Source organism: Rhopalosiphum maidis, chromosome 2 (assembly GCF_003676215.2).
Source record: "Rhopalosiphum maidis isolate BTI-1 chromosome 2, ASM367621v3, whole genome shotgun sequence".
NCBI classification, from domain to species: Eukaryota; Metazoa; Arthropoda; class Insecta; order Hemiptera; family Aphididae; genus Rhopalosiphum; species Rhopalosiphum maidis.
Window position 1 is genome coordinate 10,322,236 of NC_040878.1, and position 576,716 is coordinate 10,898,951.

General features: G+C 29.4%; 24 protein-coding genes and 1 pseudogene across 31 annotated transcripts; 12 read left to right on the plus strand and 13 right to left on the minus strand.

Moving 5' to 3' along the window:
- Window positions 1–605: 605 nt before the first annotated feature.
- On the minus strand, window positions 606–6,144 carry LOC113552177 (myogenesis-regulating glycosidase-like). The gene is made up of 8 exons (XM_026954912.1): window positions 6,017–6,144; window positions 5,392–5,496; window positions 4,952–5,259; window positions 4,184–4,640; window positions 3,040–3,298; window positions 1,865–2,246; window positions 1,617–1,773; window positions 606–1,387 (listed from the first exon to the last, which is right to left on the minus strand). The coding sequence occupies exons 1-8, from the start codon at window positions 6,063–6,065 to the stop codon at window positions 1,101–1,103; spliced, it is 2,004 nt and encodes a 667-aa protein (XP_026810713.1). The 5' UTR covers window positions 6,066–6,144; the 3' UTR covers window positions 606–1,100.
- Window positions 6,145–12,867: 6,723 nt separating this feature from the next.
- LOC113552916 (myogenesis-regulating glycosidase-like) lies at window positions 12,868–18,309 on the minus strand. The gene is made up of 8 exons (XM_026955941.1): window positions 18,223–18,309; window positions 17,131–17,232; window positions 16,725–17,032; window positions 16,001–16,457; window positions 14,366–14,624; window positions 13,496–13,877; window positions 13,256–13,412; window positions 12,868–13,189 (listed from the first exon to the last, which is right to left on the minus strand). Exons 1-8 carry the CDS (start codon window positions 18,236–18,238, stop codon window positions 12,975–12,977), a joined length of 1,896 nt encoding a protein of 631 aa, XP_026811742.1. The 5' UTR covers window positions 18,239–18,309; the 3' UTR covers window positions 12,868–12,974.
- Window positions 18,310–23,361: 5,052 nt separating this feature from the next.
- On the minus strand, window positions 23,362–28,259 carry LOC113552919 (myogenesis-regulating glycosidase-like). Its single transcript, XM_026955945.1, is given in 9 exon segments — window positions 23,362–23,799; window positions 23,880–24,036; window positions 24,137–24,518; window positions 24,949–25,207; window positions 26,176–26,395; window positions 26,397–26,633; window positions 26,977–27,284; window positions 27,393–27,494; window positions 28,020–28,259. Coding segments are annotated over 9 exon segments (1,899 nt in total). The 5' UTR covers window positions 28,036–28,259; the 3' UTR covers window positions 23,362–23,581.
- A 3,080-nt stretch (window positions 28,260–31,339) lies between these two features.
- Window positions 31,340–37,473, minus strand: LOC113552895 (translation initiation factor IF-2, mitochondrial). Of its 2 annotated transcripts, XM_026955906.1 has the most exons (15): window positions 37,445–37,473; window positions 37,272–37,386; window positions 36,915–37,026; window positions 36,398–36,584; window positions 36,122–36,282; window positions 35,871–36,047; window positions 35,499–35,548; window positions 35,225–35,442; window positions 33,965–34,169; window positions 33,772–33,876; window positions 32,963–33,104; window positions 32,758–32,895; window positions 31,962–32,126; window positions 31,720–31,863; window positions 31,340–31,654 (listed from the first exon to the last, which is right to left on the minus strand). In XM_026955906.1, exons 1-15 carry the CDS (start codon window positions 37,471–37,473, stop codon window positions 31,482–31,484), a joined length of 2,121 nt encoding a protein of 706 aa, XP_026811707.1. In that variant the 3' UTR covers window positions 31,340–31,481. The 2 variants fall into 2 exon arrangements, with proteins under 2 accessions (XP_026811707.1, XP_026811708.1); XM_026955907.1 differs by lacking the exon at window positions 37,445–37,473 and having other exon boundaries at window positions 31,482–31,654; window positions 37,267–37,386.
- A 9,885-nt stretch (window positions 37,474–47,358) lies between these two features.
- On the plus strand, window positions 47,359–118,959 carry LOC113553743 (NADPH oxidase 5). Its single transcript, XM_026957245.1, has 20 exons — window positions 47,359–47,554; window positions 52,588–52,986; window positions 89,954–90,048; window positions 95,842–95,953; window positions 110,754–110,854; window positions 111,056–111,176; window positions 112,073–112,223; window positions 112,774–112,984; window positions 114,274–114,500; window positions 115,742–115,930; window positions 116,007–116,200; window positions 116,277–116,598; window positions 116,677–116,851; window positions 116,937–117,112; window positions 117,215–117,350; window positions 117,437–117,662; window positions 117,732–117,848; window positions 117,914–118,123; window positions 118,210–118,413; window positions 118,521–118,959. Exons 2-20 carry the CDS (start codon window positions 52,621–52,623, stop codon window positions 118,716–118,718), a joined length of 3,531 nt encoding a protein of 1,176 aa, XP_026813046.1. The 5' UTR covers window positions 47,359–47,554; window positions 52,588–52,620; the 3' UTR covers window positions 118,719–118,959.
- On the minus strand, window positions 101,411–103,598 carry LOC113553745. The gene is made up of 3 exons (XM_026957246.1): window positions 103,531–103,598; window positions 101,955–102,266; window positions 101,411–101,764 (listed from the first exon to the last, which is right to left on the minus strand). The coding sequence occupies exons 2-3, from the start codon at window positions 102,210–102,212 to the stop codon at window positions 101,411–101,413; spliced, it is 612 nt and encodes a 203-aa protein (XP_026813047.1). The 5' UTR covers window positions 102,213–102,266; window positions 103,531–103,598.
- A 3,424-nt stretch (window positions 118,960–122,383) lies between the features above and the next one.
- Window positions 122,384–123,701, minus strand: LOC113553787. Its single transcript, XM_026957313.1, has one exon. The coding sequence runs from the start codon at window positions 123,643–123,645 to the stop codon at window positions 122,521–122,523; it is 1,125 nt and encodes a 374-aa protein (XP_026813114.1). The 5' UTR covers window positions 123,646–123,701; the 3' UTR covers window positions 122,384–122,520.
- A 6,727-nt stretch (window positions 123,702–130,428) lies between these two features.
- Window positions 130,429–131,303, plus strand: LOC113554666 (UPF0691 protein C9orf116 homolog). The gene is made up of 2 exons (XM_026958615.1): window positions 130,429–130,545; window positions 131,068–131,303. Exons 1-2 carry the CDS (start codon window positions 130,452–130,454, stop codon window positions 131,253–131,255), a joined length of 282 nt encoding a protein of 93 aa, XP_026814416.1. The 5' UTR covers window positions 130,429–130,451; the 3' UTR covers window positions 131,256–131,303.
- A 716-nt stretch (window positions 131,304–132,019) lies between these two features.
- Window positions 132,020–162,842, minus strand: LOC113554739 (cubilin-like). Its single transcript, XM_026958705.1, is given in 63 exon segments — window positions 132,020–132,187; window positions 132,275–132,381; window positions 132,790–132,930; window positions 133,376–133,541; window positions 133,602–133,786; window positions 133,884–134,037; window positions 134,923–135,134; window positions 135,205–135,370; window positions 135,951–136,168; window positions 136,808–137,070; window positions 137,142–137,283; window positions 139,130–139,327; window positions 140,771–140,933; window positions 141,002–141,145; window positions 141,366–141,773; window positions 142,601–142,780; window positions 142,843–142,943; window positions 143,021–143,212; window positions 143,730–143,907; window positions 144,075–144,280; window positions 144,536–144,700; window positions 144,928–145,179; window positions 145,626–145,804; window positions 146,425–146,627; window positions 146,802–146,942; window positions 147,244–147,437; window positions 147,519–147,677; window positions 147,938–148,159; window positions 148,244–148,463; window positions 148,536–148,705; window positions 148,768–149,100; window positions 149,170–149,575; window positions 149,637–149,974; window positions 150,675–150,843; window positions 150,902–151,258; window positions 151,331–151,412; window positions 153,011–153,260; window positions 153,360–153,519; window positions 153,837–154,030; window positions 154,099–154,259; window positions 154,317–154,503; window positions 154,568–154,698; window positions 154,790–155,015; window positions 155,089–155,263; window positions 155,831–156,018; window positions 156,576–156,735; window positions 156,859–157,064; window positions 157,179–157,350; window positions 157,443–157,489; window positions 157,492–157,626; window positions 157,703–157,874; window positions 157,931–158,112; window positions 158,195–158,341; window positions 158,420–158,611; window positions 158,679–158,802; window positions 158,988–159,088; window positions 159,181–159,325; window positions 159,394–159,642; window positions 159,957–160,097; window positions 160,166–160,207; window positions 160,438–160,614; window positions 160,686–160,815; window positions 162,681–162,842. Coding segments are annotated over 63 exon segments (11,502 nt in total). The 5' UTR covers window positions 162,758–162,842; the 3' UTR covers window positions 132,020–132,070.
- Window positions 162,843–167,424: 4,582 nt separating this feature from the next.
- LOC113554740 (cubilin) lies at window positions 167,425–198,708 on the minus strand. The gene is made up of 61 exons (XM_026958706.1): window positions 198,629–198,708; window positions 198,339–198,468; window positions 198,090–198,269; window positions 197,967–198,008; window positions 197,759–197,899; window positions 196,665–196,913; window positions 196,452–196,596; window positions 195,237–195,337; window positions 194,283–194,406; window positions 194,026–194,217; window positions 193,798–193,947; window positions 193,535–193,722; window positions 193,310–193,481; window positions 193,047–193,231; window positions 192,777–192,948; window positions 192,487–192,692; window positions 192,241–192,400; window positions 191,844–192,031; window positions 190,762–190,936; window positions 190,451–190,676; window positions 190,102–190,232; window positions 189,835–190,021; window positions 189,617–189,777; window positions 189,359–189,552; window positions 188,990–189,149; window positions 188,691–188,911; window positions 188,251–188,613; window positions 187,982–188,150; window positions 186,933–187,270; window positions 186,473–186,875; window positions 186,068–186,400; window positions 185,828–185,997; window positions 185,534–185,756; window positions 185,190–185,414; window positions 183,255–183,413; window positions 182,981–183,171; window positions 182,787–182,915; window positions 182,009–182,208; window positions 181,646–181,824; window positions 180,713–180,961; window positions 179,506–179,670; window positions 179,154–179,359; window positions 177,921–178,095; window positions 176,487–176,672; window positions 176,325–176,419; window positions 176,070–176,249; window positions 175,092–175,499; window positions 174,820–174,963; window positions 174,594–174,756; window positions 173,615–173,806; window positions 171,964–172,105; window positions 171,639–171,895; window positions 170,983–171,203; window positions 170,093–170,258; window positions 169,813–170,024; window positions 168,947–169,100; window positions 168,466–168,638; window positions 168,242–168,404; window positions 168,030–168,170; window positions 167,732–167,838; window positions 167,425–167,625 (listed from the first exon to the last, which is right to left on the minus strand). Exons 1-61 carry the CDS (start codon window positions 198,706–198,708, stop codon window positions 167,506–167,508), a joined length of 11,361 nt encoding a protein of 3,786 aa, XP_026814507.1. The 3' UTR covers window positions 167,425–167,505.
- A 1,833-nt stretch (window positions 198,709–200,541) lies between these two features.
- Window positions 200,542–205,084, plus strand: LOC113553257. Its single transcript, XM_026956486.1, has 6 exons — window positions 200,542–200,742; window positions 201,506–201,656; window positions 201,748–202,000; window positions 203,045–203,155; window positions 203,673–203,781; window positions 204,906–205,084. The coding sequence occupies exons 1-6, from the start codon at window positions 200,616–200,618 to the stop codon at window positions 205,058–205,060; spliced, it is 906 nt and encodes a 301-aa protein (XP_026812287.1). The 5' UTR covers window positions 200,542–200,615; the 3' UTR covers window positions 205,061–205,084.
- Window positions 205,085–213,260: 8,176 nt separating this feature from the next.
- Window positions 213,261–217,337, plus strand: LOC113552123 (cell division cycle protein 20 homolog). 2 transcript variants are annotated; one of them, XM_026954831.1, is made up of 11 exons: window positions 213,261–213,695; window positions 213,840–214,006; window positions 214,075–214,160; window positions 214,850–214,953; window positions 215,031–215,171; window positions 215,228–215,357; window positions 215,421–215,614; window positions 215,677–215,856; window positions 215,952–216,079; window positions 216,194–216,443; window positions 216,527–217,337. In XM_026954831.1, the coding sequence occupies exons 2-11, from the start codon at window positions 213,888–213,890 to the stop codon at window positions 216,716–216,718; spliced, it is 1,524 nt and encodes a 507-aa protein (XP_026810632.1). In that variant the 5' UTR covers window positions 213,261–213,695; window positions 213,840–213,887; the 3' UTR covers window positions 216,719–217,337. The 2 variants fall into 2 exon arrangements, with proteins under 2 accessions (XP_026810632.1, XP_026810633.1); XM_026954832.1 differs by having other exon boundaries at window positions 213,840–214,000.
- A 555-nt stretch (window positions 217,338–217,892) lies between these two features.
- Window positions 217,893–225,630, minus strand: LOC113552122 (ninein-like). Its single transcript, XM_026954830.1, has 18 exons — window positions 225,487–225,630; window positions 224,893–225,172; window positions 223,423–223,577; window positions 223,292–223,364; window positions 222,898–223,207; window positions 222,566–222,829; window positions 222,361–222,501; window positions 222,119–222,281; window positions 221,931–222,047; window positions 221,547–221,677; window positions 221,287–221,479; window positions 220,614–221,222; window positions 220,292–220,420; window positions 220,044–220,226; window positions 219,828–219,971; window positions 219,238–219,370; window positions 218,584–218,684; window positions 217,893–218,492 (listed from the first exon to the last, which is right to left on the minus strand). The coding sequence occupies exons 2-18, from the start codon at window positions 225,143–225,145 to the stop codon at window positions 218,367–218,369; spliced, it is 3,225 nt and encodes a 1,074-aa protein (XP_026810631.1). The 5' UTR covers window positions 225,146–225,172; window positions 225,487–225,630; the 3' UTR covers window positions 217,893–218,366.
- A 182-nt stretch (window positions 225,631–225,812) lies between these two features.
- On the plus strand, window positions 225,813–227,550 carry LOC113552286 (ribosome biogenesis protein NSA2 homolog). Of its 2 annotated transcripts, none has more exons than XM_026955088.1 (2): window positions 225,813–225,968; window positions 226,695–227,550. In XM_026955088.1, exon 2 carries the CDS (start codon window positions 226,706–226,708, stop codon window positions 227,483–227,485), a length of 780 nt encoding a protein of 259 aa, XP_026810889.1. In that variant the 5' UTR covers window positions 225,813–225,968; window positions 226,695–226,705; the 3' UTR covers window positions 227,486–227,550. The 2 variants fall into 2 exon arrangements, with proteins under 2 accessions (XP_026810889.1, XP_026810890.1); XM_026955089.1 differs by having other exon boundaries at window positions 225,820–225,972.
- Window positions 227,551–232,601: 5,051 nt separating this feature from the next.
- On the plus strand, window positions 232,602–237,039 carry LOC113554381 (c-Myc-binding protein-like). Of its 2 annotated transcripts, none has more exons than XR_003405256.1 (3): window positions 232,602–232,751; window positions 236,455–236,703; window positions 236,866–237,039. XR_003405256.1 is itself a non-coding variant. In XM_026958198.1 (3 exons), the coding sequence occupies exons 1-2, from the start codon at window positions 236,207–236,209 to the stop codon at window positions 236,660–236,662; spliced, it is 324 nt and encodes a 107-aa protein (XP_026813999.1). In that variant the 5' UTR covers window positions 236,092–236,206; the 3' UTR covers window positions 236,663–236,703; window positions 236,866–237,039. The 2 variants fall into 2 exon arrangements, 1 of the variants encoding a protein (XP_026813999.1); XM_026958198.1 differs by lacking the exon at window positions 232,602–232,751 and adding an exon at window positions 236,092–236,322.
- A 2,971-nt stretch (window positions 237,040–240,010) lies between these two features.
- LOC113554021 (retinol dehydrogenase 11-like) lies at window positions 240,011–248,571 on the plus strand. Of its 2 annotated transcripts, none has more exons than XM_026957663.1 (7): window positions 240,011–240,357; window positions 245,228–245,349; window positions 246,710–246,913; window positions 247,088–247,246; window positions 247,665–247,790; window positions 247,890–248,097; window positions 248,319–248,571. In XM_026957663.1, exons 2-7 carry the CDS (start codon window positions 245,229–245,231, stop codon window positions 248,461–248,463), a joined length of 963 nt encoding a protein of 320 aa, XP_026813464.1. In that variant the 5' UTR covers window positions 240,011–240,357; window position 245,228; the 3' UTR covers window positions 248,464–248,571. The 2 variants fall into 2 exon arrangements, with proteins under 2 accessions (XP_026813464.1, XP_026813466.1); XM_026957665.1 differs by lacking the exon at window positions 240,011–240,357 and adding an exon at window positions 242,530–242,673.
- A 150-nt stretch (window positions 248,572–248,721) lies between these two features.
- On the minus strand, window positions 248,722–252,953 carry LOC113554020 (neuronal acetylcholine receptor subunit alpha-7). The gene is made up of 10 exons (XM_026957662.1): window positions 252,875–252,953; window positions 252,459–252,678; window positions 252,092–252,363; window positions 251,863–252,017; window positions 251,688–251,732; window positions 251,314–251,420; window positions 251,015–251,231; window positions 250,658–250,868; window positions 250,323–250,475; window positions 248,722–249,497 (listed from the first exon to the last, which is right to left on the minus strand). The coding sequence occupies exons 1-10, from the start codon at window positions 252,951–252,953 to the stop codon at window positions 249,148–249,150; spliced, it is 1,809 nt and encodes a 602-aa protein (XP_026813463.1). The 3' UTR covers window positions 248,722–249,147.
- Window positions 252,954–265,985: 13,032 nt separating this feature from the next.
- Window positions 265,986–266,582, minus strand: LOC113550890 (annotated as a pseudogene).
- A 21,952-nt stretch (window positions 266,583–288,534) lies between these two features.
- LOC113553549 lies at window positions 288,535–298,855 on the minus strand. Its single transcript, XM_026956922.1, has 3 exons — window positions 298,555–298,855; window positions 289,874–290,115; window positions 288,535–289,208 (listed from the first exon to the last, which is right to left on the minus strand). The coding sequence occupies exons 1-3, from the start codon at window positions 298,653–298,655 to the stop codon at window positions 288,859–288,861; spliced, it is 693 nt and encodes a 230-aa protein (XP_026812723.1). The 5' UTR covers window positions 298,656–298,855; the 3' UTR covers window positions 288,535–288,858.
- A 48,721-nt stretch (window positions 298,856–347,576) lies between these two features.
- Window positions 347,577–349,229, plus strand: LOC113553521. The gene has a single exon (XM_026956889.1). The coding sequence runs from the start codon at window positions 347,668–347,670 to the stop codon at window positions 348,748–348,750; it is 1,083 nt and encodes a 360-aa protein (XP_026812690.1). The 5' UTR covers window positions 347,577–347,667; the 3' UTR covers window positions 348,751–349,229.
- A 5,989-nt stretch (window positions 349,230–355,218) lies between these two features.
- Window positions 355,219–356,426, plus strand: LOC113553896. The gene has a single exon (XM_026957463.1). The coding sequence runs from the start codon at window positions 355,329–355,331 to the stop codon at window positions 356,352–356,354; it is 1,026 nt and encodes a 341-aa protein (XP_026813264.1). The 5' UTR covers window positions 355,219–355,328; the 3' UTR covers window positions 356,355–356,426.
- Window positions 356,427–358,457: 2,031 nt separating this feature from the next.
- Window positions 358,458–359,822, plus strand: LOC113553540. Its single transcript, XM_026956908.1, has one exon. It carries the CDS (start codon window positions 358,552–358,554, stop codon window positions 359,650–359,652), a length of 1,101 nt encoding a protein of 366 aa, XP_026812709.1. The 5' UTR covers window positions 358,458–358,551; the 3' UTR covers window positions 359,653–359,822.
- A 71,799-nt stretch (window positions 359,823–431,621) lies between these two features.
- On the minus strand, window positions 431,622–444,777 carry LOC113553919. Of its 3 annotated transcripts, none has more exons than XM_026957508.1 (5): window positions 442,376–442,509; window positions 441,825–442,261; window positions 434,982–435,126; window positions 433,957–434,259; window positions 431,622–432,012 (listed from the first exon to the last, which is right to left on the minus strand). In XM_026957508.1, exons 3-5 carry the CDS (start codon window positions 435,018–435,020, stop codon window positions 431,860–431,862), a joined length of 495 nt encoding a protein of 164 aa, XP_026813309.1. In that variant the 5' UTR covers window positions 435,021–435,126; window positions 441,825–442,261; window positions 442,376–442,509; the 3' UTR covers window positions 431,622–431,859. The 3 variants fall into 3 exon arrangements, with proteins under 3 accessions (XP_026813309.1, XP_026813310.1, XP_026813312.1); XM_026957511.1 differs by having other exon boundaries at window positions 431,882–432,428; XM_026957509.1 differs by lacking the exons at window positions 441,825–442,261; window positions 442,376–442,509 and adding an exon at window positions 444,315–444,777.
- Window positions 444,778–531,175: 86,398 nt separating this feature from the next.
- LOC113553627 (sarcoplasmic reticulum histidine-rich calcium-binding protein-like) lies at window positions 531,176–532,907 on the plus strand. Its single transcript, XM_026957052.1, has one exon. The coding sequence runs from the start codon at window positions 531,336–531,338 to the stop codon at window positions 532,689–532,691; it is 1,356 nt and encodes a 451-aa protein (XP_026812853.1). The 5' UTR covers window positions 531,176–531,335; the 3' UTR covers window positions 532,692–532,907.
- Window positions 532,908–539,331: 6,424 nt separating this feature from the next.
- Window positions 539,332–541,112, plus strand: LOC113550894. Its single transcript, XM_026952839.1, has 2 exons — window positions 539,332–539,458; window positions 540,889–541,112. The coding sequence occupies exons 1-2, from the start codon at window positions 539,332–539,334 to the stop codon at window positions 541,110–541,112; spliced, it is 351 nt and encodes a 116-aa protein (XP_026808640.1).
- The last annotated feature ends 35,604 nt before the right edge of the window (window positions 541,113–576,716 follow it).

Here is a 576,716-nt window from a genome sequence, read left to right on the forward strand (position 1 = left end):
TCTACACTTATAAGAAATATTTAGATGTATTTAACTTATATAGTTTTTTCTTTTTTTTTTTTATCGGCCATTGTTTTGAATTAATTACGGAAAGTAAATAATTAAAAATAATGGTCATTATCCAAACAAATCATTCACGCCACAGACATCTTCGTGTACATAAAATAGTATACAATCACCCTCAATATAATAAATGTGAGTACCTATGAACAATTCTGGTTGCCAACTCAGCCGAATATTAGGCGTTATGATACTTTCTATTAGTTCCAAGTCGATTGGTCGATCAAATTATTTCAATTTTCTCTATTCTTCATGAGGCATTTTACATAAACGAAACACTAATTTCATATAGACAAAATCTATAGGAGTTTGTGGAAAAATTAAGAAGAAGACCTTCATATTTATTTTAAATTTAGTTTCGTAGTACAAAAATATTAAGAACAAAAAATAAATAATGTGTAACCATTTGGTGCTAAAAATTTAAAACATGTATATTTTTGTTAATACTCATTCATATTCTTATTCAATAAAAATAAATATACAAATATATACTTATAATTGATTATAAATTACTTAAGGCAAATCAAATATATTACAATTTATTGTAGCTTACTAATATCCTCAGTACCTATGATACTAATTATTATTTTATATCCGTAATCCATATACTATTATATTAATAATAATAATAATAATATGCAAAATAAAATTGAATCTATACAATTCAAAAACATTATAAAAAGTCCATCCTTTTTTGAAATTTTGAATTTTTCAATTTAATATCCCTTTATTATTAAACTAATAAGTAGTATATACTCCGCGAGTTACTTAGCAGCTTATTTAATCTACGTTCACGCTTAATAATTTACTAGACCTTCTCTTACATACAAGTTGGCACATCTAATTTCGTTAATAAATTAAACAATGTTTTGTAAAATGTCAAAATTATAATTATAATAATATCACTCAGTTGAATAAATTAAATTCCAGCTACATTATTTGACAACTGGCTGTACAATCAAGTATATAAATATTAGGTATATCATAATATTACACTATGTTAGGTAGGTAACTATAAATGTCATATTATATTATTAATTTCATCGAAATAAATACGCGATTAAACCTAAAACGAAAATATAACTAGCAGATGGTATACGGCAAACTGAGCTGGAGGATTCTGATAAACTCTCAGAACTAACTCTAGTAAACCACGGAAGGACTTCAAGACTGGCAGGGTAATTGATCAGCCATTTTCTCCCAGATAAGAGTGGATTTCCGGGATGGTTTTCGTCTCTCCACAAACCCGTGGGCAAGTAGATATTACGAGAAGTTGCACCTTCGACAATTACTGGAGCTACCAGGATATTTTCACCCAAAAGAAATTCTATAAACAAAACAAGCACATACAAATAAACAATTAATTATTTTACAGGATAAACAAATATTCATTGATGTTTATAATAAAATAAAAAAGATAATATCTGAATAAAAAACGTGTATCAAAGGATAATATTGATGTACTTATTTGTATATTTATATAATGTGTAAATTATACGTAATAACAAATTTCTACAAAACGTTATAATTAATAGTAATGAAATATATTTCCTTACGGTCATCGATCGCATATGCATCTGCATCAGTTGGATCGATCCACCAGACTGGAGGATTCACAGGGCTACCATTAGCAACAGTATTTTTCATTAGATCCACAATTGTGTCGGTATAGTTGCTGCGGAGATCCATAAAATGTCGGCACAAGCTTAATGTCTAAAATGTATGAGATTCCTGTGTTAGTTTTAAAATAATTTACTATATTTATTTTATTCAACTAATATTAAAGTAAGCCCATAGCAATTACCTGTGAGTCAAAGTCCCAAGGAGTGTATGAAAACTGTACGACTGGCATAAATACAGCGGCTTGCATCCATCTAATATACATCTCTTTAGATGGCGGTAAGTTGTTATAACCATTTCCACCAATCATATCCGGCAATACGAACGGATATCCGATCATATTCAAATGTATCAGAGATGTTACTAGTGTTGGTAACCCTAATTCGTAATTCCACCGGGACTCGCGATCAATCATTCTTAATAAACAACCAAATTCTTGACTTCTTCTGGATGATCTGTACTCTATTCCATTGCCAAAAGCCTTAATTGTATTGAGATATGCGTTTACAATGTTATCAGGATAGTATGTCAAATCATTATCGTAATAGATTGGAAGTGGCGGACTCCTATGTAAAAACACATAAATATTCTTCTGTGAATCTTATGTATACATTTGTTGGTTTTATAATTTAAATAATATATTAAAATATATATATATATTGTCTATTTATAGTATTAGAAACTTATTTCAACGAAAAACTAAGATTTTTCTAAAATAACAATAATGTAATATATTTAAAAATATTAATAACTATCAACATTTTTATAATAATTTGTTTACACAATCGTATGATGACTAATACACTAAAACATTGTCATAAAAAATAATCACTTTTCGTATACAATGATTTATTTCTGAATTAAAATATAACATATCCTCTACATTTATCGACCCAATTACAAAAAAGTGGCATATGAAGTGGAGATGTGTGATCAGATCTCTTCATGCGCTGTTTATTTTTTGAATGAATCAAAATAGTCAAAAACATAGAAAAAGCTCTAAAAATTATCGAACAAATTTAAAATTTGTGTTCTAAATTATAGAATAAAAATCGATTACTATTAATTCGAGTAATAATAAATGTAATATGTATGCTATTATAAATCCCATACTCTAACAGCATTCGGTAAAATACTTTTGAAATATTTTTTTAAAAACAGTTTAAAAAATAATACTCTTTTTTTCATAAAAAAAATGTACCTATATTTATAATTTACATATATTACACAGCAGAGCAACTTCCTGGTTATTTATTATTTGCACTGAAGAATACTTAAGTGCAAATAATTTTACTATTTAATATTATTATTTTACTTTTATAATTCAACTACTTATTTTATTGCGTACAATATACGTACCAACTGGATTCTCCTGCGTCGAACTTTAATGTATCAATGCCAGATGTTGCAAGTAAATTACGTAGAGAATTGGACCACCATGCCGCTGCTTCGGGATTTGTGAAGTCTACATAAGAGGCATTGCCATTCCACCATGTAGAATCCACTGTATTCAATGTACTATTCACAAAGTATCCTTTGTTTTTAATCGTCTCGTGAATAGAACATTCTTTATTTACGAACGGATGGGTCCATAACGATGTCTTAAAACCGTACGATTCTAGAAATTAATTATAAAAACAGTTAGATAATTATTCATGTATAATATTATAATATATTCATAGAAATTATCTTATTGAAGAATAAATAAATAATTCAATTAAATCTGTTGAAGATTATGTACAAACTGCGAAAAGATCTTTTCTTACTCATGATATTCTTACAAGCTTTTGATGTTTAAAAGTTAATAAACGTATTGCTCTTATTTAATTTTTACATAGATCTACGTTTTGATCATGGAATATATTCAATATTTGATATTTTCAAACATATTGATAGATTAAATACTCGATACTCGTACCGAATCAATATTCTGAGATAATTTTAGTGCTTCAGGTTATATGGTTAAAATAAAGATTATTAAGATAATTTAGAACGTTAGAATTGTATAATAGATAAACTTTTTAAAAATGTATGTTTTGTTTCAACTAATTTCAAAACATATTTTAATTTAACATATATAAACTTTTAACAATGACTGAGTATTCAAAATGAAATCAACTATAGTAACTACCACATAATCGTATATTATAATATGAATTTGTGAGTTTTATAGTTATTACTAAACATAAAATTTATTTAAAAAAAGGATTAATATATTGAATAGTAATAAATAAAACACCAAGTACTGAAGAAATATTTTATAGTATTTTTATGTATAATAAAGATGGTAGTTAATTTAATTTCAAAATAAAATCAATTCATACTTGAATTTACTCATAATACTTAAATATCAACTTTAATTATTCATTTTCAATAATGTTAAATTACCTACCGAATATTAAGTACAACAAGTGATATTATAAAATAAAATTACAGTTTATTAATTTTTAAAAGTAGCAGGGTTAAAAATGTTAATGCTATATTAAATCAATAATATACTTACTTAGTTTATTTACTGTATCACGAATATTTTCAAATCGCTTTACATCAACCTCTGCATTACCGTAGCAAGTTTCCCATTTGTCATCAATCTCGAACGTACCTCTTTGAAATCCATTTTTAACTATTTCTTGTGCATAACTCAAAACGGAAGATGTGTTGACATCAATCTTATATCTAGCCCATGTTGACCAAATCGGGTACTTTATTACATAAGGATCGGGTATAGATGTAGGCGTGCCAAGAAAATCTTTAATAGCGTTTTCGTGAGCTATTCGTGGATTACTAAATTTGCATACACGGAATTGCATGATATTCCTAACTTTTCTGTACGGAGCAACAACTTTTGAGGTAAAACACATTTTTCCCGGTCTAGGGCCATTAATGTCTACAAATAAGGCAACTGAATCGTTGATGTGTATGTAAAAACCGTCTGAGTTAAAGAAATAAGACTCGACGACCTAAGACAAAAAGTACAATTTTATTAATTTAATAAACTATAAAAATTTAAAAATAAATACATATCTCTTAAACTACAATTGCTGAAATTAAAAATCAAGGGCATCGCTAAACACCGTGTCGAAAAGTAAAAATAAATTTCATATTCAAGTTAATGTTTAAGTTTAAATTTTAATAGATTTCAATTGAAGAAAACAAAATATAATAATTCTAACCAATGAATTAAACTAAAAATATCAAAGAATCGAAAAATAATATTAATTTAATGTTATCAATTTAATAGTTTATACTTTTTAAGAAACTATATACTCACTGCTTGGCTGTATGATTCTTTTGTTACATATGACATGTCTGTCCAGTTAAGTTTATTTAGAGGCCATTCTTGTAAGCCCGTTTCAGCACCACCAAACCAAGAACTATTGTCCATGTTGACACAAAATTGAAAAATATCGTTCATTGATTCACTGATTTGTTCGAAATGCTTACATTCCTGTTTTTCTGATTCTGAAAAGTACCGTAAGTAGCTTGAATTGTCTCCCGTTTTCGAGGTGCAAACACTTGGATCTTTATTGATACAATCTTCATAGAAGGTTAACTTTAGATTCTTCGATGTTATTGTTTCTGGAATTATTAAGAATTTAACAATAATTAGCATTAAATTTGTTTCACTTAAAATATATAAGATCTAAAAAGTATTATTAAATATATAAATGCTTAAAATTTAAAAACGTAATAATATAATATCGTAATTACTTTCATATGTCACTTGCAACTCCTTTTCATTTTCGGAGTATAAAACGATATAATCTGATGTAGCCAAAGACGCCGATACTAACGTCAATGCAATGACACAAAATGCTAAACAGATTAAAACACCCATATTTTAACGACATATTTTTTAAACATTTTTTATTTGATAAAGATAATACGCGATAATCGTGAAATTTTATATTCTAAAAAAACAATTATGTCAAAAAACTTGTGAAATATTAAGGTATGTAAATGTACAAAATTAAAAGTTATGCATTTGTTTTATTCTCACAACTAAACATGTCATAAATATTTTATTGTATTTTACTAAAAAATATTAAAATACATATTGTTTTAATAAATTGTATATTTTGAGGCTTAAATGAATAATAATAAAAAATATATATATTTATTCACAAGAGTTTCCTTCCTTTTTACTTATACGGAACTATTTTAAATCAAAACCTTGATTAAAAACACTGAGTACTCGTACTTTGAAATAAATTCAATAGTTCATAACTTGAGCATTACATTTAGTAAGTAATTACCTATAAATAGCAAGTGATCTAAAATAACATTATAATTATGATAGGTATAAATATATTAATTTTATGCATCGTATAATTACCTAAGATGTTTGCCATTTTTGTTTTTCTGTTAAAAATTTGACGGTCCATTCGCGAAGAGTGTCAGTATATCAATGGTTCGTGTTGTTTGGATATCCGTATTATATAAATGTAATTAGAATTCGATAAGATTTATGACACTGAATATTGTATCATGATAATGACTTCAACTAAAACAAATGGTATTGAAGTAGGTATTCTGTTTACATAAGCTAATCTCTGTTTGGATAATGAATTATTATTTAATTTACTAGAAAAAAACATTTTTTTTATAATAATTATTTCCGAATTTAATCGGTTTACTGTAATTTTAGTATCACAAAATATGGATTACCAATATATAGCTAATCAATAGTTTTGATACATTTTAATATTTAATATGTATCAATTTTATTTGTTTTTTATAAATACGTAGGTGACGTAATAACATCAATCAGTCAATAGTTAATTTTCACTTATTCAATGGTACTTCATACTATACATAATTTTAAAAAGAGTACCTAATATTGATTTTTAAAGAGTACATTGAGTACAATTATTTAAAATAGAACATTGGAATAAGGTTATTAATTGGTTAAGTAAATTAATGTTATCCTAGTGAGGTTTTAATTTATCTACAGTAGGATTATTTTCCTAATAATTTTTGATTCATAACCATGTATACTTTCTAGCCATTTAACAGTTTGTTTCGTTTTTATTTTAAATAGATATTTATTTAACAAGTTATAAAATCTTCGCTCTTTTAATTTTTTATTTTAAATTAATATTTTATTTAAAATAGTTATCAAAAAATATTAAAAACATAATTTATATTGGTAATATTGATTAACTTTTTTTATACTTTATAGATACATTTTTTTTAATAATTTGAATATTTTCCATATTAGTTTGTTAACAATTCATTCTGTTTAATTAGTGTGTCAAGTGTAGTTTTTTAATAATCTTACATAGATCAACTGTTGACGTTTATATGAACGTCATATACTTTTATATTTATTTTATTTATCATATCTTCATCCGGTTGGATTACCAACTTTTATTGTTTCATTTGAATGAGTATTTTTCTTGTAAATAATTTCCTTGTTGTTATATCTTCTAGTTTATATCCAGTCTCCAGGTAGTATGTGCTTCTTGATACTTCAAAACAACAACAACAAGAAATATCATAGTTTTATAAATACTTAATATTAATTCAATTTGTATTTAATTATAATTTCGAAATTATATTAATTATTACTTACAGGGTGACTCCACTTTTATCCGTCGAGCAAAGCTTCGTTTTATCAAGCTTATGAGAATATCTGCTTTCTTCCAATTAAGTTTAAAGTTCTCAAAATTTAAAAAATGAATGCAAATTAATCTATTAAAATAATAATATTAGTTATAGTAAACAGTAATTAGTTTCATGTAATCATCGTATCGCTTAAACTTGAAAATTTTTAAAAATAAAGTGAATTTCATAAAACAACAAAACACCGATATACATTTCGGTAAAAAGACTTAAATTAATTTAACGGTGCAAAAATGAAATTAGTTTATTTTATAATAAAATACTTATTTAAATCATTAAAATTGTATTTTTGTATGTTCAGTTTAATCTCAATAACATTAACAAAGAGATGAATACAAAGTTTATGGTTTTAAATTTTTCAATGTTGAATAAGACCAAAAAATACTTGACCTACCCTATTCAATTATATTGTATACCTTTTAAAAATAAATAAATCTTTAATAATAACATTTCGGACAAATATTACTAAAAGTTCTAAGATATTTTCACTTGGAAATATTCTATTATAAAAATTCATTGAAAATACTTATTTGTTTTTCAAAAATTAGCTGATTAATTATTCTAGTTACAAAGAAATGTAATTAAAGAGGATAGGAAATGGACACTATTCTGATATATAACACATACCGATATGTAAGATATGTAAAATTTGCATTTATTGTACACTAAAAACGTTTCTGAAAATAAAGAAGAAGATCTATCAGTCTATACCATTAAGAAGAATATTAACTATATGGCATTTTCATCTTATGTTTTTGATAATATTGTTGTTAAAGTAATTTATTTTACTATAGTAATACAATATTAGAAATAAGCTAATTTATATATATAAACATTTTAAACACTAAACGCTTCAACTCAGCACTTTGAAATATGCGTAATAATCATCTATTCTGCTCTTATACGTTCAATTTTTGTCTATGGGTCGGTAATTTGGAATCTTGTATAGATTTAAACGTAGACTATGTAGAAAAATAGTTTAGATGTTAATAAAACTATTTTGTGCAAAAAATTAATAGTTTTGGTTTTTTTAAAAAAATATTTTCCACTACGGAGGTTGATTTTGAAATAGCCCTCGTATAATATAAAACCTAACATATTTGTTTAATTTTTAAATTTTTTTTTAAAACATAATTATACTATATGTATATAATTATATTTATTAATTTATTAATTTTATAATTTTAATAATATAGGTAAAGTAAGACCAGAAATATAATGATAAGGCTTATCGAGGGATTATGATATTGAATATCCTATATCCCATATTATACAATATTTAATGTAAAAGGTATGGGTTAAGTCATTTTATTGATAAATATGAATTATACTAAGTATCATTTTAAAGTGTTTTGTTTATATGAATCAATTATTCATATTTATAATATTATATAAATCATATTATTATGTTGCGTTTTTTAAAAAAAAAGTAATAGCAAATAAGATAATATTGACATTGAATTGAATGTAACTGTGCAGTTTATAAGTGTTACTTTTACTTCGCTCACCAAGGTATTGTTTTATAATGGTACTTATAACATACAATGGAAAATACATTTTTAATAATGGATTAGATATAAATACAATAAACATATAATACCTAATTAATTTTCTATTAATTTTCTGGTCATTGCAATATAAACAATAATATAATACATACATATTGTAATTATTAGCATTTTGTATTAGGCTTTCAAATATTAATTAACAACTCTAAATGGAATTTCCAAAGAGAGTATTACTCTTTTATTTCTTCACTTCCTAAGATTGTTTACAATGTATAGTTCTATCCAAAATTAAATTAACAAATGGTATTCATTCAAATAAGAATTTTTACATGGACAATAAACATAAAATTATCAATATTTAATTATAATATAATATTTTTTATTAGGATCAAAATAATTAGAATAACATAATGAAAAAACATACTGATATATTATTATTTATTTTATATGCTAACTAATTTTTATTTAGTGGGACAATAAATAATATATTTAATATTTTACACTGTACATTAATAACGACTATTTCCGTAATCAATAGTCAATATACCAATGTCAATTTCATGAACTTATGTAACGTATTTATATACATTAAACGACTATAATACAATACCCATTTTTTATTATTATTATTATTATTGTGTGTTAACAATGTTTGCTTGCATGTTTTTCTATTATTTTATTGTACTTGTCTAATGTATAAATCATTTTAAGTGACGTCTTATTTACTTACATTGACGTATTTAATAACCCTGTATTAAATAAAATACTTTTTTTTTCTTTATATTAGTTATGCTTATTAGTTCAATTTATTCTGTTTCTCGATTTTAAAATGAATTGTACTTAGCGTTGTTATAGATACAACCTATTCTATATCAATATTTGTGGTAGGTTCCTAGTTTTTGTATAAGTTTTTGTACTTCATGATAAATTGGAACAGAAATTGCACACATAACCTTAATACAAGCAATTGGGTGTATAATAATATATCTCTGAACGACATTAACATGTTGTATTGAAATATGTATACCTAAACAAATAATCCAAACATTCAAAGTTTCTAATGAGTTTTAAAATGTGTGTGAAACAACACTATTATAATATATTTGTCATTATAATGTATATAGGTAGTAAATATCATCAACAAAATATATTATCAATAAGTAAATTATATTATCTATCGTATTCTTGTTAGGTACTTACATTTTTATGAAAAATATGCATTCATAAAAAAGGTAAAACCCGTTAAAACTTCAATAAACAATTAATATATTTAACGATCAATTATATAAGTCTTATTATTGTATTTAATATTAAAAATAAATGTGTACTCGTAATATCAGCAATCATCTTTAGAAAATAATTTTTGAAAGTGGAAAAAATAAATCTAAGGAAAAATGTAATTTGATTAATAGCATATAATATAAGTACATTAAAATTACATTTAATTGATTGAATTACTATAATGCATAAAATATATATAATATTTATATTAATTAGATACTCGAGCTAAATAGTACACACACACTTCAAATGCATAAATATAAGTGCCGGATACAATTTGACGGGTTTGATTATATTATGACTGTCATACTTCTAATCCGCCTGTCACTCAACCTTATAAATAAGAGTATGAATGAAATGGAATATCTAACAATGAAAAGAAAACAATTTAATACCAGAATTGTTTCCATTGTCCTAACTTCGTTTATTTTTTAAACAGCTTGTTAAATAATACATCTTATCAACGAGATATTTTTTATTTTCATCAAAATTCATCAATAACTATTTGGTATTAAATACTATCAATCATTAGATAATAAAAAAATTATTATTTTTTCATTGTAGTTATATAATGCAAGTTACAATAACTATTTATTATTTAATATTTTGTCGAACTGCATGTTATTCAAACCCGACAAATTATTATTTACATTTGAATTAAAAGTATATACTCGTAATAATATGTCACCCTTTATTTATATTGACATATGTATAGGGTCATTCTATAAATTTGTGCGACACTGTCACACGGAGAACGTTACCGTGACGTCATGAGGCATCTATAGACTTATGACGATATTGTGTATATGTATCACAATTAAATTATGTACCAAGTACCTAACTACAAAAATATTATAAACAGCGTGAACGCCGAATTTCAAAAATCAATAACGTCCATAATATTCATACTATAACTGGTTGTTGGTATGTGCAATGTAGGCACTACAGGTGCGTGTGTAATATTTATTCTTTACACACGACAAAAAAGTTCCTAGTACTTAATAAATCGTACAGATAAAATCAATATCGGTAAATTAGTCAGTAGCCATAAGACATAATATACATGTCCGTCGTCCGGTGTATCTGCAGTGATGATACTCGTTTTCTCTTTTTTGTATTACTTTTGTTAATTTTTTTTTTACATACCATCATTTATGAATAATAAAAAAGTAAAGGTAATATTAGTGCTCTTCGAGGGACACCCGATGTTTTAGCAAAAGGAGTTGAAATTTTACCTGAAACCTATTCCGTCCTTCTTGTTAGATAAGAGCTTAACTAAGATAATTATTGTGGGCCACTAATACCAAAAATACTAAATTTATTAATAAAAAGTTTGTAGTTTATAGATCAAATAATATGATACATAAATACATATTATTATATTATAAATCAATATACGCATTATGCAATGTTTTTAATAAAAATTAAATTAACCTACTATAATACTAATGGTTAATAAATAACTTTAATACCTATACCAAAAAACATATTATCATGAAATATGCTCAGTGAAATTGGTTGTCAAACCATCTGCACTCAAAATCGTATTTCATATGCAAATATAAGTAAATTTTTTTTTTTTTTGGTAGGAGAAGGGGTAATGGTCAGAGTCTGTGTTTTCACCAACTACTTTTAAAGAAGCTTCAATTAACCTGCTGAACTAATGCACTATTATTTCCATATTTAAAATATGACTTGTTGAAATGTTAATAACTACAGTATAGTTACACATAGAAATGTATTAACATTATTATAATTGAAAAACGATGTATTAATGTATTACCTAATTAATATATGTATATTAATATGTATTATAAATATGAAATATTATTTTTAATTCGAATATTATCATTAACAAGAACACGAGACCATAACTTTTAATTTTTATAAACATATAATAAAATATAAAACAAGCCATATCTAATATTATATCATTACGTAACTACCTTAAAATTTGATATATTCATAATATAGATAACGGCTTGATGTTAAACCATTTAACATGTAATAACAACAATGATAGTGTACCCTGCAGTAGGTGCCCAACATAAAACAACAAACAAGTAGGTATACCTAGATAACATTATGCAGCCCACACCTGTTTTTACTTATGATGCATTGTACTTAACTAATAAGTAAACTAGTTGTAGGTATGTGAATTGAACTATAAAAATAAATGAACACTGTAAGCTAATTATTTTACATTATTCTTAGAATGTAATATTATTTTGTAAAAAACAATTATGTGGATTGTATTATTGATTTTTAAGATGTGTTATTTCAATTTTATGATACTTAATGGATTAGATCATTGCTTCATTTTATTAAGCTAATTACAAATTCAATAGATCATGACTAAAAGTAGGTATTGCAATCAATGTTAGTATAAAATTATACAAACATCAAAAAATGAAATTTCACTGAAACAATTCTTTAACTAGAACACTTATTTAAGCATATTATTATTTTAAGCTTGAATTAACTTTAAGTACAGGAAACATTGATTCAAATCAGTGTAAAAATTAACTTTTTTTTTTTTGAATAAGAAGGAGAAAACGAAGAAATAGACTGAAATTTTAGTTTTTTATTTTAGAAAACATTTTATTATTTTCTAGAAACCAAATTAATACAGGACAAATCTTAAAATTCCGTTACCAGAAGTATGTGTCTTACACGCTAAAAATATATTGAAATACGTGTCCAAATGTTAAAAATTTTTAATCTCAAAGATTTAAAAAAAAAATGGAAAAGATTTAGAGAAGATCGATTAATATTAAGATATAACAATTATAATAGCTTTGAAAAAATATATTCAAATTTTACTTGTACATTCAAAAAATACAATTTACAAAATTGTATTAAAAGTTAAATTTCAGAAACTCATTGAAAAGTATAGTGACCAGGTTTAACTCTAGTAAACCACGGAAGAACATCAAGCTTGGCAGGGTAATTACGCAACCATTTCCTACCAGTAATTAAATGTGAATTGGGATGGTTTTCGTCTCTCCATAAACCGGAAGGCAAGTAAATATCTCGGTATATAGCCCCTTCGACAACTATTGGAGCAACAAGAATATTTTCACCCAACAGATATTCTATAAAATAAATTGTTTATTCAAAATTAAAATATAGTTGCATAAAAACGAAATGTATTTACTTACCGTCAGCAATAGCTTGTGCAACTGGATCTGTAGGGTCAATCCACCAAATCGGAGGATTTAACGGAGTACCTTTACCTACACTACTTCTCATCAGTTCAATAATGGTGTCTGTATAATTAGCACGCAAATTCATTACATTTCTGCATATATCTACTGTCTATAAAAACAAAAGGTTCAGGTGTTATACAAATTTGGTTAACGATTATTTTTGTCAATAATTAAATTCTCAACCATAATAACCTGTTGATCAAAATCCCAAGGTGTGTACGAAAACTGTACAACTGGCATGAATACATTTGCTTGCATCCATCTAATATACATCTCTTTGGACGGGGGTGAATTATAGTAACCGTTTCCGCCGATCATATCAGGCAAAACAAACGGATATCCGATCATATTCAATTGCAACAGAGCTGTTATTAATGTCGGTAGTCCTAGTTGGAAATCCCATCGAGATTCACGATCAATCATTCTTAATAGACCACCAAATCTTTGACTTCTCCTGGACACTCTGTACTCAATACCATTACCAAAAGGCACGAGTGTTTGAATATATGAGTTTACGATGTTATCCGGGTAGTAAGTCAGATCACTATCGTGAAATACTGGAAGTTGAGGACTCCTATGAAAAAATTAAAAAATTATATTTTTCACTTTATTTTATATAGGTAAGTACTATTAATTATTAACTACATAATTTTTAGACGTTTATATTTTAACATTTAAATTCTGTATTAACTGTAATGCATTATGTATAATATATATGTATTGTTATAAGACAAGAATATAAAGTACATTATATTGTAATTGATACTCCTTTAAATTGTTTTATATCAATAATATATAAGCACAATTAAACTGAATGACAATTAGCAAACTTTTAAGTTTAACCAAATTTCAAATTTCGTTTTATGTATTAGGATAATAATATGAATAAATTGACACAACATTTGTAATTTCTATTACTTATAGAAATAAAATTAATTAATATCAATTAAAAAAAGTCAATAAAAAAAATTATAATGAAAAAATAAGAATAAAAGTTAAATTTTAATAGTTTTTTTATATATTTTTAAAATAAATGTTATGATCGTATTAACTTGAACATACCAACTGGATTCTCCTGCGTCGAACTTGAATGTATCAATACCAGATTTTGCAAGTAAATTACGGAGAGCACTAGACCACCATGTCGATGCTTCGGGATTTGTAAAGTCAATATAAGAACCATTACCATTCCACCAAGTAGAATCCACAGTATTTGATGTACTATTCACAAAGTATCCTTTGTTTTTGACTGTCTCGTGAATAGGACATTCTTTATTTACAAAAGGATGTGTCCATAAAGAAGTCTTGAAATCATTTAATTCTATAAAGTAATTATAAATTTAAAACACAAACTATTTAAACAATTTTTCATTAAAGAGCCGGTATACAATATGAGTACATACTTCATGAAAATAATCTTTCAAATATTCATGAATTAAAAAAAACCACGTTATATATATTATGGTTATAATTTTTATTAATATCTATTATATAATAACCATTATATTATAATGCACTGAGTAAAAATTTCAAACTAACTCTAATAAGTATTTCATTATAACCAAAAATTTAAATAATTAATATGACAATATTATACGATTTCAAATTAATTGAATTGTATAATTTATTATTTGATGATGGAATATATATTTACATATTGTATTCAGTATTATTATTCTTTTATTAGATAAAAACAGTAGCTTAATTTCATGTACAATTGGTTCGGAATTTTTTTGATAAATATAAAAACTACTATATTAATTAAATGCGAAATATGATAAGAAATGTTGGTTAATCTGCTCAAATTGTATATGTACAATATATATAATATCGTATATAATTTTGGTCTATAATAAAATCAAAGTTAAGTATGTAATCACAAGAAATTAATGCGGGTTTTTCTGTGTAATTGTATTCAAAATATTCAAAAGTGAAATAATAATATTTTTATAATTAATAATAATCATTGAGTATTCTATTTTGTTGGTTTCAAAACCATTCATTTATGGAAATCTTATTATATAATATTATTATCGTTATAAAATTATGGTTTGATGTTTGTACTAATGATTGATATCATAAAGGACCAAACCTAAGCTAACCAGCAACCAAAATTAAATATTTAATATATATTATTATAGGTTATAATGCCTATTGGAATTGAACTCAAACTCAAAACGAAATGTTGATGTAGATATATTTTTGATATTTAATACTAGGTATTAATTTTAGATTATAATTATAATACATATTCTATCTATTTAGAAGAATAAATAGTAATAACAATAAATCAGTAAATCTGTTAAAGAATATAAATAAAAGAAAACTAAACTAATCATTTTTAATCAAGACTTAGAAGTTGTTTATATAATATATTCATATAGGCTGTCTATATCAGATTACTGATTAAGCAATATATTTAATCGCTACGAGAAGAAAAATTTTAAATTTATATTTATAATGTTCCATCGATTGTAAAAAATAAAATGAATATTTATTTATTATTGTATGAGCAGTATTATTTTAATTAAAATTTAATATTTTTTTTAAACCTAGGTAAACGTTTTTAATTCATGACTTTTGTTTTCATATAATGGATTTTTTTTCGATCTACCCTATCTGAATTCATATTTTATAAATTATATTTCCTATAGGTAACTTTAAAATCTTAATTACAGTAAGCTTTTTTATACATACTTAAATCTTTAACGAGTTTTGTGATGTTCTCAAATTTAGATGTATCAAATTCTGAACTACCATAGCATGTCTCCCATTTGTCATCGATTTCAAGTGTACCTCTAGGAAATCCATGATCGATTATTTCTTGAGCAAACTTTCGGACAGAGGACGTGTTAACATCAGCTTTATATCTTGCCCACGTGGACCAAATTGGATACTTTATTACGTATGGATCGGGTATAGATGAAGGCATACCTAAGAAATCTTTAATAGCTCTTTCGTGCGCTTCTCGAGCGTTTTTGTAATTGCATACTTGGTATTGCATAAGGTTTCTAACTTTTCTATATGGAGCAACAACTTTGGCTGTAAAACACATTTTACCCGATCGTGGACCATTTATATCTACAAATAGAGGAACCGACTCGTCAATATGAATATAATATCCGTCAGAGTTGAAGAAATAAGATTCGATTACCTAAAATAACGGGAAAAATAGTTTATCTATTATAATTTATAATATGAAATCATGATTAGCTTCATCAAACAAAATAAAAAATACATTTTTGATATAATCAAAATATTGAAACACATATTTTGTTTAAATTATTGTACATTTGTTATTAACATTTAATTTGTCTTTAATTAGAAAAATATCGTAAAATCTATCTTAAAGTTTTAGTAAAAGTGGTGGATACACTAATTACAGAATATACTTAAATATTTGTAAAGAATTAATACTCACGGCTTGGTCACCCGATGATTTAGTTACATATGGATTATCCGTCCAATTAAGTTTATTCAGTGGCCAATGTTGAAAAGTCGTTTCGGCACCACCATACCAAGAGCTGTTTCCCATATCGACACAAAATTGCAAGACATCGTTCTTCGATTGAGCTACTTGCTCGTAATTCTTACATTCTGGCTTTTCTGATTGTGAAAAGTAACGCAAATAATGTTCGTTACCTTTTTTCTTTGATGTACACACATTTAGATCTTTATTAATGCAATCTTCATAAAAGTTTAGCTGGAGGCTCTTTTTGGCGGTTATTTCTAAAATTAATAAATAATAAATAATACGTATTGAATAAACACATTAAAGAATTAATTATTATAGTTAAATGTTATTTATTATATTATATAATAATTACTTGCATGTTCCACTTGCAATTTGTTCTCATTATCCAAGAATAAAACAATATTCGTTGATGCCAAACACGTTGACAAAAATACCAATGTAATCAAATAGAATGCTAAAAATTATTAAATTATTAATTTTAATCATATTTGCCTGTACAATAATAAATTAAAAATATTTGAACCGTAATAATTCGAATATTATAAAATTTGTATTTAATATGACTATATGAGACTACCTAGCCTTGTATACCCATGAATGGCTTTATTATTATAATATTTACAAGCTGAATAATTATTTTAATGTAATATAATAGCTTAGTTTGAATTTATTATAAATAACAAATCAATATAAATGCACATTATTAAAATATATAATTCACACATTTTTGTAATAAAAGAATTGAATACCTAAATATTTTACTAAATAAATATTAGTGAATTTTGACTTTATACTTATTATTACTTATAATATATTAAACGGGAAAAAATATTATACTAAACATATATTTACTTATACAGAGGTTTTAATTTCACAGCTTTTTTTTATGCTTAACTTTTTTTTAGTATAATAAAAATAGATGTACCTATACAATTGACTGATAATCTTTATAATAGTTAATATTAAACCGTAAAAATAATTTATTTTGAGCGTTAATTTTCAATTTTTAAATTCATTAATTTTTAAAGTGATACATATTTGAAATTTAATAAAATAAACTTTATTTAGTCAAATTTTAATAAATGATGTAAAATTTCCATTTTACATTCTATGCCAGTGAATATATTAATTCTCTTGATTATTCAAAAATATTGGATAAGTACTTTGGTAAATATTATAGGAATTTTCATTTGTATTATAAAAATCTGCTAAATAAATAAATAATACGACTAATATTGTATAAAAGACATGATATTTGAAATGGATATAGACGTTTCACAGCCTATATTGATCGATTTTTATGAAAACAATTTCAATGAAATTTTATATTGAACAAAACGACATAACTATTTATTAAATTAACAACCATAATATATAATTTAATTTTTTCTTGTTTGAACTTAATTGCTAAATGAAAATAATAATTTTTAAAAATGTATAGTACCCAATAAATTGTTCATATTGATCCGTTTTAATTGAAACGTAACATATATTATTACCGTGCTTGTGGAGCTTAAAGAATACTGTGCTTGCTAAAGGTGAATTGCATTGTATTTTATAGTTAAATTTTATTTGTTATGACTTGGTGATTTTAATCAACACTATGAAATTACCTACGTCATTGTATATTTGTTTATTATATAATATAATTAAATTAAGTTCTTTACTCAATTATTTTAGTACTGAAGTATTTTGTTTAGATACTTATGTTAATAAAATATAATTTCAATTTCAATTAAAATAAACAAAAAAATCATTAATTATATAATTACATAGTTTTAAGTACTTAAATATTTCATTCGATTAGAAAATAAAAAATATATGGACAGCATGTCATCACAAGGCACTTATTTTTTTTTGCTTCTCACACTTCGTCACGCATGCTTGTAACTTTTATACTATATAAACTATATAATACAACAAACACGAGTAATAATGATGTACTTTGTGACTCTCCCAGACTTAAATAGGTAAGCATGATAGACCATTATGGGCATATTTTGGAATGTTTAAAAATACGTCCTTTATGGTTCCTGTCAGGTAGGGCTCATGAATACTCTCAAAACGGACATTAGGAAGCGTATAGACCCTCCCCAGACTTTCCCGGAAGCATATAGGCTCTTTATATTTATGGTCCGCCAGTCTCATTAGACCAGCGTGCGACCTACCTAGGAAGGTCCTTGTGCTGTTAGGGTATAGTATTTATAATAATAATAATGATTTTTTTTTAAATAATAAGACATAATAAATCATCACATTCAAAAAATATTAATTCTAAGCTATAGTATTTATAATTTATAATTCATTATGATTAGTATTTGTATAGTCATTTGATATTCAAATTTTGATTTTTTTATATGCTAAAATATGTAAAATAATTTTAACTATTAATTGGAATTTAATAGAATACACCAGTGGTGGCCAAACTACAGCCCGCGGGCCAACTCCGACCCGCCATCATTTAATATCTGGCTCGCGAAAGAACTATAATATTTTATATATTTACAGAAAAAAAATAATTTTAATTTACGTAAAAAAAAAGGACTGCGGTATAAAAAGTTTGGCTACCACTGGAACACACTAATGTGAAATGTTTATTATTTGTACGTACATTTTATGCAAAGTTTAACATATGATTTACCATATTTATTTTGATAATAATACAAATTAATAACGATTCACAGTCAATTTAAGTACATAAAATTATGATCACCGATCGGAAATTTCCATCAAGCAAGTTATTAATAATACTTAATATGTGAAATATTACATTTTAAAAACGCTTATTGCTCGCTTGAATATTAAAATATTGTAAAAACCAATGGACACTGATACATAGCGTTTTTACATCTAAATTAGTATAATCTTAAGTCATAATAACATGTATTTTTTTCTTTTAATGCATACATTTATATATTATGCAACTGTATTCGAGTACTCATTCATTAAAAAGTAATTGTTTGCTTTAAATAAATATATTTTTATTCAGATAATCGTTTTTAAAATATACAATTTAAAAATATTTCATTTGTAATAATCAATGTTAAAATAGGTACAATCATTTTAAACTAAAATACACCCTTTGTCTTTAATGTTATCTCAGAAGTATATAATAAGCCATAGTATTTCAATATATATTTGACCGGATAAGAATAATTTTGAGCATATGGAAACTGTAAAATATAGTAACGAATTTAAGCATACATAATGTATATAATATATATTTATCTTTTGTATGTGGCATTGTGGCCTTATATAAATCATATTCATGAAAATATCTAACCATTGGAATACTGCACATTATACACCTTAAAATAATTTTAGTATTCGTATAATTACCACGCCTCAAAATATAATAGTATTCAATTAATAATGCAATAACATCTTAGTTAAATATAAAAAAAAAGTTAGTATATAAAATAAAGTACAACAAATAAGAGAAAAAAAATTATATTCAGGGACCTAAATATATTATTAATTGAGTTGAAAACAGTAACAAATTAAAGTAGGTATATTTATACCTTTTGCTTCTAAATTTACCTATTTTTCATAAAATATAAGACATTCTTAAAACTATTTATTACATAAATACCGTATCGCATAAAAAATGTATTGATTTAATGATTCGGACATATGGATATGGATTAATATGGAATAGGAAAAATCGATTACGATAAGTTACATAGGAAAATTTTTTTTACTTTTTAGCTAGCCATCATATCTAATACCTATTTATTAGTTGTAATCAAAACCAGATTTGAATTTTTTTTTTATAAATACCAATACCGATTAATCATATTAAAAGTGATAACATGTAATCAAATTATGATACATTTTTACAGATAGTCTTTAAATATAACACTGTAATGACATAAAGTGTTATCTTATTTTTGCATCATATAAATTTGTTTGTATACATTAATAGTTAATACTTTAAATATTTAATAAAATAAATAAATAAAAACATTTCAACACAAAGCCACTGCATTCAAATAAATAATATGCGAATATAGATTAAAGTAATTGAATCAATTTAGGTATGGTTATTAATTTTCCTCGAGAAAATCAGTAATCTTGGCCCTTGGGGATATTAAACACAATGGATTATATAGAACAAATAAATGTTAGTAAAAATATGATAATTTTTAATACTTTTTAATATTTAAAAAAAAAACATCGTATGTTTCAGATTAGATAAATTATATGTTTTCCCATGCCTCGTCAGCCAAAGACTTATTAGTCTCAATAAAAAAAAATAGTAAGATAATAAATAACTGCTGTATTGTACAGTATAGATATCTGTGTACCTGATTATTGAGCAGGTACTGTAATAAATGTGTTAAATTTGAATTCAATTGTCAATCATTAACGACTCTGAGCGGAAATCAGCCATTAGCATATTTTATTATATATTTGAGTAAAATACATTAAATTTTTAGAAAAATTCGAATTTAATATTTCATTAATTATTATAAATTACAATAACATATAATATAATAGTTATTAAATTTTGAGTCAATATCAATTTATCGTGGAAGGGTATAATTAGGTTTGTGGTATGAAGACAATATCCTAAAGTTAATTTAAATGTTTTGAAAATTTCGTATATAAAATTATAATATAAATAAAATATTTAAGTCCTCACAGATATTGTTGTATTACAAAAAAATAATATATTACAATCATTACCTACTCTTCAATTATAAATATATTGCAATACTTCGAATTTAAAAATAATAATAAAAGTTGTGATTGCATAAATTTTCAATTTTTAGCATATTAGTAAGCTCTACTTATGAGAAACTTCGTATTACATTTTCAAACCTTAGCTATGTAAATTGAACATTTTATAGATTTATAAGTTATAACTACAAAATATTATAGGTAATAATTTCATGATTTTGACGAATTTTGAAAATTTGAACTTTAATTACTTGTAAAAAAATGTGTAACCTACATGTATTTTGATAAAGATATCATTACCCTACTAATATTATTTGTTTCGAGAAAAATTTACTAGGATTGTGTATTACATTTTCAACATTTTTTTATTTTATTTTATCATAATACACTCATTATTTAAAAAGTATTCATGTTTTTGAAAACATTCTTTTACATAGTTTCAAGTTGTTAAAAAAATAACGTTTTTATTAAAAAATTATATTTTTAAATATTTTTTATACTTATAAGTTTTTTACTTTTTTTGAATTATAACATAGAAATTTAATTTCATATTCTAAATCAGAATAATTTTTCGAGTATTTTGATACATAAACATCGAATTTAGGACAAGTAGTTTATGAGTTATAAGTATTTAAAGTTTGATGCACGGAGTGGAGTAGTATGGGGTTACTCCACAAAATATTTGTCTACTACTCCGCTTGTCTAAACTTTAAATACGTAAAACTCATAAACTACTTGTCCTAGTCGTCCTAAATTCGAATTTTATGTATCAAAATACTTAGAAAATTATTCTGCTTTGGAATATAAAATTAAAACTCTATATTGTCATTCAAAAAAGTAAAAAACTTAAAAAAATATAAAGATAAAAAATATTTAAAAAAATTTTTTTTAATTAAAACGTTATTTTTTAATGATTTGAAACATGCAAAAAAATATTTTCAAAAACATGAATACTTTTTGAAATAATTAGTGTTTTATGGTAAAAGAATCACTCTGTATAAACTAAAAAAAAAAGTATTATGAAATAACTGAAAAAAAATTACCAACTTCGATATTTTAATATATTAATAACTAATGAGGTGATCATATTACATTTTTTTAGCTCCACTTGAGACTTGAATGTTCAAAAATAGCGTTTGTGTGATATAATTGTATGCATCTAATTATTTATTATTAAAAAATAAAAAATTACATACAACAAGCTAACGAAAAGACATAATAATAAGTAATAATTTTATTATTTTGTGAATAGTTGAAATGAATTTATGAATAGTTTTGATTGGAATGATGCCGCGGCATTCGTAAAATGTAAACACATTCAAGTTGGTGCTAGTTAGTTGTATGTTATTATTCTAAGTATCATATAATATGATTTTATAGGCACTTGCTACCTAACCTAGCACACTGAATTTTGCTGATCGTAGTGCACTTATACGATAAATCTGTATTACGTCACATCACATCAGAGTTCGGTGATCGGGTATTATATCAGTTTGTAGGGTGAATAACTAAAATAAAAGTTTACTGAAAAGTTGGCTTTTCCCCATCAAAATAATCCAATATTAAATCAAAATTATTGGAAATATATTTTACTGTGGAAAAAATATTTTTTTAGTGAAGTGATCTGTTGCTTGTTTTTCAGAATATATCATCTCTTAAGTTAATATTTATATTCTAACTGTTAGAATCAAATAGTATTGAGAATGTGTTCTGATATAAGTTTGTTTTTATGTGATTGTTAAATAACTAGTTTATTAATGGTTAATCTGAAAGGATAAGGTATTTGTAAGTTGTAACTTCTAGGGCAAACACAAAGTTTTTCAAACACTTAATTTAAAAATGAAACGACAAATTTGATTTATTATAATAAAATAATACAAAACATTTTATTTTAAATAGATATTCAATATTTTTTTAACCCGAAATGTTGGTGTTACTTTTACATTTTTTACATTCTATAGATACCGTGAATATCACGTGAAAAGAAAAAAGGAAATGATTTAAAATAGGTTGAGTGTTTTTTTCACAGACAACTTATCAATTAAAAAACAATAATTAAAAAAAAACTATAACTAAAAATAATATTATGGAACATTATTAATGTTAATAAAAAATTAATATTAATTACTAAAAATATATGGACCAGCTCTAACTCTTGTAAACCACGGAAGAACCTCGAGTTTGGCAGGGTAATTACGCAACCACTTCCTGCCTTTAATGAGTTGTGAGTTTGGATGGTTTTCATCTCTCCAAATTCCCGAAGGTAAGTAAATATCTCGGGACTTAGCACCTTGAACAATGACCGGAGCCACAAGGATATTTTCGCCCAACAGATATTCTATAAAATGTACATTATAAAAGAAATTGTTTATTCAAAATTAAAATATAGTTGCTTAAAAACGAAATGTATTTACTTACCGTCAGCAATTGCTTGTGCAACTGGATCTATAGGGTCAATCCACCAAATCGGAGGATTTAACGGAGTACCTTTACCTACACTACTTCTCATCAGTTCAATAATGGTGTCTGTATAATTAGCACGCAAATTCATTAAATTTCTGCATATATCTACTGTCTATAAACACAAAAGGTTCGGGTGTTATACACATTTAGTAAGTAGTTTAGTTTGGTTAACGATTATTTTTGTCAATAATTAAATTCTCAACCATAATAACCTGTTGATCAAAATCCCAAGGTGTGTACGAAAACTGTACAACTGGCATGAATACATTTGCTTGCATCCACCTAATATACATCTCTTTAGAAGGTGGCAAGTTATCGTATCCGTTTCCACCAATCATATCAGGCAAGACAAACGGATATCCGATCATATTCAATTGTATCAGAGATGTTATTAATGTCGGAAGTCCAAGTTCAAAATCCCACCGAGAATTACGATCCATCATTCTTAAAAGACGACCAAATTCTTGACTTCTTCTGGATGCTCTGTATTCAATACCATTACCAAAAGATGTAATAGTCTTAAGATATGCGTTTACTATGTTGTCGGGGTAGTAAGTCAGATCACTATCGTGAAATACTGGAAGCTGCGGACTCCTGCATAAAATAAAAATATAATGTTTTTCTGTGTTTGACAATAGTAAGAAATTAATTACATATTTTAAAGAAATGTTTTTTTTAATATTAAAAATCAGTGTGTTCATTATTTTAGACTGTGCCTATTTAAATATATATTTATATATTTTAAATTTGTAAGCGTTTTTGTTATAATAGATACAGTATTTTATTATAAACTATCACAATGAATATACTATAATAAAGAAGTTTAAATACAGTTATAGCATTGTATGCCATAGTTTAGATGAATCTATATTTATTTATGTTAATAAAAAAGACTCAAACTAAAAGTTCAGTAATACGTTTTAAATAATGTTTAGTCTTAAAGTGTTCACATCTAACTATAGGTACTAACCGTAAATTACAACTTAATATTAAATTGGTAAATAAATTATTGATAAGTATTTACCAACTGCTTTCTCCTGCGTCGAATTTCAGTGTATCAATTCCGGATGTTGCAAGTAAATTACGGAGAGCATTAGACCACCATGCAGCTGCTTCAGGATTTGTGAAGTCTACATAAGATCCATCTCCATTCCACCATGTGGTATTTACTGTGTTTGATGTACTTTTCACTAAATATCCCTTATCTTTGGCGATATTATGACAAGGGCATTCCAAGTTTACAAACGGATGTGTCCACAAAGAAGTCTTGAAACCATTTGATTCTGTAAAGTTATTAAAAATATAACAGTTAATCAAATACTCAGTTTGAAAATGTAAAAACGCTGCAAACGGGAAGATACTTTCAGAGAATAGATTTACAAACATTTTTAAAACTCAGAATTGGAATTATATTATATATACCAATAAACTAATAATTAATATTATTAATAGCATTATTTCCTATAAGATTTACATATTTAAATTTTATACGATCGAAAAATAAATATTTTCAATAAATCTATTTGGATACACTTAGTTAATTGATATATCATATGTATATAATAGTATATATTATGTATAATGTATATTATATATATTATATACATTTATAGAGATATATGTATTCAATATGTATGAATTTACGTTTTAATAAAAAAATAATATCGCCATTAATGTTTTAAATGTTTTAATACAAAATATAATAAATAATGTGCAAAATCGTAAAAATATGAAATTTTAGATTACATTTATTACAATTATTTAAATTTGTAATTACAATTAATTCGAATATTTTTTTTTTTATAAATATTAGTATACAAAATAAATTATTTAATTTTTTTACGCAAAAGTTAAGTAATTTTTAAATTTGAAAAAAATCATTTAATATTCTGTTTTGATATTTTCAAAACCGACTTAAAAGTGCATTTATTTATACCCACATTTTAATGAAGTATAACGTAATTAAATAATATAATAATATTATATATTACATTAATAATTGACAAGGTTTTTTTTTTTACCTAAGATTGGAACCGTATCAAAATAACTGCTTTTACCGGACCATTTTTTATTTATTATTTTTTTGATTATTTGTTGTTTTTTTGGTTTTAAAGGTCAACAGATATTGTATTTATTTATAAGAAATATTAGTAATACCTATTAATATCGCTATACAAGTACCTAGTACCTATTTAAATTAAAAATTTAAACAAATTAATCGAATTTTAATAATAAATTATTTGATACTTACTCAATTCATTAACAAGTTCTTTTATATTCTCAAATCTAGATGTATTAAATTCTGCACTACCATAGCAAGTCTCCCATTTGTCATCTATTTCAAATGTACCTCTAGGAAATCCATGATCGATTATTTCTCGAGCAAACTTTCGTACAGTGAACGTGTCAACATCAGCTTTATATCTTGCCCACGTGGACCAAATTGGATACTTTATTACGTATGGATCAGGGTATAGATGTAGGCATACCTAGGAAATCTTTAATAGCACTTTCATGCGCTACTCGAGCGTTTTTATATTTGCATACTTGGTATTGCATACTATTTCTAACTTTCCTATATGGAGCAACAACTTTAGCTGTAAAACACATTTTACCCGGTCGTAGACCATTTATATCTAAAAATAGAGGAACCGACTCGTCAATATGAATATAAAATCCGTCAGAGTTGAAGAAATAAGACTCCACGACCTAAAATAAAAAAAATATTTATATAAATTGATAATAATATAAATCCATTCGATTTTTTTTTTTTTAAATAAATATATATTAAATATATAATTGAAAAGTAAAAATTAATTTATCTTGTGATATCATATTCATTTATTTTGAACAAATAATATATATATATTTGTTGTTTGATAAAATATCATCAAATTATGACTTAAAGTTTAGTTAAAATACAGAAATTCTTTAACAATTCATCTAGGTTTACGTGCAAACAAGCATTGTCAAATGCTAACTAATATATTGGCTAAATTGTATACGAGCCTTATTAGGTTGCACAAAATACAATTTGATAATTATTACTCACTGCTTGACTGCCTAATTCTCTAGTCAAATATGGTGTATCCGTCCATTCGAGTTTATTCAGCGGCCAATGTTGAAAAGTCGTTTCGGCACCACCATACCAAGAGCTGTTTCCCATATCGACACAAAATTGCAAGACATCGTTCTTCGATTGAGCTACTTGCTCGTAATTCTTACATTCTGGCTTTTCTGATTGTGAAAAGTAACGCAAATAATGTTCGTTACCTTTTTTCTTTGATGTACACACATTTAGATCTTTATTAATGCAATCTTCATAAAAGTTTAGCTGGAGGCTCTTTTTGGCGGTTATTTCTAAAATTAATAAATAATAAATAACACGTATTGAATAAACACATTAAAGAATTAATTATTATAGTTTAATGTTATTTATTATAATTTATAATAATATATAGTAATTACTTCCATGTTCCCCTATCAATTTGTTCTCATTATCTAAGAACAAAACAATATTCTTTGACGCCAAACACGCTGACGACAATGCCAATGTAATCAAATAGAAAACTAAAAATGAAAAAATTAACAATTTTCAAGTCATTATCAGCCATTATTTTTTATCCAATTAAAAGAAAGTTTACTTCTGTAAAACTCCAAAGTATAATAATGTATGAACGAAAAACTTAAATTATAAACACTTTTCATATTATACCTATTTAAAACTAAGTATAAATATAGTTACCTAATACCTACTCTTTTTAAATACTATTTTTTTTTAAATAACTCCCCTCGTATTCTTATGTTATACACAATAATAATAAGTATTATTGTAGTATTGAATAGATAGCAATTATAGAAATTTAATTAGTTTCACACATTTAGAATCAATATATCACTAGTAAGGTATAGGTAACAGTCATAATAGAAAATAGTTATAATATTCACAATTCTTAAAGTCATAGACAATCTAAAACTTTTAGTTAATCAAAAAAAAAAAAAATGTTATTTTCAATCTAATACCTATATAGTTATACAAAATAAAATCATTAAGTCTAAATTTCAAATAATAATGCTTATAAAATTTATAATTACCCAAGAGATTAGACATATTTCTCCGTGTAAATAGCAACGTAATATACAAAATCACTGGCTATTGACTATATTAGATAGCTGCTGTAGTGCTGCACTTCCTAGCGTTGTATTTTATAGTCAAATTTTTTTGTGATAAGTAGGTTTTCAAAGTTTGAATGGCATTTTTTTATAATATTTACGTCATTGACCATTGTAGATTTGATTGTTATATCATTCAATAATATTTTAATATTTAAGTATTTTATTTGTTCATGTTATTAAATATGAATACAATTAAAATTTTGTTTTTTTTTTTTTTTTAATCGTTATTTACATTAAATAAGCTAAGTAGGTAATCTTCCTACTTTAAATGCACTTGACTGTAAAATTAAAACTAATGGACAGGAAATAGTGACTATGCATTCGTTTTGCCTCACCTACTTCAATACACACGTCTATATACCTAATGTTAAACTATTATAATATTATGCATATTCCTAGCTATTATTATTTCAATTTTGACCCAATGATAAACGATGACATTCGAAAAATAATAATACTATGCGTATTCTATATGACTTCATTGTTTATGATTTTTATTAGTTTAATTACCTATTTGATATTAAATCGTTTTTGATGTTTATTATTATTATTATTAATTTTTATTAAAGGTAAGTATATAGGTATCCAAATAAAGATATGAGTAAATATGAGTGATACTTCAAAATTAAATTAATTAATAATTGGAATAAAATATAATTCACTAGTTTAGAAGTCTTAAGTAGTTACCTCCATAAATTACAAATTACGTTAAAATAAGTCGCAGGTACAATATTATCTATACAGGTACTTGTATGAACATTTAGAAACTTAGGTAAATCACATTATCACTCCTATATATTTTAATTGTTAAAGAGATTATATAATTCATATATTAAAAAAAAATTTTTAATTAATCAAAAAAAATAAAAATAATATTCAACATTAAAACATTTAAATATAGTTATTCATGGGAGTTCGTAATTTACACCAAAATAAAGATATGTAATTTGTACCACTGTAAAAGTAACCGAAAATAGTGTTTGTAATTTTCACCAAAGTTAATATCTATAAGTAGGATATAACGAATACTTCACATTATCGAATAGTAATTTAACTCGACAGATTCGTGATAAAAATTCACACATCAATCACAGTGAGAGAAATGTAAGTATACATTTATAAATTTAACCAATTACCTATGTGAAATAAAGGCCAAAAAAACACCATACGAAAAACCATCCAAAATTATAAGAATTGCAATACAAAGGTCAATAGTTTCTGATGTTTGCATCACCAAAGACATTTCTAATATAAAACGTAGGTAATATATATAATAGTAATAAGAGGAAAATATTGCCAAAATATCCAGTATCACTGAATTAAATTCATAGTTCATACATTGCGGTGTTGTCTAAGATATTAAAATACATAAAGGTGAACTGTCTATTTATTTTATTAAATAAATCTGACAAAACTATATTTTCTTGCCTAACATATATTGATTTTTATGTAAAAGTGGAACAATGCAGTGGCCGTCAAACGGTGGGATGAGGGAGATAGATCCCCTCCCCATGACTTTTTTTATTTAATATTTATAACAATTGAATTTATGTATAGGTATTGTACTATAATGTTAATATGCTACATTTTTGTTTTATTTTTTAGTACCTATCTTATAATAATTGATTTTGATTTTGGTGCAAATTGACTATAGCCGTATCCATAACTCGGCTATTTTAATTTTTTTAACATAGAAAATTGGTATGACAATTAAAATTCATAAACCAATAAGAGTAAATTTAAATTATAGTGTTTCCAACCAACGATTACACACTATAGGTATGCGTGTGTAATGTGTAAATGTGTATGTATGTGAGTAAATGTATTATACTCAGTGGCGCAGAAAAGGGATAATCGAGAGACGACTACCTCTAAGATTTTTTAGGAGTGATGTGTGGATGAATATTAAATAAGGGCTAATAGTATTCACTATGATATAGGAAGTTAACAATTTGATTTTGTTTTCGTGTGCATTTATTTATGGTTTTTTGATAAAATATTAGACTACAGCCTCCGAAAAATGTCAAGTATGATACTAAACACACAATGTACCGCGCTTCTGGGATATTAACAGTAATTATTATCGTCACGCATCAGTTCTCAATCTTTCGGCGAAAGCTGTTTATTTAAACATGTGCCTCAAACAAAATCAGTAGGTGGACCCGGAGTGGTTGAATGCATAGGACTATAGTTTAGCCAGTCTGAGATAATAGACTTATAAGTAATAACCATTAAAAATGTATTACATTTAATGTACCTGCAATCAGTATAATCTATACTCTATCAAAGTGAAGGTTATACTTATAATATCTACCTATATTAGTAGTGTAGTATTAGGCACTATTCTGACTATAGCTCTTGATAATACATCAAAGTTTATGTCTTAAAAATAACTTTATAATTAAAATGTTTATAAATAATTATAAAATGTTCGATTTGTATAGCTAATAGGTTGGAAAACTTGATACATTAGGTTTCACATATGAATAAATAATATGGAACATAAAAGTCTAAACGTTGGCAGTTTTATCTATAAACACCTAAAGTTTAAAAGTAGACAAAATAAAATATTGATTATTTTAGTTATTTTTTTGTTAGTTACATATACCTATTATTGATGATATTTTATGTATAACATATACAAAATAGAATAACTGATAGTGAATAAACACATCTAGTTAAATTGTTTATTAATTTAAATTTGCGTCAAATGGTTCGAGTACAGAAGTAATATTATACATAGTTATATTATATTAGTTCATATGAGTGTGATAAAAATACAATACCTATACAATTAAGGTACAACTAACAGTTGTAAATATCATTGTATACTTAGTTATAAGATAATTTTAATTAAATTTGATCATAGGTCAATTATTATAATATTAATAAAATAAGTAGAAATATCACTTAGATATCAGTTTACAGGGTATACAAAAACATGTCCAGTAATTAAATTACGCAGTGCAAAAGATCAAAAAGAAGAAAAGTTTTTTAAATATTAAAAATAAAAATAAATAGTATCAGTAAAACTCAATATAAAATATAATAGTTTCATAGGGAGTGCAAAAAGCAAAAAAATGACCATGTTTCCTCTACATTTTAGGTACCTGTTTCACCAAGAACATAATAATTATATTTAACTTCCAGCTGTAAATTTTTTCTCAAAATATTATATAATTTTATGATGAGTAAAAATTATTTTTGTGAAAATCATTACTAAAAAAAAAAACACGTAATTAAAATAAATACATTTATATTTTTACATTTAACAGATTTGGTACATAATTGTTAAACTAAAAATGTATATTTTAATGAAGAACTAAAAACAAAAGTTATAAGAATTAACATGTAATTCAGTCAATATAATAAAATAAGTATTTAGAAACCGGTTTCCCAAGTAATCTTTTGTTGTTGTTCTCGCAATGTATAGCACACTATTTTATCACCTGGATTTAGTCTAATATTTGTATCTTCTAACCGTATCCCACATTCCATATTTGTCTTGATTGTGGCTACTTCATCTTTTAGGTGTCTCATGGATGATAATTTACCTATTAATTACAAATGTTTTAATATTGTTATTCAATTAATCTTAATTAAAAATGAATATATTAACCTCTATAAAGAACTGTATCATAATCACGGATAACTTTAAAAAGTGCTGCTTTTTTCAGTGTACCACTTGTGCATCTACATCCGGCAACTGGGATTTTTTTCTTATTTTCATTAATTAAAAATTCTTGTATTACATTGGCTTCCCCTATTTAAATATTTAAAATATTTAAACAATAATAATAAGCTATTATATAAAAACATTTATTTTATAAGGATTATAATATTAATGAATCAATTATATACCTTGTATATCCTCAACTTCAACTGGAGGTAAGCAATTGTTCATTTCTTCTTTTATATCATCTACTAGTTTGTAGATTATATTATGTTGTTTAATAGTAATACCGTTTTGTTTAGCATTTTCTTCTGCGTCTTTTAATGAACCAACATTAAAAGCATACACTATAGCTAAAATAAAAATAAAATAAATTAAATTCCATATTAAACATGTATTATATGAAGAGAACGCGACATACTCATTATACAGTAAATTTACATTTTATATTAACTGTTAATAATGTTACAATTGTATTATTTTTAATATTAGAATAAGTGAACTCCATAATTTAATTATAATTCAATTTTTAATAATAACAACATAATTTTCTGTTAGCTATTTTTAATGTTTTAAAACAATTTTTCTTACAATGCAATAAAAACAAACCAACACAAAAACAGAGAATATGTTTTAATATATTTTTAGATTACCATAGGTCTATTTATGCTATACTCTATTCCAAATAGGTATGGTAAGACTCATGCAACCACAGGAATGGTCGAACCACTGTAATTAACAGCAGTGGTTGGCGTGTGTCGTTATTCATTGTATGATACTGTGATGAATAGTGTTTTTCAACAAAGTTCTTTGGAATAGAGTATAGTATAAAACAGTGTTATTTTTAACATATGTAAATTTACAATATAAGTTATATATTCTAAAATAGATATGATGGGTGTCATATCGTCCTAGTATATATTTATATTTATAATTGAAAAAAATCTTTCTATTTTATAATTGAACTTCTTTAATTGTATTTACCTTTAAAAGCATTGGCATACTCAATATCAGTAACACATACGTTACCTACACCATAATGAATAATATCTAATTTGCATTGGTTACTTTCATAAGTTTCTAATACGTCTAAGATTGCTTCAACAGACCCAATAACATCTCCTAAATCATGAACAAGTACATGGTACATAAAAGCATTATAATTTATAGTTAAAATAGTTTAAATTACCTTTCACCACAACATTTAAACAGATTTCATCATCAGTGGCATTTTTTCTATTTTCTAATTGCTTCTCTTGATACACTGCGCTGAATCGTTTTCTTCTGAAAATGCCACCCCTTTTTTTTTCTGCTAGATGGCTTTGGTACTCCTAATAAATCATACAAGTCTATTTTAATCACTTTTAACTTATTGAAAAATATTGTCAAATACAAAATTGATCAATAAAAATGCTGTTACTTCTAATATAAATACTATTGTATTCATTATCAGTTATTACTACTTATTATCCAAAATTAAAACAGTTATATAAGATTTTATATTCTCAAACTCATTCTAACATTTTAGTATACTAATATGAAAATAAAAATAAAATGTTGTATCATATTTACTAGTGTTTTAAAACATAAGTTTTAAGACAAATTCAATAAACTCTTCTAACAATGATTTCTTTAAAAGTACATTCTGTACTTGTTAAAAATGTTAAAAAATGTCCTCCACACTAACCAGTTTTTGATGGTCAGACAAGTATAAAATATAATTCAGTAAAATGTCTATTTTTTATATGCTCTTAACTAGTTTTAAAATTAATTTTTTTACTTTTTTTACTAAGTATAAACCAACTACTAAATTGTATTAGATACATCATATTAAATTGATTTTGTGTATGAGTTAAAAAAGTATATGTTATGTGTTATTTTACACAATTAGCTCATACTATATGAGCCTCATAATAATGTAATTTTAGGTAAATTTGTGAAATTTAATTTAAATATTAAAAAAAGGACAAAATTAAATCAGATAATTTTTATGTTTACCTTATTATGCTCTTCAAGTTTTGATGAAATATAAATACTATCTTCATTTTGTTTTTGTTCAACAGATTTTGATATTCGATAATCAACTACTTCGCGTGCACGTTTCTGTACAATAATAATAATTTTGATAGTTATTTTAAATTATTGATTAACCAATTTATGTGAAATAAGAAACTGCTTTTAAGATTATTACATCAGAAGAAACTTGTAAAAATTCTTGTCCAGCTTGTGGTAAGTTTTTCCAACCAATTAATTGAATTGCATCAGATGGATTAGCTTCTTGGAGAACATTGTTTTGATGATCCATCATTGTTCGTACTTTTCCCCAGGTGTTGCCAGCTACAAGTATACTATTATTTAATAATTTTCCACGTTGAACAAGAACTGTTGCCAATTTTCTAAAAAAAAAAAAAATAAGTAAATTATAATTATAATTAAAATTTAATGTATCAAAATAATTAGAAGTATTTTTAGAAATCTATACAGCAACTAAAAATTTACAACTCTTAACATTAAATTTAACTTAGCTGAAATAAAAATAAAATAATTATTAATTAATAACACCGAATTAAAAATTTGTAAAACAAGAAAAAATAAATAAATTATTAAATAAATAGAAATTTATGTTAGTAAGAATTTCTAAAAAGATAATTTTTATATTATTTAAAATAAAATGACAAAACACGTATTACTTAACAAGTTTAATTAAAGTAAAATTATTATATTAGGTAATGTCCACTAATACAGTAAACAAATAATTAAGACATTATTTATTAGTTATTGAACGTGGCTATATAAAATAAACTTAATATTTAAATAACATTAACTTAGATATTTACAAATATCCTACACATATATATGTATATAATATATTATAATTATATAATATACTGCATTCATACAGAGAATATTTGAAAAAAAAATGATACCTAAAAGCAATAAAAGCACTGCAGTAGAAATATAAAACTATATAATAAATTAATAACACTATATATATTATATAATATGTATTACAACATTAGTCTAAAAGTAAGTTTTCCGATTTTTTTTTTTTTTTTATTAAACTGTTCAAAGAATTTTCTTATTATTTTTATGAAAATTCAACTGTTTTTGAAAGTAGTATTTTCTAAATAAATAAATAAATAGGTAATAAGTAACCCTGGAAATAAGTAGTTTTAAACCCGTATTCCATTATTAATTTTTAACTAAAAAAAAAAATAAAATGCATGTTATGGTAGCAGTTCAATAATAGTTAAAAATAATTCTGAGTCTATTGGATGAAATTGGTTTTAAGAAAAAAGAGAAAAACTTATTTTTGAACTAACACTTGCACATTGATAATATGTTAACATTTGTCTACAAGAAATTAATTACTACCCTAATTTATTTTTAAATTATTAAGTTAAGTTGTTTAATTAATATATTATAGTAAAAAATATTTTTGTTAACTAACCCTTTTTGATTATCGAGTTTTGACTCTATTATTACTCCTTCTGCCGGAGGATTAGGATCAGCACGTAAATCTAATACTTCAGCTTGAGTTAAAATTGATTCAATCAAACTGTTGAAATTGGTTCCATGCAAAGCAGATATTTGAACTACTTGTACACTACCACCAAATTCCTCAAGATCCAATCCACCTTGAGTTTGCAACATTTTTTTACAACGTTCCTGGAAAAAAATACAAGTAAAAAATGTTCTAAAATGTTTAATTTTTTAATACATACTATATTTGCAGTCGGTTTGTCTATTTTGTTGATTGCCACAATGATGGGAACTAAAACAATTTTAAATACATATTATAATTATAAATTATACGATAAATTGTATTATAATTACATATTAAATTTGTATATACCAACAGAATGATAAGTTAGAGGTATAGTCATTGTATAACCATGAGAATTTTGAAGTTATATATTATATTATATTTTTTAGAATAGATTAGCAGTGCATTTTATTTATTTCATGGGTATATAAGATAAATTGTGGTTGTTGGTACTTGATAGTGATTATTAATTTCAAAAATGTACGTTTGTATATTAAATTTATTATTTAATAATAATTTGCATGGTTGTTTATTCTGATAAAACACAAACCTTTCGCATGTTTAGCCATTCTAATTGATTCAATAGTTTGCTCCTTGACTCCGTCATCAGCTGCTACTACTAATACAACAATATCTGTTACATGCGCACCTCGACTTCTGATAGTTGCAAAGGCTGCATGTCCAGGTGTATCTAAAAATGTTATTTTTTTTCCATTTTCCAAAACAACTGAAAATAAATTGATCAAAACGTGAAATATCAAATAGTGAATTATTATATTAACATTAAATTATTATTATTACCTGGAAAAGCACCTATATGTTGTGTAATAGCACCAAATTCAGATTTAGCCACAGATGCATTCCTAAGAGTATCTAATAAAGTGGTTTTTCCGTGATCTACATGACCCATTATTGTTACAACTGGAGGCCTCGAAATTGTAGAATCATATGGTGCTGGAGGTCTAAAAATAATTGTAAAATATAAAAATTATATTTTTATATTAATAAATTAATAATAGTAACACCTGACGCTTTAAATTTAAAATTAAAAAATCAATTTAATTTAAAATGTTATACCTTTTAATAGCGTCTTTTAAATGTTCATCAGTTGGTTTTTTATTTATATTAGGATTTGATGTTAAATTAGATTTGAATCCACATTTTTTAACAATTTCACGAAGAATTGAAACATTATCTATTAAACTTGTAGGTTCAAAATACAAATGTGAATTTTGACTTAATTCAATTATTTTAAGAACATTATCTGAAATAAAAATTTATAATTAATATTAATCAATGTCAAATATGAATAATATAATTATAGTACCTAAATTACAATAATTTGAAAATGATATCATAGAACATATTAAGTAAAAAAGTAAATAAGTCACAAAGTGTTTAATCCCATTAAAAACCTTCTTTTTTTTAAAATTACTATTTTTGAAATAGTTTAACTAAACTATAATATTTAGTATTAAATTTACACAGCAGTCAGATAAAAATGTACAAGATCAAACACAATGTATGAGAGTTATGAGATATTGTGTATAATAATGTAGTATTGCATAGTTTTTCATCAATAAATATAATTTACCTACAGGTATTCCTGTCGCATTTGCCAATTCCGATACTGTCATATTTTTCCAAATGTCAATAGTTTTATTTTGTTTTGGTTTTAAATTTATTACAGGTAGGATAATATTTTTCTAAAAATAAAAAAAAAAATATTAAGTTAGTTATGATAAGTAAAATTCAAGCAAGTAGGTTCAACAATAATTAATGGCTTTATTTAAACAGTTTTATAGTAGTAAAATGAATCTTTGTTATTATATTACCAAGATATAACTGTTTCCTAAATGTAACATTAAATACTATCCACTGTATTTGTAACAGTATTTAAGAAACGACTGTTATACAGAAAGAAAATAATTAATGGGAAATTGTACTTTACTTTTTCTTCTTTAGGTTTTCTTTTTTTTCTTAATATGTTTGATGAATATATATTAGCCTTGAATAGTTCATTATAACATATTCGCAATTGAGAGCTATGAACCAAGTTACTCAGTCTAAAAAAAATTGGTTAAATATAAATAAATAAATAACATTTGAAATAAATAAACTCACAAGCTGATCTTTCTAGCAGTGTTGAACATATTTGAAAATTATAAAACTGTTTTAAAAGTGCAACAAGCTGACTTAAACCAATATTTTATAACTTATGATGATAACTGTTTAATTTACACTTTAAGAGTATGGTTACACAAACTTAACTATGCAAGTATAATTTTTATTTGAATTTTTGAAGACTAATCATTTTTAAAACGATCAAATTACTCATAAATAATAATTAGAACATTATTATAAATAGGTATATCCATTGCAATAATAAAAAAATAATAAATTGTACCTAACGTACGTTTACATCACGAATCTTAATTCGTGGTTTGCAATGTTTACATTACTACGTTTATCCCTTTATCAAAATATAGTGGTAAAATCGTTATCAAAATATGAATGACCGATAACAACCACCACGGTATATGTGATAACAATAAACAGTAATTATTACATGGGCATAAAATAGAATACAATTTATTTGATGTATCAATATTCAATAATAAACGATATATCTGTAAGAAATGATATCTAATTACTGTTTTTATTTATAGTTAATAAATGATATTATTATACCTTATTTTAATATTATATTTTTTAAATTATTTAGTATGCTAATAAGTTGCCTATATCGATAATACAATGGGGTACAATTATTAGTAGTCATCATAAAATAAAATCAATTGGTAATCGACATATTTTTATAAAAAGTTTTATTATTTTTTTTTAGTTTCTCGTGATATTTCTTAATTTTATTCATAAAAATGTATTTTAGTCGATAAAAAATATAAGATACGTTATTATGTTATGTGTTGGTCCAGATAGGAATACAGCAAGTAAGTAATTTTAATATAATTTACATTATAATTATGTATTTTCTAGCGTGACAATAGATTTCCTAATCTTAATTCTTAAAGTAGGTGCCTACCAATTGTATACTATTTTAAGTTCTGAATAGAGCAATGAATATATTAATGTTATTAGAATGTACTTTTTTTGTGTCTGTATATACAATAACTAGATAGTCGAAAGAATAGTTAAATTTTCAACTTTGAGGGTAGTTTTGGAAATCAATTTGGCTCTAGTTTGTACTACAGAGATGTAAAAAATTCAAAACTACCAGTATTTTTCAAAATAATCGGGAAAAATAAACAAAAAGGTAGGTAAGCGAATATCGCTATGCTGTACATTAGGCGTCGGATGGGTAACTGCTATGGATGTGTTAATATTAAATTTGAATTAAAGTATCTAAACGATGTATCATCGCATACAAAGAACAATTCTAAGCGAAGGTCTACCAGCCTATATCACTTTAAGTATATTTCATGATATACCTCTTTGAAATAGCTATTAAAGTTATTTTAAATATATTTATTTTTGATGTGAAACATCTAATGACGCGGTACGTTAGTGAGACCGATTCGCGACTGTTGCGTGGCGAAGCCCCACTAGTAGCTCGTCGGCTCAATTCAGCGAAGCTCGACAAAAAGTTAATAATAATAATAATAATAATAATTAAAAAATAAATAAATAATAATTATAATAATAATTTTCAACATTATTACAAAAAGAAAATTGTTGATGTTTTACATTTGCCAGGCATCCCCGACGGCTCAGTTTTTTTTTTAAATAATAACAAAACATTATATAACTAATATCGATATTTATCGTTTAAATAATAATAATTTCTTCCAATTTTAACTTAAAATATCTATAAAAAAATAATTCCATTATGAATTACTTATGAAGAATCTTATACTACATTTTTAAAAGTTACTAGTATAAAGAAAAGTTTTTATGCATTTCTAACTACAAAATATTTTGATACCTATTTATTGAGATTTTGACGTACTTCGTATTTTTTTTTTATTTTTTTTTTAATGTAATCAAAAATAATTGTGTCTTAATATTTTTATAAAAATATAACATTAATGATTATATTTGATCTTATACTAAATTTTCAAAAATGTCGACTATACGGATAATTATTTTAATTGATATTTAAAAAAAAAAACTAAAATGTCATGGATATAAGTATAGCTCAAATAAAGTTGAACTATTATATTAAATAGAAAATTATAGTTTATACATTTAGTGAAAACAAGAAATTTTACGCAAATCCAGTATTAATTGACAAAATCGATATTGTTTTTTTGATTTGTAGATACTTGAAATTTTCAACAAATTGTTATTTAATAATTTTTTATATTTGGTATAATTTAAAAAACATTTTTGAACGTTTTGAATTATTTATAGATAATTTAAATTTTCTATGATAAAATATACAACTTCTCCAACTTCAACCATGGTTTGATTAATAATTTCATTCATCTTTTCTATAAATCTCTTAAAAATAATATTAAATAATAAACATTTTTTCACCTTGATAAATAAAAATGTATCAACCCATTTATGTTTTTTTTTATCCTCAGTTGAGATTTCAACAGTCTAACAATTTTTTTCTTCCTCTTTCGATCATATTGTCTTGTAAAATTCCTATTTAAGTATTTAGTTGTTTTAAGGATGGTTCTATGTTAAATAATGAAAATATATACAGGGTGATTCTTTTATCAAACTACATTCATTATTTCAAAATGTATGAAAGTTTTAAAATATATTTTTTGAATAAATTCTAGTCAAGATAAACAACATTTAAAAAAAAAAAATTATATTTTGTATGTTTTTTACTTTTTAATTTCATATTCTGAAATAGAATATTTTTCGGAGTATTTCAATAAATGAAAATCGAAATTCGAACGAGCAGTTATAACTTTATTAGTATTTAGTTTCACTAAATGATATAGAAGACCAATATTTTACGGGATATCCCCATACCACTGCACTTTGTTTACTTGAACTTTAAAAGTTTAAAAAATACTTATAATTCATACACTAATCATCCTAATTTCGACTTCTATAAATAGAAACATATATATTCTGAAAATATTCTGCTTTATAATATGAAATTAAAAATGTATGTTGTTATTTAAAAAAATAATAACTTAAAAAATTATAACGATAAAAAATATAATTTTCTTTTTTTAAATTGTTTTATTTTATTTGAAAATTATGAAAAAATTTTATTTTTAAAAAAGTTAATACATTTTTTGTTAATCACTGTATATATTTATAAAATTCTAATAACAGTAACACTATAAACTGTTATCAATTATCAGAAGTATATTTTTCACTGTTGTACCAAATGTAAAACTTTTCTGTAACTACTCATTTGAATCATGAAATCTATTCTGTACTTATCTTCACTATTGTGCAGATATGTCACTATTTCAGTCGCCATGTTCACAGTTTTTCATATTATCACTTTGTATCTAATATTAATTTTCATCTCTGAAAAAATCGTTGTATGTTGAACGTTGTACGTTATTCGTGAGAAACATAAATTAAAGAATTGCTCAATAATTGCCTTGATTAATACAGATTCAATTTTTCATCCTCGGTTACTTGAGTTATTCTAATTTTCATGAAATTTAATACAATGTTATAAGTTTTAATGTTATATGAATATTTATTGACATTATGAAAATAAACATTTCAAAATATTTTACAAAGATACATAGAATACGAGTAACAAGTGACTTCATAGAATAATATTATATCATCAAATATTCACATATGAGTATATGACTATTATAATTTATTTATTATATATGAACGATATTTCTGCAACTTAGTCACGATTATAGTATTTACGAATACAAAAGTAATATAATAATGTGAAGAATTAAAAATTTTTTTTTAGTTTAAAATTCCATGATTATTTGGTTATAATCGTATCATTATCAATACTTAATATAATTAATATTTTTACATAAATATTAGGTTAGGTATTACCTTAGAAATATTCATAATAGCAATATCCTTTATAACATACTGCGTATAGCGTACATATAAAATTATTACTATGTAATACGTTGCATATGAAATTAGTTGATTATAGTACCAAAATAATTGTCTGTATTTAAATATTTATGTCAAACAAGATATTTTATATAATTTTATAAAAATAAAATAATTATATGAAGTTGAATCTTCCAGTAGGAATTTATTATCTTACTTTAGTAAGCTTACTAGTGTACGGTATTTAGGTAAACTTAAAAAATTAGTATGGTTAAATATTATAATACATAAAATATATTTAATTGTATATTCTAATTTTATATTATTCAAATTTTAAATAAATACTTGAATTTTTAAATTATAATGTTTGAATTTCATAAAAATTACAGCGTATTCAATTTACTATTCATACCTAACTAAATAGTTACGCCTACGTAGACCCACTCAACTACAACACTTTCGATAATTATTCAAACATACATAATACACATTATTATACGTTTATGTTTTCGTTAAATTTTTGTTTGATCTGAATTTGTCTTACATTAGGTAAGCTCATCGTTCTACACATATGGACATTTATTGTGTATACCTACTTGCAATTTTCTTAAATATTTTTCATAATACAAAATTTTTGTTTATACTGTTTCTAGCCTATTATTATATATTTAGTGATTTTCTTTTTTGAATTGTGGATAAACTATTTATTTTTTGTTTTTAATTTTTTATAAAGTAATGTTGAAGAACTGGAAACTAAGTACAAACTGATCCATTGACTCCAAAATAAGTCTTTATAAATCATAAATTCATAAAATATTAACTTGATTTTCTTTAAATTTTTAAACATAAATTTATAGGTAAATTGATTCAAATTCTCACCATACATTTGGAATACCATACTTAATATTAAGTGTTATAAAATACGATTAGCTTAAATAATTCATGCACAAAAATAATGTGTTTTATTAAAATTATTTTTTTTAACGAGTATATTAATATATTTCATTCAAACACTCAGTGAAAATATTAAAAATTATCCTACATAAAGTATTATTTAGTTATTTAACCATTGATAAAGAAGTATTTAAGATTGTCTCTATAGGTGCAAATTACGAAATTACATATACTTTTTTTTTCAACAATTATTACTGAACATCAATAAGAAGTTATATTTTAGTTTGTAATGTCCACTCGTAGACCACGTTTTAAAATTATGATTATTATGTATTTTTGATAATGACAACTAGTAGTTAAAATTATAGTTTTATCGTGATAATAAAATAAATTTCAGTTTAATAAATTAAAAACTCGTATTGAAAAAACAAGAATTTATTCATATAAATAAGATCTATAATTATGTATTACATATTATTATATACTTGTACTGTATGCCCCGTGTTTTATCACAAGTCTCCGGGGGGTTATTTAGTCATAAAATGTGTTTGTACTTGTTTTAATGTTGTAAGAAATTAAAATAGCAATATTATAAATAACAATACCTACCAATAGGTGAAGTAATAAAAATACTTAATCAAACTGGTTAATCATAAAATTAGATTTAGATAATATAGAATTAAGAGTATATATTGGCCGAGAACAAAATTAAAATGCTGATATTAAACAGGACTTTTTTTAATTCTTTAAAATAATTGAAGTATATTATACTAGAAATTAATTATAATGGCATTGATATTTTAATGGACTTGTATAAAAATATATATTTTATTTATTCGAAATAATTAAATGATTATTCTAGCTAATTTCATGGAAAAATTATGAAAAATAATATTCCTGCAACTAGTTATAAATTTAAACGATTATTCATTTCAGATTTTTTGCTTTGATTATTAGTTTTATCATTTTTAAATAATATTTTTTATTTTATTGCAGATACTATTAACAATATTTTACATACAATTTTGAAAAAATATTGAATTAATGCTCTTGTAGACATTAATAAGTTTATGTTCAATATACGTCGATGGACAGAGTTTTTGCTCATTCGTTTATTTACTTTAACAATAAATAACAATCTTTTGATGATTAAAATTGGGTTGTTGTAAATTAAAAATAACTTTATAAATTAATAGTAACACTTGAGAATTGCAAATAAGTATATTTTGCCTTCGTAGTGATTGTTTGCCTTATACATTTTTTTTTATTTATAATGTTTACTAAAATTAAATTTTTCCATTGCGACCACCTACCTTAATTTATATTCTTTTTCTTTTATTTTAGTTATCTTGTATATAATGTTTACTTGACTATCTTAAGATATTCCTTATTGGTATTTATTTTTTTTTCCATAGGACCTGTAATTTGTGCAGCATCACTTCGCTCCTACCTCATGATGATTACTACCACCCTGACTTCCTGCTCGAGTTTTTAATTCTGCGTCACTCTTTGGCCCAGAGATTCGCTGGGGGCATTCTAGCCTGTATTTGAACAGCTATACTAAACATGATTTTATAATATTTCGCAACCAGAATATTTTTTGAGCCTGGCTAATGGCTGCTCTATTCTAGGCTATCTTTGGCGCCATCAGTGCCCAAACCAGGTACTTTTAAAGTACCTATATTGAGTGTTATACACTTAAATAACTTAAATTCAATGGTTTTTTACGAAATTTTATGTAAACATTTTGTAATTTTAGTTTAAATATTAATATTAAATTCATGCTTTAAGTACATATGTATTATATTATATGGCTATCTGTAGAATAAGTATTAAAAATATATAATAATATTTTTTTAAGAGCTTTTAAAATTACAAAAATATAGACTTTATTGTTAGGAAGATCGAGTACATTAATATAAATTAATATTTTTAATCATTTAAATTTAGTTAGTTGTTATAATATATAAAATTTACATGTTGATATTTTTGCCTTATTATACTGAACTTTGGTTTAATATATTCATAAAACTAGTTAAGAATTTACAGCGTAATTCGTACATAGGCTTTTTTTGATACAAAAATAATTATACTATGAAATAAAATATTCAAATTCATATTATGATTTTCGTGCTTTGAATCCTGATAGGTAATACTAAATGTTTGCAGTATTGTATAAATTTATTATATATATTTTAAAATAAATGTATCAAAGTTCAAGATAGAATAAATAAAAATATTAATATTAATATTGATAAAAAAATTGTACTAAATTTATTATTATTTTCTTGTTTCAATAAAAGTTTTACTTTTTTATTTTTTATTACTTTACTAGTTATCTTTTTACGTATACATTTTTTTTACCATCCCTTTATTAGTGAATATAAAAATATAATAGTATTTTACATATCTTTGTTTTATAAAAATGCTAAAGTTATTTTATCTAAAAATCAACAATATATCTTATTAGTTATTATAAATAATTATACTAATATTTCGTGTATTATGTTATATAAATTTATGTGTGAAAGGAAGAGATTAAATAAAATATTAGATATTTAATTAATTACTGATTAAATTGTTTGTTTAAAAAAGTAAAATTGTATTAATTTGTTAATCAGCTTTATAACTCAAATAGTTAGTAGTTATTGTCTAAGTTTATCATTGAGTTTTAGATGTTGATAAAAAAAAAAAAAACATGCTTTATAAAAAAAACTGACATGTAGAATCCGGTTAGTATTTGTATTACGTGTCTTTCACAGCTCTCAGGCATGTGCTCAGAATCTTTAATATATCCTTTAGATCTTATTATCATTGTATTAAATTTAATGAAAACTTCAATTGTAGTTAATAGGCTATTAAATTCTTATAATGTTTTATTTTTTTAGGATTAATTATCATATTCATGGTTTCCCATTATTAATTAAAGAATAATATTATTTATCAATTATTACAGTAAATCAAAAAAATAAAATAAAATACAATTATTATGTTTTTTGTATTTTATTTGTTAGATACTTAAATAATAAGTATTAAATAGTATAATATCTAGATAACTAATCTAAATAACTTTAAAACTGCTATAATAATCGATTTCCATTATATTACATCACCAATTTAATTAATTGTATTTAAATTATTGTGTATATTTCATAATATCGTATTAATTGAAGTAAATATTATTATATATATATATTTTATTACTTTTTAATATAATATATATAAACGTCTATTCATTTTACTCTTAATTGCTAGAAAATTGATTATTTATAATACCTAGTTTAATACACTTTTTTAAGTATATTTTATGAATATTATGTACTATTAATTGTACGTAATACCTATTATATAATTAATATTGTGCACCAGATACACATAAATAAATCATAAATGTTTTGAAGAGTCAACTATTAATTAAAACTACCTTTACAGTATTTCTTAAAGCGTTAATTGTTGAAATAGTAGTTATACAACTGTTAGATAGGTATATTCAATGTATACTAAAAAATAACAAGTATTTCTAGAAGCTAAGTTAGAAAAAATTAACAATCAAAACACGCGCAAAAAATTCCACTTAATTGGATTTGTACTTGTATTTTTAATTAGAACCTTTGAAATAGCAATAATATTATGAATCAGTTTCATTGGTAAACTAGGATAATAATCTGACATATACATTTTATTCATCATATAATCCACATTCCTTAAGAAATTATTTTAACAAGAAAGACTTCTGTCAACAAGTCAAAACATTTTTAATTTAACTGACAATATTCATAATAAGTACCTATAATAAATACATTTTTAAATACCTATTTATTATTTAATTATATACTTATACATTAGGTACATAACAATATTGTACAACATAATATTATACTTTTATTGATCTAAAACAATTGTTTACATTACTATTAAAACCACAAATACCAAAGATTAGATAAATTTACAAACAAACTAAATTGTATTACCATTTTTTGTGCAGTGTATTTAATTATTTTTGTTGTTTTATCGTAATAGTTTTCTTGATTAATCTAAATGTGATTCATAATACATACGCTATGACTTCGATTTTCGCTACTCAACGACATTATAGGTAATACATGTTAGGTTTTTTTTCCGGTGGATATAAAAAAATAAAACCACACACGTATATAGTATGTGTATCAAACATCGATGGCTTCTCGTTTCCCGTGGTATACTTTATGAACCTACGGATCGTATTAACATGTGGTTTTGTCCGTTTGTGGAACTGGCCACCACTATCATCGTTCAACCGGAATCTCAAAAACCTTCTAACTTGTTGTCACCAAGTGTCAATTAATGTGTATAGTAACTATTTTTAAATTAATTGATACGTTTTTGTGGTCCTATATAATTACTATTAATTCTACTCACAATAATTAAAATAGCCAAAATATGTAATTTATACTATAGTAAATAATTATAATATTATACGTCTTGTATAAACAAATTTAAGGGTTTGTTGACTTGAATAAACATAAAAATACGTCGTCGAACTACTTGTTAAAAATAGTTTGGTGCTTTTAAAATATATTCATATTTTTATGATCAATACTTATTGTGTATTAATAAGCTAATTTATAAATTTATCTGATTATAAAAATGATAAATATATAAAACATCAATTTAAAATATTAATTGTTATGTATACATATGAAAATAGCATTTTTAATAAATTATTACTCAAAATTTTTTTCTTTTTTATACAATATATTCTTATTCAAAATATTGTTATTCATATAAATCGTTCATACTTATATGTATTGATTTGAGAGCAGTTAACAAACATAATATTATTCTATAATGTCTAGTTATATCATTAGTTGCGGCTTGTAGATCATTATATAGGAAAATATTAACGAAACGGGCGTTATCAAAGGCCTGATTGGTCAGTTCTTGTAAGTAAAATTACCTTGAGTTGTCATAATTTCCACTAAAATCCTTGTGCATTGGTATTTTATTAGTTAAATGTATCGCTGTTACACATTAGATAGTCACCATGTGTATCGTATTCAAATGGGCAGTGTTAGGTAAGTATAAGATAATACAAACAAGGGAAGGGGCAGAGAGAGGAACGGATACCGCCTTGTTGCGGGATGCTGGGTATCTAGAAGACGAGTTTTAAACCTCCAGTTACCAATTGTCGGCTCCGGTCACCCGACACGCAAAATAACACGAGTTCGTCTAGTTTATCGGTTTACTTTCAGTTTCGGGAAATTAACAGTTACGTTTTTTTGATTTTAATTGTCTTGGTGCGAATTTATTTCGGTATTTTTCTGTGCTGTTGTTTGTTACGAGTTTTTCTAACGATATTATTATATTGAATGAAAATAAAATATTTAGGTAAGTTAAATTAATTTCGCCTGATATAAAAATCGAAATAAATGGATTTATTTATTTTTTTACTGAAAAATTATCAAAATTATAAAATAATTAAACTAGGAGTATATTAAAATAAATAAATATATATTATAATAGAGTATATTTATATATCCTTATAGTATTAATAACCGTTATAAGATATTAAAAAACTATTCTAAATAAGGTGATCATAAATTGTTAATTATTAAATTATAAATATTAAAAATAATGACAAGTTTTTAATTGATAAATTAATTTAATCTTGATTTCTTTATATATTTACAATATCACTCACAAAGTTATTTGTATATATTATTGTTTTAAGCTATATTGATTAAATGAATAATATAATTATCCTTAAATCATTATGTTAATTTATTTATTTTTAATATCATAATAATAATAGTAGTTTAAAAAAAATAATAAAATTAAGTTGAGATTTTTAGTGTTTTATTTGGTTTGTGGACACCATTTCACAAAAAAAACAATGTATCTTCAATATATTCTTTGTTTATTATAGCACTATATAACTGAAATTACGTATTGCTATTTTATTATTGATTAATTTGAGAAAATATAAGTTTGATATTATAATATATAACACTGCAGCAATAAATACTAAAATCGGTAATATAATTATGTGCATTATAAGATATCTCAATAACTATATTTATCACTGGGTACTACTATTTAGGTGTAACTATTTTGGTTTAAAAACTTATATTTTCTTAAACATTAACTGTTATATTTTATATTTTTCAATTAGATTTATATACAATTATTTCGAACTTTATTTTATTATTACAAAAATTGCAAGTAATTTAAAAATATGTGCATAGTATAGCCATGTGTATAATATAATTATGTACGCAGCATTTAATATATTATACGAGTATATACATATATTGTTGCATATTTTCTATACTTAAATCTATGAAATTATTGATTAAAACTTAAAAACAATATTTAATTGTTTTAAATTACTAATAACTATATAATTACTAATTACTATATAATTTCATAATTTCACCTATTAAATAATGAAATACGAAAAATACTTTTGTTAACATAATTGTATGTGATATTGTTTATTGTTGATTAATAACGGACTAGGCCCAATAGCACAGAATTATAATGTACTTATCTATATGGTACAATTTTACTGCCCTCGAGTTGTTTGAATATTCGGTCAGACGTCTTTTGAAACGTGATGACGTTATGTAAAAAGAAACCATTTTTAAAAATCATACACCGCATTCTCTATAGTAATATAGCCAATAGGTACCAATAATCATACTTGTTATTTCTATTGTTTGACAGTAAAATATCGTTTGGAAAATATAAAGATATCCATAACATCTCAATCAATAATCTTTGACAAATATATACATAACTATTGAGAAATATTACTCATAACGTAAAATAATAACCGTATGTAGATCCAGTTTTCGATTTGTACGATTTCTGTTTTACTTGGCATAAATTATACCTCCGGCTATTTGCGCGAAAATTAATAACTAACGATATATCTTTCTATCTATTTTTTCTGTTATTCATTATTATTATTTTTATACAGTTAGAGAAATAATGATATGATTGATTATAAAATCTGTTCGATGAAAGACTGTAAAAAAAATATATATCACACAATATTATATGAAACAAAAAAATACTTCTGCAGCTCTATCAGTTCTGATACTGTAGCAGAGTGCTGACCTAAGGTAATATATTCAATTTAAAATGTGTATTATTTTGACACAATGTCAAATGTCTAATTATGAATATCAGAATATCATTAACAAGCACAAAATTTCGATAGTTAATTATAATAAATATACTTATAATGTGTAATTTTATTGATTTTTTGATTTATAAAGATATATTATTATAATCGAACTTGATCGGTCTAGCGTCGGCGGGTTACAACGGCATCAGCAGTCGGACTTGTGGTTTTTTTTAAATTGCTTATTTAGTCGGTCACGACAAAATAACGTGGTCATGTGTAAACATAGCCAACATGTCTGGATACATAATATTTACGTACCTGTCTGTTTCATGTTTATTTTTTTCATATAAATATGTAATATTATGATTATAATTGTACAGCTTATTAATGATTCATATACGAATGCGACTCTCTGAAAGAACAAATAGGGCTAATTTGTCCACATAGCGAACCGCACAAACAAATTGTATATTCAACTGGTTTATCAATTGGTTTTGTGTGAAATAAAATCATAAAAACAGCTTGGTTATAAAAAATGAAAAATATGAAAAATATAAGCAGTTATTTTATAGCATGGAACTGTAGGTATATATATGTAAATTATATGGCGTTACCATGCGACGCGATGCAACCATGAGTTAGTAGAAAAATCTAAAATAAAGTATGGGTACTAGTAACTACCAAATATATTTTTACTTTTAAAATTGATTACACAATCGTATAGTATGCATAATAACTGTACATATTACTCTTTTTGAATTTGATTTCTATTTACTAAAAATCCCAAAGTATAATATAATTATATAATTAAATATATGTATAATTATGTATACTATAATAATAAATTTATATTACATACGTATACATAATATGTTTAGGTGCATGAAAAAAAGTAATACTTATTTTAAAATTTATATTTTTAATAAAAAATTGTCTTTACTAATATTGTGAGTATAAAAACTATGTGTAATACTGATCATACATAATAATATATTTTAGTAAATCTCAACCAAATAATTAAATTCTGCTAACTGTAATATGCTCTGAAAACAAAAGTAATTTATTTTTATTTTAAATATTGATTGTTATTCAATTTTTTTAAATCGATATAATATATATATATATATACATAGCGTTTGTATTATTATTGGCACCGAGTAACCGAATAATTCATAGTATTATGTGAAAATTGTATTTTATTATTATTATTATTATTATTTAGTTATAATATGTGTCCATGCATTTATGTATACATAGAATAATATAGAAATATTTATAAATTTAATTTATTTGTAGGAGTTAAATTTAATATGCATAAGTGAAATTGTAATATTGGTAATAGCTACCAGTATATGTAAACGAACTAGTATCGTTAGTTGTCAGATGCTGTTTTCTTATATTATAAAATATACAAATTTTGTTTTACAAGGAAAACGTTTTAAAACTGTTCTACGTCACTGATTTTAAATATTACAATCTCTATAAAATCTACTGTAAACTTATTACTGTTTGTTGTTTAAGTGTATTTAAAAAAAAATCAACTTCACTTATAAAATAAATTTTTGTATTTATATAAAGTGAGGGTTATTTTTGATTAAAAAATAGGAGCCTATCACAAAATATATTTAGATAATTTTTTTGTAGGACATGAAGATAATGTTATGATGTTTTATAAAATAGCTAAAGGTCGATGATAATAATTTATCATTAAACATTTACAAGTGAAATTACTAACGGAATGTTAGATTTATCTTAATTTTTAACCTATTTTTGAATCATTATTTAATATTTATAATTTAAATCAGTTTTAAGTAAATACATTTTTTATAAATTAAAAAAATAGGCAGGTAATAGGTATATAACTAATTTATTGTTAATAGTTGACAAAACCATCTACTTAAAAATCATTTTTATAAGAAACTTGAAATTGAAAAAGATTATGGAATGTATAATATAGCTATTAAATATATTTATTTTTAATTTTGGTTTAATTTATAAATTTAATTATTCTGAAGTACTTATTATTTTTCATCTCAATTTTGAAATGAATAGAAAAAAATTATAGCTTTAAAACTTGTCTTGAAACGTTTGATATTATAATATTAGATTTTAAATTTCTTTTGAGTCTGAAGATATAAAATTTATGTCATACGTCAATCTCAGCACAAGCATTTATTTTTAGCGTCATTATTTACTCTAAATGTAAGTGCCAGTGATTCGTGACTCGTGTGACTACAATACAAACGTTTATCTTTTTTGAGACTTATGGTCGGCCGCTTAAGACACGACATCGTTTTTGACCTGAAAAAAACACGTATGCTAGTGCAAACTAACCGAACTGATTTTATTACGACGACGGTATCGATAAAGTACACCGTTTTAATCGTCGATCAATCAACATTATAAATAATAATAATACTGACTGACCGACCGACTGCTGTGCCGTTTTGGAAACCGTATAAAAGATCAATCTGACAGCGAAATGATGTGTATGTTTGTTTGAACAATGTAAATAGAAAAAAAATCGATTGGGCGGGCTACTCACGAAATCCTAACCGGTCATCGGGTATTAAGAATTGATATACGCACCCAGTAACATACTGTTTGGTTCTGAAAACGTTGGTGCTAAATCATAATTGATGATAAATGAATGTAATAAACATACTTCATCTCAAAATAAAACGATTTCAATGTAATTTACAAATAAATGTGATAAAATATTTAAAAAATATAATTTATTTTAAGTGTTTGTATATAGTATGTTTAATGTATATAGATATTTATTATAAAGAGTATATGAGTATAAAACAGCCTTATACAATTTTTATGAACGCTAAATAAAAAAATACGTGTAACTTTTAACAAGTTTAAATCATAATAACCTTAGATTAATTAGTTAATAAAAACTATAATTTATTTAACTGATTTTTTTTGTATTCTATTTAAGTATATATAATATAGCCTAAATAATTTATTTTGATGAATAATAAGTTTAAAAAAAATAAATCTATATAATTTTTACTACAGTTTAGTCGTGATAACTCGAAGTTGAAGGGAGATATAAATTCACTTCAAGATATCTAATTCGAATTTATATTAATTTGTATTTCTAGGGGAATAAAAAAAGATTCGAGTTGTCAAGTTTTTTTGAGTTATCGCAACTCAAATGTATTACCTAAAACTCAAAAAAAAGTGTTACGTAACATTATAAATGAACTTCATTCCAATAAACATGTTTTACTAATTTAATTATATGCTGATATAAATATTGTTTAAATTTACGTTTCAGACATGCATAGGTACTGACAACTATAACAGAGTCATGGAACAGCAAAACTCTGTACGTGGTGACGACGACACGGCTACCAGGCGTAAGTCATTGGGTCGGCTTAAAGACATGTCCGTCGCGTGGGATATAGACCCGCATGGGGACAAGTATTCGCGCAACGATGACACAGAACCATGTTGTCCAAGTGGTCGAACCATTAACGAACAGCGGACTTCGGTAGATGATCTGGTAGACGTGGAACTAACGCGGAAACCACCAAATATGTCTGCTATGGAAATGGAGAGCATTAAAGAACGAGAGAGGGCGTCAATGTTAAGAAAGTGTGCTCAACATTTGGAGTTGGAGAGTGTAAACGGAAAGTACAGCAGAGAAAACTTTAAACGTGGAATACTCAATAAGGTAAGTCTATTTTATTTTTTTAAATTCATACTAAAGGAATATAACTCTTAATACTTGATAACTCAAATTTATATTAGATAAAATTCGTCATAGATCTAAAAAAAAATTTTAAATCCTGTTAAGTATCCTAAACATTTTAAGTACTACGTAATAATACTAGTTTATTTTTATCCCTTCAACGATAAATGTGTAGTCTTAATAACTAAAAAATATTTTTTCTCTCAAACTTTAGAATAATCGAAATTCTTTCGTAGTTTAATGTCATACTACTTGATGATATCTATAAATATTCTACGTGACTTTATTGGTCACGCGAACATTTATTTGGAACTTAAATTTATTTCATGCTATCCCTTGTAATTGAATACGTTAATTTTTAGCTCCTCTGTAATTGATGATATTAGAGGTAACTACACATATCGGAAATACCCAAAATAAGCAGGCATGTGTTGTTAGATCAAGTGACCTAGGGAGCGAAGTGAAAAGCATCAAATGATTCATTTCAATAACCCTGTAAACTCGTAATAGCGATATCTCTCAATTAAATATTTAAGACGAATGACGATATTTTTCTATGGATAGCGTGAATGTTTTAGACACAGTTCAATCCATAATCGAGGTTATTATTAATTTCGTAATTTTGAATTATTATTGCATAGTTTACTTATTAGTATTGTTTAGGTTACCATCATGAAATTCAGTAAATATTATTACCGAAGGATGAAAACTAGGGTAACTGGTACTTTGCAAATATTTAGATGATATACCGCATGTGTCTGAGTATAATTAAATTTTAAATTATAATGCGTAATACTAAATATTTTGTACTTATAAGTTAATGAAACATATTATAGAAAGTAATTATTATTTTTTTATTTAAATAGTAAGCTAAACGTCATTAATCTAATTTTTTAGTTTACTTTATAATATGACATTAGAAAAATTAAGTTAATAACATGGTATTATAAATCCCTATAAATTTGAAATCTTAAATTCTTAATTAATTAAATAAATTTTTGTTAGCTGTATATATTTTAATTTTTTATATGAGTACGTAAACATTGCTGTACTTAAAATATACAATATATCTATAGTAGAAACAAATATGACTGACTATCGAATTTTTTAATAATTTATTAAAATTCACAAGAGTCTTACTGGTTTTGTGTTGTTAAATTTAAATAATATATTTAAGAAAAAATAAACTGCGTTTTATTTGACTGCGTAGTCTACTATATAGCTGTTTGAAACCGTGTCACGAGCCAAAACATTCCTCGGCCCGGCGGCGATGTGTTGGACACCTATACCTAGTGATTATCAAGACGCGATTGCGTTAATACTATAGGTGTTATAACATTCGACATAGATGCTGCACGTGTTTCGTTTAATAAGTCGGGCTAGTAGGGGGTGGATGGATATGAAAATAATGTAATAAATAAAAGTTGTCAGACAGTTTCATTTACATATAAGGTGAATCGCACTCATCGAAAAAATAACGTTCATGAAAACGTGAAACCATTAAAGCTCGCGGTCGATGTTGATGACAGTTTTATTATATGATTTGAGAAAACTTGTCGGGAGGGTGAATGATGATGATAGTAGTGGTAGCAGTATATATGTGTGTGTGAGAGGGATAGAAACGAAACATGACACGCATTATAGACACGTCAAACAACTTATGTTGTGTAGAAAATACATAGATGGCATCGTTCGAGATGGGAAAAAAATAATAACTTACAAATAACAATGATATACGTGAACGAACAATTAAACATATATTAACTTGTCATGGCTAGTTCCGACGTTTATGTATACAATTGCAAGCAAACCTAGAACTATTATTATTATATTTATTGCTTATGCCTCCTCCGCTGCTTAGCCGTAAAACAAAGTCGCAGGCGTATTGATAGTTTTCTCCAACCCAAAACGCAATCGACTTTCAGTCGTATTATGATATGTAACAATAAAATATAAAATCAAGACTATTTGACGTATACATTGTGTGTTGATAAAATATGGTATTTCCGTGAATAATCTAGCACATAAACTGCAATAATGAGCGACGGATTTACTGGTACATATTTTTTAAATATTTTTTGTATAGTCCGAATAATCAGCAATTTTTTTTTGTGACATAAAAAAAAGAGAAATTAAAGATTTTTTTATTAAGTTTTTAGTGTAGATATTAATAATATTTGATGAGCTTATATACTTATCTATTTTACTTCTGTTTGATTAATTATATAAAAATATAACTTTATTATTTATCTATTAATTGCCACTTTTCATCAAATCATTCGTATATTAATTTAAACATATATCATATTATAATAGTATTAGTTAGTATATTTAACTATTTTATTTGTTATCTATATTGAAATCATTATTTGCAACAAATATTTTATGTTAAGAGATCCTATACTATCATTGCCTTTTTAATGTATGAAATCATCTGTTGTCTAGTATTTTTTATTTTTTTACACCTTTTCTTGTCGCCCATAAGTAGATTGCATGTTTGAACTTATTTGAGGTAATATTATATTATTATTTATAGGTTTTTAAGTGCATTAAAATTGTATGCTGAATTTATTTAATTATTTTACAACGCCCAAATAATCGTGTTTTCACTACACCATACGTACTTTTATAAATGAGAATAAAATATTGCTATTTATTTTTATATATTTTAATACTATAATACTTAGTATACCTATAACTAAAAATATTATAAACAGTGTTATAAACAGCCTTTTGCATTTTATTATGTCATTTAAACACATTAGCGTAAATCGAAATATGTATATACATTATACACGCGTGGAAAAGTTAGAAGTTTCAAGTTAGAACTTCAATTGAATTATAATACAGCTCTAATGGCAATTATAACATTTAGCGTTGATAAAATATCCAACAAATAATATTTGTGAATATTATAAAGATAATATGCACTGGTCGATAAATTTGCTAGTGCCGGCGGCGGAGCAGATCATCAGACGAATATGGATCGACATGCATCGTATCTGTATGTCTGTGCGAGTGATGGAGGGGGTATTCGTATCACATAGCTTTTCGACCGAGCTATTGTTTTCGTGTTAACAATTAACAAATCGTGTAACGTATTATAATACCTATTATGATGACACACGGTCACAATGTGAGTGTGAATGTACCTATAGTGCATGTTAACTAGCGATGCGTATACGATGGTCACCCGCGCCCATTCGTATGCATGCAGTTAGAAAGTGGAGAGTAAGTCATTTGTCTGTTGCCGACAAAATGTCGGTGGGTCAAAGGTGACTTGTGTTCGCTAATAACCGCGTCTTCTTCGCGCCAATTCATCTTTCAACCACCAATAAGTACATATTTTTTACAAGCATTACGTGCCTTGGAAAACGTGTTTTAGTAGAAAAGTACTGTATGCACATTGCTCACATTTCCGTCGAACCGACTAGATTATGTATGGTAATAATGATGATTCGAGAAATAAAATTAATTATTTTTAGAAAAGTACGGCGTGATCACTGTGTTATGTTTTTTAAATTTAAACTAGTAGGTATTTTGAAAATTGAACTACTCAGCGATATTGGTATTGCTATTGATTATAAAATAAATATTTATAAATAATTAATGATATTAGTCTTTTATGATAATTTGGAATTTCTGAATAATACTTTTGAAACGATCGTTTTAATATTATATTACTTTCAGTTCTTTACGATAGTTTAAATGGAAAAAATTTATATAATTTTTGTGTTAATTGTGTAGTAATAAAAACAGTTATGTAATAATAAATATTGATACATTCTTATAGATATATAGGACATGGTTACAATATAGATTATGTCTATAAAAACTGAAGTTTTGTATAATTTAGAAGCATCATATTTTATTTAATATGTAGGACGTAGATATATTTAAAAACAATAGAATATTTTGTACTATACATTTGAACATCGTTATGGTTATAAATTGCAGTTTTTATATAGTTATAGATAGCTTAAAGATAAAAATATATTATTAGAAAAAAACCTTCTTTAAGATTATTATTTTTTATTTTTCTATTCTATATACCTGTAACATATAACATTCCTATGGTAACAAATTATTTGATCTGATAATAAATTTACACAACATCATATAATAAATACATTTTTCATGAATTATTAAAATAGCAACGAAAGATCCATGAGTCATTTTTTTATATAGTTATTATTCATTTACTTTATATTTTATTTAATAATTATAAATCAAATGTAATAATGTTATGTGATTTAAAATAGACTTATACAAATATACATTTCAATATAGTTTACAATCGTATGTCTCCATTCACTACAATAATAATCGCTTAATTTTGCTATTTATTATAAATAATAAATATATATAAATAAATGACTATATCCATAATGATAATATATTGCATGGACACTAAGCACGCCTTACTATAATACTTTATAGATAAATAAATGGTGTTTGACAATGGTTATAAATTTATATGGATTACGAAATGTTATTTAAGATTACGTTCAAGTTTATAATATTATTAACTACGATAATGATATTGTCTACGACACCCTTTTTTCGCATTCGCTATATCGTTGAAACCAGTAGCGTATATCTCTGAAAAAGGTGAATCCAGGTTGATTTACTATTCGTATCGCGTATAAAACTTTCGAAACGCTCGTAATTGGACAGTAGCTGTACTTAACACGAACTTGATATTACCATTCGTGTCCCTGTGACTTCAGGGTATTTTACAATGATTAGGTAGTAGAGTTTTGGTGTGTTTTCATATTATTAACTATCGAACGGTTATATTTTGAATAAATTATAGTAACCTTTTTAAAGCACATGTTATATTTTAAACACCTATAATAATGGGTACTTACGTATATAATATTGTTTGAGTACCTAAAAATCTGTTTAAACAATTCCGATAGCTGTAAAATATTAATAAAAAGGAAATACACACAATTTATTTTTTACATACTTGTAATATATAGTAGACTTGACAATTCGAAATTCAAAGGACCGAGCTAAAAATTCGATTTATAGAGGTTTTAGATTTATCGAGTGGAAAAAATAAATAATTCAAATTAAAGAGAGTTGAAAAATTCTGTTAAATACATACTTATTATTTATTATTATTTAATTTATCACAAATCAATTTTGATATCTATAAAAGTATTATATATTATATTTCATTAAAAATGTTATTATTGTTTTTTTTTTTTATGAATTACTGGCCATAATCTGGTTCATAGCATTTTTCAACGAGCAACTAATATATTTTGTACTTTACTGAATACATTTTCAGACTGACCATGATATACTAAATTTCAACAACTGTTTGTCTATTGCAGAGGTTTAAAGTAGTGATAAGTGATAAATGATAAATGATACGATAAAAGTAGAAATATCTAATTTAATTAAAAAAATTATTGCTACATTCTGATAAACTACGATAATATCTTATCGGCATCGTTAACCGTTTGATTACGAGTAGATCAATCGAACTATTTTTCTAATTCAATTCAATATCAATTTATTTGAATTTATATACAATAATGAAATTTAAATTATAGCGATTCTATTCTGCCTGAAAAAAATCGAATTTCAGAATGTCTCTCACCGTTGAACATTTAGAATTAACAAAGGAACCACATTAGTTTTCTTTGAATCATATAAGTTTTCTCATGGGACCAAATGTTTATTTTGAATTATTGAATAAATAGATATATTATTCAATTTTAAGTGAATTACAAATTAAAAAAATTAAAGAAACTATAGTATACTTTAATAATGAATTAACTTTTTACTATATATAGTAACTCATATAATACCATAAAGAAAAGAAATATGATTGAAAAATATCCATACTATTATAATATTTTTAAATTAAGTTTACCTTAAAAAAATGTAGTATCTATTTAACATTTTAGAATTTTTAAACTTTATTTTGTGTAATGTATGCTCAATATTTGTAACAATAATATAAATGAAATAATTAAAGTCAAAGTTATTAACACTGGAGTAGATAAGTTCGTGAAAATCAATTTTTACGTTAGTTTAATTTTCGTATTATGTAGAAAGTTATTTTGAATATTATAAAAAATAAAGAAAGTTGTGTAAGTGTATCACCTGGTCTGCATCAAAATATTACCTTTTAGTTGAACAAGTGTAATAATTAACGTCATCTCACTAGACACTTTTGCCGATCCAGCAATATTATTCGTCGGCAGAAACTGTGTTATTATAGTGCAATAATGGTTATAAACGGGTCTAAGTGTATTATGTATAACGTATATATATATATATATGTATAGAGTATACGTATTTACTAAACTATACTACGCATGTTGCGTGTACTCTTTCTCGTTATGCAAATACGAATGTCCAACTTTGGGTATACATTATTTTCAACGATGAATTCGATAATTAGAGCGAGCTGAGCATATGTGTAATATGTGAATGTCATAAACTTTATAAGAATTAAAACTTAACATGATTCCATAATCAAAATATTTAATAAAAAATGTATCTATATAATTGAATACGTTAAATGCTTTATTATAGAAATAAATAACAACAATTGTTATTGCGATTATTTAATCTGTATGTAAGATTAACTATAATAATATTAATTGTAAACGTGTAGTTACACCAGTTTAAAAATATTTCTATTACATTTTTATTGTTTAAAACAATTTATTGTATCTTGATAAATTGATACTTTTGGATATTCAAATCTCAAGAGGCAAATAACTGCGTTAGTTGGAGAGTTCATAAATCTACTAAACCTGTCATTCCCAGACAGAATACTCGGCACTAGATCTAATTACCTAGTGAAATTCCACGTCTCCCATTGTTTGCAAATGGACCACCGCTCTCGATGAATTAAAATCGCTCGCCGCAGCAATTCCGGATATGTGTATGAAAAAATAATATAAAACAAAAGCATTTCCATTTCACATCGCCGTTTATCTCGAGGGCCCCGTTATGTTCTTATTACCGACCTCCTGACATAATGTTATCCGTGGTTTTAATGATGTTAAATCAATGTCACTGATTTTCCCTCAGATATGTACTTCTTCCTATTTTTTTTTTATTATTCATGATTCAGTTCATTAAGCCCAGGCGTATGAGTGATATTATACAACGATAATAATATAATATTTTTCTGGACACACCTTATCATCTTTATCACGTCTTACTGGTATATCAATAACAATTATATATTCCTCAAATAAAATACACAGATGTTTGATCAAAAATTGAAAAAATCTTGTCTTAAAAAATACAATCTTCACTTCTTGACCCGTAAAAATATTCTATAATTAACAATTAAAATTATTGAAAAGTGTGATTAAATCATTAAGTTAATATCATCAATATACTAAACTAATAAGAATCGTTAAGAAAAATACTCAAACGTTTAAAATAATTTAGAAACGTATTAGTAGACGTGTGAATAACGTATTTTATAATCCTTTGACAGTTTCAATTAAAAGTCACAATATAAGTATCTTTTAATTAATATTTTATAACATTGTCATAAATTCATAAATGTTATATAATTTTTTTTATTCCATTTTACTACTATATGATGTTAATGATAAATTAATAAAAATATGAATCTAATCGTATGTCTACTAGAGTGAATCGTTATCCACACTCTACTATGATACATATTTAATTGTACACAATACTTAACGTTGATAATATTATTAGGTATTCACAAGTAGATATCTCCTTTTATTAGTATTAAGAATATAATTTATATTTTATTTGTTTGTAATTATTAAAATTTATTTCATTAAATATATAATTTAATATATTTTTTATTGTGCGATATACCAGAGCTTATTAAGGTTAAATTAAGAATATTCATCGCTGAAGTAAGGCTTAAAATATGATAGGTGCATATCGTATAACATAATATTAGGTAAATAATGGTATACATAATATGTGTTATTTGTTATTTGTTCATAATCATTGTACTATCCTTGACGTAATAATTATATACACAGTTTTCACCAAATATATTTTTAACTATGATCAAACTGCACGAATAGTTTTAAACACAATAATTCTTTCAAAATTTTGTTTGCTTAAGCACCCGCTGAAATGCCTATACAGACATTTAAATTATTAATGGTGATGTAACGCACTTGTAGTACGATAAAGATCACTATTCACTATATAGCATCATTCGGATATTATAAATTATAATATAGCATCGATCACTGCATACCTATAAAATACGATTTGTTTTCATCAAACGATTAGTTTTACACGTGTAGGTAACTTTAATAACGAGATAAATTAACTAGCCTAAGACATATTGCCCAATTAACTGTTTCGTGGTGGGGGTCATACGTTATTTCAAACACGCCCCTAAATGACGCCATTCGCACCTTCTAACCCCTTGTTACGGATATTTTTGATTTAACGCATTCGTGATGTTATTATAATTCGTTTATATGATCACGCGTGTAAGAAAAGCAATCTTTCTTTTAATTTTTTTTTTCTACAAGAGGTCCTTGATCGCAACAATGTGACGAGCCCGATGACCGTTTCGTGCAGCGTTGTACATGGCAATAAATAATATATCGGTTATGCCCCACTATATAATAGTAAGTAATGAGTCGAAAAACACACGATCACGACTCGGTCGCTACACGAAGTTCATGTCGAGTCGGGTAAAATGTTGTGTTCTTGGACACCCTTGATTCTCGCCTAGATTATCACGGTGTATATTATAACATATAATAATAATGTGTGTTTCTTTTTGTCGAGCATCATATGGTGTATAAAAAGTATGGTATAATCCATACATATACTTGACAATCGAAAATAATTAAATAATAGTATTATTGTCTAAAAATATGTTAATTATTATTATTATTTATTTATTAAGTTTTGTTTTCATAAACATCTATATAATTATATAAGTGATGAAACCGGGCAGTTGTCAGTTCTTACTCGTGTTTAAACATAACGGCATTTCGTTTGAACTAAGAGGGCTACCGGCGGCGACGGTGGTCGCGCCGTGCCGTCGACAGAAATGATTTATCGGTTAAACCAAGCCAGACGTATGTATGCATAACATAATGTCGTTGAAGGTGAAACACTCGTGTATTTCATCCATTGGCACCCTAGGACCGTCAGCCGTCCTCTTAATTATGTCAGAAATAAATTAAACACAATGTTTTTTTTTTTTACACAATATACGTCTATATACTTTCGAATAACATAATTTCTGTTAGTCAATGAAGTGCATTAATTTCAAGATACATAATTATAAAACAACATACCTACACAGTAACAGTATTATTACTATTTTTAAACACTTAAGTTTTTATAAATTATATTATAAATATTAATATAGGTTATTGTTATAGTGATATTTACCAAACTTATATTTTATTTAATAAATACTTGGTATTTATACTTCCTTGTTTTTTTTTAAATTGTTGACTACACAATATAGTATAGTTCATATTACATATTTTTATGTTCAATATAATACAATAATAATAATAGGTATCACACATTCAGACATTAGTACCTTATAAACTCAACAATGATAATATATTATAATAACTTTTGTTCCCCAAAACATATTGTTCAATTATATAAAAACCATCAGTCTAATAAACCATATTTTAATGACCTTATTGGAGTCTTTGATAAACTCCATTGATATATTTTTAATTATTACACTATAAGATTACAAATATTTATTTTATATTAATTATGAATATCAATTAATTTTTAAATATATTTAATGCATTGATATTAATATAAAATTATACATTTTAAATTGTAAATACGAGTACAATAAAATAAATGTGTAAAATATTAAATTTAAAATATAAGAAAGATTAAGAATTTTAACATGCGTATACTCTGTTTTCAACAAAGTATTTTTGTTTTTTTAAAAATATTTATAATAATTTATATTATTTATTAACTGAATTTAAATATATTAGACTAGAGTTTATAATGCACTTTGTAAGTGTTTATATTTAATTACTAACTGTTAAGTATCAAGTCACAAAAGTAGTTGTTAAGATGTTTATCAAAAGAAATAGGAAGTTAAAAACTGATATAAATTTTACTACGCATAAAATATCTATGATTTCCAAATTAAAGATTTTTAAAAATATTTCACAAAAATCAATAAATATTTTTAAATTTATAAACGTCAAATACTTTATAAATATTTTATCAACATAATATTTATAAGAAAAAAACATTATATAATAATAATATTTTAATTGCCACAAGCCCATAAAACTGATAACTACAGATAGCTCCTAAGCTACAAGGTATGTTTATAATATTACAAATTGAACGTTTATTAAATAATAAATCTGATGGTCCATTTAGCCTAACTAATTTATCCATAGTTGTTTACATACATTATTAAAACGTGTAATAAAAGCCATAATGTTTATTAGTTCTTCGTAATGATAAATTATAGACGCGCTCCGCTCGCTGGTTGATATCTATTTATTAGTTTTTTTTTATTATTAATTAATTAAATTAAGATTAACCTTTTGGATACAAAACGCATATTAAATACGCGTATATTTAATTATTGTTTTTAATATAACACATTATCTCTAGTTCTGTAGATGAGAAATTATATAAAATTAGTAGGATCTTTGTATATTATGTTATTGCTTAATATATTTTACTTATTCTTAGCGTAAAATGTCAAAAATTATAAATATATTTTGAATGTATCTAGATGAGCGATACGATATAAGTTATTAGAGATATTCTCAGTAACGATTCTCACTTTTTATATCAAATTAGTGTATTTGACAAGTATTATTATTTATATTTTTTAAGATATTTTATTGTTAAAATAAAAACGTCTTTTATTAAGTTCTATACATTTGATAAATATTTATCAAAAAATAAAAACAATCATATCTTTTAGATTTAGAAGATTTACCTATTAATAATTATACTAATATTTGATTCAAATTTTATATTATGATTATATTTATAACATTTTAATAATAACATATAAAATATAATATTAATTAACCAAAATAAAAAATAAAAATCCTAAGGGTTTTTAAAAATATATGTTTACCAATCATTATAAACTATTTAATATGCTTACTGGATTATAAGAATATACTATACCAAGTAATATAATTTTACAGAAAATGAATTATCTTTATTTTTTATATATTTCTGATAATATAATAAATAGTATGCAGAAAAACGTAACACTATTAACTAGGTACTTTAATAATATTAAATACTTTTTAATTAATGAACGTTTATTATATCTAGGTGATTATATGTTAATTACATTATATCCTCGACCTAAATTATTATATTTTAAAGCTTAAACATTTCTTTAATAAGTTAAATATTATCATAATTATATTTTTATTTGAATAGCTTATGTATAAATACGAAAGATTCGGTGGAAACTTGAAGAGAGATTTACAATACGATATTGCATAGATAAATAATATTATAATACTCACGTAGTTAATAAACCTTGATTAGCAAAACAAATTAACTTATAATTTAATAAATTGAATACAAATTTAAAGTTTTATATTTTTATACCGTTCTTAATATAATAATTACATTTTATTTGTGTTAAAAATATGAATTAAAAATATATACCTATATATTTATATTATATACATTATACATAGTTTAAATCGTTATCGTTTGTATAGAGATACTTAAATATTAAAATTATGTATATTTTGGCAGGTACCAATTACAATTATTCCAATTATAAAACATATCTATTTTACATGATCATTATAATTAAACGTTAAAACCGTTAACAGTGACCACGTGGCAACGTCTCGTGACGATGAAATACTTTATGTGTGTATTATAAAAATATTGAATCCATTTTTTGATCTTCAATTTAAACCTAAAAATTATTTTTTTTTTTTTTTGAAATAGTATATTGTGCTTATTCGGCACTTTGTTTAAAGAGTAATAAAAAAAGAGAGGAAAAAATTATAGTTATGATTTTCTAGAAACTCGTGCAAGGTTTACAATGTCAGGCGTGAATAATGGTTATGCGGATACCGGTTTTTCGGACTTTGTGGACCACAAAAGATAGGTGATAACGTTTGTGGTCGACAAAGATACCATAATAACAGGTTTTATCATTTTTAATAACTTCCCTCCGGTGTCTAAACCCATAGTATACCTCTGTATATTATAATAATATCTAATACACTAAAACATGCAATATATATATATATATTACAAATTATGTATGTTTGTATACACGTCATTACTTTGTTATACATGCACGTATATGGATTTAGTGGCCACCAAAAATGGACCAACCTGACCCACCACAATAATACGATACAGTGAGTTGAAAGTATAATAAATAACATAATATTAAATAAACAAAACAGGTTGGCGTTTTTTATATTAAAAATAATATTTAACTTCATAAACTTGAAATATTTTATGAAATGCGAAGTCACTTAATGTGTATTTATTTTTAAATTAAATAATGATAATAATTTCTTTACACAATAAACTATATACTAAGAATAAATACATAATTTGTAATTTACATGCTATTATGCTTTTACTAAATAACTGAAATATATTTTCCAATACAATATTTTATTAAACGAACTTAACAATTTATACTGATCATTTTATCAAAAATATTTAATAAGTATGCACCTACTTAAAACTTTAAATAAATACCTTTATTTCTTAACTTAATTTCCTTATCAATAAAAATGTCTATTATTTATAATGTAATCACTTGTAATAATAACTGAAAGTGGGTCAGTAGATAACTATTAAATTATTTTTTAACAAGAGAATAAAAATAATTTTAGCATTTCAAAAAATAAAGTATTTGCTCATATTTTTAATAATATATTATACAAATTAAAAACCACGTTAAAAAAAATTTTAATTCATAACATATTTGTACGAAAATATTCGCTTAAATTTTTCCAGATTCTTGAACGGTATTATTTTTATAACATTGTTATATAATACATATTTTTCTGTAAGAAAATAATATTTAAGTTAACAAATATTTATAAAAATCCTTTATGATTACTTATCGTACTTTTACTAGTTATGACATTTAAAAAAAAAATTAAAGATTATCATTTTAGTAATTTTATATTCTTTACTAATAATTAATTACTCCTTTTGGATGTTAAGTTCAAATGCATTAATTGTGATTAAAGATAGTTTTACCAATTTAATCAACACATTCATACTGAGTAAGTATGTATTTATCAGCAGTTAGGTTGTCAACGTTAAATTTATAACTTTATTTTGAATTATAATGTACTTAATAAAGAGACAGGTGTCGATTATTCAAACCAAAATAATAATATCTTTGGTTGTCACGATTTTAAGAACGATTATTCTGTAAACGAAGGTTCATGTAGATGTATTTTAAACTGCCTAGAAGCTATACTACATTAAAACACACGATTAGTCGATTTATGATCTAAAAATCTGTCAAATATATTGGTAAAATGATATGTATGCATATACGTATATATATAATTATGTATCATCCGTTTTACATCTCTTCATATATTTGATTTATTATCTAACCGTAATTTCTTCTACCATGTATAATATGTACGCACAATTTTTTTATTACATATTGTACTGATAAAAAAAAAAAATAATAATTAATTATTTACATAACAACTTGTATAATGGTGTAATTTTGATTTATAAGTGTTAAAAATAAATGCAAACATATTTCTGACATATCTTATTTTGTGTATTTATTTACTTCAATACAATTATTATATTAGTATACACAGTATACTTTTCAATAAATTTAAAATTTAAAAAAATATATTGTATATTTATTTATTATACAGATTTTATTTTTCATTTTTTGTATGTTTAAGATGAAAAATATAATTAAATTAAATACAGTAATTGAATTAGATACTCACGAGGTTAGCTAAATTAATGTCTCTGACAATGAATATTCTGATAATGATAAATGTTCTGAGCGGCGAACGTTAGATTTTTAAATAATATGGAAATGTCTTTGATAATTGGTAAATGCATATATATATATATATATGATAATAATAATAATTATTTTTATTTTATAATGAAACTTTTTAAAATGACTTGTTTACCTATACAAACTAACGTACATTACAGATGTTGGATACAACTTTAAGAGCTATTTCACTGTCCTAATAACTTAACGTGTTTAAGTAATGTAAGTTTTAAAAGTAAAGTAAAAACTGATAGATATTCACATTTATTATATTTTGATAGTATATATACTGCATGGCGTAAGCCAATGTATAAGTATGTTTTTTAATACTTTAAATGATGAAAATAAATAAACTAAGAATCTACAAATATTTTAACATAATGCTCTATTTCGTATTATACTTTTTGATAGATTATACTTGAATTTTAAACCTAAATTTTAAATTTCTTAAACATGTCTACAAGTACATAAAAATCATTGTTTACATTATAATAATTTCTAAGATCTATCGTAATATAGTAAAAAGTAACATGTGTGTAAGAAATAATTTATTTTTCTAATGACCTTATTGATCGTTTACAATTTAAAATAATCTTTGATGACAATTTGAAGTATAAAAAAAAATTTTACTATCTACTAATTATTAGATTATTAGATGTTTGATCTAATAATTGCTCTGACGTACCTTTTCTCCTGTTATAACTATGTAATTATTGAAGACAAGTGTTAATAAACATGTAGAATGCGCTACAATAAATTTGCCTGTACTCGAAACTTCAATGAGACTTGGATCGATACCGGCAATGTGTAATATACCTGAACCATTTAACCGTGTACATTTTTGAAATTTTCTTTCACGCCCAGTCATTGTGACTGGTAAGTGGTAAGCGTGTGTGTAACAACGGTAAACAAGTATAACCGTGTAACTCCACAGTCGCGATGTTTACACACAGTCATACATAACGCTTAGCAGCAGCAATGTGAATGTAAAACATATCATATAAATCACAATTAAGCCTAATACTTAATGATGCTGGTTGATGGTCGATATATTATTCTTCACGAAATTATTATTGTATGTCATATAATCAACTAAATACAGAGCTGATAACATACTATAAAATTTATAGAAAAGCAAACCAAAATTGGTAGTTACTTTATTTATTGATTTAATATCAAAATATTTTATTGGACATAAATAGAAACGTTTATAATAAAGGTATTCTGTTTCATGAATTATAACAAATGTTTAAAAGAATATTGTTTTCTATAAAAAGTTTTCAATTTTATTGGTTTAGATTTTGCATCTATTTTATACGGTAATTCTGATACATACATAATATATTAACATGAAAAATATGTAATATTGATATCAACAATGTGTGTAAAAATTGTATTTAGTAGTCATGTGAAGGAATTTAAATTTTGTTGGTTATACGTTTTGTTCAATTTACAATGGTTTATAATGTTCTAATTAAAATTATCATAAATTTAAAGCACGAATTTCTAACATGTTAATATTACATGGGCCGTTTCTATTTACATCGTAGCCTAGGGGTGATTTATAAAATAGATTTATAATAGCCCATTGATAAATACCAAAAATATTGGGTTTGTTATAATTTACAACTAGAGGTTGTTTGATTTCCAGTGTCCGTTATTGTTTAAAGTTAAAATGAGCTGTTATAATATTATTTTGTCGGTTGTCGATAACGTCGATTCTCGTTTTGCTCATAATATTTTATGTTGTGACTGTAAATAATGCCATAGGTTATAATAATAATATAATACAAGCCGAGATCTATATGATAATATATTTTAAAGAATTTATAGCCAACTCGATATTCGGATCGGATAGTATAATACAAGACAAGTATATTGATACAGCCGACAGCGTATAATCCCCGGGCTCTTAAAGTTTCATTATAATAATAATAATAATAATGGTACTCCACTACTTTTTTTTCTGTTATACATTCCACATTCCCACATACGTATTTTCAATGGTGCGGTGTGTATTCCCGACCGTATTGCAGTATATTATATTGTTTTGGTTTTGGTTTTGTATCATTTATCGTATTCGATCTGGTTTCGATCAACTTTTACCATAATATGTCACCTTGACAGTACGGGCTGGCGTTCACTTTTCACATAATATAGAGGTGGCGATCGCCTTGGATCTGAAAGCCAATAATGAACGTGTAGACGTGTCATAAGCACCGCCCACATGTCAGGGTGTTGCGATTTTCGCCGGATTACGCGTTACCTCACTACTGTGCAATGGACTTCTTGTCTCAAGTACATTTGATCGGTCTGCAGTTATACACCACGAACAAGACCTTGATTAGGAATAATTGATACAAGAAATTAGAAGCTCTTCTTATTATAAAAATATTGTTATTTCAGTTGAATAATGTTTAGTCAATTCGTAGGCTCTACTCAAAGCTGTAATTTGTAGATTGTAGAAGTACGACTTTATATTCATCTTGGAAGGTCTTGACTTTGATTATATTCGTTTCAATCAAACACTAAGTTTTACTAATATTTTACAAAATTATAATTTAAAATCATTTGTTCACGTATCGAGTACGGTGTGTAAGACTACTAAGACTGATGCATTACCGTCAAAAATTAAATCAACTACCAATCTACATTTATTTCCAATTTCGATTTCTCACTGATTAGGTATACTAAAACGTGTTGACAACGAAGTTTGCGTAAATGTTTCATATTGTATACAGAATTATTTTGCGTTATATGATCAAGAATCTACGTCTTTTCTGGACGGCTGGTGTATAGGTATTATTATGGTGTATACTTGAAATTATTTTTTTTTCGTCAAATGACCTAGGTTCAGATCAAATCCAGGGGCGTCTAAATGAATATACTTGAAACGTGGAAGCTATTCATTATTCTATTATTGAATAGATACAATAACGTATAAAAAAAGAAAAATCGTTCCGGCTCATATTTGATTTACCGGCCCCTTCGGTTCACGTGACGGACGTACAGTTACGAGCAATTATAAAATAAGACATATATTATGTACGCTTACACGTCTTGCCGGATAAAAAAAATCATACCAATCATGGATACTTCAAATAACTGGGTTAGTTTTTACAAAGCAAGACAATGGCACGATTGTTGTTATTGCCCTTACATTGTCAACAACAGCTTACTATTATTATTACTATTATTACACATTTTCCCATCATAAAATATGTCTTTTAAGGTTTTGGAAATGTCAATTTTTTTTTCTTTCCGATTTTTTTCATTATTATTATTATTATTATTATTATTATTACTACGAACATATATTGAAAACCAGCACTATAAACAAGAAGTAACAAAACGTAACTCGCACGATTCTGTCGTGATGGACCATTTGAAACGCGTTTACTATAGCGTGGGCGAACCTCATTTTATTGTTAGCATTATCTGAAGGTAGCCGACTGAGTATGCCAACAGCTACTGGCAACAAACGTTGTGGCTTAAGCAAGACCACGACTAAAGATAATAGTATCTTTAGTCGTGGACAAGGTGATGAACATCAAAATCTCAAGTGTTCCGGTTGATGCACCCATCTATAGTGAAAAATTCTTTGGTTGGCTTATAAGACTATTTGCATAAACTTGTTCGTCGTCTTCACGGTTACCCTCGAGTATAGTTATACTGTAACAACTAAAAAACATAAATGGTTCATTCATATTTATTTAAATTTAGTATTACATAAAATCACCATTAAATGTAAGATAGTTTGTTTTTTATGTGTTGGCTGAATTTACTACAGTGTCGTCAAAAACCAAAACAGCAGGAATTTTTTTTAAACTATGTGTTATTGGCTATAATGCATTGGCTATCTTTTAGCGTCGAATTCTGATTACAATTATTTTAAAACTATTTTTATTGTATCTTACCTACGATACTTGCTTGAATATTATCTCGTGGAATGTCCATTATGGCTTGTGATTCTTGTGAATCTCTCAGTGTTACACATACATACACGAAATCCAAATATTTCGTTTCAATTATTCTCTACCGAAACTTGTAATACGAGTTTGTTGGCGACAGTAAAATTACATTATAATTATTATGCTTCGATGCGTATGGATGTAAAAAATAATAAAGAAGCATAATATTGTTATTACAGCCATCAAACATTCTGTTCACATTGAACTCCGAATATTCTTACAGTTGAACCGGTTTTATAATACATCCAAAATAAAATAATCGGAAGCTACCAAATAAGTAGAGCAATCTAAATGAATCATCTTTGTTTCAAACATCTGTATTTTCGTTTATTAAATGCATTCATGTCGAAGAAAAAAGCGTTTTAGTATAAATGCTGTACATTAAACATAATGTAATAGTTTAAATGGTTTTTTCATTTAAAATGTGTAATATAAATAAAATAATAAATTGCATGTAATACAAAATATATAAAAATAGTATTAACTTATAATACATTGAAATAAAAGTATTTAAATCTTATTTTTATTCACGAGGAACAAGAAAGAATTTAGGTTTCTTTTACATCGAAATTATCGAATATCTACATAATATAGTAATGTAACAAAAATGTACGTTTTATAAAAATAATAAACTCCAACCAAAATAGGTGTCAAGTTAGTAGTTGTTATTATAAACACGATATGTTGGTATGCATACAATTAGGCCAAGATTAATGAGGGTCATGGCCTCGGGTCTACAATTCTATATTTTCTAGGGACTTATTGGTCAGTGATCACTACTATTTAAATATTTATATAATTTATAATATTATATACCATTTTTAGGTATAAACATATTTTTTCTCTTTTTTAATTATTTACTAAATTTAGAAATTCTTATCTAAATATGCTTACTACTATAAATATTTTATAGATTTTTTTTTATTTTATTTTTACCAATACATATTTTTGTTAACTTAAATTTACTTGTATTACGTAATACAGCATTCTGTTATATTGCTATATTATATAATGTTTACCTTTTGAATATAATTCGTTTATCTTATTCTTGGTGGTTTTAGTTTTTCAAAATATTTATGTCAATAATCTGGTGGCATTCGTGTCATATTAAATTACATGTCCTTATAAGTTATAATAAATAAAATAATTTTTGAATTCTATACATTTTTATTGATTTGAAAAATATTACAAAATAATAATATTATTATAATTCTTTATTGTTTAATTATTATACATACATAGTTTTATTAATACAAACATTGAAGTATTAGAATGAAAATGCTATGCTATCATAGTTATTGCTACTGTATTGTGTACACGATAAAACGTGCAATTTTTTACATTTTCAGTTTTAGTTATTGAATGAATAATGATAATAATAAAAAAGCAATTTAAATAAACATAGAGTTGTGTAATGTTTCTCATGGATGAGTTTCAAAATCGAAATTATACAGTAATTAGTAATTACAACGTTAAACTATACAGAAGGTAGGTATCATACAAACAAATCGTTGTAACTGCGATCGGTATCGATGCTATAACGACACACGTTTCTGATAATTGTCTTCGGCCCGCAAAATAATAATAATCATAATCATAATCACAATCGTAATTGGTGGCCTTTTGGGGGAGGTTGCGCGGGAGCGTGTACCTATATGTATTCTGCATCATAGAATAGGTACATACCTATTCGTGACTAGACCTATATAATTTCAAAGTCGTTTCATGCTTATAGCCCACCACAAATTCGATCTTACTAGTAATTTATTTGCTCACTGTTACCTCCTCTGAATTTTTATCCCTCTAATCGTTTCATTACGTGCACCTGTATAATATGCTGCATACACACTAATCACGCTACCGCATCTTTGCAACCTCAGCGACTGTCGTCGTATTAACAGCTATAATACTGTATGTACATTGTACAGTAATTAGCATTAGGTCATTAAAATAACTAATACATGGAAGTTAAGTAGATAAACGGAAACCTTACAAGCTCAGACATCGTGATAATACCTCCGATCATTATTTCATGAAACAAATATAACTTATACGATATACCTACAATTTCTGTTGTGCTCGTTACTAAATACATTATAACATCATTTTTGCAAATTTAATTTTACCATCCGATTTAGGCATTATAATGGTTACTAAATTAGACGGCACATAATTTTTTATTTAGTATCATAGTGTACTTTAAAATCATCACAAAATAAAAGACATAGTCAATCGATTTTAAGTTTTCTCAACATTTCTTTTGATTGCCCAAAAAAATAATAATTCATGAAATCAAACTGGATAACACGAATATAATATAAGTCAATTTAATTCGGTTTGTATGTTGCTTGGTCTATCTATGTTTTTATAGATATTTTAAGTTAATCTATGTTCTTATCACCATTCGAGCACGTAAACCACCAATGGAATAATATAGTGATTGCCTATGCTATAAGCCCTACAGGATAAAAGCATAAAGCCTGTCGCAAAAATCTTCGAATATTATCTTTTGACAATCGTTAACCAAATACTGAATACAATTTTTTTATTATTTTTTATATATATATATTATAAATATCATTGCCATCTATGTACTATAATAAACAGCAAGAGTATTGTGATTGTGAAACGTAGTTAGTTTTGATGTCACAGTTTTATTTAAAAATATGTTTATGATCATTGAGTGTTTTGTCCGTACGCCTAATAGCCCTAATATTCAATATATTATTGCTAACAACCATTCCGCGGTTATCTTCTTCTATAGTATCAATTCATGATTCAATTTTTTAGTTATTTAAGTATTGAAAATGTTTGCTATCATCACGTTCATTCGAAATTATTATGTTTTGATAGATCCTGTATATTATTCATTAGTATACACAATATAAGCTTATGAGGCACAATGAGTAATTAATCATTACTATAATGTCGATATTTTAGAAATTTAGAACACTGATATTATGAGTACCTAATTTAACCATATCATCAAATTATAATATTTTAATTATTTTAAAAAATAATCAAACTTTTAATTAAAATTTAAATAAAATGTGTACATAAATATTTAATTAACATTTTTTTTAAATTAATTAATATAAGTCACTTTAAAATTTTTCTATTGTAATATTGTTCAGACAGTCGATACTGAAATAAATGTAAGAAAACGTTTGGTTACACAATCATGTAAAAATACGTAATAATTTATGCTTAAGTATATGGTATAATAGTTAGTAATTATTAAATCATTTTTAGTATTCAATTAGTATAAAATTAATTTCAATGAAATATTATACGCATAGTACACGTGTTATTGTACATTGCGCACAAAATTGTCTAATCAATCAAAACTTCTTCCTTAAGGCGAACATTTTGGCAATCAAAAGTAACAGTTGATAAATTTTGTACATATCTACATTGAATCTATTAAACGAATAAAAACAAATGGACAGTCCTACTAGTGAATAGGACTACATAATTTGATTGCCTACCTTCCGACGATAACTGAAATTATAAACGTTTATAAACTCCCGGGCCTTAGGGCTATTATGGTTTTTTAATTGGGTTAGAATTTCGTTTTTGATCTTTTTTCTTCACTACAATTTATGTCGTAATAATGGCTGCGTTCTTAGTCAAACTGGTTTGTTAGAATATGATTTTTTTCACGTAAAAAACTATCTGAAAATACGACAGACGACAAAAACGATGTTTTATGATGTTCATACATTTAGGACAATAATTCTGTGTGGAACGTGAATTTTTTATAGAACGTCTAAAAAAAGAAAACAATTACTAACTGGGTTAAGTTTTTGTGTATAATTTTTTTTCGTTTCTGTAACCGGAAAAGTTGGATTTTATAGTAATTAAAAATAATAATGAGGATTTAGGATAATTTAAAAATGTAGAAGCCTATTGTTCCTGTAGTAGCAGTTAGTATAGCCATAAATATCATATATATATATATATATATATAGCCACTTAAATTCTATGTATAACGATATAGCACGATAAACTTAAATACAATTAAAAACACTTGGAATTAATTTTTTCAGTATATTTTTGTTTACAATTATGTGTTTATGGTAATATCATTATTAATATTATGGATATACGAGTACTATTATGCAATTATAAAATGTATAATAGGTACATTAAAATATAAAATCAGTCAATAGTTTATTGATCAAATGGCCTTTCGTGGTAAATTATTATAAAATAATATTATGTATATCGAGTGGACACTTGTGGATGATCAATTTTAAAATGTGTTATTACATTTCTCAGATTCAAATTATATTATTATTTTTTTCATATAATATGTAATTATATTACTTGATTACAGACATATATATATATATACATATAATTTATAAAGGGATTCTACCAATTTACATTTTATGCCGTATTTTAATTTTGCATATAAGTATTATTAGTACCAATATTAGTTATTGGGTCAAGTAATTTGTATTAAATGTACATACAAGTTGTAATTACACTAATTTTATGATTTAATTTATTTAAATAAATGTATTCTCATAGTATAATGTAAAACAAATCAAATTAATATAGTTCAATTTCAACCTTAACCTAATCATCTTGACAAAATACTGGTAAACAGATTTAAAATAATTTAAAACTTATTTATCGTAAAATATATAAGCGCAAAAATTAAATTTATTCAAAATGGATTATGTGTATTTTATTTTTGAATATTTAATTTACGTTCTCGTATATGTGGGACAATTAACCTGCATGAAATGACATTATTAAAATTTAAAATATATTTGTCGCTGGATTCTAGTCTGGAGTATTTATAAATATGGTTTTAAATGTAATTTATTTAATGACACGATTTTATTAGGTTATTATCCTAGATAAATGCAAGGAAAATGTATACAAATAAATTATTGTTTCAAATAATAATATGCCATATTATATCTTATTGTTAGACTAATAAAGTGTTTTAATATTACACGAATTAAAACATTATTAAATGTTTCAATTTTTATCACAGATTTTAGGATATATATAAATATTTTATTAACTTATTTATTTTTATTTTCATGATACATGTAATATAAATTTTTAAATTAAACTTGTTTATTATATTATAAAATATATTAGGTAATGTACTTTATTATTATCAAATTATCGACCGCTCTCTATGTATAACAACTGTACATACTGTATTACAGAAATAAATCGAGTAGTACTAGTGGTAAATGTTAACACGTTAAATAATGCTATGATACAATTAACAATAGTAACATTTAAACTGGTGAAATTGAACATTTACCAATATTATATCATTTTTATTGATAATTATTGATCGTCTATCTCTGTGTATTGCCTTATGATACACAAAAAAACTTAATAGTTAGGTATGCTAACATTAATAAAATATTATTAAATAACAAAGTAATTGACCTATGTATATCAATTTTATATTCTATGTTATTACGATGAACTGTTTTATTAAAAAAAAAATATAGACACGTTTAAAATGTAAAGCATAAAAAAAACTTATCTAGGTACTTGAATTTCAATCAACATAGTAAAAATAAAATTGAAATAAATTTGATATTTTACTGTAAGGTAAAATTCAAACAGTAGAATTATATAATCTTGACTGTAAGTCAGGTTCAAATAATCGTTAACGGGATTTGACAATGATAATTTTAACGTTAATTCTTTTAGGTACTTGTGTTTGTGTAATGTTATGTTAAAGTGGATTTACTAAATAAGTAAATACCTACGTGCTATCGATCAACGACCGTCTATTATAAATTTAAATTGTGTTCATTTGTTCCTCTGGAAACCCAATCTTACTACCTGAAAGCAGTTGTACGTAAATAGATTTATATTTTATTTTTATTTTTGCCGCATTAAACCCATTAGTTTTGACTAATTTAAATCACGATAATATTATGTAAATTGAATTTTCCAAATGCGCTGTCTAAAAATGACCGATGGATGAAATTTTCACTATAGTTATACTTAATATGATTTTTTTTCATAACTGCATATTATTATCGGTTAAGTTAATTACTTAAGTTTGGACGAAACTTGTTAGATAAATTTTAATATCGTTAAAATTTCGTTGGGTAAATGTTTCATGATTATTTGTATTGAAACAGTTTAGATTGATGGCCAAAAATAGTTTAACAGGCCACGACGAGCCGATTCCAAGCTAAATTGATGTGTCAAAACTGACGCCATTGTGAAATGGGCTGCACTAGTGTCCGAAGTTAAAACGTATAATTGATTTCAAAGAAAGCCACTGATACCTATTTTGCCATGGTATATTTAAAAGTAGTTTGACGGGCCTGTAAAAGACAGAGGTTTAAGCCGACACACAATATTTTGTTTTATAGGTATCTATATTACCAGACAAAAACAACTCGTTGGCGATTCAGATACAATATCAACACTTAACCATTAACACCCTCTATAATAATATATATGAGTGTAAATGTCTTGATATTTATGATTTAATGGAATGATCAATTAAAAAATGACAGTTTAACATTTCTAGCCAACACTTTAGTGTAACATTTAAATCCGGTCCGACAATTATATAAACAGTTTAACTATAAAAATATTTATTTTTCCAGTATTATAAATATAATTATTGTATATTTAATGTATTCACTCTACTTTTATATATATCATTTTTATTTTAATTCGAAATTCTAAATATTGTAGACACACCCACACACTCAAAAATACGAGTATATCTATATATTATATAATTAAACAGACAAATTAAATACCATAATATTTTCTTAACCAGTTTGCATTTTATTACTTGTATCAAACATATCGTAGTGTTTTTATATGAAAATATCCCACGTACGATGATGTTTGTTAAATACACGATGACAGTTGTATAAACAAAAAATATTTTTTAAAATAAAAAACGGTAACGGTAAAAAAGTCTGGAGAATAAATAATATTTTAGTCATTATTATTATTAATTTTATGCATTTACTTATTATTATTATTATATATAATATATCATTAATGTATTGTTTTTACTACAATTATTTTCTTCTTTCTTTTTCGTAAACAATATAAGATATTTCATAAAAGTTACTCGTCTTCCATACAATTTCGTGTTCCTTAGATTATAAGTCAATGTAATCTGGTTCTATTATTTTTATATTTATATGTATTCATTGTAGTGAATTTTAAGATAAACTTCTATATCATAGGATTTCTGTGCCTTGAAACATAATATAATATTAATATATTATTGCAGCTCATGCAAATATTAGTACTTGTTCGATGTTCAGTAATTCATGTGTGTTCAATTGTGGATATAATGTCTCTTTAATGTGGCCTAATTTTATACATTTTCCTGAACCAACCTTTGTGCACACTAAGACGTATTTATAATTAAAATTCTTTAATAGTTCAATAAGTTCTGGTGAAATTAACAATTTTTTAATAGCTTATATAAGTTATATTTCATAAATGTTATGTAATGGTAAAAAAGCTAGTCCATCTAACTTTATCGCAAGAATTACTAAAATTATAATGTCAATACCCAAGGATGAATTGAAATGATAGCTGTATCTAATAAGTTAACTTAAATTACATGCAGAATGATTAAGACATTTAAAAAAAAATTGCCGTCAGACTTTTTTCTTAGCACTTTTTTTCTTAAAATCAAAATAACGATAATGTTTACATGCCGCGTGGACATCTAATACATGTTTACTAAGATTATGATTTCTTTTTAATAATAACGCGAATATATCTACGCTGTGTATACCGTGGAAAATAATTTATCACCCTCTAATTGAATACTATTGGAAAGTCAGATGATTTAAATCACTCATTATTTGACTCACTGCGTTTAAGTGAAGCGTATAATTATTGGCCATTTGTCTGCAGTTAAAATCGTAATAGCTAATAATACCGGTGGTTCATGTTTGCACAAGAAAATCATAATTATCCCAAATTAACGGATGCATGTATATATATACACATATAATATATAAATATATAGGTATTACGCATATTTGTGCATATTATATGTGTGGTGTGCACACATCATGTGTCATGTGTGCTACCTAAATGGAATCCCTAGAAAATGTTTCTCTGAATGTGGTATTCAGGTCACACGATCCTTGGGGGGATTTCAGACAAGGCCTTGGATATTAATGAAATTAAAACAACAACGTTGCAGGTACCGATATAATACTACGTATATTAATAATATATGACCACCAATGAAATATGTTATGCATTTTTCTTTATTTAAAAACGTTGTCGCATCAAGTAGATTGCCTCGATTGACACGACACATAACACAAATAACTAAATTCTGTCCAATGATAGGTTAGGTTAGGTTAGGTACGTTTAGCACACCATAACCCTTTAATATAATATCTGATATTTATTGTTAAAATATTTTCACATGGTAGATTTCTGTAATATTATTATTATGACTATCGTATAGACCGCAGATAACGGAATGATTAATAATAATTATAACTATAGTACATGTATTGTATGGTTTTCGCGTAATCTGCAACATTTTTGCGTGGTGCACGGAATAGATATAAGCTATAATTACATGCATATAATACTTATTTTTAAATATATATTCATAATTATAATATTAATAATATGATAACTCGTTTGATTTAAAAATAGATAAAAAATGGCATTAGTAATATACATACAGGTATATATACGTATATACAGCTGCCTGTGGGTTAGAATTTTTTTTACCAACTTAATAAGACTGGGAATAGGATCGTTGTAAATGTTGATAATATTACTGAAGGTAATTTCGTTTTCGTATCGAATAAAACAATTATTGGTCGGTCCCTTCGACAAGATGTATAATAAGATAAAATTATTAAAACCCAACAGTACTATTATATAATATACTAGTCGATAAATTCAAAGTTAATGGCCGTGTCTGGCGGTGATCTTAATATAATAACAATAATATGATACAATAATATAATGATGTAGGCAGTGACTTCAATGAACGGACATACTGATGTCAACACTTGCACACCAAACGTGTCTGATTTCCGACCCACTGGCGATCCAACCGTGACGCGACGTATAATATATCGTCCTTCTCGTAGAATTTTCTCATCAGCGTCCATAAAACGGCCGCCGACCTCGGACCGAAACTGATTATCATAATATAACATGGAAATTATAATTATTATATAACTATTATTATTATATTGATAGGACAGAGTACATATAACAATGACACGATCCGCGAGAAGTACAAATGTGTCAAGGTCCCGGGGACTCATTCATGAATTGCATTAGATTGAATAATATTATATTGTTCGTGATACTCGAACAGGATTAATTATTCAACGATGCTTTTCATGTATTATAATAATAAAAATAAAATATTTAATCAAATCGAACAAAGGATGCTTTAACCCTTATAACTATCGAGATACTTAAACTTGAAATAAAAACAAATTTAACATAATATTACTATATGAACGCCGCCAGTTTTAAAATATATATATTTTAATGTGTATATGACTGTATCTGTCATTCGAGCCTTTAGGCCTTAATTACAATATTACAGTAGAGCTACATGAAATATTCTTATTGCAATCATATAATATAATGTATTGCAGATTGTATAATATACTCTGAATAACAAAAGCGAACTCGAGTACATAAATTAGTAGTACGCCTATATAATTTCTACAAACTTACATACACAATATTAGCAGACGTCAGATACACGCACGCGTGTGTATGTCAGTGTGTGCACGTATAATATTATCGTATTATGATCATTATTAATTTCAACCGCCGCAGCACATACATCGAAGACGGCAAACTACCTATAAGCTGCAGATCGTTTATTAACTATATATATATATATATATCTATTTTAAGATTGAAATGTGTGCGGCGATTGAATATGATAAGGCCTTAAGGGAATTAGAAATAATATTTTTAAATAAACAAGTAGGAAGGCTCGGTTCCGCTGAGATCTCTAAAGATTACATACAACCGATTTTCTAATGTATTCAAATGTTACGTACCTACTCAAATCCTAATACCCGAGTATTATACTAGTTATACATACTCTATCGCTACTATTTATAATGACTAAATATTAAATATAATACTGTGAGAGACTTCAATGGATTAACCTGATTTTTAGTGTGGGTTTATCTACCCGAAAACCATTCGATAAAAAAAATATTTTCTTTATCACAATCCACGCGCTAGAATCTATAGAATCTAATTGAATTAAAAAAGTTCAATTTCTAAGTGTCGAATGTTAGGTTAAATATAAGCCATTAGTACTCAATATAATATTTTAAAAACCTTTTGTAAGCGCCGATTAAGTATTTTGAAAATAAGCTGGTTACAAGTTACAAAAAACTTTTCTAGCCGCAGGTTTAACATAGATAGATTATTTTCGATATTACTTTGTATAAAAAACATGATTTAAAAGATTTTATTGAAATGATATGTATCAAAAATGTATAGTAAATCGCAATAGCGCTGATCATAAATTGTAGAAGTAGTAATAGCACAATAATGTATATACAAACTTTCAAGAGGCTAGAGTAATCATTATTTTTATAAATATATTTTTTTAAATTATGCACTAGATATTATACTTTTTTTAAAAATCTAATGAAAAAGCTATTCTTAAACGTCTGTAATGAAAATTCGTCAAATTTTATTGAGTATTGATGATATGTAAAACATAATGCACAATATTGTTCGGCATTTATTTTTAACGTACAAGTACAAATGATACACGGTGAGAATAGATTCTGGACTTGTTTAGACACCCTAGAAAGGATTAAGCCGCTGTCAAGTAGCTCGGGAAACCGTAGGAACCAAATGTGACAAAAAGGAAAGTATATTATCACTGTTCCCTTCCAAATGCACCGGAGGGGACCAATAAGATCTATGAACATTGACCTCGAGCCACCATTGGTTCTGTGTTCCTCTGAATCTGCTATAAACAACGTGTGTATAATAATTCATAATATATGCCGCACGATGACCGTGGGCAACGTTGTGTGAGAAAAATGTTGTACATTTCGGGGTGTGTAACTGGTGTGAAAAACCGCAATAATCACTACAAATTGGATACTTGCCCATAATTGTATATGGTAAATAGCAAATTGGCAGTACAGAAGTTGTTGGGCTGTTTTGTTAGTAATAATATTAATCTGTTATACGTTATACTACTATAGTTACTTACTTCTACTACTGCTACTTATGACCTAATCAATGTTGACATAGTCATTTTTATTTATTTATATTTTCTCACTCTTGCAGGTTTGTCTTAGTATTGAATCGAGCTACATTATACGATTAATGAGTAATGACAACCTTGCATGATTACCTACGTAGCTACCAAAATAATTGCATAATTCGTTTGCTTTAATTGTATATAATATTATAGTTTTGATTTACTAATATTATTTTTATGAATATTCATATGTCTAACCACAGAAAAATAGTAACTATTTGTGTAATGGGTGGTGTATTTTGATCGTTATTGAACTTCATAAATATTATTCTGTACAGTAATTATTTTATCATTTATTTTGCTCGCAAATTATGCGATATTTTATGTAACTCATATGTGATGTGTATAATTTAAAAATGCGATTTCACTTGAAAAAAAATATTACCAAATATTTGATTCATAAACATTTCAATCTGACTTTCAAATCAACAATATTTGATTAGGTATTAACGTATACTATTATGTATTGAACGTAAAAAGTAAAAAATGCAGCGAATAAAATAACTTAATATCATTATTTTCACATAGGTTTGACGAGAATGTCTTCTTTCGCAGCCGGTTTTAACGATGTGCTTTATGGTTTTTCAATTCATAGGTATATTATAGCTACAGGTAGTAAGTAATACTCGGTGTCCATAAAACGTAAGTAGGTACAATGTTTCCGTTATAATAAGGCAAATACAAAATCTTGAGATCGATTAATACGTTGTCGACTTCGAAATCCTGCAAAATACTATTTCATCTAATCTACATAATACATAATATATTTAGACCGATATAATGTTATTATACGATGACCTGCCGTATATTTTATACTGTGTAGTATATAAGCACATTAAATATAATATGTGGAAAATTGCGAGCACAATTTATAATTGCCAATAAATTTCGCGTTCAAACGGTTTTCGCCTTATATGCGATCAAAACGATCGCTCTCCGGTTGTATGGTTCGACGTACATGCCTATAATTAAAACGTAAAGAACGAACATAATATAGGTATATGATATAGGTGATGTATAATATGATAAACTAACGATTACGCGGGCCATATCATAATATATAATGTTACGAGAACGAGACTATAATATCATTATTGTGTGTGTAAGAGTAGGTATACCTATCTAAGTCTAATATCGAATACGTAATAATATTATTATAATAGTACCGGCGCGGTCGGATGCAAATATCGGACACGAGATTTAGTTATCGATCTATATATAGACCGCACGCGATATAATAACATTATATTAATATTATTGTCGTACGGCTGCATATGTGCATTGTAGTCGTAGTCATCGTCGTCCATACGGGCACAGTTGCGCACGCCACGATTTTCTATGGTGCCATTAGGACGCGTAAACATAAATCGGTAAACTCCGCGGTGACTTGTGTGATCGGAATACGTAATGTCAGCGGCTATATTATTGTACACGCATGTAATACGTACAGGCAGGCCGGTGGGTAGGCAAGTGGGTGGGTACCCATATAATATATTATGTAGGCAGGCAGGTACCTATATAAATAATAGAATATATATACACGTATACGCGGTTTACGGTAGTGTATAAACGAACTACGTTTCGCGGCCGATAAACTTTATGCGCTTATACCCATTATAGTGAACCTGTATATGTATATTGTGATAACAATATCATATTATTATATAATATTTATTATATGGACGCATTTAAATGCACCCATAATGCATGATAATAATACGGCGTGCATAATACAGACCGATTCACCAAGCATGCTCACCCCCCATCGGCCTCATCGTTCGCTTTAAATATTTAATTTTTTTAGAATTCTAATTTCCGGAAGTTTTTGAATACGATACGTTTCAAATTTAATTCATATTTTTTCTGTAAATTGTTAATCAAATGACTGTTTTGAATTAATATCTAAAGTAAATTCTAACGAGTAGTTTTTGAGTTATTTAACTTTGTTTACTAAGGACATGATTATTTGAAAACTCATGAAATTAATATTAATTTATCAACATTTTCCATAAAAATGTCTGAGTATAATGAATACTAGATATAGCAGATCTAATATTATATATTCTGTCTTATATTTTTGTAAGATCAATTTAAATATATCTATATTATCTCAATATATAAATTATACATATTAATTGCTCGTTGATATTTTTACTTAGAATATTTATATACATTAACATTTTTGAAAAAATAATCGACTAAATAAATTGCACAGTAAAAAAGGTTGATTCTCAAAAATAATTTTGTAATTTGTATCGCCACAAGAAAATTCTCGTATGGAATAAAAATTACCAAATAATAAATTGAAAATGTAGTATAGTTGAAAATTCTAAAGCTCGGAATTAAGATAAATGCATTACTAAAAAAAATATGGGAGTGAGTATGCTTGGTACCTTGTATTTCAGTAGAAAGACAATCACAGCGGAGCAAAGCAATTTTTTACATGATAATAACATTTAACTCACGTTAGCGTGTGTATCAGTTCAGAAGTGCTCGGCGTCTCTTCTTCGACGACAATATACCGATATGGCAGTCAAAATGCGAAAACGTGAAACGAGCATGCATTTTTGTAAGTCATAAAAATACGTTTCATTGTTCCGATTTTGCATCGACATCGGCAAGTCGAACGATTTCTTTTCAATTTTTTTTTTTCTACAACCGATAACGACACGCGCGTTTATCGTGATCCACTGTGGGTATTACGTACCTATTTATTATTATTTTTTATTATATTGTACGATATGCATGATGTCACATGACTTCAGATGTAAAGGTATACAGTTCACTATTGCGCGAAGAACATAATATAACCGATGCGGTCATACGACCGCGACCTGGGTATATATATTATATATACGGTATAGGCAATAATATAAGTCTCTCTACATAATAAAATGTGTGCATATACTTATGTCGCATCCGAGATGACGCCGATAATATTGCGCGTAACGTCATTATTGTGTTAACCCCGCATATATTATAATGTATATATTATATGTGTGTATAATAATGTTATGGCGCACGCTACTTATACCGATGGGCACGTGTAGTGTAAATACCGCAAACTGTGTTCGAGCGACCAAGATTGTGACGTTGTCGCGGGTCCGTTAAGTGTCCTGTTAAACCGACTGTAACCGGCTGGGTAACCGCCGTAGAGAAGTTTATAAATGACGATGATAATCTATTGATAATCAACCACGAAAATATCGCACTCTTCGTCGATACGGAAAGTGAGCGCACGTTTTGTTATTAATTCCGGCCAACGGAAGTTCGTCGACTTAATATTTTGCGGGTAGTCCAACTAGTTACGACCGCAATAATTTCAAAGACCGATTTTAGCGTGCTATGTCAAGTTCAACTGCTCATATAAAGGTGATCATAAAATGTTCAAATTAGTTATAATTTCTATAGAATTTAATTTAATTTACTATTATATATGTGTTGTGTATGCATTATGGATCCATTTAATGGTACTTAACTTAACTTAAACATTAAACATTTAAACTTCTGTTACGAATTATTTTGTTCAAAAGTACTTAAAAATTCGTGATGGAAGTGCAAAAAGTAATAATTAGTATTTATTAAAAACGGAGAAAAGTAGAAATAATTGGATAGAAATATTGAAATATAGAACTATTGAATAAATTAAATTAATAAAATATTTTATGAGGTAACAATATAATAGTTGAAAAATTAAAACAAATTGTTTATAATATTAAACCCTTAAATCATAATAGAATGATTAACTTATTATTTTTTTCTTTACAAAACAATCTTTGTTTTCCGGAAATAAATAAAAATCTACGCTCCCGTAATTAAACAAGCTTAAAAAGTAAGCTCAAATAGCTTATGATTAAATATATTTTTTTAAATTTTTATTTAATTTTAAGGCGAAAAACGTACCAATGCTAAAATGGACTAAAATAGTGCAGTGCATTCAGAGGATATACGAGTACATAATACATTTAGCCATTTAGGTTGATAACAACGCGATAGTTAAATTGCACTTTTTATTAATTTTATTAAATAATTAAACTGCACTACGACAAAAAGCAGTTAATGGTTTAATAATTTCATTCCTTTAAAAAAAAAGCCTTAACAAGTATATTCGAAAAAAAAACTTTACTTAATGTTACTATAATCTTGTATACCTATGTTGTGGTGTACTTTATCGCAATAATAGCGTAATATTAATACGTGAACCAGTACCAGAAAATAATTAATAAATTGACAATTATATAACTGCTTACCTATATAGTTATATATGCTCGAAAATCAATTATCAGATTTTTTAGGAATTCAGTTTGTTGTAGTTTCTGCAAAAAATAATTGAAAAGTTCAAAAAACGTTTTAAAAAAATGTACATCCCATCTATAACATATTATTAACATAATTATACACATAAAAATAAATTATTTTTAACCACGCCAATGGTTAAAATAATTTTCGCTTCTATGCCTGTAAGTAGGAAGAGAAATAAGTGTTTAAACGCATGACATTTTTGTCGAAACACCTATTTTTAACCTGTGTGCAGTTAGAACATCATTTGGTTTTTACTTGAATGCAGTTCGACCATTGCCTTTTTATTAACCCACACAAGTGCGATATTCAACCGACCGTACCTCAAAAAGGGAACACGCGCTCAAAAGATAGACGCTATAGACATGTAACTATTATACAGTATAATACAGTATAAGCACTAAGTAGGTGCAAATTCTTCGGCGGCTATATAACCGCTAAAATATACGAATAATTATTGTAATAACCGAACCCCTGCAGACGATACGCGTATGTTGTGATTATTATTATTGTATTAAATATTTTAATTTACGCTCAACACGCAACACGCATCGTCATATTATGATTTTGCATAATATTATATACCTAGATATTATATTATATACGTGTATATATATATATATGCATACGTGCGAACGGGCCCGTCGCCGTCGTCGTTGTGAGAGGATATTATCATAATACCTGTACGGAGAGAATCGGTATGGGCATCATAATACGTCCGTATGTGCGTATATTACCATACTTTGCACGAATGATAATAATAATTATACGACCGGTTAGCTCGGCGTCCCGTTTTCGGAGGAGGTACATAATATTATTATCATAACCGCTGTGTTGTACCTATCCGTTTTAATGGTTTTTTTTTTTATTCTCTCTACTCCCGAGATGTATCCGTCGTTTCAGCGATGTAACGTCAACACATGTTTACTCCGCCGCCGCCGCCGCAGCCGACAAACACACACCTATATTTATTAGTACAATTTAATATTAAACACTACGCACCTCGTCGTGTATACGTATTATGATATGCACATCATCCGACGCGAAACGAGACTGAAAATATTATTATAACACCGACGGACGTGACGACCACAGCGTGTACACCGCGCATAATATTATACATTATTACAATATCGGTTTTTTCGCTCGGCCAACACCGCGACAGTTAGCGAGAACACATTATAGTATACCCGCGATATCTGTACATCCGTCTGTATGATATTATTATTATTATTGTTATATAATATAAAGTGTGTTTGCGGTGCGTGTGAATAATTTAATTTCCCCCTATTCCTCTCGTCATAATTTCTCGCGGGCCCAACTATACCTACGTACAGGTAGTTTCATGTTTTGCACTTAGTAACGACGGCGGTGATGGTCGTGTGGATGTATATTTTTCTCGTGTCAAACATTATACATAAATACATTATATTATAATTTTCCGTATGCTCCGGTCACGCGCACTCCGCAATACCTACACCGTAAAGGAAGCACCTATATTATAATATATACATTCTATACATATATTATATATTATATATAAATCTATATAATATCATTCGTGTCTAATTTTATATATATTTTTTTTTTATGTATAATAATATTATAATATACGCGTTTTGCGTTAAAACGCAAATGAAAATTGCCGTATTCGTCGTATTACATACCGCGCGTATACCGTTAGGCCAGTCATAATATATCATATCTGTTTTGTAATTAAAACGAAACCGTCGCTTTATGATTCATGTATGTAGCATAATATTGTATACATTATGTATGTTTGATTATATGCGTATGTGTATGAGGTGCCTATATACCTACCCACCTGTGTACAATGTGTACGTATCCTTCATATATCTCATACCTACGAGTATATAATATTATGTATTCGCCTAATCGTGTGATATTGAAAACATAAACTACTGCGAACGACCTACGGAGTACCTATGCCTATTCCGTCCTGCGGTATATACGAGTATACGCTGCAGAGTCCATTGTAAAATACATAATATACCTATACAAAGTATCCGTACATATAATCATTTCAATCATAATGTTTTCGATCAATCGCGTAAAGTATAAACGCAAATACATATAAATATAGTACACACTTGAACTGTAATAATTGGTATAGTATCTATATATGTATATATTATATAGATCGCGATCGTAATTTAACTTTTTACCAAACATTATTATAATTTATAGGTCACCTAAAATATGAATACTAGACCACCCACTTTGCATATATATATATTATGAGACTATATTACATAAATATTGTTGTGTTACGGTTAATTGGGTAAATGCCAAATAAAGTCTATACGTCATCTACTTTAAAAAACAAATTTATTATATTTTTTTTACGCTGCGCACAATATTTGGGTCGAAAATTAAATGTATATTAGATCAGTTAAATTATTCAAACGAAAAAATTGCAATAAATGTCACGAGTTAATCATAAATTATCATATTTCATTTTTGATCCAGATATTAAATATTCGGTGCATATTTTAAACACTCTGGACTAAATTTATTGAAATTAAGATTACGAAAAAATATTTATTTGTGATTTGAATGTTATGTGTATTATGTAAGTAAAAGTCAGGGACTTCGAGTTATTTTATTAAATTTAATTAAATATGTAGTAAAATGTCGAAAAAATATGTAAATGGCATTAGAGATTTGTCGTACACGTGTAACGGGAAATAGATCCCGACCGTGATATCATTTATTTTATGGTTTAGGAATAAACGCCCATCTACGTAGATACATAAACTAACCTACATTTTAATGAAATTTTATGAAGCGTTATATTCTTTAATTTCTGATCCTTGTCTCTGATGACTGCAAGGGCGGAAGAATATCATAATCGTGCACCAAATGCAACCTCTTGTACCGCACTGCAAGTCAATTAATCAACTGGCTTCAAGAAATAAATTCAATTATTTCTCTCTATTTGTTGTGCGTATAAACACTAGTGGCCGACAACAAACATCAGACCAAACATAACACAATAGAATGATGTGGCGTATACGAAAATATTTACTACTATTAACCATCCCATGACCCGAGGGCTGCCGAACAAACTTGGGCTTCTGTTTGATTAATTTTTTTTTTTTTTTTTAATCTTTTATACACTTACTATACATCTTTGAATGACTATTTCGTTTATATGCGTATGGCATAAATTAGAAGATTATTTTTCTTTTGCTTCAATGTATTCACTGTGCTACTCTGTTACTACGTGTCACTATGTTTCGATACAAAAAAAAAAAATAAACTGACGAACAAAATAGTTTTTAAACACCTTTATATATTATGATCAATAATTCAGATTTACCTAATCTGAATGCCTTAAGGTTTTCTAATATTATTTATTCTATTTTACAGGAAGTTCTATCAATATTGTTTCAATTATTCGACAAAGATAACGAAAAAGTACTCGTACAGGAACAATGGATACAATCGTTAAAGGAGAGATTACTGTGAGTATGTTTTACTTCGGAATGTTAGATAGAATACAGGTACTTCATTAGCAATGAAAACGTTTTTTTTTTTTTTTATTTAAATGTATAACAATAAATTCACTACAAATTCATTAAATTTTTATCTAAACAGGTGAGATTATTATTTGTTTTCTTTTACGAGTTTTCTCAGTGGGGTCCAGTATTTATTGTATGTGATTCAAATTAAATAAATACATTTTTATATCCGTATAAATTTGTTAATCTTATTATAGGGACATATTTTTATACTTCATGAGATTATTTGCAAGTGCCTATATTATATTACGTATAATAATTAATAAGTGATATACTTAAAATAAAACAAAAAATAAATTAGAGTTAATTTACTAGCTGCAGTAATAACTTGCTAAATACCTTGTACATAGGATATGGCAAACAGTTTTATGTTTTATTTTTATTTTTTTCTGTCGTGTTTTCTAATAATATGTCAAATCTAATTAAAATATTTATGCATAAAGGATAAAATTAACCGGTTGTAATGAAAATATATATAAGATCAAAAGCGACGTTATCTCGTATCCATATAAAGATTATAAAGTATAAACATGTACTTAAAACGAGGATTAAAAAAATAAACGGACATTAAACACGGGTGGTAATTGCGTATTTTGTGTAGACAACATATTTATATCAATTTTTACTGTTAAAATTTATCTTATTTACAAAATGCTTTTAAAATATATTTATTAGGTACTCAAGTGAAACTGCACAGTTTGTAGATAACTATCGATTTAATAAAAATTGCAGTGAAGCACTATTCAGAATTAACGCAAAAAATTAAGATCAACTATTTTATTACATAACCTTATAAATTGCATTTCAGTCGTCTTGAGATGCTCGCACAATTTGTACTAGAAATATTTCTAAACTGATAATAATATTTAATTGCATGTATATTATATTATGTAACTAAAACTCTAACTAACAATTTTAATATGTCTGTACATTGTGAACATGTAATATTTAGTTTGTAACTAGAACAAAAATTTCCAATTTTTTTTTTTTTTTAGAATACGTACCTTCATAAAAATAAACTTTAATTCTCATGAAAGTATTTTTTTTTTATACGACGTATCATCAATTGAGATTTCAAATGTTAATAAAGTTTTTTTGGAATAACATTTTAACATTTAGCAAATTAAAATAATAAGTTCAATATTTAAGTATCAATAGTTTTAAATATGTTGTTAAACAAATTAAGATTAGGTTTAGAACAGAAAATAAATACAATACCTACTATAAATACGTTTTTAGAACCAATAAACTATTAACATATTAATCATAAATCTATCATAAATACAAAAAAATATAAATTATAAGTTTCTGAGAAAAAAATATATTTTAAATAAATCATTTTCTTATGCGTAAAACATTTAAATTTATTATGTGCTGGTATCCATTTAAGGAAGCATATATAATTTTTATATTGTATTTTAAAAATGTGTTAAATAATGACATAAAACAAATTATGTTTATTGTACGTTATAAGCAGGATAATATACTTGGTACATAAATAATTGTACAACGAACCGCAGATGGTTTGTTACTTGTAAGCTCCGTGCCATTAATATATGGTGCATATTATCATTGCTCTAATCACGCATAAGTAGCCATCTCATAAGTCGTAATGTACTGAAGGAAATGTAAATTTTAAATCCAATTAAAGTAATTAGGAATGTATATCGTTTAAGACCTGCATGTGTATCTTGCAATTATACGGAATCCGCAGTTAATTAAAACAGATGTAACTGAGGCTGATGGAGTTGCGTGGTCGTAGATATTTCTTTTTTGCGTTTTATTGGTAATTTTTTTTTAATTTCTTTCACTATTCAGTTTACACTGTACACACTAGGCTCGCTGCCAGTTTCTGTACAAATAAATGTATTTTGTACGTAGATCAGACAACACGAGTCAACTATATTTGCATAGTAATTAATTGTCAGAGCAAAGGAAAACAATATTATTGTCTGAATAATAGCCGGCGTAAAAACATCTAAGTATTTAATTAGAATCAACAGATGATAGAAAAAGAATATTTACAAAATTATTTCTGAATTTTTAACTGTCAACGCTAATGGATTAATTTTACTAAGAATTTATAATTATATAAAAAGTTATTGACACTTGTATAAATATTTTACTTATAGTATAACTATTTAAAAATTATATGTTATAACTTTGTAAAATTAAAACGAGGTTTATGACTGTTATTGTGTATAGAGCGATTGCCCGCATTTATCAAAAATATTTAGTCTTAAAAAGTTTAAATTTGCAGAACTTTCTACAACATTTAATTTTCCTATATCAACTCAAAAATGCTTAGTTTTCTCTTTAAATGTAAACGAGGAAATCGTCATTAGACGAATATCGAACTATTTGTAAGAAAAAAAATTAATTAGGTATCTAGGAACTTTCTATTATCTTTATCAATTTCTAGTGAAAATAAATTGATTACAATAATACGATCATATCGAATCAAATGTACTTATTTTAGGAAAGCTGCATGTAAGCGAACCGTTGTTAACATGCTTTACAACTAATCATACTAATCAAACTGCTTTGATTTGTGTCCAAGACTAAGACTACTGTGCGATGTTTCCCACGGCATTTATCATGTGTACCACAAGCTGTTTTCAAGATCAAATTCTCCGATAATCATGTCGCGAACCATTGCTTAGCAGGTGGTTTTATTATTTTTTTTTTTTCATTGCATAGTACATATTTTTTTTTATAATGTAACAGTTATAAAATAATTGTATAATATGTTTGTCTTAACAAAACCAAATAAATATTATTTAAAGTAATTAACGTTGACCAAGTAAGATATACATTTATCGGATGTATGTATAGCAGCAATTATAATACATTAACTAGAAACTTTTCAATGTATTGTACTATTTAGAATTAATTTAAAAAGTACTTAAATTCGCCATATGAATGTAGGTTTTTAATTTTATAAAATAAAAATTAAGATACAGTGCATGATCCACCTATATTATTATTAATTTCCACCAACAATAATAATTAATATTATACACTATTTTAAATTTAATGTAAAATTTACTAAAAAATGAAGAAGTATATAAGCTAAATCTATTACATTTTTTGTCTCTATCAAATACCGAAATTAAAAATACATTTCCCAGGGTTATTTTCAATAATAACACACATTACAGGTACTAACACATAATTATGTATGTATGAGTTTGCATGAACGTGATTTAAAAACAAAAATGTATTATATCTTTATATCTATGTATATATTTATATTGTATATTGTATATAACCTATTTAATTCCATCTTAACAATGAAATATAATTTTGTATGTGATTAAGAAATAATAAAAATCGTTTCGGATGAAAAATTAATACTGCCTATATTTTGTGGTTTCCGGCATTAAAGTCTCCATTACTAATGCCTAATAGTGATTTAAAAGTTTTATTTTATTATATATATATATATATATTTTAATAGTATTATCTTTTACGATAGCACCTATTGTGCCGAACCGACGACTTAAAAAAGTTTCTAAATTACGTGTGAACAATAATAAAATATGATATAGGTATTTCCGAGACTGCAGCACAACATACACATACACGCGAACTAGCGGTGATCGGTTAGACAAATGTAGGTGCACGTGTAATTCTCAAACCATATTATAATTTTTTATTATATATATGTTTATCTTTTAATTATTATTCGCCCTAATTAGTCGTTATCACGATGGTTTCCAATACGACTGGCTGTGGCGACGTGGGTCGAACCGGTTGGCGGTTTATATTGATCACTGTCCAGCGGTTTCCGCAATGTGCCCATTAATCTGCAGTTGATATATTCAGTAGCCGGGCTCCGGCAAAAGGTGCGTGGAGTAGAAAGCGAAAAAAAAATAACACTCATATTATATAGGATTTGATTTTACGAATTTATCCGAAGCGCGAGAACTTGTTGTAACCATTAATAAAAATCTTATAAATCATCTCCTACGGTCCCAACAGCAGTGTATAAATATAATATATACACATAGGTATAACACTGCAGTACAGTGAGTCAGCGAATTCGATACGCAAAAAAAGCAATAATAATAACTGTACGATAATACTTCGTAATACTTAACATTTTAAAAGTCTGTTAATTTTTATAACACGGTGTCCGCCTATAAGTTATGTACCTCAAAACAGCAACGGCGATAAAGATAATTAATACAAACCGTTTCCATTTTTTGAACGTTATGCCATTGATTATAAATTTATAAATACTAGTATTTATTAGTATTTATAATCAATGGTTTTACGGATTAAATTTTAAGAAATGCGTAGAAAATAATATTATGCGTATCGTGCATTAGTTTGTCTATAATATACATATATTATATTATTGCTAGTCTAAAATGATTACCTACTAATTGACACAGATTTGTATCGAGAAATACCGTATAAACACCTAAATCTTACCGGTTTGTTTTATCCTCGAGATTATTTTAATAATATGCCTATATTTTTAAATGGCGTACCGGACAACACTATATTCTCATCGGCCGTGCCCCGTATTATTAACACGAGAGTCCGTAAACAACAATAATAATATGACACCTCAGACTTACGGCACACGGTGCTCATGTCAGAACAGGTTTCTTTTGTTTTAGAATTAAGGATAAAAAGAAAATAATAATAAAAAAAAATACGAGAGCACGCCTTATCCCGCTTCAGATCTGGTCAGGTCGGAAACTCGCGGCGTCTAACGCCCGGGCCCGTGTGTGTAGTGTGCACATGAAGTATAACTTCCACCGGTTGTGTGGCAATCGGCTTTAGATATAATACGCAGCGCTGCAGCAGTCACGCCGGTGCTCCTTATTGAGAAACCTCTGGTCCTCCGGTGCAGCGTTTCCCATAAATACACATTGTCGCGTTCATAAATACGACTATTATGTCGATTTTGAGGAATATATTACTCAACTTGATTGTAATCAAGTTCGACATCTCTACAAAAAACGATAGAAATCATAATAAATAAAAAAAAAAAAACGTGTGCCGTTTAATTAGCATTATTTTTTTTTTTATATATTGTATAATTTTAATGGCTCGTTTTATTTTACAACACACATACCCATAATAAAAATAATATATTATAATTCAAGATTTAGTTTCACGATGATTTGGCGACGGATAACTAAAATTTATCGGGTGTAAATTGACTATTTTCTGTACTCGTAAAAAATTAAAATACGAGTATACTATAACCTCCAGTATAATGATTATGATTGTAATTATTGTAGGCGGAGTACAAAATGAATAGATGCGCATTCTACCCATGAAAAATTAAAAAAAAAAAAGTATTATAACCAAACTGATTTTTGGCCACCGATAAAACTATACGATTTCCGATTTTAAATGTATTATATTTGTTATCGTCTAGTTTAAATTTCCTTCAGTTAGTACATTTTTTAGGGAATACAGTACGACATTTTATTCATATAATATATATTGAAATAATACAAAAGTATACTTATATACTCTTACTTTGCTTCCTGGGTCATAAATACGTTTTTAATTTAGAGTATTTTATAATGTACAATTCTGAAAAATCTTAGATCAGTAAGTATCTGCTACAATAAAAAAAACCCATAATAAAACTAAGACGTGTTTAAATTATATAATTCCTACTATGTATAATTCTTCCTAATAATGTAACTCTATATTATATGTATTATAAGACCAAAATTTTATCTAAATGTATGATATTTTCAACAGGGAAGAAAAACAAGGAGATTTAGCTGAACAGTTAGAAAGTGTGGCTTACGTGCTCTGTGGTGATCAACCTATAAGCTTACAAAAATTTTATCAGATATTTCAAGCGAAAGGCGTAAGTACAATGAAATTACATACTAAAATAAAGTAATTAATAAGGTTGACATAGTGTTTTTTTTATCTTTAAATTACCATGTCACAACACAAGTTACCAACAAGTTAATGAGTGTACGTCATTTAAAAAAAAAAAAATCATAGTATTTATTTTTGCGAATAAAAATCCATTTATAATTCATAATAAAAAATCGCTAGTCTTATAAAGTCATAATATTAAAAAGAAAACACAAAATTGAAATATCAAACATATATTATATAAATAGGCTTAAATGAAAATCATTAATCATTAAGAATTTTAGTTAATAAGTTTTATACTATTCCATTTAAATTCCTATACATAGATATTATATATTTTAAAAACAATTTTTATCTTAAAATATGCATAAAACATTGTATCTAATAATTATATAGGTACTAGGTAGGTACTACGCATGTTATTATATTATATTGTATTGTTATTTGATGTATATCGTTGCGATCAACGAGCTTTCACCGAATCTCTGGTTACATCAATTTATTAAATATTAATATATTATAAAAACAGCTGTCCCTTACATTAACCGTCACTTATTTAATATTAAATTATAATATAGCATATTAAGCTAAGTATAAGACTGTTTAGCAAATAATAATAAAAAAAAAATTGCATAATAATTTTATTAAAAAAAAATCTTACGCTCCGGCTAATAATGAAATTAATTAATTCAATGTTTTTATAGGTTAAATATGAATGAATACTTTTACTTCATATTATTATTGATTAATACACAATATCCAATAACGTTTAGGTCGTAACTTTAGAGAGAGGAGTGTTGGGAGCTTGTAGCATATAAGTACGCACCCTTCCAAGAACTAAAAAAATTATATATTCAACAGTATTATACAATATAAACGTTCCAACATAGTATATCACTCATAGGTAGCTTGTTATCCATAATATACAACGTAGCACTGCATAATATTATAATATGTTGTGAAATACAACACGCGTATTCAGATAAAAACCTTCCTACTGACAAAAAAATATCCACGAATATAAATCTATATCTATCGTACCCCGTGTATGTATTTTCCGAATTCAGTATATACAATTGTTGAAAATCGGTGTGGTCTCGACGAGGGAAAAGAAACGAGTTGATATATATTATTATTATTATTATTATTATATCTAAATCTGTCGTACACAATAATATTTCTTAAACGCACATAAATCTTAAACTTCAATTATTTAATAATGTGCATATATTATACGCTTATGTACCTACATAATGATATTATTAAAAAGTAAAAGTGTTTTTTTGTTTTTGTATTTTTATATTAATATTGTTATGATTGATATTGATAGGTTATTTACATATACGTATATAATATATACTTAACAATATTATATCAGCGTACCGTGTACAACACTGTATGCGTAATATGTATATGTATTATATTATATTATGTTCATAAGATATTGTTCGATAAGAAAATTGATAGTGACCGTGACTGCAGACACATGCCAATATATAATTGTCGTGTGTCAGAACGGCGGTGTCGAGCACGAAAAACGACATTGTCGTACACGATCGTATCGTAGTTGTCCGGTGCTATACGGCCGATGGGTTTTTTTTTTTATTTTTTATTATTCTCGTTATTAGGGCCCACCCATTCTGCAGGACATGTTCGGTCTTACAAATAAGTTATACGCGTACAACTACTGCAGTGCGGGGCGTGCAACCATACGTAGTGCGACCATACCATACGTACGTATGCGGCGCGTGTTCAATCATGAATATTATTATTATGAGTAATTAAAAATTAAAATAAAAAAACAATTGGGTCAAATAATATGTGTTTTGTGGTGTTACGTCATAGTTTAAACGAGTTAACTAAAAAAAAAAAATATATACATAAACAAAATAATCGTATTATGAATTTTACGATACGATCATAATAAATTTTAAATACCTACCCATTAAGATCGTAAGCGAGAGTGCCCATATTATATGTATAATACCAGTTCGAATCGATCAGACTAAATCATTAATCGTTCGTGTTTCTTAGTTGTAATAATAATATTGTCATAAATATACTTAACGGTATAAAACGCCAAACACGAAGTTCGGAATCCAAGTCGTTTTTATTTACGTATATGAACGTATATCAATATTCTGGAGGCGAAATGATTATTTTTAATCTCGTAGATTTTTTTTAATCATATTTCGTGTTAAGTGCAAATTACTTTTTTTTTTTTATTAACTGGCGTTTTGCCATAATTTATTATAGGTACCCACTTAATTTATTTTCTTTACAAAATACAAATACATAGTTACTGCACCAAACGCGGTTATTTAATTATAACTTGTTAGTTATTTAAATATTAAACTATCAAACAACCCTCGTTATAAGATACGGGTACATTTTATTTATTCAAAAATTATGTATTAAGTATATCAGGTCCAAAATGTTTATATTTTATAGATATACAATAACTAAAATTGCTTACACATTTTTAATTTAAATAAATCATCGTTTTATGTAAATCACTGGCCTACAAATCATAAAGTATTCTTATTGCTATAATTAATTTGTATTTAGTATAATAATTATCTCCTCTCCTTCCTCATTTCAACCTCGCACACCAACTTTTATCGATAAAATATAAAAACTGTATAAACAAATTACCTAGTATTATATTTTTATGTTTGCTATATAACTTACAAGATTAAGTCACAATATGGATAATATTAAATATAAAATTGTACATAAGTGCACTTAATATTTTTCCCTGATCGTTACTTATTATCCAATAAAAACTATGTATAAGAAATATAATCGGTCAATTTGAACTCGTATATCATAATATGTGTAACATTACGACCGCATTAAAAACCATGTCTGCCCCTTTACAACAAATTATTCAAATTGTGACGTTATAAAAAAAAAATATATATGATTCATTTTGTACATAAAAATAGAGTAATAATAATAAATTATAGTTTTGGTGAAATTAAATCCCAATACAACCAGAATAATAGCAATTTATTTCGTCTTGAATTTTATTGCTATAATAATAATATTAAATGTTTTATATTCGCTTTTAATAAATCGTTCTGCGCTTTGGGTGTAGCAGAATTTTTGTGCAACGGTCGCATTGTTCTGAGCACAGTCTGTTGATAAGGTACAGTCGTGTAAGTACGGGCAGGTTTACTATATAATAACTATTATTATTATTATTATTATTATTATTATTGCAGCACGCGTGAAAACGCTTGTGCGCTTTTGAGAAACTGCGTCGCGTGCTGCTCGCGCCCGGCTCTGAAATTTATTGCAACGATCGACCGGCAAAGATAAAGACGTAACTACCACGAGTTAAGATTTTTTTATATGATACATAACATATATATAGGTAGATAAACATATATGTGTGAGTAGAGTATAATATATGTTCACCGCGACAATCCAACGAGTTTGATTATTTATGATCTTTATAGACGAGCGCGTTTACCTATGCCATGCCGCTTGTAAACGCGAATCAAATGAAAATAATGGATTACAGAACGAGACCCAATTTAATATACATATATAGGTAGTATTTATTGTAGAAAGGCGTTTTACTTCAGGGCTTAATGAGACAAAATTGGAGAAACAAAACACCAAAGTAATTTTATATTATATTCAACGGATAAAGCTTATACTACCTTATATAGCTAATTTATAGAAATATAATAATAATAATGTGATGTAGGTTTAGTAGTATATTTACCTATACAGAATTAAAGTCAACATATTTTGTAAAAATTATTAGTTATAGACAATTATAGTCATTCATTGATTAATGCTATCGTTAAGACTATATGGAACAGTGAATAATAAAAAAGAAATGTAAAATTATATTTAAAAAAAAAAAAAAAAAAAACAAAGATCAATAAATAAAATACACGTAACTACGCGTATTATAAATACATAGTAAGTGTAATTAATGATTATTAAATTATGCGTTGGTTATTCTCTCTTCAATACTTTATTTTCTAATTATTACTTTTGATACAAGCGTCTAATTATTTGTCTTTGTAATGATAAAATAATTGTACACATTAGTCATTGATGTAATCATAAAAAAAATAAATAGATAAATAACTGTTTTAAACAGATATTTTTATGTAATCAATAGCAACGGTATTGATTTTACTTTTATTATGAAATTAATTTATAAATGAGCATAATATAATACAACGTTTTATTAATTTAAGACATTGTTTTGACCATTATATTAACTTGTACTTACTAAACGACCCTCAAAATTCGAACTTGAAGCTATTTTTATGTTTTTTACTTTGTAATAGGGGACAATTATGTAATATCATAAGTCTAACGAATCACATTATAATGTAAATAAGTGTGTTTCATCATTCATATAACCTACAAAAGCAATTATTTTCAGATTTTTGTTTGCACCCATTCACGTTAAACACTTGATTTCTTACCTAACTACTATTTGAGAGCTGCAGGCAATATTTCTTGACCAATTAAAAATATGCCCAGCAGATTATATTAAAAAGGAAAGGCAAAATTTGTACAGTAATTGTTTAAAATTTATTCATGAAATTAGTTTATTTTCTATTTGTTGCTTAGTATTGAATTATTCTTGCCGTTTTGTTGTTTTGTTTATACGTAATTAATCATTTTTTTATAGAAAAATATACTGTTATTTTTTTTTTTAAAATACAATAAAGAATCACTTTTACTATATTTTATAAGATATAATCATAAATAAGATGTATAATATTTTTATATTTTTATCATTTTAAAATTAATACTATTAATTTATCCACGAAACTACTCAAAATTAGTTACAGGTTCTAAAAAAATATTTCACAGGCATCGACATACTATTAAATACATTTAATCTGTGCGTGTAAATATTTTATCAGTATTATAAAACAGTGTGCCTCCTCTATAGACTGTAACTTTTATATTGATATAATATTAAAAAAAAAAAAATATATTTTTAACATTTTTTTTATTATGTATTAAAGTAGAAAGTATTAATTTATATTACGTTGAATGTTGATTAATGACAATGTATTAATGTAAGAATGGAAGATGACGAGGGTGTGGTGTGCGCATTTTCGGTGCTATGTGCATAATCATAATTTCAATGATAAATACAGTAATGCTCAAGATAATTCCGAATGATAAAACAATGAATGCTATTTCAAGATCTCTGACAGAAAAAACTTTCGAAGTATCGTAATCTTTGGGATTGATTGGCTTGTATTTATTAAATATATACTTGGAAACGTCACTGTTCCACTTGAATACCAGTCCAGCCTGATCAATCCATGACAGCAAGATATTTATTCTTCTTTTATACGGTGAATTCCTAAAAAAATAGAACAAATGAACATTACTAACATTCGTAAAGTTTCAAGGCAAAAATGTCGTTCCGAGTGGGTATTTATCTTTATCATAACCTATGAACTACGTATGATATAAAGTACGATATCAGACACTCGTTCATCGTGTGTAGTACGCGAGTGTTGTTCCTATTGGCGATGAATAATACGTCTTTGAAATGCTCCAAATTGAAAACATTAACGCGCTCAAATCCAGCGAACTTGCCGTCGGAATTATGAATGTCTTCTTCTTTTTCCCACTTCTCGACTCGGTAGGCTAGAGATTTCAAGTTAGGGTCTCCGGTCAATATTTCCTTGAAACTGATGCTGGATGTTCGAATCGGCAAATTCGACTGTTTCAGATCGGTAAATGTATTGACATCCGGATAGTGCATCGGTGTGCTCAAGAACGTCACTAGTGATCCCTATAACATTCGTCAATGGTCTATTATAATCGCGTTACAGAACGTGGACATAAGTCATTGCACTTAAAATGGTCGATGAGACAACAAAAATATTTTTATTCGGACACATTGTAAATAGTTTAATATAATATACAATAATATTATTCGTGCTGCAAGTAAAATATGTCACCGCAATCTTAATGACAGTTACCTGGAATGCGTTCAAAATGACTAGTGTAAAAAACAGACAAAACGAAGTCAATATCCTGCGACAAGAGTAAGCGAAAATTAGATTGGTCGGCGCACCGATGAAAATTCTGTAGATTTCCAGTCCTAAATCGCATCCCGTGGGTCCTGGCCTGTGCGTGTCCAACGCCGCAGCCGCGAAATATATGACAGTAACAAGTACGCACGTGATTGCCGTCATCGTCCAAACTTCTCTCTGGAAACTCATCAATACGGTCATCATCGGCGGGATAACGCCGGCTTTGGGCGTGAGCAAACACACCTTGTCGCTCGTTATCTGTTGAATTGGTAAAAATCCATATTATGTATGAACATATTAAAATACATACCTACTATATGTTCCTATTATTATTAGAAAGTCACAACAATACGGGCCATACGATAATATTACAATATTATATATTATATTATAAGCTGTTACGAATATGGGCAATAGTGTTGTCAATGTGCACTCGAACTACACGCAATACCTACGTATTACCATCGATTATACATTATTGTTTATAAATATATGCAAAATAAATGATATTACATATTATTTCGTTCGTTATACTTGCGATATAAACATATATAAAATGCAAACTGCGTTTAATATAAAAAAAAAAAAAACAATTCGTTTCCCGAGAACTTGCATGGTAATTATTTTTACTATAAATCGTAGTTTCATAATAATATCGTGTCTGTATATTATGTATTTACAACATACAGTATACACGCTATAGAGTATTGTTATTATTAAATTCAACTGGTGGCAGTAAATTATAATATGTTTTTATTCACTGTACATGTCAATGTTTTCATATTATTTCAATGGAAAACTATTTAAAACATTACTATAATAGTAATAGCTATGTATACAGTGTTCGTACTAGTTATGTTTGAAAATCAAAAAAAAAAAAGATCAACTTGTTTTTAGACATTTTAGCCAGTCATAAATTATGATTTCTGTTTCACAGTGATTTCTACACGACGCCCTCAAGCATCGGCTGTAATAGTATATATAATGTATCCGCACAATAAATTATACACATACATATATAATATTCTTATTTCTTATATATAAAATCGTAAGCAACCTATCGACCTGTGAGATAATTATTATAATAAATAATTTAGTTTTTGAGAAAATACTCAATATTAATTAGGTATTTACATAAAGTATATAAAGTAATTCATCAAGTAGCTCACTACCTTTTTTTCTTCAATAATACTGATTATCAAAATCTGATTTTTCCGATTTTCAAAAATACTTTAAATTTATTATACACACTTTTGTTTTTTAATGAGATCCTCTCCCTATACTGTAATTTATTAAGTAAATAATGTTTCAAAAAATTATGGTAAATGAATATTAAAATTTTAAGGAATATTTTTTGAATTATTTAACTTCGTTTACAAATAAAGATAAATTACAACGGTTTCGGAGATATGACGGATATGATGATTTAAAAATGTCGGTAATTATTAAATACTCTTATCATCATTACGTCATAGAACACTCGTCTTTAAGTCTAATAATAATAATAAGCGTTGTAATTTACGTGTCTGGTAAGCTCGGCCAAGTAACAGTTGTAGTCTTTCAGAAAGTGTCCGTTGACCGAAACGTCGGCCCAGCCGCCGATCACCCCCGCAAAAGTGCCGTACGCCCGGCCGTCAGCCCACTTGTACCCGTAATAGATCTTACCGTTGGCTGACGGCTCGGAAACGTAAACCAGCGTCGCGTTCATTTTGGCGGCCAGTACCGTGGCGAACGTGCCGTCCTGGCCGACGTACGTGCCGTCCCTCGTCGCGATTACCGTCGGTATCCGATTGTTGACGATGAACCGCAGCGGGAATTGCCGCAGGTTTTCGATACGCGAATGCAGTATGCTCGGTATTCGTCTCAGTGACCGCGGCGGTAGATTCAAGAACCGGCCGTCGACAGCATTGTTGGCAAACGGATCTAGGATTTTGATCACGGTTCGCGTCACCACGATTACCCTAGGGGGTGATGTGTAGAAAAAAACTTCGTTATTCTCTTAGCAGTGGTCGTAATTATTTCGTTATAGGCCTATATGATAATAAATAAAGATCATAAATATTGCATTTTCGTATTCGAGTATACCTAAACTGTAGCGACAACGACGTTTGCACTTCCAGTATCGATATAATTTTTGTTGACAAAATATATAGGTAGAGTAAGCGAAGCAAAGATTTAAATTGCATAACCGACGAAAACTGGAACCTTTATTTAAATATTTCAGGAATCGATAATATATTTTGATAGTATAACAAACCAACTGCTATAGATGACGCAGTGTCAACTATAAAGGTTATTTCCCGTGTTAATGATTTTATATATTGTTTTGTTAGTCTTATTTTATTATCTATAATTTATGATTTGAAATTGTTTAAAACTGTTACAAACAATAAGAAATTATAAAAATCGACTGGGTTTATTTTAACGAAATATTATACATAGTCGTATGGTTTTCAATTTATTTTCCGAGAAAAGACATGGAAAATAAATAAATTTAATATTATAATATTAAAGTTGCTTTTTTTTGAAACTATTTTTTTTGTAAAATTGCCATTATACATTGTCCTTATTGGATAATTTCTTATTGAGTTATGATCAATCGCACGCTCGAAAATACTCTGACATCTGACAATCAATCAAAATCCCTATTATTTTCAAACTCAATCGATTTAAATGATAGCAATTTGTCATAGGTAACAAAAAACCAAAAACGATTTCTATGAAACGACAAAAACAATCCGTGTTTACGGACGTTAAAACATCACTGTCGACGAATTATTCTAAATTATTTTCATATAATATCCCACACTGCATGTTAAAAATATAATATATACTTTTATTTAACGTGTACATTGGTCGTACAACAGGTAAAATGCTAAAAATAAAAGAAAAAAAATAGCACGTAGACGTCCTACGTGTACGTTGCGGAACACATTACTCACGAACTGGTGCCATGCACACATATTAATATACCACGAGAACGTCTTACCACATCGTTAAGGAATTTAATTTATAGTGTATCGGCTGTAAAACGGCGTTCTGTCGCGTTTTCACCGGATGGGTAAGGAAGTATAATAATACCTACATACGTATATACCTAACCCGACTAGCTAACCTATCTACCTACCTATAGGTACCCATCGCGCAGCTCATTTACTCTTGCCGCACTTCCACATTATACGTGCGCGCGTGCATGCATTTGGTTTGTCGTTGCGCTGTGTATTATCTTATATAGTTGCGCCGGTTCCGAAACGACGATAATTTAATATTCCGGTTTTCTCTTTTACTATACATAATATTAATATCTCCACCATATAATATTATGATGCAGTAATAATAGTAATAATAATAATACGTTCACGTCATTAATTTTCCGCGTGCCTATATAGTATTATATTATAATACACGCGCGCATCGGCCCACCGCTGGTCGTCGGGCGGTAGGTATATTATAGCGTTTCGACAAACCTCCCATGAACTCATCAATTAAGTCGTCGGCCAGACTAACATACGCGCACGTCCACCCATTCGGGAAATCACAATAATATGCATTAGATATTAAGTTTATGATGTATCTAATACGTCTGCGTGTCACCGGTCAAATAATAATCAATTCGTCCGAACGTTATTATGCAACGATATGTAACTGCTGCTATTATATAACTACTGATTTTTTTTGTTCTTTCAACGAATAATGGAATAGTCGCGAACCATCGGCCTTGCATTATATTAAGCGCGTCGAACCAATTTTAGTCACTCACTTGTATTACATATAAAATATACCTAAATGTGATTATAAAAATGTCATCTAAACAATGTGTACGCATTTAAATAAAAACTTAACGTTTATTTGTGACTAACACTACATCGTAAAATTATGCAAGTTGTTACTTTTACCGATCAAACAGACTACAACATATGCACGAATTGGCCGGAATATCATAACGCGCACTCTGGGTAGTACCTAGATATCGATGCTAAATAATTAATATTATATCGAGTATTAACTGAAATATACCAAATAAATTAATAGTGTTATAGTTGTAGCTAATACATGCATATATAAAACGTACACAATTGAGTCAATTGACACCTTACGTGCACTCGTATGATGCTTCACTTTGCCACTAAAATCTATCTTTTCTTTCACCTCCAAAATGAAAATATAGAATTTTGTGCTAATATAGTAACAATTGAAATAGAATAATATACAATTGAGTTTACTTTTTTCGAAAATGTTTTGATTTTCTAGTACGTTACATTATAAAGTATTAATAATTTAGGAACGTTCATTTTTGATTATATGTTGAATTTTTTTTTTATACTTTAAAATATTCACCAATATTACGATTGTATTTAAACGCACGTTTTCTCGTTCGAAATGTTCGATTAATAATATTATACTATAATATATCGATCGGACCGCGATCGCATACCCACTTGTAAATGGAGAGGTCGTGCCACACGTCGTACACCATCCGTCGGACGGCGGGGTCGAGACCGTTGACAGCTACGATCAAGTAGTAAACGTCCACGTCCCAAAACGTGTAGTTGAGTTGGACCAGTTCGACGAACGGGTCTGGGTCCCGGTCCGACGGCACGATGCCGCGAAACAGGACCACGTACCGGGACTTCAGTGGCAACAGAGACCCGAGGCCGGGGCTTACAGGACGTCGGCAGGGCTCGGGAAGCGCGTCGTCTTCGCGATCCGTGACCCGCGAACGGCCGTCGGACAACAGACGGTCCAGATCGGCGGCGTACACGGGCTGCTTGTAGCGGGCTTGCAGATTCCGTAAGAAACCGTACGGTACGTCTTCTTCGACGCCATCACCACTTACGTTAGGTCCACCGCTAATTCCATCGCCTCCGCCGCTTCGTGACCAGTGGATCGCCACTACCATTACCCCTTTGCCGAGCGACGACGAACTGTTCTCGAACGATGAGATTATGTCACCGACCGTCGTCTTCGTCATATCGTACAGAACGCTACCATTGCGACTGTAACGTATTGGCTCGAGTCGCCCGACGACAGCCGCCACGGATAACGTTAACAATAAACCCTGTGTCGACGAAGTCATTATAATATTATATACCATTGTTATAATATACATTAAAACATATAAAATAAATAAATAAATAAATTCAAAGGTCAGAAGTATCTTTTTTTTTTAAAGTTACTCTTTAGTAACCTAGTCAAAAGTAACTTAATTTTAATCTTTTCAACTCGTTAATATTCAGATTTGTACATTATTCTGCTTACCAGAACGGCGATGTAAGACGACATTGAACAGCGAATCTGAAACCATACATAGACAGCTTAAAAATAAAAAATATTTTCATACAGTTGTAACTTCACACGATCATACGATATAGTGTTGTAGTGCTTTCTCAAAAACGTCGTAATAACTACGTAAACTGGAGTAATAAGATAATTGTATGCGATATATGCGTGAATATCATAATGCGTCGTGTTTGGCTCGTGTTAAATAATATTGTTTGACTTGTGCGATAAAAAAAAAAAAAAAATGCGAATTCGGTACCGTATTTTAAAAATGGTTGTGTTGCGTTATTAAATTTCGTACGAGTTAAAAACGGATGTATTAAATATATAGGTAGGTAGGTGTTAAGAAGGCGTTTGGTAGCCGCCGCGGGTGTGTGTACGACTGTAATATTATAGGTAAAATTTCAGCACCCTCGGTAATAAAACTCTAGCCGCACGTCTATGCGATCGTAATAACACGGTTTATCACGCATATTTCGTGATTATTATTATACTCATAGATTGTAACGATCGGGACGTTGTAATTTATATTTTGTTTTGTTACCATGTTTTTCGTGTGTGAACGAATTTCATTACAAAATTCACGATTTACCGTATAAACATACTCATATATATTCTCAAGTCGAAGGGCGCGTAACATTTTTATTTATCTCGCAATAACTCATTTAATCATTGTTCGGCACTGGGTATGGTTATTTATGCCTACTATGGTGTAGGCTGTAGGCACTGTGATAAAAATAATAATAATACTTTAATACTGCCGCTGTAATTCTACGTATCTTATAATTTGTGCATAATAATATGCAAATATCAATTGTCGTTTGGACTTACCTCGTGTAATATTTCGCCGACAATCGATGATTAAATCATTCGAACGTTTCATTTACGTGGTCGTAAAAAATGTACGGCGCATTTTTAAGGCTAGTCCGATGTTTTAAATGCTCGTGACAAAATGTCTAATTGGCGTGTTAATGTTTGGAATGACATGAACTATAATGTGTATAATGGTATAATGTGCTGTGCGTATTTATCTAGAAGTAGTTATTACTATTAGAGGTACCAATACGAGTCGACGGTGTTATTTATTTTTATTTTTTTTCATTTACCCGTTGTCATCAATGACAATCATAATTTAAGTGTAAAAATATTATCACGTTTGCCCGCATAATAATGATATTGTACGTAAAATAAATATTAAACATACATACAATTATGCGACAGTTCAATGGGTAAAATAATTGAGACTATCAAATGTTATTTTTTTTTTACCTCGAAAATACGTAAACTTTGTATTTTTTACTTTACATATAATAGGTTGCTATGATAGAATTTTCAGAGACAAAATGTCATTCTGTCACGAATTGTTATTTTTGTATTTCCACATATCACACGCTTGGCGTATATTCAATGCGTAGGTACAGTAATATGTATATGAATTTCACATGGATCGATGTAAAACATTATTGGAAAGTGATTGTGAAACCAAAATACTTAAGACAAAAAAAGATTTTTATTGTAATTGATTACATAAAATCGAATATTAATTACCATCCAATAATAAACAATTATATACTAAATATTATTTTCTCTTACGTTTAAAAATTCGTTTTTGATATTTTATAAGAATATTGTTTTTAAAATGTAAAAAACTAATATCTAAAAAAAAACTTGTTATGATTTTTGATCCCCAAAAATATTAAACTCCTGGATAACGTCCTTGAAAATATTGTGTTTGACACCAGGTGGCTGGTGTATTAACTTTCAAATTCATTCAGGTATAGTTTTCTTGGGTTTACGATCACGATATCCGTGTGAACGCATTTTTTTGAGTTCTCAAATCGTTTGATATATCTATATACGCCAAACCATATCCGTTTATTACATTATTATCAAACATATAATACATTATATATTTTGTACGCATCATTTCAATTGTGGGACCATTGAGAGACAATGGGCCATGCAAAAAAAGGTATAGGTAATTTATACACGAGAGGGAAGTATAATACTATGATATTAATCATTTTCGCGAAACAAAAATAAATAGCAACTATATATTATCAGCTTAAAAATATGAATGTATAAAACGTACCCGAGACGTAAAAAAGTACAACTTCCTATACATTATTTAAATATTTTACTTCAATCGCCGCCAACCGGATACGTTTCCGGCTAAAATAATTCGTTCCTTCTGGCAGTAAAATGGTAAAATTACGTAATCGGTAGATAAGTATTATATTTAAGAGGAATTGTATACGTCGTTAAGCGTTCAGTAAGCAACAAGTGGCTAATGATGACAACATCATCACAGGTATAAACTACCTATCTACCTATATATTTGTCTGTCAAAATACGTTTTGTCGTGTTTGTTCAACAAAAATTATAGTCATTATAGATTTAATTTGTCTAGTATAATTCAAATTTAGGTTTATCTTATCTTATAGAGAATACCCTCTATTGACTTTGAAAATTCGAATTACGTAGGCATCTCTCTACTTTTCCACATGTAAACTTTATTATACAAGTACATTGTCAATATGTTATGTTATATAGGTATATTATTTTTAATTCTACCTAATTTTTTACAGAATGATACAGACATTTTTTACAGTTGTTATAAAATTATTAAGAATTCTATTTATAAGCTTCACTAGTCATCTACAAATAATAACTGTAGTCATTACAGTATTATAAAATTATTTTATTTACATCATTAATTTTATTTATTTTAAAAGCCTATAAATTATGATTTATTATTATGATAGAGATATATTTTAGTTCATACAAATTGTGTGATTATTAAAAGCTATTAAGTTCAAATTATATATAATAATATTATAATACTGAGAAGAAAATAAACTATGAAATCCGTACATTAATATAATATTGTAGAGAGAATATGGTTTACTTTAAAAAAAATATTGAGACTTTCTTTTAAACACATTAAACTGTTTAAATTTTTTAAGCTTGGTGATTGTTTTATGACTCAAAAAACTAGATCATCTTTGGTTCCGCTAATAACAAATAATTTTTAACGAATTAATGTCGCAAATACAAAATACATTTCACAGCCAATGAAATTTTATAACAATATTAATAATATTACTATTGGCATATTTAACGAGCTGCAAAAAAATCCTATTTACATGTCGACTAGTGTATGTTTATTACTGGAAATATCCATTATCTGAGTTTATTTTTAAATATTAACGCGACTATTCAATATTGTTATTATTATAATCAGCTGTAATCATAATGTGACTGTGTTAATGTACAGACTTACAGTTTGTAGTGTGAAATGCACACAATTCGTACCTACGCGGAATTATTAATATAAAAAATATGTTAATTGTAGTACATCTTTATTGCGTTAATTCACAACTTGTTAAAAAAAAAAAACCAATGTATAAATTAGTGATGCAAATACATGTTTATTAATTGTTATTATGTTTCTTTTTTAATTAGATCGTCGAAAAAGTGTTTCGACTTATTGACAAAGATTCAGACGGAATCATCACACCATCACAAGCAATGGATTTGATAACTACAATTACATACTCTTCCAGGTATTTATTATTATAACAATAAATGTTGACGGTAAAATAAGCACAAAAAATTAAAAACGCAAGCACATAATATTATTTTTTGAATTTATATTTTTGTAAATAATTATAAATATTATTCATTTACTTATTATTATTATTATTGTTTTTTGACGTCTTGTTTGGAAAATAAACTCAATTAACCACTAGTAAATTACTGTTTAGAGTGAAATCGGGATTTGACAGTGAAAACTTGATGTGGCTCGAACAGTTATTTAGACAAACTGTTGGGGATGAAATGGAAATCAAACGGGATGATTTCAATAAAATTTTAATCACTAAAAACGTAAGTTCACTAATCTATCAAGGTAAATCGGTAATTATAACGCATTTATAGATCATAATATACATGTAGGGATTTCGTCATCTCGATAACTGAAAACCGCATGTAGCAAAAACCGTTAAAAAAACAAAAAGTACCTGTAAATTACATTATTTGAGTGTTACACGTCTTGATTTATTATTATTTAAGTTACCTATGGATACCACAACAACTGTATACCTACTATTAAGTATTAGGTTTTCTACTCACTCAATATCTATAGCGATATAAAACTAGTGCATTGATGCATCTAATTTTATTCTATACAGTATACACAAATATTAAGTAAACATATAATCATGGGCGTATTTTATAATATTAATATTTATAGATATAAGAGTTATAAACTCTGGCCTACAGCGGTAAATGTCGAGAGGCGTTAAACATTAAATCATCCTAGAATTTAAAATCAAAATATTTGTCTGTACTTATACCAATAGTCCATAGCATTTATAATGCTCGCCGCTATGCTATATTTCACCTCTGATTAGTGTGGCAGTGGTTTCGTTGTTATTATTATATTTTGAGTAGCCATTTTACTAACGCCTTGAAGTGAAGCAAATATAAATACACCACTGAATATAATTTTACTTACATGAGAAATCGAATCTGTATAAATTATGCACGATAGCTAAAACACTATAAGCTTACGAACTCAAGTAATACCTAACAAACTATAATTGAGATTTACAAATAAAAAATGTGATTAAACTATGCACTTAATGTGCACAATTGTAATTTTAAAAATTTTATCATATAATGCCTTTAAATGGTGTGCATTTTAAAATGCATTTTATGCAAGTTGAAAAATATTTGTTACGTTTGTAAAATCTAATTACTTATTTGAAAAATATTTTTAGCCATTCTTTACTGAACGTGTATTTCAAATATTTGATAAAGATAATTCTGGGTCAATATCGTTACATGAGTTCCTTGATGCAATGCACCAATTTGCAGGACAAACGCCAGATGACAAAATTCGATTTTTGTTTAAAGTATATGACTTGGACGGTATGTTTAATTTGTTTTATTCTGCGTATTATTATTAATATTTATAATAATAATGTAATTTATTGGATTAAAATAAACAAATCCAAAATATCCTAACACTATAATAACATTTATGTGACCAAAAAATCATTACGCTATAATATTATTTGTTAAATTAGTTGATTATAAAGCTTTTATTTATAATCTCATAACTCATGGGAAATACATTGTAATATTAAAATAAAAGAATCGATACATTATGATATTTAACGTATTCTCCAGTGATTTTTTTTAGTTGCATAATTAAAGTTAAAACAATAAGTACGTACTTGTTGATTTCTAAATTCAATATTTATATAATATTAAATTATCTAATATTTTAATACAAAAATAATTGTTTATCGTTTGCAATAAATGAAAAACATTATAATTCTCCTTTAAAATTCATTAAAAAATAATAACAATAAGTAAAATAAATATCATGCTTTGGAATGATTGGAATTCATCTTCGGAATCAGGAGAGATGAAAAAAAAAATAATGATAATTAACTCAATAATATTATTTGTTTAGGTGATGGTCTTATACAGCACCGGGAATTGCAGCATGTGATGCGTGCGTGTATGGAAGAAAATGGAATGCAGTTTTCGGAAGATCAAGTGGAAGACCTGACGATGGCGTTGTTCGAAGATGCCGACAGCGAGTCGAGGGGTGCTATTACATATGAATCTCTCAAGAATCAATTACAAAAACACAACGGGTTATTGGAAAATCTGTCGATAAGGTAACATAACGCGTCGTTTGTGTTTTGTAGTAGTGCTTAATACATATAATCATATTCATGCGTTATTTTTAGAGAAGATCGCTCGGATAAAAAAAAAAGTATTTTTTATTGAAATGTACATTAATCTATACTATAACTTACTATACAATAGGCGTCTGATTGAATTTATATTTCAGCTTATAACTCAGTTTGATTGGTATATTAAAATATAAAAGTCGTGTTTTTTAGTTAACACATATATATATATGTCCGGATCGACTAATAAATTAATTAGTGTTATTTTCGTTTATAAAACGTTGGTGAAAAATCAAAAATGTATATATATATAAACGTTTTATATGTGTATAGGTTAGGTCAAAATTAACGTAAAATTAAATGAAAAGTGTTTATTTATTGTATTTAACCTTCGATGAAAATAAAAATCACATTTTGTTTCATTGCCCGAGGAAAACTATTCTGTTGAAAAAACACTCATACTTTTTAAGTATTGTAATCTACTAAATATTTATATTAGTAGTTAATATTTTATTATTTTATGCCTCGAGGGCGTAACTGAAAATTGGTTGTTTCTGTGTCTTATATATTAATCGAGATATCAAATTATAATTCGGCGTAAAATATTATAGCGTGAAATTACACTTATACGTAATTTACTTAATCACTTATTTTAACTACATGGTTCAAACTTAAAATTAAAGTATTTGATAACCTAATGGCTATTATTAAAAATATCGAGAAAAAATTGTCTTTCAGAAGTTTTAATAATTTTTTCATTTTCAATAATTTTTGTTGTTAATACATAAATAATTACTAAAAAAAACTTGAATTACCTATACCTAATGAAATCAGATTCATTGAATGGTACTGTTGCCTATCTATAAGTCTATGCAAAATAATAATTACATTTTTTTTCAATAATGTTTTATAGAACCATGTATATTTAATTATAGAATATTCTCTGTATTTCCTATTTATAATCACCCGATATAGAAAATAGAAAATTGGTTGATTTGACATATTTTAACTGATTAACCCAATGAGTAAAAATATGTTATTAGTAAGAACTAAGAATTACTTTATCTATTTTAATGAAATAAAATAAAATAGTTAAAAATAACATAAATATTTCAAAATTTATACTGATCGCAGATTAAATGAAAGATATTGAACTATAAACAATATATTATTTACTGTTTTTTTTTTTTTTTGTTTTGTTTAATTGTTTAATTACTATAATCGCGTCAAACATCTGAAACACTCGTTCATAAAAACACACTACTGTTTTTCAGCATAGACCGCTGGCTAGTACCGCCAAAGCCAAAACAGCCGCCAGCTTCAGTTTGGGGAAAAATCACTGCGTTGCGTCCGTATCAGCTGACGTTGCCGTATATGCGCAACAACTACGTTTATTTGATATTTCTGGCTGTATATGTATTTGTCAATGTATTGCTGTTTGGGACTAGAATCTATCAATATCGTAATTCCAATATATATACAATTCTCGCTAGAGCCTGTGGTAAGTCAGTAAACACAATATTTACTATTAATTATTATATTATACTTAATCTTGTTTTTATATTTTATTATCTACTTCCTATTCGGTGGCACGTCTTTTATTACAATATTATTATATACACAATAGACTTTGCTTATGTAAGAGACCTTCAGAATTTGCGAATGAAATATGTTAGTCAATGAAGAAAACTAATGACTACAGTCATAAAGGGTAGAGAATTGACATTTATGATGACGCCACACTTGCGTGTATTGTCTTTTTTTTGCAAATGTACAAAATAAAAAAAATTACATTCATAATAATGAATAATTAATTTTACGTTTTTACGTTTTTACTTTATTATTATTATTTTTTTTAAACTAAAATAAATTATTATCAAATTATCATAATATTTTTAGGTAGAATTATTATTAAGGGCATGTAGGTTTTAATTTATATTTGAATTATCAAAATCGTATACTTTTCAACATTACATTTTTTGAATAAAAATTTGAAAAATTGAATAATATTGAGATAACAAAATTAGCTAAAAAATATAAGATATTAGTTTTTAAATTTACCTCATGACTAATTTAACTATTATGTTTCAGAAATTATATCGGATATAATGTAGATTAGTCAATATAATTATAGGATTATAGCAAAATAACTTCAAGACAATATTAATATTAATTTATTCAAAAAAAAAAAACAAAAATACCTAAACAAAATAACAAATATTCGTATATTGCATTATTGATATGTGCTTGCACATGCAGAAGCGTACTGCAGTTCTGTTATATTTTGTTTTACACTACAGTCATACACACGATACACTAATGATAACCAACTTACTGTAACTTACTATACACGTATATTATATACAATACGCACGCACTTACTTATAGAATTGCCTATATTGAACTCCGTAAAAACGGTCAGTATCAAATTGTTATTTAATTTTTTTAAGCAGTCTAACTAAGCTAGACGCTCGTTTAAAATACCCATAGTGAAGAGTAAATATATTTTTTAAAAAAAAAATAGAATAAAATATTTTTATTTTTAAATAGAAGCATGTTAAATAACTTAATATAATATTTCGTTTTAACTATGAAAATATTTTTTCATTTATTTATTATACAATACGATAACATAATTATATATATTGTCATTGTGCCTAATATTTTATACATTTATAATGTACCTACCTTCATATAAATATATATCAGGTTTCTATTTTGTTATTTGTAATTGATTTTCAGGCCAGTGTTTGAACTTCAATTGTACTTTTGTATTGGTTCTCATGTTAAGGCATTGTATTACGTTCCTCAGAACCCGTGGATTCTCATTATTTTTGCCTTTGGACCAACATATATATTTTCATAAAATTACGGGATTTTTCATATTTGGTTATAGTATACTCCATACATTTATGCATTTATTAAATTTCAGTAAGTTAATTTCATACCGTTTATTAAGTTTGTCGTTACCATTTAATTGCTGTTGCATTATTTTTATTTACTATAGATACCGTCATAATATATGATCCAAATTTAAACTATGAAGGATTCACAGTGTCCGAATGGTTATTTACCACTGACCCGGGACTTTTTGGACTCATATCAGGATATGCTAATCCCACGGGCATATTACTAATCATTATTCTATTCGTGATGTTCATTTGTTCACAGCCATTTGTTCGTCGAGGAGGATGCTTTGAGGTTAGTAATCTAAACCGGAGTATGACTTATTTCCCTAGAATATATTTTTACAATTAAATATTTTGTTGTTTTTCAGATATTTTATTGGACTCATTTACTATATGTGCCTTTTTACTTACTTTTGATTTTGCATTGTCCAAATTTTTGGAAATGGTTGATCATTCCCGGATTATTATACTTATGTGAACGTTTTTACCGTTTCTCATTGATGCGGTCTGAGCATGGAAAAACTTATATCAGTTCTGGTTTACTTTTACCATCTAAAGTCACGCACTTGGTAATCAAAAGACCACCACATTTCGATTTCCATCCCGGCGACTATGTTTTTGTCAATATACCAGCAATAGCCAAGTATGAATGGCATCCATTTACTATAAGTAGTGCTCCGGAACAAGAAGGTATATGTTTATATACACATTAATTACAGGCTTAATTACATTTGAAAAGTATTAAAATAAAAAATTATGTATATTTAGATTATATGTGGTTACATATCCGCGGAGTTGGAGAATGGACAAATCGATTATATTCATATTTCGAAGAAGAACAACAAAAGTTACATTTACTTAACGAAGAACTACCTGGTTCCGTCAATAGCAAAACTTCCTCTGTAGATACTATAGAATCTTCAAAAATCAAAAAGCTACAAACGTATGTTTCAAACATGAAATTGATTTGAATAACAAGTTATATTCTTAAATTAATTATTATGATATAATATATATAAATATTATAGGTCTCTTCAAAGAACATTTTCAGGAAGAACTGTGGAGGATTCCACCAAAGGAAAATACAAAAAAGGTGGCGATTTTAGTTATACTAATCAGAGTTTTAGTAGTTTACCAGAAGATTTTCAAATTAGAGGTTCTCCAGAGAACGATGGCAGTTCTGGTAATTCAAAAACTCCAATGGGTAAAATTAAATATTATATTGTTTTTAGATTTATGTAATTAGCTAGTACGGCAATTAAATTAATAAAAAATAATTGTCAAATATTTAATCATGAATTATTAGAAGTGAGAAAATCAGTGAAAAAGGCACCAAACACCAATCTTCACAAACTTGTTTTGATTAACAAGGCACCACTGTCGAAATCATTGTCTATGCCTGATATGGACAATCGTATTAAAAAAAGAGAACGTCTATTAGCGTATGTATTAAATTGTTTGTATTTTATCAATGACATAAGTCCATATAATCAAATTAAAATTAAAATTTATGAATGTTAATTTTTAGTTTACGAACTTACATGCGATCTGAATCCGAGAAGAGTTTCGATGAATGTCAAATGAAAAGAGCAAGACTTCAATCTTTAGGTTTAGCGTATTTAAGCCCTCAAAATAAATCATTGGCTCAAAGTTTCCGTTACATGAGACATAAGCCAACCATAATAGCGTTCAAAACGCCAAGCTTAGAAAATTGTGAAACCAAAGTTTCATCGTATAGTATCACAATAGAAACAGTAAGTAGTATTACTATTTTTAGATATGGCTGATAAACATCGTTTGAAACTTTACTTAAACTGTTTTAGTCGTCCAATATGGGCAGCATGGAGTTTGTTACAAATGAAAACAAGTCAAAGGAAAGATCTAAAGAAGACAACAGTAGTCAATCACCAATAAATTATCCTGTGGGCAAACCACTAGAGGTGAGTAATATCAGATGAACATTGGCTTTAATGGTATACCGAATAACTTTTTTTTTTATCCTTAGATCTATCTGGTCGGGCCATACGGTGCGCCGTCTAGTCACATATTCCGAGCCCAGCACGCCGTGATGATAGCCACGGGTATTGGCGTCACACCGTTTGCTTCTATATTACAATCAATCATGCACCGGTACTGGAAAGCCCGACACACGTGTCCTAAATGTAAATACACTTGGGCGAGTGAAATACCACCGACGGTGATGCATCTCAGAAAGGTAAGAAACACGTCGAAACAGATCTAGATTATTATGCTTAGTATTGTGTTTGGTAGTTAATTTTATTCATTATCTCTTGCTTGTAGGTTGATTTCTTTTGGATTAATCGTGATCAAAGATCATTTGAGTGGTTCGTGAATTTACTGTCACAACTAGAAATCGAACAGGCTGAGCTCGGTGGAGCTATGGAGAGGTTCCTAGAGATGCACATGTATATAACGTCAGCTTTGCAAAAAACCGACATGAAAGCTGTTGGACTCCAATTAGCATTGGACTTGTTACACGAAAAGGTGAGAATCTATCTAATAAGTGTTATAATCATTTTATTCAATTCAATATTATATAAATAATAAACGTCTCTATGAAATTAATACAATACAACGATCGTTTTCTTTAGGAAAAACGAGATTTTATCACGGGCTTGAAGACTAGAACAAATGCAGGAAGGCCAAACTGGGATAAAGTGTTCAAGCAATTATTAGACCAAAAGAAAGGAAAAATCACAGTATTTTATTGTGGTCCACCACAACTCGGTAGACTCCTGAGAGTTAAATGTGATCAATTTGGATTTGATTTTAGAAAGGAAGTTTTTTAGAGTTATAAATACTCGTAGACCGTGCTTTTATCTCTTTGTTATATTATTAATACAACATACGAATTTGTACATACGAATTTTATATGTTTAATACACGAAAGTTACCATTTTGTCAAAGAGAAGACTGTAAAATATGTTACCAATTTACCATATCGCAATCAAGTATTTTATAAAATAACAATGATACCATTAATTTTTTTTGATAATTTATTATTAGTATTTTAATAAAAATAAGAATTTTTCCGTCTGAATTTTATAAATATTATAATATATACAAATATATATATATATATATAAATTGTATTAACGTATGACATTATCTGTGTATTATTATTATTATTGTTTAAATTCAAAGTGTAAATATATATTCTATTATTTTAAACATGAATACAATATTAATATCTTCAATGCAATCTTATGCAATTATTATAGTTATTTATAGCACGATTTAAAACAAAATCGTAATTAATAAAGTATTAAAACGATAGTATTTGAACTATTCAACGATTTCAAAAATATAAGTACTCTTAGAAAAAATACATGCGTTTAACGACACAAGACATTTTATACAACGCATATTACAATATATTTGTATAGTAAACGTCGAACAACGAGCTGCCACGCACAGTAAACACATCGCATGCACCGTGTGCTGTATTTGTATTGTTTAACGTGTTATCGTAATCGTCTCGGTAAGAATTTACAATATAAAAAAAATAATGTTAGAATTATTAATTATTTAGGTATCTATGGGCTGCGTAGGTGAAAAAAGAAACAAACTGATCATCGTAGGACAGATAAATATCAGTAGATTTCTCGTCTTAATAACATGCATAATTATTCAAGATACGGGCAGATAGTTCAAGGAAAAATAAAATAAAGACATCTATTGAATACATTTAAATAATAATTTTAAGTAAGATATAAGGCATTGTACAACAACAACAACAACAAAACGTGGTTTTTATAATCTTATACCAAACTCTATCATATTGTAATATATGACGGGGATACATTATAATATGACTTTCCGGGTACCTACTGTAAATACGAAATATGACGGTAATAAAGCCAAACGTAAGCACGAATCTGTACTTTGCTTATAATCTCCAATGGTCATTGCTGTCATGGAATATTTAATAATATCAATATGTAATGAAAACTAAATATAAAATTCAGGTATTTTAAAATATAGCGAATGCAACTACAATGACTCTCGGAGAGTCTTTCAAAAACATTCACCGTATAAAGAACATAATCTTAAAATAATTAAATATAATAATCACGAAAAAAACATTTAAAACAAACTCATGCTCAGATGTTCATAGAATAAAATATTTCATCTAAATTCTAAATAGACTTTTATATTTTCTTATATATGACGTAAAATTCAAATTATTCTCAGTAGTTTTAACCACCTGAAACACCCGTCACTTATTTATTTGATTTGATATTATTTTATACTCGAACATGGGATTTAAACACATGCAGGTATATTCAAACCCATTGCATAGTTAATGCGCTAAATCCACTTGCAATTACACTTCTTAATTTATTACTTATATTGTTAACTATTGTTTTTATTATTATGGTTTTTAAAAATCCATCAGTGGTTATACAATTTTTTTGAACTTAAAAAGTTTCAAACCGTGCAAAAAATGCAAAAATGAGAATATATCGAATACATTTTAGTAATTTTATCACAACACAGTTACATATTTCATTTTAAAACCCATTTTATTTAATAAAATATCCATAATATGATATAATATTTAGTTTAAGATGAGCAATACAATTTGTTATATATATAAATTTGTCGAAAAACACTACAAGTATATTTAAGTTATTCAGTGGTATTTTAATAATTTTTTTTTTCATTACTATTGGTGAATGATTAAATTCTTTACATAATATGGTTCAATAATTGATTATGTTCTAATAACTTAAAAACTTACAAAACTATGGAATACATGATTAGAAAGTCTCATACTTGAAAAGTTTTGCTAAAGAAAATATTTAGACTAGTTTCAATGTAAACTACTAAAAAAATTTCCAGAATAATGTTTAAACAAGTTACATAACAAGCAGATTATTATATTATTGTTTTAGACATTTTTACGGATATGCGTATTACAATATTCCATATTCGATAAATTTATTTAGATTAATTAGGATTAAATTGATATTTTAGTGACGTGCCAAATGGTATTTGTGGTAACTCTATAGTTTTTATGTTAAATGGGTTTACTGATTCCTGTATAATAAAAAGTTTTGATAGGTTTCAGTGAAGTTTTATAGAATATACGTTAAGTATTTATGTGTAAATTTGAATGTAATAACTTTACTAGGATGGCATTGGAAATCATAATTACGTTAATCGAAACTGGTGGTCAGGTCATAGCTGTCGTTCGAAAGTAATACGGGATAACGTTAAATTGATCAGTAAAATACAATTGAAAACACTTAATACACTCAATTTATGTGTTTTTTTCTAACGCTGCTATATTTAATAACTTCTATAACATTTGAGAATAATATTTGGTGTTAGACTTATGAAAATCAATTTTTTAAAAAAGAAATATAAAATTGTTAATTATTGTTATCCATATCAGCCTCAATTAATGTAGTTGATAAAAATTATCGGCACGCAATTTGGATGAAAAAGGGATATTAAAACGCAATTTGTTTACTATTGATGACGAAATAAAACAAGCAAAAATAAGCATTTATATAAATACATTTATTACAATCAGATTTAAAAATATATATTATTATTAGTTTTATAATTAAATTTTTGAATTAAAAAAAAATGTATCGTTGGATAGTCTATTAAATTACATTAAAACGTTTTAAGTAACTTAGTCTCACTTATATACATTTTTTGATAAGCGGAGAGTTTTTGGTGAAATTTAAATGTTCTTAATCGTTCGGCTAAAAAGGTAAAATATTCTCAGGCGTTTGATAGTCGAATCAATATTTTTTTATTTTAAAATTGTAGAATGAAAATAATGCGCATTTCTGCAAAAGATATGAATCCAATAGCAAGTGTCTTAGTGAATGGAAATTGCAAGATTTGTTCAATTATCTGGAGGTTCTGTGGAGAGGGGACAAGGGACAATATAATTTGAGTCAAAAACAGTCATTAGATGATAAGAATGATATTTTGTAAAAACTAATAAGTCAGATTTGTCTACATCCGTTAATGTAATTAATCAGAGCTTTGTAACAGATAACTTACGTCGTTATATTTTAGAAGCAACTTTCAAAAATTATAAGAAGACAGTTGTTTTTGTGAATATTTGTATTAGAAGTAGAATGTAGTTGATGATGATAAGTAATATTTATTACAAAAACAAAACATTTAAATCATAGATAAAATAAAAGTAAATTAATGTGTATACACGATAGTAAGTTTAGAATATCGAATGTATTAAGATTATATTTTATAATATTGACTAAATCAAGATTTTTTTGATCTTGGTTAATCAGGATAAAGTATTCAATGAAAATTAATTTTATAACTTTATCCAATTAGCTTTAAAGAATTAAACTATCATTTATTAATCGAATAGTTTATTAATACTAAACAGCAGTTATTAAATAAAATACAATACTAACATTTATATTATTTTAATGAAAAAATAAATATATTAAATATTTTAATATTATTATTATTATAGTAATACAACATATATGGTTCGTATATAAGGTATAAATAAATGTATGTAATGTATAAATTACAAAAATCAATTAATTTGAGTAAGTATAGAACATCAACGAACGTATTAGAATACCAAGCATTCTATTCTGGAGTCACTGGATCATCCTTAGATTCTTTTGGTTCATTTTCCGCTGGTGTCACTGAATCCTTAGATCCTTCTGATTTATCTTCCGTTTGTGCCACTGTATCCGAAGATGCTGCCGATGTATCTGCCGGTGGTGGTTGATTATTTTCGCCGTTATTTGCATTTTCTATTTTTATGTCATATTTTATAGAAGATTTTCTCCTCTCTATGATTTCTTCAACTTCATCCCTGTACGTGGGCTTCTCAGTCCTATTGAATTGAGTCGGATCATCAAGTGGTAAATCTGGTATATTCAAAAAGGTCTTCCATATGTATCTGTCCATGTGTCTGATCAAGTCCATCTCGTCAAATAGATTCATTATAGCGTTCTCGTTTTCCTTTAGAGATTCGACATAAGTGTTGACATCTACGCTGTCGGATATCTGCTGGTCTTCGGTAATAATGTTCTCGCATTTTTCCAGCTTACTCAGTTTTAGGCTGCTACAGTACTCCTTCATTTTGTTGACTACGCAAGATGAAGCTATGACGGCGTTCAGCTTACCTAGCTCGTTTTTCAACGTTACAAGGTTAGTTTCGTGGTCAATCGAATCTGACGAAATCATAGCGAATACTGTTTCGTACACAGTCAACAGATCATCGAATTTTTTATAGACGGACGATAACATGTCCATGTAGAATGGAATGGCGTGAGCGAAAACACTAGACCTCATTTTGAAATGCACTCGACCGTCCATGTTGTCTATCAGCCCGATGAGAAGCGCCAGGTGAAGGGCCACGCGCTTGTACGTTAGGCACATGATGGACGTGCCGACGATGGTCACGCTTAAGTTTAGGTCATCGCCTGAATAGTATGGGTGAGTGGAGGTTAGCGCATATAGCGTCACCAGTGGGTCGACGTTTTTGATGTCTGGCACCTTCTCCTTGATAAACGGAGACAACTTCTGATCGACATCGTCCAGTTTCACGTTCTCCGATAGGACGTCGTCGAACAATTGGTCCTCGTAGAGGATCATACTGATCAACTGGCGCAGTTGTGACTTGGTGGGTAAGCCGATTATTCCCCGGCTGGCAATAAGTGTGACCAGGGCCAGTGGCATCCAGATAACAGGTAAATGGCGCATTTTCGTCGTCGAGGTTTTGATTCAGATGAGCGGACGCCACAGAAACACGCCTAACCACTCACTACTTCGCCGCCTTCGATTATTTTTATTTTTCGGTATATAGCTCAAACATGTTTTCAAAGAATTGTGTACACACGTGTTTCAATAAGCGTGTTAATGACACTCAAGAAGGAAAATTTTTTTATTATAAAAAAATTTGTTGTTCCGACACAGCAAACAAACGAAACTACAGCGTTAATGAATTGCGCATGATCGCATATTTTTGTTCGCATCAGTATTTTACCTTTACAGTATTTTTTTCTGGTTTTTATTTTTTAATTATTTTTTTAAATAATAATTTGCTTATTTTTAAAAAAATATTTGTAGCTATATGAGCTTGAGTTTAAAACAATGATACATAATATGTATAATAAAATGTAGTTTTAGAAAAAAAATTAATTTTTTTGGTATTCCATAAAATAACTGTTTGAATGTTTTGAAAAAATTCTTATTTTTCAATTTTTGTTTTTTCAGTCGACGATATATAGTAGTAGATTTCTAATATATACCTACCAGACACCAGTATACATCAAATTGTGTTTTATTAGTTACATGGCTTAAATTCATCATTAACTTAAATAATAAAACACTGTTAATGAAGAGTTTAAAAAAATAAATATATTTATAAATTTAGTAAATAAATATATTTATTGTAAAATAGTGAGATTTAAAAAAAGTAAATAATAAAATTAAAATAGATAAAAAAATGCAATTTCATTTTCAATATGGAAACTATTGAAGTATAGAATCTGCAAGTGATAAAGGAAGAAGTTTGTGGTCTATACGCATCAGAAAATGAAGTATTAAAAATGTTATCATAATTAATAATAGATTTAACAAATTACTTAAACTTTTATAATTTTTATAAAAAGTAAAAAACCAAGTTATCAATTATTAGATGCATATTTAGTAACGGTTTATGACAACTAAAACTTAAACCGATTAATCATTATGACTCAAATGAAAATAATAATTACTTTTATATTATAAAAGTCAACTATCGATTAACTATCTAACTTTATCACAAATGTAATAATCGCAGAAAACCTGAAAATATTGTTGAAAAAAATACGATAACTTAAATAATCCAACTTTAGCGAGCATAACATTATTATAACAGAAAAATCAAACATAAATATAAACAACAAGAATAAAAAGTATGTCTAAAAACATTTAGCAGAATAATGGCTATTTCAAAACTAAAAATCAACTTTCGGTTATGGTAAACACAAAAGATATTAGAATAATAAAATTAATAAAATAATAATAATAATAGTTGAACAGAAATATTATGCACGATATATTATTGTGCAAATAAACATTACAAAAAATATGACAGACCAGAGTCCATAGTATCACAGATAGGTCGATTCCTGTACCGTCAGCTAACAAGTGTACAAATCATAAATTAAATACCAGCACCTCTGGCTGTCATAAATGCATTTTTAGAAGCTATCAGCTGCCAATTAAGGCCAGTGGACATAATATATTGGTTATTTATAAAGCTAGGTTATGTCATTAAAAATATTTACAAGAGATAAACAAAATATTAAGGTATTCTTTAATTCTAGGTTTAGAGCTCAATGAAGGTGATTGGATTTTCCAATTCACTCCAGTTTTTTTTTTCCTATGATGTATATTCAGTCTACTATTGTATAACATGGTTTACGTGTCCTCTCCCCTATCACCAATATTCATGCCCACGAATGACTTGTGATCAATTATGAAAACACCACGTTCATGTCTTGCAATATTTTTCCTGTTTTTTTTTTTTTTTGTTTCCACTTTATCGGAAAATAATAGCATTTACTCAATGTGTGATATATTTATAGATATATGGACTTTCAGTTCAAAAGTATATTAATAGGTTATTAAAATTATTCAATTTAAGTGTAAAAACAATCAATTTTTTGTAGTTAAATATTAATAGTCTTTAGTATATTATGTTTAATTTCGACCAGTTCCTCAAAAATAAACATAATATTTGAAACGTTAAAATTATTAAAAACACCAATGGTATACTTTTAAATTTATATAATATTTAAAAAAAAATGTAATACAGATCATGTATTTTCTAAATAAGTATATTAGTTAATTTACTGTAAAATATATTTTTAAAATAAAATCGAATTAAAAATTATAAAATATATAATTTATTATTTATTATACTTAATTTATAAAACATGCACAATACAAATACTTAACTATATTGGTAAAATAACTAAAATAATATGTCAAAATGTATGTCGGAATTATTATAAATTGCATGTAATCTCCAGTAGATTTCAAGGAGGAGATTGTGTGGAAGATTGTCAGCACTATCGATAAAAACGTGCAGCGGGAATGTAATTTTTTGTTTTTATATTTTTCATACATCTGAAACAAACCCTTCTTAGAACTACTAATCATGCAATGTTATTTACATGCTTAGAGTCTTCACTCGGTTCTGTGAATTTAGGTTTGTTGAGAAAACTTTCCCAGACCTCTAGTTTCATGGAGCTGATCGGTAGGTCATTGAACATTTTCGTCAACAACTTCTGGCATTTGTCGAAGATCTGCTTTGCGCCTGTGGCCGTCTCCAAGTTTTCGGTTTCACTGTTGAATTCCATATTCTTCAGTATCTCGTCGAACGTGTTTAGCTCACACGACTCGTTCAGCGTACTCTCGACCAGCGACTTGAAGCCTTTGAATTCCGGTGGCAGTTGCTTGGTCATGTCCTGATTGGAAATTACTTCCCACTGATGATACATGTCGAATTCCATTTCGATTGATTCCTTAAGCACGGAAATCTTGTCCAACACTTGGACCATCGTATTCCAAACCTCGGATGGCTGCGAGGTGATGGCCGCGTTCTGCAGCTCGTTGGTTTTCTCGATGGCGTGCAACTGCATCAATACGTACTTCAGCGCGTTGCACTTGATGGCCGACACCATCGCACCCAGTGCGAACTCAACCGCGACGCTCTGTTTGTCGTAGTAAGACGACACGTCGGTGACGATGTACAACGCCCGGACCACGACGACGTCGTCGCGAGACCGTCCGTGTCCTTCCGTCGGGGGTGCTGCGACGGCGTCGTCGTGAGATTCTCGGTGACCTTCCGTCGAGGGTTCCGCGACTTGTTCCGGTTGCTGTATACCCGCATCCTTTGGCCAGTTTTTCAGCACCTTCAAGCCCATGAGCACATTTCTGGCGGCGGCGGACAGCTTTTTCGGTTCGAGCTTGATGCCCACGTTCAGGTACTTAGCCCAGAGATCGTCGTTCGCCGTCACCGAGAGCAACAGTTCGCTGACGTTGTTGTGTATCGACTTGACGGGCGGCGTACACAGCGACACGCTGACCGCCAACGCGACCACGTTCAACGCGAACTTCATAATGATTTTACCGTCGTTGTCGTCAGTTCACTCTGTTCTCGTGGTCCGCAGAGCGTGCGTGTTTCGTTCCGTTTAGAGTCGGGATTGAGGAGCGACGGCGACGAGACGCGTTCGCCAGCCGTGCGATATACGTACGTGTTACGAGTGTCGCGGGTGTGCTGTGTACGCGTGTTTACACACGTGTGTCACGCGACTTGGTGTTTTTTCGTTGTTTTTTTTTTACCGACGTCCGTTTTTTCGCGCAAGACGACAAATAGAATGGTTCGCGATTAAGTGCGAATTAACCTAATGCACACTATACTATTCGAATTTATACTCGACTGGATTATCGATATCTTTTATGGTTTTTATCAAAGTTTAATCAAAGTTGATTTACTTGATTTCTATGTATTTATTTTATTCTACGGTACCAAAATCAGTACTAATTTATATGTATGATCTTGTATAATCAAGCCGCCCTCTCCCCCGAATTAAAGATACATCGAGTCTTAGAACGCCGTACGTCTTCTGGTTCTTATAGTTTTATTACATTTTCGATTGTACCAGAACCGTGATACACACTTTTTAATACAAATGTTAGCGCTTATAGATTTAATTTACTAGTTTTCCAGACCATACACTAACACGCCTGAAACGCTATTCGAAATAGGTATTGGATAGGTCTGAAAATTGCAATTAAAAATAATATTACAAATTACATTCTAACTGTAGTAAACCAGTTTTGAGTAAAAATCGTTTGTACTCAATATACAATAACATATTTACTTTTTAAGCACAACATGTGTTTTAAGTGAAATCCAAGTTAGCCTGTAACAAAAAATTCCGTAGAAATATCATATTTACAAGCCTTTTGTACGGTATTAAATAATGAAAAAAAGAACTTTAAAACACTCATCGAATTTTATTTGATTAATTAAATAAACAATGGATGGTGTATATAAAACCTATGTTAAACGGTAATATTATAGTTTCTAGATTACCATCTAAACATTTAAAATGTATAACATGTTAATTGTTATACGAAAATCAAAATCTAATATTATAAAAAAAAATTATAAACCGCTTATAAAATATGACGTTTTGTTTTTAATTTTATTTTAAAGTAACATGTTATTATACCTGCTTTAGTAAATACTTACTATATATATATATATTATTATTAGCTATCATATTATTATCATTATGATAATTATATTGAATTATCTTATACAAGACAGTAAGATATCGCATTTTAACAATATTTTTAAGACTATAACTGTCGTGCATTACAAACTCACTACTGTTTGAACATTTTGAAATTAGAGATAAAAAAAGTTTAAATATAAGTAAATATTTTATTAAAGAAAACTAAAGGTTTATACTTCACATAATTTAAAATTATATGGTATTTGTAATGTTTTATGGCTTATGCTGGTTGCGTGCCTCTAAAGTTGTAACTACCTGAAAACATTAGCTCAGAAGAATGTATGATTATAAAACATTTTATCAAATAATTATATTTTAGTTTTATTTAATTATAATCAACATAAATAATTGCTTCAATATATTTAGATAATTATACTTTTTATTTAAAAATTCACAGCATACTTTTCCCATTTTTGTACATCTAAATAACTTTTCAGCCTTCTGGCAATTATAATAAACAATATTTTTAAAAAATATTTGATTAAATAAATAAAATATCATTGAAAAAAGTATTTTGAATAATAAAAAAAATAAATACAAATTTATCCAATATATTTGAGTAAATACATTAATATATTAAAAAATAAATATTTTAAATTATTTATATTAATGAATTGTAAAATAATACAAAAAAATTATAAATATTTTATATATTATAAATTTATGCAAAAATTTCTATTATATTTAAAAATTATAGTTTCTTTTAAAAGTTAATTAGTCATTGTCGTAATAGCAGCACCATCTATACTCTTTCTACTGAGTCGATTATATTATTATACAATAACTAATTTCGTAAAAATCTGACAGTAAATCATAAAAAATCGTAAATTTAATATTATCGTCATTTTTTATAAATCAAAATTATAGCACTTATAATAAAATAATAAAAGAGTATAAAACACAAGTACAAAATATAAATGTATTTGAGATGTATTAGTTTGATATTCTATACCGTATAAAAGTATTTAAGTACTACTAAAATACAATAATGAAAAAAGTATTCGAATACAAATATTTAAATGTTTTACACCTCCGTGACTACTTTGTATGATTAATTTAAGATTAATACTATATACAACATATGTAGTGATCAGATTGATCGGATGAGGTAGAGTCTGGTAATTTTTCACCCACTTAAATAAATCATGGTAGATATATAAAAAAAACTCGTTTTGTAAAAAGATGAAATGACGGCCAACTAGTTTTCGTTTCATAGGTCCAAGCGGTTCTTGATTGACTAGTTGATAGTAAACATAATGTATGTTTAAAGATATAGGTTAAAGATGTAGTATAATTTAAAATAAAGTGTAGATTTCTGGTACCAATAATAATCTATAAGTGCTGTTGTCTATTAATTGGCTATATTATTGTCTAATAGTGGTGAAACTGAAATCAACTAGTACATTTTTTATTGTTGATCAGTAGTAATATATTTTAAAATTATATACTCATCACTTTAAATATTTAGAGTTAAGTCTCGCTATACTACTAAAATATAATAGCTACTAAAAGAGCTTACTGATTCTGGTCACCTTGCCGCTATACCGCCACTAACAACTATAATTATTTAGTGCGAGCTGAAACCCCTGTACGACCGTATCATTTTGTATATAAAGAACTAGAAACACGAGAAAAATTAAAACATCATCGAGCACAATTGGTTGATACAGAAACCTATGAAATAGAAAAAATACGATAATTAAAACGGCAACGCCATCTATCGAAAAAAGTGACTGGGAAAATAAGTTTACACACAATATTAGAACTTCAAAAATAAATCTCTAACTTTTTAATTTTATTTTCACAAAAAAATATCAACGCTAATAAATATATAGATTCTGCTGCCCAAAAGTCACCGAATATATATTACTTATAGGCAAAGTAAAAAAATGGATAAAATAAGTGTGCAATCATTCAATATAAAGTAACTGAAAATGATTAAAATATAATATAATATGCTGTCATTTATTAATAACCATAATTTACCGTGTTACTACTGCAGGTTAACTTTTATAGTTATATAATAAATAAATACCTTTGAATTTTTAATGTAAATGTTTTGAATTGAAGATTGATAAAAAAAATATATTTTTTATAACTACAGTGGTTTCCGTGATGGGTAGGTATTTACGAAAGGGTCGTAGTTAGATCAATATTATAATTCATTTTAGTCGGTGTGATGCACGGCGGCACGTAGTGAGTTTTTCCAACATGGACAACAGAGACGGTAGTTCAGGTGGCACTCAGGAAAAAACGTCAGATTTTTATAAAACACATAACTTACCCACCCGTTTTGAATATCCAGGTAGGTACAGAATATTATACACTTTATACGCGGTATTAGGTTCGATTATATAATACGAACAGGATATTATGTAGAGTGCAGACGTATTTATTTATTTATTTATAATATCGTAACGACTACATCGATTACACGTGTATAATAATACACTTTATCCCGATAAATAGCCCTATATATACAACCACACTGCTCTTTACACTTTTACATTTTTTCACATATAAAAAAAAACACCAGAACGTATCGTCACGGGGGTGGATGATAACTAAAGACATCCAAACACAACTTTTGGCTTATCACTTTTCAACTTGACAAAAAAGCACCAGAGACTATAATTCAGCCCACCCGAGTTCTATTTACACAGATAACGGTATTAACCGTACTAGACACTCAAACTTAGCTTTCAAATTTCAACAACTTTTTTAAATTAAAAAAAAATTCATCTAACATTTTACCAAAGCACAAATTAATATACTCGTACTGTATTTATACGTATAATATGTCGAATATTATGGTTTCTTGTCACAGGTTTACAGAACTACAGCAAAACCAGACGAACTCCAACAAATCTGTTCTACGCGACTACCTACAACGATTACGGATACTTCCCGCCAACTGTGCACACTGCGAGGAAATGTTATCACGGAAAGTCGCAGCGATTCGGGCAAGAGCAGTTTATCAGAGGAATGTATAGAGATCACTCGTTGAACATGTGAACGATATCTACAATAATATATCCATAGTAATATATAAAAATATAGACACATTGTAAGTCAATCGTAATAAAAACACATTAACTTTAAATAGTTATCAGCGTTTTATATTATTGTGTATAAGTAATAAGTATATTCACGTACAAATTAAGTTTTCCTAATATTATTATTATTTCTGTGGTTGTGTTTATTTTATTGGTAGTTTTCTGTTGTTGATCCTGCAGCAGGGCTAATAAAATAATTAGATATTAATCCAGGCTTAATGTGATTTTTATATAATACATATTCATTTTAATAATGTAATTGTAATAGAACAAAATAATATCTATGTATTAATAATATAAAATATCTAACACATTTAAATGTATTAAATTAATAAAGTTATAAAGTACTCCGTGTGCTTGAGTTGAAGTAACACAGTAAGGTAATGGGTCCTACTCCTTATACCATTTCAAATTTAGTCATAGACAATAACAAAAATAATATCATATTACCATATTATAGCCAGTACTATAATAAGTTAAAGTCAAATAATTTCCAAATTGCACCTTACACCAAGAATTGATTTATCACAGTATACAATAAATAGCCATATGGGTTCGGGTGTAATAAATGAATTTACGAGAAATGTAAATACACATGAATCCTAAGTCTAATATGGCTGATAAACCTTAGACTCATTAAACACTTGAAAATATATTGGAATACATTCAACGCAAAAAATACGATAAATAATTAATATATCAAATAAAATCAAAATCATTTATTGTAATATTTTTGTTTAATTCGTAGACAGCAATAAGTATTATAATACTGTTTTAAATATGGCTTTTTTCATTAAAGTGCAGTACCCAACCCGTACCGGTGTTGCGTGTGCTTGTCACGTAACGAACGAAGACTGCTCCTGTATCGCTGGTGTGGACCGCTGGAGTATCCTGAACAAACAATCAAAACGGCCAAATTAACAAAATCCAATTACAATTATATTATTATATTATGATATTAACAGATAATAAACTCACTCCGCCACAGTATTTAGCAACAAACGACGATTCTCCTGTTTTCTGATCGACATTGTAAATTTCTAAATAATCGGTATTGCATGTCATTCTCGAACCAAGGTTAAACACTAATTAAGAAAAAAAATCATCCATATCAATGTGTACTACATGATTTAATATAGCTTGAAAAGAACAAAATGAATAATTAATTTTCAAATTAATATGCGATCAATCACAATATTATTTTTTTTTAACGATTTAAATCGACCTAAAATGTGACTATTTAATTGTTGTTTATCGTCTTCACGCAACCTTTTAATATTTCATCTAAAATTTCAATTAGTAAGGATTCAGATAACTATCTTGCTATATCGAAAAGTATTATATACATTTTTGAAAATATTAACATTAAAAAAACTAAATTTTTGAGAAAAAAAATTATGTTAAGTTTTTCTTAAGACGATCATAAAATATTGAAAATAGGTTATAGATTAATTTAAATAATAAAACATCTACAAAATAGTCTGCATACACACCTCTAAATTGAATCGTTATTGGATGTGGTCTAGGAACCGCAATATCCCACCTGCAAGTTGAGTTCTTATTGTATACCATAGAAAACCTTGGACTTACAATCGTGCCATCCATATTGAACATTTTTCCACCGCAACCTCTACCTATATTTGTGTCCAAAATAGTAGTAAAATACACATTTCATCAAAGCTGAGAAAATTAATAATATTTTTTTTGTTTTTTAACTCAAGTTAACATGCAATATTACTTATAACACTAGGTAGCTTACTTTATTTTTACCAACTCAAAACTACACACTGTTTGTGCATTATTTATCTATAATACTTCTTTGATGTTTTTTGTTAGTAAAAAAAAATGTCATACTATAAACCCGAAATAATATTTGATATAAAAACGAAATCGATTAAAATGTAATAAAATAAAATAAACTTAATTTCTTAAAATTAAAATTAAATTGATTTAAATAAGATTATTTAAGTATAATTAAATTAAGTAAGCAATTAACGAAAACTTTAAATTTTTAAATCGTTAATTTAACTTGCAATTTATAAACAGCGTATAATGGGGTATTGTACTAATTACGTATACCTTGATCTGTAGAAGTGTAACTCATGTCCAACATTCCTACATATTTGTCGGTTGTTTTAAATGCAATCGTCAACGATGGACCCGTTGAAAATACAGGAAGAGGAATCTTAATCCTATCGTTCAACGTTGTTATCAGTGGTGATAAGACAGACGACCCATCATAAATCTAAAATTAAATTTATATTAGATACTTGAAATTGAAAGTTGTAATAAATACCTAATTTACCTTCAAGTAATTAGACATTGGTGTTAGCGATGATTCCATAAAAATAAACGTTGTAATATATAAAGAAATTGTTAAATTTGGTTGAGCTAAGTTTATTATGAATAAACATTCTTCTCCCGTTGACATTTGTTGATCATATTCATGATGAATATACCCATAGCTTTTTGTGTATGTTATTGGACACCCTATGATTAAATTGCATGGTTAATAATAATAATTATGTTAACTATAAAATCAGTCAACAGATAATCTATGGTTTTTAAGAATATTGCAAATATATACTTGTTGTCGTATACTCTAGTTTAAAGCCTTTTGGTGTTTTTTGGTCGGCAACTGTGTGAAGTGTCAATTTAAACATTTTCGAAGGTTCACCTATAAAATCAAATACATGATCTTCGTGGCAAAGACGAAAAGTACTGTATGACCATTCCAACCACTAAATATAAATGAATAAATATTTAAATTTATTAGCACAATGTTATATTTTGAATATTTAAGTGTACATAATATGGCATAATACGGCATAATTAATGTTAAAGATAACATTTTTCAATTCCAAACGTATAACCCTAAATTGTATTTGGTATTTTTTTTTTTACTTCCTAAAATTTTAATATTAGTAATATTAGATTTATTTTTGAAAAATTAAAATTTGTATAACAACATTTTGACATGCACAGCAAAATAATTTTTTTTTAAGTTAAACTTACATTTTTTGGATTCGAATTAAATTAATTAATGGAACTTTTTTAAATTGAAAATAGATTATTAAAAAACACGATAAATACAACATACATATATAGACATTTTAAATTACACTCATTAAGTTAATTTTTAAGATAAAAAAAAACTTGATAAGTCAAAATAGTTGAGAAAAAACAATTTAATTAAAATTGAAAAAAGGGGTGCAATCAAAAAAAAATATCTTGCTGCGTATGCACAGATAGTTTTTCAGTAAAAAAAACCAGAATAAAATTCCAGGTTATATATTTGAAATGTTTGTGTTATCTTTTTCGTAGAATACATTGTTTTTATTTTTATTTTTATACAGATCATTTATTTTGCTAATTATTATATTCATTTTATAATTATATATTATAGTATTTCTTATTAAATTATTAAAAATAAAAGTATTTAAATATAATTAAAATATATTGCTAACAGTCATTGTTAATACATTAACCAAAAAATTGTAAGAAATAAAAACAAAATCCACAATAATAATAAGTTTATACGCATTAGTTCACAATTAGTATTTGCATACCAAATGACTAATATTAACCCTTATTTTCTATTTTCTACAAAATAACGGGATATTTACCTGTATGTATTTTATTTCCAAATAATTAGATGAACAGTCATTGGTGTCGTCTAAATTCAAATCCGTGAATCGTAACTGAAGAGATGAACTTAAAGATTCTAATTGTAAGTACCATGTACAAATTAAATCGTTCGTATATGGTAATGGATAATTTGGAGACGTTAATACTTTTGATTGATTGGTGACAGACAATTCACTTGCGCCACAAATCGCTATTAAAATTAAAAACGATTTTTTTATTAAGTATTTATATTTATTTTTGAATATATACTAATAATTTACATATCACTGGTGTTATTTTTATCTCAAAATGTATATCTACGTCCGAAGCAATGCTGGAGTATCTAATAAATGCGTCATTACCAGACGATAATAATGGAGGATAGTCTACATTTCCTGAGCAGTATTGACGAATTTTCAATGCTGAACGTCCAGGACCATCATAAAACTAAAATTAAGACCATTAATATATTCAATACATTTTTTTAAACCTCATATATTATGTTGTTTTATCGCAAAATGATTGAATTTTAAGTGCATTTAAAAAATAAATGCATATTTTGTAGCATATTATAGTAATTTTAAAATCATATTTGAGGACTTTTGTACATATATTATATAAATCCGTCCCCTACGTATTATATATGTAAACTAATTTACTTAGCAGTTCACGTGTGTACAAAAAAAAAATAATAATAAAATGTTACATAACTATATCATTTTATATTAGCATATAATGTTTATTACGTAATCAAGTACATGCAAAATATGTACAAAGCAATTAGTTTTAGTATTAAATTGATTAGGTGATTATAGAATTTGCAAAATATCAATGTCTAAAATAATTGTTTACAATTCATAATTTAATATCGTTGTTTAATAGATCTTTTCTCGATCCTAATCCGACGGATTAAGTGGTGAAGTGGGTTCAATCATTTATGGTATAATTTAATCAAATTCGTTAGTTTATAATACAAAAGAAACTATTGAATAAATGTTGAGTTAAAAAATTAAGGGATTATTGTTACCTGCATAGTACTACATAAACAATTTGTTGTGTTTGAACATTTCGGTGTTTCTGTGTAACTGATCACCTGCATCTGAACAGTATACGACGGCTCTACTAATATTAACCATCCACAATCCAAATCGGTTTTCACAGTAATGTTTGGGGCTTTCAATGTATAACTGGACGTGTTATTTGTTTGATTTAACCTTATAGTACCTCCACAACCATGAGATTCACCTATGACAAAAATAAAATTGATAAATGGTATAGAATATACACTAATAGAATATTACATATGTATAAATTGTTGTTTTGAAAAAAAAATTATTATTGAAAACTGTTAATTATTATATAGTGAATATAAGCTACTACAGAAATTTTGAATTTTAAATGTATAAATATTTAAAATGAAATTTATGTATTACACTATACACGATACAATTATCACATTATAATATTATGTATACCATATTATGGTACTAAATAATATTTGTTTTTGAAATACAAAGCATGTTTGTGATCAATTTATATCTATATAACATTTTTAGTTCAAATAATCACACTATTCGGTTAATTATAAAAACAATTAGATTTTATGCAAAAATAGTATCGGGTTTTAGTGTGAAATAGATACAGGCAATTTAAAATAATATGAAAATAAATTGTAGAAACATGATAATTACTATATTCTTGTAAAATTTAGGAACTCAATATTGTCTAAAATAAACTCTGAAAATAATAAAAATATTCATCCAGTTTTATCAAATGTACTAATTATTTTACTCAATATTTGGGAATTAATATAATACAAAAACTGAAATTTATTTAATGACTGTAAATTATTTTAATAAACAATTAAAAAATGTACAACTTTACCATAAGTAAATTTAATTTCGGCCTCAAATCCTTTGCCACTTATTGAAGAATCACTAATAAATTGTACATACGTAGAATTCGTTTTAGACACAAATTCTGGTAACTTTGTATCTAAAACTCCGCAAAAAAAGCGTAAACCTTGAGAATTATTATTTATTAAGTCAGACTCATCAATAACGGCAACAAAATCATTATGATATAAACAGTTTGGTGTTCTTTCATTAAAATGAGGTGGATAACTTTCCAAGTGAAATTTAGTAAATCTGTAAAATGTACTCATTTTAAAACGAATTAAATGAAACTTTAATAACATAAACTAAATAATTAAACATACATAATCTGTACGACTTGATCAGGTGGTGCACGTATAATCCAAGTGCAGTTTACGTCATCTGGATACTTAGTATCATCAAATAATCCGTTAATAGCTAATGGGGATTTAATGATACCCGGACTCGTAATTTCTCCTCCACATCCTATACAAAAAAATATAACAATTAAGTACCATTAAATTAATTTAACAAACGGTTTTAAATAAGTCTACAATTATTATTGTATCGTGATTATTTGGATTCGTAATCCACTATAAACAAAATTAACAAAAAATGGATATTATTATTATTACCATGATAATACTTATTAGCAGTGTTAAAAGTGGCACAAAAAAACATTTATATGAGCATTTTTAAAACAAATCTAAACTAAGCATTTATTAATGTTTTTATAAGCTAAACCTATTACATATTTGAAAATACAATAATGAAATTAATTAATTGTATTCAAACTCTATTATAAAATGTACTCTTTTCAAATTGATCTCATGATCTTAATTAATCATTAAGTTTTTCAATTTTAAGAGGACACTACACCTGCATGGTTTGTCTCCGTCTTATAAATGTAAAACATAGCAAATATAGTAAAAACTATTTTGCGCGGGAAAGGACTGAACGAACATTTCACCACATAAAAATGAGAACTTTGGCTGTGAATTAACATTTTTATTTTTTCGATAACGGAACTACAAACAAAGTTATTCAAGTTCGTAAATAATAGATTTTGAAACAATAAGAACTTTTTTTGTATAAGTGATATCAAAAAAATAAAAACGATATTTCACATAGTATAATGTTCTCAACCATATGGTTCAATATGGTTATATATATATTTATATATATTAATTTGTAGTTTTAACTATCATTACTGCCTGAGTAGTCCTATCCCGCGCAAAACAGTATTTGCTATATTTTACATTTGTAAGACGGAGACAACACATGTGGGTGTAGCGTGTTCTTAACAAAGACGGTTGACCAAATACGATTTAACATATAATATTAGTACGGTTTTGTAAAAATATTCTACTTTATGTTTAATGAATTAAACTAGACATATTCTATTATACAATCTGACCATTATGTACCTAGTAACTACTACAAATATATATGTATTAGTATGCAGTCTACCGATGCTTTGTAGAAATTGCAGCTGAGATAACTAGATTATTATGAATTATTCTGATTGTAGTATTTATTATTTTAAAACACTTTATACATTTTACTTTTTTTTTTCTTTAACACATTAGGAGATATTTTTAGCTATTTATGTTATTTTTATCTCGACTATTATAGTTTGGTAGGACATGGCGCGTGTGTTGCTAAAACGCCCGAGTAGATCTCCCATCCGGGAACTAACAACGTAACTACTAACCAGCGCGCTGCAGCGCCGTCAGCCAACTGCAGGCGCATCCATTGCGCCACGCCATGTCCCGCATTTTGCATTTTTATCTCCCAGTGACACACACTTTATTATTGCATATCTCAGTAATTATATTATAAATGCTGTATGTTATTATAAATAATAGTAATGCAGTTGAAGCGGTGTAGCTTATTGTTGTGTATGATAGCGATGAGTTACTCCAACCAGTATTATAGTATATTTATAAATTGTAATGGACTTTTTAAAATACTAGTAAAATAATTTTTTCGTTTATTTTCAACTAAAGAATCTAGTAAAATAACACAGATATTTTTATTTTTATTTCTAAACTACATAAATCATAAGTTTATTCTAATTTTAATTTCATATACATTTTATTTTGATGATTTAATTTTTATAATTATTTCTTGTATAATCGTTGAATTAAATTAAATTTGTATTATAGACTACATATTATTATTATTATTATTATTATTATTATTATTATTACAGTAGACGTAGACCATATATTGGTAAATATCTATTCAGATAAATAATAGATTAAATTGTATTAAAATATTAATTATACGTATACATGCTTTAAAATTAAATATTAGGTTTGTTATTTACTTTGAATCTCATATTGTATTTCGAATCCACCAAATGTGATATAAAAGTCCGCCTTGAATATCATCATGACACTATCCATAAATGTCATTGGACGTGGTACGTTATTCCCACAATATGTGGCAACGAAATGACTTGTTTCATCGTCAAATACGCCTGCCTTGTTGTAAATTGTCAAATTGTCATATTGACATTTCTGGTCTGCATATTCATAAAAATGATAATTATTTGTTTGATTTTTTTTTCATTATACATTAAATGTTAGTTTTTAGTTAGTTATAACATAAATATTATGTTTTAAGTTTTTTTCAAGACTAGATAGACTTTTTTGCTAACCAATTTTGTGTTACAGTTTTCATTGAAACTAAAAAACCACAAAAATTAAATTAATGTTACAACGTTATAATTTTTCGTTACAGTATAAAGTACTGCTTTTACAGTACTAGCTTTTCCCTAAAAAACGATACTAAACCAACTGAAAAAAAAAACTGATCACGAATTCTGAATACAATTTTTTTATGTTTAAGGTTTCTCTTATAACAACCGATGATTCAAATATTTACGTAACCATACTCATTGATACATTTTTTTAATTATATAGGTATATGATTTAATTTTTTTTCCGTACACCAAAAAAAATGTAGAATAGCACACAACACTTGTATACATTAGTTATATTGAATTTTTATACCTTTTAGTTAGATATACAGAAATTTAAATTAACTGGTAATTCAGAATATGCAAATATTTATATTGGGTTGAAAACATGAAAGAGAATTTATTCAACATTTAATTGGTGACTGATATAAATCATTTTTACACTTACGACTTAAAGTATACTCTCCAGTAAATCTAACCTAATTTAATATCAATAAAACTAGAAATAATGATAATGTTCTTGCCTTTAAGTTTGATCATTTCAACAATTTCATAATGCAGTCTAATATTAAATTTAATAACACAAACTAGGTATTATTGAAAAAATGTGCTATGTTGTATACGATACCCTAAGAAGGAAACAACACATGTGGTTGTAGTCACTACACTGTAGTGTCTCCTTAAGTGGAAAATAAAGATTTTACCTCAAACATGTTAATTATTTCATTGTGATTTAAAAATTATGAATCGTAGATTTAAAACTAGTCATAATGACGTTTATTGTTATTGTATTGTTGTATTGTTGTCATAATATATGGTGACACGTATCACTATTATATATTTTACACGATTTCTGCGGTTCTGTGTTCAACTAAACGCCATTATCAAGTAATATTATTTAATGTGTTAGACAATTGTGAACAAAAAAAGGAATAGTAATAATAATTAATAACATAAATATAGGTAATACAGAACATGAAATATCCCTGGACATAGAAGTTCACATTTTCTCTGCTACGAATCATCGTTCGTTTAAAATAAACTATATATCCATTATACTATGCCGTGACCTATTCAAAGTTAAGGTTCACTCGAAATCTACTATATACGTCATATTATTGTTATCATAATTATATATATATAGTATAGGAAGTTCCAATTTTTTTTTAAAAACATTTATCGATGTTTTTTTCAACAATATATGAAAACAATACGTATAATAAATACAAATATAAATATAAATTATAATATTCAATAATAAGTTACCTTCCATTTCAAATGAATTAAAAATTAGTTTTATTTCTTCTCCGGGGGCTGATATCGTATAGTTGCATTCTATGTTATTCGGATACTGTTTTGGATAATTTGGTGAAACGATTTTACCGATAGTTTGAGTAAAAATCCCACCACAAAAACTATTCCACTTGATCTAAATAAAAAAAAAATATTTTCTTTTTAAAAAACCTTATTTTATGAATATATTAGATATTGACTTACTTTAAAACCATCACCTTGTACATCACTATCAGTTCGTAGACGAATTTTGAGTTTTGTTTCAGACGAGTTGAATTGTGGTGGAATTTGACGACCACACAATCGATCTCCGAGTGGCGTCCAAATATCATTTATAAAATTATAAACCTATTTTATTATTAATAAATAAATTATATTTTTTTTGAAAGTTAAAATATATTTTTTTATATAAACAGCAGTATTAAGAAATTTTTTACTTAAATAATGTAATTTTCTTTTGACAATATTAATATTATACACAATAAAAACCTATACTATATTATAACTATATTATTATAATATAATGAATTAATAATTTACTATATAATATTGTATACATAATTTTTACCTGTATATAGTCTTTAGTGCAATTTACACTTTGTTCCAAATTAAAACGTTCTACAAATTGCAAGTTGATTCTATTGCCTGGTAATACCACAATAGTCCACTCGCATTCTTCGTTGTTTGGATATAAGTTTGGATAATTTCTTGTAGAAATTTCTCCTTGGTCCATTGCATAAATATTGCCACAACCATTTTGTATTGATTCTAAAGTTAAATTGAACCCTCTCCTGTTACTTTTATCATCATCAGATGAAAATATAACCCATAATTCGTTTGAAGCAGCAACTAAATTCTCCGGCAAAATATTACCACAATATTTTCCAAGTAAAGGACTTTCAGGACCAGGGCCATCGTATAACATAACATAATTATTATCACACGATGAATCGAGATCAAAATCATTAAAACGTATCTAAAAAAATAAAAAAATAATTCAAATGTTATTTTAATCTAAGTTTACGTACAATGCTCTAAGAATATATAATATTATTGTGTATAAAATTTTAACGAAAATATTTTATATTTACATTTTTTTAGTGAAATTAAAAAAAAAAAATCAGCAAAATCTGGTTTATAAGTAAATATAATTGTTATTTTAAATTTCACGTTAATCTAATAAAACTCCGAAACGATTGAATACAACTTTTATTAACAGATATATATATTATGATATTAGGCTAAATACGATATTTTTTATGATTTTTACAAACTATATCAACAATTATACATAACGAATAATCTTTAGTCAATTGTGTCGATTGTTTTATTACCGATTTCGCTTAGTGTACATCGCATTAAAATTTCAATTACAACCAAACATCAAACAAATAAATAGTTAACTAATTTTGAATTACGTGATAGAATATTCATATTAAATTTTACGACTTTTTTATTCAATTTATTTGTAATATTAGAACAGTTATCACCAAAAACATATATTTTTTGATTCAATCATTTTCCGCGCGACAGAGGAAATATCAAATTGTATTTGATTGTTGTAATAACATAATTAACCCAGCATAAAAAATTAATTCTAACAATAATTAAGGTTAAAATTTTATATTATATTTTAGTTACTGTAAAACTTAAACTACATATAATAATATACATATAGTATTATGTATCTTACTACTCGTAATTTATTTCAAATAATTTTTATCAATAAATAATATACACTACCTACACAAACATGTATTATAGTACTATGTATGTAGATAATTATCGTTCCTGCATACTTACATCTACATTGTTACCTTCAGGAAGTTTTAAATACCAAGCACATTTTGAATTTTTACCAAAATTTTTAGGATAATTAGTACTGGTTATTGTTATTTTTTGTCCATTTATTACACCGCCGCATGAATTAACGCTATAATCAATAGTCCCCGTGATGTTAGTTTTCATTGGATTTGTATACACCTGAAATATTAATTACTCATTATCTATCCATTTATTATTCTTGTTTAATTAAAATGTTTTACCAAAAGCTTAACCATGGGCGTAGGACTTAGAACTGTAAACTTGTCGTTCGTATTTGACTTTGGACAACACCTTTTTAGTAATACTCGTGCACTTTCATCTTCTAAACAATAATTATAATTCATATTTTAATACATTTAAAAAGTTATAATTATAAAATTTAAAATATAATATATCTACCATCAGTAGCCAGTAACAGATAATAGTTTTCTTCATGACAAAGCATTTGGCTTTCATTAATACGGAAATTTATTGATATTACAATCGTTCCATTTTTGTTTGTAAGATCCCATTTGCAATAACCCCTGGCTAAATTTTTAACTGGAAACTCTAGAGTACCTTTGATACTGGCATCTGTTATACCCCCACAAACTATAAAATTTATAAAAAAATTACTGTAGTTTATCTAAAAATCAATATTTAAAACAATAATAAATTATAATTGTGTTGCATCAAACATCTGAATGTCAATTATTCGCAGTTTTATAGTGTTATAAAATGTGTAATGGGGCCCATTATCTTCTTGAAGAATAAATAAAAATAAAATAATAAATTTAAATATTTGAAAAATGTAAGAAGTTGTTTTTTTTTATATAGGTTTAATAGTATGTAGATTAGGTACTGTTAAAGTGTTTTGACTTAAAGAAATTATCTGATTTTTAGTATTTAATTAAATAAATGCATTAAAAACAATGTGGCATAGATTTAAAATATAACTTTGGATTTTACCAGGAATTTTATACCTATAGTCTATACTATTAAAGGTTAGAATATAAATTACATAATATAAAATTTTACAAAATTAGTTAATACACTTTTCCCTGTATGTTAGGTTTGAGTATGCAATAGCTTTATACGTATAACAAATCTGTAGATAATGTTTACTTACTGGAAGGTTTGTCCGATGAGAATTTAAAATGAAAACCATCTGTAATACCTTTTGGGCCATCATAAATCAACAATATATCGTTTGAAATTGATTCATACATATAGTTCAACGATATAGGATTAATAACAGGGTCAATACATGCAACATTCCGAATAACCGTACTTACCACTTGATAAATCTATGATTACATTCAACAGAATATAAATTAGTGATGTTAATTATATCGATTGTTCACAATTTAAAATTTAAATATCCAAATTAGAGTTGATATTTAAGTATGGAATTTTATACATTGTAAATTTACATAACTATATATTATTAGAATTATTAGTTATTTATATTTACTTCAAGTTTTTCTTTAAACATATTTTCTGGCATACTATTCTTTTCACAAGTTTGAGCAAGCGATTTTCCTTTGATTATTTCTATGGTAATTCTGCGTCCTTTGGGTACTTTAATCTTATAAGTGCAATACATACCTCGAGAACTCAGAATAGTTAAAGGAGGACTGGTTATTTCACCACTTTCAACGTCGTAATTCTTATGACAATCTATTAAACAATAAACACAGAAAGACCAATACATAAAAACAACATTTCATTCTATGTTAAAACTATATTCTTGTAGTATAAATCATTGAATTGAAAACTAAATACATATAAACAATTACTTTAAATTGCATTAGTTATTTATATTGTACCTGTTTTCGATAAAATAAAAGCCCTTTCAATAAGGATTATTTCAAATTATCGATTTTTATAATTAGAGTAATTAAACAACCTACATGTAAATATTAATTAAATTACCAATATTCGCTGTGCGGTATGACATTAAAAATTTTGCTTTTGTATTATTCATACGAAATGGCTCGTTTATAATGTGTGATTTGAATTTAATAATTAATTCTTGACCGGATGATCTAAAGTCTTTTAATGGTACATCGGAACCAAAAATTGTTGATATCTTTACTCCTAAAAAACACAATAATATAAAAATTAAATTGTTTTTATTTAAAAAGGTTTCTAAATTCTACCCCCAAAGGATGTCAAACGATGAAAAATTAAAATTTATGTAGATCTGTAAATTATAATAACATAATATAAAATATTATATGACGCTATACAGAAAAATATAAATTTATATTATATCTAACATCATGAATCTTAAACAGACAAAATTGTAAAAATATAAACATTACTTGTTTTGTTTAAAGGATCTACATCAAATATAGTTAATGTGTCGTCGTAATTTTCGTTGTTCGCCGTATCTTCGACAATTCCAATTCTTGGATTCCGGCGGTTAAGACTCACTGTCTCTAATTTCAACACAACTTGCATATCGGGTGCAGCGATGATCTTGTACTCACAATCCATACTTGACTCGTATGAGCCAGGATACTTAGGCGACGATATTATACCTTGAGCTGCACGTCGTGTACCACCACATCTTGCTGTTAGAAAGCAAAATGTTTTATAAACTTGTCATTTTTTTATATTAAATTTGAACATTGTATAATACAAAAATAATTCACAAATTTCGTAACTAAAATAATTATTACAAAAATATTTTATGTTGATTAAATTTATCAACCAAAACTTCAACTTATATAGATTGCTTAAATCTTTTAAATCTAAAATAGTCAGTAATGGTTATGTAAAATATTATACACTATAACTTAATTTTAAAATCATATCCAAAAACTATTGAAATATTTTTTTAAAACACATGCTAACCTTTCAAAGTGTAAATAAAAAAATATATCTACCATAAAATTAAATTTACTATACGAAAAAAGGACATCATGATGGTCATTTAAATAATATGTCTATTATACTGGTGTTTAAAATAATATACATAATTACATAAATCTAATTATTTAAACAAAATAGTAGTTACCTATACTAATATTCAATTTAAAACCATTGCTGGGCATATTTAAATCTGTAAAATACTTTATGTATAAAAATTTGTCTGTAGTTTCGATATCTTGAATTTCTGGATTCTGACAAATATGACTTATTAATCGTGAAAATCGAGCTGCGCCATCTCTGAATTCCAAATATTCTGTTTCACATCTATATATATTTAAACATAAAATTATAATTATCTTTAGTAAATAATATATTGAATTAATTAATTGATATTAAAAAATATAGTTTAAATGTTTAACAATCAGTTAATTTTATTAAAGTAAATTAGAAATTATATCATTTCTTTTTTGTTTAAACAATTATATTATAAATTAATACGCATTAATCTTAAATTAATTAATTAACAAATAACTTATTTAATAAATCAAAAAAACTTATTATGGATACATATTAATTTTAACTAGGTAAATATATAATAATGTTATCACTATATAAGTGAGTATTTATAATTAAAATATTTTATCATTCGTTGGAATATAGTGATATTGCATATTTGAATATCTATGCCATAGGCTGTATGGTACAAAAGAAAAATTCTAAATTTATATCAATAATTAATAATCAAAAATGTAAAATTACGTTATAAGATAATTAATTAATTCAATATTTATTAGCATTTTATTATTATCTTTTAATTGTTTATAGTAACGATGTAGATACATAATTTTATATAAGTTTAGTGATGTACAATAAATCTAATTTTTATAAGGTATAATAAGCTATAATACATTTTTTAGAAAGACATTAATTTTAGGATTACTTACGTTTTACTAACAGAGAAATCTAAGTCTTCAATGGTCACAGATATCCGTTCACCAGTCGGCACGACTACCGTCCAAATGCATTCTATGTGTGCTGGAGGTATATTTGGATATGAAGGAGATGTGATTTGAGTAATATTGTATATATCATTCAAATAAATTTGTCCACCACAATTAATTGATTTTTCTTCGAATGCTATTTTGATCTAAATTGAAACGTTAGTAATTTTTAAATAGAAATATGTTAATGCATCCAGAAAATATACAATGAAAACAGTGTATTTAAGTACATTTTATCATCATAATAATTATTTATCAACATACATTTCAATTTATTTGTTTTAATAAAAGTCATAAAGTATATAAGCTTTTAAACTTACTATATTTCCTTTAACTAGTACAGCATTTATCTGTAACTTATTATTAGTAGTCGACAATGTTGATTCATTAGATTCTTCAGATTCATTACAGTATTTCCCTTTGCCAATAAAAGACGAATCATCGTAGAATCCATTTTTCAACTATGAAATTGTGCGAAAGATTGAAAATGAATACATTATATTGTTTAATAATTTAAAATTATGTTAAAGATGCTATTAATATATATCTATACAAAACGTTTAATAAATATAAGAGGACGAATAATTATCATATCAACAATATCTAAGTATTGTGAATATATTTACTTCTCTAATGTAAATATTAAATACATTAAATACAAAGTCAATATCTTATAGTCCAACTTGAAATTTAAAAGAAGGACGAAAAAGAAAATTTTTGGAAATTTATCTCAAAGTCATCTTATTCTTAGTTCCAACTTACCAAAATATAATTATCGTTACATAAATCATGTGAAGATAATTTCATGGTCAAAAGTTTCACTGAAATCGTTCTTCCCGGTCGTACAGTGATATTCCAAGTGCAACGAAGTTGATACGAGTGCAATGATTCAAATAGATTTGTTATATTAGTTAGGTAAATGACTCCTGATGGTCCTTGTAATTGACCTCCACATCCTATAATAATATAGAGAAATTAGGAATATTTCTCTGTTCTTACATAAAAAAAATACACTTAATATAGATAATTTAACATACTTAATTTTGCTTCAACTTTAAATCCTGATCCATTTAATAACTTGTTTGAAATGAAAGTTAATACTACTTTATTCTTACCAACTATATTTTTATCGTTAATTTGATTCGTATTTACATACACTGTTTTTAAATGTATCGTATTTGCCGTATCGGGATCAACTAAATCAAAAGTATTTATACATAAAACATTATTAAATTAATTCAGTACGGTTGATTTAAAAACAATCTGTGTTAACAAAACAGTCAACGTTTTAATTCCATGAGGCTAAATAAAATATAAGTTAATATTAAAATTTATTTAAAAATGTATTAAAAAAATATCTACCTAAGAAGAATAAAAACAGTTATTAAATACTTACAGATAACAGTAATAAATTAACTTAAAAATGAAAATAACATAGTAAAATAATTAATAATACCAGTTACTACATCAAGATAACTTCCAGGGTATATTTGAAATGTATGACTGGGATAAAAATTTATGTCAATAATTTCAATATTAATATGGTAATGTGATTCCGTGTGTATTATCCAAGTAACATTTAGATTCTGTGCGTAACCATAAGGATAACCAGGACTTGTTATAGTCACACTCCTATTTGAGTTTGGTGATAAATAATAATCAAAACTTGTACTATTAACTGTAAACGAGAAGATTTTTTCGTTATTTATATTTTATCGGAACTTTCGTAAAAAATCATATTATTTTTTATATTTCCACCTACATTTATTTGGTAACATAGGTAAAACTTGGTTCGAATTTAGCCCATCTATTTGCGTCCAAGATAGTAAAAACCGTATCCCTCCAATTCCTGTATTGCCTGCTTTCAATTGTATTAAAACAGTGTTATCGGTTGATGTAATAGGTCTTTTCAATACTAAATCGTAATCAATAGAACTTAGTCCAAATAAAATTAATGTTTCGATACTATTTCCATCGTAAATCTAAACATAAAAATAAAATCATAAATTTTTATAGAAATGCATAAGATATTATACAAAAAAGTATTCATTCACTTTTAATTCATGAATATCAGAAGTAGAAATTAAGTCATTGATCACAATTTGAACTCTTTTTCCTTGATCTACCGTTATTGTCCACGAATAATCTTCACTATATCTATATGTTCGGGGATACATTGGACTGGAGATTTCTCCAGATTGTTTTGTTAAATAAATATTTGTAACTAAAATAATAATATAAACATTATTTAAATTGCTATTATAATAATAATAATAATAAACATACCATATTTAAAATCTGCAGTAAATCCTTTAGCTGAACCAAGAGAATTGGAACGAAATTTGACCCAAAGCGTCAAACCAGAAGTAATATTAGATGGCAAATTTGGACCACAAAAAGAACCTAAGACTGGACCCATAGAATCTCCTTCTCTGATTTCCACATAAACTTCATTGCAAAACTCGTCTTCTTCTAATTCAAAAGCAATGAAATTCAAAGACACGCGATTTCCAACAGAGGACTTTAATACCCAAACACATTCAGAATCTCTGAAATAATTATTTGGATAGTTGGGCGAAGAAATCGTTCCTCTTATCGAGTCATAAGTTCCACCGCAGGCTAATGAATATAAAACATAGTCATAAGTAGTGTAAATAATGATTTCAATTTTAGTACACGTTTACAGACCTATTGATCTTACGGAGTAAAATGCAGTAAATGAATCATACGCAGCAGAGTTATCGGTGAACTCTATACGCATAGCCGGCCCATTACTGATAATAGGTGGTGGCATTGGATTTGACTTACAAAATTTAGTTATTTCAGGCGCATCAGAATCGGGACCATCCAAAATTCGAAATATTGTGTGAAATAAATCGTTAGAACAAGGGTAATTAGTTATATTTGACTTTTCACCTCTAATATACTGTTCTAAATAATGTACTATATCGATATGAGTAAAAGTCAATGTGACTTTTGACTGAGGTATATCAGATATAATAGTCCAAGTGCAGTTCTCAGGTACACCATTTGTGAAATATGGGTTGTTAGTGATAATTCCTGAATCATTTGTTATTAATTTTGCGCCACATGCCTAAAAAACAAATTTAATAAAAATAAAAATAATTGTACAGATTAAAACTAATAATAGTTACCGTGGAATATATTGCTTTGAACCCTTTTGCTTGGAAGTCGTCTTTACCGACTTCAAAAGATACAAGAAGAATATTAGATGAAGATATAACCGGGGGTGGTATACTATTTCCAGAGTGGTTAAGAAGTAATTTCCCATGAATATTGCCATCATATACTAGAACAATATCTTTGTTTCCTGAAGGAGAACTCTGAGTATTGAAGTCAACAAACGTAAGGTTAATTAAATGTGTTTTTGCTATTTCAATATACCACATACAAGAACTGTTAGAATCGTAATTTTGTGGATAATTACTAGTATGGATAACTCCTTGAGGAGCAGTAAATTTTCCACCACATTCTACAAAAAAAAAAAAAAAACTTTTGATATTAAAAGAAACTTTTATTTTATTTTAAATTATAGGAAATTATTTGTACAGATAATTTACCAGTTGTCATCTGATGAAAAATATAAAGAATACATTAATTAATTTTCCTAGTATTTTTTTTTGAAAATTAAAAAAAAAAACTAAACGTTATACGTATATACGTATGCTTGGCCAATTTATTATCATAATTATTTTATAGAAATAATTAATATAATCATTCTATAAGTATTTTTCTAAGTACAGAAAATAACTTCTTTTATAGATTTATCTGTTGGTTTGGTTGGTTGATGAAGTATTATAACTATAATTTGAGATATATTTTGATTTTTAGCCAAGATAGTTAATTATGAAAATATCAATCATATTGCATAATATGTATGAAAACTTATCTTATAAATGACTTAATCTAAGTTTTAAGAACTTCTTTTTCATTCGTTTAATGTATTGTGGAAGATTTACAATGTCTTAGCACAATTTTAATACGAATTGAGTTCATGTATTATATATTATACAATATTTCTAAATAACTATTTATAATGTTTATAAACATATTTTTTACCAACATACATAAATAAAATTATTTTTAAATACGCCTTATCAAATATATAACGACGGTCAATTATATAAAAATGTTATCATCACAGATAACAATAGAAGAGAAAAAATACATACTCGATTCAATTGTTCTGTATGTAGCATTGAAACGTTTTCTCTGAGAATCTTCGTCTGATTCAAATCTCACAAAAGCTTCATTTCCACTAGTCGTTACTGTGATTGGACTTGTTTGTTTATGGCACATTTTTAACAATTCTATTCCAGAATCATCATTTCCACTGTAAATCTAAAATTAGCATAACAGTTGTTAACATTATAATATTTAAACAGATCTATTTACATACGGCTATGTAACCAAATGAACAAGATCCTGAAGATTCAAACCATAAATCTTGTATTGTTATCTCTATAATATCTCCATCATTGGCGATAATATTCCACTCACAAGTAGTACTAAAACTATAATATCTAGGATATTCAGGCGATGTAAATTCTCCTTGCATTTTATTTAATACACCACCACAACCATCTACTATCCATTCGATGCGAAAATTATCGTACTTGTCCGTAAATTCCCGATTGTTTTCAAAAGTAATTCTAACAATGTTCATAGTTGAAGATATCACAGAATGAGGTTCTATGGAACAATTATTTTTCCACAAAACAGTATTAATTTCGTTCATCTTTGTTCCTTCAGTAATCTTTGAATGAAAATATAAATTACAATCAAGATCTACAAAATATTGTTGTTATATAAATTTAAATATGCTTACAAATAACTTTGTATCCTTACAATGGAAATAATAATCAAGTGAATGAAAAATTAAAGGTCTACCCAAGTACGTTCCAGGATATCTATAAATGTATGCAAAATCCAAAATGTTAACCTTTTTAATTTTTTAATTTCTAACATTACACTATTTGTTTTTAATTATTTATACTTTATTTCAAATTTCAATAACCGATTTTGTATTTTAGTCTACTAAAAATAAACAAACCCATTTAATACCAATTAACGAAATATAAATAAATATTAATTAAAAAGAATTCGCATGTCTTTAATTTAAAAAATGCAAAATCATTTATTAGATATTCTAAATTTAAAAATATTTTGATACTTCATAGACATTTTTTATACATTTTATAGATACCTAATTTTAATAGTTTTTTTTTTTATTTATGCTGATAAATTGTTAAGTACGGTTGTAAGTTAAAAAGATTTAAAATACAATGCTTCCGTATATTTTTCTTACATACATTTAAAAATATTGAAAATATTAATGAACAATTTTTGTTGTAAGTTTTGAAAATTCAAACTTTGACAAAGTATGACAAATTAACTAACATTTTTATAAATTTATTTTGTAGTTAATAATTCATAATATTTTAACTACAAGTACTGAATATTTGAAAAATATATGCAAAAATTTTTATAAGATTTTTTTCAGCAATTCGAAAAAATTAAAATATTTTTTACGCTGTATAATATAATGGGTTTGATTATACCTTATCATTGTATTGAGTGCTTAAGTTTTGCGTTTCATTATTTGAATATAAATTATAAAAAGATAATTTTTTTTTTTTTGTAGTTTTGAACATCATTACTAGGGCTCAGGACTTTTAGGAATTTGCATGTTTTTTAATAATCATTAAAAACATAGCTAAGTAATATAGAAATTTGTTTCATAGCAATACGAGTTTATATTTAAAAAGATTTATTACGCTTAGGGTCAAATGTGTCAAATAACCAATTAAACAATTTTTGACTTATTTAAGAAGTGTATTTTTTTTTATCGAGAAATGAAGTACATGCGAATAGCTAGTATATTTAAATTAAAATTTGATTATATTAAAAAGTATAGTAAAGATATTTGCTTATACACACATATTTTAAGTATAACTATGTATTCCAATATTCATATTGAAACTCTATTATTTATTAATATTATAATAATTATAAACCACTAGTTTTTAAATATTATTTATGTAATAGTCTATTGCCATACTTTATTTATTCCAGATCATAACATAAAATATGTGAAAAAATAATTAATTAAATATTCGAATAAAATTAATACCACGCACCACCAGTTACGAAATAAATATTATTTGCCCATTTGTATACAGTTTATATAACATGGTAATATAATGATTAAAACGTTGAAAATTTGAGCGGGTAAATATTTGCCGAGTGATGGTCAATTAAACCACTTATCAGTGCATTTATAATTTATAAATAATATTTAGAAACGAAAAGATGTTCTTCAGTGTATAGTAGGTTATTTCTACAATAAAAAAATGTTGTTTATGTGTTTTAGTTTTTTAAATATATTAAAAATAAGTGTAAATTTTGACCCCTAAAGTAACAACTAGACTCAATTGTATCTGTAAATACATAATACATAATTATAATTTATATAACATCAAATACATATACAAATTTCACTCATTACTTTAATGAGACGTGTGGCCGAAACAATCCATTTTGTCTGGAATGTCGTTTAAGTATATTTCCGTCGTCACTGCCAATGTCATCGTTTAACGTCCTTTTGAAACTTAACGACATTTTAAACACAGTAAAAGTCATATTAATTGTACTTCTTTTAGGTGCCACAATTGTCCAAATACATTTATCGGCATTTTCATTTTCTTCTTTAACCATTTCAATCGCTCCTTGATATCCTTTTAAAGTTACAATACAGTCTAAAAAAAAACCATTCGTTTTTTTTTTTTTTTTAATATACTTTAGTTATAAATATTTAATAATTATTAATTTTTAATATTAAATTAATTTATACATACCAGTAGAATATTTCAACGAGAAACCTCTACCTTTAGAAAAACCACTACTTCTAAATTTTATATACATTTGATTTGATGTTGAATGTACAAATTGAGATGCATTAGTATCTTTACAAAATGTTCCTAACAATTTATTAGCAGAGCTTCCGCCATCATAAAACTGTAAAAATTCGATTTTTAAAATGTATACCCAAATGTCATTACAAAAATTACGTTCCTACTTAAATTAATTCATTTCTCATGAGGTATAATTTTAAATTTTATATAGATAAGCTTAAATAAAACAAATAATAATAATAATAATGAGATTGAGATATGTTAAATTTAAATAATTAACATTTTAATAACTTTCCTATTTATACTAGTATATGCTTGAAAGCAATATCTAGCACATAAAATATATAATACATTCGTTTATTATTCAGATCTAAAATAAACGATGCTACCTACAAGTATTTAAACTTAATTGACACATACTTCTAGGAAATCGTCTTTGCACAATAATCCAGGAGAATTGTCTGTTACTAACTCTATATCTAATATAGTTAGCTTGATTTGACTTCCTTGCGACACAGCAATCTTGTAAAAACATTCTAATGTTTCTACTACAGGCAATGGATAATTAGGAGATATGATATGTCCAATACCCGAATTCAATGTTCCACCACAACCTTTTAATTATGTTATATTTCATATGTATTATTTGTATATTCAAATTTAATTTAATTTAGCTCTATACCTTTGGCAATTGTATACCATTGCATAAAAAAACCTTTAGTTGCAAAGGTTCCGTCAGACACAAATCTTATAAAAAGCGAATTTCCAGTTGAAGATATAACAGAAAGAATTTTAGATCCACAATATTTCCCAATTAAAGGTGATGTAGGATATCCTCCATTTCTATAGAAATAATTAATTATAGATTGTATAAATTATTGATACTTTAGTTAAACATACCGAATTTCCACAAAATCAAAACGGCAGTCTGTACTTTCTTCGAGTAGAAATTTACTAATGTTTAACTCAATCTGATTTGAAACTGGTACAGTTATAGTCCAAACACAATCCTTTCTTGCGGGATAGTCACGTGGGAAATCAGGTGACATAATAAGACCTTCTGAGGTGAAAAAGTTTCCACCACATGCTGCATAAATATGAATCAATATTTAGGTAAGAAATATACATAGAACTGAGCATAACGTCCATACCTTGTGATTTATTTAATGAGGTATAATTTAACATAAAACCATCCAGTGCTCCTAAATTATCAGTTTTAAAAACTATTGTTAGACGATTACCTAATGAAGTCAGCGCTGGTGGTATTTTAGATCCACAATATCTAAAAATCGTTTAATATATTTTTAAATGAATTTAATGTTTTAGATTGTATTATATAAGTACATTTATTTAATTACCTACTTAGTACTTACCTAGCCACTTTTGAAGAATTTCCTCGAATACTATTATCATAAACTTCAACATAATCTTTATTACAAGTAAGTTGGTTATCCAAGGAAAATGATAACCAATTTATTTGTACTAAACTAGATTCATTTACAGATATAACCCATTTACACATCTGTCGGTGTAAATATTTTTCTGGATTTTTTGGCGATTGTATGATACCAGAAGGTTCCTTCAAGATACCACCACATGCTAAGGTATTAAAAAAAATTATGATTCATGATTATTATAATTATTAATTAAACTCAATGTTTCTATTGTTTACTTATGTCAATTGTTGAATAGTTGGCTTGAAATCCTTTAATAGAATTAAATTGTTTGGTAGAAAATTTTAACCACATATAATTATGTGTTGATAGATAAGGAAGTTCAGAAAGCTTTTCAATATTTCCACATAACAATGCAATTATAGTTGAATTAGAATTGTCTCCATCTCTAATCTTAAATTGATATAATTTACATTGAACGATAATAAGATAAATAATGCAAACTCGTAATGATACAAATAGTTTAAAATAAATTAATCATAACTCAACCCTGTTTTTAAAATGTATTTGATATACACAACACAATCAATTAGATTACAATAATTCAATACATTAAATGTAATACTATTAATTTGCAGACTTATTTTCCAAAATATATATTAATTTATTGACTTAAATTATTCAAATTTAAAGCCAGATAATATTTTAAGACAATACCAAGGATTACAATCACAACATTTACAAACGCTTATAATATTAAAAAGTAAACTTTTGTAAAAAAAAAAAAATGTCGTTCATAAATTTCTAAAATAATTTAACAGTTTGTATTTAATTATTTACAAAATTAGTAAATATTGTTAGATTTAAATTATTAAAGATGTTATACTTTTAATTAATTTACATCCAGTAGCTACTTATTTAAATAAATACTAAATTCAATATATATATGTAGCGTAATTTAAAACCAATAAACTTATTTGAGCAAATAGTAAATAAAAAATATTTGAAAAATCAAATTACCTCTAAAGAATTAAAATTACACTTTGGATACGAAGGATCTTCCATTTCCATATCCAAAAATGATAATCGAATAGCTTTGCCAACTGGTTGTACAATTAGATACTCACAGATTTTATTTTGTAGGTAAGGATTTGGATAGAATGGTGATTCTATCATACCTTTACTATCAGTAAATATTCCACCACATACTAAAAGTAGAAAATATATTTAGAAATATTATTGTTTTACAACTTCATTAAAATAATTAAACAAAAAACTGGAAACTCGATACCCATACATTTACTACAAACTACCTTTTAAAGAAATACAAACATTTTTTCAATTATTATTTTCACTACAATTTATAGATTTACTAAGTAATCATTTACATATTAAACACGCATTATTTCGAGATCACGGTTTTTACAGATAATTTATATACTTTGATGTCGTAACAAAATAATATTTAAAAATTTATACATAATTACTATGTTTTATCATAATAAATTTATAAGCTGCGTGAGAAACAAGCCACTCATTAGTGAAAATTTAATTGACTTAGGAATATGAAATAAAAAATATACGATGTAATTTAAAAAATTAAAAACTTAAGCAATAACAATGTTTTTTTAAATTATACAAGAAAATTATTTCCAAACATCTTTATTCTTGAGGGATCACAAGCGCTGACTAAAAATGAATTATTTTTTATATATAGCAGTCATCAACCAATTATAAATTATTAACAACAAAAATGTATACATACACGTTTCATATTTAATTGTAAATCCTTCAAATGGTGATGAAAAATCTGATTTAAAAAGAAGAGTTACTTCATTACTGTTTGTGTTTATTGGTTGAGCATATTTATTTGAACCACAATAACGACCAATTAATGGAGATTTTATATTAGGGCCATCATGAATCTATAACAATATAAAAATCTTGTATTCCTATGTAGTAAAATGGAAGTATATTTGAATTTGAAGATATTATAAAGGAGTAATCAAATTCAGATAATACCATATAAAATGAAACTTAACACATACTTCCAAAAAATCTGTTGAACAATCAGTAGAATATTTAATGCCAAACTTCTTTACGAATTCAAGTTTAAGTTTCTGATTACGTGGCATATTTATATGCCACTCACAATTAATATTGTCCAAATCATCAAAGCTATCACTGGTCAAATGTGTAGGAAAAGATATAACTCCAGACGGGCTTGAATAAATACCACCACATCCAGGTATACCTATTAAAAATATAATATTATGCAATTATTAAAATTAATAAATAGAAAATTTATGATATAAGAAATTTATGAAATATTAAAATTATACAAAATTACATAAAAAATATTAAATACCTTCAATTACAGTGTATGTCATTTGAAATCCGTAGTATTGGTAAAACCTATCGGAATGGAAGTGCAAACTTGTATGTGGACCTGAAGTCAATATAGGAGGAGGCAAACTATTATTAGAAGTATTACATAATTTCGCTAATATTGGACTGTTCTGAGTAAAACCATCTCTAATCTACATCAAAAATAAAATAATTTTATTATTTAAATTTAGATATTATATGATTATTGATTTATTCATCAATAATATCCATATGAAAATATCACCTCTAAATAGTCATAACTACAATTTTTACTCGGTTCAAAACTTAATGAAAAAAATTTAATTGAATTCTTTTTCCTGGAGTGGCATTCAAAGTCCAATAACAGTCACGATTAGGTGGATATTTTCCCGGAGAACCGGGAGAGGATAATGTTCCATGTGATTCAATATCTAATGTACCACCGCATTCTAAAAAAAAAAAAATATTTCAAGTTTTTAATCAAATTAAAAGATTATATTTAAATACAACAGAATTAAATTCTACCTGGTTGTATTGTGGTGTAATTTAACTGAAAACCTCGTAAATTTTTGGATCCATCAGAATGAAAAAGTACAATAACTGAATTCGTATTTGAAATAATGCTATTGTTTAAAGGTAATGTACTTCCGCAAAATCTACCCAACACCTTTCCATCATCATCGTTAGCGTTTTTGATCTAAAATAAATCAAAAATGTATTTGAAAATACAAAATAAAAATTAAATACTTTTACTTCGACATAGTCCAAAGAACAAGTCATCCCCTTTTCAATATCGATCCAAACAAAAGATATATTTATGACACGAGACGAATGTACTTCGATAAACCACGCACAATTCATATTGCTCTGATATGTTGTGTTTGACTGAGGATACCGTATTGATCCATTAGATGTATCAAAATAACCACCACAACCTTAAAAATGTATATAAATTAAAATATGTTTAAACACGATATGTATATTTGTCGATAACATGTATTAGTTATGTACACTTACTATCTTCATATGATTCGCATAACTGTCCAAAATACCCACTAGTACAAATACAAGTAAATTCACCAGGTCCTGGTTCAGGGACACATTGGCCATTATGGCACGGATTTACTAAACATGGATTTTCTTCTCTGACATTACATGTTCGTCCTAGAATGAATTAAATTCGCCACAAAACCATTAAAATTTCTATTATATAAATTTTTTTTTTTGTCAATAATTTGTCACCTGTATAACCCATGTTACAGTGACACGAAAAACTGTTATTTGAATTTACATAGCATTCACCGTGGGCACCACAAGGATTATTCGTGCAAGGATCTGTTAAAGCTCTATTTTGTATAATACATCCATTCATTCCTACTCCATTACCAATATACCCTTGCCGGCATGTACACTGAATTGTTGTTTCAGCATAAACTATAGGCAAAGTTAAAAAAGTATTTAATGTAATTTAAAAATTAAAACATTTTTTTATCTTGTTTACCAGTGCACTCAGCATTTGGATGACACCCTCCGTTGTTTATCGCACAGGCTCCTCCAGATTTATAAACACAATTAAACCCATCACCACTATAGCCAGGTGGACATAACTCGCACTTAAACGAACCCTACATGAGTTTTTAAACCGAAGAATACGTTAAATAATAAAAAAAAATAATTATAGTAAATAACATTGCGACGAGCATGCTATTAATTTTGACAATAGCTGTAAATAATTATTCGATACATATATTATATAAACAAATTCCCAACATATACATTATTAAACAAAATTATTTATAAACGAACGTACTCTCGTGTTAATGCACTGAACTTTGGGATTTACACTGCATCCACCGTTATTTATCAAACACTCGTTGACGTCAGTACACACAAAACCGTCCCCCTCGTAGCCTAAATAAATTATAATAACTCAAATCATACAATATGATACATAGTAAAATATATAGTAAATAGTTTACTATATTATATTAAAGTGTAATCACCTGCGGGACAGTTTCCGCAAGTAAACGATCCTCTGGTGTTCCTGCACTCGACCGGTGGGTTTGCCGAGCACGTGTGCTTGTTGTCCTTGCATTCGTCCACGTCTTTCGTACAGGCCGGACTTTGTCCTCCGTCCGTGGTCCAGCCCTTTAATGAAACACAAAAATGTATGAACACGACGATTTCAAACATTCGTCCATCCCGGTGACACCGACCTGATTGCAAATGCACGTGTAGCCAACCGTCGTCGGTTGATTAATACACACGCCGTTACCGCAGAGTTCCGACGACATTGCGCCGTTGCAATCGTTCTTCCTTTTCGTACAGTGCAAACCGAACCAGTTCGCCGCGCACACGCACTCGTAACTTCCCGGCGTGTTTTTGCATTCTGCACCGTTTTGACACCCTAAATCCGTGTACATGAATCGTACACATTCGTCTACGTCCAATTCGCACAACCTACCCTTTGTAATAAATTAAGTATTATTTGGAATCGTTTTTCAAAGTATGAAAATGTATTTTAAACATTATAATTTCTTCAAAATTATGATGTTACTATAGTATATGAAAATTAAATACGTAGATTATTTTTTTAAATTTTAACCAACAAATAAATATAATTACAAAGTCATTAGTCCATATTTTGAGTTTATTTAGTAACTATTTCTCAAATTTTACAAATTTACAATAAATAATTTATGTATTATGCATCTATCTATTGATTTTTAAGTTAATGCAATTTTTCTAACCGTTGATCAATAAATATCTTAGCACTTACCTGCCAATTTTTTGGACAATTACATTGAAATCCATTGTAAAGATCCATACACGTCCCACCGTTCTGACAAGGGTTACTTAAGCATTCGCTAATCGACAAAAGACTAACGAGATTGGTGATTTTTTTTTCCAAATTAGTCAACTATATATAAGCATAAGAATATTGTATTACAATTTTATTTGCGTACGAGTTAACTTTGATTTACTCACTCTAACTTCTAATTTATCTGTGTTGAATGTCGTTCCACCTTTCTATAATAATAATAATTTATTTAACTCAATTTAGGTAGGGTATATAAATATAAATTAATTTAAATAACCAACACAAAACGCGATATTTTAAAATTATTTACAATTATTGAAAAAAAAACTGTATTATTTTCTTTAAAAAGTCAAAAAATAATAATCTGCGAAGCAATTACGTTTTTTTTTTAACCCTCTTTAATTTAAATACTAAACTAAGTAAAATTAAATTATCTTACTCCCTTAATAGGTGATTTTGTTGTTGATACATTTAAAATTTGCATTTCTAAAGTGGTAATCCGATTGGCTAAACTTCTCGGCCCGTCTATCAATGGTACAACATTTTTTATCGTTTCCGCGAACTCAGGCAAATCGCTTGATCGAAATTCTTCAATTACTTCCCAAGCTTCTTTAGCCTATACAATACCCAAATAAATATTGCCAAATATAAATTATTTATTACTTAAATATTTTATTATTTTATTACCAATGCCACAATTTGAAATAAATTTTCATTATTCACGTTTATAAATCCTTGTCCTTTTGTAGTCAAAGAAATATTTCGGCTGATAGCGCTTTCGACATATAGATGGCCGTTGTCAGATCGTAAACATGGCCTAAATTATTTAAATGCTCTTAATGTTTTAGGTACCTAATACTTGTACACAAAAAGCTCAATTGTGTTTTTTATTTATAATTAGATTAATTAATTTTATGATTTACTCACGAACAATATTTAATTAACGAAATATTTGAATGATATTTACAAATTAGAGTACCTCAAGATACTTTAGGATTAACTAAACATTTCAACATAATTTAATATAATTTTATTAGCATCCTGAAGTAAATTATAAATAATATTAACGAAATATTGTTGAGACCCTTTTACATTGCATATAAATACAATAAATAGAGCCAAACTTTTATTTGGACCATTCGTTGATATTGATAACAATTACAATATTAATATTAACCATTATTTATTTTTTGTATTATTAATAAAATAAAACAAAGATCAAACTTCTTAATTTTAATGATAATCAAATTCATTATAAGAACATAACTTATAAAACATATAGGTAATATCAAATATTAATCAGTCAATGGTAAAAATAATATATTAAACCATTATTTAATTTTACCATATTATTAAACAATGTACCTATGTCCTATAACCTATATTATAGCTGTATAATAATAAGTTATAAGTAATAAATAATAATTTATTATCATAGTATAATCGGTTATTGACAGAATGGATATTATTCAACAGAACAGTTATTAGGGCTAATCACTATTCAAAAAACAATATATATATAACTAATTTACCTATACGCATTAATAATTAATAGTTATTAATTATTATTATGTTTTCCGAATAATAGAAAATATATTATATGTTACAAAAATTATTTATTATTGTGTAGATAAGCAATAAGTATAATTATTGTTTATTATGTATTAATAAAATCTTGAGTACATAATCGTAGCAAAGGTTTTTTAATAATATTTATAATATGAATGCAAAAAAGATTAAATAATGGTCTTATATTTTAGTCTTAAAACTTATGTGATATACTATTGCCTACTAATATGGTAAAATAACAAACGAAATAATTTATTCTTACTAATAATTGTTAAATATTTAAAATTACGTGTGCAATTCGTTAAATTCTAATAATGAATTAGATTAGTATAATTTAAAAACAAATTTAAAAAGTTTAGCCATCACTTTGGAAAAAATTATAGACTATTAAAGTAAAAAATAAATAAAGTTAATTATTTTGTTGGATTTCATCGTTGATTGCAATATAGAAATACACACAGCAATTGATTTTAATATTATATGCTTGTAAATTTTAAAATTTTACTACCTTCATTATATTAGTATAATATTTGTTAAGCTTTTAAAAAAGGCATAATTCTAAATTTTGTACAAAAAAAAGTAGCTGATTTTTAACTCAATTAAGTAACTTTTATAAATTAAAAACGGAAAGTAACTTTTAACTTTAAATTTGATATACATTTTCTATATTAACATAACTCGACGAGGAAATATAGTTAAAAAGATTCTGTACCCCAATTTGTTATCTCCGTCTTACAAGTACGTAAAACATATTAAATATATGCTCAGCAGTTCATCTTTATCTTCGTTTATTATAATATTAAAGTGAATCTACTTATTATGAAACTTTTAAGTAATTATTTTATCTGTGTTAGTATTTAGGTTATTACGATAATTTCGTTTTTAAACTAGTTATGAGCATTTTTAAACTTCATTATTTTATAAACGCAAGACTCGGTAAAAAGTAGAATTATTGTAAAAAACCTACTTACAAACACATATAAAAATGTTGCTACATAAACTACTAAGCGTAGATTTGCTTTGTGCGACGAAGACAACATAATATGAGGGCATGTAGTATTCTTACCCGACTTTGCTTATGAAATGTTAAAATATAAACACATTATTACTTACTGGTTTTTATTCAGTCCAATTATTGAAGTGATTAACATAAAAAGTAAAATAAAAATTGACCAAATAGTGTTCCACATTTCGATGGAATAAATGTGATTTGTCGAATGAAGTAATTACCTTTACGTTATGTATAACCAAACTAGTTATTTTCCAACATTTTTATCAAAAAAACTACAAGACTACAACAAAATACAATATATCTATGTCAATATAGTCATTATAGTTAGAACTATACACATCGTAATATAATGATAAATATACTCAGTATCTCAATAAAATATATTATGAAGTTATTCAATTATTTGTATAGGTACACCCCCAAACTGATAACTATAAGTCTATGTCTGTACTCAGTCTTGATAAACATGACATATTGACATAAACTATGATATTGTACAGTGCGCCTACAATACTTAATAATTATAATATTATTTTTAACACATGGTTTTTTAATTAAAAATTAACATTATTTTATCAACTAAATAATACAATTGTGGTAGAAAGTTGAAAAAAATAAATGTCGGTTTTTTGGTTGAGTTTGACACCAATTCGATTAATTAAAAAAAATCATACTTTTAAACTATACATAATTATGTATATCTGTTTTGCTTTACGATCAAGGTACAACCTAACATTTTGATCATTTTTATTTGTTATCTATCTCCAAAATTATATTTTCTTCTTAGGTAATATATATTATACTTGCTGTATAATTAATTTTTTCCAAAGAAAAATATAAAATATGATGCGTTGATGCTATTCAGATATTATATGTAAACTCCCCCTTACTACCTTTTATTTTGTTGATTTATTATATCCATACTATATACTATATGTTGTTTATAAAATAACAATAATAGCCGCTACCTAGCCAGTTCACTAAAACAAACATCAATTAAGAGTCACGGTGGCAGGGTAATTATCGAAAAATAATATTTAATGAGCAAAAATCGTAAAAAGAACAAACGTTTATTATTTGCAAAAAAAAACTGGTCAACATCTCGTCGGAAACAATGCCACTAGAACGATAAAATATTTTTGAGAACAATAAAATATTATCCACTTTTTTTTTAAAAATTACAAAGAATATTTTTGATTTGATAAAATTAAATAAAATAAATTAAAAACGTTTACAAATAGAAAAATTGATTTTATACAATTACATACTATAATAATATAATATATATAATATAAAATTACAAATTAAATTATTGTGTTCATTTATTCAAAATTAAACAGATACTTACATATTGTATTAATATACATATAATATATGATATGTACACAATAAGTACCAGTATTCACATAAAAATGCGCGCATTTGTTTGCTAATATTGAATATCGAAGCAGTTTAGCTGTTGTCTTTGAATAGTTATAATTGATACATTTGCTGCGGAAAAAGTAGAAAAATATATATAATTTCTAATATAAATAATTTGTAAATTGCAAATAAAACATATTACGTACAATTTAATTGCCATTAATAATATATATTATTCGTATAGAAGATAATATAACATACTCGTGTTGCAAATTCAAATATATTTTATGAGAGATAAATAAGGAAGGAAATGTGGTGAATTAAAAAATTCCTAAGGTGGAAATAAACCTAAAAAACCACTGGACACTGGTTCTCATGTATAAATACATACGTACAGACAAAGGTCGGCAAGTAATTTTTATTTAGGTCCGAAAAATTAAAAGGAAGAGGTTCGGAGAAAGAAAAAAACCTTATAAAATCTGTATAATAACATAATTAATAGTTATATATATATATGCTGACGGTTTAGTTTCTGTTGCAGGTCATTGATATAAACATTAGACATCCTAATCCTAAACTATAAGTATAAAGTATAACAATATTTTTTTCCTCGAAGGAGCTGTCGTGGCGCAACAGAAAGTTATTGTCAGTTATCAACCATGCATATACTGATATACTGTATAATATCTTCGATCATATAAACTATATAAGCTATATATAATTTGTCAATTTGATAACATTAATTTATCAAAATAATTTATCACAATGTGATTTTGGCAGCAAAATGTAAACATGTATGTCATATTCGATAAACGTTTTAGATATCTGTGATCTTATCACTATTATATCAATACTTAATTCCCTTCATGAGATTTTGGTATATCAACCCTACTACGATCGGGGCCGTAATTAAGGAGATATGAGAGTGATAGATCCACTCAGAGCATTCATATTAAAACGTTATTAAAAAATTATTCAAACATAAATCTAAAAATTTTAAGAATCCTTGAGCATCTTGGCACAGGGCACAAAAATCTTTAATAACCAGAGACTGAAAATATAAAAATCCTGGAATATCTTGGTATACAGCAAAAAATTCCTTAAAAAATCCTTAAAAATCCTTGAAAATCATGGTCTACAAACTTTAAAATACCAAAAATTCTGAAAACATTGATGTTGGGCAAAAAAATCCATGAAAATGATGGTCTAAAAACTAACAAATTCTAAAAATATTGGAATGTCTTGGTGTAAAGATTTGTAAGTTTATAGACCATGATTTTCAAGGAATTTTATGTCATACAACAAGATATTCAAGGATATATAGGATTTGTAAGTTTATAGATCATTATATTCAAGAAATTAGTTCTGATTTTTAAAGATTTTAAAGGACTTATTAAAGTATATGTGTTCTTGAACAAGATATTCAAGGATTATGTAATTTTTAAGTTTTTATATGTTTTAATTATGTTTAATAACGATTCCATATGAAGGCTATGTGAGTATCTATCACCCTCGTATTCCCTTAATTACAGCCTTGTTAGTAGTGATGGTTGAGATTAAAATGTTAAAATTTATAATCGCAAAATTATAACAAACCAGTTGTAAAAGTTAGGCACTAGTTTGGAGTTGAGTGCTGTGTGAAGTCGGCCAGACAACTATGTTGCAAAATATTGGTACTTGCTCAAATTCGATAGCACTATGAGGTAGAGCAGTGGTGCCCGACCCGCGGCCCGCGAAGGTATTCTGTGTGGCCGCGATATCACAATAACTCAGGTATTAAATTTTAGAGCATATTATTATGATATATAATTGCATAATAATTTTTTTTAAACCACATTTTTCAATTATTCTTAGGTATTTATTCAACAGCTGTAAGCGAAAAGTTTCAAACATTCTAAGATTGGAAATTTAAAAAAATTACAATAATCCTTGTTTTAGTTTTTATGTTTAACAAATGAATTAATGAATTAAAATATAATAATCTATTTTATTACAAATTTAGATAAGGTTCTCTTTTAAAGTATTTTGTATAATAAGTGTTTTTACTGTAAACCACTTCAATAAGCTAATTTTTGAATACGTAAAACATATTTCTATGTTCGTATTAATTTTACTAATACACCTTGTAAGACTAATATTGGCCTATGACCTATAATTTGTAAAATAAATAGTACGATATTTATTATTAAGAATACTTAATGAGAAATATATTGCAAACTATACTTACATTTGTTTTGTGTTTATTTTTCACTTACAACTAAAATGTATACAATTATTAATAGTCGTATACTCGTAATGTATAAATCTGCATCATTAAAATAATTTAAGCCAAAACTATAAATTTTTAATATTTCTAGTAGTATTTTTTGGTACTTAGCCATATTATATTAAAAAATAAATAAATTATCTACACATCAATTTAAAATAATGTAATCCTACTTAGCCACGAAGGTTTAGAAAAATACATAAACCATTTTTCTTGAAATTTAAATATTATTGTATAAATTATATATTTAAATGTAAAGATAATATGAACAAAAGAAATAAATAATTTAATATTTGGATGAGTTAATTACACAAAATGAATTATATTTTTTTCTGTCAACACATTTTATCCATCTAAAGTGATAATACCTAATGTTTTGTAAAGTTATGTAAATATTTATTTCTTCCATTGACAATTTAAAAAACACAGATTGTATACTTAATTAGAAAATGGTAATAAAATGTATGCAAAAACCGTCATTTAGGTAACCGCTCTATTCGACATCAGGTATCAAAATACTTAGTCATTTAGTAGGCACTATAATGGGTGTAGTCATTTCGAATTCAATGATAAATAATTGTATACGAGCAAAGACAGTCTAAATTTTTGGAAACTTTGAATGCCAAACAATTGTTTTAATAGTAATAATACATAGGTATTACAATTTTAACAAATGTTTGTATTTTTCTTCACGATTATTTACTCAGAATGTTCTATTTTAATTTTCCAGAAGTACTGTATAAATACAATTTTTACCAAAAACCTCCCTTAACACGACAAAAAAAAAAACAATAAATTAATAAAAATACACATAATTTTAAAATTAAAACATTCTACACTCCGCTCGGAGTTTAAATTATTATTTAAATTATTAAGTTTTTATTAATTAAGAATTAAGTTTATGCGTTCAACCAGTTCAATAATTGAAAATGTTCAAGCTTAACAAAATAATATAAAATTCAAACATTTTTACGGCATAAAAAATGTCAATCCACAGCGGTATCATATTTTTTTCTGGTGTTGGAGTTGATTTGACGGATTTGGATAAAACCAATCAGGAATTTAAGAGTTAAATAATCACAATTATACGTTATTCAATTATACATTAACAACTCATGTTTTGAAAATTGCATAACAATTATCCATGATTTACGTATTAGGCTTAATAGTTTATATTAGACCTTTTAAATAATATCATACAAATAAAACACGATTAATACTTTGAAAATAGTCAGCTTTTATTATCATATTATTTTTTTCTCAATCTTAAATAATAATTTGTATTCATTACACTTATTTTATTGATTATTATGATTTAATTCAAAATGCAATACCCAACCGGTGCCTGTGTTATGTACAGTGGTCACGTAACGAATGGATACTGCTCCCGTTTGGCTGATGTGCTGCGCCGGAATATCCTAAAAAAACAAATAAAACCGTCGAAACAACCGTAATTTACAAAGTCACATACTAATATTAATATGGATACGTAAATTATATCAATAGCTATATTAAAGTACTCACTCCACCACAATATTTAGCGACAAATGACGACACTCCAGTTGTCTGATCGACGTTGTACATTTCTAAATAATCGGTGTTGCATGTCATTCTTCTTCCAAGGTTAAACACTAAAATTTTTGAAAAACAAATGCCCGTGATAATGTAATCAGGCAATGTGAAAAAAATTATATTAGTTTTATTTATAAATTGGTTTTTAAATTTAAATTGATTAAAAATAATATTTTTGTTCACATTTACGACTATCGTGTTTACTAACGAGCAGTCAATTAATATTTATATTATACACAGTTACACACACCTTCAAATATAATCTTGACTGAATTTGGTTTGGGTACTGCAATATCCCACCTACACACGGAGTTCACTTTGTATAAGTTAGGGAACATTGGACTTGTCACCGTACCTTTGACATTAAACATTCTACCGCCGCAGCCTCTACCTATATGTGGATACAACACACCAGTGAAATATACACGTAAGTAATATTAATATCGATTTGCAGGATCTTACCTTTGTCTGTAGAAGTGTAACTCATGTCCAACGACCCGGGAATCGGGTACGTTTTATACGCCATCGTTAACGATGGACCAGTTGAAAATATAGGAGGAGGAATCATACGCATGTCGTTCAATACGGTTATCAATGGCATTGAAACGTTCGATCCGTCGTACACCTGAAATACAATTTGTGATAAATTATTATCACCATAGATGGTATTTTTAACACCGTGTTACCTTAAGGTAATTCGATGTAGCCGAACCCGAAAAACGAAACGATGAAATGTACAGAGAAATAGTTAAATTTGGCTGTCCTAAATTTATCGTGAATACACATTCCTCTTCCATAACCGCATCACTGTTACTAAAAAGTATACGTCCGTCGTGTTTATCATACGTTTTTTGGCATCCTGCATATATATATATATTACAATATAAATAATAATTAAAAATTCAAATTAGAGCTTTAGTGACATGAAATCAATCAAATTAATAACCTATAGGTGAGTTCTAGGGGGTTAATAAGTTAATAAAGTTAAATTAAGTGTTATATATATTATAATTTATGCTTAATAGCATGAAATATATAAGTCAAATAAACAATAATTTTAGACTTCGCTTCACAACAAAAGTCTGAGTTTATCGCCACTGATAAATTAATTAAATGTTATTAAACTCTTATTAAAGTATAATATTTAATTTAGTTTATATAACATACTTGTACTTTTGTACTCTAGTCTGAAACCTTTTGATTTTGTATGGTCACCTGTATACAGCTTCAACTTAACAGTGTTTAACATTTTATCCACAAAATCAAATGCATGATCCTCGTGACACATTCTTATACTATTAGATTGCAAGGTATCCGCCCACTAAAAAAAATGTTTAGATCAACATATAAGTTTAATTAAATAATATTTGAAATTAATATATAAAATGGTTACCAAAAATCAATAATTAATCTTTACTATGCACAATTTATTCAATATCAACTTCATATTTAATGATACAATATTTAATAGTACCAAAAAAAATGTTGACCTTTATAGTGCCCAAAATCAGAAAAATAAAACCAATAGTTTATAAGAAATTAATTTAAATATAAAAGTATAATAATTAGTAACTGTAGAATGGTGAATACTTATGGCTATATCTTATATCAATTAGTATGCACCGGTTATATTTTTATAATACATTTTTTAGTCGTATGGTAGTTAAAGTATTAAATCGTTATAAGCGGTAGAGGTCAAATAATACGAGATTTTCCTGTCTTTTTACAGTATCTCAAAACTACGAGTAATATCCAAAACTATTGGTGTACCTACATCACTTTTCAAAATATAAAGCGACGAAAAATTTATATTTTTATTTAAAAGATCTATTAACAATTAACTTATAATGAATCGTATGTTTTCAACACTACTTTCATTACTCCTTACTCTTTAAAAAATAAGACTTCTAGTGATCTTCTTTATGACTTAAGTCAATTCATAAATCATAATATATTTTCCAAATAAATAATAAATATTTGTTTAGCATGTTTAGATTTACTTTTTTACAGTATTTTTATGTTTTTATATTTACCTGTGTGTAGTGTACTTCCAAATAATTGAACAAACATTCTTTCGTATCTCCCAAATCCAAATCAGTGAATCGTAACAAAATAACTGAATTGGGAGGTTCCGATTGTAAAAACCAAGTACATATCAAATTATTTTCATTGGCTAATGGATAATTTGGGGACGTTAAAATTTGTGTTTTATTAGTTACCGTCAGTGCTGTTGGACCACAAACCGCTGTTTAAAAATAAAAATAAATATATTTTAATAATCATAATTTATTATTTAAATATCAAATAAATTACATGTCACTGATGTTATCTTTATTTCAAAATTTACATCGACGTCCGTGTCTATGTATGTGTATTTAATAAAAGCTTCGCTTCCTGACGATACTAATGGAGCATAGTCGACTTTTCCTGAGCAATATTGACGGATTTTTAACGCCATACGTCCAGCACCGTCAAACACCTAAAATTAAAAACATTTACATTTAAATAGCATAAAATACACTGTAAATCATTTTATAATACGACTAGCATAAATAACTAGTTTAGTATATTAATTACACATATTTTAAATAATTAAAAAAATAATATTCTAAAAATAAATATTGTTCAGTTATAACGTCGATAATTTAAACTTAAGGTGTTAATTATTCCAATTAAGTACATTTTTATATTGATGATCACTAGTAGCTATAGTCTGTCCGGCGAAAGAACGCGCCGATTCTGTGCATCCCCCCGCGTCACCATGCTATCAAAACTGGTTCACTTATGGCTGGGTATCATTGTGGAATGCGCAGAATAACTGATTTTAGTCGGTTGCGGTGCATTCTCTCACTGGACAGAGTATAGACATTTAAATTTAACTTTTGACTATACTTTTTACTAAAAAAAAATAACCAGATCATTATCCTTGATAAACCAGTTGGATTGTCACCTTAATGGCAAACTTGCACGCCAATCGAAGAACACCGGTCATGACTGAAAACTCAAACTTGACTTTTAAATTTTACTACTTTCAGAAACAAAAGGACAAATGCATTAGGCTGCCGAAACAATGATATACTAATATCACAAACACCTTCTCAACTTTCTCAAATTGAGGACATGTCCCCGACAGAGGGTACTCATTTAGAATAAGTGACACCGAAAGCTAATTGTAAGATAAAATATAAATAATGATTCCTAACCTGAATAGAACTACATCTACAGTCTGTTGTGTTTAAAGAACATTTTGGAGTTTCTGTGTAGGTGGTCATTTGAAACTGTATGACGTATGACGGCTCTACTAATATTAGCCATTCACAATCTAAATAAGTTCTTACTGGCATCTTTGGTACTTTTAGTATATATCCAGATGCTGTATTTGATTGGTTCAACTTGATAGTACCTCCACAACCTTTAGATTCACCTAAAGAATAAATAAAATAAAATACATTTTAAAATAACTTTATTTTTAAAGCGTAATAAGATCAAACAATAATTAGTGCCTTATTTCCACGATTGTATCTGTGAATTTAAATGTTTATATGAAAAATATCATGGATAGTTAAAAGCTATGAAATTAATTGTATAAGAATAAATTGGAAAATATTGTGTTAGTAAAATTATTTTAATAAAGATTAATACTAGAAAATTATAATGATTAATATAAGTAATCTCAGAAAATTTAAAAAAGTTATTATTATAAATCATTTACAAAAATTAAGTGTTAATAAAACACAATTTAAAATGAGTTTAAAATTAAATAAATCTAATTAAATTTCAAAATATCTTAAGAAAATATCAAATATAAATAATTTCAGTGTCGATAAAAATAGAAAAACCTAAAAATTTTAATATTTACCATACGTAAATGAAATGTCGGCGACAAAACCTTCGTCATTTAATGAATTATCAGAAACAAAATTAACATACATAGTGTTTGTTTTAGACTTAATTTCTGGTAATTTATCGTCTAAAACTCCACAAAATTTTCCAAGACCTCGAGAATTGTTTCTGTGTATATCAGACTCATCAAAAACTTTAACAAAATCATCTGGACATCTATCGTCTTCAGAAGCTTCTTCATCATAATCAATTTCAAGGCGAAATTTAGTAAAACTGTAAAAAACACTCATTTAATAATTTTTTCTATCATAAAATAAAATAAAATGTAAATGTAAACATACACAAGCTGTATAACTTGTTCCGGTGGAGCTCGAATAATCCATGTGCAATTTAAATTACGTGGATATCCATGAACACCAAATAGATTGTCAAAACTAATTGGGGACCTTATTGATCTCGGAGTAGTGATTTCATTTCCACATCCTATAAATACATGTATTATTTAAAATTTGAATGAATAACAATAATTATCGTTAATTTTTTTATGCCCCTAAATAAAATATTGAAAAAAAATCTTATGTCTTAACAAGGTTTGATAATATTGATAAAGATGAATATATTATATTAAAGGTTATATTATTATCTTATCAATGGTTAACGAATATCAGAAAATTGAAAAGTAACTGAATGTAATTATAATTTTCGATATAAATAGTCATAAATAAATATATTCATAAAAACAAAACAAATTGTATACTTGAAAAAATAGAAATTCAAACAATTCAAATATATAACAGTTTTGAAGTTATATATTGTATACGATAATATACGTAAAAATCTAATTAGCTAACAACGACGTATTAGATATAAATTACGGTGTTTACTAGTTGCGGTCACTGTTTGCGCTTTTATAACTCAATAACTCAAAGCATAAAAATATATAAAATATTTCTGTATCAGTATACCAATTGCGCTGCTTATGTTTTATGACAAGTATACCAATGACATTTTTATAACATTCTAAAATTTTTGAAAATTAAAACTCATTTATTGATCAATTGATTGCTGGTTAAAGTGACTGAGTATAATATATTTTATAACAGTATAGGGAATTTTATGAAACGAATTAATATGTAATGTAACTGGTATATAATTTAGAATAATTGACGATCAAAAAATAACTTGTTAAATGCGAAAAAAAATTATTTATTAATTTATATTATATAATATTATGTATTATAATCACAAAAAGTTTGGTACTTTTTTTCAATTATTATATAATAATTTTAACTAACTAATACATTCTTCTTAGGTATTTTAAAATGTTTTGAGCGCAATAATTGGTCTATCGACCCTAAAATATATAGAGTGAAATTGATACGTAAAAAAGTAATTTTAAGCGCAATTAGTGTTACTGTCAGATATTTATACAGAAAAATTGATTGTTCTTTTGGTTTTATCTATAAATCGTTATAAAACACTTGCATGTGATTAAATATACTATTTATTTTTTATATATTAAATTATGTGATCTACATTAAACAAAAGCGAAAAAAAAAGGTGTAAAATTAAGGTAAATAAAAGTTTTCTTAAAACTGTCCATAACGAGTTTACCCATACAAAATAAAAATGTGTATAATTTATTACAAAAATTTATCATGTAATTATGTAGAGACTATAATGGCTCACAACAATAAACGATGTAATGAATAAGTACCAAATAGGTAGTTATATTTGTATATGTAATCAATAATTTGATAAAATTAATTATTATTTCGTTTTTAACCAATATTTAATATTTATATGGTATAGAATATTATATTTACCGGATAAAAAAACATATAAACAAAATAAACATTTCTATATTTTTAATCAAATTACTTCAATTTTTTAAATAAAAATACGCTTTTAATCCAGACATTTTTTTTGTGATAAACACGTATCCATAATAATTATAGAAATTACTAAAATTATTTTAGTTAGTGCATTTACCTTGTAATTCATAATGTATTTCGAATCCTTTTTTTCCTAAAGTGAAATCTGTCATAAATATCATCATGACATTATTTATAAACGTAAGTGTTTTTGGTCGATTATCTCCGCAATAGGTTCCGAAGACATGATGTGTTGGATCATCACTTACCTTGTCATATATTGTTAGATTATCAAAACGACATTTAGGACCTAGATTGGAAAAAACGTCATAGTGACATAGTATATTAGTAACATTAAAATTAATATTAAAACGTAAACTAAAATATATGTAACATATCTTATACATCTCTGTAATATGTATTTATTCATCTATTTGCACTAATTTCACTAATTCCATTGTATATTTTCTTACGTACTAACATTTTTAAAACGATATAGGTAACTCATATTGGACTCAATTAAAACATATTGATTCAACCACAAATGCTATTAGTTCACTAAATAGGTAATATGATTAAATCATATATTTGTTTTTACTTTAATCTGTACACAAAAGAAATACAAACAAACAAAATAATTTCCAAATAATAATTAAATTTAAAGATGTACCTAATTATCGTATTTAAAATCTGAAATAATCATTAAATATTTTATTCTATGGTAATAATTCTATATAATTATATATTATGTGCAACTATAAATATTTTTAAATAGATGATATTTCAATATTATATCCGAATTTCCAATCGTATTAATCGTAATATGATTCGGACATGAAATAAAATAATTAAAAGTTTTTTTAAAATTGATTGGATGTACTAAACGGTTTCTTTGAAATAATAATTTATTTAATGTCAGAAATATAAAGAAAACAATTTCACACTTTTTGAATTAATATAGCAAGTTGGTTATTTAAACATAAACTAAGTGTTGTTTAATATTATAGATTTCTTTGTTTCTAAACTAAAACGAGTTAATTAAATAAAGAATTAATTGTCTTATAATGAGTTTAGGTATTCAATATTTAGATGCCTACCTTCGACCTCGAATGATTTAAAAGTCAATTCTACACTCTCTCCGGGTGCTAATATGGTATAGTTGCATCTTAAATTGTTTGAATATCGTGCAGGATAGTTTGGTGAAACTATTTTTCCAGATTTTTTGGTAAAAACACCACCACAAATACTCTTCCAAGTGGCCTAAATTATAATATAAACAATTACAAAAAGTTGTTTTAAAATAAAAATAAAACGACTACTTACTTTAAAACCATCACCTTGAATATCATTATCAGTTCTTAAACGAACTTTTAACTTTGTTTCCGTTGAGTTGAATATAGGAGGTATTTGACGACCACACAATCGATCTCCTAGTGGCTCCCAGTTGTTATTAATAAAATCGAAAATCTATTTGATAAAATAAAGTCAAATTTAAATTTTTCAATTGTTCAAATATATTTTTATCTATTGATTATATTAACATATTTTACTTAAAATTACGTTTATCATTGATAAAAGAAATATAAGTGTCTTACCTGCACATAGTCCTTAGTACAATTAACACTTTGTTCCAAACTAAAACGTTCAACAAATTGCAAGCTAACCCTGTTGCCTGGTAATACTGCTATTGTCCACTCACATTCTTCGTCGTTTGGATATAAGTTTGGATAATTTTTGGAGGATATTTTACCTTTTTCGTTAATATAAACATTGCCACATCCATTTTGTGTGGATTCAAGAGTTAAATTGAAACCTTTCTTATTATTCTTTCCACTCTCAGATGAAAATTCGATCCATATCTCATTTGAAGAAGCCACTAAATTCTCCGGCAAAACGTTACCACAATATTTACCCAACACAGGACTTTCGGGACTAGATCCATCATGTATTATCACATAATTATTATCACACGACGCATCAAGGTCGATATCATTAAAACGTATCTAAAAATATAATATAAGCCATATATCATACATGTTAATAAAAATGTTTAATAATCTTATCTTTTTGACAATGAAAATATAAAAACAATTTATGCAATTTCTGATAATATTCATTTGTTTATATAATATTCGATATTTATTAAGGTATTATCTAATTTTCAAAAAATAATTATTGTTTTTAACATGTTATAGATGTTTTTGGTTGGATAAAACATTTTGTTTTTTAATCGTTACAGTTTTAATGGCAACCCGATAAAAAATAAAAGTAAAAAAAAAAAATCAAAATATTTTAATATTCAAATAACAGCGACCACTCCAAACATGTATACTATTCAATATTTTTTATGTTACGGAGAAAATATATTGGTTTTAGATATTGTTTAGTATAATAATAATCAGAGTATCGTGTACAAAGATCTAATGCTATACTCTGATGTATATAATAATAAGTAATAGCTAAATGTTTTATTATTGATATAGGTATCAATAATTATTCCACTTTTAAAAAAAAATATTAAATAACTGAATATTCTGTAAATCTAATCATTACACTGTTCACATTACACTTACATTAACATTTTCACCTTCGGGAAGTACTAGTGACCAAGCACAGTTCGTAATTTGCTTATAGTTATTAGGATAATTAGGACTAGTAATGGTAATTGTTTGTCCATATAGTACTCCACCACACATATTAATATAATAACTAAGACTTGCCGTGTAATTAACAGCTTTTTGATTTGAATGTAACTAAAATATGTCAATTAGATATTATTAAAAAAATTATTTTTAAACAATCAAATATTTTCTTTTTTAAACTCTTACCAAAAGTTTTATCATTGGTAATGGACTTATAACAAAAAATTTATCATTTTTGTTTGAAACGGGACAATACCTTTTCAGTAGCATGCTTTCATCCTCTAAATAGATTATATTGTTAATAAAATATTTAAAAGGTTACGAAAATAAAATATAATATATATTTACCATTGGTAGCTAATAAGAGAGAATTATAACCACAGGTCATTTTTGTTTCATTAATTTTAAAATCGGCTTCTATTACAATAGATCCATTTGTATTAGTCAAGTCCCATTGACAATGAACGCTGGTTAAATTTTTAATAGGTAATTTAATTGTACCATTGCTACTAGCATCGACTATGCCTCCACAAACTATTAAAAAAAAAATAAATAATAATAAATTATTTATAATACATAAAATATGTAATACAAAATGCATTAGTTATAAATTTAAGTTATGAATATTATCATGTATTTTTTAACATTTTTTATAATCATTTAGGTACATTAAGATTAAAATATACTTAGTATTTCTAGAGGTCACACGTTTTGAAATATTCCATTGTCTAGAAAAAGTACTTCTAGAACTGTAGATAATTTTCTATAAAAATTGTAATTTTGATAAAAGATTATTCATATATAATTTTAACTTGGTACAAAATGTTTGATATGATAAATCAATACATTTGTTATAAAATTTAAATTTATTCAAAATCATATAACAGATAATTTTTTCTTTTAAATTCTACCAATTAACACTAAACGGTTCATTATATTAAATTTCATACATTTTCTAGGAATATTTATTATAACAGGTATCAGGTACAGTCAATTAAAACATTTTTGAGAAAGGGTATAATACTGTCTACTAATCATAATATTATATACAATAGAAATACCGTTTAACTTTTATTTAACAAACTTAAAGTTCTCTATGTGACGAAATATTTTATTGAGCCATGACATTTTCTTTCGAAAAACTTTTCTATTTAACGAAAAAAAAGTACATTTAACAAACAATTTTGTGTTATTTAGATTATTTGTCGTAAACTTCAGTATATCAAAAATGTTCCAGATGACTTTAAATCATTAAATAAGTGCAAGAATTTATGGTCAGAGTGGTAGCAAAGTAGTACAGCAGAATACCAAAAAGTTCTTCAACAAATAATAAAAAAATATTTAAGAAAGTGTATAAGTAAACATATGCTATCAATTTTGTATTTATTTTTTTATTTTAGTTTATTCATTAATACTTATTATATATTATTGTATATTATATACCAGTTATTAAATACATGTGTGTTTTTATACACATCAAACATACATATTTGCATAAATTTTGAACAATAAAAATTAATTTTTAAAGTAAAGAAAATTATCATTTCTATTTAACGAATTTTTCTCAAAATACCATCAAGTTTATTAAATAGAGGTTCGACTGACTTAAATTTATTTTAAAAATCAATATTAGTTAGATTTATTTAAATCATAATATCTTCTCTTTGAATTATTATATAGTATTGTTATGATGGGATCTACTGAAATACTCGTACATAGAAAATTCAGAATATATATATATATATATATACATAATAACAAATCTTTTAAACGATTACTTACTGGAAGGTTTGTTTGATGAAAATTTCAATTTAAAACCACTTTGGATACCACTTATATAACCATAATCAAGTACCATTTCATTCGAAGTTGATTCATAAACATAGTTCATTGATACAGGATTAATAACAGGATCAACACATAATGGGGGACTTATGGTACTACTGCCTTGGTAAACCTTTAATTACATCAAATACAATATAAATTAGTACTGTGCTTTAAATTATTTTAAATACTAAGTGCTGTATAGTATTAGAATAAATATATTTACTCATATCTTGATTTAAAAAAAAAAATATTAGATTAAAATATTTAAATCTACTTCTAATATATTTCTAAGATTGTAAAATGTAAGGTATTTGTATTCATAACAGTAATTAGAGGTCAGATTTATATTCTCTTAAAATCCTTAAAATATTATGTTTTTATGTCACATAAAATAGGCAATATATTCTCTTAATATTTTTTTAAAATACCAAATATATGATGTTTTATGTCCTTAAATATACAAAATATTAATTTAATAGTATAAAAAAATTCAGTTTAAATTTATTTTTTATTAATTTGATTTTAAATATATTTAGTTTAATTAATTTTATAATAACAATTAATTACTATATACTGTTGACGAGACGGACGACTATTTGATGACGAATAGTCGTGACAGCTAACGAAATAACCGATGTGCTATCGCAATCGATAAGGAATACCTGGAGATTAATTTTTATTAGAACCCAGAAATAAATAATTTAGTGAACATTGTATTTATCAAAGTTCTGATATACGTGAAATATTTTCATTATATGCCGATATTACAAAAATATTCTCAAATATTCTCTAACGTGTTAAATATTCTCTAACCATTAAAATATACTTTTTTATACAAAATAAATTTTTTTTTATAAATTCTGTGTTTCATAAATCGTAAAGATTTTCTACTCCCATTTAACTACATAGACTAGAAACAAATATGTAAAATCATAAAAATCTGACCTCTAACAATAACAAATTTTATTTTAGACATGATGATACAAATTAAAGAAATACATTTTATTAAAATAAATAATTGTTTCAACATAAAATAAAAGTATACCAATACGTACATTATTTGAACCTAAAAATAAAATAGAAGTTATATCACTTTAAGTGATTATTTTTAGTGATTATGCATAACATATTATACGCATACAATAAAGCTTTTGATTCTTAAATCACAAACTATGATTTCACACTTACTATAAGTTTTTCTTTAAGGTCATTTTCTGGTAATGAATAGGTGTCACAACTTTGAGCGATCGATTTTCCTTTGATAATTTCAACAGTTATCATACGTCCTCTGGGTACGGTAATTGTATACGTACAGTATAGCCGTCTTTTATCCAAACTAGAATATCGAGGACTACTTATTTCACCACTTTCAACATCGTAATTTTGACTGCAGCCTATAAAAAATAATAAAACGTTATAATATAATGAGTTAAAATTATGATTGCTAAAATATAAATTAATACTCGAATTAACCATTTATAAAACAATTAATTAATTTAATTAAATATATTTTAACTAATAAATGATTTATAGTACTTACTATCGTACTCAGTATAATAAGTCAATAAAAACTTTGCATCAGTATTTTTCAAATAAAAAGGACCATTTTTTAAGTGTGATTTGAATTTAATCACCAATTCTTGACCAGATGATCTAATGGGGTTTGATGGTAAATTTGAACCAAAAATTGTTAATATTGCTATCCCTGAAAAAATATATCAATATCATAATTTTAAAGGTTCATATTATTGTATAAGCTCTAGGAGTCCTTTCATTTGCCATTAAGTCATTGCAATTTTACAATAATTCCTCCATTGTAATACGTATTATGTCCTTAACTAATATTAATCTGTAATCATTTGAACCATAACCACTCTATCTTTTTTAATGTAAATAATGTTTAAATGTTTATTATTGTAACTGTTAATTCTATTATTTGTTAAATACTATTGTTTAAAAATCCGAATGAAGTTAATTGATAAAACAATAAATCAATAATGGCAAATAATATAAGTCTCAAATGATAATTTGAATGAGTACCTAATGTAAACAATGAAAAATAATAATTAGAATTTCGTGTAACCAAGAACTTACTCAGAAAAAATGGCCTTGCACATAACAATAATTACAAGTTAGATTCAGAAAATATGATTTTTTTTTTAATTTGATAAATATGTTGTTAATGTGTTAATGATAATATTACGAATTTGGAATTTCGACTTAATGCTCTATACTGTCGTGTATAGGGCTAGGCCGGCTAGGGACTTCTATGAGTTTGCATGTTTTTCTATACTCATTAAAACATAGTTAAATAAAACATAAATTCGTTTTATGACAATACGAGTGTATATTTAATATGTATAGGCGTATATTTTTCATGATTGACCAAAGGTGTACGTTTTATAATTTCATAAGGAAAAACTTAATTTTAAATAGATTTTCTGGACCTGAGATATTAGTATGATGGTTTTAATTATATAAAATAAATATTTTAAAAATAATGTTTGTGTTTTTCTTGCCGATCACTTGCATATTTTAAAAGCATATTTAGTGGTGCATGCATATTTTAAGATTTTTTAAGGCATATAGTTCTTAGCCATAGTCGTGTACCTTCCGCGCATTACAATAATTAATTAAAAATAATAAAAATAGATAGAAAAAATCGAAAGTTAGAACATGTGATTTTTCGATCCCTGGTACTATTACTCAGTGCTAATGTTAAAACAATAGGTGACTAAAATAAGTACTGGTATTGTTGAACGGTTCTACGTCGTATATGGTCAGCGTATCATCGTATGTATCGTTGTTTGGCATTTCCGGGCCTCCAATGCTGGGGTACCGCCGTCTCAAGCTCACCGTATCAAATTTTAATACAATACGGCGTCTAGATTCAGTGATAATTCGATATTCACAATCCATGTTCGACTCATAAGAACCAGGATACTTCGGTGACGATATTGTTCCCCGCCGTGCTCGTCGAGTACCACCACATTTCGCTGTAAAATAAATTAAAAATTAATATTAAACCACATTAAAATAACTAAAAAATAATACATTTCAAAAAACTATAATTTATATAGAACATTAAAATTAAAAAAATCAAACAAAACTATTTGTAAGTATTCAATTACAATCTCAATAATATTATGGTGCTTTTAAAATGTTTATAAAAATAAATACCATAACATTTAGAACATTTTATATTATACAGTATACACATATATAATAACAATGCTGGATTTTTTATCTAAACATTTAAAAATATACGACATTATGAGTTTTAAAATAACTATGTATTTTAACGATTAATCCGATCCTAGTTAAGTTATTAGGGCATATTCAATACTCATACATTTACTAATCTATATTTAATCTTAGACTCGTTTAAAATCATCATATTGAGTATAATGAACTTTGAACATAACATATTTAGTATAAACTGAATCATTGGTAAAATATGAATCAAGCAATTTGTATGTTTGTTCGTTTCATGGTTTAGAAAGTACTAAAATTATACTTCCATTATTATCTTAAAAGACTTAAAATAAATCTTCAACTAAGATTTAACAAAACGTTAAAAACGTGTAAGTATTATTTTACTAAATTTTTTAACCGCCACCATTCTCAAAATTGGTGCAGCTATAATAAAATTAATTTAATTATATTATAATAATTAATACCTATAGTGACATTCAATTTAAAACCATTGTTAGGTATATTTAAATCCGTGAAATACTTAATGTACAAAAAGTTCTCGGTTGTTTCGATATCTCGAACTTGACTATTTCCACAAAAATGATTTATCAATTTCGAAAATCGAGCGGCACCATCTCTAAATTCAAGATATTCCTTTTCACACCTAAAGTTATACACAAAATTTTAATTATTGCAGAACTAATAAATACTTTAAATTTTTCACCAGAACAATAAATCCATGAAAGATATATCTTGAAGTATTTAAAGAAAAAAAATTTAATTAGATACAATCATTTGTATTATATGTTTTCTACATATTTTATAAAATAAATATAAACTTTATTTACTCTCTATCCAAAACTAAGTCTTCTATGGTTGCAGATATTTGTTCACCGGCAGACGCCACTACCGTCCAAATACATTCGGTGTGTGCTGGAGGTATATTTGGATATGAAGGAGATGTTATCTGTGTTATGTTGTACAAATCATTTAAATAAATTTGTCCACCGCAATTTATTGATTTTTCTTCAAATGCTATTTTCACGACCTAAATTTAAGACACATAATTTAGTCTTACCAAATGTTTATATATTTTTTTTTAGTTTTAGAACATTTAAATTAAATAAATCAAACTACTTATACTAAAAACTACTATTTATATGTATACTTTTTCAAAGGTATGAAACCGTACAGAAATATATTTTTTGTATTAAAATAAAAAAACAAAAAAAATTACCAAAATTGTATTACAATTAAATATTACAGTAATATACAATGTAATATTTATTTATTAAATTATAATATTCAGTGAAAATTCATAAAAATAATTTTACGAGATTGAAAATTAAATTAGAAAAAAAATGACTGGTTTTCATTGGTTATTCTCATAATCTAAATGAGAATCGTTTCTTAAATAACTGTGTTAGCATTTATATATGTTAGAGAGTTAGAATTCTCTAACTATTATTTTAATAAAACCTAAGACACCTTAAATGCTTAGCGTGTAATATTATCGATATGAGCCCAAAGCTAAGGAATTGGAGATAAGTAAAGCCAAGATCACAGATATTTGTATCAAGAAAAAAGGTCAATATTATGTATGAAATAAATATAAGTTTTACTTACGTCCTGTAATAATAATTTGACACGAACTTGTAATTTATTTTCAGTTGTAGACAGTGTTGCTATATTAGTACTGTCACAGTATTTACCTTGGCCAAGGAAAGGTGAATCTTCATAAAAACCATTTTTTAACTAAAATAAAGTATATGATTGGTAAGAATTATTATCAAATATCCACTTTATATACATCTACTTACCAAAACATAACTTTCTGCACATGAATACAATTTCATGGTAATAAATTTAACTGAAATAGTTCTTCCTGGTCGTACAGTAATATTCCAAGTGCAATGAAAATCATATGCGTACGGTGGGTCCAAGACTACAGCACTACTCATGTTAGATAAACTAATTACTCCTGTTGGTCCTCGTAATTCACCCCCACATCCTTTAACATCAGATACAAATTAAAAATATTACTTTGCCTTTATATAAATAGGTGCCATAGATGATTTATATCATTCAACGTACTTAATTTTGCTTCAACTTTGAATCCTGTACCATTCAATGACTTGTTTGAAATGAAAGTTAATATAACTTTATTCTTACCAACTATTTTTGTATCCTTGATTTGGTTAATATTTTTATATACTCTCTTTATTAATATCTTTTCTGCAGTAATAGGATCAACTAAAATATATTTATAATGTATAAATTATTAAAAATAAAAAATAATTTCAGTAGATGTTACTGTTATAGTTTTTTACTTTTAGAATTTAATATACATTAATAAAATTGATACATTTGATGTTACATTAAATTCAATTTTACTATTTATGTCGAGAAAAACATATGGCTATTATTTTACTGTTTTGTTTAATATAAAATTTAATAATAATAGGAATAGAAATGGTTTATATACGTATTTATATTTTTATTTTTTACTGTATCAACAGAAATTTTAATATTAAAAAAGGTGGACAAGTGGATATCGCTCTGCTGTATACCTAGTAGAGATGGAGAGTAGGTCACTGTGTTGAATGTGTTAAATTTGAATGCAAAGACAGGTATCATTGTATACGAAAAACGATTCTGAACGGAGATGATTTGTCAGTCTAGGGTAATTAGTAGGTTATATTATATTATTACCTATATTTAAATTGTAATATATCGCTATTTTACTAGATTTCGTAAAAAAATTAATTTCAAACGCTCATAAATTGTTTTCTATATTGACGCTGGAGTTTTTTTTACAATTATTTGAAGAAAAAGTTATGGAGAAACTTGTGATGGGTTTTTTAACCTTAGATTAAAATTTATAACAATTTTATGAATACTCAACTTCAAAATCTTGCAAGTTTTCGCGATTTTGTCATATTTTGTAAACATTTGAACTTTTAATGCTTATAAACAAAAATGGTAACTGACGATTTTTGATTTTTTTTTTTACTACAATAATATAAACTTATAATAAACATTGTCATTTAAATTTTAAAGATTTTTTAGAAAGCCAAATTTTTTTTATCGGCATTTCAACAAAAAATACTAAGAAAAATTTATCGTAAATAGATAACGCTGTATAAACATTTGGTAAAAATTTCAAGTATTTACAATGATTCGTTTTTCAGTTAAAGCAAAATCAAAAAATCGGTTTTGTCGAAAAGTTATGCGTAAAAATTCCCGTTTTTCCATTTTTTCAGGGTTTTTCCTGACACTTTTGAAAACTACTGGACATTTTTTACTTTTGATCCTTCCCTCCTCCCAAAGTACCAACTAGATTCAATTTCCTTTTCAAAAAAGAGTTTAAGTCAAAAATCAAAGCATTATTACTATAAACGTGATGACCGACACAAAAATAAAAATAAATATAAAAAATAACACACACATCATTGTAAAATCAATTATCAACTCCGTTCAGAATTTAAAAGTAAACATCATTATCAAATATGATAAAATCTATAAATTAAAATTTTTAGTAAAAAAAAAGAAGTATTTTCAATACTTATATTTTTCTTTTAAGAAGTTTAAATATTGATGTATGTTAATGTCATGATAAAAGTTCATTTTTGAGCTGTATAAACAGTATAAATTTAAATGTTATAACTTATAAGGTTTTAATGTTTATATTGATAAATTACACACAACAATATTGAAGTAAAATTTAAATTAATATTTTAAACCATAACACTAGTTATTGTACCTAACTCAATTTATCTTATCACAACAAGCTCGCCTTTTGAGATAGTATTAACCTATATTTTGTAAATTGAAAATTTTTATAATTTTAGCAGACATAAAAAAAATAATTTTGAAATAATATTTTTTAACGTTTTTAATACCAGTCTTTTTATATGTTAAAAAATTATTATTATGAATTAAATTAAATTAAAATTGATACAGTATTTAAAATTTCGTTTAAATAATATCAGCTATTTATTAGTATTGAAAATTATAATTCTATATTACCGGTTTCTATATTGATATGATCTTTAAAATAAAATTCTGTAGATGAATGAACAGGATACAGATCTACATCCAGAATATCAATTTCTATATGATATTGTGGTTCTGTATGAATTGTCCAAGTTACATTGATATTAGGTTCGTAGCCATAAGGATAACCAGGACTTGTAATTATCACACTTGTATTGGTGCTTGGTGATAAATAATGATCAAAACTAGATTTGTTATCTGAAAATATGTGAAGTAAATTTGAATTCCATCGTTTTTAAATAAATTCCTTAATACCTACATATTAATATATTCATACAAAATAATTGTACTGTAAAAATTATATTATAATTACTTACATTTAACGTCCAACATGGTGATATATTGTTTTTTATAAAATGGCACATCCACGGTTGTCCATGATAGTAAAAAGTATATACCGCCAACTTGTCTACTACCAGCTGTCAGTTTTATGTATACAGTGCTACCGGTTGATGTTATAGTTTCATTAAATACTGTATTAAAATGTGTATTGCTTAGTTCATACAAAATTAATGAATTGACATTATCTCCATCATAAATCTTCATGCAAATAAATAAAATTAACTACTATAGACTATAAATTTAAAATAAAATGTTATAATTTTATTTACCTTTAAACTATGAATTTTGGAGGTAGTTATAAACTCTTTTATTACGATTTGAACTTGTTTTCGTTGATCTACAGTTATTTTCCATGAATAATCTTCACTATCTCTATATGCTTTCGGATACAATGGATTAGAGATTTCTCCAGATTGATTTGTCAGATCAATTTTATTTACTAAAATGTATGTAAGCATTATTTAAACAACGAATTGCTATAATAATAATAATAATAATAATAAACATACCATATTTAAAATCTGCAGTAAATCCTTTAGCTGAACCAAGAGAACTGGAACGAAATTTGATCCAAAGCGTCAAACCAGAAGTAATATTAGATGGCAAATTTGGACCACAAAAATAACCTAAGATTGGACCCATAGAATCTCCTTCTCTGACTTCCACATAAACTTCATTGCAAAACTCGTCTTCTTCTAATTCAAAAGCAATGAAATTCAAAGACACGCGATTTCCGACAGAGGACTTTAATATCCAAACACATTCAGAATCTCTGAAATAATTGTTTGGATAGTTGGGCGAAGAAATCGTTCCCCTTAATGAGTCGTAAATTCCACCACATGCTAATTAAAACAAAATAACGTAATTACAAAAATATTTAAATCATTTAGGTTATACCATATGTTTATACAGACCTACTGATCTTACAGAATACAGAGCTGTAAATGAATCCATCGCACCAGAGTTATCTGTAAATTCTATACGCATAGCAGGTCCATTACTGACAATAGGTGGCGGCATTGGATTTGATTTACAAAACTTTGTTATTTCGGGAGCATCCAAATCAGGACCATCCAAAATTCTAAATATTGTATGAAATAAATTACTAGAACACTGCACATCAGTTGCATTTGTTGTTTCCACTGCGGTACTATCTAAATTATGTACTATGTCAATATGAGTAAACGTTAATGTGACTTTCGACTGTGGCATATCAGATATAATAGTCCATGTACAGTTTTCGTTTAAATTGTTTGTTAAAGATGGATTGTTTGTAATAATCCCTGAATCATTTGTAATTAACCTTGCACCACATGCCTAAAAAATATATCAGTAAAAGTATTACAAAAGTATATTAAAACTAATAGTAATTACCGTAGAATATATCGCTTTGAACCCTTTTGCTCGTATGTCACGTTTTCCTACTTCAAAAGATACAAGAAGTTTATTAGATGAAGATATAATCGGTGAAGGTATACTATTTCCAGAATGGTTAAGTAGTAGTTTTCCATGGATATTGCCGTCATAAACTAAAACTTTATCTTTGGTTTTTATAGGGAAACTCCGAGTACTGAAGTCAACGAATGTGAGATTAATTAAATGAGTTTCTGCTACCTCAATATACCATTTGCAAGAACTGTTAGAATCGTAGTTTTGTGGGTAATTTCTAGTATGGATAACTCCTTGAGGAGCAGTAAACCTTCCACCACATTCTATAATATTAATCATAATAGTTAAACAAATCAATATTAAAACAAACATTTTATTTTAAAAAGTTCAATCTTGGTATAAAATTATAAACATTTATAAATGTTTTTAATTGTAAATTTTTACTAGAGGAGATTAAAAGTGAATGTAAAATATTGTGTTCCGTGTTAGGTGTTTGATTAAAAAATAAAAAGTAATTTATAAATGCCTTCTTAAAAATGATGAAAAACATAAATAATATAATAATTAGGGCTTACATTTCGTAGAAAATACTTTTTTATCGGGGAAATTGATATAAAGATAACTCTAATATTTTTGTATAAATACATTTTTTTTTAATCAAAATTTATTTTATTTTGTTTTTTCACCCCTTAAAATTTTTTTTCCTAATCTTTATATAATTTTTATGAAAATTACGTATATTACACGTATTTATATAATGTTATTTGATTATTCCACTGTAATCTTGGCAGAAAAATAATAATAATAATTTAATAGATGGCTTAAAAGATAAATTTAAACTTAAATTAAATATATTTTTTCTATTTATAAATGCTTTTTAACGGTTTATTTTGCTAAAAACACCAAATCATAATCATAAAGAATAAATTTAAATAATGTGAATAATAATAAAAATTATGGTATAACATTTCTAATTTACAATTTATTTATAGTACTTTATCTAATATTTTTAGTTAGTAACAGAATAAACTCACTCGATGGGACTGTTCTATATATAGCTTTAAATCCTTTCCTCTGAGTTTCCATACCAGAATCAAATCTTATAAAAGCTTCATTATCTCCAGACGTTACAATAATTTGACTTGTTTGTTTATGACATACCCGTAACAATTCTGGACCAGAATCATCGTGTCCACTGTAAATCTAAAATAAAAATAAATATAAAAATAATAATAAAATAATATAAAATATATAAATAAAAATTTTAAACAAAGTATAATTATTTAAACATATTAATACATACAGCTAATGCATCAAGTGTACAAGATCTTGAAGACTCTAACCAAAAATCTTGTATAATTATCTCTATAGTATATCCATAATCAGCGACAATAGTCCATTCACATGTTGTACTGGGAGGATAAAATCCAGGATATCCAGGTGATGTAAATTCCCCTTCGTGTGGATCCAATACTCCTCCGCAACCATCTACTATCCATTCTAAACGAAAACTATCAAATCTATCCATAAAGAATAATCTGCTTCTAAAATTATAATCAATTTTTATTATATTTTTAGTTGAAGCAATCACAGATTGATTATAATCTAAAGAACTATAAGTCCACAAAACTGTATTTATTTCATTTATATTTGCACCTTCCAATATCTATAAATATATTATATAAAAATGTATGAATTATTTTCAATTATTTATGTATTTTATAAATATAAAATTGTACTTACAGTTAATTGAGAATTGTTTCGTTTGTTATTAACTGATATACTTTGTATTTGATGCGAAAAATATGTAGAACGCTTTTGAAATATTTTTAATGAAGTGAATGTTATATTAACTTTACTTCCTTTAGGTGCAACGATTGTCCATTCACATTTATCTGATCTTATATTTTCTTGTTGAGCCATTTCAATAGCACCTTGATATCCTTTTATAGTTACATTACAATCTAAAATAAAATATTTTATTTTAATATTTCCCCAAAATAAATATATTTTTTTTTTGTTACGGTTTAATTTATACCAACCTATAGCATATGTTAAAGAGAAGCCTCTCCCTTTGGAAAAACCACTATTTCTAAATTTAATGTACATCTGGTTTGTAGATGAATGTACATAAGTAGATGATTGAGAATCTGAACAAAATGTTCCTAATATTTTACTAGCGCTATTATCACCATCATAAATCTGTAAAAGTATTAATTTAATACGAATAAATCAATAAATTATATAAGCATAGGTAATTTACAAAAATAAATTACTAAATAATGTTATTTATAAATTAAATTCACTAATAAATATATCTGAAATAATATTTTTTTTGAACCTCAGATTTAACGGTAAAATATAAATATTGTAAATGTAGAAAAATAAAATACATTAATAATGAAACGTACTTCAAGGAAATTATCTTTACACTGTCCTCCAGAAAAATGGTCTGTTATTAATTCGATATCTACTATAGTGAGTTTGATTTGATTTCCTTGTGCCACTGCTATCTTATAATAGCATTCTAATGACTCCTGTATAGGTAATGGATAGTTAGGAGATACAATATGTCCAACACCAGAATTCAATATTCCTCCACAACCTTTTAATGATGTTAAATTATATATTATTTGTACATCTAAATTTAATTAAATTTAACTTTATACCTTTGGAAGTTGTATACCATTGCATGAAAAAACCTTTACGCCCTCTAGATCCATCAGATACAAATCTTATAAAAAGTGAATTTCCAATTGAAGATATAATAGGAAGAATTTTTGATCCACAATATTTTCCAATTAAAGGTGATGTAGGATATCCTCCATTTCTATAGAAATAATTAATTATAAACTATATTAATTATTAATACTTTAGTTAAACATACCGAATTTCCACAAAATCAAAACGGCAGTCTGTACTTTCTTCGAGCAGAAAATGAGTAATGTTTAACTCAATCTGATTAGTTACTGGTACACTTATTACCCATGAACAATCTTTGAGTTTTGGATAATCATTTGGAAAATTTGGTGATTTAATAAAACCTTCTCGTGTGAAGAAATTTCCACCACATGCTATATATGTATATATATTATATAAATTATTATTTATATGCAAAATATAATATTATTTAATACTATTAAACCATAAATACCTTGAGCTTTATTAAGCGAAATATAATTTAGCATAAATCCGTCTTGTGCCACTGAATGATCAGTTTTAAAAATAATTGTTAGTCGATTACCTAACGACGTCAATACAGGTGGAACCTTAGTCCCACAATACCTACAAAATTAAATAAAATATTTTTGATTTAAAAATCTTACTAGTTTTATGAAATATTTTTAATATATAAATACATAGGATTTATAACAAGCGAGAACTAAAAATTTAACTTATTATTATGAATATTAGAGTTAATATTCAAATTTAACGTAATTCATAAAACCTAATTAATAGATTAATTTAACAACTTTATTATTCTGTTGGACAATATAGTTTACCTAGCAATTTTCGACGAATTTCCAGAATTACTATTGTCATATATTTCAACATAATCATTATTACAAGAATGTTGGTTTTCTAAGGAAAATGTTAACCAGGTTATTTGTATTTGACTAGATTCGTTTACTGATATAATCCATTCACACAACTGGTTGTGTAAATATTGTTCTGAATGTTTCGAAGATTGTATAATACCAGATGGTTCCTTCAAAATACCGCCACATGCTAAAGTATTGAAAAAATATGATATCATAATTATCATAGTAAATAGGTAACTAAAATTGAAATTCAATAATATTATATTGCTTACCTATATCAATTGTCGAATAGTTAGCTAGAAATCCTTTATTGGAATTAGAATGATCGGTAGAAAATTTTAACCACAGATAATTATGTGTCGATAGATAGGGAAGTTTAGGAAGTTTATTAATATTCCCACATAACAATGCAATTAAAGTTGAATTCTCATTATCTCCATCCCTGATCTGAAATAGATATTATTTACGTTGAACATATATATAATAAATAATCAAAAGACTCAAGATTATCTAAGTTGTAAGATTATTTAAATTGTAAGATATATAAATCATTTCAAATCTTATAGTTGTATAACAAAAAATTATATTACATAATAATGTCATTTGTCAATATAATATACAGGTAAACAAAAATAATTTAAAAATACCTTATTTATCTATTTCTTGACATAAAATAAATAAAAATATAATGTTGCATACATTTTTATAAAAAGAACAATTGAATCTTAAGAAATTGCAATCCAAGTTCCAAATACTGATGTAAGGTGTTGAATTATAAAAATAAAATATACATCAGAATTCATAAAGCATTCCTAAAAGATATTATATTCAAACTATACGAGTATGTGAATTAGTTACCTAAATAGCTTGAGACTAGATTCTCTTATTATTATTGATTATTACTATTTATTTTTATATTAAAAATGTATGAATATTTAATAGGGATATATTATTATATACTACAGTTATAAAAAAATTTAAAAAATATAGGTTAGATAACATGTAGTTATCTAGTTATTTAATATTTTAATAGTATAAAAGTAAAAAATGAAGTTATTCTTTTCTACTAGTTTATGTTTTTTTTTTGACAAAATTTTACTTTATTTATATACCTAAACAAAATAGATAAACTGATTTGATCGGTATATTTAGGTACCTATGTAATAATTAAAACTAAAAAAATTTTATTAAGTATAAAAAATACATTTCTTTAAATATCAACAATATATAAATGTTTATAAAGATAATATAATAGGTACATTATATATTTCCAGTTAAAAAAATGTAAAATACTAAACTATTAAATAAAAACCAATTATATTTATTAAAGCAAGTAATCGACCAACAACATTACCTCTAATGAATCATAAAGGCATTTTGGATAAGATAGATCTTCAATTTCCATATCCAAAAATGACAATCGGATTGCTTTTCCAACTGGTTGAGCAATAAGGTACTCACATATTTTATTTTTTGGATAAGGATTTGGATAAAATGGTGATTCAATAATACCTTTACTTTCTGTAAATATTCCACCACACACTAAAAAAAAAATATATATATATATATATTTATAAGTATTAACTTATTTGTATATTAATATTTTAATATACTTATAAAATAGTCTTATAGCTATTCAACTGTATAAATTATTACTATTAAATTATTGATACATATTTTGTAATACATTTTGAATTCCATTGATTACCTCCTAATTGAATAACTATTAAAACAAATATATTTATGCATACGTGTTTCATATTTGATTGTAAATCCTTCAGCTGTAGATGAAAAATCAGACTTAAAAATAATGGTGACTTCATTGCTATTTGTGATTATTGGTTGATCAAATCTTTTTGAACCACAATAACGACCAATTAATGGTGATTTAATATTAGAACCATCGTAAATCTATTAATAATAATGAAATAATATATTTATTTTATGTACTGAAAGTATTATTTTTATTTTTTACCAATACCGTAAATAAAACATACTTCCAAAAAATCTGTTGAACAATTTGTAGATTGCTCAATGCCAAATTTCTTTACAAATGCAAGTTTTAGTCTCTGTTTTGAAGGCATTCTAATATGCCACTCACAATTTAAATTGTCCAAATAATTATTATCATCACTAGTTAAATCTACCGGTGAAGCTATTATTCCAGATGGACTTGTATAAATTCCACCACATCCTGGTACACCTAATTAAAAATATGTAGATAAACATAGGTAACTTTAATTATGTATGAAAATACCAAAGTAAATTACATAAACATATTAAATACCTTCAATTACAGTATACGTCATTTGAAATCCGTAATCTTGACCAGAACCATCAGAATGGAAGTGTAAACTTGCATGTTGACCTGAAGTAAATATAGGAGGAGGAAGACCATTAGAAGTAGTATTGCATAATTTTGCTAATACTGGACTGTGCTGTGTAAAACCGTCTCTAATCTACATCAAAAATAAAATTATTTTATTATTCTTATTTAGATATTATAGGATTATTGATTAATATATACGTATATTTTATATACGTATGAAAATGTTACCTCTAAATAATCATAACTACAATTTATATGACGCTCAAATTTTAATGAGAAAAAATTTAATTGAATTCTTTTTCCTGGAGTGGCATTCAAAGTCCAATAACAGTCACGATTAGGTGGATATTTTCCCGGAGAACCGGGAGAGGATAATGTTCCGTGTGATTCAATATCTAATGCACCACCGCATTCTAAAAAAAAATAAAAAATATTTTAAATTTTTAATTAAGTTAAAAGAATATCTTTGAATATAACAAAATTTATTTTACCAGGTTTAATTGTAGTGTAATTCAACTGAAAACCCCGAAAATTTTTTAATCCATCAGAATGAAAACGTACAAAAACCATACTTGAATCCGAAATAATACTATTGTTTGAGGGTAAAGAATTTCCGCAAAATTTACCCAACACTTTACCATCCTCATCTTCGCCGTTCATAATCTAAAATAACTCAAATGAGTATTATACTATAAAAATTAATAAATATTGTATACCTCGACGTAGTCGAAAGAGCAATCATCTGTTTTTTCAATATCAATCCAAACAAAAGATATATTAATAACACGAGATGAATTAACATCAATCGTCCACACACAATTTGCGTTACTCTGATACGTTGATGATGTATTTGACACGGGATACTGTAGAGTTCCATTGAAGGTGTCAAAATAACCACCACAATCTTCAAAATATCTCAACATTAACAAATGTTTGAAAGCAAAATGTTTTTTATAATACATGTTAAATATACACTTACTTTCTAAAAATGATTCACAAAACTGTCCAAAATACCCACTAGGGCAGATACAAGTAAAATCACCGCTTACAGATCCAGAGACACATTGTCCATTTTGGCATGGATTTTCTGAACACCCTCTTTCTACATGATGTATATTGCATGTTATTCCTATAATGAATGAAAATCGTCTCGAAATTATTATGCTTATACTAATTACTATTAATATCTTCATCAACCAAATATCACCTGTATAACCCGTATCACAAAGACATAAATACGTATTATTTGAACTTGAAAGGCATTCACCATGTGAACCACAAGGATTATTCATGCAAGGATCTATTACTGTTCTATTGTTTTTAATGCATCCATTAATTCCGACTCCATTGCCAATATACCCTTGCCGACAAGTACACTGAATTGTTGTTTCAGCATAAACTAAGTAAAGTAACATAATATTATAAATGACTTAAAAATAAAAACATATTTTTTGTTTTGTTTACCAGTGCACTCGGCATTTGGATGACACCCTCCGTTGTCTATCGCACAAACTCCTCCGGATATATAGACGCAGTTAAACCCATCACCACTATAACCAGGTGGACACGGTTTACATTTGAACGAACCCTTGAGTAATATCACAAATAATAACATTTTACAAAAATTATTTTTAAAGTAATTATTCTGAGAAGAACTGAAAATTATTAATCGTCTTCTCATCACATTTTGAATAGAAAATATCAAACATGATACAAGTATATTTAATAAACTTTAATATATGCGTAACAGTACACATCAAATTTAAAAAAATTGGTTTATTCGCCGTCGAAAGATCTTAGAAATATTTTTATAGTTAAATTAATTAAAATTATATAAAGAGGGTAAAAATAATAAATGAGGTGTCTTAAAGGTTTTCGTCGTGTTTAAAATAATATGCACTGTAAAACATTTATTAAAAAAACATAAGCAAAGTATCTACTGTGTACCTAACAATCAACGATTAAATTTTAAATGGACGCCTATCCGCATGTGTTGATTCTGCCTTACTAATGTACATCATTACAAATTTGCGTTCAGTAAAACACATTTTGTGATGTTAGCTTTAGTATTAGAGTAAATTTACTTATTATAAAATTTAAAGGTAAGAATATTGTCTAGAAAATTACATATGCTATTATTGATATTATCATTTTAAAGTGAGTTATAGATATGTAAAATATTATAACTTTAAAATTTTGAAATCATAATATCAATAAAAGCATATGTAATTTTCTAGATAATATTCTTACCTTTAAATTTTATAATAAGTAAATTTACTCTAATATTAAAGCAAACATCACAAAATGTGTTCTTCTGAACAGAATTTATTATGATATACATTAGTAAGACAGAGACAACACATGCGGGTATGGCGTCATCTTAAGCTTAAATTTAATATCAATATAATTTTCACGTACTCTAGTGTTAACGCATTGAACTCTAGGATTCAAACTGCAACCACCGTTGTTTATTAAACACTCGTTGACGTCTGTACACACAAAACCATCTCCTTCGTAACCTTATAAACATGTACAGATCACGACATTATATAACATGAATTTTCAATACGTATATTATACACGTTTAAACTGTATATGTAATGTGTATACATATAAATATGCTACGGTTCAAATAAAAAAATGATCATTGTAAATACCTACTGGAAGCTGTGTACAATGTTAGAGTTTTTCAAGCCATAGGCATGCCATATGGATAATTATTTACATAGACTAGACATTGTATGCAATGGTCAGTACTGATAGTGTCGTGTGAAAAATGTATAATATTATGCTTATATACTGCTTATAGCTTAGTAAATATACAAATATTAGGTTTATATTTAAATACTTATTTATTTTTACATGTGTTGCCAATTAAAGTTACAATTACATACGACTCCGGCAATTTCACATATTCATCTCTCCTTGTGTCGCTTTTTTGACACAAGCGTAGCGGTTAACTTTAGCCATTTAAATTTGAAAACAGCCTAGCTACTTTTCTGAATGATAACTGAAAGTCTGCTCATTGCAAAATTTAAACTAATTTCTACTATATTAATATTGCTGTTTACCTTAGGTTGTGCTTAATCAAAGTTTAAATATAACATATTTGTATCTTTTGTTGAATTTTCATATTTGCTACTTAGCTCATGTTCTCTTCTACCACGATGCCCAAGCCCAATAAATAAATGAGTTTTATATAAAACACTAAATAGTTTTCGTTATGCCTATAACATTATTTACAGTGATTGGCGCAACAAGTATTTTCACACCATACGCTTTAAAAATTAAATATATTTCTTAATTAAACTTATAATTATTTGGAACCTTTGTTTTTTTAGTTTTCGATTTTTGAAAGTGAAATATAAGTTAAAAATAATATGATTCATTATTTTATATTATATACAGAGTTTTATGTGTTGATTATTAGTGTTTATGAAATTAACCCACACCAATCTTAGCATTCTATTACAACGACTAGTCTATATGGGAAATAAATATTTATAATTTATATCACTTGAATATTCTTTACATCTTATATACAATACCCGGTCAGTGTTTACGATGATCGATTTGTTCACTGAAACCGCTATAACATATATGTATAATAAATAATAACTAAAGTGTAGTCACCTGCGGGACAGTTTCCGCAAGTAAACGATCCTCTGGTGTTCCTGCACTCGACCGGTGGGTTTGCTGAGCACGTGTGCTTGTTTTCCTTGCATTCGTCCACGTCTTTCGTACAGGCCGGACTTTGTCCTCCGTCCGTGGTCCAACCCTGTAATGAAACACAAAAATGTATGAACACGATAATTTCAAACATTCGTCCATCCCGGTGACACCGACCTGATTGCAAATGCACGTGTAGCCAACCGTCGTCGGTTGATTAATACACACGCCGTTACCGCAGAGTTCCGACGACATTGCGCCGTTGCAATCGTTCTTCCTTTTCGTACAGTGCAAACCGAACCAGTTCGCCGCGCACACGCACTCGTAACTTCCCGGCGTGTTTTTGCATTCTGCACCGTTTTGACACCCTAAATCCGTGTACATGAATCGTACACATTCGTCTACGTCCAATTCGCACAATCTACCCTGTAATACGAGTATATAAAACATTAATCAGTCATATTTTCAATATTTTTTCGAAATTTTCTTATATTATAGTCAACATGGTGTATACTAGTTTAAATAATGATCAGTGACAGAAGTTTTGTATTAATAATTTATACACAAATATAATTATAAATTTATAAATAATAAATATTAAATCTGGTCAGTGAAAATATACTCAAGAGATAAGGATAGGTACATGTACTAGCGTAAGCAGGGGCGTAATCGAAAGACGAAGACCAATTTATGGAGTTTGAACCACACTGCTATTACTGTTTAAAATTCACAATGTTATGTCATTTTTAGACAAATTTGAAAACTATTTTTTTTGTATAAAGTTAAATTAAATTTCAACTTTAGTAGTATTGATAACTTATCACTTATTAGTGTTAAAACATCAAGAAATAATTATTATAAGAAATCTTTGATTACAAAAGAACTAAATTAAAGCTGGTTACACGCGGAGCAGTTTAGTTATAACTGTTATAAGCTATGTATTTAAAGTAGGCCTGTTAAAAAGAGGTGGTTTATTCGTCCTGATCCATTAGCGGTTACTGAATTATCGTTTATGAAATCACCATTGAAGTGTAGAAATATAAAAATTATTTAGGCATTTATCCGGGATTCTTCAATGGTGGAGGGAGGTTTTTAATTTATATATTGTACGATAAATACTTAGAGCTCGGATGATTTTCATAGTATATTTTTATTAATAATTATATTATTATAGTGACTACAGGTTTAAATGTTAAACCTAATGATTTTTTTTTTTATTATTAAAACACATAAATGTGTAAATAAATATTACTTTATATTTTTATACTGACCTGCCAATTATTCGGACAATTACATTGAAATCCATTGTACAGATCTATACACGTGCCACCGTTCTGACAGGGATTACTTAAGCATTCACTTATAGATAATAGGTTTACAAGATTGGTGACTTTTTTTTCCAAATTAGTAAGCTAAAAATAAAAATTATACTAAGATTATTTAATTTGTTTACAAATAGAATTTTATTTTGGGACTTACTCTAATTGAAAGTCTAGCTCCGTTTAAAGTCGTGTCACCTTTCTATATTAACACAATAATTACACAATTATACAATATTGCGTTTATAATAATTCATCAAACATATTATATAAATAATCTTACTCTCTTATTAGAAGGCAATGTTATTGATGTTGTATTTAACATTTGCATTTCTAGTGCCGTGACCCGACTGATTAAACCCTTTGGACCATCAATCATAGGTACTACATTTTTTATCGCATCCGAAAATGTAGGTAAATCATTTAACCGGAACGATTCAACTACATCCCAAGCTTCTTTAGCCTAATTAATACATAAATAAAAAATAATAAATATAATCTAAATGTAAATATTGTGAATAAATTGTAATACCAATCCAATAACTTGAAGTAAGTTTTCATTATTCACATTTATATATCCTTGACCTTTTGTACTCAATGAAATATTGTGATTTGTAGCACTTTCGATGTATAAATGACCATTTTCAGACCTAAATCGTGGTCTAAATTGCATCGTTTAAAAAAAAAAAATTAATATAAATACAATACATATTTTTACATCAAATGCATATAACTTGTTTTCGTGAAAGTTGTCACGTATTAATATTATATACAATGTACATATATTATTACATAATAAATTGTAGATGTGTAGGTACTTACTGATTACTGTATAGTCCGCTCACAGTATTAAATAACATTAATAGCAAAATAAATAGAGACCACTTGCTGTATTTTTGCATTTTGGTGAATAACTGATATTCAATAAAAATTAATTGAATTGATATATAACTATATAAATAACATATTATGCAGTTAAACCTCAAAATATGCGATACTTGTTCAATATTATACCACAAATTAAACTGAGCCAGATGAAATATTATGTTTTAATAGTTAGTACCATGCGCAGCATGTATCCACATATTATTAGTCAGTAGTTTCTCACTCAGATAATGGGAATCCACCCCCCAAACTGATAATTATACATCGTCTGTTTTTACTCGACTGTCAAATTAATTCTGATAAATCAGATTGTGTTATGTCTGTAATGATAATAATATTATTTTTTATACATGGTTTAGGAAATTTTAATTACATAACATTCTCGTAATTATATACAAAACACATGGTTCAATTTCAAAATCTAAATCATACAAGCTCCAGAAAGTCTTCCTAAAAATGTATCAAATGCGCATAATGTACAATATGTTGTACGAATTTATTATACGTGTATATTTGATAAATAGGTTCATTAACAATTAAATTAAATTGACTTTATTATATTTAAAAATTATGATAAATGATTTTAATTGAAAAATATCTAAAAAAAAGTATCAAAATGCAGGTAGATTTATTACGTTATAAGTATCTATAAAATCAAAATAATTATAATCGAAATTAAAATATATGTTATTAATTAACATCATCTACAGGTTTTATTAAATCGGGTATATTTTACTTGTAATACAGGATTGCAATAGTGTACAGTGGTAGAATGAATATAAGTGTCACAAAATTGCAACATCATATTATGCAGTAATAATGAAATATGTATACTATTAATATAAATGAATAATATTATGCATATGCATAATAAAAAAATGATATTTTTAAGAACTAAATATAATGTGTGTCAGATATCGGATGTCCGCAAAACAACTGTGTGTCGGAGAATTTATTTGTTGACCAATCAGTACATCACAGATTTTTAAATTAGTTATTTTTTTACTTCAATAATTACTAAGTTAAATATTAAGATATTAAAATAATTCTGATCTATAGGTACATATTTCTTAAATTTTTTAACGTAATTTATGTCAAATCAAATATATCTTATAAGAATTTACATAACTATATTATATTTAAGTATGGTGCATTGTATATATATATTCATCTAACTCATGCTGATTCAATGTATAGTAGCTACTTGTATTTATGTTAGTATAGAGTTATCTATAAAACTTATATTCAACCTCCAAAAAATGAAGACATCGTTTTGAGTCTAAAAAAATTTTAATGCTATTATTTTAAGATGTAATAGTTGATTAAATTGTTTGTCTATAGTTAAATTAAAGTAAATATAAAATATATAATGTAACTATATAATAAAAAAAACCTCACGACTTAGCTAGCACTTATCAAAAATAAAAACTATAATAATTAATAATAAATTATATATAATTATATTAGTCAATATTTATTTGATTAACCAACAGATAATAATAAATTATTGACTTATTTACAATAAAAATAAATTAATTTCTAAAATTTTCAAACTAAATTTGTACATTTAACTTTTCATAATACCAAATAATTAATAATATAATTAAATCTTTTAATATTTATATATTCACATATGCATCCACTTCAATAACAGTTCATATTTTTATGACTTATTTTATTTAATATAAAACGTATGTGTAATCTCTTAGTACCCATTTGGCAATTAGTCATTATCCTATATAAACACTATAGAAGAAAGAAGAAACAAAAAACTCTTAGAGATAAGATTAACAAATTCATCGTATTAATATATGCACTACTTATAAATGTAATTGTCAATATATTTAAGTATAATAGTATTTAGTCTGTATCTGTCATAGAAAGTAAAATAGAACATTTAAACGCACGCCGTCAAAACATTAAAATGCCTTCTGAATCAAAACAAGAAGTTGATATGAATAACGAACAACTAATTACTAAAGTCGGTAGTAACAATGTCGATATCATCAGGGAATGGTTATCAAAGCAACCTCATTTACCAAAAATATCAGGTAATCGTAACTTGTAAAAATATGTAATTTAATTTAAAATTATAAATTGCCTGTAATTGATCAATTATTCAAACCTATAAAAAATGTATTTATTATTAATTGTAAATTAATAATAATATAACCTATAATACATTGTAAATTGGATATATTATGAATTTATGATATAAATCTTATCAACAGTTTTAAAAATTTATATTTCAATCACAGAACGGTTTACATACTTTGAATAAATTAGATCGGTTATAGAAGTTAAGTAAAAACTAATTTTTTAAAAAGATTATACAAGGTTTAATAAAATTCTAAACTGGTAATAATATCAAAGTCTACTGCGTCAGAATACAAAATTCAAGTTAAAAATTTATATTATTTTAAATCACAACTAAATTGAACGGAAAGTGCTATAGCACCCTTTTCAATTAGTGTTAGTTTTTATTTTATTTTTTTCAATAAGAAATTATATTCTGTCTTATCATTTTTGTCTCTAGTGCTAAATAATAATTAATCTTATTAATTTAAAATGAAATTTATACAGATAAATTATTAAGAATCACGTTAGTGAATATCGCAGTGAAAAGGTTTTTAGTTCTTAAACGAATAATAAAAAAAGATTAATATTGATTATAAATAGCAAATACCTATTACTAATCAACAATATCGAACAGAAATACTGCGTTAACTTAATTTATAAATAAATAAACAAAAAAATTAAAAATTAAATATATGGTAATACATTTTAATAATATTAATGTATTTATTTATACAGACAAGCAATTGGTGATATTTCTAAACTGCTGTAGATGTAACCTAGAAACTACGAAAAAAATGATAGACGCGTATTATACTATGAGAACTCACAATCCCGACATGTTTGACAATAGGAAGATTTCCGAACTTGAGAAAACTTTCAACATATTGTAAGAACTTAAACCACTGTAGTGATATTAGTTTCCGTTTGTACGTTGATAAAAAAAACAAAAACAGAATTATATCTTTTCATAATTGCAGTTATTTTCACAAAATGCCGTTGCTACCAGATGGCTCCCGAGCAGGATTTTCGCGTCTACGAGACTTCAACTCAAACCTTTTTAACACGTTAGATACTATACGACTTGTATTCACAATGTATGACATATGTATTGATGAGGATCCACTGGCGCCTGAATGGAAATTCGTAATGGATATGACTGGATTCTCAATGGGTCATTTGACTAAATTGACTAATTTGACTCTGATGAAAAAATGCTTGACATACGTGCAAGTAAATATAAATAATTATTAAATAATAATAATTTTACTGTATATGAATTCGAGTAAAAATATATAATTCTAATATCTGTAAATAGGTAAATAAGTAGGATGTTTAAACATTACATCTGGACATCTGATACTTATTTTAAATCCAGGACACTACACAATTTTGTACATAAATAACAGAAAATAAATTATTTAACTACTTTTATGTTTACATAATATTATCATGAATTTTAAAGTAAATATACCAACATAAACAACCATAACCAAAATGATATAAATCAAACTTCAAATATTAAATTAATTGATACTTGCATATTACCTATACTATAATAAATTGAGTACCTACCACATTATCATCTAATAGATATAAATGTATGATTATAAAATATTATCTTGTATTTTTTTTTTTCAACAATATCTTTTGCCTAACATAACATAACAACTAACAGTATATAATCTTAACACGTTCACGGAGGCGTGTCACATATGTGTGACATGGGTGTACGTTCAGACAGACCGGTGTCACATATGGCTTGGAATTTTGCTGGAGTTACACTGAGTAACCTCCCTAATCGTATGACTCACTGTTAATTTACTGTTAATTATATTTCCTGTCACTTATCAAACCTACTCATTGTACAAAACTATATAAATTTTAGATTACTTAGAAAAAATAATAATAATAAAGAATGGCTTGGAATTAATTAAGTTTTATATAAAAAACATGTACCTAAGTATACTAGTAGTTTAAGTTAAAGGAGTGGGCTGGAGTATCGGGACGGTTCCTGAAATATTTTGAAATGTCAACTTATTTTTAAAAATATCTTAAATATTGTGAATTGTATTGTAATATTCCATATTGGTAACATATGAAACTATAGATTCGACCTCGGTATAACCCACGTTTAAGTAGTAAGTAAACCTAAACATGATACATACCATATTATAAATACTCAAATACAAAACATAAGCTCTTGAGATATTTTTTGTATTTTTTGTAAACCACAAAATAATTTATTTGATTAATTTGAAAATGTTATTTTTATAGACGGCTTTGCCAATGCGTTTAACAGCAGTATACATGATAAATGCTCCACCTTTGGCTAACCAATTGATGATGTTTTTAAAGCCATTAATGCACAAGGACTTGTATTCGATGGTAAGATTTAATTATAATTTGTAAGAAGAAACCATTATCCTGGGGATTTATTATTATGTCTGTTTCACAGACGTTAATCATAGAAAATCCATTAATAATTGTTAAAAATGATTGGAATTTGATTATAGAGGTATATACACTTAGATATTACTTACTTGTTTTAAAAAATTAACATTTTCATGGTCATCTTTTATAATTTTCTTTAGAGTTTATGACATTGAAAATTAAAAAAGTTTATCAAAACCAATTTATAAAATACCTGCTGCAGTAAGATGCATTGAATATAATAAAATAAAACTACGTTATAGTTAAACTCTATAATAGAATCACATTTCAATTATTATTTACTATAAAATGTATAATATTATATAATATTCATTTTTTTTATGTTCGCGTATGACAGACACAGATAACAAAACCTTAGTGCTATGTCCTCTACAACTCGATTGTTTTCGAGGAAATAGTACGTGTACGTCAAACGATAATAATATCTACTAATTACTAATTTTAATTGCAGATTTCAATACACCCAGCGAATGACATGGACACTGTTTACAAATCTATTCCTAAAGAATACTTTGCCAGCGATATGGGTGGAAAAGCTCCTTCATTTGAAGCCCAAAAAGGTATAATCTATAATCGTGGTACTTATATACAGGGGTAAGCTGGTCAAGGAGACGAGAGAGCAATCGCCTCTCGGGCCCTCGATCATACATATTAATACAAATTATATAAAATAATAAGAAACCATAAATTAACTTATAAGATTGTTAGAATAATAATTGACAAAAATTGTGTAATAATGTTGCCATTGGTTTTTAAATTCGAAGAATTTTATAAATTGAATACTATACACTACTGCCGATAAGCGACGTCGTTTGTAATGCTCGTTACATAAATAATATAATTTCATATTTTATGAGACGCGTTCGAGACGATCGAGTCTTTCGACGTAATACTTCAACTTACGCAGGTACTAGCATTGATTATAAATACTAATATTTATAATCAATGATACTAGGTACATACAATTTACTCTTCAGTACAAAATAAAATTATACAATCGTTCATTCAATCGGCAATCGCGTGTTCAAGCGTAATAATAATAAATAGTTCGCCGCGTGATGTAATGATCGTTGAAACTTTTACATCTTCATAAATATTATATAGAGCTAAGCTAATTATTAATTTTGTAATTTGATATTTAAATCAAGTTTGTATTATAACTACTGTTCTGATTTATTTAATTGTATAAAGTGTAAAAAGAAATTGAATTGATATAACTGTTAACTAAAAAAAATATATATATAATATTAATGGGCTCAATTCCAGGCACTAATAAGTAATAAGTAATAACTAATTAATCACCAGAGTCCTTTGATATCGAGGCCGCTCCTGTACCTTTATACCTTAAACATTTATTACCTATTATATCATCCATGCAGTTCATGCATAAGCATAAGCATAACAGACAAGATCAGACATGAAAAAAAACTATGCACATTATAAAAAGCTTACTTTTTAAAATATATTTTGACTTAAAATGTATTGTGTGGACGATGTGGATATACATTATGCAACGAGCTAATTATTGAAAAGAAAAAATATTACATGTCGGTATTATAATTATTTTATGCACAACAAACGGTTTATAAAAGTTTTTACAAACAACGTCCGGTGTCTCAGTATTTGGCCATAAATATAAAATAGTAGGTACAAATAATCGATTTTGTTTTTAAATATTTTATAGACGAATCACTAAAACGTTTTAAGACGTACGGGAGTTTTTTTGAAGAAGACGAGAAATTCAACCGTGTAGACGAAAACAAGCGGATCGATAAGAATAATCGATTTAATTCGTCACATGGGCTTGAAGGATCGTTTAAAAAACTGGAATTGGATTAAGCACTAATTTTAGTGTTTTTTTTTAAAAAAAATTTATAATATCGTATCTAATTTACCTGTATAATATGATAAACTTATAGATAAACTATATTATAGTAATACTTACTCAATAATTATGTACATTTTAATTTAAATAAATATATGGCATTATTATATTATTTATATTTTATTATTTTATTTATGCTGTCATATGAATTAGGTTTATCGATATTTAATTTTGTCTCAAGTCGAAATAATTTAATAATGATCTACATAAACTATCACAGATTATTTACTCAATCGCTTAATAAAAAAATATACACAAAATTCTGTAATATTATCTGCAATGTGATAACATATGTGGTACCTACAAAATATTTTTTATTTTTAACGCATTATGAAAATATGTGAAGTTCCTAATAGAATATACATTTATTAATAAATATACAATCTTCAAAGTATATTTAATATATTTTTGTACATTTACATAATAGAAAATAAAATATTTTTATAAATATTACCCGGTTTTAACATTCCAATTAAAAAATTGTCGGGTTTTTTAGATTTTTACTACCCAAAATGTCAGAGATAACTCATATAAAAGTTGAGAAACTAAAAAAAATAATGTAAAAAAATCATCCAACCAAGAGAGAATCTTATATATTCGTTAATCTAAAAATATGATCTGACTAAATTTAAATATAGTAAATATCTGAGATTTACCAACTTCTTCCTCTATTACTATTTGATGGCAATATATGTGTACTCAAGTTTTTTATCATTTGTCCAGTTCAAAACTGCAATAATACTCGTATTATATTTAATTCAAAACAGTGATTGGTTATTACATTCATTACTTGATAAAATAATTTGCTGTTTTTTAAATACGTCATATTTTTAGTAGTAATAAAAACAATATAATATGTATAGGTACCGAAAATAAACTGTTTTCACAACTTATTTATTTTATGTTTTGTACTTACCTAATATCCTTAGCAGTTTTAAATTATTTTATAGAAAAAAAAATAAAAAATATTTTTTGATTGTTGTAGTCTTGAATTGAAATGCCAATATTTTACTAAGATATTAATTACATTGTCATTAGTCATTACATAGTCATTCAGTCAATTAAATTATTATTTGTCTATAATAATAATATACCACTTTAATCACATACCTACCGTACTTACATAAAATAATTGCATGTAATATTATAAATTACGAAGATTACCTATTACTTTAATTTAACAAAAAAAGACGATTTGATTCAAGTCATACATCCAATGTATAGCCAACTCTCTAAATCTTGTCCACCGTATTACTAAACTCGACATTTACTGTTGTAGGTACAGTATAACAATAATCTCCAGATATTTTTGTTGGGTTCCGAGTGTTCCGATCATTTTAATTCGATAAACAAGACATGTAGGTAACAACATCAAATAAAATATATTTTATTCAAACTAGTTAGTTCTATTTAAAGGCATGATCTATTTCTATTATATCAAATAACATAATTATTGTTATTTTCGAAAAATTTATTAGGTTAGTATTAAGGTAGTGTATGATATTTTTACTTTTTCACGATACTAAGTTGTCAGTTTTGTAATAATTTGTTTATATACTTAATAATACGAAGAAAAAAATACAATTTTTTAACAATTTTTAATTTTATTAACATTTTTTAACAACAACAGTTTTTTGAAAAAAATCAAAATAAATTGTGGCCGAAGGGCTCAAACAGCATATTAAATTAAATTTTGTAATATTGAACAAATAATTGATAAAAAGTGTATAATTTTGAGTCTGTCTAAATGTGTGAAACATTGTAAACAATTATCAAAACAAAACGTATTAACATGAACAAAAACAATTATCCTTTTAAAAAAGGAAAAACAAAATCAGGTAAAGGGAGGCGTGTAAGCGTATAAGATAAAGGCTTCTGCAGTCACCTGTACAGCGTTCTCGAGAGCGTGTTGCTGAGGCGTTTGCCCGTCAGCGCGATTCGACGACCATCATGACGGCAGGCTAGTCCCTACAGCTTCGGCTTCGGGAGCGGCTTGTGCGGGATGTGGTGCAGATCTGGCGACGGGCAGCGGACAACAGAGACCGAAACGCACGGATCGGCGACGACGACGGAATCGCCGCGGGACGAAAATGGAAGTCGGCGGACAACGACACAACGCTGTCTTCGGACTCTCCTTAAATCTCGTCCCGGCGGTTCCGTCTGCCGTGTCTACATCGGCGTGCCGGCCGGAATCACGCACCACTTGATCTTGAGACGACAAACCGCTAATCGGCCCGGATGCAGCACATGCATCCCAAAGCCCGTCGTATCCCTTTCCACGCCGTCGAAAATCTTCGACGACGTGGAGGGGTGGCGAGTGGTTGCATGGTTACACCCGGTGCCAGCCACCCGACTAATTCTCCAAGACTATTTTTTACTTCTTCCCCCATCGCTGTCACAACGTCCTTTTCTATCGGCTCCAGCTCATCGCCGCCAGCAAGTGTGCCTACGGGCGACGCATCATCGTCCATTTTTTCCGGCAAAGTGTCCTCCTCTACCGTTTCCTCTACGCTTGCACCAACCAATTCAATTTCGCGTGGCTCATCCTTGTCTATTTTGTCTGGTATACAATTTTTTAATTCTATCTCCGTGACGTCTGTAACGATTGCCACTGTCGCCTTAACGTCGCCATCTGAGGATTTATCTTCGGTCGACAAAGATTCCACTATCTCTGATACCATCATGGACGTTGTCATTTCCTCCTCTTTACTTGTATCACCCAAGTCATCTTCGGACGAAGAATTTTTTAATTCTATCTCCAGTGACGTCTGTAACGATTGCCACTGTCGCCTTAACGTCGCCATCTAGGGATTTATCTTCGGTCGACAAAGATTCCACTATCTCTGATACCATCACGGACGTTGTCATTTCCTCCTCTTGACTTGTACCAGTCAAGTCATCTTCCGTCTGCACACTTCCCGTAAACATTGCATTGTCGTCGTCATTTGTTTGAGAACGATCTCTGCTAGACACTAATGGTCGCAAGAGTAGATCGTTCTGTATTTCCCGTACATTTTGATTATTGAATAACCGTAGTTCTTCAATAAATTGATCTATACTTCGTGACATTGTTAGACTAATAAATTATTTGTCGTATGTATTGAGATAAATGTGTAGTATGCACGGAGAATTTATTGTTAATGAGCCTATAAAATATTTTGCGTTAGGTAACAAAAAAATTGAAAATCTCCCAGACGACCGATACAGTATTGTTTATTACTAGCCAGCGACGAGTCCCGTATGTCCGTTATTTTTCCAAAGACCATTATTATATTGTAAAAATGTTAATTATTTAATATTACCCACTTAAGTATAGGTACTATAATATTTTAACGAGAATTTTGATTTCTGTACTATACCCATTTTATACTTATAGATTAGGTCTTTTTTTAAATATAATATATTTTTTTCGATTTAACTCTAATATATGACATATTTTTCCGATAAACAAAGTTTTTTCAAATTATTTTATATTTAATACAATAACGATCAAGTAAAGATATTATTATTTATTATCAATATTAAATTATTTTGTAATTTAATATAATTTAAATAATGTATTTCTGTGTATAATACATATTATATTATATTACGACTCATCTGGTCCAAACCATTTTACCATTTTTTCCTTAAATTACGTTGCGGCATAAATAGCTCTTGCCTGAAAGATGGATAGATAAATTACGGTGTGGATCCACACGCTCCTCATCACATCAAAAACATATGAAAAAGTTCCCAAATACATGACGATATACGTCAGCAATTGAATGTATTACAATTTAATTTAAAATTAGTAATAAAATACTATTGTTTATTTTTGTCTTCGCGCATCTTTTAATTACCAATGAGAATTTTATAATATAACTTTAAACTGTTTAAAGTATTGGCATTGAATTAATTAATTTTGTTTTAGCCGTCGACTTTTCTAAAAATTAAAATTATTGAAATAATAATGTTTAGTTTAGTATTAATTTAATTTTAGTTATTAAATTTTTTTTTCTCAAATTATGTAGGTATAACTTGTTATTAAAAAAGTTTTAACGTTTTAAAATAATTATTAGACTTTTAATTGTTTCAACTTGTATACTTTTAAATGTCTTGTTTAAATTTATGTTATGTGTATCAGAATAAAATTATACGCCAAAAACTGAACCACAAAGAACCGAAAACCCTTTAAAATTAAAATTGGTATTTTTAGATAGAAGTCTTATGACTCTTAACAGGTTCTTATTGATTTTAATAGATTAAATAAAACAGATTAATTTTATTAATTGCTTTTCGTAATCTCAAGCTGAGTTTACAGTTAGGCCCGCCAAATTTAAGTTTAGTTCCATAAATTATGTAAGAAGTTTAAAATAATGGAGCTAGGTAAATTGAGTCCAAATTACCGTTTTTGTGGTAAACTGAGTCTTGGATTTGAAAAGGTATACGGTAAACTGGCATAAATAGGTTTAGTTTCCAAAACAGCACACATTTTCTTTCTCACTTTTACAGGCTTAGGACTATCTGTTATGTTAACAACTGGCATGGTTAAAAATGTGTTCTTTTTTTTTGTTTTTAATATCTAATATAATTCATTACGTTGTACATACAAATCACATTTAATTAAATATAATAATATATTATAATATTCGACAAATTCAAGTCAACTTTTTTTTTTTATTAATATTTATTGTTATTATGTATACATGGTATAAATTTATTTGATATATTCTTAACGAATTCAAATCTTGAAATATTTTTATTTTCATATTTCAACATTTCTTGTCTCAAAAAAAATTGATTTCCATCGTTATTTTTTTCATTTTAATTACTTCTTTGCTACGTATTTTTATTTATGTATCTATTTGAATGTATTTAACTAAGCAAATCGGTAATCAATAATCCCTAATTGCAGGTGACTAGTCACTATACAGCTAGTACTCATTGAATGTAGAGACCTTTTATTTTTACGTAGGTACATCGTCGTTATTTATAAATTATTTGTTCGAAAAATTTTATTACTCGGGACTCAGTTCACTTAGGACGTTAAAGTTTTCTGAACTCAATTTACCCAGCCCCAATATTCACACAATTATTTGGCACTCAGTTAATTTGGCACTCCCGTAAAAATAAAATATATTATTCATGCACTTATGTTGCTGCATAAATAAAAATATATAATACATAAACATTCTTTAAAATTGTATTCAAATTATGTAGGTATAATCAAGTACGTATATTATTTATGTTTACAGGTAATTGACAAATATATGTCAATCTTAATCCTTTCTCTGCTCAATAAATTAACAAATGACAGCCTATCAATTGTATTAATTTAACTAATTTAAGCAATTAGAATTAAAAATTTTAATAGATAATATGTTATTTAATAAAATCAGAATATGATTTATGCATAGTGCATCCATATTTACTTTCAAAAAATATATAATATACTTATTTATATTTAATGTTAAGAGGTGTTTAGATTAAGATAGAATTGTCTATTATTTATATATTAATATATTATAATTTCCCAGTGAGATTTTTAAAAAGCAATCAATATACATATAAACTTTTTTTGTTTGATAGTTATAGAGTTTATTGAAATTAAAAATAATCTGTTAGAAGTCGTAAAACTTACTTAAAAATATCGATTTTACTTTTATAAGATTTTTGGTTTTAACTCTTGTTCAGGTAGCAGGCCCAGATTTAAAAAACAATGGGCCCTGGGGCAAATAGTTAGAATGGGCCCCATTAAGGCAACAAAAATTTAACAAAATAAATAATCTAAAATATTTTTAGATTGTATAGATGTGTAACAGGTGAAAAACATTTAAAAGCAAAAATTGTAATTATTACACATAATATAATATTTAAAACGTCTGGCGATAACATTCGACATGAACACACGTTCGCGCACACGTCCGCTCCGTTATCGGTCTCCGTAATTACTCCGAGTCCACCAAACATGGCGCCGCCTCAACTATCACAAACCCAAAAATCAAAACGGCATTTGTCCTCGCCTTCTAGCCCATCACCACAAGAAGAAAAGAAAATCAAACATTATGTATCACCAAATCGATACGCGGCATTGGCCAAGGTCACTGACGATGAAATCGAAAATGAGGTATTTAAACCAAACGATAACATAGTAGTCTGTGAGCAACTAAATAAAACTAAAACCACACCTATGCCTACCCGAATACCGGCGATCTACATTGAGAACGTCACCAACTTTTCAATATTCAGTAAGAAAATAATATCACTCACAGGCACTAACGATATTTCATTTAAGTCCACACTATCATTTATTATAATCCGCCCCAACAATCGCACAACCTACAACATAGTAATCGACTACTTAAAAGAAACCGACGCCGAATTTCACTCCTTTCGGCCGCACTGCAAACGTCAATACAAAGCAGTAATCAGAAATCTGCATCACTCCACTATCACAACTGATATTACAAACGCCCTGGCTGAACTTGGACACTCGGCCACGCGCGTGGTTAATATCAAAAAGAACCACCGCCCTTTACCACTATTCCATGTAGAACTGGCTCTTAAAGAAAATAATAAAGAAATCTTCAAGATTACAAAACTTCTTCACTCCGCAGTATTGATTGAAAAACCACATACCAAACGCAAAAACCCGCCTCAATGCTACTCATGCCAAGCTTACGGTCATACGCGCAACTACTGTAGTCAGCAGCCCAGACGCGCTGAATGCGGCGAAAATCACTCAACTGATATGTGCACCAAAGATAGTAGCCTCCCGGCTAAATGTGCACTATGCTCTGGTGCACACACAGCTTCATACAAAGGTTGTATAATTTACAAAAAACTGACAAAACCTACAAACAAACCAAAAAAGACAGAAGTTCCTAAACAACAAGTCACCTCACGTCGTCATGCATCGCATGCACCCCCGTCCGGTCCATCATATGCCAGTGTAACAGCCGCCCAACCAACATCCAGTATTACAAATTCAAATTCAAATTCAACGTCAAACATCTTGAACGAACTCAAAATATTATTAAATCCATTAATTTCTCTGATAACTGTAATTTTAAGCAAACTAACAATATTCCTATACCAGTCATTATTTCCAATATTAAATCTTTTATCAACAAACCTCATTAAAATTATCTACAATCCTCATTCCATATTCTATTTGTATAAACCGTAATCTAAACTTCTAAACTGTAATCTACAAACTTGTAATAGCATGCAAAATATGCTAAAACATTTAATTATAATAATAATAATAAAAAAAAAAAATATTTAAAAGTTCCATAAGTTATTTTTATATTTAACCAAAATATTAAATATTTCATATAAATAATTTATATTTATACATTATTATGAATAATACACATCATTAAGTACTCTTATTTAAAACATTTTTTTCTTGATTTGTCACGAGCAAAAATCAGTATAGTTCCATTAAAATCAATCGATGGTAACAAATCATGTTCAGAAGATAATATTATAAATTATTTTAAGGATTCTTGAGTCTGACTAGTTCTAAACTTATTTTTTATGCGTGCCAACTTTGAAAATGCCCGTTCAGCAGAACAATTTATGACAGGAATTGTTAAGTATAATCTAATTGCAATTAAAATATTAGGAAATATATCTTTTAATTTTATTTCTTCAAACCGTTGTAATATTTTATGCACATTTGAAGCATTAAATGGTGGTTTACTAAGATACCAATATTCTGTAAATGACTAAATTGAACCAACTAATTTTTTATACAAGGTTCTATGTCATCTTTATATATAGAAACGAAATGGTCCAAGTTAAAGTTAATATCATTATCTGGCTGGATATTTAACTCAGTGATAAATAAAAAATGCTGAAATATATAGTTATATGCAGTTATCCTTTTATCTAATTCTGTTACAAATTTGTCTACAATAATGATATTATGTGTTTCTACTCTAAATTTGTCAATACCTTTTAACTGAGTTGAATTTTGAGATCCGCACGTTCGAAAACGAAAATCATATACCGATATAAGTTCAAACACCGGTGGTAAATGACGCTACCGTTATCGCTGGTTAACGGTTACCACAGTCGGTGATCACAGCAAGCTGCAGACAATAGTGATAATAGTATTTCTGATAGTGTCAAACATTCAAATCCATAATGTTGTATGTTTTTTAACGGACGCCGCCACGAGTTACGACGGTGACGGCCGTTGCTACGATTTTGGATTCACATGACTTTAACTCACCACTTGTTTTGGATCAGGACTCCAACGTTTTGATCTTTTCGCCGGTTGTCCAAAAATAAATCCATTTCGACCGACTATTATAGATATTAGACCACATTATAATTCACACTTTAATAAATAATAATAGGTAGTCAATATTCTCCGCCTACTGGACCAAATCAAACGATTAAAAATACCCATTTCTACTCAATTTTGTTTTTTCTGTTTATCCTTAATTGACATACTATTGTCCATTTGTAGTTTATGCCTCGAGGTTTCTCTTATGTTATTTTTAATTATTTGAATCCTTCATTTGTACGCTCAAACATCACTCGGGTCGTTCTACCTAGTACACCATCTCTTGCTTCTTGCCTTGTTATCCATAAGTAAGTAAATAAAAGACGATTTTATTACGTCTAAAATGAAATAATAATTCAAACTCATAAAGTTTTCTTAATTTTTTTATTTTTTCTTTGTTAGTTTTATTTCTTGAAAACAACTGTTGATTAACTTTTTTTTTTAATCCACAGCGAAAAATATCAGTTTTATTTTCAACAAATTACTTCATTAATTTAAGAATGTCTCAGTTTACTTTTGTTAATGATCTTAAAAGTGCTGTAAGAATGGACGAGCCAATCACCAGCGGTCCAGCTCCACGTTGGATGAAGAAAAGCGTGGAATCATCCTCAAGGTATGTGTACGTTTATGTTTATGTGTTACATATATATATATATATTTATGTTTCAATTATGTTTACTGTGATAGTTTTTTAAATACGTCAAGAAAAACTAATGAGTTAATGGCTATCAAGAAGACTCCATCAAAAACACCTAATAGATCAAAATCACCAGGTTAGTAATGTTATTAATAATTATAAACTTGCATCTATGTCACTGTGATTATCTAAATTAATTTTAAGCATAAACTTATTATCAATTATTATAATTTGATTTACAATATTAATAATTGTTTATAGTATCGATTGTTTTTACATTTATCCGTCTATATAAAGTAGTTCACAGAGTTGTTAAAATTAACCATTAAAAATGAATAAAAATCATCTAAATAGATTTTTCAAAAGAAATAAACTAAAACCTCGAAAATTAGATGTTAATTCCCCAGAATTATCAATTTCTAAAAGTTTTAAAATTGTTTCTACTGCCATACAAGGTAAGGAATGATTATATTGCTCACGCAGACATGTTTTTATTAAATTAAAGTGGGTATAGATAAATAGTTTGAATGTAAAATATTGATAAACTGTACACTTTTGATGAATATAGGCCTGAATCTTGATGTACATACTAATAAAATTAGTAATTACGTTAGTGCGTTAGTCCTATCATTATTCATTGTAATAAACTTAATATACCCAAGATGATTTAAACTCAGATATAGTTAAACAAATATTGATATTTTTTTCAACAATATTTTAAATATTAATATACATTCATATATTATAAACATAAAATATATAAATATTTTAGCTTAATAATAATCTATAATCAATTATATGCAGTAAAATTATTTATTTGAATAGCTTCAAGATCAGCATCAAACACACCAGCTAAACCTAAAACACCTGGGGGAGACAGATTTATTCCTTCCAGAATGTCTACAAATTTTGACATAAGTAATTTTAAAGTAAATCACAAATGTTTATTAAATCTTTAAATTTATTTAAGATTTTTTTAACTTATAATTTAATTTTATTTTTGTAGATGAACCAAGAAAATGAAAACCTTGACTTAAGTCCGACTCAATCAGACTACAGAAAAGCTATGTCTGAAAATCTCCATGGTTGTGATATAAATAATGTCCGTGTTCTATCCTATCAGAACAAAGCACCGGCTCCTCCAGATGTATGATAATTAATAGCTTATTACAGGCATAATTATATAATTAATAATTATTTTAGGGTTATCAAAATGCTTTAAAAGTAGTTTATAGTCAATCCAAGACTCCCATGAATATACGAGGAGCAACTCGTTATATACCACATGCACCGGACCGTATTTTGGATGCCCCTGAAATTGTTGACGACTATTGTACAGTATTTCAATTATATATATATCCATACCATCATAGATAACTTTAATCATTTTCAACAGACCTAAATTTAATTGACTGGAGCTTTTCCAACATATTGGCCGTTGCCTTAGGCACTAGTGTATATCTTTGGAATGCTGACACAGGGTCCATTGATCAACTGTTAGATTTAGAAGGTGCAGACTATGTTACTTCTCTAAGTTGGGTACCCAATGGAAATCTTTTGAGTGTTGGAACTGCTTTAGGACCTGTACAAGTATGTTGATTACTTGCTATTTAAGTACAATATTAAACTAGTATTATTATTTATTGATTTAGTTATGGGACGCATCACAGACAAAGCGGCTGCGTATAATGAACAGTCACAGTTCAAGAGTGGGTGCAATGTCTTGGAACAGTCACATACTAACTACAGGTTGCAGAAATGGAGAACTTGTTCACAATGATGTCAGACAGAAGGAACATGTTGTTGGTACAATTCAATCCCACACTCAAGAAGTATGTACCAATCCTTATAAAATATTTGATCTTGATGTTATATGACATTATTGACATGTCAGTATTTAATCTAACTTTATTCGGTTTTTTTACAGGTTTGTGGTCTTAAATGGTCAACTGACGGTCGTTATCTAGCTAGTGGAGGCAATGATAATCTGCTGAACGTGTACAGCGGCCTACCAGGCCAAACAACTTACCAGTCTGAACCAATATACAGTTTCAGGTAATATCTTACACTTGATTTTGTTATATTTGTTACAAATTGTTAATTGGGTGCAAATACCCATATTACATTATTTAAAATAACAGTGTATAATTTTCAATATGCTTACTCTAGTCAACATCAAGCTGCTGTTAAAGCATTAGACTGGTGTCCGTGGCAAACTAATGTACTAGCTAGTGGTGGCGGTACAGCTGACCGAACTATCAGATTTTGGAATTGCAATAATGGCCAGTGTATCAATTCGGTCAATGCTAACTCACAGGTGTGTGCTATTCTGTGGTCTAAAACTTATAGAGAATTGGTATCTGCGCACGGTTTTGCAAACAACCAGCTCATAATTTGGAAGTATCCTTCGCTAACCAAGGTCAGTTAATTGACAGCAAAATATGTTTGCATTAAGTATCATTGATTTTTTCGGTTTATTATTTTAAATATATAATCTAAAAGGTTGCTGAGCTCACTGGACACACAAATCGTATTCTGAATTTGGCTATGTCACCAGATGGTTCCACAGTACTTTCAGCTGGTGCAGATGAGACCCTGCGAATGTGGAAGTGCTTTTTGCCAGATCCAAACAAGAAAAAAGAACAGGAGAAGCGCTCCTTTAGACCCACTATATTGGGTCCTGGCCTAAGATAAATATTTTGTTTTATCCTTTCATGTTTGTTAATTAAATTTATATTCAATATTTCTGTCAACTTTTTACTTACGCAATTTAAACTTAATTTTATTTATACAAAACTTTTACTCGCACAGTGTACATACATACACAGATTTTTTATAACTATTGTCTTTTTTATATATTTTCTTAAACAAATAATTTTATGTTAAGATCAAATGTATTCTCAGAATTAGTGCATAAATTGACTACAAACATTAATATACTAATACATTTTATATCATAACTTTAATTACTTATAATAATAAACAAGTCTTTGGCTACTTTATGTTTAAGTGTGAAATAATATATAATAACAGCATAGTTATATTTAAGCTTATTAACATAAAGGAATAACAAAAAAATAAATAAAAAATAGAAGTTAAGTTACAAACAAAAAAACATTTAATAATAATAAAAAAAAAAAAAGAGTAATAATTCGGTTGGTTTGTAACGAGCCGTAAACACGTAATTTAAACTATTTATAATTTAACTATTATTCAAATCTGAACAAGTACAATCTGATATTATAGATTAAAGCTCTACGGCTGAACATCCAACACAACCATTTATTTTGTGCTTCGACAAGATAAATTTTACAAAATTAATTCTCAAAACAACCATTAAACCTACGTGCTCTTAGAGATGAGATAAAGAAACCTGACTAGTATTTGTTATGATAAAAATTGTATTGTGACAATTTTTAATTTTAAAGATGATTTGAGTTTATAAAAATGACTAGACATATTAAAATCTGTGTTGATTTATCAAAACATCAAGTACAAATGGGTTATAGAGGTAATAATGCAAAATAAAATTGACTCATCTCCAAGTTAACAAATCAAACTACTGTGAATTGCATACTAAGATGTGAAAAGTTGGTGAAAAAACAATACCTAAAAGTATGTAAAAAAAAGCTTACAGTGCTAAGATCATAAGATTAATAGTAATTGTTAAACAAAAATAGCCACCAGTCAGATTGAATTGGAATCGGTAAATTTTGTATTAAAAATGTTTAAGTTAAAAATAACCAATGTTTTATTTATTCAATTTGATCTAAATTGATAAACTATTGAATCATGTACTAAGACAATCTGACTAATGACTACATTATAGTAAATAGTTACAATAAATAATCATTATTACATTCATTCATGTAATATAGCCTACAAGTAATTAACAGTAAACACAACAAAAGTTACATTATTAATACATAATATAATAATAGTACGATGATATCTGATTAAAATACAATAGAATATATTGTTTTTTTTTTTTTTTTAGATATTTTTGTCATTTTAAAATTACCCTGCTGTAATTTACGTATATATAAATATAAAGGCTCAATAGGTTGAGGCCTTATATAATAAGCTCCTTGTTTAAGGCACTGTTTACAATAATTTTATATTTAGGAAACATATTTAAACTTAACTTATTATTAATAATAAATTTAAAAAAAAATGATAATACAAAATAGAACAAAAATAGATAAAGATCCACACTTTAAAAAACTAGAAGTGTTTGAGTCCTTAAAGCTATGAATGTGGGTAAAACAAGCTGCACAGTATTGCACAGTATTTTCAAAAACAATTAGTGGGAGAAAAATAATAATAATAGTGAAAATACCAGTTACACTGAATTATAATTTGATGAATGGTCAATTTGTGTTTGGAGGCTATGGATCATTGACATCAATTTGGCATTTTCGATGAAAAGTTCTTTAACAATCATATCAGCGCTCATGAGTTGTTTATTCTAAAAAAAAAAATTATATCAATAGATACGGAATTTTTTATAAATTTCTAATTGTGATTATAAAATAAACAAAATATGACAAGACACTAACTTGTTCATTTCTCATTTTAATTTGTTCTTCAAGTTTATCTTGTGATGCGCGCAATAATTTGTGTACCATATCAATCTTTGACTGATGCTCGTTCCATATGGCTAAATTTAAGAAAATTTACTTTGGCAATTAAATCATGTACTGAATAAAACAAAATAGTAATAAGGCAAACAAATTGTTACACGATACTATAGGTTAAATAAGAAAATACTTTCAACACCATAATCTCATTGAAAAAATAATTATTATTTTTTATGATCCACTTAGACTACTTAAGTAGAGAACAGATTAATTATTATGATCAAAGGATTTGTAATCCAAATCATTGCATTGTTAAATGCTTTTCTCTCAAGATACTTTTTCCAGGATATGTTTTCTGTTTTTCATTTTTATATAGAAGATTAAAATTCATAAAATAATGTAATAATAGACCTATATTTTGAGAGGTTATATGGAACCATATTTTGTGCAGCCACTATACTGATATCAATCAAAAAGTAAAAATTTAAAAACTTAAATATGTCTAAAGATGATACTTTTTAATGACTAAATTATTTAACAAAAAAAATCATTAGTACTTTTCTAAATTATATAAGTTGACCATTTACAGAATTTGCCATAATAACATTAACATATTATAATTGTTTTACTAACCATTAGTCAACTTTTGATGTCTGGCCTGTTCGTCGTGTAGTCTTTGTTCCAGTTCTTTGCATTTCCTGGCATCTATAGATACTTGATTTGCTTGATTAATTTCTTTTCGCATAAAGAAATCTTTGTGGGTATTCTGAAACACAATTTCGGTTTTTAATACAAATGAAATCATATAAATTATTAACTTGATATATTAGTAGTTGAGCTAAATTTGAGTCATAATTCTCATAACTTATGTCATACAAGTGAATATAGTTTTTTTTTTTTTAATAAGAATACATTTGGTGACAATTTTAAACCGCAAAACACATATCTCATATAACAGCATAGAAAGTCATCAGTGGAAGAGGGAACAGCTTGCAGATTGATATAATCTCTTTTGGAATAAAATATATGCTAATAATTTGGAAGTAATGGGTCTAAAACTTTTCACTTTATTTAATACTATTATAAATTATAACTAAAGTATTGCAATTGATAATGGGACAAAAGTATACTACATAAAATAAGTAAGTTAAATAATTTTCAAATTTAACACAAGAGTAAAAACCTAAGTATTTCAGTACTAAACATAAACATAAATTACTTACGGAAAGTACATTAAGATATTCTTGCAATTGCAATATTTCATTTTTAAGTGCACTCCTTCGTTGTAATAGACTTCGGCATTCCATACCTAATTTTTCACGATTTTTTTTTAAATCAAACTGTTTATTTTTAAATTCACCATTTGTCTAAATAGCAAAATAATATAAAAATAAATATAAATTGAAAATCATGTGTTATATATTACAGAGAAAAAATACTTTTAAATTGTCGTGGCAATTTTCACATTCTTCTTTAAATCGACAGTTAGGAACTCCACGATCAACTTTTTCAACTGGAATAACAATTTGAGATTTCAATTTTTCATTTTCAATTTTAAGTTTTTCCATTTCTTCTTCAATTTTTACACAGTAACTGGAAAATTCTTGTTGAACGCAATTGATCTGTGAAAATAATATAAATAATTTAAGTAAAAATGTCGCTAAAAAATATTTTAAAAAATAATTACTTGTTCTTCAAGTTCGGCATTTTCATCAATTGAAGGTAATTTATTATCAGTTGTATCTTCTAACATATCACTGTACTCTTTAATCTTAACTTCTAGATTATTCAATTTTTCTTCACTAACTTTCTTCTCCTGTATAAACAATTAATACCAATTTTTTAAAGGAAAAATGCAAGTTTGACAACAATTTTACAAATACTGAAAAGAAAGCAATTATGATTTTAAAGCTTTTATAAATAAATATATTATGAATTACAATTAAGCTGAATGAACCATAATACAATTTAAATTCAAGAACTAAACAATTTAAATTAAAAATACTAACCAATTCATTTAGTTTACGTTCTTCTTCTAATTTTAATGACCAATATTCTTCACACTCGAAGTATTCATTACGCAATGCATCCATACCTTTTTCTAATTCAGTACTTTCATCTTTTAACCGTTTAGCCTCATCCAGAGCTTTGTCTGCCACTTCGCATAGTTGATTGTACCTAGATTCCCAGTACTTTTCAATCTTTTTACACTTGTCATGCAACTCCTGATTTTCTAATTTACATTGATTGTACATTTGCTTTAATTTTTCAACACTGCCATTTGTCACTTCTATCAAAGTAGAACCAATAAATTCTGTTTCCATTGTATTTTCAAATTGCTTATTCAATGACCTCCTGGTTGGATATTTATTTAAAGGTGAAGAAGTCATAAAACTATCTGAAGATTTTTGCATTGATTCTTGAGACTCTTTTTGTTCAATCTCCTGTTGTAAATGATCTGATTTTGAATATTGTTTCATATGTTCCAAATAATCAATTAATTCATTTAAATGACACAGTTGGATGTGTGGTTGAGCAGATAAAGTTGTTTTTATATTATTCACAAGCATTAATGATGTCTGAGGGGATTCGTGATCTGATTTATGTGAATTTTCAACCTACAAGCAACATAAAAATATAATAAATTTTTAAAAATTACAGTTAACTAAATTTTTTACTTACTTTATTCCATGTTTCAAATTCAGACTCAATTGTATATGTTTCAAATGTATTTGTGCAATCACTTCCACCTTCCCCAGTAGAAAATTCTGTAGTAAATTCTTTCACTTTGCCAAAGCAGTTAGGACTATTTTTTTCCGCCAAGAAATTCCTGACATTACTGTCAAATGACCTATCAGTACCCACATTTTCTATCCTAAAAAAACCACAAAACTAATATAAATACATTTTATAACGTTAAAATTTAATATTACAGTATATACATTTTAGTTGCTTCAAGCTCTATAACCAATTCATCATTTTGGTCTCTAAGACACTTATTTTCATTTTTTAAACAATCAATTTTTTGCACGAGATCAATGATTTGTTCATTATTAGATTCCAGTTCCAGTTCCTATAATTTAATTAAATACATAGAAAGATTAACTTAACATCAAGTTTGATTTTTTTTTTAAATATATAATAGAAGACTAACTTATACATAATACTTAAGATGTCATTAAATTATATGTCAAAAGTTAAGTGTTAACTACTATATTTTCATTTTTGTAGGAATCTACCAAGAGATTATTCAAACTATGATTGTTAATTTTAAATAGTGAGAAAAATAAAATATACATAAAAACAATAATTAAAAGGCACCTTACTTTAAGTTTTAATTGTGGAATTTCTTGAACTTGAACTTCTAATGAAAAATTTTTTTGTTTTATATCATCTAATTGTTTATTTAATGCAGCATTTTCACTTTCTAATAAGTTTAGTTGCTAAAAAAAAGAAAAAATTAAATTAATACTACTGAATAAAGTTACTAATAAATTTTCTATACAAAACATACTTTTTTGTTATTTAAAAGTTCAGATTGTAATTCGTTTTCATAATTTTGTACTTGTTGTAGTTTATCATTGAGCAATATATTTTGGTTAAGTAATTGATCTTTTTCTGAACCCCATTGATCAATAAGTGTTTTTCGTTCTTCTTGATGTTTGTGTTCTAGAGCACTAAATTATATTACATTCCTTGATTAGAAGGTTTGTTTACTATAGCATATATTAGAATGTCTCTAAATTAAATTCATACGCAATTTTATTTGCTGAAGATTTTTCCAATCGTATATGATTTTCATCTACTTCTTGCGCAAGCATTACTGCTCTGTTGTTGGCAGTATCAACATCATATTTTAATTTATCTCTTTCACAATTCATTTGCTCAATAATCATTCTGAAAATAAATTGTATACAAATATTAATTAAGCAAATAATATCATTATTAATTATGTTCTTACTTGAGCCATTTAACCTGATATTCATTCAATGAACTTAGAGCTTTTAGCAAAATAAATGGTGTATTAATTGAATCATATTCTGTTAATGAAGAATCAACAAAATTATTTCGAACTTTATGGAGTTGATTGCTGACAGTAGTTACTAGATCAGGTACATAAACAGAATCCAAGGATGTATCAATTCCTAATTCTTGTAATAGATTAACAGACTCTGGTATACCACAGCTTTCCCATAATTCAATAATAGTGCTTATACTCACCATCCTAATAAAAAGCATACATATAAACATCCATGCTAAAAAATCTATTAGTAAATTATGAACTACACTTACATTGAGTTTGGTAAATTATCTTCTCTATGATAATATGATGTTGAAGAGACTCCTGATGTTGATGTTTCAGAGTTTGGTGAAACAGACCGGTAATCTAGACAACTGATTAATTCAAGAACTTCTTTAATTGGTATTCTATCATTAGAATATTTATCATTGATCTTCTCAAATAATTTTTCATTGCAGTCAAAATGTTGGATTACATCAAATAATTGAGATTTTGATATCAGTCCATTAGAAGTAATACCCAAATGTTCACAGGCCAGACTTAAATTGTGCTTATCCATTATCAATCTTTCTTTTAACAAATCTAAAAAGAATATTTTTTTTTATTGAGACTTATAAAACTAATATCTAAATGTCAATGAAAGTGGTTTTCATGATAACTACTTACCATGCTTGTCATCACATTGTGATAATATGTCTTTATTCTGTGTTCCCTCATCCAATTTAAACTCAGAATTTATCTATAAATTGACAAATCATTATGTACTTACAAACCTTTAAAATAAATATTTAACTTACATGAACATAATCTAATTTTCGAGGTGATAATGGTATACTGCTGTTTAAATCTTGAGTTATATCTGATTGATTTAATATAAAACTGTCTTCTCGAGGCTTTGTTCGGCGGCCATATTTTTTTTCGCCAAAAACATACTTTGGAGATATTTCTCTTACTGTAACATGAGAAAAAAATTACTAAATTATTAAATAACCATATAAAATCAAACGTAAATAAGATAATGATTTGTCTAATAAGGTCGCACTAAGCTATGTTAACGTCCTTCACAATCAGATTGGAATTGAAAACCTTTCACTATGTCATGGTATAAACATATTTATGATAAATGGTTTTTAATACCTATTGATCTTTATATTATTTATTATTTTGTCATATAGTAATATACGTTATGATATTGTTATCATTTATAAAAAAAAAATACACAAATATTTTACTCTACAAGAGTAAGCTGTATATTTAAGTAATCTTAAATCTTAACATTCAAGTATTCATACATTTAATATTTTTAATTATTTTTATATTTAGAGACATAAAATTGTATTTTTCCTTAATCAGGAATACTATAATATTGTAGGTATTACAAAATTATAGTAATAATATGATAAAAATCTATTTTTGTGACATAAAAAATAATAAATTATTCTTGGAGTAATATGAATTTATAACAACTGGTTTATTTGTTTAAAAAATAATGCTGTAATAACTGATATAATATGTATACTTAAATTTCTAACATGAAGTTTATCTATAACAGTATACAGATAATAAATCTAATAAACATGTACAAATAAGCCATAAAAGTAATTTATATAGTATAATATAATTGTTATACCTATTTTTATGTAAGGCATTTTAAATAGAAATGCAATTATGATTTGATATTAAAAATAGATATTATTAAGTATTAATAACATAAGATGTATATGAATTATACCTTATGTAAGTAGAAAGGAATTATTAAATTATATATTAAATTAAATCACATATGTATTTCATATTTACATTATTTTAATTGTTTATAAGTAAATTTTTTATCCTGTAGTTTACAAATAAAAACTAAATGTTAATTTTAAAAAAAAGGTTATTTTTCAAATTTGATTATATATTCACTAAACATTTTTGTAATTATTAATTTTAACAAATAAGAATATAAGTGGTGTAGGTAGGTATAACAATAATTGTTTATTACCAAGCCTATTGATGTCGGTTTATTCACACAAAATTAATAGGTATGTCAATAATAGGTAATGTGTGATAATAAAAAAATATAATAGGCTTATCTGTATATAAAGTATATATAATAATAGATAGGTGAAGTGAAAGGAATGTGGAAAACAAGGTCAAACATGCTTACCAGAAAACATAAAAATATACAATATTTGAAAATTTTACAAAACATACATACTATATATTGTTAAATAAAATAATTTAGTTTTCTTAGTTTAGGTATAATTAAACTTTATTCTTACCAGGAGAGATGTCTCTAGAATAAGTTTCATCTTTTGAACCATTATTGGCCAAGTAAACAAGAGCATCACGAAATTGTTCAAATGAAACATTAGAGTTCTGATCCAGGAATGACCATAATTGTTTACGCTGGCTAAAATCCAACTGTAATGTTTCACAAAGAGCATTCACCCCCTTATGATCCAATTCATCATTTTCATCACTATCAAAACTTTTGAATATGTTATACAATTCTTTTTCATATGGTTCTTCCATAATTGAGGATAAAATTCATCACCAGTACTGTAAAAACAACAAGACTATAAGTAATGTTAATAATAATCAGTAATATATTATGTACACATAACAAATAACAAGATATTTTTTTTATTGTTAATAAGTTCTTTACACAAATAAATCTAGATTATACATATTAAAAAAAACGAGAATAAATTTAAATTAACTATAAATCGTCGTATTGGATTATGAACATAATGAAACTTAATTATTTAGTTACTTTCACGGGCAACCGCCACAATATGTCAACAAAGTAGGTAAGTTAAAATCAATTGATAAAGGAATCCTTTCAAATTAATTTTAATACAAAGTCCACTCACCAATTAGTAGATGTGATCGTAAATGTTTAGTCGTAGTCACTTGATACTCAGTGTTACGACAAACGAATATTAATTGCTTTCATACTAATCAAACACGGCTCGGGAAACATATTTTCTATTTTCGATCCCAGCGGCGGCGACGACGACGACTATTATTATAATTTATAATGATCACACGAAAATACGAAATACCAATCGGAAATTGCTATTATCAACCTTTCTGTTGGTGGTGGTAGGGTGGTATCACAGTGGTATAGGAAATGTTATCACTATCCAAGGATGTTATACGCTGTCAAGTGCAATCTCACTGGCCACACGACATTTTTTAAGGTTACTTCCTTTACAATATCGCGAATTTATGAAAATAACAAAATAGTTTGTAAATACGTTTCCAAAAAAAAAAACCTAAATTCTATTCTAAAACTAATTGAACAAGACATTGTCAACACTTATTTCAACTTCCAATAAATAGTAACACAACAGTAAGTCTCTTAAAGTTATTAATATTATTATTTATAAACTTAGTACTTATTCGACTAACGTCTATGGCATCTATTGTTGTATGATAATATTTATATTATAATGTTTTTAAGCATTTAAGTTTTAATTGATAATAAAATAACTATATCGTATTTTAAGTTTATAGCCATATAATTGTATACTAAGTTATATTTATTTCCAAGACGTATGTAAACAGTTTACTTATTACTCATTTGGTAGTTCAGTACTTAAATTCTTCTACTTCATACATAGTTTTACTACTAGTCAGATTATCAAATGATTATACTGTACTTATAAAGATACAATTTAAAACGCGAATAAATTGGTAGTGCAGGTTTGATCTTGAAATCGAAACTTCAAATGATCTCTTTTAGAAATACTGATCAACTTTTATTATAAAAAATTATATATTAATAATGCTACCTATTTGTCATTTTTTTAATATTAATCCTACTCAATATTGTACAACAGTGATAATCCCCGACTATATACAAATTATCAAAAAATATTTTTATTAAATATATTTTCTTTCATCTGTTCTTAAGTACATAAAGCTAATTTAAATCTTGATTCATCCTGTTGATATTATTTTCATAAATTTAAAGTTATTTAACTAGAAACATTTATTTTAAAGTAAAGCAACTTGTATTTTGTGTAATTTTAATTTTATTTATATCATATTCAATATAATTTTATTTTATTTTCAGAAAAATAAATCATGCCACAAAATGAGTATATGGAAAGGCACCGTAAGTTATACGGTCGCCGATTAGATTATGAACAACGTATGCGTAAGAAGGAAGCTCGTGAGCCTCATTTACGTTCAGATAAGGCGAAACGTCTTCGTGGTCTAAAAGCTAAACTTTATAACAAAGAGCGCCGTAATGAAAAGATTCAAATGAAGAAAAAGATCAAAGAACATGAAGAAAAATTACAGAAAAAGAAAGAAGAGAAACCCAAAGAAGGTGCATTACCAGTTTATTTACTTGACAGAGATGTTCAATCAAGCGCCAAAGTACTTTCTAACATGATCAAACAGAAACGTAAAGAAAAGGCAGGCAAATGGGATGTACCTATACCCAAGGTGCGTGCTCAATCAGATAATGAAGTATTCAAGGTATTTAGAACAGGCAAATCTAAGAGAAAGGGATGGAAGAGGATGGTGACAAAAGTATGTTATGTTGGAGAAGGTTTTACACGTAAACCTCCTAAGTTTGAAAGGTTTATAAGACCAATGGCTTTGCGTTTTAATAAGGCTCATGTAACTCATCCTGAACTAAAGGCTACATTCTGTCTACCAATTATTGGTGTAAAAAAGAACCCTAATTCTCCAATGTATACAAATTTAGGAGTTATAACTAAAGGTACTGTAATAGAAGTAAATATTAGTGAGTTAGGTCTGGTAACACAGTCTGGTAAAGTAGTATGGGGAAAATATGCTCAAGTTACTAATAATCCAGAGAATGATGGATGTATTAACGCTGTACTTTTGGTTTAAGTTCATAAGTTTGTTATTTGTTTCAATTGTAACTAATGAAATAAATATTTATTTTATTACACTCATTGGTTTTTTTATAATTAAATATTCCTTTTGTTTTCTACTTGTTGTAAGGTTGAAATAGTTTATATGTTAATTATTGTGTTTTTGGAATAGATATAGTTTTAAATTAACACAAGTGTTTTACTATGATTAGAAAACTCAAAACTATGTACTACTAGTTACAACCAATAAAACTGCAAGTATTGATATTTCTAACAAAACAGTTATTATCTTATACTTATTTATACATGGTTCAGCAGTTGTCTTTTTTATACAAGTTTGTAAACTAAGCACTGAAGACAAAATAAAGAATTATTTAATTGTTACAAGCAACATTAAGAGTTTTATAAATTGTACAACTTGAACTTCTTAAACAACCCACTTCTCTCAACAAGAATGGTATATTTGTGAAGAACAATTTTTTGTATGGTTATTGTTTATTGTGGAATTATTTGGTTTAAAATTTTTATTAAAATGTGACAAAATGATTTCAAGAAACGGACCCCTGATAATATAATACTATATAATATAATATTATAAACTGAAATTGAACTATACATACCTGTTTATCCTATACATTATTTCAGTCTTCAGTGTATGACCACAGTTCTCATTAATTTGTCTAAACCTAGTAATCCACTGCAGCACTTATTAATAAAAAACTTTTATTTATAATACCTACATAATAAATATTTAAAAAATTGAGCATTTAGCTTATAAATACAAATATGTTTTTCATGAAATTACTAAATAATATGAATTCTTTAATGTTGTTATCAACTTAAAAGAAATTGTATTCTTTATATAAATACTGGTTGCAGTATTACTCAGGTATTCCTAAGTGAATAATTCTTGTTTTCTTTCTGATTACGATATTAATACTTCAAACAGACATTAAACATAGTTAGCGTGTATTCCCATCTCACTTGTATACATGTAATACTTGTAGCCATATAAATACATATAATGATATAAAATACTTATTATTTTGTCTTGTTTTTTTTTTTCTATTACTATTATTTTACCTTTTAAGGTCTATTTACACATATCTAATCGTTCCATGTTCGGCGTTTTAAGTTAGTCTACTTGTTTTGAAATGAGCATGTTTACACATATCCGCACAGTCCTGCGTCCGTTTTCTTATTTTTAAATTTGTTGGAGACATTGTTTTTGGGGATTTCACTGATATGGATATGGAAAATACGAAACAGTGTAAACAGCTGTCCGATTTGTTTTTAGGCAATCTGAACTTGACGAGCTTCAACTGCACATAAAAATAAAGTTGTTTTAAATCAATTGATTAAATTATATTATATAGATATTAGGTACACTTATGCTATATGCATGAATGCACGATGAGTATCTATGAAAAACTGATTGAGATTCCTAGTTCGTTTTCACGTAGTTATATGATTTGTCACATTACAACTATTACAAGTATATTATGGACAACACATTCAATGATGGTATTTCAGTATTTGGCGTAGTATTGGAGACGAAATATACCTAACAGGTAACTATACTCGTAAAATTATAGTTTTTAATTACTTAAAAATAATGAATGGTATAATTGATATAAACTATAATAAATATTAAACTTTAACTATTTATTATTAGGTATTTAAGGGTCGTATATTCATAGTCATATCTTAGTGGAATTTCCTCATTTTGTTATAATTTCCTATGAATAGGTTATGTATAAAAAATATTTCAGAGGATAAAAAAACTTTAAAATATAATACAATGTTCCCCGTCAGTTATTACTTATTAGTTATTATAATACCAGTTGAATTATCTAAAGAATATGTTTTTTAAATTTTTTAATCTAATGTGGTTAGGTCTATGACTATCCTATAATCTATTATATATTTATAATAAATATGCTGATATAGTTCAAAATAATAAACTATGTAATGGACTAGAATATTTTACTTAAATTGATGAAAAAAAAATGGTCTACCTATAATTTATTTTATTTTATCAAAGGTAATTGACAGCTTACGGGCCGTCGGGAGGACATGTTTATGTAGCAGTTAATATTTTTTTTAGTCAATGACTGACAGCTCAACAATTATTTTAGTAATACAAAATATTATCATGGAAATATATATAGATAGAAAGAAAACACGTATATAGATAATACTAAATAACGAATTAACCCGCAGCTTTCAATACGAAATTAATTATCTTTTTGATGACTACTGCATGCAGATTTAATGTTCCGCATAAAGAAGAGTTTGGGTGGGGGATATTAAAACAATTATAAATAGGTAGGTACTTGAGCAAAATTAGACGTTTGTCATTTGGCAAGTGTGTAAAGAGCTAAATAATACAGATTAAGAGGAAATTGGAGAGGTTGCAGAGGATTTCAGTTGAGTGTAGTGTGCAAAAAGGAGGGTTATTTAATATTTTAATCAAGTTTATAAACGTGATCGGGTAGAACTGGTAAAAGCAAAAGACCCATGTGAACTACAGAATCGGATCAATCGGACAATAGTAGATCTTTTTAAATACATTTCAGTTTAGTCATACTTAATAACATAAAAATTCTTTGGTAAAATAAATAGGAAGATAGGTACCATATTTGTTGCGTGTTCAATTATTATACAACAACTTATTTTTGTTTTTTATTCAATTAGGGGGCTAGGTAAATTGAGTCTGAGAAAATTTTGGTACATTTTGAAAGCGGTAAATTTAGTCCCAAGAAAAAACAGGTAGTAAGTAAGTTGAGTCCCGGAAAAAAATTGGTAGTAAGTAAATATTTTGACTTAGTTAAACTATTTATATGGGGAATTGTAAACTCCTACAAATGTAGTATAATCTCCTACAAAAGATAGTGTTAACTCCTACAAAAAATCGATACTGCTCGTATTGCTGTAAAAAAATATCAGTCTTGTAATATATTAACACATAAAATAAAAATTGTTTAAAAAATATAATAATAGTGTTAATAAAACAATAGTCATAATCATTTACATTTAAAACAAACAATTTTTTGAAAAAAATAATAAAAATATTAATAAGACAATAGTCATAATCATTTACACTCAATTTATTAACAAATTAATTTAAAAAAATTATTATCGTTAAAAATTATCATTATTATTATATGTATATTATGTACTTAAGGTAAACATTTTATTGATATTGATTTAATAAACTCAAATCGGATTATAACATTACTGGTATATTTGGTCATTTGGTCCCTTAGGTTTTGTTCCTTATCGAGCGTGCTTTTCTTTTTTTGATTTTTACTTCTTAATTTTATTTGTGTCTGACTGAACTTCAAGTAATTCATCAATAAAGTTAAAAATATTCGGATGTGGACTGTAATTATAGTGTATATTTTTGCATATTCTGACGTTAGTGCATGTTTGCAAGCATATTTTTAAATTTAAAATGCATATAAATCGTTTTCCCCGCGACTCAAATTACCTACTACCTTATTTTTTCCGGAACTCAACTTACTACAACCTGGTTTTTCCTGAGACTCAATTTACCGAGTTAGGTTCATTTGTGACTCAATTTACCAATCACGTCAACTAGTTTCTCAAAAAACTATTTTGTTGTTGAATAAATTAAAAAAATGACCTACCTATGTACCTATATTAAATGTTTGATTCAAATCGATAATATAACTTTATTTTCATATTGTCGGCTTATTAATAATAAAATACCTACAATGATTTATTTCGTGTGGAAATCAAACTATTTGCTTTTTTTATGGCAGACAGACATTGATTTAATTTACATATTAGACTAGTGCGTTTTAACAAGTGCGCAAATTTTCAAATATGTTCACAGTATGCATGGACAGCTCAAAAAGTAAATATTTCAAACGATTTATAATTTATTAAATGTAGTTTAAAAACTATATTAAACTTACTATATTCTTGACTCATACCGTATGAGTCATACGTGTAGCCCGTAGACACTATTTATGTGATGCGCTACAGTGCTACAGAAATAAATATGTATTACCTACAGTTTACATTCGTCATATAGATACATATACCTAAAACATCTATATACGGCTATATATTACATTTGTTATATAGGTACTATTAAAATTCACATTTTGACAAAAAGTGATTCTAAAATCTAAAGTACAGTACTATTATAGTTATGAAAATTGGTTCAGTTTAGGATATACCTGTAGACAATTTTAAAAAATATGGTATCAGTACAGGCATGTGCCGCATGTCGCATATAAACAGATGGGTTTGAAGGTTAAAACCTCCTCCAAAATGTTTTCAAAAAATATTTATTTTTCAACATAGTTATATGAAATACAATTTTGAATTTGTTTTATTTATTATACTGTGTAAGATCTGACTAATGACACTCGTGTTCCACATTAGACACATCATTTTTACAAGCCTTATACCTAGTTTATATACAATATACTCAGTGCTTGATTTGGAAAAAACTAGAAGTGGATGTTGGATGAACGAGCGTTCTACACAAAATTCAATATCACATTACTGTGCAGAGCAAATCCTCCTACATCACCTTCAGTCACCTATAATCCCCAAAAATCATTAAATTTATTACCTATATAAAAATATTTTAAAATAAAGAAACACTTATTTATTTATTACACATCATCCAATGACATTATAATTTAAATTACGATTTATAAAGATATATAACATGTTATTATAATAACTTATCAATACACCTACAAAAGACTTATCATATATTATTACATATATACACCAATACACCCATATACATAAGTACAATATTGTGAGACACAAACGTCGTCGAGAAACGCTTTTATGGTATACAGCACAACCCGTGGTTGAAGATATAAGTATGAGTATGACGTAAAAGTTTAGCTACCAAAAAAAAAAAAATAATAATATAAATATATAATGAAATTTATTGAATAAAAAAAAAAAAAAAACAGTATTGTACATCGACAAACGGGCTTCGAATCAAACGTACATTATATACGTGTACATTTAAGCAATAACAATAGAATAAATATCACGCACATCGATCGGCGTCCGCAATCCTATGTGCGAAAATAAAAAGAACGAAGAAAAACGTCCGGGGGACTGTCGTCGGCGGTCGTATTCGTTACCGCGATCGCAAACACTACGAACGCTAACTACGAAAAAATCGTGTATACGCACGGCTTTCAAAAGACGCAAACTACGCGAATACGAAAAGAACGGATTGGAAAAAATTCTGGAAAAGTATTAAAATCCCGTGAAAAGTTTGTACATAATAAATAATTGTTTAATATTTTAATTTTTAATTTTTTGTCTGAGAGGGGGGATTTTTCCGTTCGGTGTGCGGGAGATGTACGGATAAGGTTCTAAATTCTTCTTTTCCTTTTTATTATTATTGTTTTTATTATTCTTATTCCTAATCTTATTATTATTAATATTATTATAATTATTTTATTCTTATAATAACTTTTATTTAAATTGTGCGTTTATCGGCGATTGCACTATTGGGGTTTCTACAGTTTTTTGCTATCTGTCACAGAACACGATACCGGTCCTGTGTAATCGCTAATGAACCGGGTATAAAAGGCCCGGCGAAACGACAAACATTGACATTCACTGTCTGTCCTCCATCGTAGCAAGACCCACCTCGGACAAACTTGCGCGATTAGGGATAGCTTCGAGTATTTATAATTTTTGATCTTTAACAAAATATTATGTTGCCTGCACATTACACTGTTTGTACTCATATTATTAAATAGTTATTTTATTCATACTCATTCGCAGCTCTAACATTTCCTTAGCTCAGGCTCTGGTATGCACAAACAAAATTCGACCGTGGCCTATAATATGACACTGTTCGGGCAGTGCGTCAGTAGTTGGTTTGTTGCGTTTGCGCGAACACTGATCGTCACATCTCCATTAAATATTTGTGTTAATGCACATTTTATTTTTTCGGTTTCCGCGTTATGCGATAAACTGTCATTCGTAGGTTTTCAAGTATGTTTCCCAAACAGAACGTGTATTCGTAAACCTCGTTTCCCTGTGTCTTATCGTCATTGTCGACATATGCGCAGAGCTACGGCGGGTTACGTTCCGCAGAAATGACAAGTCGCGCGTACGTCAGATCTAGCGAGCATAATATAGCACAGTTCCAGTGACTTGTCAGAGTTCCGCGTTACGGGTGTATCGCTTTTGTGTCAGTGACTTTTAGAGGACCAAAAACCTATCTGATGTCTTCGGCTAAGGGAGATAAGTCGTTGGGCTACGGACGTTATTCGCATTGGGTGCAGGTGCAACACATGTGTCCAATATAACGAGCCTGAGGCTTGACGCTTCGCCACACTATTACCACGGTAAAACGTCGTCGTCGGCGCGGCGCGCTTTGTATGCGTGTCGCACCCGGATCAAGCCAACCGACGAGCTCGCATTAGCCGGCTGCAAGACACTATCCATTGCGGACCGTCTTCGCATGTTTTATTGAGAGTTCAATCTAAAGTTTATAATAAAATTAAAAGCGTAAGAACATTAAAAGCCAGGAAATGAACTTTAATTAATACGAAGAAGGGAAAAAAACAGATTTCAAATTGTAAGCTCTGTATCATATTATTTAAAAAAATTATTGCATTTTTATGTATTAGAAAAAAACAATTAGTTAATCATTAACGTTTTACATACTTGTATATTTTTTACTTTTGTAGTTTTGTGTTACACATTTCTAGGGTATAAACCTATCTCCGGGTAGTAAGAGGTAAGTTAATATTTTAGTGAAGCAGGTACATAAAATGTGGCCCAATAACCGACCGCACAATATGTAATGTTGATATTTTTATTGTTATTGTTTGTTATTGACAGTCCTATAAAAAAAAGTCTGTATTTAATGGAAAGGAAAATAATGTATTTACAATTATTTACATCGGACGCAAATAGTGTAGTTGTAAAATAATATCGGGATGTAATTTGTATGAAAATGAGATATTGGGACGCAATTCGTTCGCTGAGAACGAAACAACAATAAGGGACTGTCATTATTTTTTATATATAAGATAAAACAAAAAAAAAATAATAATAAAAGTTATGGCTGTTACGTGGTGATGCGTAATTGTATTGTTGATTTGATTAAAAATAACGACAATATTGAAAAGTAATCCGTTTATTACACTCCCATTTCAATTAATACTGTTCAAAACCCTATCGTGATAAAGGTGAAAGTGCTACGGTAAGAAAATGACAAACCAGCCAGTCAAGGACAAGGAATTTTATTTGAATAGCGGAAACCTATTCAGTGATAAGGTAATATCGACGAAATTGATTAACTATGATATCAGCGCGTTCTAACTTCTATAAGGCATAGCAACTACTTAGCGTCTTAGCGTAATATTTCTTAATTTTTAGACACGTAAATGTATTAAATACATTTATGCATTTTCCTATGTCATATACATTACACGAGTAGTAATAGATCAAAGAAATAGCAAACCAAATCATTCTATGTTTTATCAATGAAAACAAAACGAGTGAATTGTAATAATGATTGACATATTGATCCCAACTTAAAATACTTAATCAACACAAAATTATTGACATTTTCAGAAATAGTCATTAATACCTATTTTATAAATTATTATAATGAAGCTCCAAGCTTGTATTACATTTAAAATTGCAAAGTTCTTCTATTAAAAACTACTAATTTTATTAGCTAAAATCTTTAGTTAACAAATTTTCAATATCTCTTAAAAGCTAAATAATTTGTTTACTCCTAAATACTTTTTGTACAAGAAATTTTTTAATTTATATAGATACTTTTTAATATTTAATTAAAGGCTCTGTTTTATTATAATTTACTGTACCTATAAGTAGGTACTAGGTACTGAATAATTTTCATTTGTACGAGTCAAATAATCAAATTATTTGAATACCATTTAATAATAATGATTTTAACGATTATTGGTAATGATGATAATAGTAGTAGGGTATCGTTTATCAAAAACGTGCTATATTAATCCAAAAGACGCTGTAATCTGACGGGGCTTGATAATGATTATTAATTACCCTATCGTTATATTAATACATACAATATGTAATCATATCTTTATAATTTTATATCATAATAATATTTCCTGGTGGTACAATTTGTCAATTACGTTCGTACATTGCACATGGGTCATGGACGTCGCTGTATGTTATCTGCTTCAGAAGCCATAAAAGTTTAAAGTATTGAATGCGACCATCCAATGCACTAAACAAAAAATTATAAATTTCATAATTTAAATTGCAAGAAAATTGATTTTATTTAAGTCATAGGTAATCCAAACCACTTCTTTTCCCAATCTCGTTTGGATAAACAAGACTCTACTGTAACTTTACTATAATAAATAAATAAATAAATAAATTGAATATTTAAAAATAGATAAATAGTAAATACTATAGTATATTTGTATGCATATCAAGATTATTTTTGTAAGAATATTTTCAGTAAAAGAAGTAATACTAAGTATAGGTATGAAAATATAAAATATAACAGTGAATGAAGAACCCTTCCTTTTAAAAGTATTAATAATATTATAATTAAATATTCAAGTTACAGCTCAATTATTCTAATGAAAACAATTAGTTATCCCTCGAGTATTGAAGTTCTTAGTTTCGGCCATGCACATATTCCGTGCTGTGTAATATTATAATATAAAGACTATGTGATACTCGCTATCCGTAGATTGGGCACATGACCAGACGCAAAGACTTTCGCGAATATCTGGACCGGAATGGCGTGCTTGACAAGTTCACCGAAATTTTTATGGAACTATACGAATGCCCAGTTATGGAGTTTCCGACCGTAGAGTAAATTAAATAAAATGCACACGATATATTATTATTAACCCCTGTACACGCTAAGCAACCGCTGACGTTCGGTTAATATTTTTTTATATATTTTTCCTATTATTTATTATTGTTATTATTTATTGTGCGTAGATACACCAGGAAGATGATGGTCAACCCGAATCCAGATGAAGAAAAAATATCGGAAATCAAAACCAAACTGGCCGACGCTTATTCGTTTAGGGATTTCCTGAAAACCGAAAACGAAAATTTAAAAGCAATATTCATGGCCAACTATAATAATATGTCTGCGGAGGAGGAGGAGGAGAAGGTGGAGGAGGAGGAGGAGGAGGATAAATAATATTGTATTATACATCGGCTATACGGACCGAAAATCTAAAAGTAATAATTAAGTTAATAATTATATCAATAAGTTTTCAAGTATTTAGTATACCTAAATATTATCTGTTTTAAAATCTACAAATTAATAGTATAGTATAGGTATAGGTTATACGCATATAACGTCGGTTGAATTAATAACTGTTTGTATTATATCTTTTTTAGATTTTTTCAAGTTTGTCGAACCGGTGCACCTAACCTAACCGTTCGCCATTGTGAACATATTTTTCACTAAAATCGATTATAAACAAAATTAAATTGACATACTTACTGTCTTTAAGATTTACTAAAGATCACAAAAATAATATTAAGAAAACAATGTGAAAATAGATAATAAAATAAAATAATCACAAAAACTATACATATTTGAACTCATTTTATTAATAATTTTTTTTATAAATCGTGAGTTCGCTAAGATTATGACGATTTGCGGTTTAGCCAGCTGCAGCTGCTCCGTAGTGCGTCCGCCACGGTCATGCGGTTGGATGACGTGTGGTCGTCAGTCCCGTCGGCCGCTTGTAACACGAATTCGGCCATCTCGACAAGAGAACAGATAGTAGTGCCTCCTGCTGTCCACGGTGGTCGTGTTTGACCTCGTGAGCCGAGTAATCGACATCACGCTGTCCGACTAGATAAGCGGTGCTACCATACAGGCACGTATACAGGGGGGTTTGGAGTACAAACCCTTTCCCTCCCGAAATAATTTCGTTTAACGAGGAAAAAATTGTTTTATTATGTTGCGGCACAATTTGTATTGCTAAATTTTGTAACCCCCCTCCCGAAATTTTTTTTGTGAACGTGCCTGCTATATCATACACGACGGGCGATATCTTGTCGCGCTGTTCTTGCTCCGGTTCATCGACGAGACTACTACGCGTGCGCTGCATTCGGGTCGTGTTCCGACATCACGGCAGTCGTAACGATTTCCCGATACCCATCGATTTGCACATTAATACGTCAAGATACTGTCCTGTGCGTGGCAACGTACTCGCCCTGCAACACCATGACACGATGGTCGATCGATTTCCATCGGCAGCGGACACGTATATCCGATTCTCATCACATAAAAACGGCGATGACCTCAGTGAATTCTGTCACGCATTACGTCGAGACACGTTCTGCAATGTCCGTTTGAACTGTTTGAAGACCGTTTTGTGCCCGGTGCACGTGTATACAATTATAAAATAAAAGATTATATTGATTTAAGCCGCCGAGTTCCGAATATTGTAGTCTATAAGGTTTTGCCGTTTATGTGTGTAAGATTTTGACGATTAATAATTTCATGATCAAGATTTGACATTCAGGGTTTGAAGGAAACTATTTTTATGTTCAGGATATTCACATAGATTTGTATTCATATAATCTTACCTTACGATAATTTGATTTTTAAGATCTTGATTTACTCTAATGTTTATGTATCTAAACAAAAATTATTTAGAGTAATTACCTACATTTATACATTATAATATTATATTATGCACTACTACTATATAAAGTTTGTTGTTTATGACATATGGTAAAACGTCTTCTTTTGTAGTTTATTATAAAAAAAGGTTAAAAGGCTCTTTCAAACTCAGATCTTAGTGTTGTTATTCCTTATTCAAGAAAAAACGATTATGGAAGTGAAGTTTCGAACCTACTCTTTTAGCCAGATGATGTATAGCACTTTAGCATATAGTTTACTAGATTATCGAAATTATATATTATTGTTTTAAAAGATTAATCTACATATTCCTTTGAACATTTCAGCATATATGTACAAGTCTAAGTATATATTTTTAATAATAATATCAACTAAAATTAAAACAATATACTTTTCAATAATTATTATTTTAGTATACAAATAGGGCCATCAATGTATACCCTGCGAAACCCCAAATGGTGCCCCCAATTAAAATTTCATAATGTTTAATAATAATTTTTTAACCTTGAAGCGACTCATATTTTTTTTTGGTCATTGGTAAGTTTTGTTGTATTCCAAAAATTCTGAAATACTGAATAACTTATGTAACGTTATCATCATGAAATGCTTAAATAGTAAATACGTTTTTTTATCGAAATTGCTGACATTAAATTAATAATTAATAAAAGTTGTGTTCGACAACGTTATCTTATGGAGACTCAGTCCTCCACGCTGCGTGTTGATAATTTAAAATAAAGACAGTAGATAGCGCTGCCGTTATCGTCCGGATGAGTCGAAAGTATTAATTAAAATGTGAAACACCAATAAATAATAAATTTACTGAATCAAAATGACTGAAGATAATTTTTTTTAGAAATTATTACACAAATTTCTCAAAACTATAGATTGGATTTAAAATATGATTAAGTACTTAAAATGCATATTTTTATATTTTTAAGGTATTTACCTACCACAATAAATAAATTGTTTTTAGAAAATTTAGACGTTTCATACTATGTAAATTCTAAAATATTAAAATTTTTTTTTTCATAATCCACATTCTATTTAAATGTATGCAATAATTGTTTTTAAAATATAACTTAGAAGTTGCCTATTTTTATAAATATTGAATAATATATTTAAGATTCAGTTATAAACATAATTTAAATTGTATTATAGACTATAGTAACAATTGTTATTGACAAAACTTGATCCTTAAAATATCAATTATTTCAGAACATTAGTGCCATTTTACTTACCATGACGAATAAATTACATATTTATTAAGTATCTATTTATAGATACATTTTAGACGAATACGTATTATGGATAATGGATACATAGTTCATGCGAATTATTTTTTATAATTAAATACATCATAAATCACTATAATAATAGTTATTGTAATAGTATATTAGTCATAACTCATGATATATTTTCCGATAAGAGTTGTTTTAAATATTAAATTAATTATTTAGCATAACAGTTCCACGTACAATGATGACTATGGTTGTAAGCTTATATTATTTATGTTGATGGTATGAATAGGATGCAATAATATTATGGAACTATTCAACTATGTACCATAAATTAATAAAAAAGCTTGTAGGTATATTAAGTAGGTGGTAATTACTCACTGTATAATATAAAACAGTAAAATACCTTTAATCTCACATAATCTTGTATTCAAAAGAAACCTTTGACCTTTTAGTGTACATTCATCATCGATCTGATTCCGTATATAATATGATATTCATTTTTTTTAAATAATATTCCACAAATAATAAACGATGACGTTTTGGTATAATAATATAAAAATATATATAATATTATAGTTTGGTCGTCGCTTATCTACTGCTGTTTCGTATCAATATTCACGCTTTAATTCATACATGCCGGCGATCAATATAATAGTACGACGATGGTTAATCATTCTCGCGTTATACTTTTCATCGATCGTCCGCATGCGCTAATATAAACTTTATTGGTGGAATGATATTATAAATAATGCCGTTTTTGGCGCAGTATTATTGAAAAAATCGTTAAATTAAAAGTTTACACAGCATTGTTACGCTTATAGAAGTATATTTTTATCGTTAATATTATTTACGTTATAATTTTCACAATTTAATTAATACATGTTTTGAATATTTCAATATACCGATATTCCATATTATATAATACGAACGGGACAATCGTTGATTAGGCACAATATTATTAAAACGTACTAGAAGTATACGAAAAACAATAATAAGGTGAGTTGAACATGATAATTTAAATTAATAATCATTGATAATAAATTAAATCTAAGTTTTATTTCATCGATTTTGCTATAAAAGTCAGTAATACTGTAATATACTACTTATATTAGTATCTATATTGTACAATATATATGCCGTCGTAGGATAAAACAGCTTATGATGTATAATATTATATTAATTATACCTACGTCGATTGTCATTTGTAACATGATATTTGTATACGATTGATGATATTATTTTACAGTGTACTGTGCTTCATTACATAGTATAACAGTTTGCTTATCAATTATCAACAAATTTACACATTAGGTATATAAATTATACATAGCTAGTATACATTAATATATTATAAATACGCATAACATCTAATGTAGAAAATACAGACATGTCATTTCGAGAAAAATGAAATATATATTATTATGTCTAATATTCTACGTTCTATTAGTATCCGTGGGATTTTTTTTTAACCCATTTTAAATATCGATTAAATGAATGCGTATTTATTTAAAGTTTGAAAAAATAATTTGATTGTTCACGGATTAATTCATTCGTTGAACTAGGTTCCCCAATTTTTATTTATCTTCAGTTTTTTTCACTTTACCAATTACAAATTTACAAAAACATTAAACAAGCATTAGTAATATAATCTATAAGTTTTACTGTAGTTATTTTATTTTATAACATACATGATTTGTAATATTAGTGTTTACAAGTATACTGTCTGTGTGACCACGTGTACCCATAGTTAAGTGTGTTAAACATATTTCGAGTCAGCACAATAGTATCGTGTCTATAGTTTTCCATTTGCGGTTTATATATTTTATTTATTTAATATGCTCTATTGTTCTAATCATATTAGCTAACATTTTATAATATTTTGTTATCGGTAATGTTTTGATAATTTTCAGTGTTAATAATTTAAAATTCTAGTTATAACTTGCATAGTAAATTTTTTCCTGAACTCTTCATACAAACAAATATTTAGTGATGTCATATTTTTTTTTAATTAATAAACATAAATAGTAATGTAACTAACTCACTGTCAGTATAACTTGTAATCGGTTACAAATTTATAAAGCATCTTGTGTTAATATTTTTAATATTTTAATATAACATTTAATCAGTTACAACTAATCGATTAACTTGTACATCCTCGAGGGCTTGAAGTGTTATCCTAGATTGATACATGGACTCTCACATAACTAGAGAACATAAATAAGGTCTTCAAATACACCATATGTATTACTTTTTAAACCTCTTTCAAGTCACATTAAATTAAATTATGTTAGAAAAGTTCGCTAGGTACTAATACTGCTCACACTTTAATCACGTAATCAGTTTGGGAAGCTTCCTTTATGACTCATATATCAAGAAAATAAAAATACACCATATTGTGCAGAAACTAGAAAATGGTTAGACATAATAATTATCAAACGTTCAACAAACATAATGTTTGCAGTTAAATACCTAGATTATTTACTGTACGACATTTAAACTAAGCAATAATTTAAATATTTTAATATAGGTCATTGTGTACTGCACTACCGTTGGTATAATATAATGATATCGAGGGGGGCCCCTTAACTTAGATAATTGCCTATTCGTTGTTTACTTAAATGTATATTGCGCTACACACACACATATATATTATATTTCATAGACACATTTATTTTTTAATACTTAAAATGAATAATAATATTGTTTTCAGTAACGTTGTTTCCATTCATCAGATTACTCTATAATATTATACTTAAAACGTTATAATATTATCGTGTAAATTTTAAATAATATATAAAAATATATAATTTTAACTTTTAAGCCATTCAATTAAGTAAAAACTATCATAAAAATAAATTATAATTTACTCATTATTATAATACATATAATGTGAGTGTCCTTGTCTCTAACTAATTCTCTTTCTTTTTACATTGATATAATTATTATTTTAACGTTTACCAGTTATTAACTTCAGTCATTAGTACTATTAGTACTACTATAGGCACGAGTAGGTACCTACCTTCATTGTGTAAAATAATTTAGTTTTATAGTACCATTTTAGTAGTGAAGTTGTCGGTTGATAAGCCTAAAAGTGGACGACCTAAGTAAAGTTTTACATAATATTTATTGATACTTTTTTTCGAAAGTACCTTTATTATTCATTTGTATAAAACAAATTACTGTGAACTTATATATTTCTACATGTATAATATTATTATTAAAAAAAATGTTTAGTTATGACACATTTTGAGTAAGTGTTGATCTCATCGAGTCAAAGAACTTATACATGGTGTAAATGTCATAATATAAAAAGTACGTATTTAATATAAATGCTAGCAGGTATTAATAGTATTAACGTATATTTTATAAATGATTAAATTGGTTTATAAAAGTTTGATTTTATCTCGACAAATGTATTTCTGTTTTCATTTTATTCTGGGTGATAATATAATGAAGCAATTTACTTTCTTATTATATGAATATATAATTATCCGAGCACAAAAGTTAGTTGTATTACGCAGGAAGCCAGATTAATTTTACGTGACGAATATTGATTCAAACCGATTTATAAAATATCAAAAAAATAAAATTTCAATGATAATCCAGTAAACCTAAGTACACATTACGTAAAAAAAATATGGCGTTAGTATAATATCGGCTTGCAGTATATACTATGCTATTTCAACCTTTTTTGACTTGCGACCCACTTTTTACTATTTTCTCGACCCATGAAAACGTTGTAAATCAGTATGCCATGAAAAGCAAAAAAAAAAAGATGGTAAAATTGCCTCATATCTTATGCCATAGGAAAAGTGCTCTTATCTTATTTTCTATTGATAAAACCTATACCATACCACCTAATGATAATATACAAGAACATATTTGGTATACGTAAAGACGTACAGTGTTAATAAAACATTGTTTTGGTATATTATTGTTCTATGTCAGTAAAATTTAATTACCAGGACTAATTTTTAAAGCTTATACATCCCAAAATTGGTTCGTGACCCAATAGTTTGTAGTTAGAAAACCACTATTATAATAACTATAGCATAATAATATTAAATATTTTATACTTACAAAGTGATTCATTAAGTATAGGTATCCATGATAAGTACCTATTATCTTTTAATAATTCATTTATTTATACTCTGATATTTAGAAATTTTTAATTTACCTACTCAAAAATTATATTGTTTTAATACTTATACTTTTTATATTATTAAAATAGTATCTTGTTTATTGTACAATTTTACAATATGCACTCATTTTTAATCTAAATCGAAATTTAAATGAATTTATAAAATTGTATTAACTAAAAACTTAAATTATTATTTACTATAATTTTCAAATAATCACAGCCTACCTCCTGCCATCTTCTAAACCTTTTGCATGTACCTAATCTATTAAATTTAAAACTTAAAGTTTAATAACTTAGAAATTATTTGTTCGAATATCGATTTATGTATTATATTACGGGCAATGTGGAATACCGAGAAATGTGAATCGCAAATACAAACAAATAATTTATAATATTAATCATCCATTTTTTAAATTTTAATATATTAAGTACATTTAAAAAAAATTATAATAATAATCATAATTGTATAATATTTATGGAATTTCAAAAAAGAAGTTAACTAATAATTTTTTTTTTGTTATAAATTTAGTTTCATAGAATTTTATAATTAATTATGAGCATAATATAACTACGCTTATAATTTAAAAAAAATAACTTTCCGCAGTTATTGACATAATTCATTTTTCGGCTCCTAGTACTGTCATTATGTAAAATTTCTTCATTAATTATGAATCTATTTCCTTATCTAACTTAATTGTTTTAAATGATTAATTATTTCAATATATTTTAATTTACTAAGAAATTATTGTTAGTTTTTTTAGTTTAATAATTTCATTTAAATGTTCATACAATTTATATTTCAATTTAAAAAATGATTAGTGATTAAAGTAAACCCTACTCAATTTATACTATACACGTATGGCCATATTGGAAAACTATAATTCTTAAATAGGATAATAATACAAATATCGTAGTCTAATTCTATGGAATTAAATTTATAATAAAAATAAAAATAAAAGAAATGATATTAGTTAACTTTTTTTGTTATAATTTATTGTTTCACAATATGCACAGTATGTTAAAATTAAATAAAATGAATGATCATTATTATAAATTATTTGTTTGTATTCGTGGTGTTCACATTTACCGGTTAGGACCATATTGCCGGCAACATTACTCTGAAGTTTAAAATGAACTATACCTATCATAATATTCATGTTACCAGTATTTAGAAAAAGAAACGTGGTTATTATTAAAAAAAAACAAATAATAATATACTTAACGTCGTAGAATACACTTGTTAAACAGTACAGAAAATCTAAGTGTTTAAATATACCTAGGTATACTTAAACTCTAAAAATTAAAAATTTAATTGTATTAATTATTAAAGGAAAGTGGAGTTGAGCGTTTTTGGTAAATCACTGTGTATACAAAAGTATAATAATATAATATATATATATATTATAAATGTAATTCGTAACTAAAAAATGAACGTGATGTGTCATGAAGGTTATAAAGTTGTATACATGCGTATCATATAATATTATAATACTGCAATATCGAGTTACTCCATGAAATGCAGCTATGATGACGTATAAAATATAACTATAGCATACAGGTATATTTAAAAATATAAAATCTGTTGAGCAAAACAGTCGTGTTATATAATACTCGTATAATATTATTATATTTTCGATGATAAAATACTGTACACAGTATTCAGTATAATATATTATATTTTGTTAGAATTTAAACCACTGTAGCTAGTTTATGTTATCATTTCAGCATGGAATATTTTTTACCGAATCACTGTACGTCGACGGCGCGACTCGAAGGGAAAACGGTTATTGTAACTGGATGTAACACAGGAATCGGAAAAGAAACGGCAACGGAATTCTATAAGAGAGGTAAGAGCAATATGAACTCGTCACCAATACTTATATTATGATCAATATTATACTACGTGTTATATTTTATGTTTTTTTTTATACGAAACAGCATACATTTTGTCACAACTGTCCTCTGATTCGATAGTTAAAATATTATACTTAAAAAGCTTATTTTTAACTTTGTATATTTTATTGTATCGTAAAATAAAAAATAAATGGGTGATTGTTATTAGTTGTACTTACCAGCCGCAACAGTGCCGGATCTAGGTCTCGGGAGGCCAAAGTTTAACTACTATTAGGTCTCTCCCATATCAAATATTGTGGTTGTGTACTAAAAATTTATTTATGTGGGCTCTATATAAAACTTATAAAGATAAACAATTTATCATAAATTATTTATTAGGTATTTTAAGAATAATAATATATATTTTATTACAATATTATATAAATGATTTGGATCTGGATTAGAACAATTTAGTGTATAACATACAGTGTACTCAAATTAAAAAATAATGATCAAGTCTAGCTTAAAAACTATATATATAAATAATATTTATATTAATTAAATATATAATCATTCTAATCAAATATGGTTACAACTCATTACAAGCGATATAGATATTTCATACGCAATAATATTTCTAGATAATATCTCTAAGATATTTTCGGTATTAAAATATAATAATAATATATTACATTAGAAAATATTATTTAATCTAAAATAAGTATATTACAATTTATATATTTTTTTCATCAGAATATTACAATGTTATATTTTAACGGGTACCTAAAGTAATCAGGCCCCTGTACTTCCGATTTAATTACCTCCCTCTTTGCGTGGAAAGAAGGCTGATATACGATGTATTTATCGTATATATTTTCTGTGTTTAATAAAAGTGTAGACGGTTTTTAAAAAGAAAATGTTTTAACTAGATACCTATAATAGAATAGGTATAATAAAAACTCGTGGACTCTAAAACAGTGTTAGTCTTGAAGCCCCGGTATATTGCACTCCTTGGATCCGACACTGCCTACCAGATATGCTATATCACAGATTATGAAATTAATAAATAAGGTTTTGGGCGATCAATCGTCGAATTTTTCTATACAATCGTACTTGATATTATTATATTTTAATTTATAATATAATGTATGTGTTAAAAAATTATATATCTACTTTCAGGTTAAGATTGAACCACTTTATCCACTTTCGCAATTAATGTAGATTGTGGCATAAATTGTATTTGTGTGTGAACTGATATTTACATTTATTTTTAGTTGTGTGAAAACATTTCTCTCTGTAACATTATAAATATATCTAATATTAATGTCTTATAGATACCTACGGTTCACTACAATAATGATCTTTTAAATTTAGGCGCTCGGGTGATAATGGCGTGTAGAAGTGCGTCTAGGACACAAGACGCAATAGACAGCATTAAAAATCAGACAGAAGGAGATACAAACGTCGGAGAGTTGGTTTTTAAACATTTGGAATTGTCGTTTTTTGCATCCGTGAGAAAATGTGCAAAAGAGATACTGAAAACTGAGAAAAGAATTGATATTCTAGTAAATAATGCGGGTGAGTATTATCGTGTACATTATAATAATATATTGTAATGCATTATGATCATTGATTTTAACTATATTATAGTTGCTACGATTTTTTGATATTTCGCATAGTATGATCAGCACTAATGATATAATATATTATCCAAAAGTTAAATCGATAATTGTACTTACAATTTGCGTGCAGGTATAATGATGTGTCCGAAAACATTGTCAGAGAACGGAATCGAACTTCATTTGGCAACCAACCATTTAGGTCATTTTCTGTTTACGCTCTTGTTACTACCCAGAATACTGAGGTCCGCTCCGGCTAGGATAATCAACGTAACTTCAGTGGCTCATAAATGTAAGACAATTGTATTATTTGTATTATAATTATTACGTTATCATAGTTAACAAAAGTAACAATTCAATTTTGATAATATATTATTTTGGCATCGACATTTTACTTACTCGCATATTATAGCTATAAACAAATATATTTAATAATTGAAATCCTGCACTAGTTAAGATTTTGAATTAGTTAATTTTACATTCGACTTTATTGGGTTAGAAAATATTACCAAGTCGCTATGATATAGCAGCAATGAGCTACTAAAATAACAATTAATTTTTTATTACAACTATTTTATTTTTAATTGTTTTTTAAGCTAATGAGTTTATCCATAAGTATATAGCCATATATAGGTACCTTTTACTATAATATAATGATATTTCCAGGAGCTTTGAATTTTTTTAGTTATATACCATTTTGAACCATATAGGGGGCGATCAAAAAATGCATTTCGATGACATGAATCTGGACAAGAACTACACACCCAGTGGGGCGTACGGTCGCTCAAAGTTGGCCAACATTTTGTTCACCGTGGAACTGGCTAAACGTTTAAATGGTAAGTTTGGTATAATTAGTAATCATTATCGCTTATATATTGGATGGTTAAATCGAATTTCGTAAACATAAAATATACCAAAATGTTTTTATTGAATAGGTACCGGAGTGACAGTGTATGCGGTCAATCCAGGAGTCGTTCACACTGAACTTAGCCGGTTTGTCGATCAGACTATCTTTCCTGGCGCGTCGTGGCTGTACAACAGTTTCACAAAAATCGCCGTAAAGACACCCCAACAGGGCGCTCAGACCACGTTACACTGCGCTCTGGACGAGAAATGCGCTAGCGAAAGTGGTTTATATTACAGGTGATTTGATGACACAACAACATTACTATACCTGTACGCTCTTTTTGGATTAAATGTAAACACTTACTACTGTGCATACATTTTTTCATTATTTATATGAGTCTTATAATTTATCTATCTTCAATTTCGGTTTATGCAATGTACATACACGGTTCTTAAAACAATATAAAAAACGGTTTTCTATATCTAAGTGATTTTTGTTTGAAATTTTAAATTTTCAGCGATTGCAAGGTAGCTGAACCGGAACCCGTGGCTAAAGACGAAGAGGTCAGCGCAAAGTTGTGGGACACTAGCTGCGTAATTGTTAATTTGGAACCTTCGGTAGATCCTTTCCAACCGGAAAAAGATGATGACGTATCGAATTAAAACTGTTTTACTCATCATGGGATGTTTTTCACAACAATATTGTATACAAATGTTGAGTTATTTTTAAGGTTTTGTTTTTCAAATTAAAAATATTTATTATGATATGAATAATAGTTATGTAATTATTCTATCTTATAATTTATAATCTAATAATATATTAGTTTATTACACTGCAGTTTATAATGCACGTATGTTGCTGAGTGACGTAATTACAGATGCAAAGTGTTGACATGAGGATAGACACCTCCCTCGAAATATTTGTTTGAAATAGTACCTATGCTGATTCATGCATGGTGCAAAAAGAAAACATTGTTTTAATAATTACGAAGAAACATAATCACTCAAAAATGAAAATTATTTATTTGTACAAATAACTGTAATTTTTCACGACACTGGGTCAGTCAGTAATCTTTGTTTAAGAAATAAAATAATTTACTTAATTTTATATAAACAAAAGTTGCTCATAATATTAAAACAGTGCCTATTTTGTTAATAAATAATAATGTTTTTCTTTTATGTATTATATAACTTTGTTTTTTTCAACAGTCTCTATACTTAATTTTCATACATAACGCTCCTCTTCTCTCTAAAGAAAATCATAAGTACGCTACTATTATGATAACATAATATACTTGTTATTACCGTATGCATGTCGCTATAATCAATAAATACTGTTAATCTCGATCAAAATAAAGCCGTAATGGAAAATTTGATGGAAAACAACATAGTCACTGTGGTTGCTAAAAACACTATGAATATGATTCGCTCGAAAGCGACTATGACGATATCCCATAGCGTGGTTGTGGTTTCGGGTACTCCGGTGAGTCTGTGGTCCAACTGGTTATTGACGAGGCTTCTCGTGGAATCCAATTTCGGCAATACCAGGATTTTCGTTACAATAGGCGTGGTCAGGAATCTAGTTAATGCGAACGGAGGATGACCGCTGGTCGATTTACGATTGTGCACCGTTATGAGCAACGACGAGATGAACGCATCCATCGATATCAGGAGGAGCAGTTTCAAGTATCCAAGCACTAAAATAAAAATGTCTTACACATTATTTGGATTTTGTATGTTGTAGTAAAAAATATTTTTTCTCCACGTACGCGAATTACCTATAACGATGGTGTAGCTAATTAGTCTATTCAATACGCCGTGTCACCAAAATATTATTATTACTATTGTTGGTCTCGATTATTATTATAATTTACAACTAAGGTTAGGATGTTAATAACCTAATAAACTCTAAATAAAAAAAATTCAAACAGATATGCCAAAAAAATCAATATATGCTCTTTAAATAATTGAATATTTATGACATAAAATAAATTCGATATATTCGTTATTCATTATTCATCAAAATGTATGATATACTTTAAATACATTGTTAATAGGAACTTCAAGTTTCATGTTGTCGTGACCATAATATTTATAGAAGTTTCTTAGGACGTACGGTTGTAAAAGCATATTGTATAATGTATAATATACGGTACGTATGGCGTGTATGCCACTCTCGTGTAGCTATGTGTGATATGTTCTCGGTAAATGTAATGATAAAAATATACTTTTTGAAATTTGAAATTTAAGATTAACGACTAAAAATTTGAAAACAAAATGGATATAGTATTTAATATGTTGTAAGGGTTTTGTTCTTAGAGCAACTATAATATAATAATTGAATATACCATTTATCATATTCTAGTATAACCAATGACAAAAATTCCATAGTAGGAAAAATATTATTCTATAAATTTATTAAATTCAAAATCAATCATTTAGTATCATTGTATTAAAACGTATGAATTAGCTGATTAACTAGTAGCTCTGATGAAATATATTGTATAAAATACTACACTTACTTAAGTCTGGCGGAAATTTAGCAAAAACCGGTACATATTTTGTCATGTATACAATAATCAATGTTGAAAGTATTATTGACACGCAAATTGTCGTGATTTTCGATGAGGAATTCGGCATTACACCGAAGGATGACAACCATATACAACTGATCACTAAAAAACGAAAATCCCACTATAATCATATTTCTATTATAAATATTTTTTCTGCTAATCTTAGAAATTTCAATTTTTTTTATGTTCTGATCTGACGAATAAATAATGGTTTATATTTAGCAAACCAATAATTATACATAAAAAATAATATTTAAGTTAAATAATAAAAAATAAAATCATACATATTAATGGGGTATAAAATAATTTCTCGAAAATCTTCGTGTTTCTCGATATTTCCACCACAAGCTTCAATGAATCTTTCGAGGGATCTTCTACAGAACGGCTAATGCCATTCATGGATTCCATGATATCGTCCCACGGGGTTCTATCTTCTACGTAAAAGCTCGTAACCCTATCAAGCTTCCAATCCGAATGAGATATTTGTAAACATTCCTGCATTTTGTAACAATACCAAACATACACCTCCAATTTCACACATAATATATTATAATAATATATACATTCAAGGATCACCGCAACTAAGTAACTATATTTGTTACACGTAGGTGCGTTCGCAACATGTTAACGTGATAACTTACAGACTTTTGGTCATCTTTAATTTCGTAGAAGACATTGGATACTTTATGCGACCATGTGCTCAACAATAAAGTACACTTATGTTTGTCCCATGGCCACAATGTCAAGTCGATGTCACACTTGGTTTTAACGTAAAATTTAGGTCGCCATGTGACTTGGCCGTTGTTGTCCACAGATATTTTCGATTCAGAATACATATTCACGGCTGGATCCATGGCGCTGAAAACAGAATTTGACAGCTAATTATAAAATATCCATAACAGTTATCCGTTATATATACACATTAGTTTATAATTTATACTTGTGTAGTACGAGTTCGGGTTGCCATAATTCGTAGTTCGATAAATGCAATTTGGAAATATTTTTATAGTTTTGAGGGTTCCAATTGATACTGTTGTCTGTCCATTCCTTTCAAGATAACAATTTTAAAATAATATTATATACATAGATAATTTATGATATTCTATCGTGGTTCATTTAGTAAGATTGGCAATATATTATATATTAATAACTGATAAGAAAATTAGCCGATCCTTTGTATATTGTAGATTATTATTTGGAGATTTTCTGGGACTTTTAAAAATTAATTGTAAAATAATCAATAGGTATTTTGCTTTAATTTATTTTTCATCGATTGAAAATATAACCGCTGATTTAATATAAAAATATACTTACAAAAGTGGCGGTACCTTGAATAGTGAGCGTCGAAGTCATAACATCCTTTAACATAAAAACCAAAACAAATATATACGCAACGTACACAACTTATTAATCAATAGGTATATTATTATTATTGTAATTCCAAAATATATCTTACATCATTCGAACATAATATATACATAATATTTACCAAATGTATGAACTTAAAGTTATTGGTAATCGCCACGCTTAAAACTTTCTTCGGGTTCGTTGTCGGGTCGCTTCCAAACGGACCACGTTTTTTCAGTACGTCTCTTCTGAGTTGTTCCATGGATGTTAAGAATTTCCTCGTATAATCAGTCCTCTCTGAAACGCAACGCATTTTCGTTGGCTTAAAAATACAATCGTTACTATTAATTATTTATGTATTTTATTATAACCTGTCGTATTCATCATTGTCCTCGCCATCACCATTGACGAGTCGGGCTTACATTTGAACATCCATTTACAAACTGCTGCGCCCCACGAACTTAAACCATAATACCTGACCGGTATCGGCTCCGGGTCGGTCCAAAATATGAACGGTAAGCTTTCGCCGTATTTGCCGACCTCAATCAGTCCGGTCTGCTGGGTCGCGCGTACCCAAAAACCGACGGGGTTGTACCTGTCAAGAATTTTTCCCGTGGCAACGGTGACCACCGACGTCAATACGCTACGTGGCGCGAATAGATACGTCCGGGTTAAGTTTATGATATTAAATCCTAATAGACTATATATTATATAGACACGCTATAGACGTGTACTTACTCGTCGAATTTTCGTATATCGCAAAAAGTGTTCGATCCCGCTCCGATAACGATTTCGTATCCGAACGACGACGGTTCCCTGGCCAACATGATGTGTGCGTCACCTGCCCCTTGCACGTAAAACTTAAACATCACGGAAGCGTTTGCCGTCGGAATTTCAGTGGCGTTGTACCAATTTTGATACCCGTATCCCACCGTAAGAATGGTCGTACATTTTTCACCTATTTGTATAGGCGACGAGTTGAAACATACACAAAAACGATATGATATATAAATATTATAACTGACTAAAGCAGAAAATCGATGTCGCTAACTCGTCAGACGTGTATTTGTATTGTAGTATACATATACACGCGATGACAATTAAACTGGAGACGCTATAGACGCTGCAGGCGTAACAGTTTACTTAGTACTTACCGTTAATGGTTTGCAGCGAACCATACGAACCATGACTGGGCATTGACAGAGCGAGTAAAATTGTCAAAATTCGAAACATAGCTCAAATGACGTTACGAAAAATTTCGTTTTAAAACCGTAGTGAATTTCGCTCGGTATATTGTATTTACGTTATGTGTGATATTACGCGAATAACACGCGTTATTTGGATATCGGTGCACACAGTTGATACAGTGTGTAGCCTGACTCGCACATTCACATCCTGTATTTCGTATTATACTGAACTTAAATATAATATTCTATTCGTATAGTGTTGTATAGATAACATTTGATATTGTATATTGTGTATATTATGTATATTATACACAATGTCCGGTAGACGAATGCGATAATGGTATATCCCTAAACAGATAATAACGCGTATAAACTGAAGTGCACAGCTGCTGTAATCGAAATAGTTATCATAGTAGTATAATGTGGTATACATTTATAAATAACAAATAAATAAAGCTCGGAGAACTGAAAATAAAATAAGAACACAATCTGCGTAATGTGTGATACTGTAACAGCGGTGTTGTAGGAAATATAATGGAAATCTATTATAATAATGTAACGGTTATAAAATTAAGTCAGCCGAATCATAATTATAGGTATTCTACAATTTCATACAACAAATTAAATTTGATGTAAATAGAATACATACCTTACTTATTTAAATAGGCAATTTAATATACGAAATATAGATAATACTAGTGTTGATATTATTATTGAAATCATAACATTTATTTTAATATCTACTGATTATCATTTGACTACTGTATTTATAGATATTTGAATATTGTTTTAATTAGCTGCGTATATAGTTCATGGAAATATTTTAAAATTAAAAAATAATCGAATGTTAAATAATGATTTAAATAATTTAATATCTTATATTATATACAGTTAAATTTGTTTTTTACTTAGCTAAACGAATTTATTAATTTTGATACAATATATTTGTAATAAAATAACATACTTACATACGTAATAAATTATATATAATACCAAGTTACCTAATACATTTGTTATTACCTGTGAATATGCTATTTTAATGTACAACAATAATTTATATACACGTGCTAATTATTTTGTTACACACATGTTATGCTATTTTCCATAGTTAAAGACACTTGAGAAATTATTTTAAAATATAAACATAATATGTGTAATTACTAATTAGTATACACTAACCTATATAAGGGTAATAACTAGGTAGTATTAATAATTTGGTATTGAAACGAAGATAATTTATACTCTATACTATACATAATTACCAACAGGTTTAATTACTAATTAGTTTGGATTATAAATTATGAATGTGCATATGAAAAAATATTTATGTGAACTTAAAATAAGACGAGGTGAATATCAAATCTATTTAATGATAAATCTTACTTTGGTTAGATTAGGTTAGAGATAGTAAGAACATTCTAAAATCATTGAATAAAATGATTCATATTATGTAAAGAATAAATTTATTTTGATTATTCTCTTATAAATAATCGAGTATAATAAGCATTTGTATAATACATTTAAATTTCGAATTACATTCAACAAATATGCCCAGCACAGAAAAGATTGATGTGATGAAATCCACTATCCAAAAATTGTTCAAACAATTTTGAAATATTCTTTTATTTTCTTAAGGTTAATGAATGATTATGCACTGTACAATAAATTAATATTTATAGTTATACTAGTTTGTAACTATATCATGTTAATTGTTTATGTCAACAATGTAGTATTGTAGTTCGATTTCTATACTATTAATAGTATAAAAATATGTGAACACAAATTAGCGATAGTTTTTAATGTATAAAAATGTATTATAGTTGAGTATCATTGAATTTTATCATTAATAACAATTAATTTATACTATGAAATATATAATGTCTGTACGCTTTTACATAATTTTATAATTGTGCTTATTGGTTTGGCTGGTTGACTTAACTTAGCATTGAATAAATTATATGCTGTATTATATAATTTAAGGATTAGTAGCTATCACAATAATTTAAAAATAATATACGTTGTACATTATAATTCTGAATTAATTATTTGTTTATTTTTGAACTAACTATGTATATAAGAAATAGATCAAAATTATAATATACATTTTGTGATACGTCTATTATATTATATCTAATGATGAAAATAATTTGGTTTATACTAAGTTTATGGTTTATTTAATGTTAAATATATATATTTTCCTGAACGAGTATCTAAAAAAGGTGGATAATGGCTAACACTATTTATCCAATTACTAAAACTATTGAATAATAGACAAGTATAACGAACATTTTGGATCAAAAAAAATTAAACTATTATGAAGAATTTAAAGAATTCAATTATTTTTCTAAGAATCCTTTTGTTTTTCTTCTATTATAGATTTTTTTTTTTAGTAAATTTCCATTTTCAAACGACGATGATATACTAAACGTTAAACAATTTTAACCATGCGGTAATAGTTATAAAAGCTCGTCCGATTTCAGTTGAATATATTATATAGTTATTATATATGCACGATATACAACATAATATGTATAATATATATAGTAGGCACCTATATTATAATATATTATGTACACGAAAGGTAAAAACGTGAGTTTTATGTAACCCAGTTGCCGGGCGGTTGGGTCGACCAGAGTACTCCTCCAATTACATTTTATTTGGATAGAAGTGTATACGTATATAATATTATATGATATAAAATTTGGACGGAAATAATTATCCACCGGAATAAAAGCCGACCAGTCGTTATTTATCGGTCCCTTGGCGGCGGTGGTAGCGTTGGCGCGTGTACGGCCGAAATTTTAACGACGTCCCTGTCGAGCTTATATTATACAGGTATGTATATATATATGTATAATACAGTAGGTTAAGGTTAATATATACATATATACATATAGACCGAGTTTAATTATTCAGAATCGGCACTGACCGCCGCCGCGCTGCCTTTGCTCTACGCGGCGGCGACCCGCAAACGTGTGAAGAAGTTATGTTATTATCGCGGGAAACGGTCGTAAATCACGTGCGGCCGACTTCGGTTACCCATAAGGGACTTTTGAGCTCGGCGTTAATCAACTGCGTGTGTGAACATATTATTATAATATATATACAAGTTCACGGCGATGCGGTCGGTTCCGTTCGGGTCTAGTCGAAACGCTGCACATGGGTGTATCCGAATTTTCACACACCGTCATATGATATACGGTACAGTAATATTATGATATATAGATAGGACATAGGAGAGTATACAACCACACACACACACACACACACATAAACGTGTTCCTACGTTTAGGGGTCGTGGTTTAATCGTATATCTTGGCGAGGAGAAGAGACATTGCGATATAACAATATTATTTTGTTACCGTTTGTATAATATAGTGTCTTGTTCGAGCAACAATATAGAGCGAATTAAAATATAATTGAATCATATCTATTTAAGAGAAAGATAACATAGTATGTACAAATTAGTATACATAAATTGACACCAAAGAGTAGGTAACCGAGAATTTGACTTGGGTAAATCAGACGATATAGTACGTTATATAATATATATACTTTTAGTGAGATAATGTGCTTTAGAGATTAGAGATGTATTAGCTGTATTATACTTTATGTTGTATAGACTGAAATATTGTTACAATAAGCATGTGCTATTATACACTGCTACACTTTTATCGCTATTAAAGGAATTAAAGTATAATTTATCTACAGTTATAAGTTATAGTCCATAACCATGTGTCACAAAAAAAAAATTTAGATTATAAGGTTATTACTTATTTATAATACTTTTTGGTCAATATTCTAAATAATTAAAGTATGTCATCATTTATTTAGATTCATATTGAAGCGGTATTGTAAAAAAAGAACAAGCACTGTACTATTATAATAGCACAATAGTGTATTATATAATAGAATAAAGTGAATTTTTAAAAAAGGCGTTTGCGTTTTGGTGACCATAAAGGATAGCGTTTTTTTCCATATAAAATCGTGATTATGCATGCCTCAAAAATTGAACACGTGGAACACGACCTCATACGAAACACAACGCACGAGTACACTGGTGTGAGTACAATATACGCATTCAGGCAGATCCCATCGAGTGTATCCATACACGTCGCCCCGTAGCAGCGAGAATAATAAATAATAAACGGTGGTGTAGTGTATATCCTCGCGGAAGCTCAGCTCATCGGAATTGCTAATGTCCGGCAGTCTCTTAGCCCTCTTAGTCATCCGAAAGGGTTCTACGTCCACGGCGAGCAATAAATCATATCGGCCGGTCGAGTGTCCATTTGTTTTTGCGCACACAATTTAACACGCATAACATATTAGGTGCATATAGAGTCTCGAGGGTGAAATCGCGTCCTACGTTCAACAGTGTTATTTTTCTCCTTATTTTATTTATTTTTCAAATAATTTACTATTATGTTCCCGTCAAGAAAATTATGCTCTATATCTATCTTGTGATTTGTTAATTTTTGTTAATTCGTACGGAAATTTAGACGAACGGCTCAGTACATATTTGTTATATACACGCGGTACGTCATCAATCGAGGTTTTGCCCAATTAAAATATAACATTATACGCAAACCGCTGCAAGATACATCATAGCTTTTTAACGTGCAGCGATGGGAACCGAACGTATTTGACTGTTGCTGTTTTTTTTTTTATTTTTCTAAGAGAGATTTCACGATCGACTCGAATATACAGATAGTGCTTAAAAGCTTTATTGCGTAAAGGTATTGCTTGACGACGCGGTTGATTTGACCGGGAAAAACTCGCATCACGCGCGCACACACGTAATATTTATTTCGCGAATTAAGAAGAATAAAATATATATACGAAGTTTGGTTCACGGTCGACCGATAGGGGACAAAAGCGGCTTAAGCACTATACGTCGTATCTCGCGTATAATATATACTTTATATAATATTGTATATGTGATATGTAAGCGTGTATTGGACACAGACTGACGGCGACGGCCGCACGGGATTAGACGGGCACCGTTTTCGGACACGTTTCTTCCATTTTAAAACAAACCGTTTCGAAAAGAGATTAGAGTTTTCGATTTTTCTTGGGGAATTCGCCACGAGCAGCCTTCGTCGTTGGACTGTAATCGAAAAAACTAACGGGTGCTTTTTTGATCCTCTCAATCCGTGGACGTTTTAATATAAGACCACGTTCCACTTATCGCCGTACACACAATACTGCAGTACAATAACAATGCATTTTACGGTCAACAAATGTCGATACTTTTTTACCCGAACGGACACACACACACACAAACACACACACACACTCACACACACACATACAAGTATTAACTTTTAACAGTATGCACATTATACCGTACGTATTTATCCATTTTTCCTGCGCCAGTATGGCTCGTAAAATGAATACCAGTACAAAGGTCATTTCATTTATATAGTACACCGTACTAACAACCTTTAAATGTAACGTGAATTTACGTCCATCGCAAAGTGGTACCAATCATAATATACACTTCGGTGAGAAATCAATATAATATACGATGGATATAACAAAAGAACGAATGAAATATTTTAAAGTTTAAATTTAAAATTTTTGAACGAAATAAAGGCTTTCATATCCAGTACATTTATTTACACATAATATTATGTTTTAGAAAAAATAAAACAGACCATTCAAATTCATACAACTATTTTTTTTTTTTATTATTTATTTAAACTAAACATTTTAATAATAATATGTATAAACAAAATATATGAATAGAATTAGAAAAAAATCAGAAATTATTACAAATATATTCTTAAAGGTAACTTATTATTGTTAAATTTACATATCTAGTAAGACAATATTTAGTAAAAATAACAAAGTTATTTGAACACTATTAGTGACGGTAATTATTTCTATTGATAAACCATAAGTATTATATTATTATTATTATATTCAGAGACACTATCACGTAACTATGTATAATGAAATTTTGTATTTAATTTAACACATTTCTGAGAACCACAGACAAATTAGAATCAAGTTTTTTTAATTATAATATTTAACAAATTTGTCCATACCAAGATTTTTTTTTTTGTTTTTCGTGGAGACTGATGTGGAATGTCAATCATCATATCATAATTAGAATTTTCCCGACTGTAAAAACTCCAAGTAGTGAAATCCATAACCCCCATCGGCCCCATCACTTTTCGAGTTTTCGATATTTACCCGAATAACTGGCACAGTAATTCCATACCATCCGAACGCAGCGAATACAAAATAATATATAATATATGCGAAACCCCCTGTACGAACGGACTCGTAAATTTACGACGCGAACAACAACAATAATAATAGATCGTCGATGATATAGCGGAATTATAGTCGTCTTCCGGTCGGCTCGGCGTCTGTGGTCCGCTCACGGGGTATGAATATTTTCGACTTGGGATTTTATCGTCCGCCATATCGTTTTTTCACGACCGCGTCCTCTCCGCCGTATGTAAATTCGGACGACGAATCGCCTATACTTACGTATATTTATAGGAAATACGATGTATATTATATGATATATCGTGTGTGTGTGTGTGTATATATGCGTATAAATTGCAGAGTATTATAGTATACAAACGCACACCGTTCTTGCAAAACGACCAAACATTTGAACGGTATACGATGGTGAAATATCATCACCACCGAAATACCCTTCACGGCCACGATGAGGTCGTCACCCAGAATGACGTATACGGACTGATATTTTTCGTCGTTCGCATTTATTATAGACACACACACACACACATAATAATATAATATAGTTCGTATATATCACAAGGGACCCTTCACTTTTGCCGTTTGTTTTCGGCCGCGAGTACATTGCCAAATGGTTCGGACACCATATAATATTATACAGACACCGTTGGCGTGTCATATATTATATATTATATAATGTAATAATATATACGCTACACATTTACGTATGTGTCTCCAAAGCGCATAAAGACGACCGAAGGGCCGGTAAATCGTCGCGCTGCGTGGCCGACGCCCGTCAGAAATAGAAACTGTGATAAATATAATACTATTGCGTGTACGCATTTTGGGGTGCTAAGCCCTACCGGGGTTGTATTATAAATATAATAATAGCAATAATATTTGCGGCTTTTCCGATCAGTCGGATTCACGACTTGCGTATTATCGAGAACTGTGCAGGAAATCTATCACGAGATTGACATCATCCAAAACGTCAAATGTGCTTAGACGAGTGGTGGTAGCATACTATACATAATTATTATTTAGGTACCTACGACAGATTCAGATGTGTAGAAAAAACCTAACCTATCACTTATGTACTTACATGTAATACGAAAAAAGACGTTTTTAATTTGTCTAGTATGCCCTAAAAATAAATAAAGTGTTGGTATATGCAAAATATCAACTACCTATACACACTGAATGAATTACTAGATGCTGATGATAGATAAATAATAAAAAGTATAAATAAATATATTATATTTAATACACTTTATTTCAAAATGTACAGTATAAATTGCATTGTATAAATAATTAATAAAATACAATTTCCGTTTGCTTTTGGCCTATTCTTCTATAACTTCTTTAGAATTAATAGAAATATTTTTATGCATTGTCATTTGAGCAAGACCATTACGATTAAAAAAGTAAAATATTAGAATATAAGTAAACATTTTGAGTTACTTGTGGTACACATGTTATTTACCAGACTGTTTTTCTCAAGTGTGCTCGGTAGATCAGTGTAGGAATAATGTATATAGTTAAGATCTTGGTCTACGCCATGGTTGTAAATAGTATGGTCACAGAATTTTTTTTCATATTATACTATGTATACATTTATTATTATTGTGTCATTTCTTGGTATGGTTGAGCAAAAGTAGTTAGGAGTTACTATCACCGTATCATTAATCGTTAAATCTACTATTTAATTATAACACGATTAAAGATATTATAATATAATATACTTCTAAGATTACTTTCAAGCACATTTGATAGCTCTACATATAAAAAAAAGTCCGTAGGGATCAAACACACACATACCTCCCGCATTGTATAATACGCCCCTGTATGCGTTTATAAATGGTTATTATCACTTACATTATTATCTGGAGGTGTAATAAATTCGTCGTCGTCGACGTTTACGCGTGAAATTAACGACTCTGCAGCGGTAACGTTTACCAGTCGTTCCTGAACAACGGACCCGTTCGCTTATTCGTGCACGTACATGTACATATTACAGTAATAATGATTATTACTCATATTAAATTAATTTAACATGCGCGCACATCAGGCGGATCGGTTGGTGACAAAAACCGGGAGCTTTACACGCACATTTTTCACGTAAACACACCGAGGCGTTAATTATGTACACAGGCCTGCAATATCATTATCTCCTTTATAATATTATATATACCTAATGGATTAATGTGTGCGATTTATATACCAATTTATTGTGAGTTCATCCATTTTTTGACATTATAGATACAATACAATAATACATAATTTGGTCACGAAACACTTTTCTCGATTTTTTTGGACGTGACAGGTCTCTGTACAAATGCACGAAAATGTAAAAGAGGTTTATTCGGTAAAACGAATATTACGTACAATAATAACGAAGTGCATTGTGTGCCGCGGAGTTTTGGATCTCCCGGCGAATAATATACGTTTTAAGAAATTGCGGCTGTGTATACCTATTATAATATATTATATATTATATCGCAGGGCCACTCCTTCGTTAATGACGAGCAAAGAAGTCAAACAACAATGCAGCCTGCGTAAGACAATACGACGACGATTTGCTACGCGCTGCGGCGGTCCCTGCGGTGTATATGCGCGCCGCTCGCCGACGGATGTGTATTAATTAAAACGTTTTGTTTGCCGTACCGAGGTGGCGCCCGCCGGGCTGAAGAGATAGTTGATTTTCGGCACGACGGAAACCCTTTTCGAGAGAAATGCAAACAACTTTCGAAATATGATCGCAGCCGTATTATTATAAAGCATGTACATAAATAATATACGCACTGCTGAAAACTGTATCAAAAAGTCCTCATCTGTCGCCGAGCAAAGGAAAACCGAGCAAATATTTTTCTTTGGATATTTTTAGTTATACTTCGCATGTACACGCCCGAAATTCGTTCGCAATTAACGTGTATTGTACGCAGACATTATAAGTCAAAGTTGATTACCGACTTTATTTGATTCAGAAGAAAAAAGGTACTTATTATTATTAAAACACGACTACCTACGAGTGCACAACTTCGATTTAAAAAAAATATATATGTATTTATATCCTATGTAATAAACCAAGTTATAATAACGATATTAAATAATTACATACTTCAGTTTTCATTTCAACAAATATTATAAAGAATCAAGAGAAATTTGCAGCACGTGGTAACAAAAATGTGTTCGCGTTTAATTTTCTAATGCAGGGCAATAGACTAGATTTTTAGAAACGATTCTTGCTATGAGAATAAAATATCAAATGACTTGTGCTCTTAAAATGAATTTAGATTTCAAAAATTAAGTGTTCATAATCAAAATTTAAATATCAAATAGTTTAAGATTCAGTGTCGACGTGTAAAGCATTGAGTGTGTTATTTATAAATAGGGACAGTCATTATTGTTTTGCTAATGTTCTAAAATAGTTAGTTAAATAATTATAAACTATCATTGCAGTTACGAATTATTAAGCTATAACTAGATTAAAAATATTTATTGATTTAACATTTAGTTTATTTTTTTAAGTACATTTTTAAAAATCGACTCTTGGGTTTTATGTAAAAACACAAAATAAATAGTTATAAACTGAGTTAAATCACATCAATGAGAAAAATGTTTTTCATTAAATAGGTATACTTATAGTATGTGGTTAATGGTCAAATAATAATAAACACACAGTAATAGTTTGTATAAATTAATTTTGAATAAATAAAATATAAAAAAATGTACCTCATATTCTTATGATATACGTATGATTACAAATAACAAAACATATTTACTTAACTCATTCATGTACTTTTTATTTTAATTTAATAATGAACTCTATGTTTTATTATACTTAATAGAATATTCAGTATTTTTTTTATAAAATGTACATGGCGTTTATACAATTATTGGAAGAAGTCATGTATATTATGTAAAATAAATGTTAAATTTGCAATCAATATAATTTATAAAATATACTACTAAAAACAATATTATACGTATTTTATGTTTTATTTCTAAGATTATCGGTTCATATTTAGGTTAATTTTAAATGTTATAATGCTTATTCTTATAATATAATTATTAATAATTATATTGCAATAGGTATGTAATATTAAAAAGGAATATCCAAGAACTTTGTAAAATGTTGTACACAAATTATTTAATAGATATTGTATATTCAAACGTTGTAACAGCGTTACGTATATGACGTATTTATGCACGTTTGCAACAAATTGTGCAGCAGAGCGTTTTTGTTCAACTATAGTCAGATAGATTCAACGTGACATAAATACTACATATAGTCTGAGGTACTTCGTAGTATAAATTATGATAATTATAATCAACGATTTCGTATCAAAAAAAAGTTCTTTGTACAATGTTATAGATAACATATAAGATTAAATGGATACCGCTATTCATTAGGTATCGAGTGGGTCACTAGCTGTTAAGTTTATATATTTAAAAACTAATCTAAATAATTGTTTATTTTTTGTTTCGTTACATTAAAAAATATTTTTCTCTTTCATAACAATACTAAGTTTAGATGATTAAGTCAAGGATATTTTATAATAAAAAAAGTCAACTTCCAAGTCGTTATGCCGTATTATGCTATTCTACTTTCATTAGTTTATTTCTTATTGGTCAATTACCTATGCGATTAAAGATACAATAACTGAATAACATACTATGAGACCAATATATCTTATACTATTATTGCAGTATAAAAATTGTTCAATGACCTAATTTGTCATAACATCCTGAAAGCGCTATTATACATGTAAATGACCAATTTAAAAATATTAAAAATAATTGAACAATGTATTATTTTTTTTTTTTTTGCAAATTGATAAATCAAGAATAAAGTTTATCGAAAATAATATAAGTTTTTTCTTTATTGATTGCGTTTAATTGTAGTATAATATAGGTATCGTATTATTAATTCAATATAAATAATTAAATGTAAACCAATAACTACGTAGTTCTATTAAAAAAGAATATTGCATTATCTATAGGCTTTATTTATAATATATCTTGTTCGATTATTTGCGTTTATAAAATTCGAAATAAACTATAAAAAGCAAAACATCATACGCGGTTATAATTAACATGTGAACTTGTGTAACTATGTGTCTAATTATTATTCATTATGAATAAACTAATTGTGATGGTATTCTAACATAGTTGTGTTAAGCTACAATGATTTAATGTTAATATTTATTAAAAAGTATTGAGCTTATTCATATTCTAACTTATAGTTAATAGAAATCTCTACACAGATAATGCTTGGTAGGTGTTATTCAAATACTATTTTTTTTTAAATACTCACTAAGCTTAAGAATAAGCAACGTAATAAAATCCAACTAAAAATATGATAAAAATGAACAAGTTTATACATCCCTAAAGAGGTAATTAAAACCTAAAAATATAATATGTAGCTATTGTTTCTATTTAAAACAATATGATGTATTGAATATTATTATTAATATTTTGCTATATTATGTGTTTTTTTTATGTTGTATCTATGATGATTGTCTTTGTAAGGACGTAAGATATAACAATCCATATAATATTACATTTATACTTTAATATGTATACTGTCCATTTGAATAATATTCTCTTAATATACCGATGAAATAGAATACACCACAATGGAGAAACAGAAAAATGTATTTTTTTTTTTTTTTTTTTGCTGATTTATAACCTTCACAGTCATTATTGAAGTATTAAAAAGTCTGTGTAGAAATTAAAACACCGGAATACAGCAAACAATAATTACCTTTCTTTTGTATAGTATAAGTAAACAGAAATGCATTCATCAACGATATCTTTTATGTACAATACGCACTCGTCTCAAGTTATAATGAAACGTTAAAGATCAGATAACAAATAATTTTAATATTTTTGGGGGGCATATTTTTACGAACTATATGTACATCGGAGCGCAATGAACGTTGAACATTATTTAAATTCTAACGAGAAAAAAGTAATTAACGTGACGACTTTGTTTTTCATTCCTGAAATAGTCGTTTTATATATGCATACTTACATCATACAACGTATCGACCAGAATTACTAATTCTAAATCGATATACAGTGATAAAATAATAATTTCAGTAATTTTTATGAAAATTAAAATCTTTTTATCTAAGTGCGCATAATTATTAGGAGTGCCTCCTGGCTTCTGCGATAAAATTGGCAATGTTCACGTAGAATATCATTACTGTAGTCAGTGACGGCACAACGAATTTTGGGGCCCTGAGCAATATTTTTGATGAGGCCCTTGATGATTTTGGTAAATACTTACACCTGATATTTTGTTTTATGTAATAGCTGCCAATCTGTAGACATTTTTCAGATACCAATTACCAGTTAACATTATTGATTTATTTTATTATTCCTAATAGACGATTTATTTAAATAAATACAATTTATTAGATATTAATATATTATCAAAATTAAAACATTATTATTACAATAATTTTTGTTCATAATTTAATTGATTCTACCACTTATCAGCTTATAAAATATATCTCTATATACACATATGTTAAATTTACAGGTAAGTTTACTTTAAAAATAATTAATTATTGAATACAATTGGTTTCAAAAAGTTATGAAGCTCATATCAAAATAAATCATATAAAACAAAAAAATTATAATTATTTAACTTTTTAAAGTTATAAAATAAAAACAAAATACGAGTAGATTAGCTACATAAAAAAAATACTAGTATATATTACTATTATTAGTATATATTATTCATGTGTCAATGTGTGTAGTGTGTCAATTAAATTATAATAAAATAAATATAATTAAAGGATATTTGTATTTTGTTTTTAATAAAATATATAACATGTCAACAATAAGATAATTAAAATGATTTTTTTCTAGATTTTGCTGCAGCAAAGTCATCAATAATTTTATCATAATTTATTGTATCCGATATTAACTTTTCGATAGATATCATAAACAACCCACAAAGCTTTTCTTGGCTGATCCTATTACGGAGATAATTTTTTATGATTTTTAGCTTAGAAAAACTTCTCTCTGCGCTAGCTGAAGTGACTGGAATGGTCAGAAGTATCCGAAGTGTAATACTAATATTTGGAAATGAACCATTGGAATTTTTAACTATTGAAAGTACTTCTAGAGGAGTTTGATTTTCATTAACAAGTGATCTAAAAATTATTAATTCTGCATATAAATCTAACCCATTAATATCTTTAGATTCTCCATCAGTTAAACGGTTTTAGATATCCATGCAATGTTTTAATAAATCTTTATCGACAAATTTGGTCAATTTTCCAATTCTAAATAAGAAACCAAAGTCATCTTTGTAAGATTCAAGTTGTTTAAAACGTGTTTCCATTGAATTTATACCTTGATCAACAATATAAAAAAGATATTCTTGTTGAAAAATAGCCTCCGCAGCATTTACTTTATTATCGTCTACTTCATAATTGAACATTTTCTTTTTTTTTACTTAAATGACGTGTTTTATATTTGAATCAATACCATTTTCTTCAAAAACTTATTTTGCAGCCATAACAGAATTTTCAAATCCTATTTGTCTAAATGATTTTAAAAATATTAAAAGACTTTGCAACATATTAGTTGAGATATCTATATCAATATTTTTAACTTGTAAACTTTTACTAACAACATTTACTTCTACTAAAATACTATACCATATAGTTAAACTTAGAATAAATTCAAATGTACTGATTTTATTTGCCAATGACAGAGCTTCACTCTTTGTCATCGTGTCACTTGCCTCTTTTGATACTTCTTCCAAGGCTTCTATGATATTTGGTAGCTGATAACGAAGAGCTTTTACACTGTTTACTCTACTTTCCCACCTTGTTTTTCACAGTTAAAAATCCACAATGCTTTTGAAGAATATCCCATCGGCTTGTAGATAATAACTAATTTTAATTTTGTATTTTTTGATTTTTATTACTTTTTAAGTCATTTTTTGACATTTTTAGTCATTTTTACTGATTTCACACTAGTTCATTTCTTATCGTTTCTTGTCGATCATTATGCCGATAACTTAAAACTTTGAAATTACCATAGGCTAGAATGGACTGAAAATGACCAGGTAGGGGGTTGATGAAGAGCCGAGCTGCTTATGGTATGGAGTAGGTTTGTACAGGGGAAATTAGTACCCAACCGATTTTATCTCACCGATTACATTCGTCGTAGTCGTGTTTTAGTAAATATTATTATACCTACATTTTATTATTTTTTCGCATTATCCAATTAGTATCTGATTTAATTTATAAATTTATATAGAATTTTATAGTAAAATGGAGTAAAATATTTAAAAAAAATGTATTTTTATTTATTTAAAATAAATATATAAAATTATGAAAAAAAAATAAATAGACACGGGACCCCGGGCATTTGCACAGAGTGCCCCCCCCCCTAGCGCCGTCACTGACTGTAGTTGGATTGTTTAACAGTGTTATTCGTAGATTATGACTCTTTTTGTGTAGTTTAATTTACCGAAATAGTACAGTTAAAACAATATTAAATTATATCACATGTATTTATTTTTATTGTAATCGGATATGAGTCATAATTTTGATTGTGTTAATAACGACACTTAATGGACGTTTTCTTATACGTTATAATACATTGGTTGTATAATGTGGACAAAATAAACTATGCTATTGTTTCTAAATCAAATAACAATAAAACATATTATTGTTAACGAAATGTATTATAACGAATTTACTTCATACATCATGTTAATTGTCGTTGAAAAAACTCTATGTTTACAGACATCACTGTGTTGAATAAATATAATAAAATTAAAAAAATAATTTAAGACAAATTCCTTATTTATTTTTGAAGATAAAAATCATCATTTGATGAGATTTTTATTTTATCTACCATATGCTGTTGTGCATTGTAATATATTTTTAAATTTTTGATCTGTAATTTCATCAGTGCAGATTCTAATAACTAAATATAATTCAGATTATTCATTGAACGTGACTAAATTGAATAGGTACCTACCGATTTATTGTGATAATTTCAAATGTTTTATATTATCGAAAGTATAAAAAAAAAAAAAAAAAACAGTATTTTAAGAATAATTTAAAATATTCAACAACACTCTGTCTTACATTCATACAATTAACAACGCATAAACACGAAACATGCGGACTGTTTAATCACGCATAAACTATAATAGGTAATATAATATAATATTATGACGTATAATAGACGACATACTGCAGCGAACATAATATTACGTACGTACGATACGATGGGCGGTATGAAAACTGCCTTTGGTTTAACGTTTTAATTATTTCGCGGACGTGTATTTTTTTTCTATTTTGTTTTGTTTTTTTTTCCACGCCCCATATATACCGCGGTACGAATCGACCGATCTGCAATTATTATTGTCCACACGTTGATTAATGCGCTCGTTTTTTATTTTGTCGTCGCGAGTCTCTTGGGCTTACCGCTGTCGTATACACAATATTATTTGTATTGGCACCTATTATATTGTATTATACGAACGTATGACTATTATATTACATTTTTTTTACGCCACCCGTTATGGGCGTGCTTGTGCGCATTGCACATTTTTTATTACTATATGCACAAGACCCGTTCCCTGCGATCGCCGTCAACCGCTCACCCGCAATGTATTCGCCAAAAGGACCGTTGACATTTCGATTTCGACGACGAACGCAGTCGGCACATGTCGTCACGGCCATTGGATTGCATAATAGATATGAGAAAAATTCATGGATGAACAAATAAATTCAATGCTCGTTTTGTTGTTATTATATACGTAAACCGCGTGCTGCACACGTGAGACGGAACCCTTTTCTTGACGCCAACGCCACCGCCTCCGCCGCCGCGACCGCACCGCCGGCTGCGCGTGCAGTACTCGAAAAGGTTCCTCTACATAGTCTGTATTACTATTATATACGTACGTAAACGGCATTTTGCCCCTTCAGTACCGAAAAAAAGACAACCGATTCGTGGAAAATATTAACGATCCGGAAAATAAAACCAGGACTTTATTATTTTTAGGAAACGGAAATAGTTGGCGTATTTTCCTTTCCCTCTCCATCCAGAGAGACGACATGATATTTTAAGCGCTGTGAAATATGTGTTCGACGACAACACATATAATAAATATAATGTATAACCAGCAGACGTAAAACACTAGCATAATAATATTATTATATGATTGTCTTGAGCGTGAAATCATTTTGAAACATTAAAACCGTAATCGACACGATACCTATCCAATGTTTAATCATTATTTAAAAAAAATATTGAAAAACGCATAGCAGTTATCGCAATGGCCTTCACTGTCGTCGTCGACGTGCGGTTGCAGTGAGTTCACTTGGTTTGTCAGCTTTTCCTCGAACGATTTTGTTGCATGTCGGGTTTTCACACTTTGTTACGTGCACATATCCCGCGTATAAATAAAATCGTGGTGTGTGTCACGATAAATTATCACGGCGGTGGCGACGTGTTTTATCGGCCGTTTGCTCTCGTGCATGTAAGTGCCATAACACGTATAGTCGGAACTTGTGATATTATCGTGCAGTATTATACCGGAAGCGCAGGAAATAAAAAACAAATCTCCGCTGTTTCCACACCCCCGCTGCGGCCGAAGGAGTTTGCCAAGTCTGTTTAACTAGCGCGCAGTGTTTCTTTAATTGCTCGCAGTTTCCTCCCAGAGTCTCAGGAAATGCGCGACGTCGAGGCGATCGTCGCCGTCGCGTATATCATTGTATTATTATGTGCGCGTACGTCATACCACACGCGTACGACCGCATAAACTTGGTGATTAATTCGCGAAGTCGGCGTCTTGGAAATCCGAATACTATAATGTTGTCGGGTCGGTGGCCCGGGCATAATCGCCGTTATTGCCGTGAGTTATATAAGCCCATAAACCCGCGGCGGACAGCGGTGGATGTCGTGTGTCTTATATACAACAATATAATGTAAATAATAACAAGCCGAGAGACGACGCGCAGTAACTCTACGATAACGTGTCCAGGAATCAAATACTATATATTATTATTTATATAACTACTAATCTTCATTTTTTTCATTTTATAATGAATTTATAAAGAATCTGATTTTTGTAATTTTTATGTAATAATAATTATATTTTAAGTCCACGTTTTCAAATTCAAGGAAATTTTTCGAATGACTTACGGAGTATCCTGTAGCAATACTAATTTTTGTCTTTCCAATAAGAACCCCACATTGGCCACATTTTGGTTACAGACTATTTTAGTGGGTGATTTTTTTTTCAAAATTTTAATGTACCGAACTTTCTTAGTTATTAAAATGTTTATGATAAGAATAAAAATACTTAAAAATGGTTTAAAAAACATAAAATATAATATATTTTACATATTATGTAATGTTAAATCTAATATTTATTATACTTAGGCCTTTGAAAATGATAAATGTTGATAGATTAATAATGAATGATACGATTTTAAAATCATCATAACCCCAATATATTTATAAAATCCATTATCATGGATCTTTATCCTTAGACCTTAGTATACGCAAAGTTAAATAAATACATTTTAAAATAATTGAAATTGTATGATTTTACTTTTAACATATTTATATATTATCGACGGACTGAACTGGTATTTCTAATATTGGCATATTATGACTATTAAGTCTGTTATCACTTAACCTACCGGGACACACTTGGTAACCAAAAGTCTTACAAATTATAATAACTGTGGCTCCCTGATATTTAATAATAACTAAATTTCAAAATATTAGTTATAAATTTAGTAAAATATTATTATAATAAAAAAATTAATATAAAACCCACTTACAACTTTAATTTTTATGTCTCTGAATTTAAAATTTGAATTCTGTGATACAATGTATTATTTGTTTAGCAATTTTCCGTCGTCGATGTTTGACGCCGCGGTATTAAATCTTCGGTACAGTAATAAACCGTAATCGTTCCCTTGTTTCATTACGGTATTATTTCTCGGGCAAACTAAGCGTACTTTATTGCCATTGTTCTTTATTATACCTCGAGAATAGAATAGAAATTAGGCGAAAGCACACGTAGATGCAGTAATCTTTTTTTCGTATTTTTTAAACATCGTGTGCAATAAAAGTCTCTTTTTAACAGCACCGAGTTATTTTTTTTTTTCATTAAGTTTATCACTGAGAATGTCAATAAATTTGTGCGGACTTAATTTTTCCCTCTCGTTTGCACCGATGATACTCTACGCAAAAAAAAGAAGAAAGGCACACTTTTAGTATATGCATTTCGTGTTTTCGTTTTTTATTAGTCTGTTTTTTTTTTCAAATAAAAGCTCACGTAGTATTAAACCCTTTTTCGTTCATTATTAAAATTTGTGCCAGCGTTAAAAAGTCTCCGGGCTCTTCACTCCCTTACTACTCACCCTTCAAATTAAAACGAAAGCAATAAAAATATCCAATGCGTTTATATTACATCCGTTTTTTTTGTTTTAATAAAAACAGAACGATTGTTTACTTTGTCACTAATCGGTTTGAAGTTGTATCAGATTGACACAATATTAACTTCATTGAATTTATTTTACTATTCGTTATCAAGTACTCGTGTAGTCGTGTATATATATTTATTGCATGTAAGAATGTAAAATAATGTACATATTGTTTAAACTCCTACGAGGCTACGACTCCAAAAGTTAATAAATTGGAAAATAAACTATTGAAAATTTCATTATATTTATGTTGCAATTATGTCAATGCATACAAATTAATAATAGTAGGTATATTTAGTACCTAGCATAATATTTGGATGAACCTACAATAATCGTAAATCTTAAATAAACAAAGGCTTTTAACTCCACAGTCATATACTTAAATATTATTATATTTTATTGTGCATTTTCATTGGACCAATGAAATTTAAACTTTTAGCCTTTTTTTAAATTTATAAAAAAAATTTTAAATTAAAAAAAAAGATTTATTTCTAAGAATATTGTAGAAGTTTTAAGAAATTCTTATTGCGAAACAGTTCTCCCCAGCCGCTCTGATATGGTTAAACCTTAAAAAAATGTGAGTTGTTTTTTTATTTTACTTATTGTAAGCCTATCATAAACATGTCTTCAACAGGACTGAGTTTTTTTTTCATTTCCAGAGTATTAACCGCCTTAATCCTGAATTTTAATTACGTCTCATCTACCCTTAGACTTGGGTTATTAGTGTTAATTAATTCGGCTTGAGCTTGTTGGGAAGATTGGGGTAGAGGGAAGGGTCAGCTAATAGTCGAACTACTGGAATTACCGGGCACGTCACTCGTCTTCCCATGGGAGTTTTCCAAACATACCGGAGTGCGGGTAACCCTTTCGTTGCGTACGGCTATATATACGTATACTATAGTTGATACAAAAGCTTATTAATTGGGAATTGGCCCCCCGCAGTTCACATGTCGGCCTTTCTAAAGCTCACGATCAGACCTCGTTATAACCGTGTTCCATGCATATAATATATATATATATATATATGTATATGTATATATGACTACACATTACGAGTATTTAAACACGTGTATATAACATTATGCGCATTATTGAATACATACGCATGTTATATATATTTGATTTTTTTTATTATTTTACTACTAATACTGAACTGTATATAGTCGAGAGAAACGTGCTGTGCGTATTTTAACCATCGTCATAATTTGTTTTTGACGCATCAGCAGCTGCAACTAGTCGATAGTGTTTCATTTTATGTTAAATTTTTATTGCACGTGTAATGTGAATGTCATGATTCGTGTAATATGTTAATTGTTAAGTTACCTTGCAGACCATAGTTGCAGAAACTACTTAGACGATATATTAAAAAATTCTTGAATACAATTTGGCAAACGTTCAGAAAGTTAAATGTACGTGTTCTTAATATTTACTTGAAAATAGTTTTTTCTATCCAATTTATTTTGTTTTGTAGTGATAATGAAAACGAAAAATAAATTATTATTTTAATTAGTGTTTAAAAATTTATGAAGAATTTAGACATACATATTGGTTAAAAATAATAAACCAATCGTAATTTTTGCAATAATTTTTTTTTTATATTCAAAACAATTATAGTAAAAATAATCTTATATTATAAAATTACTAGATAAAATATTAATATTATTGAGTTATACTATACTATTTTACATAATTCTCTTTTCAGACGTTTCATTTGTCTAAAAATTAAACGCCATGTCATGCTGAAGCGTATGTGAATAAAAAAATAATATAAAGTTTATCGGGCACTAACGACGTAAAACGGTGTAAAAAAAAGGGCGTATAAAAAGTACATGTATGTCCATTAGCAACTAATATATATATATATATACATTCGTGTTGACGACAACGTGACCGGAATGTGTTCTAATCGTTTCCCTCGTATCATCATTTTTCACACATATCATATTATTCAAACTGATTTTTAAAAAGTTCATCATCCTCCGTTGCCATCGGACGCGCAAACGTCTGCAAAGTCTAAGGTGAGGGGGACGTAACGGAGTGTACAGTATGTTATATAATATGTATAATGTATAATATGTTATATGTGCATATTATGTATATATATGTGTGTGAGTGTGTGTGTAGTAATATGTGACGGGACGATGAGCCGGTCGTGTATACAAACCATTAACCGACCGATAAAAAACGAATTTAACTTCTGAACCCGGAATTACATTGGGGAATTTTTGGGCGATGACGGAAAAAAACTGTTATAAATGAAGATTGATTGTGGGGCGCCGAAAGGATGACCGCCAAGGCGTGTGCTAGCTAACTTTCCCCCCCATAAACGAATATACATATATATATTTATAGATAATATACGATGAGAGCGTTGTGGTAAAGGGTCTTGCAGTGACAGTTTAGCGATGACCTGAACTTGTTGGACCACGGTAATAAAACTGAAGAAAAAGAAAACATCTGACCCTCCAAAGATGGTATATATATATAATATTATTATAACGGTCGAGTATTTTTCTTCAGCCGTATTACATTTATATTCTATTACTTTATAATCCCCAGACGTTGGTCAACTGCAGCAGTCGTGACCTAAGATGTATGGTAAACGATAAAATATGTCTTTTATTCTAAAACACGTCGGGTTCTAAACATTCTGGATTGGTCTTAGGGGTTCCACGCCTCAGGGACACTGATAGTTGTACCGATGTCGACCTGTCTATAAATTTAATGATTATAAATTAGATTAAGGTATTTGTAAACATTATTTTTTAATTCATTCAAGTATGAGAAAAAAAATTCGATCGACTGAAAACGAATAATGGATATTATTACGATTTAAAACGTTTCCGTTGCGTAAAAGAGACGTACGTTTAAATTATTCTTCTGCTAAACTCTTCATGTATTTTTGATTCACCCGAACCCGTGCTTAATAAAACATAAAATCGTTAGAGAAACGATTCTGAACGAAGTAGAAACAAATTACAATTTATCGCCTCAACTCGAATATAATTTATACATGATATCATTAATACGCTTTCAAATTGAAAATTTAGCAACAGTTTAATGTTATTTTGCATTAAATGTCGAAATAATGAATTTGTATATGATAAATATGTAAATTGTTTTTAATTTCCAATCAAAACGTGTAAATTATTATCTTTGTCTACCAAAATACGAGTATATAGCTACATTGCGTAACTGTAAAGAAAATATTCATCAAATTAAACGAACAATAGTAATATGTCAGTTGCAAACCACGATAATTCAAATGGTTATCGATAAAACGAGGGTTTTACAACGAAGTTTTTGTCGACATGCAAATATTCATGTGATTGTTATTGCTATTTTTTTTTATTTTTTTTTTTTTTGAAAACAGGCTCGGGACGACGGCGAAAAAATGATTGAAAAGATAACTTCGTTATACGAAACCATGCGGCTTCCTTTAATTCGACGTCAATATGTGTGCATATTTTATGCACGGGTCCCGAGCAGGATACACCCAGTGTGTGTGTGTGTGTGTGTTCGCTAACTCCGAGTTTTTCGTTCTAAACAATCATTCGAGCGTTGTTTCAACACGGCAATAAAAAAAATAAAAATAAATAAAAGCTCGTACGCGCGAGCGTTCAATCCTCCGGGCGATGTGTTGCGGTACGGTAGCTGCAGCAGGTATGTAAATTTTCATTTCACATTATTACGTCTAATATACCATCGGGTCGCATATGAAGCGCAGAAACCTTATAACAAAAATATCATCGTATTATATTATATTTTTTTTTGTCAGCTGAACGGTGAGGGGGTGGAAAAAAAACAGAAAAATGAAAAATATGGGGGAATACAAAATTACTTGGGCAAATGAAGTCGGTGTGCGGTAGAGCTTATCTGCGCACGGCGTCCGTATGTGTGTGTGTGTGTAATACGTAGAATATTATATTGTACCACGCGTATGTGTGTTTTCTCGTTTTTTATTTTATTTTCGTTCCTCGCTATATATGGCCCCGCGCATAATATATAGTAAGTCCAGAACGGTTTAACTCGGACGGGAACGATTTCGGATCCACCGTTTGACAAATGATAAACATTTATCAAATCGAATATTCCGTTGTTTATTAAAATAAAATAGCTATTTGGACCGCACCATCTCCGTTGGCGTCATCACCACCACCACCCCAATAACCACCATAATCACCGTCATCATCATCATCATCAATCCGGTCGTATGTTATGGTATCGTCTTCGGGTATTTTTCATTTTTATGATTCAATTCGTTTTCGTTCTTCGCCATCGTGTGTATCGCGTATATTATAATATTGTCTTGGATATTATATAATATTATGCAGTTATACGAGAATTTCGAAACTCTTTCCGAATAATTCAAAACAAAGTATTATTATGCACGCACTATACATAGCACTATATACATTTATTTAACAATAGCAACAACATCCATTTCAATATAGGTATACACTATACAGTATACATAGTATATATAATAATATATTATTTATGTATTGCAACTAGAATATACTGCATAGGTTTATGAATAATAATAGTAATAATAACACGCAAAACAATTCTTGAAAAATTTATAAAAGTGCACAAACTCATGTTACAAAATAAAGTTCTCTTTTCGTCCATTCACGTTTTGTTTAACTAAAACTATTTAACGAGCGCGAATAAAATCAGAAAAATGCATTACATATTCGATTTTTACCGCTATGATACAGGTGCCACTGCAGTTTATATATATATATTCTAATAACTTACTAGATTCTAAGACCAGAAAAAGTATTACAAATCTGTTTTTGAATAAAAATTTAATAGATACGTATACTTTAAACGTTTTATGTTTATATGCATTCAATTCACAAAACTTTTGGATAAGTACCTATATAATACACAATTATTTTACTCTATTATAAAAAATATGCGTTTATATGTACGTATACATTACATATACATCATCTCTGCTTAACAATAAAAATACATAATACGCGTTTACATTGGACAATGATCGTGTATACATAATTTTTTTATTTAATTCAAATCACATAATATTATTATTATAACCATATAGCGTTGGGGGACATAATTTTGCTCGTGATACTTAAATCATTAGTAAATTACATTTTAAACGTTATATTGACAGCATATAAAATATGTATTATTATGTGCATTCGTATACGATGGTTAAGCTCACTGTCAAAATCCTCGTTTATTAAAAATAAATTATTAATTCAAAAAATCGTTTTTAATTTGTCATCAAATCCCACGCGAAGCCATTGAATAAATAAATTAAGCATCGACTCCACATTGAAAATTATAATCGGATCAACGAAATAACTACCATATAACTATACTGGTATAACAAATTAAATTTTTGTAACCCTGGATTTATATTATTATATAATTTATGTTGGCCAGAACCTCACTAAATTTGCGTGTATACATATTCATTATTTTCATCATTATTGGTTGTGTAATTAATATTTTTAAAGCTCTACATAAGGAACAATAAATATAATATTATAAATATAATAGCTGAGTTTGGGATAATGGTATGTGATTAATTTTTATTTAGCTTATAGATAAGTGGAGTATTGGACCAACATTTTGCGGGGTACCTATACTCATATTTTACACAGCTCATGAAATATGTATTCGAGTATTTCTAATATTTCTATTACTACGTAATCGTCAAAATTTTGTGTATAAAACAATAAAAATTCTTCAAAAATATTTTGGGAATTAAAGATAACAAGTCTCTCTTATTCGCCTTAGATAACTAGAAAAAATAACTAAAGTAATTGAATATTCGTTTTTATATAAAAAAAAAAAACTGATTATTTATTATACTTTATATATGTTAGGTAAGGTACTATACTCGTACTTGTAAATTATAATCTAAGAATTTCAATAAAACGGTTTCAAAAATTAAATTGATTATAATTTATTATACAATGTGGTTTTGTAATAATATTGCTTTGATAAATTAGTGCTACTTATATGCTACTTTATAGCATTGTTTTTGTCGCTCGTTCGCTCATTCCTACAGGCTTTAATATAGATTTAATATTGATTTTAATTTTATAAACAGCCGTTCTCAATGTTCTCATATCTATTTTTGGGGTGTACAAAACAATTCTATTTTACACCCATATCACTGATACAGTGGTACTTATAGGTATTATACACAAAATGATCGATTCAAGTGTCTACATCCATTATTTAAAAAATATACGTTTTACATAATAATTTTATAGATCTTTTATTTTTTAAATGACAACATATATTTGTCAACTTTTATTTTCAAAAGAGTTTATAGTTTGAAAAACTTTGATACACAACATTTTGACGAGTACGTAGTAATAAAAATGCATACCTATTTCAAAAGATGTGTGGAATATGGGTATATAGGTACTCGGATTCCGTCAAATGTTGGTCCAATATTCCGCTTATCTATAAGCTTATTAATAACTATATAATTATAATAACTAATTGTTAATTAATTTCTAAATCAATATAGAATATAATAGAGCTCTGAACAATATTCTACTCTTAGATTAAAAATGAATGTTGTTATTCAAAAACATGTATTAATTGATAACGATAAAAAAATATAAAAAAAATATCACTATGTATCATGTAATAAAATAGAATTATATGTATAAAAAAATATTTAAAAATAAGTTAAGCTTTCGGAATTATGAATGAAGACACTTGAATGGATGATCATCTACTATAGTTGTTATATTCAATAATAATAATTAACTGTAAATGTCGGTAATAAGTATAACATATTGGCCGTTGGCAGGTTTCCCGACAACCTGAGTTAGCAGCGAGAAGCTAAAATGGATCGACACTCTCCTCGACGTATCATATTATACGTTTATAATAATATTATGTTATATTTAGTGTGTGTAATATCGTATGGTAATACCTAATACTCAATAGGTATAAGTTATTATGTACATACAAAAACACGTGTTTACTGTTTTACTAAAAGCAAAACACACATACACCGTTAATGGAATATCTAGGTACTTTATATTCGCTCTGATTTATCTCTGCAAATTATACGTTCGCGAGTTTTCGATATATTAGGACAATACAAACCGTGTGATTCAAACTATAATCATTAATACAATTGATTAAATCATAGGGTTCGGGAGTTAAAGGATTTAAAACAGACATAATGATGTTAACTAAAATTTTAATTATGCAACATTTCTTTCAAAATTTAAAAAAAAGAATAATTAATATGACTGTATTTTGACTATATTATACTATATTGCTATATTAAAAACTGTTGTATTAAATAAAAGAACAATTAAAAAAAATATCTTAGTATCTAATTTGTGAAGAACGTCATGTCGGCGATGTTAAATTATAATACTGTAAAATAATTTTAAAGCACCTAAAATAGCTTCAATGAAAATATATCTTCAATATTTGTGATGTGAAAAAAACTTAAGTCATGGGTCATAATACTGGTAACATAAATTCATCGATTTTTTTAGAAAACATTAAATATGCATAAGAATAGTTATTAATTAATAATTATATTAAATTATATTATCTGGGATAATGCACCGAAAATTGAATTCCGTATCTATTTAAAATTAAATATAAATCAGCAACATAATAGGAATATTATTGTATATTATATAAATTTTATATTATCATTATTATAATACGATTCACAATAGTCTACCGTCATAATTTCAGCCACAATAACAAATTATTTATGATAATTTTAAATTTAATATTATTTTACCATATGAATTAATCGTTTATTGATGTCCTAGTAAATCATCTACTAAATACACGACACATTTACATCATGGTAATGTTTACTATTATTTTTTATATTTTGTTATACATTATAATTAATAATTATGTTGCCAATCAGTAATTGAAATAATATAAAACGATGACGATGTACTATTTAAAAAAATCGTATAATACGCATCATCACACTACTATGTTATATAATAATAAATATGTGATACGATAATTTGACAACATTCGATGTTTTTTTTCCTATTGTTATACCGACTGCGGAACCACAGTTTTCACCCCAAACGATACATTTTCATATCATTTTAGTTGATATTCGACCATGCGAAATGGTTACAAGCAAAAACGGTTTCACAGCCAATCTGTTTCTTTTTTTTACAATAAATATGGGGATCCTGTCCATAGACAAATCGAATAACGACCCCAGAGTATTTTTTTTTCGTACCAAAACAGATAATGACGTTCCATAGTCGTTTTTGGAGATTATATTTTATTATACTGATGGAATCGGACGATGACTCGAACGTTTTCTTTATATTTTCCCGTAAACTTTTTTGATCTCACCAATAGGGCGTGCTTGATGAACCGAGTACAAACGGCCGCTCGCCTATCAATGGTGATTTGTCAAAGTCCTCGTAGGCTCAGTAAACTTCCGGGTGTAATATTTAGCATCGTGATATATAATATATTTTCGATGAAAATGTGACATCTTTATGCTTTCAATCAATATGATTGAGCAAACACCATTATTGGATTAGTGTACAATGTATATGTAGCTGAATCATTGTGGAGGTTTTATTATACAGTTAATTATTAAGAATATTAAAAAAATTAAATACCTGCATTTCAAATAAACAAAAAACTATATTAATACATTTTAAATTGCTTAATATTTCTAACTTCCGCCATACATTCGTATATCGTATTAGACTACAAATATAAATTACGATTATATTAACCGTGCTATTTGCTAGGCAGGTAATATCATATTACTAATATGTATAGTGTATACATTTTATATAAGCTCTTATATTTGGAGGAATATAAAATAATAACACCAAGTTATTTCCATACATTAATATTATAATATATACGTAATATTTTATACGCCTAAAAAACAATATACCTATTACTAATTTGCTATAAGATTTGCCTATATAATATTGTTGACATCACCTGAAATCATTTTTATTTAATTTTATTTAATATTAATTGTATTCAACATTTCAAAATTCAAATTATCTGAGCAATGAGTGATTTGCATTCGAATTGCGTGTGCACCAGTTCACAATTGAATAAAACAATAACCCTTTATTTATAACGATATATTATGTATTTATACACCAAAATCGATTTTGCCAATAACAACAAAATAAATAAAATTATTATTCAAATATCAACGTATTCAGCGAACCATGAACGTAAATGAATTTTTAAGTATCGTCAAAATAAAAAATAAGGTTTCGGTTTGGATTTTAACCCTCTAACGTTCAAAATATCAAACTAATAGGTTTCGATAACTATCATTATTATTATTTTTTTTTTATCTAATAAGACTTGGGAACATAATATATGCACTATGCAAGTGGAATTAAAATAAAACATTTGCACGCTTGTGTATGAATAGGTGGTGAAATATTTTTTATGACAATGATAACTTTATATTTATATAATGCCCATACCATCATATATGCGCATTTTTTTCTTCTAAGATCAATCTATGTATTTGATTTATTTCTTTTTCAATATTATGGTACTTATTTATGATATAACATATTCAATTTTCAACATTACTATATATAATATATTTATTTTTTGTATAGGTATATAATTTGTTTTAAGGTGGACCATATTATATAATGATAATGTATTTTTATTACGTATATGTAAGTACTCAATGGAATAATAAATATATTATGCTATAATATTGTTGTTACCTACTACAGTTGATATTGTAAGAACTGCATAATATATTATGTTATATAACATATACAACCTATCGGCTACCGTTATTATAGTATTATACCAGTATGGAACGATAAGTGATAAACTGATAACTATTAAACACGCCACGAATGGTTTATGTCTAAGGGCGTTGAATATTTAATGAATAAGTACAACTATTATTAATGATAACCAAAACGTGAAAATAAATATGGATACAATATTATACAAAATTGGGAAGTCACTATGTGTGACATAAACAGTGGCGTAGTGACGTGCTGAAAAGTTTTTTAACAGGAGACAAAACAAAAAATTGAGGACGTTACCAAAGTATACATTTTTATGTCATCACTTTTTTTTATAATAAAAATATTATTAATAGATATTTTTTGTACTTTAAACATTTATCACACACGTACTTGGCTATATTAGAATTAAGGCAATTATTACTTTAAGAATTCAATGTATTTGGTACGATCACAATTTATTATATAGATCAAGTTATTTTAAAATTTTACTTACCCGATAATTATATGATTATTAATTTCGTAAAAATCTGCCGAAAATGTTAATAATATCTCATTAAGCAACCGCAGCATAGCTAAAGATAATTCACTTCGTATTATGGTGCAGTAGGCCAATCAACAACCGATGTGCACGTAGCAATAATAAGTAAGAGTTCCGAATAGCTCGACTATAGTTATAAAAACAGTGTGGTGTGGGGAGGGGGTTCACCGCGATGTGTATAAAAAAATACGTTAATATGTAGAAACGACATGCGCGTAATAATATAATATGTAATAACTAATGGGATGTAATTTTTATCCGATGCGTTTTCGTGTGTCCGGATACATACCACTGTATACCAGCTATTATAGCTAATGGTTATGGATTTACGCGTGCGGTTCACGGAGAAACGCAATTTTTTCCAACGCGTCGGGAAAAATAAAATAACATTATTATTATTGTTATTAATAATAATCGGTCGGACGGCTACAAACGGGAGGGTTTAACGATTATACACGCGTGTGTATAAAATATACATGTGCTCATAGTAATAATATATATTATAATATACGCGAGTAGACCGCCACCCGGCTGCCGCGGCAGTCCGCGAGAACAGATTGATACGTTACGGCAGGGCCGCTGGTGCGCTCCGTCATCATTAACTTTATGATAATGCCCGCGGGCCGGTCCCGAAATTCGCCGCCGCGAGACGTGTACAAAGCGCCGGCCAAATCGAATCAATGGCTCGGAGTGGAGCAATGTAGTGCGACCGTATACATAAATATAATAATATATGCAGTACTCTTGTGTGTGTATATGTGTTTGTATATTTATAGATGTTCGCGACCGAATAAAATGTATATATATATATAGTGTGTAACCGACCGCCGCCCGTGATGGATGCGTGGCCCGGAGTCCCGTCGACGGCCCAGGACTGATGAAACGTGAACTGATAAATGACCTCGTCCTCTTCCTCTTCCTCATCCGACGTCGTTTCCCCTATAGCTATATAATATGCGGCTGCTCGCGCGTGTACATATATACCCGAGAACACTGATAACGGATGAACGTCGACGTCCGTGTGGACATTTGTAAAAACCTAAAAAAAAGTGAAAAAAGAGAGTAAAAAATTGATACGGAGGGAAAAAAAAGCGCATCGCGCTAACCCTCGTCCGGTCATTAACGGTACACGTGTTTATACCACCCCCCGCGGACACTGACGTTCACGTCTGCAAGCGAGGGAGACGCCGTAGTCGTCGTCCGAATTGTCCTGCAGCACAAGTTCGGAAACGATCGTCAATTTGTCTCTTCGCTGATGTTTCCCCCGGCAAACAACAACAAATTCGGACCTTTCTAATTTTTCCGATTCGGAGGACCAAATGTTTCGAGAATTTAACGACCCGCGTTTACTATATACATATATATATATATATAATGTTTATACATTGTATTTATCACGACACGTCTGGACATTTCTCTCTCCCTTTCGAATGTCGGGATGCCACTATTTTTAGTTAAATAAATATCAAAATAAAATGTTGAATATGTTGAAAATTATTTTAGTATTTTTAGCGGTTCTTCGTAGTAATATATTAGCTTTACGGCCGCTACACGGTCTTATTAATCAACACGTTTAGTCGTTACTCGTTATACGTGAACGCGTTTTAGTGCAGTTGCAAAAAAAGGACATAAATTAAAAAATTATATATTTTACATTTTATTTCCGCTCAAAGATATGAGACTATACGCATTAAAACTTTAACTTTGTTAACGAGCTATGCATAGAAATATACATAACATAAAAACTTAACTATATAGATAACTTTAATTAATTACCAAACTGCATCTTTTTCTATCGAAATATCGTAGCGACGAGATGATAAAAAAAAAGTTATATTTCCTTTTTATTTCTGAACACATCTCAAACCTCTCATTAATATGAATAGAAATTATAGTTTTAAGTGTTACTACATCAAAACACATTCATAAGTATCTAAGCTAAATCTTTACAGCGATGAGTGTTACTTTTGTCTTTTTTAATGTGTTTTCAGCACTCATCGTTTTTTTTTACGTGACGACAAAAAATACTAAAGCACATCAAAATGTAGTGGGAACAAAGAAAAAAAATATCATGAATAATAATATTATGATCTCATCAACACCATGTAAGTATATATAAAAATACAATTCTTGAATTTCAGTTGTTAAATTCTATATTTTCTCATTTAGCCTAGACTCGAATCACCAAGATCTCATTTTACCAACAATCGATGATGGGGGTAGTGAGTGAAATTTTTAACTCTGTCAAGTTAAATTAGGTTAAAGTATTTAAGGTTTTAATAGAGAACCTTTAATTTGATAAATATAAAAAGTGTGAAACTGTTATTATTATTTTTTAATTTATTTGATATGCAGCATTACGATTAGTTAAATGCAGCTGTTACACTAAATATAAAATATAAATTAGTTTGCTAGATTGATTTTTTTTGAAGTTTGAAGAAAACCTATAAATTATACACGTATTATCGTATTATTGTATTATTATTATTATTATTATTTTTGTATGACTTCTAGCAACTGATCAAAAGTTGTCTATTCTTTCCACAGGTTTGTCATATTAAGCCGTGCAGATTGTTTTTTGTTATGGTGAGAATCATTTCAAGAAAACTGCAATAGTTGGTAAGAAGATTAGATATTGAAAAACCATACCATTTAATATATTTATTATCGATGTCTCATTAAATTAAACTGTTTAATTATATCGGGAAATTTATCTCGAAAATAAACTGCACAATAGTAAAAACAATAATGGTAATAATAATAACAAACTAAATTACCTAATATTAAATTTATCGCACTTTAGTTACAGAATTCAATAGAAAACATTTTAATCGCAAACAATCAACCGTAAATGATTTCGATATCCAATAAATAACGACTACCGGGTCGTCAACGACGAGGGTTGAAAGTTTTTAACTTGATCGACGTATTTGCTAAGCGAATTAAATGTGTGAACGATTAGGGAAACTATGGTTTGTGACGCGATCCCCTCATCGATGCGTTGTGAAATCGAAAAATAAATATTTATGGCCACCACCACCACGCCATTAGATTACTTAATCAATTGTTAATCGATAATGCATTTTGAAAAACAATCCCATTGTCTGCTGATTTAAACAGCGCAGTCGTCACACAAAAACCGACGTAATAATATTATGAATATTATGATAATAAAATACGCATCGACTGTGTACTACAATAAATGTATAAGCATTGTTCGATTACTATTCACGGAAGCAAGTCTTATTGTATACTTTATATTATTCGATCACTATATAATACACAGCAAGTGCACAAGCATTTGTTGGGCGCTAATGAAACTTATCCGCTCCCGAGATGATGTTTATAACCAATAAAGTCGTTGATATTTTCATTTTCGATTAATACTTTCTTTCCATACATTTTATAACTTTTTATGTCACCTCCATTTCTTATTCTCGCCAAAAAAAAAAAAAATCTCGAATCGCTCTTATGGCCACTATTACGTTGTGGTGATTTTTCGATCAACATTCCGCATATAATAATTCTAACATTATCATCACCATCGACGTCCAAACGATATACGCGCGGAAGCTTGAGTACAAGGTAGTAGGTAAATATCACACTCTATAATATAATACTTATAATATATTGTATTGTTTCTTGGCAATAAGCCAGGATATTAGTCATATGTCGGCCCTTGTCATCTTCACCGCTATAGTACATCATATTATATTAGTGTTACATAATGTATACGTTCGTAATATATAGTATAATAATATACTAATTTCAATCGTTCACAGAGTAATAACAACGTGAGCCCGAAGCGTATATTATTATGTATATATAGCGGTAGCGTGTGTTCTACATAATAATAATGTATATATGTGTATAATAATTTTACCGATGGCCCTCGCACGTATTCGAATTCGTGTTTGGAGTGCCTTGCCCCGTTTTACTGTTCAACAGATGACGACAGTCACCCCATTGAGGTGGTGTAGCGGGCAAACACAACCATCTATATGTATACAGAGTGATTCTTTTACCGAACGACACTCATTATTTCAAAATCTATTAATGTTTTTGAAAATTATTTTTTAATGTTTTTGATTGGTATAATTGTTGAAGTTTTTACTTTTCAAATAAAAACACACATTTTTAATCCCATATTCCGAAGAAGAATATTTTCTTTCTGTATTTCGATACACCGTCAAAATTCGAACGAGTAGTTTTTGAGTTATAAGTATTTACATTTTAGGTGAGAGGAGTAGAGTGATACGGGAATACCACATAAAATGTTACTTTCCTACTCCATTTTCCGCTCACCTAAGCTTTAAACTTTTAAATACTTGCAACTCATAAACTACTAGTCTGAATTTTGATTTTTATGTACCGAAATACTCCGAAAAATATTTTTACTCAGAAAACATGAAATTAAAATGTATGTTGTCATTAAAGTAAGTAAAAACATTAAAACGTATAATTTTTTTTTTTTTATATTGTTTTATTTCAACTAGAAATTATGTAAAAAAAATATATCTTCAAATAAATTAAAAGATTTTGAAATAGTAAGTGTTATTGTTGTTTGATAAAATAAGCACCCGCTGTATAATATGTCTAAGTACACGCTATATAGTGTAGACTATATAGAGTCAATTTATCTGTATAATACACTCTCACAAACAATAAGCGAGCAGTTTCAGTGGCTAGGGCAAACGGTACACATTTCGGCGTATATAGCGTAGCAATATTTATGTATACGTATTATATATGTATATAAATATAATATAATATGCCTTATTGACTTGACACATCGCGGAATTGAGAGGCACAGCAAGAGCAGCTGTCAGTCGCCGACGTGCCGTAGCGTGTATGCATCGCGTTTGTATATACGTGAGTCTTGTTTCTATTAAAAAAACTACTTACCTAGTACAGTCGATCTAATAATCTAATAACCCATTCGATAAAAATAATATATTAATAATATGAAATTTCTAAAACTGTGATACAACAAAATATTATTTAAAAAATAAATGTATTTATATATAAATACAAATATATATACTTATATGGTATTTAAATCGTATGTATTGTACCAACTCGAAATGTATTGAGTTTTTAAATGAAATAAAAATATCCATCTATCTAAAATGTTATAAATATTACCTAATATTCCACAAAATATTAAATATATACGTATACAATATTTTGTGTGTGTACGTTTTCGCAGCAGTTGTACTGCATCTGTATACTACTACTCGCTAACAATAATAATTATTGATGAAAATGGGAACTTGCGTCTAAACAATTCGTCAGACGCTACACTAAGTTAATAATAGGGTTATACGTTTGGGTTGACCCTTTCAGTCAACTCGTGCGTACGAGTATAATTATCAAAAATTATATTAATTACCTATTGCATCTAAAATAAAAATTGTTTTCATCATAGCAACGAGTGACCTAAATAATTTGTAAAAATAATAGTAAAATGGAACGAAAATCCAATCCATGATTGTTAACACTAATTAATAAATTAATATTCAAATGTTGTGTACTATGTACCTATTTATAATTTAATATAAAATTGTGTAAGATATATATGAGTTAATGACTTCAGTACTGAATTGCTGTAATTTTATATAGTTGTATTATTATATACAGATTGATTGTTTTTAATAAATTACACATTTTTTTATTGTAATTTTGTTTCAGTATTTTTATACTATACACAATAATCTATGACTGCTCATTTGGTGTGAATGTTTGATGACAAATTAGTACCTAATAAGACATATTTTTTTTTTGATTATGACATTTGTTACAACGCATCTTACCTGCAGACGTTATATTGGATTTTAATTCTTTCGGGACGCACAACTTGAATATTATCATATGCAACCGATTTTGAGGAACGTCGTAAACGTGTGATTCCGGGTTAACTCTAGATGCTAAAAATATTGCGCATATGCCCGCAGCATCGTTGTGGACATCGCGCATGACGCGGCAGAGGTTTAAAGTGAGCCACGAGGATGTCAACTATATTATATGATATTCATGTACTAGTTGTACTATAATCAAAAGCTATCTTTTTTAAAGCTATAAAATGGACATCAAACCCACACGATATAATTGTCTCACGTAGTCTTAAAAGTGAACAAAATGACAAATTTGTGTTCTGAAGCTCAACACATTTTTGAGCAAGTTATGAATATCTACCACTACGTATGTAAAATATTACAATTTAATAACTTTTGTGATTCGTTTAAAACTTAAAATATCACAAAAAACTAACGAGCTCGTGTGTTTTTATTTATTAGTTATTACCTCTGATAATGATTCGAGTATATTAAAGTTTACACCACAAGTAAGTGTATTCGTGTCGTACGTTTATAAGACAGAACAACTCGTATAGGCGTGGCGTCTTGTAATGTTAGTTGCTGCAGCATCGGCCCGTGAATTTAAAATTTTATGGCACTATTATCGGCGGACGCGTGTCATGGATTGTGACGTTTTCGTTTCGTTAGGACGATACGACAACGTCGCGTTTTTTCTCACTCTTCTTTTCATTACTTGCGGATGAGGCACTTAATAATAATAATAATAATAATATATCATATAATACGACACAAATAAATTTTTTTATTCATTTTAGTGATAATTGTTATTACTTATTATATACATATCAAGCAACGTGTCCTGTCTTAAAGTTATTATTACGATATAATATAGTTTTAAATTTGGTACAAACGTATTTACACATGCTAAACATTTGCGTGAATACATATATATTTATATATAATCGGGTATTACAGACATGGGTGTGTATTATAATATCAATTATTGTAATAATAATATGAGTATGATAAAATAATAATAATAATAATAATATGTTCTTTGAGGTACAAAGAATCGCGTTTCGAACATCGACGCAGTTGCAGAGTTCTGCGACGCATCAAAATACGGACTTCAGTCTTTATTTTTGGTTTTCAATAAATGCGATTTGGTTTTTGCAAAAAAATGATCCATCAACGTTTTTTGGTGTTCCAACATCCTTCTCGTGTGTTTTTCCATCAGCACGTTTTGCATCTCCCGATCTCTCCGCCAGTCTTCTCTTAGGACGTTGATGCTGTTTTCCAACGCGTGCAACTTTTGCAATACGTGCTGTTCCGTTGTGCCGTCCGTCTGTGTTTGTGCGTCACACGACTGAATGATGTCGACTTGCGGTTCGGTCACTCTGTAGAAGTCTGTATCCATTTTCATATCATCTAAGTATTCAGTCTTAATACCTTCTCCAATTTCGAGCCGCGGAGGAGAATCTACGACAAAACGTACAGCAGCATATCGTGAATTCTATATTTTAAGTATATATTTAATATCTACAAATCATGCATCATTCATATGAAAGTTAATTTAATCTGTGCGACTCAATTTAGGTGGATATGTGATGTGGTTCAACTCTTTTCAGGAGATCTTTTAAATATTGAATTATGATTTAAATTTTTCTAATAAAATATATATTATATGGGTACATAATTCAAAGATTGTACAAAAATGTAAAATATTAAAATATTTGAAAATAAAAAGAAATTCACCAACACACCAGTATAATGATAATATTAAAATTGTACGTCTAATTATTTGTACAATATTACAGTTTAAACATGTTTTACTTGCAAATAGCATCTTATACCAAAATATATTTTAATATTTTGGGAATAACAGAGTAATTTATTTCAGAGAAACTGATATATTATTTCGTATTTTTTATTAAAAACCTAGCCGTTAAATTTATCGTTAGAGAACAATACATTCTTTTAACACGCATAATATTTATTTTATTTATGTTTATACGAAGATAAGTGGAGGGCCGGGGTTGCTGTCGTAGGGAATGCAATTTAAATCATGGAATTGTTTTACAAGGTATCGAAAAATTAAATAGTATTGCCAATACTAACATATTTCTTAATTTATTACGACTTACTTGAAACAACTTCACAAAGGTAAGTCATAGCATTGCTTGGTTTGCAGCTCAAAACTTCATGGAGCAGATGAAAATACGACATCCTTGAACTCGCAGCACCGTTTTTATCAATTCTCACCAATTCTAATTTGTAATCTTGTTTCAAGTGTTTCCATTTAGTCCTCAGTTGCGTCGCATCTCTATTAAAACCTGCAGCTGCCATTGGTTCAACTAGACTGGAATAAAGATCTGAATTTCTTTTCCTAAACAACAAATAAAATACTAGTTTTGAGATGTTTTTAGATTTAAAACCATAAATATATCAAGTACTAAAAGTCAATAGGTAGTACCTATACCTACAGTTAGCTAACGCAATTTTTAAACATCTTTATTTCACTTGATTTGAAAAAAAAAATTATTTGGAGACCAAATATTTCAATACATCTATCTTACATTTAATTTTTAAATTATGTTATCGGTGGTTGTTTTACTTATATAGGTATGTTAACATTGCTTGCATTATAGATATGAATAATTTATAAAACCTATTTATAATTAACTAATTATATGTATTTATTATCAGTCATTTTGTTTGATGTATATAACGCAAAAAAAAAATATAATCATTTAATAAAATATTATTCGCATTTTCATTAATTAAATTGCAATTTAATTCTTAAAATAGTTTATTCGATTGGCAAATGTAGGTGCATTATATATAAATGATAAAAAAAAAATATGATGTAATACACACACTATTATATGCGTATTATATTTGGACGTTACTAGACCTGTTCAATTATTGAATATTAGCATATCTGCATACGCAACATAACTGGAATCATTAAAATACGTTTGATACCGTCGTAATATTATATTATAGTCAATTTTAACCTCGTTCGAGTTTTATTCATTACTACATTACTAAATTTATTTGAACACACATTATTATAAAACATTTTCTTTATGTTCTATCAAACCATCAGTTTAAAAATGCAAAAATTAATAGAAATTTTTATTTTAGTAGGCATATTTTTGTTGCATTTCTAAATTAGGAGGTTCAACCAGTTTAGAAAAAATTTGATTGTGACATTCCAATTAATTATGACAATTTATACGATTTAAAAATTCAAAAAAAAAAAAAAAATGTAATACTCTGAAATTTAAATTAACTTAAAATTAATAAAAAAAAAACTGGATTGTCTATTTTTTATGCCAGCCTACTCGTAATCTCATACTAAATTACGTTTTTCAGTACAAATTTACATATCTACTGTCAAACAACTTTTAAACATAAAACAGTTTTAATAGCCTCAAACATTGGCTTTCCCTTACCAATAGCGATAACACTTTCACTTTATATGAAGTCGTATAAGAGTATAATTATTGATTATTGCAATATTGCTTTCACGCGTAAATATTAAAACTGTTTGTCTTGAAGAATCGGAAATGTGTATTTTTTTTATTATAAATCAGATTAAAAAGTATTATTTAATTTCCAAATCATTTGTATATTTAAATCAATTGTGCAAAAAGTAGTAATTTTATCGAGTATTTTGAGTATTTATAGTACTACTAAAAATAAAGCCGACGATATTCAATGAAACGAGATTCGGGCAGATATATTATATTATACATAAAAAATCTAATATAAGTAATATAATATGAATAAAATGAAATAACTAATATACCAAATTTTTCATGTATCCATTAATCTCTACAAATTAAAGACTATCGATAATTAAAGGAAAAAATTTAATTTGTGTTTTTGATAATTAATTAATAAAACAATACAAAATAAATGTACCTAATACCATTGATTACCTATAAATACTATAGTATTAATATATTATTATATTATTATCTATATTCTATATAATATCTAAACCTATAAGTTTATACATTATACATTTATTTTATTTTATAAGATTATTGGTATGAAGATGGCTTACAAAATTTGATTTAAAACGTGTTTATAACCAGAAATAAGCACATTGTAGTCTACTAAAAGATATACGACAATATATATATTCTTCCCGCCTTCCCGGTATATAGAAAAATGTAGTCTTGTCCGGTCTGAGAACAAGCAAAACGAAAAAAAAATATGCCGGTCTTGCTCGAACGAGCGCTCAGATTATAACTGTATATCCGGTCCGGACTCGAAAATAACAAACCATGCAAAACTCACGAGAAATGGAAAGCGCTTACAATGGCTGAAACAGTAGAAAATAAGCACAAAACTATATAGCTCATAAAATAATACTGGACATTTTATTTTGATTTTTTTGTGCAGTCACATTTCGTCAGGAAAATTATAAATAAAAAGTAAAATCTACAATATTATTCATCAATCACGAATTTGATTTTTCTAAACTATTTGAACAACAATTTACGTTATAATACTCTTGCAAATAGCTAGACATTTAAAACATTTTTTATAAGAGTATAAGACACATCATAAATAATGAGATAATATTAAATATTAAGTAATATGTACATTAAAATAATAATATAGGTACTAAAAATTGAATCAGAGCAATAGCAAATAATATGAAAATTGTTTATGTGTTCGAGTTAATTTATAGAATACAAGTTATTAGTTTATATTATTTCTACTACTATATAATGTTTAGTAATATCTCAAATATGAGGAAATAAAAAGTTAATCTATTTACTTTTTTATGTATATGTATGAAGCTTAGCGAAAAATACATCTGTATGTGACAATTATTATCAAAACAAAAATCTTGAACACATATATTTATATCTACTATATTGGCTAATTGTATATTTCATACAATAATAATATAGTGTCTAGAAAGTTTTCAACCAATCTGTTATCGCAGCGATAGGTACGTTGGTAAGCTGAGGTCAAATTCTAAAGATAGGTAACAGTAAATTAATTACCTATCCATAATATGAGTTTATTAAATATTTTTTTATAAATTGAATATATTCATTATATTAATCATGAATTGATACATGCGTTATCATGATAAATACAATTCACTCTATACAATTGAGCTTTTCTTTTTTTTTTAAAAAAAAAAGATTACCTATTATAATCTAACTTTATAGACACATTAAAACATAGTGTGTTTTAGGGTTTTATTATTTATTAGTTATTTAAACGTGTGTCTTGAGAGTAGGTCCAAAGAATTAAGACTGTATTGATTTTGTATTTTTTATTTGGTTAGATATTCTCGGAAATTAAAAATAATTGGCACTTAAGGTCTTCTTAAAATTATTAGTAGTTTTCTAAAGCATAAGACAAGATTACAGACGCTATGAAAAATATCAATGAGTAAATCATACTACTACCCGAGCTTTATAGTATTGATTTACTAATATGGATGATTATGATTTACACAATTATAATATTATATCATTTATACTACGTCATTTTACTGCATGAAATGAACGAAGCGAGACGAGTACCGATCGAGTATGTCCGGTCAATGTATCCTATAGAGTATTTTTACATTGTTTCTTTTACAAGTTTGTGTTTAAAAAATACAATTTACGGGTATAATATCTACTATATTAAATGTACTACATTGGCCAATGCATACAATACACATATATGTAATATTTACATAAACATATACTTTCCTAAGTACAAATTATAAATAGATTTATTAAATTATCAAGACTAAGAGTAATAATTTAATTTTCTAATGTACATATTTATGAAAAGGAAGTAATACACAAACGTATAGTCTTTAAAGTAATAATAGATTTTTGTTCACGTGGGTAGATGGGCATTAATTAGTAATACATATTAGGTACCTATTGTAATTTTTTCAATTAGACCAATCATATTATAATTCATACCTAATTTATAAAAAAAAATTAACTTTTTGAACTTTAAGTTTTATACAAAATATATTAAATGTAAGTGACATTTATTTTTCATAATATAAAATTTAAATTTTTGAAATTTAATTAATATAATTACAATTTATTTATTGTTAAATAACAACAGTTATCTATTACATATAACTCATTATGAATAATGAATGTATTTTATAACAGCAATATATTATTATATTGACTTAAGAAACAAATGGTGTTGAAATTGCACGTTCTTATCGTATTACATTATAATAATATGTTCCATATACTGACTTTACAAGCCATAATATTATTATCTTTAAAGTATTTGCTCCTATTAAAAGTAAATAGAACACCATTGTAACATGGCAACCAAAATCACTTACTTTATACTAATATAGATATATTTAGATAAATAATAATCTAACAGCCATATATAAATTGAGAAGTATATTACCTGATTGAAATCGATTTAATTGAGTACATAGTATATAAAATACAATATATTAAATATCTAAAAATATTATTATATAGATGCTATAAGTAAATATGTAACGATAATTATAAGGATAATTGATTACAAATAATACTATAAGCTCTTATACTCATATACTCTATATTGATGGTAGTATGCACCTTTATTCGGGGATTAATAATAAAGCACTTTTCAAATATTTATAATTATTATTACACTTCTAAATTAAGTATGTTAAATTTTCATTCGTAGCCTGTAGGTATTCAAAAATTAATTGATGGATTATAAAAATGAATTATACATTTTTTGAATTCCATTATTAATACAATACAATTATACAAATCAAATACCTACGATAAAATAAAAATTTATGTTGATTGTTAAATGTAATAACCTAATGAAAGTTTTGTCAACAACTATCAGTGAGCCAATGTTATTTGTCGAGTTGGTAAATTAACAGATGTGTACTTTGCATACTTTTTATTTTTATTTGACTAAACGATGAATATATGTACAATAATATTATATGTTTTGAAAGTTGTATCTGAATCATGAATACAACTGCAAATTGACGTGATTCAAACCTCATTAATTATTATATATCCTTAATTTGACAGACCTTAAAGAGTTTGAATCATGATATAATAATCTTTTTATGTGTTTGTATTCATATTATATAGTTTATAATTTAAATTATTCTAATGTTAATATCATCTTTATTATATTATATATTTATATTCAATAACCGGTGCTTGAATTATCTAAATTATGAAACTCGAATTAAATATTTTGAAAAAATGGCTCCAGATTTAGGATTAAGCGTCTAACGCCTATATTGAAATGCTGGAGAGTTATTTGATTGTACCTATGAATTGAAATTTGAAAATAATAAGCATGATATACCTTTTGTAAAACTTAAACCTAAAAAATTATAACTATAAGCAAAAAAAAAGTTTTTTCGATACTCCATCAAATATAATATATAATATATAACCTATACCTACTAGATCCAGCGAGAGAACACACCACAGTCCAACAAAAAGGTTTTCTGTGCATCGTCAAGCGAAATCCTGTCATAGTGAAACCGGTCTCGACGATAAAGGGTCACGTGTGTATGGATGTACATAATCGGCGTGTTCTCTCGATAAACACTGTATAATATATTCAATCACACACCAAACCATATTCAACTCCGTTACCCAAAACCCAAGAAAAATTAATAAATTTTAACTGTCTGCAGGATGTAAATACTGATTAACTACAATATTTCGAAAATAATTATTATACCATTTTAATTGTATCATGTATAAATCATTGTTTATCATAATATATCCATGTTACATCTCCTGACAGCATTTAGTGCAAATGCCTGTACGGTAAGCTGATAAGGTACTCATATGTGTTGTATCATATTATATTATTACATGATACAGTGCATTAGTGGCATCATAGTAACAGATATTGAGAATACTGCGTTTAGATAATATAACCATTAACTAACTATATAGTATATTATATTATTATATCAACCAAATCATGAATTTATGTATCTGCTGATATTTTTTGTACGAAAATTATCCATGTACCGACTTCTTTAAAACGATGGATTCCATGGTAATATCTGTGGTTGTAATAATATTAATATTACCAAGAAAATTACCAACGTTCATGTTTAGGTGTTCGTTAATGATTGTCAAAATGCTGAGCTTGCATCTGTTCTCAACACGTATTCTTACCGTTCTGTCGCATACTTATAAAACACATATCATATTGGTGTATTAGCATCGTAATATATTTTATTGGTGGAAATTATATTTTGACGTTTCGCAATCCATCATTGTGACAATTCAAAATTTCAGTGTTCGATTTATTTACTATTTATGCCAATATAATTGAAGTTTGATGAATTATTAAAATAGCTTTAATACCATTAATGTCATTGTCATTATATGATGAGCTTGTCACTTTGTCAACCATTCAGCTAATTATTATTCTTAATTATTTTCAGTGATAACCTTATGACTTTTATGTTTTACTTAGACAATACTTTTATCCCAATCAAACTATTGTTTCTGAAGGTTCTCGTCCATCGAATAGACACAGAGCGCTAATAACTTATTAGCGGCAAACATTTTGACTATTTTCAGTGCATTAATTTTTAATCCTATTGGTGTTTGTATAAAATTACAAGAAATTTATAGAATATTTAGATATGTAAGACAATTGCGTTATATTAATTCTGATGTATAAATTATAATTTATAAAGGGGACGTGAACAGTAAAGTAGGCAAGTGACAATACGTAATGTAAAGTATTATAAACTATTAATATACTTATTTATTTATTCAAATAATATCAACCGCTAAATATGTGTGACTTCGATCAAATCTATATTATGGTGTAAAGGATGGCACGTTATAAGTTCAAAACTCGCCACAGCCATCTTTAAGGGCTATGATTAGTTCAAGAACGAAAAAGGTTCTAATGACAACTAATAAGTATTAAGTTCTCGTTGTGTATTTTGAATAATGTATCTTAATTCATGTTCCGAGTCGATGTATTAATATTTAATAAATCGTTGTTGTCTATTAGTTGATTTTGTTACATAAGTAGTAAAAATAATGTAATATTTTAATTATTACAGTCGATTTTATAATAGAGCATGATAAAAACCACTATACTACTATCAAAAACAATATTATAAACTGACGATTTTTTTTCTTAATTTCTAATAAATTTAAGTCAAAGAATTGTTTGTTCAATGCATTACATTGACGACATATTATTTAAAATGAATCACCAAATGAATACTTCAGTTTTCAATCGCATGTTAAGTATTTAGTAGAGATATTTAGCGCTGCATCGATTAGCAATCAGTGTATTAATGGCGTTGTTTTCGTGTGACTTTCCCGCCGATTTGTAATGTTTATACTTACTCGTGTGCTAAAGCATTATATCAACACTGCACCTAATCGGAGTGACGTTGGTACACAATACCTAATAATAATATGATAATGTCATACGCCACTTATTCAAGTATTCTACAAAGAATTGAGGAGCGTATCATATTGGCAAGTGACAAAAATACATGAATATTCACGTATTTACTATTTATAGTGCAACACTGCAGCGTCGTACCTATATTATTATAATAATTGGTATAAATTACGACTATAATAGCATACGTGTGCTGTTACAACTCGTATGTTTACTATGTAATCTGTTATGATATACAATTCAAATCTAGAAAACTATTGATTATTCGACGTTAAAATCCGACCGCGCTTATCTGTGGAAAACGTATCGCTCTGCAGGGCGGTTCCGTGATATCTACACGTGAAAAATATATTTACAAATCACTGTGGATATACAATATAATTGTGATATTTACAAACGGTTTATTGAAAAAAAAACCATAAACCGTTAACACAATATGAATGAAAACGATACTTTAATATTATTGTATTATATCATCACGAGGGAAAACGTTCCCGACGACGTGATTATTTGATTTAATCGCACAGTAGCAATACAGTATATTCATAACAAATACTGTGAGTTGAAAATACCGGAGGTGATCCATTTTTTTTTTTGGTGGACAAAAAATTTGATATTTATCCTACACCTGCACCGATTATGGTACATAATTTTCTAAATTTTGCCGTTAGGAATATTTGGATAGCCGACAAGAAAATAATACCGTTCAAAATGACAATTTTAATAAATGAACTGTGCCTATTCTCGAGTGTCAATATTGCGCTATACCAGTAGTTGTGAAACTTTCGAAAAACGTTGATTTCGGGAGTAATGATTGCTGAAACTATACAATTAACACTGGCCTTCTGGTATTATTATTTTCAAGTTTTCGCCCGTGTGTACGTAATAGCAAATCATGATTGATAAACATCGAAGGATAACGATCGCGTAGGAATGATAATTCCTGTTTATATATATATATACATGTGATATTGTTGCGAAGCGCACGACGTCGGTTTCGTCATCGCAACGGCACCGGATCACAATGAATACCTACACCGACATCGCCTACCTACAGCAGTACGATCGTAAATTTCGTTTTTTTTTTTTTTTGCCATCTCTCGAAGACCCGACTACCCCGTCGATAACCCCTCCGGTGAGCACCCCAATCCCCGTCCGCCGGCAACCACCACCGACGGTACGTACCGTCGACACACCGCCGTTACGTTCGAATTTCCGATTCGGTGCTCGGGACGCGTTTAGCGCTTGCGCGTGCGCGACACCAACGGCGCCAAGAAAAATATTTACAACAACAACAACAACAACAACAACACCAACACCAAAAATAAAAACAGTCGCGTCTATAATACGACGACAATACGGTTGTCGCGATATCATATTGTCGGCACTACGTTACCTCTTGCTGTCCAACATGTTGGTCATGCCCATGTCGATGATGAGCCTGATGAAGTGTTCGGTCTCCCGGTCGGACCATATGTACCGTTTCTTGACTTCCATGGCGGATGGTCGATCGCACGGCGTCCGGTCGCCCGCGAGACGGGTACCGCGTTTGGCGGGCTTTCTCACCGGACCCGCGCGGCCACAAAACCCGGGCCCGGCCGACGGGCAAACGGGCGCACTGACAAACGCACGCGCGCTGAAGAACACTACGGTACGTAACGCGACACGGCGGCGGTCGTCCTCGCACTGGTTCACGCGCGTGGGGCCCACACCGACGGCGCGGCGCGGTATCGAGCTGGCCGGCTCGGTCCCGGCCCCGGTCGTGTGCACGCGGAACAGCTGCCGTCGCCGGCGCAACGGCCGTGCGCATGCGCGAGCTCTGGTCCCGCCGCGTACGTACCGTCTGCCGGCGAGCGCGCGGCGCCCGTGCGTGCGTGCGTGCGCCGCCGCGCGTGTTTGTGTTCGTTTGTGTGTGTGTGTGTGTACCGGACGGCCGCTCGTGTCGGCCCAGTTTCGGGACAGCCACCGCCGCCGGTCCCCCTCCCGCCCGTCCGACAGCCGGCCGTCGACGACCACTCGGTTTTTTTAATGCCTTGGGTCATACCGTCCCCCGTCCCCCATCCCACCCGCCATCGAGCGCCGCCGTTCCACTCGCTGCGCGAGTACTGAGCAGCGAGCACATCGCTCGGTATATTGACAACGGCGGCGGTGGTAACCGGAATCGGGACCCCAACGGACCTGAACGGTGATGCGCGCGCACGCGTGTGCGAGAACGAATTCTTTCCCGACGCGATACCGCCGTAGTTGTAGGTATAGTGTTGTTGTTGTTGTTGTTGTTGTTGTTGTTGTTGTTGATATACATATTTCGTCGACCCGAATTCGAATCGACGACAACAATAATTGGTCTTTAATATATTATTATGCAATTATCGTTTTCCGCGTGTTGCCGCCGTGTATGTACGATAAGTTTTGACACGACTCGGAGTAATAATAATAATATTGTAATGCCACATGTGTGACTGCCAAGTCCACGCGGTGTCGTTTGGTATTTTTATTAGTGTTCTGGTTGTGAGGGCAATTGGCACGGTTAGTGGGGGGGGGTGGGGTACACCTCACGTGTTACGACGATTATCTGCAACGACGTGTGTCCGTGTATGCGAGGAATCTCAAAATCGTTATGACGTTATCGATTATTATTTTTTGTATGAAATGTCTGTCAAGCATTTTATTTCAGGTGCTTCTGCCAAGGATGATCGTCAACCAAACTATTGACTATATATTATATAAATTCGAATAATAATTTATTTATTTCAAAGGTACCAAACCCGCAATTCGATAAAACCGAATTCATTCAAAATCGTCTGAATCGAATAAATCAGTACGCTGCGAACATGGTTTTTACAAAAAAAAAAGAAAAAAATTGTAAATAATCAATTTAAAACATGAAAAAGTAAAATTTATTACAGAACATTGGTTGTTGTAATTACTGTGTTGTGTTATTTAGGTCATTGGGTAATATTAAATAAATATTTCACGGATTTACCTATATAGAATAAAAATTATAAACAAAGTTCTATGATAATAGTGATAACTGTAACCTTACCTAACCTAACTTGTATATGTTATATTCTGTATAGTTTATTCATTTATATAGAACCACAGTTAAGAGTTATGATGACTAATATTAAGAGATAGGTCTGCAGATGGCTGTTTATGTTTATTTTTTAAATAACGATCATTCTATTTATGAAATTATCGATAAGATAAATTATACGATATCTGATATCTTGTGTACTTTAATAAAAAAAATGTAAAAAATATGTGGTCTACTTAAAATAATATTAGAGATGACAACGCTAAAATTTCTGAAAAAATAGGCGAGGGCCTTTGAATCCCTCTTCAATCAACCATTGAGTCTATACATACTTAAAATAGGTATTATTATAGATATTAAATAAGAACCTGCACTAGACTCGGTGTAAATATTCTCATTCGTGTATCATCACCGTCAAAGTATTTCAATAGAAATTACGTAAAAAAAAAAAGGTAAAACTATTTAATTGAATGTTATACGAAAGTTTACGTTGCTAAATACATTGTACCCACATCCTGTCATATTATAATTATTTTCGTAATCTTAAATACGACGAACGTTACCTATATATTTATATTTGATTAGAAAATTAAATTAAATTAATCAATGATTTAATCGCCATTTAAAGTGTGATCAACATTTAACATGTAAATTTCTCCTTACAATTTACACATATATCAGCATTACAAAGAAGATCCATTAATGTGTGTTGATTGCTTAAATGTAGTTATTGAACTGGTTTGAAAAAAAATTGTGTAAACTTGAAGAGTTTTGACCTTGAATTTTACAATAATAATAATTAATATGCTATTATTTTCATAGTTTACTTATTTTAAAACTATGAAAAATTCTTCATTTTACCTACTCAATATTATTAGTCATTATGTGTACTGTATAATAATAATAAAAGGTTTCAAAATATAATGTACTCTATAATAAACATAGTGATAATATAATAAGGTACAAATAAAGGTAAATAATTTCCGTAATTTTTAATGTATAATTGATATTATAAATATTTCAGAAACATTAACTATAACACTGTGATTTAATAAAGTGTTGTTATCCTATATATATATATATATATATATGGTCATATTATGGCTCATGAGCATAAGACATACACTCAACAGTTATCATTGACATGTAGCTGAGTATAGCTAACTTATATTAGTATTTATACTACCAAATAACAACAATAATAGTATTGTTGTTGTTATATACTTAAGTGAAGCGAAAGTATGCGAATAAAAATATCTACTAGCTATACTCATTCTATATCATTTAAAATTTTTAAAATATAGCAGATTATTTATTTTATGATAACTTAATACTTACTTAATGTTGTAGTTTATAATACATTTGCAGATTCTTGTGAAACTGTTCAACATATTGTACATATCTCAACGTAATTAAATACAAACTGATGTTTACGATGCTATAACATAATATTTATACTATAATGATTATCGTGTGTTTTGTCTGGCATATATGTATATCGTGTATGTAATTTATTATATATTTTATTGACAGAATATCGTTATAACTGAACTTAATATAAATAATATAAATATAAGTAATAACACGATCAAACTAACAGTAAACAAGCGAAATTGATGGTTGTCAGTTTGCATTACTCTTTCGTAATAACTAATAAGTAATTATCTCTGTTTTATAATTCCTATGCAACACCTATAATACATATCATTTAAAAAATAAACACACACACATATTTATAATTATGCAGTGTAAACAAAACGTGTTAAATAGAAATGTAAGTATACATGCATATATATTATGTATCGTGTACTGATTAGGCTGGGATATTGGTCAGTCGGTCAGTGATTCTGGTTACTAAAATAAACGTGGTTGAAATTCTGATCAAAATATAATATTTTAATAGGTACACAGAAAATAATCAATTGATCTTCAAAATTGAATTAATTAAATACCTACATTTATTTATTTTAAGAGTATTATTATATTCAAGTTGTAACCTCTTAGGCAATCATTATTCATTACCATATTATTATAACAGTTATTTTTTAGTGTGTAACTACGAGTATTATTATACTGCACATCAGTACATCACTCAATATACTTATTAATTAACTCATCAAAATTAAAAACTCGACAACATCTCTGGTTTAACTTTAATAGAAAATATAGACATTTTAAGAATTAATTAAGTTATTTTAGTATATTTTCGTTTATTATTTGTTTACATATTAAAATACACGTGTGAGCATACAAATACACCATGGTACTGATAAATGTCAATATTAGACAATTAGACTGCTGTAGTATGATAATATAATAATAAAATAACAAGATAATAAACCGAAAATAAAATACAATTATAAAATATACGGTAAGGCGATCAGTGACGGGCGAGTACAACGCTAATTACACGGTATTATTACGTACACGGTAAAATTGGACTCCGATAACTTTGTAAATTTATTTTACTTTATTTATAACTTTTAATATTTTTCCGTAATCATTTTCGTAAATAACTCAAGGAAGCATTTATATAATATTGTCAAAATCTAATAATATTTAAACCAGTGGTTCTTAAAATGGCAATTGTGTGAGCGAAATTCTCATAACGATACCAACGACGGGTTAATAACAAGATAATTTAAGGTGAACAATAAGAACTAAATTACAATTCCTAATTGGTTTACCTATTTATAATATAGGATTTATACTATGTGTTGAGAATTTTAATAATAGTACCTAAGTAAGTGTTTTTTTTCAAATAAATTTAAATATTAAAACGATTTTCGAGGTACTTGCAGAGGTTTACACAGTTTATGTAATACATATTTTGTCATTTTGACATATTGTAGTAGGTATATAGTGTCTGTGATTTATTTTGTGGAGACTTTTATGAAAACTCAATTGAATCAATCGTAATTCAGAGGGGCTGTCGAAGTAGACCGTGTCAAATATCATGTTGCGGCAAGGAGAGCAATAATGAGAAATAAGGGACGGCGTGGGGTCGTTTAAAAACGACAAAGTGGAAGCTCTGACGATAACAATGATACGGAATACCTTCCGTCAACCCGGACAGAAAATCGGCACAATGAAAAGTCCACGAACCGTACAAGTTTAATTACATTGTTGGTACCGGTTATTAATATTTCACGTACATATATATTGTAAAAGATATTTTAATATAACGCATGTATCTGGCATTGGCAATAAAAGGCCCAGTTTTATTAACCCTATACCTACTCTGTCGACTGTCGCGCCACGCCATCCGGTCCAACGACCGTCATCCGTTTCGATTCACACCGAAAGTCATGTAATCTTATTACCCTATTGAATTTCCGCCGAACGAAGAACCTCAAACGCGTACACATATTAAACATCAGAACCATTATTGTTCGTTAATAGTTATTATCATGATTTGTAATTAAAATTACATACATTTTTCAAACATGATGAAATATGTCGCGAGAGAGAGAAAACTTTTTAATAAATTAGGTATAACTTGTAATAATCATAATAATATTTTGAATGTCCTCCAAAAAATACCTTTTAAACTTCATATGCGTATACATTATTAATTAATTTAGGTTTGCTTATTGTTATGAATACTTTTTTAGTTTTTATTTTACATTAAATTTTGATTATTTTAGGTTTATTAAACAATCGACGAAACATTGTTGTAAAATTGAAATCTTGACTTCGATATCCACTGTATAGGTATATATCACAAAACCCAAATAATAACTTTATGTATAAAATTTGACTTTTCCATACACTTGCAAGAGTTCAAAATAGTATCAAGTTACCTATCAATTAGGCACTCTTAATATCAAATGCTAAAAAATATTTCAGAATTATTATATTATAAATTATAATTATTATTATGGACCTAAATGAAAAAAAAGTAATGACAATTAGCCTGTATATGTGTTGAAATTGATAATAGAAAAAATTAAAGTATTAAATTCTGTTGTTTTGTAGTAGAATTTCAGAACTTTATACCGTGCAATGACATATTTGATAAGATTTAAAATTTATATTAATAGTAAGTAATGAATAATTCAATTATTGGCATTTATACAATTCAGTTATACTTTATTATCACTGATGCCGTTATTAATAGAGCCAATGTTTTTTCAAATCTGAAGTTCAATTTTATGACTTATGACAGAAGTTATTTATATATGAGTACATATGACATAATATTATGATGGATTGCTTTAGTTTAAAATCATAATATATGTTTCTGGTTCTAAAAAAAATAATACTTGTTTTTAATTTGTTTTTTAAATATATTATTAATTATTACCTTAACAAATAATAAGTATATCGCACTGAGCAGACATTAGCCGGATTAGCAGTAACTACGTAGTTCGTTCAAATGTAAATAATTATTATTTTTAAAGAATAACAAATTATATTTTGAATTAAGATTTTTGAATATTATACCTATTATGGGAAGTGTTATTACTAATTAGAACCTATGGTAAATATAAGTTAATTGTTACTTTTTAATTACAACTATTATACCTATTTAAGATAAAACAAATCAGGTATAACTATAAGTTATGAGTTATGACACATTATATAGTTGAAATTTAAGGTTAATACGCATTACCTGTCAACTTAATTAAGAAGATCATTATTTATGAATTAAATTGTGTTATAATATCATAGTAAATTAAAAAAAAATAAAATATTTTTATGGACTTTAAGACTTATAACATGGAAGAACAAGTTGGGGATGATGTCATTTAGATAAATAAAGTTTGGGAAATTATCATTTCTATAATAAATAATATAATAATATAACATATACCCTTTATAAGAAGTAGTCTATGACTTATTAAAAAATAAATTATGTATTGTAAATTATTATTAATTTCGATAAATTCACTAATAATAATAATTATTAAAATTAGTTGATAAATTATATAAAGTTATAATATTATAAGTACTTAATAATAAAAGTTGAAATTCGGACAATTCGGTAGAAATTATCTCTAAGTAAAACATATTTGTAATTATGATTCTGTGATTTATTACTTTATTAATTCGCACAAAATTTTAAATCATTATTTATGTTTGTATGTAAGCATTGTAGTTATTAATATATGATTTCAACAAAATAAATTATTATGACAAGCTCATACACTTTAAAAACAACATTTTTAATTTGTCTTTAATGAAGTAGGTACATACTATTATATTATATGCATTTAAACGAATCAAACGTAATATGTTTATCAGAGTTTCATAATATTATTAATTTAAGAAGTTTCTGAAATAATTAATTAATTCAAATTTATAGGTAATTTATGAAACCAAATCATAACGTTTAATTGTATATTATGTAAAAATAAAAATATTGAAATTTTTTATGGTGTGTTACAAGATTATTCTCTTCACTGTAAAGTGGTTTACATTAGTTGAGTATGGTTTCTGTGATCAATATTATTCTTAGTAAGTAACAATTTAATACTAATTTTAAAAACTAAATACATATAATACTTACTCAATACGTAATCGTATTTGGTTTTATACTATGACTTGTAATAAACTAACCATATAAAATAAATAAATAAATAAATTACTCTGTTTATATCGGTAATAGTCATTTAACCAAATTATAAATGCCTTTTTTGTATATCTATATTTTTATTAAAACATACTAATCATAGTAATGCAAGTAATATGTATATTTGGAAATTATTTTTAGAATACGTGACTGATGAACGAATTGCATCCAATATCTTTGATAACCTTTCACTAAAGAAAAACGGGAATAAGTCTATTGTGAAACGTCTAAAGATATATTTCGAATTTGGCCCGCACATAATAGCTTTTGAATTCTCCGTCACCGGTGTGTATATTAAAAAATATTCTTTTCTGAGACGAAAATACTGACATTTACATCTTTTATACTTGCATATTATACATATATATATTTATATTTTGCGTGCAATATTCTTTATTGTCGTGTACATATTTTCATTGTTAGACGAAGTAAAAATCTACCGAATGATTCCCGTCTCTCTATTGAGCGCGTAACTCGAGGCACATTTTCTCTCCCCGTTCGTTGTTCCTAATTGTTTCTCGGACCGAAAAAAAAATAGTAATAATTACAATAGTTATGATAATAATAATAATAACGATAATAATAATGCAAATACTGAGTGACCACTTGACGTAATAACAGTAATGGACACAACCCTTTTTATCCGACCACAAAATAATGGACCCTTAAAAAATGCAAACGTTATACCCCATTAGATTCCATTTTTTGTGCTTCGGCGCCCCTGGAAAAGTGGACATCGGCCATCGACGATCCGAACGCCTTCCACCCTATATACACACAAAATTCGATATTTATGGCCTGAAAGACCACGAAACGATGCGCAACCCTCTCAGTAAAATTCGATTCACGGTGTTAACACATATATTTTATGTGTAATTATTGCCAGCTAAATTATGTGCCCGATCCATCGTAACAGCTCTCTGGACAGATATTTATCTTCGAGAGCACTGCAGTGTCCAGTATATTCTAGTTGTTTTATTCAGCAGCTTATATTTTAATGCATCGACTAATTCAATATACTTGAATTGAATAAGAGAGTAGAAAAAAGAGGGGTTCTCTCTAGTACGCGAACATGTTATAGAACAATACATAGTGTCATTTTCGAATCTCTATATATACATACATTTATAAATATTTTTATGTGTATACTTTTTTATAAACATTAATTAAGTTTTGAGTTGTTACATTTGAAATGTCATCGTAAATTACGCACGCGTGTGTTCAAACAACACATGTGCCAAATTTGAATTGAAATCAAATAAACTCGATAAAATATTACCCGCAGTTAAAGCTAATTCGCACCACATACACACACACACATACATGATACATATATATATATATATATATATATATATATATATTTATATTATTAAAAACATAAACGTGAGAGAAATTTAGATCTTTATAATAAATTTGTATCCAGGAAAAATAAAATATTACTATATATTATATGTATTCATCAAATCATTATTGATAATACGAGTACATCTGGTGAAAATATAGTTTTCAAGAAAATAGTTTATTATTATTTATATTAAAATTTAATAATAATAGATTAAAAAATGTTAAGGTATAAAAGATGTTATACAAAAAATATTTTAATTTAGAAATTAAAAAAAATATATTTTTAATATTATTTATTTTTTTTAAAATTTGTTTTCAAATATTATGAATGAAAATTATTACTATACAAGATATGTACATAAATAAATTATTCATTGACTACTTAATCAAAAATAATTTAGTCATATAAATATATTAATCATCATAATATTATGTTTATTTATTTATTTCTCCTATACACATAGATATAATTATTATTAAAAAATATTCAGTTTAATTGAAACTTCATAAGGTTTTAAGAATTAAACTAAAATTAGTTTATGATTTTAATAATTTAAATATATAAAGCTTTTTATCATAAATATTATTTACTTTCTTGCTAGAACTAGGTAAAAGTATATATTTTTATTCAACATGCTTTTTATCTTTTATCATTTGTTTTAAATTATATGGAAATTTACGACCAGTCTAAGTAACTATCTTATTTGTTATTTATTTAACCCAGCAAGAGTTCTTTTCAGGTCAACGAAAATTAACTTTACATTATCAATTTCTTAGATTCAATGCAGAAACCCCATGAGACTTTAGACTTGGATACTAATTTAAAGTAATAGTTTTTTATATTGAACTTTCATTCTTTTAATACATTAAGTAACTGAATCCTATTTCAACGATTACGTTCTATTAGTAATATTTAAATTATTATAATACAATAATATTATATATTGTGTAGACATATTTTGTTTATTTTATTTTTAAATTATAATGATTGTATTTAATCTTTATTATGTTATGATTTATACAAGTAGGATTTTATTTAAAAAAAATTAATTTTTAAAAAACCTCATTTCATATAATATTATCCCGTCGTCGCAATAATGTATTGGTAATATTTTTTTACGATCCCAAAAACATAGAATGACTGCATTAAAATATCCTTGGGTTATTGTCTGTGTTCATTTTCTAGGGTCGGATATTTTTATGATATAATTTTATTTGAAAAAATCGGGAAAAAAATATACAGTAATTTCGCATGCAGAATTGTATCGAGAGATTTGTACGTAGGTTAAGTTACGGATCAGAGCCAACGGATGTTTTCTCGTTCATCCCCTTTGCTTAGTCTTCGATATTTATTATTCAGATGGTCGTAAAATCGACTTACTCAAACTGAGCGGAGGGGGCTCAAAGTAAGAGTTACGATCACCCCCGTACGTTTTACTACTTCAGGAAGCTAAACAATAGTTAAATAATAAAAAAAAGGGAAGAAAAATAGATGTAAGTATATAAGAAACTGTTCGATGGACAACGAGTGGACATTATCTGGTTCAATTTGACGGTTGGGTGGTATATATGAGTGCGTATAAAACCCCTCGGAGGAGTTTCGCTATAAAATCGAGGTTAACAGCGCTTTTACATAGACCACCACTTCGGATGGACCTCTTAAACTTCTTGAATAACTGCAACGGAGCACAGGCGCCATTGGAGCCGAGGTCTTTCTTTTTATTATCTATTCAAAATAGGAAAAAACCACGTATGCATATATAATATAATACGCACACACAAAAACATGTATATATACGAAAGTCGCGATAATGAATCCGTCGTAAAAAAAAGGCCACAAACAATAGACTTTTACCTAAAAAAATATATAACCGACTAGGGTTTTTACGACAAAAAACCCCATTTCGGTTTTTATATACGAATATTTACGAAACCGAATCCTTTGAGATTTGGATGGATAAAGTGCAACAGTTCCGGTTCAGATATGGGGAATTTACTAACATATTAAACCAAGGGGTTATATCACAAAGGAACCTGATCGAGTGCCTTTTATTGTGGGATGTATTATAATAAATTTATACGCCATATAAAGTATATGAACAAATTTTGTATGGTACAAGAATATTAAAGAATTCTTTTTTAATTTACTTATATTTAATCTACGTTGTATCTTAAAACTACATAGGTTTATTGAACAATAAAACTTTATGGTTGCTATTTAATCATAAATTATAATATTGTGATAGACTTTATTTTGTTACCATCTTAGTTGTTTTCTTATGAAAAATATTTTGTTTATAATTTAATAAACTTTTTACTGATAATAAATCGTGATTTTAAAAAATAATGACGAATTTAAAGTTTATTCTTACATACCATAATTAATACATACAACACAATTTTTATAAACACCATTCGATATAATGATGTTTATTATTATAAAACAAATCATTTTTAATTTAACCAGAATGTTATAATAAATACCTAACAACTATAGTTAATATTTTCTAATGTTAAATAACTATTGAAATAAGCTTGAGGTTTATTTTAATAGTTTTAGAGTTTAAGGATATCTAGTCTACGTTATACGTACACATTCAGTGGTGATTTTTGTGAAATAATTTAACTAACATTATACGCATACGAATGTGTGTTAACTAAAAAATAGTTACTGTTTGTTAAATAATATATTTTTTTTTAACATGGTTTTAAAATAATATTTATACTTTGGATTATAATTGATAAATAATAATGAACTGTTTTTTTATTCGTTAAGCAAGTGTACCTAATTAAGATAATTTCTCAACATTTAAGATTTTCCAGAGATAAAAAGAAAATTGTGTGGTTAAATATATTAAACTTAACAAATGTTGGGCAATAGCCAATGGCATACAATTTTTTCGATCCATTTTAACTTATATAATTGTTTGTTTGTACAGAATTAAAAAAAAAATAGTATACAACAGTGCTTCTCAAATTTTTTTGTCATTGGGCCCTCCTAAATTTAATGTGAAACTGTTAAGGCCCCCTTAATTAAAATCAATCCTAGTTTGAGAAACACTGGTATACAACCCTGTACTAACTCCAAGTGTTTTGAAAAAGTAAATACTTGATTATTAATTTATTTAAAGTATGATATTTAAAAAAAATTATATGTATATGTTTTGTTACAGAAAAGATGAAAATTAATCAAATCGATTCGATCATCAGCAACACTACTGTATTAATATAACATGTAACTGATACATACAGCAGTACAGCACATATATGATATAAGTAAAATACATAATATAAAATATGTATAATACAATTATATTATTACTACCCACTACTCCTCTATTTTCAAGCTCAACATTATACCTTAAAAAAGTGTCATAATCGTTGTCCCGAGATTTAGTGGATTTATTTTAGTAGATTTTACCACTTCTCGGAAATCGAACTTTTTTTTAAGAAAGGTTTTAAAAAAATATATTTTATCATGATCTGAAATTATGTAAAATAAATATTTTCAAAAATGTTGATAGTACTTAAACGTGGTTCGGAGTAAAAGAAAATCGCCTTGTATATATTTTATACTTTGATACTTAATAATGGATAAAATAATAATAATAAAATATAAGACATATTATGTTTTAAGACGTTAACAATATCTTATAAGTATTATTACTTATTTAATATTATGTTAATTTAATCATAATATTTTTTTTATTAAACCAATGTATATTTTTATGCTATTATAATTATTATTGATTAGTGTTATTTTATTCATTTATAAATTAAATAATAAAATAGAAATTTTGTAAATTTAACACATCTTGTAACTATGTGGTAACATACATTATATTCTTTTCAGGCAAACGTGCTAATGTCATATCTATCAATGCATATAATACTATCTGTTATTATTACTGAATTTAATGTTGAACTATTGAACACAATCTAATTTGTATCTAAATGTTGATGATATTGACAAAAGTAATTAATATACAAATGTTTTATCATAATATAATTCAACATAATATTTTTGTTTTTGTTTTTTATCTTGTACAAAGTATAAAATCACCAATTTTTAGATGACGTACCTCATTAGAACTTAATGCATATTTATTTTATAAATTGAAATAAAGTTCTTAACCCCCCTCCAGTGAATTTCTGAACAATTTTAAAGTTGTATAGGTAATGGAACACATAAATGCTATTATAATATCGCAGAATGCATATTTTAAATTTTTCATTGTTTCGTATTTTAAATAACCAATTTGTTCCAATACAATTGAATCTTCATTTTCAAAAATCCTATATTTTAAAACTTTGAATTATAAAATTATTCATAATACACTTTAGGAATTAGTATTTATGGTAATTAGTCGGTTTTCAGTTTAATTGTTTAATTATTTTTCTTTCTCGTTGATGTATTTGGTGGGTTTATACTTAAGTCGCACTGGTGAACATAAACACGAGACGTCACCACGTTCAATATGACGAGTAATACGTGAAAAATCAACGGTGAACTGTAAAGAGGAAGCAGGGATTCGGTGTGGCCGAGGGGAGGAAGGTGGCGGAGTGCTGTCGGAAGTGAATCGCGAAGGCGACGACCATTACAACGGGACTTTACGAAAAGAAACGAATCACGTACGGAATAGGATTTAATATATATACATACATGTATTCTTTTTCCAGCAAAACAACACTCATATGCGTTTTATCAAAACCTTGTTTGTCCCCTCAAAACTCCGTTTCCGTGCATTATGTATACTTGTACATCGTATACATTTTGGCGACACTGCGGTGGTGCAGTCAATTTGCCGCCAGATTGAACGGGGCCGCCGTTTGATAAATGAAGTCGGCATCGTTCCGTTCTTCCTCCCCCCCCCCTCAGCGGAGACGTGTACCCGGCCCACTCACGCCGTCGTCTGCGTCCGTGTTCAAACCCTCGCGTCTCGTGATATCAAAAAATAAAAATAAAATAAAACAAAATAAAGAGAGAAAAAGGTTACGGTTTTTCGGGGTGTGTTTTTCTCGGGGACGACATAAGGCCGGGCGCTCGTATCATTAATTCGCGTCGGCCGGTATACGCCACGTTTTTACATCGAACTCATATTATTATACGTATAGTGTGTACGCGCGCACCGCACCCGTCGCCGTCGCCGCAATATCCACGGCCCACCGTGCGGACCGGCGGGCGGATGGATGACGACGACGGTTCAGCGGAATATATATGTATTCGACAAACGTATACATGATCGATGAACAATTTCTTCAGACGGTTAAAAACAATTTGTCACCGTTGCGCAACGCTAACCGAATTACTCTTCCCGGCGATATATATATATATATATATGTATAAGTATAGGGACGACGAACGCGCAGCAGCACACGACACTATAATAATATACACTACAGCTAGCTGTATCGGACGATAAGTTTATTTTCTCCGCCGCCGCCGCACGATCCCAAGAGGGTTTTTAATTCGTATCGCTTTGTATTGTCCAATTAAACGACACAACAGACGACTTTATGTGCGCGCCCTCCGCACCCGCGCGGCATCGTAGGACCCGGTCGACTGCTACAAAGTATATATATATATATGTGTGTGTGTGTGTGTGTGTGTACAGTTGTGATTCTGCGACAGTGGCGACGGCGGCGGTAAGGTTAATTTTTCAAAACCAAACGACTTTATCCAGTGCCTGTAGCAGTCCCGTCCGTAATTGACGTAAAATATATTATCGTCGAGTCTTAGCGCACGATAATATTAATGAATGCCAAACGACCACCGTCGTGTTATCTATTGTTGTCAATTTAGAATTCTTATTAATGCACCGCGTCACTCGATGAATATATATATATATGGCAAGCTCTTAGGATATCATATTGAACTTGATGCACACCAGTTTTATTTTCAATTTCCGTCTCGCGTGAATAATTATTGTATACACGTAGAAGTCTAGTTTTTTTTTTCATATCCAAGTGGTTAACGTCGTATTTTTGTTTACGAACATCATTCTATCATCAATTCAGACATTTCATAAAAAAACAAACTGATTTGATTGTAATCGCTCGAGTGTTCTATCTTTTATAGTAATCGTATGCCGATTACCGACCCTATTATTACTTATTAAGATAAATGTATTTTTTTATTTACGATATAAATTTGGTTATTCTGTTTTAATATGTTCAGAATAGTATTGGTTCATTTGGTTCACGGAAAACGTTTTTTTTTTTTTATTACTCAACTAATTTAATAGTGTTATTAAAGTCAATATATACCAAGTTTAAATCACTTTTTAAATGTGTTCAAATAGTGTTAACTTAAATTATTTACATTCATTTTAACTTAGTTAATCTTTAAGTTTTCCAAATTTTAATAAGAAAGTGTTTAACTTTATTATAAAATACAAAAATTAACTGATTTATTAGCATATTGAACAAACAATATAGTATGATTAATAATTAAAATTAACTATTAAAAATATTAACAACTAATAAAAATAATAACTAAAACAATATTTTTAGTCAAAGAATATAAAATATTAAAAGAACAAATAAATTATTGCAATGATATAAAAGAAATGTCGTGTTCAATACATTAGGTATTCTAGTATAATTCAACGTTCACTTGACTTACGCAGGCGCGTCGCTTATGCAATACAATTTACAACCTTGCTACGCTTAATGTTTAACACCCCGTGAATATTTTCAAATCATTTCATAACATCTTAAAAAAAAAACCTTACTTTTTTTCGTTTACCCTCTGGTCTCTAAGGAACGATGCCAATATTGTCTAATCGGGTTATCAAGCTTAAAAGGGGACTACTACTTGCACTGTGCTAATTAGCCCTCAGGGTATTAATTGGAGTAAATACGGTTTGGAAAAAACAATCGACGCGAATGAAAGAATACTGTGAAAAAAAAATGTCTCGGAGAACAGTTCATTGTTTTTTATTATTTTTTCGGGACCCTTTCCCCTCCCATTGGAAAGAAAGAAAAAACATTCATTACAAAAGACTCATCAAAATTAGAGGTTAATGAGTGGGATGAGCTTTTGTTTTATACTTGTAGTAAAATATATACGCCGAAAAAGGGAAAAGAACGTATTTTTTCCCTTAAATTAAAAGCAAGAGGGGACTTTAATCTTTCGGTTGTAAAACGTTAATTGGAACTTCTTAATAGTCACTGGTGAACCTATTTTGATGGGTTGGTAAAAACGAACGTTATAGATATATTATCGTATCATAAGAGATGGTTTTATTTAAATTTTTTATACTACCGTATTTTAGTTTTGAGTTATAAACTTATAAGACGAATAATTAAAAAAATAGTGAATATACATGTATAATAAATGTATAAATAAAAAATAATAATTATTGCATTATATGATAAAAAAAAAATAAAAATAGCTGAAGTTAGCAATTGTATAAAAAATATGGTCTAAGCAGCACAAGTCTATTTTAGAATTTGGATCAACAAAATAATAATAATAATAATATAAATGGATTAACATGTGTATGGACAGTAGTCTACCAATAAAATTGTATTAGTAAATAATATTTTATAATTTTTTTATAAATAGAAGTATGTTTGTCATGGGACATTATAGTAAATTATTTTGTTATTTATTATAAATAAATAATGTTAGTATATGTATTTCCAGATAAACAATTTGATATTTTGTTTCAAACTTCATAGATTTAACATGTAAATTGATATTTATGTGAATATAAACTGTGTTTAATATAATATGTGATATGATTTCTGATGTTAATTTTCCATTTGAAAATGCGCTATAAATAAAAAGCCAAATAATGAACGTCGATAAAAAACAATAAAGTACTTTACTATTATTAGTTATGACTTATGAATAATTATGATACACATTTTAATAATAACAGCTTATATTTTTTTTTTTTTTTTAAGGTTATTAAATAATATAGTCAATTGGGATTTTCTTGGCCAATTTTACGTATGATTATAGCAATATTTAACATATTCTGATTGAAAATTCGATTCATTTGACTTTACGACTGTTATAATTTAGAGAGAGACCTTCATTTCACGTTTTACGTAATATAATATGAGATACGTCATAAATGCCAGTCTAGTGCATATAAATAATAGTACCTATAAGGTATTTATTGAATTGATGTCCAACGGAGGGTCATAAAACAGCTAACAACTGTATACCTTTGTTTTTCTATTAATAAAAGAATATTGTTCTATTTTACTTTTACCGTCCAATGAACGGCCGGTATATCATTAATTATTTGCGAATAAAATTCTATCGGGAGATGGGGTCAGGACAAGACTATAATAAAGTGGGAATGTTTACTGTGCAAGTAGTGTGCGTGTATAGAGCCCTCGACCGGCAGCAGTGACGTTGAAAAAAAAAGTATCTCTCATCGCTTTGACCGTCCTCAACTATAAAGGGAACAACAATAGGACCGTCCGTGTGTTTGTCCGCAAACGTCAGCGGGCTTTTAAGGTCCACTTTTATATTTTATACTCTACGACACCGCTCTATATACATGGATTCAATTCTATAGTATACCACCTGCGGAGACTTGTTCGGGAAATAAAAAAAGAGAAAAAAAAATCTCTTATGGAAAACATCACCGCGAGTTAGGACGACGACAGATCGGTAATTTCGTTGAGTGCCCGAATTTCCATTTTCCCCGAAAACATTAATGGACAGACTACTTCACTGTTGTAAATGCGGGTTTTTCAAGTGCAACCAATTTCTTCAGTCTACTCCATTTTTTTTCATTTTTTTACTCCGGAAACGCGTCAAGTTTGATATTTACTGGATATTGATAAGTTCACAGCGGGAAATCTAGAAAACGGCACATGGAAAGTCACTCGTCTTATTTTGATAATAATCTGATTTTCATATTGCATATTTTGTGATGTTATCCAATATTTTAGGGTGGTTTGGTTCTTCACTTAAATTTAATAAAGAACTCAGAAATGGAAAACTAGTTTTACGATTTGAAACAGAAATGTCATATTAGTACCTATATGGCTATGCAAAGAAAAATGTACAGATTTATTTATGACGATCAAATTCCGATTTTTAAACACTACTTAAATAATAAGTTTGAATTACCCGCCTTGAATACTTAGTTGTATAATTTATTTATTTAATTATTTAAAAATAGAAACATTAATAATAAATTTAAGTATTTAACCAATATTTAAATTTGTTTATAATTACCTAGTTATTAAATAAATAGTTTGTTAGAACTGATTGATTTGTATTAATCAGTTATAATATATTTAATATACTTAAATATTCATACCTATGAATCTATGATACAATATTATTCAAGTTACTGAAATAGGCTCTTTACTATCATATTTTATCAAGGTTAATTTATGTTTTCAGAAGGATGAATAAATCATCCTGACTACATATAATTAAATAAAATATATAACTAAGATGCCCGAATATACACAAATTAGACACGATTTCTTTGAAGTTGTTTAATGTATTTTTTTGTAAGTTAATATAATTTTTAATCGATTATGTTATATAATTATATTTTAGAGAAAACGTAATATTTCAGACTAATAATAGTGTTAATTGAAATAAGACTTTATATTTGTTTTATATTGCAGGTAAATAAATTAAACATTTTTAAATTGAAAGTTAATTAAATAAGAAAAATTCAAAACATTTGTTAAGTAAGAATTTAAATTAATGATTTACAAACATTAAGCGTATCGATAATTAATTTTATAAACTAGCACATTATATTAAACAATTAAAACAAGCGTATTACACTACCTATTTAACTAATTTGTTACAAATGTAGATTTTAAAATATTTTATTTAAATTAACAAATAACAATAATTATTTTTAGGTATTTTTATTTCTATTTCTATTTAATTTATTTGTCTATATTCATTTTAATATAATGTACTATGTTAAATATTGTGGAGAGATTTTTACATTATATTTTTGTTAAATATATGCATATTATGTACTTATAGAACTAAGTAATAAAAAAAAGCGATGGTGGCAAATGTCAATAGGAGGTATCTACAAACGGTAAATATTTTGCGGAATTTAATAATTATTTTTATATTTTCTTAGAATTCAATGTAAGCTTGAGTATATTGTGGTACTAATATTTATAAATATATTAAATATTATCATAAAAAAACAGAGCCCAGGGTATTAATTGTATAAATATAGGTAAGTTCTTTTATAACATAAGACAATATACAATATATAAATTTGAATTGCTAATATTTTTTTGACGAGGAGAGGGTAATTTAAAAATATTTTGGCTTAGTCTAATATAAACATCTGGTTATACTTCAAGTTGTTTCATCGTTATTATTATTTTTTTATGATACTTTTGTGATAATAGTTTAGGAATATTTTGTCGACAAACGGGATTATAGTTTTTCAATCACCCGTTACAAATGTTCACTTTTATAATAAAAAAATCAGTTTTATGCCATTTCACCTATAAGCACTATATTATTTGTTAGGTACCTTCGATGGTGTGAATTTTTTTTTATAACCGTCAATCCTTTCAACAACGAAAAATTTAATATATAAGATAGGCCCTTCAATGATACGGCTTGCCACACAGCGTGAAGAATCACAGTCGTCATTTGTGAGTTAATGAAAGGGTTTTTTCCACAATTCAAACGCCACAATATTGAAAATGCACGAAACCGCATTCAAAAAATAAACGATTAGAAATCTGCAAGCATTTTAACAGGAAATGCAGCAATAACAATAAATGTTTTTTTCGCAGTTGTCTATCGAACCGGAAATAATAGGGAGAGTGAAAAATCACAACCTTTTCAAATCTATAGTCGATGTACGTTTGTTTTGCGAGGACTTATACGCGGACACATTACATTTTATTATTATTGTTATTGGTTTTTTTTCTATTGGGGGCTATTCAATGTGTTAGAGGTTCACTGACATCAGGACAACTAATAGCGATCAGGTGTCATTGGATGATGTGTGACTAGTACAACTGCTTCAACTCTTTTTTGCCAACCAATAAATAATTGACTTCCGCATATTTGAACCCATTGATTGTATGATAGTTATTATTGTTGTACAACACTTGGATAATATTTGTACGACCGCAAGTCGATTAGAAATTATCCGTTGCCAACATCTGGTGCCTTGGTTTAAAACACGCAAAGGGAGTAGGGAATATATGGTTGGTAAAGGGTTGAATACAACAATAATAGTATATTGATATTGTACATTAAATTCATTTTTTTTTTTTAGTGATATGGACCTACAAAAGACCTACCAATATATATACATAAAAAAAAAAAATACAAATATTTCACGATTCCATGATAAGTCATATTATGTAGTTTGCAGTATGCCGTATTCATATAAATATATAATAATATATTATATAGGTTTTCTATAATAATATTCATACTGTATAGTGTATATGGCGTATTGTTATTTACAGTATTATATTATATCGATACAATAATAATAGCTCCGTAACAATTCAATGTTGTGTGAATACAATTTTTAATTAGGTATTTAAACAAATGTACAGCGTATTTTTATTTCAAAAAGTTATATTAACAATATTTAATGAAGTTATTAAAAAAAAAAAATAATTTAATTTAATAATGTTTTTGTATTAGATACAGGTATTTTAATTTTTAAGTATATTTTATACTTTGGATTTTATTTTCATATTAAACATTGAGATCAGTTATTGATATTATACTAGTATAGCACAAATTGAATAGAAAAAAATAGTAATCAATAAATTTAACGTTTTAATACTTTAAACTATTTATTATTTATTTGTATATTTTTATATCAATATATTGTATTATATTATATTATTTTTTTTTTTATCGAATGATTTGAATTAGTTTCGATATTTATAATTTACAATGTATACATTCTTTTAAAAACGTAAAAAAAATAATATACAAATAAATAAATATTATACTATAAAATCCTTTATTAAGCTGATATTATGTATAATATGACGAACTAATTATTTAAGCAAGTTTATTTTATTTTGTTAACTACATTTTCATATCATGCAAAAATATTGTGAATGGTATTTAATATGTTTAATGCCATATAAAACTATTCATTATGGATTATTTAAGCAATACAAAAAAAACATGAGTTATTCTAATAGAATAACAACAGGACCCTTTTGTAAATGAAATTGGCTCTTTTGGGGTCCTATTCAATCATTATACGAGAACAATTTCAAATAAATTATCATCATTGGCCATTACTGATAATACTTAACTAATTTTTTATTCTTTTTATAATGAAATTATTTTGTTTTATCATTCTCAAATTTCAATATTTCACAAAAAAATATATTATTCTTTCTATAATTGGCATAATTTTAATTTTAAATTATTTTTTATGTCTCAACTCTTAATATAAGTGTGAAGAAATGATACGGTACGTTATCACTAGGTGTTAAAATATTATTTACATATCTTTTACCACACGTTTTATTATTTGTTGTTTTACTGTCACAAACATTGAATGCTTTTTGTCATCTAAAATCTTCAGGTCTCTTTTTTAATGTGGTATATTCTATTATTGTTAGAGAAATAAAGTTACATTGTTATACTGTAGAATGTAAGCCATTATTGCGAGGTTTACATCCTCGTAAAAAATTTCATAAATAAACGTGCTGAATAATCACACTTAAATATAACACTCTAATATTCACGTCTTATGAATTCGATTTTACTAACAGATACTTTTTGTTTAATTAATTGCATTTTAAAAATAATAACTGTATGCGCTTATTTGAATTTGAATTTATTTTTTATATATTCAATATTGCTATAAACTAATGATAGTACCTATTACTATTAGCTACTTGAAATATACCAACGCCATATTATTGATAAATCGTGTCAGTTAAAGTAGAATTACTCAAATATTATCAAAGATTAGTTATTACATATAACTTATAGTCTAATAAGAATTTATAGATATTACTTATTTTTATACATAATTTTTAAACAATAATTTTTTTTTACATATTATAGACTATAGACATATTATAATCAGTTGTCTATCAAACCATCGACTATAAACTTTCACATTACCGTGGGAATGAAATTTGCACGCTCAAAACAGAAAGGCCATCGGCTGTGGTTGTCCGTGTCAAAAGTCTGTATGCGTGAAATCGGTTTGACAGGACAAACAGTGAAATCAATAGGCGATTACTTCACGCCCTGCACTACCGGCAAAACGCGGTGCACCCGATTCCTCGCGGCAAGTTATGCACGTGTGCTTGACAGAACTCATCGTCGTGGTTGTATATGCATATCAAGTCTTAGTTGTTTTTATGGTAATGTGTTATGTAACAAAAAATTTTTTTATACTACAGTCTATATTGTGGTGATCAAACTCCGTCCATTAGATTCAATCAGTTTAATTGCTGAATTGCAATAAACATTCGACATAAATCGGGTTAATTACAATATTGTACAATAATAATTATATATTTTTTTTTATAAATTATTAATATCTCTGCGACTGTTTTACTTTAATGCTTCAGTTAATAAATACAATATAGTAACTAAAGAATAAAGATCATTTTTTTTTGAATCGCAATTCTAACTATACCCAGTATACCCTACTAAAATTATGAATATTGTTTGTGTATATTATTTTGAATTGATAAAGTGGGCGTTTGCAATGGAACCATTGTTGAGTATGATTAGTGATACAAACTGAAACTTTCTTTTATCATTAATAAACGAATGGTGTAATACTGCACTTATCAACTGTTCAGGTCCCGCCCGAGGCCTTGTCCTTCAATTACCAGGCTATTGTGTGGCATCCCTTTCGGTAAGCTGGAAATACAATACGGGTACGAAGACGTCGAGTGCTGCTTTCTGAGGGATTTCATGTCTTTATTTTCACTATCACCTACCCCCGAACCTGCTCCAAGCTCGTTTCCCTATCTATACTTCCTATCCCCTTCTCCTAATTTTTTCTCAGAAATAATATATCGACAAATATAAATCAGATATTTGTGTTCTCTCTCTATCTCTCTATAACCATTTTTATTTTTTATTGCGACGTCGACGACGGAATTATTAAATCCAAAAGAGGAAAAAAAGTTCCCTCGTTGGACAAAAGAAAGCAAAATGCTCGGGGGAAAAGGTCTCTTCGATAGGGTTGACGTCTTGCGGTGTATGTGGGGAGTGAAACAAACACGAGACCACGTACTAGCTACCGTCGAAATGATAATAAATATAAGTGATTTCAATGAGACGAATTTCACAAAAGATGAAAAACTGCTTTGCCTTGTATTCTCAGTTCGCCGAACGGCAAGTAATGTAAAATTCCCTTTATTTTTTTGCATCTTAGTATACGAAATCACAAGGCGAAAAATTAGTGTCGCTTTGTCACGAGAAAAGATGAAAGACAATTTCTATAGGAAAATGAAATTGAAAATCTCCAACAGGTGAATCATCATGTTAATATTTACATTTGTAAATTTGATTTGGTAATCTCTGCAGTAAAACCAATAATATCTACGGTAATTGAATAATTGTTTATTAAAAGTTTGATGTTATATTGAAAAATAATAAGTTAAATAAATATAAATCAAAAAACGTTCATGCTTTACTGTCACGTCAGAATACAGAAATAATTAAACACACTATTTTAAATTCATTCTATAACTACGAGTATTTAAATACATACCTATAATGGAAATAAAAGTTCTATTAATATAGATCAAATTAAATAATACTTAAGCTAAATATTATTACATCATTATTTGGCACGTTATAAATGTATAAGTTGTATTTTAAATAGGCTTATATAAATTATTATAATGCTAAGTTACAAATATCTTAATTTGAATTACGTTAAAAAAAAAAATTTATGGCGAGTGACACAACCGAGAATATTGCTATAGACGTGATTCTGAATCATTTGGATTATATTATTTAAACAAATATTGATTCTCATGGTTCAGTGGTCGTTAATGGGTGATATGAAAATTTGATCTTTATAACGCTCCTGACTGAATGTAAAATTTAATTTATTATTTTTGTGCCATATCCCGTCGTAAAACTTGCATGGTACCGACGCTGCCGCCATTGGATATTAAAATTTAGCCATATTCGCGAGTATTTTGAATGGTTACTGTTATCAAAGTAAATGTAGCCATAAAACACGAATAACGGGATTCCTTTACGATATACATGGCTTCTATATAAATACGCTTCTGAGGTATTGCATTTTTATTACGTTGTGTCATCTCTCGGAGGGTAAAAGAAAATTTGAAAGGAAGAAAAAGTGAACCATACACATACAAAAACTTGCTATCTTATTATACTCCATTGTCAAGATGATTTAAGAAAGAAGTTCAAACGTGTTATAATATAAAGCCGCATAAAGGAACATTTTACTTTACATTATATTATATCTCGAAGCAAATTATAACAAATATAATTTCAAATTTTCATTCTTTCACTTTATTACTTTTTAAGTTACATATAAGTTATCTTAATAACGATAATAAAATACGTATCAAAAAAAAAAAAAAATTATATTGTTAACACGGTTTTACCATCATGTAATCAGAATAAAAATCAAAATTTTACTCGAGTAAACCGAGTAAGAGTAGTAATAACTCTGATATGTAATATACAATAATTATAATTTTATATATGTAAACTAATAACTGCTGGTACTATGGTAAATATACTTAAATGTCTATAAACGTATTGTTATACTAATAGTAGTATACAATTTTTCCATGTTATTTTCTATAGCTAAAATATAATATTATGTATAAAATTAATTTTTCTGAATATAGTATTTCGTTATGTAAATATTTTTTTTTAAATATAAAATTAATTGTTATTCTTATATAACTTCTGTCTTAAACATTCTTTTATTTACGACGCGCGTCGTGCGCAGAGCTTTAGATACAAAGTTTTTAAATAATGAATTTTAGATTTTTATCAAAAGAACTGTCGTTAAATTAAAAATACCAAAGTTAAAATTATAAAGAATGGACTCATGGTGATTTAATTTCATTATAATAAATATTGTTTTATATTATTTTCCCATCTTAAGTTATTCAATGGGAATTTGAGTTATACACAATCTATGTATTGTGTATTTGTCATGTCCTTGAGCAATGATCATTCAAACATTTCAAATTTCACTCCCCCGAAGTTTTGCAATACTAGCCCGGTGGGAATGCAATCGACGTTTTTTTTTTTTAATCGAATTTTCCTCTTGTCTTCTCTTGTCACCAAGGTTTGTGATAACTGGTGGTCGATCATCTATAAACTTAAAAATACCTCTTCCCCTGCAAACTAATAGAAAACGGTTAAAATATCAGTGTTTTGATAAATAAGATATAATTAAATAATACACATACTATTTGGTAATGATATTGATAACACCAAAATAAAAACTTAGTTAATAGTGCTCTTATATATTTTTAATGCGCTTTCTTATTGTACGCTATAGTATATATTTCAAAAAAGTGTGATCAAAATACGAATTATTTTATAGTTTTATATTATATTCAATACACATTTTAATTAAGACTATGCATATTTTCAAAAAGATATTTATGTTTTTTTATAGCACATATAAACTCGAGCCTCAAATTATTCAAATTTATTATATTAAGTTATGTAATATATAAAATAGATAAATTTAAATACAAATTGAAATTGCAGTGCAAAGAGTAAATACAAACAATATACATGTTATATCCCAATAACTATACAATTAAATGTATTAATTGATGGAAACGTGTGTTATGTTATTTGACGAAGAAATACCGAATAAGTTGGGAAAGGTCATATTTTGATTGCAAAACACGATCAAACGGTTGAATGGGGATTCTAGTATGTCCTTGTACAACCATTGGTTGTTATATTAATATTATAATAAGGAAGGTTTTTTTGTGTTGGTATACGCATAATAAATATTTTATTATGCACAAATAGGGGATATGTTAAAGAAAGGACAAAAAATTAGTTAAGTAAAAAAAAAAAAATTCCTTCTATAGTCGCATAATATAATAATATATTATATGACGTCACCGTGGTGAATGCAGCTGCATCCAAAGGAATATTGCATTCTGCGCTTGCATAATAATAATAATAATAATAATATCATCTGCATGTGCATCCGGCGGTGTCAACGAACTCTGATGGAAAACTCACGGTGCTCGCACGAGCACACACACACACACACACACACACACATATTTATATATATATAATCGTATTCGTATTATGTACACACATGGATAGGCGGTGGAGATTGCACTGGCTCCCTTTTCTTCACGCCCGGCGGTGACACGACGCGGCCACGAGGATTATAGTAATAATTGTATGGCGGCAGCGAAAGGGTTGCGCCGTCGGCCGCGAAGAAACCCGAACGGGATGGGGTGCGCTCTGTCACGCGGACACTCACCCAGCTCTTTCCTCTTTCCTAAGTAAACGGGGTGATAAATTTAATGTGAGATACTCTGTATATCAGAAAACACTAGTTTTGAAAATATTTTTATAACATAATTGTAAGACGTTACTAAACAAAACTTTCGAAAAAAAATCGTATTTTTACAATTTTTCATCGTTATTATTTCCAAGCTTTTTAGTAATAAATAATATTTTAATTTTATATATTCCTATATTATGCCGAATAATATTCGGATCATTTCAACGTATAAAATTCAAATTTTGTTTGTGTACTTATGTGAATAATGATAAACCATTTGTCCGAAACCTGATTTGTATAGATCGAAGTACTCTAGGTATTATCCTGCTTCGAAGTATCAAATTCAAAAAATACATTCAAAAGAGTTTTACGATAAAAACACTAAAATATAATTTTTTTCCAAAAATTGTTATTTAACGACTTAATTGTATGTACCAATACGTAAAAAATATTCTCAAATATTTAGTGTTTTCTAAAACGATGAGTTTCTCTCGTTCAATGCATCACTCCATATATTTATATAATATATTAAATTTGTAGTATCGCGTTCTTTATGTTTTTATGTTCATGTGCATATCATAATATATAATATATATATATTGCGCGTATAGTAATAATAATAATAAATTAAAACCTACGTACACATATTATTATATACATGTCGTGCACCGTTCTGCTCGTATATATAATATATACGTATATAATATGTATAATGACGATAAACCGGTAAGTGTGAATAATGAACGTTGTTAAGGCGTGGTGCGTATGTGTAGTTATATACATACACAACACACACTGTGAGTGGGTAAGTGCGGAAGGAGAGAAAATAGAAGTGAAAAATTTTTTTTTTCTACTAGGAAGAACGGTTAGTGGAGGAACAGTAATAATGATAATACTAAACACGTGGGGCGTAGAACTCGGTTGGTCTAGGGGGAAACGTTCATTTTGTGGTGTCGTTGAACCTCAGCTCTACCGCCTAAACGGTAGAATAATATTGCTGTGTGAAATTTTTTTCGCCTAGGAATGGAAAAAAATTTTCCCCTTTGCCTATAATAGTGGTAGTAATCGCCGAGAGCGTGTACCAGCTGCCATGCGGAAAGCTATATAATACACCGCGCCGCCTACTGCAGGGGCACCGAAGTTCTATGCACGTGCAACAACTTAGAAATAACACATAAAATAGTGTGTGTGTGTGTAATATATTATGCATTTTTAACGTGATGAATGAAGATTTTACCTATGCGAAGAGTGTCCTAACCAGTATTCAAATCGTTATTTTAAATAAATTAATCAATAGACTAAAATGTTGATCACATCGCCATACAATTTTTGAGACCCATAATTTTACTTATGTACGTTTGGCGCTATCATAAATATATATAATGTTACAAATTGTTATCCACATAAAAGGCCTATGAATTACTAATATATATAGAACTAAAAACTATACACTTATTATTTCTTATCATACACACTGTACAAAAATCATGTTTTATTCGAGAGAATTCGTCATTCGAATAATCACAATAACGGTTATGCAATATTCTCTTTCCAGGTTTATAGTTTATACTCATAAAATACGTTAAATAATACATTTGACTGAGCGTTACGAGCTAAATAATAAAATTTGCCATTCAGATTCAAATAATCATTTTTATACAGTCAATTAAGTTTTGTATTGCTCGGTCAAATTTGTCATTAAGCCACTAAAAATTTGACCCCAAGTAAAACGGAAAAGTTCATAAAATAACATAATAAAGTTAATTCATACAATTCGTATGGGAATACGAAGAGATTGCTTATTTCACCCAACTGGTGGTGTCTAACTAATGACATGTCTAATGCTAACAGTTGCCCCTTTTTGCCACTCGTTTCTCTCCTCGATCCATACCGAAGTCACGGATTTACTTTTTATTATAGTATTTTATTTGTTTATAATAAAAGCGAACACGCGACGGTGGTCGGCCGCCGTTGGTTCATCGTCAGCACACAGTCATCTCTAAATATGACTGTATATAGTAAATTACACCCTATGAGTGTAGCGATAATTTTACGACCTTATCGAATATAATTTGCATCGTGAAAAATGTCAAAATGTATTGCGACTGTAGACTTTATTTTTATTGTTCTTCCATAATATACAATGTTCTGTTGGAGAATATTCTTGCACTATTCAAACTGCAATGTGTGTGTAACGAAATTATTACTCTCCCCTCTTGCCTCCCCCCATTTGAGTGGGAACGAGGAAGTGGGAGGAAGATAATAAAATGAATTGAATATTTTTAACGTGTTCACATTTTTGACAATAAAACAGAAAAATCCAATTGCTAGCGATTTTTATTTTAATGCACCATAAACCGTTAGTGTAGTAGAAATAATTCATTTTTACACCTACAGAGCGATTGTAAACGTTGTTAAGTACGACTATGTGAAAAAAATAAAGTTTATTTCGCGAATCCATAAAATGTAAGTGATACAAATATATTATATAAAAAAATAAAACACTAAAAACGAATTATTTATAATGGTGCAACTTTTTAAACAATGACAAACATCATATTCAGAATAATGTGTTAATTGTAATAAGATGTGAAATTAATTTTACGTGTAAGAAAATTATATTAAAATATAGACAATTTAAAACTTACATGAAATATAATAATAATCTATCATTTTCCGTGTAATCGTAATAACGTAAAATCGAAAAATTGGATAGACAATATTATATAAACTGATAAAAATAAAAACAACTGTACCATACACGGGGGATCTCGCGAGAGTACTATTTTAAATTTTCATATTATATGTATTTAATTGCCGAGTCTTAAGTGCTAAAGATTTACATTAAAATTTTACGAACAATTAGAAAAGTTTGTATAATTTTATATTATGAACTTGTGTTTGTTTAAAATCTATAATAGTATTCATTGATTCTAATGATATTATTTATATTTAATATTTATCGAAGAGTTAAAAAATTATTTATTTATTAGGCACTGATATTATTTTTCTGCTTCATACACGTCGATGGCTGAAGTCGCGCTGAAACGTGGAACTTTCAAGAAGATATTCTACTCTACCGTAGCTCAATGCAGACCACATTATTGCGAAACCGCTGGTGGGTGCAGTTCGATCTTGTTGATGTGACGATGTAGAATAATTTAACCAAATAAAATATTTTATTATTCTTTAGAAATTATTTTCTTGAATATTTTATTTGTTCAAAAGCTTTATACAATTTAAGCGTCTACTAATAGTATAATTTTATATTTTTATTTTTGATTTCAATTTATATTATATGCACCTATTGAATCTATACGAAGAATACATCAATAATACACTTGGAATTTAAAAACGTGGTATGATTGCTTAAATTTTAATTTATAGTTAACTTTACAATTAGTGAGTTAAAAATTGTATGTGCCATAAATACCATACTCTGTCCAATGAGAGAACGCATTGATTCTGCAAATCCTCACGTGATACCTAGCCATAACTGTGAAGTCGGTATCAGTCGCTGGGTGTTGCACGTACTCTCACTGGACAGAGCATATAAATAATTATTATTTATCACAGTATTGATGTATTTATTAACGAATTAATAACAATGTAGGATAATATATTGCTTTTCAGAAATATATTTTACAATTTAGTTTTAGAACTAGATAATTTTATAGAGTATATACTATAGAGCAGGGGTGGGCAACTGGCGGCCTGCAAACTTTTTTTATCTGGCCTGCGCTACATTTCAAATTACAACATTCAATTTCAAAATCTATCGTTCTATACTATATGCCACGTTTATGCTAAATTAAAATGCATATTTTTTTTTTGCACGCTATACTCTGGCCCGCTTAATTTTAAGTTTCTAAAAATTGGCCCTTTAATAACTTTCAGTTGCCCATTCCTGCTATAGAGTATAGACTACTATTGAGCGGTAATTTTTAATATCGCAAATTAATATTATTAAATTTTACTGATATATATATATATATATAAATAATTACGTAAAATTTACACGTCGTTTTGTCATTAAGTCGAGTAAGGTGTAAATTGACATAGCAAATATAAAAAGTGAAAAATACCTATAGCTATTTTTATATGCCACATAACTATAATAAAAAAATAATTTATACCTATATATAATTATTTATAATAATATAATAATCGAATATTTATATTATGTGATAGGTATTGGTCAAATTAAATATTCCACTAATGTTTCCATTAAAAAAATAAAAAAATGTTTTTTTTTATTCAATTTTAATTTAAGTACATGGGTTGAATACTATTAGTTACCCTTATTATTATAATAATATAATAAACTATAGTTTAAGGAAATCCGTCACTCGTAAGTAATTATTAAATAACACATCTCATACCTAAAATTATATCTCGTAAACACTTTTTCGGATGTACAGTGTATTTTTTAAATCCTATGATGTCCATCAGGATCACTCTGTAAACCGTGGTCCGTGGACATGATATTATAGGCACGTAGGATACTCGGGAGAATAGTGAAGTGGAATTAAATGTCTCCCACCCCTCGTACACTGTAAAACCGTCAACACATTATATACATTAATAACATTGTCACGGGTCTATCGTGCTGAATATGTAGCACAAATAAGGTTTATTACCGTTTTATGATCAGGCTCGGGCTTGGGCTGTCGCCGTAATGATTGGTTTGACGAAAATCGACAATAATTCCGTGTTTTATCGCCGATCTCGGCGCCCTCCTAAATATTATCGTTGCACATAAATAACGCTTTTATTTATAGCTTTTAATTTTTCAAATGGACCTATCTGCTCTAATGCCGCACCACCGGTAAATTATATTGTGCGATATTGCATCATTATCGTTGTATATTTACTCATCTTTTCGTATGAAATCGTTTTAAATTATGACATCCATTACGAATAATATAAAAAAATAAGCTGCTATATAAGTTGAGTCATTAAAATAAAATATAGATTTATTTATCTGGTTATTAGTACATTATATTATAGTATTATCATAGTGCCAATAGTGCGGATTATGTTGTAATCAGTGACCAAATGCATTCTTCAAATTATTGAACGGACAAATTCATCAATATTGCAGATATTATATAAAGGTTATTTACTGGGTTAGGCCAAATATTATTGTGTTATACCTTATACTTATAATTTTCCGCAATGTTGGTAGTATTATATATATAAAAAAAGCAATGTAATAAATATATATTATATATATTATATTCCTTACTCTATGTATCATAATAATTTATATTATAGTTATTTTTAAAATTGCAGTATTTAATTTTTATTTATACAAACAAATACAAAACAAATACAATAATTTATGGTAAGAAATTTATATTTAAAATAGATTGTGTTCATGTTAAAGGTATAAATGTGACATAATGACATAAGTAATTTAAAAGTAATAGAATATGCCTTTTACACGAAATAATTTAAAGCGATTATGTTCTTTGTAATTATTTGCATAATATTTATTACAGTACGTTTATAGGTATTAGGTACTATAAATAAGAATTATTTTATTGTTTAACAGAAAAACCGATAATTTATAATGTTATTATTTATAACTTATAAAGATAATGATAAAATTGTTTTATAACCACAGTAAGTTTTCTACATTTTTAATTTGTATTATGTTATTATTTGTATCCCTTAAGGGGTCTCTAACATTTCTCTGTCCTTTTGTAGCTTAAACAAATACATGCCATGTGAGGTGAATTAGTACATCCAATTGCATTGAATTTCCAATAGCCTCAAAAGTCTCAATAGTCTTATATTTATCTTACATTGCCTTTTCGGAATTTATTTATTTATAAGCTACTTTATAGGATTGTAAAAATAAAATAAAATAATAAAGTATTAAAAAATGTTGTAGATTAAAATTTAATTTTCAAAAATGTTAAAACTAAATAACGCAGACAATATTGCTAATTTTTTTAATCCCATTTAAAAAATGTTGAAAACTATTTTTTTTTTAATTATACCCATGGAACTTTTAAAAGACTTCGGAGTACATAAATTTAATTTATGGGATTTGTATAGACTATTTCACTGTAAATGATGATAATATGTCATGTTGATAAATTTTTCCAAATAACTGAAATAACTATTTATAACTCATTGCATCGATGCTGTTTATTCGGTTGTTTTATCGATCCTTCTCCTCTCCAATTAATTCCTGGGTAGTAGCACCTTAAAACTTTATTGTATACATTGATAAACTAAAAATGTCACAGTTTTAAATTTGGTCTAATATTATTAGTAATATAACTATATAAATTATTATCAAATATAATATTTTAGATAAATTATATGGTTAGTAATTATTATTATTTACTATTAATAAGGTATTATCATTTTATATATGTGTAATATTTTTTTTCATAGATTGTGCATTGTAATGTGTTTTAGTAGGTGTAACTCTCCCTAGACTTATTCTATAAATCTTTTCTACAGGGTAATGACTATTAGTGTTAAATATATTTTATTAAATGTATTATGCATTTCTCCTGTAATTATTAATAACTATAATAATATTTTAAATAAATCAAAATTTTTAAGTTGATCGACTTTTCGTAAAGTATGGTGCTGCATAATATACTTTATATATTCTGCATACAGTCCTATTTAGTACTATAATTCTTATTAATTGTATTTCGGTTTTAAGATTAGATAATTAAGTATATTTTGCAACTAATATTCTTCAATGTGATCTATTTTATCATTAATATCCAAACGTACAAGGATTACAGATTAATTTGGTATCTTCAAAACAATACTGGAGGGGTTGATTCCGACGTGTCTTTATCCTGTTACATGACCTTATGCGGGTTAAGAAGACGTAACTTCGGACCCTCGAGAGTGTGACGACCAAGTATACCGGAATGTAACCCCTCGGCCACGGTTTGTAATCTTGAAGCGGATATCTGCCTTAATTAATTGGTCCTGTCTTAAAGTTTAATTGGTTTCCGGCATCTCACTTGTGACGTATTTGCTCCTTGTCCGAAGAATTTTGAATCTAACAACAACTTTATACGTTGGTCCTCTAAACATGACACTGACATTTTGATGCATATAATGGACTAATACGCCGAGGGATACTTCAATGTCTTGTTGTTTGCAATGTTAAATAGAAAGTTGTAAGACAGAAATTATTATTACATTGCAGTTTCCGTCCGTTATAGTTATGATATGATAGCACCGTTGAGACTTATGTTAAAAGATCGATAAATTCAAATACATTACTGTGGTACAAAATCATTATATTTGAAATTTAAAATTTTTTTTTTTTGAATTCGGCTACATCCCAATATTCTATATTAAATCATAATATAATTTTAATATTTTATTGTCAAATTTTGATAAATCTATATAAATCGTATACTTATAAAATCGAAGACACGTGTAAAAAGAACAAAGGCATATGGTCGAAACCTATTCAAATATTTTTTTACGTCTCTTACGTCACATGATGGTGAATTTTAAGTGCATCTAAAACGACGAAACAACACACACACACACAATGCACTTCTTTAACCCATTATTATTATTCGCCACCGCTGCTCACGGATAAGCACACGCGAAAGAAAAAAAAAACCGTTGTTGAGCAACGCTCGCCCGGGAACACTGACCTCCCTCAATCGACCGGATATGAACGTACAACGGATTATTATTATTATTTTTAATACACGAATCCCACGGGTCGCGCTTGGAACCCATTATGCTGATGAGATCCCTGAGTACATATATGACGACGACGACGACGACGCATATTATAAGGCGGCCTATAATTCACCAGCTATATATACATATTACACTGTATGTTATATAGTCAGGGGTTCGCATTCTGATGTTCAAAGACTAGGTGTTGGCACATAATATAATACCCTACCCTAACCCTACACAACGTATAACGACTTAGGCCCCGCTTGTAAATTATAAAATTTCGAAATCGTACTACGATGGGATACGCTAAACCGTTTCACGGGCGTCCCGACTCCCACGATTTGTGACGCCTTGATGGGCTTGATGCACGCTTAAGCGTACGAAATTATAATGCACATAAAGCACATGACATTGTGCAGTGTATAATAATAATAATGAATGATAATATACATACACGACTATTTATATATGTATATTATATTTTTTATATGTACTATGACTATATAATATAGGTGAATGTCCTGTCGAGTAGCGCGAGCTCTCCCTATAATAATCCCTCGGGCACAGGCATTTCGCGCGCGCACAAATCCTGGATGCTTTATTCCGTGGCCCACTCCAAGACTCAACCGACCTTCTGCCGAGAAAATAATAGTAAACAATAGACCGACCGAGCGCGTGTATACTTCCCTTCTTCTCTCTATTATAACATAAAGCTTATTACTACATATTATTATATTATTATGTTATGCGCGTATATTATATGATATTATATATACGTATTCGACGACTCGTCGTACACCGAACTATTTTCTTTTTTGAGTTCTAATACGCTACGCGATGTACGAGTGATCATAGCACTCGTAAAAAAAAACTGCAGTTCTTTTGAGTTATTCTGTATAATTTGTTTATTGTCATTACCGTGGATTATTAATAGGGTTCTTTTAGATTTTAATTTTAATTTATTACGGGTATTTGACACTGTAAGACACCGTAAGTTGTGATTTCAAAGGCTACGACAAGTGTTTAATGCATATATAATGAATATACAAAAGAGTTATTCCTCTGGTGGAAAAATGTAAATAAGTGTACAATTGAAAACGTGGTGCAATTAAATAAAAACGAGTTCATGTGCTTAGTTTATGTGACGTTCATCTGTGAAAAAAAGATAAATAATATATTTAAAATGAATCATTCTGTATAATATTATTATATATACAATATGTCTATAATATGATTTATTTTCCAATTATAAAAAAGAACAGAAAATTAATACTGTTCAATGTTATATTATATATATATTGATGACGACCAAAGAATTCAAAATTACATTTTATAATTCCGTTGGAAGAGAAAGAGAGAGAGAGAGAGAGAAATATACATACGTCATATATTTTTATTCACAATGCAGTTGAAATGTTTTTTGTACTTTGAAAACAAAAAATATTATTACATTATGTTTAATCTCCGGGTTTCGGAGTGTAGTCAAATATAATCGGGATTTTTTCTGGATTTCGCGTTTTTTGAACACTGTTTACCGATAGACCACAGACACATAGCACGTTGTGTATTTATCGTATAATTTAAACTGTAAATCCCTCTCGATGTACGAATATATTGTATAGGTTTATTGCAGTCAGTGCACCGTACACCGGTGCACCGAAACATTGACTGCGTTCGCATAATAAAACATGTTACACAACTGTAGTGTAACTTTGTATATGTGTTTGTGTGTGTGAGAGAAAAGCCGATTATCAATAATCCTAGTCGGTTTCCTCGCGCGCGCACACATACACACGTTCTAAAAAATATACGGCCATAATCGTGAACACACATGTAAAATAATATATAATGTTTAATATTAATTTTTGCAGAGTATCCCACCTAATTGTTCGTAAATTAATCATTCGATGTTACCACGTCGGTCAGCTTAAAAAGTTTCCCCGCAGGTGTTCCGCACGTCAACAAATCCTCTGCATAAGCTGCAGTGGATAGTATAATATATACAGAGTGATTCTTGTCGGAGTGTCCTACAGAGAAACAAATTTCTGTTTTTCAAACGAGAAGCTCCATTTTCCACTGTAAATTATTATTTAGCGAATAATTTTTCACTTTTTATGTAATAAGAATAATGTTCTATAAAACTAGGTTTGTAAGTTATGAGAGGGATGAGGTAAATTTAAAATATAAATAAAAATAATTCACTTAATAATTTAAAGTAAAAAAAAATTCGTTTAAAAAACAGATTTTCTTTACCACAGGGCACTCCTTAAGTAGTAAAATAAATCTCAAGAATTTGAAAATATAGTCTCTAAGTATACTAAACAATTATATTTTAAATAACAGAAAATTTGAAAAAAAAAGTCATGTTTTGTGAATCATCCTGTATACATAATATATATACGCGTATATAAATGTATTATCTACCTACTACTATAGAACACGCATAAGTCCCCCGGCGCAGTCCATCGTCCGGGGACGTTGCGGGGAGAGAACAGAGTCGGACGGACTTGATGAATTTTAATAATCTCTCTTTCATGTGCAGACATATACGACGATAATAATAATAGTAATAATATGGACATATTTGTTTATTAAAAACAATACGGCTCCTCTCCGACCCTCGTGCGGAGCGCACTGCCGAGTGTTGTTCATAATCCTCTAGCCGGGCGCTCGCAGTATACGCGCGGCTTAGAGTAACCGACGCCACCGCCTCGCCCGCTCCACCGAAACATTGTCCCTTTGCAAAACCGCCGTATAGCCGCCTTTTGCGGTTGTCCCCGCCAAATTGTTCACCGTACAAAACGTCCTATACGTGAATTATAAAATAGGTATTACTGTATTGTGTGTACACACGTCCAAAACGTCCGTCGCAAAAATGTCGTTTCTACAGCGGAGAACACATCAAAGTCACCGCGCAATGCAGGTCTTGATACGCACATGAAAAAATAAGATTACGCTTGATGCTTTTATAATAGTTTTCATTACCGCATTTCGTAATGGTACTCGTATCACGTTAACATAATACCGACTACACAATGATCTAAATAAACTTAACCTGTTTCGAATAGTCTACGAGCTTAAATAATATAGAATGGTCACAAATTATTGTAATTTTGAATTTTTAAATTTTACTTGAAAATAAGAAAAAAACATCTTATCGTAAGACTTTACCCTTACAGGCGAATAATAATTACAACTTATAAAAGTATAGTTAATTTAAGTAGTAGAATATCAAATTATGTTCATAACTTACTGTGATATTACCGGTATCCGGAATTATATAGTCGGGTATATGATACACCCTATTGAAAGGGTATGGGAATAAAATAGTATATACGTCAAATTGGTTTTAAAAGAAAATTTATAATTCATAGTACTGTGTTAATATATATTAAAATAGAGGAGTAAAATAAAATTGTATTCACGAAAAAATAAATAATTTTTAACTGTTAACTTTGTCAGTAGATGGCAGCACGATAACTATGTTTCGAATATATTTGAAATCTGGTATATCTATTATAGTGTATACTCAATGTTATTGCGTTTAAATACAAATTTATCTTAAAACGTTAAAACCGAAAAATTAATTTGTTATCGGTAAAATCAATTTATATATGAATAAAATTATTAAATAAACTTATAAAAACAACAAAGTACATATATTAATATAACAAGTTTATGAAAATGAAATTAAGTATAAAATAAAAAACTATCATTGTAAAAAAATTAAATATTATTATTTATTATACATTATTTTTTCTGCTCAAATTTTTCAATAATATGTGAAAAAGTAAATATCAAAAAAATGAATATTTTATTTAATGTATGTACATATTGATTATGATATGCGTTGTAAATTATTAACGTTGAAAAACATTTAAAATTGTAATATTATTCTTTTTAAATTTTGAAATGTTTTCAACTGTGGTCTGTATTCAAATATTTTTTAACTAAAAATTAATAATTATTGAAAATAATTATGTAAGCACTAAGTAAAAATATTATTCGAATTGCATAGTCATTGTGTTTTAATAAGTAGTAAAGTAGTATTTAAACAGTGATCATAACGAAAAACAACACATGTATCGAATACCTAAATGTTGAACATACTGATATTATGTTTATACTTTATAGTATTGTAAACCATAATATAATTTAGATAAATCTAAATACCAGACAGTAAAAAACATAAAACTAAAATATGTAACAAAAATAAATATGTTTTTGTTTTTGAAAACAGTTTGCTAACTTTTTTTGTACTTGTAGGATATATTGTTTTCAATATTTTTATATTAAGTACAAAGTATATACTATATAGGTAATTATTGTTTGGGTTGTAATTGGTAAAAAAATACAGTTTAGTTTCAATTATCATTTTTTGGTTAATTTTTTTTTTATAATACTTGTTTTAAGACTGGATTTGAAAGTGTTTAAAAAATGTTCGTTCTTTTTATATTGGAAGTTAAATAAAAAAGCTGGAAAAATACGGGTTTTATAAAAAATAATACTGACCTTATTATAACTAATTAAAAAAAATAATTGTTATATTATTTATGTCATTTGTGAGTTTGGTTTAAGGATTTATTTCTTTTTTATATTAAACTAAAAGAGTATTAAAAATAAATTACTTTTTTAAGTGTTGTTATATTATATAGATAGTAATATTAGTTGTATTTGGCAACATAATTGATTTTATACTAGGTAAATTTTATTAATTTGTATTCTAACATACAATTTTTTTTTAGTTCTTAACACTTCTACTTATTTAATTCAAAAAATGATAGTTAGATTTCGAATTTTAAAAATTTAAAATAGTGATAACAAGTTAATCAAAATATATAAAAACGAATATTTTTGTTTGAAAAGTATTTTTAAATTAATGAATTGTTTAATTATTAACTACTACGTATAATAATACACTGATTATAAAATAAATAATAATAATGATGCCATGGACTTTTTAAGAAATAGAAGTCAATAGATTAAATTATCTTTCCCGTTATAATCTAATTACAGAAATAAATAATGCAGTATTTTGTATTCGATGCGATTATAAGTATTAGAGATGTATTTTTGGATGACCTAGTTTGGAAAAGGGCTCTATATATTTACTATGTTTCAGTGGTAAACTTTCGACACCATAATAAATTACATAACTATATCACGCATAGCAATCATAAATATAAATGATAAACACTTATAGCATTATTATACGTAAAATATTATAGAAATAATTAATATTTCAGTTTGTTTAAATATTATTTAGACTAATGAACAATTTACCGCTATACATTTTAAATATTTTATGTGTCGGATCATATAATTATTAGCGTTGTACAATATACACGTTTTAACATACATATGATTTATTACATAATATTATATTATAGGAGGTTTTTTATACGTATAAAAAAAGGGTCTCTGACTATCATATTATAATATTTTATATACAAACGACGAAGTGACGGTTTCCAATCGGGTAAGTACCCTCCGCGCATAATTGGTTAACTTTGCTGCTTTTTATTATTTTTGTTTATCATTGTTTATCATATTGCCATCAAATGTACCGTGTAACCGAACGTTGCCACAGTCGTTCGTTTGCCGGAGGGAAGTTAAGGTCGACGGCGGCGTTGAGTTGGGGTTGTGCGCGGAACACTCGAGATATTTGCACACGGAAACGTCAATCGCTCACGCATCGTCGGCAAATGAATGCGAAATGCACCGCCGGCGAGCGTACAGAGCGATCGACAACGACTATAGTTGTAGGTACATACATTATATTATACGATGTACCTTACATGTAAGACAAGTAAGTATGATGACTAATAACCGAAGTAGGATAATATTTCGACGTTAGTATAGTACACACGTTCCGTGTAAAATAAAAAAAACATTATTGATGCTTAATAGTTGGTATGAGATAATATTATATACCCATTCTAAATGATTTGGGTGTATGGGCGCTATACAAAGCCAAACATCATAATAAAAATTTGTTCCAAATATATTTTAAGCGTTTTAAGAACCAACTGATATAGTAGATTCTTGTTATGAAAGCTATAAATACATTAAATACATTTATGATAATGAATTTTGAAGGGACTAAAGAAATATACATACAATTTAATTTTAATTTTATACCGACTTGAGATAAAAACAACAAAAATAAGCTATCAATTGAAAGAATGTCGCTTTATCATTTAAAATTCAGAAAAAGAGTTTTTGCGAGTAATTTCGTATTTGTTAATATTAATATGTTAATATATGACTTATTAGAGTGTATATGGTACATCGATATTTTTTTCATATGAATCATCATCGAATGCTTTATGATTTCACATCAGGTTGGGTTTTAATACGACCGCTCTGTACGTATACAATGCAAATGTAGGTACCTAATACAATTTTATGCACACATACTGTTATAGTATAATATTGTCTATTTGTTGTACAGCCCGTTGCTTACCGACGTTTGCCTCTGGGCTATTTATTCGTTCACCCCATCACAATCATTCTATAAAGTATGTATATATTATTATATATGCACATTTCATTTAACTTTCGTCGATCGAACGGTACACATAAATTGGTAAGGCTGTGTTTTTGTTGACGTTATATATATATATAATACACATACTTGTATATTCCATTCTTGTGTGATATTGTTTGTTATTTTATTTGCTCTATTCTCTTACTATGCACTGCGAAGTGTCCCGTTACAGCCCTTTTCAGAGAAGATGTCGTTTTTCATAAGAGGACACCGATTCTAGCCGTTACCCTTCACGGGGGTTGAAAATAAATATGAAATACAATTTTTATTATTGGAGATGATAGCTATTTGCAATATGCATATAAATTTGTAAGCTATATAGCTGGTGTTTAAATGAAAAGATTTAACGCTGTTAGCAATATTATCCGTTTTAATCAGATTTTTATTTATTCGTTTTCGTCGTCTTCGCTTAATTTCACTACTGGTAATGAGTGTGGGGTTAATTATCGTGTAGAAGTATTTTACCGAAATCGCATTACTAGCGCGATAAAAACGAATGGGATTTGAAGTGTACAATATTATATATATATATATATATATATATAAGAAGATTGCAGCTGAGACAGATGTCATTCAACAGCGAAATTTTTGCATAATGCCATTAGGCGTTGTCGTCGTTATATATTGTCGTGTTTTATCCTCGTCCGTACCACATCCAAATTCGTTTAAAAGTCTCGAGGTGCATAATAGCGGCAGAGGGCAGAGAGGGTAGAAACGAGATTCCACTGGTGGAAATTGTTCGAAACGATTTTTCGGTAGAAAATTGTTCATTAACGTCACGTCGGTACTTTTCGAGAAGAGTTCTTCCGGCCCTCCGTCACCGACGACCCTATCTCGCAACGTCTCTTGACTTTTCTCAGAAAATATTTTCCAGCCAACGCCGTGTGACACAATATCGAATTAAGAGGCGTGTATATTTATATGAATTATTCAAAAAGTGATTTCTCGTCTGCGGCGCAAAAACTCGTACGAGTTCATGTAAATACTCTGCAGTGCACCGGCATTATATAATATGTAATATTTTATTATACCATATCGACAAATGCGATAAAATCGCAACGCTTTCTTCATGACTTATTGCATTATAATAGCCCGGGCGACCAAGCGTAATCGAATTTCGACGCATTGGTCCGTCCGCCGCGCCGTGAGCAGTGCCGATTTGATCACACGAGAAACAAACGTTTTTATAACACCGACGGACGTAATTATTATTTTTTTTAAGGGTGCGCGGGTTCGGTCGCTCGCGTAAAAAACCCTCGACCGGGCACTCGTGGAATCGGCGTTGGACTGGTTAAAAAATAATCACGCGCGCCTATTGTGACTTAATAATATACGACATATTATTATTGTTGAATTCGATTAAAACGCGTTCGACCGTGTACATAATATACTATATACAGTCGTAACACAGTGTATTCAATTATGCATAGGTACTGCTGCAGCGACGATGGGGTCATCTCACAGTTTCGTCTCTGACGATTTTTCGAGTGCTTTTTGTGTGTGTGTGCGTGTGTGTTTGTACGTGTACTATTTTATTTCTACCGTGACCAATGACCACTGCGACGTCGCCGTCGAACACTTGGCCGAGGAACCCGTCGCACTGCACTGGGGAGCCGAGAGCCGTTGTTTGCCGGACGGCTTTCGAGTGCTGCAAAGGGGTGTCGGAACACATAATGAATACAATACGAACGTCTCGTAGTAATCACTCGGTCAACACGACGACGTGGACCGGACACAAAAGACGCGGCGTCGGTCTTGTTGACCGTTCGGATAGCCCCGCCCGCGTGGGACGGGGTGACATTTCGCCGCCACCGGGTTTTCCGCCAAATATCACAATCCGTTGACATTTCCCACCCGTTCGCTGGCGTTTTCCTCCCGAGAGAATCGCTGACCGTTTGACGGACGCCTGTGTATTTATTCAATATATATATATATATGTGTGTGTGTGTGTGTGTGTGTGTGTGTGAATATGTGTAATCGTTTGTGCGAGATGTATATGTATGTATTATGTGTATATCCAATACACGTGGTGCAAGCGGTCGTGGATCAAAAGGCACCGTTATACACTGGCGTTTGTGTGCATTTTCCACCGGAAGGGTGATGAAAACGCCACTGGATTTAATATATTATTATATCGATATAATTGTGTTTGACAGAGAGAGATAGAGAATGTTATAATTAAATCGTGTCCGTCATTCGACGCTGCCCGCGGCCGTTCGCGCGTTGAACACTCGATTGCGACTGTCGAGCATGATAATATATGCGACAGCGCACCGACTGACCAGTTTTAGATTTGTCGAATTCGGTAAATTTATAACCGTCATTTAATTTACCGTATTATACGCATATTATGCATATGATTAATTATATTTTTATTTTATACACAATACTCGAATACATAGAATGAGTAGATTTTTTGGTTACCTAGTAAGACATTATTGTATACTATATAAAATGGGAAATTTAAGTTATTTTTGTTGTTAATTTTTACCAACGACATTAACTAATTATATTGAATCACTTTACAAATATTGAAATAACTAATTCAAGTATTTTACCTAAGTTCGTCGTGAACAATTGCAACAAAACAATTTTTATATGACTGAATACGCTATATGCTTTAAATGATACATAGTTACAACAAATTTTAGTTTTATTGTAATCTTATAAAAATTTAAAATTTGTAAATATATCAAGTTTTGTATATTATGGATGTCTAAGATCACTGTACAAAATATATTTGTTTTAGCTGTTTATAAGGTAAACGATTCAATGAGGTAAAGTTTATATTTGTATACAAAATAAATATTATATATATAAGAACCTATATTATATGTTTAAATACTGATTTCAGAGTTATATTTCACAATATTTAAACGAAATTAGTGTTTAGAAAATTCAATAACACGAGGGTGGTGGTTTCATAGTCATTAAAAACATATTTGATATCCAATTATTGTATTATTATTTTTATTGTTATTGTCATCATTATCTGGGTTATTATCATTTGGACCGTAAAAAATAGCAGACAAACGTATAGTTAGACACGTGTCTTTGTAAACGTATAGGTAGGCCGAAGATGAATTATTTTGTATACGGTTATATAATAGCTGAGTATCACGCGAACACGTTTGAAGTGAAAAACGTCCGTGCTTGTGACCCGGAGAAACTGCAGGTTGTGTATATAATTAACAATATTAGATCGGATGGTAAATATAATACGGGCAGTTTACCAAGAGAAATCACACAAAAATTGTGGGTCATTAATAAAGGCATGGAAGGTCATTATGGATATAGACACGGGAGGTGTATTTCGAGGGGTGTTTCAAAAAGTGCTCACCCGAGAAAATTATACACCTAAATATATTCAATAAGAAACAATACAGCATTAAACACCACTTATGATTACAGTACATTTTTGGAAATAATTCCTTGTGAGACTATAATTTCTTTGTCATTGCTAAGCATATTATAATGTCCAAACTTACCACAGTTTAGGTATTATTTCATAACATATATTTACACAGACATATCGAAAAATAGGTAGAAAAAAATAATAATATATAATATTTTCAATAAAAGTATACTGAGATTTTGGGAACCCGTTGTCGTATGATGACTGTTTAATTGTCAGAATTATTTCAGTTATTTAAGTATAATTAAAAATAAAAAAAAGTTTATTATTTTTTTATTTAAAAGTACACGATAATTTGTCATTAAAAAGCTTAGGTTTTCAAAAATGGTCATGGTTTTAAATACTAATTTTTATCTAGTTTGTACTTACCAAGTTATTAGTATATCTTTATAAAAGTATTAAAAATACATAGGCACATTTTTTAGGTAAACTGTAAATTATAATTTTGATAAACATCGTCAAAATCGCAAAAAATTGTAAACTAGTTTGTAGTTAAAAATTTATAAAAACTTTTCTTTTTGTATGTAAGTTTTATAAATTATATACAAAAATCAAAACTAAAAGCGTTATCAATTATTTTATCACAGAAAATATTTTCGATAAGAAATTTTAAAACTTCAAATTAGGTACACATTATTTTGATGAACCAGAATCCAGTTGTTTGGAGATTAATAAAAAGCCCATGGGGGATATATCCGTCATCACCCCCCCCCTGTGCACGCCACTGTACAAGACTCTTCATAAGTTCATACTCAAACCATACAATCTCAAAAAATTATGAAAACAATTTATAGATATTTTAAGTTAAAATGTTGACGAAATTACTTATTTAAACGATAAAGATATCATGTTAATTATTTTGTTATAATTTAAAAACATTATTCGTTGCAACTTAAACTTTTTTGTATTTAATATTAATATGAATTTTACTAAACGTAATAAAGTTGTTGATTTATTAAATATAATCTATTTACAGCAGGTATACTATATAAATCTATTTTTACTAATTTACGGTGTATACAAAAATATGTTATTATACATGTTGTGTTATTTAAATTGATAAGATATGGTAAACATATATATAATTATAATAATAAAATATTTATAATATAATAATATAATAAATGCAATATTTGGAAAACATTTAATCAGCCAACTATAATATTATAAGTAAAATAGATGACTCAATAGCTCAATCGAAAAAATATATCACTATAGTCACTATAGTATAGTGATATAGGTTGGACAGGCTGGTTGAACGTTTTCGCTCAGAATCGTTTTTCATGTTCAATGATATATCATTGAATTCAAATGTAATATGTCATCTACAATAGTGAAGAGCAGTAGGCACCAACACATCTATCTTTTTAATTTTTTTTTTGGTTTTCATGAATTTTTAAAAAATATTTTAGTGGCAGACTATTTAATTTTAAACCTTATTATTTAAATATAATATGACTCTTAGTGTAGAATTTTCAGCGATAAACAAAGAATTCTAAAAACTAAGGAAAATAAAAATAAATATATAATTTTTTTTTAAAAACATAATGATTGTTATGACGTGTATGATGTTTCAGTCTTTCGATTTTTTTAATTTATCTATTTTGAATAATCTATAGTTTAACAGTTTATATCTGAAACATTGTTGAGTTTTTATAAAAACTATACGTATACAAATAAATCATGACAAATCGTTTTGATGAAAATAACAGTTTATCAATGTTTAAAATAAAAATAAAAATCGAGCTAGTACGATATAGAGGTACTTAAAAAGTCGGTGGCCATAAGGAGCTTTTACTCATGGATTGCCGGTACTTTTTTTCATAAGCAGTAGAACGATGCCACTGTATTACAATACCCTCTTCCTCATATCAATCGACATTTCGACTAAGTGTTTTCAAATGACGCATCTTATAAAATATAATTTATGCGATCGTTATTATACAATCTTATTATTATTAAACGGTCTCCATTAGCACCGTACGCGTTGTATGTATATGTGTTTGTGTGTGTTTTTTTTTTTTTTACTTAATATCGCCATTATTATACAATGTTATTATTATACGTCCGCCGTCGTCATCCTCGTCTATTAGCATTATTAGCATTATATCGTACGAATTACAGTAACACTGTATACGCACACGGATGAATACAATAGTCAATAACTAACCGATTCCGCGCTGGGGATTTGCATCGTTCCGATTACGATTATTGTTATAGGTATATTTTTTCGGCAGGGGAGTAAAAAAAAAAAATACGTAAAATAAAAATTACACGTTATCTTCCCGTTACAGGCGTTGTTTAAAAATCTATTAGCCCTATTTATGTATATATATATATGCATATAAATGCATTTTTTTAACGCTAATGTTGTTCAGTTAAAACGCGAATCTTGAAAAAAAAAAAACCATATACATATATTACACGAAATAAGTTCCTGTATAACGAGATTTCCTAAACGATGCGTCGTGTTGTCGGCTTACGAAGTTACAAACCTTACGCAGTTACGCACATTGTATCGATTATATTAAATTATCGTTCATATACATACACACACCGATATGTTTATTGTGTATAAAGCTGCGGCGATATGACGTTCGTTTGTGAAAAACAAATTTTGCACCAAAATGTAATGCTTAATAAAATTTATAAGACGGAAAATATAATATTATTTGTATTGTATATTGATTATTATTATAATATTATGTTATTAGACTTGAGATTACGTTATAATTCAGTTAGTAATTTTTAACATCACCTTATATACTTTCTATAATAGGTACATTAATCCTGATCATAGCATTTCGTTACTCGTCATCAACTCCTATTTAACTATCCTTCGTATACTAGACAGGTGTGATGCTTGTATTTTCGTTAAAATTAAGCAAAACAATAAGTCATGTTATACTTTTTAGATTTTAATACTGTTAATAATATGTTTTATTTTTATGTGTCTAAAGTCTATAAATATAAAAAAATAAAATGGTATGACATAACAGAAGCGTTTTACTAATAACCTTTCAATTTTATAATAATATGTTAAATTTTTTACTTCAGTTACAATGAAACTCTTTTTGTTGAGATAAAAAATTAATCATAAAGTATACGTACCAAAATGATAACGGTATTAGAAATATATTTTTTTATTTAGAGGGGATTCGATTGTTATTGCCATGCTTAAACTTTTTTTTTTGAATTAAAAATTCAAAACTTTATTTACATTACTTAATGATAGGGGTTATACACTTTTATATGGAATTTATAATTTAATTTGAACCCACAGTTTCAATAGCCTAAATCTTTTGCTGATGGTTTTTATTTACATAATCCTAGAATTTTAACAAATTATTGTTGTATCCTTTACTTAATATATTCTGATCGTAAACAATACACCCTTTTCCAATACGAGATACATACCTTCCCCAACATGCGATACACGAATGACAATAATACATATATAAAAAAGGACTGATTTTCCAAAAGTCAAAACGGGTAGAATGGGAAGATTTAAGTGCATTTATTACTAGTGGACAGCTTCAATCTATAAATTAGGATTTACAAGTGAACTTTGTTTATTGTCGTGGTGTGAAAAAAAAGAACATCTGGTCGTTGGCCAAATGATTTATATCAAATGAAATTTGATTTTTTTTTTTTTTAGTTTAAAAGTGGTACAGATTCAAAAACAAGTGTTTGTAATATCAGACCACGTGCACTAGATTACATTTATATTTATAGGGGACTCGCATATATATGCATTATATTTGCAAATTACTTATCATATGATATTAGTATTTGTTGGTATTTTATTTAATAATATTGAAAAATTATTTTTTAAATGCATTTTATAAACGTCTCTTTAAATATTATATTTTGTTGTTCATTTACAGTATAATTACTAAGATTTGTCCAATAATTATACGAGAACTGATAATTAAAATATTGTAGTGGTTTGATGACTGAATAATATTATAATTTACAAGTTAAGTTTTTGTTTTGATAGTTAAGTTTAATTTGTTTACTTTTATCCTATAGCTCATAACACAATTAATTAATTACTAGTTTTAATCTTTAGTTTCTACGTGGATGGCGCAATATCTCATACTTACAACTTCTGAGTAACACTAAAAATAATAGCTGCGTACTAAAGTTCAAACTAGATCCGATTTGCTAATAAAAGTTCTTTTGAATTCAAAGTTGATAGTTGGATATTTTTTTTCTATCAGAAAAATTGTATTCTAACAGATAAAATTAAATATTTGGTTACTTTTAAATCAATGAAAAACCTAACCGTAAATAATTTATTATTTATGAAATAAAATTATCATCGTGAGGATGGTTACATAAATAAACACCGAACCTTGGCAGTTAATTAATGAGGGATTTCTTAATATTTAATGCAGTTTATATTAATGTAGATAGACAGTTTGAGAATAACGTATTATATTTAAATATTAAACAATTTTTTTATATCGATTAAATAGTTGTTGTTTACATTAATACAGTTTAATTCTTTTAAGCCACCTAGTTGAATATTTAGAAACGTAGTATTTTCATTTGACACGTCTTAAATGTCTACATTGAATATATTACATCTTGTACACATATTAATTGAATCATGAAGACTTTATTGTTATTTATTAGTTTTCGATTTATATAATGTTAAATATATTACTATTATTATTTTTAAAAACGCATAATTTACTTAAACGTTTGTCTCTTTGTAAACAGTAGTAAACAGTGTTCACCATCTAAAAAAAACCAAAACCAGAGCAAGGTCCTAGATACATCATAATTTATCTCGATCGGTTTTAAATAAAGTGAACAATTCTTCCAAAGAATCGTTGGTTTTTAAAATATATGTGTAGTCATCTGGGCTACAGTTAATTCTCATTATAAAACCTATCGTATCAAACGGTGTAGTGGTAAGTCTTTTAACTCGTTTCGAGTATTAATAAAATTTCATTAAAAATAAATCGACCAAAAATTTAACAAAAAAAATCGCTTTAAAAGTGTCCACATGCTTTTGAGTTCTACTCCACGAAGTTAATAATTATGCATTCAAAACGCGTTGCTTTGGAGTACCAAAATAATAAGACACTTCGCATCGAAGTGCATAGTTCAATAACTATACAAGTTCGATTTGCAAACTTTCAGATTGTTTTTTTTCAACAAATTCTCGTTCAATGTGGCATTTGGCGGTTGGGCCGCGTTCGCAACCAATACGGGAACCGCGTCTGTGTTTGAACAGCGGCGAGGAGTTTCGAGCGGCTCCGGTCATTATCGCGACGTTAAAGAATTCCGATTTCCTAGCGGCGCATTCCCAAAACGACATCGAACGTAACCGTTCGTCGTCGACGCGTGCACGCTACGCATCGCTACGACACGAGTACCCGACAACTGTTGCCAAACGTAATCTGTACAGATGATGACGCGCCCGCCGGCGGTGCTCGTGCTGCTGCTGGCGTGCGTATCGTGGCCGTCGTTGCCGCGGTGCGCCGCGAGATTGTACACGGAAGCCGAGCACCTCGAACCGTCGTTTGCCAATCGGCTGGCGCTGTTCGAGCATGTATTGCTCAACGACGCCCAGTGGTCGCCGGTGCTCAAGCAGAAGGTCAAGCTGTTGGAGATCGATCTGCCGCGGTTCCCCGAGACGGTTTCCAACAGCGCGGTCGTGGACCGCATCCGGCCGGTGGCCAAGGACGCCGAGGAGACGACGCCCTTGCTGGTGTTACAAAATGTGTTGGAAAAGAGCCCGTGGTCGGGAACGAATGTCAACTACGCCGCGTCCGTGTTGAGCGCCGGGTTCACGTGTTTCACGTACAACAACGTGTCGTTCTTGATTACGCAGATCAACGAAATCAACGAGGTCGCACACTCCGAGGAAAAACTGAAGTCGAAGCACGAAGAAATCAACAGAATGCTGGACGACGTGCGCATGACGTTCGTGGTGTTCATGGACATGGTGGCCGCAGTGGACGGCGATCTGGACGAGTTTGTCAAAGGGCTGTACGACTACGACAGTGCGGACGAAGACGGCAGTGACATCACGCAGTTAAACGTGCTCAAGTTTTTGAAGGAGGATGTGGACAAGGATTTCGCCAAGAGATGTAACGTGGTCGCCAGTTCGGACGGGGATTACTTGAGCAAGTGCAACATCCAGAACACCCCGTCCGACGAGGCCGCGTCCATGCTTGAACAAAAAATGGCACGGTTCGATAAGATCGTCAACTGTATGATAGACGTTTACGACGGGCTAGACGTCGAAGCGATGCCCATGGACACTTGGATACGAATTCTCGAGTACAACATACCGATCAGTAAACAAATAAAATTTTTCATAGACGACACGCCGATGGTGAGGAGCTCTGAAGGAACTAGGACGAAACGATTTATAAAAGCATTGCAATTAGCAAGTAAAGAAGAAACTCCGGAAGAAAAAAAGGAAAAGAAAGAAAAAAAGAAAAAAAAGAAAAAAAAGAAATCCAAAAAGCAAAAAAAAAACTAAGCAAAAACGTAAGTTGAAAAAAAAATAAAAGACTAGAAATTGCAGCTCGGTAAATTGTCGACAGATACTGCATTCAGACACAGATAAAAAAAAAATAATATATTTTTAGTATGAAGACACATTGCGTTTATTCTTTACGATTATTTTGTTAAAACTTTGTAAAGTTAATTTATATAATATATTCTATACTCTATACCGTATGTTTTATATGTTATCTATATTATAGTCTACAGTCTACACTATGTATAGTATAAACAATAAACATTGAATTCCAATGGATATAATGGAAATTATGTTATATAAATATAAAAGTGTCTTCAGTGTCCCGCATTTTATTATTTTATTTATTCTTAAATTATAATATTATTTTTATTAGTATAGTATGATATAGAAATATAGAATATTATCACTCTAATACTAAATAATGGTTAATTTCTATGAAATGGCATTCATAGAAATATTTTATTTTTTGTGAAATGATTAACAAATAAATAAAAAAAAAAAATACCTAGAACTTATTTAAAAATTATTATAATGTCGTGTGAAAGATTAAAAAATGTGTTACCAAGTACTGATCATCGATATAATATACTAATAATGTTAAAATTAAAGATAACATAATATGAAATAGTTATTTATTATTAAACACATTTTATGAATAACTTTATAATATGACAACAACTGAAGTATATTATTACAATCATTAAATTATAGCCACTCATAAAAATACACCGATATGCGTTTTTCAGAGACGTACATTTTCGAAACGAGTAGTAAGTAATATTATATAAAAAAAAAGAACACAGAATTAATAATTAATTACAAAATATTTAAGTTAATTAAATGACATAGAAAAACAGCGGACGCGTTCATAATAAAAATAAATTGTTTTTAACCCATATGAAGTATCCGTTATTAATAATTATATATGTTTATTTTAAATGAACTAAAAAAAGTGTATAATATAGTTATTACTAAGTGGAAAATATGATCTTGAATAAATTATTCAAATATGTAAAACCAATAATAAAAACATATTTAGAATTTTGATACACCTATAAAATGAATACCTTTTTTGTTCATCTTATTTTACATAATGGTATTATTCATAGTGACTGTTTGGTGTTCTAAAGTTGATATTCAAATTATAGAAAAGTCGTACTTACCTTTATTTCAGTATATTAAATCAACGAAAAGCACTATTAATAATTGAAATTGATTAAATGTATTTTGAAAAACTATAGGAAATAATTATTGAACTCAAAATTAACAAAAAAAAAAACTGAAAATGGATTAGTCATCATAAATTTTATTAGATTATATAAAAGAAAAATAAGCGATACAAAACTATAAAAATATATTAAATAACATAATACAATTATACAATTTGATTTTGGAAGTTAGTTTATACACTAAAATTTAAAGGTTATGTAAAACAAGATTTAACAAAATTTGATTTATCCACGGAGTACTCAAAAAACAGCTATAAATGTATTAAGCTGAATAGTTTAAAAATAATGTAGATAATTATAGATATAATGTTGTGTTTGAATTTTCATAAAATGTGTGGAAACTCAAAATACGAAAATATATTATATTCAGTATTGCGTATAGATAATATAATATATAGGGCCTAAATGCACTACAAAATATTTTTTGATCAACTTTTTTTTAAGTTAGGTGCACTTGCAGTGATTATTATACGTTTACAGTTATAAACTTTGTATTAGGGCTGGAATTTAATAAAAAAAATGGTACAATATACAATAACAATTATCGCAATAAAATATTCCTTTTAAAATGCAAAAATTACATTTTTAAAAGTTTTAAAATCCAAAAAAAAAAAAACTATTTTTAACTATTTCAATTTATAACATGAAACATTATAGTTTTTGTAATTTCTAAAATTAATTATATTCGCTAACAGTACTCAACGACGACAATTACAAAATAAATAAATAAATTTTACTTTAGGTAATGTATCTGTATAATTATCTTTAATATTGAATTGAATCTACCATTGAAGTTGTACTATGGGTATAGTGAAATTTAAGATTTGATATAAATTATATTAATGTTTATTGTAAACTAGATATTTAGTTGAAAATATTTTTTTTTCTCTTACTAATATACATTATAAAACATTCCCTTTACTTATTTATAGTTGAAACAGTATGCATTTTATTCAAAATATGCAATATAATTTTGCAAAATAAAATAAATTCTATTTGCTTTATATAACTTGATTCATAGATATTAAAAACAAATGCAGTGATAACAATTTGCAGAAAGCATGCCAATGCAAACAAATTCTAGTCCTACTACGTAACATAGAGTATCTAAATCGAATTCGGATGGATATATTTTTACATATTTTAACTGAACAGAAAAATGTGAAAATAAATGAATTGATTCGTTCCTTAAAAGCTTCTCCGTTTACAGCGTAAAGAACTGCACTTGATCAAATAACAATGTTTGCCTATTATATCTTGCGCAATCATTTCGTACGGAGTTTTTTGTACACAGAACGGGTCGTGGCGACATTTTGTTTTTCGCAAGTTTCGCAATCGCGATTCCGATTTGTTTTTCGAGCCGTGTTTGCTCAATACGGGTACTCGCACATTCCGTGGCAGCCATAATCGACAAGTGTTCACACTAACCTAACCACGACACTACTACGGCGTGTCCAAATCCGGTACACTGTGTTCGTCCACCGCCAAGCCCGCAGCGAAATCAGTACTGAGAACCCGACACGGTGATAACCATTCCGTACCACCTTCGCCATGTTGCACCTGTGTCTTCAGACCATGGCCTTGTTGGCGTGCTTTTGTTCAGCGATTGGAACCATCCCGATGTCGGTGTATGACAAAAAGTTGGAATTACTGTCTTCGGTTGTCAAACATGACTATTTGTGGAGGCCGATATTACTGGAGAAAGTCCACTACACGATGGGCGATACTTATTATAAGCACATCATCGAAGATGAGCTTCTGGTTAACACGCAAGACGAGGCGCCCGTCACGGGTGAGTCGAAGTCGGAGGCGGCCCACGTAGAAAATACGTCCGAACCACCCAAAACAGACACGCAGATCCAAATTACACCGTACACGTTTATTAGAAACATACTATCCAAGCGGCGGTTCGTGGTGGGCAGCATCCTGGACATGGGCCTGGATGTACTAAAGATGTCATACAAGTGTCTCCTTTACAAGCACTTGGTGCATCTCAACTATTTGATTCGCGTGGAGATGGGCCGAAAACAGGTACAGAGTAAGGCTATGAGCTGGTCAAGAAAAAGTAAGCTGTCTCTCGAGCCGATAATAATGACGATGGGCGCGCTTCAGTTTTCTGACCTTCAATTTCTGAACACGCTTAGTTTCTTCGAAATATACCAGGCGACGAGCAAAACAATCAGTAGATCAGTGAAAGCTCAGTACACTAGTCAGTTGTACGAAAGGAACCAATTAATGCTGGATTATGTGAAGCACAACTGTGTCGAGAAACCCACATTTAGTGATGATGTAAAATCACCTCCGGAAATGGAGATTGCAGCAATGCTAGGATTCAAAATTAACCAAAAATTGTATAAAACCAGTAACTCATTCAATATACCTGACAAAACATTCAAAGCTATGATCGTAAGCAGCCGGGAAAAGATCAATGATGACTTTGGTAGTATACCATGGATCAACGGTGGTATGTCCAAGACCTTATGGTTTGACATTTTATATAACTTTAGTAAAAGAAATTAAAATTGTTTCAAAAAAATCTATTACTATAAGTTAGGTGGTGAACCTATATATAATTAGAGGAGTAGAAATAATAAGTGCGCAATTTTTTTGTATGTTAGTTTAATAACAGTTATAATATGCGCAATTCCATAACGCCAATGTATGATGCACATTATATTCATAATACTTAAGTTTTAAGTTGATTTAATTTTAACGAAACATCGTAGAAACGTGTTACGTGTATTTATATTATATAATTATGCCGTTATATGGTGTTTACAAAATACAAACATCTATAATTGTTATATTTTAATTTACGACTAAGCTTATTAATAAAATATAAATAAATCATAATATACTAAATATTAGATAATTTCATAAGATTATTTGTATCGGTTGTTGAAAAATTTGGTAGTCTAGATGTAGCTTGATCTATCATAAAAATTGTTAAAATGTTTTTAAAAATACCTAAATTAATTTATTATTATTCTGATACCAAGGATGGCATAATGCAATACGCAGTATTCGATACATTTAATGTCGTCTTTATACATTTGTCGTAATTTGGTTACATAACCTAGTTATCTGACTTGTAACTGGTTTGGTGCTACTGCAGGTGACTAGTTGCTAACACTGTTTGAAGTCAACGATTATAGCCCAAGGCACCACTGACTGTTGCGGTATAGTCAAATTGTACTTAGGTTAAAAATAGGTATAATGATCGAACTGCAATTGAGTTTTTTAACAGACGTTCAAAAAATAATGTTAATTAAAACTATGTAAGACATTGGTTTCCCTTATACTTCAAATACAGTAATCGGCGTACTAATTATTATTTTTATACTTTTTAATTTTATACTAAAAGTATATATTGTTAAATTAAATTATTTTTTATAGAAATCATAAAAAAGTGTGTTATGACGTCATAATATTATACAAAACTGTTCTGATTGAACCCAAGTGCAATGAACTATTATCTTTATTAACTCAAGTATAATTGAACTAAAATGATTACAATTCGACAATTCGATTGTAAAATATAACAGTTCTACAACAGTAGTAAAGATTTAAAAGAGTATTTTCAAAATTATTCTAATATTCGAATATAATATGTTAATTTGACGTGCTAAACTATGCAAGATATAAATTATTCAATTATGTATGGCCTTATAACTTCATAAAAGAGGTCCGATTGGTTTTCAAATTGTGATTATTTTTTAAAACTATGAACGAGCAAATATATGTTATTGGCTATTGTATATTCACTTAGGTGGTTTTATTGTAGGCGTTTTTAAGTATCACTAACAATACGTATGCCTACATAACCAATAAAAATGTAGATATACAACATTTGTAAGGGTGTATATTTTTGGTATATGTCACCAAAAGAGTTAATAGTATTTAACCTCGTTTGACTATTAGATTATTTAATCAAACTAGAGTTGTTTGAACGTTGCATATCGTTTTGATATAAAAAAATATGTGCACGTTTGTAACAATGTTTCGTAAAACAATTTAAAGTATTAATATATTTATGGTAAGCCTATACAAATGCCGATACTCATTTTATTATTATATGCTATTTACAATAACAGTTTAAAATAGGTTGTATCCTATGTATTTAGTCTTATGCATAAAATATATTTTTAAGTAATAAATCAAACGACGTTTAAAACTATTATATTAGAACGACATTGCATAATATTTTAAATTTTGATCAGTCAACAGATGACCGGTATTATCGATTGTTAACAGACAACGAATAAATTAGGGTTAAATTTATTATTAAAATTATCAAATTTGTACCAATTGAAATAAACATCTCCGTCTAATATATATTATACGTGTATGTATATAAGCTTCCAGTAAGGATACCAAATTTTTAAATTCCCTGTATTAACCAAAATAGAAAATGGAAAAACACTGTGACCCGCACATACATGAGCACAATTCAGTGCCATGAAATATGTCGGGAAATTGCTTTCATATAATATTTAAACATTTTAAAATCAGAAGTTACATTATTTTTTATTTAGTTATTGTGTACACTATAATTTTCCATACACTATATTTTTACTTTGACTTTACATCGTCATTTTATCATTCTTTTTAATATTAGAGTATTAGAGGATGTCAGTACACTATTTTTACTCTCTTTTATGGAAATTCACATCATAATGAAAAGTTTGGTTTAAGCTGAAACAAATTTGTGTTGTTAGCTTTAATATTAGAGTGAACTATTATTAATTTTAAATGTATGAACATTATCTGTATAAGTACGTTGCATACGAAAAAATTGAATTATTAAATTTCATATTTTTGAACAGAAATATATTTTATACTCGTAACCTAACACAAATTGAAATATCATAATAAAACATTCTAATATACTTGTATTCTTAACTTTAAGTTTGATATCAGATAAAATAATAAGCTAACAACACAAGATAAGATCCGTTGTGTTACAATAAATAAATAAATATAGAGAGTGAGACAGAGGGAGGAAACAAATAGTACATATATAAATATGTCATAATGTACCTCTATTTGTGATATTTTCCGTAAAAAGTAGATTTAGTAGATCGTTTAAATATCGATTCGATGTATCAGACCACGGTAGTGATTTGTATACAGTTTTGCGTGTAAAAATTAAAAAGCTGTGCAAACAAAACTTGTTTTTCTTCTTATTATTTTTTCTACGCAATATGTACTTTATTTTGTTGAATTTTAAATCATATAAAATTTTGCCTAATATTCGAAAACACAGTAACCGAGAACGTCGTTGATAAGTCACCAGAAAAACACTGTGATTTTTTAAAAATCGTCTGCTGAATTGTCAACGTAACGATGACGATGCTAGACCACAGCAGTAGTCACGCCACTTCAGATCCGTCACTGCCACTGATGTTGCTACTGCTGCTACTACCCTTAACGTACGGTGGCGGCGGCAACGTGCTCGAGACGAAAGCAGAGATCGGCCAGTTCATGGATGAACTTCCGGTCACGTACCGAGAAAATTTAGAGCTGTTGGATAACGTGATGGCCCTCGACGATGAGTGGTCACCCATTTGGAATGAAAAGCTCAAAATAGACGTACTGACAGAAGCAGATCTGGTCAAGGAGTTCTGTCCGTCAATGTGGAGCATTGAAGGTAAGGTGGACACGCTCCATGCTATAAAGTTGGTAAAGGAACACTGCTTTTACTCAGATATGTACGTGGCGTTTGCCGTAAAGTTGATAGGTTATTCGGTCCAGTGTCTATTAAACAAGCACGCCAGCATACAATTGTCTGCAATAACGATGATAGAAAATGATTGGCCGGTAAACGAAATCGACAAACACCTAGAACGCCTGGTGGAAGATTACCACTTGATTGCCGACCGGTTGGCCACAGTCGGCGTGAATCTCACCAACCTGATTTCGTTGGCCAAATTGTATGATGCCTTCAGAAAACAACTGGTTCAGTACAAAAATAATTCGATGCAAATCAATAAGGAGACAAAAGATAAGTACTTAAGACGCATTAACAGTGAAGCCAAAATTTTGATTGATAGATTGGATACCGATATCGTTTTATATTGCGACGAGGCATCACCAACCGTTTGGTATGACCGGGACACTAAGAAATCCGTCAGTTTCGACTTAGCGTATTCCGAGGATGAGGTCGTCACTTACCAAACGGACGATCCATCATCGTCCACTCTGCCAGCTGATGATGTTCCACAGCATAAAATATTGAAAAAAGCACACCAGTTGAGAGTGATATCGCGCAAGGTATTCGACGACCTACTCCTCGGAAAAATGTCATTGGACGTTTGGAAACAGTTATTTGAAAATTACCTTCTCGAAGTAAATCAAAAGAAAGAAAAATAAAATTGTTACTAAACGAATCGAATATTAAAAATCTGTAAATAATGTTTATTTAAGGATTATAATTATTTAATATACATATTATGTTTATTTTTTTTATTACATCTTACGCGAGTATAAATTATTTTATATTCTACTATACCTATTCTATATCGATAACTGTTGATTGCTTTTAGTTGTTATAATGAAAATAGCCATGATAATTAAAAAAATTAAATCAATAAAACGATTTTTATTTTAAAAATTAAATTTCTAAACAATGACATCGGTATACAAAAAAAAAAAACAATAATAAACAATAATCGTACAACATGTCTACACATTGACAAACAGTATAAAAATGATTCATAAATCGAGAGATATTTTATTTATGAATTGTTTATATATATACAGTAGAGCATCGATAGTACGGACGAATTCAGATCGAGCATCGTCCGGATTACCCCAGAGGCTTTTCATGATAACCTACTAAAATAACTAAGATTTTTATTTTTTATTTCCGCCACCATTATATTTATTGCACTTTAAATTACAAAAATAGGTAAATTAATAGATAGATAATAAAAATGACTAAATTGTTTTTGTCGATAACAATATTTTATACATTAATTGGGTTCCGAGAATTCCAAATAAACTATTTAAGTTCATTAAATTTACGAATAAATGGATTTATATGCTGTCCGGACTATCGTGTTCACCGGATTATCGGGGTCTGGACTATTGAGGCTCTACTATATTACATGTTGTAAATATTTGACCACAATGAACAATATTAATATTAGTGGCATAGTATAGCGTAGTGTTTGGACGCAATCACTGAATGGTGCTGTGGTCAACAACCATCAGGCTTTACTACCTCTTGGATGGGAGACCACCCGGTTACTTAGCGACGACACCATGTCCCAAATAACGAAGACGTGTTCCAAAAACCTACCGTTCTGTACCCTATCGTAACAAAAATTCCACAGAAAATGTTTATAGTTGCCGAGGTCCAATAAAAATAATAAAAAAATGTTTTAATACTAGCATATCAATTCCGTTGTCGTAGGATTTTGTCAAGCTACTGGTCAGAAAGTTTTGGCAAATACGTTGGAAAGTGAAGTGTACTGTATTTTATGTTCACAAATACGAATTTAAGAATAACACATACAATTAAAAGTATAATCGTGAATTCGTGACAAATTAAATTCATATGGAATAAAGAAATATACTTAACCGAAAAACCTTAGTAACATAACAACATTCAATAATGGTAACGTGAATTTTTTGGCAAAAGTAATGAAAATAATTAACTTGAGCTTGTTAAGTGAAATGAATGTTAAGAACGCTAAGGCGTAAGTCAATATAGTCAACAAAAATATAGGTAGGGTGTTTAACTGTAAAAACTTAAATTTAATATTATGGAGAAAATATTAACTGAATTCAGTTAAAAAGAAGTTCGTCGATTTTTTTTATTTTAATTGCCACCTGATAACACATGTATAGTGATTGTGTAACTTTTTTTTAAATTACGACGTGATATTTTATAAAAAATGCATTCCTGCAATATCATTCCTTCTTATTGCATACTTGCATCTGAAGTGGTTTAGGAAATTAGAGCATTAGACATTCACGTCAATTAAACTATAGATTTAAGAAATACTTATTTGTATTATATACTTAAATAATTGTATGTAAAGTTATGAAGTACAAACAAATGAATTAGATCATTAGCTTTAACTTCTATGACAGATGTGTACTGATGTATATAGTTTTTGACTTAACATATTATTTTCTCGTAGTCTTTGAAATTAAAATACAAACTATGATCATTGAACAAGTTAAGTGAACACTTTTTGAACGCGATTATTTTTTTTGAACTTGACTTTAACTTTTATGCCGGTCTTATGGCCACCCCTAAATTGGCACGCGGACTGTACGAGTATATTATTATCGCGCAGTTGTTGTAGTATGAAATACGGTTTCTCGTTCGGAATCGATTCGCGCAAAACGAAATCGAACGATAAACGCACCGGCGTCGTGCATTGCGGCAAAATAATTCGGTACCGCGAGCGCGACACGCTGTTCAAACACATGTGTTTACGCGGCGGTCGGCCGAGCTTGTGTGTTCGTCGATGGCCGCGCGCATTCTGCCGCCAACCGTCGTCAAATCGCGTCACAGACAAGAAACCTGTTCCGCCAAAGACGTTGGACGACGACAATGGCGATGATAATGTACGCCGGTAAAGGTGTAACCGGACTGTTGTTGGTGGCCGCGTTCGCGGTGGCCGTGGAGGAAACGGCGGAGTTTCCGCGGAGCAAACCGAGCCGGGTGTACCGGCCCAACATGGACCAGAAGCAGCTGATCGAGCACGTGATGTTGTACGAGGAACAGTGGATGGACGTGCTGCAGGAACCGATCAAGGGGCTTGGCGAGCCACCGTACATGGGGCGCGCGTTCGCCGCGCCACAGGTCATCAAACGGGCCGCCGGGCACGAGAACGACGACAAACACGACAATACGACCGTGTACAACGTCCGCGAAATCGTGGCCACGGTGGTCTCGCATTACAGCGGCATCCGGTCGTTCGTCGAGTACGCGGCAAAGGCCGTGCGCCGGGCGCTGTCGTGCTACACGTTCCGGCGAGTGTTGTTCCAATTGTCCAGCATTTTGTTGATGGTAACCAAGGAAGCCGATGCGATAGTCGTGCTGACCGCGGCCGACGCACTGAAAAAGAACGCAGCCGCGTACATGGACCTGCTGGCCGCCGTTCCCGACGACGACCTGACCGCCCTGTTTCGTCTCTACTGGGAGGCCATAAACGTCACGCAGTACGACGAAATACAGCACTTGAGGGAACAGCAGTACCCAAAGTCGTTGATAATGAGCGTGACAGAATTGAGCAGAAATTTAGAAGAGTACATTGCAGACCAGTGTCACAGTATCCTGACCAACGACGAGTTTTTCCGGCAGATGGGCATCTGGAAGAAGACGCCGCTGATCAAAGATCCGAACCTGGATCTTCTGGTGAAGATCGAAGACTTGGAGAAGATGACCAACGACCAGTATACACACATGAGCCAGTACGGCGTAAACCTGCGAATCGTCACCATGCCAAACCGTCTGTGGTCGACGCTGTACTTTAACAAAGGAACTCCGCCCTCGATCAAAAGCGACTTGATCGAGACCGCCTCGTTGGTGGAAAATGAGGTGATTAAAATGAGTGAAGCCAACCCGGCGACGGCAGACCCGAAGCACGGAGATACTACAGTACAAATCGAAAGGATACAGGCACCCGCAGATTCTGAAAGTCCAAATTGAATGCGCCATGGAGTCTATATTGATTATTAACTATGAAGTTTGTTTCGTGTAATGTAATTATTGTTATTAGTGTGTTTAAATATTTTAAGTTTACGAGACCGTTTTGTCTAGGATTTTCGTTTATTATCAAAGATTTTTAATATTTTATCAAATGTCAATCAATTAATATTAGAAAATATTTTACGATAATATATATATATATATATATTATATATGTATATAAATACGTACGATAATATACCGTTGTCAAAAGTCGTTAATATTCCATTAATAATCCTAAACATAAATAACCATGCAGTGTCCTCGATAAAAAAACAATATAACGATGTGACCTCCTTCAAAATAAGTCTGTTCAAAAGCTAAACAGACATCAAGAAATTTGTATCTGATAGCTACTATTGATACCATATTAGAATTTGAGTGTGCCTATGCGAAATAATTAGAATTTTTGGTTTGATTTTTAGTCACATTATCGCGTTTCCAACAATACTTTTGACGTGATTGTATGATTTTGTCAAAAGTGATGCGAGGGTGTAAAGGCAAGGAGCAAAACTCTACTCTATATGACCAATATTATATTATACGTATACGTTCCATTTCCTCATCATAGATCTAAGATCTAAAGTAAGTAAATTATATTATATCGAAAATCTAAAACGTTTTGTTTTTAATATTTGTTTTTGATATATTGAAAAACAGTGTCATAAATACTGGCAGAAAATAAATAATTGTGTACTCGTATTCTATAGTAATGTTTTGTGCGAATAAATTACGCGTATATCGATAATCATACACGATCCATGTATTATTTATATTTTATATTCATTATGAACGCGATACTACCAAATGGTGTTGCACGTAATTGTAGTTGTTAGTTGTGGTTTTTCTTTTTAAAATTGCGGTTCAACATCTCCAAAGATAAAAATTAATTACCTAAGATTAATTAACAACGGTGTCGGAAATAAGTAAAGCAATTAAAAAAAGGTATTTTCTTCACAAAAATAAACATTAGCATAATATTTCTTTAACTCAAACCATATATTTCTACAAAAAGCACCACACATATTGGGATGTAATTTAGTTAATTATGATTTGCGAAGCTTAAGAAGAGTTCAAGTATGTGACTGAGAAATGAAAACTGTCTCTAGAACTGTATCATATAATATCAATGCAAATCATATGAACTACATATAATTTAAATTGTTTCGAGGTGTGTAAAATATAATATTATTATAGATTACCTACCTATCACAGTATTATCATTTTAATCGTTAAATCTTGAATACATAAAAACATGATATACAATTTATTATAATAATATGAATGAAAATAAAAACAGTTAAAAAACAATGAACGCGCGCATATGGACAAAAATAAATTCGCCGATTTTCCCCTTCTTGTCATTTTATTTGTTATTAAAACATTATCGTTTGTATGGCGCGTTCGCGAATTTGAATAGAGCAACGGATCGACGACGGATGCTGTCGATATTAATGTTATGAATTTTTTATTCACACGACAACACGTCGTTCACCGTGACTGCACGGTTTTATTGTTTTTCTAATCGTGTCATTACAATAACACTATTATCCTTATAATATTGCGATAATTCAATATTAGTGGCATGAGGCGGCGGTGGTGGCGGTGTCGACGGTCTTAATACACATTTGATTGCGACCCGTTAGCGACAGTTATAACGCATACTATTATCGCGGTGACGTGCCGTACCGGAAAGGGTTGTATTGCACTATAAGCAGTGCATTTGTACGCGGGCCGGGCGGCACCGATGAGTTTGTCATTTTTGCATATTATATTATAATAATGCAACTGCACCTGTACAGTTCGCTGCAGCAAATGGGCGACTTTTATAATGTTATTATAATGCAACGCGCGCATTGTGTCGCGCCGGCTCTTGTTATTATATAAAATATCGAGTAAACGCGTATATATCATATAGGTACGGTTTGTATAATAGTACTGTATGATGCACAACGTTATTATATTATGCGTCGCGGGCCGCGTGTCGCAACCCCGGAATCTCCCGAAGCGGATGACTAGACGGATTTTTTGTCAGTTTCCACGACCGTTTCGGTGGGGTACGTGCACCGCGTAAACCCTTTTGTGGGTCGGCGGCCATCATTATGTAGACGGCCGTCGAACGTCGTCTACGATATCATCATAGTATACACAATATACGTGTACCTATACGTATTATTCATATGTATAGCAACGCAGGCTCGGGCCAGCCTTTGTGATAGTATAATATTATATCGTCGGGATTGCGCAATCATTCTCTCGCCCATCACCGCCTCCTATCAAAGGTTGTTTTCCCACCTCACCGCGGTGTCTAGCTCTGGCGGACGAACGACGACAACAATACAGCGTTAGGTATAATATTGTACTATCCAGAAATTTTATTTTAACGTGTTCACCTACTGTATATTACTGTAATATAATCGTACAATCCAACTCATTAGATGCGCAAGCAATTAATGTAATGCATATAATCTCAGGCAAATCCAAGTCATTTGTTTCGAATAAACTACTTAAACTGTAACGAGCACTTGTCAGGTTGTGCAAAAAACAATGTTAAACATTACATCAAATACATTCATACAGGTTGGATATAAACTTTTAGATATGATCCCCGTTGATATGATTTACTTGAACTTAGAAACTAGGTGGTTATTCTAATTTTAGAAATAGACTTAAAATTGAAATATTATTAATTTTAAATTATAATAGTCCAAAAGATAAATAGGCAACATCTAAACAAAAAATCATTTTTATTTACAATAGCATATAATAATAATATACTGCACTGTAGGATTTACACCAGTGGAAACCAAGATACATCCCATTTCCATTGATATATTACCTGCAAGCAACATTCAATTCCAGCAACGTAATACATAAATATTGTAATAGATACGCTTATTATATATTAGTTTGTCTAGGACAACGCCTCGGCACCCTCCGCGAACCCTCACACCGCGCCGACGTTTGGAAGGATATATGATATTATGCACAGCGGTCGCATGCATATTATTGTATATTTAATAAAAATCATATGCTGTGTGGTGAGTTATATTATTACAGCGCATTGGCGACGTACGCACAATAGCCGGGGCCCAAACTTGTGCATATTACTGCAACAACCTAACCGACGAATGTACAAAAATCGAGCAAATTGTGCACGCCACACGATGGGCATCGTCATGTTTTCACCAGACGTGATTGTGTATGTTCATATATCATGTTGTACGGTGTAATGGGTTGTACATAGGCGCACATAATATCGTCTATAGGTACGTCTATTATTCGCACGAGTAGACAAAATGTCCGCTCGCAAGGGTTTGCGGTACATTGTATTATATATTATTTTAAACGGTCGAATTTTTCGCGTCCGTGCGATTTGCGTCCCCGTCATAGTATAATAGGTACAGTAAAATAGATGATGGTGTTTCGACACGGTCAAGAGAAACTTACATTATTAATATCGAAACAGCTGGCAAACTCCGACAAGAAAACTCTAGTTTATTATGCCTACCCTGTAAAGCCGAGGGAGCTTTGTAATCGTTGGAAATCCTATTCGACTTTTAAACGCAACTTGCAAAATATGTTCAATGCGATTTGAAAAATATACGTCTTATAAAGTATAGTAAAATCGGAGAAAAATGGCAATGCTGAAACTGTTGTTATTGCTCTATACTATATGTTATTTTTTTATACGATTATCTATTACAATAATTGTACTGATCGGTGTGCAGCAGACGAAAATCGGTGCTGCAATTATAATTTAAACGACGGTAGCACATTATTTGCTACAATTTTGGCAATCTCGAGATATTGGTAATAAATAAGTTAAAATGTCCTTTTTTACTTAAAATAAAAAAAATATTTTATTCATATAATTTCAACATTAAAGTAAGTCATAACTAAGCGCGCAGTCTTTTAAGCTCTAGATACCTTCGACTAGTGCTGATTATCTTTTAAATTATATTAGGGCTCTTATTTGTATTTATATAAGTTGTAACAATGACGTATGGTGATATCCTTATGTTCTAATAATACTCACCGTTACTGGCAAATTGCAATATTTTGTGGATATGTAAAAACGACTTAATGTTTTCACCTTTGCTCTAGAACCTATTCAGTCTTTGCGCGTACACAATGCATATGCATGGGTTGTTAATACCTATATTACATAGGTACATCATAAATATTATATTACATGTATAACTTATTACTTATAATTTATTGAAATTCATAAAAAATTCATACTGAGTTTAGGGTTTACTATATTGATAATTTGTTTATTTTATCTATAATAATATGTTAAACATAGACAACTTTACTGTGTAACATTAATTAGTAAGTTTTGTTGGTACATAACGTGAAATACGCTTAGAAGAGCGATTTAGTAAAACAATATAAGAACATTACTATCTTTTTTATTATAATATATACAGTTGTCTATACCATATTTTTTTTAATTAACAATAGATATTGCATGGTGATAATGTTAAGGTCAGCGTGGGTTTTTAAATTTTGAGTGGAACTTTTTAAAGAAATAACAGCAAATTTGTTGTTAACTTTAGATCGCTGTGAGGCGCAGAGCTCATAACTTACCGCGAGGAACCTGTAATAAATGTAAATGAGATAGCTGAAAGGCTTCTATCGGATTTATTTTGAATGTCTTAGGTTTGGAATAGTTTATATGTACATGCAAATATAAATACAATTTATATTATATTAATTACCGCTTAAAAATCAGTATAATGGTATTATGTTTTGAATTATGATACACTGGTATAAGGTGAATAATAACATACAATATATCATCATCATCATACCGAAAATTGTGTCACGAAAAGGGATCTCGGTACTGCCTACAAAGGTATAATAATGCGCTACTATTATAGGTACCCGTGAATTAGTTACTCTTATACTTTATCGAACTCGGGTCGGTGTATAATACACGTAACATAATTTCACACTTGCATTGTAATGTAAATGTACAAAATTGTGCGTAAAAAATATACAAGTTGATATTTAATTATTATTTTTTTTTCGTGCAACCACTATCTTGTTTGTAGCTAATTTTATTCAGTGGCACGATTATTCCTCGCCCTCGGTATACATGCAGAATAGCTAGGGCTGGATAACCTCTCTTGCAAATCGCATCAATCAAACCGGGTGTCAAATTTTAAATAAAACTTCACCCAAAGTAGGATGACGTATAAAAAAGGGTCTTCACCGTACGGTATACAGTTGAAAAAAAACACCCATTATCACAGGAAATATAATAATAATAATAATATCTTTGATTATAGTTAGCCGAGTTCGTACATAATGTAATATAATACGATTTTATTCGTACAATGACGTTATTATAAAGACTCTCGCCGCAGTAGCACTGCAATGTATAAACGGAAAATCGCACAAAACGATTTATCTTCCATACAGATTAAGTAAAAAAAAAGTTTTTAGTTTACAGGTTTTCCATTGTGTTTGTTTGCAGTGTATAAAAATAAAAAATCCAAAACTTATTTTGCGGTTTTTTTTAAAATGTATATTTACTATATTATACTATTTATTTACTTTTTGCTAGTCGAGAGAGAAGAAATCGATTAGGTAGTATTTTTTTTTTCATTCCCCCGGAGAAGAGAGTCACAACACATATAGTGACGGGTTAAAATATGAAAAAAATCCTACCCTGTTCACGGTCAGCTAATCTCTCTGTATCTATATATAAACACACGCAGATTTAACGCTGCTGTTCTATCGGCACTCCGTGGGATCGAAATGCGCGATGATCGTGTAATTTTTTTGTTTATATTTATTATTATTCTTATTATCATTTTCCATTCACACGCGTGGCGTTATTTTTCCGGATAACTTACGAGTTACACACGTCAAACGATTCGTGACTAAGCGGTAACGTGGATAATGATTTTTTATCATCCTTTTTTTTTTCACACTTTACTTATTAGCAGGTCGTATATACACGATATATCGACATAATATTATATTTATCTGCATACTTTTAGCACGTACAAAATATCAGAGTCCCTTTTTGATCTGCTGGTTGCGCGAAGCTTTTCATCAACACAACCGTGTAGCAATAGACTGTTTTCAGCCATGCATATTGTATTGGACATTCGTTATTATATCGGAAGTACCTATATATTTATAAAAATACTTGTTTGGTTATAATTCATACAAAATAATGTAATTGTTATAATCAATAACATATATAATATTATTTATTTAATAATTTTCCAAAAGCGAATATTTTTCTGTTTGTATAACAATTCGTTTCAAAAATAGGTAATAATTAGTTTTATCGTTAGGTATAATAAATTATGTTTATTCAACCTACTACGACTGATTCTAAAGTATTTTAATTCATATGTGTAGTTTTTTTCGCGATCTTTTATATTGGTTAGTATAATAATATGTCTGCAAATCGTTTCTCATTAAACTTTAAATTTTGATTTGTATATTTTTGTATATTTTAACAATAAACATAACATTTTAATTTAATTTGAAGTACCTATATTTAAACGAAAGTAATAAAGAGTCAAAAATAAGAAATAACAAAGCAATTTTAATTAACGTACCTAATTTAAAATCTATTAAATCTCTATACATGTATTTAAGAGAGAGATAAACAAAATTATTACTGATTTATTAGATCACATAAAAAGTATCTATATAATAAGTTTTTAATTACATTTTTCTATTTATTTTAAAATTAAAAATACTTAATTCTAACTTAATAAAACAATTTTTATATTATAAAAAAATAATACAACATACAACACAGATTTTTTAATAATTTGGTATTATATATCATTTTATAAAATTAACGATGCCACTGGTTGCATATTAAATTCTATGTTACACGTTTACATTCCGACGGAATTTTAAGATTTTCAATCGTTTTATTAAATACCAGTTTGTTGACACTATCGAATAGCATTATTTTTACAAGTGCGTGAATTGCGTACATGGATGTTATAGTATATATCGAAAACCAACATATTTTTTTCTAACAAAGATGTGCAATACGCCAATACAACATATTATGTGGATTTAAAAATGTTGTTTTCGATGAAATGTTAAAAAGTAATTTTACATTTGTGCTTTATAAAATCCAATATAATATAGATAAAAAACTATTAACAACAAAATACAACTATTTACAAATTCGTAATAGTTATTATATATTCGACTGTTTATTTTTCATCAAAATCATGTACATACAAGCTAAATCTTTTGAGTTTAAATGTTCATCTTCTTGGAAAGTACAAGCATGTTTGATAAAAAATTGTCTTTTTTTCAAGTTATAGAGAATTTTAATAAAAAAAAATCGAATTTCAAACGATTAGTTTTAAGCTAATTAATAATAAATATTTTCAGTTTAGATGAGATCTTTCAGCGGATCTTTGAATTGCTGAACTCTCTCCCTCCCCTATAGAATGTACTTACAGATCGGTGAAACCAAACTTTTTAACAAAAAACGATTTCCGCTCGAGATTGTCATTTCAGTTTAGAATTCTGTTCCGCGATAGCGGTAAAATAATAATATATAACATTAAGAAGTAGCATTATAAAGTAAATTGTAAAATAAATTTAGTAATCTCCGCAGTCATTTGGTATATCTATCTGTTTAATATATGTATTGTATAGATTACTGGTGAAATTATACTGTACACAGTAACGACGACGACGACTGTTACCCGTCCGTATCCGAACAAATAATCTGTCGGGCAAAATAATAATAATAATAAATGTACAAACCATTAAGGCGAATACTGTCAATTTTTCACTCGGATTCGTTTCCACAATACGTCCGTATTTCCTTTTCTCGCGGTGGCCGGAACTCCTCGAAGAACATAAAACATTCCTCTATTTATTCTCTTTATACAAAATACGAAATCAATCTTCTTAATGACGATGGGACGGTGCAGTTTATCGTGAGGTAGTGTATATATATATATTGTGTATGAAAAATAAAGGTATATAATATTATATAATGATTTATATGTATATATAATATATATATATATAAAATATATAGAGGTGGTATACGGATTTTTTTCTGCTTCCACTCACGATACAAACGCACAACATTCGGGGACGGTTTATTTATTTATTTTTTATCATTATTATTACGGGCGCATTTTTTTTCGCGGTGTTTTTTAAATAGACGTTAATGGAACAACGCAGCGCTCTCGAAATCCTTCAGACCTACCGTTAATTTAAAAAATACGAGTGAAAAAAAAACCGAAAATAAAAAAAAAACTCGTCCGCGGAAAAAAAAACGCCAGGTGCAGTGCGGCACAATGCCGCAGCGGCACAAAGCGCCGTAATCCCTTATACATATAAGTACGTTCGTTCGGAACAAGACGTATCGGTTAATAAGGTCGAACGTATTCGACGGCGGATAAGGCGACGGAAAAATTATTACATCCGAGATGAAAAACGGTTTTATTTTTTTTTTCTTAACTTTTAAATTAGAAACTTTTCAGGGGGCGAAATGTATATATATATATATATACGCGTTGTATTATAGAGTGACACGTTCATTACGCCAAAAAATCTGCCGCGGCGCCCCGACTTAAGACGTCAGTTCTCGTCAAACGGTGCCGAAAAAACGCCGAGGAATGTTTATAATAAGCGAGGCGAGGAATTCGATTAAATTGTTTTCTTTCCGCCACCGCCGCATCAAAGCTTATATAGCCTTGGGATTATGATTTACGGTATGTACGCGGATTTCGTAAATACATATATAAACATGTACCTACATAATATTTTTTATTCCCAAAAGCCAACAGCTCTCGCCGTCCGTTAGTCATCCCTACAACCACCCACAACATCTACTCCAGACCATCGTCGAGCAGTGCTCATATACGATTATTAGACATTATATTATAGGTATATGCGTACACAGACGTACACGATTATTAATGTCGTCCCAGATGGCTTATATTATAAACTATATCGCGGTTGCACTCAATTTTCACGGAAATGCAATGATGATTCCGTGCAACCTGTCGAATGACTTAGTCGTTTTCTTTGAAGATTTTCAAAATATGTCTTCTGCAATAGTTCGACGTGAAAATAATTGCTTTCTCGAAGAAAAAACAAAATTAATTGAAGCGTACATAAAGAAACTCAAGACGTATAAAGTTTATAGGGAAATATGAAATTCACTGCAGTTATACACAAGTTATAGTTTTTAATTAAAATTACGTTTACGTTCTATGTATAAATATAGAGTTTACTAAATCATTGACAATAATTATAACTAGAGAAAAATAAAATAGGGTGAATAATGCTTTTATAACTTTACGTCCATTTATTAATTTGCTTTTATCGGATCAGATCGAAATACATATGTGTTAACACATATAGGCCCGTGTATTTTTATAGGGGTGTTTTATTACACGTAGGAAAATCTGACCCTTATTATTATTGCATAACGGTTGTTACAATTAAAAAATAATAACACACTGTTGCACGACTATTATTAATAAGATTTCTTTTTGTACCTTTTCGAAAATAAAACTCATTCGCCCAGTTACTTTTCTTAAAAGTTATTTGAGTTAATTGGTATGATGTACTATTTTTATTTGTACACATAGGAGAATAAACGTTGAGTTTAAACGCGTCGTTTAAGTGATACAATAACGTTGTAACTATGGGTTTAAACTATTTTTATTTTGTCGTTAATAAGTCTGTTGAGTATTGTTTGCATTTGTACGATCGATGAATTTTTTGAGTGCCCGCGTCATACATCATAGGTCGTTTCTTTTCGAGTACTTAAGTCCATTAGAAACGTTCTTCATATGCATTCCATTGAAACGTTGCGTTTATCATTGTTTATGTGTTTGGATTATTTTTCAACCACAATTTTATTCGACACAGTATAACAATAAAGATCGAACAATGGAAATGATATTTTTTTTCCGAACGTTCGCAATTGGAAATTATTTTTTAACGTCGTCGAAGCGGAAAACTATTATGATACGATGCCGTGAACGAGTGGCATATTTTTCCCCTTAAAAAAAAAAAAAAAAACTGTTGTATAATATATTTGTCGGTCGATCGTCGTATGTATAGACACGAAAATAAATTGGACGCCCTCATGATGCGCTCTCTAAACAGTACTCAAACAAAATACGTGTAATAATACGCGCCGGTCGCTGTGTCCTAACAATAATATCGTAAAACCGATGTCCACGCGGCTCGCCACAACTGTCAATTTACCTCCCGCGGATCACTCGGCAATAGAGTGAAAATCAAAAAAAAAAACTCGAGTACGTACCTACCACCGATTCCTGAGTTTTGGATGTCACGCCTCCATATTCACGTATATATAATAACGAATATATATATAGGTACTACGCACTGCAGCGGCAACTGGTAGTTAGTATATACATATATATGCACGATTGGGCTCTTAAATTCACACAATAATCGCTCCCCTTTCGATATATGTTTTATTATATTTTCGGCTCATTAACGCGCAAGTCTTCAACGAGAGGGTTGCGGCGGCGGGTAAACGGGCGTTTATGGAAGTTTTGGGAGAAGACTATAACACACACACATATATATATATATATATATATATATATACGCGGAATGGATCGCGTCGGTGGCGAGTGTGTAAGGGTTGATGGACGGCGTGAAAAATATAATATAAATAATATAATTTATACCGAAAGGGTTGTTGACGGTGCACAATGCGACGGCACGTGATGTACCAGCAGACGCGCTGCAGTTTATAATAGTATATATTATAATACAGAACGTGTACAACCCGCGGGATACGGCGACGTCGGCGGGCTTGACCAGTGTCCGATGACCAATGTCCGTTTTACCGTGTATTTTATCCGAGCCGGATGATTGTCCGCGGAGGAAAAAATAATACATTATATTATTATGATCTAAATACGAACGGACCGAAATGGGAGACGGTCATGCGGGCGACCATGGGAAAAGCATAATAATATGTACGGCGCACGTATAATAATATGACCGGTCGCGTAAATGCGCGCAAATACGAGTATAACACACACGCACACACGCGCTGCTGCACGTGTCTCGGGTCACCGGCGTAGGTTTTCGCGTACAAAATATACACGCGGGACCACATAATATCGTGAAAACGTACATGTGTACGCGCGGATAGGTACACTCTCGTTTTAGGTACACGCCACGAGAAAAGGCCTCTGTGTGTATCAACACATATATACACGCGATACGTTTACGCGAGTGAGTATGTGTAATATATATACATATATATATATATATATATATATATATATAGGTAATATTAAATGGGCACCGGTCACGTGTGCTCGTGTTTACTTACATTTGTGGACCGGAGTGAAACCAGCTCGTGTCGGACGAGCGTCCGCAACACGCACACACCTCGTGATGATGTGAACGGGGAGGGCCCGTTGCAACAGTGTAAATAAACTCGCGATTCCGCTCTCGCAGGGTCGTCCGGACGATTCCGACGAACGTTGCCGGGATCTGTTTTTAATTACGCCCGAGTACCTCGGTATACAACGGTGTACAGGGTGATTCACCGATCCCCCGTCTTGTCCTTTGGTAATACATTTATTCAAAATATTATTCTGAATTTTGAGATGTCTAACGGCCATCGTTTCAGATTCTTGAGACGCGTTAAGTGTCCGTGGTGATACAAACTTCTGTTTGGCTAATAGATATTGTCACGTCAATAACCAATTAAAATTTTTACTGCCGCAAAACTGTGAAATCAATACATTCATCACTCCGTTCAAAATCTAAAATACGAATGATTGTAGATCTGGTTTAGTTAAGTACCTTAACTATAGTTAAAATTTCCAAAAATCTCGTTTTGAATAACTGCGTTATTGAAAAAAAACCATGTTTGACGAACCACCCTATATATTATGCTTCTCTGCGTATAACACACGTCATGTAATATATGTAACGAAGACGCGTATCGGATATCTCGCGATTGAATAAATCGCTAAATATACGTTCCCACCGAATGGGTGCCCGTACAGTATCTCCTTACATAGTGCACGAAATGATATTAGTAATAATAAATATAACAGCACAATATTTGGATCCCGTCCGTCCGTCCGTCTACGTTGATGTCGTGTGTGTATACGTAAACATCACGTCCAATTTGTGGAAAAGCTTTATACTAATTGTAAGCCTGAGAACGTACTATGACGTGCGTCATAGTGGAAAATAGAGTCCTAATGCACAGTAATTAAATGATGTGACGTACGTAAACGTAGTCAATTTAATAGAGTAAAAATACGGGTGCAGTTTGTTAAGTTGAGAATCAATAACCATCGCGAGACTGTGACGGTTGTTGTATAAGTATTATATTTTAATGATAATAATGTTAATTGTAATTTATTTATTTGCATATTTATAATGGAATAGAAATTAATATAATCTTCAAAAGCTAAAACTTGTGGAGGAAACAACAAATCGTATCGATGTATTTTTACATATTTATTTGTATTAACAATTCTAATTTATACTTCTATTAATACATAATAAATAACAATATAATTAATAAATTATTAAAATAAATAAATATGAAGTATATTGATCAACGGCATGTTGTTTTTTTCTCTAAAATCATAGATCGCTTTTTGGCAAGTAGGTACTTTAAATAATCATGGTTAAAACTGATCTTTTGAAAGTTACACAAATATTTATTTATTTATTCTTTATAACGTGGTTTTTTTTTTTAAATATAATATACAGTACGATGTACATTGTATAGCATATAATTAGTATGTCGGTGTTTAACTTTTAAGGTTTTTTTAAAGGCTGTTATGAGTAAAGAGTTTATTTTAATCTCATATACCTATGTTTTTCAAAAGTAATTCCCCAGATACAAATCTCATTTGTATGTTTCAAGTAGTTTCAAGTGTCCAAGGTGGTTTTTATCCTATACGTCCCTGAACCCGTTTACAACTACAACTCCATATACTATTAACCGTGTATTCCGATACTTTATGTGTAGGTAGTATAACATTACGACGAGGAATATCGTACGGAGATATTAAATTGAAATTAATCTATAACCGTTGTCGTTGTTATTATTGACAGTGTCGTGTACGTGACGGAGGGAAGTATGATCTTCGAGTTGTAACTCGTAGCTGTCGGATCACATACGGAAACAAAATAATGTAGATATGTTTATTACGAACAAGTGACATCAGATCTCGAGACGTACAGCTATTGCCTATTGTAGGAGTCTCTCGGAGTCGAGCGTCATTATAACAATATCATCGCGACGACGTGTGGATCGGTATATAATGCGTAATACGTTATACTATACACAATACGCCGCCGTATAACATAACACAATACGTCTTGTGTACGATGTAATATTGCGTCGTATAGATGAAACGCAATGCAATTTAATAATATGCACGCGGACCGGAGCGTATACGCATTCGTTGGTGACAGGCGCCGTCTGATCGGTACAGCATCCGCGGCGGATCGGTGACGCAATATTCTAAACGTCATCATACTACGTGGGAACAGCAGGTTGAAGGTACGCACGTAATATATATATATATATAAATAAAATTGTCCACGGTGTATTTCAATAATTTAAAAGCCGTCTTGTATATTTCAATATGGTAAGACGTATATAATAATAATAATAATAATAATAATATGACGTTTAGTCGCCGTATGTGTGCGCGTGACACGGAAAATCGAAATTCCCGTCGTCAACCCCCTCGTATATATTGTATTATAATAATAATGGTGGGTGCTGGGTAGTATCATAGGTATGGTATATACGACGTCTATTGTAATAATATGTTATACGTACAGTATGGGCGCGCGCGCGCGTGTATGGGTACTCATACAGGACGAGTGTCTGTGCGTGTCGTCCGCACGCGGAATGCTCATTTCTGCTGTGTTCCGTTTGTATACGTCACTTATAATACACCGATCGAACCAAAATAATATTATATCGTTATTCGTGTACGGGCGTATGACATGTGCTTAGGGTAAGTTTTCTGCTGTGCGTTGTGTTTCAAATGTAAACACTGAATAACGCCTAGACGATAGATTGTAGTAAATAGATCATCACCATGGTTTTTTAATATTATACTAATATACTATTTCGTATTGTTATACACACGGTCACACAGATATTATGATGTCATTGAAAAACATAATATCAATTCCGGACACGAAAATTACGGACGTTCAACAAGGAGAGTTAAAGGAAACCATCCCTTCCGCGGTCCCACGAGCTTGGCTGGCTTTATTATACATATTTTGTTTATGACATTGTTATTGTTATTTGTTTCCATACAAAACCATAAAACACCGAGAATCTCATTATACATTTTACTAATCACTGCCTATAGTTTCTTATTTTTTATTAATCTTAAATGCATCAGTAACTTCGGCCATTACTTTGTACTAATTATATATTTATAGATTTAATATGTTTTATATTAAATTATATAACTCAAATTTTTTGAGAAATTAAATTGAGTTCATAATATTTTGACTGGTTGGGTTTTACAACCTAGTTTTTTATTGTTTATTGTTAGTACCTATTTGTTTGTTTTAATATTATTTATTACCTATTCATTTCAAAATATCGTCAATAGAAAATCTTCTACTCTATAGCTATTTATAAAATTTTCGAAATAAGAAGTTAATTAATGATGTTATCAGATTATGATAGTAAAATAACCAAACGATATGTGGCTTAGTAAAAGAGTTTTTTATTCAATCTTGTTTTTGATTCTTAATTTAAATATTTGTTCTCCCACTGGAGAGATAAAACTCACCCCTATAAATAGTAATAGTGATGTGAGATTTCAAACATAACAATGACGTGTTACATGCCTACTTAGCCATTATATTATAACATAACAAATAATATAATATCATATTGTATGAGGCATTATTAATTGTTGTTTGTATATATGCATTATTATACGAGTGTAGACATTAAAATATAAAAGCGCTACATATTATGTTATTAGTTGAATGATTATAACGAATAAGCGTTTAGACGATAGGTCGTACCTATATACGAGACACTCCCTATAATATTTCGGGGAAGAATGTGCATAATATTATAAAATATACTTCAGTGTATACAATAAATGTATATGTATTGAAACGCTAACAGCAGAAAGAGGGTAAATTAATTTTTTATATTTTTTTAGGGGATACAAAAACTGAATATTGACATATCCCTTTTCTATTTTCTATAAACTCGTGATTTATATGTTTAACTGTACATATTTAGAGAGCTATATCTAAGAAAATAATGAAAAGCTTGTTTTAACATAGGTGCACATTTTTTGAAAATTAACTTTTTAAGAAATAAAATAAAGAGAAGTATGTCATACAAGTTGGTACAATAGATGAGTTAGTGATATATAAGTAAGTATAGTTTTTATAGTAAATCAACTTGTCTGATTTTCATTTATTTGTGTAAGAATAAAAATTCCAGATTTATAAGATTTTTGCTTAAAATAATTTTAACATAATAAATAAAATAATTACTACTTGTATTAATATATTCTACAACATTACTTATATCAAACATAGTAAACTTATGTTTTATACAAAAAATAATATAATTAATATTTTCATGAAAAAACCAGGTGAGTCTATATCGGATCAAGTTTATCACATATGTAAACGTATACATAAAACATAGACGAACTAACAAAATTTGTATATGTCCAGTAACTTTTATAGGATTAAAAATATTGTAAATATGTTGGTATAATTTAAAAAAAAAAAAATGATGTTTGAACCATAAAACTATTTTTGATCATCTTAAAAAAATGTCAAAAAGTATACTCATCGGTTTTTTTTTTTTTTGTTGTTGTTGTTGTAAGCCTATATCACGATATCACGCATAATACGATACACCGCTCGTAAAAACTACCTATAATTATTATAAAATCAGGTTTGAATTCGACATGATGTGTAGGTACACAATATTATCGATGAAATCACTATTGCATTGAGTTCATTCCCTAATCTCTAATAGTCTGATTTAAAATGTTTAAAATGTAAACTTCATTATTTAGAAATAACTAAAATCAAATCGAAAAAAGTGGCACGATATACGTACTATACACTTAACGCCACATGCAGTATTGACGCTTCAATTCAGTGACAAGCTTATATTACATATACTCTATCTGTGTCGTATGTGTATGATATTAGTATTTAGCGTTGTCCGCGATCCGTCCGGGTCGGTACAATAACGGCGTATCGAGTATTCTACTCGGACCCCGCGGCAGCAGTCTCGAGGCAATAAAAATCGCGAACCCCGCGACTTTTCGGGCGGTCCACTGCTCTACAAATAAGTGTCTGGCCGGACGTAGAAGAGCAAACACGTATCACACGGTGTTTGTCCGTTCGGTCGCCACCGCAGGGAGGTGGCCGCGTGAGAATCGCACCCCCCGCCGACGAGTCGTCGCCGCGGTATAGGGGCCTATTATTGTGCAAATGTCCGGACGCACGGTATACGGCTATTATTATTATTACGATGATGGTCAGCAGCCGCCGCCGCCGCCGCCGCCGCCGTTGTCGGTCACAACTCTTTCGGTTCTTGACAATTATTACTCCGGAATTGTTATTTATCGGCGATAATCCGGTGCGCGAACAAAAAGATACGAAATTGCCCGATAGCAGCGCGCCGCTTACGCCGCCTATAAAATTATTATATATTATATTATATTATTATTATTATTATTATATTGTGCGGAGCGCGACGGAGGAAATAATAATAATAATAAAAGTAAAATAAAAAAAAATGTAGCTCGAGTGTTTTTCACACGATCGTTGATGATGATAATAATAATAATAATAATAATAATATGTGACAATGGTTCGTCAACACAATGAGCCCACCGAAAGGGTTTGCCGCGCAGTGACGGCCGTCGATTGACACCGTTTGAATTGTTAAAAGCACGACCTGCCAATAATAACGCGAAATTTATTACTATTATCGTTTTTTTTTTTTTTTATTTACGGCGTGCCGTCGAAATACGCGATTGCGGCAAACCGCCCGTGTCAGCGTTGTACTTGTATAATGCAATAAATAATAATAGATAGACAGTGGTCTTCACTTTTCGAGTATTCCAGTGTCCCGTCGTCACCGTCACTGCGTATATAGGGGCGGTTACGTAACGATATTATTATAAGGTATAGTCGATACGACCGGGAAGAATAATGCAGATCGCAATCGAGTATTCACAATAATTACACAAGTCTATAGTGTTTCCGAAAGTTACTTTTACAACACATTTGACATTTCTATCGGCTACGGTAATATATTATAATTATTACATAATATTTGATTCCCGTACAAAAACTTCAAAGGATTAGGTGTAAAAATTAAGTATCTCGTTTTAATGAGTGATTGTATTTTATTTTTTAAATGATACGCAGTTTCGTAAAATATACTTGATGGATTGTTATAATATATTACTATGAATCAAATGAAGAAATGTTTAAAAGTATTTAAAATATGTATTTGAATAACAAATAAAAAATAGATTTGACTACCAATACAAATGCTTTCAAATGGTTTAAAAAAAAAATCTTATATTTCATAACTTAATTAAAAAATGTTCCTGTTTTTCATTAATTTTATAGAGCGTTATACATACAAAAAACAAATTACTTATCCGTTATATTTTTATTGAGGTGTTTGCATTTTTGGTTGCGTATTTAAATAGGGTAATTTTATGTTTAATACACACAAAAACAAATGTATTATAATTCAAGACTTTTATGATTTTTTTATTTGTTTTTTTATATAATTGATATTAACATCAAAACAAAATTATGCAAAATAAAATGAAGAAGCATTTTAAAATAAGTTTGATTTAACATGCATATACTTGAAAAAAATCTTTAATATACTATGTCTAAGTATTTTTTTTTTTTAATATTTAAAATACGTATTTAAGTACCTATATAAACGTATTTAAATACTTTTACCCAAGTACTTTATGGGATTGTTGATGCGTCGCTACAATATTATGATAATTGATAAGTATCAATTATATGCATTCATATACCGTAGGTATAGCATAAATATAAAATAATATCCTTGTCTTAAAAAATAAAAATGAATAGTTTAAGTACAGTAAAACAGTATTATATTTTTTTTAAATAATATGCCAGTAGAAAATATTATTAAAATTAATAACACCACAATAGTATTAATTTATGGTATGTACAGACATTTTTAAAAATTATAAAATTCTATATAAATTATAACACTGTGGTTTGGTGTCTTTATTTGGTTTGTTAAAACTTAAAAAAATATACGTTGAACAACAAAAAATAAAGCTGTACATTTATCATGTCAAAAGCATTGAAATAAAAACACGAGCTCTCAGCAAGTGTTTTGCTAAATAGCTGTCGTTGTATATTGCAGTTTAAACATTAAAACGACCAGTATTCGAAAAAATATGCATTTTATAGTTTTATACTTTGCCACGTATAATAATATAGTTTTATAAACGTAAAATAATCATAAGATGCTAATGACCTACATTCTGACATTCATTTTTTTTTAACAAAAATACTTATAATAAAGCTTTATTTTAGAATCACCATATTATTTTTAATTAATACAATTGAATCATATTTATCGTACATTAAATTTGGTTTTTTGATATTGTAGTATCAACAAAACTATAAAACGTAAGAACTTATTTCACAAAATTTGATTTATACCGATAAAATCAAATTACATATCGAAGTTCAATGTATGTTTGACCTTAAAATACCGTTGTATTCTTTTTAAAAATATTCTAAAACCAGCTTTTTGTTTTTAAAATTAAAATACAACTATCGTTATTATAGTTTAACTAAGTTTATTAATATATAGTATATTATTATCTAGATAAGATTTTACAAATACCAAGAAAAACTAATAAAATAAACTTAACATTTACATGTTTTGTGATGGATGCAAAAGAAAGATAAAAATTAAATGTACAATGGTTTTTTTTTGTACATTTTGTGTTTTTTTTTATTTAGCCATGAATTAGAACTTAAAATAATTATGGTTTTTGGTCTTCTAAAAACAAAATCATATTATATACACCATCTCATTCAAAGAAGTATTCGGTCCTTGACAAAAATCAAAAATTATTAATTTTCTCAAAATAGCCGATCCCATAGCAAGTATAAATAGGACTATAGACCACAGATGCCTACATTACAACAGTTATTGTATTATAATATAAGTTTTAAAATGTTTACAATCGTTTAAAATTTGAAACTATCGTATAGACTATAGACTATAGATAAATGAATACTGTGTTTGAAGCATTAATCTAATGAAATATGTTTGTATATACATATATTTAGTAAACGACCGTGCATCGGGATGCTGTCATCTGCTGTTCATGTGTTTTTTATTTTTCCGTACGTACTGAAGTATTAAAATTCTCTTCTATTTTATCTTTCAACTGAAATTTTATTGTTTGCGTCGTAAATAAGGTGCTTTCGGGGTTCGTTATTCGTCAACAACATTCGTCGTACTTAAACTAGACGTCATAACAATAATATTATTATATTCTAACTGTACGAATAAGGTACCTATGTTTAATGCAAGGCCAGAATTAGAAAATACTTAATTTTATTACGAGCTATATTATACATATTGCTACTTTTGTATAGAACATAGCGTATGACATAACTTGAGCTGTTAAACTCACCAAACGCATAATGTTTAATCTGTTACATTTTTTTCTACGGACACACATACTTAAAACTTAAAAACATATCGAAACGTTTCGAAATTGATGCGTAAAGAGTATAAGTGCATACTTTATGTAATATGTATATAATATAAAGAGAGAGATGTACCTAAAAATGTGTAGGTACGACAAAAAAGTAATAATAGTGATAATAATATAAAATTATATTATGTTTATATTTTTTTAAAGATAATATAATATTGTGGCGTACGAAAAAAAACATGACGAACTGACAAATGGGCAGTAAAAAAATACACCACTATAATACGCTTGCGCGCTATATAATAATATCCCTCCTGATGGATTCCTCTATGAGTTATTATCTCTTCGATCCCCTTATCGTTCGTCGCGTGTTATTTCACCGGAGCCTATTTCAAATTTTTTACGAGCAATTTTTAGAGTCATTATATGACGTTCCGGCTGGATTTAATAGGATATGTATTATATACGTGTGTAATATATTATTACTACTGTTATTATTATGAACATGTCTCTATCGCCCGCGCTCGCATTACACATACCGTACACGCGTTTATAATAATGCATGTCTGTTTTTTTTTTGCGGTTGTTATTTTTCGACCGGCGCAACTTTTATCAGAAACATCTCTTTCATATCGCGCGCGCGGTTTACGATGATGGAGCTTTATTTATTTTTTCCCCGTTTATTTATTTTATTCATTTTTTCGGCCTTTTGTCTACCGTTGTTATTGCCATGGCGTTCGGTGTGTATTAAAAAATCATAACCGGATCACGATGCACCACTCGCTCAAAAGCGTTCGTTTTTTTACGACTGTCAGTCCGAAAGCGGAAAAAAATAAATACAAAACAAAACACATAAACTTCGCCGGCGTATCGGCAGCGGCATAAAAACTCGTCGCAAACAGTAAAAATATGAGATTTCAATTAAGATAACGCGTGCGTCGACGACATTAATGAGTGCAATTCGTTTCGGCGTTTCGGGCGGAAAAAAAAAAACCAAACCAAACACCGCATTACGGTATACACAACTCGTGTATAATATCATATGCGTTGTATCGCATTAATTCTTTTTTTTTTTTATGTTGGTGAGGGGGTGTTTTAAGGTGGAGAGACGGGACGTTGTAATAACTGTTGCAACGGTGTATATTATACAGTGCCCATATTATAATAACCGTACTGATTTTTTTATGCCCATGATGTGTATACACTAACATCGGAGAAGCGAAAAAAAAATTTTAAACGTTTTGTACACAATATAATACGACTGTACGTGTGTATATATTTTCGTGTAATAATAATGTCATGCACGTATAATACGGAGACGATGACAATAGTAAAACATCTATAACATTATACATTGCTGCAGGGATGACCGATTTAATGACGGAGCGTTATATTGAACAAACACTAATAGTGTATAATATAATGTTATATGTATAAGTGGCATATGCGTGTGACTATTGTATAGTTTGACGTGGATGCGAATAAATTATAATTTACCCCTAAACGTTACTTCACTCCTCAGTGTTTCAGTATTAATTTAATTTTTTTAGAGCAGAGAAATGTCTAGACGTCGCTTCGCTGAATATTAAGTGGCGGCGATAAGAAGTTTAACAACAAGCTTTTCAGAACCCATCCCTAATAGGTGAAACTTTATAACAGATTTTTAATGTATTGCAATTTAAAATGATACAATACTTAACGAGCCATTCGGGAAACGCCCTCATATTACTATACTCTATTTTTAAATGTATTAAATAAATATTATTATACATGGGAAAAAATGTGACAATATGATGTGAAATATAAACCACTTCATTCATTACATTTACAATCACAATATCATGTTTTAATAAATTATTTGAATCAATAAAAATTGTTATTAATGAATAATAAACTAAATGAAGACGGTTATCCTGTATACAGTGGCAAATTTATTAATGATAAATTATCAGTTATTAATTTATTAGTAGCCTAGAAACATATGCACATAATTTAATATAAACCACACTCATTGTCTAGTTATAATATTATAAAAACCAATATGATTTTACACATATTTTTTCATCAAAACTTATAAAAAATTGGATTTATCAGTAATTTTATAAAATAGATAATTAGTACAAACAGAAAAAAACACTCACGAATTATAAGTATTTACATAACTAATTGTTCGGGTATGATAGATGTCAACTTAAACACCACAAAATTTCAAATATTAATTATCATTCAATGTAAATAAGTGAAATGAAAAAAAAAAGATTCATAATCGAAAAAAAAATGTTATTATACTAACATTTATTTTTTGATTAATATTTCATTAATTTTTAAATTATTGTGTTCTTGTATTTTTAATTGTATTATACAATTATTTATAAATTATTATTATAACGTTGATGATATCGATTTATTATTATCGTATTATTATGATAATCTGACTGTTATATTATAATAAAAGTGAACTCATTACAACAACAAATGTTTTGACGGCTGCGATGTATGACACGTCTGCACGGTCGACTTGTCCGACATTTAAATTGATTAACGATAAAAGTAACGCGACTCGCGCGTGTTCATATCGTATGACAATTATTATAATATAAGGCACGCCAATGCGCGCACGCTAGACGGCGGTTTGTGTGGTGTGGTTCAAAGGTGACGAGTTTAAATAAAACCACGTGATTTGTTAAGTCGGCAGAGAGGAGATTGTCTGTCGTTTTGAACGGAAAAAAATCTCTTTTAATGGATATATAAATAGATTTTAATGTAACTTTAACCGTCGGGGGTGTACGTACAAAATTATAATTATTTAGCTTCCACCGTACGAAACAATCGGACCGCGCTATATAATTGGAAATGGAAGGCGGCGAGACAAGGGTATAAAAAAGAAAAGAACTATACCTACCTATGGAAATTTGTTTTAACACGATACGTGTCCTCTTGGCGGCGGCATGTCGAGTAAATATCGTCGGCGGCGTAGGGGGGAAAAAAATACCCGAAAATAAATAAATAAACGGAGGGTGACCGTCGGTGGCGGCGGCGGCGGCGGCGGCAGTGGCGGCGATGTGGGGTGCAACTCGACCCCGCGCAACCGAGTTGTGTATAATTAATCTACTTTTGTTTCCAGGATAATTCTTAACGAGGTGCCTCTCTCCCGGGATGATTGATGCGAAAATCACGATTACTGATTAAAAATCCTTGTTGGCAGTTAATTAAGCGGCTTATCCGACGACCGAGAACCGTCGTCGTCGTCGCAGTCGGACGGTCGCGGGCCAGTCTCCGCGACAGCCGCAACCCCCCCCGATGGGAATTGTTGTTCGTCAAATATTCGCCTGTGCGTTATTATCCTATTATTATATATTATAATTGTATATAGTGTATATCGACTTGTAAGCTTGTACGTCAGCTCGTTTTGTTTTCCCTCTACGGTTACATGGCCAAAGTTTTAATTACAATACGATGCAATATTCAAATCACGTCAGTGTCCGCTGGTTAATCGAAAATAATGATAATTTTAATTATAATTGTTATTATTTAAGTCCGACGAAGTGGCGACAGAGGGTCTGAACGAAATAAAGCAACTAGTCGTCGCGGTCTTTCGTTCGGCAGAGGGGAGACGTAATGTTGATAACTTACAGTAATTATTAGGTATTCGAGTTAAACGAACAATCAGCATATTTTTTTAAATATTATTGTCATTTACTGTAAAATAGTAACTCTATAAGTTTGTTGAATTCAATTTAATTTTACCGAGTGTTGTAAAAAACGTTGCAGCAAACTATAATGATATACAATGTAAATCGTTATATTATTGTTACCGTGCGCGTGTAAGCGTGTATCAATAAGACAGATTGAAATAAATTTATGCTTACATTTTATATTTTAAAGTACTTATAATACCAATTATACTATCGTTTAATTGTATAAAAATTAATTTCAATTATTAAGTAAGTACATTGAAAACTTATATGAATTAACATATGTCGATCACATGAGGTGTCTTTTAAAAATATTATACAGAAATATTATTGAAGCTTTTTTGATAAACGTGACATCATAAAATTGATTTATATATTTGTTCGTCCTATACGGCATTCATACCCTTTTCTAAAATATACGAAGGGATTGGTTTTTATAGCGAACTGTAATATGAGGGGGTTGTTATAATGGAATTTGTCGTAATAGGTTTTTTTTTATAAACCTGTGTAGGTTTTTTGATACTACGGACGAAACTATGTATTATTAATATTATTGCAAAGTATTGAAAAATAATTGATAACCTATCCAAAAAATATTTTTTATTAAGTTTTTGATGTTTAATAATATATCACACATTAATTATTATACATAGTACATATAGATATTTGAAAAGTATATTTTATATTTTTATATATATTTAAAGATGTCATTATATTGTCATTTAGCTAAAATTAATATATATATATATAATAAATAATAATACTTCATGTATAATAAAATATTACACAAATAATAATATTGATTTTAGAATGGTTGTATTATTAAAAATGATTAGATATAATATCGAAAACGTAACCAATGTATGAATTAAGAAAGATATTTAATTAATATTTTTTTTGGAGAACACATTAAATTATTACTTATTTAGAAAATTTGTATTTATCAAATACTGTTTAAGTTATTTGTTTTGAATTCACCTTTCTTTATATCAGTAAAAGTTATATAACAATATAACTGTAGGTATATAAAAACCAATTTTTATAAGAGCATATAATATAAACATGACTACAATACATCTTTTTTAAGATATAGTCACTAAAGATTCGTTATACCGTATAAATACTAGTATTTATTATAATTTTATAATTAATAGTTGTACAGGCTATAATATATAGTAAATTATTGAATTAAATGACTGAGGTGATTATTAAAAAAAAAAAACCTTGTAGGTACTTACCTGTATACTTTATGTAATAATAAAATTTGTTTACTAAAAAAAATCAACTTATCTTAACGATCGGCTTAAGTACAAATAAAAATATTTTTATAATTAAATTTCGTTCATTATGACTTCATGATTTAACAAGAAATGCATTTGTATTGTGTAATTAATGTTTGGAATTTAATTTATTCGTAATTTTTATACATTCAACTTAATTACGTTATTTGAAAAAGAACATTTAAACACAAATGGTTTTACGAAAGGGCAAATCCCGAGTAATAATAAAAAGCATAAAATATATAAAGTGAAAACATTTATAACGTTTTTGTTTTTATTTTAGCTCTTTATGATGAATTGAAACAACTTGAGATATTTATTTTTTATATTATTTATATTTTAATTGAAATATTTTTTTCAAAATTCATCGGTTGATAGTATACACACTAACATCGTCTACTGAAAATGAACATAAACAATAATTTCATACCAATTATACACATGCGATTTAGAAGAACATTATTTTTCATTTAAATCGAATTATTTCAAAATAGTGGCATAAAACTCTTGTTTAACTATCGTTTCACGAATTATTACACATTGTAATACTGGTTTATGGTTTATTTAATAAAATATACGTTTTATTTACCGAGACTGCTACTAAAATATTATTATCATTCGTTTTCGACGATCAAAACCGTTCGTAATAACTATACTTTATATCACGATGTAATGTAAATACGTACTGTTAGATTGTTAGAGTGCGGTGCACTACACATTATTTTGTATTGCAAATTTTATTTGAAACGAATCATATTTCGAGTGGCAAATCTCGCTCAAACAGACGTTCGCTGACAGTCCAATTACACTCATCAGTTGAAACGACGATCATTTAAGGCTTTTCACTACACCGTTCATTATGCCGTTATTGTCATTGCACTACGGGACGTTTGGAAATAATAATTGATAACATTATACTGGTCATTCGTCTCGTCGGTGCCACATCATAGATATAATATAACATACACTTGTATTCCGTGGTAGTATATTATAGTAAATAATAAACGAACCGGAGTGACTGTCAATTGCTATATGTATATCGTACACTATATTATAACGACGGACTGCACGTTCAATCGAAACGGCACGGCATTGTGATGAGGGCATTATTATTATTATTTTTTTAGTCGACTTGTGTAGTATATACATAAATAATATATATATATATATATGTATATAGTTTGTCGTGACACGCGCTCGTTAATATGACATCGGTGCGCTAAAGGGCAATGCAGTTTCGCCGATACCATTTATATACGCGTATAATATTATGTGTGTGCGTCCGACGTGGTTTTATTTTCGAAAACGTCCCACCGATTACCGCTAACCGAACGCGGAGACCGTCGAAATCCCTCAAAACTCCCTTTTTCGACAGGGGGTGTATTTTTTTTCCTCCCCAAAACCCTCGGATCGCCATGTCATTATTATTATTATCGCCGTTGTCGTCGTTGTCGTCTCGTCGATGACGGCCGTCCGCGTTTCGACGGACGACGTCGACAAGTCGCGTGGCCGGAACGTGAAACAACACGACGAAGAAGACCCCGACACACACACACACACACACATATAAATATGTATAAATGTGTGTACGCTCACAAAACAACATTATCGGTCTGCCGCCGAGTCGTCAAACAAAGTCACCCGGCCTTCTGCGGGGGACCTTTCCCCGGTCCTAAAACCCCGAACAACGGATTCTACACGTGTAAACCACAGAACAAATTTCGTTTTAGACCACCATTCGTACACTACATTATTATATTATTATACTGTATACGGCAGTGACGCTTGCACAGCGCACGTTTTCGCCCGTGTTTGTGCATTATGCGACCGATGTTACAATAATAACAGCCGTAATAATAATAATAATAACAATATTATGATTGGTTCCTATTTTTCTTAAACCTTTTATATTTGTATGTACTTCGTGTACCAATAATTGCAGCTATTAAATGAGTATTTATTTTGTATGATCATATTACAACTAGGGAATTAAAGAGAACGGCTCACTACATTAAGTGCAAAAAAGTGATTAACACATAACATTAAATATTATAGGTATAAAAGGCGCTATTAAATTCATAATCATAATATGCCGTCGAGTAGAAATTCTAACTGCTGAAAAAATGGCTACGTACATTTCGGAGGAAAAATCATTATAATCATGTTAATTGGTCCGAAATCACCATGATATTGAGTTAATATAGTATGTTGATTATGTGATGGGTCCGATGCTGAATTTCACTCAAAGACTGTTGTGCTAAAAATATTAGTATTCTTCAAGATATTAATGCAAAATGTTCTTATACACTCTTTCCATAACAATTAATAAAATATCAATAATTAATCGCTAAAACCTAAAAATTATACTCCTATTATCAAAATAAATAATAAACACGGTTAAAATTAAAGTTAGTATAAGGTAAATTATCAAATCGTCATTATTTATTTTTCCAAATAAGACACTAATTTAAATACCTGAAATTTAATAATATTAACATATCCTATATAGTACGATAATATTGTTATAAATCAATTTCAGTCAAAAATTAAAAATAGTATGGCAATGCGTGTAATAATAATTATTAAATAACAAACTTTTGTTAAAAAACTAATTGAAAATGTCAATAAAATAATATTCTTAATTTTTAACCGTTAAATTCAAAATAATTTTGTACATAAATGGCTTAACATGATTATGTTCAAGAAGAAATACTGTTATCTTAGTCCATGCAAATTATTACAACATACCTACTGATTGAATTTAAGATTGTATAGTTATTTAAATTTAAAAGCACAGATTTTGTATGAAATCGCTTGAACAGAATGCTGTTTGAATGATCGTTATATATATATTACATATATAATATTATTATAGTTTTCCTTCCCTCCTTCCCCACATGCACACATTACATTATTATATATAGGTACACAATAGAAATGAATTGAATTTGAAAGCCGCGAGAACGAAGTCCGACTTCGACGTCATATTGGCGCAAAATCGAGGAAAAACATCAATTACGTTCGTATAATATACACAAGGACGTAGGGTGGATAAACAGGAGGGGTGGCGGTTTATAAAGGCCGTTTTGTAGAAACCTTTCAATTACCATACGGGCGCAAAAACATTGTAGTGGTGTAATATAACTGCTGTATGTAATGCGAGTATGAGTATATATATATATACATACACATGTATATAAAACGTCTCTGCCCGGCAGGAAAACCTTTTGTGGAAACGGCCGTTTGGAGGGGTAGTTGGGTGTATAGTTGTGTGCCTTGCATACTTTTGGGTTCCGGACATCAAAAGGAACAACGCGGTGCACCGGACTTCCTGTCCGAGAGACGGACACAATATCGTCAATTAATAATTATTGCGTGGGCAAAAGAGAGAAAAGCCATTTCGCAATTATTGTGCTGTTTGTTGTCGCTGAGCAGCGTGTACATGATATTATGTATACGTATAACTATACATTCTGGAAGCCCCATCCGTGTAGTGACATTTTTTTACGCGACATTATTACCACACTATCTTTTCCGCAACAACCCTCCCGCGATGAGCTTTAATTACGGCCGCTAACGTTCCGTGAAACGTTCCCGTTACAGCATTTCGGCCAACAGCAGACATTTAATGGTCACCGGAACTGTTCGGCCTTTCCGGCGGTCGTACATACAAGTCGACCGTCGTTACCGCACAAATAATCATTATAATATAATACAATATTAGTATTATATTGTAATGGAAAACCAATTGTCGGACTTATACCGAATCGAAACGAAGAAACCGAATGTTGTATTATTTGTATTATTTATATATATTTTTAATATTATCTATTTATTCGCTAAGGGGTCCAGTGATGTTAAAATTTTTCACGGTTTTACACAATCTCTAAATTATATTTTATTTTTATATGTCATCTTAGTTATATGTTTTTTTTTTGAGGGGGGATGGGAATCCATACGGTTTCATAGGTAAAACTCAAGCCTCGTAGAATTGTCAGATTTTGATAACTTTTTTTTTTCTTATGACTTTCTACAGCTCAAATTTAACTCATCCTTCTTATTTTATTTCAAATAACAGAAGAAAATTAATTCGTAAAAAAAGCTTAAAATTACCTCTAAAATTGAGATTAAAATGTATATAAATAATGTAACATTAAAACACACACTAAACAAATTTGGTTTATTTTAATTCCCGTAGAGTGTATTTTTGAAGATAAAATGACATTAGATCCGAGCCCATCAAATCAACGTATAATTCCCCGTCATATATTGAATCACGCGATAATAACCATCGTGCTCTAGAGTCTAACGAAAGCGATGGCCCGACGACGAAAGATTTTTTTTTCATTTCCGAACCTGAGACCACGACAGACACAGATCCATGTACTGCAGAAGTGATGTGTACACAGTGCGTTATACAGTTTATATACTCGTAAATCGGCTATAACCGGCCCACAAATATCGCAATTAATGACCGGACTTTTGCAGGTCCAAGTCGAAGCTATAGAAAGTGGTTGGGTGGAGGGAGATGGTTTCAATAGCAGTTCATTAGTCGAGGGATTACCTCTACCACTACCACCGCATCACTGCCATCCTGTTTATACCGGGCAAAATGACCATTGTCCGCCGACTAATGGAAGGCCAATTAAAAAACGTATCGCGGTGGTATTCTGCACAACAACTGTTGTAAGTTTATTATATTATTATGTACATAATTTTTATTTATACATAAATATATGCAGATGTGTGTGTGTGTGTGTGCGCGCGAGTAGAAGGATTTCTTAACGCGGAATATTGCGCAAATACGCAAATCTACCCTCAATACGCACTACTCGACGCGGTGAAATACGTACGTTATATACGTATATGTAGTTCGTTTAATGGGTATCACGGCGAAGTATATAATAATATATTATTACGTATATTAAAGTCTGGAGGGCTCTAAAACGGAGAAATGAAATATAAAAAAACATAGGTATATTATGTATTATTTTTTTACTTTCCGAATATCCACGTTTAACAATGCACACAATATTATATACGCGTATATACATATAAGTATATGTGCATGCGGCGTATATACTCGAATGAAGTCATCTCTGTGCGTGTTTACCACGAGGATGACTCTGTTGTCGTATTATGAACATTTTCAAAAATTTAAGACCCGCGCACGATATATATATATATATTATAGATGCAATGAAAAGGACGCGCAAACAGTTTTGCTCGAGTACACGATAATAATGATATCATAATCTTCCGAAGAGATGATACACTATATTATGTATGTATCAAATATGCATAAGTTCAATAACGAAAAATGCGTCTCCGGCGCTATTATATTATTATATACACACAATCGACGTGATGGGTATTTGTAATAATGTTGTATTATGTCGTGTACTCACTACTTACGGTGGTATACATATTATAATATTTTTATTCCCGTTTAATGCGAAATACAAACACGCGGGAGTGAAGCGCTTAATAAATAATATCATCCAAGCGAGATGCGAAAAAAACGGGAGACTTTACGTTTCGTTTTCTTTACATCGACTGCGGAGAGTAATAAATGTTTTACTAGTCGCATATGATACAGGCGTGGCCCGTGTGGCCGATAACTTTACCCTGTGTGCTTTTGATAATATTATAAGTACGTTTTCTTATATACATAAATATATATTTCAGTATTCCTCCCGAGGAATTAATAATCAGCTAGGACTTGAAAATCGTCTTAAAGTATGTATAAGCTTACCTGCTTACTTACGATTTACGTATTTAAAATCGCCCCTCTTTCACAACGTATGTTTTCAGTAAGTTTATTTTACAATTATTTATACTTTATATTTTTCTGTTCGTGGTTTGAAAAATAAATTACCTTCTAATTTCTATTATACAAGTAATGCAAAATATACACTATAATAATATAGTGACTATATTGTGTGTAAAGTAGGAAATCCAGACGTTGTTCGTAATACTCAAACATTTTTGGCAGTGTAAAAATTACTACTCCATTATTTCTTATATTGTCCAAAATCTTGTGGAAAAAATGTTATATTGTTATTGTTTATGCATCGTTTTAAATATAATCGTATCTTATCCATTTATTCTACTACACTTTATAGACTATACAGTTATCAATCAGTATCGCAGTGACATAACTGTTAATTCATCACTTAATAGTTTTTCACTATGCGTGAATGTTAAAACGTACTATACTATAATTGCATAGTCTTTATAGTAGTGATTTCTTTTATAAAATGTTTTTGTTAACTTTAGTATTACTAATGTACCTAATATATTATAAACGTTTTACAAAAATAATTAAACATTACAATAATATATAATATATATTGTATTTTTAAACTAAGAAAATATTATAATGAACTGGTTTTTAAAGTGAAGGAAAAAAAATTAAAACATCAAATTAGACTTAAAATAAATATAATTAATTATGAATACAATTTTATAACTGCATCATAAGTTGAAAAATTAATAGTGAGCACCAATATCTGTAGGTAATTCGAGTAAATAATACGTTTCAAATAAATAATTATTTAGCGTTCATACTTTGTTTGTAACATAATATACACAGCGCCGTGGCAATTTATTTTCTTAAATAATAACTAACTTACTATTGTTGTGACATCGATACCTACACGCATTCGCGTTATTATTATTTATATTATAGTATTGTATTGAAAATGGTTCGTATAACGTATAGTGTCTTCGGCGCTACACATTTTTCATGTATAATTGCAAAAACGAACCGTAGTGATTGATTTAAAAATTCGTTTTTTTTTTTTATCTTTTGTACGACGTTATGTCCGCACAAGTAAGTTAATATAATATTAAGTATATGTACAACGCGATGAGACATATTTTTGTTTATTTTTGTTTTGATAGTTCAGGTTTATGCAATCAGCTCCCCTCTAGATTGCCACATCGACAAGTGCCGTCCAACCGTGTTTAATTATTAAATTAGTTTTATATTTCGTAATAACTATTATGGTATCCAGCCACATCCCCGACCGACCGGCGTAAATCGTCGACAGACCCGCGACCAAACGTAAATATAGTGTCAAACGGTTATTTTTGGCCGTCCACAGTCGTCCGATTGATGGCGTGGTGGTTATACTATTTAGTATACTCGATTGATTGAGAACAGCTGTAGCAGGACCGTGAAGGATTCTTGGTTAACGTATGTATGTGTGTGTGTGTGTGTGTGTGTGTGTATGTATAATGTATAATAGTATGTTGAGACAGTGTGTTAAGACGTCGACATTGATTATTTTTATCTTTTTAAATTTGTACCGAAAAAGGTCTAATTGGATATTATACACGCACACGCCCGCACTGTCAGTCCGATATCCGAACACGGCGCCTAACGTCGTATTTTGTGTAAATTAATACGGTAATCTCGAAATAAGTTTCAGTTGATTTCTCGGTCTCGCCACACGTGCGTAGTATAGGATTATTACGAGACTTACCAACCTATGATATAGGCGCTTCTCGGATAAAAAGAAATCTATGGGTTTGATATGTTAACGTCTCAAATGGTTGTAATTATAAACTGTACTGTGATACGACACATGTTGTACATTTTACTACTTAAGAAATGTCCAGATAATTGAAAATTTGAACGAGAATTTTCTAAATTATTAAAATGTTAGTATGTTAAGGATTACAGTACTTATAATTATTCCACGAAAATATTAAACAGATGTAATATTGGGTCTAGTATTTATTATGTTTGAACCATTTAAAAAAATGATAAATACCAAAATATTTAATTTACGGAGAACAAAAAACTATTATATGTATTTGAAAATATGGTCTTCAGTGATATGACCTCAAAGATGGTTCCAAGAATCTGATTTTAAACAACGACGTTATTAAAGAAAAAGAGGCCGAGCGTGTTTGGCGAATCATCGTGTACATGGCTCGTGTCTTTACTGTAAGAATATTGCTTATAGCAAACAAATAGATCAAGTAAATTTATTTAAATACAATATGATTTTTGCGATGAACGTATACACAAAACGCCTATCGGTGAATCGTAAATATTATTTAAGTATACATTTTATATTATTACTATTATTACAGTATAATAAATAGATTAAATTATGTCGACAGAAATGCGGAACACAGCGTACGTTGTTGTACGCATTATACATAAATATTATTATTTTTGACTTTGGGTATTAACCTTTATGACTTACGCCTCCTATACAGTATATTATAACGATATGATATAATATTACAATATTCATTGTACACTCCACGCGAGAGGAAAAAAACAGTATTTCAAATTAGTTATCGGTTATTTATATATTTTTTTTATTTTTTTTTTTGTACATTAATATTATGCTCGTTTTATATGTCCCGTTTATGTAGGTATATACTCTGTATGGTGCGAGGACAGAGCACGCCTATATAATATCACATGCGTTGGTATCATTATATTAGTGACGATAATATTATAATAGCGGACAAGGGTGAGAAGGGTTCGCGTAAGCGCAAAAAAAAAACCACGTAGGGCGTGCAAAATACATGTTTCATACACATAATATGACATATGCGTACGCATGTGTACAATTGTTTTTTTTTAAACTCCTGTGCGTGCGTTATCACGAATCAGCACGAATGTGTCGCCCCGGCCTGACTTGCCAACTCCAAAGTGATGTCGGTAGAACATTTTTAATTGAGAAGTATTTCTGAAAATTAACCAAATCGATTGTAATGCATGTGCATCGTACATACAAATTACGTGCAGTGAACGTTGATCTATTTGATGCACAAGGCTGCATATTTCCACATTATAGGAATTCAGCATACTTTTTTCACTACTTTTTATTGTTATTAATTTCATGTTATTTTTCATTATTATTAATAATAACATGCATATGAAATAATTAAATAAATAAATACATAATAATAAAATTAAAAAAAAAAAAACAGAACCCGTAAAATACCCACTGTGGCGCGGACGGCTTTGACTTTAGTTCGATAAAAACTATAATGCAATTTTCATCCTTGTGAAATCGCCAGTATAGAATTGGCATGTACGTGAGTCAGCTTCGGCACATTACATGGTGTACTTAATACAACACACACACACACATATATATTATATATACAAGCGCAGTGTACATTGTGTATTGTTGTTTGTCGGCGGAATGGATGGCGAGAGAAGACTTACGAATTCTACGCGTGAGCGTAAGTAATAAAGGAGTCGGTTTAATGCGTTAACACAATATGTGACGGACGCATTTCGACAAACGTCGCCGCCGAAAACCACAAATTAAACGAAAATAATAATAATATCGTCGCGGCGTTCACGTGCGCCCGTCCCGTTGCGCAACGCTCAACGGTCGCGTGGCCGGTTTACGACGCGGTTGTCACTCACTCGAACGACACGACGCACCGACAGGATTAAAGCATATAATAATAATATAAAGATCCGCGCCCGTCACGTGCCCACTGCTATATCTAAATATACATATATGTATGTATAACACGTGTATCGGTGTATAGTAGTCGTTCCTCGTGATACTTCGAGCCACAGTTTCGTCCTTTTGTCGTCGTCGTAGTACAGGAGACGTAGTGAAATACAATAATATTATAATATTAACCACGCCACTAATTCAGTGTGGTATAGCACCTCTTCCGGAACGATCGTCGAGGATACGACGACGACTAGTGAAAAAGTTTTCGTTTTATATCATATACTTAGAAAGCCATCCATAAGAATCATGGACACTGATGGCGAAAAACCTTCACACGGTGCAACTGTTAATACGTCATATCTTCACAACTAACTAATTCTGCCAACACTGTTGCTTCGAACCCCCCAAGAAGAATAATAGACATTATCACAGTCGTCCGCGAGTAGCAAGTATTGCTTGATCAATAATATTGTGACCATAATATTATAAGTATATAATAATATACGTGTATAAGTGGTCACTACAATCGATGTTTTCGTATGACCACTTTAAAAATTTAGAAAGTTATCGGAATGCATCAAAATTGAGTATACAAGTTTAACTAAAAAGAAGTACAATAAATAGTAAAATAAAAAATGAAAATTAATAAACATCTAATTTAACTCACCATAAAAATTAATACATATCTTATCTGTGAACTGATATGGTCTTTCCACCGAAAAATAGCAGCTACCATTTAGTGACCTTAGATTTACTAGATACGTATAAATAACAAACAAATGTTACTAGATGAGATATCATAACTGCAGTACATATACAATGTTAGCAAAATGCTCTACATTTCATAGCGGTCTTGGTACAAAAATCCAATACCATGCGGTTCAACAGAAATAAGCTAATTACTACTTAGTGTGCTCTACTATAATATAGGTAAAAGTAAAATAATATATTTGTGAATTCTAAATTAGTTTTTATCAGAATAAAACGTATTATGTTCAAGCGATTTCGCTATACTCCGACTAAAGTTAAAAAAAATTAACCTCATAATAATTTAGGTAAGAACGATGACAGTTGCCGAATGACAAAATATTGAAGAGATGAACAAAAAAAAAGCTTTCAGAACTATTATAGGAGAATTTAAAACTTATATTGCGTTCCAACATTCGTCTCTCATTCAGATAATCGTTAAAAATTAAGAGATTACGACAACCATACGAGTATGCAACACGTTCATGTCGCATGCCATTATATAACAACTGTTATTATAATATCTGAATAATTATCGTCGCGTACCCTCCACGGAGCTATTAAAGTCTCCGGGAACGAAAACAATATAATATGTTATGTTTTCCTATTATCATTCGACGAAACGCCATGTGCGCACGTGTACGTTGGCCGCGGCGATCTAAACAGTTCGCGATATGATCATTGACACCGTTGTAAAGGTGTAATGTGTAGAAATAATTTGATGATGTTACGATAATGCTGTGCATGTATTCCAACGTGTAGCGCTTTCGGTGAGCGCTATACGAGCGGTCGCCATCACGCGCTTTTCGGCCAATTTTCGTTTTGTAATCCGATCTGCGGGCGACGGCGCGGAACCCGACCGGCCATATGCGGTAATGCGTATTTAAATGCGTACGCCGCTGGATTTAATCCTTTCGGGGGACGTGGCTGGGCTTATTTATATATATATATATATATATATATATATGTATATACGACGGAGGTGGCGGTGCGGACAGCGCAGTGGCACAAAGGAGAGACACGGGGAGAAAAAAAAATAAACAAAAACCAAAAACAACGACGACACGTCGTGCGCGCACAATACGCACATATCTAATAACATTGTATTGCGTGTCGTCGGTATGATATTATTGATTTAGAGGATTTACGTTTTCGATTCGGTTACCGTGACAAGATCGCAACGCCGCCGCGCGACTTTGACAGCGATACGACTATATACGACTGCCGCGTGCCCGCGGGCCCATTGCAATCGTCGTCCGACATAAACTATTATAACAATGACTATTACACCACCGAGGCGGTCGCACGTACGTTTTTACACGGCCTCCGTGCCGGCGAAAACTAATATTTCGGATTATAAGACCGCCACCGCCGCGAGGATTTCGCAGAGACGCACGCGCTCCGCGGGCCCCGCACACGACCGCGAAAAATCCATTCACGGGAGCTACCGTTCCTGCAGGCTCGGTATACCGATCGAATTACGTAAACAATCATTTTAATCGTATTTACATAATAATAATGCGGTCCGATGTGTAGCCGATCGCCGTCTCACACACACACACACACACACATAATACTCGGGCGGCGGCGATTGTACGTATACACACACACATACGTATATAATAATTATTGTTGTTGTCATAGGGGATTGCGGATATCGTGAAGTCCGCCCAGCATAGTAATACGCAGTGCAGTCGGTAACACGAAACGGACGGGGCGACGACGGCGCAATGCTGCTGCAGATACGATTCGGAAACGGTGGGCAAAATCAATCAACGATTTCGCGTCCTAATTAAATTTGTGTTTGTACGATTGCAATCGTAAACCGACCTTTGTCGCAATTGGGATAACCGTTGGCGCGAAAAACCGATTATCCGTGTGTTGATATAGGAATAATATTCACGAAATCCGTGAAAATTATTGTATACTTTACAGGAATAATTCACGAGATCTATGAAAGTGATCGTGTACATTTCCGTGTGTTTACCGGTTTTCGATGAAACGTTCGTATTGGTTTTCGAATAAGCGCATAATATAATATGATGAAGCGTAAGTGTAATATCGCTTACCTGTACGGGAGTCTACACAACTTGAGCTAACCTACCCCTTTTGTCCGACATAGGATTTTGATTTGTTTTGATTGGATAATAATACAAAATATATAGGTACCTATATAGTTCATAACATGGCAACAAGTAAAATACAGTAAAAAATTGAATACGCGTGGCTCGATTGATGAATATAGCACTATAACTATATACTAACCATCGTAACACCGTATTTACCTACCTTTCATTAGTCATTTTTTTATTACAATAGTTTTTTACATACATTATTGTGACGGCGACATTAATTATGTTTTGAGTTTTCATTATAATTATTATGCACATATAAAATTTGAAATTAAAGGGTTTGAATATGAATATTAAAAAGCGTGACGAACAATGAGCGATATGAATTAATTAAAAAATTTATCCTCTCGATTATTTTTTTATTTATCTTAATAACATAAAAATATGTTATCATTAAAACAATATTCATAAATAGATTTTCTTTACTCGTTTTTATTTTTATTTACTTAAATAACAAACCTATTCCCAACGTTCGAGAGAAAAAAATAGATGTATTTTTATTTTATAAGCTTTAACGTTTCCTTACATTTATTTCTGTACACAAAACTACACATGCACACTATCATAATTCATGCATTGCAGTCCTGTGCCGCAATGCATTTTATCAGCGCGCTTTTTCAATAGTTTATTTGAAGTCTACGACTAACGGACGAAAAAAATAACAAGCCACTAATATACTATTTTTATTTATTTATTTTTCGATAGTCTTTTTCACACGATTTTCGAGCCAAAAATCATATATTTTTTTTTTATTTTTACGGCGACGCATAACTAAAACTTTTGTGTAAACAAATCTATGACAATTTTTTATTTTTATTCCGCAATCGTCATTGTGTCGTGCGGTCCCTCGGGGCGATCATCGGTGTCAATCATCGTCGTTGATGTTTATCGATCGATTGTAACCCTCAAAATAACCCCGGTATAGGTTTTTTTTTATCTGGTTATAAAATACGCACATATTGTTTTTTTTCTATACTCTTGTACATTTTTGTAACGAGTAAATTTATGGTGGGACCGAACACACCTGATTGACTGGTGCTAATATAAAAGGACAAGGGAGGAAATGGTAACTTTACCCCTTTTGGGCCATAACATCAGTGTCACGATAGTTTTTTTGTTGTGCGTAATTTATCGTTGGAAAGTCATTACACCACCAATATAATAATCGGTTTCGTCCCTCTCGATGAGGCGGCAAAAAGGTAAACACGTCACACGACGCACACGATTATTTTTTTTTTATTTTTTTACAGTACATTTATACCGAATGTGTACAAATGAACATTACGATATATCCAATGTAAAAAACATATTTGTTCGCATTTATTTACGATGAGTTTTATTTTAGCACAGCTGTAGATTTTTTTTCGTCTCGAGCAACAACTGAACAAGTCTCTTTTGTAGCAATACTACATTCGGGCGGAATGATCGAAAAAAAAAATAATAATCAATAGTTGTAACAATAATTATTTTATTTATAACCAATAATAGAGAGAAAAATCGAATTCTCAGGGAAATAAAATATATTCAATATAAAGGCAAGGTACTTACGAAATATCAAATATATGTATGTATATATAATATAATATTGTATTATACAAAAGTAACGCATCTATAGCAAAACGTTCGATAGTATTTCACACACGATACCGCTAGTGAAATTTAAAAATTTCGTTTATTGTTATAGGTACATTGATACCGTATACAAAATCGTGCGATTTATGATGATATATAATTTACATGACGGGTGTAAATCTTAATTACATTTTGAACTAAAATAATCATTATCCACTTTTATTTATTTTTACATCGCCAATAAATAATAAATGGTTACATCTAATGGGGTTGTTATTTTCCAGAGATATTATTTATTTTACGGTGACACGATATATTTATATGTGAACAAAAAAAAAAAAAATGTATATTGACTCGTATTATAACAACATTATAGTGTCAGCTGTATACGATTTTATACAAATTTATTATTAAACTCGGGAATAGTATAATTCTGCGGTTGACATATTGAAATGGTAATTTTCATTGAAAACAGTTTGATTTTTATCCCACATTATAAAGAATTATTATTACTATCAAACTACATAATATAATAATATGCAATGCATAAAATACAAACCGTACAACAGGCGTACTTGAATGAATATTCTAATCGTAAAATTATGATTTATACTTCTTTTTCTTTTTTTGTTGAATGATACAACACAATAGTACAAATTGTTGTAGTTTTAAAAATATTTTATGTCCCTCGTGTTTTTGGTGACCGTATTTTATAGAATCGTTTGTTCCGTGCATCGAATGTCCATAAAAGAATCGAAATTTGATCGATGAGTACTTACGCTTCATCAAAACCTAGTCACTTCGATATGTACAACATCGGTTTTGTACTAGAAAAAATATTGTATTTTTAAAAATCACCGATGTTGTGGATGATTTCGTTCTTTTGTCAGCGATCTCGTGGATCAAGCCATCTATCTCCCACTCCTCATTTTTGTATAATAATATTATTTGAATGCACGACCGTGACAAATAATTTAAATAATAATCGATCCTAATCCCGAACAAAATTGGTAACTAGTAAATATACGTACTTCAATAATATTACAATTTTAATATTTAATAAAGATACAACAGAATACAAATTTTTACTCTATAAATGAATACAGGGTAATTATTATTAATTTTAAATGTTAAAATTACTTTTCTCGAATTTTTAAGGTTTTAGAAAATAATCTAGTATTTTTTTTTTCAATACTTCATTGAATTTATTAAAAAATAACATATTTAACAATATTCTAAGAATGTAATTATATAAAATCTGCTGCTTTATATCAATTTTAACGAGTAATTTATTCGTTGTATTGGTTACAATGTTTAAAGTTTTGATGAGCGTCGTTGAGTAGACGAGTTGGCCCGTAGGGAATTGAAAGTTGTTGGTCCACTACCTGGCATTTCACTTATAAAAACTTAACGTGCATTGGTATTAAACTGCTCGTTCAAAATTATATTTTATTTATTGAAATTTATATGAAAACATTATATTTCAGAATATACAATTAAAAATGTACCAATCGTTAAAAAAAAAAAAACTGAAAAAAATTAAAATAAATTATAACTATAATAAATAAATAAAACAGTAAAATAACACAAATGTAATATCATGAAATTATACATAAAAAATGCTTTATCAGTATATTTAATACTTATAATATATTTCAAAGGCTGTTGCCATCAAAATTGCAATGTATTTTATTTTTAGTAATTTAACCATATTTTCTGTATCAGTAAAGCACTATAATTTGGTTTATTGCTTTTGTTAGATATTTAAGATCGTTAAAATATTAGACTGCTGTAATCCATTCTATATAGTATTATTTTATCGCCGTATTTAATTATATTGTACCTATAATATTTTAATGGCTTTAAGTACACCGATTAAGCACATTTTGTATTATATATTATATTTTTATTTCTCGTTTACCTAATAGTTAATATAATCAATAATTACACAATTCACACACAAAAAAATTGTATTTTATTATATACATCTACGAACGCACATACTATAAGCCAAATTTCTTAACTTGTTTGTTGTACGATACATCTATAATTTATCATCACATTTAATATTTTCTAAGTAGTAATTCTAATAAACGAATAAACGATACGGTTACGGACTCATATCAAACGTTGATCGCTCGTATAAACAGAAAACAAGACCATTTCTCACTGTTCTTATCCTTATTATTATTATTATTATTATACAATTTTAACTTTAAATCATTCAAACGAAAAATTAATAATAAACGTAACTATAATACGGCTGGTAAGACTTGGACCTTAACCCCTTCACATCCTCATCATATTTGAAAACCGGGACCAATCGTTAGTGATCTGTTGGATGTGGGGAACACAAATGTGGTAGTCATGACGGGCATGACGTAAGTGCGTAAATGAGTGCCTGTAGACCACAGCTTCAGGGTGGGGTTGTTGGTTGTGGTTCCATGTACATTTAGGTCCATTATTCTGAAATACCTTTCAAGAAACAAATTTATAAAATTATACACAACAATAATTTGCTATATACATTTTTAAAATTATTATATAAATAAATCGTTTGTTGTATATATGTATCAAAAACTACATAAATACTTGTAATATCTAACTACTAGATCTACTAATCTATTAAATTAGTTATTAATTATTTGAATTAGTTATAACTTTTAAAATAATTTTAATATAAATGAGTAAATTGAGATAATACGAGAATTAACCACTAAATGTTGATTCACTATTATGCTAATCTAATATATCATAGGACTATAACAGCTAACTAATTGTTTAAAATTAATTTTTTATGTACCTATTAAAATATATAATAATATTTTAAATAAATTAAACGAAAATTAAATATTTGAAATATGAAATTAGAATGTTTATTATCATTCAAAAAAGTGAAAAAAAAAACTAATAAAAACATGATTTTTTTTCAAAAATATTATTTTGTAATGACTTTAAACTATATTCATGTGTATAATATTTTCAAACATTTTAAAACTTATTGAAAAAATAAGTAAACATATATACGTATAGGCTAGAACCTATGAAAATGTATCGCTCTTTTATATGCATACACGCATAAACATGAAATCATAATATAATAATGCGCCTTTCGTGGGTTTATTCCGTTTTCGTTTGTTTAAGACTCTTACCAGGTCGCACAATTATTATATAGTCTCTACAAGGTTATGGTGGTAACAGATGTCCCCGTGGCATTTTATACGAGTCAATTTAGGGCCAAAGGTGGGAAACCAGTACACGGACAATAGGACCGTTTAGAATGGGGTGATGATATTTGGAACAGAGAACCGGGAATATATATTATATATACCAACACTGCGTGTCATTGAATTATATTGTTTTGATTTAAATTCGTATTCTTTTTTTTTTTGGCCACCTCACAATTTATTTCATTAGGCCCAGTCAAAACGGTCTCGTAAATATTATTTCATTGCTCCGCCATAATATTATAATATTCGAAATATATTGTGTATAATGATACATTATATGTACGTACAATGCACGACCGCCAGGGAACAAATAAACAAAATGCGGTCTTGCAACTTATTCGGTCGATCTCAAACGCGTATCGGTGGATATACGAGTGTATACTTCGGTGTTATTATTTTGGGGTTCTTATCGTTTGAATACGATACACATATAATTTACATATTTATATGAAAATGTATTTTACAAACGTCGCACGGCGGAATTCACCATAAACAAAATATTTCTGGATTTGTTTTTTTTCAACTAAAACATTTGCATGCATTTTTGTACATAGATTATGTATGATATACCGCAATAACGTCAAATACGAATCACAATGACAACAATATATCCGTCAAGAAACCGTTTATACTGTTATTTGTTCAACGGTTTTTGAGAAGATTTAGGTACTTATAGACATATTATCCACATTTTTGGAATAAAAATGAAATTATTTTTATTTCGACGAGTATAATTTAAAATTGTTATTCAAAAACTTATTTTTCAAATCAGCAAATAGTTTGTGATTCATTTAGTCAACAATTTAGCATTAAAAAGTATGATTAAAAAATTATTATATTAAGCACATTGATTATATGATTCATTCACATATTATGCATAATTGCAGGTAATAAGTATGATACGCCATACGGATTTCTTTTAATTATTTTTAATTAAATGTTTAATAATAATATTTTTCCGTTTTATACTTTTTCAAAAAAACAGTGAAGTTACAATAATATCTAATCTGACTTATCAGTCATTATCATCATAGAAATGGTTTAAATCTAAATCATATATTTAGAAAACAATATAAAGTAACAAACCAGAAGATCGTATAAAATAGTGTATTAAACGAGTATATATGTTATATGCAAACAACTCTTATGATCGAGTTTTTTTATACAGTTTGTTATAAAAATAATGATGTCCGCTGTAAATAATAATAATAATAATAATACATGATAATATACGTATACATTTCTGGCAGTTTTTAACGGTGTTTGTACGGTGCGGTCGCGGGCGGACGTGATGTACTCTCGATCGTGCGCCTCGAACATTTGAAAACGGCCTCGGGACTTATGCAATAATAATGCAATAATGTCGTCGTATATATGAGTCCTACGTTTTATATTATTATTATTATTGTAATGTGATTGTCGGACCGGTCAAGCGGATTGTTGTCCGATGCTGTGGCATCCCTCGGGGGTACGTTTCGCCCACGTACGTGATGTCCACCACCACACATCGTAAAAACCCACGCGATAATAATTATTATTATTATCGGTATTGTGGACGCGAGTCCGGAAAACGTGACCGGACCGTAATCGACGCAAAGGTTTTACCGAAGGGCATATTTTCCCCCGGTCGCGTAATTAAAAAAAAAAAAAATTCCGCATAAACGACCGATAAAACATACGCAGCCTTTCCCGTCGTCTCGGCCTCTGGCGTTTTTCAATAATATTCACCGAGAAATTTCCCTCAAACCTTTGGTATTAACGCATATACGGTCGGTTAGTATACATTTTAATTATGCGGGCTTATCGAAACAATCCCCGAGAGGTTATATAATTAAGTCATGTTTTTAATTTTTATGTAACTGCATATTAAAAAAGAAAAAAAAAACAATATTTCGTACACGCATGTTAATAAATTGGTAAAATATGTAGGTTTTCAAATCAACTTTTTAGTTACTTAACTCGAGTATAATGTGCCATATCTTGTTTGATTTTGTCACTAAATTAATAATTATGTATAGACATGTGTGTATTATATGAACATTCTATAAAATATCGAAGTTACTTGATTGACCTATTACAACTCAAAATACTTTACCAGTTGTGCTTGAAATTACCTTTGCATAAAATTGTACGAATTGCGCTCGGTAATATTTTTACGATGTTAAGCCAAATGCGCTGGGTCATTGATTATTTAAAAATAAACTAAAAAACTCAAAATACATAAAAATAATATTTATCATATTGAGTTACGATTTTCGTTGATTTACTTAAATTAAATATAAACATAAAAAAATAAATACTTAGACATTATGGACGATAGACATAATAAAAATAAATGACAGTTATACACTTAAATGTATCTAATTGTACTTACATCATTTGATCATTTTGTCCCATATAATGAGCAATGCAGCGAATAAATTAAGCCGATAAATAGCTCGTGAAAATTGAAACTTAATTTTGAGTTTATAGGTATCACTCAAATTCATAACGTTTGAAGTTCGCTTATATTATGACTTTTCATAGCATTATCTTTACTGTTAAATTGTATAGTTATACAAACTTAAAAATCAGCTACTAACATTTTAAACGCAAGAAAATGATTTTTTTCGAACAAAACAGTAATTTAATTAGTCACTCGGTAATCAATGAATTCGTTAATCGTTAAATCGTAAATAATTTAATATGAGTTTTGATATTCAACTATTTTAATATTCATAGTTTATGTATAGAAATTCGATGTTGATATAATTAGATTGCACAAAAACATATTTTTCATACCTTCAGCTGATAAATTTAAAAGTAGTAATCGCTAAAAAAGAATACAAATTTCAATTAGTCGCACCTGGTTCACGTTCAAGCTCGATTACTATAAATGCTGTTAGTTTCTGGGAGTGCAAATGAAGAGTTATAATTCTAACGTGTTTATATCGTAACAAATCTAATATAATATTATAATCGAGCCATCGGCCCGTCGTGAACATATGTTAGTATTTTGTAGACATTTTAGAATTTCGTTTATATAACAAATAATAATAAAACGATTTACCGGAAAACAGAACAAATCCAAATCGACAGTCGCAGTCTGCCCGCGCAATAATATAAAATAACAATCGCTTGGTAAGAACGTCCAAGGACGCAAACGCAGACCTTCCGGGCGGTCGCCGAAAACAAAATATAATATTACTTACGCTCACTCCTGATGCTTATTTTATATTATTATATACTTTACACCGCATAATATATTACCCAAAACGTTCGGTTTCTGCGATATGCACCTATCGTACGTGCGTATATGGTGCGCGTATGGTGTATATCGAACATATTCGACCCTCGACCGTAATAATAAAACGTGAATAATATGTTTGTAGGCAATGGGTACCGGGCCCTCCCCCTCGAAAGAAAATCGCTTGTCCGGTCGTCTATCGGGTACGAGAAATCGTGTTCGAACGTAATAAATCGGATTTCAGACGCCGAATTATAATATTTACCCCGGTTCAGAGCCGCGACACCGCGCACACCGGTCATTACGGCACTTAAGCAGTCGACCCTGCCCGCAGGTGAACGCGCCCGCGATAACCCACTCGTGACGATAATACGATAATAGTGTTTTACATACGCAATGATAATAATATTATAACAGTAATAATTATTATTCATACGGTACTTAGAGGTGTATGTCGCGCGGACCATATGGTGCCGGGCTCGCGCGCGCACACACTTGAAACACACACACGTCGTATGACTACACGCGCTTAATTGCTGTCGACCCTTCAGGTGAGTCACGGCGCATTAGCATAAAAAAAAAAAAAAACAAAACTAAACGAAAAAACGAAAGAGAAAAAAAACACCAAAACGGGTGCACGTGTACGCGTTCAGAGACGATTTGTCCGCATTCCGTCCTCGACTTTCCGTGGGTTAACTGCACGTCGTTAGTTTTGCGCGGGGCAGTACCCGAGGGACCGCATACATCTTGAAGTCAACCGATTACCTGCAGTTTTGTACGTATATAATACATATTATACATTATTATCGTATCGGCGTGATGCGAGTTCTCGGTCGGGTTTTCTTTTTGTTTGTTCGTTTATATTGATACGTAGGAAAGCGAAAAGCGAACGGGACAAATCGATGGGGACGGGATCGGCACTCTCTTGAAAAAAAAGAAAAAAACATTTAGGTACTCAGTACGGTTAATTTTTTAGTGTCTCTCCGCCACCACGCCGCACCGGAAGTCAACCGTTTCGGAAGTGCGCGGGTGCTCCCTGAACGTTTCCACGATGATTTAATAATAGGTGTCGCTCTTTTTTCGGTTGAAAATGGACTTTACCATATGTAGGTACTAACTACTAGGTATGTAAAAGTATCGATTTCAAACGCCGACACGTGTTCCATGTACACATGATACCCGTCATGATTTTAAAAATATATTTCTACTTGATATGGTTCAATACAAAAAAAATATAACTAACAATTTTCCCTATCCTTCTCTCTCTCTTTCCCTCTCTGCTTGCCAAATTAGTATTTACGAAACCCAAACATCAAATAAAATGGACCAATTGTAATTTATAACTCATTGCTTACTCATGAACTTACTTAATTTTGCAAAACAAAATTGCATACAAATTCAATTAACTTTTTGTTGTACCTTTTAAGATTTACTTGAGTTTATAAATGAACAGTTTATATGATATGGCTTATATTAAGCCAGAAATTACTAAAAATAAAAATAATGTATAATGCGTTCATAATATATCATAATATAATACATAATTACGCTAATAAAGAAAAAACTTGAAAAGTATGAACATGTCCAAACAAAATGTGTTACCTACTTAATATTTAAATAATCTTTTAAAAAAGCCTATTAAAATAATAACTTTAAATATAATGAATCAATATCATGATATATCTTAATAAATTGAACATTAGATAATATAAAACAATATTATAATAACATCAGTAACTAAAATTTATTATACTTAGGAGTGTTAAAAGAGACTCGTTTTGTGTAAGTCATTATTATGTAGGTACCTACAAAATAGTTTTAAATTACTTAGAAACTACATTTGTTCGAATTTCAATTTAAAATATCGAATTTTTCTACAAAAATTTGAGAAATAATGTGCAGTAAAAAAAAAAAGAGAGTGGTTGTCATTTGATAAAAGTAAGTTAATATCACCACGTGATATTCTTTAAACAGTATTAAAAACTTAATATTGGAAAACATGATATTTAAGTGTTCTTGAGAATTGAAAAACTAGAATTTGAATATATTCATTATCAAACGGATAAAAGGGGTGGCGGAGAGTACGCTTGGTTAATCGCTCTGTATAATAATATGTATTATGTGATATTGTGTTTACCTCGGCGTGCTGGAGTCGACGACAACAATGCCGCAGCTTTTCGAAAATCTTCATTACGCGATTTTTGCTAGTGGGGGGACACGTCGTATTGTTAATTATACGGTTCACGGTCGATTTAATCAAAACTTGTACGTCGTGAAGTCTCGTGCACGACGCACGTATGTTTACTTCGTACAAACACAAGTCAAAGGGTTGAGGATACCGTGGTGTATACGTTTGGGAATAAAACGTATATAGTCGCAGAGAAATTGCAGTAGATATATTATTATATTATTATTAGGTAGGTACACCGCCGGTGTCGGTGCGGAATCCGACGTATAGATACACGCGATTCTGCGAATAAATATTTGTCTTGAGCTTTATTGTACGTAATTCTGAAACACGACAAACGCCAACCTACGAATGTATATATAGACTACTCGGTCGACGACTACACCGCCGCTGACAAGTTAATATTAGTCAAGTATTATATTTTGGGGTACACAAAAACGTGATTTAAGAATAATGTGAAATTGCTGCATGGAATACGATGAATTGACACGCACAACTTCAATTATAGTAGTAGTAGTAGTAGGGTGAGACGAGTGAATCTGGCAAATTTTTCGATATTTTACTGTAGTTATAATTGTTGTACTTGGGCGGAAAATCTGCGAATTTTGGAGCACTGTTCCTGTTAGCTTAAAATGTATTCGCAAAGAATGTTAGAATATATAATGCATTGATATTATGACTATATCTACATAAGTATATCTGTAAAAAAGGGAAATATTTACAATTATTGGTATTAAATATAATATTTTAATTGAAAATAAAATATATAGTATTACAAGCAGATTAATTATATATTTATTAGCAGTGACATATCTTGAACAGGATTTTTTTTTTAATTTAATTTAAATGTCCGTGTAAATGTACATGAATTTGTTTTCCGGCTATTGAAATTAATCGCATTTATTTGTAATTAACTACACCAGTGGCGTTAATGTCGGCTAGGATAATTTCTAGGGATAATGTGTGGGATAATATCTTTGATAAGTGTGATTTTCAGGGGAGACATGATGGTTACAAAATTGTTGGTAAGTGAAGGCAGTTAAGCAAACATAATATTGTAATATCTACATTTAGATAAAAATAAAACTATCAAAAAGAAATTGTTTATCAAACAAATTATATAATATTACTATGGTATAATTATAAAAATTAAACTCTCTTCATACTTATACGTGTTTTGTGATAAATTCTCATCGTTAAATTCAATAAACTGTCGATAAACTTACCTGCTATACATTTTAAAAACTTACCAAATATACCAAATACAAGTATGTACCTACGTAAAGTTACAGTAGTCGCATACAATATCATAATTATAATGATAATTAACATTGCAACACTGATTTCTACTGTTCAGCAAAATGCATTCCACACAATCTAATAATAACTTAAGAATACAAGTAAAATGTCGGGTGATGCGTTCGTGTCACGTGATGAATAATATTATTATTATAATATAATATCTGCAACTCGTTGACATTCGTGTTTAAATATATGCAAGTTTTAGCTAACTTGGTTTAAATTTTGTTTTCGAAACCGCGCTGTTTTCGATGTGGTAATCTATTTAAATATTCGGTCCAAATTCGATTACGGCTAACAGCTTTCGAATTTCGTCTTTGATATGATTTTATGTCAATATATACAGTTAATTTTAGCGTATTACGTTATGGGCGCTGTATGCGCTGTCTCGTTGTATGGTAAATCGTCAATTTGCATGCATTATATTATACACATAAACTATACAATGTAAACGTATTATCGCAAACCCATTCGCGATTTTCACATTTGCCCCATTGAAGCCGTTTTGTCAGTCAAATCATTAAATAAGGTGAAACGCGTGCATGTGGCGTGTCTACACTCTACTAATTGAGCGCAATGGTATAATAGGCGCCTAATACATAAGTCGGTTGGTCATTAGTTAATGATTATACGTACTGAAACAAAGTAAACTCGATACTGAGCAGTAGGTATATATTCAAAACAAGTTCGACGAATCTATGTTATCTCAGCCGTATATATTACTGGGATTAAAATATTTATTATTATAGTGTACTGGGTGAATCGTGCGGTAGTCGTGACAGGCAGCGAAATGTCCGTATTTTGATGAATAAAAAAAAAACTAAAACCTTAAACAAAATTGGTGTTATATTGATAAAACGACGAAGAAAAATACGGACAAATGTTATAATCATATGTTCTTACGATTATCTATGTGAGTTAACTATGGGTTTTGAGATCTCATCATTTGAATTATTTTGAATTTAGTTAAGTTCTAATACCGAACGATTTGATTTTAAGAATTCAAAAGAAAATGTCTGGGGAGCCACTTATGACAGTGACCAGCGTTTCGCATTGAACGATTTTTTATACCCGACCGCCTTCGCAGACTTCGTCGTACGTCGGACACGATACGATTCGGACAGTGGTCAGTCTGTCGAGCGACAGTACTTGATCAAGACTCGTCTTGTCGGATACAGGCGATTTTCAAGTTATCGGCGGCGGGCCACGGTAAACTGGTTTCACGAAATTGCGGTCGACAATAGCAAACGGTCAGTTTCGCAGTAGATTACGATTTACATAAATTTCTCGGTCGGTCATTCGGATTTCGGGGGGTACGGCGAGACAAGTCTATGTGCGCTCGGCCGAGGGTGGGAAACTCACCGATCCGAGCACTAGGTATACATTACGTCGTGGGGGCATATAATATGACTTCGTGTGTGCGTATAGGTATTCGCGAACTCAGTGGCGAACCGCTCGACCGTTAACCAATAAGTTAGGTATTATTATTACCATTTTTTTTTCATACGTTTTAATGAAGACAAAACCCCCCGAACAATGCGCGTGAAATGTGTCCGTACAACATAATATGATATACACTTGGAGTTGCCAAACACCTTTAATACGCACATATCGTAAACACAGCGAGTAATCGTACGTATATATTATTTTATAATACAATACAATACAATAATATTTTATATATATATATGGATTACAATATTTATCGTACTGCCTTGAGCGGGCTGAATGAAATCACTGTTACGGAAAGACGAAACGGTGCCGGGCCCGCCGCGATATTTATGGTTTGGGTTGACCAACGTCGTATAATTTATCGATCGTCTGTCGGTGTATGCTGTGTGATTTTTCTCATTCAAAACGGTTGGTGTACACACCTATAATATATAATATGTGCCCGTTCACGATTTACTAAACAACGAATAGCGTTATATATTTTAAATGTTTCGATAAGATATTATTATAACATATGATATTGTAAATCTCGCGGGTAGGGTTTATACCACAACAGTGGACGGGTGGAAGGGGATGATGGCACTTCATAATATTAAATAATATATTATTATTATCACTGGGAGGAAGATGAGGAATAGTGAGGTCCGGGTCGAGAGGGTTGGATTACGTGGTCCACGGTCGAAAATAAAATAATTATACGATTTCGAAATGTTGTAAAGGCATAGCAAGCGCGTACGTGTATACAAACAGAAACGGGTTTTTTCGAAAGATATTGTATCGCACGATGAAAAGCACATAATAAAGTGGTACCTACACTGATTACGTCTATTGAAAGAGTGGAAATACATTGGTCTACCGGAGCGATAAAATATACTGCAGTTGTTATGTGACGACGTGAAAAAGAAAAAAGAAATTGTCACAAGCGCAACGGCGCACTTGAACACCCTCTCCGCGATGCGAACGCATTTAACCAAGTAGGCATGGCATTATGTAGGAAGGTACCGCAATAATATTATAATACGCATCATTATTACACACAATTGCGGTGATATCAATTCGCTTGCGAATAATTGTACAATAACAATATGTTCGTGTTTATTATTTAACTCGCGACGTATATTATACATTATGAATATTAATATATGGTATGCTCGTAAGTATTAGTAACACGGTCGTAATAGACGTATACTTATTTATGTTTATTCTCGAGTTATTTGAAACATGAACTAACGAGTTAACAGTTAATCGATAAATAGTACTAAATAATAATAATATAATGTGCAAGTTGTGAACATGTTTAAAAATAACATAAGTGTATTATATTACTAATTTCCTTTAAGCATTCAAAAGGTAGTATCTACGTATGCACACATTGTGCAACATTAAAAATATCGAATATTATAATATACCTATCGTGTTAAGAATATTATGGCTAATACAAATGGCCAACAGATAAAAATACCAATAAAAATATTGCCAACAACATCTTTATCAAATACTTTAACTTTGATTAAAAATAGTACATACATTGTAGATTAATATCAATCGATATAAGTTGATTTTTTTATAAACCAGGTAAAACACAAACAAACAAATTCTAAATGCATTAAAACTTCTTATTTTTTGTTCATTTGAGTATTTTATTAAAAAGTTCGTCTGTCTGGTAATCTTTTTATCTGTATGATTTTCCGATTTATTGCACGTTTTACATAGTTGTTCGAAGTAATATCTACGAAAAAAATCATTTTGTTAAATAACATATTTTTCTGACTGTTATCAGTTATATCAATTATTATAATTTATTTTAAAATTATTAGTTGGATAATATTATGTTTGCATATTATTATTATTATTATTATTATTATTCAATGTTCTAATACATAATGGTTACGGACTTCGACAATTATTGAGAAACGAGTTAAATTCAAATTGTTTATTTAAATAATTATCTATGGTGCTTATTGTGACTTATAACAATACCTTATAATAAACCTATAGTTGGTTCGACGTTGATGATGTTTTCAAACGACTGATATTCATTTAACTGTAAAGACTCAAATGATTTTCTAACTTAAGTCAGTATACTTATTAGTTATTAGTTATTACTTATTGTTTTCCATTATATTGTAAGCATTTAAGATAACTCTTATTTTAAAAATCATACAAAAATGATATTTTGTATATGTACGCATATTTTGTTTTTACAAATTTGTATTCGTATTATTATAGTTACAATAAAAATATATATAAATAGGGTATTATAACGATTAATCGTTACGTCAAATTCCGTTGTATAATTCTTTTGTGATTATTAGAATCGTTTTTTTTTTTTTACTAAAGCGCGTAAATTCTCTGAAAACTTCCAACTTATTTATTTGACTATGCCTTCGGTTAATGGAACACATTAAGAATTTCGGTCGATTGTGTTGAGATATGATTAACCTATTATGTAAAGAGAAGTCGACTAATAAGCGCAGAAAGTACAACAATGATAATGTATATATTGATATATTATATGTGTTGTTGAAGGTTGCACGGTGAGCTAGTTTGTTTGACGAGTCAGCGGATATGATTTCGTATCCGTCAAGAACACTTTTGAGTTGTTCTACAATTCATAATATGAGTTTATCCAATACTGCAACACACAAATGTTTATTATAAATACTATTATTACAAACGTCGAATACCTGAAACAATTACACGAGACGACCGATCAGCCTGCCGTATATCGCGATAAAGCCTTACCGAATTCAATATATTATATCCTTTGAAATGTCTTCACAGCTTAAAGCATAGCTATTTCAGATTTATAAATAAAAAATAATTAATTGGATTTTGGTAAGGTTTAGTGGAAATAGCGGGCGACTGTATGTACTCTATTGGTGGTTTATCAGGTAAATCTTACATTCAGGATTATTAAACGTTGGTGGGGAGAAGGATTTTTCTAAACTCATTTTAAAATATATGACTAAAATAATTTTAATCCTCGTAAAAAAAAATCTTAGGCTTATTATACTGAAAAGGGGTGCGATTTTTCTAGTACAATTCTACCACCACCCCCTTAAAATGTCAAAGAAAATATTACCTCTCGGTAAACATCAACGGAAACGCGCTGGCGTGTTATTATTCTCAAACAGTTCAAACAATGTAACTTTAGATTAAGGTTATTTCGAAATCAGGTCTGCTCTAGATCGTAAAGTCACATGCGTGACAGAAGCGTATCATTTCGGCGGCGCTTTTTGAAAACAAAAAAATATCGTTTTGGCAAAAAATTCGTTTCGCAATAGTGTTTTAAAATAATAATCGCGTGGTTCTCCCCTATATACATTGCATTATATTATTATATAGATCGCACGGGCCTTCATGCACGGATCCTTTACGATTTCGTTTTCGAAACGGACCGCGACCAAACGGCTGAATAACATTATGTGTTATACACATATTTGTTTAGCGACTTGTCTGCCGAATCCCATCATCGCCGTACAATGTATCATGTACCCTATATAGGGTGCTCACCTTAGTGCAATAATTGATCTCGATGTTACATTTTATATTCTAATTGGATTTTTTTTTTTTTTTTTTTAATTCTCTCTTGACCGCACGACAGATATTATTTTCACAGTGATTTTATAATTTATAGACTTCCTCGTGGGCGAAAACACTATTCCCGTACGTTATATAATCGGTTTAATATGAGTCGAAAAAAAAAAAAACCATCATGTGAACTGAAGTTCTGCGCGTCTAGTCACCCTGTACACATAATAATACACAATATCGTCGACGAAACATTATAATCCATCTACAGGTATGACGGTGTCCGCGATTCCGCCGCCGTTATCGCTTATCATACAGATTGCTCATTATTACACACAATACACGGCATTCAAAAAATAATATATCTGTAGTACAGACACTGCAGTGGTCGTTCCTGAACTATTATTATTCTTTCCGACCGAGGGTCGTCCTCGTATTATTATATTCGTACACACACACACACACACACACACACACACACGAGCGAGGCCACGACACTCTTCCCTTTCTGGTTCTCTCTTTGGTTCACTCGGTCGTGCGCGCGCGCGTGTGTGTACATATTACTTTTTCCCGTTTCGGCTCTTCCTGTTTGGTTCACGTCTCTCTAAAATATTATAATCCGTAAAACACAATATATCATAATATTATATCGTCCGCTTGTCGTGCGTTTTCGTTTTTGCGCAACCACCGCGGACGGTACTATACGAAGACGCGCCGTAACGTTAAATTATTATTATACACACAATATTGTTATATATTGCTGACGGGTAACATCAACGTCGTAAACTCGTAACCACCGCCAACCCTCGACGGGGCGGGTTCTTACGGCCGAATTCATTGTCCGTCAAAACCACCACGTACCTAACCGCGTTTTGACATAATACGTGACAGTCGGAGGTACACATTTTCACACCCGACACCGTTTGTGTATAATAATATAACATAATACACTGGTGCAGCACCGAGCTACACCCCGTGTCCCGCACGGTTCCCACTCTTTTTCTTACGCTATTTGTTATTTATTAACATTATTTTCCTCTTTCTCGTCCCCGTATGAATAATATAATAATATTATTGTTAATAAATTCTATTACACGCACACACACGCATACCCTTCGCGTATAAAATACTATGTGATATTACACAAATGCCTGACCGACATCACCGGTCCCATCGCGCCGGTGATTTACCGAAATTGTATACATATCTAAATACTTTACAATATTATCGCCTTCGATGCCACGTAACGGTATCTTTTCCGATAAACTATTTCCCCATATTATTATACACTTAACTTGACTGTGTATTATACATGAGTAATAAATTGTAAACTAAAACCATATGTACAGGATGATCTAAAAAGCATATAAGTCAAAAAATTATGTAAATATAATTTTAGGGAAACAAATTGTTTGGATTTTAATTTAATTTTAAGATTATCAATGATAATCTAGCGGATTTATCAATCATGCTCAGTTTCCACTTTATCACTTATTCAACTGAAATTATTCAGAATATGGTTCTTGGAATTTTTAAATGTACCTATTTAAAGACAATATTTTCAAATACTTGATATATTATTTAATATGATTTAAGGAGTGTTCTGTATCAGTACTAGTTACTTTTTTTTTCAAACAAGAATCCCTTTTTGACTTAAAGTTATTTATAAGATTATTTTTTGTTTTTAGAAAATGTCTATGCTTTTAAACCGAAAAACAAACGTGTAACAGTTTATGAATCATTCAATTTTATATTCCAAAGATAATATGCCAATGATGAAGGGGTTGAAAAATATGAAGGCTACGAAGATTTGAAAACTTAAGCAATTAATATTGATTTATCAAAATTTTATAATAAACTGTGAAAATTTCCAAGTATAAAAGTACTAGAATGAATTTCTTTTATTTATTTTCATATAAACAGAACTATTACCCTTGGTAGTATATTATGTAATAATAACTATGAAACTACTTGTTCAAAGTATTAGGTATTTAGATTCATAAATATTTTCCAAAAATAAAGTCCACTAAATAATTTAAAGTAAAAATGAGGTGGGAGAGAGAAGTTTCATTTGTAAAATTTAAGTTGATATTGCTTTCAAAAAATTGCTTAAGTAATAAAAAGTAATCTTAATAACTGTAAATACTATGGTACTTTAAAAGTTACCTAAAAAATTATAAAAATCAGAATTTGAATAAATTGATTTTCAAAGAGAAAATTGGGGTGAGAATGCTCGGTGAATCACCCTTTATACTTATTCGGGTGACAAAATGTTCTTTAGATTTGTCAACGATATTTTCCGATCAGCTGTTCTCCAGTAGGAATAATATAGGAAGTCGTAAACTAGACTTTTATCTACACAATCGTATAAACCATATATTATATTTCCGAAGAATATTGTTATGATATGTTGTTGTTCTGCAACGACATATCATAACAATGTGAATTCTCACATTTCCCACAATATTCCAGACATATAATTTAAACACATATAATGTAATATAATAATATAAAATAAAATACTGCATGTAAAGCCAGTTGAAAATCGAAATCGTTTTTAAACATTGGATATTTTTAATGAATTCTATTACATCTATTGAAAGGACTAATACAACATCTATGTTCAGTAAATATAGTTTTTACTGTAAATAAATACATCACTAAAAATTAGACAATTATACATTTTAATATTATATATTATATTATCATTATTATCACAATATAATATGTGATATCTATTCCTAGATAATTATAAATTATAATATTATATTATGTAAGTAAATGTTTATAAATATTAAACCAGTGATAGGCAACCAACAACCCACTTTAAATTCTAGAACGACGAATTTTTTCGTAGACAGTATTTTTTTTATAGTACATAATTTAAGAATATAAAAGTTTTATTTTTGTATGGCTTGCGAACTCCTTTTAATTTTTGAATGTGGCTTATGAGTCCAAAAAAGTTGCCGACCATTATAATATTAAACTGTTAAAAAAATTTTAACGTGTTTTTTTGTACATTTAATATTATAACAGTTTGTATTTATTAAACATTTAAGATGTACTAAACTATTGATTTCATACAGCCTGTGTTGATTCTATACATATGTATATATATAACACATGTTTGGTCTAAGTGTGTAATATTTATCAGAACCATTGACCATTAATTTTGTAGATTATGTAGCTACATAATACATTATAAAACATATGATCAAAAACAAAATAATTGTAAAAAATCTTAAGCTGGCTGTTATTTTTTTTGAATTTAAAATTAACTTTATAATTGTCATAAATAACATGAATTTAAATTAAAATATCATTTTTTTTTAAATGTTCTAAAACATTGCTTTCCAATCACAAAGTTTGTTATACACAACAAATATTTAAAAAATTAAATTTTTATATTGTATTTTTATTAATTTTTTTGATTTATAGTGAATTTTTATTTTTTTCATTATATTTTTTATGAATGATGAAATGTAATAAAAATTTTGCTTTAATTTCATAAGAAAAATAAAAAGTCACTCCTATGACTTTAGTTAACAGGGAACGAAGTTTTTCAAGATACAAAATAATATTATCGAATAATTGCCAATTTCTTTTATTTAAATCTATTACAAAATAGCATCTAATTATCCAGTGCTATAATGAAACACAAGATAAATATTTTTATTTTAAAATTTTGTATATAATTATTAATTATGTTTTAATTTTTGAGGGCATTTTATTGAACTTAATTATATTATTACCTAGTTCATTAAATCGTATTTTTCGTGTGTTTTAGAATATATTAATTAAATCCATGTCCTAGTCTGTCATCTAGACCATAGTCATTACTCATACACAAAAAATAATAAAATGAAGAAATATATTCTACAATCTTTGATATCTATTTTATTTAGAATCGCATAAATTTATTTTTCACAACTTACTATCGGTATTATATTTTGTCAATAAATATTTTGTAAAAAAATATAAACATGATATAAAGTAATATAATATATTTATAGTTAATCTAGTCATCAAATTGTTTTGATTTTGAATACTATGCAATGTATGCATTTAATATTTTAAATAATAGACTATTGTATCTTTGGAATTTATAAGGTTTTTGAATGAAATAACACTGTAAAATCAATGTTTTATTTATTTTATATCATTAAAAAAATTATTTAAAAATAATATTATTCAATAATACATTATATAATAATGTATAGGTACTTGACACTTTTGTGTTCAAAAACACGTTTTCATCTATTTGTTTTAAATTGCTATTAACCCTCACCGTCATGACATACAGAAAGAAATCTCTATAGTGTTAACAGGATGTAGATACAGAGCACCCTCTAATAAACATTTTTTTTTTAAAAAAAAAACACAGACGGACCCGGTAATGGTTGGAGGGTAAAAACACTTTGTGTCGGTTTGAAATATTTAATTTAATTTATAGTTTCAATTTCCAAAATTGATTTTTAACGACTTCACTTATATAAATTCTATATTTGTATATACTAAATAAATATATATATGATATGCGTGTGTACACATTTTCCATTATTACGTTCATCAAATGAATATGAACATAATCATAAAACGTCGTCTACTAGTCCTTATTTTATTATTATAGGATTTAGCACCGAAATGAGTGATGAGCGGCATGCCTATTTAATATCTCGACTTAAAATAATATAAAATTACTATATAATATATACGAAAGATATTAAATTCTATGGTCGTTATTCAAATGGAATTCTGACAACATTAAAGACTATTTTTTTTTTTTATTTACTATGACTACACCTAAAATATTGACGTTTTGTCAAAATATTGGTAATGAATAAGACGTTCATTTCTTGTATAATTTATTAAATCACGTCATTTTTAAAATAAAAAATTTAAGTTTTTTTTTGGAAATAATAATTATATTTAAAATAAATAGTTCACTTTTTATCCAAATTGGTCCCCATAAGGCAAATATTATATTACAACTTACGTACTATTAAAAATTAATAAATTATGTTTTTTATCTTTGATGGTTTATTTTTTCATGTTTTATATAAATAACTTATAATTTGGAATTTAATAATGAAACCAACAATACATTATTAAATGTCAACTTATATTCTGAAATAAAAATAAATACTTATTATAACATTATAACTTATTACATTTTCATGTCTAATTTAAATCACGATAAAAATTAAAAAGTATTGATATTTCTTTTTCCAACCTAGTGTTATTTTGTTATGATTAAAATATGGCAATATGGCATATTAGTACTTGTTGAATTATTTATGTTATACCGTACATTATTGTATAATATAGTGTGATACCTAATTATATTTTTTAGAATTCGTCATAATCGGTGATATATTCTCGATTCTCCAAATCTTTAAATTACTCCTCTTATGGAGTTCTGAATAATAATATTATAGTGTCAATGGATTGCCTGTTCACTCACCTCGTCACAGAATCTATTTAAAATGTAATCGCATGTAATTATTGTATTGTTTGTGTATACAGATTATAAATTTTATATTTACTAAAAAAAAAAAATTAATGAAAAAACTTTTCCAACTTTGTGCATCCGTCATGCTACTGTCTCTCGACGGGATTACGCGCGTGCGTGTGCACCAAAGCACGAAATCTCATTACAGACAAGCGTACACATAATGTATATACGTATATAAAATAATAATAATAATAATAATAATAATGGTAATATAATGTCAGCGAAAGCCGGCGAATGTACCGACGAGATAGGTGCGTATATATATATATATATTATAGGGTACAGTGCCCTCTCTGACAAATCGGTCGTCGTTTAGAAACGTCGCGCATCATACCCCGCACCGACGATTTACCATTTATTGCGTTCTCTGCGTGCTACGCATTTATACGCCTACACACACATACACACTGGTATATATGCATATTATTTAATGTATACAAGCTCGAGTGTTGCAATTTCGCTAATGGCACCCTCCCTCACCACACACACACACACACACACACACGCGCATAGGTACACCTCCGCACATCACCCCATGTGTCCGCGGAGTTTCGGCCTCCGGCTTAATGACGTTTCATAACTGTCAATGTATATATTGTATGTAATATATATACATACACACATATATATGATTCCCGTCCGTGTATCTTGTTTGTCCCGGACGGTCGGCGGGATGCCTGTGGGTCGGGGTGGTGATGGTGATGGTATGTATATATGTCGTGTGCATCGTGATATGATTATGTACGCATTATTGTACGCAAAAGAAATGTACAGAAAAAAAAATGGCTCTTCTCGCAGCGGCACGCCGATCGCCACGACTATTTATACTCCGAAAATATAAATGCGGGTGTTGTAGACCCGACAAATCGTTCGTCATTATCGTTATAACGACGCGTATTGGCCTAAAAATTTCGGCCGACCAACACGTGTTGTATTATTATACTTTGGATACCACCGCAGCAGTGAAAGACCTCCCGCCGTGTCGCAAAAACTCCGTCCGAGAAAACTATATATTATATTTATCATATTGTGTTACGCCATCATTATGTTATATGTTGGACGTACACATTTGAGTATTTTAAACATTTTTCGTCGTTTTTCAAAATGCAACTGTATAATATACAAAATATGGTATTGCATCATAATAATATCATAGTGTGCATGCGAATGAAAACCGACACGTTACAACATATGGTAAATTATAATTTATTACATGATAGACAATCGATACACAGTGTTGTATTCAACTGAAAAATCGTATATAATGACGAAAATGTGCGTTTGGCCTGTTTATTGTATAGAAGTTCTTTTATATATGCTGATAGCGCCCAACGACATACCTACAACGTCGAGTTTGACCTCTCCAAAATTTCCTGTCCTCGTCTTACAAGCACATTCAGTAGTTATAAAAGAGTGATTTCACCTAATATTAATACTTGAAAATGCTCATAAAATCATAACTTGTTTCAAAATTAAAATATCGAAATAACATTTTCAACAAACTATATAGGCTATAGAGTATGTTTACCTTTAAGTATAATTATTAATAAATTCACTCTAATAAAGACTTTCGAGGTTAAATAAGAACTGCTGAACGTTAATTTACTTTGCTGTAACTTGTAAGTCTCCATTTATTTAATATGTAGTGCATCAGATAGTATTAGTATACTATTATAAGTGTAAATTTTATATTGTGTTCAGGTTGATATTAGAGTTTTTTAAACGTCTATAACTAGCAAATTTTAATGAAAGAATTTTTTCAATATAATATCATAATATAACAATTATGTTTTATTATAATTTATAGAAAATTCTTTTTTTGGTACAATATTAAATAAAACGATTACATATACATTTAAAACGATATGATACACGAGTATCTAAAAATATTTTCCTCTTCAAACTTATTTTCAGGCATTAAACTAATAACATTAAATCTAAATGTCACAATTTTGAATTTTCAGAGTGGACAATAGAGTTTCAATGTACATTGTTGTAGTTGAACGGACGCGCGATATGTATACGGCGATGACGCCCTCTTAAAATCCGCGTTCGGAAGAAGTGACGATTTCATAATAGGAGCATTTACTGCAGCTGCAGCAGCACATTATTATAGAGTCGTATAAAATAATTCAACGCGAAAAACCGATCGGTCGTTCGTGCACTTAAACTCGTCCCTCCGGGTTGCACCACAAGCGTTATATATTATTATTATTATAAAGGTACACTCACTGTCTGTACATTGTACAAAATCAGCTTATATTTGCATAAAAATAAGCAGTCACGCGCGCGCGTATCGAAAACGATATACGACGCGTGACCACCGTGCAAAATCGGATTTCAAAAGTTATGCAAAAATAAATACGACGTTCTGCTAGCGAAATATGATCGAAAAACACCTAACCTCCCCGCACGCGCCACCCCAGAATCGGGGTATTTAAACTCCGTAATCGTCGCGATAATAACTACATAATGGGACCGTTTATGTCGTAAAAAGCTTTTGTGAAAGATATTATTACGACTCATAGTAATAACATTTTTTCCACGATTTATATGTATTGGCGAGAAAACAGCTGTGAAACTCCGAATTCCGCAGATCAACCAACCCCCATCCTTTGCGCACCGTACCACCGGTCACCACCATCACCACCACATATAATACCAGTGCCTACTACAGTGTAGCTGCGATAGTCGTAGCTATTATATCATATTATTATATTACGTACCTATATAAAGTATGTATGTATAAAATATATATATTGCGGCTACAGAGATGATTGCTTAGCACCCGGCAAATTTTTATGGGGCGATGGCGGGCGGCGGTGTCGTTTCTAAAACGTCTGTTGTTATTAATTTACACGTTTTTAGTGATAACTAGAGGATGGGTTTTAATGCAATGGAAAAACAAAAATGTATACTTGAAGTACGTAAGATAATTAGAAAAAGAAATGTTTAAATATAACTTAGCAAAATGTATGTAATCGATCGTTTCTATAATTCTTTAAACTACATAATATGTCATTAAAAATATTAATTGGTTACGATTTGATTACAATATATTTTAATAACCGAACGAGCGCTACTTATTGGCTGATGTAATGAGGGCATAGGTACTATATAATACTATATTGTATGAAATAAAAAAAAAATAATAATAATCGTGTTTTTAAATTTGAGCATTTTCCGGAATGCCTATGTTAAGAAAAAAATAGTTTTTAATAGTATTAATTCTTTTCGACCCCGATAAATAGTGTAGTAATAATGTACAATACACTATCTGGATATGTACCTATTGAAAGCCATAATATTCTACCCTATGGTCAATAATAGTGCCTATATACAGTTATTTTCCATATTTCGGTAGTACTTCTTGTAAGTTGTAACTTTCATAATAATTTACAACTGTCCTGCTGATATTTTGTTCATTAGATCAAATATGAAATACGCTTTTATATGTCTCAGCTTTTCCTGGTAGTTTTTCCATATCTCAAATACCTAATGCACTTTCCTCTAATAACGTCCATCTAAATAAATCAGTTTTCCGTATGATCTTCAATATAGGTAGGTTTAACAATTTAAAAATCGGTGACCTTTGCATGTTATATAATTTTCATAATGGTTGTCGTTCTATGATAATACTATTGGTGTTATTTATTTGATAAAAAAAAAAACGAATTAATAACGATCTCGCGGATAGATCGTAACATATGTCGAAAGAATAGAACAAAAATCGAAACCCTTCCGGTAATAATACATAACGAAATCGAACCGGACACACACACGCGCGCGTCGCGCATTGCCCATATAAATAAATTGTGTATATACCTTCGCGTCATATCGTTTTTCGGTACCGGGACGTTTTTATTGCGCAATGTTCAAACACATTAAATTATTAAACGCGTGAAACATATAATGCCTATCAAACGCGTAATATTATAATATACGATTTGCGCGTATTAAGCGAATAAGTACACACGAGCAGTGGGCTCGGACAATGTCCCGCACACGCATATATACGTTTAGCCCGCAGAGTAATAATATGATTATTATGTAGATGTATAATATTATCACAGTCACCCGAACCTATAAACGGCCGGACTGTTGCAGTGGGCAGTCCGAAACAAGTACGCGCGATAAGTTACGACCGTGAAACGCATTGTATGGGTAGGTACATTATATGTATTATGCGCGGACCGGAACTCTGTTTTCTTATTATTATTATTATTATTATGCCCGCCGCGGGTCATTGTGACGGACTCGCGCAGAACGCGTTCAATACCGGTAGTGGTATACGACATCACGACGCTTAACCGTACGCGTTATTTAGGTATAGTGGCGGTAGTGGCATTTCAGCGTGCTTTTATAGATACCAATAATTCGCGTATTACGCGCCGGCAGGCGGAGGGTTGTCGCTGAGCGCGATCCGCGTGTGTTATAACAATACGTATATATATATGTATAGTATCGTCAATCATCATCGTCCGACGTCGAAATCGCGTCGCAACCCGTTCGACCGTCCTCTCCGGTGTAAGGTGGTGCCTTTTGTTCTCTCTCTAAACGATTATTATCGTTATTATTATTATTATTATTATAATATACGGCCGCCGCTGGTCCCATTAAACAACTCGGTAAAAATCGGATCTACGATATAATCCAGTTTGGGCATGAAAAGAAAAAAACAAATCCTATTATGCGCGTAGGTACCTACGACGTAAGTAAAGGTCGATACGAGTTGCAACGGTCACTGCAAGCACGTCGCCGTCGGGCAGCTGACGTTTTGGGTGCGAATAAACATTAAGCTCGTCGTATGCCTACGCCGGTGCACGGCGACAGAATAGTGTTATAAATTACAGTATTTTATTGTACGCCACGGTGAAAAATCGAATTCGGTTAAAACTGTATAGAAATCGCAAATAAAAACTAGTTTTTTTTTTTTTTTTTAACTTGGGGTTATTTTTGTCGGTCGTCGTCGAGCCTAGTTATTACGTACCATATATCGTACGATTGCCGTAACATCTGATGACTCACAGTAAATACTGGTACTATTAAACTTAAACGATTACGAAATATTTATTTGACATTTTGAACCTGAAACATCGATATATAACAATCAAAATAATATTATGAGTAGGTTTCAAAAAAACGTTTTCTATCTATTACTCTCTAAAACATAACGATTTAAAAAAAGCATTTGTAGTTTTGAATTATATGTAGATTGAAAGTGTTTTTATAATTATTGAATATTTTCCACTCAAATGGGCGTAAGGTTGAATTTGATCTCAGCGCACTTTCAACTTGTACATAGTTATAAATTGCTATTAAATCCAAAAACAATAATTAAGTTTGTGTTATTTTATTGTTTTATTTCTATACAATTAATTTTTGATGAATAGTAAACACCAATATTTTTGTTAATCAACAACAACTCTATTCTGTATTTGCAGATATTTTAGCTTCAACAAAAAATGTTGAACCACAAGGCTTGAATTCATCTTAATGTTTTATCCAATGAATAATAATTAAAAAAATAAATATTTATTGTTTACTATCAATGGTTGTTTATACATTTATAATATAAACGCACGAATACACAACAACTAAATCACAACTTACTGTTCTATCCATATAAATCATATCAGTTTTATTAATGTGGCCGTCAATATTGCAGTATTTTAAACGACTTATCGAAATAAACCTATAATTAATTAATTCTATGTCGAGGGCAAGGGAACTATATAGTTGCTTGTTGACTGTTGTGCACAATACGTCAAGAGTGCACGCTACAAGTATACGCGTGTTACCTTTTCCGGTTAACCAATTTGCTCGACAAAACGATATAAATGCATATACATTAACCCTTCTTCTAAAAACGGTGAGTCTACTACAAACATTAAATTATGAATATTACACATGCAATGTATAATAATAATAAAATAATTTAAACTTAGAAATTATTTATAAACATTATTTGAATAAAATTAGCTTAAAATGAGCTAGCAACCGTTTGGACTTCCAAATCACTAAAACAATATACTACACTTATCGTCAGGCAGTTAATATTCACAAACGTCTTTATATTATATTTCATATTAATATAATATTATAATTGGGTATGTATAGAGATTTTTCAGTGAAAAATTTAGTATGGATAAAGATAATGCTCGGACTTCATAATTTATATTATATAAATAACCCATTTAAATTCCAGGTCTACAATTTTTATTTGATCTTTGATACAGGGACAATTGAACAACGGGAGTTTATTATTACAATTTTACACATTTTTTGGTAAGTTTACCATATCTCTAAACAACTTCAGTAGTTCGTAACACATATCTATCAATACTGAAAAAAGTGAAAAATGGAAATATCACGTTTTGGATTGTCGCCCCTTATTTATCATACAATATTTCTAACGGTAATTTTCAATTTTATTTATAAATTAAAGAGCGTATAATAAAATGTGGTTTTCCGTGGTTTTTGCTATGATTATATATGACTGCAAAAAATAGGTAGCCAGGTAGGTGTGTAAAATCTTTGCTTAATATCGAACTTTCCGATACTGTTTTCAGTACCATCTGCTGTGTCGTATTGATTTTGGTTCATTTATAACTATTCCAAAACGATTTAAATACATTAAACGGCTGCAACGACCGGCACCGCTTACGAGAAAAAAATGTGCTGGCGCTGCCGTAACAGAGACGTGGGCGCGGAAGACGCCTTTGTGCGAGCGATACGTTCCGACCATTACTCTTGTATCCGGCCGGTTCCTAAAATACACGTCTAGCCGACGATATTGTCAAATTAGCAGCTCGTTTTCGACCGGGGAGGCGAAAAAACCCGTGACGGTTTCCCGTTTTTCTGAAAATCCGAGACGTTTTTAAAAATACACGCGCGCGCACACACCGAATATTATGTACGTAGTACGTGTATATATATATATATGTAAGTATACACGGTGCAGCCAGTGACCGTAACGGAATTCCATTAGCGAGTATGGCGTTGGCGGAAAGCTATAAATCACACGACTATGTACGGACACGGCGGGGCTGCTCGCGGTGACGCTGTCGCGAGTTTTAATAAACAGGCGAGTGTCGCGGCTTCGTGGCGAGGAGGCCGCGCCGAACATGACGCGAGATAGGGTATAGAGGAGGAAAGAAACGAAAAAAATAGATCCGCGTACGACGACTGTATGGTTGTGCGTGCAGTATATAGTATTTAGACGTGCAGCTACTCGTCTGGCTGACACTTTGACAAGGCTGTCAGTGAGTTTTTACCCCGATCGGGTCTCCGGTTTTCACAGAAATTAAATCTCCTCCGGATAATGCACATTGCATACACATACACACACACACACACATATATAAAATCATTTCCACATCTGGCGACGGGGTCCGGTCCTGACGCGCACCGCACGTACACTACAATAATAATAATAATAATGCGAGTGGCGATGGTGTGCCGTATTATACTGTATGTATACGACGACTACGACTGCAGAACGCGAACCACTTTGGCCGATCAACCGAAAACATTTATACACACAATTATACCGTTCTCGGAGAAGTGTCACTTCGCCCTTTTCGCCGAGCCGGTGACCTCTCCCTGGCCCATGATGGCTACACGCCGTCCCCAAAATATATTTATTGAATCTGTGTGTGTGTGTGTGTGTAACACGCTTAGCGTCTGACCCCGCTGAAAATCAGTTGATTCGTTCTAATTGTGTGTGCGCGGTCATATTCTCTCCTCGTCAATTGTCGTCGTCCTCGTTGTTTTGTCGCCATAGTCAGTTTGTCAATCGCTGTATCCCAAAACACGACAAAGCAGTTAAAGTTAATTGCACCGGTCACGTCAAAGCTGCAGTGTTATAGTCACGATAATAACACTCGAGTAATTGTGTTTAATAATAGCTGTATAACACCCGTGACTTTGTCCGAAAAAAAGTGAACGACGCTATATGTTGATGCATCTCGATTTTAGTGTACGTACTTAACTCGATTCACGGGCTAATCAGCATCGGTGTGTACCTCGGTTTGTAAACAAATTTGACCGAGATTACATATAGCGCTAATAGAATATTTTCGAACGTGTTTCACAAAAATATCAGTCGTCGTGATAGTGGCTTTTGAAAAAAACAAAAAATTATCGATTTCCGTGAGCCAAATTGAAATGCGTACTTATAGGGTTGAAAAAGAAGCTTTAAAATAAAAACCCTCAGAGAGTCGATGTATCTATTTTAATAAGTTTTATTAAATTAAAGTCAAACCAACAGTTTCTGAGATTAGCCGTTAATAAAAAAATATATTTCACATTTACAAATAAATAAATAATAAACTAAAAATAACGATACGGGTACGTACAGTTTAAATGAATTATATTGTGTTATGAAATTTGGCTAATACGTGTCAAACGGATAGCATTAAACAATAGTCTTCGTTTGTCATTAATTTTTCTATTTTATTTCAACCTGTTGCGCATATGAGGCGTGTCAAGGTCGAGCGGGACGGATAATCTTATAGAGTTTACTCCTTTTATAATAATTATGTGGAAGCCTATTTATATACGGAGTGATTACCAGGCGTGCTCACTCCCATTGTTTTCCTGTAATATTGAAATTATTAAAATTACGATTTTTGGACATTTAAAGTATACTTATACACGTTTATATAATTAAACGATATATTTTTATAATCAATTTATGATTATTAAACAATTAACAGTCCTTAAATTAATTTAACTAAAATATTAGTTTTATCCAATACTATTCATAATCGAAATTTTTTATTGTTTTACAGCATATATAATTTTGATGGATGACTATTAATTATTATGGTAAACCATCACATATATTTCAAATTGATTATCATAGCCCTAAAATTAACAACCATATAATTCAAAGTTGAACAATTTAAAAACTACTCATTTGAATTATATTTCAGGTGTACGTTAAAATGTTTAAAAATTCATCAGACTAACATTTTACAAGGGAAATGGTGAGATTTTTTTATGAAGAAACTATATTTGTATAACAATGTTTTTCAACGATTAAAGTATTGTAAATACGGTTCTTATTATAATTGTACTTAAAAATTCCAAGAATCAGAATTTAAATTAATTATTTTTTTTTAAGGAAAATTACGGGGTGGGATGGGAAAGGGTGACCATAGTCGGTGACCAGCCTGTATATTATAAACAATAATTATCATTCGATAACCCACGAGTCGCGAATATCGGAAAAAATATTACAATACGAATTACCCTTTTGGCGCAGCAACGACGGGTCGACGGCGACGTCGAATTAATTTGTTTTGACTGCTATCATCCCGAGCGACCCTTCGCGCGCGCATCCATTAGTGATGGGTTTATCGGACGGCCGATTTGTTATATTAGATATATATGCGTACGGACAGTGAGAGTTGTATAATAATAATAATAATATAATATATGCCAGCGAATAAGTGCATAATATTCCGCAGCAGGCGGCCATGACGGGGACGGACGTGCACGTCCGAAACTCGAAATATCGAGTTTCGCGCGCGTAATTAAATACGATGCTTTTACGGATTTACAAAATTAAAACTAATTGGCATAATCAAAACTTTACTGCACGTGTGTACGCACAATGTCATCGCTTCGTGCACATAATCATACGATATTTTAACCGTAACCGGACGGCCGAAAAATACATTATAATTTATAACAATATTTTATTATAATGTGTAGGTATCTATAACACACAGTATCATAACTCCGCGCGCGACAATGCCGCGTATCGTGTATCACGGTTATTGTTATTACTATCGTCATCATTAATAATAATACCGTTCTATGCGTTGCCGATCGCGGACATTTCGAATGACGAGTCGTTAATAATATTAATAAGGACAATCGGACGGTAATATAATATGTATATATATATATTATTATATTTTTTCACTGCGACTTCAGTAATAAACGCAATATATTATTCTGTTATAATATATTATGTCCGTGGAAAAGTTAAAAAACATAAATTAATATTAATAACGAATTCCAAAACTGTTATGTTAATGCTATATATGTGTATAATACGACTGACAAAAAAAAACTCGAGATCGCAGCCTTATCGTTATTTGTAGTGTGACGCGTGAAATATTGTTCGGCGACTCGTTAAAAAGGCGCTCATTAGCATTCAGCGAGAGTGTTGTGCGTTACATTTTATTAACATCGGCCCTTCGTGCCAATTTCCCGACGAAAAAGGGTATTTAATGGGGTCGGGCGTATTAAAAAGCAAAAATGCATAGTATACATATATTTATATATATATATATATATATATTATAATAATATGCACTCGTATACTCACTACAATATAATAATATAATATAGGCACTATTCTTGCACGTGATCGAATTAATATACACATACTCTTATACGTTTTATTGCAAACATATTAATTTATTGCGTTTAGCACATAAACGATTGGTTCCTATGTCCCGAAACTATTAAGCCCTAACCGTTTACACACATTGTAGTTATCCAGGTACTGAAAAATGACCTAAATTCCTAAATCAGTGTATAACCTCCTCTGATGCTTAAACAAAAGGTATGCCAATACTAATTTAATCCTATATTTAAATCGGAAATATAATATAATCTATAATATTTATTATTTTAAATAATTAAAAATGTTTTTGAAAAAAACACAACTCAAGTACATCATAATGCTCCCTCAAATAAAAACTATTGAAATTACTTCACATGGTAAATTACCTCTATTTTAACGAAATCGTGCAATTATGCGGATAATACCAATCATAAGTATAAACGGTATTTATTGTAGACAACTTTTTTTATTAGTTGTGTTAAAGCAAATATTATTGCAGACATAATTTAAAAATAGTATTATACTAAACTAGTATTACTCCCATTCGTTTTCAAAATATTTAAATAAGTGATTTAGTGTATTGATAATTATTTTAAATAAACCCAAAAGGTGAATGTTTAGGAGGGCGAAGCTTTAGACCCCCCCCCTGGATCGGTCAGTGATTGCTTGTACATGTTTATTTATATTATTTGGCTGTTTCTATTTGTGTATACATCATATACGAGTACATATTATATTCTTACCATACACACCCGCGCGTGATGTGAAATCGGTCGTATCGTCATCGAATTAACAACGCGTCGTCCGATTTAAAATCGTTCGGTTCAGCCTCGGATTACTAATCCAATCTCGGGCGCGCAGTAAAACGCCGCCGTCAGCTCGGTTTTATTATTAATTAGCCGAAACAGCCTGCGGGACTATATATATCCTATTTCGTCCTGTCCACCACGTACCTATCTATTTACAATATATATATATATGTATATGATATCGCACATAACCAGCGCTCGACGTTGAAATATGATCGGCCGGACCCTGTATATATATATATATATATAATGTATATAATGTTATACTGCAGCGAATGATGATGCATACACCAGGATAACGTCATTATCCTGCGCCAGGATACACACACACACACATTACTCGCGTTGGCTATATTTATGTATGTATACATATATATACCGTATAGGCGCGTATTTAAGTGTACTGCACACACGAACATTGGCCGTAGCCGTATATATATATAAAAGATCGCGAGTGTGTGAGAGTACAACGCGTCCGTCAGATATAACTATAATATACACACGAGACACTACACGAATATTAAACAAGTGGGTATATGTATATAGGGCATGGAGCTCGTACACATGACGTATACGACGTACCATATTATATGGTCGCGCACATTAATATATTATAACCTTCGACAGCGGTCTGTATAATATTTACGCGCGCAAAGGCCGCCGCCGCCGCATTAAACCTATAATATAATATTATTATATTATTATATTATGTATATTATGCACGACGCGTATGTGTCGCTAGACGACGTCATAACCGTTTTGGTCGTTAATATACACGCGCGCCGAACGAACGTATACGACTAATAAAATATTATAAGAGAAACGGACACCTATATAATATAACATAATATTGTTATGTATATATTACGTATGTACAATGTGACGAGTTCGGTGTATATAATATATATATATATATATGTATGTATTGGTTTTAACGACCGCCGTCGACGACGACATACAGAAGTATACATCACAATGTACAACGTAATGGTGTTGTTAATATTGTAATGTCGTCGCGGTGATGATTTTGAAATTCGAAATTACTCAACGGCGTTTCTCGCAGGATCCGATCGAATAAGAAGGACATATTGAACTTGACGGACTCAAGTCCAGTCAATTGATCGTATGAAATTGGTCATTTTGTTGACAAAAATATTTTAGTCTCCTTCGATTGGTCTTTAAATAAGAAAAATAACCCAAAAGTAATAAAATCTACCTTATTCGTATTAATGTTAAAAAATATCAAACAATAATCATAAATAGAAGTCGATTGTACTTCGTCATAAAGAGTTAAATTTTAATTCAATAATAAAAATCATTCTATAGCATACAAACTATTCTTAGCGAAGACGGTATAACTTTTTAGGTAACCAAGCAAGTTACCAATCCATTATTTCAATAATATTAATAAGTAGTCGTATAATAAATTAATAACAATATTTTAACAAATATTCATACTTTTTTATTCATTGTTTAAAAAAATACTAAGAATTGTCTACAATAAGTCTCCATCAAAGAATTCTATTTACTAAAAAGTGTCTTCGGAACAAAAAAATATTTAAAATAATTATTACACTATGATCATTCTGTATTAATTGTGTTAATTATATCACGCAGTATCCTCCTTTTAGGACCTGCTTGAAAATAGAAATAAAAACAATATTCACTTGGAACTTATTTTATTGTATTTGTTTAAATTTTTTTAAGTACAATTATAAATGTTGACATAAATATACATCATTAAAATAGATAAACACACTTCTATAACTTGCTATTTACAATGAACATATTTTTGTCAATAGACATAAGGTTTGTGGGGACGAAGGTGGGGAAAGTTGACGATAACGACGTTTATAAAATTATTTTTACATCAGGGTATTAGATATTAGTATAATATGATTTTTAATATTGTCAAAAATCGATGAATTTCATTTCAAACTCTTTCGTTTTGTCGTTGGTCGATTTCAAATTGAACATATTAATAAGATCGTTTACTCTGCCAGATCTTTGGGATCGACCATGTAACCACGATTTACCGTTAATTAACTTTGGTAACGATGCTTTCTAAAAAAACAAAAAAAAAATATTCATGCATAAATAATACACCTATAACAAAAGTGATAACTGAATAAAATATTAAATTTAGTAACTATATAATAATGTTTACAGATACCGATCGAAGCAAGAAACCTATGTATAACGAGACGTTATTATATTCCTGTTCAACTCATTACATTATATAAAGATTAAATACGTTAATAAATGCACTTTTTAGACGTTTATTTTGTCCATGCTAAAAATTCAAAAATATGCGTTTGATAGAAAATAGCATTTTCCGTTTACTGGTCGTCTGTGGTTAAATTGACAGTTTTCAAGGCTTCGCAGAGCGGGATATTTGTACAGCTTTTCACTGGCTCGTCTTCCTTAAATGTATCTTCCTTAATCGATGTAGATTCGATTTTGGAACTATCGGTTAACGGCTGAGAATATAAATCATACAAAACGTCAGTAAATTTATAGATTTCTCGAGAAAAAAGATGATAAATATAAATAATGAAAATATTTTAAGATTTTACATCGTGAATCATCAATTACTCGCACTCTCTAATTTTTCCATAGTAAATCATATATTCAAATTTTGGTTATTAAAATATATAAATATACCTAAAAATCATTTTTCAAACTATTTTATTTTGAAAAAGTCATTTTTTTTTAAATTAAAACTATCATTAAATAATTTGAGGTAATTTTTTTTTTTAAATAGTTATACATCTACATTGTACACCGAACAAGTAATTTATTAATTGTTCCAAAATTATCTTACACAAATGTTAATAGATTTATAAGATATTGAAACTATGATTATTTTAAATTTTTATTAATGATTAATATTATTTATTAATTTAAGTATTTTAAAATTTAGTTTTTAGGAAACTTCTATACTTTTTAAAACCAGAATTTGAATAAAATATGTATTATTAAAAAATTAATGGTGAACTTAGTTAATGAATTACTTTGTATGTTATGTTTTGAATCCAAATGTTAAAACAACATTATTATTCAACTGGTTAATGGTAAAATGGATATAATTGTTTTGAACGACTAATTTGTTTTCACCTCGTTGTTTACACTTGGTGTTAGCAAAAAAAGTATATTAATGAAAATAAAAATACGTCATTAGGTACGAGAACAAAATACTGATAATGTTCTGTAGCTAAATAGCCTATCTAAGACGCCGTGTAAACGTAGTTTTTTATTGAAATTGCTCTAACAAAATAATATTATAAAATAATACGTCTTGTATGCTATTATTAGATACCAAGAAATATATTCGATGGATGTAGTAATGCTAAATGTAAAAATAATATATTAGAAACGTTTATTCGATAGCCTGAATATACCTAACTCGTGTCTTATTTACCAGCGAAAATATAATATTTGTGTTTTAATATTAAGAATAGAATATAATTTCGTAATTTTCCAATTTTATAAAATTTTATTTTAAAAACCGTAATATATATCCCACTCTGCGAATTAGTGTTACTTTATTTTAAAAATGTTTCATTGATAATTCTAGGCAATCGCATTATTTATACAAGACATTATAACAAATCAAAGGATCAAAAATAACTAAGTTTTTTACTAAACATATGCATATTATATATTACATTATACATATTTTCAAACGTATAAAATATAAATTAAATTTTTAAATACTTGATAATGAATGAATAATGATCAAATATTGTATTGGAACAAATAATAAACTCGCTAAATAAAAGGAACGATATTTTCCAAAAATTGTGTTATATAACAACCTTGTTACCTCATAATCATAATATTATAGTGTTCCAAATAATCGATTAACTATAATTGAAATTTTAAATACAATAAAATAATATTGAAATTTTTTTAGTCAAATATTTTGCTTATAACCACCAGTGGCGGACCTGTTCACCCGACAACCGGCCTATGTATAATATAGGAATAAATAATGTACTAACTCACTTCTTCAATAGTGTTGAACTCGCCGACAAGACGTTTGACAATTCCGGGATCGGATTGAATCGTTTTGGTATGCGTTTCCGTACTGTCCGACTTCCAGTTGTCGATGAAAAGTTCCAACTTCAGTGGCTTCCTAATCACTAGATCATTGTCGTTCTTAATCGTGATCGTTTCGTCAAACGTTACGTATCGTTTGCACGCGTTCGCCATACAGCACCCGCCGCTGTCTTGAAGTAGTTTGGTAGATGTGGCCTGGGTCGGCATATCATTCCGAATAAAAATGCGCCGTTTCAGTATGCCCTTGCTCTGTGAATTTTGTACATGGATAAAATTCGTTTATCACCTATAACACTTTTATTTTACTCGCGCTACTGCACGTCTTCACGAATCCCTAGTGCGAAGTATCCCGTTTTTTCAGTCGGTCGGTAAAGTGTAATAATATTGAATATTTAGATAATGTTTATGACTTTCACATATTTATACATAAGTACTTTTACTCATTATTAGCTACGCACATTGAAACTGAATTAGAAATTCATTTAGTATAAGGTATAATGTGGAAACAATTAAATTCAAATATTTTGGCATACGTTTTGATTTTTAAAGACAATTTTTTTTAAAAATATTTTGATTCATACTTTAGGTGCATTTTTTATAACATGAGTACGTAAAATTAAGTCATTTTTCTTGAATTTAACACCTTAAAGAATGTTTATAATTTTTTTTTTCTAATATTTTATTTATTAAGCAACTTCAATTAATTTATTGAAATTTGAAAATCTATAGATTTGTATTTTGAATGCATGACGGATAGTATAATATTAGCCTGACAAATTTTATAATGTAATTTATATGTTTATTTTAAGGCATATTTTGATTTTTTTTTTTTTTGGAATATTATTTGCATATTTTTTTTTCAACTGTTTAAGATCATCTACATATAGTAACGCTAGAATAATATTTGTATTGTATTAAACGCATTGTCATTCGTATATTATTTTTATTAGTATCTATATTATTATACTCACTGTCATGGTGTTTTTGTTATCTCGATTGGTATCCACCATTGTGTTGACAAACACTTTGCTATACAATTCCGTACCACGCACTTCATCACCGAGTACTTTATTGAAACGCACAGCTCATTACGTACTCATCGAACTGTATAAAAGTCTATGTAAAAAAAAAAAAAAAAAATTCAGAATGTATCATAAAATCCTCGTCGAAAAGTAAGTGAAAAATTAATAACGTTTTCTTATACATATTCAAAAACAACCTATGTGTGCTTAAACTATAAGCTAAATAAATATGTTATTTCAACATATAAATTTAAACCTGCTATTATCATATAAGATTACATATTATTAATTATAATAATTATTTTACTATATTGTATTATTTATTTATTATAACTAAATACATTTTGACAAGTAGGTATAGTAAAAATTAAATTAATATGATCAATATAATCAAAATTAAGGTTTAATTTCAAATTTAATAATATTTACATATCAACACTTTATTAATATCTTGAATGAAACAATTTTTATACAAGTTCACGCCGAACGTTCATATTAATTTTCCTAGAAGTGGCAGGAGATACTCAGTCCTGCCCCATCCAATGGGCATTCACAAAAAAAGCCGTTTCGTTCGTTCACAATATTTTAACTGTTGGAACAGATATGATGATATCATAATATATCTGACATACCATTTACACAACTGTTAAATTTAATATTTCATAACATTTGCAGGGCAGTTAGATTTTCGAATCGCGCGCATTGCACATTATTATGATTTATTGTTGTCTCACCAGCGACGTCTGTAGTGTTCTCGTATACAAAGGAACCCAAAACAAACATTTTGACTTAAAAGGATTTATATTATTGTGACCATCTCGCGAGAGCTGATGATGAAGAAAACCAATATTATTCTAGTCTTCGACAATGATTGCATATTATAGCAGTATTTCGTGTTTCCTTTGCTGTCAGAAGTTTATTATGTAAAGGTATAATAGTATGCAATACGCGTATACGTTTCTTCTTTTGGTTCTTTTCGCTGACAACTGACAAGCGCTTTTAAGGTTTTTTTTTTAGTTTAGTCATGCCTGTTGGTGATTAATGACTTCTATTGCGTCGGTATAATGTATTGAACACGCCGTTAAACGCACTAATCAACAGAACGTGCTTTAGTGGTAATTATGTAGATATTTCATTCTTACTTTGTAATAAGTAATAAGTAATAACATATAATAAAATATTAAATATACAATATAATATGTATATTATTGTTATGGAAGTATCTATAACATGTATTTTTTTTCCAAACTGTTGTTCAGTTGGTCTAAGACATTGTATAATTATTATTTTTTTTTTTTTTAATTAACAAAACCGATTGTTTTAAGAAATGCTGTAAATATATATTATTAAAATATCATTAGATAGTGGACAGAGTGATGAATGCAATAGAATTATAATGATATTATGCTACTTCTTTTTAAACGTTTATTGAAATCATTTTAACTTGTAGAAAAAAAAGTTAATAATCGTCTACCCCGATTGAAATTTATAATAACTAATTGAAGACTTGTAGACCCAATTAGTCGTATTTGGCGAGTAAAACGTAGACATTTCCAGTATTTTTCAAAATAATCTAAAAAAACTAAATTAAGTCATCAACTTTTATTTTAAATATTTTTATATTATTATTAAAACTATTGTTTAGCAATCATGGTTATCAAACAGTTTATCATTGAACTAAAATTATACACTTCCATTACTGTGATCTATAATAAATAATAAAGCAAATTCGACACCTATTATATAGAAGAACGGTTAGTGGTTAATTATTCGACCGCTTTTTTTTTATTTATTTACTCTAACATTAATTAATAATAATTAATTGTATTATTATTATACTTTGTTCGGACAGATGCCCAGCTACGGTACAATAAACAAAGGCTTTAAATTTTCAATCACAGCGATATCATTATAATAACCTGACAAACTTACAGTAGTGATAATTGATGTCAAATTTGTCTGGATTTCGGCAATATACAATTTCAGAAATAATTAATTTCCAGCAACAGACGCCGTATAGTTGTCGTCTGAAAATAATCTGTTTCGTTCAAACATTTTATAATATTACAGATGTACCATGAACATAGTCAGATAATATAAATACATAGTATACTAGTGATATTGATGATGTATTTGAACAGAATATATTTTTTAAGCTTATTATTATTAGTGTCTTTAACCCTCGTACTTAGCGTACGCTTTTTGCTTAGTCGAATTTTGAATTAAAACTAAAACAACAGTAGTAAGTTGGTAAGTTTAGTATATTATATCTTCTACATTATACAATCGCGTCGTACTTGGACACAGCAATGACATTATACATACGATAATATACAAATATCTAAAGCCTGGTGGATGCGTTTTCGTGGAAATCGTTACGCTATCGCGGCGCTTCAAGCGATTTTTTGAAAACATATATCACGTGCGATCGGAAATACCTAATCGAGGGGCGCACACTAAGATTATTTATTTTTCTACAACCCCTTTGAAAGATTTTCCTCTTTTTGTTCATATATAAATATAATACAAAAGCGAATAAACATACGCTGCACTTAATTCAATATATTTTATCCGTTATTCGTTATAATATGTACCTATATACATAATATTATATTATGTATCAATAAAATACTGTTCGGTAAGATTAAATGGCAAAACTGTATTACTATATATTACATTATGCGCGTTCGTAGCGATCGAACCGTGAAAACGACATGCGCGCCGAAAAATGCGTTTGAGTTGTTTACGGCGAACACGCACGCGGCGGCCAATAAAACTTATGCTGTGTGTACGTCCGCGGTGAGTCCCGAGAGCAGTAAATATTTGCAGTGTCAAACGCAGGGAGGTAATCCAATTTCTGTTATACTGTTGTTTACGATTGACTAATTTTTGTGTGTTTTGTATGGAAAACCGTTTTCTGAGGAAAAATAAATAAAAATAGGAAACGAGAGTCGCGTGCGCTTTATTTCGCTTATTCCCATCGGTGGCGCGCGAATTCTATTTTTTTGCTGTTTACCGATAATAAACATCAGTATAGGATATTATAATACACATGTAAACATATTATGTATATATATACTTATATATAAGGATGTACTGCACCAATTATGTATATTATACAATCGGTCGTCTCAAACATTTTCCAGAACTCTTTGATAACGTATATTACTGTTGACTTATCTCCTATAGGTTTGGATGTTTGTTTATGTTATTTTTTTTTTAACAAAATCTTTTTCTTTGAACTCTTTTTTTTTTCGAGTACCTAAAACATTTGTACTATTTACTGTTGTCGGTATAGTCGTTGGGTTCTGTTCATATTATAACATACGTAGTTACTTAGATTGGTTATTGACAATTAACCAATATATTTTCTCAGTGAAGTTTTTACAAGTGAAATTAATGAAAAACAATTGATAGTGTACTATTACGTAAAAGCATCGTTTTTTCAAAACTTAAAATCAAAATCATCGGATTTCGGCATTGCTGTGTATTGATACAAAAACCATTCAGATAAATGTTAGTCTCCTCTTACATTCGAAAAACGTTAAACATTCTATGTACGTATATGTATATGCGCGCGCTTTTTTTTCGGTCTTTGCAATATCATTTTTATATTTCCTAATATTAATCGTCTGTATGTAACGCACTCAGTGTAATGGTTGGTAATAAAAATTCGATTTTTATAATATTCTTTTTACGTCGAGTTTCGCGCGGGAATCGAATACGCCGTGAACGCAGAATTATATTTTATGGCTTACTCACGATACTCGTCGTAAAACCATATACGCACTATATAGTTTATATATAATATTTTGTGTAAGAGTTTGGCAATAACAACGTGCGTGTAATGACATCAAGTGTTCGGCGACCAATATAATACAAATAAAATATACAGGGAGGTTCATCAAGACTTCCATTCCAGTTTTTTATCTTTAATAATACAATTATTCAAATATAACTTTTTAAATATACTTAAAGTTAAAAGCATTATTTTTCAAAAAATTAAATAATTGGTACTGCTATTATTTATTAAAGAATATGGAGTTTTCAAGAGATGATACAAACTTCTATTTTTCTAAAGAAATGATTATTTTATTTTAGATTACAGATAGAATATATTTTCTACTTATTATAAAGTATTGATAGTATAATATTATTTATTTTATAATTACTATGATTTTTGAATAATCAAAGCCTCTATTATTTTTAAATATACTACGCTTGTGTACGTATTGGGTGACAATTCATAAAATACCCGTTTGAATTCTGATTTATTACATTTACATCGGATTTCTTAAAAAATCATGTGCTTAATAACTTGAAGCGAAAAAAGGGGAGCTACTCGATCACTCCTGGTCACTCATTAAATAATGTAAAAAATATCAAAGGTTCGAAAATATGCTCTAAAGAAAAAGCTTAAATGAAGGGTTATTGGCATACACCCTGTACGTATATGTATGCACCTATCGCTATTCGACATCATCAATGCGCTTTTCGATATATATTATAGCTATGTCATATAATTCGCGTGTATGGTATAAACTTTTCGAGACTGACTCTTGCAGGGACCGTTTGGGCGGAAAAAGCAACAAAAAAAAAAAAAAAAAACTGAAAAAAAAACGCTGTGGCGTGTAACGACCAATAAAAAATATGTAGTCGGAGTTGATAACCACCGTCGCGCGCATACATATATGGGTGTGAGTGAGTACGTATATAGTCCGCGGTGGTATCGCGAGAGGAGGAAAACGACTACGACGAAAGACCGAAACGAAACACTTATAATATATATATAATAATAATAATAATAATAATAATATATCGTACATTTACAAACGTTAAAAAGCTTTATTATATATGCTTGACGGATATATAAGGTCCGAATAAAGGAGATCGTAAATCTCCGGTCAGAAGGCAGCGGCGGCGGTGGTGGTCGACTCCCCGCCGACGACGAGCAGGCGAAAATATAAAAATCCGGTCGTATTTAATAGCGGCGTACATATAATAATATAATAACATAATAACGCGTAAAAACCGATCGTTATACGACTATAGACATTATCCACATAACGTCGAGGGCACCTATATAATACACCTATAGGCTGCAGCCATATCATATTGTACGGTATTATTATATATACACACGTCCCGACAATGGGACATTAATACTAAAATCGGAAACCGTTTTAATGCGCTCGCAGAGCACAATGTGCATTAGCCGTCGTCGTCGTCGTCGTCGTCCGGCAGTAAAAAAAAAAAAAAAAAAAAAATTAGACAATGTCGTCGTCGCGTTAAATACCAGTAAAATGGCGAAGGGACTATTATATTATATTTTATACGTACGACGCGTTACCTATACCCGCGTATTATATTCGGGGAGATACGACGCAGACGACAATGTACAGTCGAAACGGTCGCGCGCGTGTTCGTTAATGATGTTGTATAATATAAGTAGGTAATAATAATAATGATATGTACGTATAACGCGTTAAGTAGCGTGTACCACTGCGGTATAGTCGGCGATCTCCGACACGGAAGAATCGAAACGGACGACGTCTCGAGAAGTTTATCGCCGTTTTGTAACTTACGTGCCTATTATACGTTGCACCGTAAATAATACTATAATAAGGTTAGGGATTTATTGTCTGCGAGATATACCGTGTGCGAGCGGTAGCGTTCTCGATAGTAAAAAAAAAATATAATATGTATTATGTAATATCGTAACGCGTACACCGTTTTATTCCAGTGGGAGATTATATTTTTAATAGTGAACGCTCGTCATTATAATATCCAAAAGTATGATTTTTTTTTTTTTTTTTGGAGTATCGTTATTTACATGTTTTAAAGTCGTTTTACTAAATGCATATTTAAAAGGAATAAGTTTATTTTCTATTATTTTATTTTTTCAAGTTTTTTTTAATGACAATGTGTATTTTAATTTTTGGTTTTGTGTTCCGACGCAAAATATTGTTTTTGAAAATTTGTTTGTACGAGATTAGTCTAAATGAGATTTAGCATATACCAGATTGATTAGAGACTTAATGAAAGAACCGTCCATAAAAGTTCCTGGCTGGAATTTAACAGGGTCCAATGAGCTATATTCAATTGAATTAGAAAACGACAAGAACAATGTTTCCAACTCGAACTTAAAAACTCAATATATTGAAAGTGATAAAATACGAGCATGGAGTCACGACCTAGCACTACATACTACGTAGATTGGTTGTAAAATTTTTCAACTACACCAAAATGACTTGAAGAACTTGCTGGATATCTAATTTCTATGTGATCTTATTACTTGTTTTATTGTCCTCACTGAGATATAAATGATATAATACTTGTATATTATATTTATTATAATTTATCTATTTTTATAATAATTATCTAAATAATATTACCTATGTTACTTTAAAGATAAGTCAAATATTCATAACGAATAAATATATATAAATCGAATTACGAAACTAATAGTTCGAAATTATTTGTAACTAATCAGGAGTTTAAATGAGTGGAACGGAATAATACCTCGCAGAATATTTGTTCAATAGCTTATTTTCATAAGTATCAACATGACAAATTAATATTCAATAAAAATAACGTCATTAAAAATAGTAAATGTTTAAAAAAAGTATAACGATAAAAAAAGTAAAAAATTAACTTTTTCAAAATTGTCATTTAAATTGTGAGTAAAAAAAAAACATTTTTCAAAAATATTAATAATACTTAAAAGTATGTTACCTTTAAAAAGGTAATATGCATGTTTACCTCACTCTAGAGTCTAGAGTCTTGATATACCTGTTTTAATATTTGAGAGTTTTTTTGACCATCGATCGTTTTTCCACCATTATTTTTTACTCCATCATCTTCTTCTAGATGTACTGCATTGTCGGTGATCTGTGATCTAGTGATTATAATATTATTATATGTCTTATATGTCGGCACGTACACATATTTTATTGTATTATTATTGTTTTAGTGCGTGCTTAAGATCTAGACGAACGCCCGCACGAAAATACGCGTAGAGGCAAGTTCACTCACGTCATTGTCGCGCGTAAATCGGGCGCGACTGCGGAGCTACATAATAAATATTAAATATTCAAACGTCTCTCGAACTGACGATACTTCATTATAATAATGTGATTTCGTTGACAAAGATTGTGTTTCAATAGGAACATCCGAACAAATGGCCTCGCTAAAAAAATGTCCACTTTAAGTTGATAGATTTAAGGTACCTATAATATAAAATAATAGGCAGATATACTAGGTGATTCACTTAACATAGGAACAATTAATATATTAAAAACTAATTAAAGTTTTTGAAAAATATTATATTTTTAAGGTTTTACTCTTTCAAATGACAGTATGTATTAGATTCTGAACGGATTGATGAATGTGTTTTTAATTTTTAGATCTTGAAGCAAAATTTGATTTGGATTGTTTGCATTTATAGAAATCAAAATTCAGATAATTGAAGTTTTAGATAACATTTTAATGGGTACATCGAAGTAAGCAATCTGAAAAATATTTTGTTTTAGAATAAGGAATAACAATGTTTGTTAAAAAAAATGTTATTTTTATACTACTTAGAATATTTCAATATAATATTTATTATTCGCGTACAGGTTAATAGTTTTTGAAATGACAAGTGTTCTTTGCAAAAAGAATCATTCGGTATTTATACATCATATTATTATATTATGAAGGTAATAATCCATGTCGAAACACTTGTGTGTATCATATTAACATATTATATTACTACTATTATATTATATGGATGCTCGCTGCGTGCATACAAAGTGATTTTCATAAGACTCACAGTTAATTTTGAAAATTAATTTTCTACAGATATTTCATTTACCATATAATATTATGTTACATACTTATAATACATAAAAAGTGAACTTATTGTGAGATATTTAATATTTTGTAAATGGATACTTGCGAGTCTGCAAACTACAATAATATGTTTCACCGATCCTTGCGCAGTAGACAATAATTTGGCATACTCGTGTAGCTTAACTTCACCAAAACCCTCCCACAAGGTAGTATTACTCGAGTTATTGTAATATAGTTAGAAACTGGTTGTTAGCACCCTATTTTATCAGAAATAAAAAACCAGACGAAAACGTTATTTATAAATCATAGACATCCGACATGGACGTCGCAGAACGATATATTATCATCATATTATGGATCCGTTGAAAAAAAAATATCGAAAATTTACTACAGTAGGTAACCCCATCAACACGTGCAGGATCTGATGAAAGGCGCTTCGGGTCATGCTCGATATTCACTTGAATAATATTGTACACCGTAGCAGACGTCTACCATAAAAATTAAAGCCGAGGATATAAAATAACCTCATAGACAATTACACTCCCAGCTGAAGATAAATTGTATATAAACTATATTGACACATAATATAATATATTCACCTACCTATAAAATTTTTTTTTAAATATTCTTGTTAGAAAATTTAGTCATTATATTTCGCTCTTTTTTTTATTCACCTTTTTTTATAAATCATTGATTAAATTATTATAAAAATTGTGTTTTCAAATGACAACACACATGTTTTTATGATTTAATAATCTGAATTAATTTACATTTTTTAAATAGCTTATGGTGTAAATATAATATTAATATTTTAAGTAATTAAAATTTAAAATAGTTTTTTTATTAACAAGCATTATTTAAAATATAAAAAAAACAATATAGATCATAGGCTTTAATAAAAACATTGCTTATATTCTAAGTAAAAAATAGTTCATAATTAACAATCATTGTATACCAAGGTTCACCGATAAACATAAGGATAGTGTTTTGTTCCCAAAGTAGGACACACACTATAATACCTAAATACAATGTACCATAAATAATGTAGTAAAATACATAAATTACAAACTTTCTAAAATAATGATTTTTTTTTTTTAATAATGTACATCTGCTGCTTATTTGCATATCTTATCTATATATTTCAATATCCAATTCTATATTTATTCCGAATTGAATGTAACCATTGAGTACGCGAAAGGGTTTTCACTACTCACTGATTATACAATTATTATTATTTCTACGCATTGTGAATCTAAAATGAAATTTATGAAACGTTCTATGAAACAAAAGTAATCGTAAAGTATGTATAATATGATATTTTAATATACAAACATACAACATTATCTAACTTCCATTACGAATAAAAACCGTTGAGTTAGCACATACCTTTACGTCGATATTATATAGGTACGATATGCGAATATATTATGGTAATATTATTGTACTTACCAAAAAATTGAATTCTAGTCCTCGAGAATATTAAAAAATATAGATTTAAGTTGATATTTTTCAAAATGCTAAAGTTGACGACATCGCTCTGCAGCCGACCTATATTGCGAGTTTTGACTTATTATACGCGATCGTTGGTGCGATGCAATCCTCTCGGAATATCTTGTGTACGCGTCTTCATAATAATTTAGCGTACGTACATAATTTATCAGCGAACAACGAATTAAATCACGTTAACATTTGTGCAAAAAGTTGTACTACAATCGCGATGCTGGCCATCTACTACAGCCTCGCGAACCTCTGCGTATCGCGGAGATGGACGAATACGGCCTGTTATATATTCGAAAACTAGCGCGCGTTTTGACTCGTTAGATGGTCGAACGAACTCTGTGCCCCGTGTATATTTATAAGAGTACCGTCGAGACGTAGGCAGCCACAAAAAATAACGTCAAGAGAAAAACAAAAAAAAAAAAAAACTGTGTCGACGTGATGTCAACAAATTATTAACATGTATAGTACATAATATATTTAATACGTATGTGTACACAGAAAACGACAGACCGAAATTCGGCCGCCGCGGAAACATAAAGTGGAGTGGACACGAATGCTTGCAGTGCATGTCACAGTGTTCTCCATATATATATATATATATATTACCATAAGAATATAAGAATAATATAACATCTAATACACAATACGTATAGTGGTCCACTGACAACTTCGGAGTAATTGGCTTGCATAATATTATAATGTTTAGCGTTTGCTGCTGTGTTGAATACACAGGCGTTTTTTTCGCATATTTTAAATCATTATAATGGCGTACATTTATACAAGACGATTCGCCAAGCACGCTCTCCCCATACTTTCGTTTACAATAATGAATACATTAAAAATCTGATTTTTCAACGTATCTACTTGGATTAGTACCGTAACATGCTATGAAAATAATAGTCTTTCCCGTAAAGACAAACGGCTCAAAATCATGGACTAAGTATTAATTTTTCTCATACTAAAAAAAAAAAAAATCTTTTGAAATTACATCTTATAATAAAAGAACTGATTTACCGTTTGTAATACACGTTTTCGATTGTTTTGCTAACAGTAAATATCATTAAACAAAATACACACGATAGTCTTTTGATAGTAACATTAATAAAAGAATGTATTGCTATTTATTAAAAATGTATATTATTATGTTTATAGACGATTTAAATTTAATTGATCTAGGTACCTTAAAAGATGAATAATTTATAACTAGAAAAGTCTCAAAACTGATCACACGTATCTCTTGACATTCCATCTGGTTAATGTTCGAACTCATCTTGAGAAAATACAAATCTATCAAATTGCAGTATTAATACAAAATTAGATTATTTCCACATAATATTTTAATATTTAGACGCGTCAAGAGACTATTTTAAACGACTATTGGTCCATATAAATTTATTACAAAAATTCGATTAACATTAATAATAATTACAGTGTATTTTTAATATCTCATATTATTGTATTACAACTATATTTTCATGCATATTAAACAGCATTCTCGTCGTATGATCGGTTATTATATTGCATACAGTATTCAGCTAACCCTTTTGTCACGAATCTTCTAAGTTTAACATATTTGTATTTATCAAATTCCTTTTAAATTATTGTAATATCTATAATAATGAAAAATATACATATTATTATACACGTCAGATATTATATGTATATAAAAAATCAAACATCTTCTGCAGACATCGTAACTTTTTATTGACCGCGTTTTTTTTTATACGAAAAAGCTTTGTTGTAATTTTATTACACTCGTTTTTATGCTATTGAGATGGATACTCTCGCTTATTATTATTTTTAATAACATTTCTTACGTTTTTTATAATAATACCCTAGTGATATTTATTTTACTCCATGCACTGTCATATATATATATATACACAGGGTGATTATTTTATCAAAAAATACTCATTAAAGAGATTAAAGATAAAGTTTTGGGCAATATTAATATATTTAAACAACAATATTTCCAAAGAATTTGATATTTTTTTGGGAGTTCTTCAGATGTGCTTAATTATTTTAGATATTTTATTTATTTATGAAATAAGTTAAATTAATTAATTTTATTTGAATTTATTCGGAGACAATATTAATTTTATAATTTTTATTTAACAATAAACAACTAACTATTATTGATTATTTATTTGTTTGTTTTGTTTTTTTAATGTTTATTTCCGGGTTCTAATAAAGCACGTAACTACATTAATATAACAAATCTATAAATTGATGTAGTGCTCGTTTCCGGATCAAGTCGACGATTCGGTACCCAAAAAATAATAGTTGTCGTGGTTTAATCACCATTCATGTGTATTGCATGTACACATACAATATGAAGTACTCATGAATATAATATTATGCACTCCGCACGACACACGCAATTTGACAATCTATTATCCTTACGTCTCATTAGCCAATAATTTTTTCCCGTCATACATTTAACATAATATTATTATGTATAACAAGCTTATTACTGTTAAATAATATGACATATTATTGTATAGTGCTGTAGCTTAACTTTAACATTGCAGCATTTGTTATTCATAGGTTGTACAATTAACAAAATCTACAGTAAGTGTATGTGTTGAGACTGTTGAGAGTGATGCTGACTGCCAACTAATTATTACACACGAGAAAGGAGTCAATCATTATAGCGACACTTTCAAACGAGGGAGAAAATATATTATGTATAGAATTAATATAATAACATATCACATATTATACGCGGCACTCAACCGATGGGGACCGCTCCGAATCGCTCCCGAATCAAAAAATATAATACTATACCGTGCACAATACCCACGTAAGTACATCTAACCGGCCGTCACATGATAAGTTTTCCCGTGACACGCGCCTCCGCGTCCTCGGCATAGAAAACAATATAATATAATAATCGTCGTCATATAGATCGCATTACGGAACGCTCGATGGCTACAAGATTCGTGACCGGTTAATTGTGCGAATATAAAATACTATACACATTTATTATTATTTACGAGTGTATATTACATGATTAATGACCCGCGGCTGTTCGAGTGTGCAGCGCAAAGAGTTGTGTACCAGAGGACTAACATTTGATCGAGTTTAGATAATATACAGCGTGATTCGCCAAGCATGCTCACCGTCTTTTTTAAATTTTGAAACGAATTAATTAATCATATGGTTTTTGGAATTTGTAAATATACATCTTAAAGACCGTATTTTCGAATAAGTACTTGAGATTCTTTGCATTAAGAGTGTTATTGGACAATAAAAACTTATTTTTTTAAATAAAAATCAATCTTTTTTAAATCTAAATTATTAAACCAGTGATTGTTTTAAAAATAAAATTGTAACTAAATCAAAATTCACACGAATAGTATCTGAGTTTTTATCATGCCTAAATTATTACTACTAAGAAATTTAGTTCTGAAAAAATTTTTACAAAAATATAAAATAAATGTTATATTAGATATAATATATATATTATACTTGAAAATGTTTACAAGTTATGAAACGTCGATAGGTATTTATATTGATTACTTAAGTTTTCAAATCATCATAGTTCCTGTATTTTTCAAAGCATGTTATCATGAACCATTTATTATTATAGTACACAACTTCATTTTATAATTCAAAAATTGTTCGATTACAAAACGTCAACACTTCCCCTGAGTCATGTGATTAACCGTTTACAGGAAAAAAGGGCGATTCTTGTCCGAAAAAAAAAAGAAGTTTTTATTGCTACAGAAAACTCTTCAAATTGTATAAAAATTAAAAATAAATTCATCAGCAAATGAGAAAACAAATATGAGCAGTCTTCGCAAATCACTCTGTATATTATACGTAATTCGGCTGCGCTACATTTGCCTAATAATTCAATAGAATAGAATTGAGACTTTGACGGCGCGCGCAAGGGTCATCGTGTTCGAAATGCGCCGCTCGGGACGGAGGCGGCTGTGGAGTCGGTCCACTCGAAAACAATAATAATAATAATATTATATTATATTATCGGACGAGGCGCGTGACACGATGTTTCGATGTAGGCCGCCTTGTGTTGTAATACACACACACACACACACACCGCGTAATAAAATAATAATTATGTATATAACATTACCGCGGTAGGCGGCGGTGGCGGACGTCGGTTGCAAAAGCGGGCGCGCTGCCGCCACTAGAAAATGTCAAATCTATAATACACGTATTATTATTATATTCTGACGACGCTTTATACGCGCCGCCGCCGCCGCCGCCCGTTGAACTGTACAATGTGTACACATTATTGTACAACCAATATAATGATATATATTATATTACAATATGACGAGCGTCGAGTGCGTGAATTTTGTTTTTTTTTGTTTTTCGATTGTCGCGACCGCCATGTGAACTCTTCGCCGTACACGTACGAGTGTGTACGACATACTTATATAATTTTTTTTTTACAATAATGCGTCCGCGAGTATCGTGGAGGCACGCGTATTTCCCGCACGCGAGAGCCTTTGTAGACTATTCCGATCGGTCGTCGCGTAGGACAAAAAAAAAAAATGCTCGAACAACGACCACTTGACTGGGTTTTGCGGAGTCGGAACGTTTGAATAGGGAAAACAAACAAAACTAAATTTAAAAAAAAATGTATAATAATACTACGACGACACGATCGCAAAATCAGACTTTAAACCATTGAGTTGTCGTTCAATCACGCCATGTTATAAAACGTACTCGTATATCCCCAAGTCGTTTTATTCACTGCGCGTATAGTATGCGCCGGAGAGCGAAAATATAAATTTATGATCTACGTGATTCGTGATGTGTACCTTTATCCGTATATTTGCTGTTGTATCTCGACATTGAAGCAAACAATTTTATTTAAGCGATTTTGAGACGAATAGAAAATATTGGACACATTAATAAATATTAAGTTCACAATTGTATACACTAAATAACTGTACAGATTTAAAAAATAAAAAAAACTATTATTCTACGGCATTAAGCACAAAGATCACGTCATGCATATTTTTACACTGCGTTATTTTCCGCAGGTAAAAAAAGCGTACTTTACTGTAATTCTCATATGGTAAGTTATAACAATAAACATGATTTCAGACCTTTTTTATAAGAGAAATCGATGACCATCACAACCTACCTCCAATTTACCTGATTCTACCTGTCGAAAACTGCTGTAACATGTCGACATTGGTTTTTTCTCGTCGCTGCACCATTGACTCTAATTTCTTGGAAACCGTTGGTGTTCGAGAGCTACTTATACGTGATCCTATTCGGTAAATAAATTCGCAAATTTATGAAAACTAAACGTGTCAAACCGTAGAATACAAATATCTAATAAATAAACGTAATAGGATAAATTCTCACCAATCGCATACGTATCAGTATAATATGTATAAGCCTTGTGCAATACAAATGGTTGGACAAATTTAAAACCTAGTTCAATTCTTCCCGTTTACGCAGCACTCACTATTGCGTTTGCTGCAAGAGTATGACGCCATCATAGAGGTAAGTGTATCGTGCTACGTTAACGTGTATAATATACAATTCGATTTAACTAACAGTAGTGCATGCATATGGTGCAATATTGAACTTTAAAAAACGGTTATAGGTACCTAATAAATAATATAATATAGTGACGCGTGATGTATATGTATCGCAATATGGATGGGGTTTCTTAAACCGTTTAAATTACTGGCCGTTAGATTTCTGACAACTGTAGGCTATATGCAGATATATCATTCGACTTATATAAGTTCTTAATAAATTAATTCAAAAACCCAAAGGCGTCACATGTTTATGGTGATATTGTATTACCACAACGGGACTAAAGGCTTGAATGATTCGTTAATACGTCTTCAGTTTTTTGTCGCTGTTGAAACATTAAACTTATATTTTATTCGGTACACAAAATATTGTTGTGGATGAGTTGATTCTCGGGATTTACTTTTTTGTATTAATCGATTCCTTAGTTTATTTGAGGGACGTACACGTTGATTTCTCGCATACATATAGTTGATTCCCGAACTTCGGTGTTAGTAATAGACGTCTTAGGGAGATTAACAACTGACAAGTATCCCAAATTGTTTTCAAAAAGGAAATCAACTTATATATACCGTTTAATTGCTATTGATTAGGCAAATCAACTCAAACGCAGCCCATGTAGGACACATGTACATTTCTCAAGTCCCGACAAACATACGACATTTCATAATTTATAAGCATTTTATTTCCAAACGATTTTAAAAATTGTCACCTATTCAGTTAACTTTTTTTTAGTCATAAAGAACAATTGTCCATTTATGAAGAATCTCAAATAATATTATAAAACTATTTATCAATTATTATAAATATATTTCGTTATTTTTGTATTATAACAGCGTAAACCAAACACATCGACCCACAAAATAACAATACAATTTTACATTTAATAATATAACATTATATTATAGACTACATTGTTACAATAATACGGATATGCACGGCGTCGATGACTCTCACTTATATTATGAACACATCGTCCGTCGGGGTTTTTTTTCCCGCACCCCCGCGACCGCCAATCGAAGCCGACACTCGAGGTGTGTAAAATATTATAATATAAACACTGTACACACTGCGCAGTCGGTCGCATTGTCATGTAGATTAGCTCGTTTGATAATGCTCGAACGTAATTCGGCGAATTAATAATATTATAACGACGACGATAATAATAATATAATATAATAAAGAGCTTATCTCCTACCCCGCAAGACGCACTACATACTATATAATAATATATGATACACACACACACTGCGACGGCGACGATGAGGATGATGATTATTATTACTGTTACAGTTGTTATTATTATTACTGTTATTGTTATAACAGAAACAACTCGACGGGGACGCGTCTTAGGTCAATATAATGCGCGACAGGTGCAGTCGGCCGGGCGAAAGCCACAATCATTATGCGGAAACACTGCAACAGGGACGATTGCTTCGCCACTAACCACGTGTCCCTTTATAATATACTTGGCAGTATGATAAATCGTTTTTAAATTCTTTTTTTTTTCCATTTTAAGCTAATAAACCATCGAAATCGGTCGAATAATAATTGTGTACAGCAGCAGCGAGACTCTGCACCATTTAGTACGCATCTTTTTGTCGAGTAATTATCATAGTAGTTATCATATTATCGCCTCAGTAGCTTGACTGTAATAGTTAATCATAGTAAAGCAGTAAATAAAATCGTCAGTGAAGTATTAGATAAGCTGTAGAGCGTTCTGTGTATTTATGCTACTGTAAAAAAAAAAAAAAATGATTTACTAATTATTTTAGTACAACTGTTACATATTAATTAATTTTTGCTGTTTATATTTTTAACTATATAGTTTTTAAATTATGTTTTTAATGATCAATGTGCATGTTAAAAAAAAGTTTCATCCTCCATTAATTTAACCACCACTGAGTTATATAGTAAATTAGAAAATATAAAATAATATACGAAATATAGTGAATAGTTTTAGCTAAACTTAATAAACATAATAATGTACACAGTACACAGAGTATAAATTCATATCAAATAATATGTTAGTTAATCTATTTCGACGCAGTACACATCTGTACAAAATACGCATTGTCAATCGTAATGTAACCGGAAACGAACAGAGTATCATGGTACAATTATTATATTATGTATCTGTTACAGAAATTCCTCTAAATATCGAACACGCTCGGTTCCTGAAATATTTTCCACTGTTCGTAGGTATCCTCTGTCTCAGATCTATTTTGTTTTAATGTCACAGTCAACACGCAAGTTGTTGTAAACGTTATTTTTTTCGTATCCTGCATAATTTCGTTTTAAATTTACAAGAATAATGATAAAAAAAAAAAAAATTAAAACTCCGCAAAAATAGCCATTAATTAGAGGTTTTCCTAAAAAACTGAAAAAGTAATGGCAATTTGCCATTTTCTTATTCAAAAATAAATCAACCGCTTTTTATAAAATTTCAGTAAATTATATGAGTTTGCAAGTATTGGAGATGTCCGTTATTTGGAGGTATCCTGTATTAAGACGTATCCTATTTAGGCGGTTTCACTGAATCCGTGTATAATATGTATGTACGTGTATTGCGTCCATGTAGGTCAATTCCTTCGTTTAGAAAACAAACATCGATAACGCGCCGCACAAAAGCAGCATCACCCTCGCCGTAAAGTTCGGACAAACGTCGTACAAAAGACCTATTATATATACTATATATATATATATATATATGTATAATACGAGTGTATTGTCGCTGTCGCAAACGCGTGCAGGACCGCACCAGGATCGACGACGACGAGGACGAATGGGGTGCAAGACCTCATCGATGCGTATATATACAAGTGCTAAGAATATATATATATTTTATATAGGTATATGTACGTGCGTTGTACGCTGTACAGTAAAAGGGCCTAAACATCACAGCGTGTCCTTTTGTGTTCGCCGGCTAAACCCCAAATTGATGACAAGTATATATATATACATACATATATGGGGCGCAAACTAAGCGTATATTATGCATGTGTGTGCGGGCATACACGCATCTGCAAACACTGCAAAAAAAAAACAACCCCCGACCCCTCCTGACGCCGTATACACGCTGCACTCGGCGCGAGAGGATTTTCGAAACTTTTACATTTATATTATTATTATTATTGTTGTTGTTACGTACACGTTGCAGCAGCAGCAGCAGCAGCAGTTATAGGTCGTGTTGCAGTGCTGCAGTTATCGTTGTTATTGTACATATACATTTATATGAGTGTTATTATTCGTGTATATACGCGAGCGTGAATTGAATTCGTATTTTTTTTATTCATTTTACACATCATATAATTTTTAAATCAAGGACAGCTTCCGCCGCAGATCGCGGATTTATTGACCGGATGTGTCTCTCGCGTATATAATAATAATATATACGTAAAGAGACATTGCAGTAATAGTATTATATATATATGCGCTACTATTATTATACATTACAATAATATTCGGCTCGAGTTTTATTGGGTTTTGAAAATGAAATCACCATCATAATAATATACGTCTATATATTATAAATATATGTGTGAGTGTGTGTTTCATATTTTTGAATAATAGTTATGGGCAATAATATTTCCGTTATAGGTTTTATATAATATAAGTTTAATAGCAGTGCACGCCGGCCGCGCGGGACGATATTTTTATTTATTTATTTATATTTTTATTCCTCTAACCGTTTTCGAATATTTTTCATTGCCCGTATTCCCATCGAAACCTGAGTCGGCTACTAGAACAATATAACATAATAACGTCAATTTTATTTTTCACCCATTTTATTAGTATAGGTTGTATAGGTTGTCGTCGTCGAATTTCACCGTGTGATGTATATTATTATTATGTGTATTAATCTATCAACGATCGTCGGATAAAGGTGTTCGGCTGTATACGACTTAGTCAACTGTGTAAAAATTGAAAAAGGCAACCGACATTTAAACTACATTTTTAAGTACTTAATAGCTTATTCCCACAAGACATAATATAACTACATTATACGTATCCACATAGCTATTTGCGACTATAAAAAACTTGTTTTTAATATTTCAGCTTCTAAAATAACCGAAATTGATTTTATTTACCTATATAATTGCACTTATTTTACACTATAACTAAAACGTTATTCATAACATATCGCAGACTTTATTGACTCTTAAAAATAAAAATTAATGTAGCATTTTAGAAAGGTAGTTTATTATTTTGAGAACGTATAAAGGTTTCTCATTGCCGTCCACCTGTGAATTAAATATATTTCCAAGATAATAAACTTTAACAAAAAAAAAAAATTAACAAACATTGGCAAACATTTTGGAAAATCGAATAAGCATAAAAAATTAAATCAATTAAATTTGAGACTCTGACAAACATTTTTTTTAAACTATGATATATATATATATTGTTGGTTTCGAATACATATCGGCTGCACCTAAATTGATTTTAGTCCCCACTTCGACTGAAGAAGCTAAAAAACTAATTTTTGTTGACGCAATAAAATACAACGTATTTTATAGTTAATATTATATTAAGAAAGGACAAGTCATCATCAAGCCAATGCATTTATTCAAATTCTGATTATTGAAATTATTTAGTATATCTATACCTAAAAAAGATATATTTAGATACTAAAAAATGTCTCAAAAAATGTAATTTGGTGATATAAACTTTTTTTACTGGTAACTGTTTAACAGGTAACTTATTAAAAATGTTAATGTTAAATGTAACTACATCAAAATTCGTATGATTTATTTTTGAGCTTCTAAACTGTACATAAATCAAACATAATATTCCTTAATACTGCTTTTTAAATTCTAAATAGATTTGATATAAATGAATATACCTATTATAAAATTACTTTATTATATTGATACCAATACGATTTCTATAAATTATAAAAATATTGTATAGCTATTATATTTTATCAATATTCAATTAACTATTAGAAAATATGCGTTTATTTTCCTCGTGTGAAAAAAAATAGATTCGTATCGTCAAAAACTGCAATAACTACGAAAATTAATCTAAGTATATTTATTAAATTCTTTGCATATGCCTAAAACTAAAATATTAAAATTCGAATAAATTCATTACGAAATAAAAATGCACGTGGTATGAGTACGATATTTGATGAATCATCCCGCGTACATGTATATTCAATATATTATATAATGTATACCTTTAAAAGTGGAATCGCGCACTTGTCGCCCGATACACTTTACTCGTATTTTGCTAAATGACGGTGTAATTAGGCGAAGCGACGGGGGTCTCACGAGGAACGCGGATATAATAATATAATGGTTTTCCTTTGTACGAAATAAGGTTTATCAGCCGTAAAACTTTATATAGCCGGGACGCATATCGTCGACGTGCGTATAATAATTATATACGCGTCGTGTATTATATTGTATAGGTACACATCGCACTTTTGTCGCGAGTTAAGACTAATCGCGCGTCAAGTTGAATCGGCTCAGCATAGTTGTTGAACAAACTTTTTAAACAATTTTGATTAGACTAATAATAATAATAATTATAATAATAAGAAGAAACGAGCGCATAATATAGAAATTTTCGACGAGGACCGTACTATATATTTTGTTTGAAACTAAATGATTTCATAACTGCTTAATAATATGTCAAATGTAGGTTTTAAATGAACAGTAATAAAATGGCTAAGATAATAATATTTTAATGTAATCAAAGTACGATAATAAATAACGACACACTATAATATAATATATATATATATTAATAAAATAATTTGATTTTAATTTAAAAAATACTTGAATTAATACAAGGGCTAATAAATCATAAAATTATTAACCGAAATTCAATGAAATTGTAAAAACAAAGTGCATAAAGTATTATCATTTTCAATAGAAATTCCGCACAAAATGGTTCAAATGTCCATTATTGGTCTATAACAGCAATGTGCATTGATAAAAAATGGTACAAAATAGTTAAGATTACTATGATCGATAGACTATTATAGTCGTTCTATACGCGATGTTAGTACTAAACTTAAATAGTTATTGTTACTTCTTAACATTTTTAATTTTATTATGTTGTTGCAATCTAACCATGTTGGCAGTGTAGAGTTTTTGTCTTCGTTTTACATTATAATCTCTAAATTAACTCTCTGTATTACAAATATTAATTGTTCAATTCAAACTCAACACATATTTTTTCAGAATTTAACTGTTTAATAATTATCTCATTTATATCTCAAAACATTTAATCTGGAGCAAAAAAAGTATGTACATATTTGAAATAAATTACAAAAAATTAAAAATACGTATATGTATAATAAAACTGAATAAAAATTATATGATAAAATATATTTTAACACATCGATTGTAATAAAAAAAAAAAAATCAAATCAAGTTTCCCGTATAATAATATACTTTTTATTAAACTAAAAATATATAACATTATAAGATTAAAATGATAACATTTGGAAAATAACCGATCATTTTTAACAGTGGAAATTATTTCGGATTGACCCGGCCACTCGGGCTTGAGCGTACCCGTATACCATTTGGAGAAAATGTTAAAGAATGATTGGTTTTAATCGCGATCAGAAACAGGGGTGGACGGTCGACTTCGATTTCCCCTCTGCACTTTAACTACTGTTAATAGGACATTTTCAGCTGTTAAAGTGGTACCGGAGTACAGCACAAATATTTAAAATCAAACGGCTGTCGTCGAATCAAGTCGAACAAATTCGGGAGTTAATGCGCGTGGAGCCACTTCTTTATCGTAGGGGCGCTTAGTTAACGTACAGTATTCAGTATTGTGCACGGCGAAGTATTTGAATAAATAAAGAAAAAAATCGTGACACGCGACTGGGACTTGCGATTAATAAACGCAATTATAATAACGGCAATATAACACTTATATTGCCGTTTGTTGAAAAATAGTAACGCGTTTTGATCGCCTCCGACAGTCAGTGACCTCGCGTCGTAGCGTCGATTTGTCTCCGGGAGGTCGAATCGGGCCCGGGCACCTCACCGCAGTGGTCTCTGGCTGTCGTGCCAATTTGTTGTCCGCGACCTTTGGCGCGCGCCACCGCCGCGTGAAGCCGCCGCGTGCCGGTACCACGTCGAGCATTTGACCGGAGTCTGAGGTGACAATATTTTCGTCGGGTTTTCCGATTGAAATTACAATTATAACACCGTCACAGAATGAAAATAATAATAATAATAATAATAAAACAGTATAACGCGCGCGTGTCGCCGCTATGCTATGCTGCCGTTACGGGATTCGAGCCCCGCGGACGCACAATGCGCGCCAATTATTAAACTGTGTACAACGTGCGCCACTCGTCGACCCGCGACGAGAGGATTTTTCGAAATTCGTTGTCCGAGCGCATGTACTGCTTACAATGTTATGCACATTATTCACACGGCCCGCGAATCGTCATTATTATTATTGTTGTTGTTGCTGTTCCGGAAAACACGAGACGTCGCCGTCCGCACGTCCCGCGACCGCCGAGTTTCCCCGCAGAGTTTTATTCATCGATTAACTACGAGAAATCGTCGCCGATCAACACGTGTGCGGCTCATTGTATATACATATAGGACAGTGTCACGTAGTTATGTGTATATTACAATACGAACATTATTGTTATTATTAAATACTTTTTGCACACTGAAAACTAGAAAATCCGCGTGTACACGCGGTGTGTAACGACAATGCGTGTTTGTCGCTCGAGTTGTAAATATTTTATTCGAAAATTAATTGTTCAATCGAAACCCCGACAGTGTGATAGTAGGCGTACAATGTACTCACACACAATGACGCCGAGCAATCTGTGGTGAGGTTTTAATGTTGTACACGGTGATTCACCGAACCCCTCTTTTATCCTTTAAGAATATCAATATGCATTTATTCAGATTCGGACGTTTTAACTCTACACTTGAAAACACCGTATCTCAAAATACTCAGAAGAAAAGCTCGTGACGTACTAGTAACTTATTTTTTGTCCAAACGAAACCCGGTTTTTTACAGTAAATAATCTTAGTCAGATGATTTTCTTGAACATTTGTACGTGTCTAAGTCGAAATCCAAAGAGAAGTTTCTGACCTTTTAATAGCTTTATTGTTAACCAAGAATAATAATTGAATTATGTAGTTTATTAATTAGATTAGAAATATTATCATTTCATTTTAAGACAATTCTACAAACCATATTATTTATAATTACACAAAGATTTTACATAATTTTTTCTAAAAGTTCACTCGGAAGTTGCGTGATTTGTGATTTGTACGCGTTTTTACTTATAACTATTTATAGCATTAGTGGATTTGGAATTTTTTAGATGATTGATTGTATTGCCACTGCAGCAATAGATACGATTATAGATCATGTTTTTGAGCGTTACACGATTATCAATATCGATAATATCGATCCGTCCCCGGAGAGTTTAAAAGTATCTGTTTATAATACTTATTCGAGGAAAATCAACTTCTAAAGAGCTACTGTGGTTGTTTGTAAAGTTCAACGATTCAGCGCGCTCGCTATCGGATGAGAATATAACGGTTGCGGTGGCATCGAGTATTCGCTATCAATTTACACAAACACGAGATCCCTTCGTTAAAAATAAAAATATCAACCACCCCTGACGGGTTTTTAGATTCCGACAAAAAGATTATTAAAAAAGTTATTAGACCTTTTTACCCCGTTGTATAGTAGTAAATGTTGTAGTGTCGTATACATACGGTCAACTGCGGGAAACAGTGCAGTGTTGTAGGTATTATATTATGTGCGACCGTTATAATATGGGTCGTCTGTCCGTGTTTTTCCGGTTCAAAGCGAATTGAAATTCCGTCCTATGGGCATTTTTATTTTTATTTTTTTTTTATTCTATATGCCAGGAAAGCGAATACTCAGTAGTGTGTGTACAGGAAAAATTGTATGGCCATCTTTTAAGTCCGCAGGCTTTTTGATTATCATATTCATTAATTGAGGACCGTCATAATAATATATTATATAGTGTACCTACGTACGTGTACAGCCTCCGGTCGGTCGCTTTGTGAGTGTCCTGTAATTTTTTTCCGCTTTACTTTATTATTATTATTATTGTTTCTATAGTATTTATTTTTTTTTTTTTTAGTTTTTAAAATCTTGAAACAAAGGACTTAATGAAAAACGTAATAATTGTTATGAAACGAGTCCTTGCTTATCGGTCCGGCAGACGGTAAATATTTGCAATGCACAAAACGCGCGTATCCCTTTGTGCATGATTCAGACGAAAGTGAAATTAAATTATTTTTATAAAACAAAAAAAAAATGCGTTAAGCTTATATTTTTCTTTTGTTTTTTGCACTAAACACAGAATCATATTATCATTGAATATAATATATATTTTCATTTTTCGTCACAAAAATGCATCGATTTCAATATAAATTCAGTATAACACTCACGGACTTTTTATCTATAATAACCTGTATATAGGTAAAATTGTAATATCTTACTTAGATAAATAGTTTAAATAAATTGTCATTTTTATCGTTCATTATTCTATTAAATTTATTTCTCGCGAACCTAATAAACAGTAGAGATTTTAACTGAAATGAACTGTAATTTATTATAATTAAAGGTGTGACTTTTTATAACATAAAATCAAAAAATCAATATAATATTACGAGTATGTAATCAATATATTATTCGCTTCTTCACTCGGATTTTAAAAAAATGTAAGTTCTATTATAATATTAAGGGTTAATGGATTACATTATTTACATATTTATACGAATTAACTCAATTATATATGCATATAATAAACAATATGGTAATTATTAAAAATTTATAATAATAACGAATCACCCAAAACAAAAATACATAGAAGTTGGACATATCCCAACACTACACACTACCAGTACCACTACATTGAGAGGCATAGCTATATTGGCCATTCACTTACGATTTGAAACTTTTGACCGAAAACTATATGATACCCGTCAACGTGTTATGTTTCATGGAAATAATTAGTGTATTCATATTAAATATAAATCAAAAGCGTTATTTGAAATATCATGCACGACTCTCCGGCTAACAGTAGGTGCCTATATTATTATATGCGAACGCTTCGAGCCCTGCAGTAGAATATTAATGATGGTCGTTACGTTTTAGCGCGTCGTTTCGAGGCGCTTACGGCCCACGAACATTATAATATTATATACAAGTCGTTGTCTTCGTTGGGCGTGCACATAATTTTTTACGATAACTGCCACCGCGCCCGGTATATACCTACACATACCATATACCTATGTATAATACGTAAGTTCATGATATGTATAGGAGAGATGCGTTGGCGGCAACGCTAGCAACGGAATTCTGGAGACGTTTTACGCAGTGTTATTGTTTCGAGGAAATTAATCGGTCGGGCGTAATCTCGCCAGAAAACAACGGTTTCCACTAGGTGAAAATCACCTCGGTGCGAAGACGAGGTGGCAAATGATACCACGGCGTCGTTGATATACCACTAGCACTGTGCTTCGTTGAACATAATATTATAATAAAAACGCCGACACAGTACGACATTAAGTCTTATTGCTGTCGTACATAGCACTCTTACGAAACGACAATGTATATACGTATTAAGATGATAATAATAATAATATGTTATCCACAGTAATTAAATTTTTGGATATTTATATATATATATATATATATTATATACACATAACATACAGGTCTGGACTTTCTTGCTCCAAAAACCATGACGATTGCCATAAAATTAATTTTTCATCAAATAAAAACTAATAAAACATAATTTTTCAATAATTTTAAAATTTTTTAGTTAAGTATTTGATTGTTTATTTAGTTTTCAAAGATCTTGTAACAGCGAATTGTTGTGTTTCCGTTTAAAATATCCTAGGAGACTAAAATATTACGACTAGATTGTATCGGATATAATAATGGTTAGGTTAGGTCAAGTGTTATGATAATAAAACACAGCTAGCAATGTTTGTTCGTTTTAAGAGTTTTATCTATATTACACTGACTTCCAATAATAACAGTCCTACGAACTTTTTCTTCCCAGTTGCATTTTTTTCTAGTTGTTTCTCTAGATATTCTTTCTGTTGATTTCCATTCAATCAATGTCCAAACTCCATTGATTTCTTCTCTTTGCCTCGTTCACTCAAACCACAATTATTCGTCAAAAATAAATAATTTACATTTTTGAGTATAAATATTACCATACAATGTTCAACTATTCGAGCTAAGCTAATATGCCCATGACACAATACATTATTATCTCAGCAAAACCGAGACAAGAATTGCTCAGGGTAGCCAAAATTACTGCGGAAGCCGTATAAAGGTATTGTCATATGCATATATCACTATTTTACGATGTAGCCGCGTAGGTACTTACTGTACAATAATAGTCGTCGTGCGAAACGACAATGCATATCTTATAATAATAATATTTTAACGTCGGTCGTTGCAGCATAAATATATATATATATATACCGAATAGTGCGGCAATTAACGCTTAAGAAAATACGTCGAGGGCATTAATATTGTTTATTGTTACGACGACGACTCGTGAATCGTAACGTCTTTTCTCGTATCACGGGTATAAACCAAGAGCGTGTAGGTATATATATATATGTGTGTAGAATGCACCATGTTTAAGGCGTAATAATAATAATAATAATATAGCGTTATACGTCCACGTCGGGGTTTCAGAGTTGCAGCAAAGTAGTAAGTATTATGTACGACGACGGAAGCATTTAATAACAACCCTGTGCGGCGAACAATAATAATGTGTACGACACCCATAAATAAACGGCGTAATGAGACGTACATAGCAATAGTGACCGGACAATATGACAATATTGTATACACTAGGCACCTTATATTAAATTTTTGGTTTTAATTTTGGCTCATTTATGGGATTCAAACAGACCGTGTTTTTTTTTCTATACAGATTTTGACGGAGATGCCATTTTTTCTATTAAGCCCGCTGCGACTACTACAATAATTAAAGGGGATAATATGTATTTATAAGTCTATATTTTTACATTTTTCCTGAATTCTTAATTTTAAGAAATATATTATATTTTATTTTTGACCAATATCACTTTGTAAAATGTTTGAATACAATATCATGTACAAGTATAAAAAAAAATAATAATAATAATCATTACGAAGACAATATAAAAGGAGCTCGTAGTTTGCATAATATTTAATGGGTATTAATTTGTTTTGAGCATATTTTTAATGCTATTATCTTTTTATCACTATTATAGTATGATGTGATAAAAAAATAATTTAAAAATAAAATATTTTAATGTTTAACAACAATTATAACAACTAAAAAAATAAAAACAATAGCTAATTAAAAAGTTATAAAATTTTAGATAATAAGGCAATTAATAGGGTTAATGAGCGATACTGACAGGGGTTGAACCTCAAGTAATTTTTAAAAGAACATGATATTTTATTTGAATAAATTAAATATTATTATAAGATTAACAAAGTATCAGCTATAATAGACGTAACGATCAACCTAATCCAACAAGTTATATATATATAAATATATATAGATATAGATGTATAAATAATACCGTACAAAAAATAAAAAAACAGAAGATAATTTGATGCTTGAAATTTCAAACACTAATTATGTTAAAACAGTTTACCAACATACGGGAAATAAGAATCGACTAAGATCCTATAATAGTTTATATGCATATACGTATGACCAACTATATTTATAATTCATATTATTGTGGTTTTGCTTTTTTAGTCTTTTTATGATAAATTACATTTGGTATTTAGGTAAGTACTGCCGCCATGATCGAAAAAAAAATTTTCTAACTTGATTATAATTATTGATTACGTTTTACGTCACAAAAAAAAAATCTATAAATATAATGTATTAACCCTACGTGCGCCGAGAAAACAGTATCCTAAAAGACTTCAAGAAATAATATGTTTTTAATTTTTGTAATGAAATTGATATCAGATTTATTTATTTATAATTTAATATAATTTTAGTGTAATTACTTATGGCTTGATAAAAATATAAAACATTTAAAGATAAACAATATGCCTAAAAATTAAAACTTATTTTAAACTTTTTAATATTTTTTATAATAATATATTCAACGTGATTTATTTTCGTTTCTAAAAAATTAATTTTAATTAAGTTTTCGTTAGTTTCCTCTTTGGTGGTTTTATTTATTAATAACATCAGTTGTTACATAGTTGAATTATAATAAAATAATCTCAATAACTTTTAGTCGTACACATATTCTAAAAATCTAAAGATTAATTTGAAGACTAAACAGATGCAAAAACAATAGATGGCGTTATAATGTTGTTTTAGTATTTTATAAGCCTACGACATTTTAATATACCTGTCTATTTGAAGTAGACTGCTCGGTGTTAAATATGCATTCGTTCGTATTTAAATTAGTATCGTTTAAATGTATATAATTATTTCATTACCTACCCTATCGTCCGTTAAAGTAAACACAATTTTATTTATTTTTATTATTTTATATAACTGAAATACACGCAACACGAACACGCACAATATACGCACTTCCTCGTATCTACTTTTGATTTTAGATGCAGCCTATAAGTGGATATCCGGTAACACGATCGATTTTATCGTACGTATTATTAAATTGTTTGTTTTATAACAATATTGTCATTGCGTGCTGTACAAGTGTAATGTTGAAAAAGAGTACAAAATGTGGGAGGGAGCCGCTAAATAATTATTTAATATACAAAATTAAATAAAGTAGCTCTGTAGTATACTGTATTATTATTGCAGGTAGTTGTGGCACAGTGGGTTGGAAGTCTCCGTGCATGTGGATCGCAACTCGAAAAACACATTTCTGTTGTTTTATTAAACATTCCCAGCCGTAAAAAACAATATTCTATGCTACCTTACTAATATAAATTCTAAACGTTATAAAATATTATACAACGATTTTTATACATCGAGATTCTTGAAAAATATCCTACTTAGAAATAAAAAACTAAAATGTGTAGGCTTGCGTGTCGTTCAAAAAAGTAAAAAAAAAACGATAATAATGAAAAAAAATATAATAGAGAATATAATTATCATTTCATTGTTTTATAATTTCTTGAACCAATATTTCTCATCACTTGCACTTGGTATTAATAATTATTTATATTAATTGGTATTTAATAGACTAATTAGTACTTGATGTAGAATCACAGGGCGACAATTATGTGTACGTTTCCTCACCACCTTAACGTATTAAACAACATAATATTACATCGTCAATGTTGATTAAATGTATGAGGTAATACACGAGGTGCGTTTTTTTTATTGTGGTGTCCCCAGTAGGCCTAATCCACATCGTAAGTGAGAACGAGTGAACGCCGATAGACTACAATAATAATTGATAGATATAACGAACAATGCACTTTCTCGCATATTAAATACGTCTTATAATTCAATAACATAACTTAAATATTACGAATAAATTAATATTAAATTATACATTTCAATAGTCTTTAATTGGTTTTAATTTTGTCGTAGGTAGTACGGTATTCACACATTTTCAGCTTACAAGTGTTGAATTCAAAATAAATATGTATTAGCCTCTGGAAAGACAAGCGGGACTAGTCTAAAGATGATGACCGATTCCCAATTCTCGCATTCGTCGCAAGTTTGGAGAATCAAAATGAGTTAAAATATTTTGGCTACCTATCAAATTTCGTATTAGAAATCTAGTACAAAAAGTTGTGAATTATGGGTTTCATATCTGAAACCGGGTACGAATATTTTCAAGTTACGGGATATGGTGTACAAAATATTAATATAGATACAATAATGGTTTTCAAGTTACTAGTAGAGGGTACCAAAACGTGTCTAACTATTTGGAGGTTATGGTTAATATTGTATAAAATTGAGAAAATTGTTGATAGGATTTGAGGTCAAAATTGAATAATATAATTTATAGGTAAAGTTTATGAAGTACTAAAATAATGTGTAAAATGTTTCTGAATTTTGTGTTAAATTATGAATAATACCGTGTGTGGGTTTTGCGTCGGAAACTGCGTGTAATTGATTTTGAGTTTTGCATTCAAAACTGTGTTTATTTTTGTGGGTTTAGCTTTCAAAACCAGGTACAATTTTTGTGAGTTTTGCTTTCAAAACCGGGTACAATTTTTGTGGGTTTTGTTTTCAAAACCGGGTACAATTTTTGTGAGTTTTGCTTTCAAAACCGGTACAATTTTTGTGAGGTTTGTTTTCAAAACCGGGTACAATTTTTGTGAGTTTTGCTTTCAAAACCTGGTACAATTTTTGTGAGTTTTGTTTTCAAAACCGGGTACAATTTTTGTGAGTTTAGCTTTCAAAACCGGGTACAATATTCTGTGAATATTATTTATATAGCGAACGAAAGGGAATCAAATTTTTTGCAGGTTAAAAAATGTGTATTTAAATAGGACTATATTGTTTTTTGGGTAAATTGTGCATACTGTTTGTGAGGTCTGTGTTAAAAATTAAAATTGGAATAATGTTTTATGAGGGTTTCGCATCCGAAACAGTGTAATTTATTGTAAGTTTTGCGTTCAAAACCGGGTTTATTCTTTGTTGGTTTTGCGTTCAAAACAGGGTAAAATTTCTATTGAATATTTTGTAAATTAAGTAAAAAATGCAAGTCAGAGTGTTTATGTGTCAAGAAATTTGTGTTTAAATAAGATTAAATTGTTTTGTGTATTAAAATGTTTTGTTGATTTATGAGTGTAGTGTTTAAAAAAAGTACAAAATGTATTATGGGCTACGGGTAAAGAATATAAATAAACATTTTTTGGGCTTCCCATTTTCAATCTTTGGATCTATAACCACCCCTTGATGATTCTTAAAATAAAGAATAAAAATTCTTGATATAAAAATAAGTAATTTTTAATTATTAATATCCAAAATATATAAAAATAATAATAAAATTGTCAAATCAAAATTTATATTTGAAAAATGAAATACATAAATATTTGAAAAAAAAAATAAGTAAATTACATAAAGGGAACTATAATTGTCTCCTCTAAATATGTTTTTAAATTCAACACTTTTTGATTAAAATATACTAAAATAATAACTAATTCATTATAAATGTTATGGATTTTTCTGTATCTTATATCTAAAGTATAATAAATATAATAATGTATAATCGCTTAAATGTATTAATTGTATATTGTTTATAATTATATTAGACAGACAGCTAATTCAACTACTTCTACTTAAGTGTAATAATTTTAACCTTTTATAGACTATGAATTATGATCGTATAAACAATCATAAAAAAAAAAAAAAATAGATGTACTCACACGATGAATAAACTATAAATGTTTTACGGAGGCTATAGTTAGTGCTATAGCAATATATAATACAGACAAAACTAACACACAATATATAAAAAACACATAATAATTATTTTTTAAATACAAAGATTTTTTGGGTACACCTTATATAGAATTAAGTTCGTGACATTTTGTTAATGTATCGATGCTTATAATAATAATTTAAAAAAAAACCTACATCACACGTGATTAGTGACCATAAAATTCTACTTTATGCCAATATTGCAGTATAATTTAAGCTCACCAAAAGTAGCACAGAAATGATAAAAAAAAACTATTTTCGCTGTTTGACAAACTTGAACACCACTGCCTATATAAAAACATTAACATTTAAATAATATAAAACAAATTTATGAAAAAATAATATAGAAAATGTGTTTGTATGTGATGATGTCGGCCGTTTAATCAGTGATCTGTTTGCGATAAAGTGATGACACGCAAGGCGACGGCCAACAGTTAAATAATACACAAATATTATTATTAATATTAGTATAGGCATAGCAGACTATAGATACTATACACGAACGATACACGGATGAGGCGCCACTAACAATATTTTCATTCACATATACAAAATTGTCGAAATCCTATTTAATTATTATCTGTCACTATCACAGATGACCCCCAAAGCGTAAATTCATCAAATGAGTGTATATCTATAGTTCATACTTTATATGTATCATATAATACTACAACTAATATTAAAAATACTAATTTAATAGGTCTATATCAGTGACTTACGATAATGACAAACTAGGTGAGCGCGACTTGTCTAGAGAATAGCCACGCTTAATAATATGGCGATTTAAAGTGTTTGGCATAGTTCTTATCGATATTTAAAAAAATACGATTAAATTACAGTGAAGACTCTCTATATCGAATTTGAATAGGACCAAGAGATTTATATATCGTTTTAGATGGTTTTCGTAATAGAAAGGGTATAAGAATAATATAATTATAGGTTATAAATCACACCAATTATTTCAATGTAATATTTACGTTATATAGAGTTGTAACGAGTTTCGTTATAAAAAGTTTTTACTGTAATATTTTTCCGTTGCATATCGGATTATTATCATTACCAATATACTATTGTATTAGATTACGCGGTTACCTTAAATTAGCTATTCATATTATGTAATTAATATTTTTTAATTAAAATAAAAAACATTTTTTTTTTTTTAAATTTAATTTGAAGTTTTATTTTCGCGCTTATTTAATATAAAATATTACTGCATGTCACTAATTCTATATACACAAATTTTAAAATACATACAATTATTTTATTATTACTTTGGTTTTGTACTTAATTTAACTTAGCTGTTCTACCAAGACTTAATATATCAAAATGAATTCTTACCGTTATGTAGATTCATTAAATTTCCATTGATGTTTAAGTGTGAAAAGCTCCGTAGAACTAAAATATTGCATTCGATGTTGATGTGTGGCATCCAAAAAACTAAAACGGTATAATGGTTTGTATTGAATATAAGTATAATACATCTTATAATATGACAAATAAAAAAAATAAAGAGAATTAAACAGTGTTTTGAAAAACATTCACAAATTACAAATTAGATCAGTAATCGGGGAAAAATAATTCTTGAAAGTAAAGAATATATTATAATATTATTTGAATGTATTTTAAACTAAACTGAAACAATAAAAAATAATATTCATAAGAAGTAAATAGCTATAGAATGGTTAATTTATTGTGTTGTTTAATAACAAACATATGATTTAGCCAGCATACATATTACATCACTTATTATAATATAAACATGAATAAATTGTTTATAGCCAAATACAATAATAATAATGCCTATTTCATTATATTATGCTGTTGTGTGAATAATACGGAAAGTAAATCGTAAATATTGTATATTATTATATTAATCTATTCAAAACGTCATAACTTTTATAGTGTCCGCTCGTTGGCTGCATCCATCATAGTTTATTTTTTTAGTTTACTTTGGTCGTTGGACTTGACCACAGCACCACTTTGAATTACCGAATTGGCGAATTACGTACACATATTTTATCGAACATAAAAGTAATGGAATAAAGTAGTGAATAGCAAATATTAGTTTTTGTATATTTGGGATGTTCATCCCCATTTCCCTAAAAGACCCTTTGACGATGTTTGTTCAGTTATTTAACAATTGTATAGAAATCACTCGCGTTTGGTATTGATTTTTTTCTGTTACTCTCCTCAATCCTCGAAGTACTCTAATCGAATAGAGTATACGCATGAATATATATATATAATAGGCTTATGTGCGGACATGTAAAATATATTAAATCCAATAGAACTATTTTTTTCACCTGCAGCATAACAACTTAATGGGCACTTTGGCGTTGCACAGAGTACATAGTTGTCATGAGTAATGACATTACAAGTCGAACGATTTGAATGGACGTCACGGGAACTTTTAACAGGCGAATTTTTTTTCTCTCATTTATTCCAATGTGTTAATATTTATTTATTTGTGTTAATGTTTTTTATAATCAATATACGTATGGTATTCTATTCCACTGCGACAAAAAAAAAATTAAGCGTATTTGTGTTTGTTGTTACATTCACTAATCAATATCTATTTAATAAATTATGTCTTTTATTAATTATCATCTATTCCAAACTATTATTTAAGTATGTAAAATAAAAAAATCATTCGTAATAGCCGGAATGTCTGTTTTATTAGTTAGGTTATTTCGATTAATTTGGTGTGTTAGAAAAATAAATTGTTATTTATGATTTTTAATTTTTAAATTACTTTTAGAAGTGTTAAATAATTTACGTTAGGTTTTAAAATTTATTTATCTTACAAACACCCAACATTTTAAGAAGTTCTAATATACTGAAGTTTATTGAATGTCAATACTCAAAAGCAAATACTTAGAACTCATACATTTTTAACAGTTCGAGAAGAGTCGAGTTCAAAATTCGTACTATTATGAATATAAACAGCTGAACCCTATAATACTTTTTTTTCCCTTTATGACCATAATCTAGTTTATTATAAAATAACCATGTCGTTATCTGGTCAAAGCTTAAGACTTCAAAAGTATCGTGTAAAGAATGGATTCGATTTAGAGTTCGTGATGAAGATCGAAGTTTGATCTATCTACTGTATTTACCGTCATTAAATATATAATACAACGTCTCAAAGTTTTCGATTACATATTTTTTTATTTATAAACCGTTAATAACAATTTGATATACACACAGGGGCGACCGAGGCACGTCGAGTTAAACGTCCCGCCGCGAATCAAATGAAAAAATAAAAAAGGAAACCTATAGCTCGGTTGAGCGTGAGCGATTTCTCACGCGCACAAAATCACGAGGATTTCCTGGGCGCGCACGTTTTCCCATTAAAATTTCACGCCAAACACACTGGCGTCGCATACGTTATAATAATAGTCACACTGCCTTATGTTGTTATTATCCACGTCGCGATACTGTATAATATTATACATCGAGAATATTAGCAAAACGCCTCGGGGTGACAGTTGTATATACGTATCGGTACTATCCTTCAAAAGCGAAACACATTAAACACACACACACACACATCACACGAAGCATAGTACACGTATCATATTATTATTATTTTAATGTGTACTTACATTTAAGGAACGCGCGGCACTCGCGTCAATTACTGTTATTCCGCGGATGATACGTTATCGCCGTGTGTGTTTGCGTTGCAAAGACGACGTTCCGAGACAAAGCGACGACGAGGGGTTGCGGCCTCATCAAAATTGATGAATTGAAATGGGATTGCTTTCGCGGGGCTGTCATATCGACGTGTACGGCTAATTACTGTTTTGAGGATGAAATTACGTGTTTGCGGGCAAATAGCATACATACATAGGCACACGCGTAAATAGGCCGACAGAACGTTTGCATATCATAATAATATAGGTACATATATACTGTATATTATGTTAATCCGACCGACGACATTATATAATATCGCGTAGACTCGTCTTGTACATAACGTACACGCATATTCATATCTTGTGCAATTATCTGTACGCAGTCGTTGTGCTCATACCACCTTTATACTCTGCAGTCGTTCCGGTTACCGAGTTTGTGCTGAACGCACACGTCGAGATCAATATTTATTGGGGTGCAGATAATATTGCTGCGATGTGTGTGCATCATGACATCAAAATTACAACGATGTGTGTATGCGCACATACATTAACGTTGGAACGGTGCACGTCGTATAAATATATTCCGAATTGGCGGGTCTCAATAATTAATATACCTTATAGTTGAACGGCAGCGCGTCCGATTCGGTAGATTTCGAAACGTTACTCGTACGATACTGCGTGTAATATTATGATGTATACAAAGTGCTGTGGCAATATTATAATATGTACACGGAGAATTCGATTTTCGAACAATAAATTCAATTTTCTTGAAATATGGGTATACACAGAACACGCGTCACGAACAATATACTCGAGTTGGTCGCCGAGAGGGTAGAAAAGGTTCCAGTCGTTCGTACCGCACTGTCACCCGAGGTCAATAGGTCACCCCCATAGAATACCGACCCATGTATAACTAAGTCCGATTATTTAACCAGTATTTAGGGAGAGACCAGATTTCAGTCCTTTTTGATGTTCTCGGACAATGCTTCCAAGTACATAATTCGTTTCATTTAATAGATACTCCAAAGGTGAAATTATATGTTATGTTATTTTGTATATTTATTATTCGATGTTTTCCCATTGTTATAACATTTTTAACATTTTCTGATTTTTTGTTAATACACCGTATGGGCATTTTGTGTTAATTAGAGAATTTAAAATGTTACTAGTATATATATATTAAGATGTTTGATTTTCTTATTTGCTTTAATAATTGATAAATATTTTTCGTCCATACCAAACGTCAAACGTTTGATGTATAAGCATGATAACGTCATACATCTATCCGCAGATATAATAAATTATATGTGAAATATTACTCGAACAAATATAGGTAATCTAATTATATAGTAAAAAATATTGGGGATACATAGCTTTTATATTATTTGTAGTATACCGTTTATTCATTATTTTTCGTGCCTAAGTTTGGTATTTTGTTCAGTATCATTGTAAAGTAATCTATGATAAAGAAGTGATAAAAATGCCAAAACTTAATTCGTTGTTTTCCTTTAAAGTGATTTGATCGTTTTTAAGGGTATTCTGTTATTTTTTAAAGCATTTTTGATAGATTTTACGGCACTTATATTTGAGTTAAAATATAATAGCAGGTCACAGTTGAAATATCGGTAGTCACCTGTGCAGTGGTTTGGTAGGTCGCCTGACAAACGAATGCCGATTTTAGAATGAAATCACATCATCTGAACAAATATGACAAAACTCACAGACGACTGAACCTTGAAGTACCTATAGTACATATCGCAGCAGGAATGGCGTGTAAATGTCGTTTAAATGACAAACGTTTTGCTACAGTCGTCTCGTGCACGCGCAATATATTATGTTATACATTATAATTATTATAGTATATTATACTCTTGACTTTACACCGTTCCGCGAATACCGGATGTGTGTGTGTGTGTGTGTGTGTTCAGTGGAGACAGGGGAATTATCGGTGAGCGTTCGCATGCAGGCGCGGTGACGGTGGCGCCGGCGAACAAATGACTTTGACGGCGGAGCGCAATAATTTAGCTGCCGCGGTGCAGTCTCGAACTCTCGAGGTATTCATCGAAGTCGATTAAGAGAACGAAGCGGAGTCGGCTGAAAAATGCCAACAAGATTGATAAGAAACGGTAATGAGCGGCACCGATCGCGCGAGTACCTAATGCTCTGCGCCGTCGGCCGGATAAATTAGCGTCGATTTTCGGTCCGATACATATAAGTGCACACTAGCCCGCAGTTCCTGCTGCACAAGGGACGGGAGACGTTGAAAAATATCGCGATAAGCCCTCTAAAAGCTTTACAGGAAATGGGTCGCCAAGTCGTATCGCCGCAACAGTCCCGAGCACTTACATAATATTAACATTGTGTCGTAAAATTTGTTAATCTGAATCGTTTGCCGTTTGTGAGTGGGTAGTTTAAAATCGGTGATTTCGGCGTTGAACGCGTTTATAATATTACATTATTATGCTAACGAATTTTTTTTTCATACTATTACCGCCAAATACAGAAATTACTGTTCATCAACCAATTTAAAAAATATTTTTTTTTGCGACTGTGGGATTACGATAAAAGAAATACGTTATATAATTATTAATTTTGTTTACGCCACAGAGATATTGTAATGTTCTATAGTATCGCCTCGACGAGTGGGGTAGAGACGATTGGTTGGAAATGTCACTTATACCCTTAAATTATAATTTTATTTTTCATCGTATATAATTGGAAATACAGAATTATCATCGCACCAGATAGTGATTTAATTTTCATGAATAAGATAATATCCTTTGTGGAATCTTTATATTTTCGTATATTTCTGCGTATAGTGATAAATGAAACAATACCAAAATATTTTGAGTAGTTGCATCAAACGATTAATATTAAAATATTAAAAATAATAATAATATTGATAAAATACTATGCAGTTAAATGTTTATTTGGAGGTATTATTCTGCATAATGTCTTACTTATAGTGTTGTAAATATAAATCCGGTTCACTAGTGGAGCGATGTTTTCATTTTCTTGTTCACAATGAATTTCAATATTATAATCAAAACCAGAAATATTTAATTAATAATTTATTATTCTGAAAAACCCCAAATCTAAGTAAAATCAATAGCGCTTTATTGCACTCAGAATTTAAGATTCGTCTTTTATATATAACACAATTTTATATTTATATAGTATATAAATTGAAGTAATCTGGTAGGAAGAGCCTTATTTTTATTATTCTAAATAGAATACAATCTACATAAAAACAAATATGTATAATTTAGTAGTTTGTCATTACATAGGTGTATAATATTATATACCTACTTAATAACTACTATAAAAGAGATTTACCCAGTTATTCGCACTAATCATACACAACCTTGCAACTACACTGGTCTTGTGACAAAATCTTTGATCTTCAGCACTCATTTTTCACTATTTACAATTATTATCATACTTCATTTTTACTGACTAGAATGTTGAGTTCTTTGTTAGTATTTAACGATTAACTCACTCAAATCTAATGATAATACAATATATTACGATGTGCAATTCTATGATAACGTTAAAATAGTTTTATTTTTGTTAAAGTTTACCATATCTTTGACAAAACATTATCGTACATTTCTCAAATTATTTACTATATGAAGGATCGAAATGTGACGTACGCGAGTGTATGCGTGTGTATGTTGGGTGTAGTACTACTTTTATAGATGTTATGGGGGTAGAAAAGGCCACGGTGTGGCGTCCGAATGAAATTTTGCTTCCGGTCGGAAGACAAAAAAAGATCATCGGTCGCGTGTCTGCACCCGGTTTTTAATTGCCACGCGTAAAAACCACCCAAACCATAGTGTATGTTATATAATATATATATATAACAATATGGTATTGCGACATTCTGTTATTACTGTACTGTGTAAATTATGCGAAACGGACGATGATCGAGCGGTGGTCGCCCGTCAGAAATTATTGGGTTTTCGCGGGCGGGAGCTGGTACTTCTCGTGCAGTATTCGATATACTATTTGAATATAATGTTGTTCCGGCAGCATAGCACAATATAATGTTGTGTCGTTTTGATCGATACGGCGCGTGCGAATCAAATGATGTATACATTTTATAATAATTTAATGTTATTATATTGTGTGTATACGTGTAGTCCGCGACAGCGTTACGCAGTTATTGTAATATGAGGGGTAAAAATCAACTGTCAGTCGATCGAAGTTTCTCGAGAAATGTATCAATTTGAATAATATTATTATAATTTTTAATTTATATTTTATATTTATTGTTGTTTTTCGATCGATTGGCGAAATTGGTGTTGTTCAAATATGCACTGACGTACAGACCGACATTTTACAAAAAAAATATTAGTAATAAAATTACTTTTAAACTATAGTTTATCTATAGCCAACATTATGTATTACGACACAAGCTAGTATGCGTTTTTTTTTTTTGTTCATTTTACTAAAATTTATATTATTGTCTGTATTTAAGTTAACATTTTTCTATAAAAAAATATGTTAAAAATATAAATATTGTACTTATTAGTTCACATTTTTCATAATGCACTATACACTGGGAAATTCAGATTTAGTTTTATTATTCATGATTTTCTGTTTTTGTTTCAAAATTACTAATTTTGTTTAAAAACGCAAATACTAAAATATGCGTAAAAATTTCAAAAATAAATAAATATTATACCTGTGCAATGTTATTGCTCACAACGCATGATGGTTAGAAAAAATTACCCAAACGCCAAAATAATAATTACCTCATTAACTAATACGTCAATCATAATGTTATTATTTGTAATATTGTATTTCGATTAAAAATTTGTCATATTTGCAATGGTTTATTATTTCCTACTTGACTACTTATAATAGATATATTAAACGTGATTGTCGAATGTCGAATTTGATTTTTCACAAACGATATCAATATAATATTAATGTAACCTACAACAGTTATAAATTAATATTAAATACTAAAACCTCCATCAGTCAACATAGTCATCTTCTGGCCTATTATCATGGCTCTATAAATTATATTTATTACACAAAGTTAATAACACAATATTTTTAGAACAATTGTCCTCTTATTAACTTATAGTAGAAAAGGGGTGTAAAAAACATTTGAAGAACAATCCTGGTGAATTACGTTGTATATATTATGTGATAATGGTATTTTATGTAATCTTTTAAATAACAGATTGCTTATATTCGGCGTGCGTTTTGTTTTAGTCTTAACTCAGTTACTGACACTATTTTTTTTTCTGTTGCTCACGTGTATGTGTATTATGATATACAGGATCGGTAACATTAAGAAAAAAACATGATTTTTTTCTCTACATCTGTTTTAAATAATATACCAAACAACGTGATGCTGTATTATAGGGCGCTAGAAAGGTAATTATAATTTTCTGTCTCCAGATTGAACTTAAAAATAAATTAAAACTTATAAAAATATTTATAATTATAATTTATGACGTTTAAAATCTTTAGTACGTATTGTCGTATTGGAAATAAGGAAATTTTGTTTTCTGTCGTCATATTGTAGAATATTAATTAATTCGTTTTATTATTGAATATGGGAATACAACACACAATTGACGAACGATCAGTCATTATTTTTTAAAAATGTTTAATTTTCAAGTCAATTAATTTATACAATATTTTGATCAAAGTATCTACTTGAATACATTAACACAATTTGTTTAGATTTGTTTTCTTATAATTAATTCGTATTTACTTTCGTTAATTGCAAGCTTACAAACAATGCTGTAGATGTTGATTTTATTCTGTAAGTTAATTTATCTCTAATACTGAACTTTGTATGAGTGATTTCTAGCAATTGTCAACTTAACACGGTAAAATAATATATATTTTTTATATCGTGTTTAGTTTTATGTGGTCTTACAATTAATTATTCAGGCCATGTTTACAATGTTTAGATTATATTTTAAACTATAAATATAAATTATTATCTGTCTTTTTTTTTTACAACAAATGTATTATTGAATGAGATAAATATTCGTAATTGATATTTTCACTTTTAGAATATCAACGAAGCTTTTTTCTAATTATAAATTGTTCATATCATTACTAATATTGACAATAATACATAATAATTAAAAGGCACAATGGCGATTATGTAAACGTCACGCAATGTAGTTGGTAGTAGATATGAAAGCGGATTTAATATTTTAATGTACCTATAATAATTGTCTCAATATATTACTAATATTATTTATATAGCATAGAACGAGATAAAACAGTTATTAAATAATTCAAATCATTTGCTTATATTCTTAAAAAATACATTAAGTGTACATAATTTATTTATAATTATTATTATCAATCAATTATTTTAGATAGTAGACAATATACCTACCTATTTTGGTGATAAATAATAATATTATTATTATTCAATATTATAATGTTGTACAGAGTATAATAGCATTATAAAGCTGGTCTTAGTTTTGCCGTTAAAAAACTAGATGGCGCCAGACTACACGTTTTATAAAATCTTTGTGAGAAATTTAAGTCTTAGACCTCGAAGCTGCATTATAATAAGGTTTTCCAATCAAATAATTTAATAAATTTACATGATTATTTTTGTGAGTTCATTGGGAGAATTAATAATTTTCGTCTAAGTCAATTTAATATGACACAAGATCCTCAAGTGCAAGGTGTATACGTATAATTAATATATATTTCATAATAATAATAATTTTTAACATATATTTTTTTAATATATCTATTAGATCAATTGTATATTTTAGCTCTTAACAATTTATAGTTATTTTTCGGACAATAATATTGCAAAATTAAATTGATTTAAGAATTTATGAATTTCGATTTGAATAATCAAACTTTGAATTCTGAGTACAAGTAAGTTTTAGATTAAGTATTGTTGTCAATTACACTAATTTTCGATGAACATATCATTTGCATTAAATATAATATACATAATATAAACAATAAATATTTAATTATTTGAATACTTTTTATAATTATTTACAAAACATACAAATCCTGACGTACTTGAAGAGTAATCTTAACAGAAATATATTTAAAATAATTAATTTTTTCCCAAAAAAAAAAACAATTCTAAAACGAAAATATTTATAAAAAAAATCATTTAAAATATTATAATTTCAAATCGAATACATAACCATTGACTTATTTTAAATTCCAATCAATTTGAAAGTCTATACCTATATAAATATTAGTATATTATGTTATTGTAGAAAAAATATAAACAAAACTCAATAAATGAATAGGTTTTTTTTTTTTTAATGATTTTCACACTTGATAAAATATAGCAGATAATAAAAAAAACATGATCTATAACGCAAAAAAAAAAAAAAAATACAAGAACGGGTATAAAACGCAAACATATACGATTATTGTATAGTATTATTTTAATCGCGAATAAAACACAAAACAAACGCCAATGAACAAAAATATTCAACTATTTTTCCTTCATGTGGTTCATGTGGACTGTGGAGTCCACCTAATATAATGTACTAACGAAATGATTTACATATGCGAAGAATTCAGAGAAAAAGTCATTCTTTCAGAACACCACACTCCGCATCACTGAGCAACTTCCAAGACACAACAAATTCAAAAGCCGCTGTCTTCATCACTTGAAAGTTAATAAATAAGTTGTAAAACTAATCACTGTACGAGTTATTTTTAATATCTTTTCTATTTATTTTTATAATGCAAATATACTTTCATAAATCTCAATGGTCTTTGCTGCCGAGGGTTACTTATAATAATAGTAACAATAATAAAAAAAATTCTGTAATAAAATAATGGGTAAGTACAACTTTTTATATATATTTACATGTTACCCACTAGACGGATTTCATCGGCGGATCAGCTTGCAAATACTTCACTGTCCCATAATAGTATCCGGCCCGGGGGCGACAAAAATAATAATAATAATTTGCGTGATTATTGTTCCGCGTTATTTGTTTACTTAACACGAGCGTTTTTTTCCCCCACGTGTGCGGAACTGACGAAATAATAATGAAAACCACTAGACGTCATGTCTGCCGCGTCGTTATGATATAATAATAATGTGATATACTATAATAACAACGCAATAAAATATTATATTACGCTCCTGAAAAAATAATAATCATCATTGTTATTGTACGATTTACCTCGTTAATTCGCAGCCAAAAAATTATGCTCTCGAGCTCCGAACAAACTCTCTACAGCGTATAGTGTCGGACAAAATATTCGCCAGACCGCGATTATATTATGCGTACACACTACACGCATATTATATATTGTAACCTACACACAAAGGCAGTTTTATTTTTATCGACATCCCTCGTCGTTTTTCACCCGTGATTTACTCGAAAAAAATGAGATTTTTACGGATTTGTTTCTATCTCTCGAATATCTCGAATACTTACATGTATACACATAACATTATTTATTTCACCATTTATACATTAATTAATGACACATGACTGGGTTTGTTTTAAAACGTGTTCTAATCGTATTATACCGCAGTTTTCGATGTTGAACACTCATAATAATATTATATTATTTTAATAAAGTACTGCATTGAAATATAATAATCATATTCTAGTCAAAAATCGTATCAAATATCAACGTCGTTTTAAAACTACGTAAAATAAATGCATTCGATTTCCAATTATTATTATGATCACTAACAAAAATATAATCAAATTGTTCGTTTCGTGTAAAATTATTCTATAGTATTTATTTTACTACTTTTGAAATTAATGTATCCATTATCGATAATCAGAGAGAGGTTAACAATTATTTTTAATATTGAAACTTTAACTACCTATACTAGTCTTTAAAAAGAATTAATTACTTGATTGGACTTATAATAACAATTTAAGATATATAAGATAGGAGTATTGTCTATTTAAAAAAAAACTAACTTGTTTTTAACAAAAAAAATCTTAATTTATGTAGCTTTAATACTATGTCAATAAATTGAACTCTGTTTTTAAAAATTATTTATAGTTAATCCGACTACTAATCACTATATATAACTATATAAAACATGGCATAATACTAAAATACGCAAACTACATTATAAAATATACTTTATAAGCTATTTTTTTTTATTATTATTCTAAATTAAAACCAATTAGCATTAAGTTTAAAAATTAAATTATTTCAATTAACATTATTTTACAATTACATTTTATTTCTGGTTTTACTCAAAACATTTACATTGTATTAAATATTTATAAATTTTATATAGTTCGGGAATTCAATTTTTTTATAAAATAAAATGAATTAGGCTCAATTAAAATATAATATATGAAATTGACAAAACATTTTTAAACATATTAATTGATAGTGAAAAAGTATGAGTTTAGTAGACAATTCTTATATAATTATTATAACTGTATTATAAAAATATAATACTTGTTTTTTTTTTATGAAAAATTAGCATACCCAAAACTACTGGCAATAATATTATATTATTATTCAACTTATAATTAATTATGTGATGGATATTTAAACCACTTTGATGTTATAGGTTTTAGCAACATGGCCAACAAGATTTCAAAGTCAACTTATATGTGCTAGACCTATACACACTCATATCGATAATGTACATAAAATAAAATCACTGCACGTTATTATAATAATATACTGTAATATTTATATGAAGTCTCACTCTCTAAGCCCGTATAATCGAAAAATCGTTTTCAGTCGGACCTTTCACACGCGAGTCATAAATGTTTATTCGCCCATCATAATATCATATGAACATAATATAGTTCAGTAAATTCGAAGATAATGTTCGATCGGCGATGATCGTATACATAATATTAAGCTATAATATAACTACTGTGTATAATAATATAACGGTCATGCTGTTATATCCGATCCACCCCGCGCGCGAGTTTCATTCGTGGACGAGGTCCGCATGACTATTTTATGAACCTCTCCGGCCCGAATGAAATCTCTCGATCGGTATAATAATATAATATAAGTTGTCGTATACTTTTATGTGCGTCGCTCGACCAGCAATATTTATCTGTTATTATGCGTTCAAAATACATTATTAAGTACACGTATAGGCATAGCGTCCGGCCGGTACTCTTTAATAACACACGTATTATACGAACACATTTTTTTTTTTTTTTGCAATTCCAACGAAATTATCAGCTTATACAATTAAATTATAATATTATTTTCGATTATTCGTAAAAACGTTAAATCAGCAGTTTCGCTTAGAATCACGATAAGGCTCCGTATGTATTGACTGCAGCTTTTGTCGAACGTAGATGGATTTCTTGTGAAGTTTCTGTCTTTTGGAAACCGTGGTCGGCGTTTGTGTCATAATTCGATTTACCTGAGTTAAAGTTTATATGTTTGACTGTTACGAGTGCGCCTACCGTATTGTGACAGCCACTTATACTATGATAACGTGTAGATTTTAATGTATCATGTACATGGATACGTCAATATTTTTCTACGTAATACATGTCTTCAACGGCGGAGCTGAGGTTTTGAAATTATATGGCTTTATTATGGTTTTTTTATATAACTATTCTTAGAATTACGAGTACTAGATTAGATAAAATAAATACATAGTTTATATATACTAGCTATTATAAGCCTAAAATGTTTACGTCTTGCATTTTTTTTTTTTTATCTTATTAATTATTTTATAGTTTTTAAGCATACGCACATGCTTTAGAGGTTGTTTTTTGATTTTCAACGGAGCGTTAGAATGCTACCGCGTTACTATATTCAAAACAAATGACAGCCAGATCAACATGACCAAACGCATAACAATTTCATCAAGCCACAGTTAATATAATATTCTTAAATTTTTAATGAATACGGTAAATATTGCATTTATTTAATATATATATACCAATTATGTTGCATTATACAATGTATTGTGAAAGTCAATACAATAACAATACTGTCAAGTCAGATAAGATCATTAAGCAGAAGCATAATGTCCAGTTTAAAAGATTATAAGTAACGAGAAAGATATCGTAAAATTGATCACTATTCATTAGCGACACTCCTTAAAAGAATAATTTAAATTCATATTATCCTTTATCCTTTATCTATTAAACACTTTTAATCATGTTTAAATTATGTGTAGAATATAATATAATAAAGCATAAAAATATTGAATAGACTAAACCATTTTTAAGGACCATAATAAACATTTTAATGACAGGAGAACTAATCGCACAAGTTTTGAATTAGGTACATCAAAATTTTCAAAAATAATAACTAAACTATTTGGTTAATTTAATTTGTATTGAAAAGATGAATATCGTGTGTTATTTGTCACTCTGGTATGCGTGTATATGAGTTATATTATATAAATACGTGATTATTCAATAGCCATAAAAACAATTAACTATAATTTAATAATATTGTAAGAAACAAAGTACAATAAGTTTTACCAACTAAATTGGGAATCGAACCATGAAATGTTAATAGATTACCTGTAGATTAAAAGCGATAAATCTGACACAAAAGGTGATAAATGTCCATAGCATATCTAACGAAATAATACGTACCGTTACAAATGTGAAAAGATATGTTCGTTCTTCTAATCTAGCTTTCTATTAGCACTGACTCACTGAAATCATGCAGAGGGTATTAGCCTTCAGAGGGCTTATTTAGTCGAAACGTCTCTTTACATCGATGATGCCCTAAACAGACGTACAAGTGGTTCGGCGTTTTTGTACGCGTTTAAACACGATTTGTTTGTCCTCGCGGCGATCGACAAACAAACTAGATAATTTTTAATATTTTCATGATATGCAAATATTTCGATCTTCCGCCGTCAAAATAGTTAAATTTTAAATTTAATAACTAGTTAATTTTGAAATCAACTTAATAACTTAAATAGTCATGAATCAATTTTAATATACCTATCAGCTTTTTCAGTGAATTTAGATAATAAAACTTAAAGTTAAAATTAAGTCTATGCAAGCTTATTGCGTATGTATAACTTTAGTTAAAACTATTAAATTCATTTTGGTTTCTTGTTTAATAATAGTATAAAGTGAATAAAAATGTCTTGATTAAATTATTTAGCTGACACTAAAATCGTAAGTGCTAATAACCTGTATAGTTGCTACAATAGCTTTTGTACAATAAGAAGGAGTATATACAATAGCAATCACTACTTACAATACATTATATGGCCAAAATTGCTATAAATATAAATTAACTCCTTTTAACTAAGTTAAGTTAATATTTTTCTATTTATTAATTAAAAACCTTTTGAGAATATAATATATTTTTTGTTTAACATTAACTTAATTACTTAATGTACGTTAGTTCTCATCACTAATACTCAAGATAATTGTTTTCATTAACTGTCCCATATTTGTAGAATGGTAACTATACGGACGTATGTGCATTTTGCGGGCATTATATTTGACGAGAGCTTTTGGTGCGTCTTAAAGCTTCAGATGTGTTAATGTTAATGTCATTTTTCCACAAAAACACACTACAAAAGTAAAACGATCTTTTCTTTTGAAATCATTCAAATTTGATTTTCTTTTTAATTAATACAGAGAAATATTCTATATCACTCGAATTGAACTCCGTTATTCAATATTTAAATCTCAAACTTGATGATATATCTTTGAAAAAAAAAACGATTTTTTTTTAACTTTTTTCAAATTGTTTTATACTATTATTTGAAATTAAACAAAAAAAATCGGAATTTAATTTGGATTATAGAAAATTTTTCTTTTTTCAGATAAAAACAGTTATCCAAATCCGATAGTTTTTTATAAAAAGTAATTTTTGTTAATATATTATACTGTAATAGTACTACACCATACGACCGACTACCTCTATACAATATGGTTTGTTAGATCAACGAAAACGTATTATAACGAAGACGGAAATTAGAATAATATATAATATAATTTTCCAATTGTATTGAATTGTGGAAAATTCGGAAAATCTGCACCGGACCCTTTAATGCGATTTTCTTATGACGTACGCGTACACATTTTCTAGTTCCCTCGCAGTTAAGACCGTATAATCTGACGGCCGATGACGGCAACCGTGGTTTTTATCCCCGTTAAATGGGCATTCTTTATTTTGATTGAATCCGGTTTTAATGTGCAATATATATTCAACGTCATCCGCGGAAGAGACCATAACACGTGGTCGATCCCATCGGACGATAATATTCCCGTCGCGTATGTGTGCCGCTACAACAGTTTCTCTATATATACGTAGTATATGTATGTACATTATTACCCGTTTATATATTTTATATATTGTAGAGTTCGAGAACGATAATTGCACGGGGGACGTATTATAATATATACATATGCGTACGTATGTGTGTGTGTGTGTGTGTTGTGTTGTGTACGCGTTTAACGGTCGGGAATAAGATACTGTCAAATGACGAGTAGATTTGGCCGTTTCGACACAATACGCGGGTGAAGCTTATAACTTACTATAACGATATCACATAATACGTACATATTATACGCGTGTATATAAATGAAGTACCTATAAACTTTTCCATCGCATTTCGACAGAAATTACTCAATAAAAATGTTATCGACGTTATCGCATGCACATTGCACATATGCGTTGATACAAAGACGGCGAGGGATGGATACACAATAACAAGATAGAACAATGAATATAGATGTATATTATTGTGTACATCCACATCTAAAAAGAAAAAAAAAAATTGTTAACCGCATTGTCGTCGTTGTATTTGTACGATGTACATTAACGCTATGTATTTGCTTAGTCCGTTTTCAAATAATCGATATCTAAATCACGTACACTTATATCGATGTAAGGGCATCAGATAAGCGTCGAATGTTCACATTTTTATAAAATTCGTAAAAATCATGAAAATGTTGTAAATTGTATATAATATTGTATTATATTACCTATGAACATTGCATTGTATTTTAAGTACCTAACGCTTAAAAGTTTTTTTTTTACTTTATAAATTAAAAACAAAGGTTTTGTGGAAAGCTAAATATATTATTTTTGAGTGATTAAAATTTGCATCTAATTTTTTAAATTCTTTTTCAGTTTTTATTTATTAAAGTCTTGATGAAAATTGTCAGGACCAGTCGAGTCATGGGAATTTTTTACTGAATCCGTCAAAATTTGTTCATATAATAATTTTAAAATATTAAAAATATATATTAAGCAAGATTTTCTATTGTAAATATTAAAAATTTTATAAAACTGTTCAAAATCACAAAAGTGTACAGATTATTTTTTAGGTTAATATAGATAAGGTTCGACAATTGAATAGGTACAAATATTTTTCATAAGTTGCTATTGCAGAAAAAGTATAAAGTTCAAATTTGCAGGGATTTCAAGGTTTTCGTTACTACATAAGTAAATTATTATTATTTACTTTATGCAGCGAAGTTTTAATACCATTTTTATATTCACTTAATATTATTTTTACTACAAATAAACGGTGCATTAGAATTGATACAGGTACGAATGACGACTAATAATATAATAATTTCTATTTATTAAATACGATTTGTTTTTGAAATAAATTATATATAGTTCAAACTTACCAATAATAAAACAATGAATTAAGTTACAAATACGTATTTTATACTTTGAAAGTCGTCGATGAACACCAACATTTTATTTGCAATGTACATAGTATACAAAATCAAAACCGTTTGTTGGTGGTGTATCGCTTTCGGGTTTTTAATTTGTTGGAACAAATTCCACACTTCATGTCTACCCACGGACGACATGCCCACTTTAAGAGTACGATACTTTTTTGTCGAAATGAGTTCAAAAATGCATATTCTTCGCGTCATAATATACAACACGATCAGCGTTCGACTAATGCGCGTATCCGTCTCCTTGAAAAAAAAAAACTACTCTGGTCCGGTGCGTGCGTGAGCGTGTTGCAGTCTGTGTACCGTTCGTGATCGACGACGTTAACCAGATACCACGTTGTATAATATACACCGTCGTGTTACTGCAGTCTACGATGGCGTACATTATAGAACACACACAACATATACTGTGCATATTATATACGTATAATATGATATGTAATAGGTGTCTATCGCGATAACAGTTATGTCGTAAGTCTCCTCGACGGTTCGACGTCTAATTAAAAACGAGGGAAAAAACACACGCGCGCACCGACGCGGTGCGAGCCCTAACCATCTTAAACGAGCGCGCGTTAATTATTATTCTGTCACACAACAACGACAACAATTATAATAATATATTCTATCCGCACCGGGTCGTCGTCGTCTTATTATTACTGATTCGAACGTTACAATGCCGCGCGCAATAGCCAAATCGAAAGAAAACATTTGTGTACACCGTAAACGCATCACAACAGACATTAATATTATAATGTACATATTATTGTACCTTTACTTGATACTGCATAGGAGGGCCCGTCGAAAGAGAAGATTATAATAGGTGTGCATACGTATTACATCGCGTTACTACTCCGCAGTAAATTATTGTGGGATGAATTTAGGCGTGAACTCTCTCGCAGATAATCCCTTTGATAAACATTATCAACCTTTAGTAGTCCTCATACCCTTCACGATACGAGTTATGTGCAGATAATTCTATATACGTATTCAGCTATTACCTACACGTCTTATTATATTATCGCCATTTAAGTTACGCTTGCCGACCTCGGGACGTTCACCTACACCGCTGCGTTACAACCATATGCGCAATTTGAGGGGGACTTGGGTGTGCTTAGCAACCCCAATTTTGAAATTAGCATCAGCAATTTTTTCATGTTAATTTAGATTTTAATAGTAACAAGTATCCATAACCTAAAGATAACATTATAAAAAAAGGCAGAGGAGCTTTAGCATCCTCAGTTTTTTCATTGAAATTGTGCTCCTGGTTACAACACGACTAAAATTATAAGTCATAAGTTGATATTTTATTAAACTTTTGTGGTAGAAATCGTTTAAAAGTTCAGCCACGGAGGACAAAGTGTTCTGTAGAATAAGTTGCTAAAAATCGTGTTTTACACGATATATAATATATAATGCACTACATAGGTATAAGGTATATTAGATATTATAATAATATATTATTATGATACTTACAATAAATAATTTTTAATTTCCTTCCCATGACTCCTTATAATAATATAATACAATATATTGTATATTATCTAAGTGATTGTAACTACCAGCCATTATAAAACACAACTTTAGGGATATTAAATAAAACTGTGTGTAAATACTAACAATGACCTACATAATAATATATATATATAGTATTTCATATTACATTTTATTGATTTTCCCTACTTTATACTGAATTATTACTTATAAACTGGCAAAATTTGAAATCTGCGAGGCCATCAGCCTAATTCTAATAATATTGAGTCAACTTATATGCGGTCTACCAACATTTTTAATTTAAATTGTTATCACATAATGTCTTTTTTACTTATTAATTAAACTTATTTAATACTGTATTACATATTATTATATATACGTAATAATCATGGTTTTGTAAGTTATGTTAATCAAGATAATTTTATGAACGATATTCATTAAGTCTCTCAAGGTTCACTACTAAACCGATTTTTTAGTAATAATTTACGTACATATATAATATATTATTTAATAAATATACATAAAACAGCAATTTTTCTAAATTTATGACATGCAAAACTACGTACATATTTATTATTATTATCGTAAAGACGTGTGATACACAATCATAACAGACTAGATACAATTTTATGATTCACATAACAGTAAAGATAGCTTACAGGTTTTATTAAGAGCATAACTTTCCAGTGTTGTCAGATAATGTTAAAGTATCCAAGAGTCTGCACGTCGAGTATCTATATACAGATGACCATCTTGTCAGTAAATTTTTTGAAGTTATTCCAATGTCTGGTTGAATGTACGAAGAGGTCAGTTGCTTAAAATATGGGAAGTAGACTGCATTGGGTTACTGCAATCACAAACCGTCCATAACACTCATTAAGAAGGTAATACAAAACGATCTAGAATTAAAATGTACAGGTATATTTAAGAAGTCAAAAATTAGAATTATTTGAATTAATCCGTTACTATAAAATCATAAAAGCGGGGGGGGGGGGGGTTGAGTATGTTTAGTGAATATTCCTCTATACTTTCAATTGTATTAGAACTAGTGGAAATTGACAGAGACCGGAATTAAAAGCCGAAACTCTTCGGTAAAATTTTTCTTTTTTTTTCCGGTCATTCAACTACTCCATTTATAAGTGTATATTATACGCAGACCTTACACCAGCTATTATATGTGCTTATTTTCTATCGTCTATCAATTTCACATACAATACCGACTTCACTAAGAGATAAGTTTTGCATACCTATACCTATTTTATGGACAATCAAACGGAGAAATCTTCTCCGAATTTTCTCATTTGCGCGTATTAACATTATATACCTATTATAATATTATTATAAAATATATTTACATACTACCAGCACGTGGAGTTTAACGTTACCGTACGCCAAAGGTGGTAAACCGGTCGTGGTTTTGCGGTTGTGCAGGCGGCAACTAGGGACAAAACGTATTATTATCATTACTATTGTTGCCCGTTGTGTCGTCGCCCGCGTCTCCGTTATTATTGTGATAAACGGCATTCGCCGGTGTGTTTTCGCAGAGGGAGGAAAAGTTCGCGACGTTACGAAATCGGGTTCTCACCGGGTGTGATGGCCGAAACACATTATACAAATCGTTCGCAATAACGCCTACGACTACACATTATAATATCATTACCTAGATAAATATTGTGTGCACCTCTACGCCCTTCGGCGGCGACGATGAGGGTGAGACCGCGATAGAGAAAAACCCGCGGTGTGTGAAACGAAGAGGGGCGTATGCCACCGCCACCGATAGAAATTGTTAAAATAATATATTTAATACCTTTATATTAGTATAATAATATGAAACCTCTGGTACCTGGGTATTATAATATTTTGTAAGTATGTATACTCCTGCCTCGGGCGGCGGTGGTCCTGACAATACGCAATCCGCTGTACACCATCATACGTACATTTGTAATAATAATATTAGCGAGCGCGTTATATTATATTATAACCTACCGATTATTATTATTATTATTATTATTAATAATTGTGCGTGTGATGTGCCCTGCGTGACTGTTTTTCTTTCTTCCTACAAACGCCTCTGGCCATATAATTGGATCGCGAAAACCGGTGAAACGGTTTTAATCGGACGAAATCTCTCTTGTCCGACGCGAACCCGTCATCGCCCCCATCCCCATCGCATGTCGTTTCGGATTTGTATGATAATATTATATAAATGCCTACATTATCATACACGTAATATTACAACTGCAGTCTCCGCAACGTGCACCGTTGTACACAGGTATTATTATAGACTTATTACAGTAAACCTACTCAGTTCACAGTGCGAATACGGCGCATTACGCTATATTACAATAATATACGCACTGATGTAATATTATATTATTATGCTTGCGCGCATATACGCGTTCTATTATCGTGCAATAATTGTTTACAAACACGATTTATTGTTGTCGAAACGATTTATTAATAATAATACGTACATGACAATATTATAATAATATCGTATAAGTAATATTATGTCCTATGTGTATTGTAGTATTGTGTGCGCGTACAACAGCTGCTGCCGACTAAAAAAGGCACAGAAAATAATGTACGGCGGTACCTACCCATCGAATTCATATTGTAATTGTCGTTAGTGTTCAACGTGTTTATCGCTCGTTTTATACTGTTTATTTAAGACGACCATCATCGCCCATCACTGTTATAAGTCATAACTCTTAATGTAATTTATAATTATGCAGTATTTTTTGTTTTGTTTATATACGTCTTTAATTATTATTATGCGAGGCGTTTAGATCGATGCGAACAAAACATTTTAATATTTTCACAGTTACAATCCGTCATCCGAATAAACGCTAACGATAACTACAATAGTACAATAACAATATTATGATATATTGATACCGCAAATCACGATAGAAAAAGTCAAAGGATATATATTTTATATCTACACAATATGCAGTTCGTAGAACAAATCGATATAGTTGTGATAAATTCGTGTCGGACCTGAGGCTGTTTAAATTTAATCTGATATCTTGGCGCTCTACGTGTAATGGCTATACAGGGTAAATATTATAGTCGTATCTAATTGAGGAGGAGGGGTAATCTAGTTTAAAATCTATTAATTTTTGAATAATTTACAGAAGATTTGAAAAATTAAAATTCGTAAAAAATAACAAGATATATTTTTGATAACTCATAAGTCTATATAATAGGTAATAAATGTAATTTTTTTGGAACTATAATCTCAGTTTTACTTTTTAAACATCTGAAAATAAGTATCATGCTTTATGAATACTTATATTAGTTATATTTACTATAACCACAGTTTATGAGTTACTTTGTGTTATAACTTGTAATTATATTAGCTAGGCTTCTATATTTTATTAATTGTTGTTACTCTATGTAACTATGACATTATTTATTTCACTTCAGAAATATATGAGAGAGAATGTTGACTACACAAATAGAATCAGAAATTGTTTAACATCAAATTTGGCTATTATAAACATGGAAGAAATATTGATATTTAACGTATAGATAATGATGTTAATTTTAAATCTTACCAAAAATGCAAATGTTTACATCAGGGATGACAACTGCCTAACATAAGTTTTATTGTAAAACGTATAGATATGAATTCTTATCTAATAATGAACTATAAATGTCAATTGTACATTTTACTGACTTTTTTTCTTTTTATATTCTCTGGCCCGCTAGATTTTTACATTAAAAAAATCGGCCTTGTAGTAGCATTGTGTTGGCCATCCCTGGTTTATACGATATAACCTAACATACCTCTGAGTCTCTTTTATAATTTTTTTAACTGTTAATATTTAATAAATTGTAATACATAAATTACTCTTCAGGTATAAATTGTTTTTTTCTTACACATCACAATATTATGATGATAGTGAACGGTATTTAGCAGGTATAATCTCCGATGATTTCGTTTGAATTAATGTATTTAGAAACCTTCCCGCTACCCACTGAAAAAATATTTTTATATACTCCTATTATTAGTGGCGAACAGAGTGAGAATTAAGAAATTATACTTTGAAAGGAGGATGCATTATAATGTAATATATATATATATATATATAATACTATAACAGTAATAAAAATCAAGAAAGTATAAGTTGGGCGTTTACCGTGACGACGAACACAAGGACAAACGATCTGAGAAGTCGTGAAATGAACTCTGAACGGCAATAGAGACCATTGCTGCAACGTCCAAGGTAGAAGCGGTGATTTTAGTTTTTATTTACTAGTTTCTTGGCACACTATGTTCACTGGACTATAATTATTCTTATTTTTTAGAACCCTAAACGTTTCTGGAAAATGCATCCCATTTATATCTAGATTTGGCAATAATCGTCGTCCTTCGACCAATACCCATCAGATTATAACTATTAATAAGGGTGTAAAATATATTTGTTTTCATTAGGTTCTGTGTTAAGTTTTTTAGATTTCAAATTTTAAATTTAAACCTAGGAGAGCTGGCGAGGATTTCGGATATGTCTTGAGGAGGGGGGAGGGCGGCACAAACAAAAAGTTCAAATCTGCGTACACGGGGCGCAGAGTTGTAAAATTTCTCATGTAATAAAAAAAAGTGTATAAAATACGTGCCCCCACCTTAAGTACGCCCCCGGAGTAGTGAGTGCATGCGAATTCCGAAATTTCGCCACGTCGAATCGGCAAATAAATATTGTGCGCTTATAATACGTATAGTGTTTCGAATGTCGTGATCGGTATTATAGTGGAAGATGCTGTAGTGGATCCGTCGGGTAAAGGCTTACACGAACAACGACGGCGCGACGAGCGTTCGTCTCAAATCCGTGTTTAAAAAAATAATCGTTGTTTTTCTCTACAACACGGCGGCGACCGTTATCAGCCGTCGCCGACGCCGCCGCTGCGTCGCGTCACTCGTTCGTCGCGACGTCGTCGTCGTCGTCGTCGTCGTCGTCGTTGCCCGCCGCGCGCTCCTCTCGCCCGTACGTATCGGCCCCGATGCCGTGTCAGTGCACTATACGGTCTCCCCGGGACTCCCACCCGCCGCAACACCCAACCGAACCGGTTTTCTCCTACTATAATACTACTATAATACTACTACTACTACTACTACTACTACTACTACTACTACTACTACTACTACTATATAATACTACTAAAATACTACGGGTCGACGACGGATAATACTATTACTACGTGCGTACGCACGCACTCTCGTAAAACTGGCCTTGATCCACGCGCGGGACTTCCTCCGCCAACCCTTGGTTACGGGGGTCACGACCAATAAAACACGTGTGACCCGTACGACGGAGCGCGCGCACTTGTTCTTTCTCGCGCGCGCGCTCGCGCACGCACGTTTTCGCCGTCGGACGCGCGCGCATCGCGCGTCATGTTCCGCGCGCGGACTCGTAATAACACGTTTGAACGCGTCGGGCGCGCTATGGGCCCGGTTACAAATACTGTACACGTAATACCATTATCATTACTATTACTATTAATGTTTTGCTCGCTCTCCGCCGGCGGACGGACAGACGCGTCTCTCGCGCTGTCTTCGGCTCTCCGCCGCCGCAGGTCCGTCCGCCCTCCTCATCGGTCCGTCTCACCGGTAGGCGTGTGTGTTTTTCTAACGATAATAATATATCATATATATATATATAGTTTTTATACGCGTGTGCATACGAAAAGATATACAAACAACCCGTTTTGTTGATGTTGTTTTCTTTATTATTCATCTCGCGCCATATCCCGTGGTCGGACACGTACGAGAAGCTGCGCGGCGTTATATATATTATTATTATTATTATTATTGTTGTTGTGTTCCGTACGCGCTCATTATAATCGTATAATATGATATTATAACACCGTCGTCGTAATATCATTTCTCTATCGGACTAGGCAATATTCGAACACGATATTCCGTGTACGCACTATAAAAAAAAAAAAAAAACGTCGTATTTTGTATTTATACACTATTGCAGCGGTGGTGTGAATAATACCACGAAAGTCCGGTCGTCATTACGTTTCCAATTTGGGCAGTGATAGACTGTACCATCTGTGATATAATGTATATACTATTATACACTTGCGCCTAAAATCTTGTGCACACGATATTATTGTACATCGCATATGTCTGCATTCGTTTGGACGATAAATAATAATCATAGTGAACCATAATATTTACATCATTTAAACTGTATCGATTATTATCACTATGAACTATATAAATATGATATTACTATTTTATTACTAATACTCAAAATCTATGACCGTAAATGATCATAATCATGATCTGGTTACAGAGATTGAAATTAAAGGACAAGACTTTTCACTTAATTTATTTTTAACATTTGTATCTAAATATTTTTTATATTATTGTATTTCAGATATTTTTTATATACTTGATACGAATAAAGATGATATTTATTTTTTTAGAGATAAGCCAACTCAAATTATTGGCAATTATAATTTTATATTGTCCTATACAATTTACATAGCAACTGTTTACGAGCAAACGTATCGTTTATGTGTATAATACTGTACATAGCCCTCCTATAAGTGATATAATTTTCATTATCCAAACTACCGTATACAAACATCATAATAATATTGTAATAAAAATTCGTGAAATCCCTTCCTATTAGTAATAGTTTTCTATTGTGTGTGTGTGTGTGTATGATTACAACCGGCTGGCGGCTGCAATACAGCGTGTCCGTATAGTACCTATATACATTTTTCAAGTACAATCATTACGCACGATTACAGTGTTATAATAACAATATGACCGATGTATACGTCATTATAACACTGTTTTTTTGTTCAACAAAACGTAAATAATGTATAACGAACTGCATTATTTACACTGCAAAATCGGTTTGAACTGTTTTCCAGAATCGCATCCATCGTTATCATATTTATATTATGCAAACAATATCTACCAATCACTTTTACAAAACACAATATAATATTGTTGTGGGATTGTAACCTGTATTAGTGTGCATACTTGCAAATATATATAACCTTAAACTTCGAATTAATTACATTGCATCGCACAACATATTCCATTTTTATAATAACTTATGCAAGGCACTAATTTTCTGAAAATCAATTAAATCAAACCACTTGTCTACTTATTAGTACTATTCATCTTTTATTTTATACTTAAGTAGTGCTTGTTAAATGTATATACAATTTAAAAATCTCACTTTATTACCTATATACACAGTATATGCATATATTCTATGCCATATACCTAATATTATTATTATATGTTTAATGATGGTTTAAAAACGTATAACCAGTTTTGAGTTTCCATAAACTCCTCGCACGTGTACCAACCAATTCCGGGAATTTCTATAATTTGTAATTAAACGATTCGAGATCTTATTGATTATTTTATCGATTTTAAACTTATTTATTTAAATTTTAATCAACATGATCCAAAATAAGTTAAGGATTTGGCGATTTAGTAATTTTTAAACAACTTTTATAGTACCTATAAATTATAATATGGCTATATTATATGTCATTTATGGAAATATTTGTCGATATCAAAATGTCAAAAACAAACATTTCTAAGAACAATTTGAAATGTTTCCCTCGAGAAGTGGATTCAATTTTCATATCCTGATAACTGGTTGTTTAATACATATATATATATATTTGGATTAAACCGGTTCTACTTTGTCAAAATACGTCACAAATCCTGGTTGTACTAAATTACTTCGTTCCTAAATCGAAAATGAAATTTGAGAATGGAAAATAAATAGACAATATGATGAATTATAACATCTTGAGCAAGTCATTAAAAAAAAAAAAAAAATACATAAGCTCAAGTTGGATAGTCTGTGTACCTAAAATATATATTTCAATCTTAATACAATACATTCAAATGAAAAAATAAGTAACATCTCTAAGTGATTTGATTTCTATACATTCTATAACAATACAAATCATAATTGTAGACGTAACGGTGTTTATTATTATATAATAGATATAAACGTGACTAATCTATAAAATTGTTTAGACAATTTAGAATTTTGGAACTCAAAACACACCAATCAATGTATACGTACATAGTATGATCTCGTCATCTCGACGATATTACACTCTGCGCAGGTCGTATAATATATTTATCGGATAACGCCGTGCGCCAGTTTGGGGCACCTCTATAATACATTATATTATATTATATTTATATTAATTTATATATAATATTAAAATGTACTCGCAATTCAATGCATATGTGCATGATATATGTATAATGTACATGAAATATGTTTACAAAATTACAATGAAAGCCTGTGATTAAATCGGATTAAAATCGTTTGTGACATTATCGCATATTATGCACGTCGCGCGTGTATGAGTGCAACCCGGTATAATATACGTCAATTGGATGCTGTTCAAACAGTTTTCATATACACGCATACATGTATAGAATGTGTGTGGATGACTATAGCATCAAACGAATTATAATATTATATTGTATTTTATATTGTCTATACGGACGACTGTTTGCGCGTGGTTTGCTTTCGGCGGGATATTATATATGTATATTATACGCAGTACTGTACGAGTATAGATAATAATATATGTACTTATACGACGCATATTTAGTTTTATAATGGTGTAAATATTTTCCGAGTAAACTATATATATATAGCTATGTATATATTTTATATTATTCATTTCAACGAGTATTCGATGTTTGTACACCTTTGTGTCACCACCAGTTTAATTAAAATACGGTATTATATTATATTACGGCGGTCCGAAAAAAAAAAAAAAAACAAAAAAATATCGATAAAAAAAAATCGAGTTCATTGGGACAATACGTCATACACCTAACCTTTTTTTGTATACACTTTTTTCCAACGCTATTGGAGCATAATATAATATATTTGTTTCTTTCAATCGTCAGCTGAAATTATAGTAATATCTGTATGTCCACTAGCTATACTCAGCCTATATATTATTTATGAGGCCGCAGTTGAGTACGCCTATATATTACACGAAACGACGGGTTTTCGCAGATTTTTCACACGATCGTTCGATCCGAGTTCGGCAGTCGACGCTTCATAATAATTCGTTTTCTATATGTGTTGCTTGGGCCGCGTGCATGTAATATATATAATTAAACTCGAACGTTATTACTACTATAAAATCAACTGTACCCGATAATTTCAAATTTCGTCCGGTTCCGGATTATCATTAAATACGGATATCTACTTTCGATTATTTCGTATTATACATACGAATCAATATAGAGCCGGTGTTAGCAAGCGTATATAATCGTGTTCGTGTATACTGTGTACACATGTAGCGGAATACATTAAATGCATTACGAGAGCGTGTGGAAGTGTACCACATGCATCGCTGTGTCAGCGTACCTGCGTAGCCTATAGGTATACAATACTCAATACGCATCAAGAAAAATATATTGTAATGTAAAAGAAGAGTTTGTATGTTTGGACGCGTTAATTTTAGAATAACTACTGGTCCGATTTCTATACAAATATAACCAATAGATTTCTTAAGACTTGATTCGTGTTTTTATAACAACTATTATAGGTTGTTATAGGGTGGCTCACACATGAATTACGTTTTGGCTCACGAAAAATGAATAGTTTTTCATTTATATATCATAATATATAGCTATTAATTACAGAAATGCATTGAAAAAAAATATGATATAAATAGTCGCAAAAATGCAATGTCTGTGTATGTTTGTATCTTATGGACAAAAAATATACTGAACCAATTTTAACTAAAGTTAAAAAAAATATTATTACAAAAGATATCAGAAAGGTTTAAAGATTAGTTTGAATCACGTTCAAAAGTATATCAAATGGTATTATATCCAAACCGCAATGATGGGTTTGCCGATATCGACAAGAATTATAGTTTATACAAAGCGTGGTACACCGATGCCGATTTGCTCGTGACCTGAGATAAATGCACTAAAATAAAGATACGCCGATACGTATATGTGTCTGTTCATATTTTCACAGGTGAAGTCGAACTCAAAATGTTCACTTATAATATCTATATTTATTTATTATTATAATGTGTGTGGAAAATTCGCTCGTAACAAATCGATATCCTATCGGATGTAGTCGACTGTATTCTCCGTTTTCTATCTATTTGTTTCTAATGGATGAATACGTTTTGCAAACAATACATATAGGTATTCGTATAAGGTATATTCTCGTTCCTGGGGGGTGTTTTGAGTGTTCGAATGTGCAGGATTTCGTACATGTAAGTCCATATTTACATGAACGAAAATACACCGATATATTGCCATAAAATTAAACCTATTAAGTACTTAACTATTAACTGACCGTAACACGTTATTGATAGATTATATTAATGTTTTACTGGTTCGAATTAAATTTGAATCGCTGAAATTTGTTTGGTACCTATAATTGCCTTAAATCATCATAAATGAGTAAACGACCGTTGTCGTACGCGTCGCCGCAACATCGCGTAAAATTCGAGTTTGACTACGAAACCTATTCTACTCATCAAGACAATATAATAACGACGATTTTCGTCCATCCGTTTTTCCCGCCATTGGCCTTGCCCGAACACAATAATATACACGCTACTACAATAACAACAGCGACAACGGCAGTAATAATAGTAATAATAGTAGTATAATCTCGTGAGCGTGTACGACGATAATAATAATATATTATGTAAAACGACTCCCGAACACGTGCGTTCATTCGTCTACGGCGTACGACAAAATACGATTATTTAAAATAATATATTTACGTCGCCGATCATTAGTCGTCCACGAAAAGAGCAACCTAACGTTTTATACACCCGAGGCGGAGACGATAATAATAATAATAATAATACTAATATAATGTGTCGCGATCGCGGGCGGGCGTCCGTCTCCGCGTCGTATATAGTGTAAGAGTAATGTATTATATTTACTATACATATATACTATTTTATAGGTGCATGACGAACGCGTTCTCGGGTCGCCGCAGTCGTTTGTCACGCTGGAAAAAAAATCGGTCTTAAAAGTGTGTGTGTGTGTGTGAGTGTGTAATAATTAATATGTGCAGTGTGCCCGAATGTTGTTGTCTTAGTGCGCTCGCGATCGTTTGCTTTGTATGCGTTCGCCGAAACGCTGAAAATAACTCCAGAGCGCAGTCATTGGCGTTGTAAAATGGGTGATACACACCCTCCACCCCATCCACCCTTTTATTATGTGAAAAATATATTTATGTTGATAAATTATATACCACAGATACCTAAAAATTATGTGTTATCATAATATAATATAGGATTCTATTTCATATTATTCGATATTTTTACAAATCATTACTCCCCACTCTTTCACCTCAAAAAAAAAAAAATCATCAAGCTATGAGTCTGAGTACAGTATAAACATTGCATGAGAGATACACATTGCGGAACTTAGGTGGTTAGGTAAAATACTGTGTGTAACAGTAATAGCTGAAAAATGGTATAAGCGAAATATGTAATACATTTTGTTCTAATCGATATTGAATAAATAATTTAAAATTTTATATTATGATTGTATACGACAATCAATATTTTAGGCCCGCTGTACACACGCGTACGCATTTACTAATAGCATAATATAAGGATGTTATCAACTGGCTGCATCATTTGGTGGGCATGTATTTATCTCTGTCCACCCAGTCGTCGCGAAACAAATTACTCGTGACGCGACAACTCCTATAAACTTTAGTGGTTATAATTATTAAGAGTACGTCACACCCGCATCACTACGACGTGTTGTCACTTGTCGCCGATTCTTTTACAAATGTAGTGCATGGCAAATCTTCATTTAGCAGTTTTAATTTTGTGTAGCTATCAAATATTAGAGTGAATCGACCTACTATCAAACATAAAGGTAATATAAAATATAACATTATCTCGTGATTTTTTTTTTATAAAATCTAAATTTTTAAGCGACCCATGTCCATGTGTATGTAAAATAGAAAGTTTTTAAAATGTTCATAACTTGCTTAAAAATTAAAATGCCACAAAAAATCAACTAGGATACCATATATGATATATTATTATGATAAAATATAATATGCAATATCTCACCGGTTTGATAAATGATAATGGGTTAACTCACTATACAAATAATATTAAAACTAACCACACAAAATCGGAACTGCTGAACGCAAATTTGATAAATGATAATGTTTATGTTGTACGTATTAGTAAGACAGATATAAAACATGCGGGTGTGGTGTCTTCTTAATATTATACAATGTAATTAGTTATATTAGAATACATCAAAACCCTTGCCCCGAGAGATCGATGGATTTGGAACGGAGCCACGTCTGGAGGCCGACATGACTAAACGCTGGGCAAACAATCGCGCGACGAGCGTATATATTATACTATAATAGTATAAACTATATATAATATAATATGGCACGTATTATATACACTGCAGGGCGATATGTGGCTATTTTTAAAACGACAAACCCTTTATATATATATATATGTACCGTCGTCTAGTGGTTTATTTCAAAACGATTATGACGGTTGAGCAATATATAATATTATATACAGTCGCTTGTGACTGAATAACATAATATTGAGTGTACAAATGACTTATTTCGATCAGCTTTGATCGCATAAATTGTATTAACGAAAAAAGGGTTTCAAAAGATTCTAAGATCCTAGTATCGACACAAGACAAGGCACGGCAATAATTATACAAAAAAATATACTGTCCTGAAATGCTCGAAATGCTCACTGTAATTAAAATATCGAAATAAACCTTCGAGATACCTTGGTTAATAATCTTTGATTTAATAAATTTTATAAAAGATAAATTCACTGTAAAAATAACCATATAAAATAAATCATTGTGAACGTGAAATTTGTTTGTAAGACTGAGACAACCCGTGCGGATCTGGCGTCATCTTAAGACTTTTATTAGCATAGCACACTGCTGTAGTTCATAATTCGACGCAACAATATAATATAGAGCCCTTAGTATAATATTATATCCATTGTACAGGTACAAGTACTGGTCACGTTTTTTAAGGACCTCGTCAAAAATAACATATATATATAGAACGGACACGACGAAAGTCACAGTAATATTCGTTTTGCTCTCCGGCGGAGGTCGCGTTCCGGTATTGTTTCGTAAATACACACACAAACATATATATATATATATATTATAATAGTGCGTACGACTCGCGCACAGAATTCATTATTTCGAGACAAATGTGTGCACGCGTATATAAACGTCTCGTTTGTTATATCGGTATATACACACACACACATATATACGGGACGTGTAAAATGGGCCGTCGGTTGGGCGGAGGACGGAAAAACGGCAGAGTAAAAAAAAAATTATAACAAAAACCATAAGCTCGCTGTAACCGCGCAGAACGACTAACTACGGCGGTGTACATTATATTTTATACGCGTTTATCGCAGTCGATTGGTCGTTTGCGGTATATTATACAGTATGTGGTGTATGAGCAGGGTGCCAGGAGGGAGAGGTGACAGCACCGGTCGTTGGATTGATGCCAGAACATATTATAATAATATTATGTACGGTGTTTTAGAATGCGCGCGATGCACGTATTCGATGTTATCGTTTCGAGAACCCGTTGAACTTACGAAAGGCATCCCGTCCGCTGCAGGACTGCGCGTATATGTGTATGCGGTCTCCGGCGGCGATGGCCCGAAACGGACACGGATTAGATCGATACCACATGAGCTATATCACTGAAACAGATGCATAAAATACACAATGATAATAATATCATAAGATAGCCAACTGCGCAAAATTAAATGTTAGGGACATCTCATGCAGAACTCTTTTTCTGATTCGAAATTATAAAATAATCTTATAAATTACTCTTCGAAGTTTCCGATAATGCTAATGTCCAGTCACTCACTCTACATAAATTGAAATTGAACTTCCCACTGTAACATCGATTATAATCTTGTTATTTTGTTTACACACTATTTCTTGTCATATAGATACTTAAGAAATGCAATAGTCATGTCGAAAGAACTTTAAAATACGACTTCCCTTGAACTAACAAGTTCAAGTACAAGAACTTAATTTCTATATAACAACGCGTTGTAACATTTATATAATGGACACTATATTCATCTTATCTGCTGCTATTATATTTTTTATATAATATAAATATATTATTAGAAATCGTTCTAATGAACTATTATCAACAAATAGTTAACATGGATAATATATTAAATAAAATAATTGATATTGATAGTGTTTAGGTGTACAGTTAAAATGAGCTAGTGGCTTAATTCAATTGAAAATAACAGGCGCGTTGAAGCCCTTTATTTTTTCAGTTAATCCAAAAATAATATTAGCTATTAAGGTGTTAATATTTTAAAATCAGGTGAGGGGTGGTGCTAATTAGTAATTACCCGCGAGTTTCACCTAAATTGTGCTTATGATCTAATCATCTAATCATCGACCTACTCAATGTTCCAGCCGTTTTTCTTTAACCTGACGAATCAACGTCCAAGCTCTGTGCAGCAGTCTACACAGAGGTGCTGCTTTGAATTGGGGGAGAAATTCACTAGTATTTCCTAAGTGTTTCAAACACGTTCAAAGTAAATCAAATGGCACAATAATATAAATAAGTGATATTAGGACTGATCGTGTTTGTATACGAACGCGAGTATGTCTGGACGCGTTGATGGCTTCCATTCGATAACCTATTTACATGCATCACAGAGAGATAAATATTATATGATGAAATGATAACATTATACCTGCACGGAAACCGTCGACTACGTATAATATATATATAAAAAAAAAAAATACTTCTCCGGGCCACATCATGATGTATACTGCCATGTATATTTAAATATTATATATTATGCTCACATACGAAATAAAAGTATTTTTAATTTATACAAAATGGATTGTTTTAAGATATAAAATATCGAATATAAATAATATATTGTACATTACCTGTTTATTCTGAACGGCTTCTCGTTTACATCTGACTAAACTGCAGTAGAAATAACGCTGTCAATATATTATATCATTAATTATTTATTATAAACTACTATTCGTTTTAATCTTAACGCTACTATTTCTGATTTAACCGCACTGTAAAATACGTATACATCATATATTATATGAGGAACTTCAATGCGCCACACAAATGTATTAATATTAATATTTACGATACTATAATATTGTGTTACAATTTTCAAGTACTTGCGTTGTTTAAAAATCAAATAAATCAAAATTGTTTTCAAAACATCTTAATATTAGTATATTTACACTTATATATACTATTATATTATTACGAACAAATATAATATGCGTAAATGCGTATTGCTGTATAGTCCCTGATCTGCTTGAAACGTTTTTTGCTTTTTTTATATTCCATGTTTTTTGTCATAAATGCATAAAAAAATCATTCAATCTTTTTATGCAAGTATAATAAAGACATCAGCTGCACTAGCTGCAGTATATACCTAAAGCTTTAAATGAGGACTATAACAATGGGAAACGAGATATAATATTGTTTGATATATTCTCCTGATATTTTATACAATAATAATTTTTTCTTTAGCTTAAATGTAAACAAAACCATCAAACTGATCAGAGCATAACAATATGTCTTATTGTTGATATATTAGTATACGTATTATTAATTAATCGAAGTTTACAAATAAAATTATTAAATATAATTTACCATCCAACAGTTTAAATTAATTATAATAAAGAATTTATGTGTTTGATAAAATTATTATTATTATTAGCGTTTGAAGTCTGAAAAATTTCAAAATGAAACATTTTACTATAGAGTGATAATGTGATATATTTCATAAAAACGCAAAACATTGAATTTTGTTTTTTACAAATATTGATGATAATTATTTATTAATTAATAATAATATAGTCCTTAAGTTGTAGCTTTAATAATATACAATCCTTTATAAGCTTTTGATAAATTATACATTTATAAATGGAATAATAGTTATGCATAAAAATAAAATGTATTTAAAAAACAAAAACAAATTTTATTAAAATACTGAAATACTTGGAAATTGTATATTGTATGAAATTTTCTAACGCTAATTATTATTGACAAAATTTGTATAGTTTCCTTACAAGCTGAATAAAGGCTATGCAATACAAGTTATAAGTGTAACGGAGATGGAATAGCGCAACAAACAAAACATATGTTAAGTACGTATTTTTGGGAATTTAATTATATAATATATTTATTTAAATTTTATTAATTATTCAAGTTATAAGAGAATTATTTTTACGATTTTTCAACACTAAATTTATTTTAATGTCAAATGGACTTAAAAATTAGAATAAAAATTGTTTTCAATACATATCCCACATCACTATTAAAATATTTGTGCTGAATGCATAAAATACCTATTAAAATACACTGTACCTTAATATGTTTCATTTAATTTTTTCTAAATGTATGTTTATGCAGGTGATGAAATTTATACCGTCTTAAAGTGTACACTTAGAGTATATGAAAACAATCACCACAGCCGAAGATTGAAATATGGTTTTTATCGATCAAAACATGATTGTCAAGACTTGTAAATATATAGTTTAATGGTATATCGAATCGTTGATGAGGTCGTGTAAAATCCTCGTATACATTATAATGTATGTGTTTAGGTTATACATATTATATTCCCATTATAAATATTGTTTAGTCCATGAACTATTATAACGTATTGTTGTCGTAACAACTGATCGTATCGTTTTCGATCTTTTATGTTCGTTATTGAAGAACGATTAAAACACGTCGTATAGGTCGAGTTCCTTAAACCAAAAAAAAAAAAAAATCCAATGTCACAAACTCATATATTATGTTCATAATTTTTTTTCAATCATTTCTGTTTCAGTGTTTTATAAACATCTCAGTTACACTATAAATAGAAGATGAGTAAACAATTAAGTGTATTGTTAACCACTATAAATCTGCGTTATTGGACACGCCGTGTGTGAATAAGCTATTCGAAATCATACAGTCGACGATACAGTTATGGCCATCTGAATTCGGTAAAAAAATATTTGCAGAGCTGCAGGTATCCTCCTCGAATGTCCTTTTTTTGTCATAATTAAAAAAAAAAGTAGCAATACCGTTTAAATTCGATTCGTTCGAGGAGTCGTTGAGTTGCACTCTATGCGCCCTTGCGTTTGCGAGGAATCGCGAATTAAATTCACCTATATTATAATATATTACGTAAATATCGATATATCTTACAAGCTCTCCACGAGTGAGATATTGCGTCAGAGTGGATGTTATGGTATTATTATAATCCGTTGATGGCCAATAATAATGTCGTATCGACATAACGGCGACGCGCTTATGATGTTATAATATTACTCGTTATTCCGTATATAATACGATATTATAATGCACACGTGTAGCACACGTTTGGTGGACTGCAGAACGTGTTGTACGCGAGACGAGACTTGTGTGTGTGTGTGTGCTTTTTTTTTCCTTCCAACGTACAAACGTCAGAAAAAATAATAAACCAACGGATCTGTAGAACCCTAATACGTTTTCCTACACAGCGCACACGTAATATTTTAACCTTGCGCGCACATATAATGAGCCGCTCTGTGTGTGCAACTGTAACAAGAAAACGGCACGCGGGGCCCGCGTTGTATCCGAGTGCGCGGTGTATAATATTGTATGTGTGTAATTCAATCTTTTTTTCGTCTCTTCTCTCCGAGCTGCATATAATATATACCTCTCTTCTACGTGTATAATATAACATATTATGCGCTCTCTGCATCGGGCTCTTTCCCCCCCCCCGTCTCCAGCCGGGTCTGTATATATTATTCCTTCACCAAATCGCCCGTGTACATTATCCATATTAGTCCTACCGTACATCTCGTGTGTGGATCCGCGTCGCCGTCGTCGTCGTACACCTGTTGCCGGAGAGTACAAAAAAAAAAAAAAAAAATGAAAATAAAAATAATAATAATAATGACTACGATAATAATAAAGAACAGAAAACTCACGTTTCTCTTGACTCGAGGCGTACTCACTCCTACGTGCTCGCGTATCGCCTACGAACGATAAAAAAAAACCCATATACATATTGTATTATATACGTGTGTACGTGTATGTGTGCGTATAAAACGCCTCTGTTGCGCACAGCTGCGACACACTACAGGACGATAGGCCGCGTACACACCAAACTATAATAATATTATGATAAGTGCAGTTCATTTTAGGTACTACGTACATATATTCATTTATAATTATTGTTATGTCGTCGTTTAGTTTAAAAAAATGTTTAACGAAATATCAACTATAAACGACCTATACTATAATATTATGCTGCAGTGTTAAAACAATGCGCGAATACGTGAACTGGGTTCTAACGTTCGAAAGGGTCTGCGACCCCTCGATTTAAATCTATAGCCATGACTATTTTGCTCGGATCGACTGCTTACGTTTGTCACATTAAATGATGGAAATTCGGAAAATTTCAATTCTAATGTAATTTTTTTTTGTCTAGTGGTTATGTCAAGTCGGACACCTGATGACCTATTTATTCGATATTTATACCACGATAGTAGAACATTATTAATCGCCGATTAACATCGTGTTCACAACCCAAATGTCGAAGTCAATATTCAGAGCTATAGGGGAGATCGATCCCCAAAGTGTCTGTAGTCGATAACGAACGCTATAATATTATGCCTACGGGTAACATACACAGACAGCATCATATTATCATACACAGCAGTAACAACAATAATCGTATATGTACGACCGAGTTTCGGGTTTCGGGTTCGGTGTACGCGTCGTCTTATCAGCGGCTCCAGACTGTCTGGCGACTGTGGCAGAGAGGGAGAGAGAGGGCATCAGACGGATAGTGCGTGCAAAGAGCGAAAGACAGATAGATAGAGTGTGGGAGAAAGGGAGAGAGAAGCGGACCCACGATCACTGTTCTCCGGGACGAACGCGCGAGAGAGACGTACAGAGACAGAGGTCACGGCCAGCCGCCTACACGACTACCTATATACATATATATATATATGAATTATATACATACACACTCTATATATATCATTCTGTACTTATATATATACTCGACACGTATTATATTATGTATAGATATACATATATACTTATATATTTTTAATATGAATATATACTCTGCTCGGACGGGTATTATGTATAGTATTATTATATATAAGTGTACATTGTATATACACACACACAGACACACTTGAGGGTATTAAATACACGCCGTCTCCCTACCTCCATCAAATTCACCACAACCAGCACAGCATCGAAGGCCCCGGGCACTCGTGTTGTCCGCGTTGTGTGTGTGTATAATATTATGTACAACACGCGGGTTCATATTATATTTATATATATATATATTACTTACTATATGAGCAAGTCATATACGATATAAATATATATATATATATTACATTAAACGTATATTCCTCTGACTGGTGTGTTGGTCGTCGCCGTCGTCGTCGTCGTCATCATCGTCTTCGTATAGTCGTCGCTCAGCCCCACGTGTTGTGTTGTGTTGTGTTTTTTTTTTTTTTTTAATAATATAATGCTCGGCCGTCGCGAGGACCAACACAATATAATAATAATAACCGACAGCTGAAGTACCAAACACATTATTTACTACTATACGGATTATAAGAAAAAAAAAATCTTTCAAAGACACACACACACACACACGCATAATATATAAGCCCGCGCTGCACACAGATTCACTGTACCGAATTATTATCATCTCTATCTGGTCCATCTCCGGCTAGGCGCTGGGCTGGCTGCAACCACTATATATATTATGTATATAATATACGCACGGTGTTGCTCGGTAGTTTATACTATCGCTCTCTCCATATATATATATATGATGCGAGAGCACACACATACACATACATACACACTGGTGCGTAATACCAGTCCGGAGTATAAATTAATAATAATTTATACGCCCTCGGCCGGGTCACGTGTGGCGATATATTATACAGTATGGAAACTCGGGCGCGCAACATTTAATGACATTATAATAATTATTATCATTATTATACCGTTTTTCCGTTTGGTTTATGTTTTGCTATCATATAATAATGCATATTCTTATAACGTTCGTATATCGTTGTTTTGCGACCACAGTGCGCCCAAAACGAGGTGCAATACCAATAATATTATAGTTGTAGGTGAGTTTCGACGTAATCAAGTATATCGCTGATTATGGATGGTATTATACATTATTAATACTAAATAAAAATTACATTTAATTAAGCCATATTAAAACGACGGTTTTATCTAAAAATCTTTATAGATCTTGATGTGTATATAAAATTTAAATCTTTCAAATGAGAACCGTTCTTTATTACTTTAAATTATTGAACAGATAATGTTGAGATGAGAAAATCAAAATTAGTACGAGTACCTTATAAGTTATTTAGCTTGGTGTTTGGAAAAAATCAAAGCTATAGGGATTTTAAAATGTTAGTAATTGTTATTAATCTATCGAGACATTTTGAACGAATTTTGAATTAGCTATAATAAACATTTTTAAATAATAAATCTATTTAAAAAAATACAGTAAAACAGAAGAAGGGGAGTTTTATATGAAAAGTAGAAAATTCGTATCTCCTCTGTGCACTCCTTAACTTCTAAGTAGTACACAAATCTAAAGAATTTAAAAATATGGTGTCTAAGTATATACTTAAAAAATTCTTAAAATTAAATTTAAATAAATGCATTGTATTAAGGAAAAAATGGGGTGGATATTGTTGATAAACCATACTGTAAATATCATTATGAATAGTGTGCGTTCGGGCTAAACGACGAACTATATGTCATTAAACACATACTCGTACATATTACATAGATATATTAGTTATATTACCAACAACTATCAAGTATAATGTAAAATATAATACATATTATATTATAAACCAATTTTATCTTTGTCACCGTCGGTCCGTTCACACTCACTCATTATTTCATCTCTCAGTGTATCACTTTGTCCATAGATATAAGAAACTACAGCACCACGTATTTATATGGTCGTCTGGACAAAACGTGTGTGTAGGTATATTGCTACCGCCGTCTGTTGCTACTGTTTTGCAGAACTCCGTCGGATCGCGTGTTTCGTTCAAGTTTAATTACGCGTTTAGTACCAATAATAATAATAATAATAATAATAATAATAATATACATAAACATAATATCGTATACTCGTACAAAAAATATCAAGTACGATAACCGGTCGCCGTGTACAATAAGTGAACTTCGAAAATGCACACGTACAAAGACGGACTACTGTTGCAAAGTTGTTATAACAACAATAATAATAATATTATATAAATGAACCAATTGAAAACGTATCATTTGTACCCTCCAAATACATATTATTACTATGCGTTATAACCATAATATTAATACTTCCGATTTCACGATACCTAAGGCTATGCACCTGAATCATTTATTCAGGTCTCAGATACTGAGTATATTCGACAGCGGTCAAACACCGGAATAAAAAAAAAGAAACAATATTTAAATGTTATTCGCCTAGTCCCTCACAACATTGAGCAGTATTGTGCCTAATGATTTATACTTATATTTGGAAATAACTGTTTACCAAATTTAACTTATTTTATTCGATTATTAACTAGATTTGTAAAATAAACGAATTATTCGGTTTTTTTGTTTAACTTGAGTTGTGCACTCTGGTTTCGGTTAATTACGGTGTTCCAAAAAATCAAAAAAAAAAAAATCATTTGGTTTATATGGTTTTCAGATTTTTGGTTTTTAGGATATTACAGGTTATGGTTAATTCTTGTACAAATCCTTAGTATTTATTAAATATTACGTAGAATACTATCGCTATTTTCATTTTTGTTGAGGCCTATTATCGTTGTAGTATAGTGTTATAAATTTAAAAATGACAAGTTGTAAATGACACGTTCCACGCGTATGATAATAATTATTTATTGTATTATAGATTTTATTGTCGTTAAGCACGTGCTACAATATTGTTGCGAACGGAGTAACTCTATATTTTGCAACTTATTTAAAAAAAATATAATTATGTGGTGTACCATTGCCCGATACTAATGATAAAATATTGTATACTCATTAACATTAAAATCATTATATTAAAAAGCGTTGGCTAGTTTTTATGTCTGTACATTTTTTAGATGTACTTTAAATTGTTAGGTCTTATTTTCTTCCATTCTACGATGGCTTTTGCTTGTCTGAAGGACTATAGATGTATGTCTAGAATTTTAGTGCTTTGTGAACAGATTTTTTGATATTTTTATTATTAGATTTTGGATAGAGTTTATTTCTCAAAGTTGAATTGTTTTTTAAATACAACGGGCATGCCGGTAGTTATTGTCTGTAATGATACAATTAGGAATATCTCTGGTCAACTCTATATATTTGCATCCCATGCTGGGCTGGGGTAGGTGAATTTTGGGAATATGAACAATTTGGGAATTTTATACTTTTACCTTTTGACATAGAGGTAAGTACGACGTCGATGTAAAGTGGCTTTGGGAGTTGAGTATTGAATGTTAAGTTGCGTGAGTAAAACGCCTTGATGCACTCATTCTTAAAAATCTTAACAACTGTTTACATATTAACAAATTTATTTATATTTGATGATTTTTGTGTAAAATATTTTAGTTAGCCCTTAAGCTGGATAAAATAATATAATAGGTACCCATCACCTACCTGTATTGCACATTTTATTTTATGTAGATCTAAGACTATAAACTACTGCATACGAGTGATTATATTTTGTCGCACGTGCTATATTATGCACGGCAGTCTGCTTCGGAAGCAGCGGCTCTGTGTTCGGGTAACCGAACTTTTCGGGATGGATGCACGACGAATCGGACACATATTAATCGGACCGGAATCGCGTGAATAGGATTCAGTCGCGCACGTGTGACACGTTCACTGCGACGGAGAAAATTTCAAAAGAGAGCACATCATCATGATAACAACAATAATTATAATAATATATTAAAGCGCATTATTATCATAAGTATTGTGCGTGTACTCGCCATGCACATTATGCGTATAATATATCATAATATATAATATACATATATTGTGAGTTTACGTAACCTGAACCCAGGTTGTGGTGGCGGTGCACGAACCCGAGTAAAATGAAAATGTTTAATAAATAACGCACAGAGGCATGATATAATATTATATGTATGTATATTATCAAAAACGTAAAACAGAGGACCAGACGTGACGTTCGTTACGACTTGTGTGTCTTTATACATATATTATAATATATAACACACAATACGCGTACGGGTCCGGGTCATATATAAATATATATATATATATATATATATATATTATAATATAGCTATAGTGAGCGGACGGAGTCGTTAGAAAATAATATTATATGGAAGCACTACACACTTTTTACTTCTTTTTATTTTACTCGTACATTTTTTTTTCCCCGTTTTTCCATTGCGTTTAATTCTATCGTTTGGAAAAACATATTACATACACTTTTGTACGCATGTACGCCCGTGAGAGTATATAACACAATATATATATATATATATATACATGTACAGGTATATATAATATTATAAATGGGTGCCCCGACTGAGTGTGTAGGTACACAGTCACGTTTTTCCATCGTTCGCGGGCTCGCGCGCGCGTGGTCAGGGGAACGATTCAAACCGGTAGCCGGGCGTACGCGCGGCAGTGATCGAGAGAAGTATTATATTATTATTATGAAGAGAAGAAAACACACGCGCGCGCACAAATCGTGTCCGCCGTGTGCCGGGTTATAGAAAAGTACGGTCAAATATCGTCTACATCGATATGATATAATATTATAATATTTAACCGACGAAGGTTTCTGGAATCGATTCATCGAAACACTGTATTATAATATTTGGATAGCGAAAATTTATATGAATATTTCGCGATCTTAAACGGTTATAACGTCCAACACTTGTCGATAAACTTTATAATAATATTATAAATAATTATTATTAATTCATCGCACTGCAGTAGTGCAGTGTGCTTTGTATTTGTGTTGGTTGAATCATAAATCAAGCACACGCGATGCGTTGCCCACGTTCACGGTAGGTATAGGTCATTTTTATATTATACAAAACGACAACTGCAGTGATCGTTTGTTTTATTCGTTATGTACCATTATTGATTTTTAAAGCATGTCTTAAAAGACGATGTCCACTAAGAAGTCATGTGATAATAATAGAGTAATTTGGTTTGGCGAGTGGACCACATAGTGGACAGTTGCGAAATGTCAGTGTTGTGATTGTTGGTGTTAAGACCTTTTCAGACCGTTTTAAAATCATTATCAGACCGCAACTTATATACGTATTATAGTTACATATTAATATATTATAGAATAGAATAATGTATTATAAATTTATAAATTATAATGTATATTTGTATCAAATGGGTGATGAGATTTAATATATAAATAACTTTGTATACTATTTTTAGATTTTCTATTTTTTTTTTTGTTGTATTTTATAATCACATGATGTCTGAGACTAATTATTAGTTCATGTTTAAGGTGGTTGTAATTTATATCATTTTTTATTAGTTGATCATTAAAATAATAATAATATTTATTATTATCATCAATTTTCTCTGACTCAATAATTAAATAGTAAAATATCTGATTATAAAAGCAAAATTTATTATCAGTGCTATTTACTACCAGTACATTGGTATATCCTCTCCCAACCACCGCTCCTCCTATAAAAAAAAAAAATAGGTCCCCGTGAATAAATTATCATTTGTTATTTCAATCTTTTTGAAATCTGTTGTATACCACATAGCTACAAAGAAATACAATTACAGCATAAGCAATATTTTAAAATTTGAAACACACCCTGTTAATGAACGATATACATTTATTTTAAATGAATTATTTTTAATTTATCGAACTAAACATTATAATATAAACCCCCTGGTTTATTCAAACATAATTACAATAATTATGTGTTACATTCGTGCACCTAAAGGCTTTATACCATATAATACAAGCGACTTAGACTGATTTGCAATGAGCTTGCGGTTTGTTATTCAATAAATAATCGTCGCATACGCGTATTATATTCATTATCGCACAATATAATATACTAAACTTATTGTGCACATTATAATGTAACAGAACCTCTCGTCCGGGTAAATTGAGAGTACGTCGTACTGCGAACACATACATAATATACCTACCCAGTACTTACCTGAACGTATTATACCTTCGTATGTGTATACGAGCTGCACGAGACACGATACTACACGGACTGCGTGGCAAACTGGTCGGACCGGTTCGAGACGGGCCGCGCTCCGTTTCAAATTCATAAAATAAATTATTACCCCATTGCATCGAACGGTTAATATAATATCGTTATTATATAAATATATATATATATATATATATTGTTCTCGTATATGATATTATATTATTGTTCTAGAGATTCGGAAGAAAGATGAGTATAGAAAAAAAAATTAATAAAAAAATAAAATGGCTGACGGTTTCTCTTGGCAACATAATGTATATAATGTACAGGTTTAATATTGTGGTCGGCGAAAAACCCGTGTCGTCGAAAAAATTAATTTTTGAGAGATGTAAGTGATAGTATTTAATAATAATTTGTAATACTACGTTATACTGCGAGATGTGTCTAAAGCGTAACGCGAGAGCTGCTCGAACACGACTAAGAAAAACTCATTAGAACAACGTTTGTTCGTTTTTTTTTTTTTTTTTAATTCGTTTTTGATTTTAAAACAAAACTGTCACTTGCACTACTGCCACTTCTATATATATATATATATATATATATAATATATTATGTAGGTACGCGTTAACCCCTTCGCAGTGACACGCCGCAATACGACCTTAACCCGAAAGTGTTTTTTTCTTTTTTTGCTCGGGGCAGTCTTCGCGGGGAGAAGGGCGCGCCTTGTAAGCCTTGGGTTTCTTCTTCTGTCACATTTACTTTTCGTGTTCACACAACACAACTACATAAAATACTGTTGTTTATTTTTCGATTTCCAACTGCGACCGTGCGGGAACACTAACGCGCGCGCCAAGTGCACACCCGTTTATTATATATCACTTTAATCCTATTTACGATATCGTAGAAAATTAGGTACCTATATATACATTATTTATGTACATGCTTGTGTTTATATGACGGGCGATAGTGTAATATATATATATATATATATATACTGTTACGAATTGAGGAAAAGTCGTATATTATATTATATTTAACACGTATCGGAAACAACTACCCATCAATACCGTCGTATATATAAGAAACATACTCCAAACCATACCGTATTGGCTAAAGTACTATATTATATTTTAATATGATATAACGATTGTTTATTTCGTTCGAAAAAACCAATTCTCACGTATACTAGTCGTAGACTAATACGCCGATTGGAGATTATAGACTAAGCTCACGAACGGTATAATTTAAAAGTACAAATTATTTTAAGCCGTGATGTATAGTTGCTGGTGTAAATGTATTGTTTTACCTTACCATAAAGCGATATACAGAGGAATATACTATCAAAAAAAAAAAAAATTACTTTTCTCAGTTTTAAAAATTGATGATCTACTTTTTTAATCAGTACGCTGATTATATAAAGAAAGAGTATTTTGCGCCTACATGATATATATAATTGACTTATAAGTGTTTTATCAATAAACATAGCGGAAATAATTATATTATTATTAAATAATTTTTTTAAATATACGTGTTTAAAATAATAATATAAATGTAACTACGTAAGTATATATAAAAATAACAAGATTCAAAAACTAATTTTATTTTAACTTGATAAATTATTTTTAAATCAACTGAGAATTTTCAACAGTTGGTTAAATTAGTTATGTTCATTTTTTTTACTTCGATAATGTCCACATTTGTGTATTATATTATTGTACAATTAAAATATCGACTAAAATTGTGTGTACCACCGCACCAATTTCGAAACCAGGCCGATATAAAATGCGAGTAACAACAATATTAAGCGTTGTATAATGTACGTATATAGGTAGACGTATCGTATAGACGTATTATAGGTACAGTATAATAATATAATATCATAACACGACTGCGGCGTGCACGGTCGACGGTGATTTTAACGCCCGGCCGGTGTATATCGTCGTCGCGATCAGTGATTCGGAAACCGATTCGATATATATATATATATAGTATACATTTCACATCACTTCATTTATACATAGGTATATAATATGGGTACAGTATAATAATAATGCGTCGTCGCTATGTATACAATAATACAGTATACACGGTTAATACGCCCGCAATCGCTAATTAGACGGTCCGTTAAAATGTATATATAAATACGTGCCGTTTGCATATTATACAGTATATACGGTGAGACGCGCGTTGCGAGAATTCACGACGAAACGATGGCCGTTAGAGCTTTTTTTTTTTTTTTAATAGTAACGCGCGTATATTAGATAACTAAACTTGCGCACTATACCGTAATGATGTACCTAATAATAATATTAATTTAACGTAGATACGTACATCACGATTCACGAACGTACAGGGTGGATCTCGAAGTTTGGCAGTGTCCGCCACGTATATTCGGCAATAAAGCACCTCTGCTCGTTTTGTCATCGTATATACCGTACACACTGTATATATATATATATATATAAAGTGTACAGTACTATTATAGTGTGTATACAGTATTATTATTATTTTATTATACCGTTGCACTGCATCGAATAACAGAATATGTGATGTACAATTACGCGCATCGTCCGAAAAACATACTCGTCATCGAATTAACCGCCCACCATATAATATATATATACACAGTCATAGGTACTATATTTACAAACACACATATACTGCTGCAGGTACACACGATGGATGGGCACTCTTATAGCCATTATAATATACTATAATACGCCTAGGTATATACCTGCAACTGTGTATTATATACCTATGTACATATACCTATATATATATAAATATAATATGGATGCGTGTGATACGCGCGCACGTGTTAACATAATCATAAGTATACGACGGCCTCGTCAACGATAATACTCGTAATATAATAAATAATAATAACGCACTACGTACGTATTTAAAATGATACGATTTGTATGATAAAATTGCGGCAATGAATCATTCGCAAACAATTTATGTTTCGGATTATATATTCCAGTACGGTTTTTGTAAAACTCGGTGCGGTTATAATAAAGTATATATATTATAATAATTTACTTATCATCTACTCAAAAATTAATAATAAAATATAGGTCGACTCTCATTTCGAGAAAATAAGTTTTAATCACCATTCACCACCGAACCCAATAGTATAAGTATAATGTATATAGGTAGGTATACTTAAAAATAATTTATAAATACATAGATTATTAATATTATACTTCACTTGTACACCATGGCCACATATCGATACGGTTAAATTAATGTCGTATTTTTAAAACTAGTTGGTGTTTTTAAATAATGTTAATATTAACATATTTTACGAAGACGAACGCAGAACCTCCGAATTTAATATATTATTATTATACATACTATTATAATGTAAGTCTTATTATTATTTTACATATTATATTGTATACGCACGACCTGTTCGTACGTATAATACGACTTCACCTACGCACATCGTACCTTTCTATAATATATACCTATATAATATGTACACGGTTTTCTTTAGACACAATCGTTTCAAAAGATCGGTTCGATCCTTTCGAATGGATCTATTCAGTCAGTGAGCATATACGCGCCCCATCAATCAAAACTCGCGTGTAAACACCAGAAGTGAAACGATTCCCATCGTTTTGAACGTATAATATGTATAATAAAATGCTTAATACGACCGTAATAATACAATTCTTTCAGGAGTTCGCTGATTTTCTAGAGAAAAGACTTAATCCATGATTGAATATTGTGAATATTTTGCGATATTTTGTGTATCACAACTCCACGAGGACATTATAATATAATAATATAGTATGTACGGATCATAGAACGTCTCTAAAAATATACTAATCGATTTTAATTCAACCGTAATTTACATACTCGTAATAAATCTTTTTTTTTGTATTTTATAATATTATTTCTATATCGTATCGATATAACATACTATAAAGTACAAAATATATCCTTGTGTTGCCTATAGAATAATGAAATTGGCAATATTATATGTTATAATACATACATATGCGTCTTTAGCTACTGTTGCAGCCTTGTTTTGTACTTTTTTACGGCGACTATTTTAATTTTAACTAGACGTGTTGTCCGCGTCGGACGATATAATATGTATATAAACAAAAAAAAATAATAATAAAAACAAATCAAACGCATAAAATATAATAATAATACGCTGTCTGTTGTAGGAAAAGAAAAAAAAACGGTAGCGAGTGCACCCCGTCTCGTCTCGCCTCGTCGTCGCCATAGCCGCCGCCGTCTATTCGTCCCAACAGTGCCCTGGAGTACAGATTAATAACAATTTCCGTGACAGGACGAAGCCGGAGGGGTCACGGAAATTACACACGTGCATCGTGTATATACAGCATGTATATAGATAATATTAAATAAAATAATATAATATATATTATGGCGCGTTGGACGGACCATATTACGGACGCTGACGGGTTAGTGTACTGGCGATTTGATGAGCTCGACGATGGCGACGGCGACGTCTTTTCAAAAACGTAGAGACTTACCTATTATGGATTGTTATATTTATATATACATCATAAAATAAAAATTGTACGGCTTCCGTGCTACCGTAGCACGCTAGTTGACGATCGTAACATAATGAGCACTCGAACGCGTCTCGAAACAGGTGATGGAATGAAGAGCGGTGGCGAGTGAATCTACTACGTCTCTCCAATATTATACAATATTATTTTCAAACTACTAGTTCCGTAGCAGACCAACAATTATCTGTAACTCGGATCAGATACAACGGACTATTTGGCGCCAAAAAAACAAATAAATAAATAAATAAATAAAACAAAATAATACGTGTCACGCGTGTGACTGTGTGTATAATATAATATTTTTAAAGTTCCATAACGTTCAAAAAGAAAAAAGAAAAACAAGTCCACCATAAAATTGATCAAGATAACAGAGATACAATTAAATTATGACTAACTATTGTTTACAAGCGATTGTCATTTAAAAAATATGCGTGATGCCTAATGATTTAATTGAAAATATACAAAATATATACTTAAATGTAAAACATAAATATGTATTCGTGCTTTTTTAAAGGTTTTATAGTTAGTAAAATTTTATTAAAATGTTTTGTTCTGTTTATGAATACTCTAATCATATAGGTTTTAAAATAGTATTAAAAAAATACATTTTAATTTATTATTATTTATATATATTATAATAGAGAAAAATCCCATATAAACGATTTAAAAATGAGAAAACTGATAACATGAAATACCTTACTAAACATTACTTTAATTAATCTAAAACATTTTAACAAACGCTTATACACAAATCTAAGATACTTGTCCATTAAAATGATGGTATTATCTGCAAATATTCATATAAACTTGCTAAATATTGAACCCTAAGAATTTTTAGTGTTTTGGAGTTTACAGTATTTTAACAACTAAATTAATAATAAAATAATCCTATTTTCTCATATAAATAACCATGATATAACTTACATTCTATTAAAATATTATAAAGCTAATAGGTACCCTTAAAAAAATGAGATTATTTAGCTCCCACAGGGTTACATTTCGTATTCACATAATGTACACTGGTATATGCGAATAAATTCATGTCGGTTATTAGTGTAATGTTCGAATAAAGTAATAATTATAAAATATATTAATTAATTTACATTTACAATAAATTTTAAATAAATATTCATCGATATGTATTGTTAAAGCGATTGATATTAAGTAATATTGAGAACGTTTTAAGCGCACAAGCAACAATTTTTTGTTTATAGTAAAATAATATAGTAGAGCAGAGCTAATTTTGATTTAATATTGAAAGGCATTTTACAAATTAAACAATTTGCTATGCAAAACTTATTTTTATAAATATAGATCCTAAAAGTTTTTTTGACAATAATTACCTATATGCGAGAGAGATTTTTTAAAATCTCCCGGTCGCTTACACCAGATCTGGCCATGATGGACACATCGTATTTTACGATATTATCAAAACATGGTAATATCGTTATAGCAACGGTACAGTATACGGAAACACAAAACGTTCAATTCATTCAGTTCGCGTAAAAATCATGTTTCGAAACGGCGTGCGTTTATATAAAAGGACTTAAAGTTTATGTATTGACATGCGATAATTTATTATGATTGTGTGCATGCGCGTATGTGTTATAGATCATATCTCTATATACAGAGGTTTTAATTATACCTCGATCTTGCCCCAATAAATTATGTTTTCAAGTAGTGCCTATAATAGACGTATTATTATATTATAAGATTATTATAGTCAAAGATCGTACGTAGATATAATAATATGAGTGCGTATAATTATTTTTCGATGTTAACAAGAACATTATTCCTACAAATCCGACCGTTTTAGTCCGACCATAGCGTATAGTTTTGTTACACATTATCAAACACGGACGTTTTTATGGCACACTATTTATTTTCGATTATATATATATGGTGTATAAGTATAAGTGTACTATAATAAAATATTGGATAAGTAAGTGATTCTGTGTGTATAAAGTTTATTATGCCGCTTGAAACGTTTATGAATCATCATAATAATTTAATTATTTAATGTGTAACTATATTACAGTTATAGGTGTCTGTTTAATTTATTTATTTATTAAAAAAAAATACCCATAGCCTTCTTTCTATCTTTAATTGGAGTTATTTAATTGTTCTCTAATAAAACTCTCTTGCTAAAAATTCAAAGCGTTTTAAAGTACTTAGCATGGTTATATTGTATAAAAGTTTGTTATTGACGTATTCAAAATCAAAACTCTTTAAATAATTGATCTGAATTAATTAATCAGGTTTCTAACGAATTTAATAACTTGACTAGTTCAAGTATCTAACAGTCTATACTTTAAGCAGTTCTAATACTAATTTATTAATTATTTTGTGTTACCTAAATCATGCGCGATACAATTATTATTTTAAATAAAAATCAAATAAATTTAAATATTTCTCGATTCAATTATTTATTTGACTAATCTGTAGTTGCTTATGCCATACACCACAATAAGTTTTGTGTAATATGAAGTAGTATAACTTAATCATTGAAACAAAAATGTTTTGTAATTTGTAAATAGAAAAAAAGATAAATTTACTCGTTTTAACTAAGTTAATATTTTGATTTATATTGACTTTAAGCTTTTGTTTGTTAAATAATAACCTGTTGGGACTTAACTACTTTACATTTTTATTTTCCCAATTGTTGAGTTATGTTAATATCCTAATATTCACTCGATACACTCTACTTAATCTGCACTGTTCGTTGTATTCACCATAATTTGAAATTATTAATAACGTCTTTATCATACAGTTGTACAAGTAGTTTATTCATTTCTAACTAAGCAATGACTTTATCTCGACAATTTATTACAATAGCTTCTCATTCAGGTACAACTTAACTATTTGAAATGATTACTATTTTGCACCCGTATGTCGTTGTGTCCTTGTCGAAGGGCATTGTAGAACTTCATAAATATTATTGTAATGTACAGAGGTAATCATAATATTATATTATCAACTCGTGAATGACGCCAACGTCGCCAACAGTCATGCGTATGATGTATTATATTATTGTAATATGCGTATGGCTTATATTATATATATATATATATATATATATATATTAGTCTTTTTATTTTATCATTTATTTTACTCTCGACGTATAAAAAATCCGAGCGTCTATACATAATATTATATGTATATACGAATTAATTGGCCACGGGGCGACGACTCGGAGACGACGACGACAACGATAATATTATACATATACATACGTATATATATATATATCGTCTTTAGGTATACGATAATAATACGTTAATAACGGGCACTGGGGGCCGAAGCGGGCGCTCCCCGCTGTTGTTTGGTCCGTCGCGTTTGGAAACGACCGCGCGGGGTAAACGAACACACCACGTCAGGTACACTGCACACACACATACACTTATAATATATATGTGTATATATATATATAATACGCGTCTATACACTCTGAGGAGCGGAGAGATGTTGTCTTACAAATCACGTAACTTGGTAGTCAACTCGTAAAAACTGGTTTTCAGAGAGAAAACCCTTCACCACCACCCCGACCCCTCCCCACCCATCGCCACCGCGCCACGAACTCCGCGACAGTGCGTGTATATGTGTATATAGGTAAAAACTCAATAGGATTTATACTCGCCTAGCGAAACCGCATCTGTACACCTGCGCCCAACAAAGACCTCCACTCTCCGCCGCCGTAGCCCTAGACTTCAACGCTCGCGCGCGCGCACAAACACACACGCACACACTCACTGCCTACCCGTTCCTTTCCGCCGCCGGTCCGATACCCGCAGAGACTTGTACCGAAGTATAATAAACTCTGCTCCTCCTCACGCGCACCCGCCGATCACCGCCGCGGTCCCGAGCAGGACTCTCCGTCGCCACCATCACGGTTGCAACTATTAAGGCTTCAACCGGCGTGCGCGCGCGCGCGCGCGCGTGTGTGTACATAAATAAGACGGCTTCTCCTATTGTGCGTTACTCCCCCCCCTCCCCCTAACCCCCGAGTATTGCCGCCGTCACCGACCGCCGAGTACCGCCGATCGCTGACTGCGATCCCGACTCATTTGATAGTCGTCGTCGTCGTCTTCACTCTATGTTAATGTTTGCTTTTTCCAGCCCATTATCGGATCACAACACGGAAAGCACCGCATATAGGCCCCAACGATGACGATGGCGCGACGACGACCGACGATGATGGTGATGACTGTGTAATAGCAGTGGAAGTGGTAGTAGCAGAGTGCTCGTTGGCGACCCGCAACAGTGTCTGTCGCCCATTATTGCAAAGAAAAAGACGTGGATTCGTCTCCTATATATTAATCGCCGTCGTCGTCGTCGTCAGTTCTCCGCTCTCTCTTTCTTTCTCCCCTCACTCACTCACTCTCTCTCTCTCTCTCTCTCTCTCTCTCTCTCTCTCTCTCTCTATCTCTCTATCTCTCTCTCTGTATCGGCCGAACTAGTAGTCGAGGCTTGCCCGGAAGAGTTCATTGGACTCGCCCGGAGAACATCGAAAATAGACAAACAAACGATAGTATTATACGTATATAATAATATTACTATATACTGTGTGTATTTACATTTTACGTAAAAATATGATAAAATTAGGTTTATTTTATTTACATTATCGCTGCGATTGTAATAGTCATCATAAAATAATTGTATTATAGTACATTTTAATTTATTATAGATTTTATGAATACTGGAAGACGAGGTTTTTTAGTTTTAATCTATATCGTCGGGGGTTTAATACTTTCTAGTGTCTTTTTTACTTTTTTTTTTCGATACGGTGCAATGAACTAAAATCAAATGTTATAAATATAATATTATCGTTTTTATAATTTATTACTTACCTGGTCGTATTATTGTCATTTATACTCGAGTATAATGTACCTATCCGATCGCGATAATATTGTTATAATATGCTATCTCTTATTGTAACGAAACGTCACAATGAAAAAAAATATTCAGGGAATATCACAAGATTTGATTGTTATATCGTATTGTGTAATATCAAAACACTTTTTGATAAATGAGTTTTGAGATTATAAAGTCAGCATTGTTATCTTACTTTTGAAAGATGAAGGTAAAATCAGATGTGCATTAAAATTTGTATAGCAAAATGTGATGGGTACTACAGTTATAGTTGACCGCATTGATGTGTAAATATTAATTCCTTTAAATTATTAGTCCAGAGTTTTCTTAACTACTAATGATATTTTTTATACTGATGATATTATCAATGCTTCATTCTTGATGTTGCAATAAATCAAGAAAAGTTCGTTTAATTATATTTTCCGTTACTTTTTTCAAAGAAATGATTACGATTGTAATCATTTTGCTTCTCTTGACAAACTGTGGAATAAATATATTATTGATTGTATATTGTATTTCATTGTTTTTCTCTTTTTATTATTATTAATAATGAACGGTTTTCATTATTATCTAACGTATGTGATTTGGCCTAGCCCGTTTAAAACTTAAATAAATAAAAAAATATATCATTACTATATGTTTTAGGGATCTGTTGAAACGTGATTGTAATATTAATTGTTTATAATTCATTAACTCGTATAGAATTAAGTCATATTATAAAATATAATTTAGTTGTGTTTTTTTTTTTATAGATACTACTTTTTATATATTATATTATGCTTTGCTTTGCCCATTTTCATATGATTATTACTTCGTTGCGTTAATTTAAAATTTTTCATTTTCGTGCGACAACTAAATAATTAAAAAAAAAACATTTTAATCAGAGAGTATACAATAAAGAATAATGTTCTTTAAACACCCTCACCAAATATATTTTCCGTTATTAATGAAATACTCTTTTTCTTTAATTATTTTATTCGTAACAAAAAGTTAAAATTTTTAATTATCAAATAATTATTTGACTAAATCAGTGATCCATTAAAATGTTGAAAAGTTTAATGTTTTATAATCACAACAGTTCTTATTTTGTTAACTATTAAAGTTTTATTAATTGTCGAAGTATTTGTATTAAATAACTTTTCGTTAATTTAAAATACAAATCTCGACTTTTTGTTATTACATAATATTTCTTGAACTGATTTATATTTTTTAACCATTAAATATTTTTTTAGCAAATAGTGTTAAGGGCGTTTTTTATCTGTTGGTGATGGTATTATATGCTTTACCATTACATATTTTAATCAAATTATATATTTACTTACAGTATTATCGTAAGTTTATAGTACATAATAAATTTATCATATATTGATTGATGTACTATTTAACATTTTACATTTAGATAGCCTATATTTTAAATCTTATATAAGTCATTGAATTCGTTTTATTTTTTGCCAGCTCATATTTTTGATTTAAATATTTTTTTGAATATGTCAATAATCGATAGATTTTAATACTATACGATCAATTACTTTAAAATAAAAAGGTTTTTTTATTATTAATAAAATGTTAAGAAACATTAAATAATAATTGACGGAGATGTACCTATCTCATTAGACTCACTATAATTATTGTAATCAAGGAATATCCTATACTTCTTGTCATTTTACGTAAAATCAAACATTTTTAAATAATAAAACTTTTAATTTGATATTTGATTTTTATGCGATATAATTATTATCAAAATATATATTTGTTATCTCTTCGGACTATTTTCGGCGCTTAGTAAAATTAAATTAACATTTCTTTATTTGGCGACAAAAAATGTGTCACGCGTCGTCGTCTAGACAGATTCAGCAGCGACTACAAAAAGCAACGACAACAATAATAAATTAATAAATATATTAAAATCACCGTAATAACAAAATTTTTATGCACGCGCGAAACTGCGGCCGTCCACTCGAACCGGTATTATAATATAATATGTATCTATACATTATGTATTGACTCAAAGGTACACTCTGCTGGCTGCGACGTACACGCACACAATAAATAATACTCATATATATATATTTGATATAATATATGCGAGATGTGGTTCAAACCGCAGTAACCGGTGTCGCGGTCGTTTTAAAATAATTTTTTCTTCGTACTATTATACACAGTATATAAATAGTAAAATAGTAGTAGTAATCGTAGTATTATAATAATAGTAATGATTGTAGTAGTAGTAGTAGTAGTAGTAGTAGTATAGTAGTAGTAGTAGTAGTAGTAGTAGTAGTAGTAGTAGTAGTAGTAGTAGTAGTAGTAATAGTAATAGTAGTAGTAGTAGTAATAGTAATAGTAGTATAGTAGTAATAAGTATGTTTGGCATATATATTATATATATTATATATGTATTATAATAGAGTATAATCGTAATACAGTACGTATATTATATACGTCCCAAGAGACGAGTTTTCCCTCTCTCGGAGGAAACGTAACGGGCGCGCGCGAGTCGCCTTAGTCGCCGTCGCCGTCGTCGTTGGGTCACGGGAAAACCGGTTTGCAGTGCAGTCGCGGAGACAGAGACGGAACGCAAACAAATCTACTCGGGGTCATTGGCAGCTCTCTCCGGGGGGGACGCGGTGGAGAGGCGGTTGTCGTGTGCGCTCGTGATTTTCTTTACACCCCGCAACACCCCACCATCGAACAGTACCCAGTCCAGAACTTTGGAGCCTGCAACAGCGATCGGCACATCGACCGTATAAGCTATTATACCATACTATTATGAGTTAAACACGTACACGCGCGACGAGCTTTGCAACGCACCCCGTCGCAGTCGAGGGAACCAATAAAGATATAATATGATATTATTATTTTCGAAATTTATGATACGGCGAAACCTCTAAGATTACCGTACGGTCTCTCGGAGGCTAAAATCTTTACTACCGTTTGGTGGTGTCCGATGATACGAATATTGCGGTTATCTCGACGTGCATACGTCTCGCGCGAATAAGCACAAACTGGTATTATTCAAAGGTCGATGCGCCTAGTGAGCGGCAAGTCAGAAAGTCCATTAAAACGTCCACAAGTTTGACCACCTTCCCGAAATAATGAATTTTATTCGACTTTTTCCGAATATATAATATCACCATGCTATCACCACTAATTTATTACATATTCGGACTCGAAGCCCATACAAATAACACATTTATATTTAGTCATTCTCGATGCCAATAAGTACAATTTAACTTTTATAACTCAAATATTATATTGATTAAAATAATAATAATAATGATAATAAACCAGACAGATTTTGGTATTGATTTGTTGATGTCCCTTCGTCAGTGCTGTGTATCTCCCGGTACACTATTTAATTAAACCGTATAATAATAATATTATTATAATTTTTAATTAACTATATCAGATAAAAGTAAATTATTAATATTTCATGATTATAATACGTAGGAAAAAAATAATATTTCCTAAAGACCCTTAATAATATTAATCTTCTTAAATATGATTTTGTAGTAACAACGGAATACCATTATTTATTATTATAGGGACCAAGTCATTAAAATTATTTTTTAATAATATTTTTAAATAACGTTTGTAAATTACACAAACATTCTTTAAATTACACAGAATATAGCGACATGCCTACAATATATACTATTGAGATTAACTCGATCCACGATGTTTTTTAAACAGTGAAAATAGCGTACGACTTACACAGCCTCGTTGAAAACTTCAGTCAAAGTATCATAATAGTTTTAAAACGAACTATTAAAAAATATTTTGTTCACACGACTATGTTGCCGATTGATGAAGCACGGTGCAGTTGTTGACGCTAAACCGTATCCATATATTATGCGGGCGTATTCGTGTAATAATAATTGTCTTACACATTTACGATATTATTATCATCATAATCGACACTCTGTCAAATTCGGGTTGACATTATTTAAATCAGTAACATTGTTAGTGGCGACTACGGGAGTGCGAAAGAGATATCAATGCGGGACGTAAATACGTGACTGAAGAGGTGATTATACTGTGCTCGTATCGTCACTCAAATTGTTGTCGATAGTGTACTCGTATCCAGCTAGTACGAGTGGTTGTAGTGTTTTTGATTATACGGTATAATTTATTTTTTGAACGATCATCTCACCGAGCTATATTATCGCGTAAAATTAATGTATGTTTGAAAAAATCGAATACGATATTATTTAGTTGGGCACTCCCCTTGGCTGAACCAGTGCTGTGAATTGTGATTTTAAATTCGAAAGCAATAATAAATCATAGCGATCGTTTCGATTGTTATCGCACTAGTTTTGAATATTTGATATATTGTGACAACTACGAAGGTACCTACTATTCGGGCTGTAGAGTTTATTTCCATTTTTACACACCACCCGAAAAAAAGCGACGAGAGAAAAAACGACTTTATCCTGAAACCAGCATCATGATAAGCTTGCTTCATCGAACACGGACGGATGGTATAATTAGTATTTACATCAGATTGGATATACCTATAAACATTTTGTGTTGCCTTTAAACTATTGTGTTTAATACAACAATTGAGTTCAATAATTTCTTCAGCAGTCAGATTTAATTTGGACTTCTATAGATTTCCTCAACGGTATTTTTGGTGTAACGGCGTAGGTATTTATACAATTTTTTTTATATTAAAATGTATAGGTACATTGTACACGTGTTTTATGCGGTCAATATCACGGCCAAGATCGCTGGTTGGTATACTAATGCGAGTTTTCTATTTTTTATCAATTTCTATATTGTGACCGATTAGGTAATTCGAGTAAAACTGTCCACAAACAACGACAAAAATATATGTTTCGTTTTTGATGTGCGAATTTCCAACGGAATTTATTTTTAAGGGTTTAAGTTGTGGTACCTTTTTAGGCCATCGAGCGGCAGGGTGGTGGCAGTCACTGCAGTAATATTAATTATCATACTAATGAACACAAATAAAATTTGTATATACAAATCCTCGATTTCTTCCACCAGTTTATTTTTCACTGTGCACGCTTTTATACGTACAATGTATATACTATATTATGTATAATATTAATTTTCTCGTTTATAATTGCATAGGTACACATTGATTAATATACAACTAATATTTTGTCATCGATTCAATAATAATATTTAATGTAAGTTAGAGTCGGATCTCAGTTATGCATACGCGTTATATTAAGAAAATGTAGAAAATAAATTATTTTCATAACTGACATAATAATAAAAATATTAATAATAATAATAATTGTTATTTCTTTAGAAGGCCCTCTACGCGGAGTAAGGCAGTTGTTGCGGTCTCGAGTAATTATTATAATAATAATAATAATACAATATAGTATATTTTCGTTTAATTAACCGGGCTGGACGCGGCCCGAACGATGCCCTTCGCCTGATTGTTAACGCGTATTTTTACGGAATTTTATCCATGTAGGACAAACGTTTGGCGATTTAACGCGTATTTTACTAGTTTTTTTTTTCATTCTCATTATTACTAGTATTATTTTTTATTTTAATTAGTGTCATGCTCGTTTTCATATGCATCATTGGCGGGGCCGCCGTCCGTCTAAGGACATTTTCGCGCACGAGTACAATAATAATTATTATGATAATAATAATAATATAATATGGCTCTATATGACGTGTACCCATATACATACAAACACTAATGCGCGATTTATTATACCATCGTTTATTCATACGCGCAGATATTATACAATACATTAATACGCCATTAATCGTTGGACCTCCAATCGAACATTTAGCTCCCGTTAACGTATATAGTCTCCTTGGAGTCGATAATCTATTATGACAACCGTTGCTCACGCGTGAACAATGTAAAATAACGTCATAGTATACGGTTGAAACATGTCTTGATGCTATTAGAATATCGTCGTAGGTTTTAGTTGTAGGTACCAAAAACATGAAATAATAATCTTTAGTTTTTGGAACACATTCAGTTAAATGTATATGAACGGATAGGTAACATTAAATTTGGTGACCATTTGATGATTTTTAGTCTATGACATTACAAGATGCTTTTAGCCCTGGTACATTTTCGTACAGGTGGGAAACTAAAAATAACAGATATATCAACCGTATTAGTTATAAATATAAAAAGTAAAATGATTATAAAGACGTCGTTATTAACGACAATAACAAGGTAATAATATACGATATATTGGCGTTATGATGATTGTTATTACGCCTTGCGCGTTTCTTTAAAATGTATTAATACACATACACGTACTGACTTTAGAACGTATTTAAAGCAAGCAATTATTATTGTTTGGTTAAAGTTCATTAAACGTTATTTAATAACACATAGCTAGTAGTATGTTATGCTTTTTTTATACGATTTTTAATTACGAATGACAATTCGATGTAATAAACACACATTATATCAAACTTAATTTTAAATTCCGCATTATATTCAATGAAAATATAATTAAAAAACATACAATTAACTTTTATTAGTTTTTACAAGAACGGAAATATCTTGTGAAAATGTAATCGATCGGCTTGTATAACGTAGAAGTGCCTATAATAGGTACTGTTTGACTATCTAGAAAAGTATTCGTTGTTCATCAATTTAATGTAAATGTTAACGAACGATTATAACTCGTATAGCAGTCATAGCCCAAAAGGCGTGTATACACCTATTACATGTCTTGCAGTCACTTGTGTAAACAAACACACACTCATAATATGTATATTTTGGACCGCGAAAATCACACACCCACACGCGTATATCATCATTATATCGTGATATCCGGCGGCCGGAAGTTTTTTTTACGCCATCGTTGTGTTATTATAACATTGTACACCGTCGTTTATTATTTCACAACTATAATATTATACATTTATACGCGTAATATACGTACTATACGTACCTTATTCTATGTTATGTATATTAGCGGGGCCGGCGTGGTATCGCTGTGCAAACAAAACCTACCGAAATATATACGCGCGTATATATTGTAAAAACACCGATCGTTTCAATAAAATATATACACAAACACACGCGACAGTGTAACAACGTGTAGGAAAACAACTCTTCGGGCCGAGGGAAGGATTCACCTCTAACCCTTCCGGGGGGGTTGTAGTGTTATGACCCGGCGGCGGTCAACTCAGACCGATGGTGGCGGCGGAAACGCGCGGTGCCTCCTGCCGAACGGTCATCGGACTGCACGCAAACCCATCCCGCCCACCCTCCGGGGAAACATCTGACGTACACGAATATACACAGTATAATAATAATATTATAATATTCGGCGGCTAATTATATTCACCGCGTGTGTTCGCGTATGCATATATATATGTGTATATTATGCGCATGCAATATCGCACGCACAGACACGCACACTTGCATTAGCTGGGTCGTCTGTTGTCCGAAAACATCAATTACACGAGTCGCTTCAGCAGCGCGCGCGCACACACACGTACACTATATAGCACACACGGGCCTATATTAATGAACAGGCACCTGCTGCTAACGATTTGTAATATTATAATATTATTATTTCACATATAATGTTATGCGTACTATACGTATAATATGTAGACGTAATATACAACCCCGTCGATCGGCGACCTCGGCGGCGACTATATTATAATATAACCATCCCCTCGGAACTTCATCGCGTCTCTAGATATGTACCCCGGAAACTGATTTCCGATACATCGCCGTCGACGCGCGATGAGAGCTGCAGTGGACACACGTCACCAAAACTCAAACGTAGTACACAGTAACATGTATTATTATAATTATTATTATTATTATTATTATATATGGATGCGGTTTGTCCGAATTATGTTATATGACGCACAGCAGCTGCTTCGTTTGGGGGCTTATGTGTACATAGATTGCATTAATTATTACCGCTACAACCATCATATATATATTACATAACGCTGTATAATAATATCATGTATATCAATATGCTGGTCGAGATCGGATAAAAACGAAGTGTATCCGTATTAGCAGCACAGATAATAACATAATATGCCTACCTACACGTGAATAGGACACGCGTTGTATTTAGGTGTGTTCGAAGATAATAATATTATGATAGTTACATGTAACCAAAGATGTGGTATTCTCACCACTGATAATATTAAATAATAATAATAAAGAATATTAAGTTTAAAACACTTTATGACAAATATCATTATAGTTATTACACTATATTGATAAAAAAAAAAAATATTGAGATTAATTGAATTCAAAATTTGACACATTTAATTTTTTTCTACATTGTAAACCGTACCTATAACCGCATATAACCATTATGGTAAATAGAAAATTATTGGATTTCTACACAGTGATTTTGGGCGCACGACTAAACTTTTAATGAATCATGAGCTAATGGTCCCTTTAAATGATTTAGTGGTCCATGATTGGTCCATGACATTAATACGTTTTTTAATTATGCATGTCTATTGTCTATTCGTGTACATATTATCTATTGAATAGTTTTTAAATTTACTAATTTCAAAGCGTTAAGTTTACTGGCACTTTACGCTTAATTTAACGAAATAAACTTTTCAATTTATTAACACAGTGTAGCAATTAAACGTTTTAAAACATTTAATTAGCATAGATACTAGACGAAAATAGTAAAGTTAAACATGAACGAACCGTTTTATAATCAATACAATCATTATTCAATTAGGTCGTTTGACTTTTATATTTTTATTTGAAAATTGGATTACTTAAATCGAATACACTAATAATGTTTTAGTGTAAATTACATAATACAGTATATATTATTTTAAACACTAGTGTTACAGATCATTAATCATTTTTTTTCTTTTCTTCCAGTACTACGACCGTATAATAGTTTATAATAAGTGTACTGTTATGTTTAAGTGCGTGTGCGGAAATCGATTGTTTTAACAAAACAACGATTAAACAGTCAGCCACTCAACATCACTACAATAATAATGGTGTACCTACCTACGCACAATAATGATGGACTTCTATTTCAACTATGACGAGAACGATATAGTGATGTGTCATCGTCGCCTCCCCGGTCAGCGCAACAGCGGCAATTTGAGGTCATGCTCTACTAACAATCATAATAACAACAATAATTTATTAATTACCCGAAGGAACATCATGTGCGATGCACACGACATAGGTCTCGACGGTATATTTTTTTTCCATTTCCCCATCCACTTGCGCACTTTATACTCTACTGAACACGATTGTATTTTCCACGGTAAATTGCTTCACGGGCAATTATGTTGTCAGGTGACGTGTCCATCCAATGGTGGTATTATTAAACGGAGGCCAAACCAAAAGGGTTAAGTTTCGACTTAATTTTTTTGGATTGCGGCGCGCGTGTGCGCATTTATCATAACATAATATTATACACCGGGTGTCCGACACGCGTATATGTATATATTACCTATGTACTAATAGCAATTTGTCGATGATGTATAATAGGTACACAATGTACGCACGTGCTGTTGTCTATTTTCTAGCGTATGTCACAGTGAGACTATCATTATGCAAATAACTCTCGATTAAAACTAAGACCATATGGGACGTTTAAAAAAAAAAATATGTTTTCATATTGTAGTGCGTGGTAGTGTATAGGTACTGCACGTGTAAACAATCGAACGCGATATCGTACAATCAGTTTTGTTGCAATTGGTCGAAAGTGCCGTGGACCGAAAAATATTAATTTAAAAACACAAACTCGTTAGGTGTATCATCCGAGGCAACACACCATATCACGAAAAAAAAAATTAACAAACAGTTAAACAAAGTATTATAATATTTAAAACCGATACGATATGATCGTACAATTATTATTATATACGAATAAGTGATGATAGTGTCATAAATACCCCAAAGGAATAATATTCAGTCTTACGAATATCGATAAAAAATATGACTTTCATTTTGTATTACAATTGAAATTAGCAGACCGTGTGTCATACTAATAACGATAATATGCAACGATGGCCGATTAAACGAGCAGGCTTGAAATGATATTACCTATTATACGGTCCATCGGATGGTCCAAGGCTCGCGCAATGCATCGTCGGACACGAGCGTACCCTTGAAGATATCGATATAGTTACTATTCGCTTTCCCCCAAAAAGGAAAACGGGTGTATAAACGATATATTATTATAATAATTATTAAAATATGTGTGTGCACAGCTGTAGATATATTACACGCGTAACCTCACACGCACGACCCTGGAAAACGCGGTGCAGTTGGTGGCGGTAGCGGTGACGGTTGATACGGAGAAAAACCCAAACGTTCGTCCTTGTCGCGACTTATGGATGATTTCTCGTTGGGAATTTTCATGACGGATTTCGCAACCAATTCGTTTCGAACCAACGACCAGCGTCGCGCGCTGACGGGGGACGTCCGGGATACTTATAAGAAGAAAATCTGACACGCATCGTCAGTACACGTTCAACACCGTTCGGGACAGTTAGTATCGAAGTAATCGTTCGTAAACGTTTATCGGCTTTTATCAATCACTGAATCACCGTTATCAACATCGTTGTGGACAGTTGTTTTAACACATAAGATTCGTGCACTGTTTGACAGAAGGTACATTGGTCGGCACGTTCAACGATCATTGCGATGTTGACTTTGAGATGTGTCGTCATGATCGTCGCCGTGTGGCCACTCCTCACCATTACTTCTATATCAGTAGTGGCCCGACATAAACGACAGCTACAAAACTCGTACTTGGGCTTGGGTTCCAACGTGGAAATACTTCCGGTTGGTGACACGTCTGGAGTAAGCAGCTCGTACAGTGTAGTGGAAACGTCCAAGGTACCCCGCAGAGAGTACAACTCGTACAGAGCGAGAAATACGCATCGGGATTCGGAACCGGAACACTCCGAATACCGAGCGTACAATAAACATCCGTCTACTAGAAGTGGAGTTCGTGCTGGAGACGTACCGGAACAAAAGCCGTTCAAATTCCCCGAAGAACGTCGTCAAAGGAAACCTTCTGCGGCTGACGCCGAGGACCGAGATGAAGACTTGGACTCAATACTGGTGCCTGACCATCGACGAGGAGACTTGACACCAGGCAATCGGAAGAAGTTTAAGCCCAAGAAGCCACAGAATGACGAAACGGATGAAGAATCACTAGAAGAATCCAAATCAGCGCCCAAGAACGTCAAGGAGCCAAAACCAGTACCCAAGAACATCAAAGATATTGTTGAAGAACGACCGGCCGAGAGCAAGATCTCCAGTGATCTGAAGGACGAAGGCAGCCGATACATAGGTCATGGATCTGGTGGTTATGGTGGTGGTAGTGAGTACGACAAGGAGAAGCACTATGACAAGGAACAAGGCCAAAAGTTCTTGGAGGGACACAAATCGGAAGAGGGCGAGAAAGCAGAAAAAGCATTCAAGAAAGAGGAAGCATACGACAAGGGCCAGAAAGAAGACTACGGAAGCGATGAAAAGCACTCACAAGTGGCTGAGAAGGCTGGTGAAAAGAAGGGGCACGTAGACCAGGCACAGCATTTCGGTGAGGCGTACCATGGCAACCACGGCGAGAAGGGCATCACAGTGGTGAAAAAGGGCGGCCATAAAAAAGGTAAGAAGACGTCGGGATTCCATAAGGTGCACCACAAGGACGAGTACAAGAAGGACGAAGTGTTCTACGATGAGTCGCACGATGGTGGCGAGCATGAGGAACACAAACACGAACAGGAGAAGCATGCCAAGGAGAAGGGTGGAAGCGAAAAGAAAGGTCATACGGACACAGGGTACCATGAGAGTCACGGTTCAAAGAAGGCGGAGAGCGATCATGGCAAGAAATATGAACAGGCTAAGGGCCACAATTCCGAGGCTGGCGAGCAAGCACACCACGGACAACAGTCCGAATTCTCCAAGAAAGGAGGTGTCAAAGAAGGCGAGAAGTACGGGCACGCGGACGCGGGTGGCGGTGGTTACTTCGAAAAGGGCGGATACTTCTAATCAATCGAATTTGACTCCAACGGCGGCGGTGGTAGCGGTGTGTAAATACCACGAAGACTTCTTTTTAAAAGTTCGATGACGTATTATGATGTAACGCATGAACGATTATAGGTGTAAAAGTTATCGTTCATTGCGAATTTACACAAACAAAGTATTTATAGTAAGTTCTAATGTTTATTAATTTAATTTTTTTATTATTATTATTTACTTGTTTTTAGCCGCAATTGTTGTGTTTACTATAATTTGTAAGGTTTTTTTCATTATATTTTTATTTTATAAGTGTTATAAGTTATGACTTGTGTCATAATAAAAATATTGTTTATTTTTATTGAGTTTGAATAATAATAATAATAAATAAAAAAAAAAAACACTTGGTATAATTGAATTTTCTATTGTTTTTATTACATATTATTCAGCGTACTCTAAGCACTGTGAAATAATATGTACCTTTCATTTGTACCTTAATACTCTGTTAGAACTCTGGTGCTAGTCGCTTTTAATCCATACCTATAATAGGTTTGTTATTGTTGTAAAAAGTAAAATATTAATATTAAAATGTTCAAAATATTGATGATCATAATTATAAAAACATTGAAAATTTACATTTTTACAAACACCTATGGAGGTTTTATAGTTATTCTATCCCGAAACAATAAATATAATATATATAATTACCTTAATAACGTTATGTTATAATATGTAACTGTCGTCCATCACAACAAACGTCATACCGTATGGTTAAATACACGTAATTTAAAAATATTTATAAGCTACAAAACTCGGTACTTGTGACGTAGTTTTATCATATTTGTGAAATGTTGTATATTTTACCTATTATCCTCCAAAAATATTTTTGTATGTATTATAATTACCTCTTAAGAATTCAACCATTGTAATATGTATTACACATGAACCTACAGAATCAATAATATCATAATATTTAAGTATTCGTACATACAATTCATTTATACCTCTACTATGGTACATTGGTGCTGACATGTATCTTTGTCGCGAGATGAATTATATTTAACTGCTCTATGGTTTATGTTTCTAATAGTGTAATTATATTTAATAGGCAATAATATGATCCAAGTTCTATTCAGCTGGCATGGTGGTTTCGTGTTTCCATAAAATATACTATACATACTATGTATAAAATAAAGTTAATAAACTACACAAATGTGGCGAGTCAGTCTTTATAAAAGAAAGCCACGGAGAGAGGGGATAAGACACCAAATCCCATCATTACGCCACTGCTCAGGAGGTACACCTTATCATAAAACGATCACACCTTGCGAGCCACTTCTCGCCGCAATAATCGTATCACTCGAAATAATCACGTATATAATAATGCCCGTGCGCTGTGAACCGTACGATCCGATGAGATGTAAAGTATATATCTTTAAAATAGAAAAATGAAATTCGTCTGTAATACCAATAACAATAATAATAATACGCGTTGCAATCGAACTGAAATTCGATAAAATTATAATACTATATAAGTACTACACACGTCGCATCATCGCATTGTTACGACATGGTTATTGATATTATTGTAGTGCTATTAAATCTATCGTCTGACCCGCGATTAGACGATGCACGTTTGTGAGATGGCAGTGGAACGAGCGTGTGTAAGATCAATGCATTGATTTAAAAATATGATTTATTTTTTAGTTTCTAGATCATGTATGTAGTATAGGCACTTTCATTATCTCTGCGAATGTCATAATACGATATAATATACATATCACGTGTGTACAATTGTATCTATATTATTGATTTTATGATATAATTATAAATGCATATACCAAGCCGCAAACTGAAAAAATTTTCAGGATATTTAAGTATCCAGTAATATCGGTTAAATAAAAGTCTCTCGCATTCTCCGACTAATAAAAATATAATATCCTTTTAAATTATTATTTAAATTAAATACCCATTTAATACTGTATCTATTAAGCAAACGGTGCGTCGAACACACAATATAAAAATTATACTGTCTGGTCATATTATATTATTATATTAATTATTAATATTATTCCTTCACCATATTATTTTCTATAAAAATTATAATAATTCTTATCATTCATGATATATTACTTACCAAAAAAAAAATTAAGTAATTATTTTTTTTTAATTTTATTATTTTATTATGTTCGATTTTAAAATGATAAAAAAAAAAACGATTTTTGGAGGAAGAATAAGATCCCCTTATTTGTGCCCATGACTTTATTATATTTATCGTATACTATAGACAGTTATTGTAAATATAATATTATAATTTAATTTAGATGCAAAATAAGTGGGAATATGTTAATGTTACAATAGGTCAGGCCAGTGGAGCAAAATGCGCTGAGGTAACAACAAATTTGGCTTTATAAGACCACCGCACGCGCAGGCATGGACCGTCGTTGTCGCTGAGTGATTCGGCGAGGATGTAGGCACGGCGATCGTTTATTATTCTAATAATAATCTATTATTTATTAGTTTTATGCTATATATATGACGAGTATGCGATGCACGGGTATCACATCATACAGTAGTTGTCGTTTCGTATTTAGTGGTTTGTTATACGACATAAAGTATACGAAATTTCGATTAACTTCAATCATCATCAATGCAATTTGGTTAAAAATTTAATCAAACAACCAAAACGTATATATATATATATATATACATTTATATAATATATAAAACGATGAGATCTCGAGACGAAAGATACACTTATTAGTTATTAGGATTTTAATTGAGGCAGAACTGTACCATAAAGTAATGATAAACTTCCTAAATAATGACGTGTGGTGCAGTAGATGTTGTGTGCAGAGGTCCCATATTATCATTTCGCGGAGGCCAAGTATAGTTGAGGGCCCTATCGATATTTGACCCAGCGCCGGTTAGGTCTCTAGTGGTCGTTTTGTTCTCGTATGCAATATTATATAATAATAATAAATACATGTATGCATTATTACGTGTATACAAAAATCGGAATATCGAATTACTATACGTACGCTGTTCGCTCCAGCCTTTCGATACACCCCGAGGGTATTATCGTCGTCGTCGCCGTCGTCATTATTATTGTTTTCCACACACACACAAGTGGTAAGTGGTACGTGGCCGGCCAACCATATTATATCCACTGGTTGCACGTGCACTGCTGTGTACCAGGTCGTCTCACGACGAGCGCCCACGTGGGTTCTTGAGAGATCGCATGTGTGTGTCTGTGTCTGTATTGGTATATGTGTATAGCATGGCAGACGTGACCTGTAAAAAAACCGTTCCGTGGCAGACACAAAGGAGACACGGGCACGTTATCGGCTCCATCATCGGGCCGCACGGTGTTATCGTAATCAAAAAACGTGCTCGACGTCGGTTGTATAGTCGTTCGAGTATATGTTATAATATAATGTTATATGTGTAGGGTATAATGCACACACGTATAACACGCGTATGCATAAAAATACAAGATAATGGCATAGGTATGATATCGTTACGCGAGCAATAGTTATCCGACGAGACGCGTCTGTCTGGCACGTCATCGTCGTCGACTCGTCTGCCGCGATTTGGACAAATCCTATAGCAGTAGCAAAAACCGACTATACTAGTGGTGCAGCCATATAAAAATCCGCGATGGTCATTAATATAAATAAGGCCCTGTTTTTCGAGTAAAAAAAAAATAAAAATGAAATGTGATGTCAATACAATATAGCATATATATATATATGTGTGAATATTCTGTTTTTTTTTTTTTTTTGGAAAATGAATCAATGAATATATCAAAATGTGAACATAAATTGATTGTAACATAAAAGAAAAAAAATATATTAATAAATAATGAAACAAAACTACAAAGGTATAAGGCTGTGGTGGACGTGTTATCTGTGTCGATGAATAGACATAAACGAACGTCAATATGTTATATGTGACGATGAACACTGCAGTAAAAAACAAATAAATAAGCGAAACAAAACAAAATAAAAGAGGCGTTTCCGCGGGATCCGAACGCTGACTATTCTTATGATATTATTATATTATTTTCTATTTGCTCGCGGTTTCGCTTATCATTGTCGTGCGGTGTATATTATATTATTGTATTGCGTATACGCGAGCAGTGCGCGCAGGGTATTTTATTGTGCGTTTTCTGTACGCGATTCCGATACGATTTGGACCTCCGCTATTGCACCGCCGCCGTCGTCGCCACCGCATTGTGCGACCGCTAAACGACAATCGGACCGCGATCCAATAAATCGGACGCGCACAAAGACCGCCGGGCCCGACCGTGCCCTACGGGTAATATAATATTATATAACTCGTACGCGCGCGCCGCCCGACAATGGAGGTCCCCGTTTATTTATTTGTTTTTTTTTTCCTCTTTTCAAACCGTTTTCGAAATCTATAATCGAAAAACACAACGTGCCCGACAATCATAACAATATTATTGTACGTGATACGCCGCGTGTACGAGCGACTTCTCCGAGTGCGCGCGCCCGCGCGACCGTACGACTACGGAATATAATATAAATTACACGTGCTCGAGTCGTAAACGTCAGCGTCCGCGGCCCGCGAGTATAAATTCACACGGAGACGACCTCCCGGATCTGCCGAAGAGGAGAGCCGTCGCGGTCCGCGTTTTTATCAGCCACCCTTTTGCACCGAACGTTTGCCCCTTCCGATCCGTCGCCAATAATCGTTATCCTCACCCTCCACGTCCGTCTGCGGCTGTCCGACCGGTATTCTGGTGGCGGAACGGATACGGATGGACGGCGCGATTGAAAAATACTTGTACGCCGAGAGATCGCAAACGATGTCGGCGTACCATATATTAGATATTACGTAGTAAAATATTATAAAAGACTAGACCGCATTACTTTAACGTTAAATATGTATTTTTTTTTAGTGTCACTCGTGTTTGACTGGGTATCGTTTTCCTGATATGTGCGATTTAAAATCGAGTATTTCTGAAATTAATTTATGTTTGCACTACATGTGAAATTGGGGAAGTGAAAAGTACAATGTATTAATGACGGAAAAAAATATTAGAAAATTTAAATTTGTGTGATGTCGAGGAAATATTTGCCAGCACTTCTAAATGAAAATCGGTTCTTCATTTAATTGATAGAAATCTCGTCGAGGAGATTCACTGTTTGCGTTTATATCAGCCATACTTCTGCACTACAATTTCTCTTCCCGCAAAACTATATTCTTGAGGTCCGTTTGTGATGGTTCTATCGAAATGTTGACATGGGACAGATAAGTATGGACGACAGTTCTAAAATCTGTACGTCGTTATAACTTTTAAAATGAAAAGTACTCAATAATATACTAATTAAAATGACGACTGCACGAATTTAATGTAAAAAATGTCGTATTGTGTTTTATGTTACGCGTATTATGTAAGATCCAAATCAGTGTTGATCCGGGTACTTGGAAAACGTTTCTCTGGTACACCTAAATAAAAATAGATTTCAAAAATTGATATTTAGTACAGATCGGTAAAAATTATAGCACAACTAATAGTAAGAAAATATGAATATTCGAACATTATGATACCAGGGACACGAACCTACTGCAGACTTATCACATCTAGAAGATATTGACGCTCTATTCACGTAGTAACCGGTTTGAATTTACAACGACGATTTTACTCCGTAAAACAGAAATATAAAGCTGAAATCGTTGATTTTAGACTAGTAAATATTTAGATATATTACTGTATTATAATTGATGCATTAAATATGATTGTTTAAAAAATATGTAGTCATCAAGTTTTAGCAGTTGTCGAGGAGTTATTGAATTCGTTAAGAAATAAAAAATAAAAAAACGGCATAACATAAAACACGCGTAGGTACATATTAAAGCGCCCGTGTTATTATGATTATGATAATCCAATATTATGTACGCGTGATAAAATAAAATATATAGGTAATTTAAAAATTGAATCTCGTGTAAAGAATTATATTACTCGGCACTCGCAGCGTTACAAAACGCAGGAAACGTGTGAAAACTGCATGAAAACCTTCGCAGTGCATTGTTGCAGCTAGGTTGAACGCACGATTCGACTGGCGGGAGCGTATAGTTCGGTGTGAAAATTTGTATTACTCATAAAGTCATATCGACTACGAAATCGGAAGTATAATATTATCCTTGGTGTTTTGTAAAGTCAACATTATCCGCAGTCATATGTTTCATAGGATGTACACGTTAAACACTTAATTTATGTACACATTTATTTTTTATATTCTGTCTAATAATAGTTAATCTTTTTTCAGAAACATAGGAGACGTGTACAACAGGTGCGTATATACCTCCATATTAAGGTTTTGCGAGAGAAATGTTTTATTCGTTACACGAATAATTACAACCGTAAATGATTAAAAGAAATTTTCAAAATAATATTTTAGACGGTAGAAAAAATAACTGATGAATTCAAAAATTTATTTTGAATTTAGATATTAACAATATTAACGTTGTATATTTCTTTTACATTTTTAGTACTAAAGTGTTTGTACATTCGTGTTTCTATGTATTCTTAGACGGTTTAATTGATTTATAACAACGTTTTACAGTTTTACCGAATTATTGTATCGTTTGATTGCAATTCACCTATAGCTGAACTATTAAATTACGAGTTTCTCGACCATAAATGGAAACCAATGATATCACATTAAAAAATGATGAGTGCCACTCGTATACAGTCGATATCCTGTATGGTCCGACCAAAGTCTGTGAGGTCCTGAAACACCGGACGACAAGGGTCGAACATATCAAAGGTACGCAATAGTTATCGTATACTGTATCTCATTCTAAAGAAAAGTCACAGAAACTATTTAGTTTTAAATCCTTTCTTTAGTATCCTCATTTCAAATTTGATTGCTATATAATATATACAGTAGTTAAAAACTTTAATTTCTCCGTTAAAAACGTCTCCCTCGTTTTGAAAAGTTATTCTGATCTGTAGTTTTATTAAATAAGTAGGTAACTAAGGTATATATTATATAAATAATTATTTATTTATTGTTACTAGATATTTTTTTATAGTATTAGTATTTTACAATAAAAATAAATAAAACTATTGCTAATTTATTATCTTATTGTCAGTTATACGAAAGGTCGTTTAATCGTTTGTTGGTTTAATATTATATTAAATTAATTGAACCTTAATTACATTTCTTTATACCACGCGTATCTTTTTAAAAAAAATCTGTCAAATGAAATAATGAAATAACTTTTTCTCTATTGAATATTATCCAATCAGCGCGAAGATCTCCTTGAATATGTTGTATTTATTGGTAGAAAATTTGAATGAATCAACAATCTATGCATATACCAACCTTCCTTTCAGCGGTTGTTCAATTTATCAGATTTTCAGGTAGTTATAGTTCTATAACCTATATGTTTGCATATGAATCTATATCACATATATATTTCATATCTTTCAAAAAATAGTCATGTATTATATTGTTTACATTAACGTTATTTGCGTGTATATATTATAAACATTAATCTACAAATTTGTTTTCAATTACCTGCGTAATATATTTACAAGTATAATATTCGTCCATACTTCATAATATTATTATAAATATTAAATGTATATATTTTTATGAACTGTTTGTAAAAATTCGATAAATAACCCGTTTGTTTGATAAATTGGATGAATACAAACTATTTTTAGGGATTTACTGTAGTTTTTACGTTTCTATTAGGTATACAAATAATATAAACTGTTATATTGTATGGGAAAAAAATTAAAATTAAAAAGTTTAAAAATAACATTTTATTTTACTTGTTAAAATAATAAATAAATTATCGTTTTTGGATGCTGTACCCGCACAATATACCATGATAATAAGTTATAGAAGATACCTATCCTAGAACAGGGTGTAGCCATATTGCCTATTCATAACGCCGGGTAATCATATTAATTAGATTATTAATTAAATTCATGAATACAAATATGTTTTAATTAAGAGAAATTAATTCAATGGTCATAATAGAAACAAGTAACTAGATCCCGCCTTACTAAATCATTTAACACCCATTTTTTTTTTCAATACTATCTCTTGTATATACTCGTATTAAAAATGATGTTGTATTTATGCTGTCCAGTTGTTTTAATTTATTGATTTTTAAAGTGAAACAATAAAAAAAAGTATTTCCAACGATTTTTCATTTAATTTTGACTTTATCACTTACGCAGAGAAACTGGAAAAACTTGGATTTATCGTGAACCTTAGGCGAACGATGGACTACGAGATGGTAATATTCGCGTTCGAAGGCCATACAGTTTTCTCGTGCCGGGCAACTAACCTGTCGGTTTTGGGTTGTTCTAGCAATGACTTCACGACATACAAGCTAATTAGCTTGATGTTGGCCGAACGCAATCACGCCCAGGGAAATCATTGTGTAATACAAAAAAGTTAATAAAAATATCACTGTAGAATAATCAAAAATCAAACTCTGTAGAATTAAAAGAATGAATTTTATCAAAATGTAATCAACTGTATTATTACTTATACGTGTTTTTAAATGTTGGAAATACTAATTGATTGTTGTACATTAAACTTTTTTTTCATACATTTTTCATTTGGAAAATAGGATATCAATGTTTGACGAGTTCGTGACATAATCGCGCGATATATTGTTATACAGTTATATAGCACGTCACGTAGTAGGCGTAAATAGTTTTCGAATCGAAAAAAATCGGATTTACGTCGTAAATAAATCGAAAACCCGTCGGGCCGTCGCAGAGAAATCGCCCATAAAATATTATTATTATTATTACTGTCGTCGTCATTATCGTTTATAATATCGGATCGTGTACAATCGGATGCAGTAGCACTACAATACGTTGTAATCGCGTCGTGTAATAACAATAACAATAATACTATAATAATAACACGCGTATACGCGTAACGCGGGATATTTACAATAAACTGTATAAATATATATACAGATATCGAGCACGGTCGTCCGTACCGTAGACGGGCGACCGAGATAATATTATAGCAATCGATAAAATGATATTATTACCTACCCAGGTATTATAATATTATAACCGCGTCTGAAAACAAACAATAATCGATGTGTACGGCGTATTATTAGACGATGTATACATTATACATCGATGATAATATTGTGTACGCGCGTGCGTTGTATAGCCGCTGTCGCGCGCCCGGACGCGTGTAATCGGGAAGCTCGACGACCGCAAGAACGGATCTGGTGCGTTTACCCAGGCAACAACAATAATAATTATTGTGCCGAGGAGACGAACGAGCTTTAACCGTATACCAATTACCGCGGTACCGCCCGTAACATGTGTATGATATACGTATACGTATAACCGACGATACTGGGTCAGGTAATTGAAGGGTTCGTCGTGACACGTGAAACCGACATCGAACGGTGCAGTGTGTGTGTATATTTTACCCACACGTATAGAAACATACAGCCATCGCATATACCGTACTACGCGTGTATAATATTGTTATTATAATAGTTATGGTAAGCTTACGCATATCATTCTACGTATAAATGGGTACATGTGTGTGCGCATGGGAACGAGCAGCTCGGTAACTGCTAATAATTGTATTATTATTACCGCTCTGCGTACGCATATAATATTATATATGTATGTGCGTAGGTGTATAATATTATACTTGGTCAGTGATGGTATATACCAGATCCCGCGGGGGCGTAATCGATTACGCGTATACGGTTTTCGTGTGTATAGAGATATACGTACGTACACCGCACGATCGGTTACGATACTTATACATACATCATATCATATGCATATAGGTACACGATATCCTTTCTAATATTTTCATTTATTATTCGGTACTTTTTTTTTATTTTTTTTTTACACCGTCATTTTGTTTTGTTTTTTTTTGAGTCTATATTTTTTAATGTATACACATAATATCGTAATAGGTATATAATTCGCTTTGATGGTTACGACGCGTTTGTATATCTCGTTGCACACATCTCCCACACACCCCTCCCCACTCGCCGTCACCGCCAATGTATATAGTGTGTGGCGTCGGGCTATAATGTGCAGTGTGCGATACGGTATATCATGTGTAGCGCGATACTTAAAATGAGATATAATATATGTATATTTTTTTTTTAAGCTCAGAAACCGCAACGTATCGTGCCAAACGGCAGGTGCACGCGGTCGCGGTAGACACGGGTAGGTATAGGTCGTATGTGCGTTATTTTTAATGGGGCACCTGCAACACCGACTCCGCCACGTCACGTCATTCGCTCTTTCGAACGTTTTATTCGAAATGTCGATTTACATAATAATAATAATTTTGTCGTATTGTACAATATTATGCCGCTCGCGACGACCACTCGAATATATAATATGTGATGACGACGATATCACGTGTGGAGATAAGATTTATGGACGCGATCGTCATACACATGTACCGTAGAATTTTAATATATCGTATATGCTGTTTTGGGTTACCCGATCTCGAAGGGGGGGGGGGATTTGAAACTCGTATTATAATTAATATGTCGCAAACGATACACGCGATGGCCGGCGCCTTACGGTGTTTTAATTTTTGTTTGTTTTATTTTCGTAAAATCATCGACGACGACGCCCGGAAACGATAGACTACGATAATACCGTAAATGATTATAAATGAGGACTTCCAAAAATTTGAAGAACCGACCACAGACAAAAGTGGTTATGAAATCCGAGACCAACGTATTTATTTAGTCTAGATTCTATCATAACGATTGGTATTTATTGATCAGTCGTAGCGGAGAACGCGGACTTATCATGGTTTCTAGTGTATTATATTTTACGCGGTTTTATTAGAATCCTTCTCTTTTTCTCACACTATTCTTCTCATCCCAGTACCATAACGTTTCATACTCATATGGTAGTGTCTTCCAAACACATGTGGCTGCAATAGAATATGTTTCTTTACTCTACGCGACACCAGGCCGCTTTGTATTTCATTTGAGACCAACAAACACGACTTAAGCATAAAGCATGTTTTTTAATACTTTTTACTACAATTTTTTTAGAAATCAGTGCAGGTTTTTAAATAATAATTTGTGGATTCCTACCTAAAAAAGGTCGATGACCCAGCTGATGTACGCTATATGTTCTTAAGGCGAACAATACCCTTACGTTTTTAAAATCCATACCTTGGAGGTGGCAATGTAGGAAAATATCTCGATTGTTTAAAATCGATCAGTATCGAGCAGTATAGCTATTTCTACTCGAGCACTACCCTCAAACGTATTTCAGCCACCTTTAACACAATATTATTATTATATCAAAATATCTCGATCGTTGAAAACACTCGGTGCATGCCTGTTCGATCCTCTGGGGATGGCATGACGTGTTATATATATATATATATAACGTTTCAAAACGTTTTCGATAATAATATTACACCATACACATACGATATATACTGTACACCGATATTATTTCGTATAGTTCTTTTGCTCCCCAAAAACCACCGCTACCACCGCGAAAAGACCGTACTGCTATTATTGTTATTATTATATACGCTGTCGTACGCGGTAGCCGGCTATATCACGAACGGCATATTATCATTATTATTATTATATACATACATGTACATAATATATAGTGCGGCTCCCTCTCTACCGTTTCCACTGGACGGGACGTACATTTGTGTGTGTGCGCGTATCGGCTGCTGCGCGTTCTTCGGATGACAGTTATCACAGTTTATGAGGGCCGTCCATCGGAGGGTGACGAAAAAAAAATAATAATAATAAATAAAACAACTGCGGAAAAGAAGTGGATCTCGGCGAATTTATGACGTTCGATTTTATTATGTACATGCGTTATATGTGTACATACGCACAAATATATATATTTGCGCGTTATTGTGTATCGCGCGTTTATACTGTAATACGCGTGTGTGGGTATATAAAAACGAACCCTCTGCCGGTCGGGCCAGACTTCCGGTCATCTGGAATCGCCGACGCCCGCTCGACATTAATGTGCTTTCCGGTTTACACGCTATAATATACGGTATTCCCGTAAACTGGACCACCCCTCATCCCACCCCACAGATAAAGTACACCGCGTATGTTATATGTATGCAGTGTTATACGCGATTCGCGTGATGCTCAGCGCCGGAAACTGAATTTATACCTTCTCTAACTCGCTCGACCTTCGATGTCACGAGGGGCTGAAAAAATTAAGCAGCAACGATGACACCGCCAGTATACGGAAAATAACAATTTGTTTGAACGAGATCGCGATCGATCGTTGTGGTTGGAGTGATCAGTCGAAAACGTACGGTATAAAATATACAATCACTCAAGAGTATCATGATATTGATATACACTTTACTAGTAAGTAATAATGCTATGTGACGTGAAGATGAGTGGGTCTCCTGCAGATCTGTTGAGTCATATGTACTTCTTACAAGAAATGCGGAATTGGTTCCCGATAAATCTACCTATCATCTCAAACAACTGTATGAAATGGTACCCGTGCATACAAATTAGTGGCATGATTAAAAGCCGATGACTGAGATATCACACAAAACATATGAGAAAAATGTTCGTCCACTTCAGAATGAACTACGTCCGTTGAATATATTATAATACGTTTGTTCAACTGTATAATTTAATAAGTCAATTTAACATAATTTTATTAATTATTATAATAACTGGTAATTGGATACGGACAGTAGTTTCAAACTTGTTATTTTCATTAAGTCGGTTTCAAATTTACCAGAAAAAAATTTTCAAATACACTATGTAATATAATACATAAATAATATGTAATATGGTCGATAAATATATTTTCTTACGTCGATCGATACAACAATAATAATTTATAAAAACGATAATATTTACGCTCACCCACATATATAAATTATAATTTAGAATAACGGATGCGGCGGTCGCGTCAGCGATGTTGACCTTAAAGCAGTGAAATAATATTGTGTTCTATATGTGAATGCCGTATATTATAAAGCGGACCCGCGATAACGGGAACGATTCGGATTTATGTTTGGGATTTAATATTTTTAATGCGTTCAGACTGTAGGAGTGGTACGGACATTGCGAATGTTTGCACACTGCAGAATTGGCGGTCGCGCATATCGAGCCGAGCCCGTTGTGCGCAGCGCGGTAATCCGCAACAAAAATATTATAACGCGACCGAAATGTTTATTTTAAATCATCTCGGATGGGGTGTCGGTGGTGGCGATTTCTCGGGGTCAACTCGCGTGAGAAACGCATCATTGTTCGGCGGTGCGGTAGCGGCTTTCTCGTATAAGCCTCGAAAGTGAATGTGTGTGTGTGTGTGTGTGTGTGTGTGCGTGTGTATATATACATATAAATATAATATTATTATATTGTCGTGAATTAGGTGGGCATATTATATGTGTATAGCTCCACAGCTATTATCATTGAAATTCCGGCAAAGAGGATTTGCAGACTGTGTCTGCACTCGGGTCGGAAATTTTTTATCGCCCTCCCCCCTCCTTCCTCGCGTCGCAGAAAATAAAAACGTTAACCCTCTCGCCGCTAAAAAAATGTGTGGTGCAAGACGCCGCGTCAAATCCGAAGTGAGCATTGTGTTGTATAAGGCCTATCGCCCGCTAGCACCTCGACGAGTGTTGACTTACGATTTTAATGCCAAAGGGATATGGCGGCAACAACAAAAACAACAACGACAATAATAATAACAATGATTCTATATAGGTAAATAATAATCATCTGCAAGCAGGGTCCGACCGAGATTTTCGCTGCACCTATCGCCCGAACAATAGTAGCTCCACGATAATAATATCTTGCGTGGACTTTTTTTCACGGTTTGTAGTATCATAAAAAATAAATATCTATGGCAGTAATATCCGACTTAACAACAGATTCCGCAGAGACACAGTTGTCGGATGTCGCCTGTTTTCGTTTTAAATATTAAATACTATCGGTTATTACTTGTTTTATAACATTGAATAGTATCCTCCGGTTGATTATAATAATATAATATTATAAAATTTGATATTCTTAGATAACGCGATACTGACTGTTATTAAATAGCCAAACGACGCATGCCATTTTTTGCATATCACGAAGTTACAGAGATGTGTACTTATTTTGTCGTGGTAAATATTATAAAACTATCATAGTATTATTATGTAGGCGGAAAAACGTAAATTGTGCCCAACAAAGAAAGACAATTATAAACTGCGCCCGATGCATTTCAGGTATAAATAATCTCCATGTAATTGCTTGCGACTAATGGCCAATATACGTTTTGATGTGTAATAAATATTGCGTACAGAGATTTATTTAAGCAATTTTATTTTTTTATCGCCACTTGGAAATTACACAGATGATACCACGAGGCTATGATAAAATATCTTACAAAAATTATTTTATTAGTTTAATAAAAATTGTTAATTAAATACATTGTTCTTAATTTAAGAACATAGGTTAATTAATAATTATTTTATATAATTATAAAAATCAATATAATACTAATACTTATGTAATTATTTTTTTCATAATTCGAACTGTAATCGTTCATTTTATTCTGGGAAAATTACCACCTATTCATTTTCAAAAGCAAATAATGGCGAGTATAATTTAATACTTTTTTTATTATTTTAAATAACAAATTTTAATAGTTTTTTTTTAAAAAAAATAATCATTGTATTAAGAAGGTTTTCATTATTGAATATAGTAACTTATGCGCAAATACGCTTATCAATCATCATTAATTAAGTGAAAATTTTTATTATATCCAATAAACGACTTTCTTGTAATCTGTATTTGTGAGATACATCTGATCACTTTTTTTTTAGTTTTTAACCTAGCTCATTAACATTCACATTAAAACCCATAACGCCGGTCATTAACATTGCTTTCATTTTTTATTTCATAGTTTGATCTTTTGAATACACTCGGCGTCCTAAATCCGAAATTTTAATAAATAATTTGGGTGCATAGCTTTACTTTTTTTACTACCACTTTATTATGGGTGCAATAATTTATGTCTATATGTATGAATACCGTCTTCATAATATCCGTTGGTTTTTGCTCCAATGGGCATAGACAAGTTGTATCTTAAACAAAATTTGTATTTTAGAACCAGTGTAACAATTTCGTTTACTTTTAGTAAAAAAAAAAATGTATTTTTTCAATATAATTTTATCAAATTATTATACAAATATAGTTAATTAATGAAATTCATAAATATCATACAATTGATTGATTATTGAGAGACTGGTTAAATATAAATAGTCCAACTTCAGTCGATATTCTATAATAGTATCTGGATGTTTATGAGGCGTATTTACGACCGACATACACAAATATGAATTTTATTGATACCTAAAGACAAAATCAAGTTCTCACCTTCACCATAAATGTGGTTATCAACCAAATCGGTTTGTTGCACTGAACAATAGAGTTCGGAATAATATGGGTTAACATGATAAAAAATGATTGGACATTACACTATTACATACTTTTATGTGAATAAATTGTATTGTCTTATATTTTTAAATGATTAATAAGTGATAATCATTGTATATTTTTATTTTATATAAATTAAGTAAAGTAACTTAAATTTTGCTGGATAAAATAATACATATTAGTTTTACATATTTTTAATTTAAATAGATAATGACTATTATTTAGTACGATTGGTCTATCACCCTAAAAATAATTAAGTGCAATTATACTATTGACCTTAAATGTTTTGAGCGCAATTGCCAATTTATTAGTGTGTGAAAAATTCATTTTAATCGCAACTGGTGAACCACTGCTACCACAAAACAGAAGCGATATGGTACATTAGTAATAATATCACCATTGAATTTGCATACACTAATACAATATTATTAATATTATTGTATACGTGCGTCCGAGAGGACATTATAATATTATATTATTATTATAAAATAAACGTATGGCACCGTATAAATGTATGAATTTATTACAATGCGGAAATTTAAGAGAACTAAAAAAAAATTCTTTGAACAGAGCATATTATTTTTTTCTCTTACTGAGCGGCTTTTGTTCCTTTGACGTTTGCGGGTGCAAAAAAAAAAAAACCGGCACGCACGCCCGATTTTGTATCCGAGTGTAATTTGCTAAGTGTGCACACCTACCCGCAGTAATACGCATACAATATTATATATTGTATCGTAAAACCACTAATTGTTATTACGCGCGAGGGAAATAATAGGAGCAACTATAAAACCATAACATTTGTATATAGTTACAGAGAACCATGTATATAAAACGTACTATGTATAATATATACAGAGTGATTCACTTGGAAATCTTACCGTTTTTTTGTGAAGACATTGAAATTATTCAAAATATGACTTTTTAAATAATTTTTAAATGCATTTGTAAGATTTTGTTGAGATTAAATCTACTGCTTAAGGTGTATCCTGTGAAAACACAAGCCTTTATTTTCCGTATAAAAAAGCTACTATATTGTAAATTATTTAATATATATATTTTTTTTTTAAATAATCTTGTAACAAAATCAAAATTGAAAAAAAGCAATATTAAATTATTTTATTTTGGATATCGAGGATAATACATCTATAATAATAGACTTGAGAAATATAAGAGCTTTGGTAATTTTAAAAAAGTGAGAAATTGTACTCGTAAGCATTTTGAATTAGAAAAGTAAATCAAAATTTTCAAAATTATTAAATGAACAGATTGGCCAATTCCAATCTTGCTGTATTGAATATCGTATGTTATTTATCACTCTGCTTTGCGTGTATAATTTAATAAATAAAAATCTGAAATAGACATTTTCTAATAGAATTACATTAATTTCAATAATTTCATATTAACTTCTTTAAGATAATTCAATGTTATGTGTATTTAATTTAAAATTACTATATGCCGCAATACATATGATTAAACTGAATTTTACTTAAATCGGACATTGTTTAATAGTTGTAAAAACAATTATCCATAGTTCAATAACATTTTAAGAAACTAAATGCAAACAATATTACCATCTTTAGTGGGAATCGAACTACAATATATATAATTACTTGTTGATTAAAACCAATCAATCGGATACAAAAAAGGATAATTGTTCATTATACGTGTATCGAAATAATACGCACTAATAAACATGTGAAAAAAGAGACGTTCTTCTAATCTAGCTTTCTATTAGCACTGGACATCAAGCAAAGAATAATCAGCCTTCAGAGAACTTATTTAGTAGAAACGACTTTTTACATCAATGAAGCCTAAACACACGTACTTACAAGTTGTTCGGAGTTTTTTAATATGTATTGTTATCGTGGTGATCGACGAACGAAAGAGGTATTTTCTGAATATAAAAATAAAATGACTATAATATTATTTTTAATTGAAACAATATTTAAAAACTGAGTAACTGATAGTTCAAATTTTGAGTTATTATAAATTAATATCAATATTTTTATCGATCAAAATTTTCTGAAGTAGTGTTTATACTAAATATTTTGAGAATTTAAAAATAATATGGTCTTTAAGCGTAACTGAAAATTCCAAAAAATCAGAATCTTAATAAACTCATTATCAATGGAAAACAATGGAGGTGTTCGCACGCTAGGAGGAACACTCTGTATACTATATATAGGTACAACAATACGCGCGCGTATCGGATGATTTACGCATACATTTTACAATAATGTATGGAAAAACCCGAGTACGACGTTTTTTTTTCAAGTGTGAGCGTGTGCGTTGCTCTTTCGACTGGCCATTCACACAGACAAGTGTGTCGTAAAGTCGTGTGTCTATTGTGAGGGTTACCGTTTGATGTTTCCAAAACCGTTCGATTCGGTCGGCATATAAAAGCGATCCGTCGTATTAGCCTCTCGTGTAATATGTATGTAGGTACGCGTGCACGTATAACTACGTGTATATGTTATACTTTTGTCTACGGTAACAATGGCCCGTGTGTTTGCCAATGGCCGTACAGCTACTTTTATTAATTGTCAAACTCGCGTGCTGCGCGATCGCAAAAGGTTTGTGACCGCATGCCGCCGCAGAATTTTGTTTTGTTTTTTACATAATACATTTTCAACATTATGTGTATGTATAGGGATCAAGTAGTGTACTTCTCGATAGCGAACAATATACATTTACTATATAATCATAATTATTGTATTATATTGGTAGACAAGGTGGCACGCCAATTGCGCAACGCGGTTATAATGACGATAATATGATAAATATATAATTACTAATAACACCATAATAATATACTTATTGATACACACGCCAAAATAAAAAAAAAACACGACGTAGTGCAATGCCTGTTTCCGGAGTTTTTAAAAAATGTATCGTATACACAAGAAATTGTCCCTGAACGTATTACTCACCATTGTCTAGCAGCAATAATTTATCTTATTTCTTTGTTTTTTTTAATATTAAAAAATTATATGCAGTTATTAATATTGTAATACGAATTCGCATTTAAAAAAAAGGATTTGACAAGGTTCAGTGGGTTCACTTTATCAAACTAAAATGAACTGAAAGTTATATCAACGAGATATCTGTACAGATAGTTCACCACCTTAAATCAAACTTTATACGATATTATTAACAATACATAATAAACAATAAAATGTGAAAATAGGGTTTATTATATTATGGCAAATACAAATTGATATAGGAAAATGGTTGTTGGATTGTTTGGATTAATGGATCCAAACATTTTAGATCAATGTCATTGTGTGTTATAAAATCAATATTGGGTTATGCAAATCATAACAATACCTATAATAATTTACAAAATGTGATTTAAATATTTACAAATAAATAATTAATATAATATATTATAATGCATAGCATAACAATGTTTAACACAGAATTGATTAGTAAGATAAACTTGTAATCAAATTGATGGACTATAGATCGGCTAATTGATTGTTGTTCTCAAGTTCTTAACTCATACCCAACATCATATGGACAATAGACGTTTTTTGTATATTGACATGCAGACAAGTCATGTCATACTGCTGTCCGGACGATTCGTTTTTTCGGGAGATCTGCAAAAAAAAGAGCATTGCAAAGTGTGTTTATTATAATAAACGACATTTAACATTATTATTCGAATATTAAGCAGTACGTGTGACTGGGGCGGCGTATGATAATATATTATTGTAATATAGTGGTCAAGTGAGGTCGAATCTCTTGCACCGTGTCTCCCCGCGCGCGCGTTTACTACTCGTGACCATCGTCCAGGTGTCAAAAACACAGAAATCCGACACGGTTTGGAGGCAAAAAATAAACGCTATAAAAAACCGAAAATCCCGTTTTATTATACCGTTGTTAGAGTATTATTATTGTTGTTATAGTCGTCGGCCGGTCGGACGTCAATCATTTGACGGTGTTTTTCGTCGACCGGCTCTCTTATATATTCGTCCGTCTTCTCTTACTTCTTTTCGCACCCTTCCTGCGCGCTGCGTTTGAATGGAAAACGATTAAAACTCACGACAATTACGATTGTTGTTATTGTTATACGTGTCGCGCATTATACACAATAATAATAATAATATTTCATCAAACGGTCGTTTGGCGACATATTATTCGTAATGCAATAAAATAAAGTACATCTTGACCCTTGACTCCGACAAATCAATTACTATTTTTTTATTATTGTTCGGGCGATCGGTCAAATCGCGCGCGCGCGCCCGTACAATGAGATGCGCTGTCGTCCCGCAACGGGTCGTGTGAAGCGTTTGAGAGGTTTGACGTGGTTTTCCCATGACACGAAAGTCGCCCCATAGTGGTTGTACCTAGTGTTAATTTTTTTTTTAATTGTTTCTGACGATTGAAAAAATCTGCAACGGACTTGTAGTTTTTCACGTTTGGTCATCTCATCACTATAATATGACGATATTATAATATACTACCTATAGGACATATAACAATCATTCATAAGGCCGATTCGATAAGACTTCCAATATTTTCAACGACTCTTCCAAAACAGCCTTTCTATTCACGTGTGATCTGATTTAGACAGAACAATTTACAATTTAATGGTGAAATACTACGTATACTTAGATTTTACTACAACTACTATTTAATTAAGACGATGTAGATTAAGGGTGTTTTCCCGCTGTAAAAATAAATCAAAATTGCATCTACAACATTGGTTATTATATTATTACGATGTTCTTCGATCAGTATTATCAATTCGGTCTCTATTTTTACTTTTCGTTTCGTCTTGCACATTATACACATTCTTGTTAAATTTTAATTTTATCCTTTTAATATTAAGCATCAAATAGATTGATACAAATTGTGTTTATTAGAAAATGTAAGATTGTCTCTGTTTGACCTTAAATTACTAGTCATGTAACAAAGGTTTAGAAATACTTGAGTAAAGAATATGTTTTAAAAAATGTTTAGAAAAAATTACCAGCAATGATTAAAATTACAATTAATTATGATTAATTTTGTGTATAAGATAATTAGTTGTGACTACAACTCACAATAGTATTATATTCTGATGTCACATCGTCAGTATAATATTCGATCACGTCCATGACATAAGCTTTTCACTATCGATATTTAAATCGTACATCTGACGTCAACAATCCGAGGATAGCCCCGAAGGCCATTATAGATAGATAAGATTAGTTTAGATTTTTGCAGAAAAACATATTTTAACAAATATTCGCGGCACGTAGAATAGGCAATCGAAATAACGGTAATAGTTATAGTACATTACACTACATTAATTATATTATATAGTTTATTGTATTACGTCCATAGTATAAATTGTATAAAACATTTCATTATTTTAAATAATATTAATGACACATTAATCTTACATCAGATTATCGCACGACCGTGATGTAAATAATAAAGCAATACGTTAGTATGTAGTTGCAAAATGATTCACAATCTATTATTATATAGTTTTTCAACTGTCCTGAATAATTTTACGATCACCCTTTACAGTATAAAACTCACTGCAAAACTATGTATAAATGTATAATACTATAATATAACATCTTCTGAGCAAATGTCATTAAATTGTTTCTATTATTGCTGCGTTAGTGTATTTTAATCATTTAGATATTTTTAGTTTTTATTTTTTATGCGAAATTAATTCACAAAATAGTACTTTGACAAATATTCTGCTGTAAAATGAAGAATTAGTAATGCATGTAATGTTGTCTTTAATTAGTTAAAAAAGAATACGAAAAAGAAATTAGTAAAAAATATTGTTTTTGACAACTTAAAACTATAAAAAAAAAATATTAATTCATAATCAGTGCTTAAATTAAAAAGATATATATAGTTATATGTTTTCAGGTATTTAAATGCTATATAATTCTAAGGTTTAATGTTATTGTAAGTACTTTCAAACATTTATTTGATTTTTCGGTTTAACGTTATTATATATTTTTTAAAAGTAGTTTTATTTTTTTGTTTTAAGTTTAATGTTAAAAACAATATTCTAAACATTAATGAAATTGAATATAAACATTAGAATTATTGAATTACAGAAATGTTTACTTAATAATAAAAAAAATAACCTCAAATTTAAATTGATCATACCAAAATAGGTTAATCAAAAATAAAAGTAAATAAATTGTCATGTAAATTATGGTATTGCTTCTTAAATTCAAATTATGTATGTTTATTAATACATTTTCTTTAATGATATTCGATTGTTTTTCGTTTATCGATTTCGTTAATTTTTTTATTTATTGTTATAGTTATAAAAATACATTTTGAAACCTTGATCAAAATCTTTAGTTAGATAAAATGTATTCGTTGTAAATTGATACCCACTAGATATAGTTTGAAAATATTGGAAAATAGTGGTAGTACTTTTAGAGTCTTGGAATTTTTAATAATTTTGAGAAAATGTTAAAACACAACCCACAAAGCATGTACTGATGAGGCTTTCGTGCCAACTAATATGAGTTTTTGATTAACAAATCATTCTAATTGGATATTACGGGCGTCAGTTGCCATGCGGGATTAACGGCGCCGCTGCAGTAATAATTATGGTACCGTATTTTATAATAATTACGGATGTTACATAATATTTTTGTTCTACGGTCAGCTCGGACACGCGATGGATTAAACGGATAATAGTATTATGTAAGCATGCAGATAATGTTGTTTAACTATGCTCTCTTTGGCCTTTGATGTAAAAGTTTATTACAACGGTGGACGTCTAATCGACCGTTTGCAGCTTGACCGTTTTCAAAGTCTAAATCAGTAACGTCCGATCGTATTAATAGTTCCATTTGTTTTCTACCCAACCTTTGATTATAAATGCTAATAAAATGGCATAAATCAGGATTAAAACACCAAAGGTTGTTTATCGTAACATTTTTTGTTTTTAATCAAAATATCGTTGTATTTACGACATTGAAAATCACGTCGAGGTCATAGCATATTTCTCCATAATTTTTTCTCGTTTGGGTGCAATATTATTTATATTTTTTTAAGTAGCTTATTTATTTGTCTCCTTAGTACGCTATATAATTTCTATTAGGATAAAATGCTCGTTATGGTTTATTTGAAACGTACCCGGGAACGTTTCGTCGAAGAAGTTTTATTTTCTCATATTATATTATAATATTTGAGTAGGTATAGTAATTAGTAATTACTACTTTTTTTATATATATATATATATATATATATATATATATATTGATCCTTAACGCCCTTCTAACTTTCCTAACTTCTTTATTAAATAAAAGCCTACTCCCCGTTGTCCCTACTCTATATACACATTATATTTTTCTTTCACCCAAAACACGTTTATTTAATTATATTATGCAGTGTTGTATTGTTGTAATATTATAAAAAAACTTGGCGTAATAACATATGTAATAATATTGAAACGTTTTAAGTATAAAAAAAAAAAAATAAAAAAATAGACTCTTTAACATGGACTTTATTATCAGTTTATAATATAATACTAATAGAAAAATCGTCTTGCCAACACTCACCTTTCTGTCATGTATCCGGATTGTCACAAAAATCAGACTAAAAATTACTATATTACCACGACAACTTTGTAATATATGCAATATAATATTATAATATACTTTAGGGATCTCCAACCCCTCTGCTAGTTTCAATTCAAGAAGGGTGATTTTGCTTTCCATGTTGAAATTGAATATCTATAATTTAAAATATTTATAAAATACATTATACATGTCTCTCTCTCTATTATAATTATTACCTCGTCTATAATGATTTTCATTTTTTTTTTCAATATCATCGTCGCATTAGACACATTTACCATTATACTATTTGCGCTCAAGTCTTACATTCATAGCTTTATTTCTTTGTCTGTTGACTTAGACCCTCTCTTCTACCAATAGTTTTAAAGTTATCTATAATAATATAGAACCTATTTGTGAAAGAAAACAAAGTATGATAGATGATTATTAATCGTTTAAAATATTTAGAGGATATAATTAACATACAAACGGTTTTTATAAATTATATAGACAAGGATATGTACCGCTTTGTAATTTCAATATAAGTAAAACCGTGTACAAATAATACGCGAATGCTGGTTTGAACAAATAAAATCCAAAAAGACCCTGCTGTTCGGCGGACGAGTGGAAGTTGTGTGCCAAAAACACACCCTCTCCTCCTGTCATCTGATTGTACGCCGCAGGTCACGGAATTCGTTTGATGGTTTTTGGAATTACAATAGTATATAGGTGCGTTCATAATAATATACGCCGCCGGCCGGTCTCGCTAAATTTTATTATCAGCGCAGAGCAAACGTTTCTATAAAAATTAAAGTCAAAATTAACGATATACGACCTCGCGCGTTCCGGACGTTTTGCATTTCGCATTATTATAATAATATATATAATACCCTCGAAACCGAATAATAGCGTTTGATTAAACGTCCGATTATTACATTTATTTTTTTTTCCGCGAGATCCGTAATAAAATATGCGATATTATTACACGCGTTATCGCGAAACGATATAATATGATATGCATAATATAACATATAACCACTGACGCGTTCGCCGCGTGACATTGTCGATGTGCCGGCTATACGTCGTATGCTGTGCAATAGGTGTAAACGAATTCGATACGGTCTCTCGAAAATCAACATTACAATAAAACGCGGTCGTATATAGGTACAATGTCGTGCGATCCACGATGACGGGGACTCGGATCGCGTATATTATGTTACATTATTATTATTATTATTATGTGCACTTCGCGTGCACCCGACTGTTGCCACCGGTTTTTCGAACAGTATTTCGTATGCATCACACTGGTCGACATACATTGTACACTCGTATTATAATATCTCGTCATACGAATGACCGTGAGCAAATAGTGCTACGTTCGTTTTTATCGCGTTTCAGTTTTCCCGAGCGAATTTACTTGTAATCGGAAAAATCACGCGTACACCCTGCAACATTGACGTTGGACGACGAGCGAGATGACGAAAATCTCGCCAGTCGTCTATAACCGACGTTTCCGCTTTACGGCCAACGATTTACCATGTCTGCAAACGAGTTGTGCACCAAACACGTAAAATGTGTGGCTTGGTTTTTTCGGGTCATACGATTTGTATCGAATTGATTTTTTTAGGATTACACGAGTCGATTGAGTATTTTTTCAATAAAACCTCGACCGCCTCAACCTAAAAATGTTGCCTCTACTATAAAGGTGTTACTTCATCTTACAGCTAAATAGAAAAGCTTTAACAGCTTAAAGTACAAAATATACTTCCGTGTTTTAGTTTATGGTGCCAAATGTATGCAGACCAATACACGCAGACTAATGAATATAAGTTATAGCAATAAACATAGTGATTCACTAAGTATGTTCACGATTTGTTTCTTAAATAATACAGTCGAGATTTTAGAATATTTAAGTATACTATTAAAGCACATATTTTCGAATATACTTGAGAAATTTTTAAACGATTTAAGGAACGTCCTGCGGCGATACAAACTTTTAGTTTTAAAACACCCTTTTTTGTTAAAATATTTTAGCAGATACTTTCGTGTGGACACTTTATACGGTCACCCGGAAAAAATGTAAACCGCGGACAGTTTGTACTATTTCAGGTAAAAAAAAAATGCTGAGACATGAAATGTTAGACATAATATAATGTGTTAACAATGTTCACATACATAAATAATAATAATAATAATCAGGGCTAGGATTTGTATGCAATAAAAAATTGTAAAATATGCATTTTAGAGAGTCGATATCTTTAAACAAGATACGTTATTAATGTGATTACATGTTCTATTAAATTCCATGGCTTTCAAAACGCGCGCAATATTTTTTTTTTCCGATCCGGTTGTGAATATTGCACGAATGTGTATTATAAAAGCTCATGACAATCGGTCGGTTTCGATCTGCTCTCATACTATCATCTATCGAGACCGCCTAAATTATAAGTATTAACAAAAAGCGGGGAAAAAAAAATATTATATTATAGAAATTAACGGGACCGTCCACACCCGCCTGCTAGGGTTTTCTCCGACAAATACGGGCGATCGGGCACGCGGCAGAATATTTTTGTTTTATGGCCGACAACTTACACTCGTATCAAAGGCGGTCGTACACACAAACACACTCAAACACGTAAATTATTACGACCCCGACGACTAGTGTAAATAATAATAATAATAATATGATTTATACAATGTCCGGAGATCTATATAATATACAACACACGTCACACTCTTTTTCACTCTCTCACTCTATCTCTCTTCCTCTCTATGCTCGTCTTATATTTATGTCATGTGCCGGTCTGTCCTGGGCCCGTACTCGATTATTTTCTAAATCAACTTCCGCGTGGTTATTGCTTTTATTCTTTTCGCGCACCCACCCCGCCGCCGCTGCCGACGAGGTCGTAAAAGGTCCCGAACCCCGGAAATCGTTCCGCCCTATAATTCCTCATTAAAAGAACACTATATAAGATATAATATATAGCGAACGACCGTTGTACTTGTATCGCATATGTGCAAGTCGTTCGGATGTATATATATTATATAGTCTGGCGAGTGTATGGACTCTACTTCGGAAGGTGCCGCCACTGCCGTTATAAATATATTATATATAGTTTTCCCGTATATATCTGCGGTAAATGTATCATTACATAATATATATATATATATTTATGTCCTGCGGGTCATGATCCTGTTCCTGCACCGTCGTCGTCTTCATCGTAGTCTTCGATCTCCTCAACGAGACGGTGGTTATAAATCACAAGGGTATCCAAGCCGCTCGCGGGGGGTGCAGCGAACACGATATTGCGGATAAATAATACGATATGGATAAAACAATAACCGTTCCACGTTAATTGTTTTTTTTATCGCTCGCCGAGGAGGAAATTGATGGTCTCGCGGTATAGACTCTTTTGCAGCTTTTGTAGCTATTATATTATTATATACGCTGCTGAACCGCGTAATCGAAACGGTAAATTAAGAAACAACTCGATTACGTATAATATATATATAGCGGTACGAGCATCAGAGTTTTCGAGTGTTCGGCCGGTTCAAGTTTAAATTATGTCGTTATGTTATTATCAAAGGAAACGACGCAAAGGGTTGGGCCTCTAAATGGCGAAGGAGTTTTTGCGTGCGTATAATATTATAATATATAACAATACGGCGAAAGGATTTCGTCTCGACTGGCACTTAAGGGACGCTCGGTGGGTCTCCAGACGGTTTACCCGCGCGAAAGAAACTCGATAAAATCGCAACCGAAATGGCCTGCAGTACTTCTATATTGTATAGACGTATTTTACACTTTCCACAGTTGCGAAATGCTGCGAGTACACTACCCAAGTCTCGTACGCGAAGGAAACTTTACACTGAAAAATTAATAAAACGACCCACTCCGATCTATTTATACGTAAATCGTGGCATTTGAAAAAACGATTGCGTCTTACTCCAGTCTTAAAACTTCCTACAACTTATTTTAATTTCCCGAAAAATCTCCTCTTGGTATTAGGACTTCGGCGGCACTTGCAAGTTGACATGTTAACTATAAAATAACGTCGATAAAAAAATTATTTTGTTCACGCATTTTTGTACATCTAAGACAAACATAATATCGCACCACGCCGTCGTCCAACGTATGTTGCAGCAAACATTACCATTACTATAAGGAATTATCGGCGTCGATCATCTGACCTCGCTAATCCATTTAAATTCTTCGGTACCAGCGACAAGCCAGAGTAGCCATTAGAGACGGCTTCGACTCACCGTTTTCTGTAACAATAATTACAATAACGTGTCCAAGCCAGTCGTATATATTATTACGACGTACCTATACGTATATTACGATATTATATGACTTAAGTGCGCTGTGACACATTCGCGCGCGTGCCGTACGAACAATCACAATAGTAATAATAATAATAATAATAATAATAATAATATCGTCGAAACCATTAAGGCTGCGCCGAGTCCCGTCGCTGTCTTCAATAAACCGTCTTGGAAATAACGCTTATTATTGCATAGACCTTTTTGCCGTATGCGACTTTCTTACGACTTCGATTCACTTTTCCGTCCACACACCGCCATCGCCGTCGCTATTTTAATAATGTACATATTATATGTGCACTCTCCCGCGTACGCGGTGACGGTATAGTGCGGTGAATATATATCTAAGAAACGTAATTTATATTATTATTATTATTATTATTATTATTGTTCACGTTTAACATTACACGCCACTAAAATTAATGTACAATATTATTATTATTATTATTATTATTATTATTATTATATGGAGACGGTGTATTTAGAACTCTCCGAAGATGATAATAATATATAGAATATTATATGTATGTACGACGCAGCAGTACACTATACGACCCGCGCGCGCATATTATAATATTATGTTCAAGGGTCGACCCGAGTGTAGGCAACTCGCGATATAATAATGATATATGTACGTGTATATAATGATATAACTGCTGTCGGCATTAAGTTATTAACATCATCGTCGTAGTTGTCGACCGTATAGCTTTGTCACTCGCCGACGCGATTTATGATGATCACGTAGTAATAATACCTAATATCTCGTGAACGCTCGTTTTTTACACCGGTAGAATAGGTAGATCAGTACCTAATATATATACATAGAATATAAAGCAATAGGCGATGTAACTCCGTGTGTAATACACGCATATTATACCTGTATTACGATGTGTCCAACGCGTATATAATGGTCTATCCATTATTACTTATTTTAGACGATCGTGTGTGGGGCTTGAAAGAAACAATCGTCAGATACAACAGTGGTAGCAGACATTAATATTTTATCGAAATTACATTAAATATATAGTAATAATATGTTATATTTATAAGGGTGGAAAAATCTGAAAAACGTGTCAATTTATGCGTAGATTAATAAATTGTTATAAACATAATATTGTCTGCGATGTGCTGTCCGCCTTTGCGGACCAACCGTCATCATCGCGATATTATGCTTTATTCTATTGAAAAAAAAAAATAATAATATAACGATATTTTGGTCTGTAAGAACTCGTGTAGCACTGTGCGTTTATCATCGACTTTATTAGTATTGTTTGAATTTGATTAACATAATGAGTATCTATACAATGAGTTATGTAAAATTAATTATTATTTTAGTTTGCTCAGTTGAATGTTACATATTGCCCTAAATCTAAAATCCCCGGTCGATTATACGAAAATTATCAAATAAAATAGTATTGCTAACAAAATGTGACGAAAATATGAGTAAGGGGATGTTATTTCTTATATATACAATGATGATTATACAATTAAATAATGCGTTTATGCACATTGTACAGTTATAATTCATTTTTAAGTACTTACTCGTATTATATTTAAGAGTTTCAAATAAATTTACGTTTCAATATTCATAAAAAGTAAAAACATCATTACACATTGATTATAAAATAATAATACAATAAATAATAAAGGATGAAAATTGAAATTATAGTTTCCTATTTAAGAGTAAATATATAATTTAGACAAAAAATTTAATTTTAAAACTAACATCAAAATAATTTAAAATGTATATAATTTCGTTTTTGCACTAACAATTTAACCAATTAAAATATATACAACAGCTTTGTATATTAGTATTTTTTTACATTAAAACGTCCTTCAAACAATTTTGTAGTGTAACTAGTAAACATGACCATCGTCTGTTCGTATCATAAGAACATCAAGAATGGGAGTTATAATAGTATTATTAATTATTGTATTTTGTGAAGTGTGCGAGTCAAAAACATTTTGTTCCATCTAAAAACATGATAAATTACGACGGAAGTCGCTACGCCGTTAATAAGGCGTCGGTGACGTGGACGGTCGACGATATTGGCATTTTCCGTTTGCGAGATGACATTTAATTTCGATCAGAAAAATAAGCGGGCACACCAAGACCGCATGAAAAGGTGCGTGTGACGCTTTCGTACGCGACCCTTTTCAAAAATTGGTAAATTATTTTACTTCACGTGACCCGTCTCCGCATAATGGTTGAGCGTAAAAGACAAAATATGACAAATAAACGGCTACCTACTTAATGCGCCACACAATATGAAACGTCATACAATTTTTGTTTCCCAAATCATAACAACAATAATAATAATACAAATAAAAATATTCGCGTGCACTAGAAAACAGAGTGCACGTGCCGAGGCGACGTTTCTTATCACTCGATTTACATAGTATACACTATTTATTTTATGTGTGTGTGTGTCATATTAATTATTGTTATTGACATAAAAATTACGCGATAACAATGTTTGTTGACATGCGAAATTCGGACAGTCGATAAACGAGTGTAGCTGTTATAGGCGATCTGACTCTATGAATTGCGTAGCCGTTAATAATATTAATATTTATAATAACAATACCGCAGTAATTAGACAAAAGCTTGTAATATTATTATAAATCAACAAATTGTCACGTAGGCGTACTATTATGTAATTGCGTTGTAGTAGAGCAGTTGACAATAGTAGATAACAATAGTACTTTTCGTAAACGGTACAGATATAATACGCCGTAGTATTTTATTGTGCACAATATAATATTATATAACCTATAGAAACGATAAAAACTTGTCTTTCTTTGGTTAGATATATATATATATATTTATCTGTATTATATTGAATTTTTCACAACAAGCAAATTGCGTCCCGATAATATTTATCAACTACACTAATAACGTCCTATGTAAATCCATTATTTTCCTTTCTATTTAATACAGACTTAGGACTGTCAATGGTGACATTATATTGCTAAAGGTAGGTTAAAAATATTGTTTTTTTATCGTTAATTCGTTAAACTTTAAACTAATTAAAATAATAAAAAAATATAAGTATAGATTATAAGATTAGTTTTATGTATCATTATATTCGAATTTAATTATAATAATATTTATGGATTGGTAAACATTTGAATGATATAATTTTCATATAATCAAAACCTGTTATTTTGTTCACTTCATTTAATATTATTGGTTTTATATTCTGAATTCAGGAAAGCAATTAGTATAGTTCTATCATAGAAAAACCGGGCGTAATTAGTATGTCACTAGTCGTAATTTTATATTGGGGACGCCGGACGCAATTCGTATAAATAATCGAAAAATAATTTGACATGTTTGTTAAAATATTTAGTAAATTAAACTAAGTATGGAAATTATTACCGTAAACATTTAGTGAAAAGCTCAAGTGTCTACAGTAATTTATTTTTAAGTTACACCAACAGAACACGTCGTACCATTCTAAAATAAATACATTCATCCCTCCACTCGGGATCTAAATATTGTTAGCTAGTCAATTCTCGCGGTAAACTGTTTTATACGTAAGCACCTAAACGCTATATGCAAGTGACTGGTTATATCTGCTTTATATATCTATATATACACAGAGTTGTATTGGGGTCATAGACTTGGAAACCATACGAAACTAATTGTCACCAAATTGTGCAGACATATTTCTCGAGATTTGAAGGTTTCAATTTAACGAGCATCGTTCGCGCGTTTATTAATAACTATACATACAGACTTCGTGTATCAACGACTGTTGTAGGTATGTCATACGCCCGACGCGATAGGTCCTGATGTATTATAATTTATGAATATTATAATATTAATAATAATAATAATAATAATAACGTTGTCGTAATAATGGACGCGAATCGCGGGACGATGATGGATCTTCGCACCGCCCTTTTCCCGCCCCCGTTGACTCCTCCGGTAAGAGTTGTATTATAATATCATATATTTTATATTATTATTTATTTTTTTTTTATTCGCACCGTCCGCCGAGCAACTGGTTGCCCAACCGGACCCTGTGCCCCGTGCGCACAAAGAGAGGCTGCTGCAGCGGTGTACAGCATTATTATTATTATTGCTATCGTCATCGCGGCGACAATGCGCGCACACAAGTCTATTTATAACGGCGATGACAAATGTCCACTGTCACCGGGTCCCATTGTTTCCGGTCCGGACCGGACGTGCCACCGGCAAAGGCGGATGGATGTGAAGACAACAGTCGCTGTACCAGAGTAATGTGTAGTAGATGTACCTATATGACGAGTACTTACGTGTTGAATAATATATTATGAACGTTATGCGCACCGATCGGCTCCGTAGATAGCGATATGTCAAAAAGTCCGGTCACTGTCGCCCTCTTCGTACTCCTACTCCTTCGCCACCGAATTTTCGCCACCACCACCACCACCACCACCACCACCACCGCCACCGCCGCGGCTAACTAGCACGTATTTACACTACAGGTATATACCGTACGAACCCACCCACCCCCTTCAACGTCACTCGCGCTGCTACGTTCGGTTGCGAAACCCATTTTTATTTCTCTTCCTGACGTCGATTAATCAACCGGAGACGTATAATACCTATATTTTAACATATATAAATATATACAACGCGCAGTGTGAATACAGTTGACGTTCCGTGTCGCAAGTCGCGGCTGTGCGACCATGCCTATGATAATATCATGTATACATATACTGTTTGCGTCCGACGATTGTATATAACATATTGACGACGGTCGTTTCGCAACGAACTACGACGGTTTTGTGCGTTATTAATAATAACGCCTATTGTGATGTTATTATGTTATTTGACATTAGTTATTAGTCATCATATTATGTCGTGTCACACACGTATCCCCTTGCTGCAGCGGTTATATTTTATTTCATAAAAATCTGAAATTTTCATAACGTAGGTACGCTGCTGACAATTTGTTAGACGCACCGATGTCTGTGAATATCAAAATACGACATTAAGGGTACTGATTTTAACACCGAATAACAACAACGTAATAAATTGAGGGGTCCAATGCAACAACCAGATTACTCCATTTCCATGAATTTTTCAAGAGAGAGAGTAAAAACTGTTTTATTGAAAAAAATTATTTTATAGAATTATTTTGTTTATACTATTTATTTTTTCGATTTTTCGTTTGTATAATATCATATTACCGATTTTGACAAAAGTTTTATACATTATTCTTAGATATATCTGAAAAATTTAAAAAGTAATTTGAACTAATAAATTAAATAATATGTCAAACGCTATATCCAATTCACTATAGACGGAGTACACGTCTTGGTCGAAATGATCACAGAGTGAAGTATGTACACTAACCGCGATATACCGATTCACCAATGAATATGAGATATAGGTACCGATATAGCATGCATTTTATGACTGTTCATTTTTTGCTAGCCATTAGTCGGGTTATTTGTCTAGTGATTTCTAAAATATATCATTTAAATATTAATTACTTTTCTTTATATTCTACTAAAAAATGATATAATCAAATTAAAATTTAACATACTCGCGGTATTATATTGTCAACAACTTGACGACTCAAATCCATCTCACTTATTATTAACGTTATATATATATATATATATATGTTATGGTATTTATACGGTTTGTCAAACACCGAAAACATTCTTTGGACATTTAATGTTAATGAATGATGGACTTGTCTCTGTAACGACCAAACAAGAATAATAAAGTAATATCATATCATAGCGGTTTTACTATAATATTGTTAATATGAAATATGTTCATAAATATTGACGTAATTTTTATATACATTAATCTAATGAATGCTGATAAGAAATTAAATATTATTATGTTTCAAGACCAGCAAGATTAAATATTGTGTAAGTGCGCCCGTTTCCATATATCTGTGCATTCAATTGAGTCGTAAATTAACCATAAGAGCTTTATATGCAACTTAAATATTGCAATGGCTTCCCCAAGACGATTTTACAATTATTTCAATACATGCAATTACTATACAGTAATATAACAACCACACGTTTAAATCATTCCCTATGATCCACACATATCGATACTTACTTATTATTGGTATTTAGTCATGTTCTATAGTACAATATGTTCGATACCTACTTATATTACAATTAGAATAATAATTAGAACGAGGATATTTTATAGAAATGTATATTGTTTTCCTTTTTGTTTTCTTGGATTTCGGTCAGACTTTTTCTGAATTGCGATGTTCTTAAGCTAACGACTACAAATAATTTTTGCATATTTAAATCATATTGCGTATTTTAGAATATTTCGAAAAGATTGATGTTTATTTTACATTAAAGTGAAATTGTATTATAGACAAATTTTCAAACCTATCAAAGGTATAATATTTTTATAATTATATAGTTAATTGAACTATGAAACAACAATAATATATGATGTCAACTACCCATGACCCATCGGTTTTATATTGTTATTGATTAAAAGTGAGCTTGTTCATAATCTTGTCACGAAACAATTTTTTTTGCATAATGTGTTAAATTGAATTTAAGATATTTTTTAACTAACGCTTATCAAATTTGTTTCGCATATCTATTAAAGATTTTCACGATTTTTACTGTATATTATATTATTAAGTTATATTTCGGTACATTTTGATGCATATGAATCTGTAGTATAATTATAATATTATATTAGATGTGTCTATACATAACGCGTGGTATTGCCGCGTGTTATATTTTTATGGTCGACGATAAACCTTCGACGGGATGCGGTCACTGTACATTATTAAACAGAGTTCAGTCGGTCCATGCCCGTCCAATAAAATGTTTTACTATTATTACATCTTATTGTATGATATTATTTTATGGGTACTCGTGGCTACGCGTTAACGTATTATCGTAGGTAATCGCACTTACGGCACGACAATGCGTTTAGACTTTAGAACGATCGGATGATCATGGACAGCGCGTTATAATAATAGCGTATTAAGGTATAACACGTCTTGACATGCTTGATCGATGACTTCAAATCGTTAATTAACCCCTCCTGGATTGTGATCCTAACTCATAAGTCATCTCAACTATCTTAAACAATACCATTGACAAACAACGCGCTCACTACCAAGTCTTTCCTTGTCATATTAATATATCCCTTTCAATGCTAACAGCTCGAAAAATCACGTTAATGTACTTTAATATGTTTCGACGATAGATAGATGATCAACCTGCAATTCCCAGTCAACTGTCACTACTCCACTAATGGACGGATTATTAATCAAATTGCTCATAAAATACTATATATACTTATACCACATACCTAGCATACTTATTGTCGTTTTTCTTTTTTACAGATTATCTATGTATTTATCTCATATTATAAATAATTTAGAAAACAAAAATATACCCAAGTACAACATCGAAAACATAATAATATGTTAGATATTATCTCCAAATGGAATATTTACATAATACATCGTAATACAATTTTCTAGTTGAGTCGTCACTACTGTAATAATTCTGTTTCATCGACCAACACATATCCAACCGCGTAATAAATTTTTGTTGTGAAGTTTATTTGCGAGTTATGTATGCATATTTCTAATCGTACAATAAATTATGTAATTTTTAGCTCTATATAAACTTTAGATCAAGCCCTAAGTATACTAACAGTAAAACACGTTGCAATACAAATCTTCGTAGTGAATATGCATTATTTACATAAATGTATGTTGATACTTATTACACATTGTGAATTATTCATAGAAATATACTGTATAATAATATTAAACAAAAGATTTATTATTATCTTAAAAAGCTTAATATTAAATAATGTTATCTACATAAAAATGTAAACATTCTCTATAAATCATTATAAAAATAAAAAAATAATGTAAATAAGCAGTTCGTTAGTATCGATTAATAAAAATAATACTGGGTTATTTATTAAATATTATTAACTATTTATTAGTTTCTATATTTTTTTTAAATAATAATATGCATTTAAATTTATTATTCCTTATTATACCCGATATATAATAATTTTAAACAAGTATTATATAAGTTATAACTTATAAGTATTAAAAATTTACATGAGCAGTGTGAAGTAATACAGACCTCCAAATGTTAATTTCATTACTTCGTTTGCCTAAACTTTAAATACTTATTGCTATTAAACAAATTAACTGACAAAAATTGTATATGAATTAATTTAAATACTTTTAATATTATTGTGCAATAAATTAAATCATAATTATAAAATAAAACAATATATATGTTTTCATTGAAAAGATTAAAAACTTAAAATAAAAATATAATTTATTCGACAAAATATCGTTTTGTAACAACTTTAAATATATTATCTAAAACTAACTATATATAGCAGTTATACAATTTATATATTTTAATCAGTTTATACTACTTACGTATATTAGTAAGCTTATAAACTATAGTAACTACTACAACTTACAAGACGTATGGAGGTACAATGTTAGGTGATCTGCCTCGGAACATACCGCAGTCGTATATTTTTAATTTTTAATACCTAATATAATCACTTGCTATATGTACCTATAAATGAATGTATAATATATTATGTATTATAATGTTATTATGGCTCTTAGGTTAGTCTTTCGCTGCTGCATGTGCTTATTACTGTTATTAGTATGATTATATACGTGGTCGTTGTTACAGATTTTCACGGTGAAAGTGATGCGCCGGTTTTAATGTACGCGATGAGCAATACTACGGACTGCTCCACGTTCGGTCCTGAGGCCGCCTATCGCCACAAAATTGAGGTCTCGTGCCCTTAAGTAAAAAAGGAGGTTTTTTTAACGTACACAAACATATTGTTTACGTGATGTTTACCTACCAGCTAGAAGAGTATTTCCCAACTTATGGGTTGCGACTCTACACTGTGTCACGATTCGCGGTGTTCGTAAACTTAAAAGGCAATTATTTTGATTATATGTGTATTAAAAAATTTAAATAGATATATGAAAATAATTTTAATTCTAAATTTATAAATACTTAAGTTGAAGTACAAAATAAAACATATTTGATACCTCCGCTAAAATAATAACGTGAAGTCTAACTAGTATTGTGAAATATAATAGGATCATAGAGTAATACTTATACTTTATGTGTATGACATATATTATTTACAATGCATATCAATATATTTTTAATAACTTTTGTATTATCTTATTATAATTATGAAAAACTTGTTATCTGATTATCGGTAAATGTTCGAATGACTGTCGATGCGGTATCGGTCGATTGTACAATAGAACAATGAGTAGTACACCGAGATAATGATGTTAAAATTCAATGATAAAATTATACAATAAACTGTAAATTTGTGAGTCGCCATTACAAAAAGATTAGAAAACACTGAGCTAAAGAGTACACTAGGTATAATTCAAAGCCTTAAGTCAAGTTAACAGCTACTTATTCGTCTGTTGTGAGCTCGACCTCACTCCAAAAATTTCCGGTAGACCATAATCACTGAAAAATCACAACGGTCAATCAGAATATGATAAAAGCGCACACGAAAATCGTGATCAGAACTTTTACGTACATGGTACATAAATCAATTAATAAACACTGTGAAAAAAATTGTGTCTCTCGTGTATTGTTGATGACTGGACGTGCCAAATTCAGTGGTTGACTATCGTTATTCGGAATAGAAAACTATAGAATCTGCACGTCTGATATAGATTCACTTTTTTAGGAATACTTGACAAAATGCATACTATTTAATCACATATTCGTTAGACTGTGATATGACCGTATTACACAGTATCGTAAATCGACGAATCAAACAATCATAAATATTTAATCGATTATTCAAAGATAATATTGTCTGTTTGATTTTTGACTTATTCGAGAATATTTAAGCGTACCACAATCTTCTACAACGGTTTCTATATATTAATAATAATTTATTATTGTTCTGCTTTCAGCACTACTTAAATGGTTAGATCGCCTTCAACTAGATCTTGTAACCACTGTTTAGTCCTATATGTCTGTTTTATATGGATAGTGCTGTCCATATGAATTGTTTTCAGCTCTCTACATATAATACGAATCACCTTGATTTCCTGCTGTCGAGTATTATTATTGTAATTAAGTAGCATTTGTCAGAAAGATGTTATCGGTTTGTTTTTTTTTTTTTTAATTTTCAACGTTTTCTATTACATTATTACGATAACGATATTAGAATATTTAGAGATCGAAACGATCTGCTCTAACTTAATATTATGATAAACATCGTGTAGGAATATATCCACCGAAGTCATGCATTGAGACATTTCGCAGCTGCCCGAAAGTGTTACTTTAATACACATATATACATACTGTGTAACACCGTATGTTATACGTGTTATATAACAGCATTTATATGTATAAAAAAAATCCCTTGCTCGTCGAGATTAATGACCGTGGCGTCGTTTTCGACATAGTAAAAAAAAAAAAAATAATCCATTATTAGATTGACCCGCGACGGAGGTGCAGCTTCTTTTCGTGGCAATCGGATTTTCCTTCGGCCGAAAAAACGCCTTTATAATAGAATATTACAATAATATTATATATATGTACACGCCGCGCGACGAGTCCGAAGGGTGTCACTCTATTATACGCGGTCGCGTCTATAAATCATTCGCGGAGTCGGACTCGGGCGCACGCATAATCGTATTAAACGACACTCCACGCAGCGATCGCGGGCCTTCCACCCCACCGCCCACAGCACCGCGACGGAGGATCGACGACCCCAGCCCTCGACCGGATTTAGATTCGCACTCTCGTCCGTTCTGCGACTGCGGTTCTACCGGTTCGGGTGTTTTTTCTTCTTTCCCATCTCCCCGTCTTCTATATTCTTCCGCGCCCGTTGTCGCACGTATTTCCAAACGCTCCGCACACCGATGATTAATATACTGTTGTAGTAGGTATAGGTTAGTTTAGAATATGTAGTACGTACATAATGGTACATAATATATACTGCGCCACGAAATAAAGGGTGGTGAGAGACAGGGAGCCGCGGCCGTGTCCACCGCCGATGAAAGAGAAAAAAAAATACGCACTCGACTTATCATATAATTGAATTGTTATACGGTCCGAATGGTTTTTCTCCTTCGATAACGTTACACACTTTTATTTCACGCTCTCAGACTCTTTTCGTCCCTCGCCGTAGACGACGTGATAAATCGTCAAAGGGGGGGACCGACGTAAAATCGCATTTTTTTACCATTCGCCGCGCGCGGTAATGTGTGTTTTGACTGTATAGGTACACGGGGATCAAGTTTTGGGGTTAAACACATGATGTCAGGTACATCTACTACGTTTGCCGAAATAAAGGAAAGTCACAAGCCCGCACGGTACGTATAACGGTAAGACACATGCGTGCACGGGTTGAGTATAGAGATGTCCTGTGTACAATATAAATAAACCGTAGATTTATCTTAAAGAATCCTTTATTATCTATGCACTGTTCATGACCTCTGATGGTCCTGATCTGTGGTCACAATTTTTACACGATAAGAAGTCAAAATGTGCATTTCAATTATTCTCTATTGTTCCAACGAAGGTTATATACTATTATAATATTAATATATCGTTATCTTTTGATTGTGGTTTTAAATGCAGCTGGTATCCTTTACGCTATCTCATAAAATGAATTGGCACAAATCGTAACACGACTCCGCGTCGACTTGAATGTATATAATAATTACGTATTAATTTAGGTGCCTACTGCTGCAGATAACATCGTAAAACTATAACAACACTTTGCGTACGGCGGTTTAATAATTCGACACGATTTCTACGTTAATTATAATAACAATATTATATTATAGTTTATGCGAGTAATAAAAACTTCAAGAAGCGAGGTTCCGAGTTTGAGTTAACGGTGTCATTTATTTTTACGATAACGTTTCCAAATCGTTACGCGTCGGACTTAAGTCCTTTATGAGTAAAACGATATTATTTCGAGAAAATAAAATAAACAGATAATGCACATATGAATATATTCTCGTAATGTGTACGATAATCTGTGTAAACATCTGTTCGAATAAGTATCGAATAAACATACACACACACACTGACACACTGCACGGAACGTCTTTCAATACGTGGTCCGTCCATTATTATTAATAATAGTCGGTACGACGAATAAAAAATTATTTTGTCGCGTCAACTTATGGTTATGTTATTTAAAAATAACGATTTTATGGGTGACGGAACGCAATAAAATAAAAAAAATAAAAGTGAAAGAAAAAAACGCAATTGTCACCCGCAAACACTGTTAACGACACGAGCATTACAGCGCCCGTGCGTCTTAATAATACACACGTAATGATATACATGTACCTATAATACCACTATACATGTTGCGCGTGTGCAATAAAATGATTAAGACGTTGGTCGTCCAAGAGAAGCATATTATAGTCTTAATTTATCGTCAACTGCTTTAACAACCGACGCCGTCTTAATCTTTTGAATATTCTGGTCGTGGTTTACGACCGTCAAAGGTCCTGCACACGTTTTCCGAGATTTATGTATTATTATTATATGTGTACGCTTGTGCGACCAGCTGGTTAGCTATATAATAATATTATACAGAGCGTTCCATAAAGAATGAATCGACTTTGGTCGCTTGTATTTTGAAATCAAAAAATCACAAAAGTTCTTGTCGGTTTTATTCTTGTCTCGGACGTTCTACACATATTATGCTAACAAACTACTCTAAAAGCGACTGATAAGTTTAAATAGATTTTATAAGTTATCAGCTTTTCATTCCAAAACATTGAAATAATTAAAAAAGGTGTATGCTATTAATTGGCTTATTTTGTAAGTGTATAGGAGATATAATAATAATGTATACACATAAATATTTTAGCTCTCTCCTAAAATACATAGCTTTTAAGTGTGTGTGTGTGGGAGGGGGACACAAATATAAGTATAGAACTTAGTATACTATTACTGAGCTATGATGTGCTATAACTACTCGATTTTATAATATCTTTTACCAACAAAAATGTATAAATATTACAAAACATCAATTCATTAATTATAAACTCTTAAATATTAAAAAATAAATAAATTTATAAATAAATGCACAATGTACATATCTAGGTTAGGTTAGAATTTAATGTAATTATTAAAAAAAAAAACCCTGACCACATTAAACGTTTATCTACCACAATCAAAATCCATCGACAACGTCTTAGCCTTTTTAGGCTTATAGACTTGGATTAGTAAATAGCGGTATGAAATAAAACTACGACATTTTAAATAAAAATGAATCTATACCCAAAATCTTGTTTTACAAATCTTATGATATTGTCTTAATAGATCTTCTCAATTTTTCTGATTTCTAATATTTCTTCCTTTTGAGTATTTGATTTTAAAATGTAAAAGTTCAAGAATTTTTAACTATTTATCAAATAGATTTTTAAATTATTATTTTTCTTAGTAATACTTAGAATTTATTTGGTGTCACATGATAAGTAAATTTTACGAACGTATTAAATTTTGATTTTTTTGAAAAACATCATAATATTATGTTGTCGTCAGATCTATGATACATTCGTACACAATTTATTACAGATACGCGAGGATGTATTCAGCAATTGCCTATATCGAACTCCTTAATAACGAATGGTATCTAAACGAATTCAAATACCTGAACGTTGGTACAGAAATTCGATCGTTAGCTGAAGTAAGAGACTCATAAACACTGTGGAATTAAACTAGGTATGCGAGAACGCGTACAAATTCACAAATAAATAAATTTAGAACATCACCGTAGGGTGGCGTTACAGCCTAATTAATTTGGACAAACTTCACGTGGACGAATGATGAACGATGGTTGAGTTCAAGTCACTTACGTCCATTAAATAATACCTATATCAATTATACGATTCACTGTCGTGTTAATTTGACATACGCACATTATGACGTATAACTCCGGCACGCATTATTATACGCCTGAAATGCGGAGAATAAGGATAACCGAATTTACATAATATAAACGAAACGGTTACACATTCGATTACGTTATACACGTGGCAGAAGTTTGTCGTATGTACGAAACGACTTGTTACCGTAAACGCGTTCGTGTGCGTGCACAATGGAGACGTCACAGCGGCGTTTGCCGGCCGCCACTCGACCCCGTTTAACGAAAGGGTTGGATTCTCTATCCCTTATCTCAGTGCTCATCTGCCCCGCGACGTTTGCGACACACACGGACCCCGTCGCTACGTTATATATCACAGGATTAATCGTACGGGACTCAGAGAGCCGGCTTAAAGTACGTATACGACAGTGCAAATAATGTGATTTTTGTCCTCACTTGCGACATCGTTGAAAACATAATATACCGGCTGATTAATTTAATCAAGGCCACAAAAAACGTTTTTGAAAATATTTATTATTATTTTTTAAGTCGGTAAAAACTTCATTTTTCCAAAAGATATATATTTTTTAATTTGTTTCAATGATAATGTAGATTTTAAATTCCTTAGTCATAATAATATACTAACAAAAATTCAGGATATTTTTTGGAGCGCTTCAATGTATAAACATTTAAATATTTAGTATTTTAAATTCTATTTACAAGACGTGTGTACATATATAGATTGGAACGTAACGCTAGAACCCCAAGTTTTGAATGTTTGTTAAAAACTTTCACAGTATGTTGTTATATTTTTCTAACCAAATGTAGCCACAGAAACATTTTTTTTTGTAATTTTTTCTAAAGAATATTTATTTATCTATTATGTTTGTTTTGCATTCAAATTTTTTTTATGTTTCAATGAGTTTATGTTTTATTATTATAATAAAGTTAATCGTCTTAAAATAATTTGTAAGTTTTTCTTGAAAATAAAAATTAACATCTTGCAGCATAATATTTTAATTCTCATTGATTGTTTTTTTCAATTTTTATTCAAGAGAACATTGTCGTCATATTTTAACTTTTTTTGAAACTATAAATGTGGCCCTGTATGTTTATATATAGTATGTTATTATTCAGCCTCGCACGCCCGAAACGTGGTACGCAAGATACGTCAGCTACGTATACGCGAATAATTGGATGCCTTTCAATATAATAGTATATATTACTATTGTTGTGTTCGGTAATTCGATTTTTTAGAATCCGCTTATAAAACGCCCGTGTTGTTTATATACATCATATTATATTCGCACAACTCCTTATCGACGGCGGCGGCGGCGGCGGCGGAATGATTGATGGCCCGGGCGACGGCGTACGTCAATTCCACGATTGAATTGTCCGAATGCGCGATCCGGCGAACCGTGAAATTCTCGCGCCTCCGTTAATAACAACAATAACTGTTTTTTTTTTTTTTTTTAAGGGAGACCACCGGAATAAACATAAAAAAAAACGAAAATTTGCGGAAGATCGTATTACGATAGGTTTTTTTTTCAGACGGCTCAGTATAGAAAAATAAATATATATATAATAATAACAATAATACAATACATGGACGATAAAAAAAACCGTATTATCGAATTTTCTCACCCTCCGCGCCGGAAAGTGTTTTTTTGCACAAAAAACAGACACGCGCCATGTGCAGACACCAGATATCCAAGGGATAATCGGTCTCCCCCTCCCCCCACCCCAAACAACGTCGCCGCGCGCTAATCACTCGGACACAATAAAATAAGCCGATTTTTTGCCAAAAAAAAAAAATACGAACGAATAGTTTATTATTATTACGTGTAGCGCGTATATAGGTTTATTTCACCATCGTCGTCATCATCATCATCATATATTATTATTATTATTACTCTGCGGGACGAGGGACGGACATAACTCGATTATTACGTTGTTATTCGAGACTCAGCCGCCCCATTTTTTTACGCGGGCGCGAGCACCGCTTTTTTTCCCGTCAATATTTTGATATACCTACCACCGGCGAGTGACTACGGTGGCGATAATGATCGGATCGGCCGCGGCACATTATCGACGACCATCGATCAATTTCGTCGACCGAGAAAACGCATTATTATGTGTTTTGATCGATCGCGATTGAACTGTGCACCGCGCACTGACGGACCAACGGACGCGCGAATATAATATTGTTTTAAATTGATTTGAAAAACTGCCTCGGGCTAAATATGTAAGATACATAGTACGTAACACCCGCACGCAGTGACATGCCTTAGATTTACAAGGTCTGGTTCAAAAAATAATGTCGAAGAACTGTGCGAAAAATTGCGAAGCCTAACATACCTCGCTATGTCGCACGTGTTAATTCTATGTTTGGGTGTTAGTCGTATTCTGAAGTCGGTCCGCCGTTGAAATGGTCTTATTTTATTTTTCCAAAGTATGTCCGCAATACCACGTAACTATATAGAAATCGACTGAATTTTAGCTTCTTGATAATTAACCGTCTCTGCCACCCTTAATAACGACCCCATTGAGTTTTCTTGTAAAACGACCAAAAAACTAGTACAGAAATTATTGTAAGGTCGATTTCAAAATTTCTAAATCACCTCTCGACCCTGCAACTGTGTTTTATAAGACATCATATCCTCGGATTGCAGCCAATACAGCGCTACACAGTAAGTTGCGAAACGTTTGTAAACAAGCTTGAATTCGTCACGAAACCTAAAAATTTAACCTAAAAACAGCAGACATTCAAAATCGTTCCACGACATTTTCCGCAACGAACCAATTTATCGTCAACAAAAGACATATATTATCCTAACCGTCAATCGAGCGCTT

Bases quoted from the DNA above. Each gene is read 5' to 3' on its own strand.
- LOC113552177 (XM_026954912.1), bottom strand. From the start codon at position 6,065: ATGGACCGTCAAATTTTTAACAGAAAAACAAAAATGGCAAACATCTTA. The intron at 5,260-5,391 runs GTAATTACGATA...TAATAATTCCAG, and splicing joins GTTGCAAGTGACATATGAAA to AAACAATAACATCGAAGAAT. The intron at 4,641-4,951 runs GTGAGTATATAG...TTTTTGTCTTAG, and splicing joins AAGAATCATACAGCCAAGCA to GTCGTCGAGTCTTATTTCTT.
- LOC113552916 (XM_026955941.1), bottom strand. The intron at 14,625-16,000 runs GTATGTATAAAA...ATTACTTTATAG, and splicing joins AAAACTCGTTAAAGATTTAA to AATTAAATGATTTCAAGACT. The intron at 13,413-13,495 runs GTTATTATGGTT...TTGTTTTTATAG, and splicing joins CTTGGGATTTTGATCAACAG to ACAGTAGATATATGCAGAAA.
- LOC113552895 (XM_026955906.1), bottom strand. From the start codon at position 37,473: ATGTTCAACACTGCTAGAAAGATCAGCTT. The intron at 36,283-36,397 runs GTATAACATTTT...AATTATTTTTAG, and splicing joins TTAAAAGACGCTATTAAAAG to ACCTCCAGCACCATATGATT. The intron at 35,443-35,498 runs GTATGTATTAAA...ATTTTTTTCCAG, and splicing joins ACAAACCGACTGCAAATATA to GAACGTTGTAAAAAAATGTT.
- LOC113553743 (XM_026957245.1), top strand. From the start codon at position 52,621: ATGGAACAGCAAAACTCTGTACGTGGTGACGACGACACGGCTACCAGG. The intron at 112,224-112,773 runs GTATGTTTAATT...TTATTTGTTTAG, and splicing joins TAAAGTATATGACTTGGACG to GTGATGGTCTTATACAGCAC. The intron at 117,351-117,436 runs GTATGTATTAAA...GTTAATTTTTAG, and splicing joins AAAAGAGAACGTCTATTAGC to TTTACGAACTTACATGCGAT.
- LOC113553745 (XM_026957246.1), bottom strand. From the start codon at position 102,212: ATGATGACCGTATTGATGAGTTTCCAGAGAGAAGTTTGGACGATGACG. The intron at 101,765-101,954 runs GTAACTGTCATT...CGAATGTTATAG, and splicing joins TCATTTTGAACGCATTCCAG to GGATCACTAGTGACGTTCTT.
- LOC113553787 (XM_026957313.1), bottom strand. From the start codon at position 123,645: ATGCGCCATTTACCTGTTATCTGGATGCCACTGGCCCTGGTCACACTT.
- LOC113554666 (XM_026958615.1), top strand. From the start codon at position 130,452: ATGGACAACAGAGACGGTAGTTCAGGTGGCACTCAGGAAAAAACGTCA. The intron at 130,546-131,067 runs GTAGGTACAGAA...TTCTTGTCACAG, and splicing joins CACCCGTTTTGAATATCCAG to GTTTACAGAACTACAGCAAA.
- LOC113554740 (XM_026958706.1), bottom strand. From the start codon at position 198,708: ATGCAAAAATACAGCAAGTGGTCTCTATTTATTTTGCTATTAATGTTA. The intron at 194,407-195,236 runs GTACGTGAAAAT...ATATTACTCAAG, and splicing joins TTCAATGCGTTAACACTAGA to GGTTCGTTCAAATGTAAACC. The intron at 172,106-173,614 runs GTAAATGCACTA...ATGTATTTATAG, and splicing joins AATACATTATGAATTACAAG to GATGTGGAAATGAAATCACT.
- LOC113553257 (XM_026956486.1), top strand. From the start codon at position 200,616: ATGCCTTCTGAATCAAAACAAGAAGTTGATATGAATAACGAACAACTA. The intron at 200,743-201,505 runs GTAATCGTAACT...TTATTTATACAG, and splicing joins TCATTTACCAAAAATATCAG to ACAAGCAATTGGTGATATTT. The intron at 202,001-203,044 runs GTAAATATAAAT...TTATTTTTATAG, and splicing joins AATGCTTGACATACGTGCAA to ACGGCTTTGCCAATGCGTTT.
- LOC113552123 (XM_026954831.1), top strand. From the start codon at position 213,888: ATGTCTCAGTTTACTTTTGTTAATGATCTTAAAAGTGCTGTAAGAATG. The intron at 215,172-215,227 runs GTATGATAATTA...TAATTATTTTAG, and splicing joins AAGCACCGGCTCCTCCAGAT to GGTTATCAAAATGCTTTAAA. The intron at 216,444-216,526 runs GTCAGTTAATTG...ATAATCTAAAAG, and splicing joins AGTATCCTTCGCTAACCAAG to GTTGCTGAGCTCACTGGACA.
- LOC113552122 (XM_026954830.1), bottom strand. From the start codon at position 225,145: ATGGAAGAACCATATGAAAAAGAATTGTATAACATATTCAAAAGTTTT. The intron at 222,048-222,118 runs GTATGTTTTGTA...TCTTTTTTTTAG, and splicing joins AACTTTTAAATAACAAAAAA to CAACTAAACTTATTAGAAAG. The intron at 218,685-219,237 runs GTTAGTAAAACA...TCTTAAATTTAG, and splicing joins ACATCAAAAGTTGACTAATG to CCATATGGAACGAGCATCAG.
- LOC113552286 (XM_026955088.1), top strand. From the start codon at position 226,706: ATGCCACAAAATGAGTATATGGAAAGGCACCGTAAGTTATACGGTCGC.
- LOC113554381 (XM_026958198.1), top strand. From the start codon at position 236,207: ATGACCAGACGCAAAGACTTTCGCGAATATCTGGACCGGAATGGCGTG. The intron at 236,323-236,454 runs GTAAATTAAATA...TATTGTGCGTAG, and splicing joins ATGGAGTTTCCGACCGTAGA to ATACACCAGGAAGATGATGG.
- LOC113554021 (XM_026957663.1), top strand. From the start codon at position 245,229: ATGGAATATTTTTTACCGAATCACTGTACGTCGACGGCGCGACTCGAA. The intron at 245,350-246,709 runs GTAAGAGCAATA...TTTTAAATTTAG, and splicing joins AACGGAATTCTATAAGAGAG to GCGCTCGGGTGATAATGGCG. The intron at 246,914-247,087 runs GTGAGTATTATC...ATTTGCGTGCAG, and splicing joins TATTCTAGTAAATAATGCGG to GTATAATGATGTGTCCGAAA.
- LOC113554020 (XM_026957662.1), bottom strand. From the start codon at position 252,953: ATGTTTCGAATTTTGACAATTTTACTCGCTCTGTCAATGCCCAGTCAT. The intron at 252,018-252,091 runs GTTATAATAAAA...GTTGCGTTTCAG, and splicing joins GACAATGATGAATACGACAG to AGAGGACTGATTATACGAGG. The intron at 251,421-251,687 runs GTAAGTATATTT...TTATCTTGAAAG, and splicing joins TTCAAGGTACCGCCACTTTT to GAATGGACAGACAACAGTAT.
- LOC113553549 (XM_026956922.1), bottom strand. From the start codon at position 298,655: ATGGAAGTCAAGAAACGGTACATATGGTCCGACCGGGAGACCGAACAC. The intron at 290,116-298,554 runs GTAACGTAGTGC...TTTGTTGTTTAG, and splicing joins AACATGTTGGACAGCAAGAG to GAAAAGAAATTCAGATCTTT. The intron at 289,209-289,873 runs GTAAGTCGTAAT...GTTTTGTCGTAG, and splicing joins CCTTTGTGAAGTTGTTTCAA to ATTCTCCTCCGCGGCTCGAA.
- LOC113553521 (XM_026956889.1), top strand. From the start codon at position 347,668: ATGATGACGCGCCCGCCGGCGGTGCTCGTGCTGCTGCTGGCGTGCGTA.
- LOC113553896 (XM_026957463.1), top strand. From the start codon at position 355,329: ATGACGATGCTAGACCACAGCAGTAGTCACGCCACTTCAGATCCGTCA.
- LOC113553540 (XM_026956908.1), top strand. From the start codon at position 358,552: ATGGCGATGATAATGTACGCCGGTAAAGGTGTAACCGGACTGTTGTTG.
- LOC113553919 (XM_026957509.1), bottom strand. From the start codon at position 435,020: ATGGTGGATACCAATCGAGATAACAAAAACACCATGACA. The intron at 434,260-434,981 runs GTGAGTATAATA...CAAAATTCACAG, and splicing joins ATAACAAAAACACCATGACA to AGCAAGGGCATACTGAAACG. The intron at 432,013-433,956 runs GTGAGTTAGTAC...TTGTTTTTTTAG, and splicing joins AGTTCAACACTATTGAAGAA to AAAGCATCGTTACCAAAGTT.
- LOC113553627 (XM_026957052.1), top strand. From the start codon at position 531,336: ATGTTGACTTTGAGATGTGTCGTCATGATCGTCGCCGTGTGGCCACTC.
- LOC113550894 (XM_026952839.1), top strand. From the start codon at position 539,332: ATGGAAACCAATGATATCACATTAAAAAATGATGAGTGCCACTCGTAT. The intron at 539,459-540,888 runs GTACGCAATAGT...TCACTTACGCAG, and splicing joins AAGGGTCGAACATATCAAAG to AGAAACTGGAAAAACTTGGA.